Below are 575,232 nucleotides of genomic sequence, written 5' to 3'. Positions count from 1 at the left end.
CACCAGCAGTAATGAGAAACATTGTACAACGCACAGTAGACAGCATAAGTATCTGAACAGAGCATATTATAAAGAAAATTTTTATTATTTATTAAAAGTTAAATCAAAATGGCTTCGGATAAAAAAGATATTGTGCTTATTTGAAAACTTTTGCAGAAAGGATAGACTTAATTTATAAATAACACATCCGCATAATTATGTATGCTTTCTGCTTAGACACGATTTTATATATTTTTATGGAATGTTTCTTCTTATTTCTGCTCTAGCCAAGTTCCCAAGTTAATTTTTTATATTTTCTTAACTGACATAGAACCGTAGAGTAATCCAACTTATGTGATCAGTAATTATAAATAATTTTTCGATATAAAAATCGTTTCAATAGAGGCGACCTATTTATTATCAAATTGTTTTCCAACCTAACATACTTTAAGGTATATATTTCTTTATTTAGCTATCTGTTTTTATTCCACATAATTAACTGCCAAATATAAATAAAACGAAACAGTCTGGTTTTCTTTGAATATTTTTCAATTTAACAACTGAAAGTTTTATGTTTTTCCTCCTTTGATACATCTGTTCGTTAAATTGACAAACTCATCAGATTCTAAAGAAAATATATTGTTTTTTATGCAAAGCTGATGCTAGCGAAAGCCATGTAATCATATCAATAGGTACTCTTGTTATTGTTCCGAAATATTTTTTAAAATTGGAGCACTTCCAATGCCACTGCCACTGCATGAATACAATTATGTTTGACCTTTATCGAAGCCACTCTGATGGCTTGATTCAAAAATGAAGCATAAACGGGTGTTAATTACGTTTAATATGAATGTCGTAAATAGATTGCGATGTGTCAGAATACTTATGCTGCAGAGTGCACCTTCGACTCTGCAGCTAACAGAGCATAAATCCCAAAGCCAAACCAAAACCAAAACAAAATTGCTAGACTTGCCAGCTAGCAAGTACTTTGGCAAATTATGCAATATTATGTAATTATACAGACAATCAGCGAAGGCAGCAGCAACAAACGCAGCGACCGCTAACGCTACGGCCAAAGTTTTTATTTTTATACGTTTTTCGTTTTTCGTTTGGTTTTAACTTGCTTTTGATCATGAAAAGCGCTGAACGTTGGCAGCGGCGTCAAAATGTGAAAATGATTGAGCGCATTATTTTCAAATTAGCGCGTGGCGTGGCTAAGATGCTGACGTCTCTCCCATGGCATGGCTCAGTTAGGCTCGACCGCTTTCGATTTCAAGTTCAGGCCAAACCAAAAAGCCAGAAAGAATACTTTGTTCCACACATTCGGGGTTCCAAGCGGCTGCGCGCCACTTTATTACATGGCTGTTAGCGCCTATGTTTGCTTTCTTCAAAGAAGCGTAACCAAATTGTTATAATTTCAGTTGCGCGATGTAATAACATCAATTGGACTTAAGGTCAAGGTTATGCATTTAAGTGCGGCACAAATGCGTGGCATAATGAGCTGCCAAATGTTTTGACTAGAATGTTTTTATTTTATTTCTTCTTGTTGTACGACTATGTATTTTATTTTTAATGCCTGATTATGTGAGCAGGTTAGTGCCAAGGTGTTGGGCTGCACGAAGCATCCAATTAATTGGCTTGCCAGCCAGTCCGATAGTGAGCATTCAAATGCCTTTATGGCAAGAATTGTGCACGACTGGCAATAGCAATAGAAGCAACAACAATTTAGCTTAACAACAAATTGAATTAAATTTATATAAATTATATATATGAGATGCGAACGCGCGCATCAGTTCAATTGCATGACTTGAAATAGAATCAAGTACGAGCACAAAAACAACAACACCAACACCAACACCAACGCCAACAGCAACAGCAACAACTACTTACTACTCGTCCCAATCTCGTACTCGTATGTCCGCTTACATTAGTCAAGCAAATTGTGGCCATTGTTATATTAGCTGTTTATTCTATAACGTGCGCTACTAATAATAAATAAATACAGCTTTAAATTTCTTATTGTTGTTGCTAATACTGCTGCCGCATTACACGTGACAAATGAATTGGCACAACGGCCAGAGGCGAGCGCTGGGGATGAGCATTTAGCATTGAACTGGCATTGAGTATAGATTGGCGAAAACATTTTGATTTCGCAGACAACAACAACAACAACAAGAAAACAGCGACAGCAGTAACAACAAAAAAAACAACAGCATCTACAATAGTCAATGAAAATGTCTGCAATCGGTGTAGCTGAAGTTTAAGCTGTGCGGCTATGCTTCCCACGCCAACTTAATTCAATTTTAATTAGAAACTTTTCAATGAAAAACAAAGATTAACCCGCTAATGGCTTTTATTTGATATACATAAATAATATTGGCGCGCCAATGATTAATTAATTTAAATTAAATTATTTCACCGTCATTACACTGTTAATCGAATTAGTACAATATTATTTTGTATCTCTCTACTAACTAGTGGTTTCAATATTATTATTTTAAGTATCTCTACTAACTGGTGAATAGTTGCTTAATGTGTTGAGACAAAGCCTGGTTTAAAGCAAAGAATAAATTTCCAATAAAATAGCTCATTAAAATCACTTTTAAATAAGCCCAATGAATTAAATCAATAAAATCTTCCAATTTTTTTTAAAATATGAATAAATAAAAATGAATATTAATAAATATAAGCATTACTGAAAAATTAGAAGTAATCGGACTTACCTATAGTATTTGCAGAAGTATTTCCTTTTTTGCTAATGCCGTAGATTTAAACTCAGACAAAATGTGAGTTCAGTTAAATTCTTAAAGAAAGAAAAAAATATTTTCAATATAACTGTTATGGCAATTATTATTATTTAATTAGTTCCTCAGATAAAAGAACATGTTCATCATAATACTCCCACTACTTAGTAGAATTGTGCAAATTTATAGTTATCTTTAAATTCTCTGCTTCATGAAAATAATAATTTATTAGAATTTAACAAAATGTAGTTAGCGCCAGTAGAGGGTTAAGCATAAAGCATATACTTATAAAGCCAATGACGGCCACCCTCGCTGTCAGCGCGCATAAAAGCCAAAAAATTATAAAAGCATCACGGCGGTCGGACCATCGGGTGGCAAGCAGGCAGGCAAGCAGGCAACAAGTTGCCGCACATTTACACCAGCGACCAGGCAGCGCAACAACTACAGCGGCAGCAGCAGAAGCAGCGGCAGCAAGAAACCTGCCGCTTTCTTTGCCCACAGCCCGAAAAATGATTCATGCACACGCCTAAGTTGCCAGCAAGACTCCTGCTGGCTGGTTGGCTGAATGGCTGCCTGGTTGCCTGGCTGGCCGGTCACAAATCGTCTCGCCAGAGCGCAGACTATTAACTTTGAAAGTTGTTTAAACAGGCGAGCAACAGCAACAATAACAATAACAAAAACAGCAACAGCAACAGGCAACAGCAGCAAGCTGGCAACCTCCACCTTCTACTTTTTGCATTGGGCGAAGGCAATACAACAACAAGCAGAACTAAAAAAGAAGAAAAAATAAAAAATAAAAGAGGCAGCTGCCGCATGCGCCTGCGCCTGCGTCTCGTCCCCAGCGTCCCCAACGTCGTCAGTGTCATCAGCGTCGCGGCTCGTGGGAATTGGATCATTAGAAGCAGCAAGCGTCGGCAGAAGTTGGTCAACTAGCCGCAGTCGCCAATGCTGCCACAGTTGTTGTTGTTGTTGTTGTTGCAGGCACAGCGTTTTGCATGTGTTTTGTTGGCCATGGCAGCAACGGCTGCCGTTCTTCTTCTTCTTCTTCTTTTTGTTGTTGTTGTTGCTGCAGCTTCTGCTTCTGCTTTTGCCAGTGTAACCAACGTGCCACCGCTGCCAGTTGCCAGTTGATATTGTTGTTGCTGCTGCTGTTGCACGCTGCCTTAAAGAGGCGCGATAAGTAAATGTGTCCGCGTCTCTTTTATTTGCACTTGCAGCGCACTTTTTTCTTTTGCCACAACCGTCGCTGTCGCTGTCGCAGTCGCAGTCACTGCCTCGTGCAACATTGGGCGACCCCAACTCTACTCTGCTGTTGTTGTTGTTGCTGCAGCTTCTGCTTCTACTGATTCGGCAGTTGTTGTTGTCGTCTCCGTCCTCGTCTTTGTTTGTTTATTTGTTTTGGCTTTTTGTTGCCTTGCTTGCTACTTTGGCTATGTTGCATGCGATTTATTTGTTTGTTGTCTTGTTGTTATCTGCGCGAGCTTTTCGTTACATATATATGTGTATATATAGTATATATATATTTGTTTTTGTTTTTTTTTTTTGGTTGTACTTCGGTTTCGTTTCGTTTTTGCTTTTATTGTGGCCATGCACTTTTTGCACCGTCGCCTGATTTCGGGAGTCAAAAGTCAATTAAATAAGAGCAGTGCACAGCTTGTACTTGTTGTTGTGCTCAGCTACTGTCGCCTCCTGTTGCTGTTATTGCTGTTGCTGATTTTTTCTTTACTTTGCGAAACGAGCAATTTGTGTAGTTATGTGGCCCATAGACTATGGGAACCATTTCACCAAGTTTTGCGCCCCAACTTTTGTGGGTGATTTATGGAATGTTGGCGCAGGCGGCAAGTTTGTTGCCTAAGTCTTTTGTTTTGCCATGATTGAGAGGAACTGAATGTGGCAAGCAGTACACACCTAATACGATCCATAAATGTAATATCTAAATTCAAGGCAGTTACAAAAGCATTACATACAAATTTATTTTGGCAGAAGAGAATAGGCAGCAGGTGATGAACAATTAGGACTAACTGCAAGCAGCTTAGATTATATGAATAAGTTTTAAATGAGAAGGCTACACTCTAAACAAGAATTTCTTTCTTCAATCAAATATGACCAATATCAAAAGTTGGATTCAAAAATCTTAAATACAAGTGGACTCTTTCCAATGGCCAAATATTTAGTAATAGTCCGTTGGAAAAACGTGGCTAGAAAAAATTGTCAAATGCTCGAGCTTTTACCAGAGGCTTAGTCCCCCTATCTCCTTTATATACAAGTAGATGTATAATGTTTCAATAAAATTTGAGTCTAAATGTTATACTTAAATAAAATTTTAATATATTTTTCTTCCGTAAAACAAGTCTAATATTTTGACGAGGCAAGAACTTAATTATTATATGAACTTCTGTCAGAATATATATCACTTAATAAATATATATATCTTTGCCCTCAGAGTACAAACGTATTTTTTAAATACCCAGCAGAAATGAAAAGAACTCTTTTGGAATAGTCAAAATATTATTTAATGTAGATAATTGTTTAACATCTGAAAACATCAGAAGAAATGCGACCTTAATGTATGCCAACATTTTTATGAAATGGAAACTAAGCAACCTCATTAGTCAAGTCTTATCATTATCAAGTCTTATCATTATCAAGTCTTATCATTATCATTATCATTATCATTATCATTATCTTTCAATTTATAATTTTCTATTATCTCTGTTAAAAAGTAATCTAATCATGTCTTAATCAGACAGTCCTCAATAAAATGAAATCTATGGAGCCCTATTACTCGTAATCCCACTTCACATATTTTCGGCTACTCCTCCAAACGTCCACCAATTTCATAATCCCATAGCTAACTGCTGCATGTTTCTGGCTGCCCCTCTGTCAACTTTCTAGGTGCTCTGCAGTCAGAAGTGACAGTCGACAATTAGATTGCCCGCATTGCATCGTGCAGCAGGCACTTCACTGCACTTCATCATCATCATCACCAGCACCATCAGCAGCGGTGGCAGCAGCAGCACCACCACCACCACCACCATCAAGAGCGTTTGCCTGCGAACTACTGCAAAATAAATTTATAAGAAGAGGAGAGGAAATTGCTTGGTTAACACAAATCATGAGAAACATCGGCAACCCAAGTCGGGCTAAAGTCATGTTGCAGTTAGCCGGCTCCCAGCCTCCTGTCTGCTTAACTGTCTGTCTTTCTGACTGCCTGCCTGTCTTCAGCGCTTTAAGCTTGACGTGCTGAGCTTTTTATTTTAAATGTTTTGTTGCCCCTTTTGATTCGCATGTGTCAAGTCATTGGCATCTAGTGCAGTTAAATGCTCATTGAATCAAACTTATGTACAGATGGACAGCAGTCAGCAGCAGCAGCAGCCAGCAGCAGTTAGCAGGCAGCAGCAACAACTCAACAACAAAATTTTATGCTAAATCATGCCGCCACAGCTTAAGCAATAACAACAGCAACACTAGCAACACTAGCCACCATCGAATGTAAAGTTAAAATGCAATTTCCGCGCGCTTACTAATTTGTACGCCAACTTTTGCATGGCATTCGAGTCGTTCGTTTGGAGTCTATTGTGGTTGTCATGTGATTAATTTGATGGGTGCTGCTGCGTACGGGTATGCCAAAGCATTTCACTAGGGGGCGCCAGCTGTCAATGCGACGCGACTCTGGCGTCACTTTAATGGACTGACTGCACTCCACTGCACTGCACTTTGCCAATTGTTAAATTTACTAGCTCGGCTTAGCCGGAGAGTTTTGCGAGCTCGACACGTCGAACCCAAATGTCAAGTCGAACACTTGTAACAACAATTGGCACAACGCCGCGAGCAGGCAACAGCAACAGCAACAACAGCAACTAAAACAAGCGCAGATTGCACTCATGTACGTACTCGTATACGAGTATGTCCGGGCGCCTGTCCATCCAAGTTTGTTTGTCTAAATAACATTTAAAATTGTAACAAATGCCACGGAGCTGTGCAAACGTGTGGCTGCCAGCCAAACGTTGCCAACAGCAACATCGAGCGCATAAACCTCGCACATTTTACACGCATTTGCATAACGAGCTGACTCCCAGCTAGAGATGGGAGCGTGATCAGCAGACAAGTAACATATAACATGTATATAGCTGAAGAAGTTTGAGTTTGATAATGTACTCTCTGCAACAAAAGCACAAATCAATAGAAGTTTAGCACGCCCTATAAATTATTATGAGGAGGGTTTCTGCAAAAGATCTTTGTAATAAAGAGCTGAAATGTTTTTTGTTTTCAATCGAAAATCTTAGTAATGTTATACATATTGGTTGTATTTAATGTTACCGATATTCCAATTGATATTTCATATTTTTTTTTTTTTAACCTTAAAAATGATATTCCAGATTGCTTTAGTTATTAATCTTCTTATATTCACGTTTCTTTCAATTAACAATATTTCTATTATTCAGTTAAGCTTTCTTTATTGGAAAAGGACGACTAAGACTATACGTTTAAAGAAATAATAAAGATCATATCAAAAAGGACATCGTTCTAAAGAAGAATTACAGAAAGTTTATAAATTTATAACATTTATTTTTTAATTAAACTAAGAAATGACAGCCCCAATTTCAGATTTAGGTAGATTTTAAGAACTTTCGAATAACTTAAAAGCTTAGGGCTATTGAAATGAAGCTTTACTGCGATAATTTAATTGCGATTCTAAGATGTAGACTTTTGGACTTTGTAAAAGGGAGGCTTAAGAATAATGTATTTAATCAATCGAACTTTTCAAACTAGTTGCCATTAATTTCTCTATTTTTATAATAAATCCAAAATTCGAAAACAATGCTATTTTTAGGAAGTTCTCAATTCGACTATATTTGTTATTTTTTTTTATATAAATATAGTCTTAAAAGTTTAATTGTGTTTGAACATTTTTTAAAATTGTTGTGAATATTTTCACACGACATGCTCCGCTTTAGCCTTAAGCCTGAGATATTGCGGTCTCAGTTGCTGCAAGCTGCACACAGGCTTATAGCACTGTTTGTAGTAGTTGTTGTTGTTGTTGTTTCTGTCGCTCCGTGGCAATTGTGTCGCGGCACGCATGTGGGCTACGTACGAATGAACGTACACCGCTCTCTTTGTCAGCCATTACCACGAAAAGTCGACCTCAGCCGGTGTGCAAATTTGAATTTGTAAATCATATTCTATTGAAAATTAGTTTGAAGTCGTTTTCCGTTAATTTAACAGCGCATATAATTTGTTGGCAGTTGTTTTCAAATTTTAAGCGGAAATTGCACAAGCACTTGGCACATTTAGCAGCCGACTGGAGCATTGAACTGATGGGCAATTCGTAAGGTGGTTAACTCTTGAAGTTCCTATGGTCTCTTGTGGTCAGTGGAATTTTCAATGACAAAACCTTGCAGCAGGCAGACAGAGGCTGGCTGACATTCAGGCATTCGCAATTTACAATTCACAATTCGCCTTGCAATGCATTTAAATTTCTCATGAGCTCATAAAAATAGTTACAAATTAATTATAATGACGGCAGTGCTCTGGCGCACATTATAAATCCAAGCAACTGCGACGGCGACGGCGACGACGAGTGATGTGCACATTTCCTGCTTGACAAGTTAAAGCTGTTGCAGAGACAGACAGCCAGACAAATGGACAGACGGTGGGACAAAGAGACAGCTACGATGATGCTTAACTTAAACTAAGCACTTTTCATAGTTCATAATTATAGTGTTTTAGATTTATGTTTGTAGTTTAGACAGCAGCGTGGCGAAACAATTAGCCCCACATTAGAAAATCAAACGAAAGACCCAAGCAACAAACTCGACACTCATTCAAGTAAAACTCTAGACTCTAGTCACTAGTCTCTGGGCGTTTGCAAAATTTCTACATGTATTGGCAGCACTCGCTCATAATTCACACTCGAGCAAATGATGATGGATTACCAATGCAATGGGGCGGTTGAGAGACAGAAAGATGACAGACGGACACGCACAAAACAAACAAACGTGGCTGGAATCGTGGCTACCCTAACCGACAGAACTGCACCACCAGTCTGAGCTAACTAAGTATGAGATGCATTCATTCAATCACGCAACTCCCAAATGTGCATTGCGTCAAATTCGAGAGAAACAATCATTTGTCAAAATGTTGTAAAAGTTGTTACTGCTCCGATGTGCAAACAATTAAGCAATTTGGCAGACTCCTTTCAAAGGCTCTTCTTCCTCTCTCTGCCTTTCTCTCTCTCTCTCTCCCTCTCTCTATCGCACGCACAAAGTGTAACAAATAATAATTTCCACACGCAGCAAACGGCCGACAAACGAATATGATTGATCATCACTCCCCGAGGGCACAGGGCCATACACTATAGTATATATATATGTATATGAGGCAGGGCCAGTGCCATGAAATTGCAAATATACTCGTACGTACACAAAATGCCAAAATGTTCGACGACCCAAATGGCCGAATGGCAGTGTGTGAAATTTGTGCAGTTCTGTTGCAGTTCCTGAGAGTTAGTCGGATGAGTAACATTTGACAAATTGCTTACAGACTGGCTGGCCATGACGAAGCACACTCAGACCCAGACCCAGACCTCATCTCTTGGGCTAGGCCGGGCAATGCCCAGAAATGCCTGAGGTATTTGTAACGGGCGTGCGGGCCCACGATGAAAAAGAAAGCGCGCTCTAACACGCTATATAACAATTTTGACAATTTCTGCTGAACATTAAGTTTAGTCAGCCAACTAGCTGAAAATATTTGTATTCCACTATCATGACTCATATGGTGATCCAAGCAACAACAACAACAAAACCAGAGCAAAAACCAAACACGTGTTCGTGCATGAGTACGAAGTTAATTATTAACCCCAAGTAGCTCTGAAAAAGGGAACGAAAAATAATTTAAAAGTAATTCAAATTTTTACAACAAAATTTTCGATAAAGAAAACAATTTTTACTTTAGTTGAACCCATATATTAAATATTAATTTAAATAAAACATATTAAAATGTGAAGATAATTTGCACAAAAGCAATTAATCAAACAAAAAAAAATCATCATTTATAAAATGCACAAATCAGTTTAAGAGACTTAATACTTAATTAACTTTAAATATTACTTGGTACAAGTAAATGGATCTTTGATCAAAAAATCACACATCATCATTTATTAACTTAATGACACTGAAACAAAATTGTTCCGAGCTTGAGACATGGTTTTATTTATCAATAAAAATGAAAAACAAATCTTCTTCTTTTTATTAAAAATTTAAAATGCAGCAACGTACCTTTAGCAGCTGTATTTATGCGGATTATTATCGTTAGACATATGTGTCTGATATAAGTAATATGTCATACCAATAAGCCTCACTCTTTTGTCCATTTATTGTCTGATGCCGCAATAGCTAGTATCATTCAATTAAAATTCATTAAATGAATACAATGTCTTAGCATTTTTAGAATCAATTGCTTTCATGACTTAGTGCTCTTTATTGGGTTAACAGTGCTTCAAGGGCCGACAACTCAAACAACAAGCATGCCAGCCAGTTTAGCGACAGGTGAACGGCAGTTCCAACATTTTTAAACTTCAATGGAATACTGTTAAATAAAAGCTCTATAAACAATTCATCTGATGTTCCCACTCAATTGATTAACTTAATTTAAAAGCAGAATAACAAAATTGTCCACAAATCTTCATCATCTCAACGCCCAATTTAACTTGAATATTCTCCAAGATTTTGTACGAACGAATATCTTTTTGAACATCGCATAGTCATGCAAAAAGTAGAACAATTTACGAAGCATGCTCTAGGCATGATTTCATTTTAATTAAATTATGTTTCTTATTTATATTGTTGTAGTTGTTGTTGTTGTTGTTGTGTGTGTTGCTCGTTTGCGCTTTTTTATAATTGCATGCAAAGGCTATAAAAGCTCAAGTCGGACAAATTATTTCATATGCAGCTACAATGCTTTGCATTAAAGTGCGAGTACACCACAGAGTACCAAGGTCAGCGTTGTGGGCAATTATCATAATTTTTTGCGCTTATTTGGCAAAACAAAGCAGCAGAGCTCGTTGGCTCTTTGCCATGCCAGCCTCAATGCCTCGACGCGCTGCTGACTTTGTTAATGGTACTTAGCTTTGGCTTTAGCTTCGACAGCGACGGCGAAACTGGAGTAAACGTGCTTTTAATTTTAGCTGAATTATTTTTAATAATTTCATTTTTTTAATAAGCCAAGCTACAAAGCGTTTTTTTTTTTTTTGTATTGCATCATCGCGCGTATTATACAAATAGAAGAAAAAATTTACAAAATTCTACTTGCTATTTTTGTTCAAGTAAGGTTAACAATAACAGCAACAGTATTAACAACAATACGCTTCAGTCGCTATAATTAATCACACAAACACCAAATCAACAACATCAAAACATTTTTGGGCTGTCTGTTCGCCGAGCCAGACGAGTTTGTTGATGATGACGCGCGACTTTTAAATGGACTGCAGTTGGGGATTTTTGAAACTCTTCTTTTGATAGACGCAAATGTATACCAACTAATTATAATAAATTGATAAATTGGCACAAACTGTTGGCAGTCGAACTCATCAATATTCGAGGAAATAAACGCGCACAACATTTTGCAAATACAAATACAAATTAGTCGCCCGATTGCTACCAGAGACAAACAACAAACAAAACATCTTGATTATGCAAAATATATTCATATACATTATACACTGTTTCAAATTGCATTGTTTATTTGCAGCTCGTGTCTAATTTATAACACTTTCACCTAATGGCTGTTAATTATGGTTTTAGCCAACATTTTGGTAGCCTAAACGAGCGCACAGCTTCAAAGCTCCAAAATTACGCAATATCAGTTAAGAAAACCTGTAAGATTGCGCGGGTCGTCTAAGAACAATGGTGCTTTAAATTTCCGAGAAAGCAAGATATGTCATTGAAGCATTTATATAAATAGCCAAAACTTCAATAGCAAGCCTGTTAGTTAAAAAGTTATAGAAAACAAAACTAGTCGCTTTAGGACAATAAAAATGGGAACAATAATAATCAAATATATTTTATTCTATTCGTCCATTAAGGATCAGAGAGTTAATCAACTTAAAAATGTGAAATTTCCTGAAATGTATGAGGAACATTAAATGCCGTTTCCTGTAAATAAAAAGTTATAAGCTTCCAAAAGGGCTGATTTATATCTCTGCAATTAAGCTATATAACTTCTTAAAAGGGATATTGCAACAACAATCGAATAGTTCTATGCAAATCGAGGGCTATTATTCTTTCACATTCACTATAAAAAAATAAAATAGATAAATAAAAAATTCCAGAAATAAATTTCAATTTCAAACTTGAAGAACACATCTTAAATTTAAGAATCTTATTTTTCTTTAAAATTTTGTGTTCAAATCTTAACTCAGTAGAAGACTTTAAAAATCTATTTTCCAACTTAAACATGTCTTTATTTGCTGCAAAAAGCCTTATTTCCAAATATAAATCTATTAAAAGAACGATGAATAATTTTCTTCGAACAACCCACGATTAAAACGTGCTGAACAGCCAACAATTTAGAAAATGGTAGCATCTGGGGTAATGAGCAGAATTAAGTGAACGCACAAGTCAAACGCCAGACACTTGAAATAAATTCAAACACGACACTGAACAAGTTTGGAGCACGCGGCGGCTACTTAATGCGAGCAGCGACTTTAACTTCGTGCCTTTTTTTCATGTATTGTTTGTAAATCTGGCTTATACCAGAATCGATAGTTTTAACAAACAACAGACTGAGCGATCTGCTATGTCTACGCAACTACTGCTACACACATGTCTACTATATACAACTATGTATATATCGTAAATGATTATCTCCCTGTCTGTTATAATGAAAGCTACAGGAATGTGTCGCCTGTCTGCGCTGTAAAATAAATGTTTATTGCTTTTTAATATTGCACATTGTCTGCATAAATTTCACGCCAGTCAACGCTGTCAGTGAAGAGCCAATCGGTTGGTCCGACCAGTTGCTTGCAATTTGGTTTTTTTTTTTTTAAATTCTTCTTCTATGCTTTTTGATTTAAAATCAAACTAAATCTGTTGCTGGTTGCTAAGAAATCCACCACCAAGTTGTTGAAACTTGAAACTCATAATTTTTAATTTATTTTATGTGATTTTTATTTGTCGATTAATCCACGAAAGCAACAATAACAACAACAACAACAACAACAGCAGCAGCTATAGCAATGGCAATGCGATAGCTGACGACGCTTTATGAAACCTAAACGTAACAAAATTTATTTGCTACCCAGGCCCAGGCAATCCGACTGGTTAAACTGAGGCCAACTCAACACATAACACGAAATCAGATTAGCATGTTTTACAGGCGCACCGAACAGGCAAAAGGAGCTGAGTGAACTAAGCCAATTGGTGTGGCATTCTTGGCCCGGTCAAAGTTTCAGGGGCGGCCGAGATACAGAGAGAGAGAGAGGGAGAGAGACGGGGCGAGGGCGACAAAGAAGTGGCAGGGATTTGGATTTGCTCGTGTTGCAAAAGTGAATGTGTTGGATGCTTTCTCTACTTTGTAATGTGCCAATTGTTTGGACAGATGAGAAAAATTATTGCCATGGACTTGGCAGTGGGGCAATTGGAGCTATAAAACATATTGCGGCCATTCGAGCTTAAGCTGCCAGTGGGTGCTGCAGCTTTCAGCAACAATGTGAGAATAAAGCCGGCTGTTTAATCAAATACTTAGCATACTTGGAATTATGTGAACGACTTTCTAGCTTTGCGTTAGTGCGTGCTCCAATTTGGTTCCTTTCTGCGTATATACTTGTATGTTGCCCTGGCCTTGTCCGAAAACAAACAGTGACGTTGCCGCTAACAACATAGGCTGGCCAAATGGCACCAAACAAGCGAACCAACAAACGGACAAACGGACAACGAGAATAACAACAATGATGGCAATTTGTTGATAAACATTTCGCTCGCAATAAATAAACAAATACGTATATTCCCTGGGTACAAAGTTGCGCCTGCTGCTTGTTTGCTAGACTCACAGTTAGCGTCAGAGCCGATCGCCTGCTGGATCGGGACATAGCCAGCCCAAAGACCCAACAGGCAACTCCATATAAATGCAAATGCTCTACACGCTGCTTGTTTGCTCGCTCGCTTGGTGCTGCTGCTGCTGCTGCTACGTTTGCTGCTTTGGGGCAATTTTTCATTTGATTCCATCTTCATATTTTATTATGCCCAAGCCGAGTCGTCGACTCGACTCGACTCGAGTCGAGTGCAAGTACGCCACGATCCGCACGGTCCGCAGCTAACTTGGCCGGCTGCCGGCCGCCCCGTCCATTTCCATTTGTCCACAGTGTCGGGTCGCAAAGCGTTTTTCTTTTTGTTGATACCAATTCCCCGATATGACAAACTATGTTTGCATTTTAATTTTTAATGCGTGTGAATTTCGCTGGCGGCGCACTTGCCCGGCGAGTGAGGGAGAAAGATGGGGAGATGCTCGTGTCATGATTTGCTGTTGCTTTTAATTGAAATTTTATGAATTTATTGCTTTAGTTTTTGTAGTGCATGGCGACCGATTTCCCAAAACGAACTAATGTTGTTTTTCCTGCTCTTTATTTTCTTTCTCATGTTCCTCCCAGATGAATCAGACGTGCAAGGTCTGTGGAGAGCCGGCGGCCGGTTTTCATTTTGGCGCGTTCACATGCGAGGGATGTAAGGTAAGTTGAAATTGAAAACATTGGCATTATATGGTCTTTGATTTGCAAAATAGAGCACATAAGTGTGATTGCAATCCTTTTGAGTGTACTCTGAGAGCTCACTTTGGGGGTGATCCCATTTGTAATTAGGTTTGACGGGAAAATTAAGCAATAAAGTTTTAAGGATAGAACTTCAACATTATTATTTATGTCATATTTTAATACACAAGTGCAAGATGTAATATCATTATGAGTTATTATTTATATAAAACAAAGGGTTGTTCTATCACTCATGAACTCATTTCAAACCTAAATAAACTAATATCAGTTATTAATGTAAGTAAACACCGAAACATCGCCTATTGATGATCTATTTTTTCAATTTGTTAGCTGCATGATATATATGGCCGATGCATCGGTCTTTGCTTACAGAAAATTACATTTGTAGACACTTTTTAGTTAATTTATTTTATTGCGCTTTAAATATATACAACTTGTCCATACAGTTGAGAAGATAGCCCAAGTCAGAATATCCACTGTCGAGTTTAAGAACAATACGACTTAAACCTTTTAAACAAGTGTTATTTTTCGGCCACAGAAACTACATCTAACTGACCCAACCGGTATAGCCATGTTCCTCAATACGTCCGTCTGTCTGTTTGTTTCTATGTAAGCTGGTATCTCATTTTGAAAGGTATTGCAACATAGGCTTATATTATTTCTGCACACAGTCAAATCAAACCGGATCGGGGCACTTTATCCCATAGCTGTCAAAGGTCAGGTTTCAAAAAAGTTATTTTTACAAAAACTGTTATTGGATAGTTTATTGGCTTACGAGTACATAAAGATAATGCGCCGTTTCGGTCTTGCTGGTTTTTCTATATCATATTCTAAGTAGAAATAGTATGTTAGGTAAAAACTGAGAAATACATTTGCAAAGGCATATAGAGTTCGGTGCGGCGAAAACTTTTACTTGTGTTTTTATTAACTTGATGTCCACAAAATAAATTCATTTTTTGAAAACTTCAAGCTAGAATTGATGCATCGAAGTTTTCATGCGATGCATCGGCAGTGCATAGAGTACTTATTTTGAATGCATCGATATACATTGATGTTTAAATTTAATTTCCATTTTTTTTTCTTTCTTACACAAATTTAATTTTAAATAACATTGGTTTCTGCTTTGGTTTAAGCCCTCGGTTACACTTTTTACCGACCTATTTTTCAGCTTAAGTAAATTTAATTCAAATAGGCAATGTTCAGAAATAGTAAACCATATATTTTCGATAGTTGGCTGTGCTTACTAATTCGCTTTAACAACTGAATCCACATTAATATGCAGATATATGTAGACTTGATCTTCATTAAACGGTCTCTATTAATAATTTTTCTTTGTTGTATTCCGTTCCACTTCAGTTTAGAATTTGTTTGAATGTAAATTTCAAATACTGATTTGAATGTGTTGCCCATTACTAATCGGATTCAATTTTTGGCTCTTGTGGCTTCTTGGATTAGTGTACATATTACATTTAATTGCAGTTAATAGTAAGAAATAGTCGTTGATCTGTTTTGAAAACTTTTCGCTTTTTTTTTGCCTATTTCTACACCGTTTTACAAATCTATAAAAAAAAAGCTTCAATTACAACTTTATTTTACAAAGAATTTTCAATATCGGGTACCGTTTCGATTATATAGCTCAACACGCTTATCTGCATCTAAAGAAAAACCATAAAACAACTCACATCGAGAGTAAGAAGCACTTATAGTTATATTTTTAGCAACCTTTTACAACTATAATTGATATTCAAACATAGTCTACAATTGATAAATCTTTAGCTCTCGGAGTAATAAGAGTAATTCCCATCACTTTTTACTTTATTTTCGATATCACGGCCATTGACATTTTAGTGCACAGCCACAAATCGCATGCCATTCGTGACAAAGCCAAAAATGATGGGGCCATTCTAAACTGGAATGCTCGGTTTATTGCGATGGTGCTGCACAACAAGATATCGCCTTGGGCTAAGTTCAAAGTTAACAAAGCGGCCACAAATAATTGATTTAAATATGCCTTAATACAAGTATTAAAAAAAGAAGAAGTTGTCTGTCTATCTGTCTGATTGAGTCTGATCTGTCTATCTGGCTTGATTCGCTCCGCTTGCCACCAAGGAGAAAAGGTCGACTAACGTACAATTTGTAGGTCAACAATATTTGATTTGTGCTTGCCTCGAATTGGCGTGGGCCGGCTAATTCAACGCCCACCAAACAAAAAGCACCGCTCCAATGATGCAGCGCGCACATAGGGCCAAAAGAGGCAGATGGAAAAACAAACAGACAGACAAACAAAAGTGAATCTGCCTTGGCTGTGTGGCACAAAATTGCTTGTAAATAGCCATTTAAATACGCGCAGTCGGTCGAAGGCAACGAAAGCAACAACGACAACAACAGCAACAGAAACAGCAGCAACTACAGCAGTCAACTGATGGTCGCTGCTCTTTCAAACGAAACTGAAAACTGAAAACCGAAAAAATCCTCCATTTCCATTTCCGACCCAGTAATCTTGATGCCCAATTAACCTTAAAAGTGGATTTTCGCATTGTTTTGGAGCTAGGCAGTTCAATTTGCGTCTCTGCCCCCGCCACCAACTTCCCCAAATCGCCAACTCCGACTCAAAACTCCACCTACGAAGAACAAAAACAAAACCAACAACAACAACAACAAAAATAAAGAGCTGCTACGCTCGGCGCATGAGTGAGTCCGACGATGACGATGACGCTAACACCGACGATGCTGACTGAATGCTGACAAACTGTCTGGCTGTCTGGCTATCTGGCTGTCTGACCGTTTGTCCGCCCGTCCGTCCGTCTGTCTGTCTGTCTGTCTGACAACGCCAACTTGATTGCAAGTTTTTGGGCCTCGCTGTGCGGTGATTTACTGCCAACATAGCAACTTGGCATAAGTGTTGCACAGCTATAACCTTTGCAACATGCTCCGACTCAGCAACAAGTCAGCCACACAGCCACACAGCCCCGGCAACAAAGTTACAGACGGCAGCAGCTACATGTTGTACTCTTTTCATGCCTCTTTGTTGTTGTTTCTGCTGCTGCTGCCGACGCCGCCGCATTGAATTAAATTGTTTGTTTGCTTTGTTGCAATTGATTGTGCCCCAGCCAACGGTTAATGGTGTAGGTGTAGGTGGATGTGCATGTCGATTTAGTTTGCAGAGCATACGCTCTGTGTGAACCAACAACAGCAACAACAACAACCAACAAGAACCATGCCCGCTGCTGATGAATCATCAGAAAAAATTTAATGAACATTGAATATGATTTTGTCGTATTGAATGACATCAGAGCCATGGCTCTGAGGGGCATGTTGAGAGGCCTGAAGAGCCTAAAGTGCACAGAACTGCGCATCAACTGAGTAGTGGAGCTGTAGTTAAAGCGTTTAAGTATCGATTAAGTATCTAAAGCATTGTGTAGCATCAAGTGGGCACGAAAATTGATAAATTTACGCTAGATCGTGCAAAACTTTTCAACAGTAGCTACTGAATCAGAAGTTATTTTATTTTAAAAACCAAAGCAAGTATCCGAAACTAAAGCGTAAGCAAATGTAGCTCAATCAATAAAAGATACAATTCAAATAATTGCTTTGTACAAACGATGTATCGAAATACCACTTTAAGGTCAAGGCTGGTCAAGGCAAGGAAATGGCTGCAGGTCTTTAATTTAGAAAAATTACTGAGTTGTGCGAAATGAAGTTTTTTTCATGGATCTAGTATTCCGCTTGTTTTTTACTACCCAATGCTTAAGGCCAATATAACTTCATCATTTTGGATGTGCATATAAATTTAAACTTCTTTGGCCAACTTCACAAACTTCCCCCAATTGGTTCTAAAGCGTCCTCTGAAAATAGGAATAGTTTTTCGAGTTAAAATGACTTAATTACTCAACAAAAGTAATCCTAAGCATTAGTTAAATCAATATAAAAATAACTTCGTTCCCACTATTTTCTTAATAAAGACCGATCAGACCAGACCCCACACCTCTGCCCTAAACAGGCAACAGCTAGCTGTCTTTATAGCTAGTTAGCTAATTATTTTGGTGGTTTTTTGATGCCTACTTGTATAGGTATCAAATGTTTATGATTAACAATCGAATCAAGAAAGAGTTAAAATCATATTAAGGACTTATATACTTGTAAGTATTGAAAATGGCCGCAACTTTAGTTTTTAGTAAGAAATTTATTATAGAATGTTAACGTATTATTAATGATAATTTACAAAATTCTTTCCTTAATACAATTCTATTTTATTCCTTATCATCAAATATATTTGGGTTACAGAACAGTTATGTTAGAAGCATCTGAATAATTCACATCTTTCTTTATCCATTCACTTTGCAGTCGTTCTTCGGCCGTTCGTACAACAATCTCTCCTCCATATCGGACTGCAAGAACAACGGTGAATGCATCATCAACAAGAAGAATCGCACGGCCTGCAAGGCGTGTCGTCTCAAGAAATGCCTCATGGTGGGCATGTCAAAGAGCGGCTCACGCTACGGACGTCGCTCCAACTGGTTCAAGATCCACTGTCTGTTGCAGGAGCAACAGCAGCAGGCGGCGGCTGCCATGGCGGCACATCACAACAGTCAGCAGGCTGGTGGCGGTGGTGGCGGTGCGAATGGTGTGAAGGCCATGACAGGCGTGCCACCGCCAGCAGCGGCTGCCGCTGCTCTCGGCATGCTTGGGCATGCCGCCGGTGCCTATCCCAGTCTCTATGCTGCGGCGGCGGGGCCGCGCAGCAAGGAAGAGCTCATGATGTTGGGCCTAGATGCCGGGGACTATGCTGCCCTGAAACATCCGGCGGTTGCATCCCCATCGGTCAGCTCACCAGACTCGCACAACTCCGACAGTTCCGTGGAGGTGAGTGTGCGTGGCAATCCGCTGCTGCACTTGGGTGCTAAGACGCCCACATCCGGTTCTGGGGGCTCTGACGGGATACAAAGTGCTGTTAGCACAGTGCCAGGTCGACCACCGCAGTTGCGCAAGGATATGCCACCGTTTCTGCCCTTGTCCTTTCCCGGCTTGGGCTCCATGCCCGTCATGCCTCCGCCTGCCTTTCTGCCACCCTCGCATCTGCTCTTTCCTGGCTACCATCCCGCACTGTATTCGCATCATCAGGGTCTGCTGAAGCCCACGCCGGAGCAGCAGCAGGCCGCTGTGGCCGCTGCGGCGGTGCAACATTTGTTCAACTCGAGCAACGCAAGCGCCGTCCAGCGGTTCGCGCCTCAAGCGCCCATCCTTTCGCCCTTTACTGCACAGCTCAAGGAAGAGCCGACAGCGCAGCACAGTCCCAAGAGCGATGTAGCCACTGCCTATAATAACAACAACAATAATAACAACAATCACATAATACCAAACGGCAGCAAGGTGGCGGCCGATGAGCTTACGAAACGATTCTATTTGGATGCAGTGCTCAAGTCTCAGCAGCACAGTCCGCCCCCGTTGGCGACCAAACTGCCCCCGCACAGCAAACAGGACTATTCCATATCGGCGCTGGTCACACCCAACTCGGAGAGTGGGCGGGAGCGTGTGAAGAGCAGACAGAGTAATGGCGAGCTGGACGAAGAGGATGGAGATGGCTCAAGCGCGGCTAAAGTCGCTGAAGATGAAGAGGAGGAAGATCTAGTGGTGTCCATGACGCCACCTCGCTCACCTGCTCAGCTGACACAAGCAGCCGCAGTGGGTGAGGAGCGGACAGAAGCACAGGATAACCCCATAGACCTGAGCATGAAAGCCACCGGCAGCTGCGTGAGTTCCAGCACGCTCAGCCGCAAGAGCAGCGCTCACGACAGTGATAGCAACGAGGCGAGGCTAGATGAGGAAGAGCTGGAGGTGTCAGCCGATGGCGAAAAAGGAGCTGATGCTCAGCGGGATGGGGATGGGGATGGGGAGGTAGAGGAGGAGGAGGACAACAGTACCACAGAAACCGTCAAGACTAGCATTGAACAGTGCAACAATAACAATAATAACAACAACAAAAACAACAACAGTAGCACAAGTGATAATGAAGCGACATCGGATCAAGTGGGCCTGGGACTGGTAAAGCGTAAGTTGGATGAGTTGCACAGAGAGGTCTGCGAATCCAATAGCAAACGCGTTAGGACTGAGGTCGCACTGGACGCGCCCGTCAAGATGGCCAACTCCAATGCGCTCGATCTAACCACAAAGGTTTGAGAAAATGGCCGCCATCAAGTGCTCAAAATTTTAGCCCCCCGCTATGCCAAAAATGTCCCAAAAGCCATTCAAAAATATATAAAAATTCTATAACCAAAACCTTCGCTTTGATTAACAAGCTCTATTTAAGAGTTTGTTGCGTGCCGCCATTGTTGTTGTTGCTGCTGTTGTTATTGTTGCTGCTGCTGTTGGCCATGTTATCACATCGTTTAAAACAACTAACGAAATTGCAAAAATATGCTAAGCCAAACAGCGCACACGTTGAACCATCGATTAGCATAAGAGTCAGCCGCTCAAACAGTCGCTCGGTCGCGTTTCAAAAAAAAAAAAAAACCGAAAAACAGTTCCAAACTATAACAATCAGCGTTGTCTTCGATGTAGTCGCCGTTAATAATATGCAACGAATTATAAACAAATTTTTCGGTTAGCCAAAATACATATATACAAGTATTTATTTTTTGTAGAACGCACAAAGGTGACAGAAGACAACAGATCAGCAGGCGGCTGAAAAGAATAGCAATAACAACAACAACAAAAACAAAAACAATAGGCAAGAGCCTAAACTGTAGCAGGCGAATAAAAAAATGCGGCAGAGATTCGTTTATTTATCTGTATTTGTATCTTTTGCATAATGTAGTAGTGGAATTTGTAATATTAAGTTTCGTTTTTAAAAGAAAATTTATACTACCTACGAGTATATACTATACATACGATTTCTTAAATAGGCACTCAAATATTTAATATGTAGCTTCAAATTGTATAAAGCGTAATCCGAGCTGTATTCAATCTAAACAAATTCATTTTTATAGCGAATTTCAAAGGCATAAACTACAATGTGTTTGATTGCTTTAGTTTGCGAAAGATATTAGTCACAATTAGCAAATTTTTATAGTTATACAAAAACATAAAATTACGTTTAAAAAAAAAAAAAAAAAAACACACACAAAAACGAAGCACAAAGTTGTATAGCATAAATTATTATTATTATTATTGTATTTTGTATTTTTTATTATTTTTATGCAAATTTGCGCATAACATAAAAGACATAAACTAAACGGAATGAAAATCAAAATCAAGATGAAAAGAGAAATATTATTGATATCAAATAAATAAAAATAAATATTTAGATGAACGATTTTTATGACTCTGTGTCTGGGATTGGTCGACGGAATTTAGTGGTGTGCGTGTATGTTGCTGACTGCGAGGCGAAGTGGGTCAGAAAGCATATGCATATAGTCATGAGGATGGAATTTTAAAAATGGTCACGTTAAAAATGTAAATCAGATTCCAGTCATGGGAAACTTGAAAATGACAAAATGAAATCAAGAACCCCACACTAATTAAGAGAGTTTAGTACCTACTCGTAACTACCTAAATATACGATTTTAAAGAAACATATCTGCAATATTCAAAATGGGCTATAACTGTTGATACTATACTAGGGTTAATGCCAACAGTCCCTTCTTTATCCTGTCTAGTAAATGGTGTAGGATTGAATGAAGAATGTGAAAATTGTAATCGTAATTAGTTTTCTAGTAACTTGCAAAGAGTCATAATTCGTCCTCCAAGACGCAAAGTTAAGTTCTGCAGAAGGACGTGCGCTTGGAACAAGATACTCTTCTCTCATACCCATGAGCTAACGAAGCCATTTTGTGGACAACAATTTAAATACGTTATCATTAATTAAATATTACACTTAAATGAAATACATTTTTGTTAAATCATTCAATTATCAGACAGTTTACAAACATTTTCTGATGTAATATTTGAACATTTTTGAAGTTTATTACCTTTATAGTAAGTTTTTAGATTGTCAAAACATGTTGCTTAAAAATAGTTGAGAAGTTTCCAAACTGTTAATAAAACACATAGTACTTGTATGCAAGTTATGGGAAATTATAAAATTATAAATTACTTCTGAAAAAAGTTCCCAAGTGAGGTGAATTTTTATAATCTGCCAAATATAATATACCCTTAATATTTAAAAAAGAAGAAAAAAATTATTTTTTAGAAAATGTGTGGTTGTTCAAAAAAAGCGTGTCTTCCTATTCTACAAAATATATTGCCATATTTTTGGTATGTAATATTTTATTTGAAGGAATAATCATTCTCTATTATAGTTAATTAACAGGAAGAATGTTATGTATGTTATTTTTAAACTTTAATCAAGCATCTCTGCCTGTAAGTCATTGCTGCTACTTGGTGGCCACAGAGCAATGTTTATTTGACTGCGGTTGGTGGAAGAAAGAGAAAGCGTCGGATAAGGACGACTTTCGCAAAAGTCTTAAGGACCATGATTTACAGATATGCAACTAAAAATAAATATAACTAAATGTCGAGTGACGTATCTTTGCGAATTTAGGCTTACTTTCGACATACTATCGTTCTACTTTTGCTTAAAGATTACAAATATAAGTTATACTTATACAAAAATTATGATGAGAGAATGATGAATCTATGAAATATGTTGCCATTCAGTTATTGCAGCTTAAGTACTTTTACAAAATCTAGTTTTCCTTTTTCTGAGTCAATCACGACCACCCATTCATCAGAGCTCATTGTGCTCCCTCTCTGGTTCATGGCTAGAAAAACGTTGTCATTGGCACCCACCCGAGCAAGTGTAACAGTCATGACTGGCAGTTGGTTTGCCAAAGTAGAAAAGGAACAAAAGAACGAGCAGCCAAAATGCAATTCCCACAAAACGACAAGCACATGGGAGAAACCGAGCCACACTCAGTGCCAAAGCAATGCATACCAAAGCCAATCAATCCGAAATCTATTTCAATCAATCTTTGCGTAATTGTAAATACTTTCAACATATTTCGTTGATGTTGCCACGGCTTGTTGCCTTGGCCTGACAGTTCCGCGACATTCGTCTGCAGCTAAGCAGCGCCTTGGACAGACTGATAGACGGACAGAAGCGACAGACAGTCGACGGGCGACAGTCGATAGTCGGATAGACGGATAGTCGGATAGTCGTCGACAGTCGACAGCAAATGGCGCGAAAATTATAGCAAATGCTAGACCTGGGACCTGATTTCGTTTCTATTTATTTCACACTTGAATTGATGCGCAGCAGCAGATTGACATTTTGCAAATGCTCAGGCAGCGCAGTCGCAGTCGCAGCTCACTTGAAAGCAATTGGCGGCAGTCGGCAGTCAACAGAAGCCCAGAGCGACAAATGCTGGCAGCAGGCAGTCTTTGGACTTAAATACGTATTCGTAGTCGTATTCGTAGTCGTATTCGTAGTCGCAGTCGAAGTCAAAATCCGAATTGGAATTGGAGTCTTCGATGTCGTCTGCAGGCTTGGCCGCCTCGCCGTTGCTGCCACGACTGCTGCTGCACTGCTTCAGTGCTTCACTGCTTCAGTGGTCCAATGCCGCCTGCCAGACGTCAGACGTCAGACTGACGCGCACAGCTTGACGACTTGACGGGTCGCATCTAGCAAGACGGCCGACCAAGCTCAAATGGTGGGGAGTCCCTTCGCGCATTGTCAACACTGAATAGTAGTGCAAATAAATTTCAATTGCGAGACACATTTTCCCACTGACATTGTTTGACACTTCGACGAAGGCGACTAAGCGACGACTGCTGCGACTGCTGCGACTGCTCTGTACAAACGAATTTGCATGCAAATGCGTTCAACGCGTTCGCCTGAAGTTTATTGTTTGATCTCTGAAGATTGCCTCAGCTCTGATGCGTGGTAGAAGAGCCAACACCCAGCGTAGTGTAACTTGCTAACAAGCTCAAGCAGCAAGCAGACGCACCCAGACAGCAGCTACTACTACTCGTACGTGTGCCCTGCCGACCTCCCCTTACCACTTACCACTCACCTTTCATCTATTTCTCTCTCTGCCCGCTTATATGCTCCAAATCCATTAAGTGTTGCGCGCTTTTATTTGCGACCCACTCAGTGACGCCGCTGCCATTATGACGGCTACACCCTAATATCGTCTGAGTTCCCCAGCATGGGTAAGTGAATTAAAAATAAAAATAAAAAGAAACCGTCACATTCTGCAAAATGGCAAATAGGCTACTTTCCGCACCTACGAACCAACAGTACTCACAACAACAACACCAACGCTTAAACACACCAAGGGGAACTCCCAGGTCGCTAGCACGCATGCCCAAGCCCAATTTTTTGCTGTTGACGGCGAGTTGTGCCCATTTCATGCACCAATATTAACACCTAACACGACAAAACTAGGTAAACTAGTGTGAGCTGGGCCCGAAACCATGAGAGAAGACCACAGAGAGACGAGCAGCCTCCAGCCCCACATTTAATGCATCTTCTCGCTTTATATTGAACAGACATAAAAGCTGTTGTAACTAATACGCCCACAACTTTTGCCCCGAGCTCATAAATAAATGGTTATTGTCACTTGACTGGCCCATAACAAGCACAAATGGAACGGAAATTGCGCAATGAATTTAACGACAACTGCAGGGAAGAGAAATGATTCGGACAAGTTAGCCTCTGCCTCAGGGATAACCTCAGATAACCAACAAAAGTATTTATTACTTACCATTGAATTGAAAAAAAAAGGACAAAAGAAGTTACGAAACTCTTGTACTTCGATGTGTCAAAGAAATAGCTCAAACTAGACGATAGATCTCATTTTCAATAGAGATAGGAAAAAGCCTCCTGGGCACCATGGAAACCAAGCCACAGCACCAACTTCAAGCACAAAATTCCACAATTGCTTGAGAGAAAAAGTAGTTTGCATTTAATTTGAAATTAGGTTTTAATTATGGCTGCAATATTTTATTTTTTATAACTTTTTTATTTTAAAAAACTCTTTTATAAAATAAATGTTTTACAACTATTTAACAATTTTCAAACCTTGTACCTGAAAGGTATAAAAATTAAGATTAGGTTTCTGAAGAATAAAGCATCGTCAAACCCATAACGTATGTATAGTATATATATTCTTGTACGCCTAGATTTCGAAAACTGTAGAGCCTACATTGACCAATCCTGGTAGACTCTCCTAGTCCCACGAGCTTATGTTTCCGTTTGACTTAACATCAGTAACATTTGAGTAATCAAAGCATTTTTGCAAAGATCCTCTAACTTAAGTAATTCGATGTTCTAAATATTTTATTTCCATTCAACATCTTGGAGAAGTACTATTGTTATAAGCTCGCTTTTTTTACTTTTGGCGGCACTTTAAAGTTTTTAGCTAATTCTTAAGATAGATCTTAAGTTTTTGTTTTGTTTTTGCTTGTTTTTAATGAAGAAACACAGATTGTCGAGTTCCCTCAATTGTTATTATTTTACCTGCTCATTTAATTTTGTAAGAGTCAAGTCAACTTTGATTTTGTAATTTTGACACTGATCATATAATTGCAACTAGTAGCATCTTCACAATAATTTCAATGAAATAAGAAAGTGGAGACGATTCAGTTTCAAAAAGTACTGCAACGCAAAAATTATGTATTCATTAATTAAGCAAATGTGGAACAAGTGAAACCATTAGAAAGACCAAACAATCAACTATTTTATTATGTAGTTCCTTTGTAGAAGCCATAACGATTACAAGAGCGAGTTACTGGAAAAGGAGAAAGACCAAAAGGGGCCCTTATATGTCGGCAACATTTAGGAGATATTCGGCAACATTGAAAATAATAACTTATCTTTTGGAGCAAATACCCTTTTCTGTTAAAATTTTTTTCTGTGACAAATGTGTGAACTGTGGGTTGTTTACTTGTCACTATTACGCCTTGAAAAGCAGAGATAGTTAGTATACCTACTAAAAATACTACTCGAGATACTATTTCAGCATATTTCAAAAACAAAAAGACACTCTAAATTTTTGATTAGCAAGGGTCGGGTAAGAACATATAAAGAGAAAATGTGTAGCATGGCAACGTATTAAAGCAGTAATCATATGGAATGTTACCCTATTGATCAGATCAAGCATTGGGAAGGAGAAAAGAAAGCACCGAATTAATCGCATTTCTATCATGGAAAGGATGGACAAAGGGAGAGTCTAAACGCCGCTAAGTGCCAAATGACAAGCGCATAGCATATGGGAGCATGGCCATGGGTTGTTCTGTCCGGTCCACAGCATGACTTTGCTTAATGCTAGGCGCATACCATGGCCACATTAACTACTCCATAAAAGGTGTAAAGAAATCACTTAAGTACTTGTATGTCACTCCTTTGTCAAAGTAAATCATGGTAGGGGCCGCTGGATTTTTATGGCCAGTCACAGCCCCAAAGTCAGTAACAGCCAGTCAGCCAGCCAGTCAGCCAGTCAGCCAGTCAGACCCAGAACCCAAACCAAGAAAATAGCAACCGCATCTGTACTGCGCCAAGATGTATATAAAATATAGGCGTACAATGCTTTGGGTTATAAAGAATAAACGGGGGAGTTTTATTGACAGCCGCAATTACCACATAATCATGCAACAAATATGATGGTTGATGGCTGTTGATGACGTAGACGAGTAGTCTAGAGGCTTTGAAAGCAACAGCCAGCTCTAGCCAGCCATTCAGTCAGTCAGTCAGCCAGTCAGTCAGCATATAACGTGCTGCTGCTGATCCATTACGGCAGCAACAACAAAGCGACAATCACAGCGCAGCTACATTTTGTCTAGACTTATTGAGTGATCGTGGCAACAACAGTAACAACGGCAGGAGCAACCACAAGGCGCAGCATTTTTTTTTTTCTTCTTTTTTCTTTTTAATGGGGTGGCAATCACTTGGACGAGGCAGGCGTACTGAACTGGCCTCAAATTATGGTGGAGTACGAAACGATGAAGGCGATGGCGATGGCTATGGCTATGGCTCGTTTTGTGGTCTGAACTGGGTTGGCAGATACTTAAGAAATATGTTATTAAATAATAATGGAGTGCGTGGTTAATAGATACAACAACAACAACAACTACAACAACAACGACTATACAAGTGCAGGCAAGCTGGCAAGTTGGCAGCTTTTGCCAGCTTGGAACGAAGAGTGTGAAAGAAGTGTGCGGCCCCGGCAGCAGCGCCCTGTGGCCATCGCTCGGCGCGTTCGGCGAGCAATCATTGTTAACAATCAATTAAGGAAATAAGTTGTTTATAAAATGTTGCTATTACTTGCCGCACAGCAAGGCCTATTGTTGCCAAGGCATCCATAAATATGGGTTCGACTGCTCCAGCCATTATCGAATGCGCAGTGAAGTGTTTATGAGACTGGACGCAGGCACTTGAGCGGCATTTGTTGGTGTTGTTGTTGTTGTTGTTGTTGTTGCTGTTGTTGCTGCTGCTGCTGCTAGTGCTTCATATGTTGTTATTGCGATTGTTGCTGTTGGGCGCAAAATGTTTTAATTAATGTTGTTCGGTTAATGAAACTGTTATAGTTATACATATTACCATATATGTGTAGCATAGAAAGTTTATTAACCCAGAGCCATGCATTGGGGAAAAGGGCTCACACATACATACATCCTATTCACCGGCTCATTAATCAAAACGGCCAACAGAGGCGGCGGCCCATGCGGGTCAGACGTTGGTAGCTGCTGCTGCTGCCAAAAGACTACTGAACTGTACCGCTGGAACTGGGCTTTCAACTGATTAGTGGCGGTGGCTACTTTAATGAGCGTTAACTGCGCACTCGTTCAGCACAAAAGTTCATTAAATGCGCTGCACTGCGACGACACACATGGCGTATGATTGATGCGCCAGGCATTTGTAGCGAAAATGACGGAAAATTCTGTAAACTTCAAATTGGCGCTTAAATTGAAACATAAATCAAAATCAACAGCATTGCCAGTTAGACCATCAAATAACTGATTTTAATTCTCATTCTTTATGCTAAATTTTGTTTTTCATCAATTCTCTCAATCTTAATTTGCATAGTTTGAAATCAGTTTTTGGTTTGATTTTCGCCAACATGCATAACTTAAATCTTCGTCTTTTAAATCAATGCGGAAACTCAACGCTCGTTCACTGCCCGCCTATCTACCTGCCAGCCAGCCAGCCTGCCTGCCTGCCTCGCAAACACACCCGGGGCAGCGCATGTGGCGTTAATTTTGATTAATGGCCAAAATTGCTGCTTGGCCATTTCCAAATTTTAATTGTTTTCAAAAAGCAAAAAGCAGCGGCAACTGCTGATGCTACTTCTTGGGCGTGCGGTGGCAGTTTACTCAAAAAAAAAATACTTGTATATATATATACTGTACAACACAAATAGCTCGAAATAGACAACAACAATAAAAACGAGTCTTTAAATTGTGCGTTCTACAAATAATTATAAGCCGTTTTTAATGATAAAATGCTAAACAAAGGCTGCGAGTTGGCAGCACTAATTGTTACAGATCTGGCGAGGAGAAGCACATAACCTGCTACCAGTTGAACCCGAGGCGATGACGAGAAATTGACGAGAAGTTTTGAAAGCCAATGCCGCTAAATGGCCAAAGGCCAATGACTAAGGCAAAGACAAAGCACGCGCTAACCACAAAGCGAACCCTCCAGAATAGATGAGGAATACTTACATACCACTTATACATATAAATGTACATATGTGTACAATTGTAGCTAAACATGTGGAAAGAAATATTGAATATATGTTTGAAATCAATAAAACTTGCAAATATGAGAAGCTTTCGATGTATGATGAAACTTCTCATAATATTAAATACAAATTAAATTCTGGCTGGATTGAATACTGATTGGAATTGTTTATTAAAGTTAAAATATGTTTCCCTATATGTAGAAAGGGTAAAGTATCATAATGGAATAAACCAGAAGAAGTCTTTTAGCTCGCAATAAAGTCTTTGATTTCATGATAAGCACTACTAACAAAAAAAATCTGTCAGCGTAAAAATAAATTTTAAATATAAAAAAATATATATAAATACTCCTTAACCCAACTTTTGACTTGATCTTTTATAGAAAGAAAGCATCTGTATCTGTAGTACATCAATCATTAAAACGTTCTTTATGATTTTACTAAAGTTAAGACTTATAAATATACATATGAATGTATATATGTGTTATACCTTCTCCTTGACGAATACTAACAAATTGTATGTATAGTAAACGGATGTTTAAATAATCCTAAATATGTGGAATTGTAATAAGAAGTAGTATAATTATATTTAAATATCTCAATAATATATTTAAAATAATAATTATTTTTAAAGAAAGGAGTGGGTACTCAACAGTTTTTATAGAATTGTTGTTACGATATAACTTTCAATCACGTTCTTTTCTATCAGTTCATTTAACTCCTTCTAGAATTTCTTATTAGATTGTGAAAACCCTCGCTCATTACTCGCATTACTTACTTGAGATGACAGTTCTTTAATGACTATACTCGTACTAGCTCGTTTCAGTGCGTACCAAAATTGACGCTTCACAACCTGCGGTAGATCTGCAAAAATAAAAAGCATCCCTGCACCCAATTCCGTACCCACAACGTGGCATTCTCAAAATGACTGAAAAGCCCATTGCTCTGGCAAAATACTGCAAATTCCATAAATCTGTCAGGCGGACCGACGACTAAGACGGCTGCACTTGTTCGGCACTGCACGGGCAGCAGCGCCTGAAAATCTTGACATGTGAAATACGCAGATTTGCAAAGTTTTATGAGCCACACAGCGAACGGACAAACAGTGCAGCAGACAAAGCCAGGCGAGCAGACAAATGGACGGCCATTGGGACGGAAGGACGGGCGAGACGTTAAGACAGAGACACGCGCATTCCGTGCATTTGCCAGTGCCATAAACTTGGCTAAAAGCGCAGCAAAGCGGCAACTTTTGAAAGCGGCCGACCTGCTTCCATTGCCTCAGCAGCAATAGCAGCGACGCCGGCAGAGACAGCAGCAACAGCAACAACAACAGCGACAGCGACAGCATCAACGCTCCAGCACACGTGCAGATGTGGATGATGACCCGAGCACTTGAACTGGCCGCGTCGGTGGCGACGAAGGCAGCATAGGGAAGTGAACGCAAACACAAGCGCTCACATGCACATGCATGGATGGATGGATAGATGGATGGATTGATGGATTGTTGTTGGTATGGTATTGTATGGTATGGTATGGAATGGTATGGTCCAGTCCAGTGGAGTCCGTGCAAATGAAGACCTGTTGGCCACTGGCCCCAAATGCTGGCAGTCCATTGCATGCATTGGCGGCACCGAAAAAGCACCGAAAAGCTAATTTAAAGCAATTTAGTTTGAACGCGCGCGCATTTCCATGCCAACCGTCGCCGAAGCATCCGCACGAAATGAGGCTGAATGATCCACAACAACAACAAAAACAACAAAAACTACAACAACGACAGCAGCAATAACAACAAGATAAAGAAGAAGAAGCAGCAACAGTAATGCTGCCGCGCTTGGAACGTAACGGACAGACATTTATTTATTATATCAATGCAGCTTGGTAGCAGCAGCAGCAGCAGCAACAGCAACAACAATCACAGCAACAACAACAACAAATGCGGCATGACCAACCACAGCTGATGGCCATGAGTTGATAGCCACATTGACACAATGGCCAAAAAGTAACTGGTGCCCCATTCTCCCCTGAGAGCATTTAACTGCAAACACTAAGCGCAATTATTTGATTAGAAATTCCAGCACAACACAGTTCCATGTCCATTCCATGATGCATGGCTTGGCTTAGGGCTGGGCTGTCAGTCGGTCAGCTTGTTGTTGGCTACCAATGAGCAGCCTAACTGACCTTACCACATGCATCAAAACGTGGCCCTGGTTGCCATCTGCAATGCAGTCAAGCCTCTACAAAGACTCCCTCCTTCACAGTGCAGCCAAGGAAATCAAAGTTAATGTACCTGGAAGGGAATCCGGTTAGGTTAGAGAAAACCCCAATTTGCAAAAGACGTTGTCGAATCCTCAACTTTTACGCATAAAGATTTTGACAAACAGTTGAATGATTTATGTTTCTTAACTACCCTGATCGCTAAAGAATACGTCGTTCTACGATTCATTAAAGAAAATAACTGTGGTTCTTGTGCGACTACGCAGTGTCAACAAATGAGCTTAAAGCTTCAGCTACACACCTACTTCCTTCTAAGGTAAGGCAGTTCTGATATTTTTGTTTCTTTGTAGCTAGGCAGGAGGGTTCTGAAGGACCTGCTGCTCAGGTTGTAGAGTTGTTGTAGTTGTAGAGGTTATAGAGACGTTGTAGAGATTATATAACGGTTGAGAAAAGTAAAGATCGTCAACTTCTATTTGGAATCGCAATAATTAAAATGCCGTTCCTTATTCATAGCCTGAATCTAAAAATGAATTACATGAACATTTAATAAGGTGCTTTCTTTATCTATCCGTAGTTTAATTTTTACAATACATTGTAAATTTCTTTATTTCAAAATAAAGCTGCAAATATATTTCTAAATGAATCCACATTTTATAAAATCTTCCAAAAATCTTTTTCATTTTCTGATCAAATTTTAAGGCCTTCAAATCTTCTTGTTTAGAACATGCGAACTGAAAGTACGTTTATTTTTATTCGAATTGCTATCAGTGTGTTTATAATGGAACCCTAAACAGCATATACATTTTGGGCAAGCGTGCTGAGACACGTGCTTAGCTGGAGCATATACATACATATAAATATTCTTTATAGGCTAGTTGGCCTGTAGCGAGGATATTAGCCTTCTGTCCAACCACACAAGAGTGCCACAAAAAGAGTGCCAAAATCGGACTAATATTATCTTTTCAACGCTTTGATAAATTGGCGGGCCGCTGTCATTGTCTGTGCAGAGGGCAACTCGAACCTGTTACCTTGTCGTATACTTAATGCTTTAGTGTATATGTAAGCAGCCCAGCGGCCAACGGACAACGGACAACGGCCAGTGTCTGTTACTCTAACTGTTATAATTATTGCTGCTCGTAAAACGAAAACCTGCTCTAAGCATCGAGCTTGCAACTCAAAAGAGTGCACCTTTACAGCTACATGTACATGTAGTACTAGCAAGTTCGTTGCCTAAGTCTTTTGTTTGTGTGAAATGCTTTGAAATGGTTTCGCCTTATTGGAAATTGTATTAAAGCTGCCCGACATGATGATATATGAGCAGCGGAGCTATGTATGAGAATGGTTTTCAGCTTTTCAGCAAAAAAGCAATAAAATTTCAAGAGGTGAAGTTTTAATTAATTTTTGGGCTGCCTATTTGGTCTACGTACCATTTCTGCGCGTGGCATGTAGAACAAATGGCCAAGTCGGGAACTTAGTGTGAGGGAATGACTGGCATCCGATATTTGAACTAAACAAAAACTTGCCAAAATTTAATTGCTTGTCTGAACCATCGAATGCTCCAGGGCTAATGAACCAATTACATGTTAAATGTACGACCAAATGGTAATAAAAAATGAGAAAAAAGAAACACTAACAGGAAAAAAATTCAGCTTTATTCTGATTTCGCTTTTGGCCAGAACTTTAGAATTCCCACGTCAACAACTATTTATATATATATATGTGTGTGTGTGTATGCTATGCCCCGATCAAATCATGGCTGACCTCTATCTTCTAACAACAACTAAAACGAAACCGAAAAGCGGCGCTCAACTAGACCGACATTAAAGAGCCGGCAGAGCGCCTAAAGGCACCCACCGATCTTACCAGCCGATCGACCAACACCAACGCACCAGCTAGGCACGAAAAATGCGCTAGCGTTTCACAAAGATATTGCGACTGTCATAAAACAATATTATTGGCATTATTACATTTAAGTGTTGACAGCATAATAAAATAATTGTCGACAGACAATTTACAACAACAACCACAGCAGCAGCAGCAGCAGCAGCAGCAATAGCAGCAGCCATGCCATAGCAATAGCAACGATGCCAATGCAGACAGCCAGACAGTTTGGCAGTCTAGCAGGCCAGGCAATAAGGCAATAAGGCAGCCGTCGATGCTGCCACAGAGCCCAAACGGTATCGCTTCGCATTGCAACGGATCATGTCGTTTCCCATGTAAAACACTTTTAAAAATCACACTCACAACTCAAACCAAATGCAAAGTGCAACAAGTCATCAGCGTCATAGTCGTCGCATTTTACGCTGAAGCTGGCGCTGGAGCTGGGCTGGCGTGGAGGAGTGCTGAGTGGTGCTAAGGGGGGTCGAGGCGCTAGCTGGAAAATTATGTTTGTCGACAAGATTTTTCATAAGGTCTTTGGCAGGGAGCTAAAGCTTCGATCAGCTCGACGGCGCTCGGCACTCAACGCTATGTGCCAAGATCAAAAGAATTGTGCGGCGCTTAACGCAGCGGAGAAGCCTCGACGCTCATTCATATAATTCACCCTCATTTCATAATAAATTGCTCTCAATTGATCACGACAATCGACAGCGATGAAAAGTCATGCCAAAGTTGACTGTGCAGTTTGATCGGAAAAACGAAACGTACAGAAAGCTAAATTGGCAAAGGCAAAAGGTGCGGAATGGTGCGATCCGATAGCATCGGCGTCCACCACGTCGCGTCCACATCGAGACATCCAGCATCCAGCATCGAGCATTGAGCATCAGTGCCGAGCACTGAAAACTCCAAGTGATAGTTGGCGGCGTTAAGTTGTAGGTGCAACCAAAACGAGCACTGGACCAACATTGCCTGCCTAGTTGTCTCTCTCTAGTGGCCTGTCTCAGGCAAATAAGTCATACAGCAAATGAACGTGGCAAAAGGTTTGGCTTACACAAGTCTCGGAAATTGCTCTAATATTTCTGCTGCAAAGTCTGATTGGAAATATTGGACTCAGCTATCAACGTTTGCCCGCAGGACCAAAGCTGCCGTTGCCGACACCGCTACAACAACAACCACAACCACCACCACCACCACCATAGCCATCGCCACCGCCACTGACTATGTGGATTGATGATGAATTATGTAGAGCACGAAAAACGAAGTGTGCAATATTTGTTGGTGTAGGAGTCGATTGGGCAATGAGAACAACAACAATAACAACAACGGAGATGACAGCTCACGAAACGATGCACAAGGAATTTTAATGAAACTTTATGAAAAATGTTACAGAGGAACTGAAGTCGTGAAAACAAAAGTCCTTAACAAATTATTGAAAATGTTATTTAAAGTTAATAAAAAAGGGAAAAAGTTTAAGTGTTCCGGATCTTTGACAGGAATTTAAATTTTCAATGAACAGTACACGAACCGAAATATAAATTACAATTTATATATTTTTTTTAAACGAAACGTTTGTTAAATACTTATGTAAGAATACGTCGGCCGAATCTAACTTTCTAATCTCCTCCATAATTTAGTTCCACAATTTAGTTCCTCATTGAGGAACTATAAATATCATTAAAATACATATGTTCTGTTTAAAACAATTATGATCCACCTGAAACATTTAAAACTCCTCATTGAAATTGAAGCTCATTACATTTGTATGAACAATTACAAGGAATTAATGATTGAAATGCGTTTATGATCATTTAAAAATTTGTTAAACCTACAATTGGGAGGTTGCATTTTAAATAAAAAATATCAAGAAGAAACCATTTTGCGAGCTGTACATTATTGCACAAAAATTTATTGTTAAATCTCATAAAATTTGTATTAACAATTACAACGACTTAATGATTAAAGTACATTTATGATCATTAAAAAACTTGTAAAGCACCAAATTGTAGGTTACATTAAAAATAAAAGAAACTGAGAATTAAGAAACTATTTCGCGAGATGCACAATATTTTGTTGCACATCCATTTCAACTACAAACAATTATTTGCACATAAAGGCTTACTTTTCACAACTAAAATTCGACCTCTGCCAATAATTGCAGAAATAATACGGAAGGTACATTTTTAGCTTGCCACTCAAGTACGTTGTGTGGAGCTAAGACACTAATAGTTTTTGAAAAGGCAGGCACACGAAATGAAGAAAATCCATTTGCTTATTTTATTACCTGTCTTAAAACAATAAAAAAAAACAAAGCGTTGCAGATTTAATGAGCCTTATAGTAGGCGTCAACTGACACACGAAAAGCCCATATTTATAATTATAAGTCTGGATGTTGGTGCATGCATATCGAATAACAGTCCCACAACAAGGCGTTTCATTTTAACTTAAAAGCCATAACAACAACTTGCACAGATTTTGGTACACATTTTCCGCAATTTCCGAGCGGTGGAAAGTGACCAGAGAGTGAGTCACTTGCGAGAAGCTGCGTGGCAAAATTATAACGACCATGGCGGCCAAACAAGAAAGACGACCGTATGGAACCATGCCGAACGACCGTTACAAGTTTTGTGTGGCTTTATTATTAGTGGTAATAACCGCGGGACACAGTCACCACCAGCCACCATCTCCATTTGGCCACTTGACAAGAACAACAACAGCAACAGCAACAACAGCACCAACAGCAGAAGCAACAGCAGCGGTGAAGACGCATCTCTGAACCCACATGCACTTTGCGGTAAACGAAGACTTTCAAGGCTCAAATTGTGTTATCAAGGCCTGGGAATTGCCCTGCATGCGCAAATTTTATTATGCATATGCCCACTACTATGTACTATCCGAAGCCATGATGCGGGCAATACACTACAAAAAAAAAAAACAAAACACCAGAAGTTTAAAGCCGAAGTGGACACCAACTTCCAACAAGGGTATGATTTGTTCAGGAAAAATCAAAAACTATGTTGCAAATTGTCGTATTCAAAAAATTCAAGTCATCCAAAATAAAATACTACAGATTATTTATAGCCTTCCCTGGAATTTCTCCACTACAGATTTACATCAACTTGTCGAAAGGATTGCTCGCTTAAATATTAGATATTGCATAATATATAATTTATAAATTATAAAAAACTTGTATTAAGTTAGATCTAAGTCATTCGGGTTTTTGAATTTTTTGTATAATTTTTCCCTCTTTACACTGTCAATTGTTTTTTAACTTTTTATATTTCTTCATTTTGTTTTATTAAGCAGAAAAGACTAAGCTGCATGTACTCTTAATATTAAAATATCTTTACCTCACTTGTAAATTCATCATGTTTTTAAGAAAGGTGAATAAATTGAAATTCAAATTTGAATAGCTGTAAGCTAAGCCGTGTGTTCAAGTCCGATTCAGTAGAACTGTACTATAAGAGCGCCTTGAAACAATTATATTGTAATCCAAAGAATATACTTATGTTTTGTTTAACTTTTGTTTTGTTTAGTCTTTGTAAGACACACAGTTTGAAAAAATTCACCCTCAAATGGGGAACTATTAGCACAATCAAGGATTGGCGTAAATTTAAAGCTGCCTCTCTCTTAAATGGCTGCCAAAAAGTGGTCCCTGATTGTTTGATGCAGGTCTCGAAAAAACATCATCCGCAAACGAATTAAAAGTATATTAAAATACTTAACTACAACGATTAAATATTGACACATAGATATTTAAACTACAACTGGAAATCCAGCCTGCAAATTATAGTACTTATAATTCAAAGAAAATTAAATCATTGTGATTCCCAAATGCGGAGAATCTGTGAGGGCTAATTTTCGCTACTTTATTTGATTGTAGATCTGAGTTTTTATTGTAAAAGGCTTTACAAAGGCTTGGTTTGATTTAAGTGGCTTTAATTATTTTCTAATATTTGGAAATTTCAAATGAGATAATTAAAAAGCCTAATTTGAGGACCTTATTATAGATAGATATGTTTCTCGATTTAAAAAAGTCATTTTTCGATCAGTGTAGTTGCATGGAAATAGTTGAAAATGCAGCTACAGGTAGCTACCAGCTACACCAAATGAAAAACTCGTTAGATTGGCCAATGCGTGTGAGCGGCAATGTGTCCTCTGCAACATCAACAGCAATAGCAGCAACGACAACAACAACAACAACACTAACAGCAACACTTTGGCTGCATTATTTCAGCAAATCATTTCATGCCACATTAATCCACTTTACCATCATCATCGTGGTCGACGGCGTCATCATCTTGCGCTACATCGATTGGACATCATCGGCGACCAGCAGACGAAAGAAAAACGACCAGAGTCTGGGAACTTTCTGCTGTGAATGTGGATATGGATGTGGATGTGGATGTGGACGTGTGCCTAGAGGGTGTCAATTGTTGCATATGAAAAATTGCAATTTGTATGCACTGTGCGGTGTGCGGTGCGGTGTGGTGCGGTGTGGTGCGGTGTGGGAGGGAATTGGAGGGGTTGCATTAAAGCTATAGAGTATAGAGAGCTCAATTTACTATTAGCGTGACTTTTGGGTTAGTTTTTCTATTCGTCATGCAAAGCAGCGCTTATTGGCGGCATTTTTACAATAGCAATAACAACAAAAACAACTCTCTTGAGGCCAAATGTGGACTTTTAAGTATTTTATAGCAGCAAGTGGAGGTGGAGGCAGTTGAATTCAGTGCTCTTCTATAAAATCAAAGCTGTGCTTTGTAGTGAGATCATTAGTATGGGGGGGCACTATAATTTGGGCGCTGGGAACTGGCACAGAAAATGGCATGTAATGACAACAACCAAAGGCAAATAAAACCAAAAGCAAATGCTGGGAAACAGTGAACAGGTATTGAGGGGGAAGGCGAAATCTAGGAGGCTGTTCATACAACCGATGATCAATTTGGTACATAAAACTGATTGATCGTTGCGTTGCTTCTACAAGCTTTTATTAAGTCATAGCCAAGTCGAAGTAGTTCGTGTTGTTGCTGTTTCTGTTTCTGTTGTTGTTGTCTGCTGATCATATGTAATTTATTTGTCATATCACGTGTTAAACATTTAACAACTCATAGGCCTAACCATACGTACATATATAGCCGGAGGCGGGCTGCAGCCGAAGCAGCAACCCATGCATCAAGGCACTATAGCAAGTGAAGCATCCGACAAAGCTGCACAGAATTGCAATAAAAAAATAAAAAAAATAAAACTAAGAGGAAAAACATTTGCACAAGAGATCGATCTGCTGATGCTGCTTTGCTAGAGAGCAGCCAAGAAACAACCCAAGCAATAAGTCAAAAACAATGCCCGTCACAAGGCAACCAGGCAGGCAGCGGACCCCGCAGCGGCTGTCGCCAATGTCGTCGACATAGACTTCTCCTCCCCGCTCCGTCCACCACATCGCCGACTTTGTTGCCTTTTGGCCAGTTCCAGTCACTCACTCAACCGCACAAGATAAGCCTTTGCCAAGCTTACTAAACGAGTTGAATGAGTCGGAAATTGGACAGTAATAGGCTTTTTATTTAAGCCATTTGGCCACAGCAACAACAACAACAACAACAGCAACAGCAACACTCCCAAGAACTGCTGCAACATTGTGGGCAGTTTCATGCCGCAATAATAAATGACAACATTCATATGGAAATAGTCAAAATGTCGTAAAACTTAGTAAATTCTTTTAATAGATTATGTAGTAGGGGAAAATGTTTATATGCCAGTTATAATGCGTACGATTTTGAAGAGCTTTTACGGAAAATTTAAATACCAGACACAGCAAATCAAATTATAGGGAATTAACATATGTGTATATATACACTTTTTTCAACAAAATTATAGTTCTCTATGGTTATGGGCTGCGAAATATAAAACCTATAGTCACCAGAATAGCTTATATTTTACATAATTTGTATGACAGCTATATCATATAGTGCCCTGACACAATCGGTGTCGACGCATTATCTTTTTCCACCAAAAAGAAGCAATGTTTTATTATTAAAGCCCTATTACTGAGGAACATCGCGTTTTGTTTTCGATCGGGATGATCAAAATGTATCTATAACATTTCTTCCTTTTGAGTGTTCCAGACTTTGAAGCCAAAAGCAATATACCATTACAATTTTAAAGGATATTAATAAATCGAGCTCAACTTTTTGAAACTTTCTATTAAAAGTTAATACAAGAAAAAGAATACCCAAAATTTTGAAAATATAGTGTCCCCAATAATTACTTTATTTTAAATGTGGATAATAAAATCAAATAGAATCTTTTGCCTCATTTAAATTATATTATTAATTAATATTTTATTTATTTAAATTTATTAGTTTTTTATTATTATTTAATTTTGCAAAACATTAAGAATATTGAAATGATTTCAAAATATAAATTTATAACTAAAGTTATTTTTAGAAAGCGAGATCTTCTTGGATGATTAAAGTAATCAAATAATATTAACTGCCAATACCTTTTTTTTATTTGAGAAAAAAGTTGCTTATTATTTCCAGAAAAAATTTATTTTCTGAGAAAATACATTTAACGAATTAACCACTTTTCAAAAACGTATTTTTCAAGGATACTTGCCTATTTCTTAATAAAAAAAATGCTAATCTTGACTTGACTTAATTAAAGCAAATTTATATTGGTTTACTATTCTTAAAATAGGGAAGATAAAAACAAATGTATATTTTATTCAGAAATAAGAACGAGAAATATTTTGCGAAAAAATGATAGGTCATACCTATAACGGATGATGCCAAAATTTGAAATACCAACAATAAGGGTTTCAAAGACATTGAATAAAATCAACAGACAAACCTGCACTTAAGCACTTTCAAAGTAAAAAATTAAAGACTGACATATGTATAGCATTAAAGACATTAATTCCAAATATTAATAATCATCCAGGTGTATACTTTCAGTTTTCAATCTCTTTCCCTGTCTACTTTGATCATGCTTTTCAATAGATAAAAGCTGATTAAGATAGGAGTCAGGGATAATAGTCTGGCTGCTGGCAAAAAAAAAAAAAAAAAAAAAAAAAAAAACATGACAAAAATTGCACATTTTATCATATGCATCACATTCAAATGCCATAGCGCAGAGCCATCAAATCGAACCATTCAATACGAGTTCGAGTGTGCTCCCAATATGGATGACAGCACCACCAGCAACGCTGGCGCAATTACACGCCAACCGAACAGTCATTCAGGCAATGAGCCGAGCAACAACCAACCAACAAGCAACCAACTAAGTAACTGGCCAGTCAGCCAACCAACCAAGTGGCTGCTGTAGCTATTGCTGCTGATGCTTTGGATGCTCAGCTTTGGTCATTCACACGTCTTGTTAGCGCGTCTTAATAAATTGCACGCAATCAACTGGCGCGCTTAGCTCCATTTAAGTGAGGCTGAGCGAGTAAATCTTGCCGAGAGCAGAGCTCGCACAGCATGTGGTCGGCGTGAAGACGACTTTTACCCAAGGCGCACGGACGGACGTCTGGACAGGGGGGAGAATACCACCAGCCGGCAAGTAATTGATTGCGCTTCAATTGCAATTACCGGGCCAAAGCCAAAAGCGAAAGATACACAGCCGGCAGAAGGATGAGCGCCTGGGGGAGGGCTTAAAACTTGTAATCGTGTCGTAATAATGCGACCAGGTCGTCACATACACATATATATACTTGTATATATATATATATACATATATCCATACGCTCAAAATACAAGCATACACATGTATGTATGTATGTACATATATAAGTCATATACGAGTGCTCGCGTATGTTGGCGACATACAAGTATTGCCTCATGGCGCCACCTATGAGCCAAATAAATATTTACTCAACTAAGTTGGCTAATCTCTGCAACAGTCGACATTCCCACGCAGCCGCTGTGTTGCGCCTTAAAACGAGCGGATCGACCAAAGACCAACTACATATACGATTGCCATGTGGATGTGGCTGCAAACGCGAGGACGGGCCAGGTTGGGCCACCGGCAGCTCACCGTCTCGCTTACAGACACACAAACACCTCTCTTTGCTAAATTAAACTTCTTTATTTCAATTAAACGTCCGCATGTCTCTCCCTGTCCACCCGTCTTTCAGTCCGTTCCTCTGTTTGCTGCGGTCCGTCGCCTGCTCTGCCTGATTGTCTGACTGTCTGCCTGCCTGACTGTCTGTGTGTTGGCTGTCGCTCAGTTTGTCATCGCCGTGCCCATATGTGTGGCAAGGCACACGCTGCCACACAAAACGGGAACAACGCGAGCAATCGCGTCTGAAGCCACGATCAGACGATGAAACAAAAATCGGTTGCAGAAATCGGTGAGCAAAAGTTAAACACTTGTTTAATCAATATTACCTACCCATACCCATATAGCCACTAAATTCTAAATGTCCATCATAACTATTACTATCAATTGTTTTTTTTTTTTCTGTTTAATCAAAGCATTGAAGCCGTGCATTCAGATTAACACCTTAACAATACATTTTTACAAATATAAAATAGCATAACCTCGAGCACATCCGCGCGAGGATTAATAAGTTAGTGGTGGCTTATGCTTATCTAAATGTTTTGAAAAAACCTAATCGTTTCAGTCTTCGCAAAGGTCTGGCAGGAAGGAGTCCTAAATTCTAAATTCCCATCATAACTATTACCATCAATTGTAGTGTGTTTTTCAACATGTTAACAATTAATTTTCATTTCTCTGTACAGATTTGTTATTAAGAATAAAATATGATTTTAAAGTCATAATGTTCATATAGTGCGTACTATGATTTTTGAACATCTTATAAAAATGTACATTAGTTTTCTTAAACTATAACCTTTCTTTTAATTCATCGAAGTGCTGTACGAAAGCTTAAGGGCAACAGTTTTTGACTTAACAGCTTAAAGAGTTTTAATGTTTCTCGAACTTTAATTAGGTTTCCTAAATTTGTGTTTACTGCAAATAATTACATAATAAAAAAGTGTTTACAGCATCTGAACGCGCTTTAGTCTGCCTAGAGCTCAAATCTCGACTGGGGAGATTATTTTGAGCCAACTGTTGCGAATGCTGTGGCTGCGATTGTTGCTGCTGCTGTTGTTGTTGCTATTGTTGTTGTTGTTGTTGTTTTGGCTGCTTGTAACCTCACCTTTAACATCCCACATGCGTCGCCAGCCAGACTTTGTATTTACTTTTTCACCTTATTTCTTTGTTGTGGGTTCCTTCTTATTGTCTTGCTGCTATGATTGTTGTTGCTGTTGTTGCTGTTGTTGGCCTGTGAGACAAGCATCACCAGCAACACGTCATTGCCACAATACAGCAATACAGTAAACATTGAACAGTGCACAGAGTGAGCAGCAGAACCTTTGTCAATTAAGTCAATGCAAATGTAATATAAATAAAGTATAATTTAAAAATTTAATAAAAATAACAAAAACCCATGAAATGAATCAGTGCAACGCTGCGGCGTTTGTTCGCTTTTGTGGGCTGTCGGCAGCAATCGTGGGCAGTTCATTGGCATTGCAAGTAGAGCTACTGTTGCGAAGGTGTGTGAGACTGAGACCCAAACGCTGCCGTTTAATTAGCTGGCAAAGCCTTGAGCTCAATAGTTTCTTGAGCATGCAAAACGTGCCATGGAGGCTGCCAAATGGTTGGCTGGGTGGCCAAGACGCTGCTGCTGAGGCTGCTGAGGCTGCTGAGGCTGCTGATGCTGGTGTCTAACAGGAAGTTGGTCGCAGCCACACGCAATCAACTCACTTCACACCAGGCAGACATACATTCCATGTATACACGTATTCATCTTGGCTGGCCGCAAATTCCAACTCTCAACTACTACGAACTAGACAAATATTGATGGCCGCTCATCAATAGTCGCAGCAGCTGAGCAGCGAAATCAAACGCAGCAGAAAGAAAATTTTGCACTGCGATTGATTTATTTACCACGGCTTAGATTTACCGCCTTCCATTGCATTCGCAGCACTGCAACATCGCCGAATGCCATTTTGGCATTGTGCTGATGATGCGCACCGGACAAGCCAGACAAGGGACAGTGAACGCTGGACACTGGACATTGGACACTGAGCTACGAGCTACGATCTTAGAGCTTAGAGCTGTGAGCTGTGAGCAGCGGCATCATCAGCGGCACCAGCGGCGCTGCCGCTAGATGCATTTTCATGTTGCAGCTTTAAATGTTGCGTTTGATTTGGTTAGGCCAACTGGTTGATCGGTTGGTCGGTCGGTCGGTCGGTTGGCCATCGCATCGTTACACAAAACCACAAACAATTTATATTCCCATCAAACATTTGACCGCAACGCTGATTCATCTTAATCAATTATAATCTTTTGGATCGAGTTTTTCCGCTGTAATGAGCGAAAACTTATGCAGTTGGAGGTCGAGCTGGGGGTCGGCGGCACTGCGTGTAGATTTTGCCACAGGCGTTGCACAGATAAGCCCCAGCCAAGTGAACAAACAGTGTTCAAAGACTTGGCCAGCATTCAGCATTGCATGTCAGACAATGACTCTGATTACGACAAACAGAAGACAGGGCCGATAGTTGTCCGCAAACGAAATGTTTTCGAGCAGAGTCGATGCATACTTGAAATGTCATACGACAACAAATAATAACAAACAATAGGCGCATGGAAATCAAAATTATGTTTGAATTATGTTTAATACTGGAATAATGTCCGCAATAATATCAGCTAGGAAATTCTGTAGATTCTTAAGATAAGCAAGGTTATTGAAGCTTAAAATATTTATACATGTGAAGAATCCAAATACTATAACTAATTAAAATATTAATAATATAAACATATACTTAAGCTGGAAAAAATGGAATTTAGATACCTTTAACTGCCAGCGTATATTTATTGCATACAAAAGTTTGAAAATGGGCGAAATAACACTAGATTTTAATTTGGTGTATTTGTTTTCTTTGTCGGCCTTTAAATACTTGTATATTTTCACAGCAACAACATTCAAAAGATGAATTCTAAAAAAAAAAAGATTTATGCTGCAACTGATCCAAAAATATTTCCAGTTCTGTTTAAGAATACCTTCAAACGATTAAAATAAATTAAACTATTTTGAAAGTTGAGTATCTGACCATATACTAGTTTATTTATAACAATTGTTTGAACTATAACTTTAAAAATTGAATTGTAAAGTTAATTAAATTGTTTAAAATACGTTTAACAATAGACCCACACTTCCGACCAATAATATAAATAATGAATGCGAATATTCTCACACGTTGTTTCAAGCATGAATTTTTCTATGTTTAATATAAGCATTGAATTCGTGCGTACAGATTTCGCACCTTAAAAATTAATTCAAGCATGAATTAAATGCAAATTTAAATTTTACAGATTTCACTAACAAGCTCGTTCCTTTACCTCGCCGTGATGTGGGAACTGACTGTCCACAATGTAGAAATTAACGGCGATAGTTCGAAGGTTCCAGGAAAATAGAATTCTTAAAAAATATTTTAAAAACCGCCAAGGGCGTAGGCAGCTTTTACCAAACGGGGGGGGCCAAAAAATTAAAATTTTGATTAAATAATGCAATGGGCAGCGGACCCCCTGCCCCCCCCCTGCCTACGCCCTTGAAAACCGTTGTATTTGTATTTAACTATAAGGTTAATTTAAGTTATAAATATAACAGTATAATTTTAAAAAAAAAGTTGTTTTGAATATTAACCTGACTTCAGGATTTGAAATGAGTGGGCAGTACCTTTGTTTTTTTTTTTTTTTTTGATAAAAAATAAGCTATAGAAACGACGTATACTACTTCGATAAAGAAAATTATCCAAGCAAGGCGAATCGTGCACTTGTGTGCAAATTGTTAGCTAAGAATATTATGTTAATAGTTGCACTTTAAGATTTGCGATTATATAAAATATAAAATATATAAAAATATCTTATTAAATTTGATTAAATTTTCAACAAATGAATTATTGAACATCGAATTCAGTTTCTTCCGTATCATCAAAAGTATGTCTAAGCCATGCCCATATCATTTGTAAATGGTAGGTGTCAAAGCTCACGTGTTTCTTCATGCACCCTTTTCAATTACAATCTTCCGCTTGTCTCTGTTATTGTTGTTGTTGTTGTTGGTGGTGTTGCTGTGATTGTTACTGCTTGTATATACCAGAATTGTTTAATTTACAAATCATGTGAACCAATTAAACAAGCCGAACAACAACAATGCAACGAACAAGGCTTAAATAGACTTTACTTGTTAACAATTATTAGGCCGAAACGGCGTGCACACACACACGCAAATAGGCGAGAGATCGTAGCGAACAATCAAAACCAAATCAAATGATAAATGACAACACCAAAACACAACTAGCCAAGATGATAGTAAATGCGTGTGCGTGTGCGTCGAAGTCGATCCATTAAGTTTAAATCATGAGCCAAAGCCCAGGCAGCACTTGACGGATGAGTTTGAACTCGCATGTCTGACCCAGAGACTGAGACTGAGACAGAGACAGAGCCAGACCAAGAGCTACATAGAGCCAAAGACACTAGTACAGCAGATTGCAGCTCGAGAGCAGAGCGAGCGGCGCCCAATGTATCATATGGGCCAATAAACGAAACTAACACCAATACCATGGCCATAGCCACATCCACATCCACATCCATGTGGAGTAGCGTCGATCGGAGTCAGAGGCTGAGGAAGAGGCAGACACAGAGACAGAAACAGAAACAGATACAGATACAGAGGTGGAGGCAGAGTGTGTTGCTTTGGCCAAGTTACACATTATTTGATAAATGGCACACAACCTTTTCGAGGTTGATTATTGTGTTTTGTCTCACTGTGGCCAACCGGGCCAACAACGCCAATAACAACAACAAGAACACTACCACCAACCACAACAACAACAACAACAATAGTAACAGCAGCGATCAGCGTGTTTGTGTTTATTGTGGGATTTCTATTTTCTGATATTATTTCTGTCTGTTTTTTTCTTCTGATTGCCCTTAGGCCGAGAGGCAAATGCGAGCCCAAACAGCCCAAAGACCACAAATTTAGCTACAATTTCAAATAGTTTTTTCCTCTTCTTTGTTATTGTTTTTTGTTTTAACCATAACGGGCCTCATTTTTTGTGTTCGTACAAAATTGGCGAATTGAATTAATCGTTTCCATTTTGTTTATTTGTTGGTAATTAAACACCTCTGCTATGATTTCTTGTCCGCTGTGTTGGCCAAGTAAATGAATCATTTACATTTTTCGTTGTTGTTGTTGTTGTTAATGTTGAATCGTTGTAGGCCATAAATTTCGTTACGCTATAGCGCGTTGCGTTACATGTTGTGGGGGCCTGGGAATTTTTTGATTTTTGGGGAAGCTTCACGCATAGCAAATGGCGCCTGTTGTGAAATTAGTTGGGCAGAATTATGGCGAAATCGAAACGGTTAATGATGTTTCTCTTTGTCTTAAAAGCGGGGCATCATGGCTAAATGATGAGCTTTGATAAATAGCACCTAATAGACGAGACAGATGGCAGCATGAGTTGCCAAAAAAACACCATACCTTTACAGCTGATAAGTTAGTGTGAGCCACAAAGGTATTTATCCAAAAATTATGCGTAACATTACACTTAAAATTGAAGTCCACAACTGATTTATAATTTAACTTAAAGAGAATTTATTTCATGCAAAAAAAAAAAAAAACATTGCTACAAATATTATGGAAAAATGTATTTTTATGTTCAAAATATTGAATGTAATATTTCAAATTATACTATCTAGACTATCTTTATACTATCTGAAGAGATGGCAAGAGTGATGGGTAAACGGGGAGATTGGAAGCTGGGCGGCCAGACTTTTCGCAGATATCAGAACTTGAATACAAAGGAAGCAAAGCAAAGCACTTCAGTTCATATACCAGTACATATATATACTTTTTTTATATTATTATATATCATTATATCAGCAGAGTGTTTTTATTTAAAACTGTCCATCGTGGACAGTCATTAAATTTGTTAAATTAACTTAACGATTAATTATTTCTTTTATAAACCTATGTATACGCAAACGTGGAGCATAATATTTCACTCTGAACAATACAAAGAGCAAGACAGGCTAATAATCTACAGCGAATGAAACTAGAAACTAGTAGCAGCCTTTAATGGGGACCTTCAACATCCGAAGAATCAAAATCTGAATCAAAGGTACAATAACTCTATGGGAAGCAGAAAAATGCGAGGGCGCATAGCGGCCTTCAAAGTAATGGAAAACAACTTCCGTAGTGGGAATAGGTCTGAGATAGGGGATGTATTTAGTAGGAGGGAGTCCGACACACCTCTCTGAGACGGCAGATCAAAAGATGCATTTTCCCTCCTCAACTCGAAAAATATCTTCATATTATACCAATTCTAAAAATCTTCACACATAAATCTGTCAATTACAAAATACTTGTATATTTCACAAAATATCCTGCCTTCTTCGGTCTAATTTTGTTGATTATCACAAAATTGTCGCAAATTTTAAAACCAATGTTCATGTCCAACTTTCGTTGTGTACCTCAGATTTTAAAACTGCAAGCGAAAAGAAAACCAGTTGTTTATTTGGAGTAAGCAGAAAGAGAACATTAATTGCTGAAGACATTATCCGATAAGTATATAATGGGATATCAGTCAATAATTAACTTATACATATATTGAACAATAGAGTCTTCGAAATTATTACATATTGCATTTTTTCTCAGAAAACACTTCACCGCCAGTCTAGACAAACAGCTTACACTTCATTAAAAGATATTTTTACTTCGTCAATACTCGCAATAAATTTCATACACCGGTAAGGGCATGCGAGCTCCATCTCAGCGTGCTACTCATCATTTGATCTTCCCATTTTGGGCATGTCTTTAAACTGACTATTTTAAAATTTCAATTTATAGCAAAATGTAAGCAGCAGGTGTTCCAAGTTTGCTGCTCATCAGTCGAGAGCTTCCAAAATAAAGCAATTTAATGTACGCCATTGGTGGTGGTGTTGGTGGTTGTGGTGGTGGTGATGGTGAAGATGATGCTCGCAGTGGCCCCATTTACTCTGCTGTGTTGCTGTGTTTTGGGAAAGTTTGGCGTTTGAAAAATTTTCTATGTCAAAATGAGAAAAATTTGCATTAACAGGCAGCGATGGCAGCAGCCAAAGAGGAGTAACTCGTATGTACTTGTGGAGGCAGGCTGGCAAACAGGCAGGCTGGCAAGCAGCCAGGCAGGCAGGCAGGCAGCCGAGCGCCCTCAGGCATTCAATTACAATCGATTCTGGTGTGAAAAAGTTCAATTTCTTTGCCGACCCATTCGCGTTTACCATCCTCAGTGATATTGTTGTAGCTGTTTTTGTTGTTGTTTGTGTCTTCATAGTCGACGACTTTGCGGCGAGTAATGAGGAAATGGCAAACGCAACCAGCACACGGGCATTCAGGCTGTGGCCATATGGAAAATGCAACTCATGCACTTCCTAGATTGGACAACTGGTTGAACGTTGAGTAAAAAAAATATCAGCTTGAGTGTGTATATATATAAATATATGTGTGCTATGTGCATATCTACATATGTGATTGCCATATTGTGTAGATAATTGTGTGCGCCCGCCTCATCAGTGTGTAGCAAATATATGTATATATATACTCGTATGTGTGTGTGCTGAAGTTGAAGTGCTTAATGCTTTGTGACTATTCATGGGCACTCAAAGCGGCAGCAGCAGCAGCAGTAATGCAGCCAACAGAAGCAGAAGCAGCAGCAGCCACCGCAACACTTGGCCATATATGCAAATCACATACAGGTGATGTTCGACAGGAAGGCGCAGGGAGGCGCAGGCGCAAGCGCAACCAGAAAAGTGCAGCACTTCAAATGGCAAATACAGCGGGCAGCGTACAGCGAACAGACGGACTGCAGACTGCGGACAGCAGGCAAAACTTATATACAACGGGCAGACCCCCACTCAAGCATTGACAGTCAAGTGGTCAACGTTTTTAGCTGCACCAGCACGTCAACAACAATAATTACCCACTTGCCTGCACTTGATATTAAAATCAGACAAAAGCCAGTCAACGGGTCACACACACATACACAACCATTAAGAAATATATATATATACATATAGAGAGGAATATTGCAAATCGAAAGCATGAAGAAAAAATTCGCACATATACAGCACACAACGTGCAAAAATGAAATTATCAAAAATCGTTCATCAAATTACCAAAAGTCGCTGCCGATGCTGACGACGACGACGACGGGCACTTAACGACTCTATTACGAAATGGCAGCAGTGAGCTCCAAGCCGTAAGCTAAGGCAAACGAACAATCGAAGCTGGGCTAGCAATTGCAAAACCGGCGTCACAAAATTGCAAAAGCGTCAACACAAAAATTATTTTAAATTAGAACTCGAAACTACTCACGTTTTGCAATTTTCGCTTTTTGTGTGGAATGCCAATTGAAGTGTTAGGAAAATAAACAAAGCCGCGCGAATCGAGCGGCAGCAGAATCAGAAACAGCAGCAGCAGCAGCAGCAGCGCAAAAAGAAACAACAACAACAAAAACAAAACTGAAGCATCATCGAGCAGTAGGGGGCAGCAGTAGAATGGCAATGGAAACAGCCAACAGCCAACGGTAGCACTAAAATAACACCGCCAACAACAACAATAACACGACTCTGCTCAGCCTGACAGTCAGTCTGTCAGTCCAAATGTCTGTCTATCCGTCTGATCCGTCTGTCTGTCTGTCAGTCTGTTCATCTGTCCAACTGGTTGGTTTCTTGGTTGGCCTGTTGGCTTGACAATCAACGCAAATAGCTCAAACGCCTCAAGTGTTTGCTGAAGATGTCACCCACACTTCAGCACCCAAGCCAAGTTCGTTGCTTGAGTCTTTTGTTTAGACAACGGCAGGCAATCAGGCAGGCTAGCCGGCTGGCAGTCTGACTTGTTTTACCATTGCCTCTGCCTTTGCCTTTTTGCAATTTGGCCCAACAAAACCAACAACAGCAGCAACACCAACAACAACAACAGCACCAGCACAAATATTGCCAATATTTCGATGCGACTGCAGCAACTTGGGCTGCCGTTGCTGCCAATGCTGCGAAATATCGCTTACAGTTAGATGGAAATTGATGCACTTAGCTGACTCACTCACTCACTTCTGCACAGGAACTTGGCTGCCTTGCGATTCTTTTCCCAGCAACGTGACTCTGAATAAATTAGGCATATGACTGACTCGCTGTGCCTGCTCCAAGAATTGGAGCGAACAGTTATTATTTTGGCATTGAGCATGAAATAGCAAAAAACAAATAAATAAATCGATCCAGTAACTAACTGAAAACAAAATTTTAAATATAGCACCAACATCTAAACAAAACTGCCCTTGTTCCAAAATTTTATGATTTCATGTTATAGAGCTCGGGATAATCATCTCTTAGTGATTACGAATTTCATAGAAAATATGAACTATAAGAGCAAAATAACTTCCGAATTGTGTAGAACAAGTATTTAGTTCATATTTTGTTAATTACATTACTATATGTAAGAATGAATGCGAAAATTTATTTTAATTTAATACATTTATTTAGTTGTACACTCAGAAAAATAAATATTCTATATATCATTCATTATAATTATACATAAGTAAAAAAATGTATACTATATAATCTACATATATAAATAAAATATTTCCTCTATATATTCTCCAGAAAATCTTGGACATATACTGATAATTTCATGATGTTTCCCATAAGTTAACTTAAGTTTCAAATCATGGCAATAATTAATTAAATTAGAACAGTAGATCATAATTTATATAAGACATATTTAGTATAAGATAAGATTGTATTTAGTATTACACTCACTTATAAATAAAATATTTCCTCTATATATTCTCGAGAAAATCTTGGACATATACTGATAATTTCATGATGTTTCCCATAAGTTAACTTAAGTTTCAAATCATGGCAATAATTAATTACATTAGAACAGTAGAACATAATTTATATAAGATATATTTAGTATAAGACAAGATTGTATTTAGTATTACACTCACTTATAAATAAAATATTTCCCCTATATATTCTCAAGAAAAGCTTGGTCATATACTGATAGTTTCATGATGTTTCCCATAAGTTAACTTAAGTTTCAAATAATGGCAATGTAATGAATTAACATTAGGTAAGAACATAATTTAAATAAGACATATTTAGTATAAGATAAGATTGTATTTAGTATTACACTCACTTAGAAATAAAATATTTTCTCTTTATATTCTCGAGATGCTGTTTTCCCATAAGTTAACTTAAGTTTCAAATCAGTATCAGACATTTTATGCCAACATTTAAACATTTTTCAATAAATATCAATACTTTACAAAATCTCATATTTTGAAGCTATGGTTCAAGCCTTATACTTAATTAAGTAGAATAATATTTTGCTACTATTATTAAGACTATAGACTACTATTTTTAGAAATCTGATTTAAAAGATAAATAAGTACGTTTAATTAATTTAAATGCCAAACGACCATATCACATCGGGGTTTCCAACTATTTGTGCAACGACTTGCCTTCTCTGCGATTCTTATTTATTTAACTATCTATGTACTTATAAAGTCTAGGTATAAAGTCTATCCAGTCTATCCTTTATGATATTATTAAAGAAGTGTCTTTCGTCCTTTATGCATAAACACTTACTATATGTATAAAACCTCAAAAAAAGGCTTATCCAGTAGCAACATGTTATTCAAGAGGTGACTAATCATTTGCATATTTCATTGCCAGCTTCAGAGATGGGCAATAAGTAACCTCTCCTTTTTATAAAATAACATCCTTGGCAACAAATTTGAATTGCTATCGTTGGCATGCTCTAGATTTGTTACTGAAGATAAAATGTCAATTGAAAGTCATCTGAGTAGAACATGTAACAACTGCGTAAATCGTAATACAAACATTCTGCTAAATAAATTGCAATTAATTAAATTTAATTAACAGCAATTCGTAGCCAGACAACATTACAAACACGAGCAGTTCAATTGGCAGCCAGTTGGCTCGAATAGCCCCCACTGGCTACAGATTTTTATTATCAGCAACTGACAAGACCTCGTCCAATATGCCATAAGCTACACTACTTTATGTCCAGCAGCCGTCGCTACAAATGGCACAACAAATTCGTGCAAAGCCGGGCAGCAGCACTAATATTAACTCTAGCTACTACAGGAAGATCTAGAAACCAACCCAAGAAAGACAGCAAGACATAGAGGGAGAGAAAGAGAGAGTGAGGAGAGAGAGCAGCAATATGGCACAACTATCATCAACTGATTGTTTTAATAGGTTTCCTTATGATTTTTTAAAATCTATTCAAGAGGACAACTAACAAATTAAAGATACTTTTATCGTTGTGCGTGCGAAGGAGTTTCCTCAAATACTCGTATACAGCTGAAGACTACAACTATACGACGATCACTACTCGTATGTGCGAGTGGTGAGAGAGTTGTTGTTGGTGTTGTTGTTGTTTTTGCCCGCCTGCTACGCCTCTTCAACTGTAAACTGCCGTTTGCTCAAATATGCGAAATTAACAAGACACAATTACATGCAAACGCACAACATACTACAACACACGCCTGCCCCAGCCTCGGTCACAGCCCCAACCACAGCACCAGCCAAGGGTGTACGAAGGGGGGGGAAACTAACAGTTGGGTCCCCTAAAATAGGTTTTCCCAAGGAGAATATATCTTTTATTGTCCTGATTCCTACTTATAGTCACTGTCCTCAATTTTTGTCCTAAATATTAAACAATTATTTTAAATATTTGAATATTTTTAAAATCTTTATCCTTAAAATAATATCTCTGTTTTATTACGAGCCATTTCAGATATATTTTACATTGTTAATTCTCGATGTTGAAACTATCATTAAAAACATCCCTATTATCGACCCGGAAATTGTCCGTATACTTTATTTACAAGGTTCTGTGATACATAGATTTCAAATGCGAATTCATTAAAAGATTGTTAAAATTATTCGTAAAGGTATGCCTAAAAAGCTTCAAAACTTTAATTTAATTTATAACTTTTTTAAAATTTTAAAACGCGAATACTAATCATCCATTACTCGTATTTATAAGTTTTATTTACGGTCTTTCCTAAGAAATTTGTCAACCATTTGTATAATGATAAATTAATTTCTTTACTTCTTCTTGCTCTTACAAATTAAATTTCAATTTTCAGATCTCCGATATCGTAAGCAATGCTAGGGGATTTATTAATCGTTGGTCCAAATAAATCGATGAACCTAGTATGCACGACTAAGCTGCTGTAGAGTTTTCAAGTACGGCCCTGTGCTAATATACTGCTCATCAGAATCGAATTGTTCTCCGTGGTCTAATTGTAAGCTAACCGTAGGACAGTGTTTAGTATTTTGTTTCACAATAAATAGATTGTCGGATATGTTCATTTCTTTAAACTTTTTTGTCGTATTCGGTATATAACTTCCACACCAACAAGAAACCTTTTGCCTTTTCTGCTCAATAGATGCACAACTGATCCCTTTCAGATTTCATACTCAAAGTATAAAGCATCTGCTACTATTTTTTCTACTATCTACTATCTATCGAATACAAAGCAAATATTCTCAGCTACCGGACTGACTATATAATTAAATAAATAGAGGCAAAAACGATTGTGTTGAATAAATACAAAGTGTAAGTGTTGAAATATATGTGCTGGATCATTTAAAGATATATGTTAATTTTTTAAATTCAATGTTGATCAAATAGTTATTATAGAAATAAAAATAAATATCAATAGCAGAGGAGTGATAAGAAATTTAGAAGAACAAAAGAAAATTAACGAAAACTTTTTTAAAATTAAAAAAAAATGTTGACTACGCCTCTGGCCCCAGCCCCTACCTATAGCCTTGCCCAAGACATCAACTTGAAGCGGGCGCGCAGTCGTCGTCGCCGTCATCGTCATCGTAGTAGTAGTCGTCGTCGTCGTTGTCGTTGTTATCGTTTAGTCTATAGTTTTATTTTTATTGCACGCGGCCGGTGCACAAGTTGCACACACACTCTGCTATATTTGTACTCGTATGTGGTGTGTCCAGTGCCAGCGCCAACTTTTGGCTTCCAAGCTGATGTTCGTCGCGATGTTCGCGCAGAAATTTGCGAGATTGTTATCAGGCAGCCGAGCAACGGAGGCGGAGCAGCCTAGTCAAACATCATCGGACTACACACACACACACACACACACACACACACACACACACAAATGGAATGGCGAGGTGAAAACGCAAACACTCGCGCATGCAAAATGGAATTTATTGTATAATTAGGATTTGTCTTATTGGTAATAAGCCGAGTTAAACAGTGGGTTACAGCAAGGCTAAAAAATGAAAGAAAGAAAAAAAACGGCACACAAAAATGGGCGTGTAAGTGTTGGTGTGAGTGGAGAAAATGTTGCGGCTTCGAACGTTTTAGGTGAAAATCAGACAACAGATATTTTAGCTCGGCTATAGCTTTCTATAGCTAAATTTGTGGCCGGCTAATGGATGCGGTTTGTATTTTGGACCGACGCGCCCACTGTGCAGCGGACTAGCTTCATATTTCTGGGCTGCTATTGCCACAGCCATAGCTGAAGTCAAACTTGTAAGCAAGCTCATTACGGACATTGCTGTTCCTCTCATGCTAGCAGTAGTATGTAGTTGTTGCTGTAGTTTCTGTAGTTGTTTTTGTCGCTGTTCTGTTGCCTTGTCGCCTTGTCGCCAAAGCACTCTCGTCGGGGTGTCGAAATGTACAGCCAATTACAAGCCACAACAGCGCAATGAGCCTACAGCCTACAGCCCGCAGCATCAACGGAAGCAGCAGCAGCCGCAGCGGCAAAGGAATTCAAGGCTAGCATCGAATTTCATGAGCTTCGTCGCTCGTCTGCGGGTCGCGAACTTGCAAGCCAAACTCATGAGTAATTACATATACTATATGCGTATAGTATATACGAGTATATGCATTGCTCCAGAAGGGCATCACCCACAGTATCAAATCAATATGACAACAGACAATAAATTTGCGCAGAACAGAATCGGGGGTAAAGCTTAGAGAGAGATGGAGTAGTTTAGTCAGAGACTACAATCAGAGAAAAACATAATTTTAAGTCACACTTTTCCGAACCTCAGTAATGAAATCGTTCTTGGTTATAAAAGAAAAATACTTGATATTTTTTTTAATCTCACATAAGTCTGTTGCGGTTTAAAGGAACATAAGTTCAAAGCCTCTTTTTAGGATATAACCTAGCTTTGGGACTGAAGAAACGGATTTTTAGGATATGTGACCAAACTAATATTTGTAGGACACATAAATGCAACAACTTCAAGAATTATAAAATATAAGTTAATTAATAATATAATATACGAAAAAAATAGATAAATATAGTAAGAAAAAAAGGAAAAAAAATTAAATGTCATATTTAAAGTCAAATAGAACCAAATTAAATTTGTAATTAAATTAAGTTAATAGTTTGCTGAATTAAATTGAAATAAATATGTAAATGTTATGTTTAACCTGAAACAGAACTAAATTAAATCTGTAATTAAATTAAATTAAATCAATAATGACTAGCGTAATAACTTAAATGTAATCTGGTACTTACAATGCTAGGATAAGTTTATAAATAAATAAATAAAAAATAATAATCATAGCTTCAATAGCAGCATCCACAGATTGAATATTAAGAGTTTAATTGTTCTGACCACTTAATAAGCTGCGGCTAAAAAAGATACTGTAGCTTGGAGGTGTCTGGCCATGAAATCCAAAAAATATTATGTACTTGTAGCCATCCTGTGCAACCACAAATAACCAAATCCAGTGGGAGTTCGACGAACTACACCTCACCTACGAGTTATATCTACATCTACACCAATAATTTTTAGTTGTTAATTTCATTTACAAGTTTTCGTCATATATTGGCTTACGAATTTATGTAAAATACATTTAAAAAGTGAGCGACGACTATCGATTGCAAACACAATGAGCAGACAACGACAACAGAGAGTTCACATCTCCTCATCTAGGGGGGCAATCATTTTTGGCCACGCTAATTTCGCTGACCTGCTGATTGCGCATGGAAATTGAAAATTATGAAATTATATTTTCTGCACCTACAAAAGCACATACGTCACACAATTGCACGCCTCCTGATGGAGGTGTTGTGGTTGTTGTTGTTGCTGTTGCTGTTGCTGTAGCTGCTGCTGCATGTCAATCGTGATTTTGTTTGTTGGAACTTTAACATTTCACCGACGTGCCGATGCGCCCGAGACATTCAACCATCCGACCATCGATTGCAATATTATGTGATGTGATGTGATGTGTTGATCGAGCAGCAAGCCGGGCCACGATGCCACACCACCATCGCCGCCACCGCCACCGCCGCCGTTGCTGCTGCTGTCTCTGCACACGCTTCAAGCTCCACGCTGAATGCACATCACCCCACACGTCATGCATGCCATATACAAATTCGCTGCGCCTGATTACAAGATCAGCCAGCGTGTGACTAGACAACTCTGACCCAAACGTTCAAAATTTGTAGCACTGACCTGCGATCGAATGATCGAACATATCAAAAGCCAAAATGGGCACATTTCGCACGGCCGCACAACGCCCGCTGTTCATAGCCACAGGCGTTGCTAAGAGGAGGTTAGGAAAGGCGAGACCGCATTGAAAGAATATTAGCAAGATATTTTGATTCGCCCATAGCCCTCAGCATTATTATTATGTTTATACCTAAACTTTTTTCAAATCCAAAAATATGTTGGAAAATATTAAAAGATTTAAATGTATCATTCCACACATCGCATGGGGTATACCCATCTCCATATTCGCACGTTTTACAAAAGTATATACATTTGAACCAATGCTATTTACGTGTAGCGCCTTCAGGAATCATCAGATTATGACTCGATATAGAATTAATATGATAGTTGACGTTCATAAAAATATTTGCCTTTTATTAAATTAATAAATTGCTTATCTGTTTCTTGAACTGATAGAATTAGAGTATGAGTATAGCTGCAAAGGTGCAACTTTTCCAAAAAAAAAAAAAAAAAAAAAAAAAAAAACGATTCAGAACTACTTGTATTTTAATTTTTTTTCTGGTCCCAACATCTGCTTCGGATCAAATCATCGCATTGGGTCTGTCTGTCTGTTTGACTATGACATACTTTATTTTTTGCAAGCTACTTTGTGAATTTATTGTAGAGATATAGTATTCGACCACCGTATGGTATTTAAAGTTTTCAACAAAAAATTGAATTTAATCATATCGCAGGCTTCATTAAGAATCCCCACCATCTAAAGCAAAAAATAATAGACATGGCTCGAAAATATCTTAATGTTGCCAATTGAAATAAACATGTAGAATAGATTAAGACTTTCATTCAAAATTATTAGATATTATTGTAATTGGATTATATTTCTCCTACTCAAGCTTTCAAAGTTTATCAGGCTATTTTTTATAACTTTTATATTGTTTTCTTTTGTCGACAGTCAATGTTTGTTAGCAAAAAAATATAATAAATAAATAAATACAATTGTTTGCTATTCTCGCAATATTTGGTCTGAAAAGATGTCCTTCATCTTTTATTTAAAACTACCTTAAATATCGCTCGTTACTAAATCCATGGTTACATTTGAAGATTTCGAGAAATTTTCATCACCTCAAACGAAGAAAATTTCTTATGCACATTTTCATTGTCTCCCCTTGCCAATATGTTGAGTACGCCCATGGACTGGCTGACTTGAAATCAATTGTGGCGGCAACTGCTGCGACCCATGCCAGAAGATTCTCAGTTTCTCAGCGCTATGGGCTGTTTATGCTCGCCAGCGGCTTTTGCCAGTTCACTTGTCGTTGCAAGCTGCACGCTGCAAGTTGCAAGCTGCAAGCAGCGAAGCGGACGGCGCAGTCGCAGGAGGCAGCGTACAAGTGCACAAAGTTCGCGGGAACATTTTGCGGCCGTTGCAGTTGATCTTTAGCCATATTAAATTACCAAAGGCTAGCCGTGATTGTAAGTCACAGTCGCCTATGATTGATCTGCGCTCATCATGGTCGCGTCTTGCCCGATTATGCGCAGTCGCTCGATGGGCCGATCGCTTGGGTCGCATGCATAATTTGATGTGTGTGTCGGGGTCTGAGTCCGTGCCCGTGTCCGTGTCCATGTCCACGTCCATGTCCACGTCCATGTCGGTAAAGTTCATGTAAAAATGTGCAATATTTTTATTGAGTTATTGCGGCAATTGAAAGCAGCGCAACTGCAAATGATCCGCACGTTCTGTCTTCTTACCGGGGGTTAACCAGACCGAACTGGCTTTAAATGATGCCAAAAGCCGGAGGGGCATTAAAAAATCGATATGCTTTGTGCTCATTAAAATACGTGCCACTTCACGCTTCACACACGCATTCAAAGCTCACACATCGTAAACAAAACGAAACCAATTGGTAGCCAGCCCAGAAACCATTTCGTAAACATAAATTTCCACAAATCAAATCCAGCTCATTTTTCCCCAAAACCCAAAACTTGGAAAGAAACCAAAAAAAAAAAAAACAAAACCAACTACCAAAAAGCTACTAATTAGCAACGCCCACAATCTGGCCGACTGATTGGCTGGAGCGACTACATCTTGACGACGACTACGACGAAATGGAAAGCATTCGAAAAATTATACAAACGATGCAAGCGATTAAAGTCGAAAAGTTGAGAAAATGGGTGTTGCTCGGTCATAAACAACGAAGCGAGAAAAATGTTATGAAAAATGTGTTACAAATTTGAGCATTGGGCAGCGTTTTTTAACGATTTAACATATTCCAAAAATGTGCTCAATGTCTCGTTCGGAATCGATTCGTCACGTCTAAAGGGTCTCAGCAGCAGCTGCTGCTTCTCAATGTTAGCGGCGAACGGTGCTGGGTTCGGAGTGCGGGACACGGGGTAACGGGGGTTCGGGCCAAATCTCGGCCTTAGCGTGTAATTTGCATACATTAAACTACTGTGGACCGAAGTCGATTGGACTGAGCGCTCTCTGGTCTAACCGCTTCCAAACTTAATCTAAATTTAATTATTGTGACCAACAAATGGTCAACGATGAACGGCAGCTCGCCACAAAAATATTTCTTTAATAAATTAATAATCAACAACATAAAAAACGCTTTTCATAATTTTGTTAACAAAACGCTCGAAACTATAAAATAAAACGTAGAAGAAACGGTGCGCTTTGAACTTGTTCAATATGCATAGCAGTCGATGCCATCAATTGTACATATATTTTCATAATTTATTCATATGTATGTAGACGACGCTACAAGCCAGTCATTTGGCCAAATTTTTGGGATCTTATTTCAGGCAACAAAGATTTGAATGATTGCGGGCAAGCTAGTAAATGAAATGCGAACTGCAGGGAGCAGCACCAGCGGCGATATTGTTGATATAGTTTTCATATGCCGTTGATAAATCTCTTTCCCAAGCAACAATTAGTTGCAATCAAACGCCACATTGTGAGCGTTAAGCAAGATGGTATTGGATAAAAATATAAAAAAATTGATTGATTCGCATAATCACCGGTATTGTTTTATGACAGAAGATAGCCAACAAGTGCATAAAAACCAAAGCGTCGAAAATAGATTCAGAAAAAAAAATTTAATAATTATTCGAATGCTAAATAGAGAATTTCTCTTATCTTACTTCCTAAGAACATAAATCAATAACGTGTATTTAAATACTTAAATTACTTTTTTTATTTGAATTACTCCCCTCTCAACCTATTTTAAAAGCTATTTTTTTCAACTACTACTACATTTCTGCATGTTTTTTCGAAGCATGCCTTCTTGTTCCAATATTGTTGATTAGCATAATGCTGCCATAGTGTTTTTAATTATTAACTACAATGAAGACGATATAGCTTAAAGCGAATCTATGTATATTAAACTGATTGTTAATAATGAGAATACTGCCGAAGTCAAACATTACAAAGCTGCTGCTATTTATTTCTACATTTGTAATCGAGACTATAACTATTACCTGTCGAGACTATTACTTGTTTATCATAACGTTGCACTTTATAGCGTTATGTTTTGAAACAATATTATTAAATGGATGGTTGCTGAAGAAAATGCTGCCGAGCCTAAACTGCTTCTTCTTCATATAAAAAGTTTATTTTTGATTAAGATTTAGAAACATTTTAAATTTGTGGGTTGCTAATAATAATTATTAATTGTAACAAAAGAGAATGCTACAGTCGAGAAAACCCTGTACCCAAAAAAAAACCTAAACAAGGGTATACCTTGTTACCTTTCGGGTATAAGGTGTAAAAACATGTGTAAATATTATTTAAAAACTTGTTTACAAAGGTCAGAACAATAATAATTTCAGGATAGCCGAAGAAAAAATTGATAGCTTTTAACCCATAACTAATAAGTGTTGAGGTACTATTAAACGATTCTGATTATAACAATAAATCAGTATAAATAAATCATATAATAAAACTTAATTCCAGATGAGACGTTTTAAGTAAGAAATTTGAAAATCTGATTAGTAATGTGAGTGGAATTGAAAGGCGACTGACGATGAATTGAAAGTGTTACAAAGCCCAATTTCTAGGAGAACAGTATAATCATTAGGCCTACTCTCCAAAGTATTGCAACATATTGGAAATGAAAGCTCTAATTATTGGTATCATTTATTACAAGTAATCAAATTAACAATATTGTTACTTATTTGTAAACCAAAAATCGCAATTTATAAATTATTAAGTAAATTCTGTACTGATTGAATATAATTTAAAATTTTTAAATTTGCTACTTTGGTGTTAAAGAATTTCCTATAAAGACAAAATGAACTGCGAAAATATTAGCACTAGAATTTGCGCAACTTGAGGTTACAGCCAGGTTAGCCACCTACCTCCCTCAGCTGGCCGGCATTGTAATTAAAAACGCTCAAGTCGTAAAAACAGAAATCAGTCGAGAACAAGTCGGTCGGTCGGTTTGTCGGCTTGTCGGCTTGTCGGTCTGACAGTTGGTTGGTCGTTCCGTCAAATCGGGCGTTCAGTTGCTTAGTCTCTGACTGGGGCGTAACGCGCAGAGTAAAATTAATTTTCCATATGGCTGCTGAGCGGCTGACTCGACACGTCAACGACTTGACTTGCCGACTCGAATACCACTTGAGCGACTCTCCAACTGACTAACTGGCTAACTGGCTACTTGGCTAACTGACTAGCTGGCTGGCAAGCTGACAGGCAGCCTTCAATCACACGAAAAATGTGCTAATTGCAATAGAAATACAATTTCTATCGTAAAATTTTTTCAAACTAATGAAGCGCGCAGTCAGAAAATGAAAATGCAAAAAACATCGATGCAGCAGCGCAGTCGCAGTCGACGCAGCTGTTGACGTTGATGTCAGAATGGCCGCCCGAATGGCAAAAATTAGTTGTTGAAAATGAATTGCACTAATATCGAATTTCACACTGCCGCGCTAATGGCTGACATGGCCGACACAGCAACAACAACAACAACAACAAAAACAACAACTATAATAACAACAACCTGTACGACGACGACGGCAACAACAAAGCAAAAACTGCAAACAACAACAGCAGCAGCAAAAAAAAAATGCAATCAACATGTGTTGTTGCTGTTGTTTTTTTTTTTTCTTCTCTGTTTTGTTTTGGTTTTTATTTTTTGTTTTTCCTACTTTACCGCTCATTTTTTTGCGTCTAATGTGCAAAGCGCTGATTGGACGAAACCTGACCGCAAAATGGAAATTATGATGAGGCCCCGTTGAGTAAAGAGCACAGCAACAACACTCGAGCAGAGCAGATGACGGCACACACATACATACGAGTAATGGAGCCTGCATTCGCGAATTGAGTCTCAAATCTCAGGCCACTGAAAGTTTCACTTTTGGGCGAGTTAGTATTTTCAGACGAGGCCCGCCCGACCAGGCCAGTCCAGCCAATAACAAACTATAACTAACAGCTTTACAGCCGCAGCGCAAGCTGATATGAAACTGCAACTTTATTGGTCAATCCAAAAAAACATACATATGTATGCAAAAATATATATATATTCATACATACATACATACATATGCATACATATTATGCCAACAACACCACACTTTATACACAAACGGTCGCTCATTATTGAACGTGTATATAACAAGTTGTCGTTCCGCGAGACGGATTAGAAATCTCAGTTACTTATCAGAGATACACATGCACACACACATGGTATATACACACGATATGTACGAATATGTATGTATGTATGTATGTATGTATGTATGTAGCCTGAACGAGTTGTGTGAGACTGAGCTGTGGCTGACGACGGGTGTCAACTGCACGTCGCCACAGTCCAAGATTTAGTACGGCCATTAAATTTGCTGGCAACTCTTAATAAATTCGTATACGTTGCAACTCTTGCTGTGGCTAATGATGAAATTATAAGCAAGAATGCCACAGCATCACAGCATCATAGCATCAAGTTGCCTTCCAGCTTGGGGTTATGCGATATGGCAATGTGGCAGGCACTGTAAGCCAAGAACAACAGAACAGTTTATTCTTAATAAGATTGATTGAAAACATCACTAAATTACAAAAAACCTTCCCTACAACATTGACTACAACTACCTACATTTTTATACCCTGTACCCGTAGGGTAAAAAGGGTATATTAGGTTTGTGCAAAGTATGTAACATACAGAAGGAAGCATCTCCGACCCCATAAAGTATATATATTCTTGATCAGCATGACGAGAGAAATCGATCTAGACATGTCCGTCCGTCTGTCCGTCTGTCCGTCCGTCCGTCTGGATGAACGCGAGGATCTCAGAAACTATAAAAGCTAGAATAACCAAAGTTGGCATCCAGATTCTCCTAGGTCCGAGAAAGGACGAGTTTATTTTATTTTTTGGAATTTTCCCCCCCTTCCCCCGCTACAGAATTTCGTCAATAGCGTCCACATTTCAAATGCTACCTAAACCAAACTTTGCACACATAATTTATATATAATTGTCTACTGTTGTTCAAATTTTTTCAATTCGGTCAATTCTAAGAAAAGTTATTAGCGAAACAAATTCTCGCCAGTACAACCTCCCCAAACTGCAGCAACAAGTTCGCTCTTCTTCTTCCTCTTTTTGCTGCTGCTTTGGGCGCATATAACTCAGTGACGGAAGTTTACCTGGGTACAGGGTATTACACTGTCGGGCTTGCTCGACTGTAGCGTTCTCTCTTGTTAAAACTGCGATTGAATATTTGTAAAGCGTTTTCTGCTCGCAACGGAATACTATTCACTATCATAAAAGTTTTCATATAATTTCCGGAAAGAATGGATATTAATTCCATCAGTGACGGGTTTGCTTTGAAAAAAATAGGCAATTTCTATATCTACAAATGTAATACAGTTTTGTATTCTGAGCCAATAATATTAATAATATATATCAGTGGATAACGAATTAAAACGTTCTTAAGCGATATTACCTATTATCTGTTTTATAAAGTGAAGATTTTCAGAGAGTTGTGTACTTTTAATATCTATAAATATAAAATTTCCTTGAAAAAGTCTAAGCCAACCTTTTGGTTTATAAAAATCTCTAATGAAAAGTTCATATAAATTTGAAACATAATCTGAAGTTTTACCAATATCCCCAAGCTATATCATATAGGAATGATTGGGTAATAAATCAATCTTTATGCGATATCTTAACAACAAATTATTATTTGTAAATTTTCCACAGTTCGTCTTATAATCTGAAGGTTCGTCAAAATCGGTGAACTCCGATCGGAGGGGAAATCACTGTTGTAAGAAAGTCCTAATTACATATAAGGACATCGTTAGAAAATCGGGCATATAGATGTTTTATGTAATATCCCCTGATATCTTGAAGTTTTGTCAGTATATATCGTATATCTGTACTGGACAAAATCGGTGCAGATATCATGCTTAGCAGCAAGAGCTTTTTTGTTTATAAAAGTATCATGCGCAAATATCGTAGTTATTATTAGGTACTGTTTCCCATATATGTATATACTTTAAAATTTGGTATACGAAAGTTTATTTTAACCAAACAGGTTAACAGGGAAAAAGGTGCCCCGGAATTCAACTTTTGTCACGTTTTATATTAAATTTTAAAAATTTGATACTTTTTATTTATTTTTTATAAAAATAAATAGAAAATTAAAATTTCTTCAATATCAATGAAGGAAAAATTAGGGTTTCATATTAAATATTGTAAAATAAAAAGAGGCACTTTTATTTAATTTTACATTTATATTCCTTATGAAAATGTGCTTTTAAAAAATTGTCTGTCCCCCTAGGAACGGATCGCGACACTGTACGAGTAGTTGCCATTGAGCCCGCCCCAAAACTCGATTGCCTCAACATGCATTTTGCGGCAACGTTGCTTTAATTTATGTAGCTGATTATTTGTACGGGCTGCAAGACTTCTAAACAAATCAATTGAAGCTACGAGTACGCGGCATTTAATTGGCTTCATTTGTGGCTGTAGTAGGTGGAGCCAACTGACATCTGTGGTATGGTCGAACATACTTTATTACATATGTACGAGTATATGTTAGTACGCGCGTATGTTAAAATGGCGAAGAAAAGAGGCAAGTGCCATGGCAATGGCAATATGGCGCACCCACAAGCACAAGCAGAAAAAGCAAAAAGCAAAAACTTTCTAACTACAGTAACTGACTGAAAAATGTTACCAAATCACAGCGCACAACGAGCGACCACAAAACATGCCATGCTGTTGGCCAAGGCAGGAGGCAGACAACGGGCTAAGCAAGCAATTTTAGCTCATATTAACCCAAGGCACAAAGGCCAACAGGCAGACGTACAACGAACGGTCCAGCGGCCACGACCAGAGCCTCCACAGTCAGAGGCAGAGCTAGAGCCACAGCCACAACCACAACCAAAGTCTAGGCAACCTCATTTCAACTTTCTCACGCACTTCAAATTTCAATTGGCAATAAATGTAATGCAAAGCAACACTTTAAATCATTGCGGCCAAGCAATGCCAACACCAATAAGCGATGCAAACGCCAACAACAACTCCAACAGTCTATGCAACATTCGAGATTATGCAGCATGGCTGGCAATTTCTGCGAGCAGAGGCAAGAGTTGTTTAGGCGCCGATGCCAAACAAGTGAGTGGGCCGAGGATGCGCACTCTGAATACTGCAGTGCACACACACACACACTCTCACACACACACTCACACACACATACACACACACACTAACACACTCATGTGCATGCGTAATACCAATAATGAACAAAAACGCAGCGGCAAATCTAAACGGGTAATTAAACGTTTGTCTAATTGCCATTTCTTTTATGTAAATGCAAAAGTTTGCTAGCCATAAAATGTGCCGACCACAATAAAAGACAAACACGATCACCTGCACACTTGCACACACACAGACATAACACTTATACATACTACATATATCCCATATATGAATTTATGCTTGCATGAGTATACTTAATCTAAAAAATCACATTCGGCTGCATAGAATTAAAGTACCCTTCAAATTTATCCTTAAATAGCGCCTTTTAAAACCCCTAACGCTTTAAGGTCGTTCTCTAATGCCCTGCAACTCTCAAGCGAAATCCAAATCACTGTCTGCGTTTTTCACTTTCAAACATTTACAATTTTAATTTCATATTCTTTCTCTTTCTGACTGAATCCTACAAAGCTCGTGTTCTTTAACATCCTGCTATGTGATATGTGCTCACGATTAAATATCTGCGTTCTCGATTAGACTCCCTAAAATACTTCTGCGAAATTTTTAAAGTAATTCCATTGGAATCAAAACATTTCAAGCAATCTCATTGTTCTTTGCCCATAGTAAAATCTTACTAAACTGATTCGGTTACCAGTCCTGGTGAAATTGCCATCTCTAAAAACTGTTTCATAAATATAATTAAATGATAGTATTATCATTAGTATTATTCATTTACAGTAAGTCGCAACATTTGTAATCCCAAACACCTGATACATATAGTATATATTTTAATATACAAATGTAAAAAAAATCAAGTCCAACAATTTTTTAGTGCGCCGATGTTTAATAATTTGGTAAAAAAAAGCGACTGATTATTTCTTCTTAAAAAAATTGGAGAATTTGGTAAAAAAAAATTGCAGATACTGTTTATATAAAAGATATTTTTTTTTAAATATTTTATCAAATTAATATGTTTTCACGGTGCTATATCCATTTTTAAAAGCAAATACATATATATTTAAAATATATTAGCTATTAAAATGTGCATATTTCTAATAAATTTAATTTATTTAATTTTTAAAATGTCCCCCAAAAACTGAGCACTGCAGAATTCTGATTTTCAATACTTGCTTGATTTGTTACTCAATCGGTAAGGCTGGCTCAATCCACCCAAAATACTCCACCACTTTGGGGAAGGGTATAGCAAAAATTCAATCGAACGCACGCTAATGCACTCATAAATCCTGCACAGCATTAAAAAATAATGCCAGCAAATACATTAAATATATGATATGTTAAGTTTATAGCGGGTGCCATAAGGAAAATGCCTAATAGATTTTTATGATCATTTACTTAACATTTAATGAGAGCAGTAAAATGGGGCTATGTTTAACATTAAATGCTTTTTCATGTGTTGCGCCCCAAAATGTGGGTGGAAATTAATAGAAAACGCTCTACAAAAAAACCATAATGGAAATAATTAATTCATAAGTGCTCTGTGGTTAAACGAAGCAATAGTAAACATTTACAAAACTGTAACTCAAATTGGTAATTATATGCCCCAGCAGGTCTCAGCTCTGGGTTGTTTATTTATCAAATTTTCAATAGAAACTCGACACCATTTCACTTGGCAGTGACCGCAGAAAGAAAGTATAAGTTCTAGATCGATTTGTCTTGTCATTCTGATTAAGAATACAAGATATATACTTTTCAGTGCCGGAGATGCATCCTTCTACCTGTTCCATACTTTGCACGAAACTAATATGTATGCCTTTTTTACTCTTCGGGTTCAGGATATTAAAAGGGCTGATATCGCATATTGATGTGAAAGACAAGACAAAAACCTCGTCGTGAGAATGTTTCCATGAAGTGTTTGGCGATGGTTCTTAAATCATCACTCATGGATAAAACATTAGCTCATAATAATATGTATATGAAGCATAAACATTTAAAACAAAGGGGAGGTAGTCCCACCTGTACGAACTTATTGTTGCTATTATTACAATATTAAATGTATTACATAATAATTAAATACCCACCACATCTATAAACAATTTTGTTTTAAGACAAAGTTATTTTGTTTTTAGAAGTAGCACAAATTTTTATAAAAGTTTACTTTTAGTTTATTTATTTATTATAATACTAATAAGAATCTATCTGTAGTATTCTTTAAAAAATGCAATGACCTTTGTGTCCAGCAAATGTCCTATTTGAACACAGTTTTATTTACATAACGTGATTTCGGAGAAAATTTCAATATTTCACACAATAAACAAGTCAAAAGGACAGGCCACAATTTCGTGCCCTTGAACTAATTTACATAAAGTAGCAAAGAGAGCGAAAAATCAGATGCTTGGGTCTGGGACAAATGACTGACAGACGTTGCCTCACGGCTGCAGCAGCAGCAGCAACAACAATAACAACAGCAACATCAGCAACAACAAGCAAAACAAAGGCAGAAACATCAGCTACTTCAGTAGCAAACAAACTTCAGCTCAGGATGATGTTGGCCCGAGAGTTTGGCCCAAAAAACAAAAGACACAAAACCAAAGCAAAGTGGACGAACGAACGGGCTCTGGCCCTGGCCTCAAATGCTAAATGCGCGTTAAATGATGCTTTCGTTGCGCATGCGCGTTCCATGGGAGCGAGCTGCCAGCTCCGAGCTCCGAGCCCCGAGAGCAGCCAACACCGACGACATTGCGCTCGTAAAAATCACGAATTGATGGAGTGTCTAAAGCGATCAGCAAATCATTTTCAGGCCATGCACCACCACAGTATGGCGCGCAAAATTGCCGAAACATATGCAGATGGGAGCTGGTGTTGTTGCTTCCTGAGCAGCCACAGCAGACGCAGCAACAGCAGCAGCAACAGGAACCATCGAAGCAGCGCCCTCAGGTGCACTTGGTGTTTGTTGTTGTTGTTGACTATGCCTGCCTACCAAACAGCCTACCAGGCTACCAGTCTGCCAGCTTGCCAGCCTGTCTGCCACTTGTATGCAAAAACAAAATCAATTCACACTCGAATGACGGACATTCTAAGCTTTGTTATTTGCTTTTTGGTCGCTGCTCTGCTTGAGTGCCGTGGCAATGGAATGCCACTTGTCTGTCTTCACCATTCTGGTTGCATACACTGCACAAAATATCATTTTGCAAAATCTACATACTTGTAATTCCACAACGTACAGCCGTGAAGACGCTGCTCCCAAAAAACTGAAATATATGTATTAGCGAAAAAGAATAAATTATAAAAGAAATTTGTTTTTACCTAAAACACAAAAATTGATAATTTTGGGTTTTTTTTGGAAATATAGAGATCATTTATCGCAAAAAGCATATTCAGGTGTTTTTTAGGAATTTCTTTTCTACACCTTATGAAACATTTTTATACCCTGTACCCGTAGGGTAAAAAGGGTATATTAGGTTTGTGCAAAGTATGTAACATACAGAAGGAAGCATATCCGACCCCATAAAGTATATATATTCTTGATCAGCATGACGAGAGAAATCGATCTAGACATGTCCGTCCGTCTGTCCGTCCGTCCGTCTGGATGAACGCGAGGATCTCAGAAACTATTAAAGCTAGAATAACCAAAGTTTTTTTTTTTAATTTTCCCCCCCTTCCCCCGCGACAGAATTTCGTCAATAGCGTCCACATTTCAAATGCTACCTAAACCAAACTTTGCACACATAATTTATATATAATTGTCTACTGTTGTTTAAAATTCAATTCGGTCAATTCTAAGAAAAGTTATTAGCGAAACAAATTCTCGCCAGTACAACCCCCCCAAACTGCAGCAACAAGTTCGCTCTTCTTCTTCCTCTTTTTGCTGCTGCTATGGGCGCATATAACTCAGTGACGGAAGTTTACCTGGGTACAGGGTATTACACTGTCGGGCTTGCTCGACTGTAGCGTTCTCTCTTGTTATTCTTATTATTATTCTAATCAATATCAGAATATTAAATATTTTCTATCAGTCCTCGCCGAGACATTTTCCTTTATTCTATTATCTTTTTTTCATTTAGACCATTATATATATTTTCATGGGCAACAATATTTGTTGTCTGATACGTATTCTAATTCAAATTTTAGTTGTGAATCCTTTTGATATAATTAAGAAAAAAAGATGGGGTTAGCTTTTTAAGAACTAGTGCCCCTAAAAAATTTATGATTATTATCTAAGACGAGCCATTACCCTTTTATTCTATAAATTCTATAATGGTCGAAGACATTTTTCTTTTAGTAAATATATAATAATTTTTTGAAGTGTAACTGGCTGCTGGTTGCCTTGGCGTACGGCCTGCCTTGGTTGCTGCTGAATTTATGTAGGGTTAGAGGGCGAAATGGTCGATGAGCGTTGAGCGTTCAGTTGAGTTTTTGTCGAGTTCAGCTGCGTTTAGAGCTGAGTGCTTGGCCGCAGTTGTAAGCGTGGCATAGCGAAATGATTTACATCTGAGCCGCAACATAAATTTGCAGGCGTGTAACGACTTTGGATGCTGCTGCTAACTCCTCAGTTGCTTCTGCCTCAGCTGCTACGAATAATGCGGCTGCTGCTGCTGCTGTTTTAAAGCATTGCCAGAGTAGTAATTAATTTTCATGTATTTGCCAATTTTATGCATTTTTAAAGTAAAATTTTCGTGTGTGAGTCCCTCTCTATACCTATATATGTGTATATATATGTGTGTGTGTGTGTGTGTGTGTGGCAGCAACAAACTTGGTAACAAAACGCTTGCAGCTATCGATATGGCAAAACGATCTTATCGCCCAAGACCAGTAGCCAATTGCCACACGCAACACGGTCATAATGGCAAAAAAGTAGCAGCTAAGGAGATGAAATAACAACAACAACAACAACAGCAACTACTACTACTACAGTAATAATAGCAACCACGAGCTAGTAGTCTAATAAACTCTATTATTTCATTTGCCACAATTTCTGCAAATATTCGCCCGTCTGGTCGTCTCACTCTGTGGCTCCATCTCTGCTCAACTCGGTGGCATGTTGCGCCTTCCACAAACATGCGCTGACCCTTTAACTGCTGCCTGACTGCCTCACTGGCTGACTATAGACTATGGAAGTGCAGCATACAGCATTGTCGTCTTAAAACGCTCGAAAAATATCGATTACACGTGACTTGGCTATGACTATGGCAGCTGGCAGGCAGGCTGGCTGGCAGGCTGGCAGACAGGCAGGCCGACCATATAGGCAGGCAATCGCAGAAGCAGGGCAGGGAAAAGCGCTTGGAAATTCAATTCCAACGAAAACAGTTAAATTCCGTTAAAAGTTGTTGCTGCGAACGTAGTATGTACGATGCGGCCCATGTTGCCAATGTTGCAGCAACAGCAACAGCAGCAGCAGCAGCCACCCAAAATGCCAAACTAGGTTTTGGCCATGTCTCGTTTGGCGGTGGTCCCACCGATTATCATGAATTGATCTGTAAGATGTCAAAGCGCAGACGCAGCAAAATGTGCGCTGCCAAACGAACCCACAAAAAGAAGAAGAACGGGCAATGCCTGTCGCATTTGTTGCTACTGTGGTTGTGGCTACTGCTGCTGCTGCTGCTGCTGCTACTGCTGCCACACATGCTGCCATGCACCATGCACCACCATTCAGACAAGGTGACTGCGGTGGCTACTGCGGCTCTTTCCCATGTTCCTTGGCCGGCACGGCACAATGTTGTTGTTAGAATTGCTCGCAGATAACAGCAAAATGTTGGCAGCACTGTTGACATTATGAATGACAGCAGTTATTTATTATGTCTTTCGACCAGGCTCCCATCGTTCTGCACCAGCCTGGGAGTAGGAAATGGGAACAGAATAGAGTGTCAAACTTCGATAGTACAAACAAAGGAATGGTTGCCAGCTTTCAACACCGCAGCCCTTTTCGTTAGCTACTGCAACTAACGAGTCATTACGTAAGCAGTTCAACTGTCATTTAAAACAAGTCAACACTACCATTAAGATTAATCCATCAGCACTTAGAGACGAAACTTATAATTCATAACAGAGCAAGATTAGATGTGTAAATGCCACAAGTGCAGACAACTTATGATTGAAAGTGATTTGAACGCTTTACTTTGTTAGTTGCAGACTAGCTGAGAAGCAGGATAAAGTTTTAAATCACCTACACCTATCTTAATTCTCTCTATTGCTTAATTCAGATATATTTTACAAACAGTTGTGTTCTTCGTATTAACTGGACATTCAACACATTATCGGGTTAGGACCTGACGCAACATGGCTCTCCACGCGCTTCTGCTTCGCGCGAGTTGTTTCCAGTTCGTTACTCCACAGATATGGATATGGTCTCTCCGACGAAGACAGGGTCAATTCTGCATCAAGCCACTTTTTGGCTGGACCTTCTTATAAGCTTATAAGTTCATCGTTCCTTAGGAGCGAAAGATTTTCCAAAATATCTTTCTCTCGAACTCTCCAAATGCTGCTGCAACAGTCTTTTATTCTAAACATGATTTTTGTCAAGCCCTTTAGTTCTGTGTTTAAAAATATGAATTTCGTTCTAAGATATCTTGCTTGTTCCAACAATAATGATAGTGATGTGTACATTTTTCATGGAGATATAAACTAATTTTCTCCATGTTTTTCATGAGCTTGCCTGAACAGCTAAAAAAAAAAGAACAATATTTTGCTTCAACAGATGCAGAATTTGATTTTTGGCGTAGTTCATTCAATCAAATTATTACGTTTTTTGCGAAAATATTATTTCTTCCATAAATTTAAATAAATTTGTGCTTTGTGTGTGAGTGCAGGTGAAAAGCGTTTCGAAAAAATAAAAACGATTTCAGAACTTTCGTTTTAATAGAACTAGACTGCAATCAAAGAAAGTACAGCATACTTTTAGGGTAGACTTTTCGATTTTGCTGCAAATGCAAACATTCCTTTAAAAATCATTTTAAATTTCCAAAATTAGCACACATAATAGAAGGCTTATGTAAATGTTAAATGATAGAATTTTGTTAATGATTTTTAAAAATATAAAAATTTTAAGCATTAAATCAGGAACTGTCAAATTAAGGTAAAAATTTCAATGAAATAATATTTAAATATCTTGCTTTCTATTTACATATAAACAAAACTATTTCTGCTTCATTGCAAATGCAAATCTCTCGAACAATTGTATTTTTAGCTCTCATTAATGTGATAAAGCTCTCTGGCATGGCTCAACATAAAACATAACACCTAGAGAAGAAGGCAAATGGTCGTTTCACAACATATAGTATCGGTTTACTTTTTAAAGCCTTGCTGGAGCAGACCTTCGCCTTCAAGTCCTAAGCGTTTATGATGTGATAAGAAGTGATTGATAGCTCATTCTACATGACATATACTTCTGAGTAGATGATTCTACCTATATGCACATATGCTACCGAAGCTCTGCCACTCAGCGCTTTATTCTGCGATTGCGTAAATGACCGAAGTAAGACAACTATAGGAGCAGCAACAGCATCAGCGGCGGCAACAACAACAACAAACACAATGCGGCATACCGTTAAGTGCTAGGCTCGACTTCATTAGTTTGTAATAAACGCGCATTGAATACAACCCCGCAGCAAAAGCAACAACAAAAACAATAACAGCAATAACAACAACGATAGCTACTGCTACAACAAACTGACAGTAACATTAAAAAGAAGAAAAAATCCAAAACAACACAAAAAAAGAAGTCTAAGCTCGGCTTATAAATGCAATTTCGTTCGCACAGACTTCAATGGACTTCATTAAAATATTCGAAACACAAGCAGTTTAAGCCGAAACTTGTCAGACGGACTATAAACTTGGTGCCGCCTGCTGGACACAGGCACCAGCCACCATCCACCAGCCACCATCCACCAGCCACCAGCCGCCAACCACCGACCATAGAGCCGCAGCTGGTCTAGCCGATGTTATATCCATTCCATATCTATCCATGGTGAACGCAGCAAATGCGTGCCAGTTGCTGTTACTTTTTCTGCCACTACTGTTGTTGTTGTTGTTATTGCTGCTGTTAGCCTGAAGAAGGAGCAATAGCCAGCGAAGAGCAGCAGCAGCAGCAGCGTACAATACACGCCGCAAGTTCAGAGGTCTAATTGAAAATACGCGCCGTGAACTAAAACCTTCAAAATATTGGGTAGCAACCCAAAAAAAAAAAAAAAAAATCGTCAGTCCACACATTTGCGAATGAAGCGTGTGGCAGTTGAACTCGTTGGGTCGCACAATTAGAACTCAATTTTTTTTGGGCCGACTGCAATCTCCACGAGCACACACACGTGCGTGTTTACTCTGCCCACCATTCATTCCTTGGAGCGTTGCTCACGCCCTTTATGCCATTTTGCATGAACAATTTATAACGCGCCCGGCAAATTGGGGCCAACTTGTGACAATTTACGATATTAACACTAAATATTTGTGCGCCTGCACGCTGCGGCAACCAACATAGCCAGCGCACACTGTGCTGAACATTATTAGGATTAAAAGCAATTTACAAAATCCGCACCTTAACTAATTTTATTATGATTGCTCTTTCCACCACACACACTATAAGCAATGGAGCCATAAAAGTCCTCTAATAATATTTTAAAAGAAAGTCATTTCAGATATTTGGTTATGGCTAACAACAATGACAATAATCAACATATTTTGGTTTCTTTACGGGGTCCGTCTTAAGCAAAAATTTCTAACACAACGTTTTTTGTGTTTGCGGCTCTTAAAGTTCGAAACAAATGCAACAAGTACGCTTTTTATTTACCCTAAATATGACAACAATAAAATATAAATGCCATTTTAATACCGATATTAAGTTGTTTATGATTATTTGTACATTTTTAAATGCAAAACTTTGAACTTATTGATTCTTTGTTTATTCCCAAAACTATTTTTTATAACCAAAAATAAAAATGCAATAGCAGACTATCATGATTTAGAACACTGTTTCTAATATCCTGGCTATCTTGGGTTTAACAGTTTACTTTTTGCAAATAATATATTCTTAATCCTTTTTTCTGGTTGAAATGAACGGGCTGTAAGGGAAAACAGTCAGACAGATATTTATGCAGATATTTATTTATGTATGTTTAAAGATTTTGTTTTAAATCACATGGTTTAAAGCGCACTAAGAAGGTATTTTCGTCTGAAACGATGTACCCTTTACCGTGCGAACTTTATGGCTATGGATCGCAAACTATATGCTCTATAAAATGCATTTTTAAATTATACAATATATACAATTTGATTCCAATATCCTTATAAATGCAAAATATTATTCGAATCATATCGTCTCTATGGCATTTCTATAGCCATCTGACATGGTCAATCATAATATTGGTCACAATAAAATCCAAGATCCGACGATTAAACCCTAAAACAATGGGACGCATAATGATAGAAATATACATACAGACGATAAGACGAACAGATTATTATGGGAATCATACCTTATTCCTCTACATACTTCAATAAAAATATACCCCATCTCTGGTTACAATTGTTGCTTCCTCTTTTAAAGAAGTTGCAAAGAAGCTCTTTGATTACGACTACAAATCTAATTTCCCTTCAATTTTTGGACTCTTTTTATTCCCTGTAAAAAATGGTACACTATTTAGTGTAAATATATGTAATACAAGATATACTACATATAGTATTCTTAATTAACCCGCCTGTCCGTCTGTAAGAATGCACAGCTCGCAAAAAGTAAAAACGCTGGGATAACAGAACTTAGAACTTACTAAGCCTTAGTCACACTCGACTATAGGATTTCATTATTCTTTTAAAAAACAAATTACAAACACTCGTATACTCTTTAGCCCAATGTGCAATGCCTCGGACGCCGCCACCACGAGCGCAAAAACGCTGATGATTTACATTGAATGTCAAAGTGGTCCAAAAAGCATAAGAAGTGGCGCATTATTTTGCGCTTTATGCGTTTTTATTGTTTGCAAACCATATTTTTAACGCTTAAGGCTTCGTCTGGTTGGATGGCAGGCAGGCAGGTAGGCAGGCAGGGTTTCCAGACACCGGGCGCATAAAGTGGAGCAGCAATAAAATTTTATGATAATTGGTCCCGGTACCGTGCGATCGACTGACAAATGAAGCGATCTTTTCTGTTGGTATTTGAGACTTTTTAGCTGCAAAGCAGATGATTTAATTACACAGCAGGAGGCCAACAAAAAAAAACAAAAAACAAAAAAATACAACAAATAAATAAATAAGTAAGTAAATAAGCAAAAATCTGCCATGTTAATGACTGCGCACGACAAGCCAAAATAAAGGCCAAATATGCCGGCACCGCGCCCAATTTAAATAAAGTGATTTGGCAAAGAACCGAGCCGAACCAAGCCAAGCCAAACCAACCCAAGCCGATCATGTGAAGAGAGCGCGCGGCGAATTTCACCGCCCCAAATGCTCAGCGTAGAAAACTTAAGCAATTAAGCAGCGAACGGGCGAACAGGCGAACGAGCGACCAAGCGACCAAGCGACGATCAACGAGCGACCCGACCCATGGGTAATGAAAACCTTTTAGGTCAATGAATTTGTTATCATCAAACTGTAACCGAAACGAAACAGCGATGCCGCACCATTTGCCATTGCCAAGCAACAACACTATACTATGCCATAGAAGAAGTCCACCATGTTGACGTCGAAGTCAAAGTCGAAGTCGACTTCATGCACATTTGCATAGCAGCGAACTCGAAATTACAAATTACAAATTACCAGGCAGCGTCTTTAATAAGCACAGCCAACTCAGGCTTCAGTTGAAGCCAAGCCAGGCAAGCGAGGCAAGCCAACTGAAGCCATCATGCTAGACTCTCAGGCCAAAAGCATTTCATTGACTGACATAGAAATCTGCACCGTTGGCTATTAGCAATTAACTGGGGCTATTATGAGCACGGCCAAAATTGACGTGCTACAAGCAGAAGAAGATCGAAACGAATCGATCGAATGATCAAAGCCCAACTTGTTGCACGATTGCGAGCGGGGCGGCAGCACGGGGAGGTGTTGCTCGAACTGTGGCATATAAAAGCCAAATGCCATAATAGCCAAATTAATCAGTCACAGCTAACAACCAAGCAGGCATCCAAGCAATAGCCACAAGATATCCCGCAGTGTGCGTTGATGACTTAACAAAAATGTCAAAAATGAACAAAAAAAACAACAACAACAAAAACGGCAAAGGCAACAAAAATAAATAAAATAACGCACACACATTTCAAAGCTAAAATAAAAAGGGTTTCGGGGGCGTGTATTACTGTCATGCAAAGCAGGGCGAATTTTTTACCCACAGTGAAGCTCAGTGGCAAAGGGACACGCATTTTTGGCGACTAATATTATTCAAATATTAATATCATTGACGTTCATTGCTTTAAAATAAATTAAATGAATATAAATATGGAGAAGACCCAATTACATTATTACTTGTACTGTCAAGTTTGTTTACTTTTAAACACTAATTAATTCTAATTTCAATTAAAATTCTTTAACAATATTTCTACAAGTATTGCTTGTAGTACCAACTAAGCCAAAAATACTGCCAGTTGCAAGTCTTCCATTTCTTTCAGTACGATTACGATTTTTAATTAATATTGAAATCTATACGCACTTACGTTTATTCCTTTAAAATAAATTTAATTAAAATAAAAAGGGGGACCCCATTACATTATTACTTGTACTGTCAAATTTGTTTAAGAGGGACTAATTTCAATTAAAATTCTTTAACAATATTTCTACAAGTATGTCTTGTAATATCAACTAAGCCAAAAATGCTGCCAATTGCAAGTCTTCTCTTTCTTTGATTCAGCTAGCTGTTGATTAGTTGCGATTACGATTTTTAATTAACATTGAAATATATGTATATACAGAGCGCCACTGACGTTCATTCCTTTAAAATAAATTTAATGAATATAAATAAAGAATCTATTATATTATTACTTGTAAAATTTGTTTAAAGCTGACGAACTTCAATAAAAGTTCTTTAACAATATTTACACAAGTATTGCTTGTAGTACCAACCTTATTTTTTGAAGTATTTCAATTCCTAATACGTATGGAATATGTGCATAAGTTCATTCTTTCCAGAATTTCTAAAAATAAAATAAATGTTCATTAAAATAATGTGAAGAATGTAAAGTTCTTAATATTCTTCATAACTTTGAAAACTTCCGAATTACATATGTTTCAAGTAGAATATGAATGTTCTTACTATACAAGTATAGTAGTTAAGCTTTACTAAATCTTTTAATCTGAATAAATTCTGGTCTGGACAATTAATGTTTGTACAAAGTAATGCATTTAGACTAATCTAAGCACTAATTGAACTGAGAGTAAATACTTGCAATTTATTATTTCATTTCATGTTCTACATGGATAACTATTTAAAGAAAGCAGCGCATCTTCGCAAAGCAAAGGCCTTAAGTTGGAAGAAAGTCAGTTATTGGTATAGGTATACACCCAATTTTTTTGAAAGGAGGTTTAAAGTCCATATTTAAGTCTGTACTATTTTCTGAATTTATTTATAAATTACCAAGTTATTTGGGTGCCGAGTTGCCTTTCTTATTCGCCTAAGGTTCCAGAATGAGTGTGGGAGAAAAGTTGGTTCTAAATTAATGGTTTCATTTAAATACAGATAAAATTTATAAATTGTAAAAATAATTAAAACTAATTTTCAATATACATTTTTTAACATTTAATTTATCGACTAAAAAAACGCTCACCCCAAGAATTATTTTGCTTATTCAGCCTACTTCTATTTATTATTATTAGAAACTTTACAACTTGTTGGAAACGGTATTTAAGATTCATATTGGAAACTCCCTTCTTTCAACGTTTAAGAAACAAAATCGGAAATTAAATTTAACGCGATTATGTCCATTTGACTATTACTTTTAATTATTTAGTCAAAAAAGCTCACTTGTCCTTCAAGCAAAATATATTCTACTTTCGAAAAGTTCAAGTCATTGACTTTGATTTGACTTTAGTTGCAACAAAAACTGAATTGGTCCTATTATAATGAGCTGCACTGTAATACACATGAGGCTCGCATTGTTTGCCTTTTAGTGGGTGGTTTGATTGCCGCTGTGCGCCTACGGCTTTCGTTCACATGGGCGCCACAGAGTGGCTACCGTTTTGCTAAGCCGCCACATCGTGCGAGACAAAAGGCCAGCTGACAAAATGTAATTGTTATATAGGCGCAAAATTGCTCTGTACATAGGTATTGGAATTTTATTTATATAGACAGACCGACAGACAGACAGACATGTGCGCAGCCATCAAAAGGCGGTCAAATTGACAGCAGGCCGAGCAACGGGAAAAACTCAGAAACTCAGCTCACGAATGTTAATTGAAATATGCGTATGAATGATGGACGTACACGGGCGGCTGCTGCTGATGCTGCTGATGCTGCTGTGTATAGTGGTGTGCAGCTTTCACAATTATTGATTGATTTATTGATTGAAATCTACGCAGACCATTTGCCAGACCGTTTGCCAGTTGCGTACAAATTGCGAGCCACTAGAGAGGCGCAGGTTCGTTGCCAGAGTCTTTCGTTTTGTTCAGCTTACTTAGCTGGCGCCCAGCCGCGTATTTGAAATGAAGTCGCCACATCTGTCTCCCTCTCTCCTTCTCTCTCTCTCCCCCTCTCACTCTGTATGTCTGGCTAGTGTGTCTGTCAGATCTGTCTGGAGTACCAGGTCTGGGGCAGCCAAACAATAAATAATTAAAGCAATTAAAAACGCTAAAACAAACATTTAACAAGCAGCGGCAAACTGCGACGAAGACTCATGAACAGAAACTTGTGTACGCAACATTTTGGGCAAATTTTTATCTTGCCCCCAAATCGCGCCTAAATGTTGCACATTTATCATTCAGACCAAAAACCCAAAGCGGCAGCGTAAAAAGGTCAACGCACAGTTATGCCAACTACACTGGCTGCTGTTGTTACTGTTTCTGTTTCTGTTTCTGTTTCTGTTATTGTTGTTGCTGCCTCTGTTAGTACAAACAACTATTTCCGCCATCAGGCTATCACAAGCTGTTCACTCGTAATTCAAATCCCAAGTACAACCGCAAAACAGATCTGGGAAATAGATGAGCGGCCAAGTGAGCGGACGCAATGCTTAGAATTTGCACATAAAATCTAATTTTTTTGGCAACGTAATTAAAATGAATTTTGTAAAAGCAGATACAGTATCTGCAACTACAAATGTAGCTGTAGCTGTGGCCTTAAAGTAAATGGTTTCATGTCGTCCGTCGTATGCAAATATGTTGGAAAGGCAGATAGTGCGCAAGCACCCGGCAGCATTGCTCCATCGGCCTGTCCTGCAAGCCCGAGCTGTTTGCCTGCGCCGCGCTCATTTAACGCTCGTTATCTCAAACCTTTGCCTGATATGCAAATACGTTGATATACAACATAATTAAATTTCATTACAGCAACGCCCCGAACTGCTTGGCGTGTAACAAATTGCCAGCAATTAGCCGCTTGGGAGTATCAAAGCACCTCAAGAACGACTCGTGGCAGCCGTTGGGCCTGTAAATTATTGGGCAGACCAAACGAATGTGGAGACTCCACTCGCTCGCATGCGTGCTCGAAAGTTTCTGGGATTGGGGCCAGCACAACAGGGCTTATAAAGCTGTCAAAGGCAACAGTAAATGCCTGCTTTATAGAAGAAAATCATAGAATTAATGTCTACATAAAGTATCGATTTGGGCAAAGCATTAGCTCTCCAAATGCACAAAAAACACATAATACGAATATATATTGGATTTAACTTAGTCTTCAAATAGTTCCCATTTTAAGTATTACTTAGTACTGTCAGATCTAAAAAAAAAAACTAAAAAACTAGTGAACCATGATTTGTTTAACGACGGGTAACAAAGATGTTCGCAAAATTAAGATTATTTTTTTCTAAGAAAAAACGAAGAAAGCATAAAAGAAATAAGTTTTTCCAATTTCAAATCGTAAAGCTTACAGGTATGGAAATTCCCAAAATAGCTTCATGGTACATTTGCTTTGAGACCTGAATGTTGCTATTATTAGGGAACTACTTCAATTTTCTTTGTAATTACAAATGGGCGAATTAAGTTATATAAATTTTATATTCACATTTTTGCTTAATATGAGTAAATAAAAAAAATTTATAATGAGACTCAAGTACCATTTAAATAGTTCGTGTATTCTAAGATATAAATAAAACTCGAGAAGCCTCAATTCCTGGAAACTAAATATTAATTGCTAGAGTCCCGTTTCAGATTAAACTTTATCAAATTATTTTAAATTAGTTGCCTTATACTCTGTTCCTTCGCCGATAAGACAACTTGTTCGGAAGCTAGATTAATTAGCGCTTCTTTGTAGACAAATTCAACTGACAAGGCTTATACTTATCCCAGAAGTGGAATTAAAAGACGATGCTACGCAATTTCTTTCACAAAGCAGCAGTAAAGTGCAGCCAAAAACTAAGAATCGAAAAGTCCGTTTGTTCATCAGTATGTATTTTTCCACAGATATTAGATCGTTGCCGACCATATCAGTTCACTATACAAAAGCTCTGACTTGAGTTGACTATGCAACCAAATTGAATCTTGAGAATATAATTCTCACACATGGCCAGGTGATTAATAGAAAATAGACCCACAAGTTCAGTAGTTCGCGTCACAAAATTATGTAGAAATTAAGATTTTACCTAATTTATTTCATAATCCGTTGATAATTAAACTAGTGACCTGGTGTGCATCGCTTCACTTAGTACTTTGTGGACACTTTACATTTTAAAACATACTTGTATTTTTCTTCTTTGTGCGAATCATCCTATTTGATATTAAATAGTGCTGCCTTGTATGCGACTCTACTCGCTATAAATAACATTGAACGCATTTTCTTTATAATCGAAAGAACGTAACCGAAAGAATAGATCATATTTTTTAAAAGTAATATTAATAATTAGTAATTGAATACTTTTTATTACCGGCAAACACACACGCTTTCGTTCAACACTTTAAGAACTAACTAAAACTAACTTGACGCTCTATTTCAGTCTGAATTTTTATTCAGTCTCACTTTTGACAAAACATATTGATGTAAATTTACGAACAAATTTCTGAAATATACTTAATTCGCGATTAAAGAATCCAAATATTAAATAATTGAGATAAAAACTATCTTACAAGTTAGAACAAATTGCAGATAAATGTGAAATATGATTCAAATTGGTTCAGTAGTTTCGGAGTCTATTAAAACTACGAACAAATTTTTGAAATATACTTAATTCGCGATTAAAGAATCCAAATAATAAGTAATTGAGATAAAAACTATCTTATAAGTTAGAACAAATTGCAGATAAATGTGAAATATGATTCAAATTGGTTCAGTAGTTTCGGAGTCTATTAAAAATTCGAACAAATTTTTGAAATACACTTAATTCGCGATTAAAGAATCCAAATAATAAGTAATTGAGATAAAAACTATCCTAGCTTTAATAAGTAAGAAGAAATTGCAGATAAATGTGAAATTTGATTCAAATTGGTTCAGTAGTTTCGGGGTCTATTGTGTCTATTAAAAATAAGAACAAATTTCTGATAAATACTTAATTCGTTATTAAAGAATCCAAATATTAAATAATTAAGATAAAAACTATCATTTCTTTTAAGTTAGAACAAACTGCAGATAAATGTGAAATTTGATTCAAACATCGTGACACAAGATTTGTTTTATATGTATCTATATATGGGTTAAAAAAATTTAGTTTTATGACTTATATTTTTCTCTGATTTGCAGACATCAAGACCAGCATGTGACCAGCATGTGATCTATTTTCGTTAGGACCCACATGACTAAGTCGAACAAATTTGTCACACGCACCGTGACCTCAACGCCAGCTCCAAAAGCAATAGACAGTCGCTGATAAGCAAATGTTACCCCATTTCTTTCCCAAGCCAATTCACGCACACACAACAAAGGGGCCACCTTTTAGTTCCAATAATTTAACAATTAATCATATTACTCAACGGCTGGCTCGACTCACGCACGCCCGCTGCCCGCCTGGCCGCTTCAATTTCAATGGGCCGGGGCAGGCTTACAATAGGTGCTGATTGCTGCCCACCGACGGACAGACGGACGGACGGACCAACCGACCAACCGGTGCGCCGATGCAGGAATAATAGCAAAAATGGGAACAACAACAACACTAGCAGCAATGAAACGCAGGAGAGGAGGAAGAAGAGGAGGACGCCTGCACTGTTGCACTGACGTGATAAATGATTTCGATTAGTTTGTTCTTGTAATTCGACGCCTATAAATGGGGCTATGATTGAGCGCAGACGACTTCGTTTACGTCAGCGTCGCATCGCGTTGCGTGGCGTTGCGTCGTCGTCGTCATCGTTGGCAGCGCTGCAACGCATGCTGGCCGGGCTGACTGGCTCACTAGTATGGCTGTATGGCTGGTTCTCTTGGCTGCCACATTGCCTGCCTGCCTGCCTGCCTGCCTGCCATGCCTCGCTGGCTGCACCCTCTGCCAAGTTATTGTTGTTGTTGCTGTTGTTGGGGAACACGTCTCGTTGTTGCTGTAAGTCATTTGACAAATTGTCTATAATTGAAAGATTAGCTTTCCACACAACACGTTGACGATGAGAAGAACAACGTTGACGTTGGCCCGCGTCCATGTCCGCGGTAAGGTTATACGAGTACGCTCCAGACTTTTACCTCAGACGGCACCACTTCAGCCACCATCGCCATCGTTATCAGCTAGCTTGCATCTGTTGCTCTCCGTGCGAGGTTTTATTAATCAAATTCACAAAATGGTTTTAGGGGCTGGCAAGTAGGTGGAGCGTGTTTACATAGCAACTGGCGGACAGAAAGACGAGGACGCGGACGCGGACAAGTGCCTGTCTGTCTTTCTGTGTAATTGGAAATGGTGTGAAATTCGCGTGCCATCAGCAGGAAGTGCGCACGACGATGGCGGTCGGATGTGTGTGTGTGAGTGTGTGTGTGTGTGTGTGTGTGTGTAAATGAGCTTTCAGTTCTTGTTCTGCACTCAAAGGGGCCCACCACGAATGCTGCTCATTACTTTTGTAATGCGTGAAACATGTCAGCGCAATGCGATAGCTTATCGCTATCAATTATTCACAGCTAGGGAGCGGACAGAGTAGTAAAGACCACAGAGCAAACGAGAACAAATGACCCTCTTAAATATAACAAATAAACAGACCAAGTGAGCGAACTGTCTGCCTTTCGGCTTACAAAAGTAAAAGAGATAAATAAGACAACTGGAAGGAACGCTGCTACAGCAGAGCACAAACCTATCAAATTTTGTGATTAAGGATTTTGAGCTAAACACAAAATAGAACAATCGAGCAGCAAGGAGATGGCAAGAAAGGCGGGGGAAAAAACTCGTGTTGTCTAGGGACTAGGAGAGTCTACATACCAAGTTTGGCCAATTGGGGCTCAGCCGTTTCCAATATGCAGACGGTCATTCAGACAAACAGCCGGATGGATTTGACCCGTCTTACTAATGAAGAACATACGTGTACCTTTATGGGGTCGGAAATGTTTTGCACACACCCTTTTAACCCTTTCAGACCCTGATGCATCAATTGTGCGGGTAGGTTCTGTCTAAAATATTTCCATTTATATTTGACGAATGTTTATAAGAGCTAAACGCATCGATTGCGCATGATATTGTTTACATTTGTTTCTCACATTGTTCCGTTGTTCCCTTTACCGTTACTTGAACATGAGTAAATTTCTCGAGAGACTTTTCAGTTTTCACAAAATAAGCTGCAGAAATAAGAAGACACTTCACAATAAAATTAAAGCGATAAACTAGCGAAATTACCACATTCTAAATTTTTTTTTTTTAATTTTATTGTTTAAAATGAGTTTCAGTCATTTGTTGCAAAAAAAAAATGCTTTTTAGCTAAAATTTTAAACGGGTGTCCTGAAAATCTATGTACTTAAAATATTAAAATTTCGAAACCTAGACATTGAGAACATTTTCATAAAATATAAAGACCATATATTAAAAAAATCAGAAACAAATATTCAGTGGTTTGGCGTGGGGTCAAGTACACGGTCAAATAATGTCACTTTTTATAATAACTATTACCAATATTGTTAAACATGTACATTTTTTACAAAAACAAACTTCTGATCTAATGCTGCACAGCCGCTATCCCAGTGCATTGCTCACCTCGAGATAAATTAAATCGTAATTGATTCGTAAATATTACCTTGTTTTAATTTAAAGTGACAAAATGTTTAAATGAGGTATGTTTAAGGTAGTTTTAAAATGCTCGATTCAGACTTTGTATATCCACGACAATGCAAATTTAAGATTTTTATAGTTTTCTCCTTTGGACTTAATTTTAGTGCAGTCGACAAGGATCTTTTGTTTAAAAGCTGAGAGTCAAATATATTTATACATATTATGAAAATATAGTATATTATGAAAATCTTAATAAAATTAAAAATTCAATAATTTCTGTATGATAGCCAGCTAAAGTTAGTTTACGGGAGAAGCATTTGCTTACAGGGTAAAAGTGTGTAGGAAGGGCTTAAAGCAATACACTCTGAAACAGGTGTTTTCAATATTATATACGAGTACCTTTATAAATTTTAAAATAACTGTCTGAGTCATGACGGACCTCAAATAACCTAGGGACAGCAGCAGGCGATTAGCAAATTCAGCTTTTATAATGAGGAAAGGCCTTTCTGTCCTTCTAACCACCTAGCGTTCAACTTCTTGAAGAACGAATCAAGCAAGATATCTCCGAAGCGATCCTCTTACAATCCTGTGCAGAACTCTTAAGTGAGAACAATCTTTTTCACACTCATCACTTATTTAGTGATTATTGCACAAAAGAGAGATTTTTAAATTTTAATATAGTGCACATTTCAAATGACAATTAGATAGTAAGTATATAATATGGTGGCATTTTTACGGAATTATTTCATTTTCTGCCTCAGCACTATTCATTTATATTATAGGTAATCAGCAAAATATTTTATATTGTGCAATAGGCGTTGCGATTGGTTAGCTTTGGAATTTAAATAGCTGCCACAATGGCCAGATGGATTATAATGAAAAATGTATAATTACATTTATTGCATATTTGCGATTTGGTCGGCCATATATATAATTTTGCCATAAATTACTCGCCTCGCTGCACTAAATCAAGCCACGTGTTGAGGCCATACTCAACGCAAATCCAATTAACACTTATTGCGCTTCATTATGCTAAATGCACAATGGCAAAAATCACGCCCCTAATTGCTGACACGACAACAACAACTATTACAACAACAATATAGCAACAATAGGAATCACAATTGCAGCAACAACATCGAGCGTCTTTGCTTAGCCAAAGTCCCAGGCAGGTCATGGCAATTGAGTTTTGTTGTTATGTATTTCCATTTTATTTGTGCATATAAATAATGAAAATAATAATCAAAAAGTACACATATGTATACATAAAAGGGGGGGGGGACAAATAACACATTCGCTCTTTTCATAAAAAATTGTGCGAACCAAACAGCAAATGAAAATTTTCACAGCTACGCTTCGCACTGCCCATTCCCACAATTTTCCACACATGCACAGCCTTTTCCGGTGACTCTCCGAAACTGGGGCCCGAGGAGTGGGGCCGACGGATTGTGGAGAGTGGGGCGACACCTGCTGTTCATGCCGCGATTTATCACGGGCCTGCTTAAACGCACATCGATTATCGTGGCTACCGCAACGGGCCGCTCGGCCAATTGCCGGCTTTTTAAGCCTTTAATTGAACAATTTGTAACAATCATGTGCACAAAATAGCGCAACACTTTGGCTTAAATAGTTTTCAATGGCCGGCACTTTTGCTCCGTCAAATTGCCTGGGTTGGCCAAAAATTAATAGGGAACATTATACGTTGCCGATAGGCTCGGTGGCCGCGCAAAAACTTTAACAATTGAATGAGGTGCTGATAAAGTGGAAAATTTAGTTAAGCCGAAACGCTTTTTTAGGATAACCAGCTGTGCCCCATTTCAAGGCCAAGTAACGCATGCTGCCGAATAAAATATGTTCCATCAATGCTGTTGTTGGCCTGCAAGAAACGAAGAAGCTGCACAGCATCTACTAACTGAGCAGGAAAATCTAACTTCGCGATAAAAACTTACTTGCAACATGTTAAAGATTTCTCTTGTTAAGGATTAATCTAAGCCAAATTTTAAGTACAAGTAGTTGATACAATGGCAATTGTAAAAACATGGTACACAAATTAAACAACATCAACTTCAAGCGCTGAATGTGTTTTGTTAGGAACGAAAAAGCTGCAGAGAATAAGTTACTTCTATCATGCTAAGATTTCTAATGATAAGTCTGAGCCCAATTTAAACAAGATGTTAGATGGGCAATTTTTTAAAAAGTGATAAGCAATAAATAATATCAAGAGTAAGCGCTGAAAGTGTTTTGTTAAATACTCTGAAACTTTGAAATGAAATCAGACCTGAGTAGAACATAAAATATTAAACAAGAAAGGAATGCTAAAGTCGAGCGGGCTCAACTCTTAAATACCCTTTACCGCCCTCCCAGGAAAACCTGAATACCAAGTTTGGTTATTCTAGCTCTTGTACTTGCTGAGATCTTTGCGTTCATACAGACAGACAGATGGACATGGCTATATCTACTCGTCTTCTCATACTGATCAATAATATATATACTTTGTGGTCCGCCACGCCTCCTTCTGTGTGTTACATACATTCGCACAAAACTAGTATACCCTTTCACCCTTTGGGTACAGGGCTTAAAAATAAAGGCAGCCTTTGGTTGACTTAGCTGGACAACTGTTTGTCCAAATCCGGTACAAAACTAAAACTCTATCAGCAATAACAAAATCTCTCATTACATTGCTTTTGACGAAAACCAAAATCAACTGGCCAGGAGCCCAGCAGATAACGCTTCGGTGAAGAACCAATAAACTTGTATTAAGATTAATTCTAATATTTGTGATCTGTATTCTCAAAAAAGCTCATTTAGAATAATTAAAATTGAACATTTATTACATTGTAAGGCTACGCTATTGGAAAAAAAATATTAGAAGAATAGGTTGCTATATTAAATATACAACTCTGCAGATGAAGAGAAGCGCAGATGGGATGAAGAGATGTTAGCTGAAGGAGATTAACGCTAAGGTAAAATAAATGCAACCGAATATAATAGAGGAACGTAAAATCAATCATAAAATCAGCCGTGTAGCATTTTAATGTTTGGTTTAGTTTTGTCTTCCCATTGGATTGCAAACTGGAACTGGAAGGGTTATGAGCGAAGAAAAGATAATGGAGTTGAAGATTTGAAGAGTTTTGTTTTCCAATTTCTCGTTAGGCCAATAAAATAAAATATGTTTATATTATAATATCATTGTTTGTAAATCTTTAGCCTTTATTTAAGATCTGTCCTAGGTTGGACAATTATTAAATTTTATGATAGCTCCGGCATTTTGGAATCGTGCTTCTGTCATATATGATGGTTGCGGCGTGATTCGAACCGAGTTCCTACTTTAGGAACGAACTCGCATTGCGGGATTCCTCTTAGTTCGTTGAACTACTTGTATAATGATATACTTATTATAATAGCATTGGTCGGAACCAAGCTCTGAACGCATCTTTATTTGTAAGTGCCATTGCTGATGATTGCGACCTTAATATTGAAACATTATGAAAATATGCTTCTTTTGTGCCAAGACAAGTAGGCATGTCGGAAAGACATTCCTTAGACAAAAAAAAATTGCAACCTGCATAACGTACTGTTGAAACACCATTAGCGCCAGTTCTAGCGAATGCAGCTGAGGAATATACTAAGTATATATTGCCTGGGAGACTGGTGTGCCTGCCCTGAGTTCTGAAGACACATCGTCAAGGATGGCGACAGTCAACAAGTAATCAGCACCCAGCAACAGCATGAACTGATGCTTATCAGTAAAGGAGCAGACGATGACTGCAAACTGCAGACTGAAGAGTAAAGACTGAAGACTGAAGACTGTGGCTGAAGATGCTGCGCTGCTGCACCAATTTATGATCGACAGAAGGCCAGTGCAAAAACAAAAAACAAAAAACAAAAAATCAAAACATGACTAACAACTTAGAGTGAAGGAGAAGGGAAGGGGAGGGGCACTGGCGAGTGTTGGCAGCTTGGCTGCCGCCTGCATTCGAACGCACACAGATACAGATTCAGGTACAGATACAGGGAGATGCACGTATACAGAATGATAAATTCTCATCAAAAAAATATTTCACACTGCGGGATATCATCATCAAAACCAAGATCAGATCAGCAGTAGTGCGCTTGGCCAGACAACGACACCACCAACAACAACAACAACAACAGAAAATGCCACAAATATTTCGAAATTATTAAAGATCATGCAAAGACAAAGAACACACAGTCACAGTCACAAAGACAAAACATGTGCCCATTTTGGCTTAATTAGTGAAACATGGCAGCGTTTCGAGCCAACTTGCCTCGCCTTGCACTGCCTTGTCTTCTTCGGCATCTTAACTTGGCCCGTTCCGTGCACACGATGAGCGCTCCACCATTCCTAGCCTGATCTCGATCTCGAACTCGATATCTCAAATATCGCTCGGCGCACTAATTAAAATTTATACATTTTTGGCCGCATAGTTTAGCCGAGATTTGTTCGAGTTTGTTTTAAGCTGTTGTTTTTGTGGTTGTTGTTGTGGTTTCTCATTGAACCAATAAATCTTATTGATAATATGTATATGGTTTTATTAACTGTTTTAAAATGGGCAAAACATTTGGCGCCTGCCCGAAGGTGGCTCTCGACTCACTAACCGCTTGCCTCGCTTTTAAATGGGATACTTATAAACAAAACAAAAAACCAAATCAATATTAAAATCGAAACAGAAACCAAAAATTAAAAAAAAAAAATAAAATCAGACTCAAGTCGTTTTGACAACCAAATTAGAGTACTTTTATTTTGTCTGCTTTTCGGCTTTTATGCATAATTATCGCTTATTTGTGAATTAATTAAGTATGCAAATTATGCCCGAGATTTTGCGGTACTTGCCACGCACCACACAACAACAGTAACAACAACAAGTTGGAATTTGGGCTGCTTCATTGGTACGACACACGGAAATTCCTTTAGCGTTATTTTTGATGAGGTGAGCTCATAATTTTTGTTGCGTTCCCCTCGGCAGGTTTTTGTGTTTTGGGTCAAGTTAACCAGAAAAGTGATTAGCGCTCGTCGCCACAAAGACTTGACAGCATCGTCTGCTGATTAGCGCTCAAACAATGAATAACGAGGGTATCGATACCGAGCGCATGTATAATTCCAAAAGCTTAAAGTAAATAATTGGATAGCAGAAATAATGGAAATTCGTTTATACATTGAGAAAAGACTTATTCTTTTTACTAAGCAAAATCTGCTGATTATCGCATAACTAGCAATCGATGATGGTATCGATACTGAACGCACATATGAATCCAAAAGATTTAAGTTTATTCTTGGATAGCAGATATAATGGAAACTTGTTTATATATTTAGAAAAGAGTTCATCTTTTAACTAAACAAAATTTGCTGATTAAAGCAAATCCAGCAATTGATGATGGTATCGATACCGAACGCTTATATATATATATATGTCAAAAGTATTAAGTATATTATAAGATAGCAGAAATAATGCAAATTCGTGTATACATTGGCTTTTATTTAAACAGAATCTGCTGATTATCACACAAATATCAAATGATGATGGTATCGATACCGAACGCATATATACAAGTATAATTAATTTCAAGAGTTTTAAGTACATATATTATAGAATAGCAGTAATAATGCAAATTCGTGTATACATTGAGTAAAGAGTTTGGCTTTTATTTAAACAGAATCGGCTGATTATCACACAAATATCAAATGATGATGGTATCGATACCGAAAGCATAAATGAATCCAAAAGTTGGAAGTACTTTATTCGATTGCCCGTTGAACATATATGTATACTTTGATCAAAACAAAAATTACAGAACAGAACTGCAAATTCGTTTACATGCTCAGAAAACAGTTAAGCTTTCAATTGAACTAATTCTGCGGATAAGCTAATGATTAGCTAATGATTAACGAGGCTACAGGTACTGAACGCATGAATCCAAAACTTGGTATTACATTATTGCAAAGCGTGTTAACATATTACTTTTATCTAAGCAAAATAATAATAATAATGATGGTTTCGGTACCATATCATATATACATCCAAAAGTTGGGCATAACATTTTTGGATAGCGTTTTAAACATCTTACTTTTATCAACAATGATTAGCTTAAACCTATTCTTAATACTTTGCCCTCATTTATTTAATTTATTCATTGATCAATATTCAAAATCCTATTTATGTATACGATATAGGCTCTAATCTTAATCCGGGAGCTGTAAAACTTTGAGTTGCAAATGCGTGCTCAGTTGTTTTTATACATTTATATATAAAGCATAATACTATAGGCTATTAAATGCATTTTTTTGATTTTGACTGAATTCAAAGAGGTTTCTAAAAACCTCAGCTCCATGAAATAGTGAAAAGTATGTCTTGACAAAAAACAAATTTTAATTGTATTGTAAAAATCACTATGAAGTTTGTCGAAGTTGCGTGATAACACAAATCAAAAATCAGACAAAAAATGTTTTCCAATGTTTTAAAATATAATAACTTAAATTACTTTTTAAAAATGAAGCCTTAAAAAGTTTGTGCTTTTGAAAACCGTCCAAGCATTTTAAAACTACTATTTTAATTTATAGTTAAAAGTTTTAAGTCGTTTTCGGGGTGTTCAAGAATTAAGAATAAATTAAATTGAAATGTACAAATATGTCCTTTGTTGTATTGACTAGCAATTTTATACTTTTGAAAGGTATATAATTATTAAGTATGTTAAGGACTTGGATTCTGATTCTAAATTTCTAAAACAACCATTGAGCGAATTATTATTGCAAAAAATATTTCAATTTTAGCAAAAGAGAAACTAATTGATGTAAAATAAAAAGAGGATATGATTTTGAAAACAAAAAAGGAGCCTTTTAAGATAATAAAACCACAGTGTGAGTCTTCAATAATAATAATATGCATAAATCAATGTACAAGTTTGAGAATTTCAAATAAGAAATTTTGTTTTTTTTTTAAACTAAGAATTTGTAAACTTATACAACTAGGTGACACGTACCTTTAGGTACTTTAGGTAGGTAATATTTGATAATAACTTGTATCCAATAGCATTTTGAAATGTTGAAACAAACTTTTATATAAACTAGAAGTCCTGTGCATACTATATACAAGTATGTAGGTACTCGTAAGTGACCTTATCTCCCACCGACTTGTTGACATCTGTCAATTATAAGTGGTTTGGCTTTCGAGTTGCTTCCTATAAATAAAACCACAGGCCCACAACATGTTGCAACATAAAATGTCATGACAAACATAGCAAAATAAGCCGTAAAATGCGACAGAAAAATTTCACCAAAATAATAAAAACATGTGAAATATGTTTGCAACGTTCCGAGATGCTATACCGATTTTGAGATTTTATGGCCTATTAAAAAGCCTGAATCATTAAGCGTTTTTCTTCCACATGTGCACGCACACACACACACACACACAAGCAACAGACACACACACATACACACTATTGTATGCACTCAGGGTCCGCATTCAATGCAGCACTCTTTAGATCCTTTGTTGTTGCTGTTGTTTTTGTTAATGTCCATGGACCCACACACTCGGCATTTGGCTGCCCCAGCTCTTGCTCCAGCTAATTGATGTTAGTTCATAATTTTCCTTTGGAAAATGTAGCAATTAATTGCATTGCCAATAAAAACGCGTCGATGCCCCACTGTGCGCGCCGCACATTGCGCAATGTGCATAAAATCGCAACGATCGGCTAATAAAAGTTTACAAGCCAAAATAGCAAAAGCGACAATAAAAATATTGGTAACAAAATTATATTAGTGTGTGTGAGTGTGTGTGTGTGTGTGAATGTGCGTGCGTAGCTGGTTTAGTGCTTATGGGGGAGTAATAAACAGGTGTGTCTATCGACTATACGAGTACCAGTATGTGTAACAGAAAACAAATGCGACATTCTGTATGTAAGATCTCTATTTGAAGTTAGTCCTAAACCCCTTCTTTAATTATTTTCATGTACATTTAGCTAATTACTTATCGCATGGTGATTAAGTATTACAAAAACAAATACAATTTGATAAAAGGAGCTTTGCAAATCTAAGTGAGACTCGTTTTTTGCAAAGCATTAAATTTCAAATATTTTTGAAAAAATTGAATTAGTCAAAGCCTTTTCTTGCAGTTACATAAAACAATATTACTAATATACCTAATTCGGTTTTTACACGGTCTTTTTTTAGACGATTTTGATATACATATGTAACACCATTTGAAAATTAAAAATTCAATATATACTTATTTTTTTAGAGTCAATGTCTTTTTTTAAACAGTTGTTTCTGGAACCAATCTTTTGATTTAACACGGTTTGAAAAATACAAATTTTATATATGGTTGCACGACTTTATTCCATTTAGCACGATTCAAAATAACATATGAACAATGTATCTTTTAACGCGTTTTTTTTACCGGACTTCTTCTGGAACCAATGTACTGTGTAACAACAGAATTACTTAAATTATTTCTAAGACTTATATCTTACATATAACTGAAAAACATCCAGTTTTAGGTTCAATAGTTCATTTGAATATCTCGTTCATTTAGCATTAAGCTAACTGCCTCTAACAAATACCAAGAAATAAATAAGCTTTACATTAAAATAGCAGAAAATAACCCGCAAAAAATTATTATTTTATTGTTTTTTAAACGAAAAAATCATTCACTTATAGAGATTTCGAGAAAGCGAGAAATTTACCAATATCCTTTTCTACGATTATTTTCACCATGATTTAGAAATTTTAATGTTTATTCATTCTTTCAAAATTTACTGATTAATGTAGTTTTACTTGGTTAAGTTTTACCAATAATTATTATTTTTAAGCGTTAAAATAAAACTCATTAAATATTGATTATTCTTTGTTTTTTTTTTATCAAAAAGTAAAACTCAAGCTGTAATTTTGCCTGAAAATATTTTTTTAAGGATGTATCTTTAACCCAAAATCCTGCTCGTTTTGGCTTATCGTTTAACGGTAAAAATATATATATTCCCTAGGAAAAAAGCTGAGACAATTAGAACTTGTGGTTTATTTTTAATCATTTAATCATTATTTTATGAGTTTTATTTTTTGCTCAAAAATAATGATTATTAGTTAATTTGTAATGTAAATCTCAAAATTAATCATCATGTTGTGAGCGAATGAATCAAATTAAATAATAATCATTAGTTTATAATTTTTAAAATAACACTTATAATGATGACAGTCCCTGGAAAATATCGGATATAGGAGTACTATAGGGATCCGAATACGACTAGTCTTCATTTTATTTGCGTTCATATGAACGAAATGGAAGGGCATGTTACTTTTCCTACAATTTGGAAAAGAGACTTGCTTTTGGATACAAAGTGGATTTTCGCATAGCTAAAGCTTTATTATTAAGTTTCTCAAACTAAGAGCTTTACTAAAAATATTATTGTGATTTTTATTGATTTGCAATCTAAAGAACTTTTGTTTGAAACCGAGTAACAAATTGTAAGCAATTAAATAAAAGCGATGTTATTTGGAAGGTACTATTCCAATTTGCTGTTATTTAAATTTTAAATAGCAAATTACTAAAAACATTAAAAAACAAAGTACATCTTTAAGTAAAAAGCTCTTAATTTTCGAAGTGATTTAAAAAGTTATATAAATCTCTTTCTGTCTGTTACATTTTTAACTTGTTCACAAACCTAATATGCTCTTGTAACTTACAGCTACAGAATATAGTATAATTAATGTTTTTAATTCATTTATTTTTTATAGAAACAGACTTCCTAAGGAGGCGCTTATATTTAATTTGATTGATTCAATGGGTACTACAACCAAAACGGATTCAAAAACTCGCAGACACAACACAAGTGTCGAGTCGTTTCGACGTAATAACAAAAATATTTATAAGTATAATTTATTCGAAACTCTATACATATTTATATATGAACATGTTTATATGTATAAGTCAATCGAATATTCATTCACAGTGTATCAAAAGTAGCAACACCAATTATCGACATCTGCTTTGTTATACAAGTAGTATATGATCGTTAACTCAAATACTATAGTCCCCCCGTTCTGCAAATCAATATACACTTACATTCCCTCTAAAGAGCAACACAACGACGGGGCGTAATTAGAACAACAACCACAGCAGTCAACATGTCAAATATATAAACTTTTTATATGATTTGTTGTGTAGTCGGGGGGCATTAAAAAAAATAGTGTTTGCCTATTTAAAACTAATAACGAAATAACGATGACTGCTCCACTCCTCCTGGGCCAGTTCGGATGGCGAGGTGCTGGAGGAGGAGGAGGAGGAGGACGGCTTGGACCCACCGCTGCTTCTACTAGATCAGTGTTGTTGGGTGATTTATTGAAAATTAAATTTTTTCACCAGCCAGAGGTCGAGAGCTAAAGCCAACAGCAACAACAACAACAACAATACCTGTAAAAACATTGTGTGTGTGTGTGTGTGTGTGTGGAAGGCTGGAGCGGATCGGGCAGTGCAGGCAAGTTAATTATGGCTTGGCTTGCGGTTTGAACAGAGTTCAGCAGTTGAAAGGGGGAATGAGGATGTGGGAACGGGGTAAGGGGTACGAGGTACGGGGAAGTGGAACTGCGGTGCCGAGGAACTCGGAGGCAGCGGGTCCAGATGAGCGGACAACAAACAAGTGCGCAGGTTATTTTCTGTTAATTAGTCTTACGTGATGAAACTTCATAGCTGATGGGTGGTACCGACTGCGCTGTCCGCTAGATTTGCGGCGTATTTAATGGCCGCCACATCTCCTAGCCGGCCCGACAATCGGACAGAGGGACAGAGGGACAGACGGACAGCGGGGCGTTATAAAACTGCACAGAGTCAGTAATGCACGTATGTATGTATGTACGAGTATGTTGCTTGCCTATGAGGGGCTGGCCAGGGGCAGGCCAGGGCAGTGTACTTACTGGTGGGAGTGCGATGGCAACATGTTTTTGTTTTCTTACTCTTTCGCATATGTGCTAACAAATTGTTCACAATTTTCACCAATTTACAATTTTATGATGCCGCAATGTGCAATTGCAGGAAAAGCAGTCGAGCAGCCATCCAAGACAAAACTTCATTAAAGCAAATATTGCAAATGAAATTTATGTAGCCAATTTAAATACACCAAACACTAGCAACAGCAACAGCAACAACAACAACAACAGCTCAGGTCAATACTGCCGAAAAATAATATGGCGAAATAATAAAAGAAGGTGTAAAGACTAAAAGGCTGTAACCGAACCGCCAACAACACCCAGAAACAGCAACAGCAACAGCTAATCGAACTGGTCATCAATTGGCCAAAGCCAAGTAATGGTCGGTCAGCCCAGGCAGTGATCCGACCAGGCTAGCCAGCAACCCAGCCAGCCAGCCAGCCATCCAGCCAGCGAGCCAGCCATCCACTCGATCGATCGAACAGCGACCTGAAACGGCTCAGCACCAGCAACGGTCAAACACAACCGATCGATCTTCAACGGGCTGCGTTAGAGATCCAACCACTATGCGAGTATGCTGCAATCCAGGCGGGGGTAAAGGGTGTCCGACCATCGGACAAGTGGACAGACCTTAAGACACACACGCATGCTCTGCCAACACACCACAACATTGCACAGTGGACACAGAAGTCCCTCAAATGTAAAAAGTCCCTCAATATTTTCAAGTCAATGCATACTATAATCTGTTGCACTAGTTAGCAAAAATTTAAATGTGATTAAAACTCAAAATATTCGCATACATTCAAAATTAAAAAAAAAATTTTTTTTTGTGTTGTCTAGGGATTAAGAGAGCCTACATACCACAATCCCTTTAAAAAAATTTACATACTTTATGGAGTCGGCGTTTCATCCTTCCACTAACCTAATATATCGCTTCTATCATTCACATACAGGGTATACAAATATATTGGAGAATACACATCACGACTTGAAGAGTAGCCGAAATACTTATGTACATAGTTCCTAGACTTTAGTGATACTCTCAAAAACTCTAAGTCTGAAAGATTACCTCACCTAGTTTACGGAAGAAGTCGTGTAATTGTATCGCATTCCAGACTAATCAAAGGGTCAGAAGATCGATATTGAATGTCGTTGAAAAGAATGCATCAAAATGTAGACAATTTTGCAAAACTACACAATATTAAAAAAATAATAATTAGAATAAATAGAATTGTAACTATAACATATCTTTCTACCCGTATTTAACAATTAAATACATAAAGCGAAAGTAAATAAACAAATATTTAATATCATTTGGATATCTTCAAACTAAAACTTTATACGAACCCCTTCCAAGATGATTGCTACAATAAGTTTGCGTTTTTTTGCCTGGGAGTACAAAAAAGTTGTTACATACTCGTTAATAAATGTATAATTATAACTAAAATCTCTTATTTTTATTTTTAGTTCGTTAGTTTTGGCTGTGAATCGGGACAAAGCTTTATGTGCCAGCTATATCAACGTTTTGGCGACGTTTATAAACACTTGTTCGATTGTTTTTTATTTATTTATTTATTTATTTAAATCAACAAGTGGATCTGTCGATTTATTCAATAACAATATATAAGGCTTTCCCTAGTTTTAAGTTAATTTACAACATAAAAAAAAGTGATATGGTTTCTCTGTGTAGTCATGCTTGTAACACAGTATTTCATTACGTATACGTATCATGGCAATTCATATAAAATACCTAACAAGAAATAATCGATAAATAAGACAATTTGAATTTATCGATTACATGGAGCTTACAAACGATCTTTGTATATCGTATTTCAACAAACTTGGCAGCTCCTTAGAACGGCACAAAGAATGAAGAACAGCTTAAAGAGTCAAATCAAGAGGCAAGTCGATCCGAGTTAAGCAAACATTATATTTGAAATAAAAAAATAGTAAGAACATAAAATGTAATATGCGCTAAATGCATACACGCTAAGCCACAAGTGTGTCCACGAGAGCGATAATCAGTATATATTAAAATTAGAGATATATAATAAATATGGGTACACTTTCCTATACCAATGTAATACATTCTAGTTACAAATCTATATGCACAGAAAACGTTATAGATGTCACAATATTTGTTTCAATATTCTAGAAAAATTATTTATTTATCGGCAAACAACGCTATCAACGTCTTAATAAAAATTACAGAAATTTTGTAACGTCAAAAGTAAAAAGAAAAACATATAAGACTACAATAATATTCGAAGTTTGGAGTTTTTAATGAGTAGGATTGCACAAAATACGATAATTCATTTATATACCTCCAGAATGCAATTTTATTCAATATTTTATTGTAAATGTATGTACATATAAGACAATTTTACAGGATATATATTTTTTTACAAATATATCAAAAATTGTATAGAAAAACTGGAAGAACCAAGACACAATTGCATGGGGTCTTTTTTCATCAAATTTGGTCTATTTTGGAACAATTTATTTTACCTTTTTTGTGGTTAGGGCTCGATAGCATTTTCTTAAGGTAAGGAACAAGCTTAACTTAAGGTGAGGCACAGGCATTGCACAAATTTTTCATTAACAGGGAAAACAGAGTAGAAAGCAGTATTAAAAGCGTGCCAGCAATTTCTCGATAGCATTATCTTAAGGTAAGGTACAGGCTTAACTTAAGGGGAGGTACAGACTTAACCAAATTTTCTCATTAATAGGGAGTACTTAGAAAGCAGTATGCCAGCAATTTCTCATACTGGTCTATTAAAGTATAATTTTGACCAATCTCCAATTGAGAAATTCTTGTTACATAAAAATGTCTGCAGCCTACATACTACATTTATCGAAACAAATCCATTTCTTGTCATGCTAAAGACTCTATAATAGAAACTCAATGAAGTGCTAGCTAACCACAGTGCAGCAGTCGTCGCTCCACCTGACTGCCTTGCCCGGCTCGCTGGCACATGTGAACGCCAAAAAGCTGCCAGCCAGGCAGTCAGGCAGTCAAACAGTCGAATCCCAGTATGGGCCGTGGCTGGCTGACCGTATGGGGCGAGTCAACGGGCGGCCGATTCACCTGTCGCGCGTTTTGTTTGCTCTACGCAGACGTACAACAACAACAACAACATACACAGACACATTTGTATACTCCTATGTATGTATGTACATATACATATATGTAAACATTGAGGCTGCGACCCGAACGATCGCTGGTCGCTGCTTTATGCGAATTCCATGAATTTGATCATTTTGGTAGAAGCGTATTAGATATTTGGCATTTTGGCGTGCAGCAGCAACGGTCCACAAAAACAGCAACTGCAACAACACCAATAACAACAACAACAACAACAATAGCTAGCAAGTGACTGACGTACAATGCAAAAGACTTAAACATTAAATGTTGTTGGTCGCTAGTTGCTGTTGTTGTTGTTGTTGTTGTTGTTGTTGCAGGTCAGCGCACACACATGACCCCTAAGAGGAGGAGAGACCAAATGATCGATGGAATTGCTGCGAAAGCCAAGAAATAAAATGGATTATAATTATTGTTGCCATACAGACGGACAGACAGACAGACAGACAGGCAGATAGACAAACAGACAGTAGAATGATCCAAAGGAGCTGAAGAAGCCGCAGAACCTGAAGAAGCAGTTGACTCGCTTTTATTGTCAACCAATAAAATTGTAAGCAAGAGTGAAGTGAAGGCTTACATAGAGCATGGAATTGATTTGGCCCGCAGCGCTATTAACAACATCAGCAACAACAACAACAACAACAACTGCAACAAAAGCTGTATTATCAACTATAACCGCTGCCAAAGTATTCAATGTACACCGAAAGAAAAACTATGTAGTTTTTTTTTAAATTAATAGCGCACTAATATTTTGGGTTTTAACACAATTCCAAGCACATGCCATTTTGCTTGCTTTTCAGGTGTATTTTTTTTTTTTAACACTTTAACAATATTTCAGCTAATTTAGAGAGCATAATTTCTTTTGGTTTTCAAACCATTCTAAAAGATTGAACTACTTATTATTTTTGAGATATCTGCACACAAACAAAAATCTAGAGTTTTGTATATAAAATCTTTTACCAAGCAACAGACATGCACTAAGTCAAATATATTGTTTTAGCTATGATTTTCCAATAGGGATAAATCTTGATTTTAGACTGTTCTAATACCCAGCTTGATTTGATATTATACTACTTTATAGGTTTTTTCAAAAACTTATATAAGTTCGAATCGAATCATCCGAATTTGGTCGTTCTAACATATTATAACCGATGTCGTTTTAGACATTTTACGATATTTCTATACCTGAGAAGAATGTCCTAGAATTTAAAAAACAAATAATAAACATAAAATTAATTAATAGCTTGGTATCTTTATAACTATATGTATTTTGAAAAGCAAACTATCAAATAGTCTGCACAAGCCTTTTATCACACCATTAAAAATTATATTTTTTAAATCATCAACATCCCTAATTACAATTATCAGCTTCAAGCATATTCAAAGCAATCGCTCACAATTTGTATTTTCATATGGAAATTAGATTTAAGATAATACTATAAAATTTTGTTACATAGTCAACAAAAAGATATAATAAGTTAGCTCTTCTTTTTTATTTAGAATTTCAAATATTTTTGAAATAACTTATGTACTATAATCTGATTCCTACATCATTTTAATCATGTGCTTTGTAATATTTTTGCATTTACATAATATTTAAAGTATATTCAAAAATCTTCTTTATATGCTAAGGATAATTTAAATAAATGGAGTTAATAAATTTTCATTTCCGAAATTGAGATATTAAATAAGATACAACGATAATAAAGAGAAAACAAAGTAATTGTAATGCAAGCCTTTAAAAAATAAACTGAAAAAAATTATGGTTGCTGTATGGAAACGAAACTAACTCACGATCATCTGCCTGGACTATGTTAATAGATGGATCCCATATAAACTCTGTCTTGGAATTTATATATTTTTTATGTCTTGCTATTCTTTATAAATAGTATTCGAAATTGTTTGACACTAAAGTCTGCTAAATATTATTCAATTAAATGAAATTATTATCTAGGTTTTTTTTTCTCGGTGTAATCACCTTAGACCCTAAAAAGTTGCAATCGGTGACATCAGGTGCTGATGCAGTTGCTCGTGAAAAATTCCGCCAAGCATTTTTGTGGGCTGAAGACGACACACAAACAACAACAGCAACAGCCACAACAACAACAACAATAACAGCGATGCATGCTGCCTTTTTGGCAGCAATGGCAGCGACATGAACAACTTTGGCAGCGCTTTGGGTCTTCACTAGATGAGTTGTAGCCGCAAGATCTTTATTTCGACGACCTCAGCGCCTGGCCAGGACAGAAGCGGACGAGGGATAGGCCGCAAGGCGGGTGCAGGCGCTGACAACGCCCCGAAAGGCACAATTAAAATTTCACGCTTTTTTTCTGAGGGTAGCCATGTGGGGTACGCTCGGTCGGTGTTCATGCCTCTGCCCAAAAGCGGAGGACAACTAGCAGCAAACAGGCCGCCAAACACCTTGACCATTTTGGGATTACATACTACAAGCCCAGGCGGCCCGAAAACTGCGGCGGCATTTTTGCTTTGAGAGAACCCACATATACATACATACATACATACATATATGTATGTGTATGTGTGTGTGCCACGCGTGCAATTTGCAGTCGCGAGGGAATTGCAACGAAAAGAAAAAACACAAAAGTGTGGTAGCTGGCAATTGAAAGAAGTTGCCAAAGGCAGCCAAAGAAGTGTTAATTAGCAACGCGCGTGCTAATTACCAACCAAGCCGGACCTGCGCCCGACATGCCCAGACCCAGAACCGTTGCAAAACGCATCGCTCGGATTATACGATAAGTATAATGTCAATGAACGACGGGCAAGCGCCAAATTGTGCGTCAAACAACATAAAAGGTAAAATGTAAAACGCACTTACTTGAACAACAAAATTTGCATAGCTTCCATTGACACTTTTTGACACAAAGTATAATAAATACATGAACAATTTATTCGCAATTCATTTAATTTAAAATCACCTTTTCAAGCCGTCTTTTGCATCAAGCCAAACTAGGCTGCCACATCATTAAAAGTATATCACTGTTTCCATTTTCTTTGCACCTTCAAGCATACTCGTTCATTTTCCATCAGTCTGGCAAGGCGACATATTTGCACCCACTGCAAAGCTAACTGCTACATAATTTTACTCATGTTATACAGCACTACCAAGCACAGCTGATGGTAAGGTTGCCACTTGCGCCATTTGTACTATTTTTACTTAAATACGAAAAATCCAATAAGAGTTAAAACTATTACACATACGTCTATGTAACCAAAAAACCTGTCATTTCCTATTATAGGAAAAAAAACTAACTTCAGCCGGTAATTGCGCATTTGCATATGGTAAACATATACACCACAGATTCATTTTTTGTATACAAACAAAAACAACCGATCGTGCGCTCAGTTCGCCTGCGCTCTTTTATTTGTTGCCTTCAGCGATTTTGGTTCAGTTGCTTTATGGCTGTCGACAAGAACGGTTCGCCAAAAATTCTCTGCTCGCGCGAAATTGTTAACAACTTAACAAGTTTAGTTTTTAGTTGACATTATTTGGTGCGCGAAACAAAAACAATACTAAAATTCGTTATCAATCAGAATGAATTCTGCGCCCATTAAAATGGACAAGTAAAATATGACTTAAGCCCTAGCTAAAAAAAAAAAAGTGGTGGCACAGAACATTTTTGAGAAATAAAAGACGCAGAAAGTGTTTGGCGCACCTGAGCGTGCCGCAGACGGTGCCCCTCCCCGGCTCCCATCAACAACTTTGCATGCGAAAGCGCTATAAATAAACGTAATAAATATAAGAAAGGTAACAGCCGTCGCCAACGATCTGAGGCCTCCTGCCCCAATTTTATTTATTTATTTATTTTTATTATTATTATTGTTTGTATTTTTTGCTCTTTGTTCGCCTCGCCAGGCTGAGCATAATTTTATTAAACATTTACTTTTACACATCATTTTTGTTTGCCACACACATGGGGTACATTTTCTGCTGCTGCTGCTGCTGCTGCTGCTGCTGCTGCTGCTGCTGCTGCTGCTGCTGCTCTCGTTTATTGAGTGTTTGAGTCACGAAGAGACGTCGCCGCCGTTGACTGACAGGGTATTTGTTGCTTCTAATGTCTCACTGTTGCCTTTTATTTGTTGTATGCGCACACACACAACCACACATGTGCATAGGTAGGGAATCAAATCAGGGCCCGGCGTCTTCGTCGCTAAACTGCGCAGGTTGCTGGAAATTGGCTTCTTCGTTTTTCCTTTTATTTGTATTATTTACACAATAACCTACAGTTGCGCGTAGTTAATATTTGCCGATTGGGCAAAAGATAACAACAACTTATGAAGTGGGGGGGCTTGTAGAACATATGCCAAACTGATTGGTTGATAACTAAAGCTGATAGCAGAAGCACCGAAAGCAAACAGCCGAAAACTGCGTCGCAATTCGCACTTTAAATATTCCATTTTTTAATAACTCTATCGAATGGGGTTGTCCATATTTTTATCTGCCTGTATGTCCATCAGTTTGAAAAATTGCATGGAACAAATTAAAAAAAAAAAAAACAAAGAACACATGTATGTATTATAATACTTCATTTCCTCTCTATTGTTTTTTTTCAGGATCTCATTACAGCGTAACCAGCACCAAAATTTTGTGCACAAATCTTACACATTATTATAAAATTACAATTGTATATTTACTTAAAACATTTGTGACACAACAACAACATGAAGAACTGGAGCACTGTTTTATTAATTTTAGGACTGGCAGCAGCAACAAATTGCAAACCCTTCCAAGGTATGTACACACATTCATACACATTCAGGATCTCATTACAACGTAACCAGCACCAAAATTTTATAAAATAACAATTGTATATTTACTTAAAACATTTGTGACACAACGACAACATGAATATCTGGAGACCTTTATTATTAATTTTAGGAGAGACAGGAGCAATTGTTGACGCACTCAAAAGCTCATTACCAAATGATGATGATGGCGATCCCTACCAAGGTATGTACACACATTCATACATACATATAAATATGTATTTTCATCGGCAAAAGAAATTCTATACACACTCACACACATACATACATATACACAAGTATATATAAAAACATACGTACACTCTTGCACACAGCTCATTAATGCATGCAGATTTACAGAATTAGATAAAATAAAGGAACATTCCAAAACATAATGAACTCATTTATAAACCTATAGAACTGACTCATCCATCTGTCCGTACGACTGCCTTAATGCTCATGATTATAGCCATTGTTTTTGCTGTTGCTGTTGCTGTTGCTGTTTTTGCTTTTAAGAGCAATCTGCCAATTCGCCGACCTTTTCGCTTTCGAGTTTCCCGAAATGTCCAACAACGTCATGGTCAGGCATTTTTAATGACGTCAAGAACTATCTATAAAAAATATTTACGTGTATGTAAATAGCATGCATAATTTTCTTTATGGTGAAAATATGCTCGCGAAAAATATTCAGAGCATCTTTATACCTCCCATACATACATACATAACTACAAACATGCTGTGCACACTCAATAGAGCGAACCAAGAAAAAATCAAGCAACTCTTTCCGCTTAGTTTAGTTTTTATGTAATTTTAAATATATGCATAACTTTTCAAACTTATGCCTTCTACAGCAAGAAATTGTTTTCAATCAAATAATCTGTTTAAAATAAAGATTGTGCCACTAATATTTATGGTTCTCCATCAAATTCCACCCAAATATTTCGTCAATATACGATAAATGATTTCTACGAATTTTGAAGTTCATTTATAGAATTGCGCCCGGCCAGAAAGATAGCGCTATTAAAGCGGCATTAGCGTTTATCTAGCTTTATTACAAAGAAGGTATTATAAAACGTGAAATAAAATTCCCCATGCGTTGTTGTACTAATATTGTATTTGTTTGTCAACATTTCATTTAGTTTTCTGCCTTTGTTCATGTTTGTGAAGAGAGTTTACAAATTGAAAGAAGCAATACTATTCTAATAACTATTAGAATAATGTAGAACAAACGAGTATGATATGGTTTGTGTTAATGTTAGTTGAAAATTTTCGCATCATTTTAACTGAACAATTTTTGCAATTAATGGTGATGATTAATAATAAAATACCTTTTGTTTCAATTCATTCGAATAATTGAAACGAGAAATATTAAACACATTGTTATTAATATCATTCTGAATGGTTTTAGACCAATTATAAATTTTGGCATCAATTCAATTTAATTTGTTTTGATTGCTTTTATTATTACATATTTATAATATATGTGTTTCATATTCCTTTACCAAAATTAAAACACGAACTATTTAATACTAAATTTAATTCCATTTCATTTTAGACATTACAAATTTTTTCCTACAATTAAGTCAAATTGACCTACAAAACACAATTTTAGATTTTAAAATTGATAATGACATAATTGAGACCTGTATCCAGTGAATGTAAATATTTATACAACAATTAAAATCTTTTGCGATGCAATTGAATTGGTTGATCTTTATTTAGTTGTGTAGCAAAATAAACAAAAGTTAATGCAAGCCACTCGTTTGCTTAGCAATTTTTAATTTTGTTTTGTGGCTTATGCTACCCATCCGGCCTGTTTTTTTTTTTGAAACTTTAGATTGGCATCACTGGTACGGACTTCAGGTTCAAGTGCAGCAACACTCAAAAGATCCGTTAACTTTGGAGCGCACTCAGCCATCTTGAAAATAATTAGACTTTATACCGTAGCATCATTCGGGCTTTGTCGACATGTTCTTTTAACAGCGCGCTCGCTCTTTCGAGCGTGCACTGTAGATACATACATACTTACATACGTGTTTGTTTGTTTGTATGCAAGCAGCTGTCATAGTCGCCTATTACGTGCGGCTCTTTTGTTTATATTTTTTTTTCGTGCCAACACATGTTATTTTGTTTTGTATATTTTTTCTCTTTTGTCTTTTGCGGTTTTCGGTTTTTGAAACAATTTCATTGATAATTTCGATAGCATGTGGGTTTATTTTTTTTGCGTATTTTTATTTGTTTTGTGTGCTTTATGGGTCACCAATTTTCAGTGCGCACGCACCTCAGTCAGTCAATAATATAAAAATTGCTATCTACTATTATTTTAATGCCGCCCTCGCCACACAAAAACCCAAAAAGAGAAAGGTAACATTAACCGTTACCTAATTACATACATACACACATATATACTATATGTATATGTATATATTAACTAAAGTGCTGCCCAAGAGCGTTGGCAACAGCGTGGGGGGTTGAACATATTTCTATGCAAATTAGTTGGCAACAGAAAGAAGTAAAGCATTAAATGAAACCAAGAAGTAGTATTCAACTGGCCACCAGGTTCATGTTTAATTATATAATTAACATTTATGCAGAGCGGTTAAGTAGTTAAATATAATGCCCGGGCAGCCATAAGACTTTTTCATAATAAATATTTATGAGCATGACTCACACTTAGGTCGAGGGCCTCCCGAGGTCACAGCCAGTTCCTAGATTTTTCCATTAGACTAAGCTCATTATTTGGCCATTGCGGCTTTTTTTTAGACCAACGTCATACTTGATTGATTGAACAGTTAATCCTTTACTACCCACCTTAATACACCCACACACCCGCATAGGTACAATACATACTAATATATGTACTTACATAGATCCGTATATATGAATGTACGCTTCGAATAATAAGTACTTACGGAATTTGGCATCCATATATCATCCGAGATATTTCCAAAACCATGCTATGATTCATGGTGTTTCCAACATTATAAGTACTCAACAAATTGTTTAAAAATCCATTTATACTTTATTTTCACGTATTGCCGGCAGACGAGCAGACGAGAAAACAAACATTGTGGCGAACTTTGCGATGCTAAATCGTAAAAAAAAATGTTTTTATTTCAAATAAAATAATCACATTTTCATTATGAAACCACAGTTTGTATTAGCAGGAAACAAAAATAATTAAATAACAACAAATGTTAAGCTTCTTTCTGCATAGAATATTCCTTTTCTAAATTGTCGCTCTTATTTGACGATTGAATAGCAATTTCTTGCATTATGAAATCGATGTTATTATTGAATTATGTTTTTGTTTAAACTTTAAAGCTTAATCTACTCTGGTTTTGTCCATTTTCTGAAGGAAAGACATTCTTCGCTGTTTTATCTGTTTTTTAGTTAAGAATGAATTGTGAAAAATATTTACATATGAACTATATATGGATATGTTGTTGGGATACACCCTTATAAACATGCCTAATTAAGTTCCTAAAAAGTAGGCAAGATTTTATACCGACGCAGGTATTTTAATCTCTTTTAACAACCCTCGACTTATCTGTCGCTCACCAAATAATACGTAAAACTTGGGACATTTGCATGCTGGTTTCGTCATAAAATCAACAACATAGAACGTGAAACAATGTGCTGAATAAATATTAAGATAGTTTGACATAGTTAAGTTAGCATTTCTATACATAGACCCTTGCAACCAATTCTATAACACGCAAGTACGTCCCTTGGGACCAACGTCGACCGCCACCTTCATTCGACCTTTCAAACCTACAGAGCTAACCACAAATATACAGAATTGTAAATCATGCTCCGTTTCAAAAGTACAAAACGAGAAAAAATAATAGTACGAAACGGAAGAAAAATGCAATAATAAGTGCTTCAGCGTCATTCGAAAAAGTTATCTTTCTGTGTCTGTGTGTTACGACCAACTGTGGAATTCGCTATTCAAACAAGGCTAGCAAACAAAACAAACGACGAAAACAAATGCCAACTAGTTGCCTTCTTGTCAACTGACAGCTATAATGGCCGGGAACATATCTGCACCCGTGGGTATCGCGCGAGATAATACTTAAGTCGCAGTCACAACTTCCAAATTACTTACTTTAATGGCTATAAATAATCATACATACATATGTAAGGAGGCCCCGCTGATAAAGCTCCCCCGACACTCGTATTTCTAGATTGTGTGAAGAATTTGCGTTATATTGTTTAGAGACTACAAAGAACCAATGAAATTTTAAACATATTTGAAAGACATAACCAGAGAATTGATAAGTCACTATAACTATAAATATTCATATACATACATACATAGGTATGTAAAGGAAGAAGTGCAGTTGTAAACTAGTCAAGAGAGTGTGTAGAAAAAAGAGAAAACCATGGAAAGGCATCGGCATTTTTTATTTTTGCAAAATCATTAAGCGACAGCTGATAATACTAAAGGCAATAATTTATACTTACTATATTTATTAGGTACAAGGTACATGGTGAAATGGTGCGTATAAAGTTGTCTTTAGTTTGTTGAGAGAGAATTGTTGAGAGTTGTTGAAGCTCAGCATTTGAAGATTATATTAAAAAAAGAGATTCGAGAATTGCTAGCAATGAAATTTGCATATATTATAAATGCATTAAAAGAAAATTAATAGAACCAATCAATTTGTTATACATACACTTACTATATATTCAAAAGTTCTCACACACTTAAAGCTCAAAACCTCACGATTGTACCTTCTTTACTTCTATTCTTTTCCCTTGTGTGTAAAATATTTTGAAGAACGTGCAGGAATTTTATATGTTTGCATAATCTTCAATCGGTCGCTGATAAAACTAACAAATGCAGGCCATGAATGATAATTATAGTAATACTAGCAACAAACTACATAGTGAACTGGTGTAGAAGAAATATAAAAGCCGAGATACAGCTGAGCATTAAAATCAATATGACTATAAGGGTATATTTAAAAAGTTTTTAATTTGTATTTAGTATAATGATCGGCACTTACAGAGGGTATTGTGAAAAGATTCAAGAATTTTCATTGAAAAGCGCCAGAAAAACCAATAGCATTTACACAATTTTAAAAAGAATTAATAGAACCAAAAAAAAAAAATCCAATTACATGTTCAAAAGTTGTCCCAAATTTAAAACTCGCCACTTATAGATTGTGTAAAGCTAAGCAATTTGAAATTTTTTTATTGTTACATAATCATCAATCGATCAATCAATCAAAGAATTATATTTATTTATTAAGTTGAAATTGCATGTAGAAATAGTTTTGACCTTAGACAATGGCTTCTAAGGTTAAAACTTAGAAACGTGAGCAAAGAGAGCATGGTAAATACCTCTTTGCAGTCAGAAGCGCCAAGAAAAGCACTGAAAAGTCGTACATATAGTATTTATTTTCTTAAGTCAACAAAAAAAGGCTGTCGACAAACAAAAAAAATAAATCCTAAAAAAGAATCTAGCAAAATTAAAATCATATCGGGGGAATGACGATCTGAAAATTTAAAAGTGGGCACCTAGGCATGTAATTCCATTCCAACAATCTGTGTCGACCATTTTAAACTTTAGAGAAAATGGAGACAAAGATGATGATTATACATTTTTAGGAAAAGCAGTCGATTTGAAAAAAACTATAGATAGAATAAGAATAAAGATACATCCCGGCTTAAACCAAATAAACCAATCAAAATCAGCAGTATTCCAAGTGAAGACGTTGAAATCAAATTCTTTTGACATTAGTTACAACAGTTGAGATATGAAGATACAGCTTAGTTTATAATCAAAAAGAAATCCAGAGTCTTCGACTGTCTGATCCGATAAAAAGTCATTAACTTACCTTTAAAGCAAATAATTAAGCAAAACCGTCTAGGTATGCAGCACAAACATTCCGCAGACTATAAATAATTAACTGGGATTCCTTTAAAGTTAGAATTAGTTTCACATCATCAGCAGCATTCATAAGTATCAGAGATTCGTTTAAAGTTAGAATTAGTCTCACATCATCAGCAGCTTTCATAAGTACATGTATGCTCGAATTTTTTAAGCAAGCTTTTTTACTTTATTTGTTTGGTTTGTTGCAATTTAATTGTTGTTCTATTTCTATTTATAACAAGTGACGATCCTCTGCCGGAAGTTGCACCGCAAATAAAGCTTATCAGACGCGCTTATAGCGTTAATAATGACTCATGCCCCAATTTTAACATCAAGCCCGTGTTTTTGTCAATTCAATTGAATACGTCAAGTTGCGAATTAAATACCACTTATGCTTATGCCAGCACAAAATCAGGAACTCAATAAAAGTTGAGGGCTACTAATGGCAGCTAAAACGCTTAAACTAGATATTAAATTTAGGGATAGCCTTCAAAGCAACTCTTGTCTGTCCCCGATTAATAGAAATTTAAATATTACGAAAACGATTTCAGTTTTAAAAGTTAGCAATGCAGAATATACATATTAGTCTTATATTAACTACTAAAGCTGTTTTCTCCTGAATCACTTTCATTTTTTTAAACCCTTTCTTTTTCAAGAAATTTATGTTTCCTGATAACAAATAAGGCAGGCGGCTCGCAGCTAATGCGAATGAATTAATTTCTTTATTTGTATTTTCGTGTGTTTGCAGGCATAAACGTAGCAAAATTTAGTCTTATCTGCTGTCAGTGTTTCAATGAACTTTGCTCCTTATTTAGTCATAAATAAATTGGAACTCGAATTTGACAAAATATAATTATTCATTAAGAATGTGTACTATAAGTTATGTTCATATTTGTGTCATATGTTTTTTAGCGATCCCCCCAAATATTGAAAGTGTAGTGAAAGCGTATTCCCTGCAATATACGCTCATCTATTTGTTAGCTGTGACTAAAATTGAACTGGAAATTAATTAGGCTAAATATTTTGCAATTCCAACTATTTGGCAGCGTAGCGTATTCCCCGCACTCTACGAGTGCGCTAATCTAATTTTCCACATTTCTCTTAGTTATTGCCATAATTTACGCTCTCGTTTTAAATTTTTAATCTATCTTTGCACTTTTTTGCGTACGAGCTGGAATAAAAAAGAGGAGAACTTCTTATCGTTTTAGCTGTAATATCAAAAACGGAATTCCATTGCCGTTAGTCATGAGTGGTATGGATGGGGCAGTGTACATAGCTAAATAACAATCCACTGGTGCCAATTTGGTCAACTGTTCAAGATTTTAATAAAAGTATACATACATACATATATAAGTGTGTGTGTGTGTGTGTGTGATACAATAAAACATGCAATATTATGAAAGTATTAGCCACATTGCTTCCGAATGCGTCATGGTCGGGGCGATCGACGCAGCACCTCCGCCTCGACAAGCACCTTGAACATGGCCCTGGGGATATTTTTGTCTGCGTAGAATTCCAATTTTGTGATAAACTTCATGTCCGGCGTGTACGGTGGAAAGTGATCGGGATTGAGTGTGAAGTGGGTCGATGTATAATTGACGTGCTAGGCAAGCAGACGAAAACAAATATTTAATAAACCTCAATATGTGCGCAGACAGACACACATACTATACATACATATTTACGTACTCGTACATATAGTACTTGTATGTTCATTAAATTTGGTTTATAAACAAATATCGCCGGTAAGCAAAATTGTTGTGAATTGCACATGTTTTGGCAAACTTGTGAAATTTTTTCACTTTTTATAAATATTTGATATTTGGCTTAAATAAAAACTTCGACTGACACACTTTAGTAATCGTATATAAAGCTATTCATGCCATGGATTTATTTCATATATTTCTTCTCTACTCTACTCCCACGCAAAAATCTCACGTTTCTATTTGCTTTGTTAAAGCATTTTTAGATTTGTAGGCTTTATTAATTATCTGATATGATATAATGACTACACAGATATCATGAAAATAAACTCGGTCAAGACGCAGTCAGAAATGTTCCACCCAATACCTTTTCTAAGTATCTTCCGGGAGCAGAATCTATTGTGATAATAAATGTAAAAACCTTGGCTATAATAAGCAATTACTTGTCGAAATCCAGCACTGATTGCATTAAATAGTTTAATGAAGCAGCAATTTATTTTACATAGAGTTTTTGACATCTTGCAGTTTATTGTGCTTCAATTAATTATTCATTACTGAATTAATCCATTAGTTGTCATATCAATCTAGTTTCTTTGTATGCTCTTGGAAGAAGACTTTATTTAAGCTAAGCAGTTCATATTCGTCAACTACCGGGACAGTAAAAACAGTGTATGGAAATTGTAATGATTTAATTTTAAATTTAATTTTAATTTTCTAAAACACAGCTACAGCTGCCACAGATAGACAACAGTGTAGTTTTAAGACAATGACGACGTCGTTATGAAATTCTGCAAGCCAGTTATCTAAACAAGATCGAGGATGAATCAATAAGCATCGGTCTGTGAAATGAAGACGTAGTTTTCTTTGCAAAATTTGTTTCTTATTTGCAAACTTAGTCATCTTTTAGGATCATATACCTTTCACAATGTTGTAGCAATTTATTTAATATGAGTTATCTCTGGATTATCTCTTGAGTTGAGCTGCCTTCTTTTTCGTAATAACTTAATTCTTGCAATAAAAGATTAATCTTCAGGCGCGTCAGTGTATAAGTAATCCACTCTTGTATCTGGATTGCCAAAAGCACTGTTGTTACTTTGTTAAGAAAACAGTTAGGCAAACAATTTTCGCATAAACTTAAAATAGCCTAATATAGAGTTTTGCAGAAAATTAATTCATTCAATTAACATAATACTCATGACATGCTTGTGAATTTAAACAAAGCTTATTGCATTCGAAATTGACATTATATTTTGTTAAAATCCATTTCGAATTCCTCACTCCATTCCTTGCATTCTTCAATTCCATTTAGTCATTTTTATAGCTCATTAATTAGAGTGCGCCACCGGAAATCGGCAGCAGCGCTTGTGTTTTGCAATTCAGAAATATAAAAGGAAAAATGTCGAAATAAACATTTGAAAAACGTTGCTAAAATTGTTATAAAAAGACAGCCTTGCAGTAAAATATTAATTTCATTATTCGTACCCTTTATGCATACCATACATACTGCATGTATATAAGAGGAATGGGTTTCTTTTTAATGCGCACACGTTTAATTCTTATGCAAACAGTTTTTTTGTTTTTACTGACTCTTGAGTGCATCACGAAATTCATCCATAATTTGCACAAAAACACAAATGACTAAGTAAATTGGCATCAGGTTATTTTTAGATAAAACTTTAGAGATCCACTTACAGACCTGCTTGTGAATAAGTTGAAATATAGTAGACGTTTTCTTGGGAGAAGAATGACAAAACATACTTGGATTAGCAGAGTCTGCAAGGTCTAATTACAAACTCTAGGCGTTTTATTGATCATTTTTACAATACCAAAATACTCGAAGATATTTTTTTTTCATATATTTCTGGGCAAGCATTTGGGTTGCACGTGTTAGAGTTGTGATTCAAAGTCAACAATCAGCAGCAAGTGATATGCGAACTTATTGCAAAATTTGAGAATTGAAATCACATCCGGCGAAAAAGAAAGTGTACATCAATACAAGGCAACAGTTAACACATTCGCTATCGCTGTGGCTTAAATCAATGAGCTAACGTTACAATTGCTTCGCACCTATGCGCCAGTTTTAACACCCCTCGACTATTTTCCTTATTCCAAACTTGGAAAAATGGCTTGGTGGTAAAAGATTTGCCAACAATGAAGATGAAGAGATAGCTCGACGTTATTCCCCTTATTGATCGTTGCTTGGAAAGGTGTTTCGAGCTAAAGGATGATTATGTAGAGAAAAAAGTTAAATACAACAAGAGTATTTTCTACTAAAACTGTCAAGTTTTTTCCCAAATTGTTTTGACCGTAAAACCAAAAGTCAAAAAATTACATTTCAAAACAGAGATTAGGGAATGGAAATATAAATTTCACATTTGTAAAAAATTTAAAGAAAAGAATGTGAAAATTTATATTATTTTATATAAATTATTAAAAACAAAGAAAGAATGGGACGCTTGCTTTTAACTTTTTAATGCGGAAAATGCGAACGATTTGGCGACAATTGTGCTTATATTTAGTCCTATTTTACAACTGACTTCAACTTAGGCTTACATGCTAAACTAAGCCTAAGGCGGCGAAAAAAGGGCGCGAGGCGACGTCCGCAAACGGCCGCTCTCGCGCTCTCTTTTCGCCCTAAATTAAAATTCAAATAATTCTCTTAAACTATCTTAATCTAAAGCAGCATCTGCGCCAACACCGGCCCCCTTGGAGGGACATCGTCCTTCAACGGGCAATGGCGCCAGCCGATGAATAGCCCTCCGTAGATTGCCACTACTCGTGGCGACGTCGGCCACCCGCACCTTCCCGTCTGTCCCGGCGTGAGTTGTGGTGACCCTGCCAAGTACCCACTTTTGTGGCGGCACGTTGTCTTCGGCCACCACGACGAGTTGTCCCACGACGACGTTGGGTTCCTCCTGGAACCACTTCGCTCGCACCTGGAGGCTCGAAATGTACTCCCGGGACCATCGCTGCCAAAACCTGTGCTTGAGACACGAGGCATTGCGCCATCGCCTTAAGCAGGTTTGGCTGTCGATGTCCGGGAGCGGTGGAGCTGGAGTCGCCAGAAGAGGCCGTCCGATTAGAAAGTGGCCCGGGGTTAGCGCCTCGCCGTCGCTGGGGTCCGCGCTGAGTGGTCCCAGTGGCCGAGAGTTCAGCACGGCCTCGACGCTCGCCAGGAGTGTTCCGAGCTCTTCTGCGGTCAGGAGCGCATTGCCCACCGTCCGTAGGAACAGGTGCTTTGCAGACTTGACACCTGCCTCCCATAGACCGCCGAAGTGAGGCGCTCTGGGTGGTATGTACGCAAACTCGCATCCTTTTCTTGATGCGAATTCGCGTACGCCTTCCGCCTCCTTCTCCCATCTCGCTCGGAACTCCTGCAGCTTCCTGTCGGCTCCCACGAAGTTCGTCGCGTTGTCGCAGTAAACTTTGCGAGGAACGCCTCTCCTGCCGACGAACCTTTCAAAAACCAAGAGAAAAGCATCAGTGGTTAGATCTGACACAAGCTCTAAGTGAACCGCTTTCGAGGCAAAACAAACGAAAAGAGCCACGTACGACTTATACGGTGGCTTGCCACGGATGCGGAGCGTTGTGCTTATAGGGCCACAAAAATCAACACCACATACTTCGAACGGGTGGAACGGCTGGAGCCTGTCTGCCGGAAGATTTCCCATTACTTGGGAGGCCAACCGGGGCTTCCATTTGAAGCAGAGGATGCACGAACGTACTGTTCGGCGACACACTTCCTGAGCGTTAACCAGCCAAACTCGCTCACGAAGCAGGCTCACCAGCGATCTAGGGCCAGCATGGCAATTTGACACATGCAAATAAGATACGTAGGATCTTATGAATTGCGACTTTTTAGAAAGCAACAACGGAAACTTGGCTTCATACGGGATAGGAGCATTTAATAATCTTCCCCCCACTCTCAGCAAGGAAAACAAGAAACCGTCTTCTCTAAACTCATGTAGAAATGGACTCAGACGCTGTAAGTTAGCGTTTAGTGTTCTCTTTTTTCGAATCTTGTCAATTTCGTCACCGAACTCATTGTCCTGGATGACTTGAACAATTTTGTTGAATACCAAATTGAGTTCGCTTGGCTTGGCTATAGGATCAAAGGGCTTCGAGACCTTTCTGCACCTTTGTATAAATCGAAAAACCCAAACGAACACCCTCAGCAATTTTGAATGTGACGAGTAGCTTTCGATAACTTCGAGAATATAATTGGCTTGCCGATCTGCGAGTAAAACTACAGCAGACTTACGCATTTCTAGGGCAGCTGAATTTGTAGGCGGCTCGAAGTGAGCATTCACAGGCCAATTTTCTTCCGATTCCATGAGGAAGGGTGGCCCTGTAAACCAAATGGAGCTACGCAACTCGTCTACATTACATCCTCTGGACACGATGTCTGCTGGGTTGGATTTCGTTGGGACATGTCGCCACGTTGCATTCTCGGACCACTCTTGGATTTGAGAAACCCTGTTTGAAACGAAAACTGACCATGCCGACGGATGCGACTTGATCCAGTGGAGCGTTATTTCCGAGTCAGTCCACATAACTATCTTGTCTATTGGAGAATTAAGCAACGGGCGGACTTGACGAAAAAGATCTGCGAGAAGGTGAGCTGCACACAGCTCAAGACGAGGCAAAGTTTTCGTCTTGAGTGGAGCTACTTTGGATTTTGAGGTCAAAAGTGACACTTTCCAACCATTCGCAGTCGAAACACGAACATAAATACAGGCGCCATAAGCTCGCATTGAGGCATCGGCGAACGCATGTATTTGAATGGGTGACTGCGTATATGTATGGACGAATCTAGGGACTTGAATATCGCTGAGGTTCAACAAATTCTGCTTAAATGAGTCCCAAACTGTATGAAGATTCTCAGGGATGGATTCGTCCCAATCTAGTTTTTGTAGCCACAAATCTTGCAGCAACATTTTTGCTTTGGTGATCAGCGGGCAAAGAAGGCCCAGAGGATCGAAAAGCCTGGCAGTCACCGATAATATGTTCCGTATTGTCGAGCGGAGATCTAGGAAGGAATTTTCCAACTGGAACTGAAATACATCTTCCTTCGGCAACCACATAACGCCGAGCGTTTTGGTTGCGTCTGAGTCGACTGTGGCTACTGGAATAACTGTGCTATCAAATGCGGACAGTTCCGAGCAGTTCGAAAACCACTTTGCCAATTCGAAGCCTGCACTTTGAAGAACGTGCGACACTTCTGCTCGAAGCTTTTTTAGCTGTTCAACGCTTTCAGCACCAGTTAACATATCGTCGACATAAAAGTCGCTCCGAATAACTTCAGCAGCTGTTGGATGTGAGGAACGGACCATTTCACTCAGCCTTGTTAAACACCGCACCGCCAAGAACGGAGCTGGCGACGTGCCATATGTTACAGTGTTTAACCTGAAGATTTTCAAAGACTCAGACGGATCTCTTCGCCACACTATGAGCTGATAGTTTCTATCTGCTTCGTGCACCATCACCTGACGGTACATTTTTTTAATGTCTGCCGCTAAGGCGAACTTTCGCAAACGAAAACGAAGCAGCGTAGAATAAAGCTCCTCCTGAATTGTTGGACCGACCATTAAGGTATCATTCAACGCAATCTGAGTGGACGTGCGGCAAGAGGCATCGAAAACGACACGTAACTTGGTCGACGTGCTTTGAGGCCGCAGGACACACTGATGCGGAATAAAATAGTGTGGAGTATCTGGAATTTTGTTGTCCGTTGAGGACATGTGACCGAGCGAAACATACTCGTCCATAAATTCCAGATACATGCTTTTCATTTGAGGGTCTTTTGACAACCTCCTTTCAAGCGACAAAAAACGACGTTTCGCAATTTCATACGACGAGCCAAGATTTTTTGGGTCAGATTTAAAAGGTAACCGTACCTGAAATCGACCAGACGACAAGATTTTTGTATTATCAACAAAGTGTTGTTCACAAAGCTGTTGCTCAGGTGAGAGAACTTTCGAATTATTAGGCAAGTCCTCAATGGACCAAAACTTTTGTATCGTTGAGTCTATCGAAAGTAATTGTTCTTCTTGGCAACTTAAATTCACTGCTCCTTCTATACTCGTTGTAGGTTGAGTAGAGCATCTGCCTGACACTATCCAGCCGAGAAGCGTTTTTTGTAATGTGGGAGACTCAGGGCCTTGCTTTATTTGGCCTACCGACAATAAGTCGAAGAATGACTCTGCTCCAATTAGCATATCAATTTTTTGCGGCTTATGGAATTGAGGATCGGCCAATTGAATATTTTTGGGGACCCTCCACCCGCTGGTGTTCACCGCTTGATCGGGATGATAACCAGAAATCGATCCCAAGATCCAAAAATCTGCGGAAAACTCGCTACAATTGACACGCGACTTCACCACTGTATGAATTCTTTTCTTGGCACGCGCATTGGTGTCTCCAATGCCGCGCAAGACCATACACGTATCCTCTCGTCTGAGCTGTAGCTTTTGAGCTAGATCCTCAGTCACAAAGTTGACTTGTGACCCAGAATCTAACAATGCTCTTGCTAAAACGAAATCGCCACTTTTCGTTTTAACGCTCACGACTGCTGTTGCAAGAACCACTCTATCCGAAGCAGTCGCATGCATGGCATGCGAAGTGGAAGAGCTATCTTGAAGATGTGGTGGCTGAGAGGGTGGTGGTAACGCAAGATTTGTGCTAGCAGTATAAATATGTAGCAGTGTGTGATGAGAACGTTGGCACACGCTACATTTCTTTGCCTTACACTTCGCTACTGTGTGGCCTCGTCGGAGACAGTTTATGCACAAAGGCGCACCTTTAGCGAAGTCAAACCTTTGCTGCACTGACAAGGCAATATATGCCTGGCAATTGCCAATCGAATGGTCAGCTGAATTGCAAAATTGACAAAGGTTATTCTGTTCGTTTTTGGCAGCAACGAACGAATGATTTATCCTACTAGCATTTTTTACTTTTTGAGTCTGAGTGTTATTGTTCGACTGGCTGCCCTTCGCTTGAGCTTTACTAGCTTCTTCAGCAACAATATGCTGGTAGCGTCTGTTAAGAGCAGTCTCACAATCTCGCCATAGTGGGAGCGTTGTGTAGTCGAGCTGCTCTTCCCACTTCTTTTTTGTGGTAGGATCGACTTTGCCCATAACTAAATAAATTAAAATGGCATTAGTGATTTTCTTGTCGTCACCAATTGACAGAAGTGAGTCATAGGTGGCCGACACTGTGTCGATCAGGCTTCTCAAAGCTGACGCAGATGGCTGGGAAATCTTTTGCAGATTGAAAAGTGTCGATATGTTATCGAAAAATATTAGGCAGTCATTATCGTACACCCGCTTTAGACTTTCAAGGGCTTTGCTATAATTGCCTTCCGTCACTTGGAAGGCGCGAACTGTGCCTAAAGCGTCACCAGCCAAACATGATATTAAGTGATTGAATTTTTCAATATCATGCAGTGTGTCATCATTGTGAACAAAAGTTTCAAAAAGACTCATGAAATTTTTAAATTCAGAATGCTTGCCGCTAAAAGTTGGAAGAGCGACCGCTGGCAATCGACACCTTGGCTTTTTTGAAGTAGGCGGTGCAATACCGTTTGCCGAACTTGAATTGTCGATGCTTTTTCTTCTTAGTTTTTCCAGCTGGCCTTTTAATAAGGATTTGGTCATAATGCAAGTTTCTTCCAACTCTTCACGGTAGTCATCTTCTGTATCTTTTGCTTCAATTTTGCTTTGCAATATATTTGCAGTTTCTATATGAGTTGTTAGAAGCTCTAACCTGCATTCTAACTCGATTGGCTCTAACGAAATCGAGCCTTCTTTTAATTGCCGTTGCATACGACATATACTCCTCATACAGCCCTCGCGCTTCCTTTTAAGTTCTTCGATCAAGTCCTTACTCATATTGATTTAAAGTTTTAAACTTGATCGAACGAAAATTGTCGAGTGACAAACGAGAAATCGAAAATAATATGCTGTTCTCAGCAAGTGTAGGGGAGCGCAACAGATGGTCGTCTAGCAGTGCGAACGAAAACGAGAAGAACTGCAGTTGACTGACCGTCGAAGGCAATACTTTGGAAGCAGCAGCGAAAGTGGCGACAAACGAAAAGAATAATTCTAATACAAATGCCTTGTGTGCGTTAGCAGAACAGCTAATTCTTATGCATGTATTATGCGAAGCGCAGGCAAACAAAAAATGCAGCAGCTTAAGCGCGAACACGACAGCAATGTATTAGCTATGTTATGTATGCGGGTATGTCGGTATATATTTACATATGTAATAACGACAACGGCGAATTTGATGAGAACAACGAGAGCAAGCAACAAACGAAAACTGCCGACGGTTGGCTGAGATTGACGTGGGGGGGGATGCCGTATGTAAAAGTGGCTATGTATATTTATGTATGTATGTATGTATAACAAAATCAAACGACAATAAATTGGCACTTTAAATAATTGCCTATAGCGGTTCACTTTTATTTAATATTAGTACGACATGCGATTTATATTTGTGTTAATTATGCTCAACTATCTACCGTATTATATTATGGTCACGTATGTGCCAAAGGTTGAAAGTTGAAGGCCGAAATAAGCAATTCGCTGGTTAAATTCCACTTTCAAACTTTAGCACAGTACCTGTGAAGTCGACTTTGGCTCAGGAACTTCCCTTTGGTCGACTTGACTCATCCTCCAATAATCCAGTTGACGTGACAGCAACACACACACTCCCCAGTGCAGCAACAACAACACGACCGACGCGGTTCCGCACAAATTAAAGTTTTTAATTAAAAAAAACAAGCAAGTCCCTGCTCGGGCGCCAATGAAAATTTATATTATTTTATATAAATTATTAAAAACAAAGAAAGAATGGGACGCTTGCTTTTAACTTTTTAATGCGGAAAATGCGAACGATTTGGCGACAATTGTGCTTATATTTAGTCCTATTTTACAACTGACTTCAACTTAGGCTTACATGCTAAACTAAGCCTAAGGCGGCGAAAAAAGGGCGCGAGGCGACGTCCGCAAACGGCCGCTCTCGCGCTCTCTTTTCGCCCTAAATTAAAATTCAAATAATTCTCTTAAACTATCTTAATCTAAAGCAGCATCTGCGCCAACAGAATGTTAATAAAATTCTTTAGGAACGTGCAATTTGTTTCACAATGGTTTTCAGAATATTTCGTATATCTAATGGCAACAACGACGATTAGTAATACGACGAGTATTATTAATCGCTCACTTGTTTTGCTATTGGCGATATTTGCTTATCTGTAATCAGACTGCCTTACTTACCGCTAGCAGGGGGCACTGTTTGGGATAGTTTCCCGATTGCACGAGCTTCTTGAGTACCGCATTTAGCACCCGACTCTTGCTCTGATATCCCATGAGTTGGCAGCCATTGATGCGCCCCTTGAATAATTGCTGTCGCTGGTGGCGCTGTTGCAATGGAAGCTCCACAGTTACCTCGACCAGGAAGCGGTGCAAATCGTTCTCCAGCACCAGCAGCGAGTTGAGAAAGTTTCCCTGTCGCTTCGGTATCTCTTCGATTCCGCAAGTGAAGATCGCAATCCGCTCCAAATCGATGGGCGTACAATTGCAACGCACCCAGCGTATGTCAAAGTCTCGCTGCGGAGTACATGTATATATAGTATGCATATATTTATAATTGCATTTTTATAGCCCCCCAGACATCACAAGTGTTCATATGAAAGTATTTACCACTGCCAGTCCCAATTTCCAATGTGAAAACAATACGAAAAATGCGAAGGCTACGCGTTGCAACATGTTTTTGTTTTCAGAACGATAAACTGGTAGGAGTACGAGTGTCCGCAACCGAATGCCCAAAGCCAGAACCATTAAAATAATTATTGAAAAATAAATACAATATCAGCACACATCTGTTGGCATACACAATTATTATAAAGAAAATGTATTCAATACTTGTATATGACACTAATCAGGCATTTTGCCGCTTGGCGTGTATAATTCAGTATAATTCAATTCTAATTGTGCAATTTGTACAAAGTAATTACGAGCGGCAAAGCTCAGGCACGTAAATGGCATACGAAATTTCGTTGGTTTCTTTTTTGTTGTATACCCTAACAAAGAGAGTTACTACAATATATACAATATATGTACAAGTATGTACTACGATATACAGTATGTTAAGTAAGAGTGTACGGAGGTTTGCTTGCGATTAGAATACGCCAATTTCAAAAACTTTTTTGTACCGTTAACTAGAGCTTTCATAAAAAAATTGAATTCCATGTTGAGATTTTGGGGTATTAATACGTGTTTTGCAATGTATGCCCCTTTTGCTAAGCGTTTTGAGGTTATGTTCCTCTCTTATCACCCCAAAGGTCTAAATATGTCTCATGTAGTAGCAGAATTTTGTTCAAAAGTGGGTGAAACGTTTTATTCCAAATCATGCGAAAATAATGGAGGCTTTAAAAATAGACGAAAAACTGATATGGCGAAGCACAATGAAAAACCAATGCTGCCTAAAAAACACGTCGAAAAACGTTCCGCATGGGCAATTGAGAATGTTGACCGCGACTGGAGGATTGACCATCACAGTCCCCGGGTGCCATTCCAATTGGAAATGTTTGGACATTTATAAAGCATAAGTTTCGGGGAAAACGATTATTATTAACTCTTCAGCAACTTTTCCGTCAAATTCGACAAATTTGGAAGTCAATTTCAATCGAGAGTGCGCGTTTTACGAACCCTGATACCTACTGATGTTGCAAAGTATGACTTCATATATTGTAGTATCATATCTATAGCACGATATAGCTGCAATGAAAACAATCCAAATGCATTTGTTAGGAACACTTTTCGCAAAGAAACTATATTGGTTCATTGATTGAATGATTTCGCAAACTTTTGCTCGAATCAGAGAGAACCATATCCAAATATATATATAGATTTTTGAAAAAAAAAAAAAAAACAAAAATTGTATAAAAAGACTTGTTTGTTTATAAAGTTCCGATATCGCTCAAATTCTTCGTCTGATGAAATTACTATATCATATTCCTATAATAGCAGCATTAATTAATTTTAATACCAAATAGTGTCGAATCAGATCGCTACAACATATAGCTGCCTTAGGAATGAATATATTAAAGTAAAGAAGTGCATTTTCTAGGGTATATATGCCTCGGTGAACCGCTCTTATCTTTTTGTGTCACCCCATCGCACTTCATTGTTGTTGTATTTATAAGTATAAGTATATGTATGGGTGGGTGTTGTTGTTTTTGTTGCTATAGCTGTTGCTTGTTAGTACGTCATTGAAATTCTAAGCTGGTAGCACTCATAATTAATAATTTCGCTGTTTGTGCCAATAATTGATCTATAATTAAGATAACGTACAGCATTAAAGCCCTTCGCCTGTCAGCGCCCTGAGACCCACGTATGAATAATGCTTTGTTTACACACTCGCGAACCTCATCATGAAGCACTTAGAGCAGACATAAACTACATTATAAACTACTAGGAAAATACACATAAACTTATGTATACTATATATAAAAACATTTTCACACATTAGCGTGTCGCAGATAAATGCAATGGAATCAAAATAAATGCCCATATAAAGAGGTACTATGTAGATAAAAAGCTACGGCTGCCAATACTACGCATAAAATCAGCCAAGATTATTATTATCGCGCATTTTTTATATTCGATAAAGAAACACATAAAAATACTTTGAAAAGTTCGAGTTAATACTATATGCCGTTATTGAGCGTTATGTTGTAAAAGATATTGATATATTGAGTTGTCGAAATAGGATCCTACTTTTTCAAACTGTGTCCATTCTATTAAAATAAATTTTAATTAAATTTAACTTAAACTTACCAAAGCGGGTCAATTCAATAAAATGAGTTAACAGATTAAACATATGTATAACATCCCACCAAAAAAGATTTCATCGATTCTGCCAAGCTGAGATGTTATATGTTTAATCTGATTGCTCATTTTATTTTATTTATTTCTTCGCAATTCGCAGCTACAGGTTCAATAACTAAAATTTGTATGCATATTATACCTAATTTTTCATAATTTCAAAAAATCAATACCTCTGATTTTATATATGAAGAACTTTATTGTTTCGTAAGAACAATAGTTAAATTCTTTTTCTATAGCTCCGTAAGGGTTAACATATAGATTCACTTAAAATCTTCAATAACTTTCTTCTCTCTAATTAACTACTTGTAGTAATCGATAATTATCCAATTATAATGCAGTCTCTTCACCCGCCTGCGTTCCAAAGAAAACTAAGTGCAATAGGAACTAAATCATGTTTTATTCACATCTACTTAAGCGCTTCAACGATTTGTGATGATTTGTGAATACAGCTGTCACGCATTTTGTTTATTTTTCGCATTTTATAAATCATCTCAAAGTTGCGCAAGATCTACTTTAATTAAGATTTTTATTTAACCATAAAAATTCCTTCTTCGCTATCTTGTTATCTTATAAATGACGTCTATTCTTTTATCTTTTAAAATTTAAACACATTCTTATTAGAAATAATAAATGACATCGCCATAAATCTTACTGTTAGCTCGCGCTTTTCAAATCTGTGCATCTTAAATCTACATTTGTATTTGAAAAGTGTTGCGCGAACATTTTGTGAAAACCTCAAACCAATATCAGTCGGTAATTCTAGCCAATTACTTTGGCTTCTTGGCAGCCACATACATACTACAACATATGTTGTTCGCAACATATGTACATACTATACAGATTTTCAAATACAGTTAACCCTAGCTAAGTTAGCCTAATGAGGAATTATTTTAAACTGATTAAACATCATTTAAGGTAACGAATGCTCTTTTCAATAGTTTTAATATAATTAAACATAATGACGCAGTCGTAGCAAATCGCACAAAGTATACGCATTCTTGAACCATGTGGCTTGTGCATCTGTCTGTATGAACGCAAGTATTTCGAAAAATATAGGAGCTAGTGTCTTCAAACTTCATCTAAAGATACTCCAAATGTTTCTGTATTTTTTCCAATCCTAAAAACGCTGTTCAGACTCAGCAAAGTATACATACATACGATAAATCTAGACCTGTGCATGCAGGAATACCAAATATCATAAAAGTTAGAGTTATACAAAGTTATCCCTAGGTGCTCCAAAACTATCCATGACAACACTGGGCACTAAATATTAAAGGCAAGAGTCGAGAACATTTCCAGATGTTACTGTAGTTGTACTATGTTGTAAGTTTTTGCTCACCTCTTTACGTACTTGGCGCGACCTCAAGTTGTAGTTAATATACGACGACGACGACGACGACAACCTCTCGCCTTACGCTCCCTCTTTTTGTTTTAAGTAACTTTGCATGTCAACGGCGCTGACAGGCAGCGTGTCAACAAACTGCCTGCTAATTGTACTAAAAATTTATTTTTGAGATACGACACGACGCCCGATGCCCGATGCTTTCATGTTAATTTGAATGGTTCTGTCTCATCGCCGCTCCTCCTAAAACAAAACATTTTTAGAGAGCTGAAAAACAACAAATTGCATTTTTGCATGCAACCTTCGAGAGTGTCCGCAACTGACGGTAGATCAATCAAAAAAAAAAAAAATACATACATATATCTATAAATATTTACGAGCTGTAAAATGACGTAATTATCACTTCTGGTATTAGGTAAATGGATCTGCCACACATTGATGCGCTAATGAGAGCGACCCACTTGGAGTTTTCTGTTTCTATTTACGAGCAACAAGACGGATATGTACCTAGATAATTTGCATTTGGGTTTTAGTTTTGGACCTTTGAACGTTTGTGTTTGTGCTGTTGTTGTTATTTTTTTTATTATATTTTATTATTATTATTTTTTTTTTTTTTTTGTTTACCTGCTTGAATTGCGTTTCATATATTTCTGCTGACCACATACGTTTGGCCCAAATACTACGGGCACGAAAAGAGGGTCAATAAACTTGAATTGCAAAAATAAAACATCGAAAGTAATAAAAAGAATTATATGCCAATATATTGATATACATATACATAATACGTATATAGTAGTATATGGCAATAAAAAGATGAAGTGGTGAAGAAAACACAAAGCTTGCTTTTCACTCGGCAACATTTTTTGGCCAACAAAGCAAAATGAAATCAGCGCTTTTCCAAAGAAACTCGTTTCAGAATGAAATTTTACAAATGGATGGGCATTGTTCACGCATGCTACCACATACATATATGTATGTACATACATATGTATGTATGTATTTATATGTTTGTTTGCCCGTTTGTTTAGTTGTCTATGCACATTAATGGACGGTGTGTGCAAAATCTGAATCAAATGATTCATTAAATTCTTCGAACCTGTAGTTAGTATGTCATTTGTTGTGTGAGCCAGAGGTAATCTCAAATGCCGCAGATTGATGGCTATTTTCAAATAATTGACGTCATGTTACATAAATACTTGTACTTTCAAACTAAATACTACTTAAATACAAAATGTTGAGTTGTTCGAGTGGCCGCCAAAGTCATCTGACCTGAACATTAGCGAAAACGTTTGCGGATTGTGTCACGAATAGTAGACGAGAGTGGGAGACAATTTAACGACACTGAGAGCCTTATTGATGCCATAAAGAAATACTAGGCTACTATATCGATTGCAGTACTAGAAAATTAGCATAAGTCCTTAAAAGGTCGAATCTTTGAAGTTAAAACAAAGAAAGGTGGAAGTATTCAACACTTCTTTACTCGTAATAATAATATTTCTATGATTTCAATTACCAAATTCATGGCTTTATTATTTGTTATTTTAATTTCTAAATTACTGAACCTATTCAATTGAGCCAAAATTATTTATTTTAACATTTATAACTTAGCATTAATCTGGAATCACAAAATTTAATACATATAATAGTATATGTATAGCCAGATTAAAAACTTAAAAAAAAAAAACTTGAAAAAAAATTATTTTTAAGCCACAAACTTTACAGTTTTATTAACAATAAACTATTCTTTCTACATAACGTGTTTTGATCAAATTCGATTCGATTTGTTTGTAAAAATATAACTTCTGAGCATGGTTGAACCTATGCAGTTGAGCGGAGGTGTATGTATTTAAATTAAATAGAATAAACGGCTAGTTGTACCAATGTGGAGCAGTAGAGCAGATTTTATCGCATTTGTATCTCTGATGATTGTAAATGACTTTTGCATTTCTGGACCACTGACTTCTGCTCTTCTTTGCACTTCTCACAAATCACAAAAGTGCCGCCTACATACATACATGATAGATGGCTAGCCCTGATAGAAAGTCACACATGGTAGATACAAATGTATATCTATCTAGATACTATGTATGTATATATCTAGTTTAAATGACATTCAATTGAGTGAGCTGCGCATCACCTACGATTTCTATGACGTCAATTTGTTGTTCATAAAACACACACGCACACACACATTCATACATATTGGGCAGATCACATGGCAGCGAGCTGTAAGTTTGTATGTAGTTTAGATGTATCTGTAACTGCTCAGCTTTTTGTAAAGGGCACACACATACTTGTACAATATGTACATATATGTGCGTACAAATAATTGGAGCAGACAAAAATGAAATGCCACATTGGAAATTGATTTAATGAAACGAGCACAATATCGGATCGAATCGGGGCGAAGAAATTCTTGGCACACTTAAAATAAAAGGCAAAAATCAAATACAAATACAAATACTTTTGTTGTTGTTGTTTTAGTTGAGGGTGACGTTGTTGTTGCTATTGTCATTGTTCTGCCTGCCATTCACATTTTTCTTATGCTGGTCATACATATGTACATATATACGAGTATATTTGCCCATTTACTAATTCAATGATAAAATGTCAAAAATCAATAACAATAAATAAACGATAAACGAGAGTGTGCCTCTGTACTTTGTCTTCTGGATCGCCTCTGCGCCACCACTCTAGTAATAATCAAATTCCAATTTTTATAAATTTACCTAAAGCAACAAACCAGACACACTAGATGATTGACCATTATGTAAAAAGCATCCACAAAAGATCAATGCCAGCAGCTAACCCTAAGTTTGGTATTTATTTTTGGAGAAGGATGACGTTTCAGGAGGTTTTCTGTTCAAATTCCCGACATAATGTCAATAAGGACTTTCTATTGCATTGTTACAATACTACTAAAAAGTCTAAGCGCAAATGCTTGTAACAGAAATTAAAATAATACATATATACAGGGTGCGCCATCTTTTATGTCGGTATGTAGATATTGAATAACTTTGTCATTAGTGAACCGATTGACTTGAGTAGACCAGTGTTGAAAACCTCAGTTCAAGAAATTGTACAGAACCAAATTAAATAAAAATATCTCATACTTGAAAATCGGTTGTTTATTTTCAAGGATATTCAATGTTTGCATACCGATTGGCGCACCCTGTACATATGTACATGGATCACCATCCAAGGGGGCCGCTGTCCTGAAAAAAATGTCGCAATCTGAATTATTATTATGGCGCACTATTTCGCCTTAAAATGGAACAGATTTGGATTTGTTGAAGTTTTTCTGTTCATCATATTTAATAAAAATTTTAATTTTTTGGAATAAATTTATAAAATGAAGAACTTTTAAACCATAAAAGCCAATAATATCAACCTAATATGTAGGATTATTTTATTTATACGCAAATCCGGCCTACTACAAGCCATATATAGCCTGATTATTTTAAAAAGCTGTCATAGGGCCGATGGAAAAATTACTCTTAATTCCAAAGCTATCCTACATTTTCCATTTATTTTTATAGTGCCTCTTGATATTTATCAAAATCTGTGTACTATAATAAATGCCATGGGAACGATTGGTTCAAGTAGCATTCTTTGTGCTTCAAACTTTTCTATTTATTTCGGTATTTAAATAAATAAATAAATAAAAATAAATAAATTTGCTCAAAATCGGTACACTATATTAAAAGCCATTATAGAGTTGACGGTCGCAACAAAGTTTATTTTAGTTGAATGGGGTTAAAGGTTGGAAACAGGATGTTCAAAGAGTCCTGCTGGCATGTAATACTACTAATTTCTTGTTCTTTGCGGTAAGATTTTGGAATCATTCATCTTATTTTTTCTTTCGAGCGCCTCCCCGCAACACTCGGGGAATATAGTAAACAAATTTAACAAACAAACGAAAACCAAAGAAACTGTTATGAGTAAACAAATTATGGTGTATTCTTTAAATGTTCAACATTTTTATTTGCGCGTTTATATTGTTCCGATCAACATAATTTATAACAGCAGCCACTGATTTAAATACTATAACTGTGCTTTGTATTTTGAATGAATCAGCCCTCTTAGCAGTCTGAGAATTATCAATCGCCTTAGTTTCGCTGCAAGAATGGAGTGGGTCGTCGAAGGCTGGGTGAGAGATAGTCCCCAAGCGTTATATATACTCGTAAATATACATATATGTATATATAAGTATGAGATGCTAGATGATTCAAGCTTCACACAATCTGTCCTCCTACATTCAGTGCAGCGGGAGAATTATTTTTAATATTATGTGTATTCGAAATCAATCGAAATGAAGTAAATCACGCTATTGGTTTTAAAGTGGTTTTAAACACACAATATTTATTTTTTCCGTCTGTTGCCCTTGTTAATAGATTAGAAGATTTTACGATTTGGATTTTAAGTTATTTCTGAACAACTTTAGAATCAATTAACTACAGTTATGGTATGACAAATTAATTTGTGTACTTACTCAGTGGATATATATTCAGGCTCGTTTAATGGTAATTAGAAGTGGAAGATTTCCGAACAAATTAATTTTTTTTTTAATTTTTCATATTATTTAGTATTAACTTGGAGTTGTTTTATTAACCGATTGTCGGTTTCATATTAAATTGCAATTTTAGTGTCAATTACGCTGTATGTTCGAATTCGAGATTTTATTTCCTTTTTTTTTGCGTTTTACAGGCGAGCAGTTTTTAACTCTGCGTGTCAGCGGACTTAAGAGCATTTTTTCACGTCCATTTATTTAGCATTTACTTGAAGTGTTGATTTTCTTATTCTTTGTTCAAATTCAAGAGCTCTTAATTAGCGATGGATTGATTATTATTTACTTGAAGACTACTAAACAATGTTTATAAAAGTAATTGCAATATTTAAGCATTTGGTCATCCATGGCCATTAATTGAAAGCTATCTTAACTTGTCTAAGCCCTACTAGTAAAAAAAACACAACGTTGTTTTCTGCACGTTTTACCGTTGCTTTATTTTTTATATCATTCACAAACTTTGCACGCTATCTTACCCCACCTATGGGTGTGTGTTTTGGACTAGAACAAACCCATATAAATATAGGAGTATATTTCATACTTTTACTGGATACCAATAATCAGTTCGAGTTATGTACTTGTATGCTATTGGTATTGGTTTGAATTAGAGGGTACAATATTGTATTCTGTTTGGTAATGTAATTGTTTAAGACTGGGCAGAGTAGTTTCCTATAACGACTTTTCTTTAAACAGTTGTTGTTTTTTGTAGATTAAAATATCTCTTGCAGCCACAAATAATACGCAAACATATTAAAGTACAAGGTGTGTTCCAAAGTAAAGAGGACTTTAAAAAAAAAAACAGAACAATTGGTTTTTTCGGCAAAATCAATTTATTTTATTCAAAATAGTCTCCTTCTGCTTCAATACAGCAAAAGCATGTCGAACGAGTGTTTTAGCTCGTTGGCCGGTGTGTCCGCCAGTATGCCGGTGCAAGCCTTTTGAATGGCGTCTACGTCTGCATAACGCTTTCTTTTCATGGGCAAATGCATTTTTCCGAAAAGGTAGAAGTCGCACGGTGCCATATCAGGTGAATACGGCGAGTGGTTAATGGTTAAAATGTTATTTTTGGTCAAATAATCGGTCACAAGCGTCGATCGATGAGAGCAATTTTTGGTCGTCAGTCAATTTGTGCGGAACCGGAAACCGTGCACACACCTTTCGTAAGCCCAAATGTTCGGTCAAAATGCGATAAATCGATATTTTGGAGATTTTCAATTCCATATCCATCAATTTCAATGATGATTTCGGCTGATTTTTGATGAATTCACGTACAGTTTCGATGGAATTTTCGGTGATAACGAACTGTGATTGGCCCACATGTTGATCGTCATTTATGTCCTCACGACCACTTTGAAAACGTTGAAACCACTCGTGCAGTCTGCTACGGGATAGGCAATCATCGCCATAAACTTGTTCCATCAATTGGAACGTTGCGGTAAAAGTTGTACCAATTTTAAAACAAAATTTAATGTTGGCTCTTTGTTCGAAGCTCATTTTCGCACCGATAACACAAACATACTGACACTTCCAATCGATGAAATGTCATGAAATTCTCACTGGACAATCGATAAAGATAGCAGATTCTAACGCACCAGTCGACATATAGATTTAAAAAATTCCTGTTTACTTTGGAACGCACCTTGTAAGGTTTGAGCCTATCATAAGTACATTTATAGGCCTCAAGTATACGTATTACGCACAATCACCAACATGTTCACAAATTGAAAACACAAAACTATGTATTAAATTACAATTCGACATTTACTTTTTATTACGATGATATGCTGATTTACTTATAGATAATATTTTCAATTTCAGACAATATAGGCACCTGTCCGCAAGACAGCATTTCAGTATATATATATGATATTCTTCTCAATGAAGGCAGCAAACATAGATGTGTGTGCAAACCCTGTCCAAGGCCAAAATGTCCACATAAGGTGGCAGTGGAGGTCAGTTTGGGCAACGGAAAGCCCGGCAGCTGTTGCCCAATCTACAAATGCGAAAATCAGCCCAAATGTGACAATAAAAAGCCGGTAGTTTATTACACAAATAGCTGCACAAAATGCAATAGCTGCAGGGGACCCTGCCAACAGCTATGCGATCCTGAAAGAAGCGGCTGCTACGTCAATAGTATGGACAAGTTAGTGAAAGATGGAGAATCCTGGAATGAGAACAACGGTTGCATACATTGCACATGCGTAGATGGCGAACAAAAATGCATTATTACTGAGTGTAGAACTCCCAACTGTGATAATCCCGTGACACATATTGGTCAGTGCTGTGCGACATGTCTGGATGAGCCGGATGACCAGCATAAGCATGTGCTCTTAACAAGTGACAACAGCATGACAACGGAGCCCAGCATCGCAGTCTCCAACGCTATACAAGAGAACGTAGAAAGCACTACCAAATCATCTAATGTGGACTATAGTGGTACAGATTCTGTTGGTAGCAATGTGAGCCCACAGATCACCAGTGAAGCTTCCAATTCTAAGCAATGGAAAGTAGAGAGTACCACAACAACTTTCAATTATGTCAGAAAGACTGACACAGCTTCCACCATCCCCAACGAGACCTCGGAAAGTACTATCAGCAAGGAAATAGGGAGCACACCGTTAGATTCTTCCACCACCACCACCACTGAGAACTCGCAGATTAGCAGCATTGTTTCAATTTCAATCGAAAAGAACGTAGAGAGCACAAATAATGCATCAAATATAAATATAATCTTCGACATTGTGAGGACGAAGAATGCTAGCGATGCTTCAACTCCTTTGCCAGAGAGCACAGCATCAGCTACCACGATAAATAGAGAGATCGGCTCATCTTCCACCAACAGCATGGGAACGGAGAACAGCAGCACATCTCCAACTCCTATACAGGAAAGCACTACATCAGCTTCCAAAATAAATGGAGAGATCGGCACAGCTTCTACCACCGTGATGGATAGAACCAGGCCAGCTTCAACTGCAACACCAGAGAACGAGGAGATCACAACGAAAACTTCCAGAATCAGCGCAGAGAGCGTAGAAAGCAGCAGTACTCCAAAGGTTGCTAACGCCCTGACCACAGACAACATAAACAATCGCACTCATAATTATGGGAAAGAAATTATAGAGAGCAGTAGCCCCGCTTCCAATATCGGCAGAGACATATCTATGAAGACCACAGAGCATCCAGACCGACGGACCGAAGCGCCAGAGCTTCAGACGCCCGAGTCCACCAGCCAACACAAAGACAGGAACATAAATGAATCGGATTTTCGCATAGCCACCAGTGGCACTAATCCTCCTTTTCAGATAAATGAATTCTCTGGGATATGGCTATATGCAGGCATCGCGGTGGCATGTATTGTTTTTGTGTTATGCATACTTTTGTTTTGGCTGTGCTGTTGTAAAAACCGCCCAAAGATCTACTCCTCGGTACCCAACTCGGAGTTTAATCTGAATAAGCCAATCACAACCGAATTGGTCTCTACAACAAAAATATAGTATTAGCTATATTGTATGTTACAACGTCCAGCAGAACAAAAACAAAACGCACGAAATTATTAAACCATTTTCATTCGCTATACGCATTACCGGCCCTTATCATCGAACTTTGCCATTCAATCGAGCAAGGGCGTACGCAGCTTTTACCAAAAAATTGAAATTTTGATGCACGATGTATTTAAAAAATTATTTATTCATATAATTAATGATAAAACTTCAACAAACCCAACTCAGTTCCATTGTGGTCGACTTTATATGGCAAAATTTGTTGCCCTGCCTACGCCCTTGCATTCGAGTATGCGTCTTTTCAATATTCATTATACAATGTACACACACATACATACATACATACATGCATACATACATACATACATACACACATACATACATGTACCTACAAATGTATTTTGTAAATGTGCCGATGAGTGGGGACTATTTATTTACTAATTTAAAAGTACTATTTATTCAATAGAATTATATTAAATAAGAAGCACATTATTCGTTTTAAATTATTTAAAAATGCGATGTGGGAATGGATGTTAGTCAAATACATATGTATAGTATGTACATGTACATATAGATTTGTAAAGCTATACCACAAATTCTTGGTGTCCTACAATATCATCAATATACATATATGTGTATATGTATGTATGTTGAAAATCGCTCAAACTATTTAATAACTGTTGGACTCTCAGATAAACATATTATTATGTATATGTATTGTGATATGAAATATCGAACATTTTGAGAAGTATTAAGGCTTATAAACAAATCGATTTATTTAGAAAGTAAAGTTTTTACGAAGTTTCAAATTTTAACGATATGTAAATTAAATTTGTTTGTTTGTTTGTTATTATGTATGAAAATATATTTAAGTATTTGTGCTAGTTATACCATATACTTAATGAAAAAATGTTCAAAATTTAGTCAAAAGTCAATACACGTATAAAAACTCACTGCGATTATACATTCCTCTTAAACGTTGCTATGTAAATTGATTTACAAATGTAAAACAAGAAATACCAAAGGCCGTGGGTATTTAGCGTTTGATAAAGATTATAAGTAGAATAATAAAAAGCATACGAAAAATAAATGAAACTGTCGTTTAATTTTGCAATTAATATTTATAATTATTATTTTTCTGTTTGGTCACACCAAACCCAATTTTAGGCGCACGTAGTTTCTTCATACTTAACATAGTGTAAAAGGATCCTCCTATATTTGCAAAACTAACTAAATGCTACGCAGTAATTTCTTGGGGCTGAGCTGTTGCTGCCGCCAGCTGCTGCACAATGTGGCGCATAACCTGCGCTGTGCTGGAGTCGGGCAAATGGGATAAAACCGAGGATGTGCTGCCTACAAGCACGCCCATGCGCGGATCTATGGGTAGTGTTCCTAAGTGAGGCACCTGTGCGAAATTTGCTAACTCCACACCGCCATTGGAGGAGAAGATGTTTGTGCAAGTCGTACAATGTGGGCAAACAAAGCTATTGAATAGCAAGCGTTAGTTATGTGGGCAAATAAATGTATACATATCTTATGATTTAATGGCATACCCGCTCATATTCTCTACAATGCCCAGCAGCTTAATACCCGTCTTTTTGCAGAACGTGATTTCTTTGCGCACATCATCCAGTGCTACACCCTGTGGTGTGGTTACCAGAACAGCGCCAGTGCACGGAACCTCACGCATACACTCCATAACTGTTATGTGCTCATCCGATGTGCCGGGTGGGGTGTCAATTATCAGATAATCCAGTTCCTCCCATTTAACATCGGTCAGAAACTGCTTAATCATGACCGTTTTTTTGGGGCCACGCCAGATGACTGGATCGTCGCGACTTTTGAGCAGAAAACCAATCGACATCACTGCCAGCGTCTTTGTCTCATCTGTGTAAATGGGTACCCAGCCTTCATCGCATTGATAAATGTCGCTTCCTTCGAGACCCAACAGATAAGGCACGCTTGGACCACACAAATCAATATCCAGCAGGCCAACCTGTCAATAAAGATTCAAGAATTAGTTTCCAATCTCAACAAGGTTTGTATGCAGCACATTTTTAAAATCTCGCATCAGCTGGTATATTTTGGCCGCTGCACCACATCGGTTCTGTTGCCATTGTAATATTTACGGCGCTGGCCTTGGTGCGGTTGCTGGTGCCCGGTGCCTTAAAAATGTGCTGCGAACCCACTTGAATTACCTTGTAGCCAGTTTCGCGTAAGGCCAAGGCTAATTGCGTGCTGACAGTTGATTTGCCCACGCCACCTTTACCCGAAAGCACCACAATAACGTTTTTTACTTTATCCAACATATTAATTTCACAATTCTATCACAGCTTATCACAAAATCCTACGAGTTGTTTTTGGCCGCGGGACAGTGCTACCAAATCAATTGCGAAGTAATGGCAGCATTACTACCTACCGAACGGTCTGGCCACACCACAGCTGTCTCTTGTCAAAACAAAGAGAGCTGCTGATAGGCTGATAGCGCAGTAGCCCGGCAAGTGTCAAATTATGCAGTTCGTTTCGTTGTGAACTCGCGCACAGCATGCTAATTAGGCGAAAATCATTTACAGGCAAAACATTAAATAAAACATTTCTAGTTTGACCAAAGACGAGAACAATTGGTCTAAGCTTGGCATACCGAAGCCATAGCGAACACGTATCATTCTCTCCCGCGTGTTGTTCCGAATGTTGCGCAATCTGCTACTAGCCCGCGTGCTTGCTCCCCAGCAACCTAACCCATTGCCCAACGGCCGCGCCATTATCACGCCACCGACGTCGGCGTAGCCGTTGATAGTGCCTACAATTGCCAAAACGCGCTGCTGTAATCTCGATTAGATCTTTCAGTCAGTCAATCAGTCTCGCAATGAAGAAACGTTCGAATTCACGTGGCACACCGCCCGCGCAGGAAACGTGTGGCGATCGTTTAAGCGCAGCCGCCTCTGCCCTAAACAAATCAGGTGCGGCCAGTGCCCCGGCCACACCAACCAAGCAACGAGGCGGAGATAACGGCAAGGCGGCGGGGGCACGCCGAAAGGAAGAAATAGCAAAAACCTTTGTCATAGTCAACGAGCGACCAGTAGATGATATATCCTTAGACTTTTTTTATAAGCCACACACAATCACATTGCTGGCCGTCTCCGTGCTGGCCGTGATGTACTTTGCCTTTGTCCGGTAAGTGCAATTTTTTTTTGGCGCTAACTGACAGCCCGACACTTTGTGTTTATGATATCGATCTTTCTATTTATTTTTGAAGAGCCTTAACATTTCATACGCCTTACCATAACAAATTCAGGCGTAACACATGCTGTCGCTATTTTCACGCATCAACCTTGTTTTACTTTTTACGTTCGCCTTTTTGTCTAATTAGAACAAAAAAAAAAAAAAAATAGTCAATACAAATGTCAAATGAACCAAATGTGTCACTACCCGCAATGTCGAGGAACCAATACACGTTGAATGTCGTCGGCGCCAACGCCATTGAGAGGCCCCCATCCACCATTCGCTACCTATATACATATATGTATATCTGAAAATGTTTACCAAGTAATCTCGTTGATCTAGAAAGGCCATTCAACCCGTTACGTCGGGTGCAAAGTGCACGCTGATAATGCGTTATTGGAATTGTCAGCAAACATTTATGTGGAAAATATTTGTGGTTTTTGTTTTTCTTACAGAAATGAAAGCAATGTAGAGGACAATCTTTGGGCAGGGCTGCTCTCCATAGTATTCTTCTTTCTTATCGTCTCGGTTATTGCATTTCCCAATGGACCATTTACACGACCACATCCGGCAATCTGGCGAATACTTTTCGGTTGTTCGGTGCTCTATTTGCTCACATTACAGTTTTTAATGTTCCAAAACTATCAAACCATACGAAATATGTTCTATTGGTTGGATCCCAAGCTGAAAAACTTTCATATTGATATGGAAAAGGTGAGTGCTCTATAAAACCCAAGCATAAACAAATAACTTAATATTGTTATTATTATTATTATTATTATTAGGAATACGGTGTCAACTGCTCCGACATTAGTTGGGAACGTGTTAAGGGCCATTTGGATGTGTTCGCCTGGGGCCACTTTCTGGGCTGGGCATTTAAAGCGATACTCATCAGGCATATGGGCATTTTGTGGGCCATATCGGTAATGTGGGAGATCACAGAAATCACTTTTGCTCATCTGCTGCCAAACTTTATTGAGTGCTGGTGGGACGCGCTCATCCTGGATGTAATCATATGCAATGGCCTTGGCATCTGGGTGGGCCTCAAGATTTGTCAAATACTCGAAATGCGTGAATATAAATGGGCTAGCATAAAGGATATCTCAACGACAACGGGCAAAATCAAGCGCGCAATGCTACAATTCACACCTGAAAGTTGGTCAGCAATTAGATGGCTAGATCCAAAGTCGACAGCTATGCGTTTCGCTGCAGTCATACAGTTGGTTATATTCTGGCAGGTGACGGAGTTGAATACTTTCTTCTTGAAACACATTTTCGAGATGCCACCAGATCACATCATTGTAATTGGCCGTTTGATATTCATAGGCCTCTTTGTGGCACCCTCAGTCAGGTAGAAAGAACATTATAATTTCATTTGTGACATTCATTTAACAATAATTTTTGCTGCATTTATTCTAGACAATACTACGTCTATGTCACCGATACGCGCTGCAAACGCGTAGGCACCCAGTGTTGGGTGTATGGAGCTATCATGGTCTCCGAGGCCATACTCTGCATTAAGAATGGAAAGGAATTGTTTGAACGCACGCAGTCCATCAACATTGTTATTTGGCTATCAATTCAAGTGCTTATCTCGGTTGCGTTCGTTTATGTGGCTGTTTGGTGGCAGGTGTGTGTATACTATTTGGGTTTTAATAAATGTGAATTAAATATGCGCGTCTCTTGCAGCAACGCCAGCTGAAAAAGGTTTCATCGACGCCAACGAAACGTCAGCTCGACAGTCCCTCCAAAGGTATGTAAATGCTACAAATTTGTTAATCGACAATCATCTTTCAAATCTATCAATTAATTATAGATGTTGTAGCCAGCTCTGTTTAAAAATAAGGGTATTTAATAGTTTAAAAGTTCAATAATCAGTCGACACAAAAAAAAAAATAATAGTATTGAATAAGGCACAGGCTACAAGTCGAAAATTTAACAAATATTTTGTCGTTTTTACTCTATAAATAATGTTATTTAGTCGGCTGAAAATATTATTTGTTACCAGCTACCGATAAGAGAAGTATTAATAAAATCATGACATCATAAGGAACATAAAAAAATACATATGTATATGTATATGAATAAATCAACAGCCAAATATTAGGAGAAAGGTATTTATTCCAAAAGAAAATGTTTTTGTTACTTTTATTTAATGATTTAAAACTTAGGAGTAATAACTAAATCTTTAAATCTTATATTGAAACGAGTTTTTTGCTACCTAAAACTTTAAGTAATTTAATAGGTGAGGAGTGGAGCCAAAACTTGTGGGAGATTCATTTAAAACTGTTATTATTAAAACAAAAATGTTAATAACGTAGTTTGTTGTAACTCGGTCGATAATAAGCAGAGAACAGTATAATGTGAATAGAGTTTTCGACCAGGTCTACATAAATTTTACTTAAACATTTTAAAATCATTTCTGCCCTATACCCAGCACAAGCTTGTTATCTACGCTTTTTCACCATTATCATCTACTATTGTATAACTCTTTCATTTTGATTTTTCCTTGCTGGCACATTCTCGGATACATTCTCAATGTTAAGCACCTGTGGCAAGAAGTAAATCCATTGATGTCATTGATAGCACGCACTACGACATTAAAATAAAAATCGTGTAACCTGAGATGATCACAATTACTTATAATTTCTGTTTATTTTTCTAGGTAATTTATCGCCGCAAAAAAACCAAGAGAAGAAAAATAAATGAGAGGCAATTAAAAGAACAAATAACTGGCAAATTTGTTAATTGTACAATGTACATACACTTTATGCAAAGCCGTACTGATTAAATTAACTGTAATGTGTATATGTATGTATAAAACTGCTAAACCAACGAAAATCTTGTTATTATAAAAGTAAAGCAACGGATATTTTCTAATATAGATTAATACATTTTTTAATTGCAATCCTATAAGATACATAAGTAAATGAAATGACAATTTTATCAAACTGAAATTAGATATATGTACAAAAATATATGAACAAGATTCTACACGTCGAGGCATGCTGAGACCGTGCTTCGTACTGCATCTCTGGCATAGGGTATATAAGAAAGCGAGTACCAGGTCATGGCCAGAGATTGTATGATAATGAATATGAGTGTAAGGCCGGCTTTCTTTAACTAAAGCAAAATAAATAAAAAGTAATTTAAAAATTGTAATCTGTGAAACAAAAACATAAAAACCAATTCAAATTACCACAATAGCGGCTACAAATGTCATGACAATAGAAACTAGCACTATGCTTGTGGCTATGAGTCGGGTTTCGGCGAACATTTTCTTGATCTGCTTGAAAGGTCCCATTAGAAAACAGGTGCTAGAAAACAACAATAAACGTTACACTGTTGATAGCGTGTGTAAGCCCCATATTACCTGGCCATTGATATAATATTGCCGAGTGTGTAGAACACCGCAAAAACCACAATTCCACGATGCAGGAACAGCGCCAAGGAACCCAGAAAAGAGAGCAGAATACCCAAGACGAAACAGGCGCAGAAAGCTTTGATGCGTGTGGACCAACTTAAAGTGGAAATGTCATTTATCTGCAATTAAAATTCATAGATTAGCATTTGTAAAGCCACATAAATGATTGATTAGCATTGAGTCACACTCGATCGAGGGGGCGTATGCACATACATACATATCTACACATAAAGGACTTATATGAAGTGATCATGCTCGTAGTGAATTTAGGAGCATATGTGACCCAAACAATAAATAATATCCACAAATTACATAGCTATATAGACATGAACATATGTATTTACCTGTGTAATTATGCTGCTTTCCTCCTCAGGTGTCGGCTCATCACCACTCAGCACGCGGCGTAGCTTGTCCATGGCGTTAAATGCCTAAAAAATATCTTATAATGTGTGATAAATGATGAAATCTGACAAAAGTCTTTTTATAATCGACTTATACACCTAAAAAAAAACTAAAGATAATACAACACGAAAATTAGAACTGATCTCGGAATGTATGACAAAAGACAGGTAACAGTTGGGAAATTATCGATACATTGACAAACAACGATAGCAATGTATAGTGAGGACAGTGGCAACGCTGCAAACAGCTGTGGCCATGCAATGTGCAGTACGTAACTTAAGTAAATTTATAAAAACCGCATTTTATAAAGCAGAATGCAACGCGCAACATGGACAGCAAATACGCAGTTTACGTACGTTGAGGAGTACCAAAAGGGAAGATGATGAGCTGAAAGAACTTGCGGACATAAACCGACATTCTGGGGAAGAACAGTTGCCGCAAAATAGAAGCGATGTAGCCATTGACCTCACAAGCCCCCGGGAGGCACATGTGCCCACATTTAATTTGGCCGCCCATGTCAACAACTCAAAAACATTGCAACAGTTTCTAAGCCTGGGCGTATCGCTGCATAAAATTGAACGGCGCAAAGGCTTGGGTGAATTTCTACTTCGATTAGACTTTGAGCAAGATGTGAAGTCACATTTGACTTTTCTCGTGGATCAGGGCGTGCATCCAGACAGCCTTGGCGAATTGGTAACGAAGAACCCATTGATATTCAAAGAAGATCTGGACGACTTACAGACACGTGTGGAATACCTGAAGACCAAACGATTTTCGGATGAGGCGCGCCAACGCATAATTACCGAAAATCCCTATTGGCTTATGTATTCAACTCGACGTATTGACCGGCGCTTGGGTTATTTCCAAAAGGAATTTGGTTTGAGTGGCGACAATCTACGCTTTTTGGCCACTAAGGAGCCGCGTATAATTACATATAGCTTAGAACCGATTCGCAAGTCCCTGTTCTGTATGCGGGAGGAGATGGGTTTTAACAAGTCAGAGCTGCGCGAGCTCATACTTAAAAAGCCGAAACTACTAATGATACGTAAGTTGGCAAATCAACTACGTTTCTCATAATATATTAATTTATTCCTTTTAGCTCCCGACGACCTCATTGAACGCTTTAGCTATGCCCACAACGAGATGGGTCTCTCCCACGCTAGCCTGCTGCAATGGCCAGAACTGCTGACCTCTAGGGAATTTCGTCTACGTGAACGACATGAGTTTCTTAAATTGTTGGGACGCGCACAATACGATCCGCAAAAAGATCTATACATCTCGCCCGGAAGCATTGTTCAAGGGAATAACTTTTACTTCGTTCGACATGTTGCCAAAAGCGACATTCAAACTTTTGACTTGTTTGTGAAAACGCGGTAATAAAATACTGCAGCTTTTAAAGTAATGTGGCAGCCTTGTTTATTTATGCGAAGTTCGAAATTAAAGTGATATCGCGTTAATTTATTTTCCAATTCGAGAATGTTTTTTCAGTTAATTTAAAGAACGAATGTTTAATGTTTTCCTTCAAAATAAAAACAATTCCTCGATTCACCAAATAGTTTGTTTGTGACAAAATCACTTCTTTATTTCGAAAGCGCTTTTTAGTGAAATATGGCAGCTCTCCCACTTTTAGGCTGGCTTTGCCATTTCTTTTGTTTTGTTGTGCAGTCATTTTCGTGTTTTTCAACGAACCGTTTGCTGTGGTAGTCGCAACGGTTTGCCCAACGCAGCAGCAGTAGAAGATTTAATACGCATTAGGTTTTTACACAAAAACCGTATGCGTACAAGTTATTGTGTTTGTTTGTACTAAAAGAAAGCGTCAATATTAAACAAATCAACTAGCATTTTGCTTATACAAAGCCATTAAAATTAACTGTATATGCTGGCATATAGCAAAACAAGCAACCAGTGCGAAACCGACCGCTGTAGCAGCTAAAAAGTAAAACGCATATTCTCACGCATACATTAACACAAGACAAATACATACATATTTACTATACAGACGTGCAATACGAGGGCCCAGTGGCAAAAGTTTAATTTAATCTACATAAATTTATTTGCGCACACACACATAATAACAACAAAACGAGTTATCGTTAGAAGACATTTTAGCACAAGAAACAATACAATTTGATACCTAAATAAAAGAAAACAACAACAGATCTAACTTGATTTGGTGCCGTAGTGTACCATAATAACAAAAACACATACACAAACAAACAACAACAAAAATGTCTACGACACCAAAATCGACAGAAGATTTGCTGGGTGGTAAGTTTTTGTTGTAATTCTACTTGTTATTTGTCCACACTGTACCCTTTTTTATGTTGTTTGATGTTGTTGCTCTTGTGCTGGATTTTGCCGTTGTGCCCTAGTAGTCTATTAATAGTAGTTCTTTGGTGTTATTGTGTATACAACACCAAGAGCAACACCCAATTCCATATCCCCGTTTTCTCCATCTTGTTTGCAGCTTGGCGGTTTTTTTCTTTGTTGCCTGACGCTTGCCTCTATTTTGTTGTTGTTTATTAGTGTGCGTTCATACATACATATGTATGTACATGTCTTGCTCCTACCTTTTACCCCCTACTTCCTCCCCTCTTCAAGCTCTCATTGCGCAGTTGCTGCAACAAAGAAGGCTGGCAACTTCGCAGCAACAAAAACAACAATAACAAAAACAGCTGCCGACCGGACAAAGGAGAGTTGGCACTCAGATACACTCAAGTTGTCCATATTTATCATCATGTCCCTACTTTCAGACCATTTCATTATTATTATCTTTTTATCTTTTTTTGTGGGCAATTGCCTGCGTCGTCTAATTGACGTCATGCGGCTTTTTGTTGTTTATATTGTTGCTGCTTATTATATGCAAATTTTTGGCTTAAGAAGTACTTGCTGCAAGTGCGGGGGCATTTGCCTTTTGAAAGCTGCCACTCAACTTTTGCTCGTGTTGTTGTTGATGTTTCTGTCACTTTCACACATTTGTTTATTTGTATTTGACTTAAAGAAACTGCGCCTTTGGCCTAGCGTCAATTATATTTTACCATTGATATTTATTATCGCAAAAATATACTTATTTATAATGAAATAATGAATACTCAGTGATATGAATATGTGTGTGTATATATACGTATGTATGTATGTAAATATGTGATAAATGCAAGTAAATCTGAACCCAATACCTATACATGTCAGAACGAGCAGTTCAATGGGCTGTTGTGCTCATCTCTGCTCTTTATATTATCATTTAACAGACAGCAGCACACACACCCTCACGCACACACATCGATTGCCTACGTGCCGTGAGTCAGCAAGCCAAGTTTAGCCACCCCTGAAACTTTTGTTGTCTCGTCTTGTTGTTTACCTGTTAGTGAATGGTGGTGGGCAGTCTCTTTGTTTTCATTTTGCAATTTATACCTGCAACGTTGTTTTGCCCGACTCTACCTGTTGTCAACATGCAGAGCTAGATTTTATTTACCCGTCATGTCTCTCTCTCTCTCTGTCTCTCGAATCTGCAAAAAAAAAGTTGTTAGAGTTCAGTTTGCAATTACAATTTCATATAGAAACATCACCATGATTGGTTTGCCACGTGAGTAACAAGCGGACTGTGTAATTGACTGTGAAAAAATTGTAAATTTGTTGCATGCAATTGTTGTTTTTGCTGCTGCTGTTGTTGCTTTTATCAGCAGGCACACGTGTACTCGCATGTAACTTGCACGAAAACCTTTAAACATATTCCATCTGAAGTCGCCTGTTATTGCCCGCCATTCAGACGATAGAAAATGAAATGAAATTTTGTTGATAACCATAGACAAAACATGTTTGTATTACTATATATATACATATGTACATACACCTACACACATACATACATGCACACACATATTAGACTACAAATAAAACGAAATAGTATAAGAGCGGAAATTATTGTTTGCGTTTTATTTTGCTAAAAAATTAACGTGTATTTTTTTGTTTAACTTATCGCTAGAAATGGGGGCGTCATGTTTTCTGGCTTTGCCGTCTCGATGTGTGGACGCTAATTTGATCTTTGTACTATCTGATGAAATTAGAAATTGATCGCTGCGCAATGCGAATTTTTGTAAAGAAATACGTTATCTTTTGCAGAATCTTGGATCGAACTGAGCACAACAGCAGCCATGGCTGGTATAAAGAGCCCCGACAGAATCACACCCCTCCCCTTCAATAATGGCGAGGAGTATTTGCGTTTGTTGCGCGAGGCCCAACGCGAATCGAATCAATCCAGCCGCGTTGTCTCGCTGGCTAGTTCTAGACGCGACACACCGCGCGACAGCCCGAAGAGCCCACCAAACAGCCCACAGTCCGAGCTGTGCCCGGATGATGAGCTGCGAAATGTGTATATCAATTATTGGACAAAGGTAAATACCACATATGTATACAGTGAAAACTCTCATGGCCGGACACTCACGGTCGGCCAATTTTTGTCCCCCAAGGGGAGTGTCCGCTTGAGGGAACACTAAAATACTTTATACACCGATCGAATAACTTAGAAAAAGTGTCCGCCTAAGAGAATGTCCGGATAAAAGAGGTGTCCGTTAAGGGACATATCTATCATAAAACCTCAAGCTACAACTACCTGTGGTTGCTTACAAATTCTCTTAATTTGTAGAAGCATGGCACCTGCAAAATATTTGGAAATTTTTCTGGATATACCTATACCTAGATTTGCGTTTACTTGAAACACAATAGCTTTTGTTTTTAGGTATTAAATAAAGGGAAACCCTTAGAAAATAATAAGCCAAAGTTGTAGACTTCTATTGCAATCGATTTACCATATTCATATACAAAGAACGCAACATCTTTAGATAGAATTTTAGATTTGTAGAAAGGACAGAAAACATGCGGTAGATGGAGAACAGTTGTTTTTTCAGGAACGTAATACAAATCTAAGCTCTTCGAAGAAAAACTAGTTTAAACGAAACACCAACATAGAACAACAGTTTTCAAGGTTTTTGTTGCGCTTTAAATTTTGTACAAATCTGAACTTTGCAATTGCATTTAAATAACATGCATTAGCCTCTACTCTACCAAGTGCGCTTAAATGCATTTCTCATTACATTTTTATTGTCTTAAGTGCTATCTAAGAAATATAAAAAACAGCTACTATATACATACATACATATGTATGCATAGTCAGTATCTTTTTGAAGCCATCTTCCATAATTCAAAGCTATAATTAAAACGCTTATTACGTTCCATTTCACAGACTGGCGATAAGCAGAAAACAGACAACGGCGACTGGCTGCAAAATTGGAATCGTGGCCTTGAGGAGCAGCCACCAAAGTATGCATTACAAAGAAACTTAATTGAATAAGCAGCAACTAAATTGCTAATTTTCTTTCTCATTCTTCAATTGGCACAGAGATTGGAAAATGGAACGCTCAACCGATGGTGAGGAGAAAAAGAAGACAACGGGTTATTCCATACGTTTAAAGCGTTTGGGCGCCAACTCGCTCTTCTCCCGCGAAATTCTCTACTCGCTTTTATTCACGAACGTGTTGTCGTTGCTGTTGGGCGCGGGCTTTGGGTAAGTCTGCTTATATACATACAATATACATATGTACAAGTACTTATCATTCAACTCTGCTATAATTTCATTTCGCAGTTTGTGGCTGAGCAAGCGTGGCATTTTGCTAACTCGCGTTGTCATTGACTGAAGAGCGTCATAAAAACGTTCGTTTTATAAAACTACAATATGCAACTACAACATCTTCAATTTTCAACAAAAACCGAAAAAAAAAAACAAAAATATATATGTGAAAAACGTTCCGTATGCTGACGATAGTTATACACAGCAGCAGAAAGAATGTCAACCAACAATAACCAGCCAAACGTATTCCAGCTCATTCATTCATATACAATAATTTTAAAGAACTAAACTCACATTTACTTACATGTCTAGAAAACATAAAAACATATTTTATATTTATAAGCTACCGATGCGCGGGTATGGCAGTTTTCTATTTCTATTTTTACAACAATTTTATAGTGCGTAATGAATATGTAACCGCAAGCGAATGCGCATCTTACAAATACAGACATACACATATGTAAAAAAAAATGTATTTAAACGGAACGAGGATACCATATAATTGAATTAATGTATGTAAGCCGTGATCCGATTCAGCATTCATATGTTCAACTATAGGCCAAAATCCGTTCAAAACATGTTTTTTATTCATTTTATCTTCATTCATTTCTTACATATACATTTAATAGACATATTGTAGTTGAAACGTCATACAAACATACAGACACATACATATATCAAACAATCATCTACTTTTTTGTATTGTAGTAAGTGAGACCATATAGAATGGCAGCATAAACACGCAGACACACACAACACGTGATTTGAGAGGGTTTCTCTATGCCCGGCTACAACATCATAGTTGTAACACTTTTATATAACATACAACAATATTTTTCACAATGTATTTAAAAATATAAAAATAATAGCAACAACAACTTTTTGTCTGTTTTCATCATTTATGGAATAATTCTTTAAAAATGTTAGAAGTGGCCTATGTAATATTATAAAAGTATATTAAGCATGGAAATAAATTATAGAAAGATTTATACTGCTAAATATTCCATCTTTAACTTCGGCTGCTCTTTTAACGAACAACAACAGCATTTAAAGGATCTATTAATCGTTTACTTTAGTCATTGAACTATTAGTTGTTGAAACTGATTCCATTGTGTGCTCCAAAGCCCTCTTAATAGCTTTTCCGTCCGTAGGAGAATAATTGAAAATAAGAAACTGGGAATAAAAGGAACTTAAAACAAGAATTGAAACAACTTACATTAGGAATACATGCATTTAAAAAGGAAAGAATCTACAAATGTACCTTTAAATATAAGAAGAATTTGGCAGTGGCACGATATTTGCACAGTGAATGGAAGGAGAAGCAACAAGGAGCATCCTTTGATGCTGAGAGATCCATGATGAAGCACTTCAACAGGCTCAAGTGACTGAGATTTTGATCTTTCTGTAGCCCTAAACCTCGGTTCCAATCACTCTGCAGTATTGATGGGACTTTGTGAAAGTAGACTTGTTTAATAATGCTTACTCTATATTTCTATCTAAATTAAAAAGTCAAAGTCATTCACGGTTCTACCAGTAATTGGCTGAATCTGGCTATTGATTTAGATGCAACTATAGCTTTAAGGAACATTATTCCAGTTAAGTAACTAAATACTATCTCTGAACAAATTTAGCTGAAATATAACAAATTCAATTTTTCCATTTTATTGCGGCCAACGATAACTTGCGGTATGAAAACAAATACGGAAATTTCAAATTTCTAGTGGTATTATACTATCTACCGATGTGCTGTTTATTTATTTGCTGAAAAAAGAAGCAATTTTATTAAGTTACATATCGAATTATCTTTTAAATAACAATTTATCTAAAATTCGAGAATCCACTTTGCTTCGATGTGGCAGTAATAATAATTTGTAAGAATTTTCAACATTTTGAATTTTTCTATATCATTATTCTGGGGTGTGCGACAAATTAAAAAAATTCAAAATTCTCAAACCCATTATATAGTGCATTAACACGATGAGAAATTGCTTCGTTTGAAAATTTTGATTGATCTCAATTATTTTGTTGATACTTTTAAATAAAGACAGTTAACTCGTATCAACGTACTTCATAACTAAACTGGTGTATCTTTTTAGTGGAAACAATACTTTGTGATTTCTTTCTCAATTGTTGTGGCTTTGTAAATCCTTTTGTTTAATCGTGGCATGGCGCCTTTCATGCCCTTTTTACGATAACATCGTAACCAAGCATAGCTCTTATTTCAACATTTTCTCTAAATTCCACATGTTGTAATATGTAATTCAAAATCAAAAATGAAATGAATGAATTCTAACATACAAATTTGCAAATAAACAGCTGATAGGAGAAATAACATCTGATTATTCATTCGAAAGGGGATCAAGGTTGGCTTTCTAATGCGATAGCCCTTTTTTACAAATATTTACAACTCAAGCTATCATTTTTCATATGATTTATTTATTAAGTAATAGTGACTAAACACTTAGGTGATTAACACAGTTTGAAAACAAATACAATCTAATTTTTCTTTAAAAACAATACTTTATGTGATTTCTTTTTGAATTATTTCGTAAATTGTTTTGTTTCTTCGTTTTTTGTGACATTGCGAATTTTATGTCCTTTTCATTCATCATGCACAGCTCTTTTTTTGACTCTCGATTGAACACCTGTCTGAATTCTAGGTGTTTTATTATGCAATTCAAAATCAAAACAAAAATGAATCATTCTAACAAATAATGTTGCAAATAAACAGTTGATAGAAAAAATAACATCTGATTATTTATTCGAAAAGGGATCAAGGTTGGCATTGAAATGCGATAGCCCTTTTGTACAACTATCTGTATAAACAAGTTCGTTAGCGGTTTCCATATCATTTCTTTATTTAGTAATAGTGACTAAACACTTATCTGATTAACACAGTGTAAAACCAATACGAGTCCGAATGGGAGGGAATGCAAAAATGGGGGGGCCAAGAATTGACGACAACGCAACATTTGGCGTTTTGTGCATTATGCTTCACCATTCCAACTAACTTAGCTCTAGTGCAATAATTCATCGTATTGTTTAATTAATTATTATATAAAATGAGACGAACGATCGCCAAGTGATCGTTGCTGACTTTGATTTTATGCTATAGACAGCCACTTAAAGATGACTGCCGGATTAAGTGAGAACGTGCCATTTAATTACAACTACTATTGAGCCTTTGTGTAGACATCGAGAGCTGAAGATTGAAAAATATACGTGGTAAGATAGACATAAATAGTTGACTAATTGTATATAATTGTATATTGCCAGCTGATAAGCCAGTAGCTCGGGCTATTCCTTGGCTCCATTCGAATTTTCCGACTTGTCGGCCGACAATTGGGCGGTGGGTGCTACATTAGCATTCGATAACGGAGGCGGCGAGGGCGTGCGCAGGGCTCGTTCAAAATCTGCCACCAGATCATCATCATTATCATCATCACCTTCAGTAGACCGCAGCTGTTCCATTGCTTGCCAATTATCCAAGGTACTGGCCACATCGAATTGCGAACCCAAGGACTCGCCGGTCACATCGACCAGACGCGTGCGCAAACGTTGCGAGATTTGCTCCAACTCATTAAATTTACGCTTTATGGCCTGACCGATCTGCAAATGTGTTAACTCCAATGATTGCTCAAACTGCTCTATATCCGTGTCCAGCGTTGGTGTAGTGCCTGGCAAGGGAAGTGGCAGGACATGCGCTTCCAAGCCCCCAGTTACGCGCCCACTGAAGTCGACAATGTTATGCCAACCACTGGGCAAGGGCTTCTGACTCAGATTCAAGGCCGCAAATCCAATAATGGCATCCTCCAAGGGCGTAGGCGTGGCCGCACCATTAACCGATGCCTTTTTCCACAACTTCAGAATAAATAGTTTTTGTTGCTGCAAGAAATAATGCACTATGAGAAAACATCAAGAGGAAAATGGAGCGAGCAGATTTGGCAATCTGTAGAGCATATCTAAACTCCTTTCTTTTTTTTCAGACTTTTTTCCGTTTCCGAATTTAATCAGATTCTGTTGAATTGAAATTTGCTGCAAAATCGTTGAATTCTGCAAAACTATTGAGGTGTTAGCTTTAAGGAGTTTTTCTATTTATATTCCACATAGTCGAACTCGGAAACGGAAATAGGCTTTTTTATTTAATTTAAAAAAGGGATTAAAGAGTAAAAATGCCTACAAAATCACAAAAAATGTCTAATAAGGAATCCCATCCGCTCGGAATGATTTTATTAAAATAAGGAATATACAAAATACTTGCAAAAAATAACAAAAAAATACAATGTTGAGGATTAAAAATGCTTGCAAAATAATGTGAAACAAATTTACAATAAAAAACAAATAACAAGAAAAATTTGTAATAAATAAATAAAATTGTGAAATATAATAAAATTGGATTTTCCGACACGGTAGGAAAAGATTTTTTAACCAGTCCGGCAATCTCAAAGAAAAACCCTGAATTATTTGAAAACAGATCAAGTGCCTAGGACATCAGAGCATCTTTCTAATTGGAACCGACGAAATCAAGCCACCATATCTTGTGACTCATAAAGCTTTCTATAATATATATGTATATAGATGAAAAAGATTATCCTGACCTCCAAACTGATTGGTAATCAACGCACAACCTTCCTTTCACGGTATTAGAAAATTGGAACTTCAATTAGGCGAAAACGGGCTCCAACGTTTGTGTACTCTAAGAAAGAATAAAAAATAATCTGCCGTTTTATTGGGGCTCCTTTTTGACCAAATACATCATTTTATTTTCATAGCTAGATGATATCTTTCATTGATGGTTTGAAGATCGATAAAGCAAACCAACTATTGGTCAAACAATTTCATGCGGCGATTAAAATGTTTATAATGCGAACATTTTGCATCTTCAAACAAATATTCCCTCAAAGTAAATTAAGTTTTTCGTTTTAGAATGTTTTAGAATACTTTACTTTAACTGAGATTATCTTTTGACCCTCAAGTTTCCAAAAACCTCCTGATAAGACGGATAAAACAAAGAATTCAGTATTCAAGTTATCGCTTCCCCTCACCACAGCTAACATACTTATATATTATAACTAGTATTAGTATATTGATAAATCAAAGGTATTGTTGCATTAAGCAAAATATGGTTGGAATCTTTAAGAAACAAACAAATAAATATATAAAACATAAGTTAAATACGAGGATAACCCCGTGAGTACACAAACTAGCACGATGAACAGCATTACTCGATATATTACCAATTGGTAATAATTGCTTTCAACTTGGATTTCTGTTGACTTTGGTAGAAAGACTGATTATGGCTTATCGTTATTGTTCTTTTCTTACTATTTGAACTCTTCGCATACGTACATTGCTTAAATAGTCCGCAGTGACGGTCACTTCGAGCTTGCATCGCCATTGGGGCGTGGTAGATCGCTCCACGATGGGCGTGGCATATACTAATCCCTCGTGCGACTTGTAAGTGGGCGCACTGCAGCTCACGGCCTGAAAGGTTACATACGTATTGGGCGGTTCGTTGGGGACAAAGCGTTTAGCAGCCGCCTGACGCTTGGCCTGCTTCTTGGACTTGCCATAGCCCGGATTGAGGGGCAAGCCGGCGGCGCCTACAATGTGTAGTGCAAATTTAAAGTGACTTGTCTGCGGTGCGGAAGCCACTGCGTGTGGTGCGTGCGTTGATGGTGGTGGTGGCGGTGGCGCACTCAATGCGTTTTGTAGCATGTCCAGCAGATCAGCGGTTCGACGCAATGGCACCTCCTGGCTATCATTATCCAGCGGCGGAGCAGTTACTGTGGCGACCTCCCGCTGCTGTCTGAGCTCATCAATCTGGGCCTGACTGCCCACAGCCAACAAACACTTGAGTTCACCCAATTGTGCTTGCGTTTGGGGATGCAGAATAGGTGCCCAGCCGTCGAAGGAAATCACTGGTAGCTGCAGGAAAAAGGAAAACAACCAGATGAACAATGTGGTATTTATTTAAATTATCACGATTTAATAACAATAAAATAGTTGCATGCTACTATTTAATTATTCATGCAATATTAACTTTGAAGTATTCTGCATTAATGAATTTTGACATAGGGTCTGTTTTAATGCTTTTTATTATTATCATCCATCGCTGTTTATAAATAAACAAAGCAGACAGAGTCGGGCCGAGGTGGCTTTTCTGGGGCTTATCTGGTATTTCAAAGTCAACTTTTATTAAATTTAGAATCTTTAGTCAACTTTTATTAAATTTAGGATCTTTAGGTTATCTGCTCAAGAGCATAGTTAATTTCTTAAGAAAGGTTTTGAGCTACCTTATATTTATATTTAAACTCACCTTGCCCTTGCAGAGATGATTGGTAATACTCGCATCGCGGTAGGCGATAAAAAACTGATGAAGGGGAAGGCGCACCAGACCGCCCATTGGTCGCAATTCCAAGGTCAACTGTTGCCGTTCGACACTCTGCAGAAACTTCTCATCGTTGATGATGGCGAACTGCTCCTTCAGCTGAAAAGCGCCTTGGTTGTTGGCCGGGACCACAAGGGGCTGTGACTGCCAGAAGGACTGCACACTGAGCTCCACACAGGAGGCAGCATCTGACGCCGATAACTGACGGGTCTCATCCACACAGATATACCCACGCAGCAGGCGAACCTTGCTCGTCTCAGCCATGAAATTCACAGTTTCCACCGATGGTCGATTTTGATTTGTATTTGAATTATCCGATGTTAATATCTTGTTGTTATTATTGTTAGTAGTACTTTCGATATTGCCTGCAATGGGAAATGTCGTTCTTAATAAGAATCGGCTAGAGCGGGAACTCAATACATGTTTCTGAATGTATGTATATGTATATATTTCAAGGCATTAAGTGCAACTTGAACCCCCCATTTGATATGTATGTATGTATATATGATTATCAAATTAAACAGCCAACTGATAAGCGTTTAAGCTGAACTTGTCGCCAGACAAGACAAGCGTTAAGAAATAATGGGGGCAATCGGTGAATGCCATCCGTGCTCATCGTCTGCGAATGGAGATAGTGCGTAACATCGGGCATTCACATTTGTAGACACGACGCCACCGCATGAACATGTCTGTAGTATTACTTGCTCAGACTTCTGGCTGTTTTTGGTCTCAGAGACCTAAAAATATCGCTGTTAATTCAGAAAATCTATGTGTAGTCCGACTTTAAAATAAACTACAGGAACCATAAATGAAGCTGCGTGGAAGAGTTCCTATGTACATTATTACTTATGTATGTGTACGTAAACAATTTTCGGAACGTTCTTAAGAACAGACAACACTTTCTGCTCATTCAAGTGATTTGATAAATTAGTAAACCAAAAACTCTTTTTAATATCTTCAACAGGCATCAATTATTGTGCGCCTTTTTTAAAATTTTAAAACAATAAGCTACATAAGCCTTCCAAACTCTTGAAGATTTCGAAAATCAGAAAAAGTTATCAACAACATGTTCCGTAAATTTAAAGCTACATAAAAAGACTTAAATATAGATAATCCAACAAAAAAAATAAACCAAAATTAAATCTACTCTCGTTTTGTTTTTATAAATCTCAATATATTTAAAGAAACTACAAATTCGAATCCTAAAAAAGTCATTTTAATAACAGATTCGCGCAAACCCATTTACATCGAAATAAACATTAATATCGACGTCGATTTGGCTTAGTTGGATGAAATTAAGCACAGTATGTGAAATTATTTTGAGCAATTTACTCTTTTTTGAGAGTTCGAACATTTTTACGAACTTTGGAGATATAGGGAGAGCTTTAAATAGAAAATTTGCGAACTATTAATCAATTTGCCAATATGTGTTTAAAGTTATTTCACTTAAAACTAAGAAAACTTTAAAGAACCTTGCCAAGCATACTCAGTTTGAATGAAATGTATTTAAAAAAATAAATTATTATATCGTTTAATAAAAAAAACTCTATGTTACGTATATTCCAACAATCAGAGATCTGACTTAAGTAAAAAAACATCGTTTATGAAACTTTTGCTAATCTCATCCACAATTCAGGTCCCTCTGCTAACTTTGATTGATTCCCATATTCCTACGATTATAGCTCCTTAATGAATGTTGTTTTTATAGATAGAAAAGTTTACTATCTTATATAATTTCATACCACTTCTGAGTTTTCAGCTAAAGTTTTATCTAATTCCTTTTTCGCAATCAAATAATTAGGCAAGCTAATCGTTTTAATGCCAAACAAATACGTACAAAATGAATAATATTTTAATTAAATAGGCACCTTGGTATTTATGTATAGATTTAAAATTTTTCATCCGCAACTCAGGACCCACTGCAAAGGCTTCGTTTACAGCTAGCTTCGATTGAAATTCTTGCGAGTGTTCACTAACTGGACCCACTATGCAGCAGCATCAGGTTAAAAATAGAATGAAAAGTGAATAAATGTAAAATATTGCTAAGCTGTCGCAGAAAACAATAACGTGTGTGCATATGTATGTATGTATGTACGTAGTAAGGTAGAATAATAAAGGAAGAGGAAGCAAAATAAAACATTGGAGCTCGTTTGCAAGTAAACTGAAAAGTTTTATTTTCTTCAACATGGGCAGCACTTTTATAACGGCAACCAATAGTGATAGTAGTAGTTGTAGACAAAACCAAGTGTCAAAATGAATGACGGCAATATTCAATAGCGGCAAAATGTCAACGGCTGTGTGCATGTTGTTGTTGTTGTGCATGTCGTTGTTTTTGTATGACTGTAGGGGTTGTTGTTGTTGTTGGTTGCACCCGCGCGAGCTTAGTCATATATATTCACCTGCAGCATGGGCGCCATTTATGTTGTTGCCATTACTGTTGTTGTTATTATTATTATTATTGGTGCTGTTGTTGTTGTTAGCAGCCTGCTGCTCATCGTCAACATGACCGTTAGCCACACTCTTAACTCGTTTAGCATCCGAACGCAAACTGATCTTCAAATAGAGGCTGGCCAAATGGACGCCCCTACGTTGGATTACAATGCATTTACACTGCTCCAGCAGCGATGCCTTGTAGAGCTCAACCAAATGGAGGCGGCCCATGCCCAGCATTTCGTTAAGACAGGTTCCCGGTTCACGCCACCAGACGGTGAAATCAATATGGCCCGAAATTTCTCCATCCTCGGATTGCGGCAGATGCACGTCACGCTGCGCCATTTGTCCGAAGCGGGTGCACTGCGTCAGGCTCTGGAATTTCTCAGACTCGAATTGCATGATATGGAACATATCGTAGCGCTCCACCTGCTTGATCAGATCATGGGACAACTGGCATTCCACGGTGAAAATGGGTCGAACCTCGCTTTGCTGTAGTTCCATGCGTTTTGTACCCTCGGCCTGCAATGTCAACGCCTCCATATCCAATTGAATTGAATTGACAGTCTTGAAGAGCTCCTCAATTCCAGGGATGGCGCCACTGTCAAGCTGTTCTATCCCTACAGCACCGGGCCATAGCTCATTGGCAACGTCATCGAGCTGCTGGCGTTGCTGCTGCTTGATCTTTAGCTGTTCGAGCGGCTCAGCGGTGGCAAACAGTGCTGCCAAGCCGGCATCCAATTTTTTCATTGCCTCCATTATCTCGGCAGATTTACCAGCGGGACGAACCTTAGATGAACTGGACTTGCACTTCTGGCTGTTATTGTTGTTTGGTTGTTTTTCTCCTGCAAGAAAGTTATACATTAATTATCATGTGCTATTCCTCTCTCACACGTGTATGTGAAAAATAATTTACAAGCAAAGCAAGAGCTCTTCACGACCCACAAAGTGATCCGCGCTCCACAACGTGGACTTTTGAATTGACAGCAAACGGAATGAGCACAACGTTTTGTTAATGCTCGTGGTAAAAAATAGGAAGGTACGAAATTTAAAAATTCATCTTTTTTGCTCTCACTGCGAAGGTACGTCATGTATGATTCGCGTAGGCCACGTATGTACTAGCGAATAAGTGAGTGAAAATTTTTCGTGCTCTGCCCATCTGTGCCTCGCATTTGATTTTTTTTGTATTACTGTGGAACCCAGTAGCTGCTTATGACTCGCGAAATTTTAAATAAGCTACTTAACGGTTTTCCGTAGAAGGAACTACCAAATAGTTTATATTCTAACCAAATTATAGCTTACAAATAGTGACACTTTATAATTTAACTGCCTGCAAAATTGCACATAGCACTCAAGTTGCAATGCAAATTTTGTGGTACGTCACAAAGCATTATGTGGCGTTAGGCAGAGAGAACACGCGTTACTGTGCAATGTCAAACTTCTATCTTCTTTATACCATTGCTCTCAGGCACATGATCGCACTCTCGCTCTACTCACACACTCCCCTCGTTCTCACGCTCTCTTGACAATTTTGCTGTTCTTCTTGCTCTTGATTTTGCAGAATAAGCAAAAAAGAGTGGAAATTTTTGCCTATGTATATTGCACGACCTTCTAAAAGTTCAACGACAAAAAAACGCCGCAAAATATTGCATCCGGGTATTCCCAGATAAATTGGCGAAAGCCAAGCCAAACTATTTTTCTTTACATTTCTGCTGTTTTCAGTCATTATAATGTCAAAAGGCTATCTGTGAAATAAAATTTCAGTTTCTTTTTAACTAGCAACAAGATCGTACAGAATTGATTATATAGGCAAAATAATTGAGTTGATAAGGCATGGCTACATTACGTAATACCCAGACGTAACTGGTCAGTGCCCGATTGCTGCAAAGTCCGACTGGATTACGCCTCTCAGTTTCCAACAACAAAAGCTTTAGTCAAAACCCATACAAAGGCGCATTGCATTAATCTCGAAAACACAACACGCTGTGCAAATGAACGCCAGACTAGAATAAAGACTAGCTCAGACCCATATGCCGGCTATGGTGATGCCTCTTTTGACGTGAGGAGCTTATCAAGGCTGCACCACTGACAAACATACATATGTACATATATGTATACATTATATGCACTTATGTATGTATACGTAGCATACATACATATGTACATGCATACATATACTGGCTGGCTTATCGATTTCAGCCGCCGCAACAAAGTAGCACCCAAGTAAGTAAGGGGCCACAAAAAAGTATTCACGTGTTTTACGTTTCCCTTTTGAGCTCGTACGTACATACATATGTACATAAGTATGTATGTATGTAGTTAAAACAAACACAGTGGCGTATTTAGGGGATCACAAAAAACCCTTGCCAACATGCTACCCACATACATACATATATATGTACATCTAAATAAACATCCACAATACTTTTTATAATCGAAAAAAATACATTTACATATGTACTATATGTATGTACATATGTACATACATAAATATGAATGTAAGGGGTTTTTACCTCCCTACTCTTACAGCCATTAAGCTAAAATAAAAGAAAAATTTAGCCTTGTTTGTCGAAAAGTATGGCTATTATATAAATTCTGTCGCATCTAATTCTGCCTTTTACACACACTACAAACTTTCCGGAATACCCTATTACCTTTGCGTATTGGGTATAAAAAAAAAAAAGAACAGCTCTGGCACGCCACTGCATGTACATACACATATACATACATACACCGATGTGTATATAGTTCAATGCGCAGCTGAATCATACTATATACATACATACATACATATGTAGTAGTTGTTGCTGGCACAGCAACAAATCCACGATAAGCGTGTCTTGTCAGAGTGTGCCAAATTGAAGGCCAATGGCAGAGAATCCGCGCCGGCAACAATCAACTTGCAAAACGAAACGAATTCTGTCGAGGAGCAAAGAACACACAAAACATGGAATTTTACACACACCCAAAGCATAAGAAATGAGATAAAGCCATATGTGTTTGTTCTTTTTTCTATACAGGAGCGTATTTTCGAAAGAAGGGGACACAGCTTAAGGCCTGAACGAAGAACACAAAACAGGAATATTTTATAGTAAAGCTTACTATTAAAAGTTATGCTTATGCATATACATACTTATATGTATGTATGTACATGAAACATAAATATAAAATTAACAAAACAATGATCTTCAATTTCTAAAACCGTCTTGAGTTGCAGAACTTAAAAAGATTTTATTATTCGTATTTTAGATTTACTAATCAAAGGAGTTCAAATCAGATTTTACTGTACAAGTATGAACAATTTAATATTTAGTGTAGTAGTGCTTTTTAAAATTAATTAACGGCAATTAATGCAGCATTGCTTAACTCTAATTATTAAAATCCAACACAACACAATTATACAGTTAAAAAAGTTTCGAAAATTTTTAAATAAATTTTAAGTGAAGTGTAGCCAGAACTATTACGATTTTCCTGCTCTGAAATTCAGTAAGATATCCGTAAGATTCAATTCAATTCCAACCTTTCAAGTGCATCAAAAAATTAAGTTATTGATTTAAATGTCTTTTAATATCTGAAAACCCAACATCGAATCACAAAATCTGAACTGAAATTAAGAGTATTTGATTTGGCATCTATTCAATGAAAAACAGAGTTTTCTTGCCGAAGAATGGACGCAAAAAATCCCAAACCTGCCTACTTTATCAAAGGAAGATGTTTCAGAAGAAGCAGCTGCTCCTACAGTAAGAACCGAAAAATTGAAAATAATGAAGCAAACGAAACGACCAGTGATAAATAAACAAATGTAACGGTTCATTAAATTCAAATATAAATTATTTCAATCAATATCTCATCATTTTATTCGGAAATAAACTTGTTCAAATCTTCTCTTCTCACAAAGTAGTATATGGTTTTCTTCCTCGGTACCGCAGAATCTGTCGATATCGCTTTTGAATGATAGCAAGTCATGGTTTTGGAACAAAATGTTGTGGAGAAAGTGAAAAACGTGTGAATATTTCGGTCATTTGTTTGTATACCCATTTCCTTCAGGCTACGAAACCTTTCTTTAAAGAGCTTAAAGCATTTCTAAAGATTTTTTGTAATCCCCCTTCGTATTTAAGGCGCTTATTAGCATCCATATAAAAAAATTTAAAGTAGATACAGCAGTCCAATTGCTTGTCAGTTTGTTTATAAAGAAAACAAACAGCCATTTAGTTAATTCATCACTAACATGCTTTTTTCGTGAAATATTCAAAAAAATGCTTGATAATAGTTTCATATTTCACCAGCTGTGAAACATCTTCGCTTTATTATTTTAAAAAGCCCCTTCCTATTTCTATAGTTTTTTTGCTCTGCTTGTTAAAAAAGGATTAATGGGTGGCTTAAGTTTCCACTGAAAATCGCACAATACCGTAAAATTCAGCAAATTTGCATAACAATGGTAAAATAGGAATATGTACATATAAAAACGAGAATAGAAGAGAGCATGTATACCCATACATACATAGGTACATATTATCTTATATCATTTATTTAAGTGTATGAGGGATGGGCACGTGTAGTGCATAATTCAATATTTAATGTTCTATGGTTTCCATTCGCTTTTGCTTTCGTAATGGAAAGTTTTTACTGTTTTTGTGGGAGCTACATAATTTATAGCAATTGATTGGCAACGACCAGGCTAGGTGTCTATATTTAGACTTTAGAATGCTTTATTATTTTATTTTGGCATAAATGCCAAAACTGCAGGCGTGTGTGGCTTCAATTTTGTTTGACCAGCCACTTGGCAAAACAAACAGAGATACGCGATTACGTAAGAACCAACAAACAGGCAATAAACTTAGGAAAATGTTTATAAATAAAAAAATGAAAAATGCCGCTACAAACAAAAATAAACATACTCGAGCGTCAACTGAGAACGGAAGCAACGAACCCGGCAGTGGAACAATCGACTAAATACCAAGAGAGCGCGAGTGAGAGCAAGTGCAAGAGAGTCAGAGTTAGAGAAGTGTCAGAATGTGATCTCAAGAGAGCACAAATAAGCTTTTGAAAAATAAAAGAAAAGAGCATGAGAACGGACTAAGGGTGTTCATGATTTCAGTTGAAGAACAGATTTTCATCAAATTAAAAAAACAATGAAAGAACTCTGAACAACCGCTTTGGACTTGTGTTTAAGACTAGATAAGATAAATGAGCAGATCTTGGGCATAGCAGCCACAAATAGCATTAAAGACTGCGTTTTTTAACTGGCTGTGAACGGTTCAAGTATGTACCATTATAATATGATTCCAGAAACTTTAGTTTCTTATTGAAATTAGAGATTTTTGTTTATAAATTTGTCTGAAGAGATATTTCCTATTTAACAAAAATGACTAAAAATGCGATTCAAATTATTGCCCCCAAGCATGGGACAATGCAGGATCTGTATGGAGAAGCTCTGAACAGCTTTTACCGACACAAACAAACTCAAATCCTTTAACAGAAATGAGGAATACCCTTTGGTTGGGTAACACTCACCTGCAATACGTTGTCCCGGCTGCTGCTGTTGCCGTTTCTGCTTTGTGTTGTTGTTGTGATGGTTGCTGGAGTTGTTGGCAGGAAGATAACCACCTCCTCCGGTCAACTGCTCCTGCAACAGCGCAGCCGGCATTTTGAGATGAGAGGATGAGGACAGCTCTGACGACGATGTTGTTGTTGTTGTTGGGGGGGTCACGACGCAGGGTGCGTTGGCGGCAAATAGCATTCTGAAGCGCAGTTGAATCTCACCGACTTTCAGCTGCTGTTGCTGTTGCACTTTACCAGACGCGGCACCGCTCTCGACGTGACGATATAAAGCATAAATTTTTGTTTTATACTCGAAATTGCAACCGTTAACGTAGTTGGCCGCGTACTTCCGCAGCAGTGGCGTTGGCAGCGGCAGACGTGTCTGGCCGAGTGGGTTAACGGGCGGCCGTGGGTGTGTGTGTGGGAGGGTGTGCTCGTGGTCGTTGACGTCGTCCCGATGGCTGCTGCTGCTGCAAAAACCACTCGCGACAATTTCTATCGGCGGACACTCGCACAAATAGTCTAAGAATAGAGCGAGGCTGCTGCGCACGCTATATCGTAACTTATTATTGGTATGATGATGATGTTGATGACGCTGTTGTTGTTGTTGTTGCTGCTGCTGTTGTTCACTTGACCTTTGCTTTTGGTTTTTACGTTTGACCTCGCTATGGTCTTTGGGGGTGGTGATGCCGCCACAGCTGATGCTAACACTGCCTGCTGTTTCTCGCTGCTCACCCCACCAGATGATTTGTGCTTTAAAACCACCCGCCTTCGCGCTTGAATTTTTATACAGGGAGGCTGCGCCTGACGCTTGCGCTTTGATCGATTTATCTGTTATGAAATTAATGCGGCTCACTTCAATTTCTAAATATGCCAGCGGAGTCGTTGAGTCCTCTGATATATGGGCTACGGATGCTGCTGCTTCTGCTTGCTTTCTATACACATTCGGTGGTAAAGTATATTCCACTGCTTTCATAATTATGCACTTGCTGCCATTTTCGGGCTAGCGGCAAGGGCGCACCTCACACATGCACAAGCACACTCACAGACACAATGGCTTGCCTTTTCTTTTGCACAGATTTAAAAAATTAGGAGACTATTATATCCTTTAGTACAACCTGCACTGCCATCACTTAAAATATTATAATTTTTTGTAGTTATTTAAAACTTCGACTTCCACTCTTTTTCGCATGAAATCCCGCGGAAGAGTTATACTGCTGGCCGACTCGTTGCAGATTTAATACTAAATGTGTGACCGAAAACTGTAAAAGTTCTTCGATTTCCTCAGAGCTTACCAAGTTACCAGGTACCTTGAAATATTTTCCTGCGTGCTGCCATCTCGTCAAGAGATTCGCTTTGTTTTGATTATATGTGAATGTTTAGAACAGTTTCTGACCAAAAACACATATGGCAGCATTGCTGAATTCGTCAGTGTTGGTAAATTGCAAAAAGGACATTTTTTAGTGCCCGCGCAGTTCCATTTAAAAAGTATTAATTTGTAAATTAAATGAGTTTGCGTTAAAATTCTCGATTTAAGCAATTATTGCTAACAATTTCAAACTTACACATAATTAAACGTTGCCCATTACCAATTATTGCATTTAACGATGCTTTCGTTATATTTCGTTTAATTTTAATATATTTAATTGATTACAGCACGCGCTTTAAGCAATTTTTACGAACAATTTCCAATTTACACGCAAACACACTTTATGCTTCGGCAAATAAACGTAGCTCCTCACGCGCTCCAATGACCTTTGGTGGATTTGGTGTCTCGAATTCACCCAATTCGGCATCGTAGTACAGCGCAGCACGATATGGACGCAGTTCCCATGGCACCTGGTCCTCCATGTTAGTCAGTTGCACGCCCAAGTCCTCCAGCGTTGGCACACCGGGTATCACCTTATCGGTGATCGCTTCGCGTTCAATGCGTTCCGGATGCAAGCCGCCAACGGGAGCACCTGGACATATCCAGTGGGTCAATTTAGCCTTTAGTAGGAAAGTGGGGTCCCAACGCATGTCATAACGCTGATAACCCCAACGTTTTTGATCCTTACGCATCAAGCGATGGAACCAATCAACCAATTCGCTGAGCTGATACCGTTTGGGTCTGCAAATAACAATAATTTTATGATCTGTCAAGCTAGAACAAAGTGTCACATACCCCACAGCCTGATAAACGCGACCTGCACTATCTGGCTCCTTGGCTGCATTAATAATAGCCTGAGCTACATCCGAAACAAAGACGGGTTGTTTCACCGTGTGTTCGCCCTTGCGCCACAGCGGCATGGAGCGGAACTGACGACGCCAAATATGTGCATAATAACGCAAGAATCGATCCTCTGATCCATATATATCAGCTGGACGAATAATCGTAGCATTTGGGAAAGCATCACGCACAGCCAGCTCGCCCTCGTACTTGCTCTTCAACCACTTACTTCCGCCCTTCACGTACAGCGCCTTCGGATTGGGCTCCACATTAAGCGATGACAGATGAATGAAGCGGTCGACACCAGCATCACGGCAAATGCTGCAGGAAAAAGGATGATTAGAGATCGGTAAAATACCCTTTATTAGTGCCAGCTACGTACCTGGCAATGCGTGCAGCTCCATTTACATTCACATCCTTGAATTTAAAGTTTTTCGTCTCGTAATCACGGCCCACGAGGTTAATTACTACATTCGAGTATTTGACAGCTTCACGAATGGAACGTGTGTCCTCTAGATTGTAGAAATGGAACAACACTTGGCCGAGATCACCGCAGACCTTCAGACGATTGATATCCGAGTCGTCACCACGGTAGGGCAGAATCATCTGTGTGCCAGATTTGCCTAACTTGTTGCACACATAGCGTCCAACGAAGCCGGAAGCACCGAAGACTGTGGCCACAATGCCATTAAAACTGCTCCTGCCACCTGTGCCCCGTTTCATCGCAGCGGGATTAGTGGTTCTTAATGGGCGGGGCGCATCCGCATCAGGCGCGGCAGCATAGCCACGCACGCACACCACTCCCACAACGCCACTGCTATGGTGCTCTATAAAAAACAAAGCGAAACAATAGCAAAATGTGCAAAGTGGACTTCATTATGTAATTTTTTCCACACTCAGTGTGCCAATTAATATCACGGAACGTACTTGCTAGCTGCATGTTCCTTGTTAGTATTATGGCAGCCATTTTGCACCGGCGCAGAACATCAACTAGCGTAAATTATGAATTAGTTATTTCTTTATGTATTCCACACAGATCTTAGGCTGGTGGTCGCGAGAATAAAAACACAGTAGCCAAAAAATGTATTAGGCCAGCTGTCAAAATCGCTGGGATGTCAACTTGACAAACGTCAGTGGAAGGAGTTGCCACACTAAAAAGAGTGCCGTCCACTTGCTATGCCTAAAGCGGCTATTTAAATCTTGATAAACTTATCTTATTGCATGTACTTGTTTTATCTTATGGCCCATTTATTTTAATCCACAAGGCTTAGCATTTTCCACTTATTTGCTGCTGCTTAGTCTAGTTTTATTAAATTCTTGTATTTATTTGCCTCTTGCTGACATCGCTCCACTTTTGTTACTGCGCAAAGAAACCAACCGCTTGAATTTTATCTAATGAGGGTAATAAAATTCATTATGCCATGCAAAATGTTATTTGCTGCAATAACGCATGCATTTTAATAAAAATACAATAGTTCGTGTTATATTGCCTACGCGGGCGAATCGTTATTTAAAAACCATTTTGAACCAATAACTTTACGCTTGTGTTAGAAGCGTAATCTGTTAAATACATATTTACATACATATACATATATCTTTATGTATTGATATTGATATATGTAGATCGCTAATAGCACTAAAAAAGGCCGTTTTTCTGTCATTAGGGTTCTCATAAATCACGAGTGCTCCTGGCAACAACACTAACAGGAGCATTAAATGGTGCGTGTATAAAACAATGACAACAACAGACAGATGATAGTGGCCACAGCAATTAAACAGAGATTAGGAAAAGCAAACAGAAAATTTCCACCCACACGCTCTCGCACGCATGTTTACCTGAACTTGCTCATGGGGCACGATAACACTGTCCAGGTCCCTTATTTGACGTTCTCTCTTTGTGTGACGTCACATGATGCACCGCAGAGTGGCCAAAATTTGTGAATTGTAACTTTTTAACTGCCCTGTCCAGTTTCACGGGCAGTTAAATTCAATAATGTCATAATTTGTTTTAAATATTTTTACGAACAACCTCGTTGTCATACAAATATTCCTTTTAAATCATATCGAGCAGCTGTGTGATTTGAAACGGTTGATCTTTGTGCAAAGTTTAAAATTGTGTTAGGAATAGTGATTGAGAAGACGGACTAACGGATGATCACCGATTCTTTCTTATGGGTATTACAAATGTACACATCAAAGTTAATAGACTATAAACCGTAAAATACTTAATTAAGCGGATGTTTCATTCAAAGAGGCCGCAAAAATTCAAAATGGAAAACCAGTGTACGGAAATTTAATTTTACACTCAGAAGCAGATCTGCAGCCATACTTTTTAGCTTCTTTGTGCTATGTCTCACAAACGGTATTTTTCGCTCTCTTTCTCTCTCTCTCTCTCTCTCTCTCTCTGAAGAGCTATTGATAAGCTGTCTATCAATCGCCTATCTGCCTACCTATCGCCAAGTCTGCCGTCACGCACTTCGAATAAATACATATGTTTATACATGTGTGTATATATGTTTATGTATGTACCCCCACATTTTCATATTCGCCACACTCTCTTTCCATCTCTTGCATGCTCACTTTCAATTTGCCGGCTATATGAATACTAATGTTGTTGTTATTGCCCATCTGCCTGCCACCTTGCTTGATGTTTTTATTGTTGTGGGTTGATCTTCTCGCTTTCAACGGCGCCGTTTGGTTTGTCGTTGGTCACTACAGTTTGAGTCGTGCTAACGCGAACGTCGCAGGTACCGCGCCCGCACGATAACAGTTACGAAAATTCGATCAAACAGGTGTTGCCGCGTGCGAAAATTAACGTAGACAGCAACAAATTTAAAAAGAAACTGTGTTGAATTCTGTAGAAATGTGCAAAATATTGCATCAACTAAATTGAAAATTCTGTGTGTTGCTTTAAATAGACATCCGTACATATAAGCACATATATATTAATGTTTATATACAGATATATGTATGTGAAAACTGTAGTAGATATCTAAAAGTTAATACACGCGTGTCTATTTTTACGGTAAGCAGTGTAGCGTATGCCTAAAAATTTTGAATTGCAGAAATTGGGCCGCAAACAAAATGTGTATACAATGTTAACGAAGCCGAGAAAGAAACAAACATAAAAACAAAAATAAACTTCGAGCTGATTATAGAATTCTCGCTTTGACCGATAGAGATAAGGAAAGACTCGGTCGCTTTTCTAGACGATTGGTTATATTTTGTACTTTAAAATGTTTCCATTACTTTGTATATATCCATGGCTGATATGTCTAGAGACAACCAGTTGAAATCAGAATCTTAAGCATTTCATTCACTTCAGCCGAGACACTCACAGGTCTATCGTCCATTTAGCAACTGATTAGTGATCTCCACATGGTACCGCAAAAAAAAAATATATAAATAAAATCCATATTCGGCAGTTTTTGCGTGATAAAAATATCCCCTCAAATTAATGCTAATTGAAGCTTATATCAGTCAACTGACTAACTTAATACTTCTTAATTGAGTCGGTGCGATACTACGACGATTCAATTCAAATGCGCCCGGCCCCCAAGCTCTCAAGCCGCCCATGAAATTCTGCTAAAATTTTGCATTTATTGCTATAGCTAGCGGGCCCATTAAACTTATTTAAATTGTTATCAATGGCCGGGCTGTGGGGAAAACTGAAAACTAAATTCAATTTGTATAGAAACAATTTTCGATCTAACACGTCAGTCTCATTAAATGCAATTTAAGTGGTTGTTGTTGCTAGATTGAAGTTAATAGCTTTGGGCCCAATAATAGTGCTCGTTAACTCCATATTGAAAACTTGTAAGAAATACCTGAAGCGTTTTTGTGAAAGTAAGCCTCAGAAACTACCCATAATGCGATCATTTAAAAACTGGCGAATCACGTAAAGCAGTCTCAATAAAAATTTCATTAAAACTTTTGTGAAATGGACACTAAATATCATAATAAATCAGAACGATCTCCGACATAAAAAGAAACGCCTCTTTTTTCCGCAACTAAGAGAAGGCGGAACTTCCAACAGATTTGTGACTATGACTAACATTAATATTAGGCGTTGTATTTCAATAATTTTGCCGACCTGGGATAAGATAATTCAATTAGTATACTAGTAATACATATGTGTTAAAATCCGTGCCATAAATAGTGATATGTGTGCATCATCTAGTATGGGAAATTGTTATATTTTTTAATCATTTTAGTATCGTCCTTTAACTTTGAGACCCTGCTTAACTTTTGATGTTTACTAAATCTACGGTCAGAAGGCAAATAATTTGCACGCAAATCTGTTGAATTCTACAAGTAAAGGTTGAAGAATATACCTACTTGTAACATACACAAATTTGTATGAAAATTTAAAATTCTTAAATTTCAATATTTGCTTTATTATAAATTCTTTGATATTTTATTCCTTGTTAAAATACGATAGTATAGTTATTGCAAAAGATTCTTCATTATTCTTATTATTTTTATTTTGATCTTTCCAAAAATGTTTTAATGTGTATTACAATTATAATAAACATTATAGTAGAATGCATAACTTCCAGATCTGAGCTTACACATAGCTGGTCTACACAGTCTTAAAGTATTGGGAATTGGAAAGGCTTACATAAAACCTATTTATGAGAATAGACTATGAAATAAATATGCTTGTCAGCAATTACCTCGGCATTTGAGTATTTGTTTTGAAATAAAATCAAATACAGGCAGCAAATCGTGTTTACCTAGAAGAAAAACAAATTGTGTAAGCTGGGTTAGCGGAATTGTCAGTAGAATTTTAAATAAACAATCTATGGACAGAGCGCAATAAACATGCCGATGAATGGGACAGAGCCAAATATCTGGTTAGCATACATAAAAAATTCCACCCTCGTATACGCCTCTCTAGTGGGCACGCGACCTTGCCGACGTGTGTAAAATTCGTAGCCCAAAAAGGTATTAGACAAAATAAAAATAAAAAGTACTCTTATGGATTGGGGCAGGGCAGTGGACAGACGCCCCATTAATGTTCCGTCTATGTAAAAATAAAACGGGCCAGGGACCAAAAAAGAAACACAAATTTCAAAAAACAACGTAGATAAATTTTTTTTGAAAATACATTTATTGTTTTTTTTATTTTTAAATTCGTTTTTTACTTTTGGTTTTTTGCCAATGACTCAAAATTTGTATGCAGGCGATGATTCGATGGTCAGCCGAAAAACGCAGTTAAGCAAAACAAATCACAATACAAACGCGAAGCATTGATGGCCAAAAGATAAATTATACCAATGAGAATTTTAAAAAAATAACACAAATGTTGCTGATGTGCCGGACTTTGGCTTCCCGACTGTACACTCGAGTGACAAACTGACAGACTGACAAACCGACTGACTTGTTTTTGATGAACTGACTCTTTGCATTGATCTAATTGGCAATTGAGCTGTCAGCGCTCAAAGAAATTTATTTGCTATAGCTTAGCGTAAAATGGACCCTCGCTCATTAAAGCCAGAAGCCGGACTTTAGCAAGTTGTAGATTTTTCGGCGAAATCGCTTGAAATTATTAAGCATGAGTGGCCGATACTCAAATATCAGACGGCTGGCAATTGTACAGTGGAATGGTTTTGTGAGAAGCTAAACACTTAAATTTTTTTTTTGTTACATTAAGAATTTTAGTGACACTTATTCTATACCCAATTAGACATTTATATATAGTTCAGTAGAGACTACATACCAAGTTTGTCGATGTTACTTCTAAAGCAAACAAAGATACTTGCGTTCATACAGACAGACAGATCGACAGTCTCAAGAAAATGTTCGTATCTACATTACGGGTAATTAAAATAGTATTCCTTTCAAGGCATTTACGCCTTTTGTTAAAAATATGAAAAATTATTACGTACTACAATAGAACTGACTTAATGTGGAGATTTTAAAATTGACATTTGGAGAAATCCGAAATAAAAGAAAAAAGAGAGCTGATCCGTCGTAGATTTAACTCAAAGCTGTGATAAGTTTTCTGTATTGTGGATACTTACAAGTACATATCTTTAAAATTTAGACATTTATTTCTATAAACAATTTTTTAAAATAAGTAAAGAAAAAAGCAGAGAGAGAGATAATGAAAGAAAGAAAAAGAGAAAGTATGGGAGTAATTAAGTCTTTTTTCTGCACCCAAAGGAAAAATGAAAAAAATAAGTTAATAAATGCATTTTCAAGTATTTGTATTTTATGTAAGTAGTTCCAAAGTTGAGATCTAATATTTGTCCGAACAAAACAATTTTTCTTATTCTTAAATATTTATATTTTAAATGACAATTTTCCTAAATTGTGGGTAACTTTTGTTGGTTGAAAATAGGATGATAATATTGCAAGGGTCCCATTAGTTCGTAATAGTTTAAAATTAGAATTAAAAATTAGAAATTTTTTAATCCTTTAGGAGACTGAACAGTTTTTATAAAAAAATCATATTTTAAATTGCCTCGGAATTTAATTGATGTATTTGATTGGTTAAGCTCAAATCTCATTGCAGCTTCATCTTATCTTAACAAAGAACTCCATCAGATTTATATATTAAAAGCAACACAAAACAAACCAGAATCAATTGGGAATCACAGCACAACATGCTTGCAAGCTGAGATGATGAGATGAGGAAGCGTTAATACAATTAGTGGAATTCCTGTAACTAATCCATTACAAATTCAAGCATTTGTCAGACAAAGCATGTTAGAGGTCCAGACAATATAAGTTATATTTCAAAGTTGAAACTTGAATATATTGGAGTATTACTTTTATAAAATGTATAAGTTGGGCGAATTGTGATCTACAAGACAAACCTTTCTTTATCATAAAAAAATGATCGTATTTTTCGGATCTTCTGTTTGTTCGATTGACAAACGATATTGCAAATAATTCTTATGCTTATCGCATTCACCCCATTGTGCACTGTAGGCAGAAAACACATTGTCAGTTTTTATTTGCCATGTTTCTATGTGGAAAGACCGCGTGTGGCCACAGCAACTGCCACTAGTATTACACCCATATCTGACGATATTGTCTGAGGGGCTTATCTTTTGTTATCGCGGCGTATCGGGCGGCAGTACATAATACTCTCGGTACATAATACCCGCATTCAGACACAAATTCAAAGTTCATTCAATCCAATTCTGTGCGCGCTTCATCTAATTGAGGAAATGAACGTTTAGAGTCTGGCAAATCGTTCGACAATAGCACACATTACAGAGCACTAGATACATACTCGTACATACAAAGTGTATATAGTATATACATATGTAGGTATTGTACAAATGATGAGCACACATTATAATCCTAATTTTTGGGTTGTGGGGCTTGGGGCGCCTTTTAACGCTTTGTGTTTGCAATTGCTGCAATTTCTAATTACTATGAATTCAATGTCAATTCAATGCTGGGTGGCCATATGGCGGAGGTGGTGTTAGAGGCGGAAAACAGGTATGCGGAGCTTCTGTTGAAACAATAGTAGCTTTGCTATGAACAGATTGCAGCGTTTGATAATCAAAACAACTGATTTGTATGCCCACGTGTCTTGTTCGAACAGAAACCCTAATCTGGAATACTGGGTAGGTCATCTACAATGTATGCATACAAGTTATGCCTTAGAAGGGAGCACCTAGCTAGCATTTCCAGCACATTGTCAGTTTGATAATTTTAAATAACATAAGGCGTGGGATTAAGTGCTTAACGCAACTTTTACTATCTATAGCATCCATAAGCCTTCAACGGTATCTTAGCTTTGCGGCTAGCAAACATTGTATGCTAGCTAGCCTGATTAGAATAGTTCTAGAAAATAAAAATTCGTGTTTTCTATAATGTAGGTAGATCGTACATAACTGAACTAAAGTTGGTCAACGGTGCGCATAAGTAATATTGATGGGTGCTTTCAAGCTTAGCCGATAACTTCGGTATTTATATATGTATACTACTTATTATGTTTAAAATTGCTATCGGTTTTTAAATGTACGTGCATGTACATGTGTGCAATGCAGTATAACCTAAAGCAGTGTTCAAGCAGTGCTTAACAAGCAGTGTGGTGTCAATTATTAATTTCAATAGATCAGTTTATTATTTATTGCTTTTATATAGAATATATAGCTTATTCATACTCATTTTTGACTTTTTTGTGAAACGAGAATCGATAAAATTTGTGAAATAAAGATGATGCTACAGATTATGATAAATACGTAATTTTTAAATTCATTTCGCAGATTTCCAAAGCCATTCACTATTATAAATAGTTTGTTCTACATATAAACTCTGGAATGGGTAGTACAGAAGAGTCTACCAGTAAGAGTAGTTCTGTGGAAAATACAACCAGTTAAGCGAAATTTTAACTGATTGTCTTACTGAGTGATCACTCCTTGCCTAGTAGTTGATGTTATAATAATTTATACAATCTACTGAGATGTCCGAGTCCCTCAGGTGTTGGAAGACAGTCTCCAGCTCTTACTATTAGTAAGCATTACTCATTATGAGCAATATCCAACCTTCGCTTTAGTACCTCAAAATCCAGACTTCCAAATAGACAAACAGGTGGACCGATTAAGGAAAGACGAGTCATCTCAACCTAAGTTTGAAAGATCGTTAGTGCCAGGAAGCAACATTCATTGAGTTAGAAAAAATGTATGAAAAAACAAAGCAAATACTTTGTATTTATATTCATTAAAGTTTTTAAGAATTGAAAACTATTAAATCAGAATTTTAGAAGTTAACAGAAAATCCATTAAAATAGTCTGTTTAAACTAAATACTAGTTAGATAGTTGAGGATTCTCTTATAAATGGGTAGATATTAAAATATAATATAATTCTATTACAGCATAGAATTGCCTAAGACATAAGGGAAATTAAATAAAAACATAAAGTTAATACAATCAATTGTAATATGAGCTCTAAAATCATTTAGAACTCTCGGTTGAGGAATAGGGAAGTTCGGACCATTTTTAATGACCTCAGCCATGGAAATTGGAGCTTTCTAGCATCTAAATAAGCTTCAAATGAGCCTTGACAAAAAAAAAGACAATTAAAAATTCAACGTACCTGTTGTAATTATATGGCAATTAAAATTACAAACGAGTGACCGAAAAAGGGCCCAACCTTGGGGCCCACAAGCTATAGCCATAGTGGCTCGCATCACGTAATGTTGCCTCAATGCTGCTGATCGGCCATTAATTGAACACAGCGTGTTGGGATTGGGGTGTTGGGGCTCGTTCAGGCGTATATATACTACTTAGTCAGTGGGCTAGCCGGTTAATCGTTTAGCATCTTCATTGGCATGCCAGGCAGGCGTGTTCCGTGCACGGAAAGGTGGGCAGTTCCCACAATCTATCCACTTGTGCAATGTAGTAGCACCTTAATATCTGCTGGAACTGTTCGCTATGTGCATGCCAACATGGTTGGTTTCAGCCATATTCGAAGTTACCGCCGGCTACTGCACCGAAACTTTGAACTTGACACAATTTCTTTGGCCAAATATCTTTCTCTCCTTTATAATGTGACTATTGCTGTGTTTGTTGTTGTTATTTTGAAACAAACAGCGAATCATATGCCTTTGTACACGAACTGCCAATGACTTGGGTAAACACAGTGTGATCTATTTATATACAGAAAGAATCTCCAGCCCATGGGGATCAGTTCAGTTCGTTGACAAAAGCGTTAAGTTATTTTGCTCGGAACGTCATCATCGTACAAGTATATTGTATGTGTCATTCAGCATTAGGCGTCAGAGAAACTAGAACCACAAATATTTAATTATATATGTATGTATGTATACATATGTGTTTATATCAGTCTTTGTTCTCCTCTACAGTGCCCGCCAAATTCAAACTCTACATCAACTTCTACAAATTACGCATACGCCGGGTGTCCGTCGTCGCTTACACAAGCCCTAAACATGCCCATTAAGGAAATATTAAATCGCTGCCGACCAATTCCACTGTACGTGATTCTATTCCTATCCATCATGTACTTCTGCGTGCAGTTGGTTCTCAGCCACTTGACCCACGCGCTCACGCTCCTCATGTCGTCGTATCACATGTTGTGCAACATTCTGGCGCTTGGCGGCTGCATCATAACAATTAAGGTAAGTGGAACAAAAACAACTGCCACCTTACGAAAATGAACGTGAATTAAGCACAGTACAGTGCACATTCAAAATAAAACACTTGCACTAGAAAGTCAAATGTGCCGTCAGAATATTTCTATTGGAACAGGTCATAACACATTGCATTGAAATTATTACCAATTTCTCAATTGCCCAAAATGTATGTTAATTTAATACATTTTTTGTTCATTCATGTCAAAACAATACTATAAAAATTAAATATTTTTTATTTATAGTATGTGTTTTCATCTGACTGCTAGTTTAAGACCTAACTCTTATTATATTATATACATATACGTATTAATAAATAGGTTCATTAGTTATTTCCATTGCTCATTATCTATCGTTTTTTCATCTGTTTTGCTTTCTTACTTTTAGTTCCAATCTATTAATAGACATTCCTGCAAGATCTAATCACAAAAAAATTATTATTAATTTGAACTACTACATTCTAAGTATACTTCAACTTTTTTAACAAGCAAATGAATCGCGAGAATACTCAACTACTTTTTTTCACTTTATATCAATAGTTTACGAGTATTCTATGTAAAAAGCGATTCAAATTTGTTATCTATATTTAACTAAATTAATCGCAAATATACACAAATCGTCTCACTCACTAATATTGTGTTAACTACTATTTCCCAAGTTTTTTTTGGTTCACTAAATTTGAATTCTATCTGCAAGCTCCCATATTACCTTTGCACTTGAAATTTATATGTCAAGTATTTCATAAAATAAGATCATCACACAAGTACGATGAATTTGAAAATACAATTATAATGATGAGCCAACGTCAATAAATCAAATAACTTTACAATTCAAACATAAATAATTAAATATAAACATTTTAAGATAATTAAATTATCGAAAATTAAGCAACTTTTCATATTTATACATTTTAAAAAATTGTCTTTTTGAATAAAAGTTTCAATTTGCAAAGCAATTGATGTTATGAATCGAACATTTTGCAAATAATTAAAGCAGCAATGCCTAAGCAAAAAAAAACCTAACAAGTTGATGAATTAGGTCTTGAAAGTAGAGGCTAATAAAAAATAAAATAAAAAGTCGGTCTTGAATGAAATTGTTCATGAATGAAATACAAGCAATTTAATTCAACTGTTCTGGAACGAAATGTGTGCATAAAAATAACAAAAGCAACTGAACTGTGAAGCTGACAAAAATGCAAGATAATCACAACAATCAAGAAGCTGTTAAATGTTAATCGTTGAACGAAGCAATCTTTTATTAATTGGTTCAATTTAACGAGCATGCACTGTAAAACACGTTAAATCCGTTTCGGACTACAAGATTTGTGAATAAAAACAAGTATGCAATGATAACTCTGTTACAATAAAGTTATATTGCACTTTTTAAACTCGTCGTGTCAGGCCTTAAACACAGAACAAATAAACTGATCTACAAAATAGCGTAGAAGATGAAATGTATCTGAATTATGTGCAGATGGGTCTCCTATATTTCTATAGATATTCAATTCTTTAATACTCACTACAGTTACATTGAATATTAAGTCACATAGAATAACTAACAAATAAAATAGTAGTCTAAATAAAAACTAAAATTGATTTGAGATTTTTTAAAATTACGTACCACGCTATATTAAAATAAAAGTTATAAAGCAAGCATTTAATTCATTGGTAGATTTCAAAAAACTCAGATTTTCTTCTTTTTTTTTATTTAATAGCAGATTAAGAGTCCAGTAGTACTTATAATTCTTGATTAGTACTAAATTATCAATAAAAATTCTCCACGTTCGTCGACCAATATGTATTTATGTTCGTTTAATGATATTGAACAAGATTGAATTGTTATAGCATAGAGAAATAAATGTTGGTCGGAATCTTAAAGTTTGTGTGAGACCAATTTTGAAATAACAAGTCAATTTTTTTTATGCATTCCACAAAGTTTTCTGCGTCTGTATGCAAAAGAGTATCCGATCGCCCGGAGCGTTCTAACTTGTTTTCATGTTTTTGTGCTTTTTGGACAGGAACTGCTCCCAACTTTGTCACGAGCATTGGCCGCCTGATAAGCACTTAAGCAATAATCGGCCCGAATCCGAATGCAGTGCATTGAACCGGCTGGCAACAAAATTTCGATTGTGACAAACTGGTTTTATGCTCTGGTTGTGATTTGTAATATGTACATATTTTATTTTTTTTGCAACTTTGGTTTTTTGCGAGACTTTTTTTTGTCGCGCTTTGAACTAAGATAAGCAGGCATCGTTATCAGCGAACACTATCTATGTGCTTAAATAACTATATATGTATATAAGTATAAACGGCAAAGTCTGCTTGCATACGCATTTATCACAAAAATTGCCATAATTACGAGTGTGTTTGTGTGCATGATAAAAACTTGGTGTTAACACCTTGTTCTACTAGGTTAGTCGGCCTGTCCAGTTACAGTAGCGGCTCTAATATAAGTATATACCATCTTCATTAATAAATGCAGAAATTCAATGTTGTATTTTTCTGATCGCAAGGTTAAAGCTAACATACTATTTATGCAAATCTGAGCTGGAGCAATCATAAAATTTATGGGCGAGACAAAATGCTTACATATTTTTTAATGAGTGCCGCCAGCATGCCTTAAATATGGTAAAGCGTGCCAAGCACGTTTCGCAAAGACAAAATGCCAAAATCACCAAAACAAACAGCTACAACAATAGCAACAACAAATTTAAATCAGGCGAATATTGGCAGCAACAATCGAATTTGTTGTACACACAGGGCAGTGGCCAACAACAATTGCAACGGCCATAGCGTGTGGCGGCAGAAGCTGAGCTTACGTAACGGCGTTGCCAGACAATTTGACAAGCCACCGTAGTTGAGTGAGTTAAGTGAAGCGTTTAAACAATTGTTGGCAACAACTTGGTAGCAGTACCCTTCAGCCAAAAAATATTGTAAGTTATGTATGTTTCTAAAGCAAGTTTGTCTAGATCCGAACAGACGCCTTCTTATTTGCTTCAAGCTTCTTCGCGTAGCCTTGGAAAAGTTTCACGTGAAAAGTCTCGGCAGCTTCAATTTATTGTATCTGCTTTGCGGCATTCAATTAATTATAGTAAGCGATCGGAAGTACTCGATTGGAACAAACATTTTATTTTTGAATTTTTATTTCAATTAAATGCAAAAGCCCAAAAATACAATTTATGCGGCCCGATTTATTTTTGATATGTTAGTAGTCCCCAACGAAAATAGTATGTTATGCTTAGATACGGTTGTTTTTCATTTGTATTTTCATAATTTAGTTATTAATACGCCTATATAAAGTTAATAGTTAGTAAGATATTGAAAAGAGAAGATTTGTTTTATTTTTTGCAAAACATTTGCCATAAAATCACAAGAAAATTAGAAACCATTGAACAAGTAGCAGTTCCATAATATCTTTGAATAAAAGCAAATCGCTCCAAATCTTTTTTCTTTGCAATAAAACGATCAGAATTTATTTACTCTCAGTAAATATAAAGCGGCCGTCATTAATGTTACAATAATACCAAATCTAAAAATATTTATCTCGAATTTGGCATGATATTATTATGATTAAAATAATTATAGTGGTTACAAGAAAATTTGGAAATTATGTTCGTATCATTCTTCTATGATTTGTAGGCCAAAGATGCTGATATCAAATCTAAAACTAAACGTACATCTTTTGAAACAATTTTGAGCTATCTGATTATTATTATGGCGCACTATTTCGCTTTAAAATGAAACTGAGTTGGATTTTTTTAAGTTTTTCTGTTGACCATATGCATGAATTATAATTTTAACGCGTCGTGGATATTTTTGTTATCAATATACATATTTGTTAAAAAATTAATGTATGTAGGGTATACAAGATTGTGGTTTAGGCTTAGGAAGCATTACAGCTTTTTAAAAAATGTATTCACTGTATTCAAATCAAATACTTTCTTTCCACTTGCAGCAGCACGCCCAACAAAATGAAAGGGAGCAGCTGCAATCCTCCCACAACTCCAACAGTTCATCGGAGGGTAAAATTGCCGTAGTGCTTACCCTGAACGAAGCTGAGGAACAGCAATTGGCAAAGCGGGAGTGCCGGGAGCAAAAGCTACGCAATACGTTTGGCTGGGCGCGCATCGATATACTTACTATGCTGATTGTCTTCATTATCCTGGCCTCGCTCTCCTTCTCGCTGGTTGTGGAGGCACTACAGACATTGGTCCACATTGATCATCAGGACACCATGCATTTGCCCATACCCGTAATGATGCTGGGCTTTGTGGGTCTGATTTTGAATGGGCTTACATATTTGCTGATTGGCGGCTATACACTACATCAAGGCAGTTTCCTCCACTTGACGCCCGGTGGCAATGTGGTCCTAGACCGCTCCATGTCCAGCAACAATGATTTGTCTCTGAAGCCCATGCAGCGCCAGTTAAGCAAATCCCGCAACGATCGAGAGTTGCGTGACGAGCTGCAAGCGGAGGTTGGCAATGTCTATTTTGCAACGAAACGTCAGGGAGCGGTGGAAATGCTGCGCGATGTTTCCAGCACCATATTCGTGATTGTCTGTGCCGGCATTGTTTATGTGGCTGAGGATGAAGAACATACGGCCAAATTTATAGATCCAGTCCTTTCAATATTCTCGTGCGTGCTCTTGGTCTCCCTGAGTTATCCATACAGTAAGTATATGTAAAACGTTGATACATAACAACTCCGGCATTTAAATCACATAATATTATGAGATTTTCAAGAGAAAAATGTTTAAGATGTCCACTTCATTTTCATGTTGCAATCAAAATTATTGTAAAAAAAATAGTGTGGACGAGACTACAGAGTCTACAATGAGAATTAACATGCATTATGAATGCACCATGAAAAATTAAGTGCTTGAAGCTTCATATTTGGACGGAAGTTTCTGCATTCTTTACAATTATGAAAGCTTTTTTCATAAAATACAAAATCTCTCAAATGTAGAATCTTAAAACAAAGAAAATTTAAAACATACATATCTTTTTTGTTATAGTGAAAGAATCCTGCCTGATCCTGCTACAGACCATACCCGGCTCCATTGACTTAGAGATATTTGAGCACACGCTGGTCAGCAAGTTCCCTGAGATAGTCAGCTACCATGATCTGCACATTTGGCAGCTTGCTGCACACAGCTATGTGGCCACGATACACATACAATTCCAGAATCCCAAGCTCTACTTGAAAACCATCGAGCAGGTGCGGTCCTATTTCCATGAGCAGGGCATTGGCGCTGTTACCATTCAGCCCGAGTTCCACTCGACCACCAAAAACCCGTCACTGGAGTGTCTGATGCAGTGCAGTGCTGCGGATTGTGTGGAGAAGGTTTGCTGTCGTGACTCACGCTCCGATTTGCGTGAGGTGAGTGAGTGTCCTGATGGGAGCAAAACGCAATCAACGCAATGTCATGGCCACAAACCTCAAAAATCCAAGTCCTGCACTGAATTAAGTGTGGTCATTGTGGAAACGCCCAGCAAACAAACGTCCTCGTCAAAGCCCAAGGAACTGAATGCAACGCAGTTGTTGATGGGACAGCAAGAAGCACAGCCCACGGCATCTGCGAAAGAAGTCAAGACAAGAACAACAGCAGTAGCTGTACAGGAAGTGGACAGTCCTGCGCCTCCACCAGCATCGAAACAAGTGGAAAAGGAACCTACAGCACAAACTGATGCTGAATGTATATCCAGCGACAAGGACTGATCCTGTTTTGTTAGTATTAGTATTATATAACAGTCAGGATACGATTTTAGCTAGTCTTTAAGCACATTTGTATGCCATATACACACACAACACACTGCACACAACACAAACTGTTCGAGTTTAAGACGCTTAATTAGTTTACATACCATATATGTTGTAAATATAAGTTTATAATTAATTTAACAGATATGTCTGACATTTACTGGCAAAAGTAAATTTATTCAATAATTAACATTTAATAATAATTTATAAAAATATTTGCTATTTGTTTAAATATTTAAGAAGCACTGGCGTGTCAATTGAAACTGACATTAATTACAGCTATTTAACACATTTTCACAAAGTTGTAAATTCAGTAGAATCCACACGATACAATACACAAGATCCACAACACAACAGTCTACTCACTGAGTAGTAATATAGGTAAATATGTATACATATGTATGTACATTTATGTAAGGCTAAGATATGAGCAACCAGTAACGACATGCAGGTCAGTAAGTTGATAAGGCCTAAGTAGGGGAGCTTTACCGAGCGTAGCATTGATTTTGATTTTTGATCGGCTTAAAGTTGTCACATTACTTAGTCTGTGCAACGCCACCATGCAGGTACTCCAACGTAAACAGGCGTACAATCAGCGCCAGGTTTTCTGTTGTCGCATAATCAATCACGCTTTCATTATCGTCCGGTGTGTGCCAAACACTGGGAAAAGGCATTGGTATCAGGTGCAAAATGGGCACATTTCGCTGTAGGAATGGTATATGATCGTCCTCGATGTACGCCGAACGTGTTGCCTGTGGTTGAAAGTAACGCGTTGGATCATGCTGGGACACACCGCTACTCATGTAGCGCTGCAGTAGACCGCGTTGCGAGAGACGTGTTTCCAGCGCCATTAGGCGCATGTGCCACAGCTCGGTGTTGGCGAAGAAACTGTAAAAGGCGGGATCAGGTGCGCCCAGCAAATCCAGCAGCACCAGCAAGTCAATGCGGTCCAACTTGCCCTGATCCTGCCACAATTTGGCCAAATGCCGAGCGCCATAAATGGAATCCTTGGGACCCCACTGCTCAAATGCCTCCTCGCCGTCAAAGAAGAGCAGCATGAGGCTCACATTGGTATTTTTGAACGGTTCAAGTTGCTCCTGCAGCACTTTCGCCAAATTTAGTAGCATAGCGCAAGGCACAGCTGAATCTGTGGCACCCAAAAAGGCTACATTCTCCATATATTTGCTGTCATAGTGGCAGGCCAGCACCAGGAAACGCTCCGCTTGCGGATTAAGTGTTGCTATGATGTTATGGAAATGCAAAGCACCCACAATGGGTGCCGTATCATGAAAGCTGTTCAGCTCCACATGCCATCCCAAGTCGCGAAGACTCTGTACAATGTACTGACGCACAATCGTGTGATTCCCAGTACCTACAACACGTGGCACTAGAATGTTTCGTATGGCTTCACGCATATGTTGCTTGTCCGACAGATTGCTGTACTCCAGAAACTGTGCATCGGACAGCTCGCTGGGATTGTGGGTTACCTGTAATTTGTAAACGACCATAATTACAATTATTGTTGCTTCTATGACTGATGAGTGTACCTGCTTCCGGCCCACTAAATAATCCTGCTCGTTAAACGAATCGGCAACCGTTAACAAAAAGGTCGCAATCACCAAATGGACGCAAAGTGTCCATAAATATTGTGACAATCTAGGCAACTGAATCGGAAACATATCAAGACCGATAAGACGTGTATACTTGGCAACGTATTTGTCTTGTCTGAAGACTTTTATGTTCTAACAGGTGGTTTTGATCAATAGCGCCCAGCCACGGCCAGCGCCTTTGTATCTGTGGGTATATGGCTGCTCCGCAGCTGTTTCACGTACTGCCGCATGTACATACAAAGATATGTATGCATATTTTATATTTCACAGCGTGGCTCTTTCATTTGTATTGAAAGCACTTCCGCAAATAACGAAAAAAAAGAAACCCGAAAAGAAAAGCCCAAACAAAAAGCAACGAGTAAATTTATAATTGCACAGCTGCTGAATGACAGGATGGCAACGCCGCTATTTTTATTAAGCAAACCCCATCATAAATGTTGAGGATGAAGAAAATAACGGTAGCAATTATACAAAAATTTTAACCAGAGTTTTGAGGGTTAAATTTAATTGACAAGTCACATTCAAATTCCCATTATTAGCGCTCACTTACCACATCCTCTAGCTCAAAGCATGCGCCCAAATTGTAAATTCGGTTACGAGGCTTTGGCAGCAATTTTTTAATAGTATCCGTCCATGCGAAGCGTCCTGAGAAGCTGCTCCCCAATTTTAAAAGGCCGCGCATTGCACTATTTTAAAAGATTTTAATACGAAATGTACATGAACGAGTTACGGAAAAATTTCGCTGCATGCGGGCCCATGGAAATGTTGTTATCGAAATTATGCAAGCAACGATTACAATACGACATGGACACGATTACATGCAACTTTCACTTAGTAAAGTCATAACAAAACAATCCGATGTAATTACAATTAGTTTACTTAACACTAATGTTACTAATGCTTAGAACAATCGAATGCAACGTAAACAAAAAAAACGTTGAGCTGGAAATGGGTGGTACTAAATGTATTTAACAGTCGTCTCTCACTGGAGCGCTGAACAGCAGCAGCAAAAGTGGTTAGTCCTGTTTGGTTTGCGACTTCGTGTCGGTAAAATAGGCGCGGTAGATGTACAGACCAAAGGCCAGGTGGAGAGCAACCACCGCTCCCACAGCCGATGCAATGTTAACCTTCAGCTCACCCATGCTGAAGAACTTGTCCAGCACAAAACCCTTAAGCGCGAAGAATGTTGCCACGGGCAGGAACACGATGAGGGAACAGTAGAAGAGCACCGTTTTCAAGGAACTGTAGTCCTGCGAGTCCTGGAAAGCACGAGTGTCAATGGAAAACACCTACTCTGGCGCCGGTTTTGATGCCGGTTGTTTTTTACCTACCTCTGAGCGCTGTTTAACTGACTGTTTTGCAGCTCTCCCATCATTGCCATTACCCTTTTTGTTCTTGTTGGTCATAATCAATAAGTTAGCTTATATTGCCTTTTCTAAAGATTTCAATACTATTATATTAATTGTCTTTCGTTTTGACAAGCCATTCGTTTTATCAAATGAGAACTTGACAATCACATGATAGGCAGCTGAGTTGTCAACTGGTCGATAAGTAAGAAAAACAGAGTGTTATCGAATAGTTTGTTAACCGAGTGGCGAACGATATTCACGTTTTTCGTTGTGACTGTCAAATTGTTGACGAAGACGCTGCACAAAGCACACACGGCAAAATGTAAATATCTAGCTTATTGGTTTATTTTTAACGATTGCCGAATGAGTACTGTGCTCTTTCTTATTGCCTGCTTAGTGTCGCATTTTTTTGTTGCGCGTGTATTAATTAATTTGAGTTGAACATTTTGCCAATGCTGCGTATTTTGCAGTAATTAACCGAAAAGTAGCTGCAAACATCTATTGAACGCGAACGCGCGCTCTTTACAAAAATCGTACAGTCAAAAAGTGAGCGTCGACCAGCACACACGCGTTTTGCTACTCCAACACACCGCGTTTCGCTTTATACTAGATTCTTGGTAAATTTCCATTGCACAGCGGTACATTTTGAATACATCCACCACCCCAACCAACACTTTGAAGATGGTTTTGACAAATTTTGAGTGCTGGGCGCATGGTGATGGCGATGCTGCAGCTGCTAACAACTTCGAAACTGGGCCATTGCGGTCCGCCCCAATTGACATGTTCAATCCACGTGCGGTGTCGCAAATATCCTCCAACGGCTATTATGGCTATGCCTTTGTCAATGGTGATGATGCCAACAATAACAACATAAACAATAACAACATCACAACAGATAACATACATGGGATGCAAGAAATTGGTGTAGGAGCGACGGCTCGCTGCAAAAAGCGCTGCTATGTTGACGGCGGTGCAGGGGCAACGGCCGCTATGGATTTCTTTGAGGATGCATCCAGTGTAGGGCAGCCGGTGTCGGCTAAGCGCTGTCGTTTCGACGATGGCGATCTTGCAGCACAGTATTTTAACGGTAAATATGCATATTAACTAATTTAATTACTTAATGTTTTCGGCATCATTTCGGCTGGCCTTGACTTTTTCACACCGCACAAATTTAAGTGTGGCGCACGCTTTAATTACATCCACAAATATGTACATATATATACACAACGTCTTCGTGTACATGCATACACAAATATATGTACATGTGCATATACATACGTATGTATGTATGTATTTATATACTTTTAGTTTTTACAACCGCGCGTCAGGGTCGCAAAATGGAAAATTTCGTAAATTGTTACAAAATCTGTTTTGAAAACTTGGCGCCGTTTGCCGTGTGTAGCGTGCAAGTAAGGCCGCTTTGTTGTGCTGCAAGTTACAAATTTAAACACCAATATACATACATACATATGTATGCATGTAAAGCAACATAGTATGTACTTATTTAAGCAATAATTTATTTGTTTATATGTATATATCAATGTTTGTTTTCTACGCTTATCATTTTTTTGCTGATAGGCAGGTCTTTTCCTGCTATCTGCGAGAACACTGATTAAATGTACCCCTAAATGTGCACTAGTTGCGCGGTAGATAAGGCTGATAAGCGTTAAGCAACAGTCATACCTACATACATACCTATGTATGTATATACATACATACAAAAACAACACAAGTGTCATTGCATTTTGCTATAAATAAAAACAAGCGGTAATTGGGGCACTGTCACCGCTGACTGAGACGTCAACGTTCTGATTACACTATTCGCATATAGTCGATTTACGTATATTAGTTAGTTAACTATTTTCTTATTTGAGTTTATGTTACTTTTATAGATTTCTTTTCAATGCCTGCCACACAAATTGGCACACAAGCCTGTCTAATGGATTATGATGATATGCAAGCCGCTGGAGACGCAACAGAGGCGCAAGCGCCACACGTTATACAACAACAACACCTGCAGCCGACGATACAGCATCCACGCATCAATCAACACTATCAAGGTCATTTGCATCGCGCTAATCGTGATGTGAGTCGTTGCATGATGTCGCACATGTTTTAGAAACGTTTGATAGGCTCAGTGGTTGCTATATACATACATACATACATACATGTACATACAAACTATATACACAGAGTACATACATATATGTGCTTTATTCATATACAGTCATATATGCTTTAATATGTCATCGCGTATACATACATATGTATATACAAATGCATACATACACCTGTATACTTGCTATTATATATACATATGTACATACATGCATATATAAAACGTCAACCGGCACAATTGAGTGTTGCTTTCAAGCTCTCTCGCTCTTTTGCTCTCTCTGTGTGAGTTTCTCTCTCATAATTTGCCGCCTCATTGCTGATTTATTTTTAGTAAATTAAGCAATTTTCCGAACTCACAATACAATATGTGCTTAATTAATGTTAAGTATGTATTTAAAATATAAATGTGTAAGTAACTGTGTATATGCAATAGCCGGCAGATCTCACATACACACAAAAGGTTCAATAAGCGCTCTTTTTTTTCCACTGCGCATTCATATACATACAGTGAAACCAACAATTATTCGTACACTCTTTACTTTTGACTTTAAAGGCCTATATCTTCGCTGTTATTTATAATACACAACAATTTTTAATTTCAAATGAACACTTAATATTTATATTTTATATTTTAAAAACAATAACAAACAATTTCATAATCGGTAATGGAAAAAACTTAATCTAATCAAAATAAGGCAGGTTTTTACGTCCATAAATTATTCGTACACTTAATTGTTTTCAAATTATTTTTCTTAAATTTACATCTTATTTAAATTTTAATATTTTGTAGGCCCGCCTTTGGCCTTAATAACGGCTAGTAAGCGCCGGTGCATGCTCTTCACCAAATTATTGGTCTCTCTTGGTTCAATTTTTTGCCACTCAGAAACTAATGCGGCTTTCAAGGATTCCTTGGATGTTATATTGTGCTTCCGTATCCTCCTCTCAAGCAATTCCCATATATGCTCTATGGGATTTAAATCTGGTGATTGGGGTGGAGATTTAAGCTGCTTGCAGTGATATATCAGCCACTCTTGTACCAAATATGATGAATGTTTTGGGTCATTGTCTTGTTGGAAGAAGAATTTTTTGGGATCGAGCCCGAGCTTTGTGGCACTTGGATGTAAATTTCTCTCCAAAATACTTTTATAAATGTGCTTGTCCATTTTTTCATCTATGAACACCATGTTTCCAGGTCCAGATGCAGCTATACATCCCCAAACCATTACATTTCCTCCACCATGCTTGACGGTGGGAATAATGTTTTTCTCTTTCATGGCTTCATTCGCTTTTCGCCAGATTTTGGGAGGGCCGTCGTGCCCAAAAATGTTGTATTTGGACTCATCACTAAAGATAACGTTTTCCCAAAACGAATCTGGTTCATTTAAATACAGTTTGGCGAATTCCAGCCTCTTTTTTTTATTAACCGCCGAAATGAATGGCTTTCGCCGTGCAATCCTTCCATGATAACCAGCACTGTATAGGCAATTGCGTATGGTTTGGTGGCACACTTGTTTGTTGCTACACTGTTCAATATTTTTGGATAGTTCTGAAGTGGTTATTTTTGGGTTTTGGACAACAGCAGCTACTATATTTCGCTCATCACGCTGTGTTAGAATTTTTGGTCTCCCAGCTTGTTTATGATTTGCACCCAAACTCCCTGTGTTTCCGTACTTCTGTATTATACTTTGTACAGAAGAGTGTGATCTGTCGATTAATTTGCCAATGGCGCGAAGAGAATAATTTTCTGTATACAATTTAAGAATATGTTTACGCATATCAAGTGAAATATCCTTTCCTCGCCCCATTGCGTCTATATCAATCAAAATTCGTCTCAACACTAATTAAAAATCAAAGAAGAATGAATGAAAACTAATGTACATGCTGAATGCTGGCGACGGTAACGAAATTCCTTAAAAAGAATTGCCAATTACAGTTACATGCGATGAGAAAACATGATAAGGCACAAAGTGTACGAATAATTTATGGACGTAAAAACCTGCCTTATTTTGATTAGATTAAGTTTTTTCCATTACCGATTATGAAATTGTTTGTTATTGTTTTTAAAATATAAAATATAAATATTAAGTGTTCATTTGAAATTAAAAATTGTTGTGTATTATAAATAACAGCGAAGATATAGGCCTTTAAAGTCAAAAGTAAAGAGTGTACGAATAATTGTTGGTTTCACTGTATGTATATGTATGTATGTATGTACTTTTTTTTAAAAGCAAAGCAAATGTAAAAATACATCGATTCAATCAATAATTCTGAATGAAATATACACGAACATATATGTATGTATATAAACTATCGCCGCAATTGTACAAATAAAAAATGCAGAGATGGGAAAATTGTAAAAGCAATAAAGAGGAAACAGGCAATACAATATAACTGGTATATGTACTTAAAAAAAAACACCTAACACTCGCTAACAATTAAGAAACAACGTTGCAATCAATTAATTAACAGTTAAGCAATATCTAACAAGTAGGACAATAAAATATGCATAATTTGTAAGTTAAATCCCGCACAAATATCACAAAAGTGTCTAAGGAAAAAAGAAATCTTGGTTCGATTACGATTGCAATATAGTAAAGTAAAGAAACATTTCCGTAAAATATATAAAACTGTAGATTATGCTATGAAGCTAAGTACATTATCTTTATTTTGTTAGAAAAATTAATATGGAAACGTCAACGCTCTGTAACATATCACTAAAAATTGCTAAAGGAGTAAAAATCAAGCGACAAAACTAGGTGGAATTTGAATTCACATTTATGTAGCTCTGTACTTATCCCTAATTTAACCATCTAAACTACTTTATACTAAAAACAAATCCTGAAATGTTGGATAATAAATACAAAATTTCGGGCCCACACTATATTTTTCCGATATAATGGCGTATGTTATGTTATACACTACTAACTACCTTGTATTCGCACCTTGTATTTGTCATGTTCGTTAGAGTTAGAACCTTGTGCAAAAAGTCCTAGAATCAAAACAAAACAAAATGAAACTGATAGATCAAAAACTCTACTCTTACTTGTTACAGAACCCAGACAACAACAACAACCACATCAAACCAAATTATCAAATGCCTTAATACCCATAGTAGAAAGTGCAAAAGCCGCAGTACAAATTGAATCCACAGCTGCTGACTTATATATAGCCACACATGGTGGTTGTCTGCATCACTATAAAACCCAACCTTTAGGGCGGTTCGATGCAGGCGACGAAGAAGAAGAACAGTTTGATATCTAACAGTAAACTAAACAATAAGTTGTAGCTTATAGTACCTCTGACATGTAAATGTAGCTTAAGTGAGTTCTTAACAATGAAGTGGAGCTCAATTTTGATATGAATTGATTGATCATGTCTGAAGCATTGGTCTGGTTTCATCAACCGCACAGTAAGGAATCAACTTAAATGGTGCTTAATTCTAAGTATTGAAGTGTAATGTGAAAGCTTTAAATTAACATTTAACATTATGTTACTTCTGGAGCCTAAAAATGATACATAGTTATCGAATATCAATATTTGTGTACCCTCAACAATCAGCTCTATTAAAATATCAATTGTGCGAACAAACGTTCTATTTTTGTTTTGTCTATGGATCCAGAATACTTCTGGATCTATATATGGATTCAGGCCTTGTAAGCAAATCCACCAAATCAGACTAAAACAGAATTTGTTTTAAAATAAAAGGGTAAAGAGAAACTTTTTATAAATACTTGTAAGCTGGACGCGTGGCATACAATATCGTCACGATTACGCACATTTACGCCGCACTTTAGGCCGTGGTGTTAATACTGTGTATTAGAATGAATAATGGAATTTTCAGGGCTATTTTAGAAGTTGAAATTCACGAAATTCTTGGCACTTTTCATCCCTTTCGCGAACCCACAGGCATTCACAGTACAGCTCTATAACATACAATAATTGGAAGATTCCCTATTCTGTTCTGTGGATTTTATTGGAGATACAAGGGAAGCATTTAATAATCAAATTGATATCTAGAAGTGTGTATATTTTCAAAAGTTTCTAATTGTACATGTGTAATTTGCAAATGTAACTGTATTTTGTAGATAAATGCGATAAATCTCATAGTATGGGTATGTTTTTAAATGCCGAGCGCTTGAGCTAGAAAATACCCCAAGTTGGCCCAATAGTTTGGGAATACTAGACGCGGCTTTTAACTCCTCTAGAATTTGTGTTTTCAAATCTTCAACGTGTGCCGCTCTCCATTCTCCACGTTAATATAATTTTCTTGCACATCCTTGACCATAAAATCGACCAGATTGGTCAAATCGTATTTATGCTGCCAGTGCCAATCGCTACGTGCATCCGAATCATCGAACACTTGCGGCCACGAATCGGCAATACTCTGCCTACTGTCTGGCTTATATGTCACATGCAGGTTAGGTACATATTTGCTCAGCTTGTCCACCAGCTCCTCGGGCGTAAAGGACATGGCGGTGACATTGTAAACGCGACGCTTCAGTTGCTCGCTGGGTGCTCGCATAAATTCCAACAGGGCACTAAAAATGAAAGACACAAATTTGAATTATTCCGAGTGGAACTTCAAGCACACTATGGGAGAAGTCACCTACCGCAAACAATCTTCTATGTACATCATGGGCAGGCGCGTATCTGGTCGCAGGTAACAAGTGTATTTGCCACTACGCAGGGCCTCATGGAAAATGGCAACGGCATAATCTGTCGAATAGAATTGTAGATTAAAACAAGCAACTACGAGTATACATATGTATAGTATATGTATATACACATATTTCTCGTTTTCACTTCTCGTCATTAATACATTCTTTTCTCTTCAAATATGTTGCAATCTCATTGCTGGTACATATGTATGTACATACATATGTATTAACGTCGTTTTAAATAACCATTTTGTTTTTCGCATCTTTATAAACAAAAGGTGATCATTTTGATGACATTACAAATCGTATTTGATTGAGATATTTTTTAAATTAGGGAATTATTGCAAAATACCTCTGTCGCAGAAAATTTGTATATTTTGCTAAAATGAATTTATCAGCTTCTTTACTTGATTTGAATAATTGATTATGTACACACTTATACACTTATTATATGTAAACACTTTTGAATAAACTGGCTTGTAATTTGGAAACGAAGAAGAACAGACGTGACACAGAACAGAACAAAAGCCCGGTGGAAATTTTATAAAATAACTACTAACACAGTAACAACCTCTGTTTATTTCGAACAACAGACTAAATGCAGAGCAGGAAATGCTCTAAGTTGTAAAGAAAAACTCAAAATTATTCATTATACTATATTGTGAGCGAATGAATAATATTACAAAATAATCATTACTTTTTAATTTACTTACAGTTATAATGATTACAGTCCCTGATACATGTATATGCATATTTCTAAATGCTTTAACATTTTTTAGAGAAAAGTAGTGTGATTTCATAATTGCTTGTTTATATCTTTTTCGCACACTATGAGGCGATAGACTGAGAGCAGTTTCCTTTAATTCACTGATCCTACCTGATTTTCAGGACTACTCTTTTCTTTCAATTGCGTTATATTTCAGATTTGGACTACAAAACAGCCTACGGATCGTTGTAGTATTAATAGTCTTTATTGGTTTTATCTTAAACTGCTTAAAGACCTTTTAAAAATATTTTAATAATTATTTTCATTGTCTAGGTCAAAGAAATAGCTTTAAGAATGGAACTTCGAATGTTATTTTCAAATATCAAAAAATGATGACTGTGGCTAGCCCCGACACAACATTTAACATTTTTGCTGCTATTTTAAATATAACTTTTTTTTGTCAGTCCCTGTTTGATGCTCATAAAATTAAATTACAAATTTAATTTAATTTAACGCCTTACGCGCGCACTGGCATCGCCGCAATGCCCTTTAGAATGGACTTTTTCCAATCCTAATTTGTAAGCAAAAATGCAAAAGAAATATGACAATATATGGAATGCAATATAGTATATATATTTTTTAATTTTTAAAAGTGCAATATGATAAAGAAAATGTTGAAATATTGTAATACAACTTAAATGTAAAACGCTCCTTGAGTTTATTGCTAATATAAATTGTTAAACTTCGATGTAAATTGATTAATTGAGGCTAAAGCCACTATAAAAGTCATAAAGCAAAAAAGTAAGCAAAAATCATGAATTGTGGTTTAAATTACTGAAGCAGCTTTTTCAGATGATGTTTCTGTTGAAAATCAATACAAACATAAGTACCAATGCACGCATGTTAATATAAGCAGATAATAATCTTATGTTATCTACAAGTTATCTGTCACTGTTGCATACGAATGTAAGCATAAAGAATATGTATAGCAAAAGTGTCAGTCTCCAATAAAACTCTAAAGCGAACAGACGCACGGCGGTCCGCGACTATTGTCTTTTACTTTACTCCTACTGAGCCCTTCCCTTTTCAGCGAATATATAATCTATTCAATAGGTTATGGGCCCAGGGCATATAGGCTCATAGGAGAAGTTCAAAGTATTGTGAAATAGTAATCGTTTGGTGACTCAAGAAATATAACATTTAAAAAATGAGTGCGCTATATCAAATAGACAAATTGGAAGAGCATAACTATGACTCATGGAGCATACAGATGCGATCTGTCTTAGTGCACGCGGAATTGTGGAGTGTGGCATCAGGTGCTGAACCTAGTAATACTGAGAGTTCAAGGCCAAAAGATGAAAAGGCATTAGCAATTATAACGCTAAGTGTAAAAGCTTCACAATTGGGCTTCATTAAAAATTGCAACACTTCGTACGAGGCATGGAAAAAGTTAAAGGACGTTCATCAGCCGAGTGGACCTGTACGGAAAGTGTCGCTGTACAAGAAATTGCTAGGCAAACGCATGTTTCAAGGCCAAAGCATTTCAAGTTACATACACGAATTTAACGAAATTCTGGATGGTTTGTGTACAGTTGGCATCGAATTAAATGATGAGTTAAAAACAATCGTGTTGTTGTCAAGCTTGCCCGAACCATACGAAAATTTTGTCGTCGCCATTGAGACGCGTGACAATTTACCGTCATTTGATGTGTTATGTATCAAGCTGATGGAAGAGGGAGAGCGCAGAGGCAATGCAGATGGAGAGAGCGAGAATGCAAGAGCATTTATAGCTACGCAGCAGATCGTCGCGCATTCCAAAGCGAATTCAAAAAGGAATTCAAAAATCGTCGTTTGCTACAACTGCGGCGAAAAAGGGCACTACAAGGCACAGTGCAAGCGTGAGAAAATTCGCGGTGAAGGGAAAAAGCAATCGACAAAGAAAGAGATGGAAAAGCAGAGCAGCTTGTTAAATGCGTTGGACGTTGGAAAGATAGAGAACAACATGTGGTGTCTGGACAGCGGAGCAACAAGCCATATGTGTTGCGATAAGACGTTATTTTCAAAATTTATTGCGCACACTGAAATGATCGGTTTAGCTGACGCTGGTTTCCTGAAGGCCGAAGGCAGAGGAGAGGTGAAGTTACAGACAGAACTTTGTACCTTGGTGTTGTCAGATGTACTGTATGTACCGAAAATGAATGGCAACTTTATGTCCGTCAGCCGGTCAGTGCAAAAGAACAATGTTATACATTTTGGGCCACATTTTGCTAAAGTTATACAAAACGGCGAGTGTATACTGAAAGCGAATAAAGTTGGGAACCTTTATATGTTTCAAGGCAAACAAAATAGGTGTTATTCCGCAACTGAATCAGATGGTACATTGTGGCATAAGCGTTATGGCCATTTAAATTTTACCAGTCTGAAGGAAGTGATCAGCAAAGAGCTAGTGCGTGGTATTGGAAAGGTTTTTTTCCCAGACAACTTGAATTGCAAAACGTGTATGCTAAGCAAAATACATGTACAGCCATTCCCAAAGGTAAGCACTAACCGTGCCGAAGAGCTGTTGGAACTGGTTCATGCTGATGTATGCGGCCCATTCGACACGAAGTCACTTGCTGGATCCAAATACTTTCTGACCTTCATCGATGACAAGTCCAGGCGTATATTTGTTTATTTTTTGCGGAAGAAAGATGAAGTGTTCAGTAAGTTCGTCGAATTTAAAAACTTGGTTGAACGGCAAACAGATAAAAAGCTCAAATGTATTCGAACCGACAATGGAGGCGAGTTTGTCAACACAACATTCAACGGTTTCCTGAAACACCATGGTATTGCAAGGCAATTGACCGTGGCTTATACTCCGCAGCAGAACGGCGTGGCGGAAAGAGCAAACCGGACATTAACGGAGATGTCCAGATGCTTATTGGTGCAGTCGGGCCTAGGCGAGTCTTTGTGGGCCGAAGCAGTCAACACAGCAGTATACATAAGAAACAGATCACCTACCAGTGCACTGAACAACCTGACTCCAATGGAAGCGTGGACAGGTAAGAAACCCTGTGTTAGCCATCTAAAAGTTTTTGGTTCCATTGCAGTTGCACTTGCAAAGGGTCCCCGTAAAGGCAAATTCAAACCCAAAGGGCATGAGTACCGTATGGTTGGGTATTCGGTAGCAGCCAAAGGCTATCGGTTATACGACCCAGAGACGAGGACGATTGTCGAAAAACGAGACATTCTATTTGATGAGCGTTGTGGTGGTCATACCAATGAAGATACCGTTACGGTAGATTTTCCTGCATGCGAGGTTCAAGAGCATGTCACTCACACGGATGGTGACAGAAGCATCGACGACGATGACAGTGAGCACAGTTCTGACGACAGCAGCTCCAACGCATATGAGAGTGCAGTCGAAAAAGAAGACTCTGACGAGGATACTGTGAAGATTGGGCCAGGCCGGCCTAAAATTGTTCGAAATGGTAAACCTGGTCGTCCAAGAAAGCAATACAATGTGCTTGGAGCATTGGTTGCTAGTGACGTAATGGTTCCGACATCCTATGATCAGGCCGTTGGTAGCACACATGCAGTATTCTGGCAAGAGGCGATGCAAAAGGAATATCAGGCACTACAATCAAACGAAACCTGGCAGATGGCTGATTTACCAAAAGATCAGCGAGCAGTTGGTTGCAAGTGGGTATACAGCCTGAAACGTGACTCTGATGGAAAAGTCGAACGTTTCAAGGCACGACTCGTTGCTAAAGGGTGCTCCCAGAAGTATGGCGTGAACTATGTAGAGACGTTCTCACCCGTTTGCAGATTGGAAACCGTGCGGTTTATTTTGGCGTTAGCAGCGGAATTGAAGCTGTACCTTCACCAGATAGATGTGTGTACCGCCTATTTGAATAGCGACCTGCATGAAACTGTTTATATGAAGCAGCCACAGGGATACACAGATCCCAATAATCCAACATGCCGATCAAAAGAGGACTTGGCCAACATCAAGTCAGCCATTACAACATCGTTTGAATGTGTTGACAAGGGAGAGCTGCATTTGTTCCTTGGCATGGAAGTGCAGCGCGACGGTGAGCTTGGCGAAATTTCGCTAAGCAATTCGCAATACATCAAAGACATATTGCGTGAACATGGATGCGAGACCTGTAGACCTACAGCGACCCCACTGGATGCTGGTTTCCAAGTGATATGTACCAGCGAGCATTGTCAAAAGGTTGACATTGCATCCTACCAGTCTTCAATTGGCGAGTTAATGTGGCTGGCGCTTACAACAAGGCCAGACATATTGCATTCCGTTGCCAAGTTAGCTCAACGGAATCAAGATCCGCATGCAGAGCACCTAGTGGGTGTAAAACATGTGCTTCGATACCTGGCGTCAACTGTGGACCTGAAGTTGCACTACAAAGAGTGTGGACAACCCCTTACCGGCTATGTGGATGCAGACTGGGGTGGCGACCGCATCGATCGCAAGTCGTATACTGGCTATGTATACTACTTGGCTGGAGGACCCATATCCTGGCGATCTGAAAAGCAACGCAGCGTGGCACTTAGCAGCACGGAGGCGGAGTATATGGCTCTTTCAACTGCGTGTAAGGAGGCCATATACCTACGGCGTCTTATAGTGGAGATTGGCTGCGGTGACTCGAGTACTCCAACTATTCTTCATGGCGATAATTTAAGTGCTCAACAATTAGCTAAGAATCCTGTACACCATGAAAGAACAAAGCATATTGATATTAGATATCATTTTGCAAGACAGGTTGTAAACGAAGAACAAATTGTTTTACAGTATACATCAACCAATGAAATGATAGCTGATATTTTAACGAAAAATCTCCCTAAAGCGAAGCATGTTCATTTTACAAAGCTGTTAAATTTGATTTGAAAATTTTTGTAAAACATGTTTGCATTGAGGAAGGGTGTTGAAAATCAATACAAACATAAGTACCAATGCACGCATGTTAATATAAGCAGATAATAATCTTATGTTATCTACAAGTTATCTGTCACTGTTGCATACGAATGTAAGCATAAAGAATATGTATAGCAAAAGTGTCAGTCTCCAATAAAACTCTAAAGCGAACAGACGCACGGCGGTCCGCGACTATTGTCTTTTACTTTACTCCTACTGAGCCCTTCCCTTTTCAGCGAATATATAATCTATTCAATAGTTTCTCCATACATAAGTATATTTGTGATAAAACTGCGCTTGCTTTCCCCCTAAGCGGTCGATTAAGAAGTAAAACGGAGATGGTCTAGATATGCACGCTAAATCATTTAATAGTATGTGACACTTTTCCCATTTATTTAAATGATGTCTTTACTTACAAATGCTCTATTGTTATGCTAATGTTCAGTTTCAATTCAATTGGGGTTAAGATGAATAGAATTTGGTTTAATAAAGCTTGAAATGTGTGCAACACAGCGATGTTAAGCGTTGCATTTGCAAATTTCTTTAAAGAGTATTATTTACCTGTGGTGCCACCGCCTGGTGGATCGCTGGAGATAACACCCGGGAAACGTAAGCATCTAAAATCCAAGCCAAACTTATGATAATAGTATTCGCCAATTAGTTCTGCATGCACCTTGGAGACGCCATATATCGTACGAGGGCGTTGTATCTACGGCGATAATGGGAGGAATGTTTGTAAAAGTAATTATTGATCCAACTGTGAGTCGAACCTACCGTAACATTTGGCGTGGGATTCCGTGGGCTGTCCGGACCGAATGCCCCAATTGTGCTCGGCACAAATATGCGAAGCTTATACTGTTTCGCTAATTCGATGACATTGTGAACGCCTTCGATATTAACTCTATCCAAGAAAAAAAAAGACCTCTTGTGAAGCTATCAGTACGATATGGTGGTCTACTCACCGCACGGCCAGAGGCACATTCTGCTCACCCACCGCACTCAACAGGGCCGAGAAGTGTATTAGCCAGTCAATGCGATGATTCACAACAATCTTCTGGAGACCCTTAAAGTCCAGTATATCGGCAAAAATGTATGGGCCATTATCTAAAACCTCCTGACTGGGCTTAATAATGTCCGAGAGTATGACATTGTCTAGTTACAGATAGAGAGTATAACCATGGCGTTCAATGAAAATCGAGTTAAATCACATTACCATTTCCATATTGCGATCTCATCAGTTTAGCGCACTCGATGCCCAACTGTCCAAGGCCACCTGGGGGTTTGGAGGAAATAGAATTGCAGCTGTTTAAGTTTTTGACAGTTTTGTGGCCTTCAGTTTATAAATATCATGTACATATGGTCTTTGTCTGCGATCCCATACGGAACTTTTCAAAACACTAACCCGTTATTAGAATTTTCGGAGGTCTGGCTGTCGGGCTACCAGGGACTTGATGTAACCGTCGCTTTAGAAGCTGCGTTAATACAGAATTTTGAACACATATTGGTGATAACGATAGACTCGTCCTCGCCTGTCCCGCCAGACTTGTAAAGCACTTGCGCCACATTTCCCTTTTTGCTTAGCGGGTCTTTTATTAGAGGAGGCGCACACACTGTTCGAGCGACTATTTTCAACTGATTTCGAAATTTGCAAATGCTTTTCACAAACGTTGCTCTGCTTTAAGATGATACAACAACCATACGGGTACAAACAAACACACGTACTCGCACTACACATTCATATTTCGGGACGAAAATCGCGTGAGCTACAGCTACATAGGTATGGTGCGTTCGAATGTTACCCGACTATGTTGGCACCCAGTCAATTCCCTATTTTGATTCATTTTGAAAGCCATGCAGTGTTTGTGGTTGCCATGGCAAAATATTTGCCATTTAATTCAATAAAAAGCGAAAGTGAGGAGGCCTGTCGAGCCGCAATACATAGCAGCAACAACAACATCAATTATAGAGCTCAGCAATTGCGTGGGTTTCCTTTTGGGGGGCATGGCTGTTGGGCTATATTTGGGACAAGTTTTGCAAACAGCTGAAAGAAAAGTGTACTATATACAGGGGCTATTTTCAATTCAGTACAGGACGGGCCCCCAAATAATGGGTGACTCGTCGTTCGAAATGATTTAAGGAACTATATATATATTGAATGTATTGAAAATCCAGCAAACTATTTAAATACTATACACCCCTTAGTAGTGGGTGTCTCTCCATTAGAAGTGAATTTAAAGATTATATAATGTCAATTGAAATATGACAGGAAAAGGAATATTACTGATACGGAATACATCAAAGCATTAAAAACAATCATATTATTTACAGGATTAATGGTTATCTTTGAAATTAATTTTCAAAAGTAATAGAGACTTTAAAAATAATTTCAATAAAAGTTAGCAAGTATTGAGAATATAATGAACCATTTGTCCATTGAAAGCTTACATACTATATGTATATGTTTACACCTAATTATGTTTTTAAGCGATAGATTGGTTCCTAAAAAAGTCGTGTAAAAAAAGACATTCTCCATATGCAAAATGAATCGTGCTAAATATAATACATAAAACTTTTAATTTTCAAACCGTGTAAAAACAGAATTACGTGTATATCTGTTTATCTTATTCACACATCGATTATCTTAATTTATTGCTTATTTTCGTATGCAACAACTCGTAGTACAAGTACGAGTTTACATTTTTTTTTAATTTACTGATCATTTGAATACATCTTTTAAGCAGGATAATATAGATTAATTTTGGTTGTATCGGGTTTTTCATATTTTTGTCAGTCATTGCCAGTTTAAATAACAATTCAAAGCATCAACTTTATAAAATTGGTTCCATTTTGAGGATATGTTATGAAAATGTAGTCATATTTTTTTAAACACTCTACTGCAGACTTATCGCTTGTGTCTGAATTGATGTTATAGTTTTTCGATTTATAGGTGAAGCAGGCTGCGTTATTTTATCTGCATAATAAGGAAGAAACCTAAATTTTTTTTATTTTTCGAGTTTATTTAATATTTTGAATTTTTTATTATATATTTTCTCATTCATTGATCGTGGAAAGAATGGAAACCATTTAGTCTCTTCATATATTTTAGCATTATAGATGTTCAATTATTTTCCCAAAATCTAACTTAATAGTTCTTATGAAATTGTTGCCTGTATTTGGAAACAATTTCTAGTCCACCTGAAACACTGATTTACAAAATCCCCAATTATAATGTGTTCTGAACACTTTATATATATGTCTCTTTGCCTTTCATATACTTGTGTACAAGTAAGACACGCTTTGGAACTTTGTCAGCTCAACAATTGGCGAGCAATTGAATTAACCTTGAAATGAAACCAAATTGAATTACAGTCTCAGCTGACCATTAATAGGTTGTGGATTTTTGTTATGGTGTTTTAACCTGGGCCAGTGTGGGGGGTACTCGTAGAATTATTTCATCAGCTCAGACCCAATTAATGGCATGTGCATTTGAAGGGACACTGATAACAGTTGATGGGTGGCGAATACAAGTACTATATATTTTTCAAATACAAAAAGTGCAATGAATTTTACTTGAAACTAATAATATGTGTTTTTGAAAAGCTTATCAGTACATTTACGTATATTATATAGCTTGTCTGGAGAATGTTTTTTTCAATTTTCCATCATCAACTAACTGATTACGTATGACAGTATACAAAAATATTTTTGTTGTTGCCAATAAAGAATAGACAGTCGGGTATGATTTTCACTTTTCCTGAATCAACAACAGGGAGGCAACGACGCAAGACGCTATGACACAAAACTTTTTACACTAATCATAAAGTAAATTAAATATATGTATTAGGGAAGCGTTATACGGGCCTATGAACGTATACACTCCTACCATAGATCAGCCAAGCGATACAAAACTAGCGACGCTTTATGTAACTGAAGACGTCGACATCGACGACGAACATGGGAGCCGCAAAAACTTTGACGAAAATATGATTTAAGCACCTCATGAGGTCTTTAATTTGATTTAAAAAAACTGAGAGGAGCCGAGTGTTTGTGGAGAGCAAAGAAATGGAAACTATTTCACTCAACGACTTAAGAAACGAAAGTGAAAACCGTTGCTGGCTATCTTACATTTCATATTTTTCGTTAATTGATTAAACTCTCTTAGTCGCTGACCATTTCGGGTGGAACTCTAGATGTTTGTTAGATAAATACTTATTTATAATGTTTTTATGCTTGAGAGCGGGCAGATTTTATGGGTTGGTGAAGGGTCATTGCTAGCCAAAACCGTTTAATGATATTTTGTTGGCAGTCGGTTTTTTATAATACTTGGAAAAATGTGCGATAAAAAGCAAAGAATATACACAAGTGTGGAATGGCTGCTAAGGGAACGTGGTCTCTTGAAATAGGGGAGAAGTTGTGAATAAATATTTAACATACTTGTATAAATTATTAAAGAAAACGAGTAGATATATGTTTAGTCCGACTTTCTACCTGAACATAGATATAACATAGATATATCATAACACTGATATTTTCGCCTAAGATTATTTTATTCAAACACAAACTTTTTCACGACCGAGACGCTTTTCGAACGGTGAATAGTTCTGATTAGAAAGAAATCAACATAGTCTTCAGTTTTAATTTCTGGGTATTTTTTTGAGATTTTGGCTCATCTGGATAATTTCTATCGGCGCTTGATTTCCGGATCCTATTGAAAATACAACAAGAAATCCAGGCAAAGCTCCAGCTTTTTATAGAATACACAGAATATCCTTTGATTTCAAAAATGAATGCTAATGTCAATAAAATTGAACTTGATTGTTTTTTTTTTTTGCTAACACAAAATACCATAGCAATATTTATAAATCAAGAGCTTTACAATTTCAACCATTAACCAATTGTTTTCATTTGAGCTAATATATATAAATAAATTATCTATATGTTGAAACCTAAAATGCAAATGCTACTTACTATATTAACTTTGATTGCGGCAAATCTTTAGCCTTATGCCTTTTAGCGGCCTTCATTTTGAGTAATTTTCTTTAATTTCACTTACAATTTCAAATAATTCCCAAAATAAACGGAGTAGGCTCTACGCATTAAGATATTTTTATATGGCGACCTCTGTGTGCTCTCCGGTCACAGTTCAGACAACATCGGGAAAAATACGATCCACAAACCTCAACCAACCTCAACCAAGCACGTTTTAAGCCATACCATACCATCCCCACTTCTTTAGGCCCGGTGAAGTGATTCGAGTGAGAATCAGCCAAGTGTGGCCAAAACTATGCTACGATATTGCACAGGCAGGAAGCTCCGCATTCCCCTCACACAAACAACGCCATACATACATATGTATGTAAGTCGATTTTCCACTCAAAACATTTATAGAAATCTTGAGTAATCTGCTGGACGACTATGGCTAAAATATTTTCAAAACAGTTTTAGCGTGCATTCCAAACGGGACGGTTCGTCAAGACGGTAAATCAAATGGACATACTATATACAGAAGTTGGAGTGTCTGAGCAATTAGCGATAAAGCTTGGTGGAATTTTAATTTAATTATAGAGAATTGCAAAAGCAAAAGTGCGTTCGAAAGTGAAGTGAAAAATAGTGTAGAAAAGCATTTGAAAATATTTAAAAAATTGTAATAATAAAGTGTGGAAAAGCGCAAAACTAAAGGGCATTGAGCAACCCGTTGCCAAATTTTTGAAAGCTTTGCAAATTTCAAATGAAGAAAACTTTGCTTGCGGATATGTAAACACATCAGCACTGGATAGATATCTTTGGGAACTTGGATTTTACGCCAAATCTGTAACTGCACTATTAGAGTAAGATTGAAGCTAAGGCCTTTGTTTTGTGTCGAATACGGCTTAAGGTCTCTCTAGAGTCTTCCGCTACATGGCCAAAGATTTTTCATTATCGTTTGCACAAGATCTGCAATTCTGCTTCTATTGAGAATATTATGGAGCACGGAAAAGACCCGTTTTAGCAGCATTTACTCACATACTCGCATTTAACAGTTACTTAATTAGCTGGGACTCAAAAGAAATCAGAGCAAAATAGAGAAGCCAGGTAGCTGGTGAAAATGTCGCCAAAGACAAAGATTGTGTGACAGAGGTAAACCGTCAGCAACGGCTATAAGCCGCATTTAGTTGCGCCAGCCGGAGACTCTCGAACTAAGCCAACTGCCTGCCTGCCTGCCTGCCTATATCTACATACTATTCGCACATATATACATAAATATATGTGTGTATGTATTTGTGTACCTTACTCTGTTGTCTCTGCTGCAACTGAAGGCGAAAGAAATTACAGACAATGATGAAAACGACAATAATTTCAAGGTTCGTTTGATGTAAGCTTGCCGCGCATGCGTAGAGAGGAGCCACAGCCACCGCCACCGCCATAGCCACAGCCTCTAAGCTAGTGGTGGTGTTGGTGGTGGATCGTTTCACTCGATGCCAAAGTTTGCCACTACCTTTTCGTAGTTGTTGTCTTCTGCTTCTTCTTCCACATTCGCTTCTTCTTCTTGTTGTTGTTGTTAAATGATTACAAAATTTTGTTGAAAAGGCATGTTACGCTTCTTGGCGCAAAAAGTTTCTTTTTTTCAGCCGTTTTTGGGGTTGAGCTGCGCAGCTGCATAGAAAACTTGAAACAGTCTTGTACTATACACGTAGCATGTAGACTTATGGACTACAAATAGACTTTTGTCTGAACTTTGTTGGTTATTGCATACAACTTCCTGTCGCACGCCTGCCTAAGTACAAATTTATGAAGCGTTCGCAATACCATTATCCAAAAAAAGATCATCCATGTATGCAGGTGTAACCTTCACGATTGTCTGAAGGAATCTGTACAGTTGTATTGCCAATAGTTGGCTATAATAGCACTCATTGTTGCATTTATTTAGATGATAAACACTTCTTCATTTAAGGGCAGACTAATAAACAACAATACTACATATAGTAAATAAGTAAGATTGAAACCAGATCTATAGATAACCTCCCAATTGGTTCTTCACCCATTTCCAGAAAATATTATAATTTATTAAAAATAAATAAATAAAAGTCTGTTTAGCAACATTTTCACAAAGGTTCATTAATTTGACGCCAAACAAGTTATTCCCTAAAAAGTTATGTTAACTTTTCTCTTCAACATATTTCAAGAATCAAGACGACAGCAATTCTCTCTAATCTTTTCATAAAAAGATGTCTGCTTTTTCTAGGAATGTGGAGAAGAAAGGGAGAAAGGAATAAAGTAACACATTTTCTATAATTTCCTCGTTCAATTCTTTCGAATTAGAATTGTGGGCCTTTACTTTTCTTCATACGAACAACTGTTAAAAAGAAAAGTTCTAAAGAAAGATAATCGTTTTTAGAATAGGTACAATAATGAAAGCTATATTTCATGAGCACATAGTGATCTTCTTAAAATTGTTTACTCTGTATAATATATAAGTCTGTTTAGCAACATTTTCACAAAGGTTCATTAATTTGACGCCAAACAAGTTATTGATCGATGAAATATATTTCCCTAAAAAGTTATGTTACCTTTTCTCTTCAACATATTTCAAGAATCAAGACGACAGCAATTCTCTCTAATCTTTTCATAAAAAGATGTCTGCTTTTTCTAGGAATGTGGAGAAGAAAGGGAGAAAGGAATAAAGTAACACATTTTCTATAATTTCCTCGTTCAATTCTTTCGAATTAGAATTGTGGGCCTTTACTTTTCTTCATACAAACAACTGTTAAAAAGAAAAGTTCTAAAGAAAGATAACCGTGTTTAGAACATGTACAATAATGAAAGCTATATTTCATGAGCATATAGTGATCTCCTTAAAATTGTTCACTCTGTATAATATATTAGACACAATAGTTTATAAGTGGGACTGCCCTAATAGAGGCGTAGCAGAAGTGCTTTTCTGCATTGAAACGCATTACCTAGATAATATGATTCCATTCAGCTGATTATAGTGGCACTATTTATACTTAGATAGTACCATCGACATTACAAAACTCCCCTTAAGACAGCAGTATAATTTGATTTACCATGAATACGCATATTTATAAGCATTCATAGGCAGACAACTATTAATGTTAAACAATTCGATTAGATAAGTAAACCAAAGCAGGTCTGCTAAAGGTTAATCCCTACACATTCATATACTCGTAAATATAATCTAATCGATTTAAATTCTTTTTTTTTAAATTCTATTGATAACTTCTTATCGACCTTCATAAAGATTTATACGTTTAACAACCAAATCATTGACCAATTCTTTCATGTTGATGGCTGTAATAAAATCTAAATGACTGAAACTCTCCAATGGTATACGATGATGCTCAATCAAATGGGGGAAACTAGACACCAAAGTTTCGACATCCTGAGGTCCACACTTATCATCGTTGTGGGCGGTATAGGCGTGTGTGGCAGCAGTTATTTTGCTGAGGTCGTAATCCGGTGGCATGTCCTGGCCATAAAGTTCTCTGTTCTTTTCGAGACCCCAATCGTACTGACGGAACTTTTTCGATATCCACAGTTGCATGTAATGTAGGACCTGATTATTCGAATTTCCCGCAAAATGAGTTTTTCTTAGTACCGCGAGTGAGCTCTAAAAAGGCGAAAAGAAAATTCATCATGTGCTGACGAATAATATTATAGCTTTACTTACCATATTAGAGTTTTTATAATAGTCCGTGAAGCTCCTATAGTACTTGGTTCGATCACCGCAAAACAAATCCAACAAAGGACTAATTCCCAAGGTAAAAGGCAAAAACTCTTTATCAACTAAACCTTTACTGAAAGCGTTATAGGGATTACCCAGGGCCGGCGCAAACAATTTGAAAGCCATAGAAGGAGCATGCTCAAAGAAAGCACAGGGCGCCAAGAGATGGCCGGACTTGATCTTGGCATTATATTCCGGACGCTCTGAAAGCATGACCAAATAGACGGTTGTGCCTTGGGAGTGACCAGCGTAGTGCACTTGTGACTGGCCTGTCTCTTCCAGGATATAATCAATCATAGCCGGAATATCAATGGTGCCGATCTCGTGCCAGTCAAAGTGCCAAAACTTCGGACTATTCACTGAAACCATTTTATTTTTCTTTGAATAGTTATTGCCGCGTGCGTTTCCTAGCCAGACATCGTAGCCGGCATCGGCCAATAGATAGGCCAGCGAGTTGTCTGGTCCACTGCACAACCAAGCGTCGGAATTACTAAAGAGTCCGTGCTGTAGCAGAACCGCTGGACGCTTCGCATTCTGATTCTGTAGCTTGTGGGAGTAGGGTATGCGGAACAGAGTCAGCACGTAACCATCCTGAGTGGTAACCGTATGTCTTTCCGCCGGATATCCATGGGAGCGTATGCGTCCATCCGATTTCCATTCAGGATTGTTTACTAATTTCGAAATAAGACATAATAGACCAAAGAAAATAAACTGCATTTTGAAAGAAACAAGACACTGCTGATCCAGCCCTTATATATGCTTAGCGCCTGTCGGCTTATCTAACGAAATTCTAGATTTATTTCAGGCCGAACCGCTAAGAAATAATTACACTGATACGGAGGCGGCTTGGCTAAGGAATGTATATATATATATATATATATATATATATATATATATATATATATATATATATATATATATATATATATATAGAGAGAGAGAGAGCGTTTTTAAAAACGGAATAATTAGAAAGACTAAAAAATGGCACAGATAAGAAAGAAAGGCAGTTGAGACTTTCTAATCTATATTATTCATTTTAAAGCCGAAGCTAGTGTGTACTATTTAGCCTTTTAAATAATCATCTTGTTCGTTCAAGATCAGAGTCAGCCGGTGTATCCTATATTTTCAATTCTTTTATAAAAAATATGTTTCCCCTTTTTCCTGTTTGGAGTCATATTTTCCAGCATCCCTAGAGTTGACACCAATCTTATTAATTTGTAATTAACCTTCGTAGAAGGTTTCAGATCTATAGTTTTAGGACAGGATAGGATGGAATTATGATTGAAAGAGACAGCAATCTAATATGGATTTGTCTTGTCCTGTACATTTTAGAAGAATTCTACCATTCTGCATTCCCATTTTAAACAAATATGTCCTTTCTCGCTTAGTGAAGGGGTATGATTAGAAATATTTCTATGCCTCATCAAATTCTTGATTTAAAAGCCATTGGGTATATGCATTTCAAGTTTTTATTATTCATTTTGGTTTCCATTAGCCTTCATAGCTATTTATACGTTCCACCACCAAATCATTGACCAATTCCTTCATATTCTTGGCTACAATGAAATCCAAATGGTTGAAGCTTTGCAAGGGTATGCGATGATCCTCAGTCAAATGGGTGAACTGGGAGACCAAGGTGTCGACATCCTGAGGTCCACAGAGAGCGTCGTTGTGGCTGGAATAAGAGTGTGTGGCAGCCGTAATTTTGCTGAGGTCGTAGTCTGGTGGCAAGTCCTGGCCATAAAGTTGCCGATTCTTCTTGGTGCCCCAATCGTATTGGCGGAACTCATGGGAGGCCCACAGTTGCATGTAATGTATGCCCTGATTGCTCGAGGAGCCAGCCGGATGAGTTTCAATGAGGACCTGCAGTGATGTCTAGATGGGGGAGGAAACGAAAATAAGGCATGTGTGGTCGCAAAATGTTGTTGCTTTACCCACCACATTGGTGTTCTGATATCCGCCGTTGGCAAAGAGTACAAAGGCATTTCTGCAGTACTCATCATGTTCGCTATGTTCCCCACATGCGGTGTCCGCAAAGCGATTGACCAGCGCATTGTGGGGAATGAGCTCCGTATCAACAAGAAGTTGATTCCACACACCACCTGGTGTGCCCACCAAAGCTCCCACGTATTTGAAAACCGGAGAAGCGCCGTGTTCGAAGAAAGCACATGGGGCCAAGAGATGGCCGGACTTGATCTTGGCATTATATTCCGGACGCTCTGAAAGCATGACCAAATAGACGGTTGTGCCTTGGGAGTGACCAGCGTAGTGCACTTGTGACTGGCCTGTCTCTTCCAGGATATAATCAATCATAGCCGGAATATCAATGGTGCCGATCTCGTGCCAGTCAAAGTGCCAAAACTTTGGATTATTCAAGGAGATCACTTCATTTTCCCTCGAGTAGATGTTGCCGCGTGCATTTCCCAGCCAGACATCGTAGCCGGCATCGGCCAATAGATAGGCCAGCGAGTTGTCTGGACCGCTGCTCAGCCAGCAGTCGGAGTTACTAAAGAGTCCGTGCTGGAGCAGAACCGCCGGACGCTCTGCATTCTGATTCTGCAGCTTGTGCGAGTAGGGTATGCGGAAGAGAGTCAGCACGTAACCGTCCTCGGTGGTGACCGTATGGGTTTCCATCGGGTATCCATGGGAGCGAATGCGCTCACCCGACGTAACAAAATCGAGCAGGACGACTTCAGGCTTGTTGGCGCCTGCAAATGTCCAAGCCAGACAAAGTAGAGCACAAAGAAAAATACGCATTTTTCCACAGTAGCCAATGATACTTTAATAAAACTCTAAGCTAATTGTCCGCCCTTATATAGCTGGTTGCGGCTTATCGAACATAATGTTTTTTTTATTCCATGTAGAACACTTGAGTGATAATTCCAGAGATACGGAGGTAGCTTCGCCCGCTGAGCGATTTATAGCGTTTTGAAAGGTAAAAAATGGAAATGTGCCTAAAAATATCATTGACCACAGGTGTGGTAAGATCCAATACCTTAAAAAATATTACAGATAAGAAAATTACTGACTGCTTATCGGTTTATCGGCAATGAAACTAATTCTAAAATATGGAATAAGATCATTAATGTGACATCTTCAGATGTTAATAGAAGCAAACAAAGGAACAAGCTTGCAGTTCGCTGAGAAGTCTATCAGAAAAAAAAAACCCCAAACTAATGCAAATATATTTAAAAATATATGTAAAGCTCCTCTTCAGAACTTGCACCTAGTTGGAAGAATTTTGTTTCTCTGAGAGACATTCACAGTTTATTCTGCTTGGGACTCTTAGTGTAAATAATTTTCAAATCATTTTTATACATTTTCTATAGCTATGAATATATTCCCTACGTCAATTGCTCCATATGCACAAAGCTAGTAAAAAATGTTGATACTTGGAGTACCTTCATGGAGGCTACATTGTCTTATACTGCTGTCCATCTGGACAGCAGCAACGATGGCCGATAGTTGCCCACCATCCGAGGCAATATTGCCCTGTCGCTGCACTCTACGTGGAAAAGAGATACAAATATGGTAAGTGGGATAGAAATAGTGTATTTCTCGCTGAGAGAACTGCTCTCCTTCATAGGGGAGGTGGAGCAACTGTCTTCCCCTAAGATGCATCTAATTTCGGTGGCTTTTGTGAGACTCCCCCTAAATAATAATAATTCATAATAACACAAGTGGTCTAAATTTGAATTCCCACTTCCGTTAAGTCATCTTTTCATATTATATATTAGAACACATTTTATTTTATGGGGTATACAATAAAGAAGCAGGTGTTTATTTATCCCTGATTTTAGGGATTTCCCTTCGAAACATTCGAGTAAGCCATCTATTTGAAAGCAATATGCGATCAATACTTTAAGATAAATTCGTGGTGCACTCGCATAATTTTCTTCCCACCCTGGGGATCTCAGGATAATACTTATTTTCGAGAAACTTAGTAACAATCCTACCAACACTTACCTACATGTTTACCAGGTGCTCCCATAGCAACTTGCCTCAGATCATGGACGGATTAAAAGCTGTCGAGCGTAATATTAAAACTCAAATCGATGAACTGGTGCTGGAGAACAATCAGCTGCCGGCACTACCGGGTCGCTTCTTTGGCAATCTGCAGATAGTACGTCTTATGCTGCGCTACAATAGCATCGAGCGTATGTCCAATGGCTGGCTGAACGAGCTGGAGAACAGTCTGGTCGAGGTTTTTATTGTGGAGCCGCAACTTCGTAGCATTCCCGCGGAGAGCTTAAACGGCATGATCAACATGCTGGCCATAACAATACAGAGTGAGGAGCTGAAGCATTTGCCAGACTTTTCCGGACTTCTAAGTCTCACGTACCTGAGTGTTCAAAGTGCCTCGCTGCAAGAGCTGCCACCCCACCTCTTCAGGCATCTGCCAAAGGTGCAACATATTCACATAACGGGCGGTACAGGACTGACGCGCCTAGAGGCGGGTCTGTTTGATGGCCTCATCTCGCTGAAGAATCTAGACCTGAGTCGCAATGGCCTGAACTGGCTCCATTTGCGTTCGCTCTCGCGTCTGCCGAATCTAGTGAGCCTGAAGCTCTCGCACAATCAGATCAGTGATGTGGGCATGATCGGGCGTATTGTGAAGGACTTGGAGCACCTGAAGAAACTGCGCCTAGACCACAATATCATCAACGTCATCGAGGACGGATCCTTTGTGGATTTGCCCAATCTGTCTGAGCTGCATTTGAACGACAATCGTATTACGGAGCTCCAATATGGCGCCTTCTTGCGCACCCCGCAGCTGAAGACCATCTACATGCAGAACAATTTCATTCGCCGCATACATCCGGAATCGCTGCTGCAGACTTCCGGAAGTGACGTGGGCGTGGAGTCCGTACACATCTACAACAATGAGATAAGCCATGTGGAAGCGTTAAGAGCGCTTTTGGACGCTTTGCCCACACTACGTTTCCTGGACATGAGCAACAACCTGTTGAGTGAGCTACCCTATGGCGCTCTGCGTGGCCATGGCACGCTGGAGCAACTGCATTTGAATAATAATCAGCTGCGTTTGATTGAGCGCGACGCTTTGATGGCCATGCCCGCCCTGCGGGAGCTGCGCATGCGCAACAACAGCCTATCTTCGGCTCTGCCGCTGCCGTTTTGGAATCTGCCTGGTCTCAAGGGCTTGGATCTGGCGCAGAATCAGTTTGGGAACGTGGATGCACAACTGTTGGCTGGCTTGCCCTCATTGCGACGCCTCGATCTCAGCGAAAACGGGTTGAGGGAGATGGCTCCAAATACTTTTCGCCACAATCCGCTGCTGGAGACGCTGAATATATCCTCCAACGAGCTGAGCAAGCTGCATCCGGGCACTTTTCAGCATTTGGAGCGACTTTTTGAGGTGGATGCCAGCTATAATCAGTTCTCGACCGTTATTCCCGGCCTACCACCCATTGTGGAACGCATCTCGCTGCGTGGGAACCACATCACTACCCTTCCCGCATCCGCAAGCAAGTCTCTGCAGTTGCCCAATCTGCGCATGCTCGATCTCAGCCAGAATCGCATCGAACAGCTGCCGCGTCACGGATTTAAGGGTACGCCTGAGCTGCGTGTGCTGAGCCTGGCACAGAATCGTCTACATCTGCTGGAGGACACCTCCTTTCTGGGCATTCAGCAGCTGGAGCTGCTGCATCTCCAGGAGAATCAAGTGTCGCAGGCGGACGAGCGTGCCTTGCTACCGCTTTCTGAGCTCCGCAATCTCAACCTGCAATCGAACAAACTGGAATCCATAACAGATCACTTCTTGTCGAACAACAGTCGTCTGGAGCAGCTAGATTTGTCACGCAATCTCATTCGCAGCATTTCGCCCACAGCCTTTGACGCCCAACGCTCGTTGGAATATCTGGATTTGTCGGGTAATGCCCTTCTAGATATATCTGTGGGCTTGGGCAATTTGCACAGCCTTCGCGACATCGATCTGAGCTATAATCAGATATCGCGAGTGCACTCGGATGTGGTCAATGCTTGGCGCAACGTAGTAGAGATTCGTCTATCCAATAATCTCATTGTGGAACTCCAGCAGGGCACGTTTCGGAATCTGCCCAAGTTACAGTACCTGGATTTAAGCAGCAATGAGATCGGCAGCGTGCAACCGGGCGCCCTCAAGCAATTGAATGACCTACAGGAGTTTGTGCTGGCCGATAATAAGCTTGTCGAACTGAAGGATCACGTATTTGAGGATTTGCCCAACCTACTGGCCTCCCATTTCCAATACAACAAGCTACGCTATATCTCCCCAGAGAGTTTCCACAATGCCAACTCGCTCGTCTTCCTCAATTTGTCCAACAATCACTTCCGCAATATGGAAAATACCGGATTACGCAGCATGCGGAACCTAGAGGTACTCGACTTATCTACCAATGCCGTCAAATTGGTGCCAACGATGCCGCTTAAGGCGCTCAATTGGCTGGTGGAACTGAAAATGGACAACAATCAGATATGTAGGATACAGGTGAGCCGATGTGAGATTCAAAATAGTCATGCTACCACTTATTACATTTTGGTATAACTAGGGCTCGCCTTTTGAGACCATGCCGCGTCTACGGGTGCTATCTATGCGCAATAATCAGTTGCGCACCATCAAGGAGAGAACATTTCGCAATTTGAGGGGCAACATTGCAATACTGGATGTCGACGGTAAGAGAAACTATAGATTGAAGTTCAAAGATTATGTAGAAACGGTAATTGAAGGGGTCATCTAATGTTTAGCAAAACAATTGAAGTAAAATATCACTTGAAGATCACATAATTGGAATAGATTTAGATTTAAATAGATTTAACAGATTTCACCTATTATTTCGTTACCAACCCGAATCAAATGACCCGATTGATAAAACTTTAATTCATCAATGATTTGTTTTTTATCTCCCCATTTTTCCAATTTTCTTAGCATACTTTTATCCATATTTATTGAGAGATCTAGAAAAAAGGGTTACCAGGAATAGGGAACCTTTAGTTACTCCTGACCCGATTGATGAAACTTTAATTCATCAATGATTTGTTTTTTAACTCCCTATTTTTCCAATTTTCTTAGTTTTCTTTAGTCTTTATCCATATTTATTGAGAGATCTAGAAAAAGGGTTACCAGGAATAGGGAACCTTTAGTTATTCTTCAAAAATTCGAGCCGCATTATATTGACGTCGGTTCATAAATCCCCAATAAATTAGAAATTTATTTTTTCAATTGCTTATTAAAACACAAGAATAACTTTATTTAAGCTTAATAAAATAGTAGAGTTTATTAAAAAAGAAATTTAAATAATAATATAACATATCACCACTCCGAGCTCAAATAAATAAAAGATAATAACAAAAATTAAACCCAAATGACCTAAAAGTATTACACAAAATAGTATACCCTTTAATAAAATTTTGACATTCTCACCTGAGGGGTTACAATTTGTGTAAGCTTAAGAAAATGTTAAGGAAATAAAATAGTGTAAAAAATTTTATACCTTCATTAAATATTTTTTGCACAAAAGTCAGACACTGCTAATAACGCATTATTTGAATTGGTTTATAGACATTGCAGAAAATGAAGCTAAAAAGAATTCGCCTTCTCATCAAGTAGTATATTTTCATTAAATTGATGGGCTGCTAAAAATGTTATTTTTATGAGAAACTCAAATACATTTAACCATCGTTTCTAATTATTATTTGTAGGCAACCCCATTGACTGCAACTGCGCGATGCAGTGGCTTTCGGTTTGGCTACAGGAGACAAATTTTCCCTATCCGGGGCCGAAGTGTCAAGATGGACGTCTGCTGCGAGCAGCGCGCATGGAACGCAGCTTGTGTGCCGGCCTCGATGTATTCAGTGGTGGGGGCGATAATGAACGTACAGATGGAAATCAACTACCTCTGCTCAATGAGCATGGCGATGTATTCCAGCGGGATTTGCCCGAGGACTATAACGATGAGTGCGAGACCTACGATGCCACTGGGAGTCAAGCAGGCGAGCGTCCGATGGTCGGAGAGAGCGAATACTTCTATGATCAGTATGTGGACAACACAGATGCGCCAGATGCCAGCAACGCAGTGTTGAGCACTTCACAGCGCCCCAAACCGACAGCAACACTGAATCCCAACATTGATCTGAACAATACGCTGCTCCACACCAAGTATTTCAATCGGCGCCCACAGAGACCTGGGGCAGCCAGTACGCCGGGCGGCTCGCCCTTCACCTTCTTTGGCTACCCCATACCCAGCCTAAGCCTGGGACGGTTCTTTGGTTTTGGAGAGCGAGGTCGCAAACAGCGTGCCGGCACCGATGACATGCCCGCCACTCATCGCATGGCTAACATCAATTTGCCGGCGGGACGGAGCAAGACCCGAATGTATCAGCCGAATAGCATGGAATTCGAGAAGTATCTGCAACAGCAGCAGCATGAAACGAAGGCTACAGCCCGCAATCGGTATGTGGAGGCCAACTCGGAGGAATCGCTAAGCAACGAAAGCTCAGCCACAACAATGGGTGCTTTTCGCACCACATTTCGGGAGCCCACGAGCATAGAACGTGGGGGTTTCCGACCCATTGTACCACCACATGTTGGAGGCTTCACGCCTGTACACGATCCCAGACGTGGTTTGGTTGAGGCTGTCAATAAGACGAAGAACCCACAGGCCGAGCGTAACTTTATACCGATTGCAGTAAGGCAGGAGCCCAAGACCACAGTCGCCAACAGTTTGGAGACAAAGGAAACAAGCAGCGAGGACCTCTCATACCAAGTGACAGAAGTGATAGATGATGTAACCACAAATCCTCCAATAGTGCGCAGCACGAGACCAGCCACAGCACCACCCACTATCAACCACAAGGCCACAATAACGACAACTACAACGACATCGACAGCCGCACCCACAACTACTTCGACTTCAAGCCCAAGCAGTGAACAATTCGAGTCGCATTACGATGATGAGGATTTGGAAGCACAATCAGTTACATTGCTTAAACCACCTCCATTAATGCAATCAACCACAGCCGAAACCATCTTGCTTATACCACCAGCCGAAGAACACGTGGCCCAAATCAAAAGTCATTCCTGGGTGACAACAACAGATACGCCAGAAGCGTTACCAACTGAGGCAAACGCCGAGCTGCAAGCAACTGTTCGCCCTGCTGTCACCGCTCCACCCCCACCACGAGTCCAGCACAACGCCCGAGCGCCCGGCGGTCGTTCGACCATCACCAAGGTCTATGCTCCATATCAGCAGCAAATTGCTCAGCCGACGGCGGAGGAATATCAACGCACCACACCAAGTGCAGACAATCTGGCGACGGATAGTGAGCAGCACGTTACAGCTAATGCCCAGAAACGCACTGAGCTCGACGAGAAGCAAGTTGAGCGGGTCGATCGCAAGGATGGCATGGACTGGTATTACGAGAGTTTTAAAAAGAAACGCGGTTTTAATGATCCTGGAACGGCGGTTAGGGCAGCGAATAAAGAGGTACTCGATGGCACGGTACCCTCACCAAACAGCTCCAACTGGACGAGATGTTGGGCTGTGGGCAAGAAGGAAATTATCTTCTTGCTGTTATTGTTGTGGCGGTGATGTGACTTATAAACAGGCATCCCAATGCAATGTTAAACAGATTTGTAATATTTGTTTTAAGTTAATTATTGAGTTTAATAAAATAATCAAAATACACACAAATATGAGTACATATTACTTAAATGTTGCATTGCAGGTGTCCAAATTAATTTCCACGTGGTAGGAACTGAAACAAAAAAAGTGATTTATTCAGACATCTTCCTCGTCCAAGTTAAATATTAAAAGTGCGTAAGTTTTCAGATGGTGATGCATGTTGAGATTTCAACACAATTTCTCTGAATAGAGTTATTTGTCTCATCAAGTGAAAGCAAATCAAATGCGAAAATAACATGAACTAAGTTCTTACCGATTTCCATGACAATCATAAATGGAAATTAAATATATTTTGTAGTGCACTCAAATGATTCCTGCAATAAAAATAAAGAAATAAATAGCTTGCGTTTTATGTATTTTATGAATAAAATTAAATACATATTTTCAGATGGTGATGCATGTTGAGATTTCAACACAATATTGTCTCTGATAAGGATTCGATTTATCATCAACTAAAATTAAAACTAATGTTGATATAAAATGCATTTATTACCTCTTCCAGCTCAAGACCCGCCTGTTAAATCAACCGATTTTCAGAATATAAGTGTCCTGCCTTTCATAAAGTATATTTTCCAGGCGCCATCTGTAATGAATGTATACGGATCTTTAGCTAAAGTTCTATAATCATTTAAATATTAAATTACATCTAAAGTTTCAGATGGTGATGCATGTTAAGATTTCAACATTATTAATATGAATTAAAAAATAATCTCATCACTAGATGATATTCAGCTAAAACATAAGCAATATTCAAACTCACCCACAACCGTCTGTTCACCGGCATAAATTAAATCCCAAAAAGAAACTCATTCTTTTAATGTTGCCGTTGCACGTGGTTATGTACGTACATATGTACATATGTATGTATGTTAGTTCCATTGTCAAAGCAGATTTTTAAAGATCGATGCTAAGGCACTTCGTAGGTTTTGTAGTGATATGCAACCTTGGCATGTTCCTCCCGCATTTAGACTAATTGATAGTTATAGTTACTTCTTGTTCAAAATACGTGGACCTAATCAATCCACCAACGCAATCCAAAAGAAAAGGAAACGAAAGAGTCACTTTGAAGAGCTGTCAATTGCCAGTGCTACCAATTTAAAGCATGCAGAGTCGTCTTGGAGTAGCCATGCGCGAGCAGAGTTGCCACTTAGTTGTGATTAACAAATTGGCGCAATTCGACGACTGCAAACAAAAATAAAGAAAAATCGGCATCTTCAACAGAGGCGTAAAGGTTTATACCTACGCCCAACTAAGCCAAGAATAAGTGTTTAATTAGCACGCGTAGCACATAAATACAATAAGAGTTGGCCTTAAAAAATATATAAAGTAAGTGCATGGGTGTTAGATTACAACGCGACAAGATTGTTCCCCCTTTGTCGATCGTATAGGAGAAATGACGACACCGTTGCAGACGCGTATGGCCTTGGCGGAAATACCTGATCGTCTGGAGGCACTACGCGTTGCAAACACTCCAACGAATGCTAACCGTCGCACTCCTGACGAACCAACGCCAGCTGCCATTAACAACACCCCTAATGGAGGAGGCATTGCAGTGTTTGTGGACAATGCGGCAAATGTGGTGCAAACGCAGGATTTTAACTTTTCGCCATTACCCTCACCAGATGAGCTGGTGATACGACAACGAGGGCGGCGGTTCACAACCACATTCTCGCCTAGCAGCGGAGGCCCTACAACCATCCGTAGTCCCTTCCAGCGCACACCCACGAAAAATCTTCAATTAACCAGTGGCATGATATTGCGCAGTTCGCCGCGCAAACGCCTAACTATGGGAAGCACACCTCCCGAGCCAATACCTATGGATAGTTATTCGCCCATTAAGTTAACCGGCACAAAACAGCAGCTCTGGCCGGGTACGCCAATAGTAAAGAAACTGAAAATGGATGATCGCCCTGTGGGGCAAACGAATAGCGATGTGCCTTTGCCTCTGTTGTTACAGGGCCTGTCGCAGCAGCAACTTATCGACATGGTCATGTGCAAAATCAAGCAGGAAATACCTGCAGATTGTGAAAGCGCCGAACAGCAGTTGCGCGCTCAGCTACCTACTCCAGACATCAGGTCAGTTGTTTATCTATTATAATACTACTGTGACTTTAATTATTTTGAATTTCTTACAGTGCACTGGAGCAGGAGCTGCACTATGCGAAACGACTGATTTTTAAATCCCTACCCACCTCGCGCCTGTGCAAGAAAACCGATGCAGCTGCATATTCGAAGGCAGCCATACATCTCAATGAGTTCAAACGGCTGCTGCAGATGCAGGCAAAGCGATTGCATGATTCCACGCACTGGGATGCTCTGATCGACTATGTCAGCATGGCCTGGCAGTGTGTGGCCAGCACACCCAACTGGGAGAGCAACTCCCACAATGCTGTGCGTCGACAGTGTTTCAAGCTGCTTGCCTGCTCCTGCTATGCAGCCATCAAACATGCTGGCGTACGACTTGGTCAGACACGACTGGAGAACTTGGAACGCAATTTGCGTGAGTGGTCCAAGGACTATGAAGATGTGTTGTCCTGTGTCAATGCGCTACAGCGCACGCTCAATAATCGCACCAGCTTATAAAGCGAGATGTAGACTCTTAGACTTAAGCACGAATTGCTGAACTCGATCTAGCCTTTATGCATTCGTTACGTTTTAAGTGTGTAGTCCTTAAGCAACGACACTTGCCCTGTGAATCGCATGTCATGGCATGTTTGTATGTTTAAAATTTGTTTTTCGTTTTTTACAACTATTTGTCGTTTTAAGCATGAGAACAAATGCACTCAGTCCTTTGCTTTGTGGCATATTTATACGTACATATACATATACAATATAAAAAAAAAAGCGAACGCAATCTATTATTTAGTAATTTAAGCGATACTCTCAATTTAAAAACTAAATGTTAATGTCATTTGTATTTATTTTTATAAAGGTTTATTGCATTAAGCCAAGTTTTCTTTTATGCGCTTATAACTATGACTGACTATGTTACAATTCTTTGTATTTATATAAAACTTTAACAAAATACTTCTTCGCCGGCAACGGCTCCTTCCTCTCCCCATCACATCACATCATCATCGTCCAATTCCATCGCAGAAGGGCACCCAATATAGCACACAACAGCAACAGCATCTTTGGCATACTCAAAGCTGAAGCACCCGATATGTGACGCCCTGCAATATAGGCAGAAAGAATAACAAATCAGCCAATATGTATAAACATACATACACAATTTTTACTGCGCATAAATTTCGTGATTTACACAATTTTAATAGCTGCGATTTATACGTATTAATACCAAAGGAGATTTTACATGCGTGCCGTTTATAAATTTTACAGCGACGAGTGTGGAACGGAACGTGTGTTGCACAAATTTGATCGAAATTTGTATATTGTTTGTGCCAGAATGAATGCAAAAGTTCAGGGATTTCTGTACAAGCTGTGTGTGAAGAATAAAATTATATTGTTCATAGTTGAAAGGTCAGGTTGGTGGTCAACCAATTAAATACTTTTAGGAATATTTCTACCTACTTGTGAAATATGAGTTTGGAATATGTTCGGAATCTTGAAGAAGCTTGAATTAATTAGTCAAACAGAACTTTAGGAAAATGTTGTAATCCTTTATTCTTGGTAAAGTAAAATATGAAGTTTTTCATTTTGGAATGAGAACACTTGGCAACTTGAAACATCATTTGAGGATTAAATTAGAATATTGTCTTCTCAGCTGAGCAAGCGCTTGTTTTGTGAATATACTCAGTATTAATTATAGATGAGGTGCATATCCAATAGTGACATATGAAATAATTAACAAGCAGTCTCACATTTGATCGATTTCGAAATATCTGATCTTATGTTTAAAATACCTACTAAAAGCTTTGGCTACTAAAATACTATTATCTGTTCAATAGATTTCATAAATATTATGTTGTAGATACTGTCATAAGATCATTGGTACAGAAAATTTTAAATGTGTTTGAAGATATATGACCGAAAGTATATAATTATTGAATTATTGTTGGAACTCATGAACATAAACCCCCTTTTTTGGATCGGCATCTACTACTATTTTAAATACACGCAATATTTGAATACTTAATACCGATGATCAAATTTTAAGCTCATATAAAACTATTAAATGCAGACTTTTAAAATGTTCATTATAAACATATTGAGACTTTCGAAATATGTAAATATGTACACGAATATACGGCAAGTATATGAGAGGCTTAAGATCTGGGTCAATAGTAAACCAGCTGCCCATTTCTTGACTGATTTCGGTGAGTGCATTAATTTCACACCTTCGTTTATTCAAAGTCATATTTGTTTATGAGCGTGCTCTCATTGGCGTTTCATTTACTTCGGATTGCTATATTGATGGCTCGGCTCTAGGAACTATAGAATAAACTTTTCGAAATAGAAATAATATACAAATGGGCTAAGTAATTGGCTTTTAAATTTATTGCAAAGCTATATTTTTTATTTTTATGATTTAAAGCTGCTTGAGTGCCGTTTGTTAGTCATTTCAATTAGCGAGGTAAACTAAATTTAATTATTATGATTTGATTTTGGCAGCGAGCATGTTTGTTTATATGTTTAAGGTGAAGTATAGAAGGAACCCCATAGATTCGTTTTCTATTTACATTATTGAATTAGCATTGATTTGTTAATGTGCACATGTACATAGATACGAGTACATATAGTATAAACATGTACATAAGTATGCGTATTGCAGGCCTGAACATTTAGCATTGATCTGGCATTTATTGGTTTAGATGTGCGTACGTACAGATACGTAGATGTGTGCATTGGTTAGTTAATTCTTTAAGAATTTAGATATTAGTTTCTTTTTGCTTACACTCTTCGACCAAAACTTGGGAACAACAGCATTCTTTGACTTCCTCAAAGAAAAAACAGGAACCAATAGAAGGCTTAAAAGCCTTTACGCCCACATAACATACGTGAGGAACGTAGGGAAGACCTTCTGCAAGAAACAACATTTTCAATTTGTTAGTAGGTATTGGAAATCGTAAATTTATATTCCAAAATATTGGTTCATAGTCAGTAGCATATGAAATAATGAAAATGTATAGATTTATTAAAGAACTCAACACTTGTTATACACTTTACACAGAAAAAAATCTTAACGCCAACTGTAACGGGCCGGAGAAAGCGTGGCAGCCCAAATAATAAAGATACATACTATATATGTCCGTCCGAATAAACACCGATACCTTACTTGGTATATATAATTGACTTTTTACGATATATATTCTTAATCAATAAGTGTCATAGGTCGATGAGAAAACACCGATCATTTCGATTTTTGAATTTATAGAAATATCTTAAACAAATCTAGCATTTACAAGTTTTGTAGAGACTGTTGTGCTACATCATATAGTTGTAATAGCAAAAATCGGAGCAGCACTCATACTTTTAAATAAATAAAAAAAGATATTTTAATGAAATTAATAATCTTAATTGATTGTTTGGTTCAAGAACGATCTTTTTTTAACTGTAGTGTACTATAACTCTAATAGCTATAGCGGAGAAGCGGGGGGATCCTGGTATTCGAGCTTCAGGTAGACACGACTGTTATAGTCCTTCCTGATATACAGCTATCAATCAGAATCTCATACCAGAATCTCCAATAACTGGTCGTAATTTCGGAACGATGCCAACTCAATGCCGCAACTCCACCCAAAACATTTCAATCGGGCTTGGGTCAGGAAACTGACTTGGCGAGCTTAACCCATTAACTTCTGTAAAATCTGTAAACCAAACCTTGACTAGCGTCAAAGTGTGCTTTGAGACTGTATTTTAATGTAAGACCCATCTTAGAGCATATTCTATTTTATTCAAATCATTGTTTTGCCCTTTCTTATAATACAGTGCATTAATTTGTAATTTGTAAATTATTAAATAATTTAAATAAATAAATATTATTAAATGAAATTGAAAAATTGGTTTTGCATTAAATCAGAAATGCTGGAAATTATTGCTTTGCTATTTCTTGACGCACATACATATGTATATGTTAAAAGCTTCTCCAATATGCTTTAAAGTAAATAATTTTAAATACTTGTTCAAAAGTTTTTGAGAAAATCAAAAACAATAAATGTTCATATATGGACTCCAGCTATGCGTTTTATGAGTTTATTTTCCCTTACTAGAAAATATTGTTATTTTTAGTGGAATTTTTTAAAATAAAAATCTGAAAATTATTGCCACACTTTACTTGGGGCATAAACTTTATATTTTGTTGCAAAATATGATGCATAATTGAAATATTTTTAATGTTGCTTTTCTTTAAGTAGAAGCGGAAATCAATAAAGCAGAATATGTTGTTTATTGAGAGCAGACAGCAGGGAAAAGGCAACACAAAATTATTTTATTTGGCTAAATGACTGGAGGCTTCGGGAGGCTGCCTGTTGCGGCTATTGTTGATGTTTTGGCTGAGGGAGCGCATCAAATTGCGCTTTTCCCAGCTGGCCACTCATTTGAACGCCCTCCGAACGTTTTGTTTATTTGCCTACAACAAAGCAACAACAATAGCAGCAGCAGAGTCGTTGTTGTTTTTCAAATTGGCAGCCAATTTTGGACTTGGAAGTGATTTTTATGAAGTAGGTGAGCTGTTTGCTTGTTGCTGCGTGTCGCAAATACTTATGCAATTAATACAATTATTCGATTAAATAATTATTTAATGCAAATCGACATGAACGAGCCTCGTTTGTTAGCCAATTTGCTGAGCTTGACAATCGACGCCACAATTGCTATTAATTTTGTCAGACATTTTGAGGACATTGCATGAAAACGCATCAATAATGCAAATAGACAGATCAGAATTACACTGCCATGCACTTGAATAGGGACAAGATTTTCTAGCATTTGTATTGTGTTTTTCTATTTTGGGGAAAGGGCTGGCTTTAGATGCTTTGGTGTTTCAATTAGAATGCAGCAGGAGGGAACTGTCAAAATTTACAGTTAGCTTTTAATGATTAACAGTTATGAATTATCACTGTTTTGCTTTTGACTATGCCAAAAACACACCATTTTTGTCATGCACTTGAATAGGGACAAAAACTTTAACATTCTATATGTTGCAAACTAATTAAAAAATGAGCTTACAGTTTTTTTTATTATATTAATATTGACTTTATTAATAATGTGTGTAACCGCCTTTATTGGAAATAACCTCGTAGATTCGATGAGGAAGGGAATCATATAAGGACTTTATATAGTCTAATGAAATTTCGCTCCAGGCGCTTTCTATGGCTTCTGTTAATGATTGGACGTCTGCAAACTGTCTTCCAGATGCGTACACTTTACGTGTAAGCCATCCCCATACATTCTCAATTACATTGAGATCAGGAGAGTAAGAGGGCCACTCCAATAAGGACACGTTCTGCTTGCTTATCCAGTTTTTGACTACACGTGCGGTATAAACCGGGGCATTATCATGCTGGAAAGTCCAAGATATAGGCTCAAAAATGTTGCCAAAGTAAGGAAATGCCTCCTCAAGCAAGCTTTTGTATGAAGTAGCGTTTAACTTTGATGATACAAATTTGAGCTCGCTTGTCCCGTAATATGAAATTGCGCCCCATACCATAATACCCCCTTCACGGCTATGGTGACGAGCCAGGTAGTGTTCCTCCTTACGTATATCATGGAAATAGAAGTTAAAACCATCAGGTCCATCTAAATTGAATCGTTTTTCATCAGAAAAACCAACTCGATGCCACTCCTTATTCCATGTCATATGATTTCGGGCAAAGAGCTGACGTATGTCTTTACGTGGCTTTGCCAGAGGGGTTTTTTTTTAGCCTTAATCTTTTAAGGTGTTTTGCTTTCCGTATAACACGTCTCACTGTATCAACACTTGCATTTATTCCCAAGTTTAGGCGAATTGCAGATGCGGAGCAATGTGAGCTTGACGCTTCCCGAAGAACGCGTCGTTCGTCTGAAGATGTAAGTGCCTTTTTTGTGCGTCCTTTCATATTTTTCCCGTACATCAATGGGTTTTTGAGAAAATTTCCAACAACAGACTTGCTTTTGTTAATTTTTTCGGCAATTTGTCGTATATTCATGTCACACTCCCTAAATGCTAATATTTTGCCCTTTTCTTCAGAAGTGAGTGTTTGATCACGGCCCATTTTGGTTTGTTTTTAATCAAAATATATGTATTTTAATAAAATACAACCTTCTGTGTTCATAGTTGCACACACACTAAAGTTATCTTCTTTGTCCCTATTCAAGTGCATGGTAAAAACTGTGTGTTTTTAGCATAGCCAAAAGCAAAACAGTGATAATTCATAACTGTTAATCATTAAAAGCTAACTGTAAATTTGTACAGTTCCCTGATGCTGCATTCTAAGTGAAACACCAAAGCATTTGAAGGCAGCCCTTTCCCCAAAATAGAAAAACACAATACAAATGCTAGAAAATCTTGTCCCTATTCAAGTGCATGGCAGTGTATATATAAAAGCTGCTGCACTGGCTTCGATCGCTTATGAATCATGTTCTCTTTAATTAGCGCCCCAACACTTAAGGTATGTCGGCAGCATTCAAAAAGCTACTATATATGCAAATTTTTGGGTACCCCAAAAAGGGTGTGTGGTGGCGGGAAATGATAATGTAAGAAATATATACAAGTATGCATTCAATTACTTCGATTCATGAACAATCACAATAAGTAGGCATTAAGACTGACAGAGCGTTATTAGAAACACCTGAACACCGAATTTAAAGTTGAGTCAAATGGTCAAATGTCGTTACAAAAGTCGTTACAACGCCGTTCCTCAATAAAGAACCACCCGGCGAGCCCAACTACAGTGCCGTTCAAAATCATAAGACATGTGACTATTCGTAACTGGAAGGAATATGAAAATTAGGGTTGTAGTTGTAATGAAATCTAATTATGCGTACAATTTAAAAAAAACTTGGATTTTAAAAAGGATTTAATCATACATACAGCAAAATGATAAAAAAAAATTGAATTGACAGTAACAAAAAATTGTTTGGGATGAAAAGGAATCTATTTATCCAATATGATATAATTTAAAAAGTATTGGCCACACTGATCCATAATTGGACTTTTTGGAAATGTGGAATTTCCATCGATGTAGTTATAAAGATATTGGCTTTAACATCCTATCTACATCTATTACATATATGTGCAATATTTAAAGCATAAGTCTGCATATATACTCTCTATATATATTAAAAAACAAATCGTAAAATATGCCCGTTTTGGAAATTTAAAAACTTAGACTAAGGCAAATCTTTAAAGCCATTTAAAATTATATTATAATAATGTTAAATTGTAAACCACTGATTCTGCTCTACATTCTTGAAAGGCATTATTTTTTCATGGGATTAGCGATACTGCAAGCTTATAGATATAAGATCAAATACGAATGACCAATAAATCTGAAGAGCTTCTTTAAGGGATTGGTTGCTTAGAGCAATTTTTAAATGAAGGAAATCTTTATATTTTAACCAAAATCAAACGGACTTAATACTTTGAGATGTATTGTTGGCATCTGCTATAAAATTTGAATCACGTCGTTGAATTTTCTGCGTTCCTAGTTGCGTTTTGTTTGTTGTGAGCGACACACTATGAATAATAAAATTTGCAATAATATTTATGTAAAAATGGTTGGGCTCGTAAAATAAAATTATTTGTTAAGTCCAACAGACGCTAACTTTGTAGGTTACTTGGGGACGATTGAAAAGTGATAAGAAGACCCCTTTTGGTAAGTCAAGTAATACTCAACCAAACAAAGTTCATATAAGGGTATACAACGAAAAGATTGTGCCGATAACTGCACATTTGGCGGATGTTTGTAATATATTTGAGACTGCAACTACTATGCAGGAATCTTATCAGTTGGGGGAGCACAATAAATTTACTTTAGAGGTTTAACGGCATTTTATTTTATAATCGTTGCTCCTCCTCTCTCCCTCTCTCTGAAGAGCGGTTTCAGCCAACAGCTAGATACACTATATGTACTTAGTATAAATGATTTTTAATATTTTAAATCTTATACTTTTGCTTGCAATATTTTATTATTTTTAAAAATCAAAATCTAAGTTTTCGTTAGAAAATAAAAGGCTTAACTTAAATCGAATAGATATAGATATATATAGATAGAAGTCTATATACTGTTATTAACAAATGTTCTTTATATTAAATTTGAATGTAAAACCTTCTTATTTAAAATGCTTGTGATTGTTTAATTTATAATGTTTTTATTTGCAAAATAATATTTCACAAAGATTATAATTTTCTTTATATCTTACTCAGCCCTTTATTATTTCTGACAGTTACTCTGCAAAGGAGTTTACTCATCTGCTCAAACAAAACAAAAAGCACGTAGGTACAATTTTAAATATTTATACGATATGGAATGAGAACGGAAATCTGAATGATTTAACGCATCTGTAGGACACTCATTTCTTTTGTTATTGTAGCTATGAAAGAAAATATAATTTTTATATCATCACCTTTTTTTTTAACCAAGTAGAACCATTAACTTTTGATAAGGTTTAAAAAGAAGAGCTTGCATTGTGGATTGCACAGCAATTAACAACAAAGCCAATAACAAATAAACGGGGGAAATTAAATTTAATGAGCCCACTAACTCATTAGAACAACTTGCGCTCGAATTGTGGAACGTTTTGCGTTGCATTGAAAATTGTGTGCGCGCGCCTTGAAGAAAAGCATTCAAGTAGAAAAAAAATAATTCAGTTCCACACCCGCCTCGCATCTGAGTCTCTAACTGCCCGCCAGTTCTGTTCAGGTATTTAGAATGAATGCACAAAATAATTTACAAACTACGCTTGGGTCGCTGCATATTCAACTCAGAAATGGGGAAAAGGGCGGGTAAGAAACAACCGAACTATTTATGCAAAGTGATGCAATGAAGCGTAGCTGGGGATCTGGTTGCGGTTTATCTGTAAACCCAATAACTTCCGCACGCGCCACTACAGGGTGGCAAAAGCTTGTAAATAGCCAAGTGTGGGATTGTGAGCTCCGGCTCCAGCTATTGAGTCATAGCTGTCCGACTGGCCACTGGCCCGATTATGGGCACCCACTAAACGTCATTGCGTGCCTGCAGCTTATTAGCTGCTGATTCTCTTTGTTTGACAATGTAAAAAGCTAATGAAGCTTTGAGCTCGCCTCTGTGGCAGCAGTTGCAAGTGGGTTAGTGGCACTGGTGGCTTTTAAATTGCCGCAAATTTTGTTAAATACACTTCCAAAATAGGTCTTTATGCATTTATTTTAATGGTTTGTAAGCAATAGTCTTCACGACTTAAATATTTCCAATATCTTACGGAATAATTTAAAAAAAAAATATTAGTGCATAAATTTTCAAACAAAAAAAGAAAATGTTGAAGAACTTGAAAATAATTATTAAACTGTGGCCTGGACAGGTAAATAATTCTCTCAAGCAGTAATTCTGTTATACTCTAAAGCCCTACCCAGATAGAGTTTTGATTGTTTAATTGAATAATTGAAAAAATTTCTGACCATCATTTGAGTGGCAATACGGAAACACAAATATGTGTACTTATACTGGAAAATATAGAATAGAATAAGAATAATATATTTCAAATGTTTTAATATTAGAGAAGTGTAAAGAAAACGTATTTGAATAAATTTGCCTTTTATACTATACTTGTACTTGTATATGTATTCTACATGAAGTTGGTTTACCAAAACGAAGATGATGAGTTTGGCTCATATTTCGAGGAATCAGTTGGAGGAAATATCTAAATGTAGGCTAGTAGTATTAAGAAAACTAAATTTGTCGAGGTATTTCAGAGCCACTAAAACTACAAATGTATCACAGTTTTTCGAATCAAAAGCTAAATAGAAACGAAAGACTATCTTAAACTATCAAGCCACAATAAGAAGATTTTAAATTATAGTATTCTAGGGAAATAAAATATCACCGATGATTAATGCTGTGAATCGGGGCTTGTCGTACTGGCTAATAAACCTTCCCCACCGGGTCGGTGCTTCTCCACATTTTAGTTTTTAATTATACTTTATCTTTATTTACTAATTACGCATTTTAATTTTAATCTAATCATGCTTCTTATTTATTTTTTTGCCATTTCTTCATCTCCGTTTCTTTCTTGTTAGGTCCAATAACGTCTCTGACTACTCTCTGCTACTTATTGTAATTTCTAGGGGTTTTTTTATTTTTTATCTTTATTTAGCTTAAGTTCTCTAATGTATTGATTTTTTTTTTTGGCACGAAAGCTTTCTTGGTCGAACAAATAAATAAAATAAATATACAAATATGGTATGTATGTATGAATATTTTTGTTATGAATAAATAAAAACATTTTAATTTTTGGTTAAATATTATATGTGAACGGATAAAATGGTGGTTCAACGCTGTAATAAAAATAGTTTCTACTTTTAAGCGCGATTTTAGTTGTAGAAATTATATTTGTTTTGGAGTCTAGGTATAAGCTATGTATATATTTCTTCAAATAACTTATGGCTTTAATAATTTGCAATACTCTTCCCAGTGTATCGCGTCTTCTACTCGCATGGGCTGGTCTCTGTTAGTTTTTCGTTTACTCTACAAGTATCTATGAGAAATATGCAAGTGAATTGTAATTCATTTGTTGTTTGTTGCCTGTTGTTGTTGCTGCAGCTGCTTTTGCTGGTGTTTATGTTATTGTTTTTGTTAAGCGCCATGTGCTTATGCATAAAGACAGCTCATAAATTTTGGATCGCCAACTTACCCTCGGTATGTTGCATCTCACACCAACAATGGTCGTTTATGAACTTCTGGCCCAGACAATATTTATAGACCGTGTCTGTGCATTTTATCGAATTGCAGGAGCTGGTTAACTGTGCGGCATAGGCTGCAATGACAGAGGGGGGAGGGAGTGGGAAGGTGCAAAAAAATCATGCATTAATAATATTGTGGTTGTGTTACTCACTCTCATTAAATATTCTGAGCGCATTGATCGCATCCTGCCGCGTCACTTGATGATCAAATCTGAACTTCTCGACGCTATTTTCGCTGGCCTGCGTTTGCAGTTCGTTTTTATCACAGGTTGTACAGGATTGGGGCGCAGCTAGTGTGGAGGATAACGCCAACAGCAGCAGCAATAACGCATGCAGGACTAAGCAGGGGCTCAGGAATGTGCTGGACGTGTGAGTATAGCTGAAGGCTTCGCCTAAATGAGCTTCATTCAAACTCAATCGCTGGCAGGCGCAGTTACAATCCCCGCATGTGGTTGTTGTTGTTGTTGTTTCTGTTAATGAGGCGCTGCAATCGCCGGATCGCCAATTCAGTGCGTTTCGCATTTTGTGAGGCATTTTTTAATGTTTCTATATTATTTTTATTTAGCTCTTTTATACGCTTGTCACATAAATTCGTTCCTCAAATCCATATATTGCTGTGTATTGAATGCCTCGTCTTGTTGTTGTGTATTATGTATTTTATTTTATTATTATGTGTTTTTTTGGTAATCTGATACGATCTTTGGAGCGGCTAAACAACAGAGAGAACGAGACTGTTTGAGCGTTAGAAATGCGGTCGTTTAAAATGCATTTACATATATGTACTACATATATTTTTTGTGGAATGCATACATAAGTACATATGTAGTATATAGCTTTCTAGAAGAGCGACATTTTCTTATTTCGTTTCCAGTTGATCGGCTTACACTCATCAATATATACAGCCTATATTAAGATTTACTGAATGAACGTGCTGTTTAAATTGTTTATGCATATCTTCAACTTTTGAAAGAGTGTAACTCTAGAAGCAGAAAACACTCAAGTTGTTTGCACAATCCAATGGTTTGTTTGTGTATTTTGGATTCTAAATGAAAACAACTCTCAGAAGTGCTTTTTACTTGACTATTTATTTTGTTGCTGACTTGACTGTTAAGGATAAAATGCATTAACAACTCTTCAATGAAAACTAACTAGCTGGGTATTCAAAAAAAGAAAATATATGTATATACAAGTATTAGGAACTCTTTGTTCGCGATATAACAATCACGAGCTAAGTGTCTTATAATACATTTAAAGCCCCTTCAGACGATCGTATCAGCAAAAGAAATCGTCGAGATAGTGAAGAACTATTCGTAATAATTGTATTATTTAACTAATATTGATACTCGAAAATTGTTTATGATATAAATTTCAGTCTAAAAGCTTCATTTATATTCCCCCATCTTTTCTTGAATATTTTCTTTCAAACAATTGTTTAATTGAAGATTAAAGTGACATTTCAGCCCTGATATGAATTACGTTACCTCATGGGAATGAAAGTATATTGTGAGAAAAGGATTATTTGTGTACGTTTATTATTCAAGTATATTTTAACTTAAGGAAGAAAACTTAATCAGAAACCACATAAATCCTTTTGCTTATTAAAAATTTAATAAAAATTTGGTATAATATCTGTTTTTAGGTCAAAGTTGACATTCAAAGTTTTACAAATAAATGTTGAAATCTATTTATATGTACATATGTACGAGTATATACATAAATATAAAACAGTTTGTCCTGACTCAACGCACACCTCAAACGATAAGCTGAAATTCGGACACACGTGTAGATGACCAGGAAGCGGTTTTGACAAATTCATACTCCAAAGGAGGAAACGTTTTTGGGGCCGCAAAAAACATCGCCATTAATCTTCAACTTTATTTAGGAGCTACTTTTGAAATAAAAACTTATTGCATTAATCGTTTGTGTAAGTCTTGCTTCGATCCCGATTTATTGAGATTTTATTGTGAAAACTGAAATCAATAGCAATTCATCCAAATGTTAAGAACTAGGTAGCTGAAATTCAGAAAGGAGTTTCCTCACACAGTGGTAACCACTTGGAAAGGTCGAGCTCCATAATTGATAAATAGGGCTGTTAAGAAATAAAACGTAAATAGAACCCACACACGAAGCTTAATATTCGATAATACGAGAGTCTATTTTTTGTCAATGTTTATAGCTTATCGAATATTCTTTGAATTACTAAAAATTTATTTACACAAAATATATTTATTTTTAGCTCTAACGGCATTCAAAAGTATTTAAATACGTTGTTTTATTATGCTTACATATTTTGACGATTTATCACGTTTGATATGTTTAACTACTTGTATTAATTCTATTAGAACTATTCCTTTTATCGCTTCGTTAAGGCTTTTTAATGTTACAAACTTCCGTTATCCGTTATTGTTATTTCTTTGTTGGTATGTGCCCAAAATGTATTAGAAGCTTTGTCGAATCGTCTGCCATTTATAAATTTGGAGTTACAAATATTCAAATAGGCACCATTACTTGTATTCACAGACACGGACACGTTGAACAATTTTTAAATAGAAACGCAAACGCGCCTCGACGCGTTTTACAAAAACTCGACGACGTACGCACCGAACCGTCAACCGTTCGCCTCGCCATGCAAATTCTATCTGAGCGGATCGCGAGTCGCGACCCATGCGAGTGGTGTTAAGCGGCCAGTTTGCTCGCAGCAGCGTCGAATTCTCACCGGCGTCGATAGCGGGTGATGATTATCGAACATACAAGTACATATACATATATATTGGCGCTATTTTTGATTTAATATGAAAAAACCAATCAAATGAACAGCCCATTTATTTGAACCTTTTCAAGTTAGAAAACGGAACTAAAATAATTCTGGAGTTTTCAAAAGGATAACTTACCTCAAGAGGGGCCTGTTAAAATTTAATTGCATTGGTAAGGTACATATTAGTCTTGCCGATCAGGCACATTATATCACGTCTACAAAGCACTGATGTGTTGCGGCCTTCAAAAGCAACCTCATCGCACTACTCACTTATATTTTTAAACACCTAATCATGTTTCCCCGCGCTTTTATACCATCCCTAATAAACATTTTTGGAACGCTATCATAATTGGAGATACAATGCAATACTTTGTTCTACAGAGTATATCAAATCTTATCAGCACAAACCAAGGAGTTCGGGAATTCCCATAAAAACGCTTCCCGCCCAATAACAAAAATGAATTACTCTTGTCATCAATAGTGTTTTCATTAAGCCATGAAATCGTTCCAATACGCCCCATTAATAAACTGACACTTAATCAGCATGTAAATTAGTTAGACGCACCAAAGCACCATTCCCATTCCGGACCTACCATCATGATCAGCGCATAGAAATTCTTGAGGTGTCTGCCCATCATCATTCCAAACATACAATTCTGACATACTTTTGAATATTTTTATAATTTATGTGCGTGTCTACCTTAAATGTGCTGGCGCAATGGCTGCTAGCTCCCTTAAAATAAAATCCCAGAAGATATGGAACTGTTGTTGTTGGGCCTAGGCTGCTGCTCATAATTTGTCTAACCAAGAAGTGTTTAAAAATAAAATACACAAAAATTCAAATACCCGACGTGTTGAGGAACTTCTTCACTTTTGCATTTCATTCGTCGTTCTGTGAATGTAAATCTAAACACCTAAGCTCATACTATATGTACAGTGGCAGACAATTAAATACAAACCAGCAAATTCAAATGTATAAATAAATATAAGAAATTGAATATCCAGAATTTAAGTTTGAAAAAGTTGTCGAGGTGTATAAAATAATTTCAATACATCTGTATTTATACTATAAACATTATAGCCAAAAAAAGTTTATTTTGATAATGTTGATGTTTGAATACTATTTGTCACCACTGTACATACATACATGAACATGTATGTATCTGTGTTTATTTGTAATGCTGCAACCTGCTGGCTGCGCTATCTCTGCAACATAAATCAAGATGTGCGGGCTTCCCTTTCCCACTAGGCTACACTTTTTTATGAGCATTGGTTTCGGGAGTTTATTTTTGTTATGAAAGCCAAATTTTATGAGATTTACTCTCTAAAGTTACGCGGTCGCAAAAGCTATTAAATGTTCTGGTTAATATTGTGGGCGGTTATTGTTTTCTTTCTTGTAAGAACTATGGATGATCAAACTGATATGAAACATATATATATATATATATATATATATATATACTTGTAGATGTTATGTATTTAAATATGTTTAATATTTGTTTGTTTTTTAGCTATGTGGGTGACGGCATTTGAGCAAATATTTCACTTAATTGAAATGCTAATTAAACAATAAAAAGTATATTGGAGTCAAGGATGAAGAAAGCTGCATTATGATTCCCTAGTGTGTCAAAGCAACATTAAAAGCTACGAGGCGACTATGGCAGAGCAGGTTGAACAAACTATTATCCTTCAATGAATTTTTAGCACGCAAGTTACATTATATATGTACATACAAATTAACTATGTACATATGTATGTATGTATATACAAATTAACTATTACATATTATATTGAGAAAATACTCTACAATTATTTATTTCCAACGAACAGTGGATACCACACATTTGAAAAGACACACACTAGAAGTGGTAAAGGTGTGAGTTAAAAACATCTCCATATATATCTAAGATGTTTGAAAAGCTTCAAATTACAAGATTGGCGCTGAGGTATTCCATATAACTGGCAAAGAGCATTAAAAAAAACCAAGCACCAATTATGTGAACTCATTTAATCAGCTATTGTTGTCCTTATAAAATGAACACACTGGTCAATTTGTACAGCAATCAGATAGGGGATAGTTCCAATCAGAACAATTAATAAATAATAATAATTGATAAATCATGCAACTGATCATATGAAAAACATTAAGTCGGATAAAATTAAAGAAATGCCACTCAAGAAGTTCATATTCATAGAAAGATTTTGATTTGAAATTAATAAACTAAATTAATTGTGAACGATTTATACATTAAGTTTTTGAAAATAGCTAAATTCAGGGTGATATTTTATAATAACTGCATTTGGAATTCATTACAGTTTGTTTTCATTCAGCCACTAAGAACATTAATGTTAGAATGTTTGTAAACAAAAAAGAAAAATAATTCTAAAAACATATTATTATTTTCTTTTCAAGAGTATTTGTATATACGTCTAATTATATGCATTGTATAAAAACCATCCCTATTAATCTAAAATATTCCCGAAATAATCCTAGTTATCAAATAGTTCGACGGACGTTAAAGCATTTATTAAAGCAGTTTTTATTACTCACTTGATATTCCTACTAAAATTCACACCAACTCATTTAATACGGTTTGAAAAAATCTAATGAAAGAAATATTATATTTAAAAAAAAACCTCAATAGCTTGACAGACTTTTTTACATTTATGAAAGCAATTTTTGTTTATTTAAAATTTTATTATTTAAACTCACACAAAATCCGCGCATATACACAGTTTGAGAGCATTTTGTGCATGCTTACAGTTTTATGGGAACTGCCCTCGCGTCATTTCGTGTTTATTTTGTGCATTTGGCTGGTCGTCATGGCAACTTTAAAGCACCCCAGCGGCTAATTTATTCACATTTTCACAGTCAACAATCAATCAGCAAATCGGGCAGTTATAAAATTTATATCGTCCATCTATTAACATACATATAGTTCATACATGCACACAAATTGTTTAGAATACAAAAAACATTGAAAGGCTTTTTGGAAATAAAAACAAAATCAACTTAAGTGTTTATAATTTATGTCTAAATTTTAGAATTTTCGCCTTTCAGCTGATTTTAGTTTTGTTTGCGACATATGTATGTGGTGTTTGGTTTTATTTTGTTTTTCTGCTAACATAAAGATTTTAATCACTTTTCAGCGTATTGTGCACAAATTTGTCAATATTTAAAAAAATAGAGCATACATTTTCATAGCAACAAATGATTTTACATACAAACGAAGCTGTGGCGACAGTTCAAGTACGTTTTGGTAAATTATATGTACATATATTGTGTGTTAAATTTAAAATAAAAAAATTTACAAACAGTAACAACAATTTGTTGTTTTTAGGCACAAATTTTGATTTAACAGACACAGACGCGTTTTTGTTGCGGCTTTGGAAGCGCAATAAACGAAACTAAAAGCGTGACGCAGAGGACGGCGCCAGCTCCAGCTTACGACTATGACAACGACAATATATGAACAAACAGGCACATATATACGCAAACATACAGACATACATATGGTGTCCTTTGTCTGATTGCCTGTTGTCGTCTAGTCGCTCAAGCGGCACGAGCAACCCCTAAGACGAAGAAAGAAGGGCAACAACTTTTTATTTGCTGCTGGCAACGTCGCAACGAGTGAGGGAGAATGCGACCGCGAGGTTGCAACCCAATACCAAAAGTAAAGTAAAGCAGAGCAACAGGCTCCCCACATCAAACCCAAATAAACCTGCGCACTATGTTGTCCTTGCAGCCAAAGTCAAACAAAGGTGCGTTTCTTTGATGGCGGAGAGCGTTTTCTTTTAGCTAATGGCCTACAAAGACGTTGAAAGGTTAACAGCGACTTGGACAAACAAACAAAGAAAATGAACAGTCGACTAACGGCACATCAAGCAGCATACGAGGTCAGGCTGATAAGTAATCGGTCTTAGTAAGCAATGCACTTTTTTCGAGTGGAAATCAATTTATTTTTCAGCCTAATCTGTTCGGAGATCAATTCACTCTTTCCAAGGATGCGCTCTATTCTTTAAAAACCGTTAAAATAAGCAAAAAAAAAAAGTGAAAACAGCATTAATTAACATTTTTTTATTTCAACAAATATTCACACGATTGCATTTATTGTCGACTGTCAGCGAAGGAAGCACCTAGTTAAATGTTGGCTTTCTTATATCCAGTATAATTTGATAAAGGATGCTTACAGCTAGAGCGAAATCTATTGGATCGTGTGTATATATATACACATAAATAATATTAATGGATTTTTTCTAACATTTGATGTGTAGTGACCTTTTTTTGTGAGGCCTGGTAGCTCTTCAGAAAAAGGATACACTGGTGCATGACATTTCTAAATAGCAATCAGCTGATGGATAATGCTAATAAGAGAAATGCGCATTATATTGGAAGACTTGCGTGTTCTTACTTAGAGCGATTACTTATCGTTCGGCTCTCGTATGTGCGTATTCATAAGGCTGTGCCAGGTGGTTTGGCAATCATTATTGAGAGTCATTCAGAAACCATAAATTAGGAAAATGCGCGGCGCATTCCAAAATCGATTTATGTTTCGCTGTCTTCTGCTGTTTATTCTGAAACATCAGCATATATCAGCCACCACATGGCGTATGAGCAACGTTAGTGTAGCAATGAACTCAAGCGGCTAAGTATTAATGACTATCCGCCGGTTGGCCATAATGATGAACTGACAGACGGCTCGCGCACAAGTGGCCGTTGGCATGTTGCCAATTAAGTGCTTGACATTTATTATGATTGGCTTATTAGACACGCCAGAACAGAAGCGAACGCTGCCAAGTGACAAAAGGTTGGGGCAGGCGCTGGCGCTTCCATTCTTTAGCAGGTTTGTCAAACAGAGACAATGCCAAAGGGCCTTTAGCTGCTTACTGAAGGGATTGACAGCAAAATCAAAAGATGTATTATAACGCTATGGGGAAAGCAATGCCATAATACCCTAAAAGTCGCCAATACTAACACATGCCAGCTATCTGCTCGAAAATACTGAATCATAGGCACTTATATTTCCAATTCTTAGACTCAAGGTTATATTTTGGATGCATACATGCCTTTCTAGTACAGACATTACGTTATAGAAAATTAAGTCTTTTCTACCAAAAGATTAAACAATAACTTTTAAAACTAATATTACAAATACAATTTAAAAAAAGAGGCTGCGAGACGATTATTTGGGAATATTTTTAAATATTCTTATTGTTTGGTCATCCGGCCAAAAACAGCCAAAACCAGCAGCACATCATAGTTAATAAGTAACGTAAATAACTCAATGCAAAGTGCTCGTTTTCTTGTCGCTTGCTTTGCATAGCAAGCCGAGCACTTAACGTTTCCTTTTGTTGCCATAAATTTGCATAGGCTGCTGCGCAGCCGCCACATATGTACTAGTTATTGTCGCTAACTCTGCAAGTCAAGTTCGTTTTTCGTTATCGCATCTGGTACGGAGAAGCTTAGCTTTCCGTCTACCAGCATAAACTTTGTAAATCTCGGCGATCGCTACCTATGCAAAATAAACATTTGTGCACCTCTTTTAAATTGAACAATTTCGTTTCGCTTATTTTGCAAATATTTCGCCAACATAATTTCGCATATTTGGAATCATAAAAAAGCTTATGATTATACATTTTGGTGACCCCGACGTGATTAATAATTCCACAAAACCTTGCTTAATCGCGTTAAAAAACAAAAGCGTACATAATTGAGTTCATTGTACACAAAAAATATTCAAGTACATAAGTGCAAAAGTATAAGTTCATAGTGCCTACTGTACCGCCAATAAGCAGCCGTGTGAAGCGACGTTTTTGAGGGCAACGAACATCAGCAGATAAAACAGTTATTCGCGCGCGTCATTTATCTCTGCTATTTTCGGTTTTCGGTTCTCTCTCGCGTTCATAATGTCTGAGAGCGACGGTCAAATGCGCGCCTTCCAAGCTGTCGCATCAGCTGCTGCTGACGTAGCTGATGCAGCGACGCTTGCGCCAACAGCTTCGACGTCAACAGCTGTGGGCAATGCAGTGCAGGCTACGAGCAATAGTGTTGAGTTTTATAAGCGCAAGGCGCAATCATTATATGCGTGGGCGCTTTCTATTCAAAATAAAATAAATGATTGTGAAATTGACAATATTTCAGAAAGTGAGCTGCGAAAACGTGTGGAAATGCTGCAAAGTATTCAGGCCTCTTTTAATTTGGTGCATGACAAATTAGAGGAGCTGGACTTTGACGAGATTGGCAGCAGTTTGCGCTGCAACTTTGCTGAGCTGGTGGTCTGCTTGGAGGGCCGCCTGCTAAATACAATACAAAGGATGCAATCTGGCGCGCCGCCGTGTTCGACGCTTCGGCAAGATGATCAGTCTACCATTGTGATAAATCGGTCTCGTTTGCCTGAGCTTAAGTTGCCTACATTCAGTGGTGGATATACTGAATATGCAGATTTCTCTTCGATGTTCACATCAGTGATCGCCAAGGATCCAGATCTCTCCGATGTGGAAAAGTTGCAGCATTTGAGGTCAAGCTTAAGAGGATCTGCGTTGGACACGATTCGTGCGCTTGAGATAAGTGGTGCAAATTATTCAGTGGCGTTAGACCTACTCGACAAGCGGTTTAACAATAAGCGTCTTATTTTCCAGGCACACATCTCCGAGATTTTGGGCATTAAAAGGGCTGAAACTACAAGCAAGCTGCGAGAGTTGTCCGACAAAGTCAACGCAAATATGCGTGCACTGTTGAGTTTGGGCAATATGCAAGATGTAGCTGGCAGCATCGTCGTTCAGACAATTTTGGGCAAGGTGGATGCTGCGACGCAGGCAAAGTGGGAGGAAGCCGCCCCATTGAACGTTATACCGTCGTGGGAGCAATTTGCGACGTTCTTGGATAGCAGGTGTCAAAAATTGGAAAACATCGAGCATGCAATGGCATCATATTCGTCGAATTATCAGGTGGGAAAGAATAAAAACACTAACACCAAACGCTCGTTTGTCGCCACTAACCCATCCGCAAATGGTTGTCTGTTTTGTGACAATAATGCACACGAAATATACAGTTGCCCACTTTTTGGTAATTTGTCGCCTGTACTTCGTTTAAAGGAAGCGAAACGCCTCTCTCTGTGTATAAATTGTCTTAGAAAGGGACACAGAATGAGAACTTGCAATTCTGGATCGTGCAGAACCTGTGGTGCCAAACATCACAGTTTATTGCATTTTAATAATTCAGCTGCCGTAAATTTGATGCCTGAGCAATCGTCCGCTTCTGACTTACACTCGCGGCCGTCTTCATTGTTACTGCCACGTAGCGCTCTCGCAGCTGTTTCGCCATCATCGCTTGCTTCATTGCCTGCCCAAAATCTCGGCTCAGATGTTGTGCTCTTGGCCACCGCTGTCATCAGCATTCAAAATCGCGCCGGGACTTGGGTACCTTGCCGTGCACTGCTCGATTCCGGATCACAGTTGCACATTATAACTTCGCGATTCGCTCACCGGCTCCAACTTCGAAAGACCAAGTCGTCGGCCTCTGTGTCTGGTCTTGGTGACGTCAGTTTCAAGTCTGATGGTTGCACTGTGCACTTATGCTTGCAATCATTGGTCACTGACTATTCCGCAAATATTACTGCTTTGGTCGCTCCTTCCATTACTGAGAACCAACCAACTTTCACGGTTGACATATCTCATTGGGATATACCAAGCAATGTCCGCTTAGCTGATCCGGCGTTCTTCAAGCCACAGCAAATTGATATGCTTATCGGTGCCAATTTATTCTACGAGTTGTTGTGCGTAGGTCAGATTAAACTGGCTGATGGCCTGCCACTTCTGCAACAGACTCGTTTGGGCTGGATAGTTACTGGAGGTGGGTCGCAGCGTCAGAAATCTGCTTTGGTTGCATCCAATTCTCCGTCTACACAGGATTGCAATACACGAATCGAGCAGATGGTTCGCTCTTTTTGGGAACTCGAAAGTGGTGTCGATCCGGCTGTAAAACTCACCAAAGAAGAGTTCGACTGCGAGGAGCATTTCAAGGCTAATTACAGGCGCCTGCGTACTGGCGAGTATTCCGTCCGATTGCCTGTAAAGCTCAGTACAGATCTGCTTGGCGATTCCTATACGCAAGCCTATCGTCGGTTCATAAACTTGGAGCGAAAGTTAGAACGCAATCCACTTCTCAAAGCACAGTACTCTGCATTCATTAAGGAGTATTTAGAGTTGGGTCATATGTCGCTTGTATCGCCAGTTTCGCTAAATTTGTGCAAGTATTTCCTGCCGCACCATTGCGTTCTGAAGGAGGACAGCACAACGACAAAGTTGAGAGTCGTGTTTGACGGTTCCGCATCCACATCCTCTGGTCATTCTTTAAATGACATCCTAATGGCTGGTCCTTCCATTCAGTCAAAGCTCGCAAACACGCTTGTTCGATTTCGCACGTTTCCTATCGCTTTAACAGGAGACATCTGCAAGATGTACCGCTGCGTGCGAGTATCAAATCCGGATAGCTATTTTCAATGCATTCTATGGCGTGACTCGCCTCAAAAGCCTATTCAAGTTTTCCGTCTTGATACCGTCACTTACGGTACAAAGCCTGCCTCGTTTCTCTCCGTTCGCACTATGCATCAGCTGGCTGAAGATGAGCATGAGCTATTTCCTATTGGCTCCGATATCTTGCGCCGCGATTTTTATGTTGATGATTTAATCACTGGTGGTGCTTCTACAAACGAAGTCATAGAAATTATGAGACAAACCACAGGGCTACTTGCCAAGGCTAATTTCAAGCTAAGGAAGTGGTGCTCCAGCAATCCTGATGTGCTCAAACAAGTTCCGGAAGAAGACAAAGAAACTCTAGTTAAGTTTGATGATGGCAGCGACATAACAAAAACTCTAGGACTGTCGTGGGATCCTGCGACGGATTTATTCATTTTCACGTTTCTGCCAGCATTGACATCTGGTCGAATTTGCAAGCGCACTGTTTTGTCAACTATTGCCAGATTTTATGATCCGCTTGGCCTTATTGGACCAGTAATCGCAAAGGCTAAGATATTCCTGCAGGCGCTTTGGAGAGAAAGGCTTGATTGGGATGAAAGCCTTTCAGCATCATTGACAACATCTTGGCATAATCTTATTGCAGATTTTGAGCGCACAAAGCAGCTGAAATTTCCAAGGCTTGCACTTTCTGCTGGTGTTTCCATTGAAGTGCATGGTTTTAGTGATGCCAGCATAGATGCCTATGGAGCTTGCGTCTACATCATTTCGACCACGCAAGGCCAATCTCGTGCGGAGCTGCTGTGTTCCAGATCTCGTGTGGCGCCGCTCAAATCGTTGACCGTGCCCCGACTAGAGTTGTGCGGAGCCGTTTTGCTGGCACAACTCATAAACGAAATATCTCGTATGGAGTTATTCGACTGCAAGTTTTATTGTTGGTCTGATTCTGCAGTAGCGCTATCTTGGATTCGCAGCGAGCCATCCAGGTTTCAAATTTTCGTTTCCAATCGCATCGCAACTATTCAAGAGTTGACCTCTGGCATGGAATGGCGATATATTCCAACCGATTTGAATCCTGCGGACATACTTTCACGTGGAGCTTTGCCCAGCGAATTAGTCCAGTCCAACTTGTGGCTACATGGTCCCGCATTTCTGACGAAGGACAAATCTTCTTGGCCAGAGTCTTGCATTTCCGCCTCGTCGCTTCCTGAGCAGCGCTCTAAAGTGTTTGTAAGCACCACACTGTGCGAAGACATTGCACAGCAATGCAAATATGTTAACACATTTGGAAAGCTGCAGCGCGTGTTTGCATATGTATACAAGTTCCTGCACCGTGTACGAATTCCTGGGCTATCGGTGGACTGCATCCGTCATGGTACACTGCTGTTGATGCGCTCAATTCAAATGTCTACGCTTCGGGACGAATACAAGACCTTGCAGGCCGGACACATTTTGAAATCGTCTAGCTCCTGTCTTTCTTTATCTCCGTTTCTCGACAGCTCTGGATTGATGCGCGTTGGTGGCCGTCTAAGTAACTCTGCGCTCGACTTTGAAGCCCAGCATCCAATTATACTTCCAAGGCGTCATCCAGTCACGCGTTCAGTCATTATGCACTACCATGTCCGTAATCTGCATTCTGGACCTCGTGCATTGCTGGCCTCAATTCGGTTGCAGTATTGGCCAATTGGCGGTCGGAAAACAGTGTGCAGCGTAGTCAGCAAATGCACCATTTGTTTTCGAGCCAAGCCTCGTCTTGTGGAGCATGTTATGGCTGACCTGCCAAAGGATCGAGTTGATGCTTCACATACCTTTATGGTCACTGGTGTGGATTTTTGTGGGCCGTTTTTCTACAAAAGCGAGGTCCGCAATAAGGCACCAATAAAATGCTATATTTGCATTTTCATTTGCTTCGCCACCAAAGCTGTGCATTTGGAGTTGGTGAAGGATTTAACCACCGGAGCATTCTTAAATGCACTTAAACGCTTTATTTTGACGCGCTGTCGACCTACGAGGATCTGGTCTAACAACGCTACAAATTTCGTTGGCGCACGGAACGAGATGGCTGAGCTAAAGCGTCTTTTTGAATCCAGCGAGCACCTGCAGGCTGTGCAAGAATTTTGCCTTGCTGACTGTATTGATTGGCGTTTCATTCCGCCGCGCTCGCCTCACTTTGGTGGTCTATGGGAAGCGGCTGTAAAGACTGCCAAGCATCATTTCTACAGATCCGTTGGACTATCGCTGCTCGAATTTGATGAACTGCGCACGCTTGTATGCCATATCGGGGCAATTATTAATTCTCGCCCATCGTTATCCCTTTCAGAACATCCAGCAGATCTCGATGTCTTGACTCCAGCTCATTTTCTTGGTGCTGCTCCGCTGTCAACGTACGTTGAGCCTGATCTGACGAAGCTCAATTTCAATCGGCTGGATCGATGGCAGCGCGTGACGTACTACCAGCAGATATTTTGGGCTCGCTGGCGTGAAGAATACTTGACGCTTCTTCAACAGCGCTCAAAATGGCGAGTGTCGCAGCCTGGACTCTCCATTGATGATGTCGTTCTGGTCAAGGACGAGAATTTGCCGCCCCTCAAATGGCCATTAGCAAGGGTGGTCATCCTCATCAGCGGCGCAGATGGCGTGTCGAGAGTTGCAGAATTGAGGACTTCCACTGGAACCATTCGGCGAGCCGTTCGCAAATTATGCCCGCTGCCGAAACAAGATGTTGTTGAAGACCCTGGTTCTTCAACAGGGGGAGTATGTTTGGTCATCCGGCCAAAAACAGCCAAAACCAGCAGCACATCATAGTTAATAAGTAACGTAAATAACTCAATGCAAAGTGCTCGTTTTCTTGTCGCTTGCTTTGCATAGCAAGCCGAGCACTTAACGTTTCCTTTTGTTGCCATAAATTTGCATAGGCTGCTGCGCAGCCGCCACATATGTACTAGTTATTGTCGCTAACTCTGCAAGTCAAGTTCGTTTTTCGTTATCGCATCTGGTACGGAGAAGCTTAGCTTTCCGTCTACCAGCATAAACTTTGTAAATCTCGGCGATCGCTACCTATGCAAAATAAACATTTGTGCACCTCTTTTAAATTGAACAATTTCGTTTCGCTTATTTTGCAAATATTTCGCCAACATAATTTCGCATATTTGGAATCATAAAAAAGCTTATGATTATACACTTATCATAAATTCTATTTTGATGACATCAAAGACTTTTAATTTTATGAATCAGGTAACAAAGTATTTTATTAAACTCAAAATAAAACATAAAACTTATGTTTTTTGCCATCAACTTTTAGATTTTGTGTAACATTGTCATTTGTACTTTTGCTTATTTCAGACAAATGTGTTTTATATTTTCCAACATAAAATTAATAGACTGAACATAATTTTTATTATTTTTAAATACAATTTTTGGTTCTTTTCTAAATTTATGTATATTTCATATGATCGCAATGCTACCTTAGAAACCTATACTAATTGAAGGAGTATAACATAAATTAAAAAATAATTTTCTCTGCACAATTAAAAAGTTAATTTGGACACAAATATTGTTGAAAACGAGCTAGCAGATCAAAAGGCAAAATCAGGTTCGCACAGGCTCTAATGTATATAAACAATAAACATTTTTCCGATATAAGCAACACACTGAAAATCAACTTGCCGAAGTCCGAACTGAAACAAATGCAACAAATTTAAAATTGGTAAAAATTTTACAATCAATCTAAGCTGCCGACAGATTTACAAGCCAAAAATGCAATTTAGAAGATAAATCAAACTAAACACACTAGGTAATCGAGCCTTATACACAAATCACACACCATCTCCCCTAGAAATAAATCAAATAAAATAGCAATCTAATATTCACTTAAAGACCCGCCCATCAATACAATCATAACATATATTAATTCTTAAATAATACAAATTTTTATTTCTAAAATAATACATATTTTTATTTATGTAGAAATATATCAGGTTCAATATTGCTTTTATTTTATTTTATTTTTTCTTATAATATTGTTTATTATTATTGTTTATAAAACAATACATTTTTCTCTTATAATTCAGAATGCATTTCAATATTTTCTCATACTCGATCAATATTTAAATGCGTTTTTTGGATTACAAAAAAAAATGTATTACTAATTTCCCTTCGAAATAAATATTTTTAAGTTTTAGTATTAGTCAAGCATTTTTATCTTTTTTTTATACAGCACCCAAAAAGAAACCAAGTGAAATTCTATACTAGCCGACTACTTGATAATAGTAGGTGATATTGCAAATTTAAAAATAATAAACATTTTGCAAACTCACTGCCCGATCAACCAGTTTCAACTTTGTCAGAGTATAAATATCCAACGGAATTCGAATGCAAAACAAACGAGCTCCGATCAAATTTATGCATAAATAAAAACACAAACAACCGCCATAGAAACAACAAGTTCTAGATACACATATGAGGCTTTATGCAAACTTTTGGGGGCTTGTGCTATCAACAACAACAACTACAGCAAAACAAGTTCAATGCTACTGCTCCATAACTTATTAACTAGAGACGTGCGTGAGTTTCGTTAAACTGGGCCTCAAGAAGCTAATGTAAAGTTTCCCAAAAAAACTGTTTCCATGTATAGGTACAGAATGCATGCATATTATCAACATTTACATAACCCGAAAAAGTCCGTAACTAAAATGATACGGTACCACAAAAATCGCTTGTTGATTAGAGCATTATTTATAACATACTTTGGTATTTAAAAACATTTAAAAAAAGAGACACTTTATTTGCACATCGAATTTAAGAATTCTCGAAGCAAACTTAAAATAATTTTTACCATTTAAAAGAATTTGTTAAAATTTGACAAAAACTTAGTAGAATTCGGAACCTTGGGCTAAAAAAATATTTTTAAATTTAAAAAAAGAGACACTTTATTTGCACATCGAATTTAAAAATAAAAATTATCGAAGCAAGCTTAAAATAATGTTTATCCTTTAAAATAATTTGTTAAAATTTGATAAAAACTTATTAGAATTCGGAACCTTTGACTAAAAAAATATTTTTAAATTGAGAGATTTTCTTGATTGTAAAAATATAGTATGTATTGCATTCATTACCGTGCGTGATCGTGCTGGCTTTCTTTGTCACGCGCTCAGATCTGTTATCAACGAAACTGAAGCATCAGAACTTGGCAACCGGCAACGTTTGGGTAACTACAGAGCTAATTTTAAGCCTAGTTCATGAATATTAAAATGCTATAGAATCATAAACATTTTCGGGCACGCATAATGAGGCACTCTTTTATTTGATATGGATAATGGTTTTCAAACACCGATAAGGAGAGCAAAGTCAGGTGTTTTTGGCCAGGCCCACTGACATGTCAACAAACTGCAGTCCATGAAAACGTGTGAGCACACTTAATTACTGGGGTGGCACACAACTTGCATAAATTAAAAGGCAAAGCCACCTGTTCCAGGTAAACAATATTGCGAAATAAAGTGCTGCATATTTAAATATCATAACAAGAACAACAGCCACACTCCTAATGAATAGATACATATAAACAGATCAGAAGCAGCGCGCATTTGAAATAAACAAAATACTAGTTTGGCATTCGAGTATATTTAAATTAGCTTTCAGGATCAGCTACCAGCAGCCTATATAAAGCGTCTCGCTTGGCTTGAGATGGCCATAGTCTACATTGAGATCGTGTAAGATCAACGAATCGTCGCTGAATTATAAAAAATAACGCGTGTGAAGGGAACATTTTGTCTAACTTGAGTTTGTGTGATAATGGTAATAAAGAAAGATACATATGAAGGAAAAGTGCAATCTGAGAAATAAAATAAAAAGCGTATTTCTAAAGCGATTAGGATATTCCTAAATCCTCTTGGAATGTTTTTAATCATGCATAAATTAAAAAAAAGTTCTACTGCATGATATGTTGAACAAAAAATGTAGTAAAACCCTATAATATCTCTATAATATCTAAAAACAATTATAAATAAAGATGTTTCAAAAACACAGGGCGAGTTCTAAATAACTTAACTTTTAATGCGCGCTTTAAAAACACTGGAATTAATTTCAAACTCAAACACAATGCATCTTCAACATCAACCTTTATGAATAAAATTTGATCAAAACTATTAAAACATGAAAACAAATAATTCTGTTTTAAAGTTAAATGTTTGTGTTGTTCTTTAAACGTTTTCGACCCACAATAAAAAGGTTACCAAGTTGTCCTCAGATAAAGTCAGGATATAAATGTTTAGATCTTATAAAAGTAAATTTGAATATGAAGGAAACACACCTACACCCAACTAAACTATAAATAATATATTTTTTAGAAGAAATGTTATGAATAATATACAAATATACAAATTTAATATACAAATTTTCCTATTAAACAAAAAAGTAATCAACAAAAACTCTTGTTGATCTCCTTGATGAACATTTTAGCGAAGAATTTGGTTTTTAAACCGCGTTTTTCTTATTCTCTCATTTTTCACAGACCAGCTACACTGACAAAGGAACCAAAGTAAGTCTAAAAGGATCAACACACATACTTGTATTTAAGAGGACTAATTAAATTCTTTATATACATGTATTTTTGCTCACACTTGTAGCCTGAAGCCGGCAAATTTTTAAGCTTTGATCATCTGACTTTCTACGTTGGTAACGCCAAACAGGCGGCCAGCTACTATACGACACGCTTGGGTTTCGAACCACTTGGCTACCAAGGATTAGAGACAGGAGAACGACGGTATGCGAAGCATGCAGTGCGTCAAAACAAGATCGTCTTCGTGTTTGTCTCGGCCTACACCACCGATGATGAGCAGCATGGAAGCCACCTGATGCGACATGGTGATGGCGTCAAGGACGTTGCCTTCGAAGTGGAGGATTTGGATGCAATCTTTACTCTAGCTGTGGAACGCGGTGCTGAGGTGGTGCGCGACATATGGGAGGAGCGCGACCAGCATGGCTTTGTGCGCTTTGCCACCATCAAGACGGTAAGTTATACCCATATATAGATTGATTAAGATTAAATATAATATATTTCCGGATAGTACGGAGACACGACGCACACGTTCGTGGAACGTAGCGGCTATACTGGAGATTTTCTGCCGGGATTCCAACGTGCTCAGCCGGATGTGCTGCTCCAGCATTTGCCCGATACAAAATTAAACTTTATCGATCATGTCGTTGGCAATCAGCCCGACTTAGAAATGGAAAGCGTAGCCGCTTGGTATGAACGTATTTTGCAATTCCATCGTTTCTGGTCCGTGGATGATTCACAAATCCACACCGAGTACTCGGCCCTACGCTCCATTGTAATGGCGAACTATGAGGAGACGGTGAAGATGCCCATTAATGAGCCGGCAAATGGGAAAAAGAAGTCTCAGATACAGGAGTATGTCGAATATTACGGAGGTGCTGGCGTACAGCACATTGCTCTCAATACGGATGATATTATAGCTGCTGTTTCAAATCTGCGAGCTCGCGGCACTGAATTTCTGACCATACCCGCTTCATATTACGAAATACTTGAAGAGCAGTTGTCGAACAGTCGCACCAAAATCAAGGAAGATATGGCCATACTAAAGAAGCTGAATATACTTATTGATTTCGATGAGAACGGATATTTATTGCAGATCTTCACCAAGAACTGCCAAGATAGGCCGACATTATTCCTGGAGGTTATACAGCGCTACAATCACAATGTATGTTTGAATCGCAGTCAAATTTGTCTAGCTAGGACACCCATTTCTATAATTAACAAAGTTAGACAAATTTTACTGCTGATATAAAGAGTTTATGGCACAGTCTAAGAAAATATCTGTTCCTTTTACAGGGTTTTGGCGCCGGCAACTTCAAGTCGCTCTTCACAGCCATAGAAATTGAGCAGGCAAAGCGTGGAAATTTATAAATTTTAATACTTAATGTATAATAAATGCAATGTAATTACAAAAGGCCTCTTACGATTAAATCACTGCTGTCGTCTTTTACCAGCAAATCGATTGTCTATTATCACTTCATTGCGTGGATCGTTGGCAGAAAAGGATACCATAAGGGGATTCCAAAATCCTTCTGGTGATTCCGGTCTCATTGCTCGCTCAATGCGGTGCGTGCAGTTTTTCAAATGATTCTTTATTTCCTGCTCTGTTAGTTTTGCGCACATTATGTTCAGAAACTATGGAAAAATTTAATTAAAAATTAAGATGAAGTGAAAAAAATCAAGTACAAAGCTAAATTACCTTTTCGCACTGTGCACAGTCTATATTGTAGCGTTCTTTTAAGGTCAACTCGCGCTTGATAGCTATGGGTCGGGGAAATTCTTCCAGCGTATCTTCTTCCTCCCCATCTAATAGATTCTCAATATCTTCAGGCAATTTTGTAGTCTCATTGCCCATGTCATTACACGTTTGTGGCTCCTCCTTAATGCGAGGTGGGGTTACTTGCTCTTCAATTCTATTGACACTAACATTCCTTTTCTGACATTGTTGTTTCTGCATATCGATCCGTTTAGCTTCGTGCACTTTCAACTGCGTCACTGAATCAATCATGTCTAAGGTGTTCAACTGTCTACCGTCATCTGAGCTGTCATCTACGAATATTATATCTTGCGTAGCAGGCGTCAAAAGGACTACGCTGGAGGTATTTGACGAAGGAATTTGTAGCGTATCGTTTGCCGGAAGTGGCGCCTCTGACACTCCTTGCTTTTCGGGTGAGTTAAAATCGAAGAAGAGCTCGTCATCACTGTCAAAAGTTGGCTCACTGCTTATTGGCTTTTTGCGGTCTTCTGATGTTGACGTGCTGACATTCTTGTTGGTCCTGCAAATCGGGAATCAACGTTGTGGATAAGGAAAGAAACACTTTGATGCTTTACCTATGTAGAAATGAACGCGACTCCTTCGCTTGCTTTAGAGATTTAGCGTACCAACTGGGACTGGCCTCTACAACGTCCTGTTCTTTATCGCACCTGCTTCGGTTGAATTCCAAACGCATTTGCTTTAACTTGGTTGCCTGCGGCTGACTGTTTTTAGCTGTTTTTGTGAATAATAATGGCCTCTGAGCTTTTGGAGTTTTGCCCAGCCAGCTTGTGGTCAAGTTTGCGTCCGATGGTTGCATATTTTCACTTTCGCGCTTAAGCAGTTTGCGACGCACGGAATGAAGCTTGCGGCAAGGACTGCCAGTTGGCAGTCGTTCCGACTCTCCTATGATCTCATCCTCGTCGTCCTCATCGTTTTGCGTCGTAAGCGCAATGTTCATGTTTAAAGAGTCTTGTGTTTGTCCCAGTGGCGAAATAGATTCGCTCAGTTTTGGGCTATCCAATTTCTTCGGGGAGCCACCCAATTTTCTTCGCTTGTCCAAATGAACTTCAGTCGAACGCTGCTGTAACAGCGTAATTGCGTCATTGAGCTTATCATTGCGTTGCTTAAGCGATCTGATTAAAGTAGTTTGCTCCAAGGACAAGCTTAGCTGCACTGCAACCGTAAAAGATATGAAGAGACGCATTAAATTGCATTCATAAAACTGCCTAACTGGAAGCTTACTCTGAAAGTGGGTCCGTAGTATTTCCAAAGCCGATTCCACGCATATTAATATGGATTCTCCGTCTCCTTTACATTTGTCACAAGTCATTTTAACTGTGTTAACTCATTTAATAAATATTGAAGTTGCCTGTATAGTAGGTGCAGTGTTGAAAAACGCGCCTTTTGAGGCTAGCTCCTACTACTATAGGGTGGCAAGGCCACAAACAGCTGATGGCGCTAGCTAGTTATCAATAAGACCGGTGAATACCATCGCTAGCCCAAAACATCGTGTAAGCGAAAAAGTTAAATAATAAGGTATTCAGTATGGCAAACCTACGTGAATCTTCGGACAAAGCCCTAAAACTGCTTCGGACACTGCCACGCGTGCAAATTGGTAATTTGCGTCCGAACCCCAATTCAAAACAGAATGTGAGAAAAGTGTTAAATAATAGTCCAGTTACGACAATTATGAACAAAAATTTTTATTTTGCAGGACAAACGTGGTCGTGCACAACACGGTGGCGACAAGCACGGCGCCGGCAATAAAGGATCTGGACAGCGTCAGAATTTTATGCGTTTGGGTTACGAGACAGGGAACCAGCCCTTCTACTTACGCTTTCCGTACGAGCCCTACTATAAAGGACACCATCTCCGTCGACAGTATCCTCCATTATCGTTGTTGCAACTGCAGGTGTTAATAGACACGAATCGTATAGACATTAGCCAGCCTATTGACATTGCAACGATCTGCAATTCGGGACTGCTGACACTTAAACCAGCCGAGCTAGAATATGGCTTCCAGCTAACCGACCATGGCTTGGATAATTTCAAGGCTAAGATCAATATAGAGGTGCAGCATGCAAGTGAGGCGGTCATAGCAGCCGTTGAGCGCAATGGTGGTGTTATACGCACAGCGTACTACGATCCCCGTTGTCTCCATATACTGGCCAACCCGAAAAAGTTTTTCCAGAAGGGCGTGCCAATACCGAAGCGCATGTTACCACCCCAGGATGCCGTCGCATACTACACAGATGCCAAAAATCGCGGTTATTTGGCGAATCCGGAAGAAATAAGCAAGGAGCGTTTAGTGCTGGCTCAAAAATATGGCTATGAGCTGCCACGGATTGAGGAAGATCCCCAATACGAGATGCTAACGGCAGCCAAAGATGGGCGGCAGTTATTTTACGGTTTGGAGCCAGGCTGGTTAATCAATCTTGTCGATAAAGTCATTGTCAAACCAAAAGAAACGTAGGGTTTTGCGTATTTGTTAAATAAATATCTGATTTATAAAAGACTCAGCATTTGGGGCGAATTGAATGTTAATGTATACAGGTTACACATAATACTACATAAGTGGATTATTTGTCTCTTAAATTCTTTGTCTTTTATATAAACACTTGCTTGGCCGAAAGATTCTCCATAAATGGTTTGACCACGGCGCTTGTTGCAAAACAAAATATTAAGCCAAATGTGATGGATATGGGCAGCGCTGGCAGAGCCTTACGCCAAATTGCTAAGAGCAGAAGCGTCAGACAGAGGCCAATGAGTATTGCCACAAAGCAGGCAATAGTAGTAGTCCAATCACCGTAACTTGAGGCTTTGCCCACCAGGACAGAGTAGAAGATGAAATCGCCTAGACCCAGTTTGATTCCGCCTATATGTGAGGAAGAAAGCGTAAACATGCAGAACATGTAAATGTTCCATTTGCTTCACAAACTTACGTTCCTCCTGTCCCTCTTGTTGAGCGCCTTCATGGGGCGTGGTAACTGTGCGATATTCATTAGATCTTCGCGAGTTTCCGCTGTTACTTGCTTGCACTTCGATTTGACGACGAGCTATCCGTTCATTTAGATTTGCAGACCACTCTTCTGTAAATCCAGCTGCCTCCGCTACAATCAAATGAATATAAAGTGTTAATTATCATACAATTTCAACTGCCATTTAGAGGCAATTAGTAATGTATTGTAGCTACGAGAAAGAGCGCTTACACCATACGACACAACCAACAATTATGAAAAAAAATACAAGCCAAAAAGCAGACAAGATTTGACACAAAAAAAAATAGTCAAATAAAAAAGTGCATATGTACCGTTTCCACGCAAATGTGTTTTAAAAGTCACAAGTGGCATACCTTCAGCCGCCGATGCCTGAGTATCCTGGGTGAGAGTGGAGCGGGTGTTACCTGAGCGTGAGCTGCTAGCTCTCGAATTGTTGCCTGCCGGCGCCACTTCTGGCGAAGCCAGCGAGTTTTGAGTGGCTCGTGTTGTGGTTGTTGAATTGCTGGATGAGGGTGAGGAGATGCCTGTTGGCTGAGACTGTTGAGGCGTATAATGTGTGCCCATGTAAGTATAGATCACAGTTGCTGCAAAAGTTGAAGAACAAAATGAGATGAGGATAACCTAACCATTAGATTAGAAAGTTCATCTTACAGGAATAGATCAAAGCAGGAAAGATTTGTTCATTCCGCTCCTGAGCAGTTTCTACAAGTATGCGAAGCGGTCCACGAGGTGAAAGTACAGCGATGAGATCTGCAACAATCAGTAAGCCTTGTGAATACAACACAAACTCAACGAATCAATTTTAAAATGTACCCCATATGGAGATAGCGGCTAAAACCGCCCACGCAGTCCATTCTGGCAGATACTTAATGAAGACGAGCGCCATGAGCGCAGCCACAAATATCAGATAGCCTTGCTGCAGACGCAGTGGTGCCTGCCAGTGAATAGCCATCATGCCGGCTACTCCAAAGTTCCACATTATGAATAAAGCTGTGGGATAGTCCATTGGTATGTTATAGGCACGCAGCAGTTCCCTTTAAGAAAAACAACATCAATAAGTGCTCTCAGACGGTACATCACATAATAAACTTACTCCAAATACAAATACGTGAAGATGAAGAGCAGCATGAAGGAGGAGAGTATAAGCCAGCCATGAATCACGCGATAGCAGCGCTTCTTGTATAATACAATCAATAGTATGGTCATGACAACAACCACGCTCATAAGAATGAGAGAGTTGGCCAGAGCATTCCAAAACTTAACACTCGGCTCGGGCGAAAGTTCATGAAAGGGCGTGTAAAGACTGTAAGCATTAATTTTTGAATAGAATCTAGACATTAGAGATTGCTCAAAAACCTACAGGTAAACATCGGTGCTGTTGTAAAAGCTAATGGAATTGATGGTGGTGACCACCACCAACATACATAGGGAAACGGGCACAAATAGTTTAATGACGTGCTGAGCGCCATATTTCAAACCCTGCTCCTCTTCGGCTTGTGCATCGGGTGGGCCACCTGCACCACCACCGCTTAATCGTGGTCTTCCTCCGCCACCGCTACCGCTGCCACTTGGTCGTATTACCACATTGGGCACGGCCAGAATGGCCTGCAAGAAGAAAGCGTTAAATTTTCACAAACGCAATATTTTCTGTTTCCACTTACGCCATCAGCCTGATCCACATTGTTGGAGCCATAATTGCTACGGGGTTGTTGTTGCTTTGGACGACGTTCCAAACGCGATGCTGCGCCGCTCAGACCATCAGCAATGCCAGCGCCGCCCGACGAGGACGTGGCATTGACGTGTGCGTCCATTAGCGGTGTGCGTTCGTTCGCCTCCTCAGCGTTCGAGGACCACTTTGATGCCGTAGTTAATAAATTTGTTGCAAATATTTGCAAATGATAGTATTTTCGTCAGTGAAATTTCTTGTGTTTTAGCGAGCGACTCATTGGCAGTGATGGCACATACTTTCAAGTTTAAGTTATCGATAAGCCAATATTAATCAGTATGAGTGTCCACCCATCCCTGACATGCGCGCAACAACAACATTTCGCCCTCACCCCGTGCACAATTTAATCAAATGCTGAAATTGAAATTCGAATTGATGTGAATAAGTATATACATAAGCGTATTTTTATTCGATTTGATTTAAAAAATCGTATCAGTTAAATTTGAACCGGTTGCAGTTACGGTGGCTTCGAGAGTGGCAGCCAATTTATTGCACTTTATTTTCTAGCGGGTCGTTAGTACTTTACTGTTTGTTGCACTTGACGAACAATTTTTATAGACAAAGCGCGTCGGATCGCGTCAAGCAGAATTAACTATAGCAGACTTATTAATAGCTTACGCAAGCAGTCTACGTTTAAATGACCAGAAAGCGAAGCTGAGCCCAATAACAAACAACTATAGAGCACAAAAATGCAATACGAGTGTTTGCTGATATGCGCACTGTTAGCCGGCAATTCGCTTGCTGGCAGTGACATTCAGCGCCATAGACGTGCTGCCGTTGACGTGGACAATGGCCACGCAAAAGAACAACACACTCTTATCGATCTGCCGGACTGCCAGGATCTGCGCAAGTACTGCACGCATCAGAAGACCACGGACAATCTTGCAATGCTGGAATGCGCGACCAGCTTCAGCTCCAGTCAGTTAGAGGCGTTGCCCGATGGCTGCCAACACGCACTATGGCTGCAACAGCGCCAGCTGCAGAGCGACAGTTGGGTGCAACAGGTTCTGCTACCCTCCTACTGCCCTGAGGAGCAGACCAACTTGTTGAGCTGTATGAATGCTGTCGACGTGTGGAGCTGCCTCGAAGACAAGCGCATACTGATGCCTTCGAGCAGTGGCTGCCAACAAGCACTGAGGCGGGCACACGCATCGCTGGTGCCAGAACATGCCGATGTCGTTGATTTCTATAACGTTTGTAGCGATGTAGTGGAGCAATTGCATTGCGGACGCATGAATGTGGAGCATTTGCCATCCGCTCTATCCCAGCTGTCCACAGTGCAGTGTTTACAGGCTGCAGCAACCAAAACGCCAATCGAGGGTCCTTGCAAAATTGCCATCAATGTCATTGAGCAACAGCGCGGCATGTTAGAGCTGTTCCACACATGTGCTGCGGATTTGTCGGCACTTTGTCCAAAGGTTTGATATTTGGCAGTAACAGCATGCTTATTACTAACTTTATGTTTTCCCCTAACAATAGGAACACATTGGAACGGCCGGTGCTTACAAGTGTCTGGTCAAGCACAAGAACGATCCAAAGCTCACTAAAAACTGTGCCTCAAAGATAGCTCAACGTGATCAGCAAATGGGTCGAGACTATCGTGTGTCGCATGGCCTGGCCAAGGCGTGCAAAGAGGACATCAAGCTCCACCATTGCCGCCGTGGCGTCTCTGAAGACAAACAGGTGCGACTAGCGCAAATTTTGTTGTGCCTGGAGTCAGTGGCCAAGAATGGCACAAAGGTCACGTTGGCGCCTGAATGCCTGGTGGAGATAAGCGATCATCGTCGCATGCTTTTGACTGACTATCAGCTATCACCAGAGCTGCTTAGCGATTGCGCCGATGACATACCCAAATTTTGTCCCGAGGAGCATAAAGCACAGTTGGTAAATGGTTTCACTAGCACTGGCGGGGAAATTATACACTGTCTGATGGATCATGTACGTGCTCGACGGCCCCAACGACGTGTAACAGCCCAGTGCCAACGCGGCCTGGAAATGCTTATTAAGGTCAGTGATGCTGGGGAGGACTGGCGAGTTGATCCTGTGCTAAGACGCGCTTGCAAACCAGTGGTGGATGTGGCCTGCAAAGATGTTGAAGGCGGCGAGGCGCGTGTCATGAGCTGCCTGCTGGAACACATAGGTTCGCAAATGATGTTGCCCGAGTGCGAGCAGGCGCTGCTTCTAATCGAGTACTTTGTGGCGCGAGACTTTAAATTAGATCCACAGTTGTATAAGCATTGCAAGGATGATGCCATCAAATATTGTCGTGCCAAGCGCCACTGGGATGATTCACAGGATCCCCAAATGGATCCCGAGCGAGGACCTATGATACTGCCCTGCTTGCATCGAATGGCTTACAATGAGGACGATCAACAAACGCTGCGCAAGGATTGCTTCAAGGAGGTGAAACGTGTGATGAGACAGCGCGCAATATCTGTGGATCTTATGCCCGAGGTAGAGGACGCCTGTCTCTCGGATTTGTCGCTTTTCTGTGCCGATCGCACTGAAAAGGGTGCCGAGATGGAGTGTCTACAAAACAAACTGGAGGAACTAACGCCTGACTGCAAGGCAGCAGTTACAAAATTTACTGAAGAAGAAGCAGGAAACATAGAGCTCAATCCGGTTATAATGGCAGTTTGTGGTCAGGCAATGCAACAGCACTGTTCAGATATCCTCAAGAGTGGCAAAGACAAAGGTAGGCTTACAGCTCTTTATGCTTATCAGAACTAATTGTTGTCGATTTATGTAGGAGAAATGATGGACTGTCTGGTGGCCCATAAAAATGATGCTGATCTACGTCAGGACCTTCATTGCCACGCCGCCATCGAACACTTTCAAATCATTTCGCTGAAAAGCTATCATTTTACCTACAAATTCAAGGAGGCCTGTCGACCATATGTGACTCGATTTTGCGCTGCCAGCGCCACCAAGAACGAGGTCGTTGCTTGTCTCAGTGAGGTCAGTAATAGTCTTATTAAAAGTCATTTATTCAAATGAACTGAATTATCCGCGAAAGTTCGTAAGAAACTTAATACTTTTCTTCAGTTAATGTAAATTGTATCACATTTGAAAATGTTTATTTTCATTTGAAAGGTGATGCGCAATGATACAATACGTGGAAAGCGACACCAAATACCCAAGGAGTGCCGACAACAGGTCAAGTCTCAGCTATATCAACAACGTGAGAGTATTGTGCTCGATCCCAAGCTTGGCAAGGCCTGCAAACGCGAGTTAGAGAACTTCTGCTCCGATAAAAAGGGTCCCGGTCAGGTGAATAAAAATGCAAGTCGCCCATCTCTCACTTAACACTCTTAACACAACCACTTTCCATTATTTTATATTCTACCTTTAGTTAGCTCTTCTTTTTACAAGTCGTTTTAAATTTCTATAAACAGGCTCTCGAGTGCTTGATGCAACAGACACCACGTCTGGGTATGGATTGCCATCACGCCATCTTCATGGTGAAGAAATCCGAGCTAGCAGACAGTGAAACCGATTATACACTGATTAACACCTGTAAAGAAATGACATACAAATTTTGTCCAGACACCGACTCTGTCAAACTATTGAGCTGTCTAAAAACGTACAAGGATGATCCACAATTTGATCCGCGTTGCCATTTGGTGGTGGTCAATCGTATGATAGAACAGAACACGGATTTCCGCTTTAATCCAACGCTGCAGAGTGCCTGTGGCAAGAATATTGATCGCTACTGCTCGAATATTGTGGCCACGGCGCAGCCAAACGAGGAGCTCAACGGGAAGGTAAGCTATGGGGAATATCTCAAGGGCTATCTAATCCATACAAAATTACCGCGATGTTCGTTAAGAGTTCAAAGAGAATTTACGAAGTCGGGAAATATGAAAATTAGGCCACCAAAGAAAGTATCGCCATATGCAAGTACTTGTATAAAGGAACAGTAAAATATTTATAAAAACAAAGATCACAATTCAAATGAAACAAAATTTAATAACTTTTTCCAAGCAAATTATAGATTATTTAAATTAATTTTTTTATCCAACAGAAAATTGATAACAGATTTCAGCAACAATGACAATTTCTAGGCGCATCCAAGAATTATTAATACTAGTATTATAGAAAGCTTCAAAAGATTTGTACTTTTTACAACAAATTTACGTTAAATTCTTTCTCAACATCCAGACAAATTGTTGAAAAATTTAAATAATAAGTGTATTACTATGTTTGTATTATCATTTATTATTATTATATTTAACAGGTATTGCATATATATTTAGATTCTTGTAGATTCAAATAAGGCTTTCACAGAATTTATGCTTATCTGGACACTCTTCCTCAGAAGACTTCGTGCATTTTTAATATTCTAATATTAAAACAAAAAGTGGATCTATCCAATATTAATAGCGCTGTTACCACGTCCCTTCGCTTACGGCTCTTATTATGTACGCACAAGTCTCCAATTGTTGGGATCATCAATGGTGGCCGTTAGCGTTTCTAATATATCTGCTCCGACTTCGACGTTAAGTCCTAGCCAGTTATAAGGTCCGCTCGTGCTGGTTAAAGCATTTAAATCCTGGGGTACACCGGTACGTGCAAATGAAGTCCAAATCTTAGCCATTTGCTGTGCCATACGTGTATCCTCACCCTCCAGAGGATGCGTAGCGAAGAGATATATGTTATCATTCGAATGATGAACGCCACCGTTGAACGGATACTGATCATTTCCAAACTCATAGCCGAAACGCGTGTAAGCGCCCTCGTATTCAAAACTGTAGACATAGATGGGTGCGTCCGGTTGCCTGACATGCAGTTTGGTCGCCAGACTTATGACGGGCGATTTCATAAAGATGTCGGAGGTGAGCTAAAATAAACAATAGATGATCAAAATCGTTTGATCAAAAACCGTAAAAATAGACCAACATCGAAGTATGAGGGTATAGCTTCCTTATGGGCCTGACTTTGTAGTAAAAAGGGAGTATATAGCAATCGATAAAGCAGCTGATCCGTTAGTCCGGTCGTATCGTTGACCATTGCTATTAAACCTTCAGATAGCTGACGTACACTCAAATCGCTTATGTTGACGCCCTTGGCATCCAGTCCATCATAGTAGCCTGTTAAAAAACTGGTTATTATTATCATGCTCTACTGCTGGCTGATCATAAGTACTTACTGGCCAAGACAAATGATCCATCGTGTTGGGTAAAACCCGTCATAAGTGGAACTTTTCTATTGTACTGCTTTACAAGTTCGTTCGGATTTTGTGGCAAAATGTCCTGCAAATCACCAACAACGGGGGAAAAGGATTCAGATTTGGTAGCCTCCAGTATATCACGTACCGATGCTCCAAGTATACACAAGAGCAATATCTTATCATTCCTTTCACAATCGGTGCAGCCCAGTGCTTGGCAAATTCGTATTGCTTGCGCACTGGGATCTTTGGTTACGGCCCATCCTGCAAAAATTGACCCCGACTGCACAATGGCACGTTGAAAGAGGCGATTATCAGCCGTGCGTGGGCTCAACAGCAATGCGCTGGTTACACCAGCACCGGCACTTTGTCCAAAAATGGTCACCTGCTGTGAATCACCGCCAAATACGTGGATGTGCTGTTGCACCCATTCCAGAGCCAACAGAATATCGGCAATTGGTGCATTTCCGGGCAATTGCTGGCTGTAGTTTGTCAACCAGCCCAGGGCTCCCACTCTATAGTGGGGAACCACTAGCACCACATCATGCTCAAGCAAGTAGTTAGGCGGATGATCGGATGACGAGCCATTGTAGTAACCCCCGCCGTAGACATAAAACATGACGGGCTGACGAGCCGTTAGCTGTTGGAATACAGAGGGTATGCTTATCGAAAATAACTGCATATGAAGTCTAGGTATAGTGAAAATCCTATTTCTTCGCGTTGTAAACATTGTATACTTATGGATTCCTAAATCTGTTTTATCGAAACCTCACAGGGGGTGACCAGATAAGGGTTGAGATGTTGCGAAATTTTTCAATATTTTTCATCATCCAAAATAAGGTGTATGCAAAGTATTTTAGTTAAATCTAGACCTATCCCTCGGAAAGTCTCTTTAAGAAAGTTATACGCCAAATTGGTGACCTAAAAATAATTTACTGCTTATAAAATTTGAATAAATAGTTTAATTCATATGCTTTTTTCTTTAAGCATAGTTCATAAGAAAATTTCCCAAATCTGTTTTCCGTTAATAGATCGAAATCAATTCCTACGAACATACAAAATTATATAACTCATCTCGTGAAATTTGACAATTTAGTGGGAATCGGAAAGGTAACCCAAAGTCGAACTCAAAGAATAAGGCTTTCTAATTAATAGAAATTAGCCTGAAAGCGTTTATCAACTCACATTTTTAGTGTAAATACACAAATTCAAACAGTCCTCCAATTGCGCATCCGACGCTAGTGGATCTAGGTTAGTGATTACCGGGCAACGTCGTCCATAGTTCAGCCCGTTGAATGTATTTGACCAGGGTGAGCGTGGAACAGGTGGCTTTTAGGCAGATGGGTGGAAACACGTCAATTATATTATTATATATCATAAAGTCGCTTATCAGCTGGTCGTGTGCGCTAATTGGACCGCTACACGCCCAACTGTTGTTAGACAGAATAAGTGGTGCGACCCTTCCCCCAACTACTCACGCGAAAACGCAGCTTTTTCACGGGAGCCTCTGCATAGGGAACGCCACGAAATTGCATAAAACTTTGTTGTGTCCACGAGGTGCGATCATAATTGCCTAAAACTGCACCTTGACCGCCCTCCAGATGAACTGTAATCGTTGGCTCAGTTGTTTGAGCATCAGCGGTGCCGCTGCTGCTAATGACGATCCAGGTGATCAGAACTGCGCTCAAACAGCCGCAAAGTGCCAAAATCATGTATAGGCCGCGTCTAGGCATCGATCTAAACTGAACGACAGCGAATGATGTTACACATACAAAACATGTGAACCAGAACATCGTTATCGCTTAAAACCCTTTCAATTGTTTGACATAATCGTAACTAATTAGCCTGCTATATTCTCTTGTTCTCTCTTTTCCTCTCTCGATTTATTTTGTTTGCAGGTCATAAAATGTTTGAAGGCGAAGTTCCGGGAATCTCGATTGGATGAGCAGTGCGCTAAGGAAATGATTAAAATATTGCAGGAGCAGGCGTTGAACTATAAACTGAATCCGTTGCTGCAGCATTTTTGTAAATCAGAAATTCAGGAGCTATGCAAAATGCACATGGACGCCGATGAGCATGGACAGGTAGAAGAGTGCCTCAAAACAGCCTTTTTGCAGAAGCAGCTTATCAATCGCGAATGCCAGATGGAGGTCGCCTCTCTAATTGTAGAGGGCAAGGCAGATATTCACGTTGATCCCGTACTAGAGACGGCGTGTACGGTGGATTTGTTGCGCTACTGCTCCAAAGTTAACAGTGGAAGTGGACGCAGTAAGTAGTTTGTAAAGATTATGGCGCAAACATAGAATACTGTAACTTGTTGCTCTCCTCTTTCTTACAGAATTAACATGTCTACGGATGCTATTGCGGGAAACGCCGAATTCACTCGATCAAGACTGTCGGCAGAAGTTGCAGCAACGCATTGAAATGTTTAACAATGCCGACAGTGCATTGGGGCCGCCTGAGGACATGCAGCAGCTAGTGCAACAGGTTGTCACATCACCTTCGCGGAAGTATTTCCTTGTGATATTGATAAGTGCGACAGGCATGGTCTTTTTCATGGGAATCTTTCTGGGACGCGCCACCAAACGTGCAATGAGCTTAAAGAATAAGTAGACTGTAGTGAGTAAATAGTAGCTGAGTAGTAGCTTAAAGTCTAAATAGTAGTCAGAAACTGATGATAAAACGAATGAATGACTTAATTTTTGTGCTAGCATGAAAGTAATGAATAGCGCTTCCTTTCCAATGTAAATCCCGCACATAATATTTTTGTATATGTTTTCATTGAGTTTTCCATTGCGTACAGCTATTTTCATAAGCAAACTGTGGCTTAATCGTTTGTAAGACCAAAAAAGTGTATTTTGAATTGTATAAATTGTGTTTTTTATAAATTGTACTAACGTTCGTTTTAATTAATCGGTATCGTTATACGGCTATCGAAGAACCTTATAGTGGCCCTAATAGTGTACACACTGTTCGACAGTGTTGCCATACGCGAGCACTGTCTTTGTCGAGTATGTGCGTGTGTTAATTGGAACGCGAAAAAGTTGGCTGCTGTAACAAAAATCTTTACTTATTAGCATAAACTAGATTTTAATATTCATTAAATCATTATGCAATAAAACAAGTGGACAATAAACTGAAGTGCAATGTATTTGAAAAACTAATGGTAACTTCTGTATCGCCAAGTAAGCAGCACAGTTTGAAACGCACACACACACACAAACGTTCACGACAGGGAGGCACAAAACAAGTTCTAATAAGAAAAAGAAAGCCCAAACAGTGTAGGGGGCAAGGCACCAACACAAAGAAGCAACAGCTTGCAGTGGCTTTGTGATGGGCACAAGCGGTGGCTTTAAAACCGAAGGTAAGTCGAGCACGCACGCACAACGAGGCAACACCTTGAAAACTCGTATATGTTGTTTTTGATTTTGTTGTTGCAGAACCCAGACCAATGGCTTTGAACCATTCAAGCAGCAGCAACAGTGCTAGTAGCGTGAGTGTTGCCTCCACCAATGCATCGGCCGCACAATTGGTAGCCAGCGGCGCGGCTGCCAGCTCTGCGGGTAACACTTCACTAAGTGTCGAACTGTGTTTGGTATGTGGCGATCGTGCCTCCGGACGCCACTACGGCGCCATTAGCTGTGAGGGATGCAAGGGATTCTTCAAACGCTCAATACGGAAGCAGCTGGGCTACCAGTGCCGGGGAGCTATGAACTGTGAAGTGACGAAGCATCATCGGAATCGTTGCCAGTTCTGTCGGCTGCAAAAGTGTTTGGCCAGCGGCATGCGAAGTGATTGTAATTTTCGTTTAAGTCGTCGTCTCAAAATGCACACAAACCCACTTACCCACATACACACGCATGCTCTTAATCACAATCTTGCACACACACACACATAAATGCACACTCACCAACCGCAGCATAAAACCGCCGACATCACATTAAGCACCGTTAGAGCTGACACGCTTATTAATTCCTCTTTCTTTCCTTCAATATTTTTTTTTTGTATACCTACAGCCGTACAACACGAACGGAAACCCATTGTCGATAGGCGCGATGCTAGCGTTGGCGGCAACAGCGCCGCCTCCTCATCCTCCAGCAGTGTTGCGGCCACCAACAGTTCTTCCAGCACCAAACCCAATTACCAACAGCAGCCGCGGAACAAGCAGCATGTCAGTACAGCTGCTGCCAGCGCTGCTCTTTTTCAGCATGCGGCCAATACGCCACCAGTGCCAAGCACGACAGCCACTGCTTTTGGACTAGCTGATAACCTCTTTCCCATGAGCCTGAATTTCGCAGAACTCACACAGACTCTGAGTGAGTACCAATGATCTTTCCATTGAAGATTCCAGTAACAGTACGTATTCTCATTTCACAGTGCTCGCTTCACAGCAGCAGCAACAACAACAGCAACAACAACAATCTAGCAGCGCCACAAGCCACTGTTATTCGCCCGAGCCCAAGGCCGATGTGGACGATGAAGATGATGACTCCATGGACAACAGCAGCACATTGTGCCTCCAGTTATTGGCAAACAGCGCCAGCAATAATAATTCACAGCATTTAAATTTTAATGCTGCTGCGGCGGAAACATTGCCGACCACAGCCACTGTGGGTCTTATACAAAGCTCCCTGGACAAGCGTGTCATAGACAAAGCTTTGCAGATACTGCAGCCCATACAGCAGCATTTAGAGCGGCACAGTGGTAATCAGAGCAGCGCCTCTGTGGCAACACTCAATATTAAACATGAATGCGACTCGGATGCCGAGGACAGCGGCACAGAGGATGTTGATGCAGACCTAGAGCACATGGATTTGGACATTGATTTTTGCAATCGCAGTGATTTTGTGGCCAGCGAAGCGATCTTCACACAGGACTTGCTAACGGATGCACAGTGCGCTTTTCACGTACAACCGCCAACATTGGTCCACTCGTACCTCAATATGCATTATGTGTGCGAAACGGGATCTCGTATTATCTTCCTTACTGTGCACACCTTGCGTAAGGTGCCGGCTTTTGAATTGCTGGATGCTCATACACAAGTGAAATTGTTGCGTGGAGCTTGGCCAGCTTTATTGGCAGTAGCGCTAGCCCAGTGCCAACGTCAACTTTCTGTCTCTACAATCATTGGTACGCTTATCCAGAGTGTGCGTCAGCTAGCGGACATTGATAAAATCGAGCCGCAGAAGATCACAAAGCTGGCTCAGCTTACCCGTACTTTGCATGATTTCGTGCAGGAGATGCAGACGCTTGATGTGAGCGATATGGATTGTGGACTTCTGCGTCTGATTTTGCTTTTTAATCCGCTTCAGTTGCAGCAGCGTCGGGAGCGTCAGTTGCGTGCTTATGTAAAGCGTGTGCAGCTTTATGCTTTGTCGACACTTAGGCGGCAGGGCGAAGAAAGGTGCAACTCATTGTTTGCCAGCCTATTGCCCTTAAGTGGCTTGGAGTCGGATTTAATGGAGGAGCTGTTTTTTGCAAATCTGGTGGGTCAGATGCAAATTGATGCTATGGTACCCTTCATTCTGATGATGTGCAGCAGTAGTGGACTGTAGGAGAGCAAGACTGACGAATGGATTGGGAGTAGATGGCTGAGCGTAGGGGGGGCCAATCGCGCCTAGTGCGGACAATACTTAGATATAATTATAATATATAATTACATACATAGATACACATACACCTGCATTAAAATATATGAAGTGCAATTTTAGTGTATTACACTCAAGAGGCGGCAACGTCCATTTATTGTCTAGATCTAGAACAACTAAAACTAATGAGGATAGGGGTTGGACATGACGTCACTGCGTTCCCTCTATACTTTGTGCAGCCTTCGGCGCTGGCTTGTACTTGTTGTGCACTTCATTGTTCAAACCCTCACGGTTACGGGCAATTTCAATGGCCAGGAATTGAACGCGGAATACGAAAATCGAATTATCTGGCGAGAATTCCTTGCTAGCATCGGCACGCATTAACGTACCATATGAATAGTCTTCCATTTTGTTAAACTTCTCTGCGAATTGACGCCATTTCAGCTTCTCTGTAGCCGATTTTAAAATTTCATCAGAAAGAAATCCTACATTTAAGTCCGGAAAATCCTGCCGGAAAGTAGTGTAGATTTGATCGTCGTACGGTGTGAGCCGTAGTGTTGAAGGATGAACGCTTGTTAGTAGCTACATACATAAATAAGCCAAGGTGAGGAAGATCCGCTAGGTAGGGTAGATTTTGTCACTCACATTAAAATGAACTTCCGCGTGTTCCAGAGCTTTGGCTGCCCACATTTCCTCAACAAGCGAATCATTGCCGAATTCCTCTGCCGGTCTCGAGAGAAGCGAAGCACCCTTCTGTGAATGTCCTGAATTAAATAACTTTTATTTGTCGTTGGTAAGCTTACTTACCATAAGCTCCATTTTAATAGACTGTAAAATTCAGATAAGTCGGATCTAGTGTTCAATATTTTAATACATTTATTTTTGCCATTCACTGTAAGTAAATGTATTTTGTGATGTGCAAAGTGAAGCCTGTATTTATCGATAAGTTTTGTGTAGTTTGGAAATTAGAAATTTTATTCAACCGACCAGTTGAACGTTTGTTGACAAAGTCAGTTGTATTTCGGATGTAAATTTTACATATATTACAGATTAACATTTATTATGTACATAACACACTGAAAATTTTCTGGCAAATTTCATTATGTTTGAGAGCATAAGTTTTCTGTTTCTGTTCGCTTTGGCTTTTACTACATGGGCTCTACTTTGTTATTTACACGTAATTGAGGATCAAAAACGTGAATTAGAGGATTACAACTACAGCATTGAACTATACTCAGGTAGATATGATATGAAGACTATTATATTGAGTTTAGTTAACTTTTTGCGTATTAGAAAAACCTGCTATTAGACGCATGCGTCATTACCAATTCAAAGATAGTGGACCGAAAGTGGAAAGCTACAGCTTCAATATGGTCACCAGTTTTCTTTTCATATTTGTTGCTACAATCGGGGCTTCGAAATTGCTGCAATGGCTTGAAATACAGGCCCGAAACTATATGCAATTAGAAGTGGTGCAGGGCACAGAGGAAATGCCAAAGTCGAATCCACAAGAAGCTATTGCTGACTTAACCAAGATACCCATGCAGGCCTTGGAGGACAGTAGAAGCTTAACGAAGACAGACTTCATAGCAGAAAGCGTCGAATTTAAGGATCAGTTGAATTCTTTAGAGGCACGGTGCATGGAAATGCATCAACTGCTTGTAGACCTGAAGCATCAACCGACGAGCAATGACTCCGGCAGCCAACTTTATCTTTCAAATGATATGAAGGATGAGGATGTGACTATGACCGTATTGAAGGCGCCAGTTAGCTTGGCCACTAGTGCAGAATCGGTAAAACATGCGCCTCAAGTTACACGTTCACAACCGACAATTACGCAAAATGTTTATATCGCTAACAGTTATATACAGATAAACGTTCCTACGTTTTACACAAAGCGCGATATAAATATGAATTTGCGTCGGCAGGCTTCGATGTATACTCGAAAACAAAGTGAATTTTTGCAGGTGTGGGGCAAGTTTATAGCTGGCCCGAAGGAACAGCCCATGGCAGCGGGAATGCGAGTGAACAGTTTGTTAATGTGAATATTGTCAAGAAATTGGGTAAAACCCCCAACATTAAAATGTACACAATTGTCTTAATTTGATTTTTAAACGAAATAGTGATCAGATAGGGAAAGCCGTCCGTTACTACAATCGATAAGTTGCGCGCCATACATCGGTAAGCATTCACATATCGATAGTTTTCTTCGCAGAGTTTGATTGCGCGACGGCATTCACAGTTAGTTTTAAAGTGCATGTGCCCGCGCTCAGTTCGGATAAGCCATAGCGGATAAATGGTCTATTGTTTTAGTGAAGTGCATTTGGATAATAAATGTAAGCTAGATGCTAGACTAGAAAACTTAAATTAAATACACCTATTAATGTAAATGTTGACGTATTTGACACACTATAAAAACGGGGCGACCTGTGTAGCAAACGATAACCGTCGCCATTTCGCGTATTGCTGTATTCGTGTGTGATGCGCTTGTTGCTTGTGTGTATGTGTGTGTACGATCGGGCTAGTAAAACGCAGCAGTGATAAAAAAAGTGAAGTTTAAGCAAAGTAGAAACATACTCTCCGTATCAAAAAGTTGCTCGTTGTGTGTTGTGCATAATAAATGTTCCGCTACCGTCGGCACGCCTGTTGATGCCGTTTCGTCACGTTTATAAAATACATATTTGTTACTGCACTTTTGTTGTTTGTGTTTATGTTTTGTTGTAGGAATGCACCATGCAACGCAAAACAAGTGTACTTGCTGACCGAGAGATGACGCCCACAACGCACCTCTTGCGTTTGTTTACTATCAGTTTGGCATTGTAGAGTTGTCTTGAGTTCTTTACGCCCACCCACTGCTTAACGTTCTGTGTTTTTCTCGCTATATACATATCTGTGTACATCCGTACATATATGCCTATGTACATACATATATACATACATACATGCATATGTATCTTTATAAATCGTATACAAATGCGGCTGTCAGGTGCATTGTTTGCCTTGTGCGCTTGAGCATTATCGCAGACACAAATGCAACCTGAGGCTGCCGCGCGTTTTTACACAAATAATCATTCAAAAACCATGAATGGTCTTTCACTCCACCTTTAAAAATTATATTTTAATTAAATGTTTATACCCTGTAGCAAAAGGGTGTAATGGTACATAAATGTTAGTGCAAATGTATGTCTGCCTGTATGAACTCAAGTATCTCGGGAAGTCTGAGAGCTAAAACATGGGGTTTTCTGTTGCACCCCTACTCCTCCGATTTTAGTGACTTTTTCCATATGATAGGAAATTTTTTGTTTTTTTTTGTTTCTTAATTGTTTGACAATTACGTGCGGTTGGTGCTTATGTGTCCACGTATCAAGTTCCATCGAGATACATAGGTCAACTCTCATATGCCGGTAGCTGCTGTTGTTGTTCCTGCTTCACCGGCAAACATTTAATTAGGTTCCTCATCATTAAATTTGCAGATGCGGGGCATCTTATCAAGTAGTTTTGCAGTTGCCACCCGTTGCCGAACGGTTTGGGATTATAAAACTTTTCCAATAGCATTCTTAAAAGATAGAGATAGCTTCGCTTAGTCAATATAACGATGCGATCGTCGGCAAGCGATCGCGAGTTTATTTTATTTTTTTATTATGTGCAGTTTCGCCGGTAACGCGACAGTTTTACATTTATTATAGGAGACCACTGTAATTTCAATTATGCTTATGCGATGCTGGTAGCAGCGTGATTCGAGCCAGAGCCTACTCTGAAACAAACATGGTGGAATTCGTGCTAGATTTTCAAGTGCTTTCTCCTATTTTAAACTATCAGGAAGGAAATTTTGTGACCGTTAATGTGGCAGTGAATATTTACATATATATTACTTCATCTCAGAGCCTTCGAATGAGGTACAATATTCCAAGGGATTGGTTAAATAATAGCGGATATACAGAATATTAAATGCGTCATAAAAATGTTCTGATTTTCTAAGAAGCAGCCACAACAACAACTGAGCAGTGATATTTTTAAATTGTCAAATTTGATGCAAAAGTTTATATAATGAAGAGAGGTGTGGAAAATCACTAATATAGGTGGTGTGGGGGAATGCGTCAGGGAAAAACACAGCAAGATCCTTGTGTTCATGAATGAAGTTATCTCGCCATACAGATAAATATATATGTATATATGTACATATATATATGCAAATAAATACATACTTCGCACTTAATATACTAGTTATATTAATTTATTCTCAGGGTACACATAATAAATCCTTTTACATCTGAGATTACCACTGCCTGTTGTCAAAAACCTTTTTTTTTGTCGCTTCTAGTTAAATACAGCAAAGGAATTATAAATATGTTAGTATTTTTTGCACAGCTTAAATTATTTGTGTTTTGCTTCTGCCACATGTTTGCTTTTTGGCTAATCTATAAATAGCGGAGCGACGCGTCGCTCCGTTCTGCGCCGTTCGTGCCGCTTGTTTGTGGTGCGCTAATAAAACAGATCATGATCACTCTCACTATCTATCAGCGGACCCGAATTCGGCTTGCGGCTTGCGCGCTCTCTGAGCTTGAATGCATACGCATGTGTGTAAAACACACACATATACATATATGTGTGTGTGCACTCTTCACTCGGCTCTTTTTATACCCTTCACTAAACAGTTTAAGGCTGTATTGTTTTTAGTGTGTTACTTTCTAACACAATGAAGAGCGGAATCCAAATGCCCGTCTAGGCTTTTTAGCGATGGTCAGCGATAATAGTCGTATGTGTATATATACATATGTATGTATGTATGTAAAAACCGAACATCTTAAATAGCTGTCAAGGAAACCGTATGATATTGTATGAGCACCATGTTTTTTGTTTATAAACATATTGGAATCTAACCGCAAATTGAGAATGATTTGTTTTTGAGAATGTTTGCTGCTGATTGTGGGTCGTGCGTTTACGAAAGATTTTGTATAAATCGAGAATTTGTTGTTGTAACGCCCGGTGAAGCGTATATGTATTATTAGTTCGTTTCTTGTTTTCCTTTTTTTTATTTATTTATTAAATTTCTCTTAGCTTAACCATTGCTGGTCTCTACCCAACGCTAGTTTTGAGTTGATTTATGCCACTGTGCGCTGCAGCATAGTTGCCTCACGCTCTTTGTGTTGAATCATCATCATCAACAAGTTGTTGTTGTGTTCTTATTGTTGTTGTTGTCTATTGTCATATACGTTTTGTTTTATGCATGTGGCCTGCCCTGCGCTCAGGGCTGGACACACATTTAAGTTACTTGTCTTCTTTCTGTACCTTTTTATGGAGCAAAAGTCAAAGCAAATTTAAAGCGGAAATGCATTCTCTTCTTCATAAGTACATATGTTCATGTATGTGTATCTATCGTATGTTCTATAATAATGAAAACCGCAGCCCACCCACAAATGTATAAATACATACTTAAATGTGTATGTATGTATGTATGTAGGCATATAAATAAATACATACAGATACACAAGTTAAACTGCGCTGCTTAAGCTAGCGCCGACTACGGCACCAGCGTCGCCCATAATAAAGATTAACGCATTTCTTATCAAGAGCGTTGATAGCAGCCGCAACAGCGAAAGCGAAAAAGACGGCCGCAACAACAAAGCTCGCTTTTTGCTTGTTTGTTTGTATCGCTGAGCCAGAGTTTCGCACACACATACACACGCACATACACACTGATATCTCACGCGCCACAGTCGCTGTGGCTGCTGTCGTTGACTTGGCTGATTAGCATTAACTAAACTACAACAACTAAGTATAACACATGTCTATATTTTTTGTATTATATGTGTATTACTTATTTGTTTTCTGGTTTTTTACTCGTCTTACACATACACACACAAATGCAGCCCGAAACGAGTCAAGCTGATTCGATTTGAGCCGAAGCGAGTAAGTCAAGCCGAGCCTGTCGTCGACACTCGCTTTATTTTTGCGCTGCTGCTGATAAAATAAAGAACAATATTAATTTGAGTTTAAAAATAGAACTTCGCTGCAGATGCCCTGTGTGTGCATATATGCGAGTGAGCAGCGAAAAAATGAGAAAGCACCACTAAAAGTTGCTCCCCTCAGAGCAACAATAATAAAAACAACAGCATACGGACAGTGTTGAAAATTGTTCAGCGTTAAGAAAAGCTGAATCAGAATTTGAAAAAAGGTTGAAAAAGACTTGATTCTTCATTTTATTACAATATATTTTATAATCTATTTTTGTATCACGATATGAAGTTTCTAGCCAGTATCTTTATCAATAAAACAGATTTTCATGCAAGACGTAATTTCATCTAATATGAATGTTTTTGTAATTAATTATTAAGGGTATAGTAGGTTTTTTTTCGAAGAAATTTGTGTTACGTGCTTTGTAAAAACACTATGAATCCCACCATTAGCTATTTAAAAAACGTTCGCTTCTCGTATATTTCTAAAATACCAGATGTGGTGGGAAAATAGCTGAATTGGCAACACTGCGCACGATCGGCTTGGGCTGCCAGTGATTGCGCGCTCTCTCGGGCTTACTCGCACGCACACATTCAACCGTTGATCTGCAGTTTCAATTAACACATGCGCACATAGACACTCACACAACCACGCCATCTCAATACTCATACGCCGAGTAGACGACTCGCTCACTCGGTCTCCACTCAGTTCTCAGTATTATTCTATTCGCCTTCGTGTCAAGTTGTGTTTTAATGGACTGCTGCGGCAAACAACGCGCGCACACATACATATTGCCGATATACATACATATATATGTACATATGTATGCATGTGTTTTAATATATATTTTTTCTGATTGGATTGGGTAAAAAAAAAAATAGTGCGCCACTTGCGCAGCGGTTCGTCGGTCGGTCTCTGTAAAAAGAAATCTCTAGTTAATATCGTATTTATGCAACAATTTTGAAATATACGCATGAGTGTGTGTGTGTGAAAAAAAAATCATTATAAAATTGAAAACAAATGTGTTAAAAATAATATATACATACCTACATACATACATATGTATGCATTTACATATCTATTTGCAGTTTCAATGAAGTGCAGAAAAAACGCAAATTGTGATAATTATATTGTATTTTCGTTTTTTGTTTAGTCACAACCGCTCTCCTCGTGGTTGTTGGTATTGGATTGCCGCGGTCGACGTAGTGTTGAAGCTGAGGCTGCAGTTCTTTGTGTGCATGCGTGTGAGTGTTTGTGGGCGTGTATGTGTGCATGTGCATAGTGTAATCATAAAAATGCGGAAAATTCTTAGAAAATGTGCATGAATACCCATTGCAAATTTTGTACAAACTATATTTGTGGTTTTCCCTTCCGAAATCAAACGAATCGCAAAAACGTTTGCTTTTGAATTACAGAAATACGTAGATAACGACTCTTTGATAAGCCCTCGAGCACATCTTTATCTCGGCTATTAAAGTACATACATTTGTGTACGTACATACATACATCTGTAGATATAGGTGTATATTTATAGATAATGTAAATAATGGTTCCTTAAATACCGCCGAGATAGCTTGAAATCTCGATAACTTTTTCAAATACATATGCACTTAATATGTATGGATGAAGCAACACTAATCACCATTTAAGTGTACATTTTGAAATCCCCAACACTTTAAAAACACATTATAGTGTTATCAAGCAGAGCGCTTTTCTACAAGTGAATCAATATATGTATATCAAATTCGATGTCGATTTTTTTAATTTCAACTTGAATATTGTCTTTCATAATGAATTTAATTTTGTAATATTTTAATTGCGTTTTCCATAACCTACCGCAAAAATGACACATTTAATTACACAAATAAAAGCCCTGCTTAAGTCACTCGTTATCATTAAAATCACAATCAATGAATGTCACATTGTACTCAACTTCTCTATAAAATATTAATCAATATATGTATGTACGTGTGTAGAAATATACATATTTTTAATCAAAACCTAAAAGTCAAAACGAATGAAATACGAAAACGAGACAAACTGCAATAAAGAGGACGTGCAAGTGCTTAAAAGTTGTAAAAAAAAAAAACAAATATTCAGTATAAAATTTAAATAAACGTACTATAAAACTGTTCACTCTACGCCTTGCTGAAGATACCACCACACGCTGCCAGAAATGTAAGTAATAAGCTGTTTTGTCTACAATAGAGTCTAATATAGAGTTTTGATTATAAACACCTATTCCCATCCTACGTTTTATCGATTTAAGGGCGAATACAAGCCTAATACTAATCTGATGCTACTCTTTTCAAATTATTGGAAGCTTAGTGAAATTTAAAAATGTTTTAAATTGTAAAAGCTCAAGTAAATGTAACACATTAAGAAGGCGTTGCAAACAGTGCAAAATTTATTTTTGAAAATATAGCCAGCCATATCCCTAGGAAGTGAATCTCTTGACTTCTCCTTATTTAAATAGTCTGCCGTTGTACGCATCTAATAGAACTAAGAAAATTTGTTAGGCAACGATAAAGCATAAAGTTAATAAAAAATGGCAATACTGTGGAATACGATTTATAATCTAGTACCGAAAGTAATTAGAGATTCGCCCGGGGGGAATAAACGAAGAGAAATGAAGTTTTACTAGAAATAACTGAAAATAAAAAACTAAACAGTCAGTTTCTAGGCACACCAAGTTAAGAAAGCAAAATGTCTTGCTACCTTATCCAATAATTAAATAACCCAAGACTACATGTTTTTTAATAAATAAATTTAAAAGGCCAATCGTAAAGTTAATTGATTGATAATGCAATTTGTTTCTATTTTAATATCCCACAAATGAGTTGGGTGTGTGTGGTTTATTCTAAAACCAAACAAGTTTAAACAATGTTTCCTTTTTTATTTGTGTTCAAAAGTGTTGCCTCCGGTTACAAGCACTTCTAACTGCAATTTTCTACTGGCATGCACCACAAACCACAACTACATTACTCTGCAGGAAAGTGTCTTGCAGCGTACAAAATTTCCATTGTTTTGTTTTCCCTCCTGCGGTTAGCCGACTCTAGGCGTTGCATTTCATTTGTGGTGTGGCAAACTATCAGCCATGGAAAAGCTGCTGTTGATCAAATAGCCTGGTGGTAAGGAAACCCACAAGTTTTTAGAGCTATTGTGGGGTGGATAATGTTTGCGATCGGGGCTAAGATTCGTAACGCGCATTTAATTGCTGTCGTAGTTTTCTGCGGCTTGAACTTGTCCATTCGATAGCTATTATATGGAATTCAATATTCATTGCCAGTTCGATTTGTTAGCATCAATCCAATTGTTTGTTGACTTTTAGCCCACTTTGCGTTTGTAAAATCGAAAATTTTTTGCGTTCAATTTGTTTATGTGGCCGGCCGCACATGAAATTGAAATGTTTGTTTTAGCTGCTGGAAGCATTCAGAATATTTTTAATGCTATTTATAGCTCAAAGTTTAGTGCCCAGACACCAGCCAATATGCCAAATTCGTTGAGTTCGACGTCGAGGGCCTTTCAATGACAGCTTCCTAAGCAGCATCATACGATATGTTTGCGCCCCGGTTGGCTGACTTTCTAATTATTAGTACATATTATTTTTGGCATACGTTGCTGCTACAGTTTTCATTAATATGGCGGAAAAAAAAGCAGATGGTGAGAAAAATTATACTGACATTTTCCATGTTAATTACTCGTTATATAAACGAACAACTTGTTTAGTTCCTATTTTGCTAAAAAAAAAGTATATATATTAAGTAAACATCTGTTGCTTAGGAATGTAAGTGGAAAAAAATGTTCATTATGTACTTGAATACAAATGGGGCTCGTGAAATCGAATTAATAAACACATTTTGCCCTCAGTCGTTAAAAAATCTGCCATTCTGTAGGCCCATTCAGAAATAACCAATCCAGGCACTGGCTAATCGTGGCCAATCAGTACGAAAGGGTTTAAGTAAAATGTGAAAGGTTCAACTATAATTTGTGCTTTTTGTTATTTTGAATATTAAAAAAATATTGTAGGTGGTTATTTCCAAATGTAAAATGAAATAAAAGTTATAGTTTGTCATTTCAATTATTAGTTGGCAATCGGGGCTTATATTGCTTTATAATTGCATTTACTTACATATTAATTGCCAATTTTGTTTAAAATCATAGACTGGGATATCAGAAATATTTGAAAAAACGTTAAAATATGAAATGTTTTAACAAAAAGACTTACATTTTTCTTATGGTAAGAAAATGAAGAAATCGGTTAATGACCGATTGACTAAAAGGGCTCAAAGTACAAGAACATGCACTTCTATTATGTCTTGTTTGCCATCCTCATATACGAAGCTATAAACTAAGCTGGATGTTTACGAAATGAAAGAAGTATACAATGTTTAATTTTTCGACTTTTTCCGTGTCAAGCTAGCCATAAAAATAAGAATTTGCCAAATTGTAAATAAACTTGTTGTAGTCTTGCTGTTGTTTTTATTTTTATTTATTTATTTATTAACTCATGCTAAATATAGCGACTTTATCTGTTCGAATGGAACAAACATTTTGTTTGTAATTTGTTTTAATTTATATCTTGACCATAAACCGCACGCAAAAAAAAAAAAATGAATACAAAGAGACGGCCCGCGTGCCACATTTTGTCGTTAATTAAAACACAGCGGCGAAAAAAGTAACAATAAAAGTTTTTTTGCAACATTTTGAACATCCAGTCGTAACTAGTTGAAAACAATTTAAACAAGTCGCTACAGGCTAGGATGATTTGATGGCTGCAATACGAGTAGGTGTGGGGCTACTGCCATGACGACTTGGATTTGGATGGTATGAAATGGTTAATTAAAATGTGTCTTGGTTATAAAATGTAATGTTATTTAAACCGTTTCACAAGCAATTCTACGGCTAATTCAGCCGTCTGTCTGTATGTATAGCCATAAAAACTTGTTTTCTGCCATGTGCATATAAAAATATAATTTGTTGTGTTAATTTTTGCGTCCAAAACGCGCGCGCAGTTCTGTGACCGCCTTGACAATCTTATCATTATGCTATTTTTAGCTTTGGTCGCCCCTATGTGTATACGAATGTAGTGTTTGTCGCATTGTCAATGATTTAGAACTTCGCGCCCAACCTTTTTTTTTTTTTGCCTTGAACAAAATCTCTATCTCTAGCTATAGGCTATACAACTCAGATACAAATGTATCTGGCAAATTTTTGCTATCAACTTTTCGCCGCTGTTTTGTGTTTTTAGAGGCATCGTGTGATCATTTAGCGTTGTGCTAATTTAATTTACCGCATTTGTATTTTGGTGTGAGTACATCAGTCTGTTTAAGTTTTTCTTCCCCGTACCCTACCCGACAGTTATAAAGGGTCTATTAGGTTTGCACGAAGTATATATACATACTTGTATATACATATATTATCTTATTATTTTAATTTCCCCCCTTTTCCCGGACGACAATTTCGTCAGATATACTTTAGTCTACTTTTGTTTTAAATTTCAATCAACTCACTCAATTCGACAAAAAGTTATTGTGAAAAGAGCATCAAGTTCGCTCTTCTTCTTTTTGCTGCTACTATGCGCGCAGCGATAGAACTGCCTTTGAATACAGAGTATTTCACTATCGGGCTCCCTTGGCAGTTCTAAGTATGTTGTTCATATTTTTATTTATACTATTTTTTGGGCAGTACACAAATATGTTGAAAATAGATTCCTTTGTAAATATCCATATCTACATAAATTAAGATGCAATTATATCTGTTTGTTGAGCTTCTTGGTTTTTAATTGTTTTGAAATAATGCAAATTTTCGAGAATATTTATTTATATTTGATTTATACAAATATATTGGAGAAATGCGCATACAATAATGTATTATATATTTTAAATTAACTGGCGGAAAATTATACTTCAATTATTCCATTTGGTTATTATTCATGACATATAAGTACGGACAATAAATACATTATAAATTTAACAACGCCAGCAACACAGCAGCCCAACCCCAATTCAGAAAATATAATGGTATTGGTTCCGAAAACCCGTTGACGAGATAAATACATACATATAAGTATGTATACAATTTCACCTCTAAAAGAACGAAATGAATTTTCTGTTGTAAGAATTAAGCTCGAATTTTCGCGTTGCTTTTAAATTTCAAAACATTTCTAGCATTGTTTATATGCACCTTTCTATTAAGGTTTCAAATGCAATATTTATCGTAAACAATTGGCCGAGTCATTGATAAGTGCACCCTACAAAGAGTTGAGTTCAATTTGTTATTTCGTAGCTACTCAACAATGAACAAAAAGTGGGGCCAACGTGTGTATGCAAATCGAGAGGGAGAAGGAGATAGTGAACAAAATTTAATGCGAAATGCGAAAAAGGAAGTGCGTGTGATGTTTTTTGTGGTGCTTGTGTTTGTGCTTTTGTGTATCCGGTTTTCTATTTGCATCTCTTTCAGCAGCTGCCGAATAGAAAAACCAAGTAAAGTGCAAATCTTCAAGAATATGTTTTCATTTTGTTGACAAAAAGCGGAAATTGTCGCAGTTTTTGTCATCTTCATTGCTCTTCTTTCTCTTTGTTGCTGCCCACCTCCCTCCCTCGCTCTAAAGTGCCTGTGTGCGTATGCATATGCAAATTTAATTACACACAAGTGTCAACCATGCGAAGCACCCGGCACTAGACTGTTTGTCAACCCAGCAAGGATATTGTCAGCGATTATGGCAGGACTGCAGTGGTGCAGTAACTATAATTAAAATAAATCAATGGGAGTAGAAGGATATTTCGTATGGTTTTAATATGTAATATATTCCATATTTCCCTACTGTTAGTCACATGAATGATCGTACATTTAAATGTACGAGCTTTCTTAAGATTCGGTACAATATATATAAATATAATTATCTTTCTCTTCTAAAAACTTCATTTGAATTGGTAAAGAAACTTTATTATTGCAGTACTGCTACCCTAATCGGTAGCAGAGGGAACACTCTTCGTTTTTGCTTTTTGCTCCAACTAATAGGATAATTCATACTATACTATATAGTGTAATATTTTCTGTAGTGCTTTATTAAGCTTTTAAGTCTACAGATCAGTTTTCATGTTAACAATTTGCAAATTGTTGATAAATCGTTCGCCAAAGTTTGTTTGATTTGCAGACTAGTGCTGAATTGCATCCAATTACATTCTATTTCTATGTTCAACTCTGACCATAAAATTTGGGGACACTGTAGGAAGGACAGGCAGTAAGCCAGTGGACATCTGTACACATTGCTCGAAATTTATGCAGTGTCGGCTTTTGAAGAGTCAAACGACTTGAATGCCGTAAATGCAGCAAGCAATGCGTAGTTTTCCTCCCATTTAGCTATTTTAAGTCAATGTGCAAAACATTTATGACTAAGCAAACAGTATTCGAGCAATAGCAACAAATAAAAATTTGTGCTGAAAACACGCCTGAGGCGTGCTAAATTTTATTAAAAATCCACACCCAGTTGTTAAGTATTTGGGCAAATATACGACAAATAGAAGACGACACGATATCGTTGGCGAATATCACATTATCCGAGCGAAAGGGGCCAATCATCGTAAGCGATGCCTTGGTATTGTCGTCTTTGTTGAAATCGAAATGCAAAGCAATATTTTTTTGCGCTTATACATGTGTACATACATATACTTGTACATACACACGTATGTATGTACATATATAGTACAAGAACACATGCATACTGTCAAAAGAGTAAACAGCTGACCAGTGGAAATTTTTTGTGCTCAATTTTATTGTTGTTATTGTATTCACTATGTACTTTTGCATGCGCGTAAAACTTTTCACAACTGACAGCTGAAAAACTTTGCATAAAGGCGAAAATTTGCAATGAAGACAATATTATGGGCTAAGAAGAGCAAGTTCTGGCTGAGGTTGTCCGCTTTTTCACTAGCATTTTCGCTTTTTAATATATGAAGTATATGAAGACAAAAACATGGCAACTTTTTATTAGTTTCATTTAGAGTGAAGATTCTAATTTAATTATAGTGCTTTTGTGAGAGCGCCAATCGCTTGACAGCTGACATTTCTGAGAATTTTTCGAACTTTTGTGAACAAACTGAAAAATCGATTGAAGCGAAGCTCATTTATTTTTGGTCTACTACATAGTATGATTATTAAAGCTTCCAAATCCAGAAATAAGATCTGAATACTGACAAAGAAGCCAATGTGTTGAAGAAGAATATGTGTATCTTGTTTTTTACTCAAAACAAGAATGGAATGCTAGAGTCGAGCGGATCTTGTGCCTCCATACGAGTTTCTGCATCCATATGTATGTGTGCCGTGCAAAGGTGAGCCATTAATGGTTATCAGGATTAATCTTAAATATACATAAACACTACCGGATGTAATTAAAAGAGTTTTCAAGAATTTTAGAAGCTTTTTTAAATATTTATGTAATAGCGAGAGAGTGGGGTTGCTTTGGATATAACTCAGCCTTTCTCGGTTCCAGGAAAATCTATGTACCAAGTTTAGTTTCTCTAGCTATTCAATTTTTTTCGCGTTCATTTAGACAGACGTACTATCCGATGGCAAAAAAATATGAACTTAAGCTTAAGACTTTTACTGTGTACATTTTTAAAGCGGCTTATGTTCCAAAATAATCTCTGACGTGGCTTTGATTCATGAATTGTTTCCATATATTTTTAAAATGTTGAAGGTTTGTTGTTAAATTCACACGCCAAAAAAAAAAATTGAGCCTTTTAGACAACCAACCCCTAAACAAAACAGGAGCAGAGCAATATGCCTAAGATTATTTTATAAATAAGTACTATAAAATTAAACTCAAGTCCATGAAAATAGCCTGCACACCCTAACCTTAGTCGAAGTTCTAGATACTCGTCATACTTATCCAATTTAATGAGTCATTAAGCGCCAAAAAATATGCTATGTAAGCTCTCAATATGCACTAAGCCGTCTGCGGCTTTTGGACAACTATAAACTACAATAAAAGCGTGTACGCGTCGAGCTAGACTAGCTATTTACTGGAGTTAAGCCAATGGCAGAAACCGTCCCAATGTGTCACATGCGGCGGCACAAGATTGCGAGGGAAATAGTGGAGGTCGTGGCATCAACAGTTTTGTTGGAGTTCAACTTGTGACTGGGCTTGGTGCCTTCCCGACTAGTCAATGGTCAACATTTATATTATAAACATTTCAGGGTATTAGCACGTGCTTGTATATGTGAATGTATTAACGTACATACATACAGACAAATGCATTTGCGCGTGTGGGTTTTTGTGGTCGCATTATTGCCGGACTGTTGGCGATGCAAAGCCATTGATGGACCGCGAAATGGACATATGAGGACTGGCTGAATTTTGTGTGTCTGCTAATTTCATGCTACATGTTTGGGCATCATATTGTAGTTGTTGTAATCGGTCTTGCTTTGTATGTCAAATCATTTTGCATTGAAATGTATGAACGCGTTAAACTGTGAAGCAAGGACATTTCTAATTACATCAGTTATGTGCATTAAAGTACAGTGTTGGCTATGAGGAGAAACTGATCCTGAAAATAATATATTGCTGAAACGAGTGTAGATATGGAACGTACGAAAATAATAATAAAGTTCTAATTACATATTATTATATAACAGAGAGAGAGAGAGAGAGAGAGAGAGAGAGAGAGAGAGAGAGGGAGAGAGAGAGAGAGAGAGAGAGATAGTACAAATTAAATAAGTTTTGAACAAAATATAAATAATATTAAAAAAACAATAAAAATATACATATATACTATATTGTTATAAATTAAAACATACACCAGATTTATAACATATCTTTCTTCCTTATAAAATATTCATTTGTATTTGTCAAAAAGCCTTGGGTATTCGTTCAGTAATCATTCTAGAAGATACAAGGTCTATAGACACTTTCAAGTACTTGCCGTTTAATAATGTAGTTTTGGAAAATCGAGTATTCCTAATACCTGAGCGCACCATCTGTTGCTGACACAATTTCCGTGATTTAAAATATTTCCTGTTGTGAAAATTATCCATTAATGAAGTTGATTAATTATATTTTTTGTGTTAAATTAATTCTAACAATACGCACAATTTCATTTGTAAATTAGTAGCGTGATGTCAACGAAAAAAGAAATGCACGAAAAAAGAATGCACAGGTTCCCTTTTTAATGCCGCATGACTATTTAAAGCTAGGCAGATTTAATGGCAAACAAGTTCGTATGCAGTAAGCATATGGAGGGGCGTACACATTGAAATTAATTTCCATTTGGCTGCAAGATTTCCCACTTCTACTTCCGTTTCCTCATTGCTCATTGACTTGTTGTGTGCTGCAAACTTTGTAGAAAATGATGCGATAAAAATGTTTTGGTGTGGGGGAAAAACACTTAACAGCCAATGACAATGTTGTTGCCATCTCCTTTGGAGCTTTATGTGACATTGTCAAGTCAATAAAGTTGGAAGAAGTACATCATCATTGGTTTGAGCCAAAAATTTAGTGTGCCAGTACTATACAAAGTTCTAAGAGGCAAGCTAACAAATTAAGCTTTTATGTTGAACTTAGAATGCCTGAAAATGCATTCACTCGCTTCTGGATGTACCCACCTCTCTTTATACAAAACTTTCCCACTCTTATTCCCTTTTAAAGTCAAACAGAAAACAAATTTAGCTGCAGCAGCCAAGGCAACACTCTCCACTAGTCAACAATTCAACATAAATGCCTATTGTGTACGGACTTGGGTAAAGTTGCAATTGTTTGTCGGTATATTCAGCTTCTCAACGGCTTTTTATTCTGTTGTTTATACCCTGTACCCAAAGGGTATACTAAACAAGCTTGGTTTTACTGAGAAAATGCATTCTTTTATGAAATTGAAAAAAAAAAATTGTTTTTTTCATTAAACGAAATAACATCACCAGTTCCATCACTCCTTCCTGCCAGACCTTTGCGAAGGCTAAAACGATTAGGATTTCTTAAAACAATTAGATAAGCATAAGCCACCACTTGTTAATCCTCGCGCGGAAGTGCTCGAAGTTAGGCTATTTATATTTCTTAAAATGTATTGTTTAGGTGCTAAACCTGTATGCACGGATTCAATGCTTATATTAAATATAGAAAAAAAAACCAATTCCAATCTCTTTTCTATTCAGCAACTATTTTCTAGGGGTCTGCTTGTGACTTCATTGCGGCCTAATCCTTAAATATTCCAATATCCAAACTTTTAGCTACACGATCAGTCCTGTCATAGTTTTTTGATCAAAAACAGCTAGATTGCCAAAAAAAATAAAGCTTAAAAAAAGCTAAATCCAAGGCAAAAAAAGCTAAAAAAAAAAAAACAAGCCGGCCTTAAAAACACTACTTTCTTGGTTAAATTTAAGGGAATACATATCTGTTTTAATGTTTTCATCTTAATTCTATATTCTTAATTCATAATTTATAATAATAATATCAGATTCTTGTAAAAAAAATATAGTAGAAAATTCACATTAAAATCAAGCTAAAAATTCTACAGTTGTTCAGCTAACCTCACAGCCTCTTCGTTAGGATAATTTTGGTGTTACGGTTGACATTCTGATCAAAAAATTCGAGAGTCATTTTAGACCATATTCGCATATTATGTTTGTAGAACCTATTCACATCATTATTTAAATTTTTTATTTTCAATTGCTTTTGGAAGCTTGGGGAAAGTTTAAACGAGGTAGAATAAGGCTTTTCGGGCCCCATTAACTATCCAGACCTATCCGTTCGGCCGATCGTATGTCCGGCTACAGAAATGGAAAGCAAAGAGCGATGGTTCCTGAATAGCTCGAAATAAAGAAGGTTAAATTATGTACCTACTAAAGTATATCAGCACTAACATGATAACTTTTAACTAAACGGATAACTAAATTCTTTTTTATATTCATTATTTAATTTTGATATCTATAGATCTTTATCTGACCTCTCAGCACGAACGAACAACTATATATCCACATTAATGCATCTGTTTAAGGTCGAAAATCGTCGTTTATCCTTCAGCTATCGAATAATATGAATTATGCCACAAGTGTAAGCATTTATTTTCATTAACCTCAATTGCGGCAGTGATTGCAAAATATTCGGAAGTAAGATTTTTGTTTTGCAAGGAAGAGTATGTCACATTCAATGCGAAACTGAGGCAATGAACCGCAATGGCCTTGATTTTGATCGCTGCTGTTGGCCTTTGTGTGCAAAAGTTTCATTTTTCGCTTTTGCAGTTTTTCATTTCTTGATTTTTGGCAGCTTCTTGTAACAACAAAAAGCAACAGCTCTATAGCAAAACTTGGGGCAGAGTAAATTCCGCTGCCCACTCCAGTCAAGTGGAAAATAGGGTATTGTGCCTCTCTGCTAAAGTTGTTCTTTTTTATGTACATATTTTTAAACCAATTTTGGCCGCGAAACGGAATATATGTAGAACTAAAAATAAATTGTCTTATCAGCAGACAAGTGCTATAAATGCCTTAAGCAACTGCAGATAAGCACATTTTTAAAATGTTTGGATGGCCAGGCCGTCTCTGCTAAGGTCAAAGTGGAATTAAGTAGAAAGGCAGAATGAGCAGGGCAGACATTGTTTCAAAAATGTAATAATGGCTTTTGGATTTGCTACTTCTAATAAGAGACAAACACATGTGTGAATGAGTGTGCATTCAGATCTTATCACATTGCGCAGTATTGGCGCATTTCCTGATAAGCAGCCAGCAGAAAACTCAAGAGCTCTGGCCACCGAACACACAACAAAGCGCTTAACTCTCCCACACATAGACAGGATGTTAAGTCCACCCACACACGCACAAGACCCCATTAATGTGAGCTTTTCTCGTTTTGTTTTGTTTTTAATGCTTTATTGCGATTTCCCGCTCAAATGCCGCACACATGTGTGTAGTGGAATGCACAACGAATGAGATCAAAAGCCATTTGTTCAGTCTAGCAGATGTGTGTGAATATATGAATGTATATGTGTATGTGTGTGTGTGTGTGTGTGTGTGCGTACTTACAAGAGCTGTCTTTACCATGAGTTGTGCTTGATTACTTTGCTATATGTAGCTCATCGGCTTAGTTTCAAACAACAGATGAAAGTTAGGCATTTACAGAATGGAATTAAGTTGTACTTAAATGACTTGTTGATTAATTTCGAGTAGAATTTCCTTCAATTCGTTTTAAACTATGAATACCACATAGTAATTTTGTTTTCTCTAATCAATAGGTATTAGTTATGCAATTTTTCTTAATTTTGCAAGCACAAGAGTTCTATTGAGTAACTTTTGAGAAAGTATTGTAATCAAGAAAGTTAAAAAATTGATTTATATTTTGTATAAACTAACACAAGTCAATTTTTGTTCTGTCTATTAGTGGCTTTTTCGAAATACCAAACATTCCCATTACTTTTAGAACACGATGCTTGCTCGATATTTGCTTTAAGAGTCTGAATCTTTAGAAGATTATTTGCATAACTCGGATCCTTCACAACACTCTACAAAAAATAAAAAATAAATGCATTGGCTTCTCGTTGCTCATCTGTCTCTGGTCACTGGGTTAAACTAGCCTCCTATTTAATTTAATTTTTATAGACAAATCGTCAAAGTTTCACTGAAATTGGCTTGAGCCACGCACTTTTTTCCATAAAGTTTCCGAACATATAGTTAAAATATGACCCCTTCCACCTAAAGAAAATAAAACTAACAACTTATTTAATTTAATTTCATCGTTGTTCACTCTCCCTGTATTTTTGCCGCTGAATCCAATGTCATCATGTCCCATGCGAACCTGAGGTGGGAATGGAGGTGGAATGAGATTTGCACACTGGACGGATTTTCCCAGATAATAATATTAATCAAGCCTCTTTTTTCCACAATTTCAAAACATTGCTGTGCCAATTAAAAAAGACATTCCTTTCAAATAATTAAAAACTTATGAAATATATATGTATTTGTTGCGATGTCTTCCCACTTCCGACTCTAATCCGTTTCTACCAATTAGTCTGTATTAAGTTAAACATGTAAATGTAAAATCAAATCCAAATTTTCAATGATATAAACATTGGTTTAATAATTACTTTTTCCCTTGCAGACTACAATTCGCTGAATTTCTTTAAGTCCTTCTAAATTATTTCTTGGTAACTAAAGAGCTTGCGGCGATTTTAATGCTGCTGACTTGTTGGCCAGCTTATTTCATAAAACTTATTCCTCTGTTTCTTTAATTAATACTTCTTATCCTTGGAGCATTTTCTATTTCATAAAACTTATTCCTCTGTTTCTTTAATTAATACTTCTTATCCTTGGAGCATTTTCTTTTCCTTTTCTATTCTTCCATGAACTTTAAATACTCTTTAATTCCATAAACTTACTGGTTGTTTGGTCAAGCCTAAAATTTATTGAAATCTAAATTTGTTTTAAATATTACATGCCAGAATGATACCTAGCTCGTTTTCGACCAGTGTAGAATATAAGAACAGTGGTTGTTGGCTAACAATGTTTAAAATTCTATTCTGGTCTGGCTATTCCCAGACTAAAGGACACCAGCTCCTGGCCATTAGCAACATGAGCGTTGGCAACAAAGTTGCCGTTGCTAAACAATTGAAAATACATTTAACTAATTTTTAGTGTGCTGCTGGCATTTTGTCGTTGTTTGCATTGCTGCTACCATCAACATCAATGTTGTTCATGTTGGGCTGGTGATGTTATATACATATGTACGTTCTGGCAGACGTTCAAGGCAGTAAATTATGTTATTTCAACTTGGCAGTAATGACACTTTCTGACTTGCCCAATGCGGCGCGTGCGATATGACCGGAAGCAATGTTTATGCTTGAGCACATCAAGGCACCTTGTCCCTTAACGAGTATACCCGCCCTCTTCCCGTTGGCTGCCTTATGTGTTGGTATCGAGGTTCCCTGCTTTATGCCAACGTCCAATGCATACGCATAAATTAAGAACAAATTTGCTCACAACTACACCCACACACATACATTTATAGACATGTATGTATGTACACGTGGGCTGTATGAGAAATACCTACACATTTGCTCTAGTGTCAGGGGCAAATATTTTATTATCTTTCTTCTTGTGCATCACTTGCCAATTAGTGACGAATAATAATAATTTTATTTGGATAACATTTTTCAATGAAACGTTATCACAATAGTGCAATTAAACCTACTTTTATAATTTAAATGAATATTTTGAATGACCGCTGTTTAGAACAAAAGCCCGACCTGATTGATCCCCACTTATTATTGGCTTCGCTTAATCAAAATCGTATTACAAATGTTATCACAATAGTGCAATTAAACCTATTTTTATAATTTAAATGAATATTTTGAATGACCGCTGTTTAGAATAAAGGCCGACCTGATTGATCCCCACTTATTATTGGCTTCGCTTAATCAAAATCGTATTACAAACGCAACAAAACTAGGACCATTAATTAATTACTGCGGCACTGCTGTCTGTCCGTCTGGATGAACGCAAGGATCTCAGGAAGTTCAAGAGCTAGAATAACCAACGTAATGTTATCACAATCGTGCAATGAAACTTATGTTTATAATTTAAATGAATATTTTGAATGACCGCTGTTTAGAATAAAAGCCCGACCTGATTGATTCCCACTTGGCTTCTCTTAAACAAAATCTTATTGCAAACCCTTCAAAACCCCCGCATGCCGTCTGTCCGTCTGGATGAACGCAAGGATCTCAGGAAGTTCAAGAGCTAGAATAACCAACGTAATATTGTCACAATCGTGAAATTAAACTTATGTTTATAATTTAAATGAATATTTTGAATGACCGCTGTTTAGAATGAAAGCCCGACCTGATTGATCCCCACTTATAATTGGCTTCTCTTAAACAAAATTTTATTGCAAACCCCTCAAAACCCCCGCATGCCGTCTGTCCGGCAACTTGGTAGCCAGGTTTCCCTATGCCCTAGTTTATGTTTACTTTTTGTGGATTCTTGGAAAAATGTAATTTTGAATATTATATTTAAAAAATATGTATTTTAATTTATTGCTGTTGTGGAATTTAAAATCTACCGTTTATTCAACCCTCGTATACTTAAATATTATTATTATTATATATTTAAGTATGACTGGCTTCAAAGCAAACAATTTGGCCGCAAGATGGTCGAACTACCATTGCTGATGACTTTCCTGCCTATTGGCGTAATCGTTCGATATCGTTGGGTTGTTGGCGTCTTGTTGGCAGGTCTCCCCCTAAAAATAAAGAAAGAAAAAAACACTCTTCATGCAAAACAAGCACATATTTAACATGGCCCCATTGTCATTATCACCTTTAGCGAAAGCTATTCTGGCTTTTACCTGTGGCGCCATGCTTCACATCATCATCATCTACATTTTGCGGCGTTTCTCGTTGGGCTTCTTGGGCTTGTCCCCGGCAATTTAAGTGTTTTTGTTTGATAAACAAATAGTTTGGCTGAAACACAGGCAGGCAGGCAGGCAGCTGCGAATGGATGAAATCAGCGACGCCACAGAGTCGAAGGGAAGGGAGTTAGATCTTGGGCGGGCCATGTTGGTTTATTAGCATTAATCGTACTCGAGTGTGTCCTTAAAGCAGCGACTTGTTTTGTAAACAACGCTAGAAATACCAGCGTGCTCGTCGCACACAACCAACAACCAGCAACCAGCAACCAACCATCTACCACATCATACACACGTGGGGTTCACCTCGGCACCTTCTAGCTCGCAAATTTACGACTGCGCTGAGTCGTTTTAACAACTGTTTGCTCTGCAATTTCTAGCATTTACGCAGTAAATTTATTAAACGCATTTTATGGTTAGTTCATGCACCGCAAATTGCTAGCATTTATGTGTGTATAGAGCCGGGGTGGGCGTGGCGCAAAGTGTGCAGAGAAAACATTTTCAAAATATTAATAATTTTCACAACCGGAATGGAATGAATACAAGTATGTACTAATAACTTGCTTGGTTTCTTTCATAGCAACGACTTCTTTAGCAGCGATAACAACTTTAGAAACATAAGACTATAGTGTGTGTGTGTGTGTGGGTGGGGGTGGTGGGCGCTTTCAGCAGATGGTATTAGTGTCAGATGGATGCGTTTGGAAATAAACAGCATTTAAAAGGCACTACAAATATGTTAAAGTTTCCTTCATCAGCAGAAAGCATCCTTAGGAGAAGATAAGAGCAGCGACATTCTTATTTTGTTAAAATCAAAAAAATTTACATTTTATAAATGTTAAACAGTCGCATTCGGCCAATCAATTGACAATTATTTGATTACTGAAACTAATACAAAACAAATGAATCCAAACGGCACCACTTTGATGACTATTTAAGGATTGGGGGTTCAAGGAAGCAGATGGGCCGGCAAACCCTAAAGACAACCGGCCCTTCAGGAACTATCCCAGAACAACATCAAATGGGACACAGCTAGACAGACGGGTAGAAATAGAGTTAGATGGAAAGTTATTGTTTCTGCAAGTTCTCTAAGTTCTCAAGTGGAGTTAAAAATATGCTGAACAATCAACTTTTCCACGCTTTAATATTTTTGTATGTGGTAAAAATATTTTCATTAGTGTTGCTGCCTCGAAGTCATGGTTGGTTTATCATGTTGATAGCCAACTACAGGGTGCGCTATCTTTTATGTCGGTGTGTAAACGTTGAATATCTTTGAAAATAAAGTATTTTCAAGTATGAGATATTTTTATTAAATTTGGTTCTGTACAATTTCTTCAGACTAATTTTTCAACACTGGTCTCAAGTCAATCGGTTCAGTAATGACAAAGTTATTCAATGTTACGTACCGACATAAAAGATGGCGCACCCTGTATAACAACACATAATACAAGAAAACTGAATGCAGGTTGTCTATATAGTCATATCAGAAGGCTCCAACAATTATAACAACATAACCACTATATTGCAGTTTGCTAAACAATTGAAAGATTGGCATAAAAAATGTAATTGTTCAAATACTTAAATTATGCGGGTTTTCAGAAGAGGCTAATTAGTTTCTCTGTTGCTAGAAATTGAAACCCTTACACTTGTTTCATATATTTATAGTTCTCTTCTTTTTACCAATTTTTTCTTTAACTTTTAATAAACTTGTAATTTTGCTAAAACTTTAATTTTTAAGCATTTACGCAGTATAATTTAATTATATAGCTTTTTGTTATTTTAACGCCCTTTGCAACATAATCATTTGCATACACACATACATATATACTCGTACGTACACATGCATGCACTCGTATTTATGGTTATTGTATAGCATGGTGCCCGTATATAGCATACTTTCCAGCGCACGCATGCAATAAAAGGCAATTAACGCTCTACACGACTCCTCTCAGTGGTTTTATTGTAGTAGGATGCTCAATTAGTGTACGTGTTTGTGGGTTCACGTGTTTGCGTGCATGTTGCCACGTGCAGAAGAAATTGTCAGTTAGACGCAATTATAGTACGAACTATGCTGTGTACACAACAACACTTTGCCATTCGCGTGCACTATTTTACACCATTTTGTTGATATACTATGAGCACATGTACACTTACACTGATTGACCATATCCAGCCTACACGACTGAAAATCCCCAAAGAGCTATTGACCATTATTCGCCTGACTGTCAGTCCGGCCACTCATGGTTTATGGGTTTCAGTTGGTGTCAGTGTCGTTGTCGTCGCTTCACTGGCTTTGCTTCAGTATGTGCACAATGTCAACATTGAATGTGGTGGTTGTGTGTGTGTGGCGTTTGCGGGTTGCAGCAACGTCACTTTTTCGTACAAGTATAACGTATGGCCTGCACAAGTGACCGCGTGCTTTCACTGCTTATTTGGGTATCAAGCAACCAAAGGGACGACGACATTCTGGCAAAGCAAGTGTACTGCATTAATTACTAAGTGAATAACTCCTTTTGCAACACCTCCTACCATCTGACTTTGGTTCTACGTTTCTGTATGAGCTTTGTGCAATTTTGAGAGAAAATATCCTTCAACTTAAAATTGATGCACAAAGTTGGTTGATAAACTTATTTCGAAACTTTAGCCACTCACCTATTTGAAATGACTGTTGAAAAGTCTTAGACACAAGAATTATAAACTTTTGCGTTTTCCTTAACATCAAATCCTTAATATCAAATTAAATTCAAATATTCGTTTGCCTATTTAGTTAAAAGTTAATTGAAGACGTCAAAAATAAATTCAGAAAATAAAGAAATATACCAAATACAATTTATAATGCAGAATACAGTTTATTTGTTCTTAAGTTTTACAATTCCATTTACGTATATAATAGTCAAGCATCGGTTTTTAACCTGCAACCAAATGGGAAAGGTTATACTAGTTTAGTGGCAATGTCGGAGGCGTGTCTGACCTCACAATCGATATAGTCGTATATACAAGTATTCTTGATAAGTATGATAAGTCGATACCCTATAACCATGCCCGCCTCCGTCCGTCTGTACGAACGAATAATTGTCAGGAAAAACAGAAGCATGCATAATCAAGCTTAGAATTCATATTCCGTATTGAAATTTGTAAAGGAATTTATAACCAGAACATCAGTCCATGTTCTGCCAGCATCTGTTGTTGTTTTTGTTGCGTTGGCTCAGCTCTATATAGCACACACAAAGATATACAATGCCGATGAAAATGCAAATGGTATTGCATTCCATTTTTTTTTTTTTTTTGAGTTGCCAGAAGCTTTTAGAGTTTTAAATTCTCTTTTGTATATTTACATCAATGTTTAATTTGATCAAAAGCTTACTCATCAGCAAGTCCTTTTAAAGTGAGATCTTATTCGCAGAAAGGAGAATTTTCTATAAGGTTAAAAATGTAGGCAACATTCTCAGTTTGCTGCCGTCCTTCTACTACATACCAAGCAAAGAAATGCAAAAATGTACGACTTTTTCCCTTACATTTTCATTCCATAACAATTCTTTTGATTGCCTGTCGATGCTGAGTTTCTTAGTCCTGTGCTGACTTTTGCTGACAGCGTCTTAATTAGCGCGCACAACTTGCTTTCATGCATATTTGCTCGTTATAGTCCTGCCGTTTTTATTGCGCTTTCAAACTCCAAAGAATGTCAAGTAACATTCCATATGCATCTTAAACAGTTTCCTAATGCGCATGATGATGCTAACTACAACAATATTATTGTTAATTATTTGTTAAAGAGTATATGAGGCTTTCGTCTTGCCATTTCGCATTCGGGAAATTTAATTAACGATTGCAATGCTAACCACCAACCAATAACTCAATTGCTGATCCCTTTGATTGCACGTTGACAGCCGTTAAGCTGTGGCCAATATTGTGGGTGGGTGTTCGGTTTTTTGCCTGCTCAGTGGTGTGGTTACCCATGGCAATAGCCGCAATCTGTTCGGCTGCATGTATATATTTATTAATTCTTTTCCTATGGATACATTATTCAACGAAAAATTTGTTTCGTTCTGTTATTGAATGTTGAAAGGGAATTTTTAAACAAATTGAATCTGACATGTCATTGAAGCCAAAGAGCTCACCATGCCCTGTTTGTTTCTGTTTTTTGTTATCAAGCATTAATTTGCTACGCATTTTTTTTATACCCTGTACCCGTAGGGTAAAAAGGGTATATTAGGTTTGTGCAAAGTATGTAACATGAAGAAGGAAGCATCTCCGACCCCATAAAGTATATATATTCTGAATCAGCATGACGATAGAAATCGATCTAGACATGTCCGTCCGTCCGTCCGTCCGTCTGGATGAACGCAAGGATCTCAGAAACTATAAAAGCTAGAATAACGAAAGTTTGCATCCAGATTCTCCTAGGTCCGAGAAAGGACGAGTTTATTTTATTTTTTGGAATTTTCCCCCCCTTCCCCCGCTACAGAATTTCGTCAATAGCGTCCACATTTCAAATGCTACCTAAACCAAACTTTGCACACATAATTTATATATAATTATCTACTGTTGTTTGTTTTATTAAATTCTTTTTGCTGCTGCTATGGGCGCATATAACTCAGTGACGGAAGTTTACCTGGGTACAGGGTATTACACTGGCGGGCTTACTCGACTGTAGCGTTCTCTCTTGTTTTTAATACCCTTTACAAAAAAGTTGAAATTCGAAGCTCGAATGGACCAAATACTTATGTACATATATGTGCAGCATGACGAGACCAATTCACTTGTCTGTTAATGTAAATATCGAGCTTTCCAGTCCGAGTTTATTACAAATCATCAATTTAGACCCCCACTAAGAATAATTTTATATAATTTACAACAATCATAATGGGTTTAGTTTATTATTTTTATTTTATTTTATTTTTTATTTATTTAAATCAACAAGTAGTTCTGTCGATTTATTTCAAAACAATATATATCTATTAACATATTATATATATATTAGCTATGTGAGCATATATGTTTAATAAAAGAGAAATATATAGACCGTCCATACGAGTGACAAAGCTCCGAGCTCCCATTCGATGTCAGTAGAGACGACTAGATTTATTTTGAAATATTTATAAATTTTATTGTACGATTTTAAGTATTTTAATTACTGCACTGCAAATCAATTTAGTGGCAAGGTTTAAATTTTACTAAAAAATTGCGACTTGTGTATTTTTATGTCTGCGGGTATCTCCAATGACTGTAGATGCTTTAAACGTTGTAGGCAGGTAGGCCTACGGCTATACCACATGAGATACCATTTATCAACATAGGGAAAGACAATATTATCAGCAAATAGCTTAAGCAGTGCAGAGGATAGGGTGTTGCCATAGCCCAAGCGGCAGGCATGCTTGTCTGCTGAATATTCGAAGTGGCGGAAAAAGTAATATATAATCCAATTCGTGAAAGTCAAATACGGCGGCATAACATATTTAAACACCAGCCAATAGCCCACGATGTGTGGGTAAAAATCATATTGAAAGCCGGCGGCCTGGTACAGGCTAGTTTGATGGTAGCATACGCCAAAGAGCATCAAGTATATGAGCACTGTAAATTGCACCATTGTGAAGGCCTTCAGAAAGTGATAATAGTACCAATGAGATAGCTCGTGCACCAGAAATGCTACCAATTGTTCGTCCTGCAGTCCCTTTCCCACATCATCTGGGTCCAGATGCTCTACGTCTTTGCCGCGATTCATCAACAAGTTGTCCAGTACGATAACGCGCTTCTTATAGCAAAAACCCCAGGCATAGGCACTGGTATTCGTACTGTACGATGTGCGCACAATATAGACACTGTCCCTTGGAAAGTGAAATTGGTCCAATACATCCTTAAGTGTGTTCTTCAGGTTTCCATCGGGCAATCTCTCCATTTTGCCGATAAATGGCATTCCAAATATTGTAAAAATGATTAGTATTATAATCGAGGAAATGAAAATGAAGCCCCATATCCAAAGCACAAAGAAGAAACCACCATTACCCTCAATGAACAGAAACAAACCAGTCAGCGGAATGAGTATAACCTGCGCAAATACAATCATAAAGGCAGAGACGCAAATAATGCCAATGAATGGCGCCCCATCTTTCGAATCCACATGGTAGCGGGGCTCCAAAATGAATTTATTGTAGAACACCACTGGTAGTCTACGTAGGGTCATGTAGGTTGAGAAAAGTGCCATGAAAGCTATATTATGCCAGATAAGATCCCCAATATTGCGATACCATACCATTGTCGTTATCCACAAATGGTAAAATATGCCAAAGTAGAGCTCAATGCAACTAAAGAATGCATCGATAATATAACCAACCATTTGTAGTTCCACCGCCTTCAATTCTGTAGTTCGTGCCTCCTTGAAAATATCCGGAGACATGGCTTTATGCATTTCCATTGGCGGCTCCGTTGACTTTCGGGCCAAACACAATTGTCGACAACATAGGAAAACATGAAATGAGTTATGCACGATAATTGAGAGGCAGAGCACATGGCGCAGCATTATCGGATCTGTGAGTGTAAATCGATGCGGAACCATATGCATTTCGATACGCGTGGCTGTGCTCTCAGTGAGAGGAATATCCTGTAAAGGGTCCTGGTAAAGCGACCCCATTTTTGAACTGACGTTTACTGTGATATTTGTAAAAAGAAATGTACAAATTTAAATTTGTTTGAAAATAATTGCCCAGTTCGCTGAAATGGAATGCTTCTCATAAAAAAACTTTAAACTAATAAACACATTTTTTCTGACATAGTATTCGGTTTGTTTTTTCTTTCAGTTATGGATAAATGTAAAAATCAGCGGCAATACAAACATAAACTACCATCGCGATTACACAACGATTGGATTTTACAGCTTAATCATACTTTGTCACCAACCAGAGGAAAACATTTTGATAGCAACAACAGCCATCGACTGTGAAGTCGCCGTTGTTTTTACAAAAACGATACAAAAATTGCGTGAGTAAATATTAAAAATGTTCCCAGAAAAGCCATAGCAGGTGTGCCTGCCTGTTTGTATATAATTATGTGCATGCCTATAATTATGCGGCAGTCTTTTTAATTTAAAATTTTTTAATAATATACATATGGTGTGACCTTTGTCTTTGTGAGCAAGCCACGAACGGAAATTGAAAAGAAGTTCAACAACGTTCAAATAATTGTTTCGCCTCTGGGCGATTTAATCATTTAATCTACAATCTTTCTATGGGAGAATAGGTAAATGGAATGAAAAAAAATGCGGTGGCAGCAAGGATTCTTCCTTGTAGCAGACTCGGAAGCCGATTACATAATCGCTTATAGCCTAGACTAAAAATATTGCTTAAATCGTGGAAAGAAACTGCGATAGCAAGCGAGAAACATTACCAATACTTAAAACATTGTGTTTAAAAATAAAGGCTTGGTCGACACTCTGGCTTATCGCTTTATCATTTATAGCCAAATGAAAAATAGAATATGTCCAGTTTCCACTTAATGGACTACTGGTATTAGTATGAGAATTTTAGGATAATTTGCAATTTCAATGTATTCACATTTCTTAAAAACATTATGAATTAACAAGTGAGGTAAGGATATCTTAATGTTAAGAGTACAGGCAGCTTAGCCTTTTCTACTTGATTAAACAAAATAGAGAAATAAAAATAGTTAACAACAATTGACAGTGTAAAGCGGGAATAATTAAATAAAAACTCCCAGAATAATTAAAAAAAATCATTTCAGTATATTATTCGTTTATTCGAAAGAGCATACAAATCTGCGTGACAAATCGATCTAGACATGTCCGCCTGTTCATACATGTTATATAGACCCTAATCCTAACCCCTAGGCAATAAGCAATAGTGTAGTTTGATATTTCCGCTCTTTCTTTGCTGCAGAATTTCAACAATACTGTCCACCATCCCAAAGCAGCATATAATTGACCTCACGTTATTTAAATGCATGTAATTATCTTTGCATTTGTAACTGCAGGGTCGTTTTAAAAATAGGAAAAGCAAGCGATAGTTTTGCCAAAATGAATTCATTTTATTCATAATAGTCGCCTTCGGACTCTATACAGTGATATGCACGGTTGGAAAGCATGTCGAACGCCTGTTTCAATGGCGTTCAGGATGTCGTTGCAAGCCTTTAGACGGCTTCCACGTACACACAACGTTTCCTTTCATCGGCAAATTAAATTTTTCGGCTTTAATTGAGCCGCACGATGCCAAACCAGGCAAATATGGCGAGTGGTTGACAGTTAAACTGCAATTTTTCGTCGAAAATTCAGTAACAAGTGTCAACTGATGAATATAATTTCTGGTTATCAGAAACATAATTTCCTGTTATCAGTGAAGGTGAACACAGCAAGAACGTTTTTTTTTTTTTTTTTAAATAAACACATACACTTTTTGGACTGAATATTCGAGTTTTTTAATCGCGAATTTTTGGATGATCAGCATGTTTCTTAACACCTAAGTCATCGCGATTATTCTTCAATTTTGGAGATATTCATTTAACATTTAAAATATGTTTTGGAAAAAGTATTAGTTTGAAACTGAACTTCATTTTTAACCCAAATAACCAGTCACATACAGATTTCAATACCAGAAATGCCCTATTCCCAAAGTCCTGTTCATACGTTTGATTAAACTCATCATTAATGCAGAAAAAATTAATGCCGTTAACAACAAATTCATGGACTTTCCAGCTTGCTTCGCAGCCCTTTACTCCCACATGTCGCATGTAAACCATACTTTTATTATTATTATTTTTTCATGATAAATTAATGATAATTCATAGATAAGTTTTATATAAACGATAAATATTGTTCGTTATTGCCTCTGTTGCTGTTGTTGTTGTTGTTGTTGCCCATCTAAAATTAGCAGCGGCGCAGTTACAAAGAATTTGCGATTAGTAACACAAAACGCGGCGGATTGGAACGCGGCATCACATCATATATATGCCATTATTATTAATAAAAGCATACACTTGTCGTTCCAATATATGTACATACATACATACATAAGTATGTATGTATATTCATATGTGTTCGCAAACTTATGGGTACGTCAGCGCGAACAATGTGGTTTTAATTGACATACAAGTGCAAGCGTGCACACCATGGCGTATACGTATTGCACTTTTTCCAGTTAGCGCTAATTGAATGTTAAGGCAGAACTTTTTGATTGATAGTCCTATTGTTTATATATTGGGAAACAGGTCGGCTTACAGTTGCACTGACTTGCTTGCGTAGGCGCGCCGAACCGGCAACTTTGATTGATGCACTCCATACAGTTCAGTTCCTCTGGGGGGTCGGCATATATATAGTTTTCAGTTGCTGTCAAAGCATACAACAGTTAAAAGCACTTGACATGTGTCTTATATGTTCATATTTTAAGCTAATTATGTGCGAACTTTATTGGCTTCATTAACAATCAAAACGCTATCAAAAGCTAAACAATTTATACAATTAGACAAGCTAATAAGCCTGATAACAATTCAAGAAAGCCAATTCATGCATCATCCACATAATGCTATTCATACAACGACAAGAATAACAGCCATAAACCAATCACACAATATAAATAATCATTTTAAAATGCCAATTGTTAAGCACAAGAGAGCATGACAAATGAAATCAGCCAACCAGCAATCCAACCCCTCCAAAAACTGATCGCCTCGAGTGTTTTCATTGACGTTTAATTGCTGCTTAACATTTGTTACCTTTTGTTTTCCGTTTAAATATGTTAACTGTTATGCTCCTACGTAACACAATAAATAATGACAGGTAATACATTAAAGAAAATTGCTGAAGCACTTGTCTAAATAACAAACAAATAGCATAACAACAATAGTCGTTGTCGTATTGTTATTATGAGCTTGTGTGCTCGTTGGTTTTATCTTCTTTTTTTTCGACGCTTCAAATTAGCTGTCAAAATAGTGAGCCAACCGGCTTATGGAAATTTCGCCCTCGGACTGGGCCAAACACATACATATCACACATTCGACTTCCGCGTTACGATGAAAGTCTATAGATAAAGCAGACGCTAGCGATGTCGATGATGATATTTTAGCTAATTTTTGTTGTTGCTCATGGCTGTTCTGGGTAAATTTGATATGTTTTGACGTCTGCTGCTGTCGTAGACAGAAAAGTTAGTTGACTGTCTTTGAAATTAAATACCGCGAGCCTTTCAATAAACTGAACAGATGGGGGTGGGGTGAAAAATATTTACTATATTGGATTTGTTGCAATGGAATTTCCTGGAATAAGTCAAGCAATGCTAGGTATTTATAATAAGAAATAATAATATCTTAAAGAAGAAAACGAGTCCCTAAAGGGGGTACTATATATATGAAATAAGTTCAAGAATATTTAAGCAATTCCGAGCTTATTATTGCTTACATAGTAAGCAGGACTTTCGTGCTCCCAGCCTTACAGCCTAATTATTTAATAAATTATTGAAAAAGTAATGAACTACACAAAATTATTAAAGAAAACAGTTTGGATATTTAAACATGCATAAAGGAAATGTATCGATTTATATGCCAAGAATCTATATTAATCATATAGAGCATTACAACTTCAATCTGCAAATTATTCGAATAACAATGAAATGAAGAACTAGCGTAGAAACTCTGAGAGAACATAACAAGACCGTACAATGCCGGACATCTTGATTGCTCTGAAATTAATGCCACTTTAAAGATGCTTCATCAAATGCCAGCTAAGCGGGCTACGAATGAGGCAGGTGGGCAGGTAGCAGGCAGCCAGGCAGCCAAGCAGCCAAGCCGAACACGTCAAAGAACGATCAAGTGGCTATCAATAGCCATAACAATAATAAGTAGCAGCCACAATGGTAACAAAGACGGCAGCAGTGGCAATAGAAACAACAAAATCAAAAGCTAACAGCCAAACCGATTAATCATGTGTGTAGCTTGGGTTTTTAATTCGCTGTGGATTGTTAATAGACGGACAGACCTGTTGCCGCCAACTGAACACGAGATTCGAGATTTTTTTGAAGCCATTTTAAGCATATATTTGTGCCTTTCTTAGTTTCTCTTCGACCAAATCCTATGAAAAAAGCCGTAAACGATCAGGCTTAATTAATACATGCACACATTTTCGCTTTCAAAACTATTGCCGCTATTGTCGCGTGGCTAGACAATGACTAATAGACAACGACGCCGCGTATTTTTTGCCGCTTTTTACTTTTGCTATCTTACTGTTTGTTAAATTAATTAAGCACGTAGCAATCAGCCAGTTGAGACATTGAGCAAAGCAAACAAATTGTACTAATTTGTGTCTTATTATTTAATAACAAAATAAATAGATAAAGCCGCAACCGAGAACTCAGCGGGGCAAGAGCCGTACGTACATAACCCCATGGAACCCCATGCAGTGCCAGCTAGCAGTGAACAATCATTGGCGCTGGGACTCTGGGGTGATGGGGCTGCGCAATTATTTTATGCTCTTCATCCTTGCACTGAGCCATTTCCAATTAGGAACAATCAATGCCGTTACCGCCTTTGTTGGCACTCTTCGCGACATTTGCCTGTTACTTGCGCGAAGGGCGCGTTCATTGCCGACTGACTTGGTTGGTTGGCACACCTTGACCTTTGGCTTTGGGTGAGAGTTGGAAAGGTTTGGTAGTCGTTGTACGTGCCACTTGTCATCATTCCTTGAGCTGTGTCAGCTGCCAACCAACTTGGCAAGTGATTGATAAACTATTTCGCATAAATCAATATGCTGTTTGTGGCTGCCTGGACTGACTGACTGACTGACTGACTTTCTCTAGTTTGTTGTCGTAATTGTGGTTGCGGTGTGTGGTTGCTGCTGAAGTGGTTTTCATTCCTTCGCATGGCCTGCTCATCAATTGCCGTTCACAGTTAATGGTCCGTGGTCATTGTAGTGTGATGGCTGTAAGTTGACGATAAATTTTTGGAGCAACAAAATTAATTGCTGGGCTACATCTCAAGAAGGGAACTCACAAACAAAATCTCGCTTTCCTAGTAATAAATAAGAATACTCGTACAGTACATAAAACAACAGTCCGCTCGCCGTAAATTTGGCGCAATCAAAATTAATATTTTGCAAGAATATAGAAAAGATGGTGATGAGACAGTGGCACAGTGGCACAAAGTTCACATTTCCACCTATAGTTTAGATTATTTATTTAATATTTCTGTCTATACTAGTATGTATAACATAACTTTTAATGCTCGAAGCACATTTAAATCTGCTCTTCAATAGAAAACCGAACGATGATTTAACACAACTTAATATTATTGAAAGCATAAATTGAAGGTATTTTAATACCCCTTAACAGATACAGGATAAATACGGTATATACAGTTTGTCAAAGTATGTATCAGGCAGAAGGAAGCGTCTCCGACCCTATTAAGCACATATATTCTTAATCAGCATGATAAGATGAATCAACATAGCCATGTCCTTCCGTCTATCTGGATGAATGCCTAAATTTTGGAACCAGCTGAGCACTTTAAAACTATATTTTAGGGAAAATAAAAACATTTTTGTCGAATTGATTGATCTGTGAATTGATTGAAAACATATTCGTAGGTAGTTTGTGGCACGGAAGCTTTTTGTAGACGTTCTGTATTTTGATGTCCTGCAAATTAAATTTGAAAATTCTGTCATAATTGTAATGAAATGTTTTCTATCTATTAACTGGTTTATGAAAGCTTTATTATTTCCCTCCATGAAATAGTTGAAAAACAGTTAATTTTGCAGCGAAACAATAAATGAAATATGGATTCTGGGTACAATTCATTTGTCCATTACATACATGTTAGTATGGCTGCTGGGTTAGTCTACCATGTGGAAGTGACAATTTTCACTCGTACTCTTAGATCAGCATTGATCTATATATGTGATCTACATAAATTTTTTTTTGATCGAGTTTCATCGTGCTTATAGCCTATAACACATTAATGATCAGTTAAAAAAACATTAATTGTGGGCTCTTAGTCCTGCTCGCCGCTTTAGTACCTTCAATATTGCGCCTCAGAACAGGCAACATAATTTTGGAACCTTTTTTGTTTTACTCTGTGGCTATTCAAAATCACTATGGTATTATAGTAAACGATCTAATATGTACAGCTAATTAACATAAGAGTCGACAACACGACAACCACAAACAATGCTGCTTACTGTGAGTCTAAGATCATGTCTGTCGCGACTTTTAGGCGTGATCGTCACGCTCGTCTCAGTCGTCGGCGTTGAGCTTTGAGCTGCGTAGCACCAAGGCCATTTATAAATACGTTCAGCTAAAAATAGAGACGGCATATGAGCTGCTCGACCCTCCTAGCCCATCATCAAAACAAGCCATTGGTCCGCCAGTGATTATGGCACAGCGATATGCAAACACCAAGTAGCTGGCCGTGTCAATTGCGACTATTTCTCCAGCTTGAAAGAATCGCGACCGCAAAATATACGAGTATGTGTGCTATATAGTATAGTATTATGCAAAAAAACAAACAAAAACAAAACACGCGTACACACAATAAAGCCGCAAAACGAATTGGTTGTGAATATATATAGTATGTATATAGATACGAGTAAACAAGTCATAGTATGTGTACATGCTCTTATGTATGCGTTTCTATGTATATGAGGTAGGTTAAATGTTTTATTAATAAGCCACCAATTAAACGAAAAAAAAAAACCGCATCGCATTATCGGAGGCATATAAATAGATAAGGTTTGAAACTAGAATTAAATTCTCTTGATTTATTGTAGCAAATAACATTAATGTCAGGCTTCTGATAACAATTCACTGTCTATTGGCTTTTGAAAATATCTTATTTCATATGAAATTATTAAAATTTCATTGATTTATATTCCGTGCTGTGTGTTGTTATACCCTGTATTCAAATGTTTGTATATCTTGTGATTGAAAAGAATCATCAAAGTTATCGAAGTTATTCGATCATTTGTCTAGCAAATACTTAACACAAATTTACGATATATGTTGTTTTCTCATGAATGCCCTTGTTAGCACTCGACTAAATTAATTAATGGGACCATTCGGGAAGCACCAGCTTTCAAATGGTATAAGAATCATTAGAAACGGTGTACCGAGGTAACAAACATAAAAAAAAAGGAAAATACAGACGAATTGATAACCTCCTCCTTTTTTGAAGTCGGTTAAAAAGAAAGCATCTCCTACCCCATTAGATATATCCGTAACAAATCGATCTAGCAGTTTCCGTCTGTCTGGATGTACTCCTAGATTAATACTAAACGTAGTGTGTATATTGTTTATTTTATTTTTTATTTGTAGTCATTTACTTCATGCTTTATGTAGTTCTCTCCCTCTTTTCTGAATTCCTTATGAAATGAAAAAATTTTGCCATAAACTACAGTAGTTGGCTATCGGATATAACAGAGCGGGGGAATTTTTATGTTGGGTAGAGAGTATTTCACTGTCGGGCTGCGCTCGAAGTTAACATTCTCTCTTGTTAAAAATATATATGTATTTACTATATTCATGATTGCAAATCAATTCAATAAACATAATATTAATTCGAACCGTAAGCCACGTTCGTTTTTGGCTATACAGAATGCTCACATAAGGTGTGTAAGGTGTGAAGGTATACGATTATGGCGCCACAAACAGGAAACACGCACACATTCCACATTTGTGGTGTGGGGTGGTTGATGGTTGCATCGCACCTGTTGTGACACCTACTCGGGGCAAAACGAACCCAAATATGTAATAAACAAGAATTTATGGTGTTATGGACACTGCAGCACTTGCGATGGCAATGGAACCGACAAACTGTCACAATTAAGAAGCATTGCTGCGTTGATAAATTACATAGCACTGGGTTTTGGAGTAATTTGGAAAATTGCGGTGGGTCACAAGGATATCTTCTAGACCAGATATGCCAGGCGACTACCACAAAACGATTTTCTGTGAACGAGTATTAATTCGAAAATCTAAATCATGAATTTGTTTTAGTCACGTCCTATTTGTATTAGAACATGCAGCTAGTAGCAATTATCGGTCTATTGTAACAAATGTACATAATTATAATTCTTCTTAGGATAAAAAGTGTGCTATCTTTTCATTCTTTTTGGCTAAAAATTACATACCTTATATACCCTTTTACCCTTTGGGTATGTTTGCCATTAAACTGTTTATAGTATCCAAGATGTTTAAATGATTCTGTAATCAATATACTTAATTTATTTGTATGTTAACTATGCGTTGAATACGAATCAATCCGCATTCCTACATCCAAAGATCTCGGAAAGGATTTCCAAAAATGAGAAGAAAAGTGTGTTTTATTTGAAGTACTTTTATGGTACATGATTTGAAATTCTTTTAAAAAATATATGCCACAAACGTTTTCTAAAAAAAAAAGGTAAAGAAAAGCATTCTCTAGGGAAAAATTTTAATAGAAATATTTTAAATAAAGTTATTTTTAGGATGTGTGTATGGGACTTGTTCACATTCACAAAAATTGTTCCTCTTTTGCTTTGAATTGCGAAATATTAAGATGGAACTAGGATTGAAAAGCAATGTGTTTCCAACTTGATTTTAAAATGTTGAAACACAAGTAGATCCTTGTTTCCTCTACGGCCTATCTTATGACAGCAATACTTGTATATATGCCACGCCTTTTCCTCCACAGTAAATAAATTTAGATTTTTGACCCTTCGAGTACAGGTCTTAAAAATGTGTAATTATACTATTTTTAAAAAAGGACTGCATTTCTGGCGAAACATCCAAATTATTTATTGTTGAATTAAACATTTAAATTTTTAAATGCTTCTCATAATTGAAGCAACTTTTCTTCATGGCATTTGTAATTTGCATATGTGCGAATATTTCGCCTACCCTACAATGTGGAGAATATAAGCATGACTGCTTTGATCATACGCGTGAATAGCAAAAACTGACAGTTTACAAAATCACTTAACTGTAAAACTACAGGGTGCGTCATCTTTTATGTCGGTGTGTAGATATTGAATGGCTTTGTCATTATGGAACCGATTGACTTGAGTAGACCAGTGTTGAAAACCTCAGTTCAAGCAATTGTACAGAACCAAATTAAATAAAAATATCTTATACTTGAAAATCGGTTGTTTATTTTCAAAGATATTCAGTATTTACATACCGACATCAAAGATGGCGCACCCTGTATAGTAATTGTAATATTGCCCAGACTGCCCAGCCAGCTAGCCACCCTGTCACCCAAGAAGTAGCCATCAGTGGGCATGAGGGCAGGCTGCGACCGATGACGAGGACGACGACTCATTGGCTGGCCTGCGTTCAAGCACTTCAGTGAAGGAGCACAGGCGCCAGCATTACTCATTACTCATTCTTATAAGGGGACTTATAATTTTTTCTTTCTTTATTTTTTACAAATTCTCCGTCTTCATCAATCGCAGCTAGAATTTTAGGGCATTTTTAATCAACGCAATTTTCAGTTGAGCCTTGAACGGAAATTGTATTTCCTGTCAGGATGATGATGCCCAACAGTCAATGCTTTCGGATATCAAATGCACTCAAAAAAAAAAAAAAATGGGTCTGAAAGAGAAATTAAAAACCGACACCAATATAATCTGCAAAGAACCAGACCTGTAAATGTAGCCCTTCTACTTATATTTCCCATATTTGCTAGTCATTCAATATATTTATGTATATATGTATGTGTGCATTTATAAATATTTTATATTCAAAGTTTCGAAAAGTAATTTTTATACCCTGTACCCGTAGGGTAAAAAGGGTATATAGGGTTTGTGCAAAGTATTAAACAGGCAGAAGGAAGCATCTCCGACCCCATAAAGTATATATATTCTTAATCAGCGAGACTAGACGAATCGTTCTACACATTTCCGTCCGTCCGTCCGTCTGTCTGGATGAACGCAAGAATCTAAGAAACTATAAAAGCTGGAATAAGCAAAGTTGGCATGCAGATTATCTTAGGTCCGAGAAAGGACGAGTTTATTTTATATTTTGGAATTGGGGGGGGCCCTTTCCCCGCTACAGAATTTTGTCAATACCGTTTAATAGTTTACAATTTCTCTCCGGTACTACTAAAAATTCTGTAACAGTGGTCTCTTATATGAAACAATCTGAATCTCAAGCAGTCGAGTTATGGCCAAATCAGCAGGCCGCCGATTATGCAACATAAAATTAAAAAAAAAAAAAAAAAAAAAAAAATCATTTAATCATTTAAATCATCTAATTTGTCGAAATTTCTATGAATGCTTAAGACTTATACGAGTGGGGTGAAGTTATTTTAAATTCTAAAGTTAACACCCTTTTCTTGAAGTGTGTGGCTCCATTTGGAAATGTTGGCGCTGCAGCAGCTGCTGCAGTGGCACATGTGGCGCGGAATCATGTATTTCCCCACGGTCTATTTTTAGAAAATCCAGTTTTTGGCAGTCGTCGCAGCAGAGCAGAGCATAGCATATATTGCAAAACAACAACAGCAACAATAGCAACAAAAACTGCTTTGCATGCTTGCCTGCCTGCCTGCCTGCCTGCCTGCCTGCCACACAGACGCACAGGCAGTCGCTGTCGCTGTCGCAGTCGCAACCGCAGTCACAACTCAGGTTGTGGCAACCTCTCATAATTCGCGCTTTTTAGCAGTCAGTTCATAAATGTTTTTTCTTAAAGTTGAACAAATTTTTGAGAGTCGACCTCAAACCAACAACAGGCCCTTCACTTTCACACGACCTGCGCGTGGTCCTGTTCCACCTTCTCCCTCGCCAACCTGTCTACCTGTGCGGCTTCTCCTTTGGCAAGCTGCCAAATATGGTGGGGTCCAGTCGTTTAACTGGCTGCATGTCTTGTTAAATGCCAAGCCGTCGCCAAGGCATGTCATGTGCCTCCTTTTACGGCCAACAACAGAGTGAGGCGCCTGACTACCGCCCGTCAGATCGCCCGTTCGTCTGTCCATCCATGCGTCCAACCGCTCGTTTGAAAGTGAAATTTTTGTGCATGTTACATACATGTGCTTTGGTTGCCGTTGGCAGCGCATTGTTGTATGCCAGCGTGCTCTGCCGTTTTACAAAGATTTTTGAATTGAAAACAGGATTGAAATACATCTACACCGCCATGTCGAAGCTACCATACCCTTGCAATATCAAGTTTAATTCTAATAATCACCATAAATGCTATATATTCGATGATTTCTTAAACTTAAAATCTACGCAAATATTTTGTTAAATTCTGTTTGGTATTTAGAAACGTGTATTAAATCTATCTATCTATCAAGTCTAAGTAGTGGCTCAAAATCGAATACTTCCTTTTTTACATATAGTTAAATTCCTAAGTATATATTGAATTTCGATAAAACAAAAATTTAGATTTGGAAAATTTTTAATGTTATCAAATATCCTCACTGAGAAGAAGTTGTTAAATAAAGCAAATAAATTATAATATTTTTGTAAAGTTCCTCAAAAAAAGACTGCCTTACATTTATAATATCTTCCTTTCTGCAAATAGTTGACTTATCCTGATTAACCAGATTACCAGATTAATGGGTTGTTGAAATTACATTATTTTTATCTAGATGTAAGACATTTACATCGATATCAGTAGGACTGCGAATATTTTGAGAAAAGTGCATAAATGTTGAAATTTTTTAGCCCATTCAAAGTATTTGTAACATATTACGAATAAAGATGCGAGATTAGCATTCTTCAAAATAGTATTTTTCAGAGCTTTCTTTGTGGTTAACTTTTTTTTATTGTTATTATTATTTATTGCGGATCCTTTTAGTCCCATAACAAGGCAGATTCACATTTTTCTCCTCAGAGAATTTTCCATTCTTTTGAAATACGATTTGTATATTGCTTCAATTAATAATTCTAAAGCCGGTTTCTCCCCCAATGTTGGAAAAATGGCACCAATCAAACAATTTCACTTTATACAGATCATTTAAATATAGGAATGTAGATGAAATTTCCATATTTTGTCAGAAATTGTTGCTAGCTGAGTGCAGAGTATAAGTAAATTTTAAAGTCATTTGCTAAAGAATTTAATATTTCACCAATTTTTTGCTGTTCTTGCTTCTACTACAACATACTAAATATCCGCAGTATATTTTCGTTGTAAAATCATAGCTGTTGGCAAACTTTATCAAAAAAATGTGTCCTACGCAGTTGTCGGTGTTTTTGACACCTGCATATGCAAAAGGCTCATGCACACTATCCATGTGTATGTTTCTATTTCCCTAAACTGTGTAGGTTATACCAAAGTATAAGTAAGATACAATACAATAAGTATTAAAGCCAAAATTCAATAGAAATAGAATATGTTTTTTCTTTTGAAACATCGATTTTTTTATTCGCTATAAATTAATGGCTAAAATGCACATTCCAACAACACTAATGTCTTAAATTTTTTTAAAGCTTTTAATTTGTCACGTCTAATAGCAGTTTACAAAACTACAACTAAGAATTTAGTCTAAATTGTTTGCTAAATATTATGTATAAACTTATTGGAATTTATTGAAAATACATCACTAAAACTTGCCGTTTGCTGATACGGTCCCACTGCGCTTAGAAGTGTTATTGAATTTAATAAACGTTAAGATGATCTCCCTCGTGGGTCATTTGTTTAAACGCCATGCCAAGCAATTTTTTCGCGTGGTTTGGTTGCTGTCAATTGTATCAGTGTCAAGCTGTTGACAATATTGTAATCAGCAAAATGTGCGCTTCACATCTGCCTCGAGTTGGCAATAGCGCTTAATGCTGGGGGATGGGTGTAGGTTAGGGGGCGGGTTAGTGCTAGGGCTCAGTTTTTTGGTCTGGCTTGACTAAGCAGCCAATCATTTTTGCTAGCATTTGCAACAGTGCTCCGTTCATTTTCAATGTAATTTGATTTGAATGTTTCCGTTCACAGTCGAGCGATGAAACAATATGCTAAATGTGTTAGAACAGTGCCACGCAGCACCAAACCAAATGCTCAGCACTCAACACCGCATTCACATAAGCGCCATGTGGCACACACTTGTGGCAACAATCAAATCAACTTTACTCAAATCAACTCGACTTGTCTGACTCTGCTGTGCTGTGCTTGTGTCGCCTTTTTCTTTTTTGTTGTCCTCCACTTTTGTGTAGTGCCCTACAGTCAACATCTATTTGCATACGTGTGTGTGTATTTGTATATATGTATGTCCTCATATACACACATATGTGTACATAGCACAGAATCGCCATCAATTCTGACACTAAGGACAACGTTTTAAAGTATTAACTGTCCCCAATTTGAGCCAAGTCCGTAGCGCTCTAATTACTTGTGACAGTCTGCAAATAATCCGCAGGCACTGTCATCATCATCATGCCTTTGTCATCGTTCATCTGCTTGTTGCTTGGTTTCTACTTTCAATAAACGAAGCTAATCGCACGCCTGGGCGTAATCTTTCTAATGGGCTTTTTGAGCCATTTCAGCACATTTCCACAAAACTCGAAAGGGTTTTTGGAATTTTGTTGACAGCTATGGCTGTTGTGCGTCTTTGTGTAGGCGTGTTCCATTTTAATGATTGATAGCACGAGGTCATGAGTGAAAGCATTTATGCTCATACATCTATCATTCCTATGAAAATCGAGTGACCAGCGATGGTGGCGAAAAACAAATATGGTCAATGAGGAAGGGATTTGCAATCCAATCAGAGACACAAACGAGCTAGGCAGATGGACATGAATATGGGGATATCGCGTTACAGCTGTACTTCTATGGATGAACTCTCATGCGACCAGAAATATTTATTTATTCTATCGAGCCAGTAATATTAGATAATATTTTGAATTGTGTTTTGAACACATAAAAATCCCAATACTTGTCTCCAATTGTAAACTCTGGTTTAATTAGATTTAAGTCCTGAAATGAGTTCCAATAATTCTTTCTCATCTTTATTGAAGATCTTAGTACAAAATTATTTTTCTCTTTATTATTATACTGTTATTTTAATAACTTAAATTAAACTATTAACTTAATACAACTTAAACTAGGAGTTTAGTCTTATTTATAATTTATTTATAATTTACATTTATAATCTATATAAATCTATCTAAAGTCAATCGGGTGGTCCTCTCCTGCTTCTAATTAAACCTTCTTCTTTAATGCGCCGTTTCAGTAGAGGCGTTGCTAAAACATTTACTTCGGTTCAAAGACGCCTCATGTATTCTGAAACCAATATCCCCGGCATTAAATTGTATTTTATTAAAGCAATCGTATAATATATAAGAATATAAATCATGATACGATTTAAATACATACAATTTTTTATCAGCTTGCACTTTTTCTACCCACTATCAATTACTCAAGACCATTTTTATTTTGGTACCCACTTTTTTTTAGAGTTTCTATCGTTTAGTCGATCAAACTACTAGACTACTGACTATTATTTTGCCTTCTCATAAAATTATAGCTGCTAAACAATCGAACACATTCGTCAAAGAGAAGTTCGTCTGTATATTTGTATGTGCTATACTATACATACAAACATATCTACATTTTGACATACACACGGCAGTTAGACGATGTTGACGCTCACGCACGTATCCAATAATATCTGGGCACATAAATACATACATACATACATACATACATATATGCATAAATACATACATACATAGATTGGTGTGTATGCGTAAACGACTTGGCTTAGCCATCCATTTGCGCCGCCTGTCGTCTGCATGTTTATTTGTATAAACATTTGTGCATATAATGTCGAGTTAGTTTGGCCGTTGAACGTGTCGTTTTCTAGTTGTTGTTGTTGTTGTTGTTATTGTACTGTTGTGACGAGTCTATTTTTAGTGCACAAGTTTTATTTTTAGACTAGTCATAGCTGCAGCACAGCTACAGCAACCACAACAAACAACTTTAACTTTAATGCACTGCACAACGTAGGCACGTTTTGAGTTCAGGCGGGGGGTCCCATCGCGACTGCAACTTGTTGCTGAGCGACAAATAATGAGAGGAATACAGAGAGAGAGAGAGAGAGAGAGAGAGAAAGAGAGTGGGAGAGAGGTTGAGAGGGCGTGTGGGTGTATGTGTGTGTATGTCAGACGTTGCGGCTACGCAATGTGATTATTAACTGTATGGCGTTACACAACAACAAAATTCTTGGACTGCAGTTGTCGTTGCTCTTACGTTTGGTTTTAATTAAACAACAAATGCAACGGCATTTATTGCTCACTTTGTTCTCTCTCGCTCTCTCTTTTTTCCGCCTATTTATTTTCTGTTATTCTTGGACATTTTGTTAAACGTTTTATCACGTATTTTCAGCCATTTGCTTATGCTATTCCGTTTAGTTTACTTTTAGTTTTAGTTGATTTTTGTTTTTCTCATAATTTTCTTTGAAATCTCATCTATTTTTAGATATGCTATCTCTTTGTCGCCTCCTCGTTCCTCTCTCCCCATCTGTCTTTCTCTCTCTCTCTCTCGCTCTCTCGCTCTCTCCTTTGCATGTTCTCTGTTTACTTTATAAATATTTAAATTGTTGTCACGTACTAAGTTCTTAATAGGTTACGTTATGTGTTGATTTAACTCATTTTGATTATAAATCGTGAAAATACACGCACACACACGCCCTTAAATATGTACATAAATATTTTCGTATAAATGGATAAACATATGTGCAAATCCATGTGTTCTGTGTGGGTAGTTAGGATAAAACCGCGTCTGCATTGGCTTCTAAAAAATATGACGACCCTCGCACAGATGCGCAGCGAAATTAAATACGACAAAATATAATAAATAAACAATGCCACGAACAAAAATAATAATTCGCAGTTATGTAACGGAAAAAGTTTAAAGCCAATTAGATGGGAATAAAAAAATTTTAAAAAAATGTAGCTATTATAGAAGGGGTAAGCACAATAAATATCTACGAGTACCACCCCTTATACATATAATTAAGTACATATGTATATATGTATGTATTTACATGTTGTAAATTGGAAAGGAACAAATAATCATTTAAAGATAATTCAGCTTATAATATTTAAAAAAATATATATTTACATACAAGTATATATTTAAAAAAAAATGTCGCTATTATAGAAGGGGTAAGCACAATAAATATCTACAAGTACCACCCCTTATACATATAATTAAGTACATACAAGTATGTATGTACATACATGTTGTAAATTGGAAAGGAACAAATAATCATTTAAAGATAATTCAGCTTATAGCGGATGCTAGTAAAATGTTAAAGCTTTTATGTTATAAGTTAAAAATTCTCTAGTTTTCCTATTCAGACTAACATGGTCCCAGCTTTTTGAACCATCCACTGCTTTGAAATGTACTTCGAAACTGATTATGTACATATGTGTACGAATAAGACCAGGAAATCGATAGGAACCAATCCTTTTATTCAGCACTATTACTGTACATTTTCTTCATTGTTTACTTGTGTTTTGTGAACATCTAAAGACGAACTTTTCTACTTTTATAATGTCCGACATTATTGAACAATGAAGTCTGTCAAATTCACATCCAAGACGACCAAAATTATCAACTGAAGAACAATGAATTAAGCAAATTAAAGCATCCAAAATTTTCAATTGACAGCTAGAGACATTGCTGAGACTTTTGGCTTTTCTATTGGATGGGTCAACAATATTTGGGTGATTGTTGTGCCTCTTAAAAGTCAAATTTCATTTGGTTCCAATTCACAGCACTACAGCATTTCGCTAAAAACAAGACGCATATCGTATTCACCTGATAAATTCACTTTGGAAACACCAGTTTTACAAAATTGAGGACATTTAAGCCAAATCGAAAAAGGTACTGAAGGTCATTCCATAAAATGATTTTATGGACTGCTTCGAGGATTGGAAAAAGCAACGCTGGCATTTGTGCATTGCATTGCAAGGGGATAAAATAGATATTGAATAAATAAAGATCTATTTGTACACAATAGTAACGCTATCCATTTTAAATGCGTTTAATCGTTTTAGTTCAAAATGTGCTTTCATTTCATTTAATTTTCCGTCACCATCATTGTTACATCAATGATATATAATTGCTTTTCTCCCGGATGCTGCCCCTCAAACCCAAACAGTGGGTTGTTATTCTCCTTAATCAATATTGTGTTGTTTTTAGCTCAAAAGAGCATGGCTTATCTTAATTATTTATTTTCAGTCTTTTGGCGAACTTTGTTCGTTTTCGCTGGAAGCATCAACGATCTCTGTAACTAGTTTTTTCATTCATTTATATTCTATTTGTCTCTTATTAACCCCTTTTCACTCTAATCACTCAAATTAATACATCTTGATACCGACTATCTACATTCTACATCAATAAACAGCTAACAAATCAGTGGAAAAAATTGTTGGTGTTTTAGCGTTTACTTTTATTGTGGGTCTCGTTAATTTTGAATTTCTGATTTTATCAATTTGCACTTGACAGGAATTTGTTTAAACTTCTCAGTTGTCGGAAACGCGAGCAACTGAGCTCAATTTTGTGTTAATTTTTGCAAAGAATTTTGTAGCGCCATTATGATTATCATCATCATTATTAAGTTTTTCTAAATCCGCAAAAATTCCATTCGAAACTTTCTTGAAAACATTTCCATCTCGTTGTATTAGTGGATCGGTTTTCGTTTTCTTTTTGTTGTTTTCTAAGGCCTTGCCATTGTTTTCGTCGGCTTCTTCATCTCGCCCGCTACCTTTTTGATCGCCGGCGGTATACGCTTGGCCACACCCGGCTGTGAGCTGAGGAACGAGATCTCGAATAATGACGGGCGACTAGAGTAAACATTGTGCAGCATGCTGATGAACCAGAATAATAGATCGTCCATGTTCTGGATGGTGCACTGGGCGAAGACGGCCCCTGCATCTCTTCCATGCTGATGGGAATCGAAGAGTGCGACAATCGAGGCACGAAAATCGAAAGTGACCATCACCGTGCGACTGTCGGCAATAATGGCCGAAAATAGATGCTGGGGCATGTCGCGCCCGCCCGCCTGCTGGAACACCTGCAGCGTTATCTGAAAGATGCGCGACAGCTGCAGCGCCACATTCCTGTTATACATTGGATTCGAGGGATCGGCCTCCATGTGTGTGTAGAACCACTCCTCCAGCCGGAAGTTCATCTTTTGTTGCGAACGTATGGCAGCAATTGCATCCGGTATGTTTAGATTGAGGTTTCGCGCCTGCGGCGTATTGGTTGTGATGACATTATGATACACATTGTTGCCATCGTTCATGGCATTCCCAAAGAGCTCCCAGCCGCGCGGAGGCAGTTCGGCAACGCGCTGATAAAACCGCTCGGCCTTGGCCACCTTGTCGGCCAGTATGAGCGAGATGAGTGTACATGAATTGGTCCCGCTTTGCTGGAACTCGCCGAAGCGCGACTGGCAGAAATCGCGCGGGAACCACCAAATGTTCAAGTTGTCGATCTGCTCATGGATCGCCATGGCCTTGCCGTGACAAAGCTTTACCGTGCGTCTCCCCTTGTTCCACTGCGAGTTGTTTGGCGGCACGGATCCGCGTCCGCTCTCTGCTCCTGGCTCTGAATGAGGTGTGGTCCTGATGGTGCTAGTGGGGGTGGTGGAGGCTGTGTACGCGGGGCCGATACCGTGCGCTGGCGTCGTGCTGTCACATAATTTACAGTTTCTATGGGTCGTCTTCAACGGGAAGGCACTTATCCAGTACACTTTACAAGCGAGCCAATTTTTTAACCGAACATTGAATTTTGGGCCTGGAGGAGGGCTAACGAAAATTTAGTGGGCAGAGGAAAGAATAAGGAAATTCGACCGAAAAAAAAAACACAAAATTTTCTAGACCAACAATTGACAAGTAACGAACATGATGAGAGACTGATAAATCTATACATAACATCTCAAGTAGGCCTCGAGTAGTGGGTGGATGTGGCAGGCGATGATAAACATCCGGTAAGAGTGGACGATGAAAATGTGAAAAGCGATTGATTGACACACTGATGAGCAGCGGCATTGATTACCGCTCTTCCTCTCCTCCATATTTTTGTACAATAATCAAACAACATACAAGTACGCCTCGATTCTGTTTGCGGTCACACATTGGCGCGCACATACATACATACATTTGATTTTGTTGATGCCCGTGAAATCCAGCTACATATGTATGTATATAAGTCGCATATTTTAAAATTTAAGCCAACTGACAAAATGCTGCACAAATGTTTATTTATTCCTAAAATGAATCGCTATGTGCCAACAACCCAAATATTCCAATTTCTCACAAATAATTTGTGTTTCAGCGTGGCGATACGAGTAAAGGTATATTGGTCTATGATTTGGAAACTCTATTATTAGTTTAAATTACAAATACAATTTTAATTCACTGTTGAAATACACTTGTACTGCGTACACATATAAGGCATCTGTGGCTCATATAGTCTCTGATATCTAGGTGCTCATATGAATGGACGGGCGGACTACGTGTAAATTGACTCGAAGAAGCTTCCTTCTGTGTGTTATATTTGGCTACAGGGTATAAATCGGTTCATATTAAATAAACCTAAACTAAATTTCACTTGAAATGTTATTGTGTATGACCGTTTAAATAAACTACTTCTTGTTCCTTTTAACATTTTTACCAAACTTTTTATACATTTTAAAAATATTTTCAAATTTGTCCGATTAATATGAGATTGACAGTCAGGGAAGCGCCATAGCAAAGTGTTTTGGTTCAATTTTTATAGCCTATACCCAAAGCGTAAAAGGCTATACTAGTTTTGTGGGAACAGGCAGAAGCAAGCGTGGCAGACCCCACAAAGTATATATATTCTTTATCAGGATGACAAGGCGAGTCAATATAGCCATGTCCGTCTGTCCGTCTGTCCGTCCGTCTGTATGAACGCAAGGATCTTAGGAAGTACAAGAGCAAGAATAACCAAACTCGGTATCCAGATTCTCCTAAGTCCGAGAAAACACGAGCTTGTGTTTTTTTTTTCTGATGCACCCCCCGCTCCCCCGCAATTCGTGTTTTCCCATAATTCCCGTCACTTCCGTATTTCTTAGAATTTTGTACTCAAATTTGGCAAATACATCCATATATTATGTGTCTGTGTGCCAAGTTTCATCATGGTAGGTTAATTATGAAGAAAGTTATAGCCATAAACATAAGCTCTGCCCAAGCTCTGCCGGCAGGGGTTGCTGCTTTGACTTTTTATACTCTGTACATGAAATGTACAAGAGTATATTAGGTTTGCGCGAGCTGAAAAATGTAACAGGCAGAAGGAGGCGTGGCAGACCCCACAAAGTATATATATTATTGATCAGCGTGACAAGACGAGTCGTTCTAGCCCTGTCTGTCTGTCTGTCCGTCTGTCCGACTGTCCGTCTGTCCGTCCGTCCGTCCGTATGATCACCTAGATCTCAGAGACTATAAGAGCTAGAGACACCAAATTTTGCACAAAGATGCCTTATGTATGTACGCTATACGAGTTTGTTTTATTTTTTTGATTTTCCCCCCCACTTCCCCCCTATGGGGGTTTTCCCGATTTTTCATTCGTATAATCGCCTATATCTCGGAGGCTATAAGACCTAGGAACATCAAATTTTAGTCCAAGATGCCTTGTGTATACGCAGAAAATGTATATTTTGGAATTTCCCTCCCTTCCCCCTCTCCCCCGCAAATGCGATTTTCTCTAACTCCCGTAATTCTTGGAATTTCGCAAATACCCCCAGTTAGTTATTACGTGTCCGTATGCCAAGTTTCACTATGATAGACCGATTTAACAAGAAGTTATAGCCATAAATATATTTGCTGCTACACTCACATAGACGCAATTGCTTTGTATATGTGCAATTATATACCCTTTACTTAAGTTCGAATACCGAGAAAGGTAAAATCGATCAAATTTTTTTTAATTTACTTATTTTTTTTTTTGCTATAATTATTGTAAAAATATGTACAGAGTATTTCAAAGTCGGGACACCCGACTTTAGCTTTTTTACTTTTTACTGCATACAAGCACACATAGACACGATTCTGATGTAAATCTATTCTATTGAAATTGTACATAAACACTTATGTCTGTATACATGTGTTAAATATTTTATATTTAATTAAATTTTTTTTTTTTTTTTTTTTTTTTTTTTTTTTTGAGGTATGGTACTGGGTATTTAAGAGTTGAGCCCGCTCGACTTTAGCATTCCTTTCTTTTTCTTTCTAGCTATCTAATTAATAAAGCTTATATCGTTCTCCATAATCCCAATGCGCTCATAGCCTTTGTAAATTGTTTAAACATAAAGCAATTGAAAAAAGGAAGGAGCCAATGGCAACACAAACACATGCCTGGGGATAATGCCACAAACGTAATTGCATAATCAAAACAGCAACAAATGCATAATTAATATGCAAGCTTACCTACCTCAACCATAGTTACATACATGTATATAAGTATACGCACATATGTGCACACGTATGATAATGTGGGAGTGTAAATATTTGTGGCTTTGTCTGGCAGTTACTTGGATTTAGCTTTAGTGTGTGCAAACAATTGTCGGCACTGTATTAATGCAATCTGTTGAAACAAGCCTCCTGCCAGACGACCAGTTCCTCGAAATGTGATCGCTGCAAAGCGCATTAAAATTGACTTCCAACAGTCAAGGATGCGCGGCAAGGCTAACGAAAGCGAATGCAACAACATCAGGGAATTTAATTAGACTTTATGCAATGAGTGCCAGTTCAAAGGCAGAGTGGGCGACATTGCCGGGAAAGAGCTTCGGGCAACGGGCGACACTTGACATTTGCAGCAAGTATCCGGACACACAGGACATATAGCAGAGTTGGGCAACGTGCACATACTCGCTCACTTATTGTCGACAAACCCTGCGATGGTATATACTATAGCTGCAATATTGAAGCAAGCATTTCATTTCTTTATGCATGTTTAGAATTGTTACAGTTTCTAGTACTCCTCCAATTGGTGGTTGGGTGGTTGTTGATATTGCTGTGGATGTTGATGTTGATGTTTGTGTGTATGTGTGTGTGTGTGTGTGTGTGTTTGCGTGTTTGTCCTTATCAAACATGTATTTTTATTATGTAAGAGACATGCATATACTATATAGTACAGTGCAGCGACCAGCAATTGTGCCAGGATATACTGCTGCTGTCACATTCAATTGCTCTTTTCCGTGCATCGTGCGTATTTATTTCATTTTCCTCCACACACTTTTCTTTCTATTTGCAGCGTGAAAATCTGTTACCACCCATAGGCGTCGCGCTGAACGGCCCCGGCCTAAGGGGCCATGACGCGTTGGCCCTTTAATTTATTACTATTGCTCTCGGTGGCAGTACGCGACTGTAGCAATCAAACTGTCCTCACAGTTGGCTATCTCACGGCGCTCACTGGCGAGCTCAAGGATCGCCAGGGTTTGGCCATTTCCGGTGCCCTGACTATGGCCCTGGAAGAGGTAAGCATTTATTTCAAAATCAAATTATTATTTACTATGATTTATTTAATTAATAACAAATGAGGCTACAATAATATAATCTGTAAAGAAAAATAGCATAAAAAGTGTCTATCAAGATCGGGTAGTCAGACCGGAATTCCGAACCAAAATAGTTCCGGTATTTCTGTGCTCGCACGTGAATCTCAAACGGATCGGAACAATATATCATATACATAACTGTAATGGAAACAGACGGTGAAATATATTATTTTTATGTTGTCCGATGAAAAAAGAAAAAGTTTACAACCAAATCAAAACTATCTTTTATCAAAACATCCATTTTGCGATTGGTTTCCTAATCTATACTAAGCTTATAACAAACACAATAATTTCGGAGCTTTAAATTAACCCGTATGATCAATAAATAGATCACACAACTTGATTGTACTTAAGTAAATAAATAAAATCATAACTATGTATACATAAAACGTATGCATTGTTGGGCTCATTATAAGACCCATTATAGAATTTAAAAGCATTCGTTTTTAAACATCAAATGAAATATATTTTGTAGTTCAAATCTTAAACGAAAGTTATTATTGTATTATTATAGTAGACATTCCTTCTCCACAAACTCTGTACTACTTTTTATAGGGCGAATACTAATGTTATGTAAATCAACCATTTGGAATTAATTGAATTGAATTCTTTGAACTGTTTCTATTTACAGATCAACTTTGATCCTCATTTGTTGCCAAATGTCACGCTGAAGCTGCGCTGGAATGACACCAAGGGCGACACGGTGGTTGCCACCAAGGCCATCACTGAAATGATATGCGATGGCATTGCGACCATATTTGGTCCAGAGGGTCCTTGCTATGTGGAAGCAATTGTCACGCAGAGTCGAAACATTCCAATGATTTCCTATGTAAGTTTTCAATAACCTATCCACGCTACATGATAAACGACACGTTGCCAAGCAATTTCACAGCTCGATGCAACAACAATAATAGCCACGTGCTTCTGAATTTTACAAAATGAAAGCTCTTTATCCTCACGTCCCTTTTCGTTGTTTACCCCAAACAGAAATGTGCAGAGAATCGCGCATCCTTGATACCGACGTTTGCACGCACCGAGCCCCCAGATACGCAGGTGAGTGAGTAAGAGGTGAGGTGGTTGGCTCCTTCCATAAAGGATTTTTATGACAACTGGCAACAAGTAGTCGCTGGTGTGCAAAATATGAGTATGCCCCGCCAGTTGCAACAACTCTGTCCTCTTTGTCTGTGTAATCTGTAATCGGAACAAGGGTATTTAAGTTTTCCTGGATTATGGCGGGTTTTCCTTGTGTGCTCGAAATGACTTGAATAAATATACAAGTATTTTCTTTATTTAATTTATCTGTCGTGTGCAGGTCGTTAAGTCCGTAATTGCATTGCTGCGGTACTATGCCTGGAACAAGTTCTCCATATTGTACGAGGAGGTTTGGGCGACTGTGGCCGATCTGCTGAAGGACCAGGCAACAAAAAAGAATATGACCATCAATCACAAGCAGTCCTTCATTGATGATCGTGCCAAGTGCTGTGAACAAATGTTGCATTGCTGTCGTTCCGGCTACTGGTATCAGGTGAGTATATAGTGGTGTGGAAAATAACTGAATACGCTGTAGACTTGTCTGAATTTGAATTGAATTTCTGAGGAAAGTAACAAATATATAAAATTAAACACAAAAACTTTCATTAGAATGAAGATCTCCTTCAATAATCTGCGCTAGAATTTTCTTCCCCATAGTTTCCATAGTTGTTGTTCATTTAAAATCTATTTCTCAAAACGAGCAGCAAAACTAAAAAGGTATTATTTAGATTAGATTTACCGAACTGTAGAGTTATGTGAATTTCTATGGAAAGTATAAAGTTAAACACAAAAACTTTCAAGAAGATCTTCAATAATCTGCGCTAGAATTTTCTTCCCCATATTTTCCATAGTTGTTGTTCATTTAAAATCTATTTCTCAAAACGAGCAGCAAAACTAAAAAGATATTATTTAGATTAGATTTACCGAACTGTAGAGTTTTGTGAATTTCAATTGAATTTCTATGGAAAGTATAAAGTTAAACACAAAAACCTTCATGAAAATCTTCAATAATCTGCGCTAGAATTTTCTACCCATAGTTTCCATAGTTGTTGTTCATTTAAAATCTATTTCTCAAAACGGACAACAAAACTAAAAAGGTATTATTTATATTAGGTTTACCGAACTGTATAGTTATCTGAATTTCAACTGAATTTCTGTGGAAAGTAACAAATATATAGAGTTAAACCCAAAAACTTTCATGAAGATCGCCTTCAATAATCTGCGCTAGAATTTTCTCCCCCATAGTTTTCAAAATGACCGTCCATTTACTTTTAATTTAAAAAAGGGATTTAAAATCTATTTCCCAAAAAGCGCAACAAAACTAAATAGGTATTATTTAGCTCCGATTTACCGAATCGTATGTAAATAACAACTTATAATGAACAGGCGCTATCAAGTTGTAGTTGAACTTATTACCTAATTAACTTTATGGAGATCTATTCCATGAGAAAATTGCAAAGTAAATCCCAAAGAGATTTAATTGCATTACAAAACCAATATCTCTTAACATAAATTTGTATTTGTATTGCTCTCGATTGTAATAAAAGTTTGGGCTGTTTGAACGCGAATTACTCGCTAATTAGATAGTTTTTTAAAATGATTGCTTATACTTACGACTTACTTTTGAGGTGAGGTGAAAACCTAAGCAAAAACGAATTTCCGGTTCACACGTCGAATATATTTAAACTCCAATCTTGGCTTTGTTACGAACCATTTTCTTGTTTACAGGTGGTGCAAAACACCATGAATCGAACCCGCATCTATGTGTTTCTAGGCTCATCCAACAGTCTGGTGGACTTCATGAGCTCCATGGAAACGGCTGGCTTATTTGCGCGTGGCGAATACATGGTCATCTTTGTGGATATGATGGTATACTCGGAACGGTACGTATGGAAAATGGCATCTTTGTAAAGCCGTGTTTAATTCCGAGCTTTTTTAGGGACGCTCATAAGTATTTGCGCAAAGTGGATCAAATAAATCGCATGAAGAACTGTCATACCACGAATAATTTCCATCAATTGGCGCGCAGTTTACTTGTGGTGGCCTCAACGCCTCCTACCAAGGACTATCAAAATTTTACGGAGAAAGTCCGTATGTACAGTTCAATGCCGCCGTTCAATTTTACGGTGCCACAGCTATTCTCGGATAGCAAATTCAGCAAGGTTAGCCTCTGACTTAATTTTGGGGCAAGGAAGATTTGTATTTAGATGTCTTTGCTTTTGCAATATATTCCAGTTTGTGTCGATCTATGCTGCTTATCTGTACGATTCTGTAAAGTTGTATGCCTGGGCCTTGGACAAGATGTTGCGAATGGAGGAGCGTCCGCTAACAGATGAGGTCATATTTGATGTGGCCAGCAATGGCTCGCGCGTTATTGACACCATCATCAAAAATCGTACTTATATGAGTAAGTATCAGGGAAATAACATATGTAATACCTAGCTAGGTACACTTATCACTTTGACTAAAGATATCATTAGAGTTTTATAGAGTGCAAGCCGAAAACTAAAGTACAAAAATACCTATACCTTTATAAAACATTTCTACATTATATTATTGCAGGCGTTACGGGTTCCACTATAAAAATTGATAAGTATGGCGATTCGGAGGGCAACTTCTCGGTGCTAGCCTACAAACCGTACACCTGGAACATTACGGATGATATTCAATGTCACTTTCATATGGTGCCTGTGGCTTATTTCCATCAAGGCGAAGAACTTCCAGTGAGTGAGTCGTCTTCTCTTTTTTAGTTTATTTTACTTTCGTTTGACGCATTCGTTAAGTTTCCAGATTGACTTATCAAAATGCTTTATTTTGTTATTATCTCCTTCAGGAATATAAATTGATTAATGGCTCCATAGATTGGCCGTCAGGCGGGGACAAGCCCACCGATGAGCCCATGTGCGGTTTTGCCAACGAGTTGTGCCAAAAGGATGATACGCATTATACCTCAACGGTAGCAGCCGTAGTGCTGGGCGTGCTGCTTTTTTGCTCCGGAGTTGTGACGATGAGCATCTATAGAAAGTGGAAAATAGAACTAGAAATAGAGGGCTTATTGTGGAAGATTGAAGTGGGCGAAATTAAGGGGTATTCAGGCAATGAGATTGTCTCTTCACCGAGCAAGGTATGTAGTATTAGATGCCGAAAGCTGCTATCAACTTCTCTTAACAGTTATCAATTTTTTGCACAGGTCAGCTTGATGAGCGCCCAATCTTTTGGTTCACGCTGGTCCAATCAATTCGTCACCTCCACTGCGCGTCTGCGGGGCGCAGTGGTGCGGATCAAGGAGCTAAAATTTCCACGCAAACGTGACATATCCCGCGAGATTATGAAGGAGATGCGTCTGCTGCGCGAGCTCCGTCACGATAATATCAATAGTTTTATTGGCGCCTGTGTGGAGCCCACCCGCATATTGCTAGTCACAGATTATTGCGCCAAGGGCAGCCTGTATGACATCATTGAGAATGAGGACATCAAATTGGATGATCTGTTCATTGCCTCGCTCATACACGACCTCATTAAGGTGAGCAGCGATAATGCGTTTATTATTTATGATTGTTTTTAACCTATTGGTCTGTTTACTCACCCACAGGGCATGATCTACATACACAATTCACAACTGATCTACCATGGCAATCTCAAATCCTCGAATTGTGTGGTCACCTCACGTTGGATGCTCCAAGTCACTGACTTTGGTCTGCACGAGCTACGGCAGTGCGCCGAAAGCGAGTCCATTGGCGAGCATCAACATTATAGACGTGAGTGATGACAAAAAAAAAAAGCAATCACGAACATGTACGAAACGATTCACAAGCTCATGAAATTGTTAGTGGAGTTAAGGGTATATTAATAAGCGTAAATGTCAAATGTTTGTAAAGCATTTATGAACAGCGTTACGAGACTAGTTAATATAGACCGTTCGCCTGTCCGTCCGTATGAATGTTGAAACCGTTTTAACAATTTTAACTAGGGACACCGCTTTTGGAATATAGACTTATCTTATCCATACATATCCTAATTATTTCATATATAGTAGCTTCCATAGGAGCTTCCATATTACTACTAGAATAAATGGTTGTTTATGAACATATCTTAGCCAAATATTGTATTTATAAGTTTCATAAAAAAGGAACCTCATATTCTGATGGTTCAGTTTCAGATTCTTTCAAATCGGTGTACTATATATTATTTTAAGTGCCAACATCTTTCTTTCAGTATAGTATTGTTTTTCGATGGATGCTCAAAATTATATTTCACTTGAAGTACTGAAATGGGGAGAAGTGGAGGTGGAAGGTGTACAAGAGTTAGAACTGCATGTCCTTAATGTTACACGCGGTTTAATAATAACGTAATGCGATATAAGAGGCTTTATCTGGCTATTTTTCTCAAATCAACGGACAATTATGTTTCAATACACTTTCGTGAACAATTTAGCGACTTTGTGAATGCTTGCGGTTTCATGTTTTCGTGAATTATATCTTCATACATTTTTGGTCGTCCAATTAAAAAATTCCCTTAACTTAATTTATATTCATTCACAGATCAATTATGGCGAGCGCCGGAATTGCTTCGCAATCATCACACCTACGGCAGCCAGAAGGGCGATGTCTACGCCTTTGCCATCATCATGTATGAGATATTTAGTCGTAAGGGTCCATTTGGACAAAACAATTTTGAACCAAAGCAAATTGTGGACTTAGTAAAGAAACTGCCGTTGAAGGGGCAGGAGCCATTTCGACCGGAAGTGGAGTCCATCATAGAGGCCGAATCATGTCCAGACTATGTGTTGGCCTGCATAAAGGACTGCTGGGCTGAGGAGCCCGAAGAGCGTCCAGACTTCAGTACCATACGGTTCGTTTCTATTTATGATTGTGTGTTTGAATTAGGCAGCTGATTTTGTTATTTTTGTTTATCTGCTCAGCACTCGTCTTAAGAAAATGCGTGGAGGCAAGACTAAAAACATTATGGATCAAATGATGGAAATGATGGAAAAGTATGCCAATAACCTCGAGGATATTGTCACAGAGCGCACGCGTCTGCTGTGTGAGGAAAAACTCAAGACAGAGGATCTGCTGCATCGCATGCTGCCGCAACCAGTGGCAGAGAAACTGACCATGGGTCAGGGTGTCGAACCGGTGTCCTATGATTTGGTAAGTACTATTGCATCTACAGGTATATTATTATTCTTCATATTTGTTTCTGCCAATGCAGGTCACCATTTACTTCAGCGATATTGTGGGTTTTACGGCCATGTCTGCTGAAAGCACGCCGCTTCAGGTGGTTAACTTTTTGAATGATCTCTACACTGTGTTTGATCGCATCATACGTGGCTACGATGTCTACAAGGTGGAAACCATAGGCGATGCATACATGGTGGTGAGTATAAACCTAATTAATGGGTAGTTTCATAATGGACGGTACTCGTAACTAATTATTAACCGTACTTACAGGTCTCTGGCCTGCCCATCAAGAACGGTGATCGCCATGCGGGTGAGATTGCATCCATGGCCCTGGACCTGCTGCATGCGGTCAAGCAGCATCGCATTGCCCACCGACCTAATGAGACGCTTAAGCTTAGGATTGGAATGCACACGGGGCCTGTGGTTGCTGGCGTCGTGGGTCTGACCATGCCGCGGTATTGTCTCTTCGGCGATACGGTGAACACAGCTTCCCGGATGGAGAGCAACGGCGAAGCGTTAAAGATACACATATCCAACAAATGTAAACTGGCGTTGGACAAACTGGGCGGATATGTTACAGAAAAGCGTGGCCTCGTCAGTATGAAAGGAAAGGGTGAGGTGGTGACCTGGTGGTTGACGGACGCCAACGAAAAGGCCATTCAGAAGAAACCCGTGGACATGATGGATATGCCTCCACCGTTGTTCAGTCGTCCTCGCAAGAGCCCCAAATTAAATCCGGATTCGCGGCAGCCGAGCATACTGGCCATGCACTATTGCGGCACGAGCTCAAGGCGTCACTCGAGTGTGCCGCGACCTGCCGATGTTGAATCCACCTACAGCCTACAAGGCTCTGGATATCAGATGGGGCGCGAGTCGCCGCGAATGACAGCCAAGCGGCATGTGGAGCGGCCCTCACTGAACGGAATTGGCGGTCTGTCCGGCATTGGCGGCAGCAGCATTGCCGAGCGTATGAGCCACTTTGGCGGCATACTTGGCGTCGGGGACGCGTTGCTCGAGTCAACGCACGCATCTCGCAGCACGCTAAATCATTCCGAAACAAACGAAACGAACTGTGATATAAACGACGTCGTCGTTGATAGCGGGGGCATCGAGCTGGACCTAAACGGCGGTGGGGATGTTGGTGTCGGGCTGGTGCGCCAGCCAAATGCGCTGCACAAGCCACTAGCCATGGTGCGGCCGCATCGCATCATTAATGCTGCACACTTGTCCGTGTCAGCATCTGCGTCCACGCATGAGATTGGCGGCGCCAGAGTGGATGGGAACGATCAGCAGCACGACCGTCGTATCGCAGAATTGTTTCTGCGCGAGACACGTTCCATGGATCCCATGCCCATGCAGCAGCTGCGCAAGCGACATGAACGGCCTAAATTGCCGCCTTCCAAGCTATCGAAGAACAACTCGCGTTCGCTAGACACAGGCGTTTCGCTGATCAGTGGCAATCCCAATGGTGAGGCAGGCACTGGAGAACAGCAGGATGAGGATGTTCACATTGATATGGCTATCAATCCAGTGGACGCTAATGATAGCTATGATGACGATGTGGGCCTGCTGTTGCGTCGTGACAATGGACAGTTGCCCACGCTGCGGTATTCGGGCAGCTTTTCTAATGCGCCTACTATTGTGGCCACCAATCGACGGCGCACGAGTGCGAGTGCTGGAGGAGGAGCAACAGGTATGCTGTTGCCGGCACACAAACATCTGAATAACAATTGCAACGGCGGTATGACGATTGAGGATGATCTGCATTCGCCGCTGCTCCAACGCCAGGCCTCATTAACAACCCCACCTGAAGAGCTGCAATCGCATTCGAAGCGTTGGCGGTCGCTAGAGCACATGGAGCCGGGCGTAGGAGGCCATGGCAATAGTGTCAGTTATGCGCCCGACGTTGATGGGCGTCAGTCGCAGACGGGTCATGACATACAGGTAGCAGGGGGAGATTTTGCTTCAGCCTCAACGCACCGGCGAGGTGGAAAGTTTGGAAACTGGGTGGCGAATTTCTTCAAAGGCAATGGCCTGAGAAATAGCGACGCGTCCCTAAGGCGTGTCAGCATATCGCCGAGTAGTGTGCAGGGTGTGCGCAGCGCGTTTACAGATATGACGGCCACACCGAGGGATCGAGAGAGTATTGTGTAGCTAGAACGAGAATAGCGCTGATGGAGCAGGTTGGAGAATGTTACTCAGGAAAAGTGCGAGCGGGAATGAACGTCAAATATACATAAACTTTTTGGCTTCTTTGTTGTATGTAGTTATATATATAAACAACCCGATTTATGTATGTGTACCCATATATGAACTCTCCATATATTATATATTTGTAAATGTATACCCTACATGCATATTAGAGTAGCCGAAAAATCATCTAGTCACAAGGTCTTCAGACTAGTTATTGTTTTAAAATACACATGCCTATATATATAAATGTATAAACAAAATGCGTATGCAAGAAGTGAATACAAACATATTAATGTACGTTCTGTAAAAGTAGTAGCTCTATATGTATATTTGTGTATATTTATGTATCTATGTATTTACAATGCCCATTATTATAAAACACATTGGAAAACATATAGCGAAAAATTGTCTTTTTGAGATAAATCTACATAGAATGGAACAATTGCGCGCTATTGCAAACAAATTATGCTTAAAATTAGTTATTTATATTGCAAAGAGTTTAATGAAGGAAATCTTGTGTTTTGCTAGTAATTAAGTACGTGTGATGTACGTAGGCTTAAGTTAAAATAAATTTTACTAGTGTTATGACTTAGATGTGGAAGAAATTGGAGTGTGCATGTGTGTAAATTTGAAAAAAAAAATTGTTAAATTTGCCATATATATTGATGAATATAAAACAAGAACACAATAATAATTTTTGAACTCTATTTCAAATGGACCCGTCGCTTCCCCAACGGGCTGGTAACGCTGCGAGTTGAAAGTATCGTTTTAGGCATCGGGGCATCGTAAGTATTAGTACGCAATGTCACTAATAACATGTTGTATGGTTAGTGGAAGTTTGTTTTGATTGTACTTAGCAATACAATTCCACTGGAACAAATAAATGGGCTTGTTCTTTGTACATCTCTTGTTTGAAAACAACAGTATACATGTAAGTTTTCTACAATTACTTTACAATCCGACCTCGTACTTAGTGATGCACGTTATCGATGCAAGTACCATCACTAGTATCTTATCATTGTGAAAACAAAGTAATTTGTGTCGAATTTTTTTATTTTTTCGGCAGTATTCAAAATCAATTCGCGTCTACAGGTTGTAAACCAACAGAAAGTATTATTAACTTCTCCCCTTGCCTCGTTCGCCGTGTTTCTGGAATTTCTTTTGCATGTTGACAAAATAAAGTCAAACGCAAAAGAAAATCGAAACACAAAGGCAACGCATCCGCGACCTTCGCGACGCAGCCAGTGCAGTTAATTGAAATGAAAAACTACGGCGCTGGAGCCGCACAAGCCGCAGCTCCAGCTGTCAAACGCCGTACGGATAGCTATGAAGCTGCCCAGCATCATCCTCATACTCCCCCCAGCAGTGATGAGAATTCCCGCTGCGAAAGCGACGAGGACTATGAAGATCCCAAGTTGCTGCGTCGCCAGGCACAGCTGCAGTCATCAACGCCAGTGGCGGTAGCTGTGGCGGAGACATCAACCTCTGATGCTGCCCAGCTATTGGAGAGCGGTGCAACCCCCGCATTGTTATACAGCGAGGAGCGGATGAGACGCAAGCTACAGTTTTTCTTCATGAATCCTATCGAGAAATGGCAGGCGAAGCGCAAGTTTCCATACAAGTTTGTCGTTCAGGTCAGTGAATGCTACATACATACATACTTAAAAGCTTCCTTACATTGCGAACAAGCTCATAACTTTGCTGTTAATCATTATTCTCGCATCTGTGTCGCTCAATTAGTGCTTGTCGTGTGACTTAAATTCACACTCAGGGGGCGGCTTGACGTTTTCGTGCCAAATTTTTGTATCAGTTACAGCCAATTGTGACGTTCATCACAAGCGGTAGAAGTTTTTGTGTGGGATCTGCTTGCACAATACTAGTATTTGTTCAGTTTTTGTCAGTGCCGCTGGCTAAATTCCCTTTGTAATTAAAATGAATGCAATGTTTGTTCAGCCATTCAGGCACAATGCAAAGGCGCAGTTTAGACATGGTGTGGCGTCATGCCTAGAGTGCTTTTTCTTCGGCACTTACAACCTGTTCTAAACTTTGGCTTAGTTTACGACTACTACGTGTTTATCTTATCAGTTGTGCGTGTCTATTTAAAGTACGTAATATCAAAATAATCAACATATTTTAGGTGCTGATTTCTGCTGCCCCGATTTCATATACTCTTCAATATCCTGTACACATATGAAGTTTTCTCATACAACTTAAACAACTGTAAAGATTTACAGCATATATGTACATATAATAAAAATTAGTTAATACAAATTTCAAATATTCTATATAGACAGATCTGTAACGGTTTATTCGCTTTAGAATTTAATTTAGCATCGTTTTCTGTCTGATTCGATAACTGCCATTTTATTTGTGTATGGAAATATTTACTTTTTCATTAAATAAAACTACTAATATTAGCTAATATTTCAAATACAGTACATATACAAGTATAATTGAATGATGTTTTGACTAAAACTGCATATACCCGTAAATAAATAAGCAAAGTGTACAAAAAAACCCATCAGTACTATAAAATACTTATTGTTATGATTAATATCTGCTTAAGTGGATTTCAATATGTACTTTAGTTACTATGTATGATTAATTGGCGCAATTTTGGGTACGTTCTGAATAGGGAGCGGCAAAAACGGGTTGGCAAAACTAAAAGAAAAAGTCACATAATGACGCATGGCATGAAAATTATTTATAACTGCTAGCGTGTAGGCAAAGATATCGTAAATGCATATTCGCCAACAGCATGTATCAGAATATTTATATGTTTGTATATATCTATGTCCCCAGATTGTGAAGATTATTCTCGTGACGATACAGCTGTGCCTTTTTGCTCATGCCCGCTATAAGCATATTAATTATACATGGGACAATCGCATCGCCTTCTCGCATTTGTTTCTGAAGGGGTGGGACTCATCGCGCGAGGTGGAGAGCTATCCGCCCGCTGTGGGTCCCTTTGCCCTGTACGAGAAGGATGCATTCTTTCAGACTATCGATTATGCCGTCGATGGCTATTCCCGTGTAAACAGATCTATAGGCGCATACGATTATCCAACAATAGATAATTCTATGGCGCCTCTCGTGCTATGCCTACAAAACTACCGTGAAGGCACCATCTTTGGTTTCAATGAGTCGTATATCTTCAATCCAGAAATCGATGTGCTGTGCATTAAATTGCCTCCCAATGTTACCAACACAAAAGTCGAGCCATATCTGGAACAGCTCGGCATAGAAATTAACTTTGCATCGCTAGTAAGCGCTACATTAAGCTTTGAGATAAAAACTGTGAACTTTAAGCCGGATGGAGGACCACTAGCGGGTCCGGATTGCTTCAAATTCAACGTAAGCATCGACTTTAACAATCGGGATCATGATGGCCAGATGCTGCTCTCGTTGGATGCGGCAGCCACGCGCCTGAAGTGTAGAGGAGACACGGACTTCACATACGACGCGGAATTCGATACCATACTGAGAAGTATCCTAAATATTTTCGTATTGCTTACGTGTGCGGTTTCATGCGCCCTTTGCACACGAGCCCTGTGGCGTGCCTATTTATTGAGATTTACAACAATCAACTTCTTCAGGAGACAGCTAGGCAAAGAGCTGAGTTTCGATGGGCGACTGGAGTTCGTCAATTTTTGGTAAGGAACATTAATTTCGTTCTTTATTTATCGGAGGATTTTTATTTAATTTTAAATTCCTTCAAGGTATATTATGATCATCTTCAACGATGTATTACTCATCATTGGCTCTGCGTTGAAGGAGCAGATCGAAGGACGCTTTGTTGTTGTGGATCAGTGGGATACCTGTTCGCTGTTCTTAGGCGTAGGAAATCTGTTAGTCTGGTTCGGTGTGTTGCGTTATTTGGGCTTCTTTAAGACCTACAATGTTGTCATTTTGGTGCTTAAAAAGGCGGCACCGAAAATCTTGCGTTTCCTTATTGCTGCCCTACTTATATATGCGGGATTTGCATTTTGTGGCTGGCTAATACTTGGGCCTTATCACCTGAAGTTCCGCTCTCTGGCCACCACTTCAGAGTGCCTCTTCTCGTTAATTAATGGCGACGATATGTTTGCCACCTTCGCCACCCTATCGATCAAGGCCGACTGGCTGTGGTGGTTCTGTCAAATCTACCTGTACTCCTTTATTTCTCTCTACATATATGTGGTGCTGTCCCTCTTCATCTCAGTCATCATTGACGCATACGAAACGATCAAGGAGTACTACAAGAAGGGCTTCCCAGAGTCGGATCTCAAGCAGTTTGTTGGCACACGCACTCAGGAAGACATCAGCTCAGGCGTATTTATGAACGATATGGATGACTTTGATCAGACAACTTTCCTGGATGTTGTGCGCAACGTTTGCTGCTGTGCCTGTTGCCGACGACGCCCGGAAGAGTCCAACAATGGTGCCACAGGCTATACCAGCCTGTCAAGTATTCTAAAGTAATATTAGAAATTTTGTTGCATTCTAACGCTTGTAGTTTAGTCAGCAAATATGTATGTACAAATGCAAATTTATTTGCGTTGAAAGTTGTGTAGTTAGCTGTTTGTACATTTAATTTAATATGTATGTATTTGTTAGCATTTTGTTTTACTTATCTCAAATTTATCACCAAAGTTTACTGCAGAAAATGCCTAATGAAATGAAAACCCGAAAGTACGTACCTTTGAGAATCGAAAATTGTGCCACCGTATAAGTCAAAGAAGATCGAAGTAATAACTAACGAAAAACGAAAGATATTAATAAACTCTGTGTGTGATATAATGCAGGAAGAGAACAATGCAATTCGAAATGCTTAGATGACGGAATATGACTATTCTTTTGAAAATATTTGGAAAATGATGCAAACAAGTTTACGTACTATGGAATTCACGGGAATTAAGAAACTAATCATAAATATATATTAAGATATAAAGTCCATTTACCTATTTATATACTTATCTGTACAGAAAACGTTTGTTGCAATGCATATATTCATAAAAATATATGCGTTCTAAAATAAAAAATATTAATTTACGTATTCAATTAGATGAAATAAAAAGACGTATTGTTTATAAATTCCTTTGTGTACTTCCAAATAAAATCGACGTTTACACCAAACATCCTGAAGTCTATTGTTTTCACCCAATTATTAGATTGGGCATACGCATGTATGTATGTACCTACATACTTTTCAAAAGCAAAACAATTGCATTTCGGATTTGTTTTTATTTTGATGTATTATTTAGGCTCCTTTTGCGCGCCGAATAAACTAACTTGCTTTACAAATGTGCAGAACATCTCGTTGAGTATAATATTTTTAAATTGTAACAGTGCACGGCCGTGTGGCGAGGATCGCTCGATTGCTTTTACTATCGATTTTCATGCAACCATTACATTATAATTATATTTTATCAAAACCTAAATAATTGCTGATGTAAATTCCTCAAAAACCAGAAAACTTTTTAAACTGAATAGGATCAATTTTGTTTTCCAATGATTCGATTTCGGAAATTGGAACAGCCATGAGAATTTAACAATATTGTCAATGGCATATAAGCCAAGTAAAAATCAAAAACTTCACAAGCCTTTTTAAATAAATGTCAAAGCAAAAGTAAAAGAAATTAAAATTTTTTATAATTTAACTGACTACTATAATGCATTGTCTTGCTGCAAGCCTGCAATTTTGCTCACAAGCAGACAAAAGCTTTTTGATGTGAAAAGCGCATAGAATATTTCTACAGAGTGGCAACATACCATATTGAATTGTTTAGGTGGCAACCTACCGTTGGTATCGATGCGGCCATTCATTGACTTTTTTGCAACACAGAAACACGGAGAACTGCGAATCACAGCAACTAAATTTAAGTGCCAGCATAAACATTAATTTTTTATGCACAATTGCTGGAATAACGAACAAAATAAATTGAATGGTAAAGTAATAGAACAGTTATCACATTAAATGCGTGTGCCTTAAGAACTACCGTTCAATGCTGTTTGTGCGATGTACATTGTCTTGCCAGTAGCTAACAAGACAAGGTGCCTGTTGTGTGAAATTAGCTTCTATGGTTGTGTAATTTTCGGAAAGTGCCGAGCAACAACAAAACAATCGCCTGACAAATTTTGCCAGCTATCACAGTGTGCGGTGTGTCTAGATGACGTATGCATTGGTATAGAAATATATAAATGTACATAAATACGTACAAACATATGTATATCGATATGTGAATGTGTACAGATTTACAATAAATACTTGCGAATAAGTTCAACTCTTTGTTGCCGCTGCGTCCTTTTAAATACATCTACATATGTTTGGGTACTTAAATGTATATGTGTGAAGGAGCTATGTCAACAGTTTTGACTTTATTTTTGACATCAAACAATTGCGTGATCAAATCTTTAATTTTCGGCAATAATATTGTTCACTAAATTTATCGTGACACTAACAACAGTTCTTTTATTTGTAGGCTTTAACCTCAAAAGCGGGCTTGAACTCAAAATTCCCCATACGTAACGTTGTACCAACAACAAAACGGCAATAAGAACTACAATAGCATAAAGAAACAACAACTACGACAACTAATCCAAAGGTACATCTTAGAAAGTGTATCGGAAATTCAAAATTATAATATTGAAGTTCTCTGGAATTGGATAAACAACAACTTATCACGCCCGCAGCCGCTTCGACACAAACAACATGAATGCACTACTGCGTCATAAGGGGCCGAATGCGAGATCAAACCACATTATCCAAAATTTCTACAAGCGCTGTAAGTCCCAACCCATAACAAACACGAACAAAAAATCAGACAAAAACAAAAACGCAATGCCAAGGCTGAAAAGTTTCCATTGATTTTACGTACAACCACTAAACCTGACAATGTGTGTGTATGTACATATGTATGTGTCCCTCGCGTGATATGTGTGTGCGTTTGCTATCCAATACTTATTTTGTTTTGACTACCTCCGCATTCGGCAAGCACAGCTGTTTCGTTGCAACGCCATTCCATATTGTTTCGTCCCTTATAAAAGTGCGTTGCAAAAACAATGCCATACAGGGTGCATTCATCAACAGTTAATCTATCTACCTGGCCTTGTTAGACACGCTCAGGTGATATCACCTGCTCAACTTGTTGCTGTCATTCACATTTTTACTGCTAATTTAATTTACATGCTTTGTTTTCACGTTTTCTTGTTTGCTTGCCGAAAAAACTTCTGTATGTACATATACATCGGTCGTTATATTTGGACTTTTGAAACGTTCCCTTCTGCCTTATCTATGAAATCTCAAATTGTTGTAAATAATTTTGGCTTATATGTGACGCACAAAATAATTAAGGGGTGGGAATATTGTATGTATGTACATTAATTATTAACACATACATATATATATTGAAAAAATAAACATCTTGAATGTATTGCGAGCGAAAAAAACCGGAACATTTATTTTATATCGTGTACACAACGTCAGCAAAGGCAGAAGAATAACGACTCATACATACATGTACATTTGTATGTATGTACAGGTGCGCAAAAATAGGCAGACAGACTGACGCCGTGACTATCGCACAAATACCCCAACACCCTGTACATTGCGTCCAGTCCAACGCAAATAAACCAAACTGCTCTTTCCTCTCACTTTCTTGACTGCAATCGTTGCATTTATCTTTTAATTTGTTCATCGCACTGTTACCTTGAGCTTGTTTACATTGAATGTGATGAATTATTTAAGGAAAGCATTTGAAAATCTGCCAAATACCCACCAAATGAAAAAGGAAAAGTGAATTAAGTGAAACTAACATGGCGGCTAGCGAACATTTTTCAATGCATCGCACTTTCTTTTTTGATACTTGTGAGAAAGAAAATTCAGAAATTTACGCTTTTATTCTTAAGTACATACATACGTATGTACACGTATATATGTATATACTATACAAACTTACGTTCGTAGATAGGCATTCATATTAATTTCCTTGCATAAGAAACCTTTGTGCCATTTCAGCAATCCAAGTGCTCATTTTTTAGCCTTTGTTTTTGTGTTCGTTTTTATTTATCAATTTGTCGGCTGATCGCGACGTAATCAAGTGGAAAGTTCTGTTGATAAAGTAATAGGTGTTTAGCATTATTGTTGTTCTTCTTATACATGATTAATAATTTATTGGTATTGTTTTACATTTTGTGGCCCACTTAAAATAGCCGGCTACATTTCGACCTTTTCAATAAATTTGAACACAAACCTCTTTTCGTCGACCCTCTGTAATGTATTTTAGTACGATGTTTGCATTGGGGCCGCACCGAGTCAACACATTAATGTGGTCTAATAGCCGGTGCCAAGAGTCAAAAATTCTTTTTTTACGTTTTAAATTGTTTTCCCAGAACTTATTGGGACATTAAAAGTTTGAATATTTTTCTAAAGGGTGTGCACAACACTTTAACGGAATATTTTTTTAAAAGCAACAGAAATAAATACGTGTAGTATATGTTTGTAATTGATGTTTATGGTCCTTTAACGAATTGCATTCTCTTTCGTGTCGACGCAAGTTGACTCATTGGAATCGAACCACTTAACCTTTATTTACTAAATTGCAATTTAAGTCGGTCCTTTGACTTCTAAGCGCCAACTGACTGTTTCTTCAAAAAAAATAAATTTAATAATCTATCCAATTGATTAACTAATTCAATGCTCTCATCTGCCATCTCAGATCTCCGAACGAATTACTGCGTCTGTTGCGCAACGAAACACAATGCAGAACAGACGTCTGGACGGCGTGCACAGATCCTGCAGAATAAGAAACACCCCACTGTGATAGAAACGGCTTCGATTTCTTCATTTCATGTGCCCCTGCGATATCATCATCCGTACTCCAGCTATGGTATTCGGCATCTTCACGTTTCGCGAGCTCTTCATGAGGCGTCCCAATCAAAAGTGGATGCCACAGTGAAAAAGCTGAAAAATCAACAAAAAGAGAAAGTCGAGGAGATCATGAAGGAAGTGGCCAATGGGCAGCCAGCAACTACTACGACAGCCGCAGCAACTGCGACCAGTGCAGCAGCTGGCGTAATGAAAGAAAGTACAAAAGGCTCGGCGACAGCGCAGGTAGCAGTAGCTGAGGCAGCCCCGAACACAATAGTAAAAACAAAACCCAAAAAGCCAATGCAACAAGTCATTTGGGAGGAAATATTGCACTATTACCATGGCTTTCGGCTCCTGTTTATTGATGTGGCGATCAGCACGAAGCTATTGTGGCGAGTACTTAATGGCAAAACAATGACGCGCCGTGAGAATAAACAATTGATGCGCACCACCTCAGATCTGTTTCGACTCATACCCTTCTCAGTCTTCATTGTGGTGCCCTTCATGGAGTTACTATTGCCTGTCTTTATCAAATTCTTTCCTGGCATGTTGCCCTCGACGTTCCAAACAGCAAAGGATCGGCAGGAGCGCTTGCGTCAGTCCTTGGGAGTGCGCCTGGAAGTAGCCAAGTTTTTACAAAAAACGCTCGGCCAAATGCCAGTACAGCACAAAGAGCACAAAAGCCAAGAGGCTAAAGACTTCGAAGATTTCTTTCGTAGGATTCGCAGCCCCAACGAATATGTGGGCAATGAAGAAATCATTAAGTATGCCAAACGCTTTGATGATGAGATCACATTAGATTCGCTATCGAGGGAGCAACTTGCTGCGCTTTGTCGTGTTCTAGAGCTCAACACGATCGGGACCACGATGCTGTTAAGATTCCAGTTGCGTCTCAAGTTACGCTCGCTGGCCACTGATGATCGTGTAATAGCACGTGAGGGCGTCGATTCGCTTGATCTCTTTGAACTTCAGCAAGCGTGCAAGGCCCGAGGCATGCGAGCTTACGGTCTTACAGCGGAGCGTTTGCGCTTTCAGCTTAAAGAATGGATAGATCTGTCCCTAAACGAGCAGGTTCCACCCACCTTGTTGCTGCTTTCGCGCGCCATGCTTATCTCGGACGATAGCATCACCACCGATAAACTCAAGGAGACGATGCGCGTGTTGCCAGACGCAGTAGCCGCTCACACTCGTCATGCTATTGGTGAACGAGAAGGTAAGGTGGACAATAAGACGAAGATCCAGGTCATACAAGAGGAAGAGCGTAGGATCAAAGAAGAACGTCTGGAGGAACAAGAGGAGAAGATCGCCAAGCGATCGGCGATCAAGGAGGACATACCAGCGCCCTACGTTTATGCTGAGGATCTAGCAAAGGCAAAAGTGTTGGATTCTACCTTAGACTGTCTAGACAGCAAGCCAGAAAAGGAAGCAGATGGAATTTCCTCTACGGATGTGCAGCTGCTTTCCGACGCATTGAAGTCATTATCCACTGACAAACAACTGGTTGTTGAAAAAGAGACGATCAAGGAGTTAAAGGAGGAACTACGTGACTACAAGGACGATGTCGAGGAGCTGCATGAGGTGCGGCAAGTGGTTAAGGAGCCGGTGCGCGAAAGTCGGGCTGCCAAACTATTGTATAACCGTGTGAACAAGATGATATCGCAGCTCGATACTGTTCTGCACGATTTGGAGAACCGTCAAGCGCACATAAAGAAGGTCGAAACCAGTGGTTATTCATCAGTTGCAGCGCCGCGTGCAGAAGTGGTGCACATCGACGAGCTGGTGGCCACCATTCGTCGTATGAAGGAATCCTCAGATGAGGAACGATTCAAAGTGGTTGAAGATCTGATGGTTAAGCTAGACGCGGACAAGGATGGTGCCATTTCGGTGCATGAGATCACAAAAGTCGTGCAAAGCATCGACAGCGAGGCGACAAAAATTGACAAAAAACAGTTGGAGGAGTTCACTGATCTACTGACGAAGCAGGCCTCAAAGCGTCGTCACGAAGAAATCGTCCGTATTGATGATCTAATGCTGAACATCAAAATGGTAAGCAGGCCACCCATTATTAAGCTTTTTGTAAGAATTTTTCAAACTCAATCCCATTGTACAGCTAAAAGAAACGTCCGATGAGGCGCGCCTCAAGCACATCGAAACCGTTCTGGATAAATTCGATGCTGACAAGGATGGTGTGGTGACTGTCAATGAAATACGCAAGGTATGTTACACAAGTTGAGTTTTGAATCTCATGATAATAATCCTCTACTTCCCAGGTGCTCGAGTCTCTTGGACGAGACAATATTAAGTTGAGCGATAAGGCTATCGAAGAGCTAATTGCGTTACTCGACAAGGAGCAGATACTGCACGCTGAGCAAAAGATCGAAAAAGCCATTGCGAAGAGCATTAAGGAGGCTGAGAAACTGAAAGCAGAGGTTGAGAAGACGGACAAGGAAATGGCCAAACTAGTAGACGATATTCATGATTCGGCTAAAGAGATTCAAGATATTGCCACGGAATTGGGTGCCCTTGAAAAGGCTGAAGAAAAGGCAAATCAGCTCGTCGACAAGTTAAATGACACAGCTAAGACCCTTAAAGATGAGGTATAATTAAAATTAGAACCCAACATATTTTATTTTCAATTGATTTTACAGAAACTATAACGAATTTTTTGTTGTTTTTTTTTAGTCTGCACTTGAAAAGGCGAAAAAGAAGGCAAATCTAAATGTTGATGAGTTAAAGGACGTAGCCAAAGGCCTTAAAGTTGAGGTACTATTCAAATAAAAACCCAACATATTCAAACCAAGTTAATACAATTAATTCTCGAACCCGAATTTGTTTTAAGTCATTAATAATCCTAAAACTTAATAACAATTTATATTTTTCACTTACAGCCCGCGCATAAGGATATGGCCAAAATATTGAAGGACAACGCCAAGGAACTAAATCCACAGCCCCCAGCTGACGATAAGCCCGGTTCCAATGCTCCAAACAAACGTACACCGCCCAAAGCCTCGGGGGGCACAAACCAACCTTTTGGCGGAGGTGAGGCGCCTAAGATGGGTACAACGAACAGTACCAGAGGATCGGGAATACCGACCTCCGATGCTGTGATTCGCGAAGCGGCCGAACGGCAGATAGAAAAACTGCTGCCAACAACCGAAATAAGCGTTCCACCAACGATACCAACAAGTCCGCCCTCACCGTCAGCCAAGCCAAAACCACCTGCATCCACAAAGGCCACCGCCACCGTTTCGACAGCTGCATTGCCCCAGGATAGCGTAAAGAAGGTTCTCTGATATGGATCTACGCCGGCTAACGCTGGCAAAGCCACAACGACAATAAGGACGAAGAAGGGGAAGACAACGACAACCATTAAAAATGATGAAAATTTACCTGAAACTGAGCGATAAACTATCCAACGCATTCAATAACGTTTGTCGAATCTGTCAGCATCACTGTTTGACTGACATTTTGTCAGCATTGCGAATGTAATTGCGCCGATTGTACCCAATTAATTGAGTTACTAATAGTGCGGAAACTCAAATCTATTCGTAAAGAAAATTTTAACTGTGTATTTAACTCTAATCTAATGGGCAGTTTGCCATTTTTTCGATTGTCGCACGAGGCTTTAGGTTGAATATAATTATTTATTAGTAAGCTTAAAGCAGAATGAACGAAAAGTATATCGGTAATTGAAAAAACTGGATTCAAGTATAGGTTCTAATCTAATATTGATATAATTAAATTCCAAAGTATAGCACAAATAACGATAACAAAGAACAAGAAAGTTATTTGCCAACCAAATTAAGCAAACACGGGTGCAAGCTTAAAAAGTTTCGACTTCTATTGAACTATTTAATGCGAGCTCATATGAGCGATCTACTTATACATATATGTCCTGATTTGCAATGCATTAGTTTTAGAATAATTGTGCTTAACCAACACCTCCACCTGTCTTCTTTTGCTGTCACAAGGGTGATCCACATTTTGAGCGATTGTGGTTGTTAGGCAAAGTGCTATTTTACATTTTATAATTTCTATTATGTACACCAACAAATGAGTTATGTTGAAATGAAAATATTTGAATGGTTAACTTAGCGTAAAAACCACGTGATAATTTAAAAAAAAATAAACATTTTGCTTAAGCATAAATTAATAATTAGGTACAAATAATTTGTGAAAAGAATTTCGCGACTTGAAGTGTAATAAAAGTTAGTACAAAAATAGTGCTGACAACAGCATATCCCATCGTCAATATTTTGTGGGAAATCTGCGGATATATCTTATCGAATACTGCCACGATCTTGGTGAATGTGTGCCTGTTTAGTCTGGTTTATTTGTCTTAACGCTTTCGGGGTGATTTTTTGCTTAAGCCTGGGTTAAAAATATATAAATACTGATATTATCCCGATACGCAAATATATTGAACTGGCCTGTCCTTGCGGACGGACATGTCTAGATCGATTTCTCTTTATATACTTTATAGGGTCGGAGAAGCTTCCTGCTTCTTACGTGTACTTTGTTTGCACAGGCCAAGCTGTGAATAACATACGTCATCACGTTTGCTGGTTTGCACTGCCCAAGTTGGCGGCGCCCTTTGAACGACACTTTAACCAGCATTGTCTATCAGGTGAACATAAATGAGCAGTAGGCAACTGCATTGCTTGTTTATTTAAAGTTAAACAGCTGATCTTTGTTTACATTTCGGGCAGCACCGTTAGAATTGCAATTGTTTACATTTGAAGTGCAGCCAATAGGAAAGCCCCAATTTGTTTACGTTTCGCAAAGCACCGTAAGGATCGCGATTGTTTACATATGAAGAGCAACCAACTTCACTTTGCTTACTTTTTGTTTTGCTTACATTCAGAATTTAAATCCCAGCCGGGTTATTTACTTGCCGTTCACTTATGCTCGCCTGGTGTATGAATACCCGAATTGAATGCAAATTTCATATCCAAACCGAAAAAATTAAATTTCCCAACCGCCCAAGTTGGCCTTTTAACGACGCATAAACCCGCACTATCTACCAGGCGAACATAAATGGACAGTAGGCAGCTTGTTTATTTAAAGCTAAACAGCTGACTTTTGTTTACTTTTCGCAATGCACCGTAAGATCGCGTTTGTTTACATTTGTAATGCAGCCAATGGGAGAGCCCCAATTTGTTTACGTTTCGCAAGGCACCGTAAGGATCGCGTTTGTTTACTTTTGAAGAGCAACCAACTTCACTTTATTTAATTTTTGTTTTGCTTACATTCAGAGTTTAAATCCCAGTCGGCTCGCTTACTTGCTGGAGATCAAAATAACTTGACACTAGCGAATTATAGACATCCAAAAGGATTATTTACGTGGAATTTTCCATTTCTAACGAATTAAAAAATACCTATAGCAGGCAAGCTGGGGCTTTGAAAGCTATTAAATATTAAAGCCCAATTTTTAATAATGTTATCAATGTATACATATGTTTATAGGTAAATGGTTATTAATATTACAAATATTTATTGCGTCGATATTATGTTGCGCATTTGGCGAATGGCCGTAACCAGACGTGGCTCACAGCCGCTGCTAAGTATCAGATATTGATCCGGAGCGGCCTTAAGTAGAATTAAAATGTGGGACAACTGCAAATTGATGTTCAAACCTAACTCCTCCAATACATTGGACAAGTACTCAATATCGACTGCCAGTTGGGTGGCTGCCGAGGCGGGCAGAGACTTGATTTGCAGAATCTGCGCTTGATATAGCACGCAGCACTGTTCAACGACGAGCGAAAGGAGCACATCCGCACAGGGTATGGACTGGATATACTTGATATTGCACAGCTCCAAGGCCTGTTTCAGCAGTGCCGACGGTGAGAGTAACAACGGTTCCAAATGTTGCGGCAGTGTGAGCAAATATTGGCCAATTTGTGTGATGCATTCCTGGGGCGCAAAGCTGAAGGCGGGCAGGTCCATGGCCGCAGAAGGATGGGCCTGCGCATCGACTGGCGGTCGAATGTGGGCCAAATGAACCTCGATAGGCTGCAGTAAAATGTTCAGGGTAATGTCGTGCGTCTCAGTAAAGTGCGTCTTGAGGCTACTGTAGACTTGTGGAAATATACCCAGGGTGTCAACATTGGTCGCTGTGGCGGTGGCCTCGGCGCGCTTCTGTTGATAGTCAGCAATGCTGGCGAGGAGCTGTTGTTGTGCCGCTCGATCATACGTCCGATAGATGCTGATAGCGCTTCCGTTCGCACTTTGCTGCAGTCGTTCCGACAATGTGGACATGCGCGTGTGCAGCATCTCTTCGAATTTGTGGAGCTGCAACTGAAAGTCGGCCAGACATTGCAATTGGGACATGGTGTACTGGAGCAGCGACCAATTCTCACTGCGCGCCGTCTCACTGCTGCTGCCCACGCTCAAGCTAAGCTGACGCTGCGATTTGCTGAAGCTCTCTAACTGGCGCTTGAAAATTCCATTTAGCAGCGTTACGAGTTTGCAAAGGGCGAGGTCGTTGGTGATATCGGAACAGCGGACGCATGCCTGCTGCAACCATTCGTATAACTTCCGTGTGCTCTCCTCCAGATGACGCACTGCTTCGCTGGGCGTGGACTGGTTCGCCAGTAGCCGATCCACTTGCGTGGATAATTGTGTCTCTTCCAACCGCGGATACTGCTGTATGAACTTATAGAAATACTCGTAGATTGCATCGCCCAGTTGACTCATCAAATCCGCCGGCAGTTTGATGTTGGACTGCGCCAGAAATGCGTTCAGATGCAGTACAAAACTATCATTGGCTTGGGCGAACTGGGCGAGAAGTTCCAGGCGCTCGTTGGATGTCTTCAGCAATTGCAAAATATGGGCATCACGTGTAGGTTGCAATGCCGGCAGCAGTTCGGCAATGACCCGAAAAGGCTGTGCCTGTCCTTCGGCCGGATCATCATTAAACAGCTGAGTACACCACTTGAGCTGACGCTGGCAATGCTCCAGCAACTGATCATAGTAGAGTGTAAGGAAATGTTGCTGCTGTTGTTGCGTTTCGGCTGCCTGTAGCTCCAGCGTTTGCTTCCACTGTTGCTGCAACGTATTCTTTTGCACGGCTCGGTAATATTGCTGGAGCTGAGGCAGGCGCTGGATGCTGGTGAAGATCTGCACATAGCGCTGTGCCTGCTCCAGATGCGATTCGGCGAAACATTGCACCACGCTGGGCGAGGCCAAAGCCTCAAGCCGATTCTTGAAATCCTCAACCTGAGTGAGACGCTCCGCATGGCCGGGCAGTTGTTCCTGAGCTTGCAGAGATTTTTGGAGCTGCGCCAGCTTTTCACAAGCCCCTTTCAGATCGTTGCGCTCGAAACAATCCTCTAGTTCGGCCAAAAGATTGCCCCAGCCATCGGATTCCTGCAGGGATTCTTTTGCTGCTTGGAGTTTTGTTTGCATAGCATTGAGGCGCTCCAATGTGGCCATGCAATCACCTGTCTCGTCCTGGACGGCCGCAACTTCCTGGCGCATGGCACTCATACGCTTCTGCAGCTGCTCAACATCGGTTTGCAGCGTTGCCGCCTCCTTGGCGATTCGCGGCATACTCGCCACTACCTGCTGACTAGACTCCTCGACAGCATAATTTACTTGTTGCACATAAAGCTGTAACTTGGACACGTAGCTCTGAATAAAAGCCAAAGACGTGGCTGCCGGATCCGGCTCAGCAGCGCTTCCCGCTAAGCCGGCGTTTTCTTCGATGTATTTCTTGTAGTTTGCATTTATCCACTCGGCAGCGCTAAAGTTGTCCTCCGACAAGGCGGATATATCCATTTTTAAACTACAGCACAATTTACACAAAATGTAAGGAATGTTTATGAATTGCAATTAGCTGTGCTGCTTCTTCCTACTTTTTGACATTCGCAATGAACACTCGACGAACAGCTGTTTTAAAATCAAAAAGTAACAGGTATCTTAAGCTGCGCTATGTTAAATTACTGTTGAATAACATAGCATTTTCCTCATCCTTTTCCCACTTATTTAATAATTATGTATACTTTTTACCTGTATATATGTATATTAATATTTGTTCAATACAATATTAAATGTTCGACTAGCGAATACCGCAGTTTTTGCTTTGACCAACTACAAGTATTTTTTTGCTTAAGAATAAGTCAAAAGCATCCCCTTTGCCACCTCCTGCACCTTTTCAGCACCGACCAATTGTTCCGAAATCTTCAACGCAAAGTCATAGGCTGTACCGGGACCACGACTAGTTATGAGATTACCATCCTGGACAACATTCTTGTCATCGACATAGCTGAAATTTACCATCTTAGTAGGACTACCCATATATTAATATTGACTGCACTCACCTGTACTTGTCTTCCAATTGCTTTTTCATCGCTGGGTAGCTAGTAAGAGTTTTACCACAGGCAATGCCATGAGCCGCCAAAGCTGTTGGGGCAGCGCAAATAGCTGCGATGAAACGTCCATCGCCCTCCTGCGCACGCAATAGCTCGCCCACTATTTGTGAATCAGCCATCGCCTTGGATCCCCCAAGGCCACCTGGCAGCACAACAACATCATACTTCTGGGCCACTGCAGTCTCTAGTGATGTGTCTGGTAATATAACAATGTCACGGGAACACTTCACTGGGTCCGGACCATTCAGACCTGCAACTGTGACAGCAATCTGCAAGCGAAATCGACTAAATTGGTAAATGCTGATATAAGGCGGTCAAAACTTACGCCCGCACGACGCAGCACGTCAGCGGCAATCGTGAATTCCATTTCCTCGGCACCGGGAGCCAATATTATCAACGCGGTCTTCGACATATTGCAATTGGAATACTGCAAGGAGGGAAATTGTGCGCTTGGGCCGGCTTTAGATTTCCTCCAAAAAATACTATTTATACCAATGTTAAATGACCTTCGCAGTGTACTAAACATGGCTGACGGTAACAGCTGTTTTAAGGCTTTTTATATTAAATGTTATTTTAACGAGGTGGCAACTGGGTTTGATTTTGATGTGCTTATTTCGACTTTTTAATATTGTTTTTACATTTTGTTTTTTAAATTAGCTGTCAATCAAACCGTATTTAAAGTACAGTGTAACTCAAAACAATTTTTCACAATTCTTTTATCAGCGCCTACTAACGGGCTAAATAAAGCCAAACGCCAAAATGCACCGTCAAAGATTTTGCAGAAATGAGAACACAGTTCTTTTTATATAAATGCTGCCTTATTAGTGAAATGCTGTAATATGATGCGTCAAAATATGCAATAGCTCGTAAGGAGTTGATACAAAGTTTGTTCCAGTGAGCGGGGCTGTGGCCGTCGCTGAATTGCTGCTCAGCACATAAGATGTCTCTGGCTGTTGACCTAAGCAGCAGCAACAGCAAACCCTCCGGAGGCGACAGCGACAGTGGCACTGCTTATCAACCATTGGAGAGCAACGAAAGGTCGCATCATCAACGGCACAGCATGGGTGTCTCGTGGTTGCGTCAGTATCGCCTGTATAAGGTGACAATACTCATATTGTTGTTGCTGGTACTGTTGCCTTTGTTGGCGCATCGCAAGCTCTTGAATGTGAGAATGATACACAATTTATTATTTATAGCTAACAATATTATATCATGAATTGTTATTACTTAACAGGCAGAGCAGGATACGCCACCTACGGATGTGCATCGAAGTAGACCATTGCTAGACGCTTACGAGGATTTCAGTGCCATGCGGGCAACCGATTTAAAGATGCGCATTGAAGAGATGCTTAGAATCAAAGTCAGTGTTTAATGAGTGTAATTAAAGCGAAATTTGTATTAACGACTTCTTTCATCCGACAGAGCACCGTTTCCGTAGAGCTGCGAGAACTTGAGTCACGTCGCCAAAAACTTCAGTCGGATATTAGTCAGTACAATCAGAAGATCGAGGAGCATAAGCAAGAATTACAACGCGAACAAACTGAGCTAGATCGCCTTCAAATCTCTGTGGCGCAAGCACAGGTGGCCCAACGTGAGGCTGTGCAGCGTAATACACCGGACTTGGCATTGCCGCGCACTCTTTTCCCCAACTCGCTGCCACGTAAAATGAACCCTGTAGCCAGCGGAGTGAGCCAATCTTGCGAGATGCACAATTGCTTCGATCATTCACGTTGCAGTCTCACTTCCGGTTTTCCCGTCTACCTCTACGATCCGGATGTGTATAACGTGCAGCGGGCCGGTTACGATATCGATGGTTTTTTGAAAACGACGCTTAAGCAAACATTGGGTTACAATGCGCACATTGTGCACGATCCGAAGCATGCTTGCATTTATCTGGTGTTGGTGGGCGAGGCGCTTTTGGAGCAAGATTTGTTGCGCAACAACCGCTACGCTGCGCAGGAGGCGGAACATCAACAGCTGCGCACCACGGCTCCGAGTCAAGTCGGTAATGAAGGCGCCTCACCCATTGACATGCAACGCCTGTATAAGCTGCCTTATTGGGGTGGCGATGGACGCAATCACGTATTGTTAAATTTGGCGCGACGTGACCTGAACTCACGTCGGACCAATGCACTGCTCCAACAGAACACCATGCGCGCCATTGTCGTGCAGAGTGCCTTCGAACGTGAACAATTTCGGCCCAACTACGACCTTATTGTGCCGCCCATATTGGGACCACCTGGCGGTGATGTATGGCAGGAATGTGCCAGCATGGTGCCAGCACGCCGCAAATATCTGCTCACGTTTCAAGGTGAGCTGCGTCCACTATTGGAGGAGCCTCAGATGGGTACCCATCCCCTGGACGACTTCATATTGGAACACTTGAAAGATATGTCCAAAGGTGCCACTCAGGATCAATTTGTGTTGCAATTCCAATGTGTGCCAGCCACAGAGCAGCACGACTCAGATGCTGTGACCGATTGGACGCTTTGCGGATCGGATTCTTCGCGCAAGCAACTGCTAAAGGACTCTACGTTTGCATTAATTCTGCCACCGCTGTCGCAGCGCGTTAGCTCAACATTGATGCTGGCCCGACTATACGAAGCATTGCGCTCCGGTGCTGTTCCCGTCATTTTAGGTGCCGATGAATTGCGCCTTCCTTACTCTGAGACCATCGATTGGCGACGTGTGGCACTCTTATTGCCCAAGGCCCGCATTACGGAATTGCATTTCCTGCTGCGTGCAGTCCAGGATGCCGATTTATTATTACTGCGAAGACAAGGGCGCTTGATCTGGGAGCGCTATCTTAGCTCGGTGCAGGCCACAGTAGACACTGTAATTGCTAGCCTGCGTGATAGATTGGGCATACCGCCACGACCAGTGCCGCCCATTATAGCCCAGAGCGTTTTCAATAGCACATTCATACCGCTCAAGTCAGATCCGCCCGTGGGCATGGACACAGAACCGGAAGAGTCACTTGGTCCCATTGAGCCACCGTATGCAAGTCCCGCCTTTCGGCGCAACTACACAATTTTACGCATCCAGTCAAAGGAGGCCTGGAATGATTGGGTGAGTTGCCCATATATATAACACCTACTCCCACTTTTACTTAGCAGTCTGCAATTTTTCGTAGGTTGACCCCTTCTATATGTATCCACAACTACCATTCGATCCGGCTCTGCCGTCGGAAGCCAAGTTCATGGGTTCCCATACAGGTTTTCGACCGATTGGCAAGGGAATTGGTGGCGCTGGCAAAGAATTTAGCGAAGCTCTGGGTGGAAATTATCCACGAGAACAGTTTACAATTGTTATTCTCACTTACGAGCGAGAACAGGTGCTGATGGACTCGCTGGGCCGGCTCTATGGTTTACCCTATCTTCATAAGGTCGTTGTTGTCTGGAACTCGCCCAAGCCACCTCTAGATGATCTGCGCTGGCCGGACATTGGCGTGCCCGTTGCTGTCGTTCGAGCTCCACGCAATTCACTCAATAATCGCTTTCTACCCTTCGATGTGATTGAAACCGAAGCAGTTCTCTCGGTCGATGACGATGCCCATTTGCGACACGACGAAATCCTATTTGGTTTTCGTGTCTGGCGCGAGCATCGCGACCGCGTGGTCGGCTTCCCAGGCCGGTATCATGCCTGGGATCTGAGTAGCAATAACATGTGGCACTACAACTCCAACTACAGCTGCGAACTGAGCATGGTCCTTACCGGTGCTGCCTTCCTACACAAGTACTACATGTACCTGTACACATATCACCTGCCGCAGGTAAGATTTACATTTATTAATTAAACCAAAACATATCACTAGTAAGGAGTAGATGGCAGTATCTGAAAGGTTTAAAGGAATAGAGTAGAAGAGCGACACAAATCGGTAGACATGTCTGAAAAATGAACCCAACATTTCGCCATGAATTTTTATATTTCTAAGACTGTAGAACAAGCTGTGTTTTCAAATATAATTTTTATCCATACATAACCATACATTTAAATTTGTACCACTTTACAGGCCATACGCGATAAGGTGGATGAGTACATGAATTGCGAGGATATTGCAATGAATTTCCTTGTTTCGCACATTACTAGAAGACCGCCCGTAAAGGTCACATCCCGTTGGACATTCCGTTGTCCCGGGTGTCCCGTATCACTCAGCGAAGACGATACGCACTTCCAGGAACGTCACAAATGCATCAATTTCTTCAGTCAGGTAAAATCATAAGAACAAATATGTTATGCGTATGCTATATAGTATAATATGAATAATTTACAGGTCTTTGGCTATACGCCGCTGCTCAATACACAATATCGCGCCGACTCGATCCTCTTCAAGACGCGCATACCACATGACAAGCAAAAGTGCTTCAAATATATCTAGGAGCTTTGTGCTCTCATATCTCTATGAACACTTACACTTTGTCCTGCTGCCGATTAGTTCTTAAGCACAAAGTGAGCATAAGATAGATGTTAAGTCTTGTACCTTATATATATATATATATATATATATATATATATATATATATATATATATATATATATATATATTGTATCCGTGTATATAATGTGCGTGTGTGTCATTTTTTAGTCAATACTTTAAAAAAGCTTCATTTTTTTATACAACCTACTCTAACACCTTATTCGTGCATACATACATTTTTAGTCTGCACTTTTATATAAACTTCTTTGTCCATTGTGTATGTTTAATTGCTTAAGAAACTGAAGAACGTAATCTTAAATACTTTATAGGCATAGCTAATATCCACCCAGTTGAATATTAAAAAAAATACCTAGATCATTTCCTTCTGTCTAAGCAAATCAGTGTCTTAAGCATTCTTCAAATAGTGTACTAAAATTCTCATCTCAATTACTCATTTTTGAAAATACCAAAACAGTTTTGTAAGACTTTTTAATATGTTAAAATATATGTGTGTCATATCTTAATAGGCTAAGATAAGAATTGTGTTTATTATGTGTTATTAATGTTAATAATGCTCGTGTCCTAAATTTGTAAATACAGCGCCAAAATAAAAACTCCAATAACGTACAATTATTTCATGTTTCCTTTTACTTCTATAATATGTATATATAGTATGTGTTTCTTTGTTGTTGTGGCATACTTTCTAACGAATTATTTAATATTGTACACAAAACAGAAAGTTTAGAAATGAAAACAATAAAGGACGTTTAGGCATTAGTAGTAAAATATATGTACTTAGATAAATGACAATTTAGAATGTTATTGGATATTTTACTGGGCCTTCACTTTACTTACAACGTAGCTGTTACATTTTTTAGTTTCAAATGTAAACTTTTTGCAACGATGGTAAAATTTACAAGGCTTGAGATATTTCATGGACTACTCTACCATGTTCTGTAATAATATTCTTTTGACTTAATGGTAAAATTTAGCAAAAGCTAATACTACAAATACACGTAAGTTGGTATAAACTTATATGTAATTGCGTGTGTAAATCGTATAGCTATAATATGGTAATGCAGTTTTACACAGATTGGACGCAGTTTTCGAGCACAGACCAATCTTGAGCTTTCCATATGCAGACTATACAGACTAATTTCTGGATTTCTTTAGTATACAATCAGAAAAGTAGGATTACGAGGAGATTTTTTTTTTTGTTTTTTCAATATCACAATACAAATAAGGACCCATCTCTTTTTATGTGTGTAATACAGCAAATATTATGCATAACGTTCCCTAAGAAATCATATTATCTAACGAAATTATAAGTCTAAAGGAAAAAAATAAGTAAAACTACTACTATATAGAAACAATTTCAGTTTTGGTATCGACATTTTTAACAGCTACCAAAAATCGCACTATAAAACCTATGCTTTGATTGACGGCAGACTTGTGACTACAGATTGATTGATTGATTGATTAATTTGTTGGTTGCTTGCTTGTTGGTTGGTTCGGCTAGTGCTCCTGCAGGCTGAGCTTTAGTGCCTGATCGATCATTTCTTGTTCCCGCTGCAGTTCCAGCTCGTATTTTTGTTGGTCTTGTTGGGAAAGGCGCATGGCCATGGCCAGATCAGGATCCACATATCGGAAGCCGCCGTCATCATCGTCTGAAACGGGTGACCCGCCAGCTTGGGCGCCCAACAACGATTCCTGCAGTACACTGTGAATTGGGAGAGAAGGCAGAAAACACACACAAAGCATAGGTAAGATGGAATTCTAGCTATACTGTGATATGGTAAAGAGATTGGAAAGGGACTTTTTAACTATTTGAATATCTTTTTCATGTATCCAAGATCAGTTTTGAATTGGTTGTTGGCAGCGCCGGTCGAGGCGGAGCGACTGCGATAAGGAGTGCCCTGAGGCGACATCGGCGGGGGTGCCGGAGAGTGTCGACCATATTGCAAGTGAGGTTGACCTTGATTCGGTGGGAGTAAATAACGCTTATGATGGTAATGTGGGCTACTAGCGATTACAGGGGCAGGAGGTGGACCCGTTATAATTTGCAGACCATGCATGCGGGCATTATAATAAACACTTACCGTTGTAGTTGTTCATCATCCTCGGGTAGCAGATCACTGCCCACCACATGCTGACCTCGCAGCACCTCCCAGATGTCCACCTTATCGGTGTCCTCATCCAAACCACAGGCACCACCCGCTCCGCTCGTCTCTGCCAGACTCTGCTCAATGGCGTACTGCAGCATATCGTCCTCGTCGAGTGGAATTTGGCGCCGTGCATCGCCACCCCGATTAACATAATGGCTGGGTATATCAAAGCAGCGATCATCTACCAGACAGGTGATGCGATCGTCCTCCTGCAGTGTGTTCACATACTCTACAGGCGTTGTCATCGCGAACACATTTCCAAATGTGATGCATGCGTTCAGTACATGGAATAGCGGAATTTCTACTTTTACTGGAAAACCGGCCGGCAGTTGCATGGTTATAAAGTCTTTGAGTTTGGACACATGTGGACTGGCCATTGTGGACATAAGATCGAGTATGGGAAGCACTTGTTCCTGCAGCCGTATAGGATGTTCCTCGGCCAGCCAAAGATTGGCCTTAAAGCGTTGCACTTTTGTGTTTAGTTTTTTCGGTTTGCCAACATCCCGCCCGTGCAGCTGAATCTCTGCACTGAAATACTCCTCGGGCGTAATTACCATCGAGCTGGGTGTGTTGGCGCCCGAAGCGCCAGCGGAGCTGCCATTACTTTCCACTACAGCAGGCGTTATACGTCCATTGTTCTCACCATGCGTTGCACCAGCTATATCGCCCGGTCGCGGTGATGGTGACTGTAAAAATATGTTGTTAATTGCTGCTATCTATAATACTTTTTTTTGTACATTTACGCGCTCTCTGGCAGCATCTGTGGGGGGCACGTAATCCTCATCAGAAATTCCCAGCAGACTGTGCAGCGGTGTGCGCGCAGTTTTGTTCTACATAATGCAAAGCATTTAATAAAAAAATATATTACAGGGCATTAATAGATTAGTGCGCACCTTTATTTGCTCCTCGCTTAAATGATCCATACGTGTCTTGGTTACAAACTCCACATTGCTAGCACCATAGACCTTGCAGTTGTAGCCATTGATTAGCTCTGATTTCTCGCTGCGCCAGCCCCAAATGCCCGACTTGTTGCGCTCAAAGCTAATCTTCTCCATTTCAATCGTGTTTGTGATGACAGGCGCATTGAGACGGGCACGGACTGCACCAACAGGAGGGGGTATGGCTACAATATCGCCAATTTCACTATTCATTTGTTCAACCATCACCTCATGTGTGTCATGGTCGATTTCAATCATAGTAGCTGTTTCTTCTGCATTAAGTAATAAGTTGAATTAGATAATATAATCAAAGATAGAAGACAAATCATGGTCTACTTACTGCTGCCTTTAAAGATGTAAGAGCGATTCCCGCGCTGCCAGGTGTTGTTGTCGAAGCCCAGCAAAGTGGTATCAATGCGGACATTGGCCCCTCGTTTATACACCTAATGTTCATGTATTTGTTATTGCAATTGCACTTTTTACTGAAAAAGCTTTTGACATGGCATGCTTCTCACCTTGTATGTATCGCTGGGGCATAGACGTGACATGAGCGGCACCCACGATGTGAACTCCCACTTCATCTCGATGTAGAAATCGGGCGCGTCCAGCAAATGCTGAAGAAGCTTCGGGACATGTGTCACACGCTGCATATGTCGCTGCAAATCCCGCACCTCAATGATGGCAGTCAATATGTCGATGTCACCCGTACATACCGCTTCCTGCACAACTGTTGAACGTATGCCGATAAATAGGGAGATAATCGTAATGCACAGTAATGAACTTACTTGACCAACTCTCGTGTTCGTAGGTCGCATTGCATTTGGCTGCTAAAAGGCACTTGACACATTGTAGATTTCCTAATCTCACGGCCAACATCAAAGGCGTACGACCGCGCGGATCGATTTTCTCCTTATCAATCTGAAAATGTTGTTATTGTTCTCGTTATTATAGTTGTTGTTTTTTGCATATACATAGCTGGCACAGTCATCGTTGCGCACTAATTGAATTAGCACACACACACCTGGCTACCTCCCTTGCCAACCTGCTCCACTGCCTGCCACACCCACACAACTCACCTGCGCCACCTGCAGCGCTGATTGCAGCTGTTCTATATTTCCATTCCAGATATGCCAATGAAGCGGATATTCCGTCTGGATTTCGTCCAAGCTCTTCATCCTCTCTCTGCACGTTGCACTGGTAATTTAGACACTCGTTTGGCTGTCGATCCGCCTGCATTAATTTTTTCTGACTTTTGTTGCTATTAGGGATGTACAAAATTATCGATTATTGCCAATTATATCGCCAAAGGCGCAAGTGTTGCCCCTTCGAATTTTTTTTTCGATGTTGCGAATTTTACGTCTTTGTTGTTAAAAGATACAAACATACATACTTGTATATACATATGTAAATATTTGCACATCTACATGTATATAAATAATGTATTATATTGTTGCACATAAGGACTTATTCAAATGAAAAATGACATGATATACGTGATATATACATATGTATATGTATGTATGTATAATTTGTGCATGCTATAATTAAATTATCTTCATCTGATTATAATTATTACGAAACATATGTACATACATATGTACAAGTACATATGTATGTATGAATTTTGTCGATAAGGTGTTCATAGATGTGTCCTACTATTTGATATTTTATTATTTGTAGTAAAGAAATTTGCCGAAAGCTGAATCCCCCTTGTTATAACTAGGATAGCCAGTTTTCCTCTATAAAATAATTTCTCAATTCTTTTTTTTTTAATTTGCTTTTGTACAACTGTCCTGTACTTTTTCATATTGCAGAAATCTAACGACTACTCGGTTAAAAAAAAAAAAAATGAAAAATGTAGTAGCCCCTTCAGCGAACACCAAGCTTTCGCTGGCAAACTATAAGCTCTTACACTTATTAAATAGATGGCTGTGGATCCACATAATTATATAAGGAAGTGTTAATTAGTCTTGAGTTAAGCAGATCCGACTAATAGTTAAAGAAATGCACAAGACCTATTTATGCTGACGTTAACAGAATTGAAAAAGTAAATATATTAATAATATATACATATGTACATACATAGCTGCGAATATTATGCAGAACATATGTAAGTAAATATACATACATATGTTTATAAAATAAATGTAACAGGTACATTGATAAACAGTGTGCACGGAAATTTGTAAAATGAATTTTAAATTTTTCTCAGAATTCTATATCTAATGAAATTAATGCAAAAAGTGAATAATATTCTTTGTAAATAAAAAATTACAAATTTTAAAATTGTAATCAAATCTAAATACCTACATACTTTGAACTTTTAAAATTGTGATTATATTCAAATACCTTAAAATGTTTTTCCAACGGCTCTAAATAACTAATTTAATTTGCATTAACCCATGTTCACATTTTTTTTGGCAGCAAAACCGAGTATGTAACTGTATTGCTCCATATTTGCGTAATTTCTATAGAATCAGCATCCATCACATTATTCGTGTTGCAACAGCAATTTAAGTCAAAATACGGCACATAAATCAAAGGTCGCTGGACTTACTGTGTGCCATGAACTAAAACAAATCAAATCAAAACAAAACAATAGTAGTAAAAAATAATAAATGCTGATCTGTGCAGTGCACCACAGCCGAGCCATATAAGCGAATTTATTTACATATTCTTGTTTGTACAACAACCAGGCTGCATGCTGCTGAGCTCAGCAGCTATGCACCACCGATGTCTTGGTGACACATTTTACATACTTAGTATGCTGTAGAAAATTTTCTCGAAGTCACAACTGCAGCTCGACCACCAATTTTGGCCATCTACTTGTACTATTGTTGGCGTTGAACGCGCGCTTTTCTTTCTCTGCAGTATTTTGCGCTGATTTCGTGAAATGCGCGAAGGTTTTCTGCTGCTGGTGCGGCTTCTTTGGCTGCAGCTGGCGACGAATTCGTCTTTTTGGAGCACACATACGGAAGCAATAACCACCATAGAGTGAGTTGTGCGTGCAGAATTGGCACGAATCGAGCTTTCAGTGAATTTAGCCAACGTCAACAGTTTTGGGCCATGGCAAAAAATCTATTTGGGCTGTCGTTGAGCGCTCTGGAGCAGTCAGTAGCCAGTTGAGCTTGTAAACGGCGAGTTCCAGATCGAATTCTGTTTTCTGTTATTTGTGCGTGCGCGAACGGAATCGTTATCCTAAGCAAGTGGAAAGTGAAGCTTTCAAGTTAAAGCCGGATAAAGAAGGATAATCATGCGATTGGTTTGCTTATTGCTGCTGCTCCTGCAGCTGCTTTCGATAAGCAGCGCCCAACTCTGTGAGAAGAACGATGAGCCAACAGTTGGTGGACCTGCAATTGTAGAAATGGGCACCGCTCCCGACACAAATCCAAGCAATGCTGACGACAGCAGCACCACAGGATCACAGTCACCACAAGTGGGGGATGCTCAACGCCAGGATTCGGTGCGTATTTCTCGGTTACAAATTTAAAAATGTATAAAAACATTATTCACCAAAATAACAATTGTGTTATATTAGGAATGCTATTTTATTTCTGTTTGATTTACATTTATTCAAAAATATATAAATAAGTAGATAAGTGATAACTGATTTACATTTATTCAAAAATATATACATAAGTAGATAAGTGTTGAGTCAAGGAAGACTATGAAAAAATTCGACTGTTAAGTGTGCACTAAACAGAACATTGTTTAATACAAATATTGGAGATATCCCAACAAGAAACACTATAAAAACATTCATTGTTGAAATAACAATTATATTTAATATAGAAGTAGAAATAGGATACTATACTGTACTATTTCTTTAACATTTAATAGCAGCCCTAAATGATACTATCAAGTATTAATTTGTGTTTCCAATTTTAACTACTCACAGATTCTGGGCCAGATGCCGCCTATATTTCCCATGCGCTCTGGTATGCCCTATTTGGACACCTTCTCCTTGCTCTTTCCCGCACTGGGCAGACTCTTGCAATGGGGAAGCCTCTTTCCTGCTCCACATCTGCTTGGAGCTGTCTCGCCTGATAGCATTGGCGCAGCTTCCAAGGTTGTCCTGGTATTGGCTGATGATGCGAATGCGCACAAAGCACGCGTAGCGCGTCAGGATTCAGTTGGACAAACAGCAGGACAGGCAGCAGCTGGAGACGCACTATTATCTCAAGCCAATCTGTTGCAGCAGCTCTTAGGCCAGTCACCATCGGCTCTGACACAAACGCTCTCGCAACTCAATCCGCAAATTGGACAGTTACTTGGCCAGTTAAATGGACAGGCTCTCGGCCAGTTACCGGCACCATTAGCACAGGTTCTTCAACAAGGAGGACCACTGGGACAGGCTCTGAGTCAGGGAGGACCTTTGTCACAGGCTCTAAGCCAGGGAGGACCTCTTTCACAGGCTCTTAGTCAAGCAGGTCTATCCCAGGCGTTAGGCCAGGCTGCACCTCTGTCGCAACCACCACTAGTCAGTCAATCAGACGCTCCTGTCGCTCAAAGCGAGGCTCAGGCGGCACCACTATCTCAAAGCGTAGCACAAGCCGCACCTCTGTCGCAGGCGGTCAGTCAGAGTCTTGAGCAGGCGCTCGGCCAATCACCAGTCGGACAAGTTTTCGGTCAGACGCTCGGCCAAACGAATTTGGGACAAGCACTCGGACAGTTCAGTGTGGGACAAGCTCTCCCAAGTGTAGCGCAAATTGCTCAATCTCTCTTACCCCCTCTGCCTGGGCTAGAACATTTGCTGGGCGCGCCCCCACCAACTGGCGACGCACCATCTGTCGGAGCTGCTGCTGACACTGCCACATCTGCCGGCGACGACGCAACTCTGGGAGCACCACCTCCACCACCACCCGATGCATTCGGTGGCTTCTTTAATCAACGCTTTGATGGCGGCAGCAATCTGCTTGGCATGCCGGCACCCTCAGGAGCCTTGATGAACACCTTCAGTCAATTTTGGCCCGGACCTACGCCAGTCCCAGGATCTGATGGCCAGGCCTCCACTCTAGATGAGGTTCGTGTCAGGCCCGATGGCAGCAGCGCAGCATACAGGAATTCCCATATAGGCAATACGCAAGCAGAAGAGTCCAAAACTAACTCTGAGGAAGATACGAAACGTGTGCCATTGCTGTGGTTCCGTTTGCCCACCGACGCCGCCAGACAGTCAACAAATGGGGCAGACATCACAGCCAAGAATAAGAATCTCGAGGACTTGAAAATCGAGGCCAAATTACAGGCCTTTGAGCGCCAAGTTATATCCGAATTGAAGCTGTTGCAGGAAATCGAACGTGTGGCGAAGGAAATGCGTGCCAATGCCCAAGGAGCCCAGACTAATGCTGCCCCTCCCTATAAACTTAGCTATCCCCTCAGCAAGACGCCTATCCACAAGATTACGAGAGCGGACATTGAGCGGGCCTTGCGTGACGATTACGTGCGTCGTTTGCTCCACAAGGAGGTGCAGCGCAAGTCACTTGGTGGATACTCAAAATATGTGCAGCAAGTCGCCGCCAATGGCAATGCGGCTCAGAAACGACAAGCCATGCCAATGGAGCAACATCTATCCAAGGACGATATCGTCCAAATGATGGCCTACGCCTATCGCATGGCCAATGAACAGATGGTCGCTGACAAAAAAACCAAGGAGGATAAAATCTATGCAGCCTACAGATCTGGTCAGACCATGAACACTCCAGAGACTGTGGGACAAATGAGTCCGGAAATGATAATGCAGCAACGCCAGTGGGCGGACGCACAGCAGCAGCAACAACAACAGATTCAACAAAATCCTATGATGTTGCAGCAACGCCAGTGGGCGGATGAGCAGGCAGCAAAGGCACAAAAATTCCAACAGAATCCAATGGCAATGCAGCAACGTCAATGGGCAGAGGAGCAGGCAGCAAAGGCCCAACAGCAGCAGCAACAACAACAGATACAACAAAATCCAATGATAATGCAACAACGCCAATGGCCGGGGGAACAGGCAACGAAAGAACAGCAGCAGCAACAACAGCAGATGCAACAGAATCCAATGGCGATGCAGCAACGGCAATGGGCGGAGGAGCAGGCTGCAAACGCACAAAAGCAACAGCAACAACAGCAGATTGAACAGAATCCAATGGCGATGCAGCAACGGCAATGGGCGGAGGAGCAGGCTGCAAACGCACAAAAGCAACAGCAACAACAGCAGATTCAACAGAATCCAATGGCGATGCAGCAACGTCAGTGGGCGGAGGAGCAGGCTGCAAACGCACAACAGCAACAGCAACAACAACAGATTCAACAGAATCCAATGATATCGCAACAACGCCAATGGATAGGGGAGCAGGCAACAAAAGAACAGCAGCAGCAACGCCAATGGTCAGATCAGCAACCATCTAAGACACAACAGGATTTACAAGAGAATCCCATGTTAATGCAGCAACGTCAATGGGCAGAGGGGCAGGCGGTTAAAGCTCTGCACAAGCAACGCCAACAAATGCAACAAAAGATGAACCAGCAGCAACGACAATGGACCGAGCAACAGCAACAGCAACAACCATCCATGGAGCAGGTTGGCGCCCAACAGGCTAAGGCTGCTGAGCAGGACATGGCTATGGATGCCGAGCGACAGTGGGCCGATGAAAAGATGCGTGCCATGCAACAGCAACAACAACAACAGGCCCCAGAACCTATGGTGGGCGAGGCGGAACCCCAAATGCCGGAGAATGCAGGCCAAGCACGCCACAAAGGTAATCTTTACGGCGTGTTTCGTCAGAATTTCCACACAGATTCAAATATTTCTTTTCCACGCGCCCCCGTTGCTCCAACAACAGTTGACTTTTTGGGACTTGGTGGTGATAAGCGCAAGAAGTCCAAGGGCCATGAAAGTGGACCTACTATCATCAACTATTATCAAAATCCATCACCAGCATCCTATGGTGGTGGACCATCCTATGGTGGTGGACAGTCTTATGGTGGTGGACAATCTTATGGCGGTGGACAATCCTATGGCGGTGGCTACTCCTCTGGTCCATCCTATGGCGCAGCTCCTTCCTCTGGTCCGTCCTATGGTGGTGGCCAATCCTATGGCGGACGCCCCTCCTACGGCACTAGCTATGGTGGTGGTGGTTCTGGATCCAACGCTTATGGCGGCGGTGGTTATCGCGCAGCTGTTGGCAACGACGAGATAGATGATATGCTGCGTGATCACAAAACCATAGCGGTAAGTCCACACTACTCTGCACACTCACCCACACCCACACTCAGACATACACACGGTGCTTCATTTTCATAAAATTCATCGCTCTCTTCTCTTCGTGCTTGTGATTCATGTCATTAACAGGAGACGCATTTCAGACAATAAAACCAACAGAAACAGAAGCACTAAATGGCACCACAAATCCGATGACGACCACAGTAACGATGAAGAAGACGACTACAACAAAAGAAGCAACTGCTGAGCACACAATACAGAAAAGGTTAGCACACTTCTTAAGTCCAACAACGATATCATTTGAGGGTCAGTCGAATGCAGCCCACAAGGGCTGTGGTTGCCACAGTAGCCACTGTGGTTGCTCACGAACTGGTGGCTGCCAATGTGGCAGCAACTGTCAGTGCGGACAACGCAATCGACGTCGACGTAATGCCCAACAATACAGCACTTTGGAGGAGATCGATGAGCGTTCGTTAAAGGCGCTACGCAGAGAATACAAGACGGGACTGAAGGAGATCACACTTAGCCCCGATGAGGATCCGGCTGAGGCGCTTATGCGTTACAATGCCGCTTCAATACGTGAGGCATTAGAGAGGGCTAGTCAGGAACCATTGGAGATTAGTGGTGATCAGATTGAAGCTGGTGAGCAGGTGGTGGGCAACAATGAGGCAATAAACTATGCGCCCCAACAGCCGGCAGTGCCGCCTCAGTTACCACCCTCAACCACAACTGAACGAAGCAGTACGACAGCCTACACTCCGATTACAGCTGCTCCAACTACTTCTGCAACGCCAATCAAATCTATTCAATCAGAAACAGCAGCTACTGAGTTTAAGAAACTGCACGCGATCATATATGAGCTAAAGGAACAACTTACGGCGTTGAGCGACAAGTGCAAACGCGCACCAGAATCTATTCCGACCACCACCAGTGCACCAAGCACTACTCCCGCCGCTGATGACTTAGCCGCCACTACAGCAAATCCAGTTCAGGTCAGGGCACATGCTAATGCTATTGTTTCTACAGCTACGGACAAAGAGGATGCTCAACACTGGCAGAGTGTGCTGGCCAGCAAAGGTTATGATACCAAGTACTTGTCCAAGTCTAACGAGCAGCAATATGAGCATGGCGAGAATTTGCACTTGCCCAAAAGTAATTTTGAGCAGAACACGTCCATGGACTATAGCTATCAGGAGTTTCAGCCCAACGAAGAGCATGAGCAGCTGGAGAAGCGTCAAGCACAAAAACGTGCTGCCAAGCGTTTAGAGGGGAATTCGATCCTTATTCAAAATAAGGATGCTACAGAGCCAAGTAGTACTCAGCGGAAGGCATCGGAACAAGCCCACCTCCTCAATGCTGAGCTGCATAATGAGGCGGGGGATTATATGTCATCGACCACGCCCACACCGTACGCATTACGTGGTAAATTCGTGCGGCGCAGCACCGTAAGCAGCAGTTTCCGTGCCACACGTCAGGCCCAAGGGTATCGTGTCAAAAAAGTCCGCACTGCAGCGAAACAACCATCAACATCATCTGCAAAGGTAACCCATAAAACGAAGAGCTCGAGCTGCAATGAATTGTCACTGCTGCGGGAGCGCAGCACAAAGCTTGACAAATTGATCGAACTCTTACACGATCTCATACGTTTGCAGCACCACAAACAGCGAGGAGCAGAATCGGGATTAAGATCAGCATCAGGATCGGGATCAGCATCGCGCACACTCTCCAATGCTGTGACGAAGAGTGGCAAAAGAGTGAAAACCAAACGACTGCGTCGCAGGCAACGAAAACAATCTAAGATCAGTACAACACCCGCCACAATCGATTAGTTCTTGATCAGCAAAGTGGATCAGTATTCAATATCATTGATCAGCATTAATAGATCATAAACAAGACCATTGTTCACTAATTTTAGTTTATACGTCTTCATTGAACGCACTGATCAGCATTATTCATTAAGGATTTTATAGACCTCTCACGATTTGTTCTAATCTACAATCGATAGCATAACATTCACATAACAATTTTGCATTTTGCAACTACCATTTACAATTTATCATTTTATTAATGCCATTCTCTCCATCATGATCTACATTATTTTTATTTCATATATCAGTCCATCATCAGCATCCCCACTACCACAACCATCTACACATCCAGCAACTACATCAAACGCCGCCATTATCATTAATCCCAGCTCCACCGACGAAAATGCAACGCTCGGCTCACTTTTTAGTCTAAGCGACGACCTGCTTGAACCTTACATGGGCTTGCTGCCGGTAGCACGCGACGATGATCCCTGGACTCGCAAACCGTACGACCTGCATCGACCCATCTACACTGGAGGCGGTAGTTACGAGGCTTACTTGCGGGATGGACGCTCGCGTCGTGATACGCACATTATGCCTCGAACCAACCTCCTCACTCCTGGTATGTTGGAGCGCCTGCTGCGCATCAAAGTAGAGTTCCAGCGACGATTCCCCCATCTCTACAAGGGCCTAATGGAACACCATACAAATCAGACCCGTGTCGTGGTCAAGCCGCCACTGCTTGTACGAAATGAAAAGAAAAAGCCCACTGTCACAGAAGTCGCTGCCACAGTTTATGAATTGGGCGCAGCCGAACGCAATCCTTTTGAGGAGGCAGCCGCCGAGGAGGAACCATTGGTGGAGCCTGAAACTGTCGAACAAGATCTAGCCAATATTAAGAAAAAGGAGCGAAGGCGTACTGACATTGATAAAGATGATGATGGCGCTGTTGACGTTGATTATTTTAAATTCGACGATGATGAAGATGAACATATCGCTGATGACTAGATTTTCGCTCTTTAAAATAAAGGGAAATCTTTTAGAAATGTAAAAAAATAGTTGTTTTCATTTGAAGCCAGTCAATATAAGCTAAGCTTTTCTTTGCTGCGAATAGCAAGCATTTACATTTCGCATATACATATGTACATACATATGTGTAAATGTATAATACATTTTCTGATGAAAAATGTTTGGCCATTTTCACCACTGTAAGTATTAAAATATTGTACTGTATTGTATTTTATTTATTTTGATATTGTTTTTGTTTTTTTTTTTTAGATTCTGCTAAGTATTACTTATAGAAGCGTTTATTACATCGCACAACTTAGTTTTTATAAAAAAAAAATAATTCAATTATCATGTTCCGACATTTTCCACGGATACTATTTCCTCGAAAATAGTTTTTATGAGTTAATTCTACAACCTACTATTAAAAACAAAAAATTCAATAACGGGAAAATGGGTTTAAACTGCAGGTGATTGTTGATTAGTATCGTAACAGATGAGTAACTCACTGCATAAGATTGAATATCATTTCGCTAACAATTATGGAAAAAAAGTATAGGATACTAATTTTGATTGAAATTTCCTTAAGAAAATCCATCCAAATTAAGAGTTTCCCATTAAATTCGCTGTAATTATATTTTAAATTCAGTTTAAATTGAAAACAAAACAATACAATTCGTATTTTATAACAAAAAATAGCGCTTTTGACCCATAGTGTTGTGGGAGTCCCTATACTTTGAACGGACAAAATTATTATATTCGATAACACCATCGATATGCCCGAATATCGCAACAAATGAATGCCAGCTGATTCGAGAATAAAATTAGGGGGTACACATTGGTTGTGTTTTGTTGCTTTTATTTGGCCAGTACGGCGCTGTGTGAAAAATGAGACAATTAATCCAATAATAAATTAAATAAATACAATTTCATAGAATCATACTGATTTGAATTAGTGATTAACAATCCCCCAAGCTAAGCGATAAGCCACAAAGTGCGCGGTAAGTCTGCTGCTGTCAATTCTATTGTTATTATGGCTGATAAAACAAGTGTAATCGTAATTGTTCATAACAGAGCCGTCTAATTTGCATATTTTTGAAATAAATTACATAAAATAAAAAGGTATCGTACTATTTTTGTAAAATAACCTGCAATTTAGGAAATGGAATATTATAACTCAGAGAGGGCCTTGAAAAGTGCATGTGCACGCGTTCTTATGCGTTTGAGTGGGAACCTTCATAGTTAAGTACATATGTACTATGTATGTACATATATACAAATGTATGTACATACAAATGTATATCCTTGACAACCCTTTAGCATTGGCGAACCCCAGTTGGTGGCATAATTTTTGTGCACTTGCCAATAAATGAGAACACACATACATATGTATTTAAAAATATTCATGTACTCTAATTGCGTGCCATTATAACAAGAATGACGTCGAGAATACCGGCAACCGGCTAATATAGTATATACACATACATACATACATGGACCCACAGTTTATTTCTTGGCAGCCTGATTAGACGTTCTGCACATGTGCGCTTTGAGCAATTCAACGTAACTGTGGGTGGCACAGACCCAAGTGTTTTGCGCGAAAACATTGTCTTGAAAAAATTGCCATACGCCTTTATAAATAATCAAACTTAACTCCCTCACTCAATTAAATGTAATTTAATGAAAATGGCATAATACATGCTAACAATATCGATTGATTAAGACCTTGCATTTAATGGAGTTTACAATTAGATTTTAATGCTTTCTTTCTTTTTTTTTTTTTGCAGCGCATGACAAAATGCATTAAGGCGGAATTGCAATCACTAAACTGCGCGCTGCTTAAGGCTCGATCCTTTACGCATTTTCACGTCTAGCTTTTCATCATACCCGGAGGAGGTAAGCCTAATTTAGTCAAATCAAAGCGTTTAAGTGTCGCGTTTATGTGTTCATTTGGCGCCTAATTGAGGCATTCAATGGCAAGTGCATTCATTAAATGTAATTCAAGAGCAATCAAAGCATTAAATACATATGTAAATAAATGTTTATTCACAGGCAGGAAGCGCACGCAAGCAGCTGAGTGCAGCGATCGCTCTCTCTCTCTCTCTCTCTCTCTCCCTTCCTTGTTCCATATTGAGCGTCCGCCACCCATGAAACAAATAAACTTGAGATATGTATATTATTTGGTATTCTCTTCGTGTGGCGTCACAGAATGCCTATAACATTTAATTTGGCGCGTATTCAATTCAAAAAGACACTTTTTTATGTGTCAAACTTTTTTCGCGCAGTTTTAATCAATGGTTTGTCCATTTCTTTGCAATTGTGAAAACTATTTCGTTTCCAACGAAACATATTGTGACGTACCTCTGCAGTGAGAGTAAAAATATGGCAGCCATTAATGCGATAGCTTCTCTCTTTTTACCATGCCCACCACCCACTTTTGAGGCAATAGCTTTGGCACTCGTTTTCTCAGTCACAAAAAACTCAGCACGCAGATCACTTGTTTACGTTGCGCGAAATTTTAAACGCAGTTTGTTGTGTGTGTATTATTGTATTTTTTTTCTGTTTTCGAATTCTTTAGCAAACTACACTATTAAAATATGCCGCGTCATTAACTGCGAATGCTATCTAAAAAAATAAACTTTCGATCTCTTAATTGCCGCAAATAATTTGTTTGTTTTGTTGGCGCGCTCTTTACCATTCTCGCGGTCTAAACTAATTTATTGCTGTAGTGCTCGCTGAGCATTTATCGTTGAACTTTAATCGATAGATATAAATGAGTGATCGACGGTGCGCCTCCTTTTGCCTTTTTGAACGGTTTTTCGTTTTTATTCACAATAGATTGTCAACTTTTTTGAATAATTTATGATAAATATTCTTCTCTTTTCTCTTTGTACTATTTGCAGTTATGCTCTTTACACGTAGGCGGCATTTTTTCAAGAGGTGAATCCAATAATTGCAAATGTGTTTAGTTCAAATTGTGTTCTAGTAGTGTATTTTCTTTGCTTTTGTAATTATTAGCTGGCATTTGGTAATCAATGTCATCTTTCGGACGCTGACATAATTGTAATTGCGATATCAGTGCGCGTTCAATGTGTCTTTCATTATCATAATCATTTCACATTGTAGTTTTTGTTCAGTATTTTTTCAGCGCTTACTCATTCACTCACATATACATACATAGATACGAAATCTTAACATAATGAACGCGCTTATCATTAATGAAATCGGCACAAAATACTTCGTATACGTTTTCACGAGAATCAATCTTTTCTAAATGCGAGGAAATAAGATTAGGATACACAGTTAAATTGCATGCTAATGGCGTTTTGAAAATCTCCAACTAATATATGAATTCTTTTGCTCTTCTCTTATGCTAACTAAAGTTTAGACAGCAAGAATTAAACATATAAACTAAACCTACCTCCATGTAAAACAGTCCTTTTTGAAATATCCGAGAGTTTAACATAATAAACAGAACAGAAACTGTAATACTCATCTAGTGATTATTATCCTTCGAGGCAAGGAAGGAGTGTTTGTAACGCCCCGCACAATAAAAAGCACAATGTACGAGCTTCATAGTTGTTTAAATAAAATTTTCTATGCTACAATCATTCCCGGAACGATATACATTAGTTGGCTAACTGGGCTGTAAGTATTTATGCTCGATCGCAATCTAAATTTGATGTTGTAAAATTGTACTGGCATTTAATTTATCTTTTCATGTCTATTATTTAATTTTAAGTTTCATTTAATATTACTTTTTTGTGCTTTTTGTTATTTTTAAAAGATAATCTTCTATTTTTATTTGCATAATGAATTCGCATTGCTGTCATCGTGGCATAAATATTCAATGCATGCTCAGAGTTCCAGAAATGTCCAACCTTGTGGGCGACGAACCAAAAACCCTACCAAGATAAATGTAAACAAAGTTCTTTTCCATGACTAACCACAAACAATGAAAGACCCCCAAATGCCGATGCAGTTTATTGAATTAAAAAAAAACCTATTTGAATTTTGAATCATAATTTGTATTTTCATTTCCTTACACTGCTTTGTCGTAGTTGTTTGAAAAAAAAAATTAATTAAAACGGCAAAATGCCAATTAGCAGGAAACGTTTATTAATACGCTACTCTCGAACTTACAGAGTTGGCTTAGCCACGCTCCAGATATGCATGCTGTTTTTCTTGCTGCTGTTCGTCCTGTTGCCCCTCGTCTTTCGCTATTCAGTGACGTTGCAGCGGGGAATTCTTTTTCTTACATTCAGTAAGTAGCTGAAAATCATAATTAATGACTATTACTTACATACGCTTACTTTGTAGTTACCTATCCGAAGGATCTTGATCTCACCAATCCGGCCAGCATTGGACTTTATGCCACAAGAAACTTTTACATAACCGTTAAGGACCGGGATGTGGATGAAGATGGGGTGCGCATTGGCGTCTGGCATGTTTTGCCGGCAAACGCTGTGCGTCGCTTTAAGCGTGAACTGCAAGTGGAGGAAGCCTTTGTTGCGGAGCATGGAGTGGCGGAGGCGCCTAGCGTAGAACCTTCCACATCAACGATCAGCATCAATGAGCATGAATTGCAAGAATTGGAGCCTTTTTTGCGTGCCGAATTTCCAGTGATTGTGCCTGAGAATGAGCAGATCTTCTATGAACGCCTGCTGCGCGCTCCTGGTGGTACTGTGGTGCTTTATTTACATGGAAATACAGCGACACGTGGGAGTGGACATCGGAGTGAGGTCTATAAGTTGCTGCGGAAGCTTAATTATCATGTTTTCTCGTTCGATTACCGCGGCTATGCCGACTCTGATCCCGTCTCACCTACGGAGGAGGGTGTAGTGCGTGATGCGCTAATGGTATATGAATATATTGCCAATGTTACCTCTAATCCTATCATCATATGGGGACATTCACTCGGCACGGGTGTGGCCACCCACTTATGTGCCCAGCTGGCGCATTTAAATGAACGTGGACCCCGGGGAGTGATCCTGGAGAGCCCCTTCACCAATATTCGCGATGAGATCAGGTTACATCCGTTTTCGCGACTGTTCAAACATCTTCCCTGGTTCGATTTCACAATCTCACGTCCCATGTATAGCAACTCATTGCGATTCGAATCGGACGTCCATGTGGGCGAATTTCGGCAGCCCATTATGATCATACACGCCGAGGACGATGTAGTTGTGCCATTCCACTTGGGCTACAGGCTGTATCGAGTCGCACTTGACACCCGTAGTCGATCCTGGGGACCGGTCGAGTTTCATCGTTTCGATGCGAGTTTTGGCTACGGACACAAACATTTGTGTCGCGCTCCCGAACTTCCCTCGTTGGTTCTGCACTTTGTGGAGAACTATCGCGATGCAGTCTACTGAGCGGGGAGTAGTATTAGTAATTCATGACAATTTCCAATAGTTTGATACAGACCATTGTATTTTATTATTTATGTATTTTAATTTACTATCTAATCGCCGCATCGATGCAAAAAATTTTCACACAGTGCAAGAAAATTAAAAGAGTCATATGAATAAGGAGTCCAAATGTGTATTTTTAATGACTAAGTTAGTGAAATAAATGAAAGCGGAGCTTTTTTAAATAAATATTTTAGTGGACTCGCTTAAATTCGAATGCGTATCAGCATTCAAACTTTGTTTATTTCGCATCAAATTTATCGATAAAACATTCAAGAAAACAGTGTGTACCCACCCATGTTGTGTTTAGATAACTCTACAACGCGCTAGCATTATTTAGTGCATTATCGTGTCTAGTCGCTCTTTCGCTCAGATCAAGTATGGCGCTCGCGTGTTATTGTCGCGCTCCCCAGCAAAGTGCAACTTGTATCGAATCGTTCTGAGCCGAAAAAATGCAAATTATTAATTAAAATTGAAACGAGTCGTGCAGCAAAACATAAAAACGCAATCGCCTCAATATACACCAACGCAGCCAACGTTTTGGGACAAGTAATAGTGCCCCGAGAGTTCCTAAAATTGCAGCAAGAAAAAGGAGTTGTACGAAGCGGCGGCAGAAAAGAAAAAATTTGTGTCTCTACTCCTTGAAAAGGAGTTGTGCGCTGCTCTGTGTATATATGTGTGTGTGTGTTTGTTTCTGTGCGTCTCTGTTTGTGTAGCCGTGGCCCGCCTTTGTTTTTAAGTAAATTCAAATGAAATTAAAAAGCGTGTTCTGTTTTTTATGCTTTTTAATTAAAACGACAAACAAGAAGTAAAAGCTGAAAGTTGTCAGTAGACTGCAAAATAAAAACCTAGAAAATTAAACGCCGAATCGCACGCACTACTTTTTTATTGCCGCTTGTCACCCGCGCGACGCGGCCGTGTTTTTGTGTCTGTCTGCATGTGTGTGTGTGTGCGTCACTGCCACAATCACAGAAAGGGAGTACTAGCAGCAGTAGTGGCGGCGGGGAAGAGAACATCGAAAACCAGCAATTGTTCACAGTGGAATTTTTAACCAAAATGATGTGGTAAGTTTTGCTAAATTTATTTATAAAATCTTCACAAGGCATTGAGAATCTTGAAATCTTCTATGCGGCGGCGGTGGCCCTGCAATTTCTGCGCATGTTTTTGCCTACGACTTCCGCTTTCTGCTCCCTTTACTGCTGCTGCTTCTGTGCTTGCTCCCTTTTTTCTGCTTCTTCTTCATACAACACGCCCTTTTTTGCGCATTGGTGTGACTGCGTGTGTTTGTGGTTTAGTCGTCTATGTTCATATATGTGTGTGTGTGTGTGTGTGCAGCGTAGAGGCTGCAACTTCTGGAAGTTGCATATTTTATGATTTTATTTAAAGTGAAAATTTTGCAGCGTCCTCAAAATATTCTCTTATTTCTCTCTTCTGCGTTATAAGTACCCTAGCCTGGACACTTGAAACAGCTGGCGTTGCTGTTTGGCATCCAAACCTGTTTTTGCATGCACTTATGCATATGTATTTGTATACATATACATTTGTATGTATATGTGTGTGTATGTTCGGTGTTGCGCCAGCTGTGCCTGCTTTAATTGTTTTTATGCTGCCCGCGGCAAGCACGGCAACTCCAATGCATGACCGCCTTTCGTTGTTATACCCTGTACCTTAAGGCTGAAATGAGTATGTTCGGTTTTTGCAAATGTATGTAACAGGCTAAAGAAAGCAGCCCCTACCCAATAAACAATTCTTAATACTTAATCAGCATGATGAGACAAATCGAAGTAGCTTAGTCCATACTTTTGTTTGGATGAATGCATAACTCCTAATCCCTATTTTATTGTACAAATACATATAAATATGTACATATGTTTTTGCTTTTCCCCCCTTTCCACGCTGTCCAATTTCCTTAATACTGTCTATAACGCTTACATAACTTAATTTTAGAAAGCATTCCTTGTCTTATTCTCTATCGTTATTAAGTTTTTAGCGAAATGAAAATAACTCTAATATAGGGTTTTACATAGTCTGACTTGCTCAACTGTTACATCCTCTCTTGTAGTTGTCCGCTAGTTGCTGCATCTTGTGCAACTTGAAGATTTGTGCACTAACACTGCCGCCCGCACTCACGCAATCTTTAAAATAACTTCCAATATCTAATTTGACGCTATGTTGTTTTTGTTGTTGCTGCTGGAGCTGATGCAGAAGCACCAAATAAACAAAACCTTAAAAATGACCGTGTTGCCAATTTGTCCAAGAGAGGGAGAGAGCGGGAGAGAGTGCGAGAGATAGATTGGAGTTTGAATTTTGCGAGAGAGAGAATACATCCAGCATGCGCGGGTGGGGCATATTTTAATGCTGTGCTGCTTCTTCCTCGTCGTGTTTGTTTGAACTTTAATTTATGCCAGCTTTGGTTTCCTTTTGCATCGCATATTTAAATGTCAATGCACCGCCGTCATGGCCCGGGCCGGGCCAATTCTGCACGAAAATGGCATCCAGCGCCATTTGGAGTTGCCAGCATATGACTCAGTTTTATGGTAGTTTCGTTGCGTTGTTGCCAAAGCCAAATGAAGCGGGCCAAAGACCCACGAGCACACACACACACACACACAGGCAGACAGACAGACATTAACAGACAGGGCTAAAACAAAACCCAAAAACCAGTTCACAAACAAATAGTATGAAAAAAAATCAACAGCCCAACGACCAACACAGAAATCAAAGTTATTGGACAATGGCGCGGCCGGGCCCTAGGCAACAAGCACAACAATAAGGCAGCAGCAGCAGTACCAACAACAACATAACTGCAAGCAACCTTAGTCAAAATTTGCATGTGCGCTCTGCTTTTCTTTGCCGCTTCGCTATGCATTGTGTTGTTGCCGCGCCAGTGTTGCCTACCTACTAAAATTTGTCATTGCGCTTTGCCTCTTTTCCTTTGGGCAAAACCAAACATCTGCAGCAGTTTCACAATTGTTCTATTACAAAATTGCTAGTTATCTATGACGGCACATTTCCACATAACAAAAACATAGTCGAACCTCAATAACCCGAACTTTCTTAAATCAAAAATGTTGTATACTTCCATCGAATTGTTTTGTCTGCTATGCATTGAGCCGAACATTTTTATATAGGCTGTTGGTTAAACTTAGTGATTTGCCTTATATTAATAATATGACTAATCAAAAGAAATAAATATAACTAAAAAATCGTTATATTCGAACATTTTAAAACATGATTTTAAGTAATAATCAAAATAGACATCAATATTGATTCCTATATCACTTGCTTGTGGCACATTAACATTCGTCTTAGGGTAGTTCGACTATACTTATGTTTATATATATATATATATACACTTCTATATACTAAGGTAGGATTGTGTTTATTGGAGCTCCGTTAGCCCAGTTTGCAGCTGCAATAGGAAAAAAAAGAACGGGAACGCGCACCACTCAAGATAAGATAAAACGCACAAACGCACGTCATTTTTTATGACCAGCAGTTGGTATTTTCTTTGTTTAACATACTGAACTTTATTTTTTTTATTTGTTCCATTTTGGTTTATCAGCACCAAAAACATAGTGAGGGAACGAAACGTACTATGCCAGCTAACAGTGTTGCTCCCCTTTTGTTTACTCTTTGTTTGTTGTGCCTTTTCGGCCCCTTACACGATGACTCAAATGTTGTTACCAGAAATTGCCACGATCTTTGACGCGCATTCGTTGTGTCTCATTTTGCGGTTATGCTTTGATTTTATGTTTAACTGAATCATAAACTGGCTTGTGAGTTGAGTGAACAAATGAGCGAGTTGATGGCCTGCCACACCAGACAGCTTTATGTCATACGGCGTGTCGTTGCATTTTTTAGGGCCTTGGCGCGAATGCATTGAACTCTGACCTAGCGAACAAGAAAAAAAATACTGTCACGCCCACATGCTGCAAACAAATTTAATTAACATTTCCGCATGCCGTTTATGTTTTTACTCTTGTCACTTCCTCCCACACTGATACGCAGATTCCAATGAAAAACGGCTCTCGACTGCATTTTCGTTGACTGCCCAGTGTGTGGCATTATGAATCAGCGGTGCAACATCTGGACATGCGGGCCTCACTCTCCTTTGTTAAATCTTGCAACAGCTTATGCTGGGTGGTCAAAGGCGTTGGCATCGATATTGAGTTGCATAGTTAATAGAAATCAGGGCTTTAAACCCTGAAAACCCAGCTTGAACCTAAGAAGAGCGAATTTTTATATCAATTTCATTATTTTGCGACGATATGTATTCAAATATATACATATATCAAATTTTAGCATAAGTTAGCGTAGAAAATATTGAAACTCTTGAGTTTCGTGTTTTAAGTATTAAAAAAAAACTAGTTTTGGGAAGAAGTTACACTTATAAACAGGAATAAAATAAACAATACTATTATTAGAAAAATCTTTTTTCGCTTTTAGTTCATAGAAATCTCATCATGTGGCTAATGCATTTTTTTCTTGTTTCATCATTACGTAATTAAAGAGTTATAAATTAGAAGAAAGTCTTACTTTCGTCCCTAAATTTCTTACCTCTACAAGCGAGTTTTTTATTTCAATTTTAATGAAAGGAAAAGTAAATATAAAGTACAGTGATCCACCTTTAGGGAATTTGGTTCCGTTTAAAGAACCTGAAATATATCCAAAAATGATTCAGTTAGAGACTTCTTGCTGTCATAACGATGCTGATATCGGTATGGACAAGTTATTTCTAGGTCGCTGCCTTGCCTCGTTACCGGACGCATCCACTTCCATTTAACCATTTTCTAATGCCTGCCACAATTCTTTTTCCTAATGACTTTATTGTCGAGGCAGAAATAAAAACAACAGCAAATGCAGTGCCATTTTTTACACATTTTATTTTAATTCATTTTACGGTATTATGGCGGCATGTGCTGCTTGTTGTATTATTCATAAGCGTCTCTCCTATAAAAGCTTCCCGTTGAAGCAGCTGGGTGTGCATTGTCCGGCATTACTGGCGTCGTGTGCCAGTCGCGCGGATGCGTCAAACGTGTTTGGATTTTCATTAAAATGTGACGCTAGGAGCAGAGCACGCCATTCACCAAGTCCCACCATGCCCCACAATTGTGCCGCCGTTGCCCACTCCCTCCCACTCCTCTTGTCTCACACAATCATTAATTTCTTGCATGTATTTGTTGATTTCGGCATGACTGCCAAAAAAATGTTGCTGTTTGTTTGTTTATTAGTTTTTTCATTCATGGAATTCGTTTTTCGTGTATGCAGGAAATGTTATTGATTGATATCTATGAATCATTTGATAGTTGTTATCATTGTGTTTTCCCGCATATCAGCAAAGGAACAACAACAACGAGAGGAACAACAATAATAGTAACTTTTTAACTTGTGCCCCCATGACTGACAAACTCGTGTCAAGTAACAATTAGCTAAAAGTTCATATGCCTAAGTCAAGAGAATTAGCAAACAAAAGGCGGCCAAGCAAACAAAGCCCTGCCAGGCGTTGCGATTGTGCCGCTGCCTCATATCTGCGGTCGCGGCGTAGTGCGCAAAAAACCGCAGCGCCACCTCCGCTTCCTTCTCAGCCACTATAGCTTCCAACGCAGTCGCCGCAATGAGGAAAAGTTTCAACTGCCGCGTTGGATTAAAACACACACACACAAACATACTATATTTACATACATATGTCTTTTAGATATACCCTAGTGTATATGTACATATAAGGCATAAATTGTAGATACACACATCAACACACACGCAGACACAGCCACATACAACATGCACAGATAAGCAGAATGAAATGAAATTCGCTTAAGTGGCAACTTTTTCAGGCGTTTCATTCGCCTCCATTGTCTTGGCGTTTTCTTCACTGACTTTGAGCATGCAAGCAAGCAGCAGCAACAAGAGTACAAAAATACAAAAAACACAAAACAAAGTAACAAACAGCACACAAAATATAACACATAATGAAATCACAGAGAAAAAATGAACAAAAACAATTTTCAAGCCGTGAAATTTGATTTTGAAAAAAGTGGCCGGAAAGGCACTTAAAGCTGCCAAAAGTAGCTGAAGCAACAGAAAAATCCAGGAAAGCCTCAATGGCTGTCTTTGGGAACCTCTTTTCGTAATACCTGAGAGCCTCCACTAATCCGAGCCGAGCCGAGCCTTTATCAGTCCAATTATTTATTAGTATCAAAATGCACTAATTCAGTCATTTTGAAACAGTTTTGTTTTCTCATAAGATTTTTATTTAGCGTTGATATCAGTGTTAACCTCCATAAATCACCCAAATGCGAATTGAATCTTCACATGAACCGGAAAATAAGAAGACTTTCCCGGCAAGTTTTACAGTTCTATCGTTAAAATTCCTTTCTACTGCCTTTTCCCATTTAATTTGTATAAAAATATACACTGATTCATAGAAATTCTCTCCTCACAAATAGACAAATGTATTTTCAAGGTAAAAATTTCTAGAGCTTCAAAATATTTCTTGAGTATAATGTTATTTACCTCTTTGGAATTCAATATTTAATTTTTTTTTTTAAAAAAGAGTCAAATCTGCATGCCTGACGGTAGCTAATAGTAGAAATTAAATCGAACATTGATGATGCTGCATTTCCTTAAATTGCAAAAATAATATAGAATATTAAAAACAGAACTAAAAACTATATTAGCGTACTTATGTTTATAAGAAAACAGAAAATTAAAGTGCCTTTTAACAGTGTTTTAAGAAAAATACATTTTCATGAAAGATTCAAGCATTCAGATTTTTTGCAAAATATCATTTCAACTTATTTTCCACTCTAGTGAATGTTTTTTTTTTTTTAACAATTACTAATGACGCAGAAATGATTAGTAGATCAGTGAGAAGCACAAAATTATAATCAGAGAATATATCAAACAGGTGCTAAATAAACAAATACGTACTATACGAGTATGTTAATAATAAAAACAAAAGAGTTTACTGGGGTATAAAAAATATATAGTATGAGTCAGAAAAGTCAGTCATATATTAACATTGAACCGATCAGTCAGTCGACCTTGAGACCAATCGATATAAAAATTAATGACTAATAATAATATTTTATGAGAAAACCTGAATCAAACACTTTTGTGATAAATGGAACAGCAGAACTACTCAGCTATTAATCAGATTTTCAGTACTTTGTACTCAATGTTGGCTATGTGGTCAGCTTATGAACATGTTGTATCTAAAATTTTCTTGGTCAAGTAGTTTTCTAAAACTTTCAGAGTTTTGTAGCCGCAAATGTTTTCCAAATGGCGTTCATATCTTTGCCACTTTTGACGGCCCAGAAACTTTGCCTACTGTGGTACGGTTGGACTCTTTTCTTTTTCTGCGGCTACAACTACCATGTGCTTCATCTTTTCATCATCATCGCTGGCTGCTTCACGGTCTAACGCTCGGCTTGGCAGATACAATGCGCAGATACGTTTTTTATCGGGGGCCATGTAATTTCTACAAGTTCCATTATAATTAAAATGAAATTATGATGTCTGCGGCTAATTTATAAACATTTAAGGGGCACTGGAAGAAGGAGGGGTTGGGACCATGCAGACAGTTTGATTTCTTGCACATCCATTTTATTATTTATTTTGACTGCATTTTATTTCATTTACGTATGTACATACATATGTACATATGTAAAAATGTATGTACCTCCTCCCGTTGCCCTCATGTGGTTTCGTGGAATTATTCAGTTACCAAAATACTTTCTACATAAGCCCAACGTATTTTTAGCATCCGATAAGTTCTGCGAAATACAACAACAAAGATGTTTGTATATTTAAAATATATTTGTTATGGTTTAAGTTTTTACCTTTTCATTTTTCAAGGTAAATTACGATGTGAAAATTGATCATGAAAGTGCGCAGAAAGCAATAATAAATACACAAAGAGAATACAAGAAGCAAAAAGCGAAATTTGCAAATTTTAAGCGTTCGCTGCCGTTACTGGAACTATGCCTCCCCCTCTTGAACTTACGCCCCCGATCCGGCCATTGTGCAAGCGGACGTGGTCTCAACAATTCGAGATATCCAAAACATTGACATGAAAACCCCAAAAACTAGCATATACTATATATATACATATATGTGACCGTGTCGAAATCTTCTTATGAATGGCTTTTTAAGACCTTAAGACAAGCAACACTCCACTGAAAAGCCTTACCCCTCGCCCATTGACGATCACGACGGGAAGCGAACCAAAGTCGTCTCAGTGCGGCTGCTGATTACACATAAAAATTGTGAAAATACTCGCACATTCATACGAACACAAATTGTAGCTGATTGCAAGTCAATCGCTGCAGTGCCCAGCCCCTTCCTAACAGCTCCAACTAAAGCAACCCCTCCCCTCCCCCCACCCTTGTGCTGCGATACGGGCACCGTCTTACGCTCGATGGAATTGCAAACACTTGAAGTGCTTCCGGTCGGGTGGTCTGAAGTTTCACAGTCACCCATTGTTGTTGTTGCAGTCAGCCGTTTTTGTTTTTACTAAAAGCTGCAGAACAACAAAAAGGTTGTGTTTTTATTGCAAGTGGGAAAAAGTTTTTTCTTTTTTTCGTTTTTTGCTTTCAAGCAGCCACCACAGCCTTTTAGACGGCAACGACTCTTCAAGTTTATCGCCAGCTTATGCAGACCATAAGTCGCTATTTGCGTATATACAGTAAGCTCCAATCGGATACATTATAAGTAGCACATTTTTAGCATATGAACCATCACTATCTACCCTTTTCGTATTTAATAACAGTACAATTCTGACTTCATTCCTATTAGCAGACGTACTTGAGTTTCGGTAAACAGCCAGCTAGCTATCTTATCATAAATAACATTTATTTTAAGTAATTTCTGTGCGTTAGACCTAAAAAAATATACAACTATAATGTTAAATTGCAATCATTGGATTTCAACTGAAAAATTATATGTTTTATTGTTAAAATTTGTAATACCAGAGAAAGAGAATTTAACAAAATATGTAGTAGTTCATTCACCGGTCAGATAGTATAAGAACATACAAGTATATATAGTATATACAGTGATAACTCTCTTAACGGACACCAGTTTTATCCAGGCATTCTCCTCGGCGGACACTTTTCTAAAACATTCGAATGGTGTATAAAGTATTTAACTATCCCCTTTCACTGTAGTATGTACACATCTGATAACTAATCATAATTAGTTGAATTATAAATGTTATATTGGTCATGGTTAAATTGTAACTATTTAGCTTAAACGCGAATGTCATTTGAAAAGCTTTGTTATTGCCTTAAAATCATAAATTGTAAATTAATTATTCATTGTTGATACATTTTGTCACACCGTGTTAAGATCTTGTCAAACTAAACTGAAACGTTTCATCGTCACTTCCCTCTATAGTCTTTAAAATCTTTCTCCGCATCTATGCTTTGGAAAGTAAACTGCTTCATTGGTTCCATTTCTGGCGCCCAACTGGATGCAAGTAAAATTTTCTGAGCTTCAGGTATTATCCCAGAAAGGTAAACAATTTCTGCAAACTTGGCTGCATTATTCTGGAAATCGAATATCAAAGCCTTCATTTTACATAAAACCTTCTCCCATTAACAATTTGTAACATTTTTGTGGATAAATAAAGTTACTGTATTTTATCGACAAACAGTCGATCAGCAATCGACGCTTTGATTGCGATTTGTCTAAATATTGTTGTGCCTTTAACTTTCCCGCTCGACTTAACAATTGCATTCACTATTTTTGAGCTATAAGAGGCGGCATTGTTGTGACTTTCTCTCCGCCCAGCATCTTCGCCTTTCTCCTCTTCCCTCTGAACGATATCTAGACACCAACAATATGACGGCGCGTAGATTAAATTATGATTGTATTTTTATTTTATGACACTGCTTTACCACTTGAACTTTGGATGCACCGCCGGACGCGCTGTCTGTCTGCTGGCCATGTCGCCAACTCACCAGAATCAGATTATTGACGAGGGTCTGGGGTTTGGGGCTTGGGGCTAGGGCCGTGCTGGCTTCTATTGTCATGGTGTGAGGTCGCTTGTTCTATTGTATCTGTGTATTGTGTTGCAGTGTAATACATAATTTAATAGACACGCGTTGTTGTCCACATACAGAAACAACAATAACAATGACAACAACAACAATGACAAATGCATGTAATGCATTTTTTTTTTTTATCATTTGTTGCTTCTTCCCTCAGTGCCTCAGTGAACTTTGCTGACCTCAATACCATATCAAATCCAGTGGAGGCGACGCTTGCGGCGATCCATGGGGGAGGAGTGTCTTCAAGTAGGGAAAAATTGAAGCATTTTTCAATAATTATCATTTTGGTTTTCGTATTCCTACTCGAAATTCTGATGTGCTCCATTAAACTGGCGCGCGAGCTGCACTGAAGCAAGACATCAACAACCGCAACAACAATAGCAATAATAATAACAATATGATGTTTTTCATAATAATGTGCACAATGTTTTGAACATGTACTGTCTGCCGACTGCCCCTTTCACAACCCACCCGCAGACAGCACACAAGCGCCAAATATCAGATACGAAATAGAGCGGGGCACAAATTGATGAATCTCGAATATTGTTTGCCTGTCTGCAGGCTACCAAACCATAAAAGAGACTACGACGACAAGCTGTGCGAGTCTAAGGTTGGGTCAGGCACGCCCTCAATTGAAAGGTAGCCAAAAAAAAAAAGGGGGGAAAAAAACCAGAAACTAGAGTTTCGCACATAAATTCGTTTGCCTTGTCTTTTGGAATGAAGTGGAAAAGTTGAGAAGTGAAGAACTGAATAACTGAAAGGCGGGTGGACTGTTCGCCGCACTGACTGGCTGACTGTCTGCTTGACTATCTGACAACAACTACAACTTTATAGCTAATTAATAGCTTGTAGATACAATTTTAATTTGCAGCTTTTGTTGCGCTGCATCAGCTTGCCAACTTTGTTATGCAAATGAGTGGAGAAGCCATGAGATGGCTTGATGCTTGAATGGCTGGCTGGTTAACTGACTAACTGACTGTTGACCGACGATATGCCTGGGAGTTTTTGCCTTCAACATTTCCCCGGTCGTTTCGTTTCATTCGCTCCATGAATCATTTAATGACAGGTTTCCCTTGCAGCCATTGTAAATCGTTGGCCAAGCTTAGTTAGTTAATAAATTAACCCTTCATAGAAATTGTGTTGAATTGCTGGTTAGAGACTCTGACTAAGGCCTCATTATTTCCTCGAACTATGCTTATTTTAATTGTATTTTCTTTGTTTAGGCAATTGATCTTGTCTTTAAATTTCGCATAATTTAACAATTGGCAGATTATAAATAAAAAAAATATACGTTTGTTTTTATTGGGTCTACGGATCGGTAGATTGTTTGCAAATAATCAAATAAGTTTAAAAAAACAGCTTCCAACAAATCGGTCAGCAATCATCTCTATGTGGCGAATGATTGTTGATTTCTACTTAAGCATCAAGGAATATTTGGTTTTTATTTGGAATAAAATAGAGTACCGTTGCCGTTGAGCTGCAAATTCAAATTTTTTTTTATTAAATTTAATGTCAATTTCATATTAAAACATCAATTAAAGTCTTCGCTTATAAGGTCATCAAGTTCTTTAAATACTGATACAGCTTTGATCTGCGCCGTTGGCGTTCTTTTCCTCCATATAGTATGTTTGTCCATCGATTATCGTCATACATATTTGGCAGCAAATCAATCAACAGACGTTGGAACAATGTCCACTACCTTTATGCAATTAACGCTCCGCAATTAACGCCAAGACGTTCCACGTTACGCCGGCAGCTTTGAAGTGCCTGCTACCAGTAATGACGACCCAAATTCGAGGCAAGCCAAATTAAAGCACAATTTGCCTGGACACGTGGACACCTGGACAGCAGGTCCGACCAGTCCATCAGCAAGCCAAGAACTGTTGAATAATTATTTCGCGCAAGTAAACAGACAATAACTGGAGCACTCGACCCAAAACCAGTTCCAGATACAAAGCACAGCGAAGCGAAGCGCAGAGAGCACCCAACTTTTGACTGACTTACCTGGCTTAGTTGGCCGGTTGGTTTGTTGGGTGACTGGTTAACTGCCTGGCTCTTTGCTTCCCTCAGCCGGCGACGACAATGCCGTTGGGCAACCAAGTGCCAAGAAGATAAATGAAAAGCGGCAAGAGGCATCAGTGGAAAGCGGCAGACAAAGGGCAGCCTCAGCAGCAGGGGCAATGCAAACTGTTGCCATTGTTACCACCAACGAACTTTAATGAGTGGCTAGCGGGCTGATTCCCCGCCTGGTTGCTGTATCGTTGCTGGTGGACTGTCTGTCGTGTTGATTGACCGACTGAGCGACGTTTACGTTTATAAGCTCGGCAGCAGGTGGGAAATTTTTTCATAGCCCAAAGAAGTTGTCGACGTTGGCGTCAACTGTAACGAGCTGTGACGTTAACATCGGCTATTATGTGGAGCAGGAATGGAGAGTAGAAGGAGAAGGACATACTCAGAGCAAGTTGACGCACCTTGTGAGGGTAAAGTTTCAGACAAAGATTCTGGAGGGGCTGTTGTTGTTTCAAACAAATTCACGTTCATCTATCAACACTTATTGTTCAATTAATTTGCTTAAATAGCATATGGTTTGCCGCTACTAATGAATAGCTTTATTGAGCTGGTTTCTGAGATCGAGTCCAAGTGCCATTTGGCTGATGAAATGCGTCTTAGCCGGATTTATAAAGGGCGAACACTTTCTCATGCAACATACGCTTTAATAAATGCTTAAGATTTATTGAATTTGATTTATTTATTTATTTTGTAGGATTCAATAAAATGCTGTCGTCCCTCAAGCATTTTATATAAACCATGTAAGCAAAACCACTTTAAGTACCAATAACTGATTTAATCATATTGCTTATATAAACAGCTTTTGACGGCCCAATTAAAATTACATCAGCCCTTCTCCGAGAGAGCTTGGCCAAAGTCAGTCAACTACTTGATTTATCTACATTGACAAAACAAATGTGTTTAATGCTAAAAATGTTCGCAAATAAGGAGTAAGCTGTGGGACCGATCATTTATTCATGTTCGCAAGATATTATCGATAGAGAAGCGGACAATTTTCATACGTTTTTTCAAAATTCTGCAAACTATTTTCAACTACATATTAATGAAGACGAATTAGTGATACATAATATTATATTAAATAAGATAGATAGGTATTTATGATCCCCTGATAAAAATTCGTTTATCTGGGTCCAATAGTTGCCGAGAAATGACGAATATCGCGGCTTACTTTTTTTTGGAGGACCACGCCAAAATATTATGCTTATCAGTAATCCCTCCAATTTCTTCCCCTCGCCGAATGAAATACTTATATAGGCGTAAATACAAAAAAGCGAGTCGACTAGTTTCTAATTAATGACCGATTCCAACTTTCGATTTTACAAAGTCCACTTTTTCCAAAATACATATGTATAGTATACAAGGGTGTACGCAGGGGGGCAGGGGGGGGGGCCGTTGCTCCCCCCCTAGAAAAAATTTTTCCATATAAAGTCAACCACACGTTCATTATTATGACGCACTATTTCGCCTTAAGATGGATCTGCGTTGGATTTGTTGAAGTTTTTTCATCGATCATATGCATAAATTATTTTTTAAATGCATCGGGCATTATTTAATCAAAATTTAAATTTTTTGGGCCCCCCCCTTTGGTAAAAGCTGGCTACGCCCTTGAAAGTATATGCAACCTTTAATACTTTATAGCTTTGGCCAAGCTCTCTCGGAGAGGGGCTGATGTAATAAATCAATTAATGGAAATTGTGTTAAATCCTGATTCCCATTCACCTGAGCCTACTGTACTGTGATATCTGGCTAACCAACTTAGTGCATTATATTGACTCACGGTTTTGTTTGTCACACACACTTAAAGCTGACTCAGCGTATTCTACCATGACAAATGGAGCCCAACTTAACCCAGTAGCTGGTGTTGTTGTTTATTTTGTGTATGTGAGTGTGTTTCGCATGCAATTTGTGTAACGCTGACAAATCTAACAAGTCACGCAAGCGGGCCCAACAAGAATAATAACTACAAGCATAACACAATTTACATACGAAATGCAACGACTTGCTTTTAATTATTTTAAGTGCAACTATTTAAATGAAAAATTCTTTACATTTGTATTACGCGCTGACCTTTGTTTTTTTGGCAGCGTTGTCACGTGACCTGACACCAAATGGCATACCAACTGACATCATCGCTAGTCTCCCAACAGGGTCATAACAATTCCTGGAAGTTTCTTCAGCGAGGCAGTCTAAATTCCAGGAATTTTCTTCAAATGTTTGATGAAATGTGTCCTGACAGCCGTGCTGGCAAGACTCGCACAAAAGTTTCCCTAAGCTGGTTACCCCTGCTAGCTGTTGTTATTGTTGTTCATTAATGCCGCCGCGGGTTAAATGGCGAAATTTAAACTCGCAGCGAAAATTGCGTTCCACTCCTACCCCCAGACCTATGCAGGGTTTCTTTGCTTAACGCACCACACTCAATAGACAAACAAATGTGTAAAACGGCATGCCCGGTATGTGAAGAACCTCTGGCCACAGGGGTAGTTAAAACCCCGTGACGCATGTACCTCGTTCTCTACTCCGCTCTCTTCACAGCGAGTGCGAAATATTTCACTTGTTTTGGCTGTTATTTCCGTACACGAAATTGGACTTTTTAATTGCCTGTTAGTTCATTTGGGGGTGGCTAGCGGACTCTAAGAGGAAGCGCCACATGTGCTCAGGGGTTGGTTGGTTGGCTCTTCAATGGCTTTACGGATTTATTTTTGTTTGGACAACATGCGAAAATTCGTGAAATTAACTCATAAAATGCTTAGCCCATTAAAGCTGCCAGGAGTCATAAGCCGGCGCTGCTGGTGTTTGATGCTTTTGCTTAGTGGTGGATTTTAACGGTCCAAACCACCTTTAATTGACTTTAATATTTATTACATACAAATGTATTGGATTATTGTGCCAGCATGATACGACGAATATACCCAGGGAAGAAAAAATAAGAGGAAATGTAATATTTATCTACCAAATAGTTCAAAATAACTAATGAATAGGTCTTTAATTATATTGCATTTGTACTTATTGTATTCAATAATCGCTTAAAAATGTATAGTTCTAAATATTAATAAAAAACCCTTGACTAGATGCGAAAATTAGTGGCGAGAGTAAAACTGCCACTACCAAATACCTGTTGTATTACTATGAAGTCCCATCCGAGATATATACTTGTATATATTCTTAAGTTGAATTTCCTATTTAATGCTCACAATATTTTAAATATCACAAATTCGTTTGCTTGCTAACTTAATCTATTAAATGAAACAGGATCAAAAAATATATTTTCAAAAAACTCATTCAATTCACGTCAAATCTTGATATGCACTGCCAGTACGGAGTTCCTTCTGTTTATCTCCCAGATTTTAATAATACATATTATATTTCGTTTTAGGAATTCGCAAAGCAATAAAATAAATAAAAAATAAATTGTTAATGCTTTAAAGCTTTAAATACTTATTAGGCTCAAATATTATTTTAAATCCCAACAATTGATCTCAATTTTAATTTATTTATTTATTTAAATAAGCTATAAATGTATTAGAATTGATCAGTCTAAGCTATTTTTTGTGGGGCGGTATATACTTGGATGAGAGTGGTGTGCCTGAAAAATCGATCAATATTTATTGCATACAAATCTCAAACTGTTTTGACAGTGCATCTCCATACTAATCATGAACAGGAAATTTTTACCCTGTTCTTCTCTGTTCTTTATTTCATCAGCAATTCAATTTCAATGACCAGCCAGCAATCAACACAAGTTAACTCGTCTTGCATAATAATATGAATTTTTCAATGAATTGACGCCTCTTAATTAAAGCAATTAACGCGCGCTGATATTTCCAAGCTCTCTGTGTTTTCTTTTCTTTTTTTCTCTGACCAATTGAGGCAGCATACTATTTACATTTTAATTGACAGAAGTTCTAAATGGCTGTATGACTGATAATAATGAAGAGCGTATTGGGGTACAACGATTTTTTCTGAATTTTGCACCTGGTCGTGCGGGCAATGAACTTTGCGAAACAATGACCGGCCAGCATTATCCTGCAAGGCAACTGCATTGCTGCAATGGGCAGGATATTGCCATTGACAAATTTCCCAGCCGTTGACGAGAATGTTTTAACGCTTTCAGAGCAAACTACGCGCATTTCCGGCCACAGAAATGAAAATGAAAAACCGACAACTAAGAGCCGAGCAGTTGCGTGTCAAGCGAAGATTTTAGCGGAAGGCGCCGAATCGTGTTTCAGGAGGGTTGGGGGGGGGGGGGGGGGGGGGCGATAACTTGTGACGCAAGAAGCTTGGCATACTCGAGGCCAGAAAACTGGGTCAACGTCTTTAGCGCGACAAAAAGATTCTGCGTTGTGGCAGTAGCAGCAGCAGCAGCAGCAGCAGCAGAATCTGAAGCAGCACCACCAGTACCAGCAGCTTTACCTACATCTTCTCTAGAAGCTGCTGACCTGATTTATTTGTATGTGTGTTGCCTCGCATTTGTCATGCAAATGACTGTTTGTTGCTGTTGTTGTTGCCGTTTCTCCTGCTGCTGCCGCCGCTATAGTGGGTTTTCATTATGAATTGGCTTTGTTCGACATGAATTGAAAGAAAAAGTTAACAGGCCATGGAACAGTAGCCACTGGCGCTTAGAAAGATATAACAAACAGACTAACTCACTAACTGACCTGGCCACCCATTCACTCTCTAATTGTTCTCGCTGTGGCTAAAAGCGGACTGGGTCGAGCCGCATTCTGTTCCATTGTTTAACAAGTTAATAGTTGTTCTATTTCATTATTAATTCAACGTTCTCGCTAGATGAGTTGAGCTTCTGGTTAATTGATGGGGTTAGCGGTAATTTCAATGTCTGCCGCGGGCACATTGATTTATTAGGCCAAGTGCATGGGTTATCGTATACAACTCCATTTATTGTTCGAGTCACGAACTTCATCATCATCATCAGACAACATCGTTAAAAAACAATGAGCAAAAACAAAAAACTTCTACTTTGATTTGCCGAAGTTGCCTTACTCTTTACGCAAGCTATTTGATTATATTACTCCGATATCTATGTTTTCAAACATTTATATTTCAACAAATTCCATTAAATAACGAAATATTTCCAAATACATTTAAAGTTATATGAGCTGCTAAATGTATATACAAAGCTATAGAAAGAATAATACAGCACCTTATTCATGAAAGATATGCTACACAAAGTTGATATTACAAACATAAATCCTTAGCCAACGTAGACGTAGTATATTAATATCAATATCCTTTGGTTAATAAACATACTAAAACAACAAACAATTATTTAATAAATACTTCAAATTTTGCAATTGTAAAAAAGAATTTACTACCTAATTGTAAAAATAAGTAGGTGAAAATAATTGACCTATGAAAGTGCAAATTATACGACTATTGGTAATCATAAATAGACAAATTATACAAAAAATACAGTAAATCATAGTTAAATAAGTATTTGTTAAAAACAAGATAGATGAAATAGTAAAGCCTAAAATAAGAATTTACGTTCTTAAATCATAGTTTAAAAAGTATTTGTGAAAAACAAGATAGATGAAATAGTAAAGCCTAAAATAGGAATTGACTTGCTTTTAAAAAGATATAAATAATGTATTATTCTAAAAGTTAATGCCAATAACAATTGATGGGACCTATTGGAAGTTTTCAAAATTTTATACACATAAAATCTGTTTAAGCCAAATTTAAACAAAAGGACTTTTAGGCGAGAAAGAAAAGTGAAAAGATAATAGTATCCATATAAGTCATTTGTGGATTAAAATTATGGGATCTCTACAAGTAAATCACACAAGAACTTAAGCCTATAACACCCTTTTGTGAGCAGGGTATAAGCATCCACAATATTGGTCGTATGATTTATGACAATATAGAAGTAGCAACCATGCTCGTACAGCTCTTAAGTTTATTGACCCAACCGGCAACATTAACTTCAGCAATTGGCGCCTCATTACATGGAAGCCGCAGCCATAGCCATAGCCATAGCCAAATGCTTAGGCAGGCGGGCATCCCGCTGGCTCTTTCTTTCTCTCAAATATATGCCGGCAAACATTGGCCATTATTATTTGGTTGCCAATATCAATTCATATTCATTCAGACAGAAAACGGCTCAGTACATAATCGTACATATGTACATATATATGCGTATACATATGTATATACTTACTTATATATTTACTTATATAAAGCGATGTGCGGTTGGGCGTGCTCGTACATGTCTGGAAATGTTACGTGCTAACGGAAATTGGCAAACGTACCATAAAAAGTGGGCGGCTAACATGGGTTTGGGGCCAGTAAGTCGGTAACATAAAAAAGATACCATGTTTATTCTTGTTAGAACATTCCTATTGATTTTTATAAGGCAACTTTTCTTGGGAAAAAGGAGGGGTTTTCTTTTTGGATATAAGCTAGCTGTGAGATGCTACACGTGCGTTCGATTAAAATGACATTGCGACGGGTTGTTGTTGATTTATGTAGTCGCTGTTTATTGCAAAAAGTCTAATCTCTAATATGTATATATGTATGTATGTATATACGAGTAGAATATAACTGGAACGTGCTCAAACCAATCTTTAATGCTACATGTGTCTGTGTCTATTTTTTCTAAGGTATGCTTGCTGTGATACGAGTATGCATGCGTAGACAGAGCTTACATTTAATTCTCGTATAACATTTCTTTCTAGTAATCGGTAGATGTTTGTGGAATGTTTCAGACTTATTCTCAACCCTTTCCATAATGTTGCCTTTGCAGGTTAAGGTGGATAAGTATTTATTTAAACACAACTTCACTATCATTTTCTATAGCCATGTAAAGGCTTTACTTATTTAGTACGCGGCAGATATAGAAGTTGTTGTTAGGTGGTCTCTTATCCCCCACATGGTTATATTCGCCCTTCTTTGAAACTTTCAAATGAAAAAGTAGGAATCAATGAGTAAATGAACTAATGGTGCTCGATGCATTTCACTTTTAAAAGTAAATATTTTCAAATTTTTGGATCATTAGATCTATGCTATATGTAGCTTTAAGCTGCGCGACAATTTCCCTTATTAAAATGTCAAACATTTTTTCCCCCGCAATAAATGAGTGCTTCTCTTTTAATTGCAGATCTCATAATTGTTTTAAGAACCATCAATATCCAACAGCCACTTAGCACAGCCACACACACAGGGCCATACTTTAAGGTGTTATTTTTGGACTCAAAGCATTCAGAAACGCATTTGTTTTGCCGCAACATAAAACGAGGAGCCTGCCAAAAACCCAACGTTTGATAGCGCAGTGGCAGCGCTGCCCAAAATTTAACGGTGAACTCTCACACGTGGCGGATACCGCAGCAACCACGCCAACAACAAACACAACAAATCAAAATGACGTAAGTTTGAGTTCAATTTTAAGCAATTTCCAATCGACAGATACTTTTTTGAAGATAACAGTGTTGCGTTAATTTATGAACATTTTGTTGTTACAATGTGCTTTTCAATCTATTGTTCTTGTTGCTGTAATTGAGGCAGTAACAGCTCTCACGGCTGAGTTGATTTGTGCGAAGGACATTTCAATTATGATGATATTCAAGAAGAATAAGAGTGATTTTGAATTCAAGTTGAACCGCGCATTATAGATTTTGGATGCCCTCACAAAGAAAAATAGAGCCCAGTTTCCAACATAAAATAAGTCATGTTTTTCATGACCTCACAAAGGAAAATGCAGACTAAAATAAGTCGTTTTTCCTACGCATCTTTTTGACATATCAGATCAGAGAAAATGCTCTCTCGAATCAATTTGATTGATGATTATTCTGTTCTTCATCTGTCATAACTGTTCGACTTAAGTATTTTTAGCTCCCAAAATTACTAAGGAATTTAAAAGTACTTGGCCATAATATTCTGCAACATACAACAATAATACCACTCTTTGTTAATTCGGCGGAAGCCATTTTATAAATAATGTAAAAATAAGACATATTTTATTAATATACATTAATTGCTCATAATTAATTGACAGACATAAGGAGGCCATCGGCATAGCCATTCCACAGGAACATGTAGTCTGTTTGTAGCTACATTTGCCTGTTTATAGAGCAATAAAAGCTGTTCAGCTGCCACCAAAGATGGCCTATATGTGCCTCTTATAGGTATAAACGAGAATTGTAAGCCATATATAGTTTTATGGCTTTACATAACTGGCAGAGAAAGGTTTGGGGCAAACTACTTTTTTTTCTACTCTAGAGCTTCTTAAAAGTCAAATCAACCGTAACATAAACAATTGAGCGCATTTAATTCAAATTCATTTAATTTAGTAACAAGAATCTTAAGCTTTCCGTTTGCCTTCTTACTTCTGTGTGCAGCGTAGTTGGCAGTCGTGTATTCTCTTCTGCTACTTACTACTTGTATATATACAACACATTTTATAGCTTATTGGCATCCATAATAGTCGAACGCTCAATAGCTAAATTTATTTCATTTTGCAATTACACCGACCATCATTGGCCCGGGTCAGCGGGTCAGTTTACGGCACCTGCGCCTGTATCGTACTTTTAGTTTTTTCTTATGACCAAACTTTAACAAGCTATTGAAGCGCGATAAATTTATGTGACACGGCATGCGACTTAATTTATGGGTCAGCTGACCGACCAAACATTAAACAAAAAAAAAAAAAACCCAAAAAAATTGTGGAAACCCCAAATAACAGGCCCTAATGCTCAGCCCAACCTAAATATGGCGACGTCATAACTTTTAAAGCCATAAAAGCAAGCTTTCAACTCATTACCAAAATTTATGTGGCTTGCCGAGGCGAAAAATTGATGTCTGCATTCAGGCGCTGTGGCCGAACCCAGACCTCCTTTCTCGCTGGCACCTGCGTGGTCCTGCGTGGCCCACTTCATTAATTCCCATAATTTTGTTTTGGCTGTTTGACTTTTCTGGCGCTCGCTCGGGGTGTGGCTAAGCGCGTCCCTAATGCCGCCTTGTTTGCTTAGTCAGGCCACGGGCCATAGGGAAGCTAAACAACTGATTCGTAAGCAAAAACGTTGTGTTGCGTCTTGTTTTTGTTTTTTTTTTTAGACACTTTTCTGTTTTGGGTGTGTCATCATTTAATGCCCTCCGCCTGTCTGTGAGTGTGTCTCAGAGGAAATCCGGCTAAGGGCGGGCGTGTGCGCGCGCTTTAAAATGGCGAAAAGTTTTACTTCGCAGTTGCAGCCATGGGCCATGGGCCATGGGCCTGGTGATGACGAGATGGCGTTGGCCAAATTGTCGCAGTTACACTTGCGCTCTTCAATGGGTAACATTTGTCCGAACGAGAGCGACGACGAGCAGTGCAGGTACATCTACTTGTACAATATAGTATGTGTGTGTGTGTGTGTGTGTGTGTGCAGCGCCCGAAAGTCGACTACGAAAATGTTTTCAAATGCATCGGTCCAACACCAACTTGTGTGTTTATCTGTGCGTGCCTCAATTTACAAGCAACTTACCAACCCCGCCGATCTCTCCTTAATGGCTTGCTCCAATTGTGCATCGAGGCGTTCCAGCAAAGTGCTTCAAAACTCATGTACTCTTACATACGTTTGAATGGAAATTGAAAATGTACTATAAAGCAGTATGTAATGTGAGGGAAATGTTGGTTCAACTGCTGCATGCATTGCAACTTTAATAATTTAATAGATTTCAAGTGCAGCGGTGGCAGCAGCAACTGCAACAACTACAACAACATCAACAATTCTAACGGACGCAAACGAATATTTTTTAATTGCCAAGCAATTTTCATGGCTGGCGGCGACTGCGCGGCGACTTTATCAAATGCATTTATCAAATTGTTGTAGTAAAATTCCTTTAGAAAAGTTTTGAGAATTTCAAAAGCCATAGTGCCTGTGAGCTGAGTGGAGAAACTAATGATGATTTAATGGTGCGTTTAATTGGAAGAACTATTCAGAACCTTTAATGGTCAAGCGTGGAAAATTCTTAAGCAGCTACGCTTCTTTTGATTGATGAAAGTGCTGCAGGCTTTTAGCCGCCATGAAAGCAAAGAACGGGAAATAAGAGATGAGAACCATTTGCCATTCAATTTTCAATATTTGCATTAGACGCGTCGCGTTCCGCACTCAAAAAGTTTAACGTTTAATGACAAATAAAAAACACGAACTTTGCAGACTTTTACAGCAATATCGCGTCGCGTCGCGTCTCCTCATCGTTATCGTCTTTATAGTGTTCTTTATGTGAGGAAGCGATGAGCGTAAGCAAATCTCAAGCTGTTTGCTTTAAAGTCAAAAAACTATATTTTTCGCTGGAACGAGTTTTTATCTTATTTAACTTGTAAGCTCTAAGTGGCGGCTTTTCGGCGATATTGTGTGAAATATGACAAAAATAATAAACAAATAAGTGCCATACATTTATGCCAGCACAGTGGATAGTGCCTACAAAATGCTAAAGAGTTGAAATGGAAATCATTCTAGAAATTCTGGAATCATAGTAATACAATTTTACAATAAAAAACATAAAATAGAGGTAAAATTCAATTGAAGGCTCTATCTGCACCATTTCCTCAGATCCACGCCTTCAGATGAACGAACAGATTTAAGGCAGGCCGACAATTATTTGAAATTGATGGCCAAGACATCCACCTGCAGTTCATTTATGCAATTTTAAGCTTTAATCAAAATAATAAAATCTGGTACGGTAGCTGAGTAAGCAATAAAAACGTTAACTAAAACAAATATTCCAAGAAATCCCTTACACATTCAAGACCTAAAATGTAATGAGTTACCACCCTTTGTTATTCGACTTAGAATTGACGGATTCTTTATACATTTCATGTATTGTACTAAGTATTTCCACGCTACAAAAATCATAAAAAAAAAGCAAACCTGTTTTTAGTCATCTTCGAGTTGCTGAGAACGCCGGCTTTTTAGAAACATAAACAATTAGCATTTAATTGTTTATTTTGGTCGCACCAAAACAACGTTTGACTTCACTTAATGGATAAGTTCGACAGCTGTTCAAAAGTCCTCGAAAACTGTGAGCAATTTAACGCCGAAGTGCATTTTTAATAAGATGAACAACTTGAGACGAGCGCGTGAATGGGTGATTCGTGAGTCGTGATAGCAAGAGGTACTCTTAGAAGTTATTCCTCATTTGGCCGATTACAGCACGGCAAGTATGTGAATAGCAAACAGATAAAGTTTCTTATCAGAAGATGGCGTGAAGTTTAAATGCCATTTGAATAGATGGGCACATGAATGGATGTCGTGAGTGGTTGTGTTCTTTTAATTGCTCCTCATTTGGCCAACTTTAATGAAAAAATCTAATTTTGCAAACAGTATGTTTACAAACATAGGCCTAAAAATATGATAAGTTAATAAATGAATAAAAACAAGAGAGAACGCTACAGTCGAGCAAGCCCGACAGTGTAATACCCTGTACCCAGGTAAACTTCCGTCACTGAGTTATATGCGCCCAAAGCAGCAGCAAAAATAGGAAGAAGAAGAGCGAACTTGTTGCAGTTTGTGGGGGTTGTACTGGCGAGAATTTGTTTTGCTAATAACTTTTCTTAGAATTGAATAAAATTTTAAACAACAGTAGATATTTATTTATAAATTATGTGTGCAAAGTTTGGTTTAGGTAGCATTTGAAATGTGGATGCTATTGACGAAATTCTGCAGCGGGGGAAGGGGGGGAAAATTACAAAAAAAAAATAAACTCGTCCTTACTCGGATCTAGGAGAATCTGGATGCCAACTTTGGTTATTCTAGCTTTTATAGTTTCTGAGATCCTCGCGTTCATCCAGACGGACAGACGGACGGACAGACGGACGGACATGTCTAGATCGATTTCTCTCGTCATGCTGATCAAGAATATATATACTTTATGGGGTCACAGATGCTTCCTTCTGCATGTTACATACTTTGCACAAACCTAATATACCCTTTTTACCCTACGGGTACAGGGTATAAAAATCAAAGCTGATAAATACAAACACATAAGTATTTAACAAAATTAATTGATCACGTGCCCATCTCTAAGCTGCAAACCAGCTGGCCATTGTTTAAATGCGCTAATAAATGAAGCCAAGGCAATTGGAATTTCAAATGTGAGCTGAATAAAGCAGCTGGGGCTAATCTTGAATTGCTCAGGTGACTCAAACAAAGCGTCTCAGCCAATTAGCTGTGGGAGAAGTCACCGGTAAGGCAGTTTTGACCCAATTACAAACTAATTAATGATTGTGAGGACATCAAACAGGAACCAAATCTGTAGTACCTCTATGAAATTAGCAGCAGCGCTGCCTCCTGCTTATGCTTTGTGTCAACAATCGTGCTACTCAAAAGTCAAGATACGGCGCTTCTGTATGGGCGATGAAGCCGATTTCCGATTTCAGGCATTTCCGCCCAACGTTGAGTATACGCAGCATTGGATGGCGATGATGGGACGATACCCGGGCGTGGCGAAGTTGAATGACTGACAGAGGAGCTGGCTGTTGTTGGTTGTTGATTCGTTCTCGTTGCCTGTCGTCCTGCCTGTCTGCCTTCCTGCTGCTCTGCCGGGTTGCCTGCACACAAGTGTCCTTCTCGTCATGTTTATCGCGCATTGATATTCGATATTGATTGTCGGCTCTGCAGTCAACAAGCGTTGAGTTCTCGCCACACATCCATATACACACTATATTGTCTGTTTGCCTTGTGCAAACTCATCCACACTAAACCCATACTACTTGTATATATGTACGAGTATATGCGTCGACCACGTATTTATTACATACATACATACGTGTATATGTATATATGCGTCGGCCTGCAACCTACTTTTTTATAGCCTGCATGTGGTTTTATATATACTTTATTTTTATTTGTTTTTCTTCGCCTGTTTGTTGCCGGCCTGCAAAGCGCTCAAGTGCAAGTCGTTGATACTCATTTAAGGTTGGCTTTCTGCTACTTGTAACATATTCAAAAATCGCTTCGCACTTTTAAGGCGCAAAAAAGAACAAGAATATAGTAACCAAAAAACAAGCTATAGGCTTAACAAACAAAAAAGTATACGAACTATAAAAACTGCTAAATCATGTAAGCCTAGACACACGTTCCACACCGGTTAGTTGATAGCGATTCGAGTACTGAGATCTCCATTCTGAAATAAACCATTAAGCCGCTACGGCTGCAGATAATCAGGCTTAGATCGGACAACATTAAAGACCAGACGCGCGCGTTCATTGTACAAGAAGTAACCATTACAACAACAGCAAAAAATAGCAGTAACAACAAGAACAATGTTAATTGGAAATGTACGTTTAAGAATTGTAAAAGAAACAGACAGCAAAATCAGACATAAACACAAACTCCGACTTATACACAGACCTACTACGACAGACATTTATATGAATTTTTCATAACATGCCACAAGCCGTTTGGCTCCGCTATTTCCCTCACACACATACTCGTACACACACACACACACACACAACAGTTGAAAAAATACTTGTAATAGCCACTTGAGGGGGAAATATAAATTATTGAGCTCGTTTCTTAAGTAATTATCGCACAGACTGGCAAACCAACTGAACGTACGACCGACTGACGAACTGACAAGCTCAAAAGACGGTCGGCAAGACATTTGAACGACTGTGCTGCTGCCGTCTGTTTGCCGCTCGCCCTGGGCTCCGAACTGGAGCATTGAATAAGCCGACCAGAAGTCGAGCTTCGCAGACGGCTGCGCTACAGAACGCGTTTAAAAGGCGCTGACTACACAGATAGCTCGTCGCTTTTAATCGGCTAAGCATTAAAGCTTGACTGTGAAACATTAACTGATTAAATGTGTAGTTTAACAAAGCAGTGGTGGTCCAATCACGAAGATGACTACGAGGCAGTATATTAAAAAATTAAACTAACTTTGATATTAGAAATGAGATACATTTTATTCCTAAAATACCTAATTTAGTTCATATGTGTGACAAACTTTATTACCTATTGGTAATTTTAACATGGATTTTAATTACTCTAGTAAACTATTATTTACATTTTTCATCCATCTTTAAGCTCTAACGATTCAAGTCTTATACCATTATCGATTGTCTATTAAACTATCTGTCTTATTTCACTATCTATTTCTGCTATGTTTCAAGTGTTCGGTTCAATATCTGTATCCCTGCCGTTGCTTTCTTTAGACATCGATATTTTTCTTATCCTGCTTTAACAATTTTCACTCTTTCAAGTTGTATAGAACCAGTTGGTTCTATGGTGGTGTTGGATCTGGATTTTTCTATGAATCGTTGCTCTATAACAATTTACATCCGCTTCACTCTTCGAGTTTTTAGAATTAATCGTTTCCATTCTCTATTACCCACTCGAAATCTATGTTCTTTACTACTTTAGAACAAAATGTGGAAAATATGCTACACCCACTTAATTCTGATCTATGCTGTAGGTATAATTAGTTATCTGTATAAATCGTAGCATCTTTATTACATTTCTACGTGTATGTTTCGTTTCTCGCCTCTATCTTGTCTAATGGGAAGTCCGTCGAACCCATGAGTGTATAGTATTGCAGGCCTTTTAACATTTCCTCACTTAGCCGAACCATCTATCTACCTGCTGCTCATTATTTGATTGACTTTCAAGCGCAATTATTTGTTTTGCTGCCCAATTCGAAGGCGCTCCATCACTTTTAACTCAAACTCAATGTCTCTCTTTCTTCACTCGTTCTTCATTCGCTTGCTCGCTCGCACGCTCGCACGGTCGATCGCTGTTGTTGCTTTTGCTTGTGGCTCATTACAAGACGTAGTCGGCCTGCTGCGGTTGCGGCTGCTGTGTACACTCGACTCGACTTGCTTGGCTCAGCAGAGCTCAGCTGAGCTCAGCTCTCGAGTGGGTTGGCTTGCTTAGGCGGCTAGACGTGACTGCGATTTCAGTCTCGATTGACGTTCGATTTCGATCAGTCGCGCAACGAACGAATATCCGAAGAATAAATACAATATAATATCTAGATATATCATAAATATTTGCGTTTGTGTGTGCGCGTGCGTGTGCGTGAGTGCTCGTGTATTAGTGTTTGTTTGTCTGTGTGATCGCCTCTGCAAATGTTTGCCAGCAGTTAATGACCATGAAGAAACTTTATGCGAAAACATCGTTTACGAGCAAAAAATCCAATGCTAATGCCGCCGCGGTCGCCTCGTTTAAAGGACAGCAGCCGCCCTCAGTTATCGATGCGCCGATCTTGGCCTTCCAGCCGGGGCTGGCCAGCAATATGTGTGAATTCCAGGCACCGCCTGGCCATTCTGGCTCCGTTGATGTGGTGGTGAAGCGTAGCCAAAGCTTCTATCACAAGCCAGCACCGAAAGTGGTGGCACCTCTCAATGATTACTACAGCATTGAGGAGCTGCAGGAGTTGGATCTGTTGGACTATCGACATCCAATGTATCATCATTATCAGCAGCAGGAGATGCTGTTGCGTCAACGCGCAGCCGCCGTCGCTGCCTATCATGAGCATGAGCAGCTGGTGCTGCAGTTGCCCATGGCCAGCAGCAGTCAGAGTGCGCCTACGCAGACAGCAATGGCAACAGCCACAACAACAACAACAGCAGGAACACCTATTTACGAATCACCCGCGCTTCGCCAACACATTTTGAAGCTACCGGTCAATGATCAGTCGTTGTACGTACCGCCAAACGTTGGCGTTGTTGGTTCAATGCACAGCAGGCATTCCATAGATGTGTCTTCATCAATACCTTCCACATCATTATCATCATCAACCACTTCACCCACATGCACAGTAGTAGCAAAAACAACAACAACAACAACAAGCTCATTAAACTCAGCCTTAAATGCAGATACAACCAATCCGAACACTTCAAGCACAACACCACAAAGTTCTTCATCATCGGCAGCTATATTTTCCACTTTGCGCAAATGCGTGCCGCTTCCCTCCATTTCCTCCAGCTCCTCCTCCTCCTCCTCCTCCACTTCCAACTCGAATGGCACTTCCATCGCTTCCTCTACTGCAGCCTCTAGCTCTCAGTTGTTGCCTGTTACTAATCCGATGAGCACTTCCGTTGCTAGCCACAGCCACACCACTAACCCAGGTCGTGGCTTGAACAGACTTGCCTGCTCCGAATCGTTTTCAATTAGAATGCCGCGTCTGAGTGCCGTTACACAAACAACAACAACAACAACAGAAGCAGCAGCAGCAGGAACAACAACAGCAACACATCAGCAACAGCAACAACAACAACAACATCTATATAGCAACATACATCATTATCTGCTGCTGCAACAGCAACAGCAACAACATAAACAACATCATTTACATCAATCACAACACCAACAACAACAACAACACATACAACGAGCCCCTCAGCGTCGCCATAATTCGGTCAAAGATAAATTCATTGGGGGCATTACACAAATTTTTGCGTATGTTTTACATTTTTTCTCTCCTATTCTACTCTCAGCACTTGATTCGCCCTCTTTACCAAACCTTTGTGGTTTGCCATTACTTTGGCAACCTTTGAACTCATCTCCGTACTTTTGTTTCAACTGCCAAGGCAATTTGCTGTCCTTGCGTTTTCATCTTCCATCTGCATTTGCACTTTCGATGTACATATGTATGTCTGTATATTGCTTTTGCCTCTTTTCTACCTTGGCTTGGCTTGGCTTGGCTTTTGACCCATCCTGGAATTCAGCTTGCCCGACACACTATGCCAATTTAAAGACCCATTTCGCTCTCTTGTGTCTGCATGAAAGACGTGATCCAATTTTAATGGCCCCCACACACTCTGCACGTTTCCCACCCAGCCAACTCATGTAAAACTTCATGCATTGCGCCACAGAACCCCTTCACGACCCGTCCAAATCGCACGTTCAATATGAAATTGTGTTCTTTGTTCTTCAGTTTTATTTTTTTCTAGCACATTTACAGATTAGTGCATGTGATTCAGAATCTATTAAAAACAGAAACGTGTCTATTAATTGTGTTGCTGAATCGAAACCATTTGTTTAAAATAGAATCGAATTGAAAATGGTCTGGTAATGCTAACAAATAGCTGAATAATCGAGTAGACATAACTACTAAAACAAAGGCTCTTAATTTATACATTTCTTTTCTGAGTATTGGTTTTAAAAAACAATATGCATTGAATAACCATAAATGGCAATGAAGAGTAGGAAAATAGGCCTATAGTATTTGGCTTTTAAAACTCTTTTATGTGATGTCTAGATGTTCTTCCAATTCACGCCTTAACTAAACTAAATTTTAGGATAGATTTTCATTTATATACATATCGATTTTAGTTCCTATATGTACTACAAATTTAAACTATCTAATAGACTATAATTTTGTATAATAAGCATTGATTTTCATGTTTAGAAGGACTATTCGTTTTCTGAGCCAATTTAACAATTACATGTGGTCCTTGAGAACTGTTCCAGTCCTTCATTTTCCCCCCATAATTGTTACTGTAATCGGTCTTTCAACTGTTCTCAGCGCAATTGTTGCCCTTTTGTAAAATGATTATAATTTAACGCCAATTAAAAAGCAAAAAGCAAAATTACTAAACTGCAAATGTTCGTGCTGTAAATCTGCAACAATTTCAACTTAACGCACGAATAAATCTCAAGAGAGCAAAAAATGAGAAATGAAAAATTTCACCTGCTGAACGGCATCACCAACTGATTATCATCATCATCATCATTTTCATAACCACAATCTAATGAAGAAATTAGCAGAGGTTCAGGTTGAAAAGATTTTTTATTATTTTTTTATAAATATTTTTTATTAGTGTACCACATGCTCTTTTCTTTACCAAACAAGTCGAGCTTGAGTGGATTTCTAATTTGCAAAATTTTTCAATATTATATTTCGGTTTTCGAAGCGCACCAAAACGTTTTTATGGTTCATTCAAGTGCCACTCATATTACCTGCAAGCTGCCCAAAAACAAAACAGAAACTTCACTTTCGTTCCACGAACTTATTTTCAAACGCCGCCCCGTCAACTGTTGGACAAACTGACAAACAGGCAGACAGGCGGACAGGCGGACATACAGACGGACAGACAGACTGGCGAACGAGCGACCGAGCTGACAGCCCCCAAACTATTATATAAGGCCGTCCGTGCGCAGCTGTGGCCCCGGCCAAGCGCTCAAGACTCGCTTTAGGCCAATTTAAGTGCAAAACTAGTGCGCACATTGAGCCAAGTTGTACCAAGTTGCTTTTGGCCAGGCCAAGTCTATGGTTGCGAGAATTTTGCACCAGCAGCAGCAGCACCAGCACCAACAACAACAACTGCGGCTTAACTTGTTTGCTGTTTTAGTTGCGCTTTGTTGTTATTACAATGCCCTCAAAAATTGGGTTATTCTGAGTTTCTCATTAAATTTGCATTTCTAGAATTATTATTTAGTGGGTTGTTTTATGGCACAAAATGGAAAGCTACATTGCAGGAAACTGTGCCCTCAAAATAGTCCTTTGATAAGTAGCTACATCTATAACTATTGAAGTGCTTGGATGCTTTACTTCTGCGTGGCTTTTTTTTTCCAATAGTCAAAGGAGTTTTTTGTTTCTATTATTAAGTTATAATTTCAAATTATGATTCTTTGGTTTCATTATTCAAACTTTTCTTTTATAATTTAGATTTTATTTAATCGATTAACTTTAAATTCGGGTAAAAATATTATATATAAAGAATTTTACATTAAAGACTCCAGTTTGGTTTTTTACTAGAAACAAAAAATAAATGGGCGCGTTTAGCAGGCCGTAGCGGTTTGCGATTTGTGATTTTTGATTATCGATTGTTGACTGTTTTAATAAAATATTCTAATTTGAGTATTTTTGGTCAAAAAGTCACAGCTTGCTGGGATGCATTTTGCCATTTTATGTATTCCCGCAAAGGTCTCGACAAAATTTTGACTATGTAGTGTCGAAATCGAAATCAAGTAATCATAATATTTTTCCGATTTGTGTTTTGTGATATCGATTGACATTTTTACTTATCCGAATCACGAAACACAGCGGTCAGCAGGTGAAATCAGTAATGATCGATCACAAAACGCAAATCACTACGACCTGCTGAACACTACTTAATCTCGATGGCATTTGATCTATTTTTAATGCAGAAAGTAGCTCAAAATAGTACAGAAAGAAGAACATTAGGAAAATATCAGAAGAATTGGCCAAAAAGCCAACCCCCCTACACAGAAAAAACTATTAAAAAAACTAACTTTAACGAGACTATTTTCTATATTAAATAAATCAAACAACTGATTACATTTTAGAGGGATTTTTAAAGTTAGTTAAAAAGTTTCTAAAAATAACAAGCTTAGAAAAGCTAACTCTTCTTGAAATTAAAGAAAGACAAAAATTGAGTTTTCTATGACTACAAGAGATCATAGAAGTAACGATTACACAATTCTACAAACTAATAATACCTAACAAATTATTCTCTCAAATTTGATTCACATTTTGCAGTACAAATTCAATTCAATCTTACAAAACCGTTTTAGATTTTATGAAATAATTAGGATCAACTCAGAAAATGTCATAAGAAAGGTGTAACTTCATTTAATAAAATATAAAATTCTGCATCCTCCAATTAAACTGAAACTATAGGTATTTAATCTATGGTATGTTTTAAGAGTAAGCTGTAAGGGTATTTGAGTTTCAGTGCATTTGTCGGCTAAATAGTGTCTTCTTGTCATTAAGTTTTGCCCACTAACATACAACTCGAAGCTATTTATTTGCTAAGCGTAGCATAATAAAGCAGTAGCAACAGCAAAAACAACAACAACAACACCAGCAGCAGCCATATATGTATGTCTGATCTGTCACGATTTGTAGTCGTCGTTGTTGTCCGAGTCGCTATCCGTCGTTTGCTCTTTGCATTTTTCCATTGAAGCGCACAGACATCTTCCAGGTTAAGTTTTCCGAGACGCTTTAATTGTCAGCGTCATCGTTGGAAAAAATGTTAAAGGTTGTACATATTAGAACTTTCATTAGAATTATTTAATCGGTTGGCAATGGCCACAACGACAAAGATGATGACGACGACGACAACATACATACATACTTGTATGTAAGTAGTGGACGACTCTCTGTTTGTATGACAGGTGTGCGCAATTTTCTCAGCCTCTGCTGTTGACGGGCAAAAAATGCGTTGCACTTCCTGCCCAGATCGCTTTGAGTCACTGCACTTTGCGAGCAGTCGTGTGAAACCGCTGAGGGGTGGGGACGAGGCGGAGTGTCGAGATGATCTAGAGCTCGAGCATTGCGTTTAAGCTAAGCTGCATTTTGTTGCATCACACCGCCATTACCATTATGTCATGATTCCCTTTTCTCACCATTTCCCACCATTTCCCACCATTTACTCAACTGTTTCTTGTCTCTTTCGTGTCTTTTCTTGTTGCAGTGAGCAAAGCATAATCGGCGCCCGCGCCTCCGTTATGGTGTACGATGATAACCAGAAGAAATGGGTGCCTTCGGGCTCATCATCCGGCCTCAGCAAGGTGCAAATCTATCACCATCAGCAGAACAACACATTTCGTGTGGTCGGACGCAAACTGCAGGATCACGAGGTGGTCATCAATTGCTCGATACTCAAGGGTCTCAAATACAATCAGGCCACGGCCACGTTTCATCAATGGCGTGACTCCAAGTTTGTCTACGGCCTCAATTTTTCCAGTCAGAACGATGCGGAGGCATTTGCACGCGCCATGATGCATGCGCTCGAGGTGAGTACGATTCCACTATTTGCCATCACTATCTACTAAAAAAATGGAACCCCTTAACCCGAACAGGTGCTCAGCGGTCGCGTCGTCAACAATCCGGCCGGTCCACCCACAAATGGCAATGGCTACGAGGAGGATATGGGCTATCGTACAATGACCAGCGAGGATGCTGCCATATTGCGACAGAATAACACAATTAGTGGGCATATAACGCCATCGGCCCAGACCCCCACATCGCAGACAAATCAAAACAATATACCCCAAAGTCCACCAACGCCGCAGGGGCATCATCGCACGAGCAGGTGGGTCCTCAAAGAATAGTCAAAGTAGATTCATTTAATACTCAATATATAGTATAAACAATAAGCGTTAATGACTTTTCAAAAGCAAAAATCAACGATAGTTTAATTAAAGACGCAAGTCTTCAAAGATGGGAAACTTTCAAGCCAGAAAAATATACTTACCTACATATATATTACAAATATAATATTTATAGTCAGCGTTAAAAATACGAATTTTCAAATACAAAAATCAACGATAGATTAATTAGAGACGCAAGCCGTTAAAGGTGGGAAACTTTCAAGTCTGAAAAATATACTTACCTACATATATATTACAAATATAATATTTATAGTCAGCGTTAAAAATATAAATTTTCAAATACAAAAATCAACGATAGATTAATTAGAGACGCAAGTCTTCAAAGGTGGGAAACTTTCAAGTCTGAAAAATATACTTACCTACATATATATTACAAATATAATATTTATAGTCAGACATTTCTGGACGGCTACTGTTAAAGAATTGAGGGTGAAAAGACGAATTATAATCGAATATTATTATTTTCAAACAAAGAGCACTGAGCAGTGGGACCAATAATTACGTAGTTTTCATACAAGCTGGTCACACAGCGGACAATCAAAATAATTGCCACTTTCCGTATTCTTGTGTTGGCAACAATTTCGTTGATCCGCGTACTGACCATTAATCGCAATCAGGGTTTATTTTCGAATAATGTTCACAATTATAATGATTGCAGTCAACGTACATTTTAAAAAAAAATGTTAACACTTAGAATTATATTGATTATCTGTTCGTACTCTATATACATATATTTCCGAGCAGTTTTTTCTAATAATCAGGTACTGTAGAGAAATCGATCTTTAAATTTTCTGGCATTCTTTTGAGCTATAGAATACTATAATTCTCGTATTTATATATTGCTGGAAACCAATATCTGCAAATTGTCAGGCAAGTTTTTTTTTTAAAAAAATTTTGAGATGACATAACATTTTACATATGTACATATAGGAGACCCCACACTTTACGTATTTTTACAAAGCTGTACAGTCAGGCTAGCAAGGTTGAAATGAGGGAAAAAAACTAGTGGCGAAGCAAGAAAAATTTCAACCATCTAGTGCTCTTCTGAAGCTTCCAAAAAATAGTGTACGCGATTGTGTTTGCTTTATAAAAAGAAACTCAAAACTAGTGGCGCAACAATTCAGATGTTATTGTATATTTATCTGATGTTTATCTGCAATATTAATTGCCAGTCCAAACTCATTTTATCACAGATATACTGTACTATCTATATAGCTAGTTCATAATTAGTCGTACCATCAACACATTTTGTGCTTTTATCTCGTACACACTTTCTATATATTTTGTTTACGTTTCTATTTCTCTTCACCCTCTCACACACTATAACACTCTTAACAATCAATCGCACCCGATTTTGCTTTATTGTCATCGTCTGCGTCGTATCCATTTGCATTGACATGATTAACATTTAACAACAAAAACAAAAACAACAACAACAACAACCACCACACATAATTCGAACATATCGCCATTCGATCGCCAATTGTCAAAATTTGTTCAAACACTGAAGGAATTCCCTCAGCGCACCACCGGCGCCGCAACCACAGCAGCAGCAGCAGCAGCAACAACAACAACAACAACAACAACAACAACAGCAGCAGCAACAGGCGCCACAGCCGCCCCCACATTATGGGCCAACGGGAAACGGGCCCACGTCCAATGGTCTGCCGGCGCAGGTCAATCCACAAATGCCACCAGCGCCTGGCCAGACGCAACAGCAGCAATACCAACAACAACAACAGCAGCAGCAGCAGCAACAACAACAGAATGCAGCCATCTATGTGGCCCAACAGCAGTTGGCACAGGCTGGCTATGCGCCCACACAGGTAGGTGGCCACGAATCTCTGTTCGAGAAGTCCCGAAACACTTTTTTCTACTTTTCTACCTGTTTTCGTTTCATTTCATTCTGTACATCCGAACGCCCGCCCGCCTGCCCGCTTAAACAAATTGGCTTGCTATATCCCCACCAAATCAAATATATACATATATATAAAAAATTGTACCACCAACCAAATACCACCAATCACAACCACCAATTACCACCACACCAGTACCAGCAGCAACACTACGTGCTCTCAAATTCTAATCCAAATCTCAATATGCATCAATACCCACCACAGCAGTTGAGTGGCGCGCCGCAGCCACCTATGCCACCGCCACATCAAAATGGCGGCCCTGGCGGACCCATCTATGTGGCGTCACAGGCAGCGCATCTCGGCGGCGGCATTCCAAGCTCGGCGAGCGCCAACAGCGTGGTCTACGCTAGTCAACAACAAATGGGTGGTGCACCACAAGCACCGCAGCCACCGGCAATGCCCGGCAACGCATATGGGCAACACAATGGCCAGCCGCAGGCGGAGAATCCTTACGGTCAGGTGCCCATGGCACCGCCCATGATGCAACAGCAGCAGCCGGGCGGTGGTGCGCCTATGCCGCCACCACTGAATCGCATGAGCAGCACGGGTGGTGGTGGTGGTCCAAATGCGGCACCAGCACCACCACCACCGCCGCCAACATTTGGTGGTGCACCACCGGCACCACCGCAATTGTTTAATGGTGCTCCACCGCCGCCACAACCACCAGCGCCACCCGCGCCTCCTGCTTTGGGCGGCCCAGGTGCTCCACCACCACCGCCACCTCCACCGGGTCTTGGCGCCGGTGGTGCACCGAAAAAGGATGATCCACAGGCTGATTTAATGGGATCGCTGGCCTCACAGCTCCAGCAGTTCAAGCTCAAGAAAAATAAGGTAACTACTGTCATTGGAGTAACCACCCACCAGCAACCACTCTAATTATTTGTTGCTCTCACAGACCCCCAACGCCGCTCCCGAGAATAGCGGCAGCAGCACTTCAAGTGGCGGCTGCGGCAACTATGGCACCATTGGACGCAGCTCCAATGGCATGGCCTCAATGATGGATGAAATGGCCAAGACTCTGGCAAGACGTCGCGCCCAGGCGGAGAAAAAAGAAGTAAGTAGCCATCCATTGAACCACCATTTCACTTTTCTAACTCCTCTCCATTCTTTGTTTCATAGCCTGAACCAGAGCCCGAGGTGAAGCAACGTCCCTGGGAGAAGTCCAACACTCTGCCCCACAAACTGAGCGGTGGCAGTGGCTCGAGCAACGCCCACAGCGCCAATGGAAACGGCAGCGCCGGTAGCAGCAATACAACGAACAGCGGTGGGGAGTCCCCGCGACCCATCCGCAAGCGTTTTGGCAGCGCCAGCGAGGAAACAATTCTGAAGGTGAGGAAGCTGGTTTTAGAACTTCTCCTTGGGGACATAATTTCTTAAATCATCATCTTTTGTATTATCCCGCTCACTCAGCAGGTCAACGGCGATGGCCTGTCCCTGGCGTTATCCAACAGCGACTTGGACACACTAAAGGCTGAGATTGTGCGCGAAATGCGCCTGGAAATTCAGAAAGTCAAACAGGAAATTATAGACGGTATGTTGAAAGCGTTAATTATTCTGTTGTTTGATATTTCAAATCGATTTTCAATAGTCTAAGGTCTTTTAAAGTTTCATTCAGAAATGCTTAATTTGTCCCCAAATTATTTCTATATTATATATTTTTTAATGGGAAATTATGGTGACTTTGACATCCCAAAGGATTTGAACATTTATAAACGGCTAGAATGGTAAAAACAGAAACTTTATTCGGACATACTTTCTAAATAAGACTAAATGACTTTTGCATTTCACTTTTCAAATTTGTCTCCCCATTGACAAAATACAACGAACTTTAATTTACAAATCTGTATGTGTATGTGAGAGCATAAGTACATTTCAAATATTTTGAAAAAATCATTGTATTGCTTCTTAAAACTATTTTTGTACAGACTTACATGCTTATAAATAGGAAGATGTTTGTTTTCTTTTCTTTTTTTAAAGTTTGGACATATAGAAAACGAAATCACAAGACACCGGCAATACCGCAATACCGCAAAAAACAAATATTGCGAAAATGTTAGCAAGGCTGATAATGGCTTAATTAGCTACAAGTGTTATAATAAGAGAAAGGGAGAGTAGAAATCGTGGGAATATGGGGTGTAAAATACGCATAACAAATAAATGACAAAGGCAGAGAATAGAATTAGTTGTTTGAGCCGCTTTGTGCTGGTTTAGTGGTCGAGTTCCGGTGCAAAGACAAGTTACCTAAAATAAATATCGTATGCGTAATTTTATGGAGCGTGTGTTCTTTAAGATTTTTAGTAGACGTTTTGCATATACGAAACAGTTTTGGTATCTCTATACACTTTTTAAGTGTCCCCGTTAAAGTGGCTTTATATATTTACATTATCATTGAGGTTCCAATCCTAGTAGATTAAGGCTGGCTTTGTAATTATGGGCATGAAGTTCTATTTCAGGCTGTTCCTTTATTCGAAAAACATCTTGCCTTACAACACCCAAGTGGGTATGACATTCGGGCTGAAGTTATTCTGCTATATAGGTTAGGTAAGACTTAAAATAAATATTGGTCCGTAGATTTACCTGGTATTGGAGATTAGTTGGTGAGCACTTTATTGATCGGTTGTCACCTACTATGCATGCTCAGTGCGCCGAAACAAATTTTTGTCATCTCCTTAATGAGGTCCTGTTCGTTGTTCCAGCTTTTGTTTCGGTCGCTTCTGATTCTTGGCATTTGCTTCATCTGTTTCTGTCTTTATACCCAGCTTCTAGACCTGCACTCTCGTCTCGCACGTCTGTTTTATTCACTCCTAATGTTAAGACTTAAATACGCTGGGGGAATAATTACGAGTAGTATCCAAAAACTCATACAAGTAATCATAAGCTTGACATCATCATTGTCGGAATTGAAATTAATTAGTTTCTGCAACTTTTTTCTTCTTTCAGCTATCAAATCGGAGTTCAATCGCAGATAGATCAAAATATAGTCTAAGCATTACTAGCAGCCAACTCACTGTCAACAGCTACAGCAATAGCAACAACAACAACAACAACAAAGTCAACGTCAACAACAATAACAACAACCAATTCAGAAACTCTAGCACTGTCCCAAATGAACGCCTGATTTTTTTTAAAATATGTATATGCGATGTGTATGTGGGCGTGGGCGTGGCACTGCATAAAACAAACGAACTGAGCAGAAAAGAAAAATGTTTAAGCAAAATTGTAATGCGTATGATAAACTAAAAATAATTTTAAATATTCTAAATGTATTTAAACTAAATATTTAACTTATGATATTTAAAATGAGAAAAAGGAAACATTGCAAAAATGTTGATTGCGCCGCATACGTATCGCGTGTTTATGCATATAAACAATATATACTAAGCTATATATATATATATATATATATACATACATATATACATATACGTATATATACAAGTAAATAAGATTAACACGCAATTATCAGCTTTTTATATGGCTCGCAATTGTTTTATGCAGCAAACAAAATCAACTTTTAGTCAAAGCAAAGAAAACAAATAAAAATAAATGTAATAATTATAATGTTGTATGCCTATGCTATTTAATATCAACTTTTAGTTTGTAAACTGTAAACAATTTTTGTGCGAGCAACAAATGTATGCATTATCGTAATACTTAGTTTTACAATTGTACATTCTTTTCTTTTAGATACTATACTATATAAAATACACATTTAGGTTAATGCAATTTCGATGTGAAAAAGCATACATTAGTGTTTTTTCCCCCTAAGTTTTAAGCGCTACCAAAATTTTATTCAATTTTAGTTTGTATGCCACACACACACATATATACATTAAGTTTAATACGAAGTACATATGCATGTATGTTCTGTTTAAATTTGATTGTGTCTCTTACGAGATTTGTTTAAATTTGTTTGTAAACTATTTTCAACTCTTATTGAATAATAATACTGCGAAAAATTCAAAAACAAAATCATCTGTTGTAATTATATTAGCATTATTATAAAGGTATTTAACAAATAAATGCATAAATTACATCTTACTCTCTTTATCTACGCTATCTGTAAAATGTATGCCCAATTCATATAATATATTGTATTCATACAAAATACGAACATAAACATAAATATATACTATATACACAAGCATACATACATGCATACTCATTAAATTAAATAATAAAAGAAAAAAACTAAAAACATTTAGCATTACACACACACACACACACACACACACACACACACACACACACACATACATACTACAAAAATAAATTATGCATAACATTTAAAATCAAATTACAAAATAAAACACACATGCAACATTTTCAAACTAAACGTTTTCATTTGCAAACAGACTCAGCCACAATTTCGAATTTAAAGTTTCTGCGCTCATGGAAGAGCAAGCATTCGCACATTTCCTAAGCACGATCTCATCGAAAATAGTAAAATGAAAAACAAATACAAAAAATTGTGTTAAATAAGCTTTTAATTGAAACATCAACTTTTATTTAAGCAAACAAATTAAGAATCAACTCAAGAATCAACAGCAACAAGTCTTCAAAACAGTTCAAAGTGGAATTGAATGTGGTGTTCAGCACTTTTGAAATATTAGCGATAAACAAATACTATACCCAAAGAAAAAATTCATATTTGCATGCAACACAAAAGTTTAAAGGACCTCCAGTGTAGACTTACAAAAAAAAAAAAAAAACCAAACACCGCTAATGTAGAAGTAAAAAATCGAAACAAAAAAATTATGAAAATTTTGACTGCTGCTGACGAAATTTCCCCAAACATTTGTTGTGGAGTACCGTTGGAATATGAAATAGACAAACAAACAAACAAACAAATTGTTTTCCTAGTTGATCCTGAACATATTGTGTACCAATTTCAACTTCCATATATACAATTAATTAAGACTAAATAGTGAAATTTATATATTGAAACGCATACGAAAAATAATTTAGTTTAGCTTTTAAGGCATAACAAAGTGAAATTGTTTATTAAAGTGAAATTATTTATACAAAACGAAGTAATAACGTTGTGACGTTGTGTATAATTCAAGAGAATAAATGCATATACATTTTAATTTTTGTAACATTAACATTAATTTTTAACAATAATTTTTATATATTGATTGTGTGCGTGCTAGGTCGATTATAATTATATGTGGATATACATTAATTATATGATAGATATATACATACATATATATACTCGTATATGTATACCTAGTTATAATGCGGCAATGGCGCATTTGTAAATGTTATGATTTTTGTATTTTTATATATATACAAACATAAATAATATATATGCAGGCTGCATGATTTAATTACGTACATTTATTGAAGACCCACACACCAACTATTTAGAACGTGAAATGTTTACGGCAGGAAGAAACCAGCTTCCTGGCCAGCAATGCGAAATTTGTATTATTAAATTAATTATATATACATATATATATATATATACACTTAACAAGCATATGAAATTAAAGCGTTTATGTATTTCATAAATATACAAGGCATATACAACAACAACAACAACAACAAGAAATATTCAATATACATTAAACGAATAAGCGTCGATATGCAAGAAACGACTTTTGAGATCAAAAATACCAGCAACGGATTCATTTAGACTTATGTTTAAGCTATGTATGAGGGGAAGGGAAGCAGAGGCAGGAATCGCAAAATTATATGCATATTCAAAATGAACATAAAAGCAAAAAAAGAATAAAAAAAAAACAAACAATAAACGAACAACGCCGGCAAACGTTTGTATGTAAAAACCAAAATATAAAAATGTTGTTTTACTTTCTCTGATTCATCAATTTTTAGCCACTTTTCTCATTGAATTGCCAATAAATCTTCGCCAATGTGTCAAAAAAAGTGTCCAATTGAGAAATAATTTTTATTTTATTTCAATTTCTTTAATAAAGTAGCTTATTATTGTGATTTTTCAAATTTTTCCAAGTCTGATAAAGGGGTGTTTATTTGGAGTTGAAATTGCTGGCAGTTCTATATTGTCGAAAAAGGTGGAACAATGTGGCTTTGGAAAGTTTGGCTGTTACTCGAGCGGAATTAAAAATAATCCGCATTTACAACAATATACAGAATTCCTTTAAAAGCGTCCATTTAGTATATTCATAAATTACGGATAAAACGTTACTGGTAAAAAATGTCTACACTGTCTTAACTTTTAAAGAAAGCAATCGAGTTCACACTAAGCAGTTTTCAATTCCGATTGATGGCATCTAGAGTGCTTATCGAAAATATGTTAACATTAAAATATACATACATTTTAATCATAATAAAAATTAAAACTTTGTTTTTTGTACATTTTGTTTTAAAATGTTTTTGTCAGCGACGAGATTTGTTTGTCGACACTAATTAATGCACATTTAGTATTTAGGGTAAGGGTTAAAATGTTAACCAAAGCTAACTTAGTCAAGACATCAACCCGAACATCTCAATATTGCTGCAGCCTCAATAAGTTGGGCAGTCAGCTGTTTCTGTAAAAGCTTTGCTGGCTCTCCTGCAAAGCTTTGGCGCTCACTTACTGCCAGCGCCAATTTTAGTCTCTTATTGGAACTCCAACGAGTAAGGTAACGGATCGTTGCACGGCGCCGCGATGTCGACGTCGCGCTGTTATGCGTATTCGCGTGTGTGTGTGTGTGTGTGTTGCGAGCATAGGCAAAAATGAGAAAAAACAACGGCAAACATTTTGTATCGTTGTTGTTGTTGTGCTAAAGAAAAAGAAGCGACCGAGAAAAACAACAACAAAAGCAACAGCGGCAACTTTAATGCGTACAAGCAACCGTGTGTGTGTGTGTGCGTGCGTGCGTGCGGATGTGCGTCTGTGTGTGTGTTGTCGTCTACATTACTGCCAGCTGCCTGCCTGCTTGCCGCATTTGTATTTGAAGGAACCATTTTTTTTGGCAACAAAAAGCTGAATTCGCTGCTCAACTGAAATATTTTCGTGTCTCTTGTGCAGAAAAACAAAATATTTTAAAACGCTACAAATTCAATTTACATATAACTACTGCATGTGTGTGTGTGTGTGTGTGTGTGTGTGTGTGTGTAGGAAATGCCGAAAAAGCGGCAATCAAAGCATAGAGGCGCATTTCGATTCAATTAAATAGCAGCAGAAACAACAACAAAAACAACATAAGCAACAACAACAAGAAGAAGAGCAGTCGGACTGTTGTCAATAAAGCAGCCGATGCCGTTGCTACTGTGGCTGCAAACAGCTGACACAGTTTTGTGTTTATGCAGCGTAGCTGTTGTTGTTGTTGTTGCTGCTGCCATTGCTTGGCAATGGCTTTAAATGTTGGCCAAGTTTGATGAGCAGACAGTCGCTGTAAAATATGTAATGCTTCCTCTAGAAATGGCAACAAAATAAAATCGAAACAAGAAAACTAAATTTGTTTTCCCATTTCTGCATATACTTATAGAAAAAAAATACAAAATAAATAAAACGAAAACCAAATGTTAGCGCATAATTGAAATATTTCGAACAGCGCGAATGCCTGGCTTATCATTGACATTGAAAGCCACACAACAACAACAAGCAGAACCAGCATTAACTTTTAAATATTTACATACAAGGCGCGACATGTTTACACAATATGCGTCAACCGAATTGTTTAACAATTGGCTAAAAGTCTATGTGGCTGCCAAAGGCCAACAACTCTGACACAGACACCGACACACACAAACTACTATATTTCTGATATTTTAAACAAATATTTAACATCTTTATTTTAGTTAATTTTACGGCAGTTGTAAAATTCATCACACGTCTACTCGCTCGGAAAGAATTACGAAAACATAAGAACAACAACAACAAACACACCAATAACAAACCGCAGTTCTGAAACAAAAACGAAATCAGCAAAAGAATCAAAATAAAGCAACAACATAAAGCAAAGCTAAAGTGCGTTCGACTTTAACAATAAAACCGTCTATGTTCAATTCTTTTGTTTCTAACAATTTACACAATAATAAACGAGGCCAACCTTTAAACACAGTTTTTGCAAATTTTTGAAAAACTCACAAAATACTAAACGGCGTTATTTTACACGATAAGAAAATAAACGGCTACGTTTTGGTTCCTGAAGCTATAAATTACATACATATGTCTATTGTTTGAAAGTTTTGCCATTTGTTAACCACAAAAAAATTGTTTAAGAGTATTAAAGCTGCGCATTAAAAAAATTGGCACGCGTGTGAGTAAATCAATAAAATTATGAAAACCGATTTTATCGCGCTTTCTGCATTACTCCTACATTGTTTAATAATTTGTATTTTTTTTATTCGCAACTGTTGCTTTGCTTTCACAATATTTGGCCAGCAAAATTATTCAAAATGATTACACTTGGAATTCAAAATTTGTTTCTTTTTGCATACTTTCATGTGCAGTGTACAAGAAACACACACACAATATATATACATACATACATATATGCACACATACACGCACACGCTTAACCGCATATTTGTAAGCTAACCAAGCAAATGTTATATGTTATTTGCTCTGTACCCGATAAAAATAATAATAGGTTGTTCAAAAAAGCACATGCAATATCTAATACTATAACTATTTACTTATTTCCTTCTGTCTGAGCTGCCCTGTTTTATCTGATTGACTGCACTTTGAAAGTACATGTCGAATTATGGTGATAAATTCATTAGTTATAAATACCAATTACTTTTGTACTTTAAAGTCGATTAATTAATATGAGTACAGCTACATATGTACATACATATTGGACATGTAAATCCGTCATAGTAAGAACTACATTTTGGTTTTGTTTACGAATAACTATGATCTCTGTTTTGGTAGTCGGATAGAGGCAAATGGTACTTGAGACAAGAGAGAGAGAGAGAGAGAGAGAGAGAGAGAGACTTACTTTCTTAACTTAACAACTTTTTGGTACCAGATTGATCCAATCATTTTTCTGATATACAGAATTCTGATTGAGGCCGAGCTTAAGTCGAGGTTCAATGAATTTGTCAAAATACTATGAAAGTTCTATTTCAATTTTAAAACACTGATGCTATTGTTTTATTACGATATTATTGCTGTTGTAATAACCAATTCAATAGTAATTATATAGTTGCTATGTGAGAATCGATTGATTAAGAAATCAGTCAAAGTAAAAACTAAAATTCTGTTTTGCATATCCATAATTTAGTGAGTCAATAAGCCAGTTTTTAGCCTATTTTGGCTGATTAGAAATAATTGTAAATTAGGGTAATCACATGCAGTGGTTAAGTGGTTTACTACAAGTATTTCACGGACTCAACAAACTTGTAATCTTCTTCTTTGTTTACGAATTATACAATTATACAATTATATACAACGAGTTTGGTTAATTTTGTAGCCTGTCTAATTGAATTGAACAGTTTTTTTGTAAGAATACACAGTTAGAAATTAAGTTTTTCCGGGAAATCGCTTCAATGGGGAAAAAGAGAAAATTCTGAAAACGTCTATAAGTTTTGAAACTCATTTTTAAATTGCAAGAAAATGACTAAACTAGCTAAAGAAATCAACTAGATGAACATAAATAAATTTTGGATTGGGTACAGAATATGTTATAGTCGGTGCGGCCGACTCTAAAGATTTCATTTGTTTTGTTTAAATTGGCAAATGAAAAATAAACTGCCTGCTTTGTACACACAACTACTTATACATATTTATTAATAATAAATATAAATGAAAAAAATTCACAAATTTCTATTTTCGTTTTAAATAATTGAAACCAACATTTATAATTCGCGTATAATTCTGCGACTCAATGGAATAAAACCAACCAAAAAATAACTACGCAACATTCAACAATTCAACAAACACTTGCAACGCATATCCTGCAACAATAACAACAACAACATCAACAAATTGCGTCGTTGGACTGCATGTAAGTACAAAAACAAAGAGAGAACCACCCCATTGAATACCGCACAACCCCTTTTTGCTAGTTTTAGCTTTGCTGTTGTTGTGCCATGGGTTGGGCACTTGGGTGTGTTGATTTAATTGCTCGCCGTTCCATAAAGATATGCTCCGAGAATACTGACTGAGAAGTGTGCGTGTGAGTGTGTGAGTGAATGAGTAAGTGGGCAACGTCACATTAGATGATTTTCAGCGTCCTTTGAGGACACAACGTGAGAGCTCCAAACAGCTATTTTTATGCACTCAGCAAAATAAAGTTTTGTTCTAAAAAAAGTGGTCTCTCAAATCTTTTTGGCTAGTCAAATAAAACTAGTGCTTTGTCAATTCATGGCAAAGACAGAACAAACAGACAGAAAGATGTGTCATCACATCATGTGTGATAGTTGGGACTGGAATGATATTATCTACCCATTGAAATTGGGATTGGAGAAGTAACCAGATTCAATAATGAATCCTCGCAAACTCAGAGATATTATCTTTTTTAACATAAGAACATTTTCTAGGCGACGAAAAAACCATGCAGTAGAGAATTGCAAAAATAGAAGTAGAGCTTTAATCAGAGACGAACAAAACGCGATATATCTGAGCTAAATTGAACAACGCAAACCTTTTAAATACAATTAAAAAATTTGATAACAAAATTGAAAATGATTAGGGAATTATTATTTCTTAAAATCAGATAACATTTTCCAATAGTACAAATGTAATACTAATTGAACAAGCTCTTATTTTTTGATTTTATAAACATTTTCAACTACAACTATATATCAGTTTTGTATTGCGTTATATTTCATATTAGTTTAGACTGCTTTCCTTATTTGAAAAATTTGATATTCTGCCATAATGACAAAAAAGTACTTGAGAGTATAAGTAAATGCAAGAGCAATAGTTTTTTGACTTCAATTCAATTTTGTAGAAATGGCTATTCTATGACTTATAATGAAATATTTTGATTAAAGATGCGCTTAGTTATATTTTTTCAACATTTTTTCTGAGTGTTGTACCCAAAGCAGTTGTTGTCACGCTTAGCTCCAGCAACAACCCCCTTGGTGGAAGGCGCCAACCAACAACCCCCCAAGTGCCAGCGAAAGTGTGTCAGTTAGAAAGCTGCAGCGCAGTTGGCAGCTGGCAGCGCCGCAAGCTCAAGCTGCAAGCCGAATAAGCACAAACAAAAGCCGCCACCATGCCGCAAATACATATTCTTTAAAGCAGCTGCAATTGGCAGTATCGTTTTTCTCTCCTCTCTCTTTCTCTTCCTCTCTTCAACTTGATTCCTGCTGTTCCTTACAAAGTTCTGCTAAACAGTGCTGTCAAAGAATTGGGTGTCATAAAAAGCTATATATGCTAGAAATAGTTTGATAAATTAAAATAAAGCTCACTTTACATTGTTAGCATATCGTCACAAGAAGAATGTTATATCAATAAATATAAAACTCTTCTTTTTTATTACTTTATTATTTTTATTAATTTATTTCAAATACAACATAAACAAAAAATGTTTTCGACAAGTCTCGAACTTAGACTTAATATTCCAAAGGTTTTCATGTAGTGGGCTGTTTCCTTCTCGGGACCAAAAATTCTTCCAAAAAAATTCTTAAAAAGACATGTTTAAATATAAAGGAGACTGTGGATAAAAAGCTAAACTACAGACATAAACTAGCCGCATATTCAATGTCACGAAACTAGCAGAGTGCATTCACCACTCAACGACGCCAAGACAAAACGAAGCTGTTCTGGGTTAATCTGAAACTCCAGCGGGATCAGCCAAAGTTGCATTGCGTAAAGAAGAAGCTCGAGGAAGCCATCGCCGTGACACCAATTCCATTTAAATTCATAGCCTAATGCATTATTTATTATATATTTATTTATAGTTAACAAAGAACTGCTAACTTTGCAAGAAAAATAACAATATAAATATAAAATAATATCTGTAATAATTGACTCTGTAAGAATTGATTTCTACATGGTCGTAGTTCCTTATACGAACTAAATGAATTGAGTTATATAATATAAAAAGCATTTGTTGCTAATTGCTTTACAAAATTGACATCTGAAAAAACAATCGGTGCTTGCCCGAACTGGCGGGAAAATAGCTGAATTGGCAACACTGCTGCTAACCCACTGCCTCGAACTTGTCCAGAAGAAGAAGACAAAATAAAATGGTTTGCTCAATTGTCCTGAGTCGTGGCGCTCTTCGAAAAAGCTTTTACTCTTCATGCGCTCTTCAACCAGCTGTACAAGAACAATAAGAAGAAGGAGAAGAAGAAGTGAAGAGAACTTGGAAGCATTGTAGTAATTAAAATTGAATGCCTGCTGGCATTTCAGCTGCTGCTTCTTTAATTTTTTAATTTTTGTTTTCAAAACTAATAAATCAATTGGGGCCAGGCATGGCTTACTTTAAAGTTCACACGCCGTCGTCTTTAGTCGTTAATTATTAATAGTGCTAGACTTGCGTGTTGTTGTCCCTGACAACGCTTAGGCACATAGACAGTGGCTGGTCAAAACATTTACCATATTGTACAGGTGTGTGTGTGTGTGTGTGTGCGTTCAGGGTTCAATTACCTCAATAGAGCAAGTGTGCAAAATTGCAAGCAAAAATGTCAAGCATTGCAGCCCTTGAAACAAATTGCTTGGCAAATACTTGTAGGCATAAAGACGCGCTTCGAGAGCCGTCAAATGTTTGTAGAACAATTTAGAATGGGTGGGGCAATGAATGTTTTATGTACACACGTACAAGTATGTATGTATGTATGTACTATTTGCCTTGTGCCAAAAAAAAACAACAAGAAAATCAATAATAAAAGCCCAGCAAACAACAGCCCGAAAAAAGGCAAGCAAACTTACCCAAATACATACTTATATGCTAGCCCATAAATGTACATACATACATATGTACTATATTTATGTATGTATGTATGCAGACGTGTATAAGAAATACGCCCCGTTATGTTCATTTTGTATTTTGAGATATTTATCTGACTAGCTTGAGAGACAAGGCGCCATAATTTGCATTTACATGCTGTAAGTGTGTGCGGGTGAGGGTGTGTGTGTGTGTGAGGGTGTGTGCGGTCCACCCTCGCACGTGTGTCAACAGACCGTTTAATGACTTGGCTCATTTACATTTGTCTAGTGTCCCCCATCAAATCGATAACTTTAATCAGCATGGGTCGCATTAACGGAGATGGCGACTATACTAGCCAAGCAATATTCTTTTCACCATCACTCACAACTCTCTGCAATATTTTATGTTTGTTTAAAGTCCAGAGATCTGACAGAGTCGAATAATTATAAATTGCACTTTGTGCCAAACAACTTATCAGATAAATGCAGTTGCAATGCCATTCAAAATATAAGTGGCTATCAACTTGAACTTGCTAGCTTATACTTGTATAAGGTCTGTAATGGTCAGCAACGACGACAGCCACGTATTGCCTTATTTTTCGAAACGAAATTCGTATACCCTTGCCATTTGATTACCTATCTGTGGTCGATTTTTATTTAAATAAAGAAACAGACAAAACAAGAGAGAACGCTACAGTCGAGCAAGCCCGACAGTGTAATACCCTGTACCCAGGTAAACTTCCGTCACTGAGTTATATGCGCCCATAGCAGCAGCATAAAGAGGAAGAAGAAGAGCGAACTTGTTGCTGCAGTTTGGGGGGGTTGTACTGGTGAGAATTTGTTTTGCTAATAACTTTTCTTAGAATTGACCGAATTTGATAAAATTTTAAACAACAGTAGATAATTGTATAGAAATTATGTGTGCAAAGTTTGGTTTAGGTAGCATTTGAAATGTGGACGCTATTGACGAAATTCTGTAGCGGGGGAAGGGGGGGGAAATTAAAAAAAAAAAAATAAACTCGTCCTTACTCGGACCTAGGAGAATCTGGATGCCAACTTTGGTTATTCTAGCTTTAATAGTTTCCGAGATCCTTGCGTTCATCCAGACGGACGGACAGACGGACAGACGGACAGACGGACGGACATGTCTAGATCGATTTCTCTCGTCATGCTGATCAAGAATATATATACTTTATGGGGTCGGAGATGCTTCCTTCTGTATGTTACATACTTTGCACAAACCTAATATACCCTTTTTACCCTACGGGTACAGGGTATAAAAAGATTGCAAAATTGACGGCATTTGAATGCAACTAAACAATATGATGACATAATACAAGTAATGTCGATTTTCAGGCATTGCATCCTAAAATGCATTACAAATTTTTCATTTAATTGCAATAAATTGTATTCTGCATTTTGAAAAGTAATGCACTTAAACCTTGGCGTCTATATAGATGAGAATATCATGTTTGTTACGATTGAAACAAATTAACTAAAATAATAAATAATAAATAAATATGACCTATATTTATTAGCCAGTTCAGCAAACTTTGCCCCAAGTCTCACCTGTGACTGGAAATTAACTAGAAATTGTTGAATCAACGACCTGCTGGGGAAAGGTTTACTAACGAGTATAAAAAACAAAGTCGACTGTTTGTACTATATAGTATAAGCGAGTGATAAGAGCATATTCGTCATACAAAGTAATAAAAACAAATGTTTCTCAAAATATTTTTGCAGAAAACGGAAACCTTTCCATTTTGAAAATAGAGACGCCCTATGCTCCAGTTTGTGGGCGTAGTACTAGAGTAAAATTGTTTCGCTAATGAAAGTTGAGATTTATATTTTATTTTACATAACTTTGTGGAATTGTGGACCGTAATTTGAAGCGAAAGAAGTGGGAAAGAATCAAAAAAATAAAATAAATTTGTATAAAGTTTATAGCCGTGCTGAAATCTGTCGTCTTAAATTCTGTTTGAAACAAGCTTTATTGAAATTTGGAGACTATTTCTAGCCAAATCAGAATTGTTTTTAAATGTTATTCATATGTTTAGAAATTGTAAGTTTTCCCAATATTAAGGTCTTCTTTACGCTTACGACACTTGCCAACCTAAAGTTTGCACAGGGTATGTTTTTTTTTTTTTAGTGTAAGCTTATGTTACAAACATGACGATACAACTAAAATACCTTTGCTTTATTTCATGGAGAATACTTACTCACCAGCAGTTTAACGAGTTTGCGTTTATTACGTACTTCAAAAAATATTAAAAACAGAAACAAAATAAAAAGGTGAAAATCGCATTAAGCTGATTAATGTCGAAAGGGTGTTTGGTGGCATTGGGGGCAAGGTTCAAGGGGTTTGCGGGCTATTACAAGCACCGCTCTTGCTTGGCATTTTAATTAGTTTAGAAATGTCAACAGCCAGTCGTGCGTATACGTAATGTAATGTAACAGTCATTAGTTTTCATAATTTGCGCATAATGCGTATACGCCACGTAACACATTTGTCACTTCCGCTTTAAAGAGAGAGAAAGAGTGACACTACTATTTTTTTTTTTAATGTTTTTGTTGTTTTTGCTGCTGGTGTTACTGCTAATGCTGATGAGGCTGCCAGGCAGACAGGCAGATAGACAGCAAACCCCATCCAAATGGGTCACGCAGCTAATGAAATTGCCTTATACGATGAGCACGTAAAATTGCAATTTGTGATATGCACACAAAGTTGTTGTAGTTGTACAAATTGTTTATATTGTTTTTGTTGTTTTTCGTTACCCCAAACATAGCCTTTGACCTTGAATTGTTTGAGGCAATTGGAAAGTTAAAGGTCAATCGACAGTTGATTTTTGTTGCTGTTTCCGGTATGACAGACTGACAGACAGACAGACTGGCGGATAACAAAATCCCTTGCATGCCGCTAATTATTGACAATTTCCAGAGCTATTTTGCAAAATTGAACTGCAATTTGTCTCGCATTTGTCAATAACCTTAAGAAAATATATATATATTGTCTTAATGAACAAACAAAATTGCAAACTCGAATTATATATGTACACTAACTTAGTACATACAAGTAATATATGTCTAGTAATTATCTGAAAATGCATATTAACATAGCGACAGCAACAATACCCATAACAACGACGATGCTGCCGTTTGCTCTGGCTTATCAATTTTAATAAAAATAGACGTTTTCCAATAATGACATCAGCCGGTGCCTCACTCAATGCTCAAAACCCAATACTCGTGCCCGTTTGTCTGTCACAATTTGACATATTTTTATTGACCTATTAACCATCGAGTGTGTGTCCAACTATGCGAGTGTTATTTCGAATGTCTGCCAGAATGTTTAAAGTGTTTGAATTCTTGTTCTTGTTTCGGCCTTTTAGCGATTGCATAAGTGGCCCATATTTAGATAGCGACCATTGGCACTTCGCAGATCGAATCGAATGCAATTTATATTTATTAACATCTATTACTTATGATAAGCAGTATCGAGTAGCAACAACAATAAAAACAATGTCTAATTAGAGTGAGTGGCCTTTTTTCGGTTGACTGATAAGCTGAAAACAAAAGCGGCGTCTTCATTATGATTGAAATCACTTTAGTTGAGACCTTTGTTCGGAACTGTTCTATTTACTTTGTAAATACATACTCCCCATAAGCATATTTAAAACTTTGCTCTTCTTGTTGTTTTAATTTGCAAATATTTGAATATTGGCTTTCGATTAGTGTTTGTTAATAAGTAGTTGCTTGGTTTCTCATGGTTTATCATCATTGGATGCTGCTTATGATAACATAGTTATATGATCGCTTGATCGCTATAATTTATGGGAGTCCCACAATTAACAGTCCTGGCGCATAAATTGGAGAGGTTATTTGCAAAAGAAATAATAGGTATATAGTATCAAGTTTAGAAAACGTAGGTGTAAAGCAGTAGTTCGAAAAGATGGAAAAACCGGAAAAAATTCAAATGTAAGTTTGTCGATTCGATGAATGTTTTATAGAAAACAAGATAGAACGCTACAGTCGAGCAAGCCCGACAGTAAAATAGCTTGTACTCTCCACAAAAAAGAAAAATTAAAAAAAAATTAAAAATAAAAAAATTCAATTATTAAAAAAAAATTAATTTATTAAATTAATTAAGAACATTTATTTAATACATACATAGAAGACATGTATAGTTTTACATTTACATCACGTGTCTATTTGTATTTATATGCGTGTATGTATGCAGCACAAAGTTGGACCAAAGCAGCAACAACAACAGATGCGGGCAGCGCTGCAAGCAGAGCATGAGCAACGATTTTATTTATGGCTATAACTTTCTTCAGAATTGACCTATCATAATGAAACTTGGCATACGGACACATAAGCACTAACTGGACGTAACTACTAAAACTGATTTCAAAATTTCAATAATTACGGAATTGCCGGGGGGTGGGGGACTGTATCAGAATAAAACAATAAACTTGACCTGCCTAGGGCTTAGGGGAACCTGGATACCAAGTTTGGTAATTCTAGCTCTTGTACATTCTGAGATCCTTGCGCTCATACAGACGGACGGACGGACAGACGGACATGGCTAAATCGACTCGGCTTGTCACCCTGTTCAAGAATACTTTGTGGGGTCTGCCACTCCTCCTTCTGTGTGTTACATACATTCGCACGAAACTAGTATAGCCTTTCACCCTTTGGGTACAGGCTATAATAAAACAGACTCTCTGATGACGTCACGACACGAGTATATAAGGCAGCCTTTTGAATGACTTCGACCTGCTTTTAGTGACTTCCTTTCGAGGGCAAATGCAATTTTCCGAAATGGCAATATTGACACAAAGCCAAATCAGGCAACTATAGGGAGTGGTTCATGGCTAAAATTGATTTATATTTCTAGTCTAAAAATCAGACACAATTGTCAACCAATGAGAGCAGTTTTCTATTGTCTGTGCGGAACTTGTGCGAAACAAGGCTAGAGTGCAGAATTTTTAGAGTGAAATGTGATGAATCGTTAATTCCATTCCATTCCATTTCTAAGATTTTGGCTGAGTTTTAATTCACGCATTTTTTCGATTAATCGATCTATCGATCTATTAATCTGTTTCATAAATTAGAACGTGTCGATTGTCATTACTGTACTGATGTCACAAACACATCGTTACTTTGTGTGCGATAACTCAGCTACTATCTATTAGATTGTGATGAAATTTTTGCGGAATGCCGGTACCTTACTCAAGAGAGGATACTATTATATCTTCAATGCATCTTGTAAAAAAGTCATTATTTCCAATAAAACTTACTTAAATTACATATAAATGTATCGCACTTATCTGCCAAAATAGTTCTAAATTATTAATAACCCTAAGTAAAAATACAAATAGAATGACGAATTTAAGCCTTTAAGTAAGGCCTTTTGTAATTAAGCCTAGTGTAATTTATTTTCACGAATATGTATTTATGCTGACACTTTTTCTAATCAATAAGCAGCTAGCTTCACCTGATATTAGCTTTAAACCTTGTACTCTCTAATTTAGATTTCCTTTTCAAATTAGACATTGAATCAAATCGATGTCAATGTTTCGAAACAATTAGAAAAAGATATGAAAACCATTTGCAAAAACTAGTCAACTATGTCAGATATGAACTCAGAGAAAAATTATTGTTAAACAAAATGTCAAAAAGTGCATAGAAATTGTTTTTTGTTTTTATAAAGCAGCTTCAAAACTCAACGATGCTGTCATGGATCCATCCATGCATTGGGTCAAATAAATATGTGCTAAGTATGTCACGTTTGATTTATTTTGTATATTCTTTTTTTTTTTTTTTGGTGGCCAATTAAACAAATTATCTATGCGCTTAAATGGCCTTCATGCTGGTTGACTTGCATACCAAATTAAATGATGTAAGGGGCAGGGGAAGGGTTGGGGGGCCAGGCAGCCACTTGCGGTTTGTACTTTTGTTGGTCAGCCTAGTAGGAATAGTTGTATTGCTATTGCTATTGCTTTTGTATCGCATTACCTAATTTTCTATTTATAAAAAATAAATAAATGAGAAAACAAATCACATGCATACGGCCAGTACTCGTATGTACGCGTATTTAATATTTATACACACTTTGCTGCTTTTCTATTGATATTGTGCATTCCTGCCGTTAAATGTTTACGAATCGAATGCGAATGCGAATGCCTCGCTTTATACAGAGCCAACCACGCCGATAATGCCAACAACAACAGTAGCCACCCATATGGGTGTATGGGAGGGAAATGATGCGGGTGCCGGTAAAAAGTAAAAAGTATTGAGATGTTTTCGAAATGGGCGGCAGCTGAAATAACGAAATGAGTTGCAAGTTAAGCGCTTGACTTGCAGCTGTAATGGGAAAGCGTGCTATACGCTCCATTGCCTTTATGACGCGCAGGCGTGACGCTTTATTAAATTACCGTTCAACAAAAAATGTGACCGATGATGACGCAATAATAGCCTGCCGCCGCTTCAAAAAGCAACCAGACCTGCCAGTCGGTCTACGGCGGAAAGCCATTTGACCATTGCCTTGAGTCGTTTCTGAGTCAATCTTTGACCTTTCTACACAGTGGGGAAAATACTATATGTCAAGAAGAAGAAGTGGGAATTTAAGTTTTTATAACAAGCGATCATAATATTACTCATTAATAACAATTCCAAGCATGGTGACCACAAAGAATAAATTTATAATTCCCATTACAATTGTCGTTCAATTACTTTATATACTTGTTGGCAAGAAAAAGTTGTAAAGATTAGTTTTAAAATAAAACCGAACACAACTCCTTTAAGCATTTATTTCAAGCAACTTATATCGCAAAGAAAGCAAGTTTATTCAACATTCTATTGCACACGCAAAGTCGTAAGATTTTTCATGAAATCAGTCATTTAGCTGTAAAAATATAAGTTCCCGAGAAAATATTACGCCTCATCAGCCGTGGTTGCACGTTTTCAGATGGAAGTGCGGCCTCGGAATGATGTTGTAAGACCTGCTTGATTAGATCTACATACAGCACCTGGTTGCTTAACTTATTCCCGATTTTTCCCTGAAACCAACTTTGCCGTCTTCTCTTATGTTTTTTGCTACTGTTCGGCCGACAACTTGGCGATGGATTAAAAAATTATGGAAATGGAATGCCTGTTTTCAAATAATTCATAATTCTTCAAATTTAGCATTAAAATCCTCTTTCAATTCATATAAGCACTAATTATCATGTTCCTTTATTCTACAAAAAAACTATTTAAGAGTACCTTTTAAAATAAAAGAAAAGTTTTTTTAAACTTAAAAAAACTTGCTTAAGGATAATAGTTCCTTTAAGCCCTTTTAATTCCTAATAAAGCCGTTTAGACGTTTGATCTTTCACCTCAGGCTCTAACAAAAACCACATTCTAAAGCTTCAACCATTTAAAACAAAGAACGAATGCTGAAAACAACTAATAGTTTCATTTAAAAATTAAGCAAAACATCATGCTGATAATTATATGTTGGAAAAATATCGTTTAATTGGCTTTAGATAGGCACTAATTATGAAGGTACTTGCCAAAATAACTATTAAAGATTAAAAGTGTATAAAAAGCTTATTTTATTGCATCTAGATTTTGAAAAATGACGTCTTCTACTTATTATCTGCTTAAAAGAACTAAGGAAGATTAATTTTCAAATTAAAGAAAACATTTTTTAAGCTTGTTATGTTATGAAAAGAGTGGATAGTGTTATAAACCCATTGATTATAAAGCTACTATTAAAGACATATTTAAAAAAAAAGAAAATATAAAACAATTTTTTATAAGACTAATGACATTTTCGTAAGTTTTATTTAATTGTCTAATATAATAAGTTCAAGCGATTTTAAATGCCATAAAATGCATCTATTTGCTGAAACTGAATTTATTTTATTTTCAAGATATTTATATTATTTCTCTGAATAATCAGGTATACAATTTACACACATATAATTCTGAAACCACGTTTTTAATAGATATTCAGATATTATTTAAATTAAGTATGTTTTGTAACCTAAATAAGATTAATTTCATCTAGAGAGTTGGATAATTCACAATTCTATAAAGGGAGTTATGCTACATATTTAAATTGTAATTAATCTTAATAAAAATTAAAAATCTCCTATCAGTTGTTGTATCAGTGTATATGAAGTGTCGCAGTCCATTCAACTTGAACCTTATGACCTTTCAAACGGTGCATGGTAGCACAATTAAAGCGGTAGGGCTTATAAACCGGAATAGTGCCGTTAAATTTAATAACTAAGACAACCCCTTTCGACAATCTAGTGCATGAGAACTTTCTTGCTTTAATTAGCGGCGCAGCAGTAATTTAGAAAAGCAATTTGCTGCTAAAAGTGGTTTGCTCGTGTGCGATGCTTCTTTCATTCCTTGCCACTCTATTTTATACACCATCATCCAACTGATACTGCAGACCTCCTCCACCTGCACCTCCACCTGCACCTCCTCCATCTCCTCCTGAGCCCAAACAATCTATCCACCCACAACATGCTCGTAGTCAATCAAAGTCAACAGCTGCTGACAACAATGAACAAGACAAAGGCGCTTTTGTACTATAGCTAGAAGAACATATTAACATGTGTACTAAGTATACATATATACTATATATATATATATATATATATAGGTATGTATATACTCAGAACACAATATGCATAGTATGTGTAGAAGACTGACAAACGCCCCTTTGGCAACAACCCATGAGATTGCTGAGCTGGGTAAGCGGCCAAAAGCAGCAGCGCACGGCATTTTTATCGGGCTTGCAACAATTTGCATTTTATAAATACACCGCACGACTACGACGCGTACTTGTTGCTCTCGTACCCCTTGCACTAAGCTCTCGGCAGTTCTAGGGGTCAATAGACGCGGCTGTTTCTCAACCCGATGTACTCGTATGTACAAGTATATAGTATAGTGTATGAGAGACATGCAATGCGAGCGGTCAGAGAATGGCGGACCGGACCAACCCGAACCAAGCAACCAACTTAAAGTCAGCGACGCAGAAAGCTCAAATGTGAAGGGAAAACGTCTCTAGTTTTATGAAAGTACACAAACTCTTGAGTCTAGCAGTCCCCTTCAAATTGGCCGGGCTCAAAAAGTTGTTAAATTTATCTTTATCAAAGATGGTTAGTGGCCATTAAAAGAAATATGTGATCTATTTCTTAAATTTTAAATTATAAAATCAGTTCTTAAAAGGACGTTACATTCGATAGCCTTTGTTCAGATAGCCTTTGGGCACAACAAACAACAAAAAGTAATGAAATTCCATTGCTATGTTTTGCTTTTACCAAAAGTTTAATGCCATAAGTCCATACCGGCTATACGATTGTCGCGTACAGCAGAAGTTAATTTGCCAGGTCGGCCTTTAAACGGGCACCAAACAGCCCGATTTGGTGTTAAATTGTTTCCATTTGGCACAGATACGGGCCCACCATGTTGGACTAAACTTTCTACGATGAAACCAAAATAATTTCCAATCGACGAAGCAAAATGTCGTAAAGTTTTACACAAATTTACACAAAAATAAAAAGTTTTTAAAATCAATCTGAAAATATTATTGCTCATCCAGAAATATTTTTTGATATTGCAGTTTTGGCTACCCGTTATATCTAACAAGTTTTAAGCTAATCGAATAAAAAATTTAGATATTTGCAGCTCACTTTTTCCCCTTTTTGGTGTTGAATTTTGTGTCTTAGTAATAAATTTTTTTTAAATAATAAACAGCAACAGTTATCATACTAGGAGTGTTTTATGCACCGATCGGCTCTATGGCAGCTATACGACAAATTAAAACTATATATGGCTTGCAATAAACATGCTCGACGTATGGATAAGATAAATCTACATACCAGGTGTCGAGCCCCTAGCCGTTATAATTGAAAAGTTATCTGTGTTCATACTTTTCATACATCTGTGTACCTAAAAAATTTGGTCCATTATATAACTATTTATTTGAATTTCTCTGCCTGGAAAAATCATATTTGCAAAATAACAAACTTAGAATATATTCGTTTCGGAACCACTCACCGTGATTTTCAAAACAGCAAAATTCGTAACTAATTTTTCACTGGGTCAGTTTTAAACATTAATTTATCATTCTAGGAGAGTGTGAAAGGTAATTGAATATCTTTTAACAGATTATCTCTTTGAAAAATAACGGGCTCAAACGAATTGTTGAAAGTCATTTTCGAAAACAGCGGTGGTTTAGCCAAGAAAATTAAAAAGAAATGTGCTGGATTTTAGAAATTTTATTAAAGTTTGTTGGTTAGTCTTGAAAATATGGATGCTTTAAAATGGTAAAGTCCAAAAATTGTTATTTCTAGAGAATTTAGGATTGCGTTCGTTTTGAAATTACGCGCAAAAAACTTATCATATCACTTCCCAGTAACACAGCATGAAATGAAATGATTAAAAGATCATAAATAACTTGAACCCAACCAATCAATCTTCTTTAATAAACACCCAAATTTCAGAACACTACAGGGTCCCACAAGATTCCAAAGAACAGCTTTCAAAAATAGATATATTTGCTATATTTGATGTACCCAGAAGAAAATAATTTATCTGATTTTTCTAGCCATATTTTGGGGAAGAGCTTTAACCAGAAAGCAGAGAAAAATCCCTTTGTTTAAAAAGCAGCGCTCCAATTGTTGTGCGAGTGTTGTTGGTAGTGGGCCGGGAAGACATGGCGATTATTAGCGGGCGTTGTTGGAGAGCGCACTAGACCGTAGTACCATAACAATACCCGTGGGTGCCGGCGTGGGCGGCGAATTTGTGAGGAAAAAGCCAGAAACAAAAATCGTACGTATCGTGCGAATTTTCGCAAATAAAACAAAGCAGCTGGTCATATTTTTGAATACATATGTATGTATGTATGTGTGTGTGTGTGGGTGAAAAAATACAACAGAAAATAAGCATACGAGTTGTATGTGTGTATGGGATGTGCAAATAGACTCCATTTGTTGTTATTTTTGTTGCAATTGTCAGTAAACAAGCCTTACAAAATACCGGACAGATGAGCAAATCTCAGCGTATATTTAGAAAAATGTGCTTCGCTTAACTTGACTTTTCAATGAAATCCTTCACTTAAATGCTCACATTTGTCTGGGCCGACTCTGCCATATGTTTAGTTAATGACTATTAACTGCAACAAGTGCCAAAATGTGGTCGCCAGAATTCAGAGACTGCATTATTGCCAAGCCAGACGAAACCACTCGGCACTAGAAACGAATTGTTTTGATTTTTGTGTTGCACATTTTAATGAATTCAATAAATATGCAAAATGTGTGTAGGAGCGAGCCATAGAGACGAACTCATTCCCAGGACAGACGACGGGCATAGCACAACATTTTCAATTAATGTTTGAACAAGCAGCTATAAATAAAGTCACAAAGACACTGGGGATTTATAAACAAAAAGAAAAGCAAAGAGAATAAGAATTAAAAATAAGAATAGACCAAAGACGACAGCTTCCGATTGTTTTGTGTCGACCTCAGCTGGCCTCAATCGCCACCTTCCGTTCCCCAACCCCCGCCACCCGCCACCCTTGTCGACACGCCGCGTCTGTCCAACGGCTTACGTCATTTATTTTATGTCTGCCATATAAGAGTTTCATTTATTTACAATAGACTGACGGCTCTTTTTTTATTCTGTCTTGTTTCTCCCTATTTTTTTTTTTGTTTTTTTTTTTTGGTTTTTGGGTGTGCTGTCTTTTATTTTTGAACGCATATGCGGCACGACCCCAAAAATCTATGACGTCAATAGTTTTAGTTTTTGTTAGTCGCGCTGCCGATGCAGCACAAGATCGGAGATGAGGGCAACAATAGATAATCCAAACTCTTGGTATAGATAAAATAAACGTTCACTCTAACTAGTCGTTGGTCGTGCACTTCAGCTATGAGAAAATGTTGGGCTAGCTAACAACAACACGCCCTATATAAATGAACACAATTAATAAAATAATAATAAATTTTTTGTACTTATAGCTTGATATTTTAATATGACTTGTAGCTTGAGAACATTGCATTCTCAAGCTGAGAAAATAGGAATTAAAGTAAAAGTACTTATATCCAAATAGTCCAGGTTTTTAAAAAAAACAATAAATTTACTTTAAAACAAATTTCCAAAATTTTTTGGAATTTATTCCACTAATTGTTTTTTATATTAGAACGGAATTTAAGATTTCCACACCAGCATATATGATATATGAATTGCATTCTCAAGTTGAGAAAATAGGAATTAAAGTAAACGTATATCCAAATGGTCAAAGTTTTAAAAAGCAATCAATTTATTTTAAAACAAATTTCCAACATTTTTTTGAATTTATTCCACTAATTGTTTTTTATAAGGATTAGGACGGAATTTTGATTTCCACACCAGCATATATGATATTAATTAGAATTTTTTTTTTCAACATCTTCATAAGTTAGTTAGGTTTTCAAAAAACGAAATATAGATTACATTAACTTAAATTCTAGAGTGCCCATTAGGGACTATTAGAGTGAAAACCAGTGTGTAAGTATTTACTAGGGTTTACTATAGTAGTAAAAGCATATATAATTAATTGGCATAAATAAACAAAAAGAAAAAAAAAAAACGTAGATACTATATAAAAAGCACACTTTACAAGAATTTTACTTTTATAAATTAAGAAATGTAAAAAATAAATAATGACATTTTGTATCCTAAATTTGTTAAAAATTCAATTTTGTTATTAGCTGCTCTAAATGTGTTACTGTTTGTTAATATCTGGCTTGAAAGAAGTTTTCTAGATACAAATATGTATGTATATATAGTATATTTACAGTGCAATATAAACTAAAATGAAATATTTACTCATGTAGTGTATTGATAACTTGCAATGAACTGCTCAAAATATTGCTCTCCTTCTCAATCGGTGCAGATGAAAATGGATCTTAAAGAATATGCCATCTTGGTTTTAACATACGTTTAATGTTAAATCATAAATTTTGAATTACTACATGTTTTAATTTATAGTCTTATCTGCGCAGCTTACTTTAAAACTTTGAATAAAATATGGACTTAATGTTCAAGAAATTAAAGATATATACTATATTTGAATTCTTATAGCGTATCTACAAAGCGTATACTCTCGTTTGGCATTCTGTCTTGTTGTTTAGAGAACAAGTGTTCCAAACTCTTTGCGTCGGCGCATGGTGCTAAATATATATAGATGCCAGATCGTGGCAGATACTTTATTATCTGAAAATGTTGCCCACATGCCCGAGAAGCATTGGGTCTGCCATTTGTCTCAGTTTCATTTTGGTTTGGTTTTTGAACGTTACATTTTTCTTTTGTGTTTTGCTTTAAGTATTTATTTGCGGCATTTCACATGCATAGCATATTTTACAAAAATTATTACAAAAATAAGCCAAACATTAAAAACTAATTTGTTTTATTTTTAAGTAACGAAATACTAGTTCTTTCTTTGTATATTATTCTGCATATATTCTACGTCGTGTATAGAGTTGAAATTTTGTGAGTGTCTCGTCAAAGATTTAGCAAATTTTTCATATTTGCTTGAGAAAAATGTTCATGTTCTATAAATAGTTGCGGGATTTTCATGGTTATCTACAGAAGAAATAACAAAATTTTCTTCACTCGGTGGCGCTTTTCGTTTTCACTTTATGTGTGAATGTTGTTGGACCGACTGTGTAGAGTATACAGAGAAATTGTGTACATTTATATATCTGCTTACTTATATAGGTCAGCTGTACTATATGTGATGGAAAATGTTTGCTTATTCGAATGCTTTGCTCCTTTGCAGCAATGATGACAATCGAATTGAATGCCGTTTCCATCTGCCTCTAAACGATGGATTTAGCAGATCAAATCGATGACTATATCTGTTCATTCGAAGGACTTGGTGACTTAACAATGGACTCGCTAGCCATGTTTATCTTTCTGTGGGCCGTGTTGACCCTCTTCTCCGTCTGGCTGTGCAAGTTACTCTACAACAAGTATCTGAACAAGGAAAAGTCCGGCAGTGCCAGCAATAGTAGGCAGACCAGCGTTGCGCCGAGCACTGCAGCGACAGGAAGTGGTGCGAAGGGCACCGAGAAGCGTCTGTCCGAGCCACGCGACATGCTGGCCACGAAATCCAAAGTAGAAGATCTATCGAAACCACTGACAGGTGGTGCGGCGGGCCGCGGTCGCTCCACAGCCTCGCCCATGGGTGGTGGCAGTGGTGGCGCTGCAGGCGGACCACGTCGCCGTATGGTGCGTCAAAGCTCAACGGGACCGGAAAATCGCAAGAAACGTTATGTGCCACCGCCCTCAAATGTTGTGGGACCGGAGACGGTGAGTTACCGATTTTCTTTTCTTGAAGACATGCATTTTTTTCTCATTACGCTCTAAACTTTCAGAGCTCCGTTACGTGGACTAGCCAGGTGTTCCGCTGGCTGTATAGCGACCTAGTTATTGTGAATGAGTTGCTCATGTCCTGGGTTATAGCGCTCAACGACACGCTGCGCAAATCGGTCGAGGAGGTAAGTCTGAGGGTGCTTGAATGACATCAGCCTTGAGCTTTGACATCATCTACTGCCGAGTGGCAACAGGCGACATCATCTATTGACAGTCACCCAGTTGTGATGTCATTAGCAAGTTGGCCAACTGCTGGCTTGCTGGCTTGCTAGCTTGCTGGCCAACTCGTGCATTGAACTTTGTTTCTTTTCTTTGCCACGGCATTCAACTTGAAACCCGCTCGACGCTCGTTTCTAGCACGGCCCATGGCCAACTTGGGTAACCGCTCAGCCGTAACCGGCATCGGCAGCAACATCGAAACGCGTTTCGAGTGCTCCACTCTCGGCCCCTCGAGTGTGAATAACAAAGCGCAGTTGTTTTTTATCGCCTTTTACGCGCGTACCCCCATACAGCTCAAGACGTAGGCCAAGGTCGGCGCTTGTTATTTCTTTTCATACTTGTGTTCTTTTTTTTCACGAAACTCGTATTAGTCATTTCATGGCAGCTTTACGTGTTTCATTTTCAGTTGCTCGAATGTAGTATGAACACTACTATACTTGTTTAAAAGCGTTGCTTACGTAATTCGAACAGAAACAGAAGTGCTGCTTTGAAATTACCAAAAAGTCTAAGCTGAAATGTTAATGGAACGTGGCTGCTTTCTCAAACGCATAAATTCAATTAAATTTTAAATTTATCTCACTGCCTGATATAAAGTGGTTTCGATCAAATTTGTCGAGTATTTTGGATTATTCAGAATAAAAACCACATTTTTTATGAGCATAATGCGATTATCATAAAGCTTATCTCAATTAAGCAGCAGAGGTTTATTGGGTTGGCATGCATTTATAGTTTCTGTAAGCTCTCCAGGTTTGGATAAAAGTTTGTTATAAAGTTATTTGTTGTAAAACATTACCGCTATTATTTGGAAACTAATCTTGAGCTAATATGTTCCATAGGAGCTGAGTTATATTAGGATAGCAGCAGTTGAGGATGCTTCTACAACGCACAAATTCAATTAAATTTTAAATTTATCTCACTGCTTGATTTTAAGTTTTTTCGATGAAATTTGTCGAGTATTTTGGATTATTCAGAATAAAAACCACATTTTTTATGAGCATAATGCGATTATCATAAAGCTTATCTCAATTAAGCAGCAGAGGTTTATTGGGTAGGCATGCATTTATAGTTTCTGTAAGCTCTCCAGGTTTGGATAAAAGTTTGTTATAAAGTTATTTGTTATAAAACATTACCGCTATTATTTGGAAACTAATCTTGAGCTAATATGTTCCATAGGAGCTGAGTTATATTAGGATAGCAGCAGTTGAGGATGCTTCTACAACGCACAAATTCAATTAAATTTTAAATTTATCTCACTGCTTGATTTTAAGTTTTTTCGATGAAATTTGTCGAGTATTTTGGATTATTCAGAATAAAAACCACATTTTTTATGAGCATAATGCGATTATCATAAAGCTTATCTCAATTAAGCATGGTTGGTTGGCATGCAATTATAGTTTCTGTAAGCTCTCCAGGTTTGTTATAGAGTTATTTGTTGTAAAACATTAACGCTATTATTTGGAAACTAATCTTGAGCTAATATGTTCCATAGGAGCTGAGTTATATTAGGATAGCTAGCAGTTGGGGATGCTTCTACAACGCATAAATTCAATTAAATTTTAAATTTATCTCACTGCTTGATTTTAAGTTTTTTCGATGAAATTTGTCGAGTCTTTTGGATTATTCAGAATAAAAACCACATTTTTTATGAGCATAATGCGATTATCATAAAGCTTATCTCAATTAAGCAGCGGAGGTTTATTGGGTTGGCATGCATTTATAGTTTCTGTAAGCTCTCCAGGTTTGGATAAAAGTTTGTTATAAAGTTATTTGTTGTAAAACATTACCGCTATTATTTGGAAACTAATCTTGAGCTAATATGTTCCATAGGAGCTGAGTTATATTAGGATAGCAGCAGTTGAGGATGCTTCTACATTCATTTAAAACATCCGCTTTGGCTAGGCTTAGACGAAAGTATACTTTTTCTGCGATAACTTAGATTTGAAAGTGTCAGACATAGTTTTAATTTAATTTAATATAATTTAACAAATCAATCAATCCGATATTTTGGGGGACTAGACTTAAAAAACTTAAAAAAAAGATAGTATTTCTACTTAAGAGCTATCAAGATGAAGTAAGGAGCACAACGATAAAAAAGAAAATCTAAAAGAGATAAAGGAAAGGAAAAGAAAAATGGTTTAAATACTAAATATCAATAAGGTATGACTAGTAATTCCGAAGTAGCTGCAGTCACGTTTTTAAAACCTATAATTCATATTTTTAGTTTTTAGTTCTTTCCTGAGTCCTTTAGAGAACTTTTAATAAATGTTGGTTCAAATCTTCTAGGATTATTTTCTTTTTGTACATTTTCTATCCCTATAGTTCTGGGAAAACAATTGGTTTAACTTAGTCCGCCCCTTCGTTTCAGAATTGTTTCTACTATTAATGAGGCGTTCAAACTTCGTCTTTTCGAAACTAGTATACCCTTAAAAGTATTTGCTAGAACTCTCGGAAATCAGTGAAAAAGCAGCTTTAATTTCGAACTTATAAATGTTTGATCTATAAAGAAACAATCATAATTTATGCGGCTTATGGCTTTCATTCATATTTATATAAAAACAACACCGGATTTATATTTTTAGCATGGCGTGGCCGTTGAAGTTGTCCGCGTGCTGCCCGACAGCCCCGCACCTGGTCTGAACAATATTTTCTGCAACTGCGAGGAGCAGAATCCGGCCGAGATGGTAATATAACGAGTGCATGGCATTTATAAATCCCTGCTGCTACCATTAAAGTGAATATAATTTATGCAGCTCATCACATTCGACTGCGATGCCATGCCCGTGCTTCAGGTTAAGACCTTCCGGCAGAAGTCCGGAAAGGTGGAGACATCGCATTACAAGGTGACGGTGTCGCGATTCCGTGCACGCATGGCCATACCAATGAACTATAATACACTGAAGGGTGAGATGCGTGTCGAGGGCTATCCCGATGTGAGTATGACATGCAATGTGAAAATGTTCATATGTGGAATTGAGTCTCCCCCTTTAATATCGCCCATTAGGTGCGCATTGCGATGAACAGTGTGGGTGCTATTAAGGCTTTGGATCAGGACGAGCAACAATTGCAGACCGTCATCAGCGACATTCTAACAACAGCACTGCGCGATACCATCTACCCGGTGGACTTTTCCATGTACTCCACCTGTCCGCGCGCCGAAGTGGAGCCAATAGAGTTGCCTGTAATATATCCCGTCCACTATGACTCCCTGGCGGTGAGCGTTGAGAGCAGTGAGAAGCAGCTGTCACTCGCTATCGAGGACAGTCTTGCATTCGTCTGTTGTTGTTGTTCTTGTTGTTGTGTTTGAGACTGTCTTTCCAGTTGTTCGTCACCGTCAACGACACTCTTTGTAACTCGCAGAACACAGAACTCGTTTCGAAGACAGTGTATAGTATAATACAAGTACAAGTAGACACACGATTACCCACAGACAACACTTCTCATTGGTCTCACGTGTTACCCACGATATCGATCTCTCTATATCTCTCCTGCTCGTTATCTTCTATCATTCGTTATATGTTCTCTATATAACAGCTCGGTATGTTTATGAAATTCGCCTTTCGCCCCACCCACATATCACAAAACGTTGATCCGTTATAAATCGTCTCCTTATCTCTCATGATCTCTCCAAGTTGAGCGAAAGCTAAAGTTGTCTCTTTTGCACTCTCTTTTCAGGGCAACCAATACTTTCAATATTATTACAATTTCTAAAATCTAAACCATGTTCGTAGAGTTCTTGAATACAGAATACAAGTTCCTCAATAAAAGGCGAATTTCATAAGCATTCAATTCTTTACTATTTTCCAACATCCTTGAACTCTATTAAGACTCACTACTCACTGCTCATTGCATGCCCTGCCCTTCACATACAGCACAACATGGAGCATCTGGGCCTGGGAAATCTGCGCGACTCACAACACATGGTCTCCGGACGACGCTTGCTGGTGAAGATTGTCAAAGGCGAGGGTCTGCGGGACGCCCACGATCCCTATGTGGTTATCGAAATGGACGAGCCGGCGCAGAAGAATCAGACGGGCACACAGCGCGGCAGCAAACCCTTCTGGGATGAGCATTTCCTCTTGTAAGTCCCCAACCTCAAATGCTGTAAAGCCTGTCTAGATAACTACATGGATCTCTTCTCCTCCATCCACAGCGAACTCTCCCCCCAGTCTGCCGAAATACTCTTTGAGGTCTATGACCGTCCAGTGATAGCCTCCGATCCGCCCAAGTTCCTGGGCCTTGGCCTGGTCGGCATTGATGAGCTGGCCGTGGGTCCGGCCTCTACGCAATTGTTAACCCTGCAGCCGCGTCCCTATGAGACGCAGCAAGTGGCGGGCGCCATTACCGTGGACTTTGTGTTCATTGAGGGCGCCGAGATTCCTGCCGGACCCCGTTCCCACAAACTAAAGGAGGCAATGCGTCTCAGCACGCCCGCCATCAATGAACATATGCGCAATGGCGCCGATCTGGCGGATGCGGCGGTTCGCGCCCTTCAAGATGGTGCCCTTTCCACCTCGGCCAACGGCCAACAGCCCAGCAAGAGCACGCTAATCATTCACAGTGTTCAACGGGTAAGTGAGAAAACAAAGGGCATCTGCACTTCTACACCAACACATCCCATTCTATTGTGGGCTCGTTCTTTTCTGTTGAGGGAGTCAAAACGAAATTGAAAAGAAAAATTATTTACATTGCATTTAATAATCCGCCGCTCAGATAGGCGACTAATTAGGACAAATTTCGAAGTCATTTTTGGGAATCAAATCCAAAAGAAATCTTAGGGAATGCACGCCCAGTGGTTAACAGGTTAACTGTTACATCTCTACCAACAAATACCTTTTTTTGTTTACTTGTCAATCTGTATAAAAAAAATGTAGAAAAGTCAGTTTAGGTCCAATTTACCAGTTAATTAGTCTAACCACTGGCCGTACTATGTATAGCCCAATAATTCTTTTCTCTGGTTCTAACTACTGAAAAATCGTCTAACCGATTTCTGCAGATCTTTATGAGATATTTTCCCAGTAGAGGGGAAACAGAGTTCGTCGCCATTTGCGATTTGTGATCGATCATTACTGATTTCACCTGGTGGCCGCTGTGATTTATGATTCGGATAAGTAAAAATGTCAATCGAAAATAGAAAACAAAAATCCGAAAAATATTATGATTATTTGAATTAGATTTTTCGATTTTGACACTACATAATCAGAATTTTGTCGAGACCTTTACGAAAATATATAAAATGGCAAGCTAGCTGTGACTTTTTGACCAAAAATACAAAAATCAGAAATATTCTGATATTAAAACAGTCATCATAAGCAGTCGGCAGAGACAAATCAACAATCGATAATCAAAAATCACAAATCGCTACTACCTGCTGAACGCGCCCAATCGCGATAAAATTGAAGTAGTTTTAAATGCTATAAAAGAATAATTTCTATATCGGATTTTTACCATGCAACGAGAGTTTTATTTGAAGCTTTTTTATACCCTGTACCCGTAGGGTAAAAGGGTATATTAGGTTTGTGCAAAGTAGGTAACATGCAGAAGGAAGCATCTCCGACCCCATAAAGTATATATATTCTGAATCAGCCTGACGAGAGAAATCGATCTAGACATGTCCGTCCGTCCGTCTGTCCGTCCGTCTGTCTGGATGTACGCAAGGATCTTAGAAACTATAAAAGCTGGAATAACTAAAGTTGGCATCTAGATTCTCCTAGGTTCGAGAAACGATGAGTTTATTTTATTTTTTTGAATTTCCAAAATTTTAAGTTGCTGCTTCTGTAAGCTGTTTACTTTTAAGAGCTCCGTGCAAAGCAGTTTTCCATTTAATATACATAAATAATATACATAAATACATACATAAATAAATATATTCTAAAAGTGTTGATTCTAGAAACTCGTACTTGAATCCGAAACCTTTCCATATAGATGAGATTTCCAGAATTGTCACAAATCTTATAATTTGTAGAATAGTTAATATTTTCAAGTCGTATAGCAATATATATAATTTCGTTCTGACTCTTTTTCCCTTTGATCATTTATTTTAATTTTGTTTGTTTTTCTGCTCCCTCGTTTCATTTCACTTTATTTCGCTTCCGCACACACAGAATTCAAGCAGCCCCAATGCATACAAGGTAATGATTTTTATTTGCATTTTGTTTTTATTATTAAATCGACCGTTTGATTTCAATACGTTTTTCGAGTTACATACTTTGTCTTCATGTTGCGTCTCTAATGCTCCTAAATACGTGTACATGTCATGATGACTACCATCTAGAATTTAAGTCAAGCTAATATATAGAATTGTTTCTCGTTCCGTTTACTCTCTGCGTTTGATTGAACGATTGCCTAACCCCCCCGCGCTTTTCTAACCAACGCCACGTCCATCAGGTCGAATTGAACAAGGATGGCCAAATCGAGGTACTCGAGGCCCAATCTCCGACAGAGCTCGATCAGGTCGTGGCACAGGCCTTTGAGCGTGCGGCAAATGAGGCCGCCAGTGCGGCATTAATTGAGGCAGAGACCGATGCTGCAGCTGTGGCAACAGGTCTCTCGGCTGCCAAGTCCAACGAGTTAATAAACGAAACAGGTAACGCCAGCGAGGACAACACTGCCGAGGTGAGTAAGCTAAAGTTTTTTTGTTCAAAAATTAGCAAAATTAGCAAGCATGGCACAACGTTTATTCCTCATCCCTCCATGACGCGAATATAATCTCTTTTCTCCTGCACGCCTTCCAGTTCGGCCAGCCCAATGCCGCCTCCTCGCCCAACGGCAGTGGTTATCACAACAACTACAGCTTGAACGGCAACAGCAATCTGGCCGGCCAGGGCAATGGGAGCGGGGCCAACACAAACCTTGGCTACAACTCGAATAGCTTGCCTCGCAACGGCGGCACGTCGCCATATCTCTCCCAGCAGCATCAGCAGCAGCAGCAGCAACAGCCTTTGGGCGATCTGGACGATCGCGGTCGCAGCAAAAAACGTAATTTCTTTGGCACCCTTAAGAAGCGACTCAGTCGCTCCAAGACACGTACTCTATCGGCCGATCAGCCCAATAACCACCATCAATCACTATCAGCCACCAATACCGCCAATACAACAACAGCCACAGGACTCACAAGAACAGCCACAGGAGCCCTCAATGGTGAATCTTCACGTTCATTATCTGTCGATCGTGCCACTTTGTCTAAAAGCAATTCACTTGGTAATTACCCGACACATACGCCCAACCATACACATGTTCCATTTTGTTTTCCTTTTGTTTCTTCCTTACTCATAATATCGTAATTAAAAACACCCAATTGGATTGTGCACTAATCTTTTTAAAAGGCTTTGTTCAAGACGCAAAAACTAGACATACAAGTATTGTTTCCTAATTATATGCATAAAGGGATTCTAAATATTTGTTGAAACATATGCGTTACTTCAAATAGAGTATAAACTAGTTAGATATTCCAAGTTTCCAAAATAATTAGATTATCGAATTCGTGCGAATTCTTCATAGAAATTGTTTTGCAAAGGGTAGCAAGAAAATTACTTAATATTGAGAAGCAGTCTTTGAAACAGGCATAAGTATTTTTTAGCTTTCGAAACCGAATGAATTGTACGAATTTCATTTGTCTGGAGTTCCCGATTTTGACATAATTTATGAATTTATCGAGATCGTGTGAGAAATAAGTCGCCCGCAACAAATCACATTTAAATAAAGTGTGAGAACCACTTTGAAAACTGTGGCCAACATGATTCGAGAAAATTGCTCAAGTTCTAAAATCAGACTACGAGTTATCTGGAACTATATATATATCATTTCATATAATATATCCAATAAAGTGTTCAAGTGAGGGCAGGAAAGTTTCCAGCACTTAACAGCATTGTTTTCTATTTGCAAAACAATGTTCGATCGCGAATCTTGCCCAATACACTGGTGGAGAGAGCCAATTAGTGAGATTAGATTAATTAGACTGAAGAGTACTGAACCGTAAGCCAAGTTAGCTCCAAAAATAAATCACTTTACTATTTGCAGGCATCCAAGGGGGAAATATACGCTTCAAAGAACGTAGGACCTTAAGAAACTGTCTACCAGATTACGAAAAAAAACACGATAAATCATAAACAATAATCTACTTGAATGATATTTGGTAAATCTTAGTACAAACTATATAGTGTATTTTTTGTTTATAGAGAAACATTTTTTTAAATCTTTTAAGCAGTTAATGCATTGTATTTATAGTTGGAAAGAGGTATGAAAAAGGTCTCTAGAAAAACATTTAATTTTTTTAATGGAGTTATATCCAAAACTAAAGATATAGAACTATATCGAATATCATTAAAATTTATAAATTTATTGATTGGCTCGTCACTTACCTTAGACATAGGCTCCATTTCTCAACTCTGGAGTTCTTTTTCAACAGCATTTTCACTCCACAAAATTCTACATAGTGTCTTGATATTTCGTAGGTAGTGCTTACATCTATTTAATCCACATATGTATATAACTGTGAAGATGTTGTAAAACGTTTAAAGTGTACACCTCTAAAAAATGTCATAAAAATCACCATTACTTACATACATGGGCGCTTTTCGAGCTGGAATTGGAGTACTGGCAGATATATTAAATCATACCAATACATAAAACTTCCTGTCGTTACTAACAGCGAGTTCATTAATGTATCTACAGTCCATACTCTTGTCTTCAGTCCAGTCCCATATATGTATGTCTGTGGCATATCTGGACGGGTGTGGACAAGTTCCTCAGAATTAAGAGTCAGTTTAAAGGTTACTTTTGTGGGAACTTGTCTGTGCCCGTCGCGATGATACCTTTTCTATTTATATTTAACCCCAACTTTGTCTATATGTTAGTATTTTTACTGTGTCCTTTATTTCATTTTTATCTTTCTATTCTTACAACTCCAAACTAAATGCTAACTGACTTCCTTCTAACACCGAACTCTATGTATGTATGTATGTATCTTTGTAATTGTTTTTTTTTCTTTGTATATCCTCTATAAATGTTTCTATATGTAAACAAAAATACGCACACACCATAAACATACTCGCACCATACGCACACCAACAATATCTATCCACACACATATACGAAACGGTATTGTAATTATGCAATTTTTTCTGGGCTTTTGTGAATTTAAAAAATATTTTTAATTATTTGCACAATTAATTTTATAATAATTATTGAAATTTTGCTTTACTAAATTTGTTCACACATATTTTTAATCAATTGTTTTACATTCTTCTTCTTTTTGTTTATTTCCATATGGCATTATATATATGATTTGATTGGTTCAACATTTTGGTCTTTCGGGTGGTATGTGTGTGTGTCTCGCTCGCTCGATCGATCGATCGATCGCTCTCGCAACTCGGCAATCAACTACACACGGTGGTGTTATGTGCACGCTTTATGGCTCTAACTTATAATGATTTTATCTCTTATATACAATTATATCTACATAAATATATATGAATATTTGTATTTAATACACCCAAACAACAAAAACAAATGTCACATCAACAACAACACTAAACCAATCAATCCAATAAAAAGGACCCCGCATGGGCATTGGCTCATCCATCGACCATTCACGTCGCTCTTCAATTTCAGAATCCTCTGCCATCTCAGGCTTCTCATCGGCTAGCAATAAAACCTACGTTCATGAGGCCTCCACACTGGTGCTGGAGACCATTGAGAATGGCGTCAAGCGGTATGTGAACCCTTCGTTAAATCTTACGAATTTAGTTTTAAAACATAATCCGCCAACTTATTCCAGACACTTTATTGTGCCGCTGGCCATCGCGCAACGTCCTCGCTGGCGCCGCAAGGGCACCAAATTGCACATCTATAATGATCACACGTTCATTGCCAAGCATTTGAGTGGGTGAGTAGAGAATAGATTCTTTTTTCTTGCAACCACTTAATCGTAATATCATCTCTGATGCTGCAGTGGTGGCTTGCAATGCTCCATCTGCATGAAGTCCATACCGCGCCGACCTGGAAAGCAGGGTTACGAGTGTCGCGATTGTCAGATAATCTGTCACAAGCAATGTCACATACGCGCGCCCCAGGCGTGTCCCAATCCAACGGTACTCTCCATGGAACTGTAAGTAGTCTCTCCTCATCTTTGTCCCCATTTTCTGCTTTGGTTTCCCATTTACTTTTTTCATTTCCTATTTGGTTTTATACCCCTAATATAGAGATGTACTAATTTATTGATTTAATTTTTTTCTCTTTTCACACACACTCCAAAAACAAAAACCAAATAAAAACACACACCACACACACAAACACCCTCCACCTCCAACACCCCATCTTCCCCACGCTCTTTGCCAACAAATAGAACCTCATTTCCGGTACTCACAGAAAGAGATTTGAATTTAGTTAACTAAAGCAACAATTATCTACAATATAAAAACAACTTACTACTTAATTCAATACCTAAACACACATTTTATTTCATGTCCGCAAAATGCAGTTGATTGTCTTATTATTACAAGCAAATTTATTTTCTCAAACTGTTGATTGCGTTTTTGTTTCTAAAGTCTAAGGATTTTCGTTAGCCCCTTGACAAATTATCGTAGTAGCTTTCAATTTTCAATTGGCGTTGAGGTTACAAAATTGCTTTATCTGCTTTCTATGTATAGTAATAGACCAGCTTTGCTCATATCGTTATAATGCAAGATTAACACGTGACTTTGTTATATATCGGCTATATACATACAACTTAACTGAATAATTGATTACCTTAAAAGAATGGGTGAAAGTAGTTTAGTTGAAAATTAAGCTAAATTAATAAATAATAGTAAATAGTTTTGAAGTGTGGAATTATTAAAGGATATATTGCGACATTTTATATATCCGATATTATAAGCAGAAAACATCAACTAAAGTGCCTTCATCTAAAAGAAAAACCAAAGATTTCATTTTCAATTTTTGCCCAACTCGGAAAGTTAAACTGATCTGATCAAATGGGTTAAATATTCATATAACATTTGATGACAGTGTTGTTATGTTTTGATTGTAAATCGAAAATTTTCGATTCTTCTATGATAAATCTATCTCAATATATGTTGTAACATTATTTGAAATTATAAAATTTTTTAGGGTACCATAACTTTTAATTTATAAATTAAATATTATGCCCGATGTTGGCCATTTGAAATTCCTTGCACGATTCGGCATTCGACTTTAATGTATTATGGTTTAATCTCCATATTGATGGTATTCTATTAGTTTTTTTTTAATGTAATTGATTTTGAAGCTATATTTATTTCTATAGATGTCGGAAGAATAAGCGGGCCGAGTAGTTTCCCTTACAGTCTTTGAATTAAACGCGTTCAGATGGACAGTTCGTGAATTTTAAATAAACTCTTAAAGTTGTCTCACATAAACTTAGATAAATTGAAGAAAATTGAAAATGAAAAGCGTTTTAATCTCCACACTAATTCTAACCGTGCTCGTAAATGCAACATTTTCACTAATTATTTAAAAAGATTCGCCATTCTTATGCTATGCAAATCAGTTTTTGCCAACTTCTAAAACAACATTTCATTTCTTCTATTTCACTCAACAACCAAAACAAAACAAATCAAAACGAAAATAAACAATAAAACGTGCACTGAATAATAATTATATTATAATTGCATAACATTACAAAACGCACAATAAATACAACATAAACACGCATACAGGATGACTAATGAATGAGCAGTAAAAAATATTTTGCACAATTAAAATAAAAAAGAAATATACAATATTTATAGTTATTTTTTTTTAAGTTTAACTAAAATGGTATTAAACAAAAGTTTGAAACCACTTGTGCGGCATTTGCCTTATTTCATTTGATTTCGTAATTTTGACGCCATTTGTAAAGTTTTTAAAGCACATGAGCAGACAAGTTACATGAATTGAAAACAGAGATCAACTGAGATGCGTTTAGGTCCTGAGACTGAAAGGTCTTAGAAAAGCTGCAAAGGGTTTTAGAAAACTATCTTATAGTCTAGTCAAATGGGTAAGATTTCATTTCAATTTTGTTTTCGTTCTGCATGCAATTTTCAATTATTTACGATGTGTTGTGTTACAATTCAGGCGCAAGCTGCATTTCTCCTAAATTTTATAAACGTTCAAGCGCATGGCAAACTAAATACTGTTAAAGCCCTCTTATTATTCATATCTGTGAGTGTACCAAACAAAGAGATTCAAAATATTTCTGAAATTTGATTAGCTTTATGGCTTTCTAATACGAAATTGGCATTGTTACAATTACACTTTTTAAAAGTTGTCGTTTTTATTTACAAATTCAAACTTAATAAACATGAATTTATCATCAATACTTGTTATGTTTTCCTTCCACAGAACTAAGCTTAACTCAGCGGCGGCGGATCGAAGCATACGTAAATTGTAGGAACTGCAACAGCATGTTTAGGATATAAAGAAACAACATAAATCGAAATAAAACTTACTAATATTTTTGCATACCTTACACCTTAAGGAAGGAATCGAAAACAGAAATAACCTGGAGCTACACGAACAGTTATCATTTATGTTATTTATTTTATACACAAGTGCAATATTTTGGTTTTCTTTTAATTTACATGTACGTGTTTTCTATTGAATACACAAGCTTAAGTCACTCTGTAAAGTCTTCGTACGTGTATTTTGTATTTTCTACAAAGCAATGATAATAATTGTAAAAACGAATAATAATTTTTCGAATAAAAATCGCTGGAAAAAGAGAAAATTGAAATAATTTCGAACGTAGCGCCCAAGTGGCGACACAAAAGCTCGCTGCTACGGCATGTTGAAGTGCATGCGGCAGTACCAGCCCAACAGCTGTGCTGCCGCTATTTAATTGTAGAGCAACACTGGCGACTCGTTGACTCTGCCCTGGTTTGTTTACTAGCCTTCACTTGCTTCCACTACGGCAAGGTAATGGGGTGCAAGCGAGACAAAAGATATCGATTGGAACCAGACAATCGAAATATTCGATACTGAATGCAAAACGAACGTGCGTGGCATGAAAAAAATTCTACAGTGGTGTTCATTTAAACATTTGTATTCCGACGTGCATGTGAGACGCGCGCTTGCATGTGATAGGCGAAAGTGCACAGACGACAAAATTAATGTTCTACGCACCGTGAAAAATTGTTTTTAAATTCTGGAAAAATTAAACGCGAAGGCAGCGAACAGCAACGTCGTGAATTTGTCAAAATTATGCGCGTTGTGTTTGTCAATTCAATTGCACCACCAACAGAATTAAAAGCAAAGCACACTGTAAGTGCCACCGACAGAACGACACGCCTCGGCATAAAATAAAAAAAAGAATCATACGGCAGTAGCAGCAGCAGCAGAGGCAGCCAAAGCAAAAGCGCTGAAAAAGAAGCAGTAGTCGTAGTCGTCGCCGTCGCCCTTGTTTTTGTTGTCGCGTGTGCGAGCGCGTGTGTGTGCGTCGGTGTGTCTGTGTGCGCAATATTTCTAATAGGCCCACTACCGCCACTCTCTGCTTATAGCGATAAATTTAATAATTAAAGTAGTGCAAACAAAAAGAAAAGTTTCAAGTGTTTCCTACAGACAAAAACGATGCTGTGTTTTATGTGTGTGTGTGTGTGCATTTGTGTTTTTTAGTGCGCAGTGCATTTGAGATTAAAAGCGTGAGTGTTGTGTGTGCGTGTGCTTGCGCGTCTATTGCACAAAAAAAAAAAAAATAAAAAGTTCGAATCAAAAATATAGGCAAAATTTTTATGAGACGCTGACGTCGCCGCAGCTGCTGCCACTTGTTTTTCCACTTTAGCGGCGTCGTTGTCGTCGACAGCTCTGCTGCCGCTCTCGCTTTCTCTCGCGCTGCAACGCCAACGTTACTATCATTATTGTTATTGTTGTTTTTTTTTCTGCTTTAGAATCTATCCACAATTTTATTCTCCTTTTCATTTGTTTCGCGAAATTTCGTCGTTCCATTATTTATTGTTGTCTTCAAAAATATGAGCCGAAAATTGTATACTTAGCTAATTTATGTTTATCTAAAATTTTAGTAGTGCGCGTTTTGCGAATTCTAAAAATATACGTCGCCGATAAATACAAATAGTTAAAAGTTACGCAATTTTGTGCAAATAAACAACATAAAGAGAGAGAGAGAGAAAACACAAAACAAAACCAAATTTAAGCCAATTAAATCAAACAAAATGCAGTATTTACGACGAGCAACAGCAGCAGCAACCACAACAGCACGTTTCTAAATGTTGTTCAGCAGGCGCATAAATAAAATATTGTGCGTGTGTGTGTTTTAAACACAAACCAAATCAATATAAAAAGGAGCCAAGTGCATTAACGCATTAGCCAAATTACCAAAGCGCCTGATTTTGATAGCTCCCGCAACAACAACAGCAACAACAACCGCAGAAGCCATGGCCGCTGCCCATCACAATGCCAATTTGCTCAGCTCGGACATATCGCGACGCAATCCTCAGGATGAATACGAGCTAATCCAAAAGATTGGCTCCGGCACCTATGGCGATGTTTATAAGGTGAGTGTTTAACCATTTTTTGTCGACACTCACCCACACACATACGCATGCACACTCATTATAAGTATTAGGGGTATTCCAGAATGCTGCTTAACATTCGATTTTATTATATTAAAACTTTTCGATTATGCTGAGCAGCTGATCACTGCTGGCTGGTTTGAATAAAGAATATTAAGGAATTAATAACACGCAAAAACTTGTATATTAGATTGAAATAAATAAATTAGCGATAAGTAATTCGAATCATTTACTCCGTGAAGAAGGAGGAAGAATTTATTTTGAAAATGAAACCTCTGAAACTGATTTTGGCTTGCAATTTGTTATAAATCTAATTTAATAACTTTAACTTAAAATTACAACTCACTAAAGTATACTTTAATTGCCAAATGGAATCAAACTACTTATGAAGGTCGTCTAAATACATACAAGATTAAAATGTAAATCAGCCTTTCGGTTGTTTTTGTATTATAAATTGTGTGATCGTATTTAGCGCAGTTGCTTTTTATGGTCACAGTGTATGTGTTGTATAAAGCAGCTGTGAACAGCTGATCGGCAACATCAAAACCAGATCTTAAACAGTTACCAGGAATACCCTTGCTGTGTAGTTTAAGTTGCGAACGCATCAAAACAGCTGCCAGATTGGCCTGTGCACGTCACTCAACCACACCCACACACAATACACATACATACTTCTTCATACATACATACATACATACATACATACATACATATGTATATCCAACGCTGCAGCGTACTTCGCGCAACTTCGGTGCTGGCGCTTTGGAATTCTTATATGAAAACCAAATGGAAGCATGTTTGTAATTTAGAATGCTGCTTCCACTCACCCCTCCCACACCATCACACACATATTTCAACGTACACATACATATATAAGTAAAGTATGTATGCATATATACTAGTACATAGATACTATGTTAAAGCGCAAACAATTCTGTTTTGTTTTTGCATTTTTGCTGCAGTTGCTGTGCATGCCATGCTGCATCACATTTGCGTGCCAGTCTCTGTGTGTGTGCGTGTGTGTGTGTGTGTTTGTCAGTGTGTGTTGTATGTGCGACTATGCTTGACTGCCTCTCCCCCATTCCGCACTCTCTGCCTCACAAATTGTCCCCAACTGCATACTCATTTGTGCATCTGTCTGAGTAAAACAGCAAAATATGCGCAGTTGTTGTTTTTGTGTTTAATTCTCTTTTTTTATGCTGTTCGTTGAGTGTATGCCGTGGCTGTCGCCGCCGCATCAAATATGACAAATGTTATGCTAAGAAGAGTGACAAATACAGAGTTTATGCTGGAAATCATATCAAGATATGTGAAGTGGCAACATAAATGTACTATCTTGAATTTCATTTCATTTATTCACAAAAATTGGCATCATAAATTGGTTTAATTAGTTAATAATAAAGAGTACAGGTTATAAAACCGTATCAACTTAAATATATATAAAGTGTGTTTTTACAGTTTATGAGTGAACGGACAGTTTATAAAAAAAGTAAAAAAAAGCAGGGGAAAAATTTAATCAAAATCCCAGTTTGCTTAGACAGCCAAAAAATAATCATATTCATATATATTTGTGGAATTTCATAAGTAATTATTTTATTATGAATATATTACATATTTCTTGAATTAAATCCAACATGCATTTAAGAATATTCGTGGGTGCCACAGAAATCTCTTCCGCCCAAGTTTTGTCTCGAAACCAATACTCGGTGCCGCATCCCATGCTTTTGGGATATTTCAAATCGTCTTTGCTTCGCTAGGAGTTTTGATTAAAAACATTAACAAAAACTTTTTTCCCTGATTACATTGTTTTCAGCTTCAAAAAACTAAGTTGGGATTTACTTTTTAAAGCCAAATTTTAAAATTTCAAAAATTATATGTAATATGTGGCCAGACTAACAAATAATTTGCACAAACATTTGTTGAATTTGAAAAGTATGCCATAAATATGTATAATGATACTGAAATTACCTTTTGAAAGCAGCAAATTCTAAAAAAATTTAGCCTCAAAAAGAGCACAGAATAAAGCAAACCGGGAGAAAAATAATATCTCAGTTTAAATTTGCGTGTGTTGGCTGGCATAAACGTAGTAAGAGATGGAAAGCAACGAAGAGCGTGAGCTAGCAAGATCGACTCTGTGTGAGTGTGGGTGGATGGATGAAGGGGGGAAGTGAGCACAAGCACGCGTTTGAGTCTAATGAGAGTTACGGACGGGGAGGACAGGGCTGGCAATGCATTTTTGATGTTTAGCTTGCGGCTTAATGCGAGTAATTTGGCAAAGCGCAAAGTTCTGTAAGCCTGAATGCAGCACAAGCTGTGAGCTCTGTCGTGCCAGTGAGCACGCGAGTGGAAGTCCAATATGGAAATGAAAAAACTGCTCATTGCTGACATTCTTTTAATTAAAGATGCGCGCAAATAAGCCGCTTTTCAGTCAGATACGCGTGCCTGCATTGACGAGGCGGCTTAATTTCAATAACTATATACTTATGTACATATGTACATATATATATGGTACATGTGTATGTATATATATGTAGGAATGCTTGCTTATATGCATAAATGTGTATTTCGGACTATCTTTGAGCTGCAGCATTTGGCCAGATATTTATTTGTTTTTTAATGGACGAATGAAGAATTTAATTTTATTGCCCCTGCTCTGTACCATGATTGGTATAACAGGTTTAAAGAGTTAAATACATTATTGGTATTTAAGAAGAAACTTAATATATGATCGCACGGGCAGACAGACAATCTGCGTGGAAATTAATCGATTGTAGATACTGAAATAAATTGTTAAAAGTAGATCACCTTATCGAGACCATTCCAAGCTTCTCAGTATATATACCCTCTCCTTCACATTTCGGATGCAAGTTCTCATATTTATTTATTTATTTATTTAGTAAATCAACAAATAGCGCTGTCAATACATATACAAATCTATGATTTATATTATTATATAAAATAAAATATAGATATTTAATAATACAAGGTTATAATTTCAACTTAAAAGATCAGAAAGCCTAAGAAAAAACTATATAATGACGTCTCCTAATGCCTCCGACCCGTTGGGGGAATTTTATTTTCCATTTGGCCAGCTATGCCCCGAATCACAGCCATATGTGGTCAGAGACATTATAGATCTAACAGGCTAAAAAAATAGTAATTACAGAAAGAAAAGTAATTCCACTTAACAGCTAATTAACCATAAAGAGAAAGAATAAAAGGGAATCTCCAATCTCTGAAAATGTATTCAATAAGTTTATTATCTCTACTAATACTTGTATTGTTTTGTTATTTTTAGTTTATTAATAAATATATTTCTTCAAAAATCATGATTTTCCCGATTAAGAAATTTTGAAATTTTCCTTTTCTCATCATAACACACTATTAAACCATTTATTAGTTGCATTACCGGAGGTCTATATTTAGAAAAAAACATCTTTGCGCCCTAAAATAGGGTAATGAGAAGTATTATAATGGGAAACCACCTTAACTTCGCCCAATTTGCGGCTTCCATTTTTTTTTTTAGCTCACCATAATCTTTTAATATACAATGTCTCCGGCTGTGGGTAGCTAAATGATTCAGACAGTGCAAATACACATACATATGTATATAGTATAGTATATGAGTAACATTTGTATTGTTATTAGATTCGAATCAAATAGGACTGTCTGCAAGGGTAGATGTAGGAAACGTTACAAAAATTATACTTATAAGGTGAAGTAAAGGTGCAATATTTTCTGAAACGCATACATCACTATTTTTCTAGTATACTCCGAAATCTTAGTAATTGTAATATGTGGATAACTGTTCAAAACATGGAGCAGGTGCTAAATTATGCATAGTGCTCGTTGAGATATATTTTGAAGATTTTAATATATTTAAATTTCACATCTGCCTGGTGGGAAACAACAATTATCGGGCTCTAAAATGCAAAAGTGATAATTGAATTCAATTATAATTAAGTTGCTTCTGCTGCCGCTTGTTTGTACACTTTTTCTTATATAGTATGCCCAGTTAATATCTTATCGTATTATACTTAAAAATATAAAAGCTGTTTGCGAAGCTTAAGTAGCTTATGACGATGATATTATCAATTGTACTTGTTTGTTCTAGAATTACGAATGCTTTTGTGTTTAGAGTTCTGTATACAAGTGCTTTATAGTATCCATATAAAAACGTATATTGAATGCCGACCTTTGGTCAATTGAAACAGAGTTGTATATCAATGTGCAATTTTTATGATTGTCGGTTTGTTTATTCCATGCGTCATACGGCAGAGCCAGTGGCGCATGCTTGGCTATCATCATCAGACACTCCATACACCCCGCCCTCCCCAAAACGATTGCGTTATGTTTGGATATTTGTATATACTCGTATGGGTGGCTTTACGTTCCTTTTGCTGTGCATTTTATTTATTTTCACATGCGGAATTTGTGTTCTCTGTTCCATGCTGGTATTTATGTTTCCATGGCTATATGTTTACTTTGCAGTAAGCTCCGCAACAACAACTACAAGAGCCGTAAAGTACAACAACTTCACAGAAATCATATGTTTGCTAAGAGCGTGTGGCAAACGAAATGCTTTTCATTTCTGTTTGTGTGTTTATTTAAAGTCGGAAAATGCATGTGTTTGTTGTGTATGAGTGGCGTAAATGTACATATGTATGTATGTATAGTATAGTATGGGAGTGTTTGTATGTAGCACATGACCATTGAAACTTTGATATGCACGACGCAATTGAAGTGCTTGTTGGCAATTAAATGTGACATAAAAATGCGGTCGCTTTTGTATACATAGTACATACATACATATGTATGTATAATATATGTATGTATGTTTGTTGATATCAGCGCAGCAATAACAACAGCAACAGCAACTAATAGCAATAATAACAGCTGCAACAGCAGCAACAATAATAACAACAAGTGTTGTTAAGTTACTTTTTTGTTGGCCCGTTGGTGACAAGACCTTATATTGCCAAAAGTTTTATACTCTGACCGACTCGCTTCAGTTGCCATAAATTCCCATTAGTTGCTGGCAGAATGAAAATTAGTACAACGGCAACCAGGGAAATCTGGCCAGCAAAACAACTGAACAACGAACAAACAAACACAAAGGGAGGGTGGATTTTCATTAAGGGGCAGAAATAAAAACAAAGAAAAAATCAAAGTCTACTTTAAGGCGAGCTCGCTGAAAAAGGAAATTGAAGCAGCACACGCACACAAACGCAAAAAGGAAAACGGCCGTTATGCAATGAAAATGGCACAAACACACACACACACACACACGCAAATGCTAACGCACTTGTGCGCACACACACACACACAGTTGCATACATATATGATTGCCTTGCTTGCCACTTGACTTCGCTACACATTGTTTCAACAATTGTTGTTGTTGTAGTTGTTGCTACAATTTAACAATCATTGTTCTAGTTGTTGCTATTGCTGTTGTTTTTGTTGTTCCCATAGCACGCAACACGCATGAAAACATGGGAAAAAAATTGGCGCATAGCACTCGACAAGCGCGCGAAACAAGTGTGGATGCAGTGGTGGGCGAGGGACAGGTAGAGGGGTGGACAAGGATTGCGGATTTTCTCGCAACTATACTAGAGAAAATTACTATAAGAGGGAGTGAGAAAGAAAAGAAATGAAGTGAATTGAAGCAGCACTCTGAAGTGGCCCGGGTACCGGTGCCTCCTTCCCCGCCTCTTTTACCGCATTGTGTGGTCCAGGCACGTATAACCCAGTAGTAGCAGCTGTGTTTTACGTATATATATAGTATGTAATTGTATATGTATGCACATACGTGTGTTTATAAGAATCGCTTGTGTTTCTGTCTGGCTGCCTCTCGGTCTATCTGTTTAGTAGGGGTAGCACATCCATATGTTTGATTCCTTGTTTGCTGGCTTGACTGTTGCGCTTGGTTTGTTTGTTGGTCCAAATTGCAGCTAACATACGTGGTCTTCCCCAACAACTGTGCGACTAAAAACGTTAATACGAAAGCTTACATTTTCATACATATAGTCAACTGAAGTATGTGTGTACTTACCTACCTATACATGGAGTATATATACGCTTACGATCTAGCCTTTTCTTTACAGTTGCTTTGTATATAGTAATTTAAATTAAAAATTGTGATTTAATTATATGCTATACTCAATTATATACTTATAATAATACGCTGTAAAATTTGCTGTCACTCCTAAGACCTGAAGTTTCATAAAAGTACTGCCAAGTCCTTAATGAAAACAAAGATGGCGATCGGCTTTTGAAGTTCGTTTCTTTTGAATATCGATAGGTCTCAATTAGTGTTTCATTAAAAATTCAATTCAATTTTGTATTTTATTTTGTTTGAGAATTTTTTTGCTGCGCTTTTATTATATTACACAATTATGCAATCGGATTTGTTCACAATCTCAAGAAAGTTAACATTCCACAATCGATTGCTGACATTTCGAGCTTGCGAAATAATGAATCTTCATATAAACAAAAATATCTACAAACAAATAGCAATTTTTGCAATGGAATGCGAAAAATGTAAACAGCGTTCAATATTTTCCGGGCCTGACCCAGTTAAGCAAACAAATTTCATCTGAACGGAATGGATACGCTTGAATTGTAATAAATAACTCAGCAGCTACTTACTATACAGCAATTGTGCTCAACAAAATAGCCACAGAATTAATTAATTAAATCGCAATGTATGTATTTCATTGTGTATTTAGTTGACGAAAGCGTCTGTCAATATTAAAAGAACCAATTTATCATAACCAATAATCAATTGGTGTGTTATGCGCTCGACTCTTATACGAGCCTTTCCCCTGTCCAAACCTAAGAAGAGAACACTGAAGAAGTGCCATCCACAGGATCTCCCCACAAGATCCCTTGTATAAAATATATTATATCATAAAATATAATTTAATTTTTCATGTAAAACATTGTAAATATTGTATAAACATAGATGTAAGTGCGTCCTATAGATGCTTACTATAGACAACTTTTGTATTCCCTAACTTTCAACTAGCTTAAGCTGCCATATTGGTAGTAGAAACTAGTTAAATAAATTATATATATGTAAAAAAAAAAAATTATAATATAAAAGGAATAAATGATGTAGATAACAATGACAGCTTAAAATGATTAATGGCCAGACGCTTTTAGTAATCAAATTTATAAAAGTAGAGTAAACTAATAAAGACAACTATTTGAAATTAAATATATTGCAAAGCTACCGGGGAGGACCTATTAGTTTGCAAACTTTGCAAACCTTGATAAACTTAATTTTTTTATGTACATCTGCCATGCTGATTAGCAAACTGATTTGTATATTGATTTCAGTTGCTGTGCACGCTGAATTAATTAGCTCTTTTGTGTTTTAAATAACAACTTTACATACCAGCCAGTATGCTTTTTATTTGCTGCTGTCACTAAACAGAATATAAACCTATACGCTCTGCTGCATGCCAAAAAGAATGACAGATAAAAATGATGATTTATGTTTGCAAACTGTTTGGGTTGAACTTTTCAAAAAATGCCAACAAAGGGTTTAGTCATGCGAACTGCAACCTTCCTACCACACCCCTTGGAAGAAGATGGGACTAGCTAACAAACTAAGCCATATCATCCCATTCCAATTAGTTGGCTCGTATTGTCCAATTCAGATGCAAAGTCCGTTTAGCCAAAACACAAATACAAACAAATCAGCGCCCAATCATTCGCACTAAACGTTACAACTTTGTCAACCTAAGCAACAAAAATACATACATACACACACACACACAAACAAAACATCAGCAAACACATGCACACACGCGCGGATAGACAAAGACAATGGTGTTGAGGACTAGCCAAAAAATGTTTGCCTTGAACTAGGTTGCGCCTCAGCAAACAAAACATTGCCACCAAGCAACAACAAGAAGAGGAACTGTTGTATACAATGGTGGCAGAAGCAAACAAAAGCGACCGCCGAGGGCAAACTGAAATGTCAAAGGGTTGGTTGGCAAACAGGGAGTGGGCTAAAGGATTCGTAGAAAGAAGTTTGCGATGTTGGGGTGCGTATTTGCTCCCCACTCACGCACTCTGAAAAAAATGCGCGCAGGACTTCGAATGCCTTCTAGTTAGTCATCAATATGCAAATGTCAAGTCACGTCCACGCCCAGCTATACACCTACGCCCACGTAAAGCCCTCTGTTCCCGCAGAAGACAAACAACACAGAACGACAAGACACATTTGCAACGCTTTAGACGCACTCATTTAAATATTTAATGAAAAATAGGTGGAAGCTAAAGCGGCAACAGCAATGGCAACCCTTAATTTAGCAACAACAAGAACTGCCGTAACAATAAACGTGATGGTGGAGAGTGCGGAAGTATGAGAAGTTAGGCGGGTGGTGGCGCAACCCGTTGACCTAATTCCGCATGGCAATAATTTGCACGTCCTTAGTGGGGCTGGTAGGGGTTTAAGGGGTGGTTTGTGCTACGCGTCCGATGTTAAATTGCGGATTTGGTGGAGGGGGAAGTGGGTGTGTACTGTTTGTCGGCTAACCCATCGTTCGTCCTCGTCCTCGTCCGCTTTCGTGGTGCGTTTAAGTGCGATATGCGTAGCAACAGCAACAGCAACAGCAGCAGAAGCAGCTGCCAACAACAGTTGCAATCAGCAACAATAACCGAAAGAACAACAATGTCAGCAACAAAAACAATAGCAGCATCAATGCCAGCAACTGAAACAGTAGCGCAACAGGAGCAACAACAACAACAAAAACCGTAAACTGACCACCACAGCCAACCGACTGCATTGAACTGACTCTGAAGTCGCTCTTGTTGTGGCACAAGTTCCAATTAAGTGCATACAGACTATTCTCCATAGAAACTCCTTTCCCTCTGTCGCAGAGTAGAAAAGAGCGATTGAAAAAATTGGATATTATGCCATTATTGAAAAGATAATAAAATTATTCTGAAAATAAAGTGAATTGTAATTTTTTGTCATACTAAAATCAGAAGTACCTCCAATCAGGCATGCTGTATTAAATTTTGTTTTCAATTCAATTTTTAGCAATAATTTCAGAAAATTCAGAAACCTCATGAATAAAGCATTCTGTTTAGAATAAATCTCACGCTTTAATGTTTACTTTTTCTTTTAATCTTTTGTCATAAATTATTGTCAATATAAAATTGTTGATTGTTCCTGAGAATATACGTTCGAGTACTTTTGAAAAGTTTTGAAAATAAATCTGAATTCCATTTCACAGCATTTGTAAACAAAACAGTGGAAAAGACGAAAGTTTTTATTTTGGTGATAAAATAAATAAAATTCCTTAAATAAGGTAACATTTTTCATTAGTTTGTAAAACCAAAAAATTTGGGATTTAATTTTTAATTAAATAAAATTGTAACGGGCAAAAGAAAATATAAACTGATTGAATAAATATGCACTTAACACTATGACTACGATGAGGGGATAAAGATGGAAATTTCAAATATTTCAAAATCAAGTGCTTCAAATTGGAAAGACCGTGTATGCTCTGAACAAAATGGCCTTAACTTTTATTTTAAGTTAAAATAAGATGCGGACTAGCCAACAATATAATAATAAGATAAAACGAAGTCTAATTTTTACCGCAAAAGTACGCCGTCAGAGTTCTTTCTGAATGTTGAAAATAGGTCGTAACCTGCAGTGAGAAAGATTAAAATCGCTGTAGCTTAAATAATTAAAATCAAATCGTTTTGACTGCTTCGGCTTCGGTCTGTTCCATGGGGAACACTAGCAAGGCAAATGCCGCAATTAGCTACGAATCCCCAAAGACGCCGAGGTCATGGGTCGACTGTCTGGCACCGGACACGGGTCTCACATGTGGGCAGCAAAAATAGCAACAACAATAACTATCGTAAATTGCGTGCGGTTGTATCAGTTCCGGTGAGCTTTCAGGACTACATTTTGTCCATACCCTCGCCCACATCCCCGACCCTTTGCCTACTCAGCGATGCCCGCAACGACCGTGACTTTCCTCTCAGCTTCAATCCGTGCAATTTTTATACTATTTGCTGTGCCTTTTTTTCTCGCATGCATTTAGTACCGCTTCAGTGAAGCCCAACTAATCCACTTGCAAAATCAACTCAAAATATACGAAATTTAAATAAAAACGCTGGCAGGACCGTGCCTTCCCTCCCGTAGACCCTTTTCTCCAGCCCCGCCTTTTACCACAAAACCTGAAATCCCAGTTGTACAAATATTGAAGGCAGTGCTGCCAGGCATCCGGATGCTGCGTATATTATTTTATCCTTTTGCTTCGAAACACACACATATGCGCGCCAAACAAATACTCCTATATCCCAAATATAGTATGTAAGTAGATAGGTATGTGTGTGTGTGTGTGTGTATTTCGCCCAATCTCCTACCATCAGCAGCAGTCCCCAATGCAAAATTATAATAAAAAAGAAGGAGGGCATTCGCTTTTTATTTTTCTTTTCCGTGTTTAAAGTTGTGCCTCGGAAGGCGCTACACATTACAAAAATTATAGTTCCGCATTAAAATAAAATCGTCGTAAAATAAATAAATGGGAAATCAAGTAATAAAATAAGTTGTCGACCTCGAATAAAAACAGAAACTATGTACATACTATATTTAAGTTTATCTCGAGAAGTCGCATAATAATTATTTATAAAAGTAGTAAAAACTTTACGATTCAACGAAACCTCTGGCGCCTGCCTTCGTGCATGCTAAATTAAAGTACGATTATGCAAATAGATACTATTTGAAACCGAAACGTTTTCCAAGCCTGTGCTTTTGAAAAACTCTTGCGAATCTTGTACTACATACATATAGTATGTGTAGGGCCGTCAATTTTGATTTTGAAAGTAGGGCCTCGAAATTGTCAGTTTACTTTTCTGATTATCTGATTCTTACTTTTCTTATTATGTAAAAGAAACGTTAAAAATATTGATGCGAAATATGCATTTTTCCTTTCCTCAATTCCAGAGAAGCATTCTAAAGAGAATTTTTAATTTGTAGGGTCTTTATATGCTTTGTTTTTCTTTTAGTGTAGCTTTAAGGCTTTTCTTTGAATTTTAGGGTCGATAATGTTGCGCTTTTGTGCTGCCCTTTCTTTGATATGTTTGTGTTTGGAACTGTTTCTGGGCGTTGGGCGTGGCGTGTCGCACTTTTTGTCACTTTAATATCATGGCGGGGCTTGTCAAATGTCAGGCATGTGTTTTTTTAACATCTTTAGGCAGCGGCGCTTTGCTGCTCTGCTGTTTTTGGCCATGCGCCAGCTTTTGCATCCAAGCCAGCTCATTTGTCTTCAGCTGCTGCCCACATTTCTGGCCATATCTTGCCCATCCATATGTCTGCTAACTGCTATTCCGCTTGCATCCTCTTCTGTTTGCAGATTGTTCAATATGCCTCTTAAATGTCTGCAGTGTTTCAATGCCAGAACACCCATGACGGTATACTTCTCAGCTTATTTGATGTTGTGCCCTTGCTTGGTCGTGTTTTAGTTTTCCCATTTCCTTGCCTATTTCCGTTCCACATTTCTTTGAATATTGAACAGTCGTCGTTCCCCATGGCTGTTTCTCGTCTCTCACTTTTCTAGTTGAAGGCTAGTCTGCAGTCTGTAGCTCTTCGAATTGGCTTTGTGTGTATGGGTGTGTGTGTGTTTTCAAATCATTGGCCTGGAAATCGCTCGGCCGTCTGTCCTTGATTCGATTTCGCTCTTCCGATTGGCTCTTTGGTCTTGCCAAAGCAAAATTATTACTGTTAGATTTGCTGCATGTGCTTAGCTCTGTGGCGCGTCTCAACAGATGCCAGTGGTTTGAAACGTGATTATTCAGATTGTCACGAGAATCAGGCAAGCAAACGATGCAGGAAAAGCTAAAAAGGATCTTGTTTAATTGAAAAAGAATATCTTAAAGCTGGAGAAACCGACAGCATACTTTGAAGATATGCCTCTATAAAAAATCATAAACATGTTATTTCGTCCTCTTAGAAGGGCCCACAAAACTGCTAGTAAGTTAGTTAATTTTCTGAGATTCCCGCGTTACTACAGACTGACAGACAATAAAGAGATGATATAATTCACATGTGTGTATAAATCTTGTCATGTTGGTGGTATTATGAGAAACAAAACGATATTATAGTTGCATTTTAGACTTTGTGTTTGATTGTGTGCCATGAAACTATAAAATTATAGCAATCATGCATTAGATAACGACTTTTTGTTTAGCAATCATACACTCAATCATTTTATTCCTTTAAATAAATATTTGGCGATAGTTCCAGTATTTTTCTTCATATCCCTTTCGAAACACATACCCAAGTATGTTACTCATTTATGTATCATTCAGTTGAATGCAAATGCTTGTTGCTTCTGAAAAAAAGGTTTTGTAATTAAATTATTCGTTATATAATGCCAGAAACATCGTTAAGGAGAAATTTGAAATACTTCTTATTTTTTGTAAGCTCAAGACTCAATCCCCAGTCAAAGTTTTTGTTGGCCCTCTGTGTTTTTGTTATTTGCCAAATCATTTAGTTGCTGCAAGTCGAAGGATTTCTTTTCAAACTTTGCCCTTTGCTTTTGGCCATTTTGGGTTTGTTTTTGTTTTGTTTGTGTGTAATTTTTAAGAGCTTTGCTTCAGAAGCATTTTGTGCGTGGGTGAAATCCATCTTTGTTACATAAGTACTTATGTATGGATGTTGAAACATACAAGTATATATTGGTATGCTTGCTGAGCTGTAAAAAGTTTGTCATTTGGCTCGATTTCTAGCATCAACATGAAATTCTAAGCTGTTGTCATCTTGTCTGCCCGACAAGGCCAATCGTGGCAATTTTTCTTGTGACTGCAGCATAAAATTGTGAGGCACGCATATTTCGTGCATGAAATCATATGCCACGCCCACCACCATCGACAGGCAACGCTGCGCACGCGCATGTGGCAGCACCAGCATTGAAATCCAAGTCGTTTATGTGTTTATGTGTGCAGGTTCAGCGAACTCCTCGCCAGTGCGGAGCTAAAAATAATTGCACGACCACCAACTCAACGGCTTGTGGGCTTCTTAGTATGAAGAGTGTCGCCAACGCTCTCGCTTCGCCGCCTGCAGCAAGTGACAATTGTAGTCGTTGTTGTTATTATTATTGTTGTTGTTGTTGCTGTTGCCGTTGCTTGATTGCTGCAAACAGCGACCCAGCGACCAAGTTTGTGTTGCCAACTTGTGTACAACATTTGCGCTCAGGTCCCCCCGGACCCCGCACCCTTTTTCCCACCATCCTTCATAATGCACAGAGAAGTTGACCAGACCCAGTCGGTGGCTCACAGTGTTCGGTATTGTTTGGCCCGCGGGCGCCAAACGACGAGATTATTAAAAACTTGTAAAATTATGCAAGCAAAATGAGCTACTTACACAATGCTGGAGGTAGAAAGTGGGCCGTGCAGCAGGGACTCGAGCAGGGAGAGCAAGGGAAAGAGAGAGTAGCAGTTGCATTTAACGTAGGGCCAAAAGTTTCCCTGCTTGCTTTGCATAATTTCATTAGCCGCCATCAACTGTGGCACCACCAGCAACATCAGCTTGCGGTTTGTTATACGCTTCGAGGGACAACAAGCATTATTATTTTGTTATGTTGTTTGCAATGCGTGGCATATAATCAGAAAAGTACATACAAAGTACATAGTATATCAGCAATGATAGCTGTCACAGCTTTCTGTTGTTGCCAATGAATTTTGAAGATATTTTATTTGTTCACCGACTTTATATTGAGCGAAGAAGATAAGTAGTAAAAGGAAAGTGCCAAAGAGAACTTGTCAATTCTCCCGCAGGGTGGATGCTTTTGAGACTTTTGCCTAGAAGTCTCTCTTCTAGATAGTGGCCGCTAGTTTCGTATATTTGAGGGAGGTAGCTGGATTTTAACCATATTTTACACACCATGAATTTAAATTGCATTTAATTGCGTTATCTTTTAGTCAAGGTTTATAACCAAATTTTTATTAATTAACATCTTTAATAAGATCTTCAATTTTTGTAAATAAATCAAATATTGCAAAGTCTTCAAAGGACTAGAAGAGATTTTATTCAGCAAATAATAATTAGCCGAGCACGCACGAAATAAAGTAGAGTATATAAATATTTTATATATTAGTTTTTGTCTAAAAAAAATGAGTATAAAAAGTGTAATATTGTTTTTAATACTGGTTTTCAACCATATTTTTCATATTATGAGTCATGAATTATAATTAAAATAAATTAAATGCATGCAACAAAAGTTATATTATAAAATGAATACAAAATGGAAAACAAGGGCAGCGAGGTTGGAGGAATACCAAGAACCGGCATCATCGTCAGTTTTCAGTATTCATTTGTTCTGAAAAAGGACTCTGTTACTCGTCAGCGACGCGTAGCTTAGGGAAGTCGTCAGCAGTTATTCATTTGAGTTAGTGGGATCTGCAAAAAAATATGACTGGTACGATACTGCAGCAAAGGACTTGTAAGCGTCTTGGGTTCGACTTCAGACGGAGTGGGGCAGTATTCCACCCGAACTTATTGAAAAAGGGAGTAGGGAGTAGGAACAAACGTAGTAATAGCTCATTCATCAGAAGTCCTTTGGGCTAAATATGAAACTATTATATTATATAAATGTCAACATTTTAAAAACGTGCAAAAGTAGATAAATGGGGTTTTTTTAAGTTCATTATTTTAAATAATGTTTATAACTGTTCTGCACATAAACATTAAAAAATTCAAATCGATTAATGCATTGCTATGAATTTTATCCATAATGTGTGTATCCACACATGCTCGACACTGTAATTAAAAATATTTGTACACCACATGGATCAAACTTTTCATGTACGTATATTTAAAATTGTCTCTCTGAAGTGTGTCTTAAATTCGTTGAGAGCCCTTTATTCTCTAATGCATTGTTTTTGTTGTGAGGCGAAAACTTTGGCCTCTTCTATAAATTCGCATTAAAATATGTAATTCCTCTTCGAATGACTGGCTGTGCGCTTATAATTTAATAAGTTCGTATATTTATGTGTGTGTGTGTGTTTGTCTGAATATTTGCGTGTACTCGTGGAGCTCCAAAAGTTTATGGAGTGCACACAAAAGTTTGGCTAGTAAATTAATTAGCGGCAGCATAAGATTTTAATTGCTTGCCCCCATCCGCCACTTGAAATCGATATAAAGCGGCTGCTTGCAATTCGTGCCAAGTCAGGCAGCTGTGCCTGATTAATAAAACAAAAAATAGTACATATTTAAATTAAAACTCCAAAACGTGCCTACCCACGAAACCGCAAAAAGTGAGCAAACACTTGGAAACTGAAAATCTTAGTTAAAGATGCTTAACTAGTAGCACGTGCTGGCAACAACAACAACAACAACCACAACATCAACATCAACGGGCGGCTCAGAGTCAAATCATCATCCCAGGGGCTCATCATCATTATCATCAGCGAGCAAGCACAGCCTCAACCGCTGACGCAATAAACCAAATACGAAAACAAAAAAAAGAATGAAGAGAAGAAAGAAATTATTAACCTTAAAGTTATTTGCATAAACTGCGCGCTGCATAATTAAATAAAGGCGGCGTGGCAGAGAAAACAACAGTCATGTCGATGTCGATGTTGATGTTGATGGCGACGCTAGCGGAAAGAGAATTTAAGACACAATGCAAAGAGAACGAAAGGAAGATAAATAGCGAGAGAGCGAGAATGGGAGAGCATGATAAAACCGCACAGCACTAAAGCGTTTTTAATTGAGGGAGACATGACAGAATTATAAAAATTATTACGACAGACGACAGAATAGGGCTGTAAGCGAATGAGAGAGGCGGAACGTGAGGAGGGGTCTCGAGGGTTGAGAGCAATTTTGGACCGCTGGGAGAAAAGCGTGACGAAAATGTTTGAAGCTGTTGACAAAGCAAACCATATGAGAGAGAAAACAAGGGAACAAAAATACAATTAAGTGAGATAATTGCGCTTGAAGTAAAGTTTGTGACATGCTCGTCGCCCCAAGCCCCCCGCGGCTGGCGAAGAAGCGTGCCTGCGCTGCAGTTCCCCAGCAGCTGGTTAACTACTCCAAGTTCGGCTAAGAGACGGCTCCACAGACCAGAATAAAGTAAAGCAAAAGTTCGGCAGTAGACGCATGTGATGACCTGGCTCTGTGGGCAAAACCAATTAGCTAATGGAGTTCTGCTTTGTACGAACGCATCGAATGACAAAATACATACATAAAACCTATTCTCAAATCTATGTAGCTAAAATATTTACATATATTTGTATGTATGTGTATATACTTAGAACATACGTTTGGAACAAATCTTCATGTTCCCAAGCTGAAAGTTGTTTTGGCAATTGCTAAGAACGGAATGAACTGAGATCAACAAATACAGTTAGCAGATGGGCAGGCTTAGGAAATTGTGGGATAGACAAGTTTAAGATATAAAGCTGATTAAAAATCTGAATGGGTAATGGGTATAGATATCTTGAAATCCCCCTACGGAATTGAAAGATATTGGGAAATAATTGAAAGCAATTTACACATGTGTTGGCAAACAGATGCTACACAAATTTTAATCTGAAGCGATTATTAGAATCTTTTTAAAACTTTTATTGACTATTGGTTATATTATTAGACATAAGTGTGAACAATACATTTGGATTAATTGCGATTTGCAAAAAGAGCCGACCAAGAAGAGAAGAACAATTCATGAAACTAAAGTATCATTGACATGAATTTGTAGGGAGCAACACTAAAAAAGCCAATTTAAGAACTATAATAATTTATTTTTTACGAATGCGGTTGTTCGTTACTCTTATGCTTTCTGTTCACAAAATAAATTGCGTTAATGATGAACTATAAAAATCTATTAGGGCATCGGCAAGGGAGTATCACAGTTGGTACGCCAAATTGGCAAATATAAAAGGCAAGACATAAAAAGTAATACCAGAAGCTAAATGGTGAAAGACGGGTAGAGCTGAGCAAAACAAATATAAAGAAAAAGTTACACGAGGCAATGAAAATGTGAAAAATATGATAGAAATGGAGCGGTAGTGGCAACAACAATGACACAAAGACATCGGAACAACAAAGGCAACAACAATTGGCAGTGAAATGAGCCAAACAAAGAGGAAGAAGCAGAGCAAGCACCAAATCACAAGTCAACTCAAATAAAAAGTCTTTAGTTGACGCTTTACGGAACGCACTGGCTAATAATTTATGAGCTACATTTTATATATTTAAGTGTGTGTGTAGGTGTGTGTGTGTGTGTAGTAGTATTCTGGAAGACAAGTTACCAAACAAAGTAAGTTGAATGTGCCCCATGAGTGGCAACAACGAAGCGAACGCTTCATAATGAACGTCTCCGAGTTCAAAGTTTGTCAGGGAAATGCGCTTCATTAGACCGGGGCAGAGACGTCTCTGTCGCTAGCCGGCATTTTCACTGTCCAAGATCGCCCCTCAATTGCCCCCCTCCAGCACTCCACAGCCATGGCTGCTTCACTACGTGTTTCTGTTTCGCTCATTGTTGTTGACAGTGATGAGAATTTGGTTTGCTGTTTTTTGTACTCACTTCCAATACCCTCCATACCGAAGTGTGGCGCGCTATTATGAAATTGAAATGTAGCCTGTAACATCAAATAAAAGATAGCGGACCTTATCTATAAGCTCAGCTAAAACAACAGTCCATGTAGCCATGTCTCTGTTTATATTTCTAGATCTATGCATTTATGTTTAATGAATTGGTTACAAAAATTTAGATCAAAGCATTTTACATTTCGATAAATTCGATTTATTTATCTACATATTTAATTCTTTTGCTGCGATTTAAAGTTAATTTGTGTGCAAGAAATTGTATAAAAAGTATAATGTGAAGCTTATCTTAGACATGTCCTTTATTTATAATAAGTTTTTAAGAGTTATAATATGTGGACTCTTTTTGTATGAGCATTACGAGCTAGGTTGTTTAAAACATCCTCAGCTCTTATTTAATTTTTATTACGTTAAAGCTGAACTATATCTAAAACGCATTTGTACAACAAATACTTGTAATTTAATTTGTTTAGTAATTGCTTGCAGGGCATTAAAAAAGTCGAGTGCGCGCGCTTGAAATTATTCTTCATGGTGCTTATATTGTTTTTGTTTTTTTGTGCCTGGCCAGCAATGACGACCTTGGGCTTTGCCTGCCTGACATGCCGTGTATATATGTGTATGCATGAGTGTATAATGTGTATATGTATCCGAGCGTGCCAAGACAAATGTGTGAACCCAGAGCCGGCATCTGATGACTGATGAGCAGAGCAGCGTTCGCGTCCAACCGCAAATGAAGTCAAACGTCAAGCGTTGATGTTGACGTTTGGTGAAAAGTTTTTGCACAATTTTCTGTTGCTCGTGTTGCTCGCTTTTTCTTTCCGCCGTGATTTATGTGGGCTGGGCGTGCATGCAACATCGTTGCAACGCCAGCAGCAGCAGAACAGCGAAAAAACCGTTAATGAAGTTTGCGCCCAAAAAGGGAAACCGGTTGGGTAACTTTGTTTCCAAAACATTGCGTAAATTACATATAATGTGCAGTGCATATGTATGTGTGTATGTGTGGGTGTGTTTGTCAATATTTTACGTGCTGGCTGCTGCGCCTGAAAGCATGCTATAAAGTATTGTAGAGCGAAAACCGCTAACCAATATTTCACAAACAATGCCAAAAGGCGGAAGTTTCACAGGCACAGCCAAACAACGAACGAACGAACGTACGAACCACCGTTGAGAATAAAGTAGCAAAAATGTTCATCAAACTGCTGCCGGCTGTTGAAGCCAACCACAGCCAGCAGTAACTCCTAACCGAGGAACTAAAGCTCCCAACCAGCCTACTATATCATAACCAACTGGCTTGCCAACCACAGGCTCGGGCTACAGCTGCAAACGCTCCCCGAGCGCAGATCCTTCAATTATGCAATTTTCTACTTTTCACAAAAATTGAAATTGAAGTTGACCAACTATCCCGAGCCCGTTCCATTTCTTAACATTCCTGCTCGTCGCTTTCTCTAGCAGCTCTCTTACCTTTCGAAAGTATTTATTTGCCTGCCTTACGAGTATGCTTGGCCCGCTCGGCCTGCCACCTGCGCCAAGTTGCATTTACGGTCGACCCATTTTGTGAGTGTATGGCCTCTTGATATACATATATACAAGTACATACTGTATACTCATATTCCTGTTATTGTCATTGTCATTCTAACGCAGAGCACAGCACTTCGCCTTAGCTGCGGTTGAATTGCTTTTGATTAGGCTTTTGTTATCACACGGGACCAATTTGATTTGGTGCGCAAGTGAGGGGCTTCCTCATATGTATATGCATATATTAGAAGCAGATACATGCATACATACAAAGGGCTTGTTCGAATAATGTAAATCATATCTAACATATAAATTTTCTCCTCTTCTACTTGCAGGTATGCACAATTTGCGTTAAGGCCTATTCATAGTGTTTGCGTGCTCTCTGCCCCTCCCCCTGCTGCTGTAAGTATCATTTAAGGCTAATAAGCTGCATAATGACGCCGTCAAAGAGCCACTTAAAGTTGACTGAAGATGTTTCAATTTAAGTCCGTCGTCCCGCAACCCGCAACCCACAACCCACATTAACAACACTCCACAGCGCTGCTTCGCCCCCCAGCCTGTCAAGTGGTAACGCGTTTCTGTTGGTATGCATAATGGGTATTCCCATGAAAAAAACCCCCCATTTATGCACTGCGCAATGTGCGTCTTCATGGGGTTTAACGTTAGTAAAGAGCTTAAAAAAGAATACCAACAATATTGCTTATGAATTCTGGGAATTCGAACTTATACGCACATTTTAAAAAGTGCCTTGATTTAACAATTTATGCGGTAAAACTTTTATCTGTCGGTAGTGTATTGGAAAAAAACCATATTCTTGTGTTTTGTTGTTATTAGCAACAAATATCTATATTTCTTTTATATAATCTTTGAATAATCATAGTAGAGAAATGCACAAAGGTTCATCCCAAAGTAAGCAGGACTTTGTTTAAAAATATCCTTTTCTGATGACGCCACATATGTATTGTGACGTGTTCGGTACATATTTTATCGACTTCCCGTATAAATTTTCAGACGATCTAGTGGATACCACAGTATCAGTATGCTTGTGCTATTGGTAAAAAAATAACGATCGAATTTTTGGTTTTTTTTTTTGCCGAACGTTTTTATTTATGAAACAACTTTTTGGTGATAATTGCTTATCTCGGGGTATACGCGATTTAATAATGACATGCTAACCAGAAGCTGAGTCGAAAAAGTGCGCGAATTTATCAAAAATCCGTCAGAAATTAATGGATATAGAATTAAATATATCCAAATAAATGGCTTATCGCATTTTAACCGAACAATCGGGTCTAAAATTAATGGGTTTTTGCTTTTTTAAAATTGGTCCCATCAGTCGACATTTAAGACTGATTTTTTATCAAAAAATTGCTTCGCAAAAGGAAAGCACTTTAAGGACGTCGAAGCCATTAAATACAAATAGGTGTGTAGCACCATTCTGAAGGACATGCCAGCCGAAGGCCAAAGACACTCCTTTAAAATATCAATTCTCTTTTTTTATTTCTACAATGTCCTGTTTACTTTGAGACTCTGCTTGTAAATTATCTGGAAGTTCTACGCTTAGCAAAGAGTTTACTGTTCTATAGAGAGTTTTTAAAAATCTCATTTAAACAATCAATCTCCTTATAAAATCTCTAATTCAGTGTCAAAAATGAAGTATTGTTCATTAGAGTGCGTGTGTGTGCCAATTAAAAAGGCGTCTTCAGTGCCACATACAACTCAAATCAATTTCCCTTATCGGTTGTTATCAATTGAAACTTCATCTGGCGCATAATTTACATGAGTGTTTGAAATGTTTCTGCTGGGGGACTACAATGTCGTCGAGTGCCGAGCAGGCAACAGCGACCATATTCAAATTGCCAGTTGAGAGAAAAAAAGTAATATAATTGCCGCCTCTTTCAAGTGGTGGGACTGACAGCAGCCTACTAGCCTCACAGAGGCAGCCTTGGCAAGAAAAACATCAATTTAAACACGCTAATGGATCGATATATGCAAATATTGTGGCCCTATCCACCACCTAGAGGCTCACCAGAAAAGTATAGAGGCGTGCGCATCCATGTTAATGTTGGGCGACATTTTCAACCAATGTCGTATTTGATTTTCGTTGCCTGGAAGCTTGATGCTGGGTAAGGGTTGGGGATTGGCGATTGGGGTTTTGGTGCTTGCTGCTTGGCCTGGTCGAGCTGCGTTTGGGCGCCCATTTGATGGCTGGTTATGAGCTGTTAGCTTCTCCTTGTTGTCGTTCTGTTATTAATTTTAAGTGCCACAAAAAGCGCAGTAAATTGTCTACTTTATGTAAATGGACCGGAATTGTTGGGTGTTGTTATTGCTGCTGCTGCTGCTGCTGCTTTGTGCCAAATGTGTCACCAACTAAGTATTTAATACCATTTCTTTGAGCAAATTTATAAACCCAACTAAGGCATTCCACTAAGAATGCTGTGCAAATTGTGCTAAGCACTTGACACTTTAGCAAAGGCAACAAAATGTAGTGCCAATGCGTTGCAGATGCTGGCAAAATTTTTGGCCAACGCTCAGCAAATAGATTACATAAGTTTTACTGAATCCCATCCGCAGCTTGTTAAGCCGCTGGATATACAAACTAGCAATGGCATGTAAGGAGTAGTTCAATAAAGGATACAATGCGATACCCAAATGGTATTTATTGTCGGTGAACCCGAACCCTTCTAATCTCAGCGGCGATGTTATGATTTTCGTAAAATCCTATCCAATTTACGATATACGTGTCTTATACTAGTTGACAACCAGTATTTTATTACGCTCCCTAAATTGCAGAGAGTATATGTTAGCAGTCCAAATGGGACACATGAAAGATTACACACAGTTTGAAGCCAAATATAACGTCAAATTCTACCCATACCCATACATATCACTGTGCTGCTTGGACAATCCAAAATTATATAATAAGTGGCAGGTTTTCTCAATAAATTTCTATAATTTCAGCTGAATATTGGAACCTCTGTTATATTCTTTTTGGTATAAATTGTTGAAGTAAAATTGTAATATATCTTTGATAGACTTCACACAAAACTGTGCATTGAATATTATATTATTTTTTTTTTTATAAGAATTGAAACAAAGTTCTGCATGACATATTAATCAGTGAAGTATTTGGAATTGTAAAAAAAGTTGGAAAAGCTCAATGAGCAGATAGAAGTTTAATAGAAGTCGTGAATGCCGATCAGCTATCAACAAGTGGGGCTGAAGAGTCGCGAAACAAATGAGAAATCTGAAGCAAATAATAAAACCTAGTGGCTTTTTGGTTAACAGACGTACTTATATGCGAAATAGATCTAAACACAACAAGAGAGAATATTAAAGCCGATGAAGCTTAGAAATTGTGTGCATTGCATTGACGAAATTCTGTAGCGGGGTCAATTGAGGTGTCTAGGGACTACACCAATGGTCAATATGGTCCCAAGGGCCAAGGGCGTACTCAGGGGGGATTGTTGGATTGGATCAAAATTGTAATATTTTGGCCCCCCTTTAGTAAAAGCTGTGTACGCCCTTGGTCTTTGCCGTTTCCAAAATCCATGCGAACGGACATTTCTGGTCGTGCTGATTAAGAATACATAAGGGATAAATAATACAAGATTAATAATACTTTAAGGGGTCGGAGATGTTTCCTTTTGCCTGTTACATGTATTGAAAATATACGCTACGTGTTGAAAGCTAAAAGATTGTTCAACTAATGGTCTTAACTATTGCAGTCAACGTCATGGTATTTTGATATATACATGTTTTTTTTTTTGTATTAGCAGAGTGTTTTTATTTAAAACTGTCCAATGTGTGTCGATTTATCTCACGTTAATATTTGTTTTTGGACGATAATGATAATTTTTTCTAATATCAACAACATGTCAGGTTAATGTTCTATCGATTTAAGAGTTTTTTTGCGACCATTAACTGGCGTTAGTGAAAAATGTGACAAGTTGAAATGTTACTTAAATATCTGTGCGTATTTTCAGTGAATAATTTATTGAGGAATTGATGTTATTGTGCTTGTGGCGAATTGAAAGCCTCAAAGCTTTTCACGACACGCGCAACCAAGCAGCACTGACACCGACATCGACACCGAGACCGACACTAACACTACCACCAACACTCACACTCACACCTACACCCACACCCACACCTGCTCAGCCTTTACCCTATCACACACACATGTACTCGCATAGTATATGGAATCATCCGTTACGCGCGGCGTTGTCTTTCTGTTACTGGCACGTTGGTCAAATGGCACGTTTCGGCTGTCTTGACAGTTAGTCAGGGGCGTGGAGGCAGGCAGTCAAAACACGCGCACGCCACTTAAATGTGATAAATTGAATGTGGCTGTTGTTGTTGTTGCTGTTGTTGTTGTTGTTGCTGCTGTTGTTGTTGTTGTTGTTGCTGGTATGCAAAACAACGCTGAGCCACACATGAGAAAAGCCAGTGCTGGAGCGAGCGAAAGAGCAAGTGAAAGAAGAAAGTGCAACAGCTAACAAGTTGGCATTCGACAGGTATAATGTGAAGTCAGCGTTAAGAAAAGAAAAAAATCAAATGTTGACAGTAGAGTAACGTGTCGAGACAAAAATCAGTGGAAGTAGCAGCAACAACAACACCAACACCAACAAACTTATATGGTTGCCAAAGCGGGTGTCGTCACGGGTGGGTTTAATTTTATCTACGGAAAAGCAAAAAGTGTGCCATTCAATGTCTCAACGGTTCACTCTCTGTCTGTCTGTCTGTCTGTCTGTCTGTCTGTCTGTCTGTCTGTCTGTCAGACTGCCTGTGTGGTGTGCTCGTCTGTCTGGCATTCATTGCTCACACTTAACGATAATGTCGCACATTAGCTCGTCAATGTTATCATTTGGCACTGCGCAGCACTGTCATGCACTCATTCATCCATTCATTCAACCAGTAAGTGGCATACATCAAATGAAAATTAGCATATGATGACGACGATGACGATGGCAGTGGCGGTAATAGCAACGGCGACACCGAACACACGCAGTGTCATATGCACCCGAACTGAGTCGCTGCTGATGAGGCTGATCCATTTCCATTTCCATTTACAGCTGCGACGTAGTTGGTAGGCACGCCTTAACCAGCCTTGGCCTTTAATTAAATGCAATGTTGCCCACTTTTTGATAAAAATCGGTCTTTTGTTGGGACTAGTAGTTGCACGCAAAGTTTTCACACAATAGGGGAACTTGAAGATTTATGACGATAAGTATTTCATATAATCTTTATTTTACTTAAATCGAGAGCATAATGAGCATTAAAGACATATTGTTCCTACAAAAAAACTCTCATTAACGTGCACTTTTATAATGACAATTATTTCGAATAATCTAAACTTCACAAAATATCAATGTAGCTGCGGTTGATTAGCAACTACCTTTACAGCACAGAAGTATTGTTGTAATGTTTTCCAAACTTAACTCTACACTGAAATACTCACCAAATCAGTAGATTCCTCTCTTTTTAAGCGGGGGACACGCTGCGATTGTTAATCGATCTTAAAACAAATTGATGGTTGCTTGTTCAAATTGTAAATCCGTGTAGTTTCTATAAACATTTGTTTCTAAAAATTGTTTGCTTTTTAAGAAGAGAGAACTGTGCAGGATCTTATTACTTTTTCTGTTCAAAATCAAATTCTTTTTAAAGCTGATTCACTGAATTCTTTGTAGTACTTATACAATGATATCCTACAAAATAAGATTCTTCTTTTGCAAAATTTTGTTACTTATTTGTAGTCGTTCGTTTGTTATTGAATTCTACATTCATTCAAAGAAACTGCTCACGTTTAATCTCGCGTGAAATGTATTTATGATTATTCCGTGATAAGTACTGTTCGAAAGTGTAGACATAGTTGTTTTTGGTACTCGCACAATGAGGGGAGAGAAAAACATTTTTCATATAGACCATCAGCGAAAGTAGTGTCGAAAATATCAGAATTAAGTTTGGATAGATTTTATTGTGGCTACATACATATGCCAAAAGGCGGAGGGAACAGTTGCGATACAGTTGTTTGTTTGCTAATTCTAGTGAATACGTTATAATGGATGACGAAACACATCTGCATATTTAATGTAAAAATGGATTTAAATTTGGATTTGAACAACACAGAAAGGTTGTGCTGTCGATCAATTGGTATCAACAATGGAAATTGTTGGCGAGAAGCTTCTTATCTAACCGACTATTTGATATAAATATGTATTTGCTTTGTGTTCTCTTTATCTACCCATAAATGCTATTGAGCGATAAATGTAATAGCGCAACTCCAAACAGAAATACATTGCCATTTCTTACAGCAATTCAACCCTGAATGCGAGTCGGACAGCATATGGGGCGTATGAGTAATGCGCATACCTCCCCAGGTAATTTGCATTGCAGTTTCGATTTAACAAATTTTACAGCTGCAGCTTAATGAGTGCCTTTGTTATGTCTGTTGTCCGTTGCATTCATACTCTTTGTGTCATTTTAATGCTGCAGTCTTAGCAGATGAATGGATTTTCTTGTTATTGTTGTCGATTATGTTGGTGTTGATGTTGTTGGGGGTTCGATTTGCTTGCTAATTGAGAGAGGAAGCAGATGAAAAAGCAAACAATTTAGCATGAAAAGTTCAATTCTGAGCTAATTGCCATCGATAAATGCAGCCACTTGGGTGGCCACTTCCGTCTTAAATCCCAGTCCGGCTCTAACTCCTTCTGAGCCATACGGCTTGTTGTGCAACAGTGCGGCAGCTTAACAAGACAAACCTAAAAGCCCTAAGCCTATGCAGTGCAGTACTGTCATGTGCCGTGTCATTGGCCACGCCTACTCCCAAACCGCCCAATGCGAAGGTATGTAACTGGTTTGTCATTCAATTGAAAATTGTTCGTATGGCATGTCCATCTGTCCATCTGTCCATCCTTCCCATCCTGTCCATCTGTGGCGACGTTCTCTTGCTACTGTTGTTATTGTTGTTGTCGTCGTTGTTGTTTCAAGTAGGTCGGAGTCGAGAAAAAAGTGCAAACAAATGGAAAAAACATGCTGTCTATTTGCAGGACCGAAGCTTTTAGTTGAAACATCAGCCGCATAAGAAACAAAAACAAAAACAAAAACAACAAGCCATAGAAATTAGAAGCAAAAACCTGCAGATGCAATGCAATGCGAGCAATTTGACAAAAACAAAAATTTCACTTAGGATGCTCTCCACTCTATCTCTTTAGTCCTGACTAAATTCGTTTGGCAAAAATTCCATACACGACTAGCAGGACTCTTCTGTATGTGTGTGTGTGTAAATGTATATGTTTGTATGTATTTGTCTTCATTCACTGTGACAAATCTCGTACTCTGTATTTTACTGTAAAAGGCATTTTAAATTTGGCATTGCGGGCGTGTAGGCGGACAGCTGAGTGCGCAGGGCTCAGACGGCCGAGTACCTTTCACCTTTTGCGTGCAACTTGCCACAGGGCAGGGCAAATGACATTTCACACGCACACCCTCCCTCCATATAGATGTACTTACATACGTATACGCGTACGTGTGGTTGTCTTTGGACTTCCTTCCTTCCATGTGAGTGCGTGTTGAGTTGGTTATCCGTTTTATTGGGCGAGACGGTTGTCAACTGCAGTCCAGATATGCGAAGTGTCGGAGTTCACAGTTTCTTCCATAAAAGTAAAAATGAATTGCCCTACGTGCGAGTCTCTATATCATATTATACATCTTATATTAAATATACCAAAAATTCTTCTGTGAAATTTGCCTAGAAAATAAATAAATATCCGTAACGTGGCTCCTCTTTTGAGATGAGATACACAATTTTTGTTTAAATATTCTTCATTTCCTCAAGCAGGAAAAAAGTTAGGAAAGGAGTCGATATTAAGAATGTCCTTTCAAATGCATTGCTTACATTTCCACCTTATAACTATTACTCGTACGCAAAAGTTTCTAGAGTGTATTTTAATTCGTGATGGGTGGATGTCCGTATGTAAATAACACAAATTAAAATGTTGCTAGTAGGAAAATAAATGTTCTGTCTGGACCACAACGACGTAAAGGACAACGATGTCGATGTGGTACGCCCTTTGCAGTAGAACTTTGGCAATTTGATTACCAAAAAGCGTAAAATGTCTGGCTGTGATTGCATTAAGGCTGGTGCCTGAAATAGAAATCGGAGCGTTTGCTAAAAGTAATTAAAACATCGACGCTTGTTTCGTAGCTCGGTCTGTATCTAATTTGCATGCCAGCCACTTTAGGCGAAATACAAATTGGCCAACACTTAAGCATCCGACGCAGCTGTTGCAAATGATATTCAATTTGTGGAAATTGCATAAGAAACAGCAAAACAAAATCGAACCAGATAGATACAAAAAGAGCCGGGGGAAAAAAATAACCGAAATACCTTAAGCGAGTTGAGAAAAACTGTATGGAAACGGGTAGAGAGTTAGTTGGGTGGCCGTCTGGGTGACTGGCAACTTATAGTATATGGAGTATATGGAGCATCGATGAAATGAACATTTGGTTTTTGCCATTTTCCGATATTGAGCCGCATTATGAAGTAGAAAAAAAATAAAATGTTGTATGGCATTTATGCTGTATACTTGTAGTAGTTGTTTTTGTCTAGACTCGTAGCAACGAGTGGTGGAGAGAAAGAGAGGCTGGCAATCATATTCTAGGAATATGTTCATCCCCAATGAATGCAATTTGTTTAAGTGTGCTAGCAAGTTGATACGTTTTGGCATTCCTATGCCGGGCTCACGGATGATATATGTGCACGTAAAAAAGCAGAGCCAGTGGGATTAGTTTTGCTAATTGAATTGTGCGTCATAGCGGAAGATGGTGTGGGCGGTCTCGATCGAAACAAGCGGGAGTGTTCGGGACAGGACGGCAACCAACCAGACGTACAGACAGATGGGCAGTCAGCTAGTCAGCCGTGCTTAGCCGGAATAGGCCTTATGTGATGGGTGAGTGGGGAGACAAAACATATGTCTGGGATTAGCAGGAAACCCGTTTTAGCTGCTAGGACAAAATGTAAGCCACCTGCGGGTGAACGAGGAGCGTTCGGTGGAGCGGTCTGACGTTTGCATTTAGTCTTACATTTTTTATGCCTCTATACAAAATTTTGGCAACAGCATCCAAGTTAATCGGCCGCTGTGTGTCCTTTAACTAATCGTTTATTTACGAGCTTGTCGGTTTCTCTGCATTGTATGTATATTTGTGTACCGGAAGTTCATGCCTCTGTGTGCTTTGTTGTCGTTCCGCTGCTCTTTGAGCTTTAATTAATAAAACATGGATTCAATTAGTTTAAAAGGCTCACATGCTTATCGAGGCAAAATGCCTGCCTGATGCCAGCCTGCCTGCCTGATGATGATCGAAATGCTTATGCAAAATGCTGGGCAAACAGCGAAAGGGTTGAAAGGGAAACGTTGGAAAAAGGTAAAAAGTTGGATATTTTGCTCGGGCAAACAGGAAATTACTAGGAAATGTCAACAAGAAGTGTTGACAAATTGGCAGAAAATGAAGAGAAAAACATATATCGCGCACCCACTGGAACTGCCGAGTGCAGATACACAAGTTATTGGTAAATGAATGTAACACCTGAGTGGGGCGATTTTTTAATTTACTTTATTCAAATTGATTTAACTGTGGAATGGAAAAAATGTAACATTTAAAAAACATAAATAAATGCGAAAAAGTCTCACCTGAATTGTATTATCAGGGGTTTTCTGTGCGGCTGCTTTTTAACGAAATGGAACTTTTTCTTAATTAAATAATACAAATAAGTTGTAAAACATTATATATTTAACATAGCTGGCATGTGGCCGATTTTATGCAAAACAAATGTCAATAAATGTACCTAAAAATAATGATTTAAGATGGTTAGGTCTGGCGGCTGGGTCATTTTCCCTAAAGTGTTAAAGGCGCTTTTAGCTATTATATTATATTCGATTTTATTTTTAAGGCTTCCATATTTTTTTAGAGAGTGATTTCTATGAATATCAACCAGACTGGTTTAACCATTTGATTATAATTATAAATAGTGACAAAAGATTTTTTCCAATTGATTGTTTAAATTATTTATTAATTAATTTCATGTCTACAAACACAAGCTGTCGGCATAAAAGCTAAACAAGTCTAAATAGGAAAAATATAATCAAATTACAATTATGTCTAATTTGTTAGCTGATACATAGTTGTAATTTATTTTTAAACTTATTAAAATTTTGTTTGAAAGTGTAGTTTTTATAATTAAAATACATAAACGTAGAGTACTTCAAAGTTCTGAACGTTATTTTTTGTCTATAACTTGAAGTCCTCCAGCTTTGAACTTTGCCCAACGTGGATCGCCACAAACCGCATTCTGAACTCATTAGTAGAACTTCGCTGCCTTGTTGCCTTGGCTCGGTTTTCTATTTCCGTCGTGCAATTTGCCACATTTTGTTTATGCTGTTGCTCTGGCTTGAGTCTCAATTAAACTGTGGCCAACTCGAAATCATTACCGCCAGGGCCAACATGCCCGACGGCTTCGCATTTCAATTAAGTTACCCATTGCACACAGCTGCAATTCAATTGACGACCCTAAGCCAGAACGTTCAATGCTTGTCCTTGGTATTTGACAGTGCTGCTTCCTTTTAATTGTGTGAGAGGTTGGGTTGGTGGTACCCCTAGATGGTGGTACCCTTTGCCTTGGTCCAAAATTAATTTCTTTTCAATTTGTGCACATTTTTTCGAAGATATTTTTCATGTTTACTCACCCTTTTTTTGGACGCTTTTCTTTTACTTCATTTTGTGCGCTGCCCTTTTGCGCATCGTTTGTTGTGCAGGGACACAAAGAAAATGTTTACAACATTTCAAAGCATGGCTCAGCGCCCTGCCACCATCTAATACCATCTCTACATTAAAAAATAAAAAAAAACGAATTCGCGTTGCTCATTTGTTAAGCACACTTCAAAGCATTTTTTTCGCAAGCCCTATAATTGTTAAATTTAATGTAAGGAGGCTAATGAAAATTAACTTGCGCAAAAAAGTGTAGCATACATCCGAGCGCAGTTAATTGCACTTGTCACGCGCAGCTGCAAAATTTTATACATTTTGTACATATTTTTTTTGACGAAAAGTTTGCTCGCGTAACTTTGTCCGTCCAAGCACCGTACTAGGCAGTCAAACGTAACCTAACCGTGCTCTCATTGAATTTTAAATGAATTTTAATTAAATTGAACTTTTGGGCGTGCGCCTAAATGGGGCGCCTAATCGGCTGAATGACCAGTAACTGGATATCGATGTTGGGGAAGATGGCATAAAACGTAATAAATTTGGTTTCAGGTAATTTTTGATTGATAGGCGATGCTATCAAATTTAATCAAAGTATGTCGAAGTCAGTCGTGAGTTTATTGAAATGGAAGCTTGAATTTTAATTGGTATTTTGACTTTGATTTGTCGGTTCGCAGAATGTTCCCCATCGAACCCGTAAATCACAGAATTCTCTCAGGCACACACACCCACAAACTAACAGCCATAGATATTCAAATCATAAGCAGATTTGTGAACCATATCATGACACCCCATAATTTATGAGCCCAAGCAGTGGGAAACAATTCCAGTTATGCCGCAAAAGGTTAATGCACCTATTAGTGCTGCGCACTAAATCGAAGTAAGCAGAATAGCTAAATGTTCAGATATGTTATGGAAACTTGTAAATCACGCTTATTCTCACGAACAAAACTTGATAGTATTTTTACCTGACTATCCAACAATTATATTAACCATCTTTACGACAACGATAATTTCCTGTCATTGAGTTAGATCAGCGGTGGGCACGAAATCTTAGTTTGGGAGTCTACAACAACATCTACAACAAAAACTACCGTTTGGGTTATGAGAACATCATAAACTGCGAGCAAAAAATTAGGAAAAAAAGTACACCGAAACACATTTTGATCACATTTATGAACATTCATTTAATAATTTTTCGAAGTCTATTTCCTCTTCACTTAAAGCAATTCGTAATAAATAGGATAAATTTATGTCACTTAATTTATTCCTATAAACATTTTTAATATATTTAATGTTTGAAAATGCAGCTTCGCACACATAAGTGCTGGCAAAAAAATACCGCGTCTCAATCTCGGAAATATTAATTTCATTAGCCATTGTTCAGTTTTAAATCAAATATAAGTAAGATTATAAGTAAATAACTTGACGAAAATCATAGCGAGGCGGCTCCTGTTCAAACCTAAGAAGAGAAGACTGAAGAAGTGCCATCCAAATGATCTCCCCACAAGATCCCTTGTATAAAATATATAATATATATCATAAAATATAATTTCATTTTTCATGTAAAACATTGTAAATATTATATAAACATAGATGTAAGTGCATCCTATAGATGCTTACTATAGACAACTTTTGTATTCCCTAACTTTCAACTAGCTTAAGCTGCCATATTGGTAGTAGAAAACTAGTTTAATAAATTGTATATATGTAAAGACATGAACTGAAGTAAATAATCCATAAAGACAATTATAAATTTTAATTGTTCCCCCTTGTCAAATTCCTACTTCAAAAAAGAAATAAACTGTACGTTCGCATAGTCTGCAAATCGAAAGCATATCTTTCGTGCTCAATTATTCTCATCACTAGCCCTTACCATACAATCGTATCTTGCGTAGGAAAATCAGAAAAAAACGAAACGTAAATCTAAAATCAATGAAACTAAAACAAAAAGCGATAGGGGCCGCTGTCGACGTAGACGCTGGCGCTTTGCCTGGTAGGGAGAATTATTAATAAAGCGCCATTGTTGGATCGCTGCTTAGCAGGGGGGACGCGCGCGGAAGTGTTGTAAGACAAGAAAATAGAACAGGAAACTACGCGTGGTGCTGCACGGCTTGAAAACAGTGGTAAGGACTCGGAAAGGCTGTGTGCGCTAAACATGGTTAAGAAATGGGCGCGGAAAGGCAGCAAGGAAAGCAATTTTGCACGCAAGCCCAACTATAAATGCCAATAACAATGGCGAACTACAACAGGATAAAGAAAGAGAAACAGCAGGAGCCTCAGATATGTATGTAGGTGGGTTGGTTTAAGTGGGCGTATTACATAGACAGAAGCAACAGCGGGAAGTGTCTGTCTAGAAAGGGGTCAGTAGGTAAGTCAGCGGAAGTGTTAAATGTGCTTGGTTGGCACAATAAGAATATAAAAGAGCCTGCAGCTACAGCTGCGCATTGGGAAAGTTTTATAAGCAAACCAAATTTAAGCTGCACTACGAGCATAAGTACGCGAATATATAGTTGCCATGCAACCCACATCCCAATCCTCCATGATTGCTAACAATAAAAAGTGTTTAAACCGAATTTTGCCAGGCTGATGAACTGTACGAGGTGCGGTTCATTGGTCGCTTCAGCGTCAGCGGTCGACGGCGACGCTGCACGGGCTGCTTTGTCTGCTGCTTTTTTGTAGTTTATTTGTTTTTTTTTTCTTCTTTCCTTTTCTTTGGCTTTCCTTTGCTTTACTTTAATTCTGCTTTGGCACATGCAATGCCAATGGAAACAATCGAAAAACTTTTCATGCTAAAGTTTTTGTTTGCATGCTTTTAGGCGCAGGCTTTCATTTGGGAAATGCCGTATTCCCGTTCGTTCGTTCGTTCGTTCCTTCATTCATTTGCCTTTTTGTTTGATTGAGCGAAAATATGTCTAAATGCTGTGCCAATAATGGTGCATCATATGCGATAGCTTGTGTGTGTCTGTCTGAGAATGTGTGTATTGCCAATTTGGCTTTTTCTGGCTACATCTGGCTTTTCACATGTCGTCTGCCGGTGTTGGCAAGAAATTGAGGCCGGCACGAATGTGTACTTATTTTTATTTACTTTAACTGCCATGCAATAAATCAAAGCAAAAAATATGTATGATACTAGAAATAAAACAAAACAAGAGAGAACGCTACAGTCGAGCAAGCCCGACAGTGTAATACCCTGTACCCAGGTAAACTTCCGTCACTGAGTTATATGCGCCCAAAGCAGCAGCAAAAAGAGGAAGAAGAAGAGCGAACTTGTTGCTGCAGTTTGGAGGGGTTGTACTGGCGAGAATTTGTTTCGCTAATAACAACAAGTAGATAATTATATATAAATTATTATTATTATTACAGACGGACGGACAGACGGACGGACAGACGGACGGACAGACGGACGGACATGTCTAGATCGATTTCTCTCGTCATGCTGATCAAGAATATATATACTTTATGGGGTCGGAGATGCTTCCTTCTGTATGTTACATACTTTGCACAAACCTAATATACCCTTTTTACCCTACGGGTACAGGGTATAAAAAGTAAAATGAAATATATATATATATATATATATATATATATATATATATATATATATATATATATATATATATATATAGTATATTCATAAAAACTTTTTACAGCTTGGCATAGAAAATTGACTTGTACATACGCATTTATAGCCTCATTATAGCTCAATAATAGTTGAGCATTTTTGATTTAATCCAACATCACAAACAAATGTGATATTTATTAGTATTTACATGACAGTTCTTTACAAAAAAGTTTTATTAAATTTAATGATTGTTATGGGGGTGGGGCATTCCACTAAAAACTATCTTTGAAATGTTTTGCATTTGGAAATCCCATCGTTAAGCTTAATGCAGCTAAATATTCTAAAAAAAGTTTTGTATTTGTGACAACTATTAACGAATTAAAAACACAATAATTTTCAACTCTCTGTTGCGAATGCCGTACTTAAAAGTTGAATTTTGTGTCTGACTGTGAGTGGGTTGCGTGTGGTTTGAATGTAATTAAGACAGACACTTAAACGCTGAAAACGCATAATGGCATATTTCGCTCACACATGAGTCCCCCTATTCCGCACCGTTTCCCGTCTATTTGATTGGACCACAAAACACAAAAACTTTGTTTACATGTATTAGAGCATGCGTGTGTCCCCTGCAGTCCTCAAAAAATCAGTAGACCCATTTGAATAAATTTGTTAACTAGTTTCTTTTTGGCGTTAAATACTTACTAAGTAATTAAATATTATTGATAATTAATTATTATTGATAATTAATTATTATTGATAATTAATTATTATTGATAATTAATTATTGATATTCATTTTTTATACCCTGTACCCGTAGGGTAAAAAGGGTATATTAGGTTTGTGCAAAGTATGTAACATGCAGAAGGAAGCATCTCCGACCCCATAAAGTATATATATTCTTGATCAGCATGTGGAGAGAAATCGATCTAGACATGTCCGTCCGTCTGTTCCTCTGTCCGTCCGTCTGGATGAACGCAAGGATCTCAGAAACTATAAAAGCTAGAATAACCAAAGTTGGCATCCGGATGTCCTATGTCCGAGAAAGGACGAGTTTATTTATTTTTTTTTAAATTTTCCCTCCCTTCAATAGCGTCCACATTTCAAATGCTACCTAAACCAAACTTTGCACACATCATTTATATATAATTATCTACTGTTGTATAATTGATTATTGATTTCTATCAATTCTAAGAAAAGTTATTAGCAAAACAAATTCTCGCCAGTACAACCCCCCCAAACTGCAGCAACAAGTTCGCTCTTCTTCTTCCTCTTTTTGCTGCTGCTATGGGCGCATATAACTCAGTGACGGAAGTTTACCTGGGTACAGGGTATTACACTGTCGGGCGTGCTCGACTGTAGCGTTCTCTCTTGTTTTTAACTGAAAATAAATTACTAGACTTTTAGTTTTGTGGTTTTCTTTATTGCCAATGGTTATTCGCTATCTTCTTACTAGTTTTTGGACTTGTGAACTTCATTGTGTCTGTAGTTCGATTATAAAGGGCCATTTTCAAGTACGAAGAGGAGTTCTAGTAATATCCCTTTTTTACCCCTGTTTTTGAATGGGTTTAAGAATTGCATAATTATTAGAAAATAGGATGGGTCCATATATAAATCTGGAAAATCAGAAGTCGATACAGAAAGAGAATCCATAAAACGATGCGAAACGGTAAACATAAGTAAATTCTTCGACTTAGTTTAGATTGCATTTAGTGCGTCACACCGCAAAAAAACCCCTTGAGACTCAGTCAAAAATCACAAATACTCCCGATTAGAGGGCAATCGAAAAAAATGTAATTTGTTATAAATGTAACAGTGGTGCTCTAAAGATTCAAATTCTTATAAGTATTAGTCCATTGGGATTATGTTAAGTACAATTTATTTATAATATGAGATGATTGGTGTGGATCATTATCGATGGGTATTGATTTAGGCACTTAATGCCTGAATTTTATACTTTTTAAAACATACTTTAATATGCTATAGAAGAATAAAGTATATACACAAGAAATCCGACCTTATTGTTTATTGTAGTCAGCTGGCCTTTTTCATATTGTTGTGTTTGTAAATGATATCCACGTCTATATTTTTTAGCAAGGTTTTATAAAGATCTGCATTGCATTGTAGGCTCCTTTCACATATCTTTAAAACAATATTTTATTGAAGAAAACCCGCTTGCAGGAACTACTGAAGTGAACAGCTCAGTGCCAAGTGCTGTGAACTGCTGGGCGTGGTTGACGTTGGTGCCTGCGTGTGACATTTTCATGTTTTCGCAACTGACATTCAGTCAGCTTTGTGTATATTTGTTAGGTTTGTGTGTGTTAGTGTTTGTGGGTGTATTGGGTGGGTGGCGGCGCTTTCTCTGAACTCCTTTCTGCACTCTCCTGCCTGCTATTCGCATTGCCAAACTTTGTGCGCTCTGCACAATAGCTGGCGCTCAATGTGCGTATGGCTGTGTTTGTGAGTCCTTCTATGTATCTGTGAATTTTTAAATGGCATTTTTACGTAGTTTTCCGCAGTTTGGTTAGACAGCTGAACTTTTTCTGCTAGCGCGCTTTGTTTTTCGCGCTTTTTCATTTGTGTACCATTTTCACTAATTTTTGCCATTGTTTACAAACTATGCACATCAGCACATGCTCACACAGACACGCACAACTACAACGACGCGCACGCAGATTCACACACACAATTGTGCCGCAAACAGCAAGCCAGCCAATGTTGTCGCCCTTCTTTTTGTTGCTAGCTTTTGTGCTGGGGGTTTTGGGATTTTTTGTGGTTTCCTTTTGACATATATTGAAATTGTGGTTAGTTTTTGCTCTTGTTGTTGTTGGTATCATTGTTGTTGTTGTCGCCTGATAAGACAATTTAAAGTTTTTAAGTGGCTTAAGCGCCAATTGAGACACACACATACAAACCATACTACCTACCCTACCAATGGGCGTTATCGTTGTTACTGTTGCTATTGCTGTCGATTAGTAAAATGTTTACTGTTTGTGGTAAGCAACCCGTGGAACTTTTCCGTAAAGTTTCTTTACGTTCAGGGAGCCAAACAATGTGCTAAAGTCAATTGGAATTAAAATCATTTTCAAATGACAAAAGAGTTATATATGTAAGTATGTGCATCGCCAGATTTGTTTTGCTCTGAATACATCATAAGTATTTAATTTGTATGCAATGATTTATTTAAATTAAATATTACGATTTTTGATTTTTGAAATTAATTGTGTAAAAGAGAAAGCTAAAATATAGTAACTCAGAGCTATAAATTACAAGGGTAGTAAAAGCGGAAGATATATAATCAATATAATTTAAAGAATACGCGAGTAGTCACCTAATTATTATTATATTTCAAACCTGGTCTTTTTTATGTTTATACACTTTTCCCATCGTTGGTGTTATTTGCTGAACCACTCAAAAAAAACATTTTTTCTCTCTACAAATTACGCTTCTGTCTCGGAGATAAACTGTTCATTTAAGCTGAAGTCTTGTATCCCTGCGAGCCATGTTTTCAGCGCGATCCAAGCACTACTTTGACAATATTAATCCCACCCGCTTGTTGTCCACCGTGAGCAATCGTGGCATCCATTGGGCTGACACTTAACTCACACCTTAAAATATTGATTGTCGTTCTGTATGAAACACCTATGGCTTAACTACTTTAAGCCCTTTAGTTAGTTCAATGATCCGCCACAATCGGGTCATGGCCCTTTTCGACGATTTCCTCGATAACCGCTACTGAAGAAGGCTTAAGCGCTTAAGGTCGCCAAATCAATATTTCACGGAGTTTTCCCGCAGACAGCATACTACTTCACTTTTATTTCTTCACAAGTTTGTCCATCAAAAAAAGAGCAAAGGATCTATATTGCGCTTTTTCTTCGTGCGACCAAAAATAATCCTAAAAAAACTAATCAAAGGATTAGTTTAATATTTACTATGGCAGCTTTTAAATTTAATATGATGGTAAAGTTAATATTCTCTCAGATATGCCCCCTGCTGCCAAAGACGGATATATATTTCAATTCATATCTCTGTTGCAATATTTGTGTATTTTAAAAATTATACAGAATGGGCATATACCGAAGTTTATTACTCACTAATCATCACTAATCACTATTCTGAATGTTATATACTTAAAATCGTAAATCGTTGAACTCTTGGCTTGAACAAACACACATCTATCTTCTTCAGGCATTAACTACTTAACGTGAACATAGATTTTGCAATTTCTTCGCGTTCTCGGTAACAGTAACATCCACAGCAATCAAATCATCAGACATACTTAAAGTACTTGCAGTTATTTACTTCGTAAAAAATGAAATGAAAGAAACGTGAACATGCCAAAGGTAGCTGTATTTACATACTTTCGTTCTGTTGCATCATTTGTCAATCGCGTCGGTTGCTTCGAGTTGCAAATAGCGTTCTAAAAGCGAGTAAACTGGTGAGGAGTGGGGCACTGCTCGTGCGGTTGCAACTACTCGTACACTGAATGCAACGGATTTATGGCCAACATTTGTATGGCAAATAGGAAGGGGCGTCTCTGGGCGTTCCCCATGCCGATCGATGTGCAGTTGAGCGAACATATGGGCAAAAATGCCAGATATTTGTCGATACAGCAACAGAAGTAAAGGAATAGCAAACAGAGGAAAACAATTTCAGTGAGAAGCTTTGCGGCAAACGCGGAAAATGCGTTCAAATGATGCCCCTTTGGTTTCGCTATGGCTCTGGCTCTTCGGTTTGGTTTGGTTTGGTTCCCTTTGACTTCTTTGCGAGGCCAAAAATAAAAAGTGTGCGTTGCTATAAACAAACAGTTGGTTGTATCGCTGTATCGTTGCTTCTGGCCTGCCTTTGAGATGAGAGAGAGAGAAAAATCAAAATTTGTTTATATTGTCGACAAGAAAAACCAGCAAGCAATGAGAAAAATGTAAAAGGTCGCTGCCAAAGTGTCGATGTTATACGAGTATGTGCACATATGTGTGTATGAGTGAGTGTATGCGTTTTGGTGTGATAAATACGCTCGGGCAAATGCCTAAAATGCCAAAGGGGTTGTCTGGAGGAATGGCATTAAATACCTACAGTGTTTCTCCGTTGAATACGAGTATGTGCGGCATTTTGTGGGTCGTAGAGCAAACACTTCATGAACAAAAAATTGCCTGCCTCTTGTGATAAGTTAAGTCTGTTTAACAAATCGTTTATGCAAAAATGCCATTATATCTAAAATTATTTTTAAACAATCTTCTATTTTCTTGCTCATTCTCATTTTAGGTAAGTTGATGAGCTCAATACCCCGGGCATCAAAGGGAAGTAAGTAAAGAAATACTTGTACATTTCTTGAATGTTTGAACAATGCTCAAGCCATGAACAAGGCTAAAAATCAATTTTAACATTTAAATATCAAAGGGCTTAGTCTAAGTCTTGGCGTCTTGCAGAGATGAAAATCAAGAGATATGGCCGGTGTAGAAGGCTTTTGTAAGAAATGAGATTAAAATTGAAAGTGAAAGAAAATGTGAATTCAAAGTTGTCGAGAATAAGTACAGCCTGAGGCAATGGTAATTGTTTCTTAGTGATTTTTACTTCTAAATGCGTCTTGGATCGATTAAGAAATGCTATCATCCACTGAAATAGCAAACAAATGGCCGAAGGGCACTTTGTGTATTGAATAGATAGGAGGATTATTAACGTTGTCCGACTGTCTTTGTTTAAGAATATGGAATTAATATTGTTTTATATAGCCAGTCATTGGACTATTTAAAAATTCTGTGTACCCAGAGCCGTTTAAATTTAAAGAGATTTTGTAATAAGCCGTCTATGTTGCACTCGCAATGAGCCGTATCCTTTGTTTGCCACATCACAGGAGGGCTTCTCACAAACAAGCTATTTCCAAATGACAGCGGAAAATGGCGAACTAAAAATTAACTACAAGTATGAGAGAAACTCATTACGTGCAGCACTAAACAGTGCATGGGGTCGCATTTTTAAATCAAAGTCAGCAACGAACTGCACGGCTGGCGGCCATTGGTGGGCAGCGAGCGGCTTAATTAAATTGCCATTTCCCCAGCGGCGCTCGCGTAGCTCGAGCGCGGTTCAGTGGCCAAAGTCAGCAGGAAACAGACAATGGCGGCGCGCTGGCGTTGCCGCCGGAGTTTTTGGTGATAAAACGGCAACAGAAATGGCAACAAGACAGCAACAGTAACAACAGCAAAAACGGACAACAAACCGGCCCAAATGTTGGCTGTTTTAGCTCAGATTGTGGCAGACAGGCGAGACGAGATGCGACGCGATGAGACTCGACGCGACGCGACGCGATCTGACTCGACTCGACTCGACTCTACACAACGAGAGGGGGGCGAAGGGGAGGTATAGGGGTTGGGCATTGGATGGGTGCAAGTTCATGACGCTAAGGGCATAACACGGCGCATGGAAAATCGTGCAAAAATCACAAAACTAAAAGCGCGCAGCAACAAGAGCAACTGCAGCTGTGGCAACAAAGCCAGTGTGAAAATTCATTATTTTGCTCAACAACAACAACTACAGCTGCAACAAGAATAGCTACATTAGCAGCAGCTAGTGAAGAGGCATACAAATATGTGAAGAAACTTCTGGCAAAATGCTCCCAACAAAAACAAAAGGTTTAATGAAGCTTCAGAAGATTTTAGCACAATAAATAATCTATAGATATTTAAATCAATTTTATTTATTTAATTATTTTTATTTATTTATTTATATTTATGTCAACAATCATTGACTGTCGACATAGGAGGACAATATATAAAAACTATAAAAAGCATCTTATAAGCTAGAAAATCATAAGTTGGATATAATCAAATTACATTACATATCTAATTAACTAATTGGGGCTTACAAACTTATTGATTCATCCTTTATTTTAATAAATTAGAATCCTTTGTTCGATTTTGATTGAAAAGAACAGTCGACTCTGTAATTAGTTTAAAAGCTTTGCAATACTATTTATCAAGTTCATTATGCATTCAGTACGAATCAAACACGATTAGTGCGAATTGAATTCGGATGTAAACGTTTAGAAAAAAGAATACAATACTGATTATATTTCCTGACCTGTTTAAAAGGAGAGCAAAATGTAAATCGACACATCACGTAATTCACGGGAAATTACAAACAGGAACAGTTCTTATCCCAAACAGAGTCTTAGTTGAATGAATGGCTCCACATTGTGAGAAAACTCAACAGACTTAAAGCTTCAATGCCAACAACAACAACAGCAATAATAATAATGGTGATGTCTCGGGCTTGCTGCCGAAATGCATTAAGCAGCCGTTGACTTTGAGCAGGCCGGATTGCCCCTTCACCGCGCACGGCGCACTCAATGCTCCAAGTGAAACCCAATCAAGTTGTCGGCATCCAGTTATGCTCATCACCCTGTCCTGAATCACTTCATTCACTTACCCATCTGCAATTTGCATTGTGCCTCGCACGCGGCTTATCGCATATCTGCCGCTCGCACTGTGATTGTAGCCATTGCTTTGGCAGCACAAATAATTAGAACATTGGCTCAATTGCATGGAAAATGTGGAGCGATGAGAACCGAACCGAACCGAGCCGAGCCAAACTGAATGAAATGATGATAAGTGCCTGGGAAGGGGAGAAGGGGGAGAAACAGAGAAACAGTGATGTGTGATGTGAGCGAACACACTGAAGCCTTTATGGCAAATGAGGCCGTCTATAATCAGCATACAAATCGAATGGAGGCTCGCTCGGTTTATGCCAATACAAGCATACATACGACCCCAACACACATACACACACACACACACACACACACACACACCCATATATGCACTCATTATGGACATAATGAGGTCAGACTCAAGGCGCGCGTGTGTGTGCGTCTGGTAAGTAATGTGCGGACATTCGTCTAATTTCGGTTTTTGATTATGTCTTTAAGGCAAACGACCAAAGTATTTGCCTAATGTGCGAAAACGAATAATAGATACTTCTTTTTCACCATATTCGGCCATTACGCGATTATTGGAAGTTGTCAAAAGGGGGGGAGAGAGAGACTTGCAAATACTACGGACAATCTTTACTAATAAAAGCGGTTATGTAATGTTAAGTACATAGTTGACTGTTGAACTGTTCTGTCGATTGCCACAAAGTAGTTTTGAGTTTACATGGAACAGTAAAACTTTTCTTTTCATATACTTATGCAACACAGATAATACCTTTAAAGTATAAAAAATTTGTTATTTGTTAGCTCGCTTGGTTGAAAGTGTAACAATACGTTCTCCAGAGAATTTTTGCGAATTCAATCTTGTCATATTTTTCAGAATGTAGAAAAGGAATTTATTTCTGTTTATACTTCTTATATAACGAAATGGGCAGAAATAGGCTGCCATAGGCATACCCCCAGTTTCTGTTTTATATTTTTTTTTTGCAATGTTTCATGTTTTTTTATGAGTTTATATCGATGTAGTTTACATACATCAGAAACAAGAGAAGGAACGTTTATGTTTTTTAAAAGATCTTTTTGATTTTCAAAGGTTCAAATATTTTGTTTTGTTTTATATTTCTTTTGCAATGTTTCATGTTTCTTTATGAGTTAATATTGATGTAGTTTTAAAAACGCCACACAAGCTTCTTCGTATACATACAAAAGAAAGAAGAGGAGGAACATTAATGTTTATTTTTTAAGATTTAAAAAATGCCTTACAGATATAGCAAAGTTAGGTTTTTTTGTTTGTTTACCTTGTAACATTTTATTCTCATGTTATGTTAATTCTTGCTGTTTTTGTTTTTGAGTTTTTGTTTGTTTGACGGAATAAATGTATCTTTAATTGAATATAATTTATTTCTTAACATAAAATCTTATTGAATTTTAAATTTCAGATAATGTCTTAATAAAGCTAATATGTACGTACTTATAAGGCCAATACACTAATGTGTGAGTCTAATTTAAAAGTGCTGGAGCTGTTGGGCGTGTAATTTGCGATGCGAAAAGTTGGTTGGCAAATATTAGAAGCATCCCATGTCAACCTTGAATCCGCCCACGCGCAATGCTATCGGCTTACATGCCACAAAGTATGCTACGTGGGAATAATAAATAAGCGCGGCCATAAATCAAAAGCCCTTTTTTGTGTTGCGAGCGCGCAGGCATTAGACACAGTAAGGCAAAAGATAAGCACATTATGAACAAATATTTTTGTCGATATTTTTTCCGTTTTGTGTCGTATATCAGAAATTTGCTCAGCTTCGTTTGGTGCGTCTATTCCCTCTCTGCGTTTATTCCTCCTGACTAATTGCATTACTGACTTTTCATCAGGCACCAGAGCCAAATCTAACCATCTATATAATTTATAATTCATTCTTTGTGTGGGTGCAGAACTTTGTCTCATGTCCTTGCATATCGCTTGCGAACGGTGTGAAAAGGGACATAAAAAGAAGCGTACATAAATTTCACTCAAGTAGCCCATGCAGTGTCGCTTCGTCGGGCAATGAACAGAGACAAAAATCGCAGGACTCTTTGCTTGTGTGAGTCTTAAATATTATAGCATGCTTTTTGGCGCCAGCGACGACGACGAGCGTTCGTGCGCAAATCCCAGCAAAATGCGCAAAAGCAAAAAAAAAAACCAAATAGAAAAGAAAATAGGGTGAACAAGTGTGGGCGAGCGTACTACTCGTAGCTACTTCAATATTTACGTAATAAAAAATTCAATTTAGCGCAGTTTAAAACGCATGCAAGAAGAGGAGGCAGAAGAAGAAGATGAAGCAAATGTTGAATGTTAGCATCGACTGCGGCACATTTGCAGCTAATGGCGCTGAAGCGGGTGTCATCAGCACATTTGGAATCGAGCAACTGAAGGCCAACTCCGATCCAGCCAACTTGTCCAAAGCTCTGCGCCCGATGCTGCCGTCGAACACATCAATTCCATCCCCAGACCAATAAATTCGATTTTGCAAGTGCAATGCAAATACCCAACGGAGCGCTGTGTGTGAGCAATGCCACCTCGACATCCCATCATACCAGCATCCCTACAGCCATTTCTCATCGCTCCATCGATAATCGTTAGATAGTTTCCTTGAAGTTGCTTGAAGCTGGCACTTGGTCGGGCTGGGCTTGGCTTGGCTTGGCTGCGCTCGTCCTTCGTTTGTTCAATTTCCAGCTTGAAAAGTAAAGAGTAAACTACAGCAAATTTGAAACTGATTGTGCTTGAGGCAATATATACGCACACACACATATACATATACATTTATATATATATATATATATATATATATATATATATATATATATATATATATATATATATATATATATATATATATATATATGCTCAGTCACACAGAGTACGATTGTAAATGTGCATTTGTGGCTTGTCGCTCACGCACGTCTTGAGCTTCACTTTTACTGAGATTTTTGTATTGCTGGAGAGTGTTGTTGTTCCGTTGTTTATTTTGCCAGTTCTACCCAACTAATTTGTGACGTATAGGTCAGCGCTTGGGCCTTGTGTAGACAACTGAGTTTCTGCAACACGCTGCGTATGCGTAACGCCCCATTAAATATTGATAAGGCATTATGATAGAAGCAGGGCGTGCGACTGGCAGGCAGTCAACAGCCATGCTCAGTCTTGCAATAAGTTGTCTGCTGTTGATGGCAATTGATGATTACAACACGTACCAATTGGTCAAAGTCAATTTATGGATACACAATGAACGCTGCCCCGAACTGTCGGCCAGTTATGATCATTGAGGCGCACTAAATAGGCCAATAAAAATGTGTTCGCAGAGCCAATCTTCAACACAGGGCCAGTTACACGTTCAAACAAACCCATGCCATATCTACATATAGAGATGCATATATAAGTACGATTTGTATGTGTGTTCACTCAGAGAACGAATGGCATTTATTTTTGCAAATTATAAACGTAAATTGGTATTTAATGTATTTTTCAGCAAGTCTTATAACGTTTTATTCGGCATAGGTCCAGTTGAAGTACAAATTGACTATTGAGTCTATTTTTCGATTTAACTCACGTTTTTAAAAATAAATCTATTGCTTTAGACACCAACAAAAGATGTAATTATGCTTTAATAAAGCTAGGATCTGTAAAAATTGCTAAACCAATAGAACTAAATAAGAAGGCTAGTCAAATACATAATTAAATGATTCACATTCATTAGAAAATTCGGCTTACTTAACGAGTGTTTTTAATTTCCAACGAAAAATATTAAAGTTAACGAACGTGATTGAGGACTTTTGTCGCATTGCAAGCTATTTCATTTATTATTTGCAGTTAATATGTTAACAAAATATTCGTAAGGAGTATACAAATATTATTTTTATCTCTTTAGTCTTTATTTAAGGCCTGTCCTTGATTGGACAATTATTAAATTTTAAAACAAATTGAAACTTCGATTATGCTTCTGCGATGATTATTGCGGGGAGTAACAAATATAGATTTCAAATTTAATTTTAAGTATTATGTTTTAAATTGAATATTATGGGAGCTATAGGAACTCTTCCAATATCGAAAGTCTTAAACACAAATTACGAATACAGCTTGTATATGTTTTCTCAAAGTGTAGATGTGCACTTGTCAGTATAGTCGATGTTATAGTTCCCACAAAGTGCTCTTTGATGCTATCAGAATGGTTGTTGTTGTTGTTGTTTTATACATTTGGTGCTTGACGTGCCTGTAAGATACTTTTGCTCATTCACGTCCGTCAGCAGTATCGATGGCCATTCGATTTGTTGCCGGCCTCGGCACAGCGTTGCCTGTTGTTGCAAATAAATTAAATTTCCGTCATGCCATAAAGAGGCGCCTCTGATAGGCAACGGCCAACACAGACCGAGGCAACACAGCCAGCCAGCCAGCCAGCCCGCCAGCCCAGCCTGTTAGCTCGACAGGTGTTGGCTGGTCTTGGGCACCGGTCACTTGTCACTCGCCTGGCAGTTATGAATGTTTCATAGCCACGCTCTGCGCTCCGTTGGCATCTCATTTCTTTAAGTTGAACAACATCGCTGCTACTTTTACACTTTGCTTTATTAGCAGCAAATTTATGTGTATTTCCTGAGCGACAATTGAATTGAAGTGGCAACCGCTGACGCCTGCTCCTACGTTCCCCTCCTACGTGCCGCCCCATTGCCACATTGTGGAAATTGCTTATCAATTTATGCAGCGGTGCGATAAATTTCGTCGTTGTTCCTTGTTGCCAACCAACCTGGTTTCATTTTAAAAGTATCGCATATACCCTGCATAAATATGAGTACTTTACGGCAAACTTTTTTATATTTTAAGATTGTTGTGGTGGGGATTTATTTACACCCCAATGCGTTTCCATGAAGATAAAATTGTTCACATATTTATCCTTACGCTTCGACAAATAACAGAATAACTTAAAACAATATCAATGAGAAAGAAACATCGACTTGCCAGCTTTTATGAGTGAAGAATTAGATACCCGAATATTAGGTATTTGGAAAAACTTAATTTAAATGAAGTTTGATATGCAATTTCTAGAATTATTTGTAATGCGAGTAATTTTGCAGAATTTGTATTCAGAGTTTTCAATTAAGATACTGAGTTTGATTCGAACTTGCAACTTCACAAATATTTGATTGGCTTAATTACGAAGTCATGTCTAAGCTTTAATATTTCACACATCTTTTAATATGTATTAAAATATAGAAATTTAAATATATATGTATCTATGAGAGAAACTTTATTTAGTGTAAAGAGAGAGTAGGTATTTAGTTACATCACATCCTTAAAATGGCAGTCTTCGCAAAGAGCATTTACACATCACCCTGCGAAGGACTTGCTGCTGCTGCTGCTGCTATATATTAATATTTTAAGTGCAGCAGCCGCTGTGGTTGGGTGTTGTTCGCAGGGTGGACTACCACCAGCTGCTCCTGCTGCTGGCGTTCCACTAGCTAAAGCACTTTCCTAAATGCGTGCGATAACGGCACAGAGCAGTGGTAGCAGCAGCAGCTAGGGAATGCCGCCCCTTTACTCTTCCCCTCTACTCCTCCCCTCATTGCAATCTAGCAGCCAATGCGAGCAAATTTACTTGACGCACAAAATTAATACCCAGGACCATGTTTTTTGCTATTTTTGTAGACCGGGCGGGCACGTTGATCGGGCCAAATGGTCAGACCATGGCATTTCGGGCATTTGTGTATGCAGTTGGCGAAAATAGTGCAGTTCGCACTTTGTTGTGGTTGCCATTGTTTCTGTTGTTGTCGCCATTCGTACGCCACTATTTTTAGGAGCCACTCTCAATTGTGAATTGTGTGCGGCGCGACAACAATTCGCGCACATAAATGAAGTCGTTTATGGGAATGACCAGAAATTAGGTCAGCATATGGTGAATTTTGAATTTGTGAATTGTTGAATTTTGCACCTAAAACCAAACACATTCCATACCATACTTCTATGAATATTCGGTTGAATTTAATTTAATGCGCATTGGCGCAACGCAATAAAGTGTGTTTCCATTATGCGATGCGTATTTGTCAAAAGACGCTCAATAATATTATGCATTGAATAATGTTATTTACATGAATTAATGAGCAGACGATGCGTTGCCAAGATAATGTCAAGTGTCTTTGGGGGATGGGATGGGGGTGCGACACCTGAGCCAGACAAGACAAGACAAGAGCAGCCGCAACAAGAAAAACAACAACAACAACAACCTACACAATACAAATGAAAATTCCAAGAAAAATATCAAGAGAAATTATTTTAATTTCATCATAAAGTAAAACAACAAAGCAATACAAAACAACAGCTGGTTGGATGGTCGTCGGCCGGGAGAGTTAGGGAATATGAGTCTGGATAGCTATTGCCTGGAGACGCAACCGTCGTTGTTGTTGGCTGGCTGATGAGAAATAAGCAAGATAAACAGTCAGTGGCGTAGCTTTGGTGCTTGGATCAACATTTCAGAAAAAAAAGAAGAAAAACAACAAACCCAAGCAACGAGACTCTTCTGTTTTTGTTTTGGCTGTGCTAATGCTATGGCCCTGCGACCTTGAAGCTAAAACCACCCCCTCCCCCAAGACCACGCTCTGCGATTATGACACTTACCTGCAGCCGGTGACGACTCCTAGCGGTTGTTGCTGTTTGTGTGACTTTTGGCTTCTGTTGCCATTGCTTGCCGGTTGGTTGTATAAGCCCCATGTGATTCGTAGTTTAATATGCATGGAAAAAACGTATAATTTAATTTATATGATTATCCTTAGGGTAAAGCAAAAGCGTTAGGCATCTTGACACCGTTGCCAAGCAGCAGACATATAGACAAGTGTGTCTCCACACTTACACTCACGGATAGACAGAAACGTCTGAACACAATTGTAGGCGATGGTCACAGTAGCACAAAATTTCAGAAAATTATTACGTTTCCCAGAAAATAACACTACTGACTTCAATTGTCCTCAAGCTGCAAATTAAATATCACTTGACTTTAAAAAGACATCTTCTAGCTGTAAAGAATAGATTCAAAGCAGTTAACTCTCCATATAGTCTATATAGTGGTTTCTTATTAAAAATTTAAATAAGAAGAAAGATCTAATTTTATATATGGAAGCAGCAAACATTGCCATTATTTATGGAACACAATTTCGTATGCGGCTGCCTTGGCTAGCTTCGCCGTAGCCCTTTCTGTTGAGCCAGTTTTCCAATACCTTGTTGACTGTCTCTAGTTCTATCTCATGATTGGCTTGCTCAATATTCGCCTTAAGGACCAGAGTCGTGAATGGATTGTTCGCAAACCATTGCTCCTCCACGACACCCAACAAAAAGAGCCTAACGGCACCAAGAAGACAAAGAATCACCTTAAGTATAGAAAATCACTAATAGCGGCAGAGTGTGGAAGTGAATCGGTGAAAAAACACAAACCTATCCCTTGTCTGACCTTTAAGAACCTGGAACTCGATACTAAATTTGGTTATTCTAGCTGTTTTACTTTTTGAGATCTTTGCTTTCATATATACACCTGATTAAAAATAGCTAATATATACACTTTTTCTGATTGTCCCAATTACAATGAACAAAAAGGAAGCATTATTATCCACTCATTATTCATACATTATTTTTCACCTACAACTCTATGCCCTGTTTTAACCTCAATCTGCAGAACACTTGATCCACTGTGCCAGTTACACATCTTGCATGGATAACCTCAAGCTAGTCGCAATGGAATTTATGTGTGTATGCGTGCCTTGCCAGGATTTTGGGTCGAGTCATGTGCGAATTATGTGACTCTAATGTAGCCAATTTGATTGCCTGTTTGTATGTTGTTTCGGTTGATGTTTGTTGTCCTTGTTTTGCCGTACGCTTGTTAACTTAATTTGCCGTCTAATTGAAGCTGGCCAGCCAACTGGTGTAGTAGATAGAAAAGATTGTCCGATATTGTGTTCACTTTGTGGCTATATTTAATGAAAAACCGACAAACTTGAGAAATAAATACTTAATGTTATTAGAGGAAAACAAGTCAGCTTAAAACCGTTGTTCAGGGATAACAGCCCACATTCCAATTATGAAAACCACCTCAACAAAAGAAAAAATTTATTGTTACCTTTATCATGCATTCACTGTTATAGTCAATTTGTTTCAATTGTTATTGCAAAATAAAGCGCTGAAATATTTATAGCTGCCGCATAATAGAGAAGATGGGGGACGGTGGGAACCATTTTGATTTTCGTTTGGCGCCAGGTAAGCGCACAATGAATGCTAAAGAAGACTGTTTTATTGTTGGAAAGCGCCATTGAAGAGCTCTACAAGTTCTTGTGGATACGGAATTGAATTATAAGTGTTCGAATATCTGATTGCTGGTCTTTCGAAAGATATTGCATCTATAACCAAGTATGATTGGTAGTATTTATAATAACTTTTATTTATCATATTTATTTTTGTTTTTCATTTTTAAATACTTGTCCGTAATTCTTCGAATTATATTTGTTTATTTATTTTTTTCTTTCTGCTGTTTATTTATAATTCTTGCATTTAAAAACCGCTGGAATGAAAGCTTCAAATGTTATATTGCGTATAAAAAATATAATTTTGAACAAGTTTTGTTGAAAACTCGTGAGCATATTAATACAAGTTTTACACTAGATGATTACGCCCTTACCCTCGATAAGGTTTTCATGCTCTTACTCTTCATTGATTTGTTTTTCACTCGATTGATTTCAAGCACATCTCATGGTCGCACATTCCTCATCGCCGGATTGTTTTCCTTTTTGCCATTACTCTTTGGCATATTGAAAAATAAACAACTGTGATGGAAATAAAGCAGCATATCTGGCATATTCCTCACAGCCAGCAGCAACATAGCACAGCACAAACAAATCAGCCATTAAACTGTCCCTCCTCCTTCCATAGACTAATCGAGCGCATGCTTCCATTTCGTTGTTTGCTTAGATTTGCGCATTGTTTAGTTTACTGTTAGCTTCAGAAAAAAACAAAAGAAAACACAATTTCTGAATAATATTTGAAAAATTTTCCAACGCTCAGCGCGTTCATTGAACTGCACAACCTCTATAGACGAATGTTATGGTCGCTCCGGCAAAATCATCGCCTAAAAATGGCAACAACATACGAGCTTATATAGTATATATATTTTTTTTATGCGCAGCTCAGCGGTATCATAAAATACAGTAAAACACGACAAAGAGTTTAACGCTAAAATGCAAAATGTGTTGCCAGCAAACCTTTGCCCAAATCAAAATACATTTAGAAATGAATCATACGCCGTGTGGCCAAACACCTGGTCGTAAAATGAAAATGCAGGTGGAAGAAGCGACTACAATAAAAAGCATTCATGCTTTACTTTTCACTGTCGCTGTAGCTGATTTTGCAGTCAGAACATGAAATTGTCGAGCACGTTGGCTAAAAGCGGGCAAAAGTAAATGTAATGCGGGCATAAAGCGCATTAAAACAGCCAGCAAGGGTGACAAGGTGACAAGCCCGAGATGTGTGGGCGGGACGTGAAGAGAAACTTTAATTTATGCACATTAATTCGCGTCATGCCATAAACAAAAACTAAACTACTTGAATCTTTGTTTTTTTTTTAACTACACTTGTCGCCTGACATCTTAGTTTCCCTTGTTGTTGCTGTTTCTGTGACTATTCTACATTCTTTAGCTGTTGTTGTTGTTGTTGTTATTGTTTGTTGCTGTAGCAGACAACCCCTTTAAATGTTTGCACGGTACGCTCAAAACTTTGTGAGGTGTCACATGACGCACTCGACCAAAACAAATTAGTTTAGCACAAAATGCAAAATGTTTCTGAGTAGTGTGTGCAGGTATGTGACTGACTTAATGAGGGCTGTGGTGCAGGGGAGGCAGCATCCAAGTGGGTGTGGTTGGCTTATGTACGTATGTATGTACTATATACTCGTATGATGAAGATTGTCCAAAGCTCATGCATTTATGCAAGGGTAGGCCAACGAGTTGAAAGGTGACTGAACACCTGCGACAGCAGCAGCAGCAACAACGACAGCTACGTGAGCGCCAAGGCAGCGACATTGTGTCAGCACTTGAGCATTTGACATACATGCTTTGTTGGCAGCACTCACACACACACAGCCAACGCCGCAATGTATGCAACACATTTGTGCACACACTTGACTCAAATTAAGTTTCTTTCCCAGCTTGCCTTTCCCTGCTAGCGCACTGCCACCGTTGTTGTTACTGGTATTATTACTCTTGGTCAGCAGTGTTGGTCGTAAATTTTCATTATTGCATTGTAAAAATGTTGGTGTCCATTTTTCAGCAGCACCACAGCAGCTCATCAAACAGTCATCACAACTTCTCAAGGTTGTTGCAAGGTTTTTAAAATGAATGTAGGCTTGGAAGAGTTTCCTACTCTGAATACCTAGTGTTGTTGTTTGTGTATATGTGTGTGTGCTGTTGCCGCTTCATATAAAATAGCTCATGCATAAACAAGTTCGTTAAAAATTTAGGCAGCTACAACAATAATAATGGCAACATCCAGCTACTTATGCATAGGTTGTCGTCATCGTTGTGTGGAGCTCGAGGCCATTTGCTGCAGCCGCATGATAAACTTTTATTCTGATAACTAATGTCAGGTGCAAGTGGGCGTAAAAAGAACAGCGGACAGAAATACAAACACACACACACACACGCACACCCATACACACGTATGTATACATATACACAGAGCCTAGTACGTGATTTGCTTGTGTTATGACATGAGCTCTACCTGTGGCTCCATAACAAATGTTGCCATCATCTCAGAGAGACCTTCGACTCGTTGTCGCTCCTAATGGAATTGGACTAAGTAGAAGCTAACTAACAACCGTCCATTTCTTTACCGTTCCCCAACGTTGCACATTGGTTGTCAACCTACATATATATACATGAATAAATAATTGTATATATTTGTATTTCTTGTGTTTTATTTCTATAAATATAATGATAATAACATCAGAATTTTAAAATGAAATACACAAGAGAAAAAGTATTATTTTCATTTTAAACAAGAAAGGAATGCTAAAGTCGAGCAGGCTCAACTCTTAAATACCCTGTACCACCCCACAAAAAAGTAATTAAATTAATTAATTAATTAAATTTAATTAATTAACTAAATTAATTTAATTAATTAACTAAATTAATTTAATTAATTAACTAAATTAAATATAAAATATTCCATGCATGCATACATACATTTACATTTACATCAGAATCGTGCCTTATGCGTGTTTGTGTACTTGTACATATGTATGTATGTGTGCATTGGGCCTGGTTATATGGCTATAACTTTCTTTCCGATCATTCTATCATAATGAGACTTGGTATACGGTTATATAATAACTAACCTAATGTGACTACCAAATTTTAGTTCAAAATTCCAAGAATTACGGGAGGTATAGAAAATCGTTAATAGGGGGGGAGTGGGGGGGTGGATCAGAAAAAATGAACAAACTCGTCCTTTCTCGGTCTCAGGAGAATCTGTATACCAAGTTTGATTATTCTAGCTCTTATACTTTCGGAGATCCTTGCGTTCATACAGACAGACAGACGGACAGACAGACGGACAGACAGACGGACAGACGGACAGACGGACATGGCTATATCGACTCGGCTTGTCATGCTGATCAAGAATATATATACTTTGTGGGGTCTACCAAGCCTCCTTCTGTGTGTTCCATGTGCACTCGCACAAAACTAATATACCCTTGTACCCTTTGGGTACAGGGTATAAAAAGCATATGCACAGATCTATGACTGTTCTTTGTAAGATTTCGTTTTTTTATATTTTGCGAATATGTATAATTGCCACTATTAGAAGTTTTTGAAAAATAGAACTCGCATTTAATTGGTACTTATGTTTCTTTGAAAAACCTTCGATACCCCCAAAAAATATATATGTATCTATATATTTGAATTACTCACGGTAGAAACAATAATTAATAATACACTACTTTTCGATTTTGCTGTGTATGCCGGTATTTAGGAAAAAGTTTATCTCCTAATTTAAAAGACAAAAGACTACAAATGCATTTCTTTTTCTTTTTGACACATTTAAACAAAACAAATTTGCTAACAGGATGTGCTTTTAAAAGGAAACAATTAATTGAATCAATTTGGTGAATCAAATTTTGATTTCCTATATTGTTAATTTAAAAATTAATATTTTGTCACTTTTTATTGATACCGATTTCCTAAGCCAATCATACGTTTCCTTTGTTTTATCCGCACAGGAGGACTTTTCCCTTTTACAAAAAAAAAAAAAAATTAAATAATTGTCGATGTGTGCACCTTGAACCAGTGTATATCGCTTAGAAACCAATAAAACTTTTTCGTTTGCTCTACAATAAAATTTGCATACTTTCTTGCCATTTTATGGAACGGTCGGACGTCTGTCTGGCCGTACTAATACCTTGACATAGCGTCTAATACACATTTCAGGCCTTGTTTGAAAACTAATTTGAATATAAATGATTTCGTATTTTCAATTAGCATTTCATTTTGGGGCTGCTCACGTATTATGTGACCGGTTGACCGGCCTAACATTCGTTAACCTCTGTTGGCACCCACGCTCGGATTACAAAATGGTGAAATGGTTAAGTGGCCGGCCAGTGGATTGGCTGCCTTAAATACTGGCTGACTGACTGACTGACTTACTGGGGCGGCTGGCAGACATTTGAGCGCCAATTAACATTGACAAACAAAACGCAGTCGCAGCGCTCAAAGCCAAAGCCCTTCAAGTGTTTAGTTAATGTCTCTCAACAGTCTAACGTCCCGCCAGCCCTGCCTCTCTCTAATTAGCGCTGAGTATGCCCAGAAGCTTGCACTTCAGTTTCAGCTTTGACTTTTATTTTTATTGAAATTTATGGGCAAAGCTCGAGAAATAAAATTAAAGCGCAAATTTTGAACCAGTTGACCGTTGCGATAAACTAAGATAAATGCGAGACCCACACAAACATTGTTGACAGAGCGCGTGCTATATTCAAAAGATGTGGACAACGCGACAAAGGAGGGAATTATGCTAGAACTATGGAAGGGGTTATTGCTCTGTTGGCTGTTCCAGAATATTTCAATTATGCGCCACTTAAAGCTGTTTATACTCTGTACATGAAATGTACAAGAGTATATTAGGTTTGCGGGAGCTGAAAAATGTAACAGGCAGAAGGAGGCGTGGCAGACCCCACAAAGTATATATATTCTTGATCAGCATGACGAGACGAGTCGATCTAGCCCTGTCTGTCTGTCTGTCCGTCTGTCCGTCCGTATGAACACCTGGATCTCAGAGACTATAAGAGATAGAGACACCAAATTTTGCACGAAGATGCGTTATGTGTGTATTCTATACGAGTTTGTTTTATTTTTTTGATTTTCCCCCCCACTTCCCCCCTATGGGGGTTTTCCCGATTTTCCATTCGTATAATCGCCTATATCTCGGAGACTATAAGACCTAGGAACACCAAATTTTAGTCCCAGATGCCTTATGTGAATACGCAGAAAATGTATATTTTGGAATTCCCCTCCCTCCCCCCTCTACCCCGCAAATCGTAACTCCCGTAATTCTTGGAATTTCGAACTAAAATTTTGGAAATACCCCCAGTTAGTTATTATGTGTCCGTATGCCAAATTTCATTATGATAGACCGATTTAACAAGAAGTTATAGCCATAAATATATTTGCTGATGCAGCGCTGCTGCAGCGCTGCTCAAGCGCTGCCCGCGGCTATTGTTGATGTTGCTGTTTGGTTGACTGCGAAAATGCTTACACAGACACGAATTGATGCGCATAGGCATACATACACTCACACAGACGCAATTGCTATGTAAATGTTCAATTATACACCCTTTACGTGAGTTCGAATACCGAGAGAGGTAAAATCGATCACATTTTTTTTTTATTTTCTTAATTTTTTATTTTCTATAATTATTGTAAACATATGTACAGAGTATTTCAAAGTCGGGACACCCGACTTTAGCTTTTTTACTTGTTTTCCAAAGGGTTTGTTTACCTTCAAGACTCAAATAATTGAATGAAACTCGTAACTAAAATAAAATGGTTCTATTTCTAACAATTATTTATTTAATTTTGATGAATAATAGTAAACCACTTGCTTACTAATTGTGGCAAGAGTTAGTGTTCGACAAAATAAAAATAAATTGTGGCATCCAAGACGCCAAGACTGTGGTAATAAATAATATTGGCTGATTAGTAAACTGTAAGTTTTCGTATTTGAAATTCACTTGAAAATGCTTTCTTCAAATTAATTACACTTGTCAACATGAATCAAATATCGAAAAAGAATGGGTTGGAAGATAAAACATTTGTACATATTTAAAGAAAATAGTCTAAGACTAGACCCGTTTACCCTTTCAACTGCATGCAACACTGAATTTTCAATACCATTACAAACAATAGAAGCTTTTACAAAATCAAGAAATACATTAGCTTTTTATTTCCAACATTATTCGTTTTTATTTGCTTAAAAGTTGAGTGCTGTTTTGTTTCGGAGCTGTAAGAGTTGTTGATATAAAAAAATCACTATTATTAGAATATGCCGTACAAAAAAAAAAGTACTGAGAAATGAAAAGAAAACTGCAACAGTGCTCCCCGTGCTCTTACAATAATACAGCAAACAAAATAAAACAAAAAGTAGCAAAGATACCAAGAAAGACCGAAACGAAATGCTTGCGGTGCTTATCGAGCGTTGAACAGTTGGTCAACATGCGGTGCTATATAGTATGCTTGTGTATGTGTGTGTGTGTGTAGATGTATCGGAGGAAACGGCAGTGGCAAGAGCATGGGACAGTAAAGCGCTTTAAGTAGCTGTAAAGTAGTTTGTTTAAACTGGCACAGCGCCGGCTCAGGGGCAAAGAAGAGTTCTTACCCAGCACAGAGAATGGAGCAGAATGGTGCTGAGCAGGTGTGGGGAGGGGAGAGGAGAATGCGAATTGTGTGACACATAAATACTAAACAAACCGTAAATGAGCTTTCCGTGCAAGCAGTTATTAAGGTGGAAAAAGAAAAATGTTTAATAACTGAAATGCAGCGACAATGTCTGTCTCTTCAGACCAGCACACACAGTAAGTCGTAGCGGCCAGGGAGGGCAAAAGGTTGGGTGCACGCCTGTCCTCAGCTTGAAGACTGAAGGACACTGCAATCAGAGCAAATGCAGTAGAAGATGCGAACTAGCAACTAGCTGAAGTGCCTTTAAGCTGTGGGTGGCCGTTTGGTTGGTTGCTCTTTGCGGCAGTCAGGCCGCAATTTATAACATTTTCAGCTTGCAACTTAATTAAATTGAATAACTTGACAACAAAGAGAACGAGCAAAAGCGAATTGCGAAGAATATATGTACTTGTATGTGTATATGTGTTTTGTGGTGGCAAGAAGAGGCAACATATACATACGAGTATATTTATGTGTGTGTGTGTGTATACGAGTACCAAGGCGGCCGGCAAGAGTTCGCTAAGCCATGGCTAAGCTGTGGCAGCTTTCTCATGTCGCCTGACGCAAAACGATGGCCATTAAAATAAACGACCCGGCCAAAGCGCGTGAACGTGCCGAGTGCAAAGCCCCCCACCCCCCTCACATATACACACACACAGCCGCATCAACTCTCCAAATCCAATGCCGTTAACAGACAAATAAAGGAACAATATGTGGCGCTATGCGAGTATCTTTCTGATGCAGCTGGTCTCACATGCAAATAATAACAATAATGAGCCTAATAAATGCTTGTCCAGTCGAACAGCGGCCACACATGTTTCCAGGCAGCATGTAACTGCAATTGGATAGGTAATGTGCTACGCGACAATTATCCAGTGCATGACAACATAAAAATCTATATATTCAACACATATGCATTCGAGTATACACTTGTAGAGGTGTGTGTTGCATTGTTAGGTGTGCAGGTCGTTGGCTTCTGATAATGAGCGCGTCAAATAAACGCAGACTTATGAGCGATGCCATGGAAAAGATAGAGCCACGACTACACTCAAACAAAATTACTTTTTTATATTCCATTAGATGTATCTTGAGCAACAATAGGGCTCTAAATATTAAAGCTTTTTCTTTGCTTGGTTTCAAAAAAGACTTTAACAAAAATGTCTTTCCAATTTATCCAAATAAAGCACTCGTTTTGATGCGATTGTCTCTTTTACCACGAAATGTCATAAGTAAATCAACTTATTCGTTTAAAGACGAACTAATTATATAAAACTGTACAAAAGATGAATTACAGATGCATTCCTTGACATGTATAGATGATGTCTTAATGCATATTACAGAAAATGTATGAGTTAATTTAGCATATGGGGATATAAAAAGTTAAAGAAGAACTAATAAAAACATGCAACAATGATAACAGATTTCAAGTTGCATCTGCAGACAAAGTTCTTGGAAAAGCAAAGCAGAAATTTAATTATCGACAACTTTTCGCTTTTGTCTTCTTATTTGTATTTCAACAAATTGCGAGTTAGACAAGCAATCGTAATTATTTGGGGAACTCTATCGTTGAACGAACGTGCCTGTAATGCTCCTTTCTTTATTCAAATTTTTCTTAAGTGTATTGTGCTGAGCTCAACACATTTTATTTCCTGTCATCCCTTTGTTCCTGATGCGCCTTTGTTGTCTGCAGAGCATTTTCCCCCTTGCTTTGTCTTTGCTCCTGCGTTGCTTTTTTCTTCTGCCATATTAAACCGTTTTATCTGGCGACTCCACCATTATGAATATTATCACATGCTGCCGGAAGCAAAGCTGGGCATTGCCCGACGGTCGTGGCTAGGTCTGGGTCTGGGTCGTCTGCGGTGCCACATTGTTTGTTGACGGTTCGTTCCCTCCAGACCCTCCAGACCGCCAGCCTCTGTAGCCCTCATTTTATCCTTATTGGCATATTTAATTTTAATTTTGCGGTTGCTTATAGAATGTTGTTGGTGATAAAAATTAATTTTTTTCGCACTTGCCCGTCAGCTTGAAACAAAAGAGTGCGCATTCACACCCTGAAGTTGTTGTAGTTAAATGCTTTTAATTATTTGTAAATCTGTTTGTTTTTAGTTATTTGTGCATATTTTATTGCTTTAAGTGGAAAATTAAATTTAAATGCATGTGCCATAATAACAAGCTGAATACTCTTCCAGCGGATTGCGCACAATGGCCAAAGCCTAATGCTGGCAGCGATGTCGGTGTCAACATATTGATAACAGTTGAATTTTATTATCACAGCCGGCAGCAACTTTTTTCCAGCAGGTGCACTGCGTTGCCTTTGTGGGGCTCGCGCTCTTTTCATTTTTCACACGAATAAACAATTTGAAAAGCTGACATAATACCCGCATAGCCGATGGCAGACCAATTTACAAATATTTGAATGGTATAAGCGAGTAGTTGTGGAAAAAGTTTTGTGTAGCACAACAAAGCCCTGTTTCAGGCTATGTCATTTGTAGCTTCAATACGGCTGTTATAATATTTAACAAGCGGCATACTTATTATTGATGTAGGAGATTTTTCATTTTCATTTTTCAATCATTGCATTGCATGATTCATAAGTAAATATAATAAAATATACACAATATTTCAGTTGGACAATATTCAACTGTGAAACAATTGTCAGCGCAATTTTAGATATATTTTAAAGCTAAATGTTGATACTTATTTAAAAAAAAAGATAACAGAAGATGGTCAAGACAGTAACACTATTCAATCGCAAAAATGACTGCAAAACAGAGGTTGGGAGAATTTAATTTTAACTAAAATTTGTGAAATCAATTTTCTGGCAATATAATACAAAGCTATAACAATAGGGATAAAGCTAGCTGAAGTGTATGCACAATTTGGTTTTTGAACTTCCCCCTCCCTCTTAGCTCTTTCTTTAACTTATCCACCTTATTTAGGGTTTTCTGAATCCGTAACAGTAAGGGAACTTTTTTGTGTTGTTTTTTTTTTCCATTACCCTTTCTCTTTGCTGCCGGTACGACCAATTTTATTAATTTTAATTGCCATGTCATCCCAACCGTTGGCGGGAAAAGTTCGTCAAGATGCCGACCCCGAGACCGACGCCGACGAGGTCCATATGGTTTGCCCTTTGTACATGACATGCAACTCAAAGAAAGCTGAGCTGGTATCGCATGACTGGCAACTGAGGAATATAAGAAAATAAAGGAATTTTGGGTGCCTGCACCTTCGATTGACCTTGTAGTATTATACAAATATTCTGTGTAGTTCTGGTGCATGTAATTAATCATCGAAAATCTGATTCACATAAGCACTTAAATGGGCTTTTATTAAACATGTGGGCAAAAAGTTCATCCAATGCCAACGTAAACTATCTGCACTAACGAAATGTCATTTAATTCAATGTCGGCTTAAATTTTTAATAGTTTTCACCAAATTAAATGACAGTAATGCGCACGAAACGCAGATCTCGCGCACAGAAACTCACACACGTACGCAGACCAGCTGGCAGAGAGTCATGCAATTTTGTCACTTTAAATAAATTTCAGTTGGCGATTTCTCAAATTAAATTAGGTGCACACACCAAACGAAATTGTGCGCTAACTTCGTTCACTTCAAACCATATGAAAAGCAGGTAGCTGGTACTTTTGTTAATTGGATTTCATATTACCAACAGATTCTCATTTCCCACTTCCCCCTCTGGCCATATGCCCAGTGGTTGGGTCGCTCAGGGTGTGATGGAGCTTTTGTTTTCAACGCTCTCATGCGATATCGACGTAAAATGAACAAACTGCACTCGATATGGCGCGTAAATAATTTTTCACTTAACGCATGCAATTAGCAAACAATGGCAGCGGTCAGCAACACCAAAAACAATATGAAATGTTAAACGCGCTGAATGTATTATGGAAATGTGGCCCAGCGGGCTGCAAAGGCAACCATCGCTACTGTTCAGGCCAGTTAAGCCAACCCTAGGCGAACCCTCTTTTGGGGTCAACATTAACGCTGTTGCAGCAGTCAACAGCCACCGCAAAACTTTGCTTGTAAACGTCTGTCTGCGTGTGTGTGTGTGTGTGTGTGTGTGTAAGGATCGCCTTTTCCACTGAAGCTGCTTGCATTGGCAGCCATATTGCTGTTGTTGTTTATTCATGCATATGCAAAGTCGGAAATTGTTACGATTATACACCGGACACACACAGGAAACGGCGCAGCAGCAGCCAACCCCGTCCAGTTCTATCCTCTCCATCTGGGCTTAAATACATTACGAAATGACGCATCACATCTGACCATCGCATGCATACTAGTGTATGTATACACGAGTAGAGTATGTTTGTATGTATCTCGGTAAATGTCTTGCGTCATAAACGTACAGCTTTCATCCTTGCGCTTATTTATCCTGATCATCACCAACAGCGCTGGGATTGGTCTCGTGTTCAACACTTGGGTCCCATCACACACAAAGTCTGCATTAAGAAGCAATTTGTTGACATTGCACCGGCGCACTTAATGAAATTTACACAATTTATAATCCTGTTATATATTGCATTTATTAACAATATTTTTATTTTTAATACCTACATACATGCATAATTAATTGCAAGCACTTTACGCAACACATGGCGGATACGTTATTCCGCCATCAATGTGTTTGCCTGTGTATAGGTATTAAATGTGTTTTTAATTTATTATTACTTAATGGCAGAGATAAATGACAGACACACATCGTTAAGCACAAGTAAACACAACTCCTATCAAAAACGAATATTCAAATTAAAAAATAGCTTGGAAAGAGAAAATGGGTTTCTTATTCGTCACTGTAATAAATAAATGTGCAACAAAATATTTTCGCATTAAACATAAATTGTTTTCAAAGATAATTTTTAATTGAAATGCACATGAGTCGAGCTTCATGTTCATAAATAATTTGCAATAAGATTGCAATAAATTTTCCTTAGCTACCAATTTGTTATATCCTGTCACTCGAACTACACTAAAACAAGAGAGAACGCTACAGTCGAGCAAGCCCGACAGTGTAATACCCTGTACCCAGGTAAACTTCCGTCACTGAGTTATATGCGCCCATAGCAGCAACAAAAAGAGGAAGAAGAAGAGCGAACTTGTTGCTGCAGTTTGTGGGGGTTGTACTGGCGAGAATTTGTTTCGCTAATAACTTATCTTAGAATTGACCGAATTGAATAAAATTTTGTACAACAGTAGACAATTATATATAAATTATGTGTGCAAAGTTTGGTTTAGGTAGCAATTGAAATGTGGACGCTATTGACGAAATTCTGTAGCGGGGGAAGGGGGGGAAAATTAAAAAAAAAAAAATAAACTCGTCCTTACTCGGACCTAGGAGAATCTGGATGCCAACTTTGGTTATTCTAGCTTTTATAGTTTCTGAGATCCTCGCGTTCATCCAGACGGACGGACAGACGGACAGACGGACAGACGGACGGACATGTCTAGATCGATTTCTCTCGTCATGCTGATCAAGAATATATATACTTTATGGGGTCGGAGATGCTTCCTTCTGTATGTTACATACTTTGCACTAACCTAATATACCCTTTTTACCCTACGGGTACAGGGTATAATGAGATAAATATCACTGAAAGCTGAAATGAGTGATGGCTATTGCCATACCCTTCTATTAACTACTACTGAAAACATGAGCTCATTGCTAAGAGACAGCTTTTGTTTTCGAATTTTCAGACAATATAATATGAATTTTATAGATGGTAATAGTTTCCTTAGGTGGTATCCTTACTATCCAAAGTAAAGTGCCGTCGTTTTCTGGCTATGCTCCTCTTTCGCAATATTAGCTGGGCAACAAATTTTGAAATTCTTCATGTGTACATCAAACATAATCGGATACAACAGTTATGTTTAAATGTAAATGGCTAAAATATGAATATTGTTGATAAACATTAGATATAGTAAATAATAAAGTATATAATAATATAATAATAAAGTATATATATATACTATATGTATATATAAATATATAACGTAATCTAATATCATTCAAAACATTGAAATCAATTACTACTCCATTTTCTTTACATTTTATTTTGTTCTTTATTTATTTTTAAGGGCACTTCCCCATTTTATTTATTTTTTGTTATTAAAATTAATGCTAAACTTTACATTCGTCTTGAAAATGCCCCTTAGCTTTATCTTCTTATTACTATTTATAATGTGTGTGGAAATTCCACTCTTTGTACAACTTCTCTTTCTTCTGGTCATTTAATTGGTGAATGCATTCTATACAAATATTTTATGGCAATTGCAATAACTTAAGTTTGCCTGTCGGAACACTTTCAAAAGACACAAATCAATTCGTAACAACAACAATAAGATTGAGAGTCAAAGCATTGTAAATCAAATACTTAACTACTAATGACGTATAACGGCCAAATAGTTGAAATTGAACCAAAAAATAAGTCATTAAAAAGTTTGCCGTGACTTTTGCAGTTGCAGCGCAAAGCGCAAATATGAAACTTCAACTTCAACTTGGGAAAGCACAGGGCATAAAAACTAACTGAAAGGATGGTCGGGATGGCGGGAAGGGCATGCATTGGATTATGATGCAAGCCTGTGCTTATTTGCATGCTTGCTGCTGAATCGTTGGATGGCTGGCTCACTGGCTGGCTCACTGGCTGGCTGACTGGCTGGATGGCTTAAGGAAGACGTTGGCTCTGGCGCAGCTCATTAAAAATTTGTTGATGCTGCATATCTTGAGCTTTGCTTTCCTTGCCTTGCATGCTAGCAGGATGTGCATCGCCCGCTTCCTGCCAGCTGCTGTTCGGCATCCCTGCAGAGCAAGAGGTTGCACGTAAAAGAGATGGGGTGTGGCTTGGGGTGTGGCGCCCAAATGCAACTTCTCAACTGCTGAGCTGCCGTTTTACGGTGCACGTAAACGGACTACTCATGGCACAAAACTTGTCTAGTAAAAATCACGCATAATTTATTTACCATAAACAAGAAGCTGACGACAGACAGATTTTGTAACTCGACTCCTTTGTAGTTTGTGGCCTGTCACCATGATGAAAAGATCCGCCGAGCGGTGGAGATTTTTCCACATCCAACTCTGACTGTTGACCGTGCATGTAAATTACGCATACGTCATGTTGGCAACAACAATTGCAAATGTGCATCGAACAGCATTAAAGCATGGCAAGAAAGAATGTGTGTAGAAAATAGCAAACGAGCACAAATCGCAGGCATTGATGGCGAACGTAAAGAAAGCCAGGAAACTAAGCCTGATTGAAGTGCAGCGTAATAAAAATCGCTTTATCTTCATTAAAGCGAGCAAGATATCAATGCACACACACACACACACACACGTATGCCCACAAACACAACAAACAGCAACACATGTAAGTTGAATAAAGCAAATGCTTAGAGGCAGAGAGAGAGAGAGAGAAGAAAGGGAGAGAAGGCTGGCCTGGTTGCTTGGTTGCCTTCCTGCCTGAATAATAAATGCAACGAACATCAAAATAAAAGGTTGCAACACAAAATGAAGAAGAAGATGACGAAAATGATGAGGGCGATGCAAAAGAAGCAGAAGAGAAGAGAACGGAAAATAAAGTACATGACGCAGGGATAAATGGTAGAATCATGTACACGTGCACACACACCCACACACACCCACACACACCCACACACACTCACTCGCACACTCACTCGCACACCTCAAGGATAAACAGCCAGGTAGGCAACGAGTGAAGCAGTGTCTAGGGCAGTATAGGGCAGGACAAGGCAGGGCAGGCAGTCAGAGCGGCCAAGTGGATACATTCATTGTTGTCACAGTGGTGGGTTCTGTTCAGTGTGTGTGTATGTGTGTGAGGGGGCAGGAGTGTGGGCCTGCATGGCAAATATGTTGCGCTTGCCTGAATCTGCCGACATCGAGCAACGCTTCAGTTGCTTCGCCTGTTTGGCTAACGAATATGTGGTGTGCAGGACTGCAGGCTTCAGTCTGCATGGCCAGATGGAAAGCTAAAGGGCACATTCAGCTTCAGCCTGTGCGACTGCTGATGTTGTTTTCGTTGCTATATAGTATAGTATTATTTCGCCGAAAGCGAACTGCTGCTGAGCTAGGACAATTTTTAAACTGCTTCTGCAGCTGCAGCCGCCAGAGCGGAAAGCCAATGGGTGGTTGGTTAAGTGAAATCCAGCGGGATGGGACACATCGTACGTAGCTACCGGCGTTATCATTATCGTTGTCGCCGCCCGCGATATTGAAAACAGCTAAAATCGACATACGAGAAATAATAGCTGATTAGCAAAAGAGGTGCTTTAAAAGCACATTATATACGAATATATTACCGATTCTTTTTAATATCAAATTTTCTCATAAAAAAGTAACAGCGGACTCTTACCGTCGCTTTATTTAGAATAGAATAAGCAACAGTGCATTTTTTATTTTATTATGCATTAAAATAAATTTGCTATATTTGCTCAACCAACAAGTAATACCAGCTTTTAATCCCACAAACTTAAAATTTTTTCAAAACTACAAATGTCATTTTTGTTCAAACAATCAATGTTTGTTCAATCAACAATGTAATCACTATTGATTTCGATTTCATTCTTTTTATCAAAAATAACACGAGTTGAATATGTAAAACTTTTAATACTTAACCCTATTAACTAACTATTTCAGTGGTGAATCAGAAATCTTCTCTTTATTTTATTTTGGTTTGCCCTTTTTTGAGTTCAAATGAAATTGTTTTAAACGTTTTTCAAATGTCTCTATAGCGCTTTGTCACTGAGTGAAAATGGAAAACAATTGAAATTAGAAATTAAAGCAATATTAGAAAACTAATAGAACACAGTGTAAGTTGTGGCATAATTTGGAACTGGCAGAGCTCAAGAACCTAACCGGAACTCCACAACGTGAGTTTCTTTCTGAGTAGACAATGGTTAGAAACACGCCGCAACCATCTTCACAGAATCAACATTAAAATTTCAAAGTTATCATAACATTTTTTATTGTCCAACCCTAGAAAGATCTTAAATAAAGATTAAGGATTGTAAAAACTAATAATAATAATAATTTGGGAGAAAATATTGATACGAATTTTGGCGCCACTTGCTGCTTCCAAGTGAAGTTTCTATTGAACCATCTTTAACAGGAATCGATAGCGGGAACAAGACTTAGTAACTATTCAATAAGTGGTAAGGGAATATCTGTATTTAACAAAAAAGATCGACTAACAAGAATTAGGAGAACACCTTACACGAACTTTTTAATTTATTTTTAATAAAGCAACACCGCGCTCGTCGCTATTTTATTCAGTGAGTTAGAGAGACGGTAATAAATACATTATTCGTTAAAGCGAGCATTTACAAACAATTAAATTTTAATATTAATCCATTGTAATTGGCCATCCTTCCAAACAACCTGCTGGATAAAACAAACTGAATTGTAAATAGAAAAGCTGATAATTATTTCAGCTTTGTTGGCCAGATTAAGCCAGAATTTTCCATTAGATCTTACAAATTTAGCTCATTCAATATGCACGAGCTCATCAGGCCGAGCAATGCGGCTGCCAATTTGGCCAACCAGTGCACACCGCTTTTGCATTACACATAATTGGAAATAAGAGTGAAATGAAGACACTTGCTGTTGCTGGCGCTGTCGCTGCGAATGATGATGCTGTCAAGGTCGCCAAATGTGGCACAGCTTTGGGGCACTTGCAATGCTCGCTCGACAAGCATTGCCTTGCCCACGCCATAGAGGTCGAATCCATTTAATTGACAATTGAAAGTAATTAGAGCAATGGCTGCAGCGCACGCGTCTCAGCGCGCCGTATGAGAAATTTTATAAAATGCGAGAGCCTGTCGCGCTAATGAAACGATGAGAAGAAAATCATTTCAGAAACTCATTGGAAATGCAATGAAAATGTCGATGCAGCCGTGCAGAAGGTAAAAGCAATGACCCATAAACTTGCAATTTCTATGTGAAAAAGTTGCCGCCGTCATCGTCAAGTGGTGCACGGGCTCTCAATGTCGTCGTCTGTGCGGCGCCAGGTACCCTTAAAACAAGCAGAAGAAGAGGAAGAAAAAGTAAAAATCAATTTTGGGGAATGCAACGCTGTGAAGGATGCAGCATTTTTAATGGACCCGCCTGATATTTGGCGGGCAGGTTGGTGGTGGGTAGACATGCGTTTTAATGATGCCTTCTCTACCTTTGATATTTTTTCCTATGCAAATTTTCATGCTGGATATGAAGGGCGGCAGAGTGGGGTGAAGGGGGTGACAAGGGGCTAGCTGCATATTTTACAATGGTTTTTCGCCATGCATTTTTATGTGCAAGTGCGCGCAAAATTTATTGAAAACGAAAATATTTGCATGAATGAATGTGAAAAACGATGAAAATTTGTGGAAAACCCATAGCGACCAGGTGCCACAAACGAGCGTTTGGGCTGCCGAGCATTTTCCACGTTTTACAAGCCAATGAACAACAATTGCTTTGTCTAACTGAAACAAAATGAAGAAAATTTGTTGGCCAACCGACATTTTTTGCATACTAAATCAATTCAGATTTCACTTAAAGTTCTCCCCTTCAAATTCTCCAATCTCTTGCAGGCAAAGCGCTTACAGAGCCTAGAGCTGGCCGCCATTAAAGTCATCAAACTGGAGCCATCCGATGATATACAGATCATACAGCAAGAGATTATAATGATGCGCGATTGCCGTCATCCCAATATAATTGCCTACTATGGCTCCTATCTGCGGCGCGATAAACTGTGGATCTGCATGGAGTATTGTGGCGGCGGCAGCTTACAGGACATCTATCAGGTGACAGGTCCTTTGAATGAGAAGCAAATTGCCTATATGTGCCGGGAAACACTGAAGGGTCTCGAATACTTGCACTCGATGGGCAAAATGCATCGTGACATCAAAGGTGCCAACATATTGTTAACTGAATATGGTGATGTGAAGTTGGCCGATTTCGGAGTGTCGGCGCAAATAACAGCAACGATCAACAAACGAAAGAGTTTTATTGGTGAGTCAAGTAATCTTTTTATGTAACCGTTATACCATTAATCGTTTTGTTATTCTCATTGTAAATGGGTGTATGACGATAAGATTATCGTTATATTAATATCATCTGCATTATTCGTATACCCTATGGCCGCATGCTTTATAAAATATCTTTAATAATACTTTAAGATGAACTTGTCTTGATGAACGAATGTACTTTTAAAATGGTTTCAGATGCATTATTTTTTTTTTGGTATCATTTAACAACATTGTTTTTCGATATTTTTAACAAAACAGTTGTTGCACTAAGTAAATATTAATATTAATTAATAACAGTTCAATCCGTTGCTCTTTATTAGAATATAAAGCTTGGCATTTAAGAGGATTCCTCAATTGTACATATTTATTATTGTTCGAAAACAATGTATGTACATACTCGTATTTCGAAGCAAAGTACAATCCAGAAGAAGAAGAAGAAGCGCAAACTACATGCTGCAGTTTGTGGGCGTAGTACTGGAGTCAAATATTTTCGCTAATAACAATTCTGAAAATTGACCGATGTGGACTAAATTGTAAAGTAAAGAAATTACGTATACGTAGACGTAAAGTTTAATAAATGTAGTTTTGGAATTAAATTTTAAAGTAAAGAAATTACGTAAACGTACACGTAAGGTTTTATGAATGTATTGTAGAAATTCTGTAGCGCGGGAAAGGGGAAAATCAAAACAAAAAAATTAAACATATAAAATTTGGTCGAAACGGGGTCAGTCGTTTTCGAAATCCAGGTGTGCATCCAGACGGATCGACTCGTATAAACTGGCTTATTATATCTGTGTTATTTTATTAGCCTGGAAACTCAAGCAAAATTAGGTCATTCTGCTTTTTCGCGAAGTCAAAAATATATTGACAAATCTATTAATATCGGTTGAATAATTTCGGAGTTTCTCTCACGCGAAACAGACTGCTCAAGTAACAAGCTAGGGCGATATACAAGTATACCTGAATGCACAGGACTATATAGTTCAGTAGTTCCCAATATGTGTAGGAGTTTCCCTTTTATTTTTGGTCACATTTTCATTTGCCTTCATTCAATCCATCATAAATACAGGGTGCGCCATCTTTTATGTCGGTATGTAAACATTGAATATCTTTGAAAATAAACAACCGATTTTCAAGTATGAGATATTTTTATTTAATTTGGTTCTGTACAATTTCTTCAGACTAATTTTTGAATACAACATCAATCAAGTCAATCGGTTCACTAATGACAAAGTTATTCAATATTTACATACCGACATAAAAGATGGCGCACCCTGTAAATGCTCTCGCTGAAATAAGTTTATTTTTTATGAAAACAAATTAATATCATAGTCATGAAGTACCTATACAAACATTACCATGCATGACCTTATAATTACGTTATGATTACGTCGCTATAAATTTGAAGTAGTTCGACCCAACTATAGACGAGGCGCAACGTCAGCTCTCAATATGTTAAAGTTTTAATGAAAAGTGTTTCGCTTTTGTTGCGTGTGCGTCTGGGTGTTGGTGTGGGTGCGGATGCGGGTGTGTGTACAATGTGTGTGTGTTTATGAAAATTTAATTAAAATTTGCCATGTGCATTAAACTTGTGCAAAGTTATGCCATGTCACATAAAAATATTTCAAATATTTTCTCACATATGGCAAACATCAAACAGCAACAACAGCTGTCGTCGCCCTTCCTTCTGACTTCTGATTTATGGGTCAACATCAAAATTTCGGCTGCCGTGCTACTCTTATTCTGACTTCGGCTAATTGAAATTGTGCGCGGCACACACTGCGAATACGCGATACGCGTCTCAGAGGCTCACGGGCAATTAGTTTTAAGCCACTTGTCGCAATTTTCACTTTATTTATTTATTTATTTATTTATTTATGTTATTTTTTGAATGGAATTTGCGCAACCCACTCCCACCAACAGCAACGATGGATGATTCGCGTCTATTCCCATTGTTATTGTTGGTGTTGGTGTTACTTGCCGTCTGTATTTGCTGTAAAAGTAACAAATGCGCCAGTATTTGGCCCGAGTTATGGGTTGCAGCTGCGCGTGTTGCGCGATTGCCGCTGGATTTATGCAAATTTAATAGAGCGTTTTTTATGGGTCTCGCATTCGGTGGAAATGGGTGAACTGAACGGCTGGGAAAACACAGGCGTTCGGATTATCGGACATTGCTAGCTTCAATATGATGCAGCGTGCGATATTAAATTTTTAGGTATTACTAGAAATTACATCAACAATCGAAAACAACCAAATAACAAATCAATCTGGAAACAGTGATTGATTAATTTCGTTTAGAATTCCATTTATTTGCTGCATAATTGCTTTCCTCCTTTGGATAACCTTTCCAATCTAAAGCTGATGAATTATTTGTGGGTTACCTGTATATACTTATTTTAGTCACAAAACTTGACTACGATATGTTTTAAATAAAAATGTCTTAATATTAATATTTTGAGCATTGTATAAATAAGGTTTGGCTTTCGAATAATTTTTATAATCTTAAAAAAAGTTCTCTTCTCATTTGGATAAGATTAACCAATACTGTGTTATTTGTATGTCCTTGTATGTCCTATGTAGATTCACAAAACCTGTGAAATGGTTCTCAGTTAGAATTGTCTGAATATAAATATTTCAACCATTATCTGACCAAGGCTTGGCTTTGAATTGATTGTATTTAACATACTTTTTAAAGAGGAAACAGTAACCTAAATATGTAATCCATGCCACAAAACAGTTGTAAGCAAACAATTTGTATAAATATATTCTTAACTTATTTATTTTAAAGCGAAGCATATTTCAAGTCTTTTTCTCTCTTTGTTTATCTCGTGACCAAGAGAGATTTATAAATGTATTTATTGCAATGCTAGTTTTTGAACAGAAAATCATGCATATTTTAACACTATAATGTCTCAACAATATGCGTATATTTAGTTAGAATTGCCAAGGAAACCCATTTGCAGAAAGTGAATATTCGTGTTTATGGTTCTTGTAATACACAAACCTAATAAAAGCCAAGGGCTTCAGCCGATTTGAAATTCTCAACTCTAAATACGCTTTGTCATGCCAAAAACATTTTCTGTAGCGGACGCACAAATGTGTTTTAGTGCGTGTTGATGCAGCAAGTTCTGTGAAATCGCTTCACAGAGCTCTTTCTTGCCACACAGCCTGCGCAGTGTAAGCTCAAGGACAGCCACAAGGCTGGCAGGATGCTGTTATAAATGCCTCTACCTGCCATAAACGCCCACGCATCAACTTATATAAAGTGTTTATTATTATATGTTTTCTTGCTGTTGTCCAGATACTAATACACAGACACACACACTTATATAAGTACACATAGAGAGATATAGAAGCTCTGTGCACTGACAGCATCCTGACAGCAACGCAATTGCTTCCCACGCTTTTAAACACTTACAAAACAGCTGTCAAAAATGACACACACAAAGATGTACACAGGAATTGCCAAGAAGTGGTGAGAGAAAAGCCTCCGGAAAAAACAAGGAAAATTAAATAACAGCAGTTGCCGCAGCCAAAATATAATAAAAATAATAACGCTCCTTATAACAAATAATAAAATGCTATTAAAATGCGGCAAGTGAACACAAAATGATGGGACTTGGGGTAGGAGCTTGAGTCGCGTTTTCAACATGGCAAGGCAAAAGAATTTTAAACAATTTAATTTAGGAAAAAAATATCAAATGCAGACATGTTGGCAACAAAAGTAACAAACAAGCAAACATGCAACAACAAAGAAAGAAAAATGAAATAAAAAATAGAAATGGACGGAACAGGTTGAGAGCATGGGTGTGTCCCGCCGGCTGTCTGAAAATGTGTCGAAACCGAGAGAGAGAGAGAGAGAGAGAGATCACCCGCTGACTGCTTTACGTCCAGTGGCTAGAGTGGCAGGTGGAACTAGAACGGACCGCTTGCTGTGTGTCGTCGCTCCTTCGTCTGCTTCTTCCACTTCCCTTTGTTGTCGGCAGACTCGAGCACAAAAGCAAATAATTTTTAAAAATGTCCCTTTTCAAGGCGAGCTGGCAGCCGCCAAGCCCTGCTCTGTTTGTTGGCCAGACCATGCTCAATGGGATTTGCCCTGCCCACAACTCAACCTACAAAAATTCACACACACACACACACAGACAGGATGTGTCTCTCTGTGTGCGCGTGTGTGTGTGTGTGCCAGTTCTGGCTGCTTATTTTTTAGCACTAATAGATTTCTGCTGCGCTAAGCTGCTTTACAAATCCCCACAAACAAAATGCCAATGCTACTACCAACTACTATACTTAGAGCACGCGGTTCAACACACACACACACACACACACACATACACACACACATACCCCGAATGTCTGAAAGATGATGAGGTTCTGGACGCGCGTGCAAAAGTAAACGCACTTTAAAATGTATATTGTGCCCGCCTTTAAAAAGACTCTGACAACGGGCGGCAGGCGCAATTTAAATGTAAATACCAACTTATCAGTCAAATGCCACGTACAAGAGCCCAGAAGTTAACGCAACTCAAAAAGCGCTCCTTCATCGTTTTAAAATGTTGAGCACAACTTGCAATCTGGCAAGGCGCAGACCAAGCCAACGATATGTACGTCGTAACTCATCAGAATGTCTTGTATGCGCTATATGATTTGCATGAATGCTACTACTATAAGGGCTTTAGCAAGTGCTCCGACTAATACAAGTTTCTTTAAAAAATTCCGAATGTGTTGTGAACGAAGAAAAGTGGTAATATCTGTAGAAAATCAAGCTATTCTAAGAGGTGGTCACATATGTAGATCTGTTTATTTTATAATTCCTATTTTTAGCTAACCTTTTTTAAATGCAATAATACGAGTATTTATATTCAAAGAAATCACTTTATATAAATTAAACCTTAGTGTAATTTATGAAGTCTTAAGATATTGAGATCTCTATAACCAAGGAGAGAGAAAAGTAGAATTCCTTTTTACAACCCCAGCAATAGTCTTCTTCAACAAACACATTTTACATTTTTAAACAAACTTTAAAATTTGTTTTTTGGCCAGGGCTTAAAGGAAAATTAAAGAAAGTAACCGAATCATGAAATTGTTAATTAGGGCAAAAAAAAATTTAATCGACGTGAAATTAAAGCTGAAATACTGATTTGAGAATATAAGTTGCATTTGACCCTCATCTAGCTCGTCTATTGTTAATGGAGAGAAAACTCGAGCCTTCAACTTTGGCGCTTGTGTTTCCCTTAAGATTCGTTTGAATTCTTTGGCATTTGAAAAATATAACCTGAAGAAAAATTGTATTCAAAAATTAGAATAGAAATGCTACAGAAGTATAATTAACTTACTATACTTAAACGCTTTACCTTCAGTGTAGCTTTTCTACCACATAAACATAATCTCGTTTCAGTCTAAACGGATCCAGAAAAAACGCCGCCTGTAAGTGTGCTACAGTTCTTTGCGGTGTCATGCGCAGACTGTGCCTGCTCGAGTGCCATCTAGAAGTGTTTTTTTTTATTCGGGAGGAGCGCTGCTTAAGTTTTTCATAAATCATATTTTGCGGCTTAACTGTGCCCGCTTAACTCTATCTCCCTCCCCCTCTTACAAGTATATGTGACTTAGCGCTTGCTTGCCTTTATTCACAATTAATTATTTAAAATGCCCACTTCGGCAAACTTGCACCCTTGTATGCCGCATTTAATTAAAAGCTGTGACCTTTAAGCCCAGTCGCTCTCCAACTCGGCTTTGCGGCTTGCAAAACTCTTTTGCGGCAGTTGGAGGGGCAGGGGAAGTAGAAGGAGAGAGTGGCAAACGGGCGCAGCTAATTAAGTTATGACAGCTGCGCGTGGACGCCTCAAACTGTGGCTCGTCATCAACATTTTGCCAGTCTCATTTGTCAGGTTATTAAAATGTTCATCAACTCGTTGGTCGCCATTGTCGACGTCGCAATTTCCATTGCCGTTGCCGTTGCCGTTGACAACTCTGCTCTGCCGCCCATAAAAAGGGGGCGTACATTTTATGTCGCCCAATAAAAGCGAACAAATGCGGGTCATTTGAGCTTTGGCATTAAATCCTTGACGCTTTCAGCTGATTTGCTTAATTTGCTGCGCATTGTGTAAACTTTGATTTGTAATGTAATTTTTGGTTTTTAGAGCGCACTTAATGTTAAGCTTAGTTTTTAATGTGAGAGGCCCCATAAAAAATCCATACATAAATTTGTGTTTTTATTGCCGCCCTCGGACGTTGAGTCCTCTGTTTATGTACGAGTAGACAATTCAATTTAAGCGCTAATTGTGATTTATGCTTCATATGCAGCAGTAAGGGCCATGGCAATTATTTGTGATTAATGTGCCCGCAATTTGTTTTGCCTGCTTTATGAAATTATTTTGCACAAAGTTCACTGTCCTACCAAGTAAGCAGATAGAGTCGACGTCGAAATAAAGAAGTAGAAGTAGAAGAAGGAGCTTTCTACACTTGGCGTGCTCAACTCTCAAGCGCCGCTACACTTAAGTGTGCTCTGTATATGAATAGTATGTGTAGTATGTACTATATCTGCACGTGTGTGTGTGTGTGTGTGTGTTAGAATGTGTGTTCATTTTTAAGCACTCACTGGGTGGCAGGGCTTGATGACATTTGTGAACTTTTGCTGCTTTGCCAACAATTAAGTGAGTTTTTTGAACCAAAAGTTGACATGTCAATAGTGGCACTTAGCAAATGAAATATGTGCAAATGGGTAGGCTGAGTCGCAAGGCGAGCAACCCGTGACAACGAAAAGGAGTGAAAGGGGCAGGGAACTCGCTCTTTGGAGCCGACTTCCAAGTTCTGAATGAGTAGAATGGCTGTAAGGCAAACTTTTCGTTTGAGCCGGTCTGAGCTTAGGCTGCACTATGGCCACATATTGTATACTTGTATGTGTGTATATGGTATCGTTATTTCAAAAGGGATTCTGACATGTTCGATTGAAAAAAAACTTTGGACACTTAAATATACATTTAAATATGTCAATGATAGGTGCAATTTTTTAAGCTTCCGACGGATACAGAATAATACGACTAATATACAAAATGTAAATAAATGGAAATGTATAATCAATATCTCAAAATACATCGAACTTAAAAGAGGGGAAGTTTTCAGGGTCGGCTGATTTCTTGCCAGGTTAAATATTAATTATTATTGATTGCTAATTTAAGCATGTTATTGACAAAATATCTAGATGATTGAAAATGGAAAAGTGTGCCTAGATATCCGAAGAGTAAAAAGATTATAATAGGTTTGTGCGAAGTAAACTTATCACACAAAGTTTTTTATGTTCTTCGCTACACTTGTCTCATTTATTGTAATTAAACAAAATTGGGTTAATCTAAATAAATGTTATTATAAAAATGTTTAGACAATGGCAAAAGTTTTTAAATTGTAAAAAAAAAACTGTTGTTGTGTAGAAAATCTTTCTTACTGCGAGGTCAATAATTTTTCAAACAATGTTGGTTGGATATACAAGTATATTGGATAAATCTGCAGCATACTGTATAGATATAATATTATGTATAAGAACTTATATTGTGTGTTCCATATGTTGCACACTATATATTGCATGTATGTATCTGTAACAATTGTAAATAGTGTGCTGTGCTGTCAAACAATGTGACGCCGCTTATTGTTATCATTTTGCGTGGTTCTTCAATGTGTGATTGTGGCTGTTTCTGTAGTGACGGCTGTGACAAATGTGCTGATAAGCACACAAACAAACACGCGCACACACACAATGTTGTCTGGATTCACGTCTAACGACATGTCTGTCTATGAGACCGCAAAACAAGACAAACAAGGGAAGAGAAATATATAAGCTTCCACAAACACACACAACCACTCAGCTGCAGGATAATAACAATGGCAGAGTTGCGCTTTGTCAATGCCAGGGTAATGGCAATGCAGGGAACGAAACGGACGAGTGCCAGCAAAACGAGCTTTATTATTCAATAAAAAGATGCTTACGTTTGTGTTTAGTGTCATTAACAAGTCAGCAACAAACGAGCGGCAACAGCAGCAACCACCAACAAGAACCGCCTCGTGGGTTCAAGTGTAGGTTCGGTTGGCTTCTCATCATAACTGAGTCGTTCACATTACGCCAAGCACATATTTATGCCATAAAGCGCTCAGTCTGCCTGTGCTTTTAATGTTGCCTTGACATTAACTAGCTGCAGCCTAAAAGCATGCTACAAATTTCGCTTCAAAAACAGCAACACAAACACACAAACATACACAAAGCAAAGCGGCCAAAGTCAAAGCCTGCAAAAGAAGTCAAATATGGACTCACTCCCTCCGTCTGTGTTTCTCAATTTTGCACTCTTACTTTCTGTCTGCCTTCAGCTCTCCGTTATGCTGTTTTCTTGCGCCGTCCCTGCTGCTTATTCATGTTCGCTGCCCGCCTTTTGGCTGCTTTTTTTTCCAGTTTGTGCTCGCAATTAACAAAATGATACTTGAGCCAAGTCTCCGACTTTGTGTGCAACTGTGTGTATGTCTGTGCGCCATGTGTGTGTCGCACTTTTTAATTAAAATGTATGCACGTCAGCACGACAACATCCTTTCTTACTCTGTTGAACTTTTTCACAGCCGAAGGCAGCCTTAAATTTGATTTTTCACTTTGTGGTTTAATTAAATTTACAGTTCGAATTAACTGTCGCTTATTGACTCGTTGCGCCGTCTGAAATTGCAGTCAAATTGTATGCGACAGTTAAGTAACAGAAATTGCCAGAAATTGCTTGAGCCCCATGGCGTATGAGTAATATGCTCCGCATTAGTTGCCACCAACTGCATGAGACAGGCAGCGCCGTTTCAGGCACATTGTTGCCAATTTGGCACCCGTCAAACGTGTGCACATAATGAAGCGCAAAGTGTGTGGGTGTGTACGCTTTTATGTCCGTGTGTATGTGTGTGTGTGTGTGTGTGTGAGTGAGGCATTAGTGGCTGTCATGGCTGTTAGCGCATGATTACCAAGCTCCAGACTTTATGCGCTGCGCGCTGCTCGCTGCTCGCTGCAATAATAACCGCGAGGGTGGCTACAATTTTAATTGACGTTGGAGCTTTGCATAGTTTGTATGTGTGTGCACCAAGATATAATATGCTTTTATTTGCACAATTTGCACATTCATATCACGCATACGCCATGTTGCACGCGCGGCGAAACAAAAACTTAATTAAATTACAATTTGAGTTTGTGTGTGTGTGTGTGTGAGCGCACGAAACAGAAAACAATGAATACATGTAATAATTTTTTTCTAAATGCCAGATAATGACAACAATTACAAAGTACGGCACAAAAAACGATAGGGCATAAATATAAATGCACATTTCGCTTAATTAGCGAGGTGAACAAAATCATAGCATACATTTCGACGCATTTACATGAAGGCCAACAAATAAATATAAGTACAACAAAGGCACAATGTTATTTAATAATAATTGCATGCCTAATTTAATCAAAGCCTGACAGATATATGACGTACACGTCTATTTATGTATATCTATAAACAGTAAACACTAGATATATCAATATACATATATACACTTTATTGTTGAGCATAACACTGCTAGTGAGAATGTTTAATTCTCCTTACATCTCTGAATACGAATTTAGTATGCATGTTATTCAGTAATTGTTTTTTATTGTTGCATGTACTATAATATTGTAATTAGGTTTTAATATGCAATCAGGTAATCGCATAGAAACAATTCTTGAAGTTCAAAGCATGTACCTGAAAATAATTTACAATATTTGTTGTTGTTTGTTGAGTTAGCCCCTAGTAATAAACTAGTAGCTGGGTATTTTTACAATCGGTACTTGAACCAAGTGCAATTCGGAGCAACTGAAAGGGAATGTGAGATCATGTTCTGGCCGCGTATTGATTGAAATGCAAGGATTTATATACAGAATTGAGAATGTGCGTTGGTCTAATTATTTCTAATAAAAGTGCCTAAAAATATATCGTCGCTGGGGTGTTGTATGCAGTTAGCTGAGTCGGTGCAGGAATGGCTGCCTGCGCTGGTTTCATATGCACATGCGTGGCCCTTGCGTAGCTCATCATACGGTCAAGTGTGTGCGACATTGACAGTACAATGAAAGTCAGCGATGTGGGGTATAGATGAACACCAACAGTTAACCCATATAGTATCTTTCGAATTATATTAATTCAAGAAATGCATAGGGATTGCTTCACTGAAAATGATTGCTCACTGCCCTTCGAGTAACGTTCGTTAAAAGCGGGTTTCTTTAATATGTATGAACGTCTGAGTTGTCCGAGTTGCGCAAATTACCCGAAAAACCACTCAGCTGTCCAAATGCAGATTAACGCAGCTAAAACTTATGTCACACATCAAAACTCTGCCCGACTGCGGTTTTAGATGTTATAGATAATGGCCAAAGAGGTTGTAATACCGTGTACCCGTATGCTTTGCATATATGTATATATTCTTAATCAGCATGACAACACGAATCGATCTAGACATGTCCGTCCGTCTGAATGAACGCCTGGATTTCGAAAAGGGCTGAGCGCACCTAGTCCAGAAAATAATCTTTGAGACATTCTTTCTGCTAAAATATGGGGAACATTAAGCACCGACCTCCAAATACGACATTTTCTCAATAAAACTTCCACAAATCCTTATAAAATATAAAAATAAATCGTACAATGTTGGTTAAACAAATAATGAATAATAAGAAGAAATAAAGTAAATATGTAAGTAAAAAAAGAAATCATCAAAAATCTTTGCAAAAACATTACCAAAATGTTTTTTTTAATATATGTACTTGTATGTACATTACTTAAAACGAGCGCTTCCTGTACAAACACGCTTAAAATCTATAGCACAACACAATATGCAGTGTTATGTCATGCCCTCAATTTATGTCACGTTTTTTACACTCTTCTCTCTGTTCCATTTTGCAGGCACACCCTATTGGATGGCGCCCGAGGTGGCGGCTGTCGAACGCAAGGGCGGCTACAATCAATTATGTGATATATGGGCCTGTGGCATAACCGCAATTGGTAAGAATGTCACACACTCAGTCGCAGACACAATATTTTCATAACTCCCTTTCGTCTACGTACAGAACTTGCTGAGCTACAGCCGCCCATGTTCGATCTGCATCCAATGCGCGCCCTCTTTCTAATGTCAAAGAGCGGCTTTAAGCCGCCCACACTGAGCAACAAAGACTTGTGGACGCCCACCTTTCACAATTTCATCAAGACAGCGCTCACCAAGAATCCAAAGAAGCGACCAACGGCCGAACGACTGCTCCAGCATCCGTTTCTCCAAGGCGAAATGTCGCTACGTGTGGCCAAGGAGCTACTGCAAAAATATCAGAGTCCCAATCAGCACTTCTATTACCTTGATGGTGATGAGGAGGTAAGTGAACGGTCTGGGTAGCCACCATTTGGCCTTGCCAAGTGCCAAGTGGCGGGGCCAACTAGAAATTGAGGCTAAAGCTGCAGCCGCAGCCTTCACTGCAAAGCCACTTGGCACCTTTCATGTAATTTATTTACGCTTTTAGCGTTGGCTCGCTGCTCTGGCCGGGCTCCGTGACTTGGCTTGCGGGCTCTGGACGGACTGACTAGCAAAGCTATTTACTTGGTTTGTTTAGTTTGGTGCGGTTTCTCCCTCCATCCTCGTCCTCCTCCTTTGTAGCTATTGTTATTGTTTGTGGGTCTGGATGCTCGCAAGATTTAGTGCGCCATTAGACACCTTCGAGCTTTTTATTTTATGTTCCTTTTGCCGCTTCTGCGTTCATTATGCTACAGTTGAACCTGCAATTGCCTTGGCACCTGTCACTGGGGACCACAAATGAAAATGCCAAAGGCATTGCGCGGCTATCGTAAAAGTTGGAGCTGAAGTTTTGATTTGAAATAGTTGAGTGACAGCTTCTTCTGCAGGAATTTGGCAAAGCTATAATAAAAGATGCATGGCTGCTGCAATTTTGTGGATCAATTTGTAGAGAATCCAACTCCAACCATTGCAAATAAGTTCAAAGCACGAACAAAATTCGAATTAAAATGCTTTGCTTTAGTTAAATTCAAATGCCACTTTAGATTTAGAGAGAGAAAAATCCATAAATTTATATTCATACAAAAATACGAGCCAGTCGCAAATCCTTTAAAATTTGTACTCTTAATATATTGGTAGAAGCACAATTTCTTTTTTAAAGAGTCTATTTAGTATTTATGCATTCGAATAGTTTCAAAAGCGAACTCAGAGCAGAATCCTAAGTAGTTGCTAAGCAGCTCCATCCAGTCGTTCTCCAGATGGAATGCCGCCAATTAATTTAGTATATTTATGCGGCTTGTCCACTTATACGGCTGTCTAGACGACAAAAGTTCGAACGGCCTCTGGGCACATACACAAAAAATTGCACTCTTAATTTATTTTGCAGAAAAAGCAAATTTAATGAATTGCCTACCCGCAGGCGCATGGCGGCAAATATTTAAAGAAGAAATTTTCACACGCACGCTTGCCGTTGAAAATTCCTGCAAAAATGCTGTCAACTCATAAATCTTCAATTTGTTTAGCTCTGGCACAAAGTTTTTACTGTCACGCTCCAAGGCGGACCTTGGCATCGGTCCTTGGCGTCGGTCCTTGGTCGAAACAACGCTCGACGTCAAGTTGCGTTACACATTTAAATTTTACTTAGTGGAAAACTTTGAACCACGCATAGGAGATACGAGTAGCTAAAAGCAACGCATGGCGTTGGCAAAAAGCGAATATGATTTTGATTTATGGGATTTTATCAGCTGCGACAAAATTGCAATAAAAAAGTTTTGTGCTAAGCTCTAAGCCTGGCTCCATGCACTGACATTGACGGAATGGCTGGCTGATGTTCTTTTTGGTAGGATTATAGCCTGGCTTGTGATGGCTGTCAATTTATATTGGCTTCGGTCCTAAATGCTGATGCCTCTGCTAACAACTAGAAAGCTGTATGGTATTCGAAAACCTAAGTACTTCCAGATTTTTGCGACTTTTTTTTTAAAGGAAAATAAAGTGAACTGGGGATGGAGGGTAAACCGTTGCTAGTCAGTTTTTCCTTTCCCCCATTATAACGCAGCTCAAAAATTTGGTGTTTTTTTTTTTTCATTTCTCGAAGTTACGGTATTCATGGCGATTAATTAATCTATTTAATTGCTTAGAATTCTTACATATATACAATTTATTGAACTAGTTTTCTACTACCAATATGGCAGCTTAAGCTAGTTGAAAGTTAGGGAATACAAAAGTTGTCTATAGTAAGCATCTATAGGACGCACTTACATCTATGTATATACAATATTTACAATGATTTCCATGAAAAATGAAAATTAATTGCTTAGAAAGTTATATGTTTGTCTTTGTTTATAGCAGACAAACATGTTTAATATAAATAGTTGGTTTACTTGATATTCAGGTTGACAAACAAATGCATTATCTTATCGTTCAATTAAGTATATCCTGCATTTCAAATGCACACACCCACAATTCATTTGTTCAACCTCTTCTCCAAGCAAGCACGGCTCAGTATACACTAATTATTTTATGCCTTAAAGAAATGTGTAGAATTGAAGAAAGCAGGTGAACATTTTTGCCATCATCTTGGTATTTTCAATAACAAGTTTTATATGATGTCGAGGACACAAAAATTAACATGAACCTCATGCGACCTTTGCTCAATTGTTCTGGTATTACTTTCTACTTGCTTAAAGTCTAAAAAATATCCTTTTCCGAAATACCATGTTACTTGTTGCGTATATTATACAAATGTTTTATTTTACTTCCATAAAAAAATAATATTTCCGTCCTGATTCTATTGTTTCTATACCTTTTAATACCCAAATCCAAATGGCCCCTCAGCTTGATTTAACTAACTAAATAATCATTCTGAATACATACTATTTGCATATGTATAAACAGTTAATTATCGAAAATTAAATTTTTAGATGATTTTGTCAAATAAATATTCTGTTCTTGAACATCTACGTATAACAAACTGCTATGAACAGTTGCCTTTAAATGTATATTGCAGCACCGCTGATTTCATTTCAAGAAGAAGAACTTAGTTGTTGTGTCTCTGTTCATAACTCAAACTAAACAGTTATGTCAAGGCAACGAAAAGTGCTGCCAATTACATTCACATAATGCTCAACAGCCCATAGAAGGCTGAGGGTGGATTATTAACAAAGTCAAAGTCAATTTGACTAATAATTGCTCTCACTCTGTTTCTTCTCTTACAGTCGGTGGCCGGTGTTCCACAGCGTATTCCCAGCAAGATGACATCGCGCGCAAATGGCGTGCTGCCGCAGAATCATACGCTTAAGACAGGCAAGTACCAGCTGCTCCTTCCTTCCATAACCTGCCACTTTGTGCCTTCGACTTCCTTGCTCCTTGCCCAATAAAGCACCGCACCACATGCTGGGAAATCATTTGATGTGTCACATGTGTGTGTGTGTTGTCGCGCGGAAATTGGGTTTACTGCTAACACAGGCACAATAGCAACATATTGAGAATGCTGCTAATTGCATTTGCTTTTCGTTTTTTCCCCCTCTCTCCCTCCTTTCACCAACAACCAACCAACCAACTCGTCTCAGGAATGACAACGAATTCGACGTGGTACGAGCGTTCATCTAGTCCCGAGACCTTACCAAGTGACATGTAAGTACCGTGTATTACTCTTTTGTACATTGAAATTGAATTTTAGTCGCTATGTAACTCTGTGTGCGGAGCGACGCTTTTGAAAAAGGTTGTTACTGATGAGGAATAAGAAGCAGAGCTGATGCCTGAAACTATGCTACACTTTTTATGGCTGCTTTATGAAAGACTTGCGTTTGCTATTTGTTGCCAGTTGTTAGTTAATTGCTACAATTTAGTTTGTTAATGGCATTTTGTTACTTAACTCTCTTTCTCACACACACACACATAAACAAACTCTTACATACAATCAAACACAAACACATACACATACATGTATACTTACAACTTGCAACATGTTTAATTCGCCAGCTTTAGTTTCATTTTTGCGTGAGCTGCGCTGCTTTGCTTACTGTGTTTCTTCCTTTCCAGGGTTTTGGTTACATTTTGTATCTGCCTATACTTTTATTACACTTTCTATCTTATTATCTCTGTCTTTCTCTCTCTCTCTCTTTATTTACTTTTAGTCCTACTGTAGCACGCCCAAAACTTAGCGGCACATTGATAATGAACATGTCTTTAAGGTTAGAGCTTCAGAGCTTTTCGTGCTGCAGCCACAGCCTCAGCCTGAGCATCATTTGCTGCAATTTTCTTTTGCTTAATTCAAACAAAATTTGAACTTGCCGCCTTTCCTTGCGACTGTTGCTCGTGCAAGTTCCACATTAATGTCATTTTGGCTGGTCGTGGCCGCGCGGCATGTTGTGCTTTTTGTACAGCTGCAAACTTTTTAGCCACTGCGCTTCCCTGACTGCCTAAAAGTGCGACTATGATGGTGGTCTTTGCTTATATTTTGACACAGTTACATTGCCGCACGTGCCGCTTGTAATTTGCTCGGCTACCAACTATGGTTTCGGCTTTATATTTTATGTAGTTTGTGTTCTTGTTCTTCCCCTTCTACTGCTTTTTTTTTTTGTATTTTCCAAGCACGTTCATCTGTGTGCGAGCTGTGCGCGCTTGTCTGCGTTTACTTTCATATTTTGTTTGTGCAATTTTATTGCAGTTCCTAGTTCATTTTACGTGCCAGGCTTTGCATTTTTCATATGTAATTACTGAAAGTGACGTGCATTTGATAAATGGCCATGTGTCGGTAAATATATAGTATACGAACATATTTTGAGAGTTAGACTCGAATAATGAGGATAATTCGCTTTTGGAGGCGATTTTTAAAATCGACTTTTGCTTAAATGGAAAGAAGACAGCATTACCTTACATTCAATAAATTGAAAATTTATATTCACATCATTCACAAATGCAAAATAAATAAATTGAAGTGACTTCCAAGCTCAATAAGCTTAGTTTTCTTATTTGAAGACCTTTTTCGATCTGAAACCAAATATAAAATAGATTGGAAAACTTTTTGATTGACTAGTGGCAACATTTTTGAACAATTTACTAGTGTACCACGCCGTTCGGTTGCAGCTTCTTTGGCCGTTAATTGAAATTTATCGTTGGTTCTGCATTGCATTCCATTACGCTCAAAAGTATGCTACACATTTAATAAGAGCTGTGTTAATAAGCAAAGACAAGGCAAGTCAAGAAGGACGCAACTTTTGCGAAGCAATAAAAATGAGCAAGCACACACAAACACATACATATACACACACTTATACACACATACATACATACGTATACAATGCGTACTATGTAGTTAGACTTTTACAGGACTTGAAACTAGCAACAAATGTGAATTATTAAAACAAAAGTGAAGCAGCAGCGGCAGCAACGAAATATTGCACGAAAGCAGAAGCAGAGGCAGTAGTAGCGAAAACTTTTCCAAGAAATCAATTAGTGCGCATAACAAAAGAGACGAGTGCGCACGAGCTTGGCTCAAGTGGCCCTGGCAGTTGGCAGTTCCCAACACATACACATACATACATATCTATGTCATGTTGCGCTTTCTATCAGTTTGTGCAACATAAAAGCAACTCTTCCGCACTCCAATTGATAGATAGACGCGAAGACAGGCAGACAGCCAGATGCTCTCAAAGAGCGTCATGTATTTGAAGTCAGTTCAAGTGTTTACACTTTCGTGTCTGGTCTAAGTTCGCTCACAAAGCAACCTTTAATAAGCAGCAGCACAGCCGCCATTTCAAGTTATGTGTGCGCCTGCAATGGGCAAACACTCGAACGGCGCCTCCGCCAACACCACCCATACTTGGAAGGGCAGACAACCATGGACATAATGCCAATGCAGACAAGCAGCTTTAGCTTGTCTATGCATATGAGTGGGCGCCACATTCAGTCGTGAGTGTGTATTTGTCTGTGAGCCGCCATTTTGTTTGGTTTTTTCTTTTTATTGATGCCATAAAAACGACAGCGGCAATTTTTATGTACTGTATACACACACCCATAATATGAGTCCTAGACATTGCCATTGCTGATTGTTGAGCAGTAGCCAAGTAGCCCCGCCCACAACGCCTAGACACGCCGAAAAACGGCGCCCGAAAAGTTTCCAATTGGTACTCACACACAGACCTTTTGCCTTACGCCTTTTTGACACGCTTTTTGTTTTTCTTATGTCTGCCTCGCGGCTGCTGTTGTTGCCACTGCCACGGCCGCTGCCACTGCCCCTACCGCTACCGCCAACATCATCGTCATGCTTAATTTCATTTAAAACGTCATAAAAATAAACAAGACCGTCAGTTTTTTGGCCGAAAAGGCAACAAACATTATTAATTGCCTTAAAGAATAAAAAGAGATGCCTAATTCTCCTATATTTTCAACAGCCGCTCTTGAACCTTTTTCCATTTTCTTTACAAAAACGAAAAACAACAACAAAATGTGCTCAAGCAAAAATAAAAGAAATGAAAAATGGCAAATTATGCGCTGAAAATTAGTTTATGCGTTTAATTAGGCGTGCCTGGGAATGCGTTTAATGTTCCGCTCCGTTCTCTAAGCTTCCACTTTCCCCACCATTTCCTTCTGAGACAAAAAAATGGCTGCATGCATAAAATATTCGATTTCGGACTTGCTCCCTCTTCTGGCGCTACAAATATTCTCTATTATTAAATCTAGAATTGAGTTTGTTTAATTCCTGCACTTTTTAACCGTAATTTATATAGTTTTTACAGCTTACACACACACACATACACAACTGTTGAAAGTTTGAATATTTTATTCAATATATACTTATGTATTTATAAGAAGTAAACTATGATGATGGGGCATTAATTTTCATTTATCAGGAATACTATTCTACTAAAATGCATTTTTGTTGGATAAACTTATATTGAATTTTGTATTTTACTTTTTCTAAACTAAATCTTAACAATGACGATTGAATTTTTGTTGATTTTCTGTTTCTCTTTTTTTCGTATTTTTTTCTTGTGTTTAATTTTTGTAGGAGCCTCTTACAGTATATTGATGAGGAGCTAAAGCTAAGGTAACTACACCAAAAGAAAATCATTTTTGTGTGTTTTATGCTCAACAATAGTTTGTTGTTATTCACACGAGAACAATGCAAACAAAAAAAAAAAAAAAAAACTCTACGTAAGACTTAGCTCGAAAAAACCGCAACGTAACCATAGAGCTCCCACCAACCCACAACTCAAAACCTTAACTTACTTTTGCAACCACACACGCACACACCCACACATATACACAGGAGCGGCCATTCACCAACAATCTACATACACACGCACACATACTTGTAAACCACACACTCACGAACATCCACCAACACCCACTCTCTACCTAGTTGACTTTGATTTAACGTTAAGTTTATTTCATGAGCCTCAGCAGGCAATTTTCACTTAAATAATATCAAGTAAGTGGAAATGCTAGCTTCGGCTAACCGAAGCTTAAATACTCTTGCCAGCATATCTCTGAGTCTCTATTTATTTATGTGTAATACAGATTTGCTTTATTATTGATTAGTCAATGAATGACATTTAGTTAATCAGACTGTTTTAGAAACAAAGCAAGGATATCGAAATTATTTCAATTTCAATGTTGGAACTATGTACATGGATCGGGTAATCGAATTTTGAAACTAATCCCAAAAACTTGGCACCGAAAAACGTTCGAATCAATCATTTGTCGCTGCATTTCAAACTAAGCAAGATAATTGTCGAATACTTGCTTTGTCTTCAACAGGATATATGCTATTTGTTAACAAGAAATGCATGTGTTATTATGGATATATCTCTATCGGAATTTATAACTAACTACAAGGTGTATCCCAAAGCGAAATTGACTTTATAAAAAATAGTTAAAGCTTAAATAATTTTTTGGAAAAATAATAGTCGTGCGAGGTTTTCTTTTAAAATAAAATCAAACAGAAGTGCCGATCTATCACAAGTGCCGACAACTAACTATAACTTCCTTGTTAACGATATTTAAAACACCAACCCAAATAACAAAGTTTGGCCAAATTCCAATAATAATCCCCTTCAAATCGTAGTCACAATTCAGCATTGTGTTCATTTTTTAATTTTCCTACCATTTTTTTCTGGTTTTGTGTTTTGGGTCATCTTTGTGCTTCGATTTCGCACTTTAACGCTTGTTTTCAGGATCTTATTGATAACAGCACGATTGATCACAAAATGTACTAGAAGTTTTGTAAATTGTTTACCTCCTTAATGATGTTTGTCGAATTCTGAATTTTAAACAGTTTTTGGTCCTTGTTGTACCGGTAACATATTGCTTTATATGCTCGGTTTCTATTCACCCGATTGTTAGCTTTTGAAACAGAATGTGGTTCTGCGCATATTCAGATGCACCTTGTAGATGTCTCGATTAATAATAAAACACAAATAATAATAATGAAACATACTTCTATAATCAAATTTGATCGAAAACATCAAAAAATATGGCTGCAAAAAATTTGCTTGAAACTGTTAAACTGGTTTCGCTCATCATATCTACATATAAACCCGCATATAACTTTGTTGATTAAAAGCAATATGCTATCGAAATGTCATTCAAATAATTTTTTTTTTTTTTTTGAACTCCTTAACATAATACTCTTAACCATACTTAAACTTGGAAGCTTCATAATTGCAAGGGTACTCAAACGAAACCACGCCGAAAATGTTTACAAACTTATTCCACACATTTACATGATTTTCATTGGGAACTTAATTATCTATGCTATAAGAGCCTTGGCAGGCGCATCATCATACTATATGGTCTTGTCAGTTTATTATAAACTACATACAATAGGAGCCTTTTCACACCTCCCACCCTCCACTTCTCTTGTAAATAAAAAGCAGACCAAAGCTTATTGTTTTGTTTCACATTTTTCTTTGTTGTTTTTTCTTTGTTTTTCCTTTTGAAGCCATATTAAGTTGCTATTTTTCTTTATAATTTAGTTGTTTTCCCAAATTATATTCCTTTTGTTTGCTTTTCGTTCATAACTTCGTTACGTTGCCATATTTTCCTTCATTTTTTTACTGTTCATTGTTGCCAGCATTCTTTCATAATTTTCTTATAACTTTTCATATCTTTGTTGGGTTATTGTGCGTTTTTCATGTTTGCTCATACTACTAGATAATACTCTTAAGTTTTGCCTTTGTGTGGCTTTGGAATTTGTCGAGGCTGAAATATTTAGCGAGCGTTTTCGTTGACCACATTACGTATGCGCAGAGTGTGACCGCTTGCCGCATTGTTGTAAGTTGTTGTTGATGTTGATGTTGCCCCATCAATGTCTCAATTATTTGCCATTTGCCGTGTCCTTCGACAGCACAATGTAAACACAACCCGGACAATTTTCAACTAATTTATACAGCAAATTTGTGCGTATACAGAACATGAAAATTTATGCCATGAAACGCGCACTAGATCTTGCTAGGCGACATTTTTCCATCTACCAATGGTGACCGTTTGCAGCTACCCTTTTTTCAATTTTTATTGTTTATTTATTTGATGTGTGCAAATGGCCGGCACATTGTTTTTATTGTTATTATTATTGCTGCAAATAAACCCAATAGAGGGACGCACAAAAATTCCACACGTTGCGTTTATTTGTCGCTTTTGTTGTGAGCAGCTGATAAACGGGTATGCCAGCAATCTTATTCAATTTAACAGATGGCAAAACTATATTGTATAGTATAATGAAATGCGTTATTGGAATTAACGATTGAATAAATATAGCTTACTTTTATTTTGGTCCAAATATGTATCAGCGTAGATTCAACTTATTTACATTTCGGGATTTAAATAAAGTAATTATTGTATTCAGTTCTCGTTCTATTCTGCAAGCATTTCAATCTACATTTTATCCGCACTCATCTATGAATTTTTGATTTTTCATTCGCTATCGAGTATAACAAAATTATAACGACCATTATCTGAATTAAGTAATTATCACCTGTTTGGTGAGACATGTCCCAAATATTCGTAAAGAAGCATCTGCTGTTGAAGCATAAACCTAAACTTGAAGATTGACGAAATGTAATGAAAACTGAATTCTTTAAATTCTTAAGTTTATTTTCAATGGACATCCGTAATTATAATTACCGGGAACATTTCTAATCTAATCTAATTAAATTTGTAAATTCTGTAATTCGATAATAACTTGCTGTAGTAAATCAAATTTAAATTGAAAATATTCTGTAGTGTTCCCAATCGAATTTTTTTTTCAAACATACACCAATTATACATTTTTTTTAGGGAATCAGCCGTATTATCAGCGTCCTTCATTCTTGTTGTATTAGAGTCAAATAATTCTATATATATTTTTTCAAAAAACACCTCCTCATCAAGTCAATAACAAAACGAACTGCCTCCCAAGAGTATTTTATTTTCGGCCCAGCACTTACTATATTATGCCATTTGTCCCTTAAATGGCTAGAAATCGCTGACATAATCTCATGAAGGTCTAAACAATCAGTGCTATGAACCATAAGGCCAAAGAACAACACTGATGGGTCGGGTGTACAAGTATGTGAGGGAAAGCATAAGTTCGGGCGTTTGTGGGGCAACAACAACAAAATGTTGGCAAATTGTATGCTTGGAGAATTTTCACGCAAAATAAAATGCAATTATTTTAATAACATGAAATGAAAATTCAAAAATAAGTAATTCCGAAGCGGCAGCAACGATATTGTCCCTCCCAGACACCGCCCAGACCCCGCCCACTTGAACTCCAACGTCATTACATTGAATGGCGCTAAGATTTTTCAGTCAAATTTTTGCTTTATTTTATTTGTGTATTCTGTTATATTTTTCATGTTTTTTTCTTGAGAATTGCTCGGCAATTTTGTTTTTAGAATTAATTTATTTCCCGGCAATTTCTCTTCTTCGTGTTTTGTGTGCATTCATGTATAGTATGGTACGAGTATGTGAGGCAGTTTTTGTTTTATGTTAGCATTTTCTCTTGGCCAAACGTGCCGTAACGCACTATGCCTGTATGTATGTATTATATGTGTGTATGTTTGTGTATTTGTATTTATTCATGTATGTACTTGTATGTGTGTGAGCTTCGTTCTCTCTTCATGTTTCATGTATCTTTTGAGAATTTTATTTGCATATCATGCATTATTTATAGCCACCTAATATATTATTTACTTATGCTCTATCGCTAGTTGTGCACATGTTTTGGTTTGTTTTTGAAAACGAAAACAAATCACCTTTGCCAGGCAACGTCAGGAATAGCTGTGGGCTGCAGCCATTTCGAAGGACATGCATAATGGACGCACCATAATTTAATTAACGGTTTAATCCGCTTACTCGCGCTGCGGCCCAAAACAAAGCTTTGTGGTCACCGCGAAAATTGGAAGCCAAAGGTTTATTCCGAACAGATAATTGCAAAAGTGCTTTTATACATAAATGTGCAGGTGCAGCATGGAGAAATGTTGTAAGGAAAATTGAATTAGGCCAGGATATTTGAAAGGACACACAAACTGATTTAATAATGCAAACGGCAGGCTTGTTTCTGTTTTTAACAAGTATATTTATTTTTGGTGCCCACATGAATAGCGGTTTGGAAATTAAAATTACAGGACCTTTATCGAAATCAAAATATCGAATTAATGTAGAATCATTACTCAAATAGGTACAAAGATAAAGGCAAGATGTATCAAATTTGATTTAAAGAGTATGGTTAGTCTGTAATGATAGCCAATTAATATATTAGTAGAGAAAAAATATCAATTGTGTCTTTAAAAATATGAAACTTGTATTCAGAATATCAAATATTCAAAATATCACCACCAGAGAAATCAGAGAAATAACATTACTTTAATGGTACTTTTTTCATCGAGTGGAGAACAACTTTTTATTCGGTCTAGTTTTTTGGATCTTTGATAGTCTTTACATTAAAAAAATGCAGCCTTTTTATTTGAAAATGTTTGAAGAAAATACAGCTTTTACTATGTTTGCTTTCGAATTTTATTTAATTCATTCTTCAAAATTGCAAAACATTTATATTCGGTTTGGCAAACTACGACCACATTTTGAAATTTACAAAAATATATTTTCCTCTACTAGCTGGTTCATTATAAATTCCTATTCATAGTTTTTTTTTTTTTTTTTTTGGCATTTCATTTAGCAAAGTCAATCTTTCATTTAAATTTTCATGCAATCTACGAGTATGTTCATTTTTTAGCACATTGCATTTTAAAAAACATTGGACTGAGCGTTAAAAGTTGTTTTAAATTCCATTTATGTACACCAGTGTAATGTGCTTGCATGCGTTGCATTCCAAAAATAACACAAGAGCCACAGCTAAACAAATAATAATAGTTAACTGAAACTTCTTTAGCCTTAAGCGTATCAAAACACTGCCCCACTCGACCCGACCACTCGTCCATACATCTCACACACCCACACACGCACACACACTAACCAAGCAGGCGCCACTTAACAATAACATGAGGATGCCAAATAACCTCACACCTTCAAGAGACCACGTTACACGAAAAGCCGCACACGCACGAAACCACCCACTTACCACCCACCACCCCCCTTTGGGCCACATAGACAGACAAAAGAACATAATCTGCCCAGTACCCCTGCCCCGCGACGACCTTGCCCCAAACTCCCTGTTTGCGTGCATAGGATGTGCAAATTTTGTAAAGTTAAAGCTCAAATGAAACACTCTGGCTTTCTCTTTCTTTCTCTTTCTCCTCGCCTCTATCTCTCGCCCTCTCTTGACTCACCTGTGCAACGTTCTGCAGAGCAACTTTGCCATTGAATGACACCAAAGATTTACTCGGTATCGAGTGCAGCTGCGCGCACAACGGCGGCAATGGCGGTGGCGGAGGCGGTGGCGGTGGCAGTGGCAGCAGCAGTGTTGGCACCACCGGCGGTACTGGCGGTGGCGCCAACGGTGCCACAACAAACGGCAGTGGCGTCAACAGCAGCAGCAGCAGCAGCAACAATAGCAGCCATCACCATTACCATCATCAACAGCAGCAGCAACAACCACAACATCTACAGCAACAACATCATCATCATCATCATCACACCCACAATCAGCAACAACAACAACAACAACAACAGCACCACCATCACCACCAAACCGCACTGACTTCGTCCATCAGCAGCAGCAATGCCTTGTCCTCGTCAGCATCGGTGGCGGCGGCGTCTGTGACTGCAACCACAGCTATAAGCAACTCCTCCAGTCTGATGACCACATCCGCCTCGCTAGCGTCGATGCCTGGTCTGAGTGCCTATTTGGGGCTCTCGAACTTGCGCACCACAAGCATTGGTGATGGCAACGAGGAGCAGGACGCCGATTTGAACATTGCATCGACTTCTGCTGCTGCTGCCGCTGCCACTGCCACTGTTGCGAGTTCTGGTTCCACTGCCGCCGCTGCTGGCTGTTCCGCCTCCGCTGCACACTATTTGCGCCACAGCAGCAATTATCGGTCGGCGGCGGCCGCCGCCTCGTCAGCTGCTGCCCAACAGCAGCAGCAACAACAACTACAACAGCAACATCTACAGGCGACGTCGGCCTCAGCCGGTGCGAATGCAGCGCCGTCGGCCAATGGCCATGGCCATGGTCATTTGCTTTCATCCAGCACCAACTCATCCGCCGCATCCTCTTCATCAGCATCGTTTTATAATCGCCTCCTACTACTCGATAATTCCAGCTGTAATAGCCGCGGTGGCGATGCCGTTGGCGGCAGTGGCGGCAACAGCGGTGGCGGCGGCGGCGGCGGTGGCGGTGCTAGCAGCGGTAGCAACGGCTTAGACAAGCATGACTCCTCCGTTATCACGCCTACGGCGATCTCACAGTCAGCTGGCGATGGCTTCTTGCATTCCAACTGTGCCTCGACGAGTGCTGAGGCGGCTGCAGCCTCCTCGGGTGTGGCAAACAACTATTCGCAGTACTATCGGGCATTTAGGGACAGCGAGGTACCGGCCGAGTCGCCCGGAGCGACAGACCCGAAGGCAACAAGCGGCGGCACCACCAACCACAACACCTGTGATTATCGGCGTGAGAGCAACTTGGTAAGATCAAATTAACGAGCAATATCTGAACATTTCCCAAATCTCTCCTCTTCCTATCTTCCTCCCATTTTACTTATCCATTACATTATGTTCTGTAACGTAATTCTTTTATTATTGGAATGGTAACTACTATCTAATAACCACTGCCCTCTCTTTGGTTATTAATTTCTGTGTTCATCACTATTATTTCCTCTCTACGAGTACCTCTCCCTGTTTTCCATTCTATCTGTTAGATTTCCCCACCTTTTATTCTTATATATCTCTCTATCTCTCTTTATATCTATTTCTCTCTACGAGTACCTCTCCCTGTTTTCCATTCTATCTGTTAGATTTTCCCACCTTTTATTCTTATATGTCTCTCTATCTCTCTTTATATCTATTTCTCTCTACGAGTACCTCTCCCTGTTTTCCATTCTATCTGTTAGATTTCCCCACCTTTTATTCTTATATATCTCTCTATCTCTCTTTATATATATTTCTCTCTACGAGTATCTCTCCCTGTTTTCCATTCTATCTGTTAGATTTCCCCACCTTTTATTCTTATATATCTCTCTATCTCTCTTTATATATATTTCTCTCTACGAGTATCTCTCCCTGTTTTCCATTCTATCTGTTAGATTTCCCCACCTTTTATTCTTATATGTCTCTCTATCTCTCGTTATATCAATTTCTCTCTACGAGTATCTCTCCCTGTTTTCTATTATATCTGTTAGATTCCCCCCACCTTTTATTCTTATATATCTCTCTATCTCTCTTTATATCTATTTCTCTCTACGAGTACCTCTCCCTGTTTTCCATTCTATCTGTTAGATTTTCCCACCTTTTATTCTTATATGTCTCTCTATCTCTCTTTATATCTATTTCTCTCTACGAGTATCTCTCCCTGTTTTCCATTCTATCTGTTAGATTTCCCCACCTTTTATTCTTATATATCTCTCTATCTCTCTTTATATATATTTCTCTCTACGAGTATCTCTCCCTGTTTTCCATTCTATCTGTTAGATTTTCCCACCTTTTATTCTTATATATCTCTCTATCTCTCTTTATATCATTTCCTCTCTACGAGAATCTCTCCCTGTTTTCCATTCTATCTGTTAGATTTCCCCACCTTTTGTTCTTATATGTCTCTCTATCTCTCTTTATATCATTTCCTCTCTAAGAGTATCTTTCCCTGTTTTCCATTCTATCTGTTAGATTTCCCCACCTTTTATTCTTATATGTCTCTCTATCTCTCGTAATATATATTTCTCTCTACGAGTATCTCTCCCTGTTTTCCATTCTATCTGTTAGATTTCCCCACCTTTTATTCTTATATGTCTCTCTATCTCTCGTAATATATATTTCTCTCTACGAGTATCTCTCCCTGTTTTCTATTATATCTGTTAGATTCCCCCCACCTTTTATTCTTATATATCTCTCTATCTCTCTTTATATCTATTTCTCTCTTCGATTATCTCTCCCTGTTTTCCATTCTATCTATTAAATTTTCCCACCTTTTATTCTTTCAAGTTCCTTTTCCGCTATAATTTCTTCCTTATCACCATTGCTTTCTCATACTCTTGATTCTACGTATATATCTCAGTATCTCTAACAATTCCTTTCTCTATCACTTCTTCTCTTAACAAATTTTATGTTTTCTTTGTTTAGAACGGGCTTGAGGACTCTCCACGCCGCCATAGCTCCATGGATCAACTCATTGGCATGCTGAATGACATTGGCAAGTCGCCGCGAACGCGCAGTCTCAGCGATGGCGGCACGCAGGACGAAGATGAGCGTAAGTCTTCAGCAATCGGTTAACTCAACTATCCGATAATCTGTTCCATTTTCTTTGCCATACAGTGGAGAAAGAGGCTCAGCCCGACCTGCTGAACAATACCCCGCCAGTGCCACCAAAGCGCTCACATCGGCGTCGCCATACGCCGCCGCGTCCCATTTCCAATGGACTGCCACCGACGCCAAAGGTGCACATGGGCGCCTGTTTCTCCAAGATCTTCAATGGGTGTCCGTTGCGCGTGCATTGCACAGCTTCGTGGATACACCCGGAGACGCGCGACCAGCACTTGCTGATTGGAGCCGAGGAGGGCATCTACAACCTCAACATGAACGAGTTGCACGATGCGGCTATCGATCAGATGTTCCCGCGTCGCACCACCTGGCTGTATGTGATCAAGGATGTGTTGATGAGTCTGTCGGGTAAGTGGCCATGTGTTAGCTCTACTTTGAGCTTCTGACTTATTCGCATCTCTCCCTTTGTGCAGGCAAGTCCTGTCAGCTCTATCGGCATGATCTGGTGGCGCTGCACTCCAAGCAGACCGTGCGCTTCTCACTGCACATGAACAAGATTCCCGAACGGCTGGTGCCGCGCAAGTTCGCGCTGACCACGAAGGTGCCCGATACCAAGGGCTGCACGCAATGCTGCGTGACACGAAATCCGTACAATGGTTACAAGTACCTGTGCGGTGCCACGCCCAGCGGCATATTCTTGATGCAGTGGTACGATCCACTGAACAAGTTCATGCTGCTCAAGCAGTGCGACTGGCCAGCAATGAGCATCCTGGGAGGAGGCCATGGCTGCGTCCAGAATGGACATACGCCCGTCTTTGAGATGATCATCACGCCGGAGCTGGAGTATCCGATTGTGTGCACGGGTGTGCGCAAGGCACTCAATGGTTGCCTCAAGCTGGAACTCATCAACATGAACAGTATTGGCTCTTTGAATATATATCTCAAGCTCAGCTTCTCATTACCTTTTTCGATCTCCTGTGCAGGTGCCAGCTGGTTCCATTCAGAGGATCAGGATTATGATGCAATGGCCACCATTGTGCCACGTCGCGAACTCCTCAAGGTGGTGCGCGTCCATCAGGTCGAGAAGGATGCCATACTCGTGTGCTACGGAAATGTGATGCAGGTGGTGACGTTGCAGGGGAATCCCAAGCAGCACAAGAAGATGGTGGCGCAGTTGAACTTTGACTTCAATGTGGACAGTATTGGTGAGTACCACAATCAGTCACGAAGAGCAGGTTTAAATTTATTTATTTATTATTATATTTGTCAACATAAAACTTTATATAAAGATTATTAAAAAAAAACCTTATGAACTAGGAAAGCCTGAAGGGAAATCTAATCAAATTACAATAGTATCTAATAAACGCCTGGAAAAAAAAATTGATGTTACTTTCCATAAAACATTTTCCTTTACGTATATTATTAATTGGATATTAGTGCTGAAATTTGTGTATCAGATTTTTTAAGAAAATTACAAAAATCTGATACATAAGAAAAACAAAACAACAAATTCGTCCTTGCTCGGACTATGGATCATCTCATTGTCAGATTTTGTTATTCTATCTCTTGTACTTTCTGATAGCCTTGCCTATATCGACTTGTCTTGTCATCCTGAACAAGAATATACATATACTTGTACTACCAGAATAACTTTAAGAATCTACTATACATTTAGAGATAATTTGAGATATTTCGAGGGAGACTTAGATGTCTTTTTTTTTAAATTTAAGAATTTTATTCGAGCGTTCCACACATTTTATTTTATTTCTATTACTTTTTTTTAAAGTCCTTTCACTTATACAAGTATATTGAACTTTTTATCAAAATGATTTGTTGACACATTTGTTTTCGATTTGGGATTTGACGTCTCGATTTTCACTAGTATTTCCCGATAACTTTCAAATGCAAAACGAGAATTTTCCGAAATAGACAAAATGGATCCGCATCACAGAGTCTACAATGGAATTGAAATCGGGGCTGAAAATGCGTATTCCCGTTTACAGAAAGTGTTTTGAACAAACAGAAAAATAGACATTAATATGTAGCATACTCAATCCTCAAACTCTAACCGATTTCTCTTTATATATGTATAGTTTGTTTACCGGACAGTGTATTAGCATTCCATAAGCACGGCATGCAGGGCAAGTCGCTGCGCAACGGCGAAGTAACGCAGGAGATTAAAGACATGAGTCGCACGTATCGTCTGCTGGGCAGTGATAAGTAAGTGTATATGGAAATTTGTTAAATTCTTGAATAACCTATAGAATGGGAAAATCAATCCCTTTCTCCTGCAGGGTTGTCGCCTTGGAGAGCCAACTGCTTCGCACTGGCTCGCTGGGCAGCGAAGAAGGACACGATTTGTACATTTTAGCCGGCCACGAGGCCAGTTACTAGGCGCTATGTTTAAGTAATGAAATTGTTATATTTTAAATATAATTCGGTACACAATAAATTTTAAATTTGCAAGCGATGTCGTCATCGGGCATCATCCTACGACTCAAACACACATACACAAACGCAACTATTAACTGTAATTTAATTACTTGTAGGTCTAAGCGTATTTCGCAATTAGCAGTCAGTAAACGGATAAACTTTGAAGGCAACATAGCGCAATTTATTGTAGAAGGCAACAAGCGAACTAGAGAAGCGTTGAAAATATGTGTAACTGTAATTTCGCTTTTTGCTGTATTTAATGAAAATTCGCCACCTAAAAAAATAGCACTTTAATAAGTACGTTAATTGCAATTCCGTTTCGTTATAATTAGTTTTGTATGAGAAGAAATGCTTTAATTTATTTCTAAACTTAAAAGTCTACAATTATTTAAATACGAATTTTTACTAAGAACGCCGCAAAGCCAACAAATAAGTTTCAAAAACAACAATTAGCTACAATAAATTATAAGCAAAACACTTAACAAATAAAATAAAATGCATGAAATTACGTATAAGAAATTAGTAATTATACTATATTTGATAGTTTTTAGCAATTGTATAAATCGAAAAGGCAACCGTTTGATGGCATATGAATGTGTTTGGAAAATGTTTTCATAGCTTTTGAAAAAAAGGATGCAGGCTATTGGCTCAAAATCTACTCGTATAGAAAAAAAAAACTGAATTGAAAAACTGATGAAAGTGCGTTAAATTACAACCGAAATGGTTTGTTGGGAAACAAAAAAGTAGAGTAAGACTTTTCTAAAAACTAATAAGTGAGAGATTAAGCGGAAACGATAATGCAAATTGTAAATGGCTGCAATATGGTCTGTGCATTGAAACTGATTGTCATAGGTAAGGTAAGAAGATAAAAAACAAAATAATTTTCCGAACGGCACATTTTCGCGTCTTGAGTTGTAAAAATATATTTTAAATTAGGTTTTAAGTTAATTAGCTCGTATACAAAGAAAAAGCGTGAAACCGAAAATTAAATTATTAAAAAAAAAACTTGTTGAACTTTAGTTTAGTGCAAATAAAAAGATTTCAAATGAAATGTACAAAGTGACTTTTAAATTACATTTAAATTTGCGCGCCAAGAATCAATGCTGGGTAGCACTACATAGTGCTGCCCAGCGAACCGAGAACAGAGCTGCCAACTTGTCAGACTGTCATTTGTTATTGTGCGAGGTGCAAGTGCACGTGTGGGCTCTGAATTTGTTTTTAATCAATATTTTAAAATAAAATCGACAATATGAGCGCGTTTGCTGTTCCGCCTTGGGAGAAAGGCGCTGAGGTCATCGAGTTCAAGCCCGTGCATGAAGCCAACAGTAATGGTACGGCCAAAAAACCCAAGAAGAAAAAACCAAAGAAACAAAAGCAGAAGAAAACAAATCCATCGGAAAAACCGTCAAACACCGGCTACAGAGTGGGCAAGGGGCCTTTGGCCCCGCCAACCACCGACTCCTCGGACGATGATGTGGACGAAGATATGCGCGCGATGCACAAAGTGAAAAGTGGGCGGATAGAGAAGCAGCGACCACCACCAGCGGCAAAGACCAACAAGAAGCTGACACTAAAGCCAGAGCTGGCCCAGGCTGCGCTCGAGGCCATGGACACGGGGCCTGCACCAGTGACGACCTTAAGCAGTAAACTGCAATCAGAGCTGCTGGGAGGACGGTTTCGATACATTAATGAGCAGCTCTATACAATGGATAGCGGCAAGGCGGAGGCACTGTTTCGCAACGAGAGCGGCGCTTTTGAAGCCTACCATGCCGGCTATCGGCAGCAGGTGGAGAAATGGCCTGCGAATCCGCTTCAGCGCATCATCAAGACTCTCAAGCGATTGCCCAAAACAGCCATTATCGGCGACTTTGGTTGCGGAGATGGAAAACTTGCGAAGTCGCTGCCCAATAAAGTGTACTCCATGGACCTGGTCTCCACTCGAGCTGACATCATTGCCTGCAACATAACCGCCACTCCCCTGCAAGCGCAATCTCTGGATGTGGCCGTCTATTGCCTGTCGCTGATGGGCACCAATCTAAACGACTATCTCTTGGAAGCGAATCGCGTACTCAAGCTGCATGGAAATGTCTACATAGCTGAAATTCAATCCCGCTTCGAGGACGTGCGCGAATTTGTGCGCTCCATGAGTGCCTGCGGCTTTGACCTAATCAAAAAGGATGTAGCTGTTAACTTCTTTTACTTCTTCCACTTCAAGAAGATGCGCCATGTGGGCAAGGTGGCCAAGTTAAAGCCGTTCTCGTTGAAGCCTTGTCTATACCGTAAGCGGTAGAGGAGATATATTTGTACATTAAATAAATGTAGAGGATTCAAACAAAAACAAGCCAAAACTTTCTGATTTGCAATAACTCTAAAATCTGGACTGACTGGTTGATAATCACCTCCTGTCCATCGCTATGAACTAGGAAGTTGAAATTTAAGCGAAAAACTTCATTTTTCATGTGAGTATTCGAGAGTGGTTTGAGAATTAGAGCTCCAAGAGGACCGATCCATTTCAAAATTGGTTTGTGTTCATCATATAAAACAAGCCCTTTAATTTCCGAAATCATTTGGTTATTCCATAAATTAAATAAATGCTTGCGGTTTGCAAAATAGAATACGATTGACTGATGCTTCAATACCCACAATCTACTTTTAATTGAAAACACCAAAATGTGCTTTTAGAAGCTATATTGATAGCGAATAAATTAAATTTTTAGTTGTACAACTTGATCATGTTCATGCCTGGGCTTATGGGAAATATAGAATTTCTCTCTAAAAGAAGTCTTTAAATTCTTAATAGGTGAATTCAACAAAAGAATTTACTAAGGTTAATTTTAAATTGTACTTAAAAAACGTGCCGTTACCATCAAGCAAATACACGAACCAAACTGGTAGCACTGGCGCATCAGCTATCTCGTGACATATCACCCAACTCGCGTGCCATATCGGTCGGCTTTATTTCGAGAAAGACAGAAATACTCAAGTGGAATGTATGGTAAAGGCATGTCACCTCATCATAGAGCGAAGCTCACCATTTTGTATTTGCGATGGTGAATTTATATGGCAGTGCTACCACTTCATTTGAAACTTTTCGCTGAGCCACTCGCTTTGGTGGTTGGCCGTTGCTATGTGCTCAGTACCAGTTTGCTCTTCTCGCGTAGCATTTCGAATATTTTAGACACGGTATGTTCACGTCTTAGTTCCTCGGAACAATTCATACCAACAAAAAAAAGGCTGAAAATTGCCACAATTCTCAAACATCTGTGGCTACGAATCGTCGCAGAAAAAGCGCGCAAATTTGTGTTACAAAAATAACAAAAATATAAATAATTCGACAAAACTTGTGCAATTCTAGAACACGCCCACACCTTATATTCCCGCATACCCGCTCTCCCTTCCCTCGTCTATAAGCTCTATTACTCACTCAACGTAAATTTTCAACAGGTATTCAACGACGACAACCGACAACAACAACATCTTCGACAACAACAAATTGTCTTTTTTCGCGTTCTATAGAAAAAAGTGGCCAAGAATTTGTTTATATATGTATGTATGTGTTTGTGTATAACGAAATCGAATAGAGTTCTTTGTGAAAAGTGAAAACAACTGTAAATTATTGCACACACACAGACCCGCACATATACACACAGAGGAAAAGCGCCGCAAAGTATTCTACAACCTGCTCTCCCTTGCGGATTACAAACAAAATCGTAAAACGTAAGTAATGCAAAAAGTGCAGTTATTATATTTTTATATATGTATAGTATAATCATATCTACATATGTATGTGTATATAGCTGAGAGTGCAAGAAAAAAAGCAACAAATGCGGGCACACATTTTTACACTCAAGTAACTTAATTTAGTTTTTGGGCTGTGGTCAGAGTTTTTCGTTTTCGGCCTGCCTGTCTTGCCTCGTCTTCTCCATCACGCATTTTATGTTTTTGGCACGCACACAAGCGCACAGTATGACTTCATAGCTGCCACATACAGATACACAACAATAAATTCAAGAAAACTTTTTTCTGCTCTCTCATAACAAATCCATTATACAAAATGCTCGCTCTCTCCCACTCTCTTTCTCGCTCCCTAACTCAGCCACACCGTGCTTTTTGACTTTCGGTGTCAATGTGTGCGAGTGTATGAGTATGGGTGAGAGAGAGAACAATTTTTGTTGTTGTTGCTGCTATTGTAGCATTTTAGCCATGGGTTGTACGTGTGTGTGTGTGTGCTCTGAAGCTTTTCGAGTATCTTTCAGTTCAACGTTTCGCTTGCCTTCTTTCCCCAATTGTTGTCGACTCTCGTACGCCCAACCTTGTTGTTCTTTTTTCTTGCCACATTCGCTCTACTATTTTTCTTTTGCCGAATTTTGTGTTTTTCTCACATGCTTCGCATTTTATTTTGCCGCCTATCCGACAGACACAAATCCAGAAGGGACACAGAAAGAGAGTTAGAGATGGAGAGAGAGTGAGAGAGGGAGGGTCGCTCGCCCCTGTCTCCTGAATATTTTGATAAATGAGCCAAATGCCTATTGGCATGCGAAGGCGATTTTGTGTTTGGCGCGTAGCTACGGCAACGCACACATACGTACATACATACATACACAGACACAAAATTATATTCACACATACAAAGCAATGCTGATCGGAAAACGTATCAGCAAGGATGTTGCTAAATCATCTCTCAGATTTTCTTTTTGGGGTGGCACAAACGAAGGCGTCTGTAATATTGTTTGCTTAATCGAATTCGCTTGCTCGCTCGATGACGACGACGTCATTGTGACAAAAATAAAGCAAACATACATACATATGTCATGTATGTATGTACGTACCTATGTACATACATAGGTGTGTGTGTGTAGAACGCTGTCATGGAAATTGATCGCTATAGCAGGTTGTTCCTTTTATCAGCCAGTCTACACATTTACAAATACGTATCTCTCTGTACGAGTATATCGTGCGTACGTATGTATGTGGTAGCAGATATGGGAAGCTTAATAGCCTTGGTGAGTAGGTCTGACAAATTTCGCAGAAGGTACGAAATGATAACAGGCTCTGGTATTTCAATATCGATGGTGTGTGTGTATTTGTCAGATAAGTCGGCCAAAACAAAGGTTGCGGAAATATGTAGCATGCATTGCCCATCTATATTTATTTAAGTTGTGAATGGCAGGTGATTGTACACATACTACGTATGTACATACATATATACACACAAACATATATCTATATGGCCATCACAGACATATGGCGGCAGTCATGCGTCATCGCAGCCCCTGGCTAAGGCTAATTGTTGCAACAAATCAACGCGGGGCGTCTCCAACTCATTCCGGGTGTGAACGTGGAAGGGAAAAGCGCATAGAAAGCGGCAGGTTGGGCGCTATTGAAAAGGGGCGTGCGTGTGCCCAGAAACTTTGACCCAAATACTATAACTAAGCAAACAGCTAGCAGGAAGAAAAACAAGAAAAAACACATTAGCATAAAAACTTCTTGACAAGCCAGCAAAGAAAACTAAACGTAGTTGCCACCATCCATAATTTGTTTTGTTGTTGTTGTTTTGCTGTTGCCATTGCTGTTGGTGTTGTTGCATTAGAAACCGGTCTTGGTGTTGTGTGCGCCAGTAGCTCAAGAAGTTGGCCAAAGAGCAGACAAACAAATAAACCAAATGAGCAAAGCAAACGCAGCTCAGCTCAGCGCAGCACAGCACAGCGCTCGAGGAGTGGCAACAACTAAATGCTAATAACTGTACATCAGAAAACTAAATACGAAACACAAAATGAACAAATAAACGAATGTTGGAGGCAGAAAATTATAATAAAATAGACGAATAAAACGAAACAGTTGCCGAGAGTGCGAGAAGCAAACAAAAGCGGTCTAGCAAACGACTTGGTAGCACGCAAAGCGCTCTAAACTTCCAGCCAGCTAGCCAGAAAGCCAGTCAATTGTCCAAACACGGCCAAACACACACGCGGCTCAAGCCCCAACAAAACGAGAGCTGCAGAGAGCGGGAGAGCGGCAGAACAAGCGACCGAGCGAGCGTGAAAATCTGAAAACCTGAAATCGTTAAGAGCTACATGGCTGGCCAATAAACAAGGTGTGCCGCTATTTGGCATTAGAAGAGACAGACAGAGAGCTGATGAGTGACAGTCTGAGAGAGAGCCAAATGATGAAGAGAGCGCCCGAGGGGCTCGCTAAGCCAGGTTTGGATAAAATTGGGGCCACGGAAGCAACAAATGCGCGCTGCCAGATTGCGCGTTTTTTTTTTGTATTCGTCTAAGCCGCTGTTTTTCATTCGACAACCGCAAACCGTTTCCACGAGTGCTTCATAAAGAAAAACATAATTGAACAATGACTCGGCCTTTTTCTCTTCGGCCACTTGTTGGAATCTAATAATTAGGTTTTTCTTATTAGATGTGAAGTCGTTTTTTTTATTACAACAATTATTTCACAGTGGTCTGTGCAGAAAAACGGAAAAACAAGCATTGTGTTTTGAGAATTTCAATCTTAACACTTTATTGCAATAATTGACCTCTAAGCGGTGTGAGAGAGAAATGTTGGCAAATAGTTATATAGAGAAAAATACAGCTCCAATAAGAATAATCGAGACAGTCCTGTTTAGTGATAATCTTACTAATAGTGATCAGGAGAAATAGCTGATATTTAAAAGAAGGCACATTTAAATGCACAAAAGCTTGAAAGTAAATTTCGTTTTCGAAAGGGACGATGTGGATTATAAATCAGTTGAATGATCTATTCATTACCAAACCTATCAATGGGACTATATGGAGCTTAAGTTGAACCGATGCATAAACATGTTTTCTTACAAATGTGATATTATTTTTTCAAACGATAAATAATTATCTTATAACTCTCAAGATGTTTCTTTACGGTTGGGTGTTGCAATTATGAATGGTTAGCATATATTTAGAAAATATTTTTTTATATGACTGGAGGTAATTAGCAGAAAAACTAATATGAAATTGGTTTCAAGAATTTTTTATTTTCAAAAAGAGTATTTTCAGGTTTTACATAATTTCAAATCCATCCCAAATAGTGCTAAGATATTGTTTGGCTCCTCCTTTAATTTACATCACTATGGTGGCCCATTTAGTAAATGTTTCTCATTTGTGTACCGAGGAATGTTCTCTTTGGTGTTTAACTTCTTCTCAAACAGTCGTCTTACCCGAGGGTTAAGGCTGTAGCGTAAATCAAATAGCATAATTAATATGGCATGGTCAAAAAAATTAAATAGCATATTTACTCAAGATGTTGACAATTTGAAACAACGTCATAGTTTTTTTGGCCCAGTTTTTGGGCAAGGGTTCCAAACCCTTTAGACTCTTTTGAGCCATAATATTTTTTAAGCTTATAAATAAGCTGATAAGTGATCGTTTCGTTCATAGAGGAAGCCTTTCCTGAGCTATAAAAAGACAAAGGAGCACCGATTTATAATTTGCTTTATTTAATAAAAAGACAAGCACTATGTCTAAATTAAATTTAAGCTAAATAGCTTTAGTGAAAATGAATTCACCGAAATATAAAAACATGTATTTATTAAGCTGAAATCTCAAGAATACCTAGTCCAGTTTTGGAAGATGGAAGGACACTTTCTTAATAGAAATAGCATAATTTTGTTGAGTTAATGGTACATATGTGTATACTGAGTGATAATTGAGGGCAGCTCCCTGGTCCATTAATAGAAATATATGAATATTGGTTTGCTTCAGCGCTTACTTAAGTAACTTGAAATTTATGAGCCATCCAACACGAACTTCCAATCACTGCTGTGCCCCTCCAATTTGCCTGCCTCTGATGACTAGGTGACTATTTTTGGATTGGAAACATTTCCAACCACCACCTTCTCGACACTCAACTTATCATTCAATCTGTCAACAATATTCAATCAGGCACTCACAGCTTTCCCGGCCTGGTCCTTTTCTCCCGTCGCACACTTCCATATACTTACTATTTTCTATTTTTATTTGATGTCGCATCGATTTTTATTGCTGCCGTGTGGCGCACGCAGTCGCCTGCCCCTATAAGGGCTATGATTTATGTGTGCATGGAGGCCGGGATGAAGTTGTTCCTACACAGTTGTCTGTTGTTGTTACTGTTGTTGTTGTTGCTGCTGCTTTTGTTGTCGCCACAATTCGGTTTGTTTATTGACAATTTTCTACACCCCCCATGCAACACCTATGCAAAATATTTTCCAATATTCGTCGCATGGTGGTTCAAGCATTGTTTTATTTTTAATTCGAAACATTAGGAAAGTGTGTTAGCTCTCTGGGAAGGCGAAATAAGTTGCACGTATATTCAATGCTTTTATTTGAAGTTTCACGCTTCAATTTACATTTATAGTTGATTTCAGGCTTAGAGTTAGACTCAGAAAGTTGGTTTGGATTAGGGATGTAAGTCGAAAGGGAAAACTTTGATGTTGATGTATGTACATCGATGTCTCTTTATAAAAAATCGATGCATTGTCGATGCATCGCAAAAAAACACGCATCGGTGTTTTGAAAAATTAACTTTCCATAGAAAAAAAGCTAATATTAGCCAGAAAATCAACAGAGACGTTTAAAATAAAAAATGTTTATAAATATATGTATTTTACTTAAGGTTGTTAATCAATATATTGACTTTTGATGAACTTGTATTATATACGAAAAAATGAAGATCAAATGTTTAACAATTTAAAATTTATATTACAAAACACACAATTGTATGAAAATATCAAATAGTTTGTAATACAAATATACCTTTTTCGGTAAACCGTACAAAGAAATGTGAACGCCCAACAAAACATGAATAATGCTCGATGTTTGGACAAACATCGATGGACCGACGATGCATCGTTAGCAAAAAACCATCGGAAAACATCGATGCACAGTGGTAAAAACATCATCGATGCTTTTACATTCCTAAAGTTTGGATTCAGCTAAAGTTTTTGATAGTTCTCTTCAGCGGAACTTATTAGCTGTTTTATGTTTCCGCTGACAGTTATTCTATATAAATTCTAATAATCAGATCAAACAAACTTAGCACAAAAGGGTCACATATGTAGTCAATGTAAAATTGTTGGCTTTAATTATAATATATACTATACATACATATTTAGCCGAGGAATCCGCGGGAGTATACAACAAATCTGTTTAAGTTATTTTGTTTACATTTTATTTTTAGATTGTTTCAGATTTAATTTACGTTAACCATTTCAAATAGAGCTCTTTGACTACCTGTTAATTTGAAATAAATTCAATAGTTGTTTGATCAACTAACTTACTACTTGTAAGTTGCAGAAATATCAGTAAGATATTTACCTTAATTATATACAAGTATTACTGATGGAAGTACAGGAAATAAATGACTGATATATGTAAGAAGAACATCTCAGATATGTCCCTCTTCCTCTGGTCAGCATTGCTGCTCGTCACGAGTTGCTAGCGAGTCCAATTTCTGGGACGTATACCTTGATTATACATTACTGATGGAAGTTCTGGAAATAAATGACTGATGTGAAAAGTAACATCTCAGGTTTGTCCCTCTTCCTCTGGTCAGCAGTTGCCAATAAATGTTATAAGTGATAGCGACTCCCATTTCTGGGTCTTCTGTCGAAACTTCTTGTAGAAGCATTGAATGCTTTCTATACTTGTATAATAAGTATTTTCACCGTAAACATTGGCGTCATCTGCATGCAAGTCAAAACGAAAATCAGAGGCGATTCTGCACGTGCCACGCACAGTTATGTGAGACTGTTTGCTTAGTCGGGCCGTCTGGTAGTCTGTTGGGTGGGTGTGGCAGCAATGACTGCATTTTATAAGTTCGTTGCCCAACTAGGCACAAGTTCTTTAAATAGCAAATGACAAACTGTGGTTGTCTGGCCGTGTGGCTGTGTGGTTGTGTGGTTGTGTGGCTATGACTGTGACTGTAAATGTGGGCGTGTGTGTGTGCGTCGTTGTGGTTGTGTTTTGATGTCAGCGCACTCTCATCAAAGGCGCTCGTAATTAGTCAAGCGATTTTGAGTTCAAGTAAGCACAACTCCAGCAATTGACTGGCACTTGTAGGCCTCCACACTGGTTTTTCGAGTTGCACCAAAAGTGGCACACAAAGTCAGTCGTCTCCATATCAAAGAGCCAGTCAAGTGCAATTGACGGCTATTTTCACTTGGCGATTATTTTTTAATCGCCTATTGCTGGCGCTCCAATGACTTGGCTGCGACTGCGACTGCAAATTGGAACGGATCTGGCTTATCGATAGGCGTCGCCTTCAGTTTAGAGAAACCTTCCTGCCATTCAAGATTCGCGTCTGGCCGATAAGCGCTATTACAGACACTCCTATGGTGTGGTTCAGAATTCGAACTTCTCTATCGAGCAGTCGACCCATTTATCTGGCAATCGTCTACTTTGCACATCCATTATAAATATTTACACACGCCACAAATCTGCAAACTGTTGAACTTTCTGTGCGATCAATAAAACTTTTTGTGTACGTCTATTTTGGTGTTGTTGTTGTTCTTGTTGTTTTCGGAAGTCAGAGAAATTGGGCCGCTCTGACGGGTTTTCGGCTTATTAACATAAACTGTGCGCTCGGATGCAAATCTCCAGTATTTTTAATGTTCTACTCGCTACCGTCTGCCTTTCATTCCCAAATAGTATATACTATATGTACTTTGAATTGGATTTATAGGCAACGCTTCGTTGAGTTTGAAATGCCGAACTCGCAACGCGCAGCAAACACTTTTCGGCATTCCACTTGATTGTAGAAATAGCAGCTGAAAAAAAGAATATTTAAATAAAAACAGCAATCGGTGACGCAGCCAACCTTACCCAACTAACCCCTGTATAGAAATTTCATGAATAATTGTCTGATATTTCATTGTTCGAAAGAACTACGATTAGGTCTCACTTGGGCAGCTCAAATCTATACAGACTACAAGTATAATATATATAGTATATTATAATAAGTATGACGGGCTTTACAAAGCCTCCAATTCACAATATTTTGATCCGTCACGATTCACTTGCATTTCATTCATTTATCAGCTTTGTTTCTTTAAAAATATAGCTGCAATTTCTAGAATATGAATAATATATTTCTAGCGACTGAAGAACAACAATTCATGGTCATGACTACACAACAGGAAAATAATTATGAAAGTAGGTGATTTCCATTTAAGAAAGAATCATTATCATTTATCAACTCATTAGAAAGTTGTGCTTTAAAAGGTTCACAAAAACTTGCTCATCAATATTTAGATGCACATCCAATCGGTTCTTTAGCTTGGCATAATTAGTTAGTTAGTGAAAGTAAAGGAAAGTATGGTGATTAAATGCTTTATTTTTAATGGAAACAATTGCATGGTTTGTGAGGTTTTTTCCTGAATACAGATGTTGATGAGTCAGTAGATTCTAGATGATGTTCGAAGTCAATTCGAAATAGCTGAATTATGACTGCTACATACCTACTTATTTCCAGTTTTCCTTAAGGGGAACATATGATTCGCTTCTTGCCATAAAAACAAATCTTTCTAAATAGTATTCTGCCAAGTGTTTGTTTATTCTGGCTCGAACTTTTTACTTTCTCTATCGATCTGGGGCGAGTTCGTGTACTCAGAGCCCGACCTAGCCCAATTCTATTTACATAAGAGTATGTAAATGGCTAATTAAAATACTTTGACTACAATTTGTTGCTGTGCAGAGCCTTGCCAGCCTATTACGCTTATTATTTCGACACGTTACTCTGAGGTCACTTGATGACATAATGGCCATTCGAAACAGAGTATGAAATCATTTATATGGCGGTTAATGACTAAAGCAGCAATTTCCTTAAAACCCCATAATTATACGGGAAAGGAATGCATGTTATTTTAGTTAGTAATTGAAGTGCATTAGATTTGAAGCATTTGCAAAATGAGGTTGACCCTTGAAGGTGAAGCCGAAGACATCTCTACCAGCAATCTAGTAGTAGTTTATGTGTGTGGTTTGCATTCACGTAGAACCTAAATTTTGTTAACCCCAAAGTAAATTGAATTTGATTTGAGTTGTGTATATTAAATTTAATTTAATTATGAAGTCAACAGAAAGGGAGGAGAGCCGAACACTGCGACGGCCCCAACTCAATTAGAATGACCGTCGGGGGCTTCAAGTGCACAGCGAACGGGTGGGGAGCGGCGACTTTGTTGTGCAATTTGTGCGATGACTAAAAACTTCACTTACTATTGTGTTATTATATGCATATACAAGTACACACATATAATCAAATATATATGTGTGTTTGAGTAAATACTTTTATTTGGCATATTGTTTGTCTTTTTCTTGTTCTTCTTTTTTTTACTCACGCTTGGAATGTATTGAGGCATGCGAGCCTCGGCAACGGCATTATGCTCGTACGCACACACCCAATATAGTGTATATAGATACTACTTATATATACAAGTATTTTTGCCAGTTGATGAATTTCACCTCGACCTCCTTCAATTGAAGCAGACGTTCTGTTTTCTGGGTGTCGGCATCTGGCCAACGTCATCGTCATCGCCATCGTCATCTCCATCTCCATCTTCATCTTGAAGTGTTGGTGTTGCAAAATATGTGCCCATAGAACTCATTTAAATATAAATAAATATATAGCATGTACTTAGTATATAAATAGATCTCGATTGAATGCCCATAATGGTGTCGAATAATGCACGATGATTACGCCAATGATGATGATGTCATCGTTAATGCGATTCAAAAATAAATCGTAGCGCCGCTCCACTGTTCACACGAAACTGATTTCAGATTTCTTATTGCATATCAACAAACGCACGACTTGTTTCTATTTCGCTACAATAACACAATACACTAATGCGACTTTCAGAACCTTGTGCACGCTTTGATTCTGCCTGAGGTTGACATGACTCAGACATCAATCGGAGACATACGTGTATAGTAGAGAGATATAGTACAAGTATATCTCTCTCAGTGAACTGTGCCGGCCGGCATTAATTTCGCCTCAAGCACATTTCACTTCCAATTGCCATTGAAACTAAATTACTGGCGATTAACATGTCGGAACTCAACAGATCTCTGTTCAATGTCGTTAGACATATGTACATATGCAAGATAAGAATAGCATTAGGAATTAAATCGAAAGTGGGGGAATAGAATAGAAGGCGCCAAAATAGCTATTGGATTACTCATCAGAAGCTCATATACTATATACCATGCTAAATTATTAAATCTCATATTTAGAGTAAGAAAAACAACATGAAAAGTTATGATTAATCTTTATATTCATATTATTCGTAATATCCCCTCTTTCTAAGATATGCCAGAGCATTGTCGTACAAAGGGTATTAATTAAACTACATTTATCAAATTTTGACAAAGCTTTGTTTCTAAACATTATTTCTATTTGTAAGGCTTCACGGATCTTTGCATAATGGCCTATAGTTTTTGAAATATAGTATTGCAATGGTTCTAAAAATGAATTTTTAGTTGATTAGTTGTTTATCAATTTTACAAATTAGAGGACAATTTGATACGATCGTTTAACAAAACTAGTTGAAGGAGTCAAAGATTTGAAGCGCATTTTACAAGACTACAAAATTTAATAACCAATTTATAAATATGCACAAATAAAAAAATAAATATCTAATTTATTATTTTTTCCCAGAAATTTTGTGATTTCATTTAATTTTTAAATGTATCAGTCAAAAGCCTATTAATTTTCATTAATGAATATTGAAAACTACTAATATTAATAGCAACTAAATTCTGTAGCGAGGGGAGGAGAGGGAAAATAAAGAAAATAAAATAAACTCATGTAGCTTAGGCACTAGGATTAAAGTGCAGGGTACAGGGTATAAAAAGAAATGCCTTGGGTGTAATAGATTTTTCAACAATAAAGAGGCGCATATCTCTAATTGACAGCTATTTTGAGAGGTTTCCCACAATAAAGAGTGTTTCGAAGCTCTTGAGCAGCGCTAGGAAGATGTGTGGAGCTAAAAGGGAGAAAATAAAGATATTTTTTCCCCAACTTGGACACTATTTTCCACTATTTTTTGGGGCCAACTGACTTAATAACAACTTTAAGAAAAACTGCTACAGATAAATAAGTACTATATAGTCTATACAATATGCTATTTGATTATACATATGTGTATGTTTACATGAAATATCCCTTACAACTATATGTTTCGAAATTCCAACTGACCCCAACACATGTGATCTGCTAAGCTATATAGCGCGTATTTCTCAGTGGCGAGTGGCGAGCCAGAAACGCAAGAAACTGTTATAAATTAAGAGATGTTTGTCTTCGTTTTGGGTTTACTTCTCGCACGACAAGCGCACGCTGGTTTAATTCTCACCAATTCTTTTGTATATTTTTGAACACATGATGACGCCACCAGCTTTATGTGTAAGTGTGTGTGTGTGTGTGTGACACACACACACACACACACACTTATTACTTACGTGTGTGTTGTCCGAAAATGTATTGGGACGTGATCTTTTGAGTGCCGTTTTTTTAAATTTTTTTTTTAGGGGTCTTTTAATTTGTTTTGGCATTAAAAAGTATCTAGTCTTTAGTTGTATTTTTATAGAAGGCAATATATGTGTATCTTATGGTTTTTTTGTAGTTTTGTTTGTCTGCTTGCCTCACGATTTTCGGCCCTATAAAGACAAAACTAGTTCGGCCAGTTCAACAATCGCAAGTTTCGATCGCTAACATGACTGTGTGTCTGTCCGTCTGTCCGTCTGTCTGTCTGTCCGTCTGGCTGTCTATTTGTTTGGCCGTCCTTCTGTATTCCAACGCGCGCCAATCATTTGCAATACACTTACAATCAATTAAAATCTAAATTGATTGCATTTTACTTTTCATTGCATCGCTTCGCACAATTGACTCCCTTCTATTTCACTTTAATCGAACAAACGAATACATATATTCCTACTATACTTGACTGCCTAGCTTTACAAACCCCGAGCTCGTTCAATCGAAAGCAATTTCGCGATGGTCGGTATGGGTGCGGCTTATAGAAAATATTAATTGTTGATCAGAAAAAGGGAGAAAAAGTTGGGGATGCATTGCATGACAGATTCCACAAGTTTACTGATCCTTTCTCATAGTCCTAACCCGTCACTAATGCGGCGTAATAAACTAGTCAATTGCTAATCTAGTTATTATATAGTATAGTATATATTTCCTTTATGTTATTTCAAACATTCAATTCTTAAGTGCAGCGCTGAATAATCGCCACTTTATCGGCATATACAAAGAAATGGGAATGGAATTAAAATAAGAACATGACGCTGCCTCACTTTGCCGGCTTATATAGCTTATATATGCATATCATATACGAGTATGCGAGCATTTAAATATGAACAGATGTGTGCGACTCTAAAGTTATGTCATTGTTGAACTTGAGCCGCTTTTTGTTTCTTCTCGATTCAGCTCGACGTGAGCTTCGAACGCGCATTTGACTTTGCGGGCTTATTAAAAGGATGCGCAGCTGTTGCTGCTTCAAGAGCTTCTTTCGGGCTCTGAAACTTTCAAAAACATCTGCCCAGTTTCCCAGGCATAGCCATATCCATACTATGGCTCGCCTCCGCCTCGCCCCACATTGCTTTGCATAATTACTTAGTCGGCTGGCGTTTGAAATAATTATAACATGCATGCCATGCGTACCATAAATTACAAATTTTGCGACTAGCCTTAAGTCATTTTTAATAGCCGTCATATATATATTTTATATACCCTTACTCGCATGTGTGGAAAATAGTTGAAAATATTTTCGGGGCTCTTGCGGTGGTTACACAAGTTTTATCGCTCGGTTTTGTGGCTCCGGCTTTCGCCAGTTAAATGGGATTTCGCTCGAGTTTAATGCGCGATTTTCTCTCAGCAGAACAATAATAACAACAAGGTGGAGCCCTGAACATATAAACAGGCTATAAAAAAAACTGCTGCATCCAATTACCGACCTACATACCAAGAACTGTCATCGTATGACATCATGGGGGGTGGCGGAGAACAGAATCAATTCAAAGTTTGCCACCCAATGCGTCAGTCGCCCGCCATCAGGGCTGGTAATTTCATTATTCTGCTCCATTTTATTTACGAGCTGATGAGAGGCGGACTGGCGCCAAACTAAGCCGTCCATAAGACCCCGTTAAGCAACTTGGACTGCAAATATTACGCACTGCAGACATTTAATGATCCACAGGCGCCCACACACGCGCCAACTCTAGGACGAGCTCTGCCACCAACTGGCTACGTGGTGGACAGGAAACAGTAGTTGAGGCTAATGAGTGCTGATTTGTTTTCAAGAAGTTGTACCCTGTCTGCCCTTTCGACAACGATTTAGTTAAAAGTACTTGTATTCCCAAATAAAAAAGAAATTAAAGTATACAGAAAAATAATTTGCTTTTATTGCTTCTTGGAAGGTCAAATGCATACTCACAAGAAAGACAAAAAGAATATCTCTTGTTCTCTATGAAATCTCTGTGAGAACAAACATTTTTGTGATAAATTATAGTATTAAAATAGAAGCATCCGCCGACTACACTGAGATTAACTGCTTTAAATGAAATATATATTTAGACTTAAATCTAATTGTATTCAACAAGTTTTTTTGTTACTCGTGCTTAGATTCTTCAAGAGAAAATGAAATTAAAAGGCATTGTAAATTGAAAGCAGAAATATTATAAGCATGATAAACTAAAAGAAATCCAAAGTGTCCATTTAGTATTTGCATTGAATCGATTGACTTATTAGTTTCATATTAATGCCAAAGCAATAGTTTGTTTGAGTAGGAAACTCGTACAAGATTTTCCAGATTGAAGGACCAACATCGAGGTAGATTTAAGAATTGTGCATGCTTTTAAATAAAATTGAATAAAGGTATGTTAGATCTCTTAAAGGATATAGAATATATATAGATATATAGATAGGAGAATGTTAATTTTCCCATGTAAATGACACATATTGGTAGCTAAATGTAATCGTTTCATAGAAAAATAGCTTTTATTTATCATGCACATTATAGTCGTTTAGTGAACAGAACTTCACGATTATAGATGATTAGTCATTTATCAAAAAAGTTCTATCATATGGATGAATAAATCGAAGCACCTTGACATGAAAACGACTCTGTGACAAATGCTCTCCTTAGTTCCAAAGTATTGTCCGTTTTTTCAACTGGTTTCAAACTACAGTTTTTTTTAATGCGTATAAATATAATGCAGTTGAAGACATTCATTAATTGTGTATTTTTCTTGCTTCCGTTGCAGACAAACCCTTCAAACTGTTTGCGTAACTGAGCGCCCATAAAGAATGCCGGCGGAAATTAAGCCATCCGCGCCTGCTGAGCCGGAAACGCCAACCAAGAGCAAGTCGAAGAGCAATACACTGACATCCTCGAAAGCGGCGTTGGCGCGTGTCACGCTGCTCGATGGCTCCCTCTTGGATGTGACCATCGATGTGAGTCTCTTAGAGCGTCAGATAGCATTGACAATCCCCTTAAACGTTTGCACTACTTTCAACAGCACAAGGCGAAGGGTCGGGATCTGGTGAACTCGATTTGTGCTGGCCTGAACATACTGGAGAAGGACTACTTTGGCCTAACCTATGAGACGCAGGACGATCCGCGCACCTGGTTGGACTTGGAGAAGCCTGTTTCGAAATTCTTTCGCACAGATCCCTGGCCATTGGCGTTTGCCGTCAAATTCTATCCCCCAGAGCCGTCCCAGCTGCAGGAGGACATAACGCGCTACCATCTCTGCTTACAGGTGCGCAACGACATCCTTGAAGGTCGCCTGCCCTGCACTTTTGTCACTCATGCACTGCTCGGCTCCTACCTGGTGCAATCCGAAATGGGTGACTACGATCCCAAGGATATGCCAAATCGCTCCTACCTCAAGGACTTCAAAATTGCGCCCAACCAAACGCCAGAGCTGGAGGATAAGGTCGTGGATCTGCACAAGACCCACAAGTGAGTGTGCCCGTAAAATTACCTTAAAGACGTACCTAATACTTTATTTTGTTACTGCAGAGGTCAATCGCCCGCCGAGGCCGAGCTGCATTATCTGGAGAATGCCAAGAAACTGGCCATGTACGGTGTGGACTTGCATCCTGCTAAGGATTCCGAAGGTGTCGACATAATGCTAGGCGTGTGTGCCTCCGGCATTATGGTCTATCGCGACAAGTACGTGTCTGGGAATAAGTACAACCTTAATAGAGCTGTGCGTGAATGCACGAAAACAACAGCAATTCACGAAGTCACGCGGTCTCACAAAAGAGTTTTTCCCATTCAACGGATCCATATGGATATCAGAGTTATAGGAGACCTATAAACATATAAAGTGTGCTAGAAATTATAACCTTTAAAGACAGGAATAATAAGAAATAATATTTAAAAACAAATACTTGCAAATGTAAGGGTATCGTGGGAAGCAACAATATCGTAATTATAACTAAAAATTCGTCTCGTGAATCCATGTTTTTGTCACGCGCACAGCTCTAATTTTAAAGATTAGAACCTTTAAAGACAGGAATAATAAGAAATAATATTTAAAAACAATACTTGCAAACGTGAGTGCATCGTGACAAGCAATAATTCATTAATTTCGTAAGAAATACCTAAAAATTCGTTTCGTGAATGCCTTTTTTTTGTCACGCGCACAGCTCTAATTCTAAAGATCAGAACCTTTAAAGACAGGAATAATAAGAAATAATATTTAAAAACAAATACTTGCAAACGTGAGTGCATCGTGATAAGCAATAATTCATAAATTTCGTAAAAATACCTACAAATTCGTTTCGTGAATGCCTTTTTTTTGTCACGCGCACATCTCTAATCCATAGCAGCAATCCAGTCTGTAAACATTCCATATCATTCCATATTGCAGACTGCGCATCAATCGCTTCGCTTGGCCGAAGATATTGAAGGTGTCCTACAAGCGCCATCACTTTTACATCAAATTGCGACCGGGCGCATTCGAGCAATACGAATCGACCATTGGTTTCAAGTTGGCTAATCATCGCGCGGCCAAAAAGCTGTGGAAATCGTGCGTGGAGCACCACACCTTCTTCCGGCTGATGACGCCGGAGCCTACTACCAAGTCCACGCTGTTCCCACGTTTCGGTTCCAAATATCGCTTCTCGGGACGCACCTCGGCAATGATGAAGCAGACGCCTGTCGATCGTCCGGGACCTAAGTTCGATCGAGCCTTGTCCGGCTCCAACTTGAAGTCCCGCAGCATGAATGGTAGGTGAAGAGTTTCCGCAGCTGTTCACTTTTAATCGAATGACTCGTTTGGTGCTTAGCTCTGGCCTTGACCGACAAAGACAAAGATGCGCAGAAACGTCACACTCTCGGCCATCAACCTGATCCCGATTCGCCGCACAGTATCAGTCCAATCAAAAAGGACAAGAAGGACAAGGTATCTATCAATATTCCATTGGGGCAGCTGTCGCCTAGATTCAATCCAATTGATATGAACATGTTCAACAATTTTTGGGACTTTAACAAGAATGTTTTTTTTTTACCTTTTTTCTCGGTTTGTTACTAACACACAAACACATACAAACCAATCCGATACACACAAACACACACACACACACCCGAAACACCATTGCAAACCAAACGACTCCGTGTCCACGATGCTCTGCCTAACACGATCGTACGATCATTTCTGTGGCTGTGGCCGTGTGTTCGAATCTAACTAATCCCCACCATTCACCCAAATGTAATTCCCTAACACCCCGAAACCAAATCGTGCAACAGTTAATACGCGAATCGAGCACGGGCACAGCTTCAGCCTCCTCGCAGAGTTCCCTCGAGGGCGACTATGAGACTAACATCGCTGCTGAGTCAGCCTCCGCGGTTCTCGACCATTCGCCACCAGATCAGGTTACTTTTTGAAAACTTTTCTAAATACCCCAAAAAAAAAAAAAACGAATTTCAATTGCCTCTCTTTTGCCTCGTCCTTTAATTTACTTTCTTGGCTTTTTGGATTCCTGTAAGCTTCAGTATCGCGAGATTTTGTTTTTATTGAGGGACTTCAGACATATTCTATATATTGATTTGTATCCTATTATTTTTTGATTATTGGTTATTTTTCTTTCCTCATGAAAAGACTTCCTTTAACTCTGGCACAGATTTGAATGCGCAGTTCCCTATGACGGTAATTCCTATCTAAAGAAAACCATTCATGTGTATACAATTCTTCATTAGTGCGTCCAAGTGCTGTTCGTCCAATATATAAGCAAATTCATAAACGTACCTTCAGAAGTATCTGTGCATTCGACTTTGTTATGTCCATATTAAGTATTTATGTCTACAATAATTATATACTCGTATCTATGTACTATGTATGTTTGTCTATTTTAATACTTGGTTTGCGGTATCTATGTAAACGATCCTCATCTCGCTTTGAAGGCCTAATAAGTGTACATAAGATGTTTCAGAAAAGAAAATCCTCGTAGTTGTAAAAAATGTCCTGAAATCTACGCATTCTACTATATACTATAAATGAAAATACAATTAATATTTAAGCCTGTTTCCATTTTCGAATTGGAATCTACTTGCATTTTTAAAATTATAAATGTTCTCATAAGAGATATTAAGCTATTCTGTTTTTAAATGTGGCAAGTTTCCACATTTGAATGGAATTCGGAAATGGAAACATGTCCGAGTTTCTTTTGTAAATAATCGTTTTACTTTCAAAACTACACATTTATGCTAAGAATGTTCTCAAAAGCGAAAAAAATCAGGAAAATTTTTTAAAATTGTATTCCAAAAACGATTTCTTTTTACATACTTACATAAAACATTCGAATAGTAAAATCAAATACTAGCACAGTCTACACAGCAAGAAAACAATAACTAAACATTTGACAAAACTTACGTGTCCTCATTTCCTTCGTTTATCAAGTTTATTGTATCAATATTGTTTTGTTAATCGCCCGTAGTGTACATCCTTTCAAGAAATTTCACTTTAGTTGCATGTAAGCTTTTGCGCCTGCAGATCTGTTGTCATCTTTTGTGCTCCTAATATTGTGAACCCATTGTGTACCGTTTGTGTCTGAAGTACTTATAATGCCTAATTGTGGTTAAAACTATTCGCAGGACGCGGAAAAGGAAGCCAAATTGCGCGAGAAAAAGTTGAAGGAACAAAAGGAAAAAGAGGAGAAGGAGCGTAAGGAGAGAGAGAAGCGCGAGCAAAAGGAGAGGGAGAAGGCCGAAAAGGCAGCCAAGGCCGCAGCAGCCGCTGCTGCCGCCGCCACCAATGGTAACAAACGGGCTCTGACATTCCAAACCTTAAAAACCCATTAATCAAATCTACACCAATTACAGGCAATGATGATCTGAATGATTCGAATAAGTCCGACAAGTCCGGCAGACGTGTAAGTATTGTAGAATCAGGCCTAGCTTAGCTTAGTTTAGTTGATATATTAAATAGGCTAAGGGCTAGACTTGCGTAAGACCTTTGAGCACAGAATGTGTTTCCGAACTCGTGTATATACAAAAACCCATCCATTAGACCTCCTTCCCCCACTCACACTTTAAGTTCAAGTACTCGATTTCTAAGTTAGTCTGTAGCGTACCCGACTTTTACTTTGGTATACCCATTTTAATTTCGTTTTTCCCTCTCCAATGTGTTTTCTTGATTTCATTTTTGGTTCCATCTTATGATTTGTGATCCCATTCGAACCCAACGACACGCCAACAGGGCGTCGGCATCTTCAGTTCGGGTCGCAAGAGCAAGAGCCATTCGCCATCGAAGGATGGCAAGGACAAGTCCGGCAAAGATAATGCCGGCGATGTGGGTCGTCTTGGTCTTGTCGTCACAACCGGTCAGGGTGAGCAACAGCAGCAGGATCCAAATAAAAATGCAGCTGGCAATCGTGGCTCCACAACTCCGGGCGTTACACGTCCCTACGAATATGCCGTCGATGCTGATGGCAATGCCAGCCCAACGCGCAAATCCTATCCACCTGGCGGTTTCCGCTACGATCAGGACCCCAACAGTGGAAAGCAAGTGGGCCCAGACGGACAAGAGCAGCTCTCACCCACCTCGCAGCAAAAGAAAATCGGCTTGGCCTTCAACTACGCCCCAGGCAGTGAGAATGCATTGAAGGAGACAGCTGAGAAGCTCAAGTCCGGGCAATTGTCGCCACGCACCCAAGATAAACTAAATCGTGGACAGCTGTCGCCCAAGTCCAGAGCCAGGCTCTTGCAGGATGGCAACTTGTCGCCCACCACGCGTGCCAAGCTGCAGGGCAGTGCCGTCGATGCGGCCGCTGTGCCTCTAAGTGATGCCCAGAAACGCTCCTACTCGCCTACTAAAGCGCCCGGTCAAGGTTATTCCTCGGGTGCGCCTGGAAGCTACAAGCCACTGGTTGATCCCACAGCAGCTTTTCTTGAGTCACAGCGCTACGATAAGGAGCCCGGTTATGTGGGTCTTGGTGGAAAGGACGGTGCTCAGCCTGGTGCTGGTATTGCTGGAGCTGGTGGTGCTGGAAAGCCTGGCTCACCTACAAAGGCGGCTCCTGGCCTCGGCGCCGGCATTGCTGCCGGTGCTGGTGCCGCCGCTGCTGGTGCCGCCGCTGCTGCTGCCGCCGCTGCCAAGCCCAAGAAGAAGCGCGTTAAGATAATGGTCATCACCTCCAAATTCGATCCAGCCACCAAGCGCATTGATTCAGAGAATGGCACCATTGACCACTCGACAGGCATCCTCGATCCCGCCACGGGTCTCATCGACACAAAGTATGGCCTTATTGATCCGAAACGTGGCACCCTAGAGGCTCTAAATACCAAGACGGGCAAGAAGGAGGTATTCCAGGGGGATGTTGATCCCAAGACCGGCAATTTGCACTTAATTTCAGGCGTATCTGATCCCAAGACGGGACGCATCGATGATTCTTTGGGACAGATTGTGTGCATCACGCCACAGGATAATCCTGTTGTGGAGCTAACGGTTATTACCAGTCGCATTGATCCGGCCACAGGCAAAATCGATACTGTCAATGGTGAGGTGGAGCGCTCGTTGGGCGTTCTCAACCTGGACACTGGTCTGCTGGACACCAAGTATGGAGAGATCAATACACGCACTGGCGAGCTGAAGGCCATCGATCCGAAATCTGGAAAGATTGTTGTCACCAAGAATGTCAAGGTTGATCCGGGTACTGGTCAAATAACCATACTGGGCGTAGTTGATCCCAAGACCAACAAGATCGATCCCAACCAGGGTCGCATTATCGAGGTCGGCCAACAAATCGATCCGATTGTCGAGGTCACCTCACTGGCCGGCAAATTTGATTCGAAGAAGAACGTTATCGAGCCCAAGACAGCCCAAGTAGAGACTTCGGGCGGCCAATTTGATCCAAAGGCTGGCAAAATTGATACCAAATATGGCCAAATCGACCTCGTCAAGCACACCATCACATTCGCCGACCCCAAGACGGGCAAGACTGTGACGCGTGACATTAAGATCGATGCTGCCACGGGCCAAATCGTGCTCAAGAATCAAATAAACCCGAAAAACAAAAAACCAGACAAGGACTATGCTCGCATCATTTCGCTGCGCATTGTACAACAGCGCGTCGATCCGGCAACCAAGGCACCCATTGCCCAGGTCAGCGCTGCCAAAGACAAGGACATCATTGTCGATCCCAAGTCCAATCAAATTTGGGTACCAACCGGAGCCAGCGATCCCAGCACCAAGGAGCAACAATACATTTCCAGCAGTGTCGACCCCAAGACCGGCTATGTTATCACCATCTATGGCTACCTCGATCCCAAGACCAATGAAATCAAGAAACAGACCAAGCTCGACCCCAACACAATCAAAATTGAACCAAACTCTGGCAAAATCTACACAGCCACCGGCGAGGTGGACAAGGCCACCGGTGACCCTCTGTATGCCACAACGCAAGTCGATCCCGAGTCCGGCGAGGTTTACACCAAGCTGGCTCGCGTTGATCCCAAGACGGGCAAAATCGTCATCGTTCGCATACTGCTCATCTCCAAGACCGACGAGCGGGGCCGTCCCGAGGAGATTGACCCAGAAACATGCGAAATCGATCCAGTTTCTGGTCGTGTTCTCAAATTCTTCAACAAAACTGTTTATGTTTATAATATGGTTGATCCCATTACTGGTGAAATTGTACAGGTGGACCCCAACGACCCCCGATTTGCTGGCGCTCGCACTACTGTGACCCACACGATGACGCTGACGGGCGAAATAGATCCGGTGACGGGACGCATCAAGAGCGAATATGGCGATATTGATCCAAACACTGGCGACATTGATCCAGCCACAGCCGTCCGGGATCCAGTTACGGGCAAACTGATTCTAAACTATGCCCAAATCGATCCTTCGCATTTCGGCAAGCAGGCCCAGGTCCAGACCACAACAGAAACGGTGCCCATAACACGTGAACAGTTCTTCGATGGCGTGAAACACATTAGCAAGGGTGCTCTGCGCCGCGACTCCGAGGGCAGTTCCGACGACGAAATGGTTAAGCAGTACGGCACTGAAGAAGTCAAGGATATCGTCCTGGGCAGTCCACAGGCAACAACGTTTGGTGGCAAATACGTGAGCACGCCCACAGTGGTGAAGACGACGACGAAACAGGTGCTGACCAAGAACAACGATGGCGTGACACACAACGTGGAGGAGGAAGTGCGCAACTTGGGAACTGGAGAGGTTACATATTCGACGCAGGAACACAAGGTTAGCAGCGGGGGTCTGAAAGATAAGAATAAGCTTACGCTCTTTCGCTCTCTCGCTCTCTTTGCTACTAAAGAGAGCAGCTTTGTCGTGCATCTGTTGCTCAATTTATTCCTCAAGCAGTGCACTCTGAACGCTTTCTCTCTTTCTTTCCTAACTTCTTCTATGCCTTACTTAAATACTGACTTTTTTTTTTTTAAATTTGAATTTCCGCTTTCCTTTGCTACTTGCTGTTGCTTTTGTTTTTGTTGTTGTTGTTTTTGTTGTACTTGTAACCACACTAACCCTACCAACCACTTAGGCTGATGCACCACCTACCGACTCGAGCGGTGCTTATGTTACTGCCACCGCTGTGACCACCCGCACCGCCACCACGCACGAAGACCTTGGCAAGAACGCGAAAACGGAACAGCTGGAGGAGAAGACCGTTGCCACCACCCGCACCCACGATCCCACGAAACAGCAGCAGCGCGTTGTCACCCAGGAGGTGAAGACGACGGCGACGGTCACGAGTGGCGATCAGGTAAGTCGGCATCGCTGCACCCTTGATTTGCATGATCGAACTAAAAACTGGTTTCTATTTTTTTGTAATTCGTTTTATGTTATTATTGCCTTTTCTTGCCGATGTTGTTGTTGTTGTTATTGTTGTGTTGTTGTTAATGTTGTACTTGCACGCGTAGTATCAGAGACGCGGTAGTGTATCGTCGACCAGCTCCGGAGACTCGGGCACGCCTATCGATGGACCCTATGATGGCTCCAGTGTGGTCCGCACACAGGTCTGTATTTTAGTAATCCAGTAGAGGCATGTTTCTGTGTAAAAACTTATCACTCGTCGTATCGATAGCACGATCCCAAGTAATCCTCTAACTTCATTTCTCAACCACAGAAATCTCCGGTATATGAAACCTCCACAACCACATCCACTGGCCCCCATGTTGAGAGCACGCGCGTCGTTCTAGGCGAGGATACGCCCGGATATTCCGGACATGGTGAAATAATCTCCACGCAAACAGTGAGCAGTAAAACACGTACCGTGGAAACGATTACAGTAAGTACCATTTGGATTATTTCCTCAATCCACAAATAATGCCTCCAAACAGCCCTCCAACATTAAACGTACCCCTTGTTCTATGGTCCGTAAGTAAGAAAGAAAGTGTCCGATTCCTAAATATAAGTTCCAGCTCTTTTGTAACTGCTGTCCTGCATGTTATAAGTATCTCATCGCATTGTACAAATATGGCATTAATTAGTCCCTTGTTTGATGGGGTTATGGGTATCATCGAAATTCTCATTCTCTCATCTTAAATATCTAGTGGGAAGTAAATTCGATTGACTTGTGCACCAGAGATAGTAAACCAGGTTAGCCAGGCTATTGCAGAAAAATATATCCACCAGGCCTCTTAAATTTCACAGTTTTGGAACTCGTCTAAGAGTATTACTTACATATATCCAATAATCGAATCAATTCTTCCACACTCAGTACAAAACCGAACGAGATGGCATTGTGGAGACGCGTGTGGAACAAAAGATAACCATACAATCCGATGGCGATCCCATTGATCATGACAAAGCGTTGGCTGAGGCAATACAAGTGAGTTCAGAGTCCTATTCCCCAGATGGAAATACCACTAATGGCATACCCTTTCGTTTTGAATTTTGCAGGAAGCGACGGCCATGAATCCAGACATGACAGTAGAGAAGATTGAAATCCAACAGCAAACGCAGTAGATTTAAATGTATTTTTAATATGTATTTTGAAGTAAAAAATGCACACACACACCCACACACATACACACACACACAATCACTCAGAATACAGCTACATATAATTAAAACCCACACACACACACACAGCACCACACTCAGAGTACACCTTTTATACTATTATATACATTATGCTTACATATGTATGTGTGTATACTATATCTGCGAAATGAACCCACATGACAAAACAAAAACATTAGAACAGACCACAATACAATCGACAATGCATTATAAGAAACAAACCAGAATAATACAATTCGGAAGTATTTATATATAAACAAACAAAACAAAACAAAACAAAACTATTATCTACAAAAGTAAAGAGAAAACATTGAAAAATATTTACAACTGTCTGTAACAGTAGCAAGATATACAAATGTTTATTATTTTTTGTATTACATAATGTTGTTTTTTAATTACTATACTTTTTATTATGTGTAATGAATTACATTGAGAATATAATAATATTTGATGTGCAAAAGCAAGTTTAAAATTCTATATATTGTAAAACCACAATTGCATTAAAATACAAATAAAATTTAAATGTACACAAAAGTGAACACTCTTTATGGACCCAAGGAAGTTCAGCTTCGGGAAATACTACATGTACGAGTATGTTTAGGCCAGAGCCTGTGGCTTGTAACTCATTAAAAATTCGCACGTGCGGGCCGCAACTATTCAGCTATGAAAGTGGCATTAAATTTTCAGTAATACTAGGTTTATTTAAAATGCACAAAACAACACCCTACAGGTACCGTAAACAATGACAAGAAATAATTTTACGCTCTTTTTTTTGTAATGCAAGAAATAATTGATTTTCGTAAAAATGTAGGTAGCCCGAAATGGTTAAGGTTGCGTTATAACTAATGCTAAAAATGCTACAGTCGAGTATGCCCGAATAAAAATAAAATGAACTCGTTCTTTCTCGGACCCATAGGAATCTGGATACCAACTTTGGTTATTCCAGCTCTTATAGTTTTTGAGATCCTTGCGTTTATCTAGACGGATGGACGGACATGGACTAGAAGCACTTAACTGATCAAGATCTGATAATATAATTGTAATTATTATAATTATATACGTTTTTTTGTTTTTGACTATATTGCTTAGGAAATGGGCACGCTGTGAATAACATACGTCACCACGTTTGCTGGTTTGCACTGTCCAAGTTGGCCCTTTGAACGACACTTAAACCAGCATTGTCTACCAGGTGAACATAAATGGGCAATAGGCAACTGCATTGCTTGTTTTTTTAATGTGCACAGCTGATTTTTGTTTACATTTCGGGAAGCACCGTTAGAATTGCAACTGTTTACATTTGAAATGCAACCAATAAGAGAGCCCCAATTTGCTTACATTTGATGTGCAGCCAACTTCAGTTTGTTTACTTTTCGCAATGCACCGCAAGGATCGCATTGTTTACATTTCAAATGCAGCCAATAGGAGAGCCCCAATTTGTTTACATTTGATGTGCAGCCAACTTCAGTTTGTTTACTTTTTGTTTTGTTAACATTCAAAATTTTAAATCCCAGCCGGCTCTTGTACTTGCTGTTCACTTATGCTCGCCTGGTGTATGAATACGCGAAATGGATTCTGATTTATATCCAATACCGAAACAAGAGAGGGTCGAGAGAGAGTCGAGGAAGCCCGAAATTTTAAAAAAATATTCTTAATACATACATACATAAGTGGAGACATACATATGTGTATGTTTCAACAGCATACATTTACATGAGAATCGCGTATACATGTATTTATATGCGTGTATGTATGCATCACAAAGCTGATCCAAAGACGCAATAAAAACAACAGCTGCGGGCAGAGCATGGGCAAAGATTATATGTATGGCTATAACTTTCTTAGGTCAATTAGACCAATTGGCATAAGGACACCTAATCACTAGCGAGATATAGTTACCAAGTTTCAGTTCAAAGTTCCAAGAATTACGGGAGTTATAGAAAAAAACACGAGGCGGATTGGAAAAATTAAATAAAAATTAATTTTTAAAAAATTGTGGCCGCATTCCTCTGCGGTTCTCAATCCAAGTACCTAAGTGAAGGCAAATCGAGATTTTAGTTGTGAAGTTTCTGATAAATTAAATTAAATAAAAATAAATTGTGAAATTTCTGATAAATTAAATTAAATAAAAAATATTGTGGCCGCCCTCCTCTGTGATTCTCATGCCAAGTACCTAAGTGAAGGGAAATCGAGATTTTAGTTGTGACGTTTCTGATAAATTAAATTAAATACAAATAAAATGTGAAATTTCTGATAAATTAAATTAAATAAAAAATATTGTGGCCGCCCTCCTCTGTGATTCTCATGCCAAGTACCTAAGTGAAGGGAAATCGAGATTTTAGTTGTGAAGTTTCTGATAAATTAAATTAAATACAAATAAATTGTGAAATTTCTGATAAATTAAATTAAATAAAAAATATTGTGGCCGCCCTCCTCTGTGATTCTCATGCCAAGTACCTAAGTGAAGGGAAATCGAGATTTTAGTTGTGAAGTTTCTGATAAATTAAATTAAATACAAATAAATTGTGAAATTTCTGATAAATTAAATTAAATAAAAAATATTGTGGCCGCCCTCCTCTGTGATTCTCATGCCAAGTACCTAAGTGAAGGGAAATCGAGATTTTAGTTGTGAAGTTTCTGATAAATTAAATTAAATAAAAATAAATTGTGAAATTTCTGATAAATTAAATTAAATAAAAAATATTGTGGCCGCCCTCCTCTGTGATTCTCATGCCAAGTACCTAAGTGAAGGCAAATCGAGATTTTAGTTGTGAAATTTCTGATAAATTAAATTAAATAAAAATAATTTGTGAAATTTCTGATAAATTAAATTAAATAAAAAATATTGTGGCCGCCCTCCTCTGTGATTCTCATGCCAAGTACCTAAGTGAAGGCAAATCGAGATTTTAGTTGTGAAGTTTCTGATAAATTAAATTAAATAAAAATAAATTGTGAAATTTCTGATAAATTAAATTAAATAAAAAATATTGTGGCCGCCCTCCTCTGTGATTCTCATGCCAAGTACCTAAGTGAAGGGAAATTGAGATTTTAGTTGTGAAGTTTCTGATAAATTAAATTAAATACAAATAAAATGTGAAATTTCTGATAAATTAAATTAAATAAAAAATATTGTGGCCGCCCTCCTCTGTGATTCTCATGCCAAGTACCTAAGTGAAGGCAAATCGAGATTTTAGTTGTGAAGTTTCTGATAAATTAAATTAAATACAAATAAATTGTGAAATTTCTGATAAATTAAATTAAATAAAAAATATTGTGGCCGCCCTCCTCTGTGATTCTCATGCCAAGTACCTAAGTGAAGGGAAATCGAGATTTTAGTTGTGAATTTCTGATAAATTAAATTAAATAAAAATAAATTGGGAAATTTCTGATAAATTAAATTAAATAAAAAATATTGTGGCCGCCCTCCTCTGTGATTCTCATGCCAAGTACCTAAGTGAAGGCAAATCGAGATTTTAGTTGTGAAGTTTCTGATAAATTAAATTAAATACAAATAAATTGTGAAATTTCTGATAAATTAAATTAAATAAAAAATATTGTGGCCGCCCTCCTCTGTGATTCTCATGCCAAGTACCTAAGTGAAGGGAAATCGAGATTTTAGTTGTGAATTTCTGATAAATTAAATTAAATAAAAATAAATTGGGAAATTTCTGATAAATTAAATTAAATAAAAAATATTGTGGCCGCCCTCCTCTGTGATTCTCATGCCAAGTACCTAAGTGAAGGGAAATCGAGATCACAGTTGTGAAATTTCTAATAAATTAAATTAAATAAAATAAAGTCTAAAGTAATATATCAAGAATAGGAATTTGTTTTAATCAAAGGCATTTGTTATGCCTTTCTTTACAATTATTTTTTAGGCTTCGCACTATTTGTGTGAAAATTATATGCATGTCTGTCCCGTCACATAACTTTTTTGAGATATTATTTTAAAGTTTCATACAAAGGTTTCAGTGGTTTTTAGCACTGACATCATCGCAATTAAATTAAATTACCAGCAATAAAAATGAACAAATAGAAAAATAAACGAAACTACAGCTCGTTGGCCCCCAAGTGATTTGAATAGTCGACGTGTGCAGGACGTGTTCGCGATAAGAGTCGCGCATTAACATGAAATCTAATTCGCAATTGCACCGAACCAGCGGCAAGGACGATGGGGACAACGAGACCGCAAAATGCCTGACGAATCATTGTAATGCAATATTTATGCCGAACGGCGACTCTGGGGTGGGGTGGGGATAAACCCTGGAGGCCTTGCTAATAATATTACGTTTCATGGCAGGAATTCTGCTCTCTACTGGTAGGCTCCATGCAATTTTTAAATTGCCGCCGCCGCCGCCGCACAACATGCAAAAAAGAAAAGGACGAAAAAATGTAGAGCCAGCGATTAAAACCGTGCAGGACATTACAACAAAAGCACAGCCAACAAATGCAGCGACAACAACAAAAAAATAGCAATTAAAAAGGCGCATACAAGGTGACTGACTAATGCATTGATTCATAGTTTAGATATACAAGTAAAGCCCGCCATGACCGATAAAATGCTAACCGAAAGGCGTTGAAATTTTGCGGTTACCAACGCGTTCAGTTTTCCGCCAGCTTGTCAGTCCGTTCGTCAGTTCGTCGTGCAGTTCGTCAAGCATTCTAAGTGCAGTGCAGAAAATTGCAATGCACCCCAACCCCCCCTCCCCTCCACACAGTGCCGTGGCAAGTCTACGCCCCCGACTTCAGGTGCTGACGCGTCCACGCTCTCATGTCCACCCCTTTCTGGCACCGGACACGATAACCAGTCGAGCCGAGTGCGCTTTTACCGTCTGAGTGCCTCGCTCATGAATTTTTAAATGTGCGTGGAAAAATCCCCCTGTGCGAATATTTCGGTTTTTGCTTTTTGCTGTTATTGTTTTCCAAACTCCTGCATATTGCATGTTGTTGTGGTCGGTCAATTTTAAATTTGAGCAACTAGCCAAGTACGAGTAGCAAGGATATTATTGCATCAAACTTTGTTGCCCACCAATGTTGTCCTTAACGCATTAGTTTGTATTTTACTTTTCCATGCTGTTGGGGTGGGGCTATTCTTCGAATTTCAAAAAGTCATAGTTAGACTGAAAAGTGCGCTTCTTTCCCAAATGGAGACCTCATTTCAATTCGAAATAGCTACGGGTCTATAGAGAGGCCGCATGCTTAAAAAGGCCTCATAGAGTTTGGCAAACCAGTATATAGTTCCTGAGCAAACTTTACATTTCCCTGAGGAATGGCTTTTATGGGATCTCAACACTTGAAAAGTACTAATTATTCCAGCGATCAAAATTATATCGTTTCTTAGCCACTTTTCAGCTAAACTTAAATTCGAAAGAGCTACGGGTCTATGAAGAGGCCGCATGCTTAGAAAGGCCTCATAGAGTTTGGCAAACCAGTATATAGTTCCTGAGCAAACTTTACATTTCCCTGAGGAATGGCTTTTATGGGATCTCAACACTTGAAAAGTACTAATTATTCCAGCGATCAAAATTATATCGTTTCTTAGCCACTTTTCAGCTAAACTTAAATTCGAAAGAGCTACGGGTCTATGAAGAGGCCGCATGCTTAGAAAGGCCTCATAGAGTTTGGCAAACCAGTATATAGTTCCTGAGCAAACTTTACATTTCCCTGAGGAATGGCTTTTATGGGATCTCAACACTTGAAAAGTACTAATTATTCCAACGATCAAAATTATATCGTTTCTTAGCCACTTTTCAGCTAAACTTAAATTCGAAAGAGCTACGGGTCTATAGAGAGGCCGCATGCTTAAAAAGGCCTCATAGAGTTTGGCAAACCAGTATATAGTTCCTGAGCAAACTTTACATTTCCCTGAGGAATGGCTTTTATGGGATCTCAACACTTGAAAAGTACTAATTATTCCAGCGATCAAAATTATATCGTTTCTTAGCCACTTTTCAGCTAAACTTAAATTCGAAAGAGCTACGGGTCTATGAAGAGGCCGCATGCTTAGAAAGGCCTCATAGAGTTTGGCAAACCAGTATATAGTTCCTGAGCAAACTTTACATTTCCCTGAGGAATGGCTTTTATGGGATCTCAACACTTGAAAAGTACTAATTATTCCAACGATCAAAATTATATCGTTTCTTAGCCACTTTTCAGCTAAACTTAAATTCGAAAGAGCTACGGGTCTATAGAGAGGCCGCATGCTTAAAAAGGCCTCATAGAGTTTGGCAAACCAGTATATAGTTCCTGAGCAAACTTTACATTTCCCTGAGGAATGGCTTTTATGGGATCTCAACACTTGAAAAGTACTAATTATTCCAGCGATCAAAATTATATCGTTTCTTAGCCACTTTTCAGCTAAACTTAAATTCGAAAGAGCTACGGGTCTATGAAGAGGCCGCATGCTTAGAAAGGCCTCATAGAGTTTGGCAAACCAGTATATAGTTCCTGAGCAAACTTTACATTTCCCTGAGGAATGGCTTTTATGGGATCTCAACACTTGAAAAGTACTAATTATTCCAGCGATCAAAATTATATCGTTTCTTAGCCACTTTTCAGCTAAACCCTTCATTCTATACCCCTCCCCAAGCGGATTGCAACGCTCTAGAAAACCAATTTAACAAGTAATTATACAATGCCTTAGTAAAATACTCTGGCTTATCCGATTTAAACAATTTCTCCAAAAAATTCGAGTTCTACCAACTTTCTATAGACATTACTCTTTGAATCAAAGATAATACTTTTAGGATTACATTTGGTGCCTATTAAGATTGAATTATAATTACACTTACAAGTATTAAAAAGCTATGTATAAGGCAAGCAAAAATACATTGCACACAGTTTGTTATTGTGCATTTCAAAAGGTTTTTAATGGGTTTTGTTTTAAAAATTTTAAAGATATTAAGCGCTCATATTATAATGGTTGCTCTAAAAAGCAAAAAAAAAAAAAACTCGTCTATTCGAGTGTAGTATAATAGCAATTATCATTTAAAATTCATCCAAAACTGAACACCCACACTTGATTGCGCGCGCCCGGAAATCAAATCAATGCAAAAAATCAAAAACCTGCCCTGCAATTTCCGCAATTGTCGACGACGCGACGGTGCTCAACCGCAAAAAGCTTGTCAGCAATTAGACTTGATAGCCATTTGCGTTAAAATGTTATAAAACAAAGGTGCACGGGGCGGCCGAGCAAAGTGAAAAAGAATGTCTAGTCCAATGCAAAATGTCATGCAAAAGTCCAGAGCCCAGGCTCGGACTTTGGCGAGCAATTCTGTTTCATGAAATGGCAATTTGCATGTCTGTCTGTCCACATCCGTCCCCCCATGCTGCCACAGCTAAGTAATTGCCTCCAATGGGCTGCATGACTACATGAGCCTTTTTGTGGTTCCTTTTTTTTAGAAACGGGCATGCACATCGGGGACTTTAGTGGATCGGACCTCACACAACGGACCCGCCGTTCCAGCAACAAGTGCCGCTAATTACTGAAAATATTTGCATGTTTTTGCTCAGCTCCCAAGCCAAGTGCAGCCTGCCTGCCTGCCTGCCTGTGGGTGCAATTGTTTGTAAACAAACGCTCTCTAACCCCAGCAAGCCTGTTGGCATTTTCCTTCGACGCTGGAAATTTCCAAACACCACAACGCTCCCAGAAGCTGAACGCATGCGCCGCCAAAGGACGAAGCGCTCTGCAGCCAAACTTCAGAACTGTTATACAGGATATAGTTAGGAGGGGTGCTTCATATAGTATGTGCCCCTCTTTTTTACAGCAATGCGCTTCGGCTTCATACGAGTTGACGATATAATTTGAAATATTTTCGACAATTTTAATTAGAAGATAGTTTTTAAAACTAATTTTTTAGCTTCACTTATTTAATATATAGTATAGAGATGTGTTCTTTCAAAATTCCAATATCATTTGTATACAAAAATTGCAGCGTATTGTAAGGTATTCTAAGGTATCCATAAAAATTCATCTAAATAAGGTTCTCAGCAGAAAGCAATAAAGAAGGTAGATGCGCTTCTTCTTAATTAAAAATAGGGCTCCTTGAACTGAGGAAGATGCCTAGATAGGGACTTTACAAAATTCAATCAATGACTGAAATTTCGAATATAATTGGAGCTTCTTTATTGAATGAATAAAGACAAATTGATAGAATATCACTCGTTGGGTTAAATGTTCTACTAAATTAAGAAAACTTGTTTAAAAAAAGCGCAGCCCGCTCATTCTAGATACTATTTTTGATAGGTTCAATACACATTTGTATAAAAATAAAAACTATATTTCTTTTCACCCCAAAAATGATAAGAGTTTGGAAAATTTTTTGCTTACATGGAATATTATAAATTATTTCCGAGCTGGAAGTTTCACTCCTTCTGGCTTGAAATCGCATACTTCTGTTTAAGAATATGACCCACACTCAAAACTTGTATGTATTCTTTCAAATCTATTGTACCGACTTCAATTACAGTGCACATTTTATTATATATATATATATATTATATTGTAAATTATATTATTATATTGTAAAAATCGAAAAAATGTATCACAGCTTACAGTGAACTTAATAATTAAACTTAATAATTAAAAATAATTAATCAGCCGCTCGATTTCAGGCTCAAATTTCTGGCTCATATTGTACACAAATGTTAAATGAAGCATTAGGAAGGTTAATTGTAGGTCATAAATTTTAAAACTTCAAGATTCTATTGATAAGTTGCCTTGTTAAGAAATGCCTACACTAAGGAATAAGAATAACGCAAGTTCTAGACATATTAGTCTCGATTTGAAGCTGGCATGAATATATCTCAAATATAAAATGAAAAAAACAAATGACCAGAAATCGCTTGTAGGCTTCCAGCCATCGGGCGGTATAAATACAAAAGGACATGTGCTTGGCTCGCTATTGTTGTGGGAATGCTGGAGTGTGTTAATTAGTAGGTGGCTTTAATTACTAATTAATTCATCATTGATAATATCAATATCGATCTGAGCAATTACAAAAATAGATTGGGAAGTCGCTTCTAAGTATATAAACAATATATATGTACAAGATAGTGTCCCTTGAAGAAAATCAATGTAGTAGTAGCTGATGCAAAAAGTAAGAAGCATATTTTCAAATTAATGTTTCAAATCCAGCTTACAAGCCGTACTTCATTTTTGGTTTTTAATCACGAACGATATGTTCAGTGATTTGATAAGGTAGGTCTATATTAGTGGCCCAATCTTTGTCCTGCTTGAAAATAATGTCACTTCAGTCTTACTAAACATTAGTGTCTATTGCATGCTTACAATTATAAATATAAATTAGTAAAAACAATCAAATTTGTAAGAAAAACTTAATAATAATACTTAATTTCATTTCTTGCTCTTTTAGTTGTAAAGAAAATTAATAATAAAAAGCATCCATTGCCCCCCACTCTCAGAACTGGTTTAGCATTCGATTGGTTGCAGGCATTTTAAGTGGAGTTTGGCTCCATTTTCAGAACGATCTAGGTCTAGACTGCACTCATTAGCCGAGAGGCCCATTTTGGCTAATTACCATGGGCCATATGCTAATGGAAATTTCCGTCAAGCACGCGTGTGTGACATCTGGGCCAAGTAAATTGTCTTTTTGGCTGCCAATCGCTGAAGAAATTATCATTAGGCCGACACACACACACACACACACACACTATTTGGAATGTGTCGCACACTTGATTGACAGTAAAATTTCGTTCCCGAAAAAGAGGCCGATGTGCATATTTGATTTGAAGTTTGAGTTTGCTTAAGTGGACGGTCCCGCTCTCACGGACATACTCGCACTACAACTATATGCTCGTAGTATATGGGAGGAATCCAGTCACCACAGCCCCCACCCTTCTACAAATATTGACGAACGTAATTAGCGCTCGTATGTAATTATTCATGCGAACCATTAATTATTTTGATTTGATAAGTGCATAAGCCTTGCCAACAACAACCCACTATATAGTACGAGTACTATCGTATGTTTCCAATTCGTTCGGGGGCCACTTGAAATGTATTCTTGAGCCCTTATGACCATTTTCCAATTTCACATATGCTGTGCACGCGTTTCGCATAAAGAAAGAAAATCGGATGGAAAACTAACAATATTTGCAATAAAGAAGCCCACAATAAAAGTTAACAACTGACCAGCTCACGCACACACACACACACATATTTGTAGGCCCAATATGGCTTTTGGCCTTTATGGCGTGCACAAATATTGAAAACAAATTTGCGCTAAACGCCTCAAATTGCCAAAGTTATCAACATAAAAATGGCAATAAATGCAAATGAAAAGCAATAAACACAAAATCCACACACGCACGGGCATTCAAAAAAGCCAAACACCCTTTAGCCGTTATCCTTTACCCCTTACCCCTCACCCCTTACCCCTTTTTGTATCGCACCCGTTTTTTCCTTACCTCTCCCTCTTGCTGGCAAAAGTCAATTTTCAACGCTTCATGATTGTGGTTGCCGGCCGAGCTTAACCAAAACGCATTTTCAATAAATACCAATTATGATGGGCTCCCTTTTTTTCTGACCATGCGAATTGTTAAACCCGTGCATTCGACCAACAATCGAACAGGTATGGCGGGGCGAGGGGGTCCTGTGTGTGGTTGTTTTTATTTTCGTTGCTCATTTCATGGCCCATTTATGAAATTATGCCACGAGTGGCAGTGCATAAAATTTTGATGAAGTTTAATAGTTCTTTCTGCTTCAACTGCCTGTTCGTTCTCACAATAGAAGTGCGGGGGAGGACATCACAAAACTTTATCAAATAGTACATACATATTTCCGAAAAGCTTCCACACACTTTGCATTTGCGTGCGCTTACGCAATAGCTATACTCGTAGAACAAAATGTGACAATTGTCTATATATACACCTATGTATATGCATTGGGAGAAAATGAGTACAAGTAATCAAATCTATTACCCATAATTTTGAATGAGCTGCAACTTAAGAGTCGTAGGAAGACCTCTTGACGAGGTAATGAAGTAAGAAATTAATAATTGCTCATGGTTTATGTTCTTCTGGATTATTTTGTTTAGCAAATATTTGTTATGAACGACTAGGAAGTTGTAGATTATTAATTAATAAGAGGCTATTAAATTTTATGAGGATTTTTATTAAGTTCATCAAATACGGCTGCTCTTCCTACTTTAAATTTGTTGGCAGAAATTCCTTTATTAAATAGAATTGTAAGATCGTCATGAATGATAATTTCGACATTAATTAGGGATAGCCTATGAGCAACACTGCCTATCTAAATCTATTTAGTTCTTTTATTCTTTATCTAGCAGTCAAATGATAAATATATATTTAAGAATTTCATTTTCAATATTCGCAATTTCTCTCGATAGAAAAATTATGTTGAAAATCTCCATATATATAAAACAGTTTCTCCTGACTGACTGACTGACTGACTGATTGGCAATCAACGCACAGCCCAAACGGTAAGAGCTAGGAAGCTGAAATTTGAGCTCAAGAAGGGATTTTGGTAAAATCGAGCTCCACAGTTTGTTTGAAAGATCCGCGTTTTTCCACCAATCAACTTCAAATGTGGTTCTTATAAAATATTTGGACAAAAACAAAAATGTAACGCACTACTAAACAGTTTTTTGTCAAGAACAGAAAATGCTCATTTAAATATTTTAAATACCTTCCTACTACCTACCTACACACATATACACACATATTTAGTATTGTATACTTAGAAAGCTACTGCTTTTGCCACTACAAGGACAATCCTCCTTGAAGATGTCTTTGGAACTGTTCTGTGGCAAGTACGTTTTGAAAGGAACTGGAACAGATTTCAAATAAAGTAAAGCATAGTTAAAGGCTTCGCTTCTGACCATTTTTTTGTAAAATTTAATGGAAACGTGAATCGAGAACACACATAAAGCTTTCAAGGCGATCGCAAATAAAGAAAAGGAGAACAAAGTATTTTAATAAAAAAGAACTTAACAAATAATTTACATTTTTACCAGAACGAGCTAAAGTGAGATTAAGCTTTTCTTTGTTCCGTTTTCTACTTCTCTAATTAACTGTAATAACTCGCTCATAAAATATAATTTAAACAAAATTTGTATTAATTAATTTTGAAGTAATATTTTCGCTTGCATATTTCCTGACAATTTGCATCGATGTTCAGGTATGGTTTGCCAGCAAATCAACTTTTGTTGAATGGCACACATGTTTGATTCTGTGGCTGTACTTCCCAATAGATTTATTTAATATAAGAATAAATAATTAATAATTAAATGAAATAAATAATTAAATAAGACTAAACTCCTAGTTTAAGCTGTATTTGTATATTTCTATAAGTTTTATTTAAGTAGTTGTAAATAATAACAGTATAATTAAAGTTTTACATTTATATAAATAAAAAAAAAGTGCCTGTACTAGCTATTACTTGTATGTTAGTTATTATATGTTAAATATATAGTAAATGTATAGTACATTCATCAATAATCACATGAGTTTAATAGACATTTGAACTAAATACAAGAATTCAAAGTTGTCTCCTCCATTTGAATGAAATGGAAGAATGTTTATTTTTAATAGTTTGCAACACACAATCATTTAATTTTTAAGTTATTCTCAATGCACATTTTCTTCAGGTGTACTTCTTTAAATATGCATACACATATGTGTATGGTTTGTATGTGGGCAGCCGATTTGTTGGTGCTTCTAATTGATAGTTAGGGTACAAAATATTGAGCCACTATTGCATGTCTTTGGCAACCTGAGCTGGTGGGTCATGAAAAATTCATGCACAAAGTGGCCGGCCTATTGTCGCTTCACATAATTAGGTAGCCTTGGGGCTGCCAAAAAACATATATGTATATCTATAAAAAATGGAAAAAAAAAAGAAATGGGGAAGTAGCAGGAAGAAAATGTCGCACATGTCAGTTGCGAGCGTCGCACATGACGCAACAGAAATGTGTGGCACAACTCGCACGAGTATCCTTCAAAAACAATGCCATAATCGTTCGATTTTGGGCTTAGATTGACGAGCCTTCCATGCTCTGTGGCTGAAATTTGCGCGCTTATCAGTTCAATTTCTATCTATTGGGCCAACAGCGACCACAACAACAATAACAATGGCCACAACCAATGTGTCATTTGGCCGCAACAAAGGTCATTGTGTTATTAGTCGTTTGCAAGGTGGCTTTAATAGCCGTGGCAGAATTCATATTATTAATGAACAATGTACTTTGGACATTTATCGAGGACATTAAAGTTTTTTGTGCATGCAAGTTTATTTGCATTAAGGCCAGCCTAGCCTTGGACTCATTGTTTTGACCGAACGATAGTCTGCATGGCTAATAGTTCGATAAACAACAAAATCAAATAAACTAAGCAATCACATTTCAAAACTTTCTATGTAACAAAAATATTGTGAAAGAAGTTCAAACAGTCAGTAGGGTTTCAATATTTTGTCTAAAAATTGCAGTTCGGCTTTGCAAACAGACTGCTGGGTGATTCGAATAATCTTGGGATAGAAACTCCAAGCCGACAAAAGTTTTAAACATTTCCCTAATTTGTTTTCTGTTGTAATTGGTAAAGTCTGTAAAAATTCGAACTTATTTCTAAATGCAGAAAAATGAAGTGCTCTCAAACAGCAATGAAACAATAATGGAAACTCATTTGAATCCTTCGCAGTTGCAGTGCTCATTAGTTTTGCTCACTTTTCGGAACAGGATAACAGAATTGAGGACCTGGACTATGCACAGTTAAGGAGTCCATATATCCTTCGCAGTTGCAGTGCTCATTAGTTTTGCTCACTTTTCGGAACAGGATAACAGAATTGAGGACCTGGACTTTGCACAGTTAAGGAGTCCATATACTTGTAGAAATCATCTTATGTATAACCGAATTAAACCTAGTGATGGAGCGGCCAGTTGTTTTTCATCCTGCGGCAAAAGCAAAAAAGAGCTTTCAAAATTATTTAAAATTTGTTTAGTTGATGAAAAAAATTGTTGTTTAACGTAATGTGAACGCTTTTTCAAAGTTGACGAAGAAGATGTCTTTAATTGTATGTTTCAGTGAGCTTCCGAGGTCAGTCTCACAACAGCTTTTCTTAGTTGAATGGAGTTTAAAATATCTTTTTAATTTAGAAAATTTTAACACTAAAATAATAACGTCTTTAATGTCCATACACGTCTAAATTTTCTTAATTTATAAAAAATCATCTAAAATATTATAACATGATTATTTGGTTTAATCGCATCGCAAAATGTGAAAATAACATTTATGAATATGTCCAAACTATTATTATTTGTTTTAACTGACAGTGGAAAAGAATTTATAAGCGCTAGGATGGTTGTTGACTTTGAACGCAAAGGTCTTGCCGAGGCATTAGCCTTGTGAAAGCAAAGGACCTTAAACTAACTGAATGGCACGCCCAAGTTAATTAATCACAGCGTTCGCCTGCCTATCATCGACAAGTGCTGGGTTACTTGACAAAAATAAAATCTATAAATAAGTGACTATTTTTAAAATAAAAATACTCTAACCCTGACCACCTTACACATACTCGAGCATAGTTATACTGAGGCTTTACATTTTTTTGAAGGATAGCAATGACGTACTAGGCACTCATCAATCGCCACGTTCCAAGAACTATCTGGGCCTTTAAGCTGATCCAACTAAACGCTTCATTGCCTTGCAAGTTCGGGAGTTATATAGTACTTGTAGTTCCATTTGGAGGTGTACTTAACAAATTGCCTCGACTTCTGCATAATGAATGAAGAGCAAACAAGGCAGGAGAACAAAAAACTGTGCACGGACAACTTCTTGTTGTTACTTGGGTTTTTGCGTTGCTAAAGACCGCTAAATCAAATAGTGTGGAGTAGGGATGGAGCGTGAGTTCTGGAGTGTGGGGAGACCCGCAACGAGGTCAATATTAGGCTTATACGATTATATGGACAGGCAGGCAGGTATTGGTATTGGGTAATTTTTGGGCATTCGTTAAATGGCCGCACGAATGACACAACTAAGGAGTTGAAGGTGGAGGGGGATGGGGATGGGGCATGCACGCATGTCAGTTCGAAAGTGCTATGGGAAGGAGCAGGTCGATCCTGGAGGTTGGGTGTATCGTGAAATTGCGCATTTCGAGCATATTTTTGGCTTTGAAACACATGACAGTTTTATTATCTAGTAGCGTTCATTTTAGGCCCGAAATGCACGCCCCCGATACCGAACCGAACAATAATAATTTAATAGCCGCATATGTATATGAACTATACATATATTGTATATGTATATCGATCGTGTGTGCAGGTTACTGGGCGGTGAAATTGAAGCTAGAAATGCTTTTCAAATTGCGTGCCATGTCCAGTGTTCAAAACGAAACCGCAAATGGAAAAACCAAACCAAACCAGACCAGGTACACTTTCGATGGGCGACCGGGGGCTGTGACGACCTACTATACTACTATATATGTACGTATAATGTGTATGTGTGCGTCACACACATGAATTATTAATTGACAATTGCCGAAAATGTGTACTACACACAGGACAATGACGGGCGAGCGTTGGTCGCGCTGTTTGCGTTCACATCAAGCCCCCTTACGGGCCGGGAAAAATTTCAATTTGTGTCTAATGAAAATTGTGGCAAATGCTTGTTTTTCCATTTGCCGAACCAAACGAATGACCAGCTCGGTAATGGGGTTAGTTTTCCCAACATACGTCTATGCAGGTGTCTCATTTCGGCCGTTTTTTCGGCTTTGTTCTCATTGCTTTCGGCCAATTGCAAATTACGACTTCCGCCCAGTGTCCCAGCACCCTCTTACTATACACATCCACACATCGAGGTACGCGTGTACTTTTTGATTATGTGCTGTCATTTAGCCGCTATGTCCACTCTCTATGTATATGCTTACAAATACATACAGCACGTATGTAATTCTCACACACACACATACACACACACCAGCACACACCCAACTAATGACATTCGGCAATGACAGCGAAAAAGTCATGGCAGCAATGGTTTGG

At 38.3% G+C, this 575,232-nt stretch overlaps 45 protein-coding genes, 3 long non-coding RNA genes and 3 other non-coding genes across 100 annotated transcripts; 27 read left to right on the top strand and 24 right to left on the bottom strand.

Moving 5' to 3' along the window:
- The first annotated feature begins 14,367 nt into the window (after positions 1-14,367).
- On the top strand, positions 14,368-21,384 carry LOC115633902 (knirps-related protein). Its single transcript, XM_030531406.1, has 2 exons — positions 14,368-14,445; positions 18,829-21,384. Exons 1-2 carry the CDS (start codon positions 14,368-14,370, stop codon positions 20,659-20,661), a joined length of 1,911 nt encoding a protein of 636 aa, XP_030387266.1. The 3' UTR covers positions 20,662-21,384.
- Positions 21,385-110,800: 89,416 nt separating this feature from the next.
- LOC115627593 lies at positions 110,801-123,665 on the bottom strand. The gene is made up of 3 exons (XM_030523354.1): positions 123,636-123,665; positions 120,368-120,700; positions 110,801-110,992 (listed from the first exon to the last, which is right to left on the bottom strand). The coding sequence occupies exons 1-3, from the start codon at positions 123,663-123,665 to the stop codon at positions 110,819-110,821; spliced, it is 537 nt and encodes a 178-aa protein (XP_030379214.1). The 3' UTR covers positions 110,801-110,818.
- Positions 123,666-131,027: 7,362 nt separating this feature from the next.
- On the top strand, positions 131,028-132,386 carry LOC115627508 (putative GPI-anchored protein pfl2). The gene has a single exon (XM_030523243.1). It carries the CDS (start codon positions 131,028-131,030, stop codon positions 132,384-132,386), a length of 1,359 nt encoding a protein of 452 aa, XP_030379103.1.
- Positions 132,387-133,478: 1,092 nt separating this feature from the next.
- LOC115626359 (cytosolic Fe-S cluster assembly factor NUBP2 homolog) lies at positions 133,479-134,756 on the bottom strand. The gene is made up of 3 exons (XM_030521712.1): positions 134,591-134,756; positions 133,946-134,388; positions 133,479-133,876 (listed from the first exon to the last, which is right to left on the bottom strand). The coding sequence occupies exons 1-3, from the start codon at positions 134,699-134,701 to the stop codon at positions 133,630-133,632; spliced, it is 801 nt and encodes a 266-aa protein (XP_030377572.1). The 5' UTR covers positions 134,702-134,756; the 3' UTR covers positions 133,479-133,629.
- Positions 134,757-134,896: 140 nt separating this feature from the next.
- LOC115626340 (phosphatidylserine synthase 1) lies at positions 134,897-138,494 on the top strand. Its single transcript, XM_030521690.1, has 6 exons — positions 134,897-135,566; positions 136,070-136,328; positions 136,400-136,965; positions 137,034-137,244; positions 137,304-137,367; positions 138,280-138,494. Exons 1-6 carry the CDS (start codon positions 135,259-135,261, stop codon positions 138,321-138,323), a joined length of 1,452 nt encoding a protein of 483 aa, XP_030377550.1. The 5' UTR covers positions 134,897-135,258; the 3' UTR covers positions 138,324-138,494.
- On the bottom strand, positions 138,487-139,567 carry LOC115626366 (vesicle transport protein SFT2A). The gene is made up of 4 exons (XM_030521723.1): positions 139,383-139,567; positions 138,988-139,157; positions 138,814-138,931; positions 138,487-138,737 (listed from the first exon to the last, which is right to left on the bottom strand). Exons 1-4 carry the CDS (start codon positions 139,452-139,454, stop codon positions 138,606-138,608), a joined length of 492 nt encoding a protein of 163 aa, XP_030377583.1. The 5' UTR covers positions 139,455-139,567; the 3' UTR covers positions 138,487-138,605.
- Positions 139,568-139,680: 113 nt separating this feature from the next.
- LOC115626349 (transcription termination factor 3, mitochondrial) lies at positions 139,681-140,842 on the top strand. The gene is made up of 2 exons (XM_030521701.1): positions 139,681-140,485; positions 140,540-140,842. The coding sequence occupies exons 1-2, from the start codon at positions 139,696-139,698 to the stop codon at positions 140,815-140,817; spliced, it is 1,068 nt and encodes a 355-aa protein (XP_030377561.1). The 5' UTR covers positions 139,681-139,695; the 3' UTR covers positions 140,818-140,842.
- Positions 140,843-141,122: 280 nt separating this feature from the next.
- Positions 141,123-145,941, top strand: LOC115623601 (BCL2/adenovirus E1B 19 kDa protein-interacting protein 3). Of its 2 annotated transcripts, none has more exons than XM_030518026.1 (5): positions 141,123-141,376; positions 143,560-143,831; positions 144,680-144,756; positions 144,836-145,000; positions 145,079-145,941. In XM_030518026.1, exons 2-5 carry the CDS (start codon positions 143,592-143,594, stop codon positions 145,128-145,130), a joined length of 534 nt encoding a protein of 177 aa, XP_030373886.1. In that variant the 5' UTR covers positions 141,123-141,376; positions 143,560-143,591; the 3' UTR covers positions 145,131-145,941. The 2 variants fall into 2 exon arrangements, with proteins under 2 accessions (XP_030373886.1, XP_030373877.1); XM_030518017.1 differs by having other exon boundaries at positions 141,123-141,708.
- Positions 145,942-147,896: 1,955 nt separating this feature from the next.
- Positions 147,897-160,662, bottom strand: LOC115629448. Of its 3 annotated transcripts, none has more exons than XM_030525915.1 (6): positions 159,399-160,662; positions 153,854-154,729; positions 153,323-153,439; positions 151,383-151,819; positions 150,413-150,991; positions 147,897-148,948 (listed from the first exon to the last, which is right to left on the bottom strand). In XM_030525915.1, exons 1-6 carry the CDS (start codon positions 160,399-160,401, stop codon positions 148,361-148,363), a joined length of 3,600 nt encoding a protein of 1,199 aa, XP_030381775.1. In that variant the 5' UTR covers positions 160,402-160,662; the 3' UTR covers positions 147,897-148,360. The 3 variants fall into 3 exon arrangements, with proteins under 3 accessions (XP_030381775.1, XP_030381789.1, XP_030381782.1); XM_030525929.1 differs by lacking the exon at positions 159,399-160,662 and adding an exon at positions 154,801-154,856; XM_030525922.1 differs by lacking the exon at positions 153,323-153,439 and having other exon boundaries at positions 159,399-160,656.
- A 358-nt stretch (positions 160,663-161,020) lies between these two features.
- Positions 161,021-162,718, bottom strand: LOC115626731 (NADH dehydrogenase [ubiquinone] 1 alpha subcomplex subunit 9, mitochondrial). The gene is made up of 4 exons (XM_030522180.1): positions 162,562-162,718; positions 162,017-162,461; positions 161,590-161,955; positions 161,021-161,535 (listed from the first exon to the last, which is right to left on the bottom strand). Exons 1-4 carry the CDS (start codon positions 162,599-162,601, stop codon positions 161,136-161,138), a joined length of 1,251 nt encoding a protein of 416 aa, XP_030378040.1. The 5' UTR covers positions 162,602-162,718; the 3' UTR covers positions 161,021-161,135.
- Positions 162,719-164,371: 1,653 nt separating this feature from the next.
- Positions 164,372-177,726, top strand: LOC115630064 (zinc transporter 1). Its single transcript, XM_030526697.1, has 4 exons — positions 164,372-164,659; positions 171,465-171,737; positions 175,704-176,421; positions 176,766-177,726. Exons 2-4 carry the CDS (start codon positions 171,549-171,551, stop codon positions 177,467-177,469), a joined length of 1,611 nt encoding a protein of 536 aa, XP_030382557.1. The 5' UTR covers positions 164,372-164,659; positions 171,465-171,548; the 3' UTR covers positions 177,470-177,726.
- LOC115630075 (glutaminyl-peptide cyclotransferase) lies at positions 177,668-179,841 on the bottom strand. 2 transcript variants are annotated; one of them, XM_030526711.1, is made up of 2 exons: positions 179,672-179,841; positions 177,668-178,998 (listed from the first exon to the last, which is right to left on the bottom strand). In XM_030526711.1, exons 1-2 carry the CDS (start codon positions 179,801-179,803, stop codon positions 178,048-178,050), a joined length of 1,083 nt encoding a protein of 360 aa, XP_030382571.1. In that variant the 5' UTR covers positions 179,804-179,841; the 3' UTR covers positions 177,668-178,047. The 2 variants fall into 2 exon arrangements, with proteins under 2 accessions (XP_030382571.1, XP_030382563.1); XM_030526703.1 differs by lacking the exon at positions 179,672-179,841 and adding an exon at positions 179,059-179,408.
- A 134-nt stretch (positions 179,842-179,975) lies between these two features.
- Positions 179,976-180,613, bottom strand: LOC115630092 (vacuolar ATPase assembly integral membrane protein VMA21 homolog). Its single transcript, XM_030526722.1, has 2 exons — positions 180,453-180,613; positions 179,976-180,380 (listed from the first exon to the last, which is right to left on the bottom strand). Exons 1-2 carry the CDS (start codon positions 180,525-180,527, stop codon positions 180,138-180,140), a joined length of 318 nt encoding a protein of 105 aa, XP_030382582.1. The 5' UTR covers positions 180,528-180,613; the 3' UTR covers positions 179,976-180,137.
- A 226-nt stretch (positions 180,614-180,839) lies between these two features.
- On the top strand, positions 180,840-186,176 carry LOC115633871. Of its 3 annotated transcripts, none has more exons than XM_030531368.1 (3): positions 180,844-181,557; positions 182,363-182,530; positions 185,641-186,176. In XM_030531368.1, exons 1-3 carry the CDS (start codon positions 181,152-181,154, stop codon positions 185,847-185,849), a joined length of 783 nt encoding a protein of 260 aa, XP_030387228.1. In that variant the 5' UTR covers positions 180,844-181,151; the 3' UTR covers positions 185,850-186,176. The 3 variants fall into 3 exon arrangements, with proteins under 3 accessions (XP_030387231.1, XP_030387228.1, XP_030387230.1); XM_030531370.1 differs by having other exon boundaries at positions 180,848-181,557; positions 182,363-182,556; positions 185,641-185,837; XM_030531371.1 differs by lacking the exon at positions 185,641-186,176 and having other exon boundaries at positions 180,840-181,557; positions 182,363-185,632.
- A 413-nt stretch (positions 186,177-186,589) lies between these two features.
- On the bottom strand, positions 186,590-194,471 carry LOC115633638 (L-threonine 3-dehydrogenase, mitochondrial). 2 transcript variants are annotated; one of them, XM_030531076.1, is made up of 7 exons: positions 194,270-194,471; positions 194,081-194,140; positions 193,830-194,019; positions 193,642-193,768; positions 193,429-193,576; positions 187,199-187,304; positions 186,590-187,126 (listed from the first exon to the last, which is right to left on the bottom strand). In XM_030531076.1, exons 1-7 carry the CDS (start codon positions 194,430-194,432, stop codon positions 186,805-186,807), a joined length of 1,116 nt encoding a protein of 371 aa, XP_030386936.1. In that variant the 5' UTR covers positions 194,433-194,471; the 3' UTR covers positions 186,590-186,804. The 2 variants fall into 2 exon arrangements, with proteins under 2 accessions (XP_030386936.1, XP_030386937.1); XM_030531077.1 differs by having other exon boundaries at positions 194,081-194,169; positions 194,270-194,381.
- A 6,174-nt stretch (positions 194,472-200,645) lies between these two features.
- On the bottom strand, positions 200,646-202,306 carry LOC115627427 (lipase 3-like). Its single transcript, XM_030523131.1, has 2 exons — positions 201,536-202,306; positions 200,646-201,475 (listed from the first exon to the last, which is right to left on the bottom strand). The coding sequence occupies exons 1-2, from the start codon at positions 202,304-202,306 to the stop codon at positions 201,089-201,091; spliced, it is 1,158 nt and encodes a 385-aa protein (XP_030378991.1). The 3' UTR covers positions 200,646-201,088.
- Positions 202,307-203,040: 734 nt separating this feature from the next.
- Positions 203,041-204,350, bottom strand: LOC115633262 (lipase 3). The gene is made up of 2 exons (XM_030530670.1): positions 203,528-204,350; positions 203,041-203,464 (listed from the first exon to the last, which is right to left on the bottom strand). The coding sequence occupies exons 1-2, from the start codon at positions 204,344-204,346 to the stop codon at positions 203,081-203,083; spliced, it is 1,203 nt and encodes a 400-aa protein (XP_030386530.1). The 5' UTR covers positions 204,347-204,350; the 3' UTR covers positions 203,041-203,080.
- Positions 204,351-205,043: 693 nt separating this feature from the next.
- LOC115627335 (protein artichoke) lies at positions 205,044-211,176 on the top strand. Its single transcript, XM_030523018.1, has 4 exons — positions 205,044-205,120; positions 205,571-208,076; positions 208,138-208,261; positions 209,288-211,176. Exons 1-4 carry the CDS (start codon positions 205,044-205,046, stop codon positions 211,174-211,176), a joined length of 4,596 nt encoding a protein of 1,531 aa, XP_030378878.1.
- Positions 211,177-211,226: 50 nt separating this feature from the next.
- On the bottom strand, positions 211,227-212,290 carry LOC115634322. The gene is made up of 4 exons (XR_003996430.1): positions 212,030-212,290; positions 211,763-211,852; positions 211,523-211,583; positions 211,227-211,342 (listed from the first exon to the last, which is right to left on the bottom strand). It is a non-coding gene; the product is annotated as an uncharacterized LOC115634322 (long non-coding RNA).
- LOC115620093 lies at positions 211,401-211,486 on the bottom strand. Its single transcript, XR_003995190.1, has one exon. It is a non-coding gene; the product is annotated as a small nucleolar RNA Me18S-Um1356 (small nucleolar RNA).
- LOC115620095 lies at positions 211,646-211,730 on the bottom strand. Its single transcript, XR_003995192.1, has one exon. It is a non-coding gene; the product is annotated as a small nucleolar RNA Me18S-Um1356 (small nucleolar RNA).
- LOC115620094 lies at positions 211,916-211,996 on the bottom strand. The gene has a single exon (XR_003995191.1). It is a non-coding gene; the product is annotated as a small nucleolar RNA Me18S-Um1356 (small nucleolar RNA).
- Positions 212,291-212,433: 143 nt separating the features above from the next.
- LOC115624825 lies at positions 212,434-214,112 on the top strand. 2 transcript variants are annotated; one of them, XM_030519681.1, is made up of 3 exons: positions 212,434-212,595; positions 212,658-213,345; positions 213,405-214,112. In XM_030519681.1, exons 2-3 carry the CDS (start codon positions 212,663-212,665, stop codon positions 213,850-213,852), a joined length of 1,131 nt encoding a protein of 376 aa, XP_030375541.1. In that variant the 5' UTR covers positions 212,434-212,595; positions 212,658-212,662; the 3' UTR covers positions 213,853-214,112. The 2 variants fall into 2 exon arrangements, with proteins under 2 accessions (XP_030375541.1, XP_030375535.1); XM_030519675.1 differs by having other exon boundaries at positions 212,434-213,345.
- A 57-nt stretch (positions 214,113-214,169) lies between these two features.
- Positions 214,170-226,676, bottom strand: LOC115624842. Of its 2 annotated transcripts, XM_030519688.1 has the most exons (5): positions 226,366-226,675; positions 224,233-224,811; positions 224,032-224,154; positions 216,125-216,250; positions 214,172-214,442 (listed from the first exon to the last, which is right to left on the bottom strand). In XM_030519688.1, the coding sequence occupies exons 2-5, from the start codon at positions 224,612-224,614 to the stop codon at positions 214,336-214,338; spliced, it is 738 nt and encodes a 245-aa protein (XP_030375548.1). In that variant the 5' UTR covers positions 224,615-224,811; positions 226,366-226,675; the 3' UTR covers positions 214,172-214,335. The 2 variants fall into 2 exon arrangements, with proteins under 2 accessions (XP_030375554.1, XP_030375548.1); XM_030519694.1 differs by lacking the exon at positions 216,125-216,250 and having other exon boundaries at positions 214,170-214,442; positions 226,366-226,676.
- Positions 226,677-230,185: 3,509 nt separating this feature from the next.
- On the top strand, positions 230,186-230,902 carry LOC115634491. Of its 2 annotated transcripts, none has more exons than XR_003996442.1 (2): positions 230,186-230,509; positions 230,582-230,902. It is a non-coding gene; the product is annotated as an uncharacterized LOC115634491 (long non-coding RNA). The 2 variants fall into 2 exon arrangements; XR_003996443.1 differs by having other exon boundaries at positions 230,456-230,514.
- A 10,100-nt stretch (positions 230,903-241,002) lies between these two features.
- Positions 241,003-243,294, top strand: LOC115625643 (4-hydroxyphenylpyruvate dioxygenase). The gene is made up of 5 exons (XM_030520774.1): positions 241,003-241,103; positions 241,819-241,845; positions 241,934-242,317; positions 242,375-243,028; positions 243,160-243,294. Exons 1-5 carry the CDS (start codon positions 241,101-241,103, stop codon positions 243,232-243,234), a joined length of 1,143 nt encoding a protein of 380 aa, XP_030376634.1. The 5' UTR covers positions 241,003-241,100; the 3' UTR covers positions 243,235-243,294.
- On the bottom strand, positions 243,166-244,992 carry LOC115625633. Its single transcript, XM_030520765.1, has 4 exons — positions 244,862-244,992; positions 244,195-244,792; positions 243,563-244,139; positions 243,166-243,498 (listed from the first exon to the last, which is right to left on the bottom strand). Exons 1-4 carry the CDS (start codon positions 244,947-244,949, stop codon positions 243,295-243,297), a joined length of 1,467 nt encoding a protein of 488 aa, XP_030376625.1. The 5' UTR covers positions 244,950-244,992; the 3' UTR covers positions 243,166-243,294.
- A 70-nt stretch (positions 244,993-245,062) lies between these two features.
- Positions 245,063-246,139, top strand: LOC115633864 (39S ribosomal protein L15, mitochondrial). The gene is made up of 2 exons (XM_030531359.1): positions 245,063-245,269; positions 245,334-246,139. The coding sequence occupies exons 1-2, from the start codon at positions 245,165-245,167 to the stop codon at positions 246,090-246,092; spliced, it is 864 nt and encodes a 287-aa protein (XP_030387219.1). The 5' UTR covers positions 245,063-245,164; the 3' UTR covers positions 246,093-246,139.
- LOC115633863 (presenilin homolog) lies at positions 246,090-248,630 on the bottom strand. Of its 3 annotated transcripts, none has more exons than XM_030531355.1 (8): positions 248,280-248,627; positions 247,979-248,223; positions 247,712-247,921; positions 247,432-247,652; positions 247,270-247,368; positions 246,930-247,202; positions 246,562-246,729; positions 246,090-246,494 (listed from the first exon to the last, which is right to left on the bottom strand). In XM_030531355.1, exons 1-8 carry the CDS (start codon positions 248,427-248,429, stop codon positions 246,226-246,228), a joined length of 1,635 nt encoding a protein of 544 aa, XP_030387215.1. In that variant the 5' UTR covers positions 248,430-248,627; the 3' UTR covers positions 246,090-246,225. The 3 variants fall into 3 exon arrangements, with proteins under 3 accessions (XP_030387215.1, XP_030387218.1, XP_030387217.1); XM_030531358.1 differs by having other exon boundaries at positions 246,226-246,494; positions 247,023-247,202; positions 248,280-248,630; XM_030531357.1 differs by having other exon boundaries at positions 246,226-246,494; positions 246,972-247,202; positions 248,280-248,629.
- Positions 248,631-248,752: 122 nt separating this feature from the next.
- Positions 248,753-256,404, top strand: LOC115633859 (Golgi apparatus protein 1). Of its 2 annotated transcripts, none has more exons than XM_030531351.1 (7): positions 248,753-249,762; positions 249,824-251,039; positions 251,094-251,302; positions 251,438-251,614; positions 251,740-252,108; positions 255,410-255,779; positions 255,850-256,404. In XM_030531351.1, the coding sequence occupies exons 1-7, from the start codon at positions 249,034-249,036 to the stop codon at positions 256,122-256,124; spliced, it is 3,345 nt and encodes a 1,114-aa protein (XP_030387211.1). In that variant the 5' UTR covers positions 248,753-249,033; the 3' UTR covers positions 256,125-256,404. The 2 variants fall into 2 exon arrangements, with proteins under 2 accessions (XP_030387211.1, XP_030387210.1); XM_030531350.1 differs by having other exon boundaries at positions 251,438-251,626.
- LOC115633862 (cholinesterase 1) lies at positions 252,294-255,349 on the bottom strand. The gene is made up of 5 exons (XM_030531354.1): positions 254,990-255,349; positions 254,697-254,840; positions 253,494-254,151; positions 253,244-253,434; positions 252,294-253,184 (listed from the first exon to the last, which is right to left on the bottom strand). Exons 1-5 carry the CDS (start codon positions 255,302-255,304, stop codon positions 252,762-252,764), a joined length of 1,731 nt encoding a protein of 576 aa, XP_030387214.1. The 5' UTR covers positions 255,305-255,349; the 3' UTR covers positions 252,294-252,761.
- A 110-nt stretch (positions 256,405-256,514) lies between the features above and the next one.
- Positions 256,515-259,236, top strand: LOC115633860 (nuclear hormone receptor HR78). 2 transcript variants are annotated; one of them, XM_030531353.1, is made up of 4 exons: positions 256,515-256,875; positions 256,952-257,302; positions 257,528-257,827; positions 257,889-259,236. In XM_030531353.1, the coding sequence occupies exons 1-4, from the start codon at positions 256,845-256,847 to the stop codon at positions 259,064-259,066; spliced, it is 1,860 nt and encodes a 619-aa protein (XP_030387213.1). In that variant the 5' UTR covers positions 256,515-256,844; the 3' UTR covers positions 259,067-259,236. The 2 variants fall into 2 exon arrangements, with proteins under 2 accessions (XP_030387213.1, XP_030387212.1); XM_030531352.1 differs by having other exon boundaries at positions 256,952-257,308.
- On the bottom strand, positions 259,212-260,004 carry LOC115633865 (protein PBDC1). The gene is made up of 3 exons (XM_030531360.1): positions 259,907-260,004; positions 259,745-259,852; positions 259,212-259,681 (listed from the first exon to the last, which is right to left on the bottom strand). The coding sequence occupies exons 1-3, from the start codon at positions 259,916-259,918 to the stop codon at positions 259,310-259,312; spliced, it is 492 nt and encodes a 163-aa protein (XP_030387220.1). The 5' UTR covers positions 259,919-260,004; the 3' UTR covers positions 259,212-259,309.
- A 141-nt stretch (positions 260,005-260,145) lies between these two features.
- On the top strand, positions 260,146-261,206 carry LOC115634106. Its single transcript, XM_030531664.1, has 2 exons — positions 260,146-260,337; positions 260,393-261,206. Exons 1-2 carry the CDS (start codon positions 260,202-260,204, stop codon positions 261,142-261,144), a joined length of 888 nt encoding a protein of 295 aa, XP_030387524.1. The 5' UTR covers positions 260,146-260,201; the 3' UTR covers positions 261,145-261,206.
- Positions 261,207-261,392: 186 nt separating this feature from the next.
- Positions 261,393-319,920, top strand: LOC115621448 (receptor-type guanylate cyclase Gyc76C-like). Of its 3 annotated transcripts, XM_030515114.1 has the most exons (18): positions 261,393-261,435; positions 267,031-267,232; positions 288,233-288,413; positions 310,610-310,832; positions 311,542-311,739; positions 311,898-311,963; positions 312,223-312,435; positions 313,671-313,825; positions 313,882-314,104; positions 314,178-314,349; positions 314,505-314,665; positions 314,776-315,066; positions 315,133-315,465; positions 315,535-315,700; positions 316,484-316,793; positions 316,864-317,092; positions 317,154-317,318; positions 317,393-319,920. In XM_030515114.1, exons 4-18 carry the CDS (start codon positions 310,668-310,670, stop codon positions 319,274-319,276), a joined length of 4,731 nt encoding a protein of 1,576 aa, XP_030370974.1. In that variant the 5' UTR covers positions 261,393-261,435; positions 267,031-267,232; positions 288,233-288,413; positions 310,610-310,667; the 3' UTR covers positions 319,277-319,920. The 3 variants fall into 3 exon arrangements, with proteins under 3 accessions (XP_030370974.1, XP_030370965.1, XP_030370982.1); XM_030515105.1 differs by lacking the exon at positions 261,393-261,435 and having other exon boundaries at positions 266,963-267,232; XM_030515122.1 differs by lacking the exons at positions 261,393-261,435; positions 267,031-267,232; positions 288,233-288,413; ... (5 more) ...; positions 313,882-314,104; positions 314,178-314,349 and having other exon boundaries at positions 314,540-314,669.
- LOC115627243 (CAAX prenyl protease 1 homolog) lies at positions 286,603-288,066 on the bottom strand. Its single transcript, XM_030522905.1, has one exon. It carries the CDS (start codon positions 288,064-288,066, stop codon positions 286,603-286,605), a length of 1,464 nt encoding a protein of 487 aa, XP_030378765.1.
- LOC115621470 lies at positions 305,760-307,197 on the bottom strand. Its single transcript, XM_030515133.1, has one exon. It carries the CDS (start codon positions 306,843-306,845, stop codon positions 306,048-306,050), a length of 798 nt encoding a protein of 265 aa, XP_030370993.1. The 5' UTR covers positions 306,846-307,197; the 3' UTR covers positions 305,760-306,047.
- A 475-nt stretch (positions 319,921-320,395) lies between the features above and the next one.
- LOC115622747 (mucolipin-3-like) lies at positions 320,396-324,350 on the top strand. 2 transcript variants are annotated; one of them, XM_030516801.1, is made up of 4 exons: positions 320,396-320,949; positions 322,118-322,968; positions 323,035-323,772; positions 323,948-324,138. In XM_030516801.1, the coding sequence occupies exons 1-4, from the start codon at positions 320,575-320,577 to the stop codon at positions 324,024-324,026; spliced, it is 2,043 nt and encodes a 680-aa protein (XP_030372661.1). In that variant the 5' UTR covers positions 320,396-320,574; the 3' UTR covers positions 324,027-324,138. The 2 variants fall into 2 exon arrangements, with proteins under 2 accessions (XP_030372661.1, XP_030372669.1); XM_030516809.1 differs by having other exon boundaries at positions 323,035-324,350.
- Positions 324,351-325,096: 746 nt separating this feature from the next.
- LOC115623736 (mitochondrial proton/calcium exchanger protein) lies at positions 325,097-331,745 on the top strand. Its single transcript, XM_030518252.1, has 7 exons — positions 325,097-325,242; positions 325,777-326,079; positions 328,012-330,209; positions 330,274-330,378; positions 330,434-330,760; positions 330,846-330,926; positions 331,052-331,745. The coding sequence occupies exons 2-7, from the start codon at positions 326,007-326,009 to the stop codon at positions 331,454-331,456; spliced, it is 3,189 nt and encodes a 1,062-aa protein (XP_030374112.1). The 5' UTR covers positions 325,097-325,242; positions 325,777-326,006; the 3' UTR covers positions 331,457-331,745.
- Positions 331,746-333,544: 1,799 nt separating this feature from the next.
- LOC115629076 (conserved oligomeric Golgi complex subunit 7) lies at positions 333,545-336,012 on the bottom strand. The gene has a single exon (XM_030525396.1). The coding sequence runs from the start codon at positions 335,943-335,945 to the stop codon at positions 333,657-333,659; it is 2,289 nt and encodes a 762-aa protein (XP_030381256.1). The 5' UTR covers positions 335,946-336,012; the 3' UTR covers positions 333,545-333,656.
- Positions 336,013-336,164: 152 nt separating this feature from the next.
- Positions 336,165-337,151, bottom strand: LOC115633760 (protein dj-1beta). Its single transcript, XM_030531235.1, has 3 exons — positions 336,864-337,151; positions 336,488-336,807; positions 336,165-336,432 (listed from the first exon to the last, which is right to left on the bottom strand). Exons 1-3 carry the CDS (start codon positions 337,062-337,064, stop codon positions 336,276-336,278), a joined length of 678 nt encoding a protein of 225 aa, XP_030387095.1. The 5' UTR covers positions 337,065-337,151; the 3' UTR covers positions 336,165-336,275.
- Positions 337,131-341,010, top strand: LOC115633759 (exostosin-3). Its single transcript, XM_030531234.1, has 7 exons — positions 337,131-337,372; positions 337,434-337,703; positions 337,773-337,898; positions 337,961-339,607; positions 339,672-340,310; positions 340,551-340,748; positions 340,812-341,010. Exons 2-7 carry the CDS (start codon positions 337,479-337,481, stop codon positions 340,914-340,916), a joined length of 2,940 nt encoding a protein of 979 aa, XP_030387094.1. The 5' UTR covers positions 337,131-337,372; positions 337,434-337,478; the 3' UTR covers positions 340,917-341,010.
- Positions 341,011-341,580: 570 nt separating this feature from the next.
- On the bottom strand, positions 341,581-345,304 carry LOC115622123 (ankyrin repeat domain-containing protein 13D). Of its 4 annotated transcripts, none has more exons than XM_030515979.1 (8): positions 345,135-345,300; positions 344,844-344,976; positions 344,574-344,785; positions 344,399-344,501; positions 344,014-344,330; positions 343,858-343,950; positions 343,055-343,806; positions 341,581-342,675 (listed from the first exon to the last, which is right to left on the bottom strand). In XM_030515979.1, the coding sequence occupies exons 1-8, from the start codon at positions 345,231-345,233 to the stop codon at positions 342,471-342,473; spliced, it is 1,914 nt and encodes a 637-aa protein (XP_030371839.1). In that variant the 5' UTR covers positions 345,234-345,300; the 3' UTR covers positions 341,581-342,470. The 4 variants fall into 4 exon arrangements, with proteins under 4 accessions (XP_030371839.1, XP_030371846.1, XP_030371863.1 ...); XM_030515986.1 differs by having other exon boundaries at positions 343,864-343,950; XM_030516003.1 differs by having other exon boundaries at positions 342,543-342,974; positions 343,864-343,950; positions 345,135-345,304.
- Positions 345,305-347,186: 1,882 nt separating this feature from the next.
- Positions 347,187-354,117, top strand: LOC115628274 (defective chorion-1 protein, FC125 isoform). Of its 2 annotated transcripts, none has more exons than XR_003995790.1 (5): positions 347,187-347,521; positions 347,957-350,795; positions 350,880-351,268; positions 351,389-351,524; positions 353,376-353,393. XR_003995790.1 is itself a non-coding variant. In XM_030524303.1 (5 exons), the coding sequence occupies exons 1-5, from the start codon at positions 347,312-347,314 to the stop codon at positions 354,073-354,075; spliced, it is 4,260 nt and encodes a 1,419-aa protein (XP_030380163.1). In that variant the 5' UTR covers positions 347,188-347,311; the 3' UTR covers positions 354,076-354,117. The 2 variants fall into 2 exon arrangements, 1 of the variants encoding a protein (XP_030380163.1); XM_030524303.1 differs by having other exon boundaries at positions 347,188-347,521; positions 351,403-351,524; positions 353,376-354,117.
- An 827-nt stretch (positions 354,118-354,944) lies between these two features.
- On the top strand, positions 354,945-359,613 carry LOC115626964 (lysophosphatidylserine lipase ABHD12). 2 transcript variants are annotated; one of them, XM_030522490.1, is made up of 5 exons: positions 354,945-355,073; positions 355,860-355,968; positions 356,976-357,012; positions 358,218-358,336; positions 358,393-359,613. In XM_030522490.1, exons 3-5 carry the CDS (start codon positions 356,978-356,980, stop codon positions 359,445-359,447), a joined length of 1,209 nt encoding a protein of 402 aa, XP_030378350.1. In that variant the 5' UTR covers positions 354,945-355,073; positions 355,860-355,968; positions 356,976-356,977; the 3' UTR covers positions 359,448-359,613. The 2 variants fall into 2 exon arrangements, with proteins under 2 accessions (XP_030378350.1, XP_030378342.1); XM_030522482.1 differs by lacking the exons at positions 354,945-355,073; positions 355,860-355,968; positions 356,976-357,012 and adding an exon at positions 357,477-357,720.
- A 272-nt stretch (positions 359,614-359,885) lies between these two features.
- Positions 359,886-397,791, top strand: LOC115622858 (protein enabled). 5 transcript variants are annotated; one of them, XM_030516954.1, is made up of 10 exons: positions 359,887-360,547; positions 378,720-378,984; positions 391,983-392,304; positions 392,371-392,603; positions 394,193-394,508; positions 394,734-395,429; positions 395,494-395,652; positions 395,718-395,927; positions 396,009-396,129; positions 397,539-397,791. In XM_030516954.1, exons 2-10 carry the CDS (start codon positions 378,980-378,982, stop codon positions 397,565-397,567), a joined length of 2,091 nt encoding a protein of 696 aa, XP_030372814.1. In that variant the 5' UTR covers positions 359,887-360,547; positions 378,720-378,979; the 3' UTR covers positions 397,568-397,791. The 5 variants fall into 5 exon arrangements, with proteins under 5 accessions (XP_030372838.1, XP_030372829.1, XP_030372822.1 ...); XM_030516978.1 differs by lacking the exon at positions 378,720-378,984 and having other exon boundaries at positions 359,886-360,547; positions 394,205-394,508; positions 396,012-396,129; XM_030516969.1 differs by lacking the exon at positions 378,720-378,984 and having other exon boundaries at positions 359,886-360,547; positions 394,205-394,508.
- Positions 397,792-402,368: 4,577 nt separating this feature from the next.
- LOC115634446 lies at positions 402,369-434,773 on the top strand. 21 transcript variants are annotated; one of them, XR_003996441.1, is made up of 16 exons: positions 420,876-420,927; positions 421,217-421,749; positions 421,815-421,937; positions 424,611-424,712; positions 424,782-424,961; positions 425,033-425,242; positions 425,901-426,109; positions 426,182-426,599; positions 428,133-428,159; positions 428,416-428,643; positions 428,763-429,228; positions 431,584-431,740; positions 431,807-431,914; positions 431,981-432,136; positions 433,725-434,044; positions 434,389-434,773. XR_003996441.1 is itself a non-coding variant. In XM_030532234.1 (15 exons), the coding sequence occupies exons 2-15, from the start codon at positions 421,327-421,329 to the stop codon at positions 432,420-432,422; spliced, it is 2,856 nt and encodes a 951-aa protein (XP_030388094.1). In that variant the 5' UTR covers positions 402,369-402,829; positions 421,277-421,326; the 3' UTR covers positions 432,423-432,548. The 21 variants fall into 21 exon arrangements, 20 of the variants coding, with proteins under 20 accessions (XP_030388094.1, XP_030388128.1, XP_030388185.1 ...); XM_030532234.1 differs by lacking the exons at positions 420,876-420,927; positions 433,725-434,044; positions 434,389-434,773 and adding exons at positions 402,369-402,829; positions 432,374-432,548 and having other exon boundaries at positions 421,277-421,749; XM_030532268.1 differs by lacking the exon at positions 433,725-434,044 and having other exon boundaries at positions 420,875-420,927; positions 428,763-429,168; positions 431,641-431,740.
- Positions 434,774-435,131: 358 nt separating this feature from the next.
- On the top strand, positions 435,132-533,781 carry LOC115629288 (mitogen-activated protein kinase kinase kinase kinase 5). The gene is made up of 14 exons (XM_030525732.1): positions 435,132-435,306; positions 436,062-436,553; positions 502,986-503,406; positions 514,352-514,450; positions 514,516-514,811; positions 517,661-517,748; positions 518,015-518,078; positions 528,152-528,512; positions 530,160-530,286; positions 530,352-530,705; positions 530,771-531,214; positions 531,281-531,502; positions 532,391-532,517; positions 532,592-533,781. The coding sequence occupies exons 2-14, from the start codon at positions 436,434-436,436 to the stop codon at positions 532,689-532,691; spliced, it is 2,823 nt and encodes a 940-aa protein (XP_030381592.1). The 5' UTR covers positions 435,132-435,306; positions 436,062-436,433; the 3' UTR covers positions 532,692-533,781.
- Positions 533,782-533,946: 165 nt separating this feature from the next.
- LOC115633872 (ribosomal RNA-processing protein 8) lies at positions 533,947-535,065 on the top strand. The gene has a single exon (XM_030531372.1). It carries the CDS (start codon positions 533,980-533,982, stop codon positions 535,018-535,020), a length of 1,041 nt encoding a protein of 346 aa, XP_030387232.1. The 5' UTR covers positions 533,947-533,979; the 3' UTR covers positions 535,021-535,065.
- An 814-nt stretch (positions 535,066-535,879) lies between these two features.
- LOC115628539 (protein 4.1 homolog) lies at positions 535,880-559,756 on the top strand. Of its 4 annotated transcripts, none has more exons than XM_030525062.1 (15): positions 535,893-535,913; positions 536,175-536,447; positions 549,992-550,181; positions 550,247-550,692; positions 550,753-550,905; positions 551,609-551,967; positions 552,027-552,142; positions 553,831-553,993; positions 554,059-554,108; positions 554,435-557,440; positions 557,739-557,960; positions 558,118-558,213; positions 558,324-558,485; positions 558,918-559,028; positions 559,100-559,756. In XM_030525062.1, exons 3-15 carry the CDS (start codon positions 550,035-550,037, stop codon positions 559,163-559,165), a joined length of 5,097 nt encoding a protein of 1,698 aa, XP_030380922.1. In that variant the 5' UTR covers positions 535,893-535,913; positions 536,175-536,447; positions 549,992-550,034; the 3' UTR covers positions 559,166-559,756. The 4 variants fall into 4 exon arrangements, with proteins under 4 accessions (XP_030383108.1, XP_030382451.1, XP_030380922.1 ...); XM_030525845.1 differs by lacking the exon at positions 535,893-535,913 and having other exon boundaries at positions 536,175-536,276; positions 536,361-536,447; XM_030527248.1 differs by lacking the exons at positions 557,739-557,960; positions 558,118-558,213 and adding an exon at positions 552,487-552,612 and having other exon boundaries at positions 535,880-535,913.
- Positions 559,757-572,742: 12,986 nt separating this feature from the next.
- LOC115634470 lies at positions 572,743-573,246 on the top strand. Its single transcript, XR_003996440.1, has 2 exons — positions 572,743-572,791; positions 572,854-573,246. It is a non-coding gene; the product is annotated as an uncharacterized LOC115634470 (long non-coding RNA).
- Positions 573,247-575,232: the final 1,986 nt, after the last annotated feature.

Source organism: Scaptodrosophila lebanonensis, unplaced genomic scaffold (assembly GCF_003285725.1).
Source record: "Scaptodrosophila lebanonensis strain 11010-0011.00,11010-0021.00 unplaced genomic scaffold, SlebRS2 tig00000001-arrow-pilon, whole genome shotgun sequence".
In the NCBI taxonomy this organism is placed as follows: domain Eukaryota; kingdom Metazoa; phylum Arthropoda; class Insecta; order Diptera; family Drosophilidae; genus Scaptodrosophila; species Scaptodrosophila lebanonensis.
Note: the sequence above shows the minus strand (reverse complement) of the source record. Positions and strands in the feature narration are given on the sequence as shown.

What these genes read in the sequence shown, in the direction of transcription:
- LOC115633902 (XM_030531406.1), top strand. Translation starts at nt 14,368, where the DNA reads ATGAATCAGACGTGCAAGGTCTGTGGAGAGCCGGCGGCCGGTTTTCAT. An exon ending in TCACATGCGAGGGATGTAAG is followed by an intron (nt 14,446 to 18,828) that starts GTAAGTTGAAAT and finishes TTCACTTTGCAG; the next exon opens with TCGTTCTTCGGCCGTTCGTA.
- LOC115627593 (XM_030523354.1), bottom strand. Translation starts at nt 123,665, where the DNA reads ATGCACAGATTTGAAAAGCGCGAGCTAACA. An exon ending in TTGAAAAGCGCGAGCTAACA is followed by an intron (nt 120,701 to 123,635) that starts GTAAGATTTATG and finishes TGTACTCCGCAG; the next exon opens with CGAGACTTTGACATACGCTG. An exon ending in AACAGTGCCCCCTGCTAGCG is followed by an intron (nt 110,993 to 120,367) that starts GTAAGTAAGGCA and finishes CTGCTTGCCTAG; the next exon opens with CACGTCAATTATACATCGAC.
- LOC115627508 (XM_030523243.1), top strand. Translation starts at nt 131,028, where the DNA reads ATGGACAAGTTAGTGAAAGATGGAGAATCCTGGAATGAGAACAACGGT.
- LOC115626359 (XM_030521712.1), bottom strand. Translation starts at nt 134,701, where the DNA reads ATGTTGGATAAAGTAAAAAACGTTATTGTGGTGCTTTCGGGTAAAGGT. An exon ending in TACGCGAAACTGGCTACAAG is followed by an intron (nt 134,389 to 134,590) that starts GTAATTCAAGTG and finishes CTTTATTGACAG; the next exon opens with GTTGGCCTGCTGGATATTGA. An exon ending in ATTGTAGAGAATATGAGCGG is followed by an intron (nt 133,877 to 133,945) that starts GTATGCCATTAA and finishes GCTATTCAATAG; the next exon opens with CTTTGTTTGCCCACATTGTA.
- LOC115626340 (XM_030521690.1), top strand. Translation starts at nt 135,259, where the DNA reads ATGAAGAAACGTTCGAATTCACGTGGCACACCGCCCGCGCAGGAAACG. An exon ending in ATGTACTTTGCCTTTGTCCG is followed by an intron (nt 135,567 to 136,069) that starts GTAAGTGCAATT and finishes TTTTTCTTACAG; the next exon opens with AAATGAAAGCAATGTAGAGG. An exon ending in TTCATATTGATATGGAAAAG is followed by an intron (nt 136,329 to 136,399) that starts GTGAGTGCTCTA and finishes TATTATTATTAG; the next exon opens with GAATACGGTGTCAACTGCTC.
- LOC115626366 (XM_030521723.1), bottom strand. Translation starts at nt 139,454, where the DNA reads ATGGACAAGCTACGCCGCGTGCTGAGTGGTGATGAGCCGACACCTGAG. An exon ending in AATATTATATCAATGGCCAG is followed by an intron (nt 138,932 to 138,987) that starts GTAATATGGGGC and finishes GTTGTTTTCTAG; the next exon opens with CACCTGTTTTCTAATGGGAC. An exon ending in CATTTGTAGCCGCTATTGTG is followed by an intron (nt 138,738 to 138,813) that starts GTAATTTGAATT and finishes ATTTTGCTTTAG; the next exon opens with TTAAAGAAAGCCGGCCTTAC.
- LOC115626349 (XM_030521701.1), top strand. Translation starts at nt 139,696, where the DNA reads ATGCAATGTGCAGTACGTAACTTAAGTAAATTTATAAAAACCGCATTT. An exon ending in GCCGAAACTACTAATGATAC is followed by an intron (nt 140,486 to 140,539) that starts GTAAGTTGGCAA and finishes TATTCCTTTTAG; the next exon opens with CTCCCGACGACCTCATTGAA.
- LOC115623601 (XM_030518017.1), top strand. Translation starts at nt 141,669, where the DNA reads ATGTCTACGACACCAAAATCGACAGAAGATTTGCTGGGTG. An exon ending in ATATCAATTATTGGACAAAG is followed by an intron (nt 143,832 to 144,679) that starts GTAAATACCACA and finishes TCCATTTCACAG; the next exon opens with ACTGGCGATAAGCAGAAAAC. An exon ending in CTTGAGGAGCAGCCACCAAA is followed by an intron (nt 144,757 to 144,835) that starts GTATGCATTACA and finishes CAATTGGCACAG; the next exon opens with AGATTGGAAAATGGAACGCT.
- LOC115629448 (XM_030525915.1), bottom strand. Translation starts at nt 160,401, where the DNA reads ATGAAAGCAGTGGAATATACTTTACCACCGAATGTGTATAGAAAGCAA. An exon ending in AAATGGCGCCCATGCTGCAG is followed by an intron (nt 153,440 to 153,853) that starts GTGAATATATAT and finishes GCTGCTGCATAG; the next exon opens with TGGGTCCAGTTAGTGAACAC. An exon ending in CTGCGGACTATTTAAGCAAT is followed by an intron (nt 148,949 to 150,412) that starts GTACGTATGCGA and finishes TATTTCTTGCAG; the next exon opens with CAACAAAAACTATTTATTCT.
- LOC115626731 (XM_030522180.1), bottom strand. Translation starts at nt 162,601, where the DNA reads ATGGCTGCCATAATACTAACAAGGAACATGCAGCTAGCAA. An exon ending in AAGGAACATGCAGCTAGCAA is followed by an intron (nt 162,462 to 162,561) that starts GTACGTTCCGTG and finishes TGTTTTTTATAG; the next exon opens with AGCACCATAGCAGTGGCGTT. An exon ending in GGAGCTGCACGCATTGCCAG is followed by an intron (nt 161,956 to 162,016) that starts GTACGTAGCTGG and finishes TTTTTCCTGCAG; the next exon opens with CATTTGCCGTGATGCTGGTG.
- LOC115630064 (XM_030526697.1), top strand. Translation starts at nt 171,549, where the DNA reads ATGCCCATTAAGGAAATATTAAATCGCTGCCGACCAATTCCACTGTAC. An exon ending in GCTGCATCATAACAATTAAG is followed by an intron (nt 171,738 to 175,703) that starts GTAAGTGGAACA and finishes TTCCACTTGCAG; the next exon opens with CAGCACGCCCAACAAAATGA. An exon ending in CTCCCTGAGTTATCCATACA is followed by an intron (nt 176,422 to 176,765) that starts GTAAGTATATGT and finishes TTTTTGTTATAG; the next exon opens with TGAAAGAATCCTGCCTGATC.
- LOC115630075 (XM_030526711.1), bottom strand. Translation starts at nt 179,803, where the DNA reads ATGCGCGGCCTTTTAAAATTGGGGAGCAGCTTCTCAGGACGCTTCGCA. An exon ending in GCTTTGAGCTAGAGGATGTG is followed by an intron (nt 178,999 to 179,671) that starts GTAAGTGAGCGC and finishes TACAAATTACAG; the next exon opens with GTAACCCACAATCCCAGCGA.
- LOC115630092 (XM_030526722.1), bottom strand. Translation starts at nt 180,527, where the DNA reads ATGACCAACAAGAACAAAAAGGGTAATGGCAATGATGGGAGAGCTGCA. An exon ending in CAGTTAAACAGCGCTCAGAG is followed by an intron (nt 180,381 to 180,452) that starts GTAGGTAAAAAA and finishes CGTGCTTTCCAG; the next exon opens with GACTCGCAGGACTACAGTTC.
- LOC115633871 (XM_030531368.1), top strand. Translation starts at nt 181,152, where the DNA reads ATGGTTTTGACAAATTTTGAGTGCTGGGCGCATGGTGATGGCGATGCT. An exon ending in TGCAGCACAGTATTTTAACG is followed by an intron (nt 181,558 to 182,362) that starts GTAAATATGCAT and finishes TTACTTTTATAG; the next exon opens with ATTTCTTTTCAATGCCTGCC. An exon ending in CATCAATCAACACTATCAAG is followed by an intron (nt 182,531 to 185,640) that starts GTCATTTGCATC and finishes TACTTGTTACAG; the next exon opens with AACCCAGACAACAACAACAA.
- LOC115633638 (XM_030531076.1), bottom strand. Translation starts at nt 194,432, where the DNA reads ATGTGGCGCAAGTGCTTTACAAGTCTGGCGGGACAGGCGAGGACGAGT. An exon ending in ACCAGGCGGTGGCACCACAG is followed by an intron (nt 187,305 to 193,428) that starts GTAAATAATACT and finishes TCTATTCGACAG; the next exon opens with ATTATGCCGTTGCCATTTTC. An exon ending in TACATAGAAGATTGTTTGCG is followed by an intron (nt 187,127 to 187,198) that starts GTAGGTGACTTC and finishes TTTCATTTTTAG; the next exon opens with TGCCCTGTTGGAATTTATGC.
- LOC115627427 (XM_030523131.1), bottom strand. Translation starts at nt 202,306, where the DNA reads ATGCAGTTTATTTTCTTTGGTCTATTATGTCTTATTTCGAAATTAGTA. An exon ending in ATTATAAAAACTCTAATATG is followed by an intron (nt 201,476 to 201,535) that starts GTAAGTAAAGCT and finishes TCGCCTTTTTAG; the next exon opens with AGCTCACTCGCGGTACTAAG.
- LOC115633262 (XM_030530670.1), bottom strand. Translation starts at nt 204,346, where the DNA reads ATGCGTATTTTTCTTTGTGCTCTACTTTGTCTGGCTTGGACATTTGCA. An exon ending in GATATCAGAACACCAATGTG is followed by an intron (nt 203,465 to 203,527) that starts GTGGGTAAAGCA and finishes TCCCCCATCTAG; the next exon opens with ACATCACTGCAGGTCCTCAT.
- LOC115627335 (XM_030523018.1), top strand. Translation starts at nt 205,044, where the DNA reads ATGGCCGATAGTTGCCCACCATCCGAGGCAATATTGCCCTGTCGCTGC. An exon ending in ATCAGATATGTAGGATACAG is followed by an intron (nt 208,077 to 208,137) that starts GTGAGCCGATGT and finishes TGGTATAACTAG; the next exon opens with GGCTCGCCTTTTGAGACCAT. An exon ending in TGCAATACTGGATGTCGACG is followed by an intron (nt 208,262 to 209,287) that starts GTAAGAGAAACT and finishes TATTATTTGTAG; the next exon opens with GCAACCCCATTGACTGCAAC.
- LOC115624825 (XM_030519681.1), top strand. Translation starts at nt 212,663, where the DNA reads ATGACGACACCGTTGCAGACGCGTATGGCCTTGGCGGAAATACCTGAT. An exon ending in CTACCTACTCCAGACATCAG is followed by an intron (nt 213,346 to 213,404) that starts GTCAGTTGTTTA and finishes AATTTCTTACAG; the next exon opens with TGCACTGGAGCAGGAGCTGC.
- LOC115624842 (XM_030519688.1), bottom strand. Translation starts at nt 224,614, where the DNA reads ATGCCTCACAAAATGCGAAACGCACTGAATTGGCGATCCGGCGATTGC. An exon ending in TGAGATGCAACATACCGAGG is followed by an intron (nt 216,251 to 224,031) that starts GTAAGTTGGCGA and finishes TGTTTCTTGCAG; the next exon opens with AAGGTCTTCCCTACGTTCCT. An exon ending in CCAAGTTTTGGTCGAAGAGT is followed by an intron (nt 214,443 to 216,124) that starts GTAAGCAAAAAG and finishes CCTATATTGCAG; the next exon opens with GGCGTCACATATCGGGTGCT.
- LOC115625643 (XM_030520774.1), top strand. An exon ending in ACACTGACAAAGGAACCAAA is followed by an intron (nt 241,846 to 241,933) that starts GTAAGTCTAAAA and finishes TCACACTTGTAG; the next exon opens with CCTGAAGCCGGCAAATTTTT. An exon ending in GCTTTGCCACCATCAAGACG is followed by an intron (nt 242,318 to 242,374) that starts GTAAGTTATACC and finishes ATTTCCGGATAG; the next exon opens with TACGGAGACACGACGCACAC.
- LOC115625633 (XM_030520765.1), bottom strand. Translation starts at nt 244,949, where the DNA reads ATGACTTGTGACAAATGTAAAGGAGACGGAGAATCCATATTAATATGC. An exon ending in ACTACGGACCCACTTTCAGA is followed by an intron (nt 244,793 to 244,861) that starts GTAAGCTTCCAG and finishes TTACGGTTGCAG; the next exon opens with TGCAGCTAAGCTTGTCCTTG. An exon ending in ACTGTGCACAGTGCGAAAAG is followed by an intron (nt 243,499 to 243,562) that starts GTAATTTAGCTT and finishes ATTTTTCCATAG; the next exon opens with TTTCTGAACATAATGTGCGC.
- LOC115633864 (XM_030531359.1), top strand. Translation starts at nt 245,165, where the DNA reads ATGGCAAACCTACGTGAATCTTCGGACAAAGCCCTAAAACTGCTTCGG. An exon ending in ACCCCAATTCAAAACAGAAT is followed by an intron (nt 245,270 to 245,333) that starts GTGAGAAAAGTG and finishes TTTATTTTGCAG; the next exon opens with GACAAACGTGGTCGTGCACA.
- LOC115633863 (XM_030531355.1), bottom strand. Translation starts at nt 248,429, where the DNA reads ATGGACGCACACGTCAATGCCACGTCCTCGTCGGGCGGCGCTGGCATT. An exon ending in AACAGCACCGATGTTTACCT is followed by an intron (nt 247,922 to 247,978) that starts GTAGGTTTTTGA and finishes TAATGCTTACAG; the next exon opens with TCTTTACACGCCCTTTCATG. An exon ending in ACAAGAGGGACAGGAGGAAC is followed by an intron (nt 246,495 to 246,561) that starts GTAAGTTTGTGA and finishes CCTCACATATAG; the next exon opens with GCGGAATCAAACTGGGTCTA.
- LOC115633859 (XM_030531350.1), top strand. Translation starts at nt 249,034, where the DNA reads ATGCAATACGAGTGTTTGCTGATATGCGCACTGTTAGCCGGCAATTCG. An exon ending in CAAGAGTGGCAAAGACAAAG is followed by an intron (nt 251,040 to 251,093) that starts GTAGGCTTACAG and finishes CGATTTATGTAG; the next exon opens with GAGAAATGATGGACTGTCTG. An exon ending in CCGGTCAGGTGAATAAAAAT is followed by an intron (nt 251,627 to 251,739) that starts GCAAGTCGCCCA and finishes TTCTATAAACAG; the next exon opens with GCTCTCGAGTGCTTGATGCA.
- LOC115633862 (XM_030531354.1), bottom strand. Translation starts at nt 255,304, where the DNA reads ATGTTCTGGTTCACATGTTTTGTATGTGTAACATCATTCGCTGTCGTT. An exon ending in TGAAAAAGCTGCGTTTTCGC is followed by an intron (nt 254,841 to 254,989) that starts GTGAGTAGTTGG and finishes TCTGCCTAAAAG; the next exon opens with CCACCTGTTCCACGCTCACC. An exon ending in TGTGTATTTACACTAAAAAT is followed by an intron (nt 254,152 to 254,696) that starts GTGAGTTGATAA and finishes GTATTCCAACAG; the next exon opens with CTAACGGCTCGTCAGCCCGT.
- LOC115633860 (XM_030531352.1), top strand. Translation starts at nt 256,845, where the DNA reads ATGGGCACAAGCGGTGGCTTTAAAACCGAAG. An exon ending in CGGTGGCTTTAAAACCGAAG is followed by an intron (nt 256,876 to 256,951) that starts GTAAGTCGAGCA and finishes TTGTTGTTGCAG; the next exon opens with AACCCAGACCAATGGCTTTG. An exon ending in CAGCGGCATGCGAAGTGATT is followed by an intron (nt 257,309 to 257,527) that starts GTAATTTTCGTT and finishes GTATACCTACAG; the next exon opens with CCGTACAACACGAACGGAAA.
- LOC115633865 (XM_030531360.1), bottom strand. An exon ending in ACGCGGAAGTTCATTTTAAT is followed by an intron (nt 259,682 to 259,744) that starts GTGAGTGACAAA and finishes TTATGTATGTAG; the next exon opens with CTACTAACAAGCGTTCATCC.
- LOC115634106 (XM_030531664.1), top strand. Translation starts at nt 260,202, where the DNA reads ATGTTTGAGAGCATAAGTTTTCTGTTTCTGTTCGCTTTGGCTTTTACT. An exon ending in CAGCATTGAACTATACTCAG is followed by an intron (nt 260,338 to 260,392) that starts GTAGATATGATA and finishes TTTGCGTATTAG; the next exon opens with AAAAACCTGCTATTAGACGC.
- LOC115627243 (XM_030522905.1), bottom strand. Translation starts at nt 288,066, where the DNA reads ATGGGGTCGCTTTACCAGGACCCTTTACAGGATATTCCTCTCACTGAG.
- LOC115621470 (XM_030515133.1), bottom strand. Translation starts at nt 306,845, where the DNA reads ATGGCGATCCATGAGCAGATCGACAACTTGAACATTTGGTGGTTCCCG.
- LOC115621448 (XM_030515114.1), top strand. Translation starts at nt 310,668, where the DNA reads ATGACGCGTTGGCCCTTTAATTTATTACTATTGCTCTCGGTGGCAGTA. An exon ending in GTTCCGGCTACTGGTATCAG is followed by an intron (nt 312,436 to 313,670) that starts GTGAGTATATAG and finishes TCTTGTTTACAG; the next exon opens with GTGGTGCAAAACACCATGAA. An exon ending in CGAGCATCAACATTATAGAC is followed by an intron (nt 315,701 to 316,483) that starts GTGAGTGATGAC and finishes ATTCATTCACAG; the next exon opens with ATCAATTATGGCGAGCGCCG.
- LOC115622747 (XM_030516801.1), top strand. Translation starts at nt 320,575, where the DNA reads ATGAAAAACTACGGCGCTGGAGCCGCACAAGCCGCAGCTCCAGCTGTC. An exon ending in CATACAAGTTTGTCGTTCAG is followed by an intron (nt 320,950 to 322,117) that starts GTCAGTGAATGC and finishes CTATGTCCCCAG; the next exon opens with ATTGTGAAGATTATTCTCGT. An exon ending in CTGGAGTTCGTCAATTTTTG is followed by an intron (nt 322,969 to 323,034) that starts GTAAGGAACATT and finishes AATTCCTTCAAG; the next exon opens with GTATATTATGATCATCTTCA.
- LOC115623736 (XM_030518252.1), top strand. Translation starts at nt 326,007, where the DNA reads ATGAATGCACTACTGCGTCATAAGGGGCCGAATGCGAGATCAAACCAC. An exon ending in CCAAAATTTCTACAAGCGCT is followed by an intron (nt 326,080 to 328,011) that starts GTAAGTCCCAAC and finishes CTGCCATCTCAG; the next exon opens with ATCTCCGAACGAATTACTGC. An exon ending in CTGTCAATGAAATACGCAAG is followed by an intron (nt 330,379 to 330,433) that starts GTATGTTACACA and finishes TCTACTTCCCAG; the next exon opens with GTGCTCGAGTCTCTTGGACG.
- LOC115629076 (XM_030525396.1), bottom strand. Translation starts at nt 335,945, where the DNA reads ATGGATATATCCGCCTTGTCGGAGGACAACTTTAGCGCTGCCGAGTGG.
- LOC115633760 (XM_030531235.1), bottom strand. Translation starts at nt 337,064, where the DNA reads ATGTTTAGTACACTGCGAAGGTCATTTAACATTGGTATAAATAGTATT. An exon ending in ACGTGCTGCGTCGTGCGGGC is followed by an intron (nt 336,808 to 336,863) that starts GTAAGTTTTGAC and finishes TTTCGCTTGCAG; the next exon opens with ATTGCTGTCACAGTTGCAGG. An exon ending in CAATTGGAAGACAAGTACAG is followed by an intron (nt 336,433 to 336,487) that starts GTGAGTGCAGTC and finishes GGTAAATTTCAG; the next exon opens with CTATGTCGATGACAAGAATG.
- LOC115633759 (XM_030531234.1), top strand. Translation starts at nt 337,479, where the DNA reads ATGTCTCTGGCTGTTGACCTAAGCAGCAGCAACAGCAAACCCTCCGGA. An exon ending in CGCATCGCAAGCTCTTGAAT is followed by an intron (nt 337,704 to 337,772) that starts GTGAGAATGATA and finishes ATTACTTAACAG; the next exon opens with GCAGAGCAGGATACGCCACC. An exon ending in AGGAGGCCTGGAATGATTGG is followed by an intron (nt 339,608 to 339,671) that starts GTGAGTTGCCCA and finishes AATTTTTCGTAG; the next exon opens with GTTGACCCCTTCTATATGTA.
- LOC115622123 (XM_030515979.1), bottom strand. Translation starts at nt 345,233, where the DNA reads ATGAAGAGCTTGGACGAAATCCAGACGGAATATCCGCTTCATTGGCAT. An exon ending in CAGCGCTGCAGGTGGCGCAG is followed by an intron (nt 344,977 to 345,134) that starts GTGAGTTGTGTG and finishes CAACATTTTCAG; the next exon opens with ATTGATAAGGAGAAAATCGA. An exon ending in CGAACACGAGAGTTGGTCAA is followed by an intron (nt 344,786 to 344,843) that starts GTAAGTTCATTA and finishes TACGTTCAACAG; the next exon opens with TTGTGCAGGAAGCGGTATGT.
- LOC115628274 (XM_030524303.1), top strand. Translation starts at nt 347,312, where the DNA reads ATGCGATTGGTTTGCTTATTGCTGCTGCTCCTGCAGCTGCTTTCGATA. An exon ending in GTGATCACAAAACCATAGCG is followed by an intron (nt 351,269 to 351,402) that starts GTAAGTCCACAC and finishes GACGCATTTCAG; the next exon opens with ACAATAAAACCAACAGAAAC. An exon ending in GAGCACACAATACAGAAAAG is followed by an intron (nt 351,525 to 353,375) that starts GTTAGCACACTT and finishes TTCATATATCAG; the next exon opens with TCCATCATCAGCATCCCCAC.
- LOC115626964 (XM_030522482.1), top strand. Translation starts at nt 357,635, where the DNA reads ATGTACGAGCTTCATAGTTGTTTAAATAAAATTTTCTATGCTACAATC. An exon ending in ATTAGTTGGCTAACTGGGCT is followed by an intron (nt 357,721 to 358,217) that starts GTAAGTATTTAT and finishes TCGAACTTACAG; the next exon opens with AGTTGGCTTAGCCACGCTCC. An exon ending in AATTCTTTTTCTTACATTCA is followed by an intron (nt 358,337 to 358,392) that starts GTAAGTAGCTGA and finishes CTTACTTTGTAG; the next exon opens with TTACCTATCCGAAGGATCTT.
- LOC115622858 (XM_030516946.1), top strand. An exon ending in CCATGATGCATGCGCTCGAG is followed by an intron (nt 392,305 to 392,370) that starts GTGAGTACGATT and finishes TAACCCGAACAG; the next exon opens with GTGCTCAGCGGTCGCGTCGT. An exon ending in TCAAGCTCAAGAAAAATAAG is followed by an intron (nt 395,430 to 395,493) that starts GTAACTACTGTC and finishes TTGCTCTCACAG; the next exon opens with ACCCCCAACGCCGCTCCCGA.
- LOC115634446 (XM_030532169.1), top strand. Translation starts at nt 421,264, where the DNA reads ATGGATTTAGCAGATCAAATCGATGACTATATCTGTTCATTCGAAGGA. An exon ending in TCCACTATGACTCCCTGGCG is followed by an intron (nt 425,243 to 425,900) that starts GTGAGCGTTGAG and finishes CTTCACATACAG; the next exon opens with CACAACATGGAGCATCTGGG. An exon ending in TCATTCACAGTGTTCAACGG is followed by an intron (nt 426,600 to 428,132) that starts GTAAGTGAGAAA and finishes CCGCACACACAG; the next exon opens with AATTCAAGCAGCCCCAATGC.
- LOC115629288 (XM_030525732.1), top strand. Translation starts at nt 436,434, where the DNA reads ATGGCCGCTGCCCATCACAATGCCAATTTGCTCAGCTCGGACATATCG. An exon ending in GAATCATACGCTTAAGACAG is followed by an intron (nt 517,749 to 518,014) that starts GCAAGTACCAGC and finishes AACTCGTCTCAG; the next exon opens with GAATGACAACGAATTCGACG. An exon ending in CACGCAGGACGAAGATGAGC is followed by an intron (nt 530,287 to 530,351) that starts GTAAGTCTTCAG and finishes TTTGCCATACAG; the next exon opens with TGGAGAAAGAGGCTCAGCCC.
- LOC115633872 (XM_030531372.1), top strand. Translation starts at nt 533,980, where the DNA reads ATGAGCGCGTTTGCTGTTCCGCCTTGGGAGAAAGGCGCTGAGGTCATC.
- LOC115628539 (XM_030525062.1), top strand. Translation starts at nt 550,035, where the DNA reads ATGCCGGCGGAAATTAAGCCATCCGCGCCTGCTGAGCCGGAAACGCCA. An exon ending in TGCTGCCGCCGCCACCAATG is followed by an intron (nt 553,994 to 554,058) that starts GTAACAAACGGG and finishes CACCAATTACAG; the next exon opens with GCAATGATGATCTGAATGAT. An exon ending in CCGACAAGTCCGGCAGACGT is followed by an intron (nt 554,109 to 554,434) that starts GTAAGTATTGTA and finishes ACACGCCAACAG; the next exon opens with GGCGTCGGCATCTTCAGTTC.